The 576,716-nt window shown below is 46.1% G+C and overlaps 2 protein-coding genes across 4 annotated transcripts; both read right to left on the reverse strand.

Annotated features, from left to right (window-relative positions):
* Positions 1 to 2,869: 2,869 nt before the first annotated feature.
* Positions 2,870 to 259,486, reverse strand: LOC147701007 (phospholipase A2 inhibitor and Ly6/PLAUR domain-containing protein-like). 3 transcript variants are annotated; one of them, XM_086929830.1, is made up of 7 exons: positions 259,345 to 259,486; positions 257,767 to 258,018; positions 148,335 to 149,244; positions 107,002 to 107,121; positions 60,103 to 60,249; positions 14,616 to 14,759; positions 2,870 to 3,737 (listed from the first exon to the last, which is right to left on the reverse strand). In XM_086929830.1, exons 3-7 carry the CDS (start codon positions 148,684 to 148,686, stop codon positions 3,544 to 3,546), a joined length of 957 nt encoding a protein of 318 aa, XP_086785956.1. In that variant the 5' UTR covers positions 148,687 to 149,244; positions 257,767 to 258,018; positions 259,345 to 259,486; the 3' UTR covers positions 2,870 to 3,543. The 3 variants fall into 3 exon arrangements, with proteins under 3 accessions (XP_086785956.1, XP_086785958.1, XP_086785957.1); XM_086929832.1 differs by lacking the exons at positions 148,335 to 149,244; positions 257,767 to 258,018 and having other exon boundaries at positions 259,345 to 259,471; XM_086929831.1 differs by lacking the exons at positions 148,335 to 149,244; positions 257,767 to 258,018; positions 259,345 to 259,486 and adding an exon at positions 128,875 to 129,011.
* A 124,450-nt stretch (positions 259,487 to 383,936) lies between these two features.
* Positions 383,937 to 481,686, reverse strand: LOC147701008 (phospholipase A2 inhibitor and Ly6/PLAUR domain-containing protein-like). The gene is made up of 5 exons (XM_086929834.1): positions 481,536 to 481,686; positions 473,789 to 473,908; positions 432,532 to 432,678; positions 394,932 to 395,075; positions 383,937 to 385,271 (listed from the first exon to the last, which is right to left on the reverse strand). Exons 1-5 carry the CDS (start codon positions 481,660 to 481,662, stop codon positions 385,078 to 385,080), a joined length of 732 nt encoding a protein of 243 aa, XP_086785960.1. The 5' UTR covers positions 481,663 to 481,686; the 3' UTR covers positions 383,937 to 385,077.
* Positions 481,687 to 576,716: the final 95,030 nt, after the last annotated feature.

The following is a 576,716-nucleotide window of genomic DNA, read 5'->3' on the forward strand; positions in this document are numbered from 1 at the left end:
TATATCCCCTTTATCGTGGCAAGAATCAACAATTACGGTCTTTGTAAAAAAGGATAAACCTCATCTTCTTCCATCTTCCTTTCGTCCTATTTCTTTAATAAATGCAGACAGCAACATTTTTTCTAAAATATTGGCTTCCCGACTCTCTGCAGTTATAACCCCTTTAGTTTCTAGATTCCAACATGGCTTCATCCCCGCACGTGACACAACTGACCATATTCGGTGAATTATAACTTTTCTAGACTGGGCCTAGGCAACTCAATCGAATATTGGAATAATTTCGTTAGATGCTGAAAAAGCATTCGATAGGGTTGCCTGGGTTTTTTTGTGTGATATTTTGGACAGAAAGGGATTTGGCGAGGGCTTTATAATTGTACTTAAAACTATGTATGTCACCCCCAAAGCACGTATTAGAATAAATTCACAGGTGTCCTCTATTTTTTCAATCACCAGGAGTACCCGACAGGGGTGCCCTTGCTCTACTTTACTTTTTGCACTTTATATCGACCCTTTACCTAATTATCTTAATATGGAATAGAGGATTAAACCAGTTTGTTTGGCCAGCGTAAACTATCGGGCATTAGCTTACGCTGATGATATTGTTGTCATCACAACTGATGTTCAAAATGCGGTCCCAGCTATTAATGATCTGTCGTCAGAGTTCACCATTTTTTCTGGGTACAAATTAAACCTGTCAAAAACTCAGATCTTATGTGCAGGGCATAATATGCAGACTAATTTCCCGACCGTCTCTGAGGTTACATATCTTTGGATCAAAATCTCGCTACCTGTATCCTGCATCCCGGATCTAAATATGAACCCAGTGCTTGCTAAGATTAACTCTACATTGCAACGGCTAGATTATCTACATTTATCATTGCATGGCAGGGCCAACGTTTTAAAAATGTTGATTCTACCCAAGGTCTTATACCTTTTTTGTTCTATACCCCTGGAATTCTCCCCTATTTGTATTAGAAATTTAGAAAGTGCAACATCCAGATTTTTATGGGGGTATAGAAGACATCGAAAGGCCCTCAAAAAAATGATTCTTAGCAAAGAGCACGGAGGATGGAATGTTCCGTATTTTTTGTTTTATTACTTTGCGGCAACTTTACAATTTATTAGTCCGCTGATAATGGGGGAGCGAGTTCGAATACCTGCCTGTAGCTCCCCCTCTATATATGAGCTGACTTTAGGAGAAGGAGCAAAATCCCATTTTCTTAAGATGACAGAGCCCAGTTACTATAAGAAGACGAAATTTAAGGTATTGAAAGCAGCTTTTATGGTGTGGCAAAAAATTCTGAAACATTTGGGGTTAACTAAACTGAATGCATATACACCTTTTGAAGCATCTGGTCTATTACCATCCACCATTTTTTGCGACTTAGTGGCGATTAGATGGAACCTGAAAGGTGTGCGCTATTTGGGTGACCTGTTTTGTGGAGATCAGTTGGCCTCTTTCCAAGAATTACAGAGCAAATATTCATTAAGTAAAAATGACTTTTTTAAGTTTCTTCAAATCCCCAGCTTTTTTCAAAATCCATCACTTTTCTCAGTAACTAAAATGAATAAAATTCCCCTTTTGGATCTTTTGCAAAAAAAAAACACCAATAGGCCTTTTCTACTTCTGTTTATTGCAAGAATTTGGGGACGATTTAATGGAATGTCAGGGGAGGTGGGCTGGCAAATTGGGGATACCCGATATTAGGGTCTATGATTCAGTTAAACTTGCCTCCGAATGCTTAATAACTGGGATGATGAAATCTCAACATTTTATGTGTTTACATGATCATTATTATACCCCTAGCAAAGTTACAAAATTGAATACGACAACTGGGACAAAATGTATTCGCTGTGGGTTGTATGCTGCAGATGCTGAACATATGTTTCTTGGTTGCTCTAAATTGGGAGAGTTCTTTAAACAAATGAGAATTTTCTCAGTGCCGTGGTAAAGCTTAACATTAAAGTAACGGCCGAGACGGTTTTAATTGGTTTAGAGGCTGGAATGTCAAGACCTAAACCTTTAACTTGTTTTCTTTTTATTTGTATGGCAGTAGCCCGAGCATGTATTACCAGGGAATGGATTAATGCAGACCCCCCTTCATTTTTTAGTTGGAGGGAAAGATTATTATATATGTATAATATTGAATCTGCCATATATAAACTCAAAGGGGTTAGAAGAAGAGCTTTTGGTGAAAAAAACTTGGGAGTTTATAACTGATGGATTTAGACATTGTTTGATGCTGTTTATAACAGAAGCGACATGCTGATGTGGTTCTTATTTTACTTTGGCTGTTTTTTGTTTTCTTCTTATCGTTTTATTTTTTGTTCTTCTGTATTGTTATGTGATTGACCATTTCTGTATATCCTTGCATAAAACAATAAATAAAAAAAATAAAAAATAAAAAAAAGACCCAATGGGGCTAATTCTTCAACCATAACACGTAGACCAAGGATGCTAGGGTCATAGGTAACTCAAAACATCCACTTTGGTGAAGACTAGTACCATTGCTTTGAACCTTTATCAGGGTAATCCACAATAAATAAAGGCCTGTGGGATATACCCTAGAGAGGTTTAAAATAGTCTACTAACTACAGCTACAGTATGAAAGAGCTCCTTGGAATAAGGTTGAGCTGACTCAGATATACCACCAATCTGAGTGAGGGTCCCAATGATGAAAAGAATTGATGAATTAACATACACCTCGCACACGCTCCGCCCAGCCATCTTGAAGTGTCAACATGTAAGTGTAGTAAGTCCACTTACTCACATGGTTTACCCGTTCACGGTTCACACCTCGTTCACTTTTCGTTCACCCTGGCTCTTTTTTACCACTCACACACGTTTGCATGGGCTCACTTCATTACATGTTTTCTAGGTTGTTTATTGATGCATTGATATGGTACATTTCAGTCATTGCCTATATCTCATTTTGATTTTGTAGAGCTCCTGGAAAAAGCCCGAAATGCATCGGAGCGTTTAAAAGACTGTGAAGGATCTTACAAAGTAAAAGCATTGCGATATGAATAATGAACCATTGATGATATGATATAAAATATCCAATAAGAATCAATGAAAAATAAAAGAAGTAAAACAAAAGATAACTGTTTGGGAGTCTTGTTCAAAGAACCTAAGGAGTGCCCTAACCGCAGGGATGTATTCATAATTTATGTATGCACGCATTTAGCAGCAATGTATTAACGTGACGGACGGACACGTTACCTGCAGGAGCACCCAACCTCATTAACATCAGATGCAACTGTGATTAGGAAAACCACTGACCAAATCACTGTGCACCTTGCCCACTACCTTGATTTCATTATTACGTTGTACCGCCTTTTGCATAAGCCCATCCTGGCACTGACATTTGGAAGGAAGGGGAGAGATTTGTCAAGAAACTTTGAAAATCATACAAATCGCTACATAAAATTCCTCAAAGAATTGTGAGCACTCACTATAGTGCTGGACCTGTGAGCATATCTGCGGCACGCTTGTCAATGCAACAAGGACGAGAGACTGCTATCTACCAGCTGCAAGAGTAATCAAACAAAGACTTTGATCAGAAAGATCCCCAAGATGGCTGACAGAAGGATGCCCGGCTGAAGGCGGATGCTGCTGTCCGTGCAGGCCAGGTCAGTGGTTATGATTAACCCATTGTTTGACGATGAGGAGCTTCCCAGAGCACAGAGACTTGGAGTCGCACAGCCACGTACAGCAAAAGTGGTGGTCTGAGAGTCTGCAGAAATAGAAAAAAGTCATAAAATTGAGAAGGTGGGATTTGAGCAAGAAAAGACATGCAACCCATACAAAGTGGATAATATGTGAATAGTTTTTCCCTACAAGTTCACCTTTGTGAATCTTCTGCAGAAGCAATAGCATTGCACAAGAGTTCCCAATTATGAGAGTCTGGGTATTTGGACCGGTAATTCCGGTCGCTGGAGTTACTGTTACCACCTGGTACAGGTACTGAGAGGGAGGACACGCAAGTCATTAATTTCTGGACCTTGATTGTTCACACAGACATGGGCATAACTGAAAATGCTGGCTCATCGCATCTCCTTCCCCTGAATATATCTCATTCTGTGCAATGTTTTTCCAGAGATTTCAGCTGTTTCAACTCCAGTTACCACGGGAAGACCCTCCTAGTGAGGGTCGAAACATGAAATTCTACCACCTTTCATGAGTTCAGACATTACTTTTAGGAACCTCAAATATTCCCAGAAAGAGGGCCCTGTCTAACAACAGCTGTAGGCTTCCAAAGGCACCAGAAATAGTTAGTGAATTTCATTTTAACAGAGTAGATGCATATGTAATTTTGCTCACACATTTTCTTTCCAAGTGAGCTCATATGGAGATGCCAATTCTTTTTCCTCATGGAAAATATTTTTCATCATGGAGAAACTCTTTTCTTTTCACTCTGACCAACTGCAAAGCTATTCCTTTGCTTTCCATCCTAGGAAGGTATTTGGGCCTAGATGTATCAAGCCGTTTGCGAATCGCAAACTGTCTTTTTGCATGCTTTTGCATGCATAAAATATTCGCAAATTAAGGAATCGCAAAAATGTGCGACTCCTTATTTTGACATAGCATGTAAGGAATCCAATTTTGCGATTCCCTAAATGCTATGTGTTGGACCTAGATTACCCAAGCCTACATATGGTAGCTTGGCACAGTAGTGGTCTACAGCTAACTCAAGGCGTTGGTTAAGTACTTACAAATCTCACCCACAGTAACACAGTGATGAACCACTAAAATAAAGACACAACACCTCTGTTTGGAAAAATACCGTTACCTTTTATAAAAATAATATAGCTCTTTGGATTTTAAATCATACAGGTTATAACATCAATTTCTTTTAGGAATAAACATTACACTTTTACTAGGGAAATTACTTTTCACTCTTCCAGCTGTGGAAAAAGGGCAGTAAATCACATACTATTGTCAATGGTACAGTAAAGCATAAGGGTGACTCTTTGGTTGGTTAAGAGAATCTCATTAGCTTCACACTCTGTAAGATTACTTCATATTAACGTACAATGACACATTACTCCCCCAATAAATCTACTGAAAAGAAGATGCAGACTGATAGTGCAATACGTTTTTACAGGTTCATTAATAGGTACTTTACCCCACAGCTCTTAAGCACTGCTCAACTCAACAGCAAGACCTGAATATAGATGTTCACTGTATAACCCACCAGTCATGTGCTAAAAGGGAAGACACAATAATATTAGTAAGATTCCCCTCCCTCTGATTGACAGGCACACCTAACTGGTAGAGAATCTACTTCTTCACTTATCACTAACTGTAGGGGTCTTCCCCCAGGAACCCTGTGGTTCCCTGCACCACTTCCACCTTTCTGCTCCAGTTACTATTGGGTTACTTTAGTTAGGTTTGGGCTGGACACTAGCCCGTTCTCTTCATTTATGCTTTCTCGTGTAGTTCAGTCTGTGTCCCAGTTGCAGTCCCACCGTCTTGTCTCTTTCCCCCGGTGCTGCTGCCTCCCGTCCCCACTCTACCCGGCTTACTTGTAAGCTCCTGGATGTGATGCGAGTGCTCTTCCCACTCGCGCTGAAGCCTGGCAGCAGTCGGCGGTCGGGAGAGATCGAGGGAGCTTCTCTGGCCCACCGGCTCCTTACTGTGACGTCTGTAGTGGCGCTTCTGCCTCCTCAGGATGGGGGAACGGCTACCGGTGCTCCGACGCGATCGGCTCTCCTCAGTCGGCACTGCTCAGCTGGGCATGCGCGATCGCGCTCACTCTCCTTCCGCTTCTGCGCGCTGGCTCCCAGGGAGGATGTCGTTCGCCACGCAGACGCTGCTCTGTCTCCTCCGGGCCTGCTCGAACCTAGGCCCCTCCTGCCTCCACAGAAGCGTTTACACGCTGGACATGCGCGGAAGCGCCTACCTCCTCCCTTGACGCGGCCGGTGCCCCCGGGGTCCCGATGCCGATCGGAGCAGCGCCGCTGCTTCCCTCCAGTCACTTCTCACTTTGGCCTCACAGGAAGGATGTCCACACACGGCGCCCTCGCTCCTCAGGTCGCCAGGGTGCCACAGACCCCCGCCTTCACTTCAGCTACTCCACGACCCCGGTAAGCTCAGCGCTGGTTAGGGTTAGCCAGGAATACCTTCAGTTAAGAGTATCCTGAGAGGATTTAATGGGATTCCAAGATGTGAGTGGCTGCTTCCTCAAGTAGCTCGATTTCTTTATCAATAGTTGTTGTCTTGAGAGAGGGATCGGTCAAAGGCTGAAGGGGGAACAATCCTCTGAAGTAACTGTCAGCCTCAGTGACAAACTAGCTGCTCTCAGTGTGTCCACCTCCTCTCACCACTGCCTCACTCCTCTACTCTGGGGTCAGCACCAAATGGCTGCTGGTCACTGGCCTTATATAGGGTGGCCTGAGACCTGCAGAAGTCTCTAGTTAATTCCAGAAAGTTCCCTAATGTTATCCTATGGACCTGTCCTCCAGTAGTGTCCGTTATGGCAGTTGGTGGACACCATTTTAGGTCTCTGGAGATCCCTAGATTTTCAAGGGGGTGACTAGGCCTCACAAGTTATGAGGGAAAAATGGCGTCATCGCCAAGGAACACCTAGCCCCCTGACAGCATTAAAAATTCCTGATGGACACATGTAAAAATAAAAATAGAAACTCTGGGAGGCTAAGGGGGACAAAAATAAATCATGATGGTTAGAGTCTTCCCAGAAGCAGACAGGTCTAACACGCGTCCCCCCCAGCTGAAAGTGGGGAGAACTACCCAACCCCTTGGGAGTCCTCATCACTAAGGCGGAAATACCTGGATAGACCGTCTGCGTTGGCATGGTCTGCCCCAGGTCGGTGTTCCACCCTAAAGTCCATTCCCTGTAGGGAGATGGACCACCTTAGCAACTTGGGATTCTCCCCCTTCATTTGCATCAGCCAACGAAGGGGGCGATGGTCAGTCTGAACTAGGAAGTGCGAACCAAACAGGTATGGTCGCAGCTTCTTCAGAGCCCAGACCACCGCAAAGGCTTCTCTCTCAATTGTACTCCACCTCCTTTCCCTGGGGAGTAGTCTCCTGGACAGGAAGACCACGGGTTGATCCAAGCCCTCATCATTTAGCTGCGATAACACTGCCCCAATGCCATGTTCTGACGCATCTGTTTGGACAATGAATTCTCTAGCAAAATCAGGGGCCTTGAGAATGGGAGCGGAACACAATGCTTGTTTCAAGGTCATGAAGGCTCGCTGGCAAGCCTCCGTCCAGACTACCCGTCGGGGTTGCTTCTTGGAAGTAAGCTCAGTGAGGGGGGCCACGATAGTGCCATACCCCTTCACGAAGCGGCGGTAGTATCCAGTGAGGCCCAGGAAGGCTAGGAAGGCTCGGACCTCTGTTTGAGTCTTGGGGGGCTCCCAGGCGATGATAGCCTCAATCTTTGCCTGGAGGGGCTGCACCGTCCCTCTGCCCACCAAGTGACCTAGGTACACCACCGACCCCTGTCCGATCTGACACTTGCTGGCCTTGATTGTCAATCCAGCCTGTTGCAGGGCATGAAGAACAGCTTGCAGATGCTGCAAATGGTCCTCCCAGCTGCTACTGAAGACAGCAATGTCGTCCAGGTATGCAGCAGAAAAAGCTTCCATTCCAGAAAGGACCCTGTTCACCAGCCGCTGAAAAGTGGCAGGGGCATTCTTGAGCCCAAAGGGCATCACACGAAATTGGTAGTGTCCCTCAGGTGTAGAGAAGGCTGACCTTTCCTTCGCCTCCTCGGTAAGGGAAATCTGCCAGTACCCTGAAGTTAGGTCAAAGGTACTTAAGTATTGAGCAGCTCCCAGCCGGTCAATCAGCTCATCCGCCCGTGGGATAGGATGTGCATCAGTTTTGGTCACTGAGTTCAAGCCTCGGTAGTCCACACAGAATCTCAATTCAGGTGTGGTGCCTGGTGGGGCAGCCTTTGGTACCAAAACCACCGGGCTAGACCAAGGGCTTCCAGAAGGTTCAATCACTCCCAGCTCCAGCATCTTGGCGACTTCACTCTTGATGCTGACCTTCACCTTGTCCGACAGCCGGTAGATTTTAGACTTCACAGGTGGGCTGTCTCCTGTGTCCACGTCATGGGTACACAGGTGGGTCCTACCCGGGACAAGGGAGAACAGAGAAGAAAATTGCTCCAGGATCTGGCGGCAATCACTCTTCTGTTCAGGAGTTAGGGATGGCGAGAGAATTACTCCCTCCACCGACCCATCCTTTTCTTGGGACGAGAGAAGATCAGGGAGAGGTTCGCTTTCTTCTTCCTCTGCTCCATCGGTTACCATCATCAAGACAACCGCGGGCCTCTCATGATGTGGCTTGAGGCGATTGGCATGCAGCACCCTGTGGGGCTGCCTCGGGGCCTTAAGATCCACCAAGTAGGTGGACTTCCCCTTCTTTTCCAACACCTCAAAGGGGCCTGTCCAACGGTCCTGGAGGGCATTTAGCTCTCCAGGTTCCATCACCCACACCTTCTGTCCAGGCTCCAGTTCCACCGGGTGAGCGTTGTGGTCATACCACTCTTTCATCACTGCTTGGCTGGCCTCCAAGTTGTCTGAAGCTTGCTTCCACAACTTAGCCATTTGGCTCCGGAAGGCCAGCATGTAGCTCACCACGTCCTGGGGAAGCTTTCTGGGAGTCCGTTCCTATCCGTCTTTCACCAGGCTGAGAGGTCCCCGTACAGGGTGCCCGTACAAAAGTTCAAAGGGGCTGAAGCCCACTCCCTTTTGTGGCACTTCCCTGTAAGAAAACAAGAGACAGGGTAGGAGGATGTCCCATTTCCTCCGCAGGCTCTCAGGTAGACTCCGTATCATACCTTTCAAGGTTTTGTTAAACCTTTCCACAAGACCATTGGTTTGTGGGTGATAAGGAGTGGTTAACCGATAGGTAACTCCGCACTCCTTCCACATAGCCCGCATGTATGCTGAAAGGAAGTTAGTCCCCCTGTCGGACACAACCTCCTTGGGGAAACCCACTCGGGTAAAGATCCCCATCAGGGCCCTTGCCACCACAGGTGCAGTGATGGTCCTCAGAGGTATTGCCTCTGGGTACCGTGTGGCATGATCCACCAAAACCAGTATGAACCGGTGACCAGCCGAAGTTGGTGGATCCAATGGCCCCACAATGTCGATGCCCACCCTCTCAAAGGGGGTGCTAACGACAGGTAGTGGTTCCAGGGGAGCTTTAAGCTTCACTCCTGTTTTCCCACTAGCTTGGCAGGACACACACGTCCGACAATAGGTATCAGACGCCACTTTCATTCGAGGCCAGTAGAAGTGGGGGACAAGCCGGGCAAAGGTCTTGTCCTGTCCTAGATGCCCTGCCAATGGTATCTCATGAGCCAGTTCCAGTAGAAAGGCTCTAAAGCATTGAGGGACCACCAAGGCTCTGGCTGAACCATGGCCAGGTGCCTTGGGCTCACTGTAGAGGAGTCCATCCTCCCAGTAAATCCGGTAGCTCCCTTCAATGTTTCCCGCTGCCTGGGCGTTGGCCTGTTGCCGCAGCCCCTCGAGAGTAGGACACTCTTTCTGAGCTTTGCAGAACTCTTCCCGGGAAGGACCTCCCTCCACATGCCATTCAGTAGGGGTGGGTAGGTTCTCCAGGGAAGCAACACTCTCCCCTGTGGACTCCAGATCCACCTCCGCAGGTGGTCCAGCTGTCTCACGAGGTGGAGATGTCGAGGCAGGGTCCTCCGGCCTCTTGTCCTTCTCCTCTCTGGCAGCCGGCTGGGCCATTGTTCCAGGCTCCAGCGTAAGCAAACTTCCCCTTCGGGCAGTCGCTGACCTTGTGCTGACACAAGTCCAGTCAGGGGGTCCCAGCATCGCAGAGTGAGTCTGGTACTCCACCCTCCTCCAAGCATTGTGCTCCATATCATTCCCTAACAGGCAGTCAACAGGCACGGCAGGGCTTACGGCAACTCGAAGTGGACCTGCAACCCCTCCCCACTCAAAGGGAACCTCAGCCACAGGGTAGTGGCCCAGTCTGCCGTCAGCCATTACGGCGGGATGGAGTACATCTGGGATGACCTGCTCTGGAGACACCAGCTGACTCCTTACCATAGTCATGCTGGCTCCTGTGTCTCTCAGAGCCTCCCCTCTACGGCCATTGATGGTGACCCACTGCTCATACTTAGTAGTATTAGAGGGCAGCTGGGTCTTGGGAACCATCTCCTTATCTCCCAGGGACACTAAGGTGACACCCGCCCGCTCCCCTCCATTACCCAAAGGCATCTCCTCCCCGAGCACTACACTAGTGATTCCCGGGGCTTTTCCTCCAGTGGGAGGGGGTGGTCTTTTTGGGCATCTCACATCTCCTTTATAGTGTCCCACACCACCACACTCAAAACAATGAACAACCCTTGGCTGCTGGCTCTGGCCAGGGGTAGGGTTGCGAGGGGGGTTACTCTTGGGGATGAATCCTCTGCCCCTTCCTTGCGAAGTATTTTGTGGCCCTTTTGAGAACTCCCTCTTAGTTTCCCCTCCCTCTTTCTTCTGGGGGGCGCCCTGTCCTTGCTTCTGGGAATTCCCTCCAGTCCCCTTAGTCGACACCCGGGTACTAACCCAGATGTCCGCCTCCTCAGCAAGCTTCCTGGGGCTGGTCAGCTTGCTGTCCACCAGATGCTGTCTGAGTTCGGGAAGACACTTCTCGAGTAGGTGTTCCTTAAGTATGAGGTCATATAGTCCCTCATAGTCTCCTACTTCGCTGCCTCTTACCCAACCCTCCAGGGCCTTCCTGGAGTAGTCCAAGAAATCTACCCAGTTTTGTGTGCCCAGCTTGTAGCTGCCCCGGAACTTTTGCCTATATTTCTCAGGGGTCAACCCAAACTTCTTGAGCAGCGCTGATTTCATAGCCGGATAGTAGGTCTGTTCACTCTGGTCAAGGGCCAACAAAGTATCCCTGCCAGTGGGGGGCATGTATTTGTACAACCCACCTCCCCAGTGGACTTCCAGAATCCCATGGGCCCTCAGCGAGACCTCGTAGGCGGCTAGCCATTTAGCAATGTCGTCACTGGGTACATAACAAGCCATAATATCTTTTGGTAGGTACGGTCTAGGTTCCCTGGTGTTGGTCTGGATATCGCTGCCACCATTCTCTGGTTTGGGGGTACGTAAGTTTAGGGCTTGCAAATCCATCTCCTTGATGGTCCGCTCATGCTCCAACCTCTTTTCCTCCCTCACCATGTCCATCCTGGCTAGTTCTATTCTCATCCTCCTCTCCTCCCTCCTGTCTTCTAACTCGGCGTCGGTCAGGCCCCTCTCTGACACACTACTGCCCACTCTAGAAGGTGTTCTAGGACCTGTTACAAGGTTCTCCCCTCCCGCCTGGTACAGTGTTGCGGTCTCCAGGACAGTGTCCTTGTCACTCTCCTCAGGATCTACCTCCTCCCCGGAATGAGCCTCTACCCATGCCCGAATACTGGTCAGCAGCTCAACTTTTCTGGCGCCTTTCTTGAAAAACACCCCCTGCTGCTGACACCATTCCTTCAATTGGGTCACAGTGTAATTGTCTAGCTCTTCCACATTTACCTCCATTCTTATTTGAAGTATAAAATGCTACACAGGAGAAATCCACAGAGTGACCTGAGGTCAACCTCCACCCACCGCCAGAAGTCAATTTAGAAAAACCAAAAATGTAAATTAGGAGGGCCGCAGGGAGAAAACTCCAGGTGGGGTCTCGTGGTTGGCACTGCGTTACTAATAAGTGAGTGTAAGTACAAATCCGCTATCCCACCGCTGAAACACCAATTATGTTGGACCTAGATTACCCAAGCCTACATATGGTAGCTTGGCACAGTAGTGGTCTACAGCTAACTCAAGGCGTTGGTTAAGTACTTACAAATCTCACCCACAGTAACACAGTGATGAACCACTAAAATAAAGACACAACACCTCTGTTTGGAAAAATACCGTTACCTTTTATAAAAATAATATAGCTCTTTGGATTTTAAATCATACAGGTTATAACATCAATTTCTTTTAGGAATAAACATTACACTTTTACTAGGGAAATTACTTTTCACTCTTCCAGCTGTGGAAAAAGGGCAGTAAATCACATACTATTGTCAATGGTACAGTAAAGCATAAGGGTGACTCTTTGGTTGGTTAAGAGAATCTCATTAGCTTCACACTCTGTAAGATTACTTCATATTAACGTACAATGACACATTACTCCCCCAATAAATCTACTGAAAAGAAGATGCAGACTGATAGTGCAATACGTTTTTACAGGTTCATTATTAGGTACTTTACCCCACAGCTCTTAAGCACTGCTCAACTCAACAGCAAGACCTGAATATAGATGTTCACTGTATAACCCACCAGTCATGTGCTAAAAGGGAAGACACAATAATATTAGTAAGATTCCCCTCCCTCTGATTGACAGGCACACCTAACTGGTAGAGAATCTACTTCTTCACTTATCACTAACTGTAGGGGTCTTCCCCCAGGAACCCTGTGGTTCCCTGCACCACTTCCACCTTTCTGCTCCAGTTACTATTGGGTTACTTTAGTTAGGTTTGGGCTGGACACTAGCCCGTTCTCTTCATTTATGCTTTCTCGTGTAGTTCAGTCTGTGTCCCAGTTGCAGTCCCACCGTCTTGTCTCTTTCCCCCGGTGCTGCTGCCTCCCGTCCCCACTCTACCCGTCTTACTTGTAAGCTCCTGGATGTGATGCGAGTGCTCTTCCCACTCGCGCTGAAGCCTGGCAGCAGTCGGCGGTCGGGAGAGATCGAGGGAGCTTCTCTGGCCCACCGGCTCCTTACTGTGACGTCTGTAGTGGCGCTTCTGCCTCCTCAGGATGGGGGAACGGCTACCGGTGCTCCGACGCGATCGGCTCTCCTCAGTCGGCACTGCTCAGCTGGGCATGCGCGATCGCGCTCACTCTCCTTCCGCTTCTGCGCGCTGGCTCCCAGGGAGGACGTCGTTCGCCACGCAGACGCTGCTCTGTCTCCTCCGGGCCTGCTCGAACCTAGGCCCCTCCTGCCTCCACAGAAGCGTTTACACGCTGGACATGCGCGGAAGCGCCTACCTCCTCCCTTGACGCGGCCGGTGCCCCCGGGGTCCCGATGCCGATCGGAGCAGCGCCGCAGCTTCCCTCCAGTCACTTCTCACTTTGGCCTCACAGGAAGGATGTCCACACACGGCGCCCTCGCTCCTCAGGTCGCCAGGGTGCCACAGACCCCCGCCTTCACTTCAGCTACTCCACGACCCCGGTAAGCTCAGCGCTGGTTAGGGGTAGCCAGGAATATCTTCAGTTAAGAGTATCCTGAGAGGATTTAATGGGATTCCAAGATGTGAGTGGCTGCTTCCTCAAGTAGCTCGATTTCTTTATCAATAGTTGTTGTCTTGAGAGAGGGATCGGTCAAAGGCTGAAGGGGGAACAATCCTCTGAAGTAACTGTCAGCCTCAGTGACAAACTAGCTGCTCTCAGTGTGTCCACCTCCTCTCACCACTGCCTCACTCCTCTACTCTGGGGTCAGCACCAAATGGCTGCTGGTCACTGGCCTTATATAGGGTGGCCTGAGACCTGCAGAAGTCTCTAGTTAATTCCAGAAAGTTCCCTAATGTTATCCTATGGACCTGTCCTCCAGTAGTGTCCGTTATGGCAGTTGGTGGACACCATTTTAGGTCTCTGGAGATCCCTAGATTTTCAAGGGGGTGACTAGGCCTCACAAGTTATGAGGGAAAAATGGCGTCATCGCCAAGGAACACCTAGCCCCCTGACAGCATTAAAAATTCCTGATGGACACATGTAAAAATAAAAATAGAAACTCTGGGAGGCTAAGGGGGACAAAAATAAATCATGATGGTTAGAGTCTTCCCAGAAGCAGACAGGTCTAACACTATGTATGTAGCATTTTTCATTTACGAATTTTGGTTAAGAAATCGCAAATTACCACCAACTTGTAGTTGATGGTAATTTGCGAATTCTTTTAAAAATGCACAATTTGGTATTTTGTGACGCACACACATGCCCATAGGGCATGTATGTGCGCCATATGCACACACATGTACATTTCAGGGGTGCAGCAGGTTGTACTTGAGACACCCCTGCACCCTTGAAATAATTCTCAAATTTGCGATTAGCAAATTGCGAATCGCAAATTGAGATTTATTTCACAATCATTCCTATGGGCCTGCTGGCCCATAGGAATGAATGGGAAATTTTTCCTTAATTGGGAATTCGTAAATTGCAAATTCGCAAATAAGGAAGACTAAGAAACCGCAAAAAATAGCGATTTTTTACATACATTCCATTTTGCGATTTCTAAATAGCGATTCCTTAAAAATCGCTATTTAGAAATCGCAAAATGGAATCTTGATACATCTGCCCCTTGCTCCTGCATTTGCCAGGAGTACATTCTTGGCTTTTTATATGGTGTAAAGCGGTAAGGGCCAGATGTGCAAATCACAATTAGTAAATCATATTCCTAAGGTATGAAACACTTTTTGAGTTTCATTAGTGATTCCTAGTGCATCACAAAATTAAAAATCTCATGTGCTAAAAGAAAATGAATTTAACTCCCTTCCACCACCACAAAAGTTGATGTGACTTCCAAAATTAAAATTAATAGTTGAGTAAAAGTCATTTAAATGAACAGAGAGGCTCACCGGAGGTTGTTGTGAGGGAATAACGAGCGCACTTTGTCTCCGCTCCAGTGCACTTCATGGTTTCCGACGTATAGCAGGAAGTGGCATATGCAGCCAGGCAAGATTGGCAGATAACACCGTTCTGTGTACTACTGGGTGATGGCACTAAAACAAAATGAAATACTTTATTTGTACAGTGAATAGACCCTTGCCGCCATTGTACCTGTGAGAGCGCGATGAAGAAACGAACTGGAAGACCGCCTCTTTCAAAGAAGACTGACGCTATGGGGTATGTTGAGTTTTGACAGGCAGAGAAACCGTGGTTTATCAAATGGTATTAAGAGGATGTAATGCAGAGGTTTGGTGGTGAAGTCAGTCTGATGTTATGCCAACATCATGCAGTGCTCAGTAGGTTAGATCCCAACCGAGGGCCAAACTATGAGTGGCTCGTTAATTTCCGCCCTGTGCGTAAACCCCTTTTTCTGCAAGGAACAAAATATGAGTTTGGGTTTATTAAAGCATCCAATAATATCGAACTTGTTAAATATTCAACATTCGTTAATATCGTATTTATAATATCATGCAAAACTTGGGTGCGTTAAACACCAAAATCTGGATGTTATTCCTGATACAATAGATCATATTTATCACACCTGATTAATAAGGTATCACATGGAAGCATGACTGACAAGGGCCATTAAATAACACCTCAACGTAATCAAGCCCATAGGCCCTGATTATGAGCTAATGCTTTATTAAACTCTCCTGAAAAATAACAATACCACGGGGTACGTTATTTATCAGGTGCGATCAATAACACCTATTATGAGTTTATTGGGAATAAAATTCAGATTTTGGTGTTTAACACACCTAAATCATCATGATACAGTAAATACCATGGGGCCCGATGTAGGTAAATCTGATTTACCGACTCCAGAATAGCGAATTTTACCGATTCGGTATTCTAGATTCGGTAAATCAGGTGTAGGTAAAAAAAAATCGGTAATTTTTACCGAATCTGTATGATTCGGTAATTACCGAATCGGTATTTACCGATTCGGTAATTTACATTGATTCCTGAGACCCATAGGAATCAATGTTAATTACCGAATGGGTAAATACAGATTCGGTAAAATTACAGATTTTACAAGGGGGGCAGGGTGTCACTTTGACACCCTGTTGCACCCCTGATTCAGGCTTGTGTGCCATGTGACACACATACATGCCCTTAGGGCATTTCTGTGTGCCATATGGCACAGGTGTACATGCACAGATGTGCATGTACACAGGTATTCGTTATTTACCACCAAATAGTATTTGGTGTTAAATAACGAATCGGTAAGGGCCTGTGGCACTGTTTAAAGTGCCACCTACATCTGTATTTACCAATTCTGTAAATTTACTGATTCGTGTATTTTACAGAATCAGTAAATTTACCTAATCGGTAAATATACCGATTCAGTAACTATAAGGCCCCCTACATGTCAAACAGCAAATACCGGTCGTAACGGCCGAAATCGGCGGTAACTGACCGGTATTTGTCGTCCTACATCTGGCCCCATAGGTTTTCCCCTGGTAAACTTAGGCAGGCTTGACGTACCGAAATTTAACAGCATGCCATAGTTTCACCTTCAGGCTTGTTAGGATGGAGTGTTTATACCATACCGAACCAGTTTTCTAAACCTCCATGGCCAGGAGAAAAGTACCACTCTACCATCTATGACATTGGAAGGCCTTCAGTTAAGCTCCACTGGACCTTGGGTTGCCTTCTGCAGCCTGATGGGTGGGTAGTTACACAAATGTAGGTCTTGTTGTACCATCATCACAAATCAGGAGAGGTCCCACTTATACATGTTGTAATGGGAAGGGCTTTGTCGTAGCCCTGAATGCATACTCTTGTCAAATGTCCACCCTAAGTTCACAATCATAGTCACTGGGGTAGAGGCGTTCTTGGTGAGCTTGGCAACCAATGGTCCATGCTGCCCTCCATGGGGATTGGCTGACCCTTGAGCCTCTCTTTGGAGGGGATGAATTAAAAGAGCTCTCTGCCAGGGGCCTATACTCAGTTCACTGAATACATGGAAAGAAAGGTATATCTTTAGGTGGCTGCCTGGTGGCTGATGTACAACCATAGGCATGATGTGATTTGGCCCAGCATTCATGTAAGCCTGCATGCTGATGACGGTCTACCTCCACAATCAGCCTGTGCTGGAGTGATGCTACTCTGCATCTTTATGGTGCCTCTAAATGACTATCAGGTTATTTTGCCTCTCCGTACTCTTGAGAAAGCACTGATGGAAGTGTAATTGACCCGGTCTATGACACCACCTCACTCACTAAAGAAGGACCAGCCAACAAGTAGGGGCACCACTTCCTCAAGAGTCTGCAGAACTATCAATTGTGAGCTGACTTTTAGTGTGATAACTGTAACTCCCGCCACCCCAGTCACCGAGGGCCGCCGAGCCCCCTGCCTCCCGCCACCCCAGCCACCAAGGGCCGCCGAGCCCCCTGCCTCCCGCCACCCCAGACACCCGAGGACCGCGCCAGATTTTCCCGCCGCCCCAGCCCGAGGCCCCGCCCCCCGATTGGCTCCCGCATACCACCCCTCCCCCCCGCAGACCCTCCCTCCCAGCTCCCTCTTATGATGCCCCCAGAGCGACAGCGCAGCGGACGCGCGCATCAGGAGCACCGATTGAGCGCCGAAGGTGCGCCAAAGGTAAGCCCGTCTGAGCCTGTCCGCGCCTGGACCGCGCCCAGCACCACGACCCCTGACCCCCGCAGACCCCAGCCCACCGGCCGAACGTACGACGCCGCCACCCTCAACGCACTCAACGCCGGCCGAGTCCCGGGCTGCTACCGAGCCACCCCGAGACGCACCCACGGACCCTTCTGCTGCAACTCCTGCAAGTTCACCTGCATCCGGACCTGCTCTACAACGAAACCAACCAAGACGAGCAACAGCAGCAGCCACCTGAAATGCATCCTGCTCAACACCCGCTCCATTCACAGGCACGCCATGGAGGTCTGGAACCTGCTCGACACCACAGCCCCAGACGTCGCCTTCTTCACCGAAACCTGGATGAACGCCTCCTCAGCGCCTGACATCGCCATCGCCATCCCAGACGGCTACAAGATCATCTGAAGGGACCACATCAACCACACCGGAGGAGGCATCGCCATCGTCCACAGGAACACCATCCGCATCACGACCAACACCGATGACACCCTCGCAACCGCCGAGCACCTGCACTTCCAAGTCCACATCAACCCCAAGACCACCCTCAGAGGCACCCTCATCTACAGACCCCCTGGACAACGCACACAATTCAGCGAAGACATCGCCGACTTCATCAGCCCACACGCCCTCTGCTCCGCTGACTACATCCTCCTAGGGGACCTCAACTTCCACCTGGAGAACAACAACGACCGCAACACCACCACCCTGCTGGACAACCTCGCCAACCTGGGACTCAAGCAACTGGTGACCACCCCCATCCACTACGCCGGACACACACTCGACCCCGTCTTCTCATCCAGCAAGGACATCGCCTTCAGCCACGCCACCGGACTCCACTGGACGGACCACAGCTGCGTCCACTTCAGCTTCGCAAGGACCACGATCCACCACCACCAGCAACAGGCTGCACGCAGGAACTGGAACAAGATCACAGCCGACCAGCTCGCGTCCTCCCTGAGCATGAACCCTCCCACCAGCACAACGAACCCTAGCCAGGCGGCCACCAACCTCACGAAGTGGATCAGCGACTGCGCAGACGAGCTCGCCCCCCTGAGGACCCCGCCCAGCAGACCCGGCAGCAAGAAAGCCCCATGGTTCACCGACGAACTCAAGAGCTCCAAGAAGAACTGCCGAGCCCTCGAGAGAACCTGGCGCAGAGACCCAACACCGGACAACATGACTGCCCTCAAGCTCGCCACCCGAAAACACCACCAACTCATCCGCGCCACCAAGAAAACTGCATTTAAGGAACGACTGGACAACAACGCACACAACAGCAAAGAACTCTTCAACATCGTCAAAGACCTCCCAACCCCAACGCCGGAAACAACGACATCACCCCTTCGCAAGACCTCTGCAACTCCCTCGCCTCCTACTTCCACAACAAGATCGCGGACATACACAACAGCTTCAGCACTCAACCGACGAACACCACGACCAAACCACCGCCCCCCACCACCACCTCCGCGCCTGGACTCCGATCAGCGCCGAACTCAGCGCACTACTCAAGAAGCCATCGGCTGACCCCACCGACCTCAAAAACTACCGCCCCATCTCGCTGCTCCCGTTTCCTGCTAAAGTCATCGAGAAGACCGTCAACAAGCAGCTGGCCGCCTTCCTCGAGACGAACAGATCCCTCGACCCCTCGCAGTCTGGCTTCCAGGCCAACCACAGCACCGAGACCGCCCTGATCGCAGTCACCAATGACATCCGAGCGCTGCTCGACAACGGAGAAACTGCGGCCCTCATCCTCCTCGACCTCTCCTCGCGGCCTTCGACACTGTCTGCCATCGTACCCTAGTACAACGCCTCAGCAACGTCGGAGTCCAGGAGAAGGCACTGGAGTGAATCATCTCCTTCCTCGCCGGAAGGACACAGAGGGTCCGCCTCCCTCCGTTCAGATCTGAAGCCACCGAAGTCATCTGCGGCGTCCCTCAAGGCTCCTCGCTCAGTCCAACCCTCTTCAACATCTACATGAGCCCCCTCGCAGACATCGCACGCCAGCACCACCTCAACATCATCTCCTACGCCGACGACACCCAGCTGATCCTCTCCCTTACCAACGACCCCGCCACCGCCAGAGCCAACCTTCACGAAGGGATGAAAGAGGTAGCCGAATGGATGAAGAACAGCCGCCTGAAACTGAACTCAGATAAGACGGAAGTCCTCATCCTGGGATCCTCACCCGCCGCTTGGGACGACTCCTGGTGGCCCCCAGCCCTAGGCAGCGCGCCCAAACCAACAGACCACGCACGCAACCTAGGCTTCATCCTGGACTCCTCTCACTCCATGACCAGACAAGTCAACGCGGTCTCCTCCTCGTGCTTCAACATCCGGCGCATGCTACGTAAGATCTTCCGGTGGATCCCCACCGAGACCAGAAAGACGGTCCCCCAGGCCCTCGTCACCAGCCGTCTGGACTACGGCAACACCCTCTACGCCGGAACCACCGCAAAACTCCAGAAGAGACTCCAGCGGATCCAGAACGCCTCAGCACGACTCATCCTGGACATCCCCCGTCGCAGCCACATCTCCGGACACCTGAGGGATCTGCATTGGCTCCCGGTCAACAAGAGAATCACCTTCCGTCTCCTCACCCACGCACACAAAGCCCTACACAGCCTAGGCCCAGGATCCCTCAACAGCCGCCTCAACTTCTACGCCCCCTAACGCCAGCTTCGACCGACCAGCCACGCCCTCACCGCCGTCCCCCGCATTTGAAGAGCCACCACAGGAGGACGGTCCTTCTCCTACCTGGCCGCCAAGACTTGGAACTCCCTCCCGACCCACCTCCGCCTGACCCAGGACCACCTCGCCTTCAGGAAGCAACTCAAGACCTGGTTGTTCGAGCAGTAGCATATCCCCCCCCCCCCCCCCCCCCAGCGCCTTGAGACCCTCTGGGTAAGTAGTGCGCTATATAAATGCAATTATTGATTGATTGATTGATTGATTCTTTTTCCAGTGCTGCATTTTATGCCTTTAGTATTTCTCTTCGCTACAAGACGCCGACCCAGTTGTCCTACAAAAAGACACTGTATGATTGTCACCACCATCCTCATCTCTATATATTCACCACAAATATCCTTGGGTTGGGCTAAGCCTTCTCCATTTACCAGCATCGATCAAGCAGTCCTTCCACCTTAACTTCTTTCTGTATGCTATCTGGAGCCAAGGCATGCAGACTCTTTAACTACTTCATTGCCTACACAGGACTACGTGACAAACCACCAGGCCAAATATACAGGGAGGAAATCTCCTTCTGGGAGTGAGCTGAACAAAAAGCTTTTTTGTCCAGCGAACTTATATTTTTCTGTATTATTTTCTAGTGCTATTCACCACATACGTGTTTAAACAATTGTTATTTGTCACTTAAGTGGATGTCTCAGTTATTACTGCAGGGAATATTACAATTGTTTGCTCTCTCTAGCATCTTTGAAATCCAAGGGAGTAGCCACAAGGAGAAAGTGGCAGGCGTCCCATCCCCTTGCTTAGTCACAGAAGATAATGATGTTTGGCCGGTTGAAGACCAGAGCTCTGAGGTTGCATGAATGCCATCTGAACAGGTGTAGATGGATTAAAATGGAGCAGGGCTCAGGGTTCATTTTTAGGATGGATCAGCTCTTTCCTCTTTGGTCAGACTAAGGTGATCTTGTAGCTTCTTTTCTCTGTTTCCCTGCTGTTAAACATGCTTGTGGAGTCCCTCAGGTCTCTTCACTGAGCTCTACCCTAATCTGTCCTTATGTAGCACCCCTAGCCGGAGCAATCCCCTAGACTTTCCTCCATATGTTATTTGGATGTCTCAGAGCTCAATATAGGACAAGATGGGAACTCTGGGGTGACACATTCCAACTCCTCCATGTGTTTCTCCACAGGAGTTGCTTTTACCAAGCACAATTATTACTCAAAGTTCTGTGCATTCCCTTAATTCTAATAACTTGAAGAAACTTAATTGGTTTTCAAAGCATAAATGCATAATTTTCAAAAGTCTGCTTTTCTTCTTCAAGACACCTTACCTATCTCTAACAATGTTTTACTCTCCATATGACCCCACCAGCCTTTTCTTTCTGCTCATGGGTCATTACTTTGTGTGCGCAAGATCAATACACCTATGGCCTGCTGCATGCAGTCTATTCCAGCCAAATGAAGTTTGATTCCTACTTCGACCAGAAGATTTAGAGCCAGGACATTTCCAGGCATCAGGGTGTTGGATAAAACTCAAAAGGAAATAAAATATAATGCATGAATGTTCAGATTATATGTCTGAGAAGGGAGGAAGATCACTGACACCCTGCAGGGGGTTTCTGAAGGTCAGTTGAGGTTCAAAACCTTGTGAGGGCTTCCACAGTCTGCTAGAGTTTTGTATCGGTTAACTGAGGATCTCTAAGGCAAGGTGAGTTCATGGATCAGCTAGGGGTGACTGATGGCAGGCTGTATTTCTCTTAAAGTATGCTGTTGTTGAATGAGAGCATATTATATGTTTTTAGAGGCACACCAAGACTCCCAAATGGCAGACCAGGGGTGAATCCTGCTGGCCAAGCCAGGGTGTCTGTGAGGTGCTGTGAATTGAGGGGGGATGGTTAAGGCAAACATGGCAGCAGAGGGTCTATAAGAATCTGCTGCTCCCAGACAGTGTAACCATATGTGTTGGCAGGATGGGCCCTCACTGACTTGTTAAGAGGGTTTGACACTAGTTTATTGTGACAACAGACAAGCTGGGGCCAGAGCAGGGAGGCAAGAAACTCCATGTACCTCTGGTGGTGGGAAACTCCAGAACCTTCCGCTACTTCAAAGCTGGCACCAAGTATAAATACCAGACAATTACACCCAGCTCTTTAGTACACCTCTGGGCCTGTAAAAGGCCCAGAAAGACTGCTATGCTACTCTGAAAGAAGGACTGCCACTCTGCTGCCCAAGTGAAAGACTGGGGCTGCATCCTTGAATCCAAGACCACCAGCGTGACTCCAAGGGCGAGTTGGATAGCCTCTTGATCAGAGGTCTCAGGGACAGAACAGGCTTTAACCATCTTGAACATAGCACCTAGACTCAGTCTGCTGTGAGTCGTGTCCCCCAGGTGGTGCCACCCCAGTCCTGGATCTTTTGAAGTGGACCTGAAGGTGCTCTGCCAGCCCAGCTGTTGTCCTAACAGAACAGACGCAGCATAATGCAGTGCCTCGCAAAAAGTACACATTGGAACCACTGCACGATGCATCACCTCACAAAACTGCATCTGAACCACTGGGTGATGTATACCCGATGCAGGATTTTGCCTCTCAGCCTACAGCTCCCTTAGAACGGCTCCTGAACAACACAGTCTCAATGCAGGCCTTTGGATTGTAAGCCTCTCATCAACGGCATCCTCTGCGACAACACAGGGCTCAACATCGCAAGCCCTGCAGCTTCTTGAGAACCTGCAATTACGTGATGCATATTTGATGCAGGACTTAGCATCGCAAGCCCTTCATCGATGGTATCTTCAACAACACAGGACCTCACATCACTGTTGTCCCCACATCTGCCGCTGCACCTCACATTGCCTTGTTTGTGCTACACATCCTCAACACGGGACTTGCAACATGCCACAACCAGGGTTAAAGGTGCCTGGCCTAACTTTGTCCCTTTATCTGACCTGCACTCCATCATGGTCAGTTTGAACTTGTGACTTTGTACAAATCCAGCCTCACCAGATAACCACAGTTGGCACTTTATGATTTTAGGCACCATTCTCACTTACATCTTTACATCTTCAAAATTACATGTATCCAGTTTTACTGATTGGATTTTTGTCAATGTGGTCTCAAAAAATGTATTAATGTGTTCTCTATGTTTCTAATTTGGTGTGCGATTTATATTATGCTGTGTTTTCACTTTATCACTGTTTGAAGTGTTACATGTATACTTTATACATTGCCTCTGCTTTGTGTCAAGCTATTAGAGGAAGCACTGGCTAATTTTGTTTGTGTTTCACCCTGGCCAAGATTGTGGTTCCTGCTTGAGTAGAGTTTCACCCCCCCCCCAACTAATTACCCAATTTCCAACAAGAACCAACCATGGTGCCCAGTGGAGGGGCTTTATAGGGACAGCAAGTTCATTTTTCATCCTGTTAATGCCTCTTAAGGTCAAAGGGCTGCCTGGCCACATCGAAGAGAGCTGCAATAGGTTTCCACAAACATGAAAACCTCTATTCTGACATACCCAGGTCTGTGCTAACAAGTAACTGTTGCTTAAAATGTCTCTCTGAGCTACTTTTAGTGAGTGGAACTGTGTGGATTCTCTGTGCGGAGCCCTGCTGTTCGGAAGCTCTACAACTATTTTACTGAGGCATGTTTGTGATTTTCTATCAAGTACACTATTCACTGAGTCCCATTTTGGTGTCCAGCATGAATCTTTACTTTTGGTTTTAACAATCCGATTAAATGTATTCAATTTTTTATTTGCTTTTCTCAAGTTCTGTTTGATACACCTCACTATACATGCAAACACTTCCAATATAGGTGAGATACTCCCCATTTGTTGAGCTAAACATGATGTCGTTTTAGCATTCCCTCTGTTTTAATACTTGAATTTTCCATATGGGTGATCCCAAACGAAAGCACATGTACAAGAGCTTTAGAGACCTTTACATAAGTGTTGAGGGTCTGACCTGCTTAGAATCGGATTCAGCTTCTGTTGCTCTGTTTTGGAGATCACATGCACAAATTAACTGTTAACCCCAAAGTTGTTTTTCACTGTAGCAAGGCTGGATCTCTCATAGAAAAGCAGTTGGTTACAATATGTCAAATTATAATAATTTTTTAAGTTTCAAAAACCTTTATTGCATAAAGGATAGTGCAATACAGTCTCAAACAGAGAAATCTGCTAGTCAGTAGCGTTTAATATAAGAGCATCAAATACAATGTCCCATCCCCCTCTCAACTCCATCCCCTCCCTCTACCCCAAAACACCCCCTCACCCCACCCTGCACACTCAAGAGAGCAAAGTCCATCAGTTCGGCTGTGCTTAAATTCAAAGTTCCGAAGTCCACTCGCCAAGCGAGAAAATGTCTCTGGGTCCTCGGCCATTAGTAAGCATGGGTGGAAAATCCGTTCCGCTCGCGGATTTTGCGGATTTTCGGTAAATTCGCAATCTGCGAACACTCGCGAATTTACCGAAAATCCGCAAATTTACACGCAGCTGATTTTTTTTTTCTTGGTGATACAATTTTGGGGCGTGCGTTGTAAGTTCGCAATTGCAAACGTGTAGGTGCGGCGGGCAGCAACAATCTCGCACTCACGAAATTACAAAAATTGCAATTCTGCACAAGAAATCTACTAGCAAGCAGCATAGACCTTCTGAAAATGATGATTTTTATCAGAATAACTCCTCAGGTTGACATTTGCCTGCACTTTTTTGGATTTGAGGCCTTTTGATTTTCTTTGGATAACTTTTGGATTAGAAATCAACTTTTTCATATAAGCTTGTTTGGGGCATTACAGTTGCTGTAATGCTGTTCTGCAGAAAAACGAGTTTTGCAAAAAAGAAAGCAGGTTCAAAAGTTCAAACTCATCATTAGTAACCATTCCCTGTAGTGCTTAGTGACAAGGGCCACTACAGAGTTCAGTTGCTAGTTGCAACAATTGTATGACCCTGCTCTGACCCTCACAGCAGGCTCATAGAATAGCTACAAGTAGGCCACAAAGGTCCTGGAAAAAAAATTTGCACTGCAACAGAAAGCAAATTACAGATAAGGAAGCAGGTGCCAGACTGGAATTTTAAAACAGTGACACACTAATAAGTCATCCCCAAATTAATTCATGTCAGTTGAAGCAGGCAGGTGTGCCTGCTTTTTCCCCCCATAATCTACAGTGATGATGAACCAGAGGGTGGCATAAGGCATTGATGTACCAGAGGGTGGCATGGGTGAAACAGAGGGTGGCAGGGGTGAAACAGAGGGTGCTGGGAACCTGTGATGATGAACCAGACGTAGAAACAACATAATCGTGACCGTTGCGAGCCGACATGTAAGTTCGCAATTGCGAACTGGTACAAAACCCTCGCGAACTGTCAGAAATCCTTGTGAACTGGCAGAAATCCTTGCGAAAATAAAAAAAATCCGCAAATTCGCGAGAATTTGTGGATTTTGCGGATTGCGAGTTCGCAAATTTGCAAAATTCCCACCTTCCCCCGCTGCCTCTCCACACTCCCCCACTCTCCCACAGCCTCCCAATCTCACATCACATCTCAACCACTCCCCCTAATCACTTTCCTTGGTCTCTTCCTCGCTGCTTCCCTGCCTCAGTAAGTAAGTTGTCAGGGGGCCCCGTATGTCCTGTGGCCACGACCTCGTTGGCAGTTGCTCTGCATACACATGTAGGTATTCCTGCCAAGTGGACATGTCGTGCAGCCAACTTAGGGGCTCTCCCCCTACCCCATCTGCAGGCCACCTGTCATCACGCCAGGAGGATACCTAGGACAAGGAACTGTTTGTGTGGTGTTTGTATGTCACCCGTCAATCCCAACAGGGCACTTAGGGAGTCAGTGTCAGGGGTTTGGCCACCATGCTAGTTAACCCCATAAATATCTCCTCCCAGAAAGAAGATACTCAGAGGCATCTCCAGGCTAAATGTACGAAATCAGCCTCCCCTTGACCACAGGGTAGGCATCTTTCATCTTCCCAAAAGTGAATCCTATGTAGTCGCGCCGGGGTATGATAAAGTCGGTGCAGAAACTTATAGTGCACCAATTGAAGTCTGCAGCTACTGGAAATGTCTTCCGTTTGAAGACAGGCTGCTTCCCACTGATCATCCGTCAGGGGGCTTTCTAAATCCGCATCCCATTCCCGGCAGGCCCGAATGGGATGAATAGGGGATGCGCTGCGCACCCGTTTATACAACATGGACGTGACATGTGTGGGGGGCATTAAGTGTAATGACATAAATGTCTCCGGTTCCTGCAGGAACTCCGGGGTTTGATCCCTAACGCTCTGCCACAGGCGCGTGTAGAGGAACACATCCATGAAAGAATGCGTATGATCTCTAAAAAACTGCTCTTTCGTGCGAAATTTCCCTCCAACATATAGGTTTCCCCATGTTCCCAATTTTAGTCTTTCCAGCATACGTTGGCAAAGCCTTTCACTCGTGACAGGCAACAACGGGCAGTGGCTCAAGGGCACTCTAGGGGAGTACATCAGGCGTATACCCTCAGCTTTCGCCAACCAGTTCCATGCTCGAACTGTGGAGTCCACTGTGGAGGGGTCTTTGTATCGCTCCTTATAGGGCGTATACACATACTCAGAGGTTGGAACAGGGGCCATGTAGCCGTCCTCTACTGCAAGGTGAGGCATATACGGGGGCGGGTGAAACCAGTATACCACAAGGTGTGCCTGCGCGCTATAATAGTATTGCTCGAAATTAGGGACGTCAAACCGGCCAGCGCAGTACGGCAGCATAAGTGTAGTTAATTTCTGCCGTGCTTGCTTACCCCACCCACATAAGGCGCACTAGCCGTGCATTAAGTGTCCAAAAAAGAAGGCTCTAGGGTAATAGGGAATGTTTATGAATAAATATAAGAATTTCACAAGTATGTTCATTTTAATCGACGATATCCTCCCAGCCATTGCGAGGGGTAATTTAATCCATTTGGAGACATTGGGAGACATTATCTGTAACTTTGTCCATGGTCTGCCCATAATTGAGCCTCAAAAGAGCGTCCTAATCCCTGGAGACGTGGATGCTCAAATACTTAAAGTCATCTCTCTCCCATGTCAGGGAATAATTCAACGTATGTGGTTGAGTGTGGTAAGTCAAGGGTAAAACCACAGATTTATTCCAGTTTATTTGCACTCCAGCCACTGTGCCAAACTTGGTGATTTCCCTCAATACAGGGTTTAAATTATCCTGTTGCTTGTGAACATACAGCGTTATATCGTCTGCATAGAGCGACACTAGCAGCTGCCTGGATGGGTAGATGAGGCTCCTATGGTTGTGGTGCTGTTGTAACTTCGCAGCAAGGGGCTCTATCGCTAGGGCGAATACAACTGGGGAGATTGGGCAACCTTGCCTCGTGCCCCTGTTGACCGGAAAGCTCGCAGATCTAGAGCCGTTAAGGAGAACTCTGGCGCACGGCTGGGTATATAATAACTGAATCCAATTAACAAAGGAAAAGGGCATCCCCATATGATGAAGTACCCCTATCAGGTAGTCCCATTCGGCAGAGTTGCACGCTTTGGTGGCGTCCAAGAAGACAGCTACGCCGCGCTATTTGGGTCAATGTCTTGTAGGACCGCCAAGAGGGTTCGTAGATTATGAGCTGTAGCCTGGTGGGGCACAAAGCCAGCTTGGTCAGGCAAAACTAGCTTTTCTAAAAGTAAATTAAGCCGAATCGCCAGCACTTTGGCAAGGATTTTTGTATCGCTATTGAGAAGCAATAGAGGCGATATGAGTCACAGAGCAGCAGTGTCTTACCGGGCTTTAACAGAGACATTATTTGGGCCTCCTGCATTGTGGCAAGTAAACGACCTTCCTCCAGGGCTGTGTAAAACACTGCTTTAAGTATGGGTGCCAGGGTAGTCATGAAGGCTTTGTAAAAGTCTATAGGAAGACCATCAGATCCCGGCGCCTTCCCCGACGGCATGGACATAATAGCCTCTGTGATCTCGTCGACCTCCAGGTCACGTGCTAGGAACTTGCGCTGCGTGTCCCCAAGCCACGCCAGTGCTATGTCTTCCAGATAGCTCCTAAGGTCTAGCGGAGTGCCTCTCTGTGACAAATAAAGCTTTGTATAAAACCCCACCATGATTTCCATTTGATCTGGGAGATTCCGACACACACATCCCTGTTCATCTTGCAAGTCCGTGACATTGTTTTTAAACCTAGGGGCTCGTATCGCGCCGGCCAGTGCTTTACCCGGCCTATCCCCCTCACCTTACACACAGGCCACGTGGTGTTTCCCACGGAATTTGCACTCCCTGTCCGCTGTGTCCTCATATTCTGATATTTTCTCTCTCATTTTGGCGCGCGGTTCCCCGGAATCTCTTTCAGCACTTATTTCCCTCTACAGTGTTTTCAGTTCTCCTAGTTTTTGTAGCTCCCGCCTAAGGTCCGGAAGTATACCGCCACCCTTAGCCATGCACAATCCACGTACTGTCAATTTAAATGCCTCCCATACCGTTGTTAGGCTCGCAACCGAGTCAGTGTTCCTAACAAAAAAATCCTGAATGTCTAGTTCCATCTCTGTTTTGAACACTGCGTCCTCCAAGTGTTGTGGATTTAATAGCCAACCCAGAAAGGGGGAAAGATCTACCGGAGGATTAATCGTCACCAATACAGGGGAGTGGTCCGAGTATGTGCGGGCTAGATGCATTGCTTTGCCTATCCAGTTCCCAATTCCTAGTGCTACCAATACATAATCCAGTCTGGCCCACATGTTATGTACTGCTGAGTGGTGCATCCCTTCTCTCTTGGATGAGTGCAGATGTCGCCATGTATCCAATAAGTAATCTGACTTTAAAATGTCCTGTAGTGTACGTTGTGTTGTGGTGTAGTGCGCTGCTACAGCATGGGAGCGGTCATATTTGGGATCCAAAGCTGTGTTAAAATCCCCTCCCCATATGACATAGGTGAATCCAAGCGTGTTAAGCTTGCCTCTGAGCACACGAAGGGGGTGAGCGTCATCTATGTTAGGGCCGTAATCATTTACAATCGCGACTTCATGAGAATTCAGCCTCCCCCACAGTAAGCAATAACTCCTTTCAGGGTCAAGATCCAGTCCTCCCTGCACAAATCTCACCCCCCTCCTAATAAGGATGGTGACCCTTCTGGAGTAGGAGGCAAAGCAGCGATAAGAGGCCCAACCTGAGGTGAACTGAGTCGACCCGCCATGTGGGAGGTGTGTCTCCTGTAACAGGGCGATATGAATTTTATGGCGATCTAAGTATCATTGGCCATGAGTCGTACCAAACGCAATCAGCCTATTGCAAGAATCCTACCTGTCTTGCCCAATCCCATAGTGTGCCTGAGCCCTCCCTTCCATCTCCCTACCCCCACCCACACTGGCAACCCCAACTTGCCAGGAATATCCCTCCCTCCCCCCCAGTCATCCAACACACCAACTGTCATCCGCCCGAGTAGTCTGAACCCAAACTCTTAATCAGGGGAATGCCCTCCAAAGGGGACCGCTAGGGGCCCCCGCACTATCACTCCACCACTCTATTTCACCCATCCGTTCCCCTGATGATCATGGGGTACTCTGTGATGGGACGTTGGCAAGTGCCTAGGCGACAGAATCCATCTCAACATTGAACAAACAGTAATTATACATCACCAACTCGGAACAGCTGTTAGGAGTCTTTACAGTTCAGAGCTACTATTGCCCGCTGCCGCAGGAGTATTCCATCAGCCAGGGTCCGACAAAGGCGAGGGGATCTGGATCGTCTCCGGGTGGCTTCTTCCCTCAGCTCCGCACTGCGATCTCGCTTCAGACACTCTTCAACTTGCTGGGGAGAGTTGAAGAGGTGCTGGTGTCCCCGGTGGTTGATCTTCAATCTCGTGAGGTAGAGCATAGCATACGTGATCTCTTTAGCCTGCAGTTTTTTCTTTACGGCCGTGAACTTTCGGCGGGCTTCCTGTACTGCTTGGGTAAAATCGGGGTAGAAGGCCACGGTGGTATTGTCATAGCGCACTTCCCCTTTCTCTCGGGCCAGGCGTAGAACAGTATCTCGGTCACGATAATTTAGAAATCTTACTATCACCTGCCGAGGTGGGGCTTCTGGTGGAGGTCGCGCCGCCAAAGATCTATGTGCCCTTTCAATAGACATATGGGCGGAGAAAGAGTCTTTACCAAATAGCTCCCCCAGCAGACGTTCCCTAAAGTCCTCCAGTCGGCCAGTGTTTGTCGATTCAGCAAGGCCCAGTATCCTCACATTGTTCCTCCGGGAATGAGCCTCCAACTCCTCATTTTTATCCGCGATGACCCTTAATAGTTTGTCCATCTGCAGCATGTAATGCTTAGTTGTGCCTGCCCCATCCTCCAGCATCGACACACTTTGTTCCGGTTCCTTAAAGAGCTCCTCTTGCTGATCCAATTTATCCATCACCTTGTCCAGCCGGCCATTCATGGCATCCATTTTGGAGTCAATGGAGGTGAGGCTCTGTTGAATTCCTATCAGAAGGGCCTTCCAGTCTTTATCTCGTGATTCTGGGGGATCAGGGTCAGTCCGGTCTTTGGAACTAGAGCCAACTGTCTTCCTGGCATCAAGGGACAGGTTTGCCTGTTTGTGCTCGGTACGCCCCATGGTGTGCTTCAGGCAGGGCTGGCGCACCCCTCGCGCGGGGATAATGTGGTCGGCCCGGTAGAGACAGCCCTCCGGCTCGCTCCCCCACTCCACGAGCAGTATCAGCACTCCGGGTGCACAGTTCACTCCTCCCTCTCCTTGGCACAAGGTCAGCCTCTGATCTGACTCAGCGCGATCCCCCAATCATAGAGGCAAGTTGCATCTTCATCAAGATAGGGAGGTGCTTTTGCAAATGTCCACCATGCGCGGGAGCGTAGCAACATCCCTCACTCAAAATTGCGCCCGTGGCCCACCTGGCTGCGCTTGTTTACCCAATGCCATCGGGGCAGTCAGTGCTCTCTGCCTGCAAATGCTTCCCGCTGCAAGGACTGTCCCTGGGTCCTGTGTCATAAAAAGGACCCTTCCGACACCTCCAGGTGCTTATTTGCCCAGTCCTTAGCCTCTGTAGTTGGGTTGCAGGCCGCCCGCAGCTCCCCTTGCATCCCACCAGGAGCTGGGGCGCCTCATGTAGCTCAGCCCCGAGTTCCCTCGTCAACGCTTTTTCTCGCCAGGACTGATGTGCCACTAAGGTCAGCTCTTCACATGCGGGTCCCCATCTCGTTGCCCGGCGCCCAGCCGCCACACAGCTCCTCTGGTAGCGCCTCGACCGGGCCTGTAAATCCCCAGCCTCTCGTAGTGTTGGACTTCAGGCGGGCTCACCAGCTTCCTCGCCTCCTTGCCCCGCCTCCAAGTTTCCGCAGCTCACCGCTTCGCACACCAGCGTCATAGAGGTCTCAGAGTCGGTGCCCCGGCAGCTGCTTGTGTTCCGCTGTCCGATAGTGGCGAATCCGACCAGTTAAATCGCCAAGGATAGGGTTTATGTGTGAAAAGCTGCCCGCTTCGGCGGGAGCCTTACTGCAGCGCGGCCATAACAGTCAAGCTCCACCTAGCGCCCCGTCAAATTATAATTCTTAATTTTGTTTTGGGGGCAGCTAGAAAATTGATTGTAGGGCCTATTTTAATAGTAAATTAAAATCCAACTTAATGGTAATGCTAAATTTTATACTACTATTTATATTACTATTTTGAAACTTACACTTTTAGAAAGTTGTCATTTTCTTGCCTAAGCCAAATGTGCCTTTCGGCCAATGTCCGATTGTCACTTGACTCATGAATCACTCCCTGGAGATGTGGATTTCTCCCAGACAGCGGACAAAAGGCTTGGGTGTGGAGAGGTGTTTTTGCTATTTGAGCAGAATGACATCGATGGCTGTGCTCAGCCCCGTTCTGAAGTTTAAAGGGTGCCTACCTTGCCACTGGCAGATGTAGCTCACACCTAGCCCTGCCTTCCTTTGTCTTACTAGTCCAACCCCATTGGGCGAGTAGAGCTGCCCCAGATCCTATTTGAAGTTACTAAAACAGAACATTTGCCAACTTCTATAGCCACACCTCTGGGTGGGTACATGGAGCTTTGACCAGCTCTGCCATGTTGGATTTTGGAAGAGGGGAGACACTGGGATAGTCTACAGTAAAACACACAGGAAGCGCTGTATAAGTTGGCAGTATAAGTTGGCAGGGTCACACCTAGGTACCTTTAACCCACAGGCTGGCACTGTGCATAAAGAGGACACTTCCAGTACCCTCCCCTCCTCAGAGCACTACTGGACCTGTAAAGATTAGACAAAGGAGTCCCCTGCCTTCTGAATTGTCAACAGAGACTGGACCTGCTTGTCTTGAACAGAAAAAAACCGAAGTGATACAAACGGTCATTTGCCTGATCTCTCCTTGCAACTGCCCAGCTGCCCATTTCTAACTGGAGTTATTCTTTACCCTGTAGCTGGTCCCTGTTGGAGTGAGTAGTAGCACCAAAGTGTTTTTCCAGGTCCTGGACCCTTAACTAGTGTTGGAGTGTTCTCCACCTGTCCAAACTCCAAAAGCTGGGACTCAGAAAACTTTTTCCAACTTTTCCTCCAAGAACCAGCTGAGGACAGAGACAGCAGTCAATGTCAAAACGCCGGTCCGATTCAATTGAAGGAGATCGGACTTCCAGAAAAAAATTTTTTAAGTCAGAACGTAGAGGGCTTTATTGTGACCGACACCAGACAGCAACCTGTTAAAGTTTCCCTGGGCACAGACTTCATACTTCACCCGCTTGGAGTTTTCCCACCTTCATGCTGGAACGTCTCTCTACAGCAAGCTGCCATCTCCAAGACATGCATCAGATCCAGCTTACCCACCAATGGCTCGTCAACTACCACTTATCCTCTTAAAATTTCCAAGACAGAAGGTAAACTTTCACCAGGATAAACCTGGTCACTGTATCTGGCCCTTGCTCCATTGCGGATGGGATATCGGTCACCGCTATGACGGAGTAACCCATCCAACGAGATATAAATCAGACCCTTAATTTGAGACCTGAAATGCATAAATGGATCTGTCTTTTACATACTCTCCTACCGATCTTGGTTGATGGATGTTCTCTGATTCTTCTTGTGTGTCCCAGCAGATACGTGAGAGGTGCATCTCATAATACTCACTCATGTTCTACTTGCCCTTCCTATGAAAGCCTGCTAATGCCATTCTTATTGATGCAGATGATGCACTATTTCCATGCCCCTGAACAAATGTTGAGCAGATAGGCGTGAAAAGTCATACTTTTTCTCCTTGAGGTGCAGATAGTGGGAGATGGTCTGCAAGCTTGCTGACTTGGGAGCTAGCTTATTCAGATTATGATGTCCACAAAGATAGACTGAGCAAAATAAAAGTTGCAGGGAAGTAGCAAAAAATCCTGAAACAGTTCAAAACTAACGATTAGGACACAGTAGTAAACACCATACTTTAGGAACTGATGGTGCTTTAACCTCTGGCACCTCTACCCATAAATGGGTATAGACTATGAGAAGTTGGCCTGGTATATGATGCTCACTAGTTCTAGTGATCACCTTGTACCATGCCAAGCAACCCTTATGATGATTGGTTGTAAGTCAACCTTATAGACCAGTTATTCTAGTGGTAACGTGGACAAAGCAGTCTTAGGCTAAACTCTGAAAGGCATGTGAAGCAAGCTGTTTTACCATATACAACCCCCTTGAATACCAAATGAAAGGACACCACACAGATATATATTGAAAATATATATATATATTTATTTATTAACTACAAATATCCCCTATACTCTTTATGAGCACAGAAGCACAAGCGTTAAAACAAAACACAGTTGAAATACACAAAAGATGCACAATATGGAAAAGCCCTAGGGGCCACCTAAACCATATACTAAGAAAGTGGTATAAGAGATACCAATCGAAAAGGAAACAGGCCTAGGGCCTTGGGAATCGCTGGAGCTGATCGGGACTAGCAGTGACTAAGTCGGGAAAGGCCCGCGGGACTCGGGTGCAGTGTTTAAAGTGCACGCACTCACCAATGCAATGTCTATGGTGTGTAAAAGTTATAAAGTTAGTTAGGAACCTTCCGAGTGACCTAGAAAGCTGAAACTTAAGACACAGACACTAGAGGTGTGTACCAGTGTGGGAACACTGGCGTTGCTGAGTTACCTCACCCACAGGACGCGGATGCATAGGGTAAAAGTAGTGTCGGGTTTCGTCACGCTGGTCGATGGTGCTTGGAGCTGGAGATGCTGCAGGCGGCTCGATGTGAAGAGTTCCGGTGGATCCAAGGGTGGATCTGAAGTTGTGAAGACCTGAAAGCAGAGGGGACAATGTTCAAAGTCACTAGCCAGTGACTACCGTGGAACCAGATTGGAACCAGGCGATGTCGGGTGCAAACAGGCGATGAGTTGTAGCTTCTCTCTGCAGCCACGTGGACACGAGGGGTTGAGGACATCCAGGAGTCAATCACAAGCTGTCTCACGCAGGCTTCTCGCAGTTGGCCGTGTCGGCAACTTGATTGGAGCAAACAGGCCTTGGCTAATGCAAGCCACACAGGAATCAAAAAAGGCTTATCACTCGAACCAGCAAGGTCAGAGCGGGTGCTCCCTTTTACAGGAGCGAGGGCAAGTCTGGAGCAACCAGACCCGCAGTGTAGTTTGTAGGTTTCATTGCCAAGATGGCCGCTGACCACGTGGCAAGTGGCCAGGATGGCGTATCGAGTGGCACAATGCAAAAGGGCCCTACGCAGATCGTGGAGAAGCTGGGGGGCTGATCTTCGGTGCAAAAGCTGCTCGGTGGTGGGGCTTCTCGGTCCCCAAAGCACATTGTCGAGGGTGCCTCGGATGCTGCGCAGTCAGCTTCTCGTGGGTCTTTCAAGAGGTCCAGTCCCACGTCTCTCGGTGTCTCCACGGGTCCCTTCTTTGCAGGAACTGTGGATCGGGCTGTGAGAAGTCTGGGAGTCTGGGTCTTGTCAGGCTCTGGGCTCGGGCTCCGGCAGAAGGTAGTGGCAAAGCAAACGTCGAGTTGCTGGATGGTGCCTTTGTTCACAGGGTGGCCACTCCTAGGCCACAAGGGAGATCCTCTTCAGTCTTCTGTGCAGCAGAATGTCGAAGTCCAGTCGTCTTCTTAGTTTCAAGTTGATTCAGGATGATCTGAGGTGCTATGGCACTGCTCCCACTCTTATTCCCAATCTGAGGGGTGGATCACCTGCTAGGTCCCTCCTCTGGGTGGGACCAGGAAGGGGGGCGGTTACACCCCCTTTCCTTTGTCCAGATCCTCGCCAGCCTGGGTCTGGAAAGTCCCAGGACCGGTTTGGACTGGCTTATGCGCGGGGACACCTTGTGTGCCCCGGGCATGTCTGATTCTATTCAGCGCTGTCCTACCCAATACACAAAATCCTGTCTGGGGTGGTGCTCGCAGCTCCCAAGGCAGGAAACCCTTTGTCCACGCCTCCCTCGCTGGAAGGACTCCCAGCAGCAGGAGGTCAGACTTGTGTCTGTGGTGGCAGCATCCATTTTGTGATGCTGAGGCTCTGGTTAACTTTAACCGGGGTTAAGGCTATGTACATGTCGTGTCCCTCTAGAAGGGTGTCCCTGTCGATAAAACTGTCGAGGGGATAGTATTCCAAATCGTATGACACCTTACTCGACATGTTTTGATAAAGCCAAACCAAAGTTAGCATATAACCGCGAGGATTATAATGCACTTAAGAGTATATGGTATGGCAATATCCCGGAACAGCTAAGGGAGTTGTTCCCGACAGCTGCAGACAGGCTCAGCTCATGCTAGAGCACCATCTCACATATTTCCAAGCACTCTGCCTCCAGGATTGATGAGGCCTTCCATAGGAGTGGCTGATAGGAACATATGTGTCCAGTTTTGGTTAGGTATAGGGATACTACACCTAAGCAAGAAGTGATTACACCAACTTGCCCCAGCTGAGTGATCATCCAGTTGTGTCAAATATGGAAGCTAGGCCAGGGGTGGCACAATACATGCTGCAGCCCCTGGTAGGCCTTGGAAACACCTATGCCCTGTGTACCTAGGGTACACTGTTACAGGGGCCAATAAGGTGAACCAGTTCCAATTGTGTATGCACCTAAGGTATATGGAGTCCATTTTAAGGTGAGGGCAATTAGCCTGGGCCCTGAATAGCAGGATCCCAGGCCAACTATGTCAAAAACCAGCTAAACACCAGGCAAAAGATTTTGGGGTAACCATAGTCAGATATCCACCTTCCTACATAACCCCCCCCCCCCCAAACGAAAGGAGATAAGGCTATCCTTGACCAGCTAAGCCTATATTGCCTAAGTGGCCATATAAGGAAGTACCAGCTCTGGCTTGGTAACCCCCTGTCTCATGGTCCACCAAGCAATCCATCACCCTAAAGGTATCTGAGGGTCTCCACCATAGGGAATCTCTACCTGTGGTGTGTCTTTGCAAAGTCAAAGGCTGGTGTTGAGATGGAGTACTGAAGTGAGTTTTCTCTGTAGGACTCAGCTTCCTCCAATCACTCTCCACCATGTGTGCCTTTCTTTCTTTGACTGAGTTGCACTGTGTCTCAGGGTCAACCTCTGGCTGCCTACAGCTGGAGGCTGGATCCTTCTGTTTGGCTTACTGGAGGGACAGGTCAGGTTTGGGCCCTTAGGGTCCCAGGTTTGGCTGTGCCCAACAATATCCATCTGGGGGAGGTCCCTGACTACTTTTAAGGGGGATCCCTCAGGAGTTTTTAAAGTTGTCACCTTACTAGGGCTACTAGTTTCGTTACCCCTAATCTGTTGATGGGGGTGCTTTATTTGACAGGGGGCCCTTTGGGGCTCACTGTCCTTCTTCTCCTCTGCAGCCCTGGGCTGACTAAGGCAAGGTAGAGAGGGGCAGGTTACCTGCTCCAGACTGGGTCCCACCTGAGAAGGGTCCACTGCCATCAGAGGCTCAGTCAGGCCTGGCCTAACAACCTCTTGGACAGCTCCTTCATTAGGGGTAAGATCAGTTCCCTGAGGAGGCTGATCCTTTCCTAAAGTCTGGTGGGAGGGAGATTCCTCTTCCTCCTCAATGCTCTCAGTTTGGGTGGAGTGATCCATCATTTCAGGCTTCACTACCCAGGTATCAGTTTGAGTTTGGGCTGTGGCCATCACAGCCCCACCAACCTTTTCAGGAGGAGACTCAGTTTGGGTATGGGCTGTTACCATCACAGCCCTACTAATCTTTTCAGGAGGGAAGTTATCTAATGATGGGGCTGAGGTTTGCTCAGACCTACCAACCTTTTCAGGAAGGACATCTTGGATTGGGGCTGTAGCCATCACAGCCCCACTAACCTTTCCATGGAGATTTACCATTCTAGAATGGGTTTGCTGTTCAACCTCAGCCCAGGCTGAGATTTCCAAATCATTACCAAGTAGGTAATCTACAGGCAAGTTTGCTGACACTGCCACTCTCTTTGGGCCAGTGACACCTCCCCAGCTAAGATTGACTACTGCCATGGGATAATAGGTTTCTATGCCATCAATGTTAGTCACCTGATATGTGGCATCAGGTAAAAGTTACCTTGAGGGGACTAGACATTCAGCCACCATGGTGATGCTAGCCCCTGTGTCTCTGAAGGCCTCAACTTTCAAACCATTGATGAGGGGCTCCTGTCTATACTTGCTCAAAGTGTTAGGGCAAGCAGTGAAATTGGCAAACCCCATGCCAGTCTCATAGACAAGAGAATCTAAGTTAGGGGACCTGGATAGGCCAGAGTCCACCTGTCCTTCAAAGGTAAACCCACCCAAATTCTTGGGGGTGCTCCCACCACCTGGGGGACCACTGCTAACAGTGACAGGAGGTGTTGGAGCCTTACCTGGAGGTATATTCTCTTTATTGCCATTCTTGGGACAACTGCTGTCTGTTTTGTAATGCCCAACCTGTTTACAGGCATGACAATAAGGCTTTTTCTGGGTTGAAGAAGTGTCTTGGGACCCACCCCCATTCTTGGAGTTTTGGGGTCCTGGGGAAGTCTTGTCCCTACTTTTATCCCCACCCTTCTCTTGAGGCTTGGTAGTCTCTTTCTTTTGGTCACCACCCTGGTTCTTAGGCCTGATCCTGGTTCTGACCCATTTGTCTGCCCTCCTACCCAATTCTTGTGGGGAGGTCAGATCAGAGTCAACCAGGTGCTGATGTAGAAGCTGATTTTGACAATTACTTAAGATTTGCTTTCTCATAATTAAATTATACAATCCTGTATAGTCAGTAACCTTACTTCCCAGCAACCAGCCCTCCAGAGCCTTAGTGGCACATTCAACAAATTCAGACCAGTCCTGAGTCTATGTCTTCTGGGTGTCTCTGAACATTAACCTGTACTGTTCAGTGGTTAAGCCTAACCCATCAATCAGAGCACTCTTCAGGACCATGTAGTTTCTAGAATCCCCATCAATAACTCTGAGGAGTCTGTCTCGGCATCTACCTTCAAAGGAGAGTCACAAGATTGCTGCCCACTGCTCCTGAGGGATCTGCTGCACCTTGCAGGCTCTCTCAAGTGCAGTCATCCATTTGTGGCTATCATCCCCAGCTTTGTAGGGGGTGTAGGAAGGTAGATACCTGACTATGGTTACCCCCGACTTTTTGTCTGGTGTTTTGCTGGTTTTCCGACTTAGTTGACCTGGGGCCCTGCCAATCAGGACCCCAGGCCTACTGCTCTCTCTCTAAAATGGATTCCATGTACCTTAGGTACATTTCCAATTGGTACTGGGCCGCCTTGTCAGACCCTGTAACTCAGGGCATCGGTGTACCCAGGGCCTACCAGGGGCTGCAGCATGCATTATGCCACCCCTGGATGGCCATCTAAATCTGACACAACTGGCTGCACGACAGCTGGGGCAAGGTGGCGTGCTCGCCCTTTGCTTTAGATATAGTACACCTATATCTAACCCTAAAATGGACACCCGAATTCTTATCAGTCACTCCTATTGCAGGCCTTGACAATCCTGAAGGCAGAGTGCGTGGAATCGTGTGAATTGGCGCTATGGCATGAGCCGAGCCCGGTTGCAGCTTGCGGAACCAAGACCCAATGGCTGTTCCATGATAACGCATACCATATCGCTAACTTCGGTATCGCGTTATCAAGACATGTCGAGTAAGGTGTCATACGAATCGGGATACGGACCCCTCACCAATGCTGGCGACGGGGTTGGCATTCCACCCTTCTAGAGGGACACGACGTGTACGTAACTGTGAACCCCGGTTAAAGTTAACTGAAGCCTCAGCTCCACAAAATGGATGCTGCCACCACAGACACGAGTCTGACCTCCTGCTGCTGGGAGTTGTGGAAATTGAAGTAATTGATGTACATAAACAGCATTCATTTCCCTTCTTCCCCCACTCCTCTCCCTGTGAGCACCATGAATACCGTAAACTATTGACCGTGTCACTCTGCCAGTAAGAGCCCATACCTATGTGCATATGCACAACCATCCTAGGCACCATGGCCTTTTACCCATTGGAATCCCCGGCTTCTCTCCTGCGCGTATCTTACACCTCCCCCCCCCCCCCTCTCATGCATAGACCATGAAACCCTCTCCCTCTGCGCGACCCTGCTGTGAAAGGCAACTCTCCTGCTTGACCCGCACAAAACCCCCCCATTCCCTCTTGAAGAGGCATCCTTCGCCTTAGCTGACATAGCCCTCCCCAGCTGCACCTGACTGCCCCCTCTCTCTCTCTCTCTTGTACGGGTCATAAGATCTCTCTCTCTCTCTATGTGACTCTGTCCCCGTGTCCACCCTGGCTCCCCCCTCCCTTCTCCCCACATGGGCAAGCCGTAAAACCTTCTTCTTCTGCAAGACCCTGTCCTTGAGAGCCACGGCCGCGCCTGACCAACACCTCCTTTCCTTCCATGAATGCCCCTCTGTTGACAAGCCTTCCCTCCGCGCTCGATTGTCCACGCAGCATGAATACCACTCCTTTGATGACCCCTCCCCCCCGAGTCCGGCTGACCACACATGTCCGAGGCCATCGCCTAAGCCAGGAGATACCATTTACTGCCCTTATTGTATGAAGTCACTCCTCTTCAAAGGACCCACTATTGATCCTAGCCAACCCACCCCCTGGGCTATGATCAGACGCACACATCCTAAACAGTTGACGGAACACTCAGCTGCGTGATTGCCCTCCCCTCTTATCAGCAGGTCAAGGGTCCCTATTGTGAACTTATGTGGGGTAGGATTGACACGAGGATTATAGGGATGTCTTTTCCTTTGCGTCACACTGTCCTGATTGTACTCTCAAGCGTTTTGTAAGGTATAAAAGAAAGAGTCTCAGCTCACTTGTTAGAGCACCTCCCGATGACACCTTGCTTCGTGTCTGAAATGACTGGCTCTCCTCATGAGAATTAAACTCTGTTCTTGATTCCTGCATCCAGCGCCCGTCTCTTTATTTGATAACTATTCAGAATGGGAACTAAGAGGCGTCTTGCGCCAGCAGCCTGGGCATCGATAGCAATGCGGGCTCATTTTCCACAATTGGCGTCCCAACGCGGGGTCCATCAGTGACATAAGGTTCGGTAAGAGAGATCCAGACGAAGAAGCGAACATCTAAAATGATCGGAGTATACCTGCCTTGAGAGGGCCCTAGCCCGGCTGCCGATCAAAAGAACTTCGCCAATTCTGAACGGACCTCTCTTGAGTGACCTATTGTCCTGACTGGAATCCCACAGGAATGCTACACGGAGCAAGAGAACGATCGGGCGCTGGAAGGAGGAAGGCGAAGAACTGCCCACACGGTCCGGTCCGGGTAAGGTCGCGTAAATGCGACAAATTGTGAAATGATTGTTTTGGATAATACTAGTATTACGCTTTGTTGAAACCCTCTGGAGATTCACTGTCTGCAAACGGAGAAAACAACAGGCTCTCTCTCTGCAAGCAGTGAAGGATAGGTAACGCAGACTTTTGTCCCCATTGTAATCCGTCGTGCTTATCTTTCTCCCCCACTGTTTCCCGAACTACCGTTCGTGGATTATTGTCTGGAGATTCTCTGTCTGCAAACGGGGAGGAACAAGGTCTCTCTTTGCAGGTAGAGAAAGAGTAGGTAACAATAACTTTTCGTGCCCACTTATTCTCCCCACTGATTGTTTGATTGGCCGAACATTGATTGTTCGGTATTGGTTCGTTTGATGTATTCACCGCCGCCAAACAACGGAGAATAGAAATATTCTGCCTAGTCTTTGCCCGCCGTGATAAGATAGGTAATGCAGACTTTTGTCCCCGTTGTAATCCGTCATGCCTATCTTCTCCCCATTGGTTGGTAGCCTGTTTAGCCCGGACCGCTTATTAGAGTCGAACCATCCAGCTCCACTGGAAGGCACACCTAATAAGGACCTGTTCATTAAAGTGTGGACTAGTCGCTATAGCTTATAATAGGTTATGGCATAAAAAATACAAGAAAAGGAGTTGAGCGAAATCAGTAGGCCACTGAGGAGTTATCAACTTCGCTAAAAATAAAATAAGAAACGTTAGAAATAACCCGTAATAAGAAACATAAAAATGGCGAGGGAAGACAAGCTTGACACCAAGGCAAGCCACGAGGTAACTAGGTTCCGTTGCCTATTCCTGCCCTAAAACATGTCTGCCTCATTGCCCACCACGCCCAAATAACGGTCACATGAAATAGATACAAATCAATAGGTACCTACCCCCATTCCGGAAACTCCCGAAGTGCCACAGGTCCGCGGTTACGCCCATCCGGTAGGCGAGGCCTCGAGGCATGCGGGGCTCGCCTGGACGCAGTCGGAAGGGGAGGCTGTGGGGCGGACGGCCCAGAAAACGGTGATGGCCTCTCCTTCTCTCCTCTTCTGCTGCCCTGCGGGCCACGGGGGGGGGCTGTCTTGCCTCAGCCACCGACCACCCCCTCCCCCCTCTGTATCTCGCCTGGACCGGCCCGCGAAGAAGGCCGAAGCCACAAACAAGAGCGGCGGCGCTTACATGTAGTCCCGCCACATGTCAACGCCTGGACAAGTGCAAGTAGTCCCGCCACATGCCGACGCCTGGATAGTTACAGGTAGTCCCGCCACATTTCACATTCCTGGAGAGTTGGAGGTAGTCCCGCCACATGTCCACGCCTGGAAGTTACAGGTAGCCCAGCCACACGACAACGCCTGGACAGTTACAGGTAGTCCCGCCACATGTCAAAAAGGGGGGGGGCTGTCTTGCCTCAGCCACCGACCACCCCCCCCCCCATCTTCAATAGCCGGCACGGCCAATATCGAAACGGCGGAGCCGAGGATCGGCGAGGGGTCGCTGGAAGGGGGAGGTGACGCGAACGAGCCTCCCCCACCTCCCTCCAGGTGGAGGCTTCCAGCGACACCCCAACGCTCTTACTTAAAGAGGGTCCACATCGAAAAGCGGTCTTTTGCCCGGGGCGGGCACATGCCCCATACCGTCTCTCCTCGACCTTGAAGATTCTATAAGAGCCGGGGGGCCCCCGACCCCTCTGCATGGGTGCCCCTGTCCCCCCTCATTGGGACCCGCGACGTCGACACACTCCTGCCGGCGCCAGCCTCAGTTCGGAAATGGCTAAAACACAGCCAAAGTACAGACTTGTTCAGTTCCGGTGGAATGCCAGAATGACCCGGTAGGAAACTTGTTGTTGCCCTCCCCACTCTTTGACTGATGGTCCATTTGTTAGACTGTTACCACATTGCGAAAAAACATTTTGAACTGCCAACAGAAGGTTCTGGTCGAACCATGAGTCATCGGAGACATTCTGACTATACCGGAACCTGCCTGACCTCGCCCAAAATGGCGCCGATACATGAAAACGGAACTTTCGAACTCCCTGTTCGCCCGGATTGCTCGAATATTGGTGCTCTGAGATATGTATGCATTTTTGGACAATGAAAGTCGATAAGATGGATAGTGATTATGTACTTAGAGAAGAAAGCAATACAGATATTGATCATGTGTTTTAACAATGAACTGATTTAGGGTGGGTACTTATTATGAATGGGAACAATGAATTGATGTAATTTAGACAGTGAACGAGCACATGGATAATGAATTAATTAAATATGACTGAATCCTTGACATGCATCATGCTTGCTCTGTAGTAAAGTTTTATACGATTTTATTGCACTGCCGCACTTTATGCAATGAATTACCACCAACTTTGTTCTTCTTATGTACAGTTCCAATCTGCTCCGTGGCCAGTCCACTGGGTTGTAGGCCTGTATTTATACATCAACACTTTTTTATTAAAAGTATTTTGAAAACGAAAGCATAGTTGTAGCGGTTGCATTAATGAGTTTTGAATGTATTACTACTGTGAGCAACGAGAAAGTATGATGAAGGCTGAAGGTTAAAAAGGACCCGATATTTAGCAGCCACATTATGTGTCACAGGTAGCCGGAAAAGTGTTTTAGAAGCCTTAAAGCGACACCACAGAAATGCCACCTGACCGCCACCCTTGCACCCGACCAAAAGGGGTTACGACCAAGTAACTCATGTAGATACGCAGATCGTCAATAATTATCTATCTGACCTTACTGGTCCCTCTGGGCTTAAACGCCGAGATGGTAAAGAAATGCACTACGTGGAGATAGGTCGAGTATGTGGTAGGTAAAAACATTTCCGGATTTATGCGCGCTGATGTGTTTTGAATGCTGCACCCCCCCCCCCCTTCTTCTCCTCCCTTCTGCAGGTCACGTCGGAACCTTGGCTGAAGTATGGAAGGACGATGACCGAACCGCCGATGAGAAAGGGAAGAAGGGAATATGAGCATAGTCCTTATGACAAATAAGTTCTTAAAAAGACGTAGACTTGACATGACTGTATCTCCTCAGAACATAGCGACTAGGAGGATGGACTGACATAGAGACTTGACGGGTACTGTATGACGAAAAATTGGCTCGAAATAACACGTTAGAAGAATGTAACTAGACATTTGACTAGGTAGGGAAAGGACGAAAAGAGAAGTGCACGGGTAAGGGTTACCTAGACCGCACCAATCTGGGGAATTAGAAATGTTGCTGATGTTCAAAATGTACTGCTTCCCCCTTCTCGTACTCTTATAGATCTAGCCAAGCTGTCCGACTGTTCTCCCGATCAATACTTGCCGTTGCCTCAGCCCGGAGTACTTCCCACCAAAGGAAGGAACTGAAAAATGGTTTAAGATCCAACCATGGGTAAATAGCGCAACCAGGTTAATTTCTGATCGACTGATCGAGATGTAAGTATTGGCAATTGAGAACGCTCGAAAAGATAACAGGTGAGAGGGAAAAGGGAGGAAAAGGTAGACAGAGCTAAGCACGTAGGTAAATAGGATAGTAAAAGATAAGTAGGATATAAAAACATATAGATCTCGTTGGCCAACTATTGTTTTATGTTTTTGTTGTGAATGTCTTATGTATGTAATACATGTACTGTCTTCCTTCGTCTGAGTGTGTGTGTGTGTGTGTGTACTGTAGGGGTTTGTGTTCTTTCTTTGTTTACGTCTCTCCGTTACCTGACCTCCTACTGTTCTGTGTTGCGAACGCACCAAACGACCTATTTTTGTACACGTCTCTCCCTTCCTCTATCCCTCTCCCCCACTCTCCCCCTCTCTCTCTCTCTCTCTCTCTCTCTCTCTCTCTCTCCCCTTCTCTTTCTCTCTCTCTCTCTCTCTCTCCCTCTCTCTCTCTCTCTCTCTCTCTCTCTCACTACATGTCATGCGTGTACCAAATGGCTCGTTTAGATTGCGGACAACTCTCACTCTATGAGAGTCTCCATATTTCATCTTCCTTCTTATGGTAAAATCGTGCCTCACAGGCACCGGTCTGATTGGGTAATTATTGAACACGAAGGTGTTCAACGAAATTGACCAAAACTAAAAATGATTGTACGTCGCCATATTACTACCTCTCCTTTCTGTAAAATAAATGAACTCGAATTGGCTGAGAAAGAAAGGACAGGTAAGACGACTAAGGTCCCCCAATCCGGCCTTTATAGGGGAACTGTATGTCAATGGCACCTTATTTTTCTGTTCATCAGAGACGAACGCCAACGTCCAGCTTGACCCCCAATGCCCAGATTACCCCACCCCTTTTGCACCCAAGCGCGAATGCCCGAAGCGTCCCCGCCCATTGATAGACCCCAGTTGCTGTCCCAGGTATAAACATGATGACCATGAGTCCCTCAAGAAAGACTTACTTTACCTGACTCTCGATGATAGCGCCCCCGCCCTGTTTGAAAAGGTTAGCCAGTCCTGAAGGGAAATGCTCCGCAACGTTGAATATGATGTAATGCACAGTTGATGGGAATCTTATTTGTCCTCACTTGAGTTATAAATAGGACGATGGATAAACCTGCCATAAACTCAGTAGGAATGCTGACACATGCACTGCTTGGTAATAGACCTCTGACTGTGACCGATGAGCATAACTCTCAAATGCGTAGAATTGAGGGAGGAACTCACATGCGTAGATATCTTCTTCTGCCATTTCTCTAAAACCTTGTCTTGTACCTATTCAAAGATTCACGATCACCGAAGGAGATGGGTCAGATGTGACGTACAGCCTGACTGCAGATCTTGGGACACGTGTGACCTCGACCAAAGGTGGAGCTGCAGAGCAACAAGATACGGGACGAGACCGCAATTTCAACGTGGAAAATGAAGTATGACGGGCCGCCTTGAAGCCCTCCGTCTGCTAACCCACGTGTGCCTGGAGTCTCCGTCCCCCTTCTTTGGGCCCGATTGATGGGCCTGCCTGCTTGTTATCCTTTGCTCCCTTGGTCCCTTTTGTGTGCCCCAGGAACTCTGACCCAACTCCGCTCTCCCTCCTATCGACTATTTGAACCACCCTCACCCTCTTTCCCGCGTGACTTTTTGCCAAAAGGAAGAACTGCATTCATATGGGAATAGGGTGTTGCCACGGAAAATATAGGTGCCGAGCATAAGGCGCCACCAAAAACGGATTGTTTAGGGAACAGGACTGTGGTCTAACAGCAGAGGACTGACCGCACCCTGCCACGGATAAGGATAGAACCGAGCTGGACCTATAGCTCCACCGCCGGTGCTCAACAGCGCCAACGAAAGTACCCGGATTAGAGCCTACCAGTGATGGCTCACTGATAAAAAGACACTGGGACGAAGAGATCTTGTGTATTGAACTGAATTCCGCTCTCAACTACCTGGTCAAAACTGTTCATTGGTCATATTTTTTAAGTTAGGAAGATTTATGCTATGTAGTGCGTTTAATTGTCAGGAACACAACGAAATGCAATTTCCCATGTGCTGCATTCTGCCCATCACCTCCACTGTCTATGATTGTACGCCAAAATGTTAATATCAACGAATGCTAATTCTTCAACGATGCCTGTCTATCTGTAACCCCCTCAATTGCAAAAAATGAACGCTGTAATGTAAAAGGGGCGACTGTGGAAATTGAAGTAATTGATGTACATAAACAGCATTCATTTCCCTTCTTCCCCCACTCCTCTCCCTGTGAGCACCATGAATACCGTAAACTATTGACCGTGTCACTCTGCCAGTAAGAGCCCATACCTATATGCATATGCACAACCATCCTAGGCACCATGGCCTTTTACCCATTGGAATCCCCGGCTTCTCTCCTGCGCGTATCTTACACCTCCCCCCCCCCCTCTCATGCATAGACCATGAAACCCTCTCCCTCTGCGCGACCCTGCTGTGAAAGGCAACTCTCCTGCTTGACCCGCACAAAACCCCCCCATTCCCTCTTGAAGAGGCATCCTTCGCCTTAGCTGACATAGCCCTCCCCAGCTGCACCTGACTGCCCCCTCTCTCTCTCTCTCTCTTGTACGGGTCATAAGATCTCTCTCTCTCTCTATGTGACTCTGTCCCCGTGTCCACCCTGGCTCCCCCCTCCCTTCTCCCCACATGGGCAAGCCGTAAAACCTTCTTCTTCTGCAAGACCCTGTCCTTGAGAGCCACGGCCGCGCCTGACCAACACCTCCTTTCCTTCCATGAATGCCCCTCTGTTGACAAGCCTTCCCTCCGCGCTCGATTGTCCACGCAGCATGAATACCACTCCTTTGATGACCCCTCCCCCCCGAGTCCGGCTGACCACACATGTCCGAGGCCATCGCCTAAGCCAGGAGATACCATTTACTGCCCTTATTGTATGAAGTCACTCCTCTTCAAAGGACCCACTATTGATCCTAGCCACCCCACCCCCTGGGCTATGATCAGACGCACACATCCTAAACAGTTGACGGAACACTCAGCTGCGTGATTGCCCTCCCCTCTTATCAGCAGGTCAAGGGTCCCTATTGTGAACTTATGTGGGGTAGGATTGACACGAGGATTATAGGGATGTCTTTTCCTTTGCGTCACACTGTCCTGATTGTACTCTCAAGCGTTTTGTAAGGTATAAAAGAAAGAGTCTCAGCTCACTTGTTAGAGCACCTCCCGATGACACCTTGCTTCGTGTCTGAAATGACTGGCTCTCCTCATGAGAATTAAACTCTGTTCTTGATTCCTGCATCCAGCGCCCGTCTCTTTATTTGATAACTATTCAGAATGGGAACTAAGAGGCGTCTTGCGCCAGCAGCCTGGGCATCGATAGCAATGCGGGCTCATTTTCCACAGAGTCCTTCCAGCGAGGAGAGCTCGGACAAAGGGTTTCCTGTCCGGGGCGGTGCTCGCACCATCCCAGACAGGGTTTTGTGTATCCTGGGTAGGCAGGGCTTTACAGGAAGGTGACTGCGGAGTGGTACCCTGGTGCACACTACGCATCTGCCGTCTAGAACCAGTTCCAGGGGCACCCCAGCCCCTGACCTGGGGAAAGTCCGGCATGGGAGAGGGGTGTAACCACCCCCCTTCCTGGTCCCACCCCTAGGGCAGGACCTAGTCGCGTACCCACCCCTTTCTTTAGGATAAAGGCAGGAGCGGGAACCCTTCCAAATTAGATCATCTTTGAATCAAGATTACTTTCTACGAAAGGAACTCTCGACTCTTCTCAAGATTTCTCCCTTGTGGCTAAGGAGTAGTCACCCTGCATCCGCAGGCACCATCTAAGAACTCTGCGGTTTGCTGCACGTCCTTCCTCAGGAATCCGACTGCCCAGCTCGACGAGAACCGGCTTCCCTGGCACCTCTGACCTCTACCCACATCGTCAGCTCAGCTGAGATCCGTGGGTGCGACGAGACCTCGAGGGACCAGCCATCTTCAAAACCTGCACGATTTCTTAACCAGCACGACCGCCGAGGGATCCTCTGGTGAGTGCTCTGGGGTCCGAGAAGCCCCGACCCTGAGCAGCTCCAGCACCGAAGTTCAGCCTCCCTGCATCTCACGATCTGCGTGGGGCCCTCCTGCTCTTTGCTGCTCAGCACGTTGTCTGGCTACAAGCCGCTGGCTTGTGGCCTTCTCGATGACGCCCGACAACCAACGCTGCTGGTCTGGTTGCTCTAGACTGGCCTTTGCTCTCCTCTGAAGAGGAGCACCCCGGACCCTCCTGGTCCCCTCAAGACGCCATTTTAGGTCCACCACGTGGCCCTGAATTTGCCAAGGCTTGTTGCCCCAATCCTGGGCCCAGCGACGCAGACAGCATCAACCTTCGTGGGACAGCTCGCACCTCCATCCTGGTTGCCGACAACGCCTCCTGGTCCGTGAGACTGCAGAGCCTAGCGTCGCCCACTCACCTAGTCGAGGTGACGATCATCCGGTGCCCTCCTGGTACCCTCTGACTACTGGCTAGTAGTTACGAACTTGGTCCCCTCTGCTTTCAGGTGTCATCCATCTCTGATCCAGGCTTGGATCTCTACGAACTATCTCCACTGGTCGCCGGCCAGCAACTCCTTCCTTCCGGCTCCTGGTTCGTCAGCGAGGACTCCCGACGTCTGTAAAGACTTGTGCAGCCGCAGCCCCTGGGCGGAGCAAGGAGGAGCCCCAGGTCGATAAACTTACTAGAAATTTTATTCCTGGGGGTATGGGGAAACCAGTGTAGGAGCCCCACCGCCGCATCCAATGATAAGAGTCTCCCTGTCACCTCCTCCAGGGTCGTCGCCACCTCCTGCCAGTAGGATGTCAGTCCTGGACAGGCCCATAACATGTGTAGGAGGTTCGCCTCCTGAGCCGGGCATCTAGGGCATTCCGCCGAGGCCGTGGCAAAATAACGCCTGACTTTCACCGGGGTCAGGTACGCTCTATGGAGAACATAATAGTGGACCAGTTGGAAACGGGCATTGCGTGTGCCCTTCCAGGCCCGTCTCACCAACTGGGACCAGGTCGTTTCCGGGATCTCCCTACCAATGTCCTCCTCCCAGCGGGTCCTCAAAGTGGTGAGAGGAGCCAATCCCTCGGTAATCAACCTGCCGTATAGGCAAGTGACCGCCTTCACCGTGCCCGCCGACATCATTACGTACTGGCACACCTGAGATAAGTGGGGTTCCTCCTGCCCGTTCTTCCAGTGTGCCTGGATCGCTCGTACAATGGCCGAGTGCAGCAGAAAGTCACCTCGGGAGATCCCGAAGCGGTCAATGAGATCCTGAAAGGACAAGAGCGCGCCGTCCTCGTACAGATCACCAACGAGCTGTAAACCGGAATCCTCCCAGGCCGCCAAACGTGACCAATCCCCTCCGTGGGGGAGGGCCGTCAGCATCCCCAACGGTATTTCAGGCGCATATGGTGTTCTCAGTTGGCCTCGGGCGTGGGCCCGATTCCAACACAGGCGGACAGTCCGCTCCTCCATCGACAAGTCCCGCAGGATTAAACGTTGTCGCAGCGCTATAAAGGAGAGAACATGCCTGGCCATACCTGTCCCTCTTCCGTCTTCCGGGCCTCGGAATTCCCTGGCGATCTCCTGGGTGAAGGTCTGGAGCTGTGCCGCCAGATAATACTTTTCGAAGTCCGGCACAGCGAGCCCCCCCTCGTCTTTCGGCCTCATCAAGGTATTGAGGGCCACCCGCCGCCGGCCCGTTCCCCAGAGGAATCCGACCACCATAGAGCGTAATCGACGGAACGTGGCCGGTGGGACCCAGATCGGCAAAGTCCGGAAGTAATATAATAACCGGGGAAGCGCCACCATTTTGAGCAGGGCGATACGTCCCGCCACTGAGAGCGGCAGCGTGGCCCAAAAGTCCATGCAACCTCGGAGTGCTCGAATGCAGCGGGCAATGTTTCCATCTAGGAGGTCGGGTTGTTCGTGGTAAACGAATACCCCAAGGTACTTAAAGCAGTCGGGCTCCCATCTAATCTCCCTACTCAGCGCAGGGGCGGGGGTACCCCTGCGTACCGGAAAAAGGCAGGTCTTAGACCAATTCACTCGGAGGCCCGAGACCTCTCCGAACTCCGTGAGCGCTAATTCCGCTCCCCGTAACGCATCGACCTGGTCCTCTAGGAAGAGCAACAGGTCGTCCGCATAAAGCGAGACATAATGCGGTCCCGCAGACGTCCATAAGCCCGTATAGTGGGCTCCCGAGCGAAGGTGCAGCGCCAGTGGCTCCACCGCCAGCGCAAAAAGAAGCGGGGACAAGGAGCACCCTTGCCGCGTGCCTCGTTCCACCGGATACCGCGATGAAATCAATGGGCCCGCTCGGACCCTGGCCGAAGCAGAAGCATAAAGAACCGTGGTCCATCGGACAAATCCCTCCCCTAGGCCGAATCTCCGTAACACCGTGCAGAGGTAGTCCCACTCTAGGCTATCAAAAGCCTTCTCCAGGTCCACCGATAAGACTACCGGGGACGGGGCATCCACAAATGGTTCCCCTAGCAAACGGAACAACCTACGAATATTCATAGTCGTGTTCCGCCGCGGGATGAAACCGGCCTGGTCCTCATGCACCAGAGAACTCATGTGTCCCAGCAGCCTCGAGGCCAAGATGCTACTCAGTATTTTGTAGTCCACCGTTAACATCGATAGGGGACGGTAGGACCCCGGGTCGGATGAGTCCCGGCCCGGTTTGAGGAGAGGAACCACCAGCGCCTCACACATCGAGCTCGGGAGTCGCCCCAGCCTCTTCGCCTCCCTGTAGACCACCAGTAATCGAGGGGCTAGTAGGTCAGCGTAAGCTGCATAAAACTCCACTGGTAAGCCATCTAGGCCCGGGGTCTTGTTTCTCGCCATCCGTTTAATGGCCCCGCGGATCTCCCCTAATTCAATGTCGGAACCCAGAGTTTTCGCCACTTCCTGCTCCACCATGCGGAGCTCCAGTGGGCGAAGGTAATTATTAAGCCGGTCTGGGTCGCGTGCAGAGCGACTGCGGTATAAACATTCATAATAATGCCGGAAGCAACTAAGAATCTCCGGTTGGGTGCATACCTCGGTTCCGTCCGCCCCACGCATATTTGTCGTCGTTTGGGACTGGCGCGTAGGGTTGGCCAACCACGCCAACAACGCACTCGCCCTGTCCCCCTCCGCGATAGACCGGACCGTATAGGCCTTATAATCAAAACAGCGGAGCCGTTCGACCTCCACTGCCACCCTCTCCCTCGCCTCCGCCGTTTGTGCTTGCAGTTCCGGGTGTCCGGGGCGTCGAATCTCAAACTCGCGGAGTTCCCGGTCCGCTGTGTCTAGATCAGCCAGGATGACGCGCCTCATGCCCACCTTCTTGGAGATACAGTAGCCCCTCACCACTACTTTAAAAGCGTCCCATTCTAACGCCCTAGTACTCGCGGAGCCGCCGTTGGACGCAAAATAATCCGATATTCTCTCCCCCAAGTCCGCCTTGAAGACATTGTCCTCGAGGATCTCGGGTCGCAATTTCCAGGTGGGCACCGCCGGCGTCCCCGGAAACCAGCGAAGGTCCAGTAGGAGGGGGTTATGGTCCGAGATGGTCCTCGATAAGTACTCCGAACGGACCGCTGCCGAAATCAGTTCGGGCGATCCAAGAAAACCATCTAGTCTGACATGCAACTCATGGAGGCTCGAGAAATATGAATAATCCCTAGTTGCGGGGTGATGCGCCCTCCAAATGTCCGCCAAACCCCAGCGGGTCTGCCAATCCTGACGACCCTTAGCCGTGCGACGGACCGGGGAATCGGGAAGCGGGGGATGCGAGCGGTCTATGTCCACATCCACTACAGAGTTAAAGTCTCCCCCCAGCAGGAGGGGCCCGGCGAAAAAGTGGGCCAACGAGCCCGATAACCTGGAAAAGAAGGCAGTCTGGTCTACATTAGGAGCGTACACACAGCAAACGTTCAGGTCTCTCCCCCCTAGAGTGCCCGAGATGGCCACGAAACGCCCCTCTGGATCCAATACTGTCCTCGTGACTTGAAAGGGGACCCCTGCCCTGATCCATATTAGCGCCCCCCTGGCATAAGCAGAGTACGACGTGGAAAAGACCTGCCCCCGCCACCTACGCTGAAGCGCCGCCCCTTCCGCCTTGTTCAGATGAGTTTCCTGTAGCAGCGCCATTTGCACTCCCCTACGCACTAAATAAGCGTGGACCTTGTGGCGCCTGGACATAGTGTGAAGCCCCCTTACGTTCCAAGTAACACATTTCAAGTTAGCAACATCAGCCATTGTCCCAGATTGTTCTTGCACAGTCCCCCCATCCGGGTCCCCTCAAAGAAAAGACATCAATCCTCCCAGCGCTGATGGCGGCCATTTTCCCCAACCCAAACCAAGCAACCCAAAAACCAACCAAACTCCCCCCCACCCACCCCAGAACAGGACCCAAACTGCACCATCTAGATCCCATCCAAACCTCGTCCTCCATCAACCCCGGAACTCCCCCTAATCCTACGGTCGCCACCGTAGGAAGGCCTTATGGGCCAGGTGCGGGCTGGGCGGAGGCAGTGGGCCCTCGTCGCCCAGGCCACCAGGACTATAACAAGCCCCAAACAGTGCCAAGACCTCCCGGGGCAAAAGCAGAGGCCCCCCAACCCTCTCCCCCTCATTGTCATCAGTAAGGAACGGCAACCGCCTCCCCCCTGCCGGGCCCCCACCCAAAACAAAGCAGTATACCCCGTTACCCTTGTCCATCCAAAAGGTCCTCCACCGATTTCGGTGTGATCACCGGTGTATGGGCACTATCTGCTACTGAACCCTCCGATTCTGATGGTGCTCCCTCATCACCCGGGTTATCTTCCTCCTCGATGACTTCCTCCCTTGCTCCCGACAACTCCGACAATACTTCCAGCACTCCCCTCCGTTCCGATGATGTCTCCGCAGTCGAGGGCCCTCCCGTGCGGCCGCGGCGATTCCTGACCCTCTTGGATCGCCGCCTTTGTTCCAGCTCATCTGCTCGTTGGGACGAGGAGCCAAAGCCATCTTTCCCTGTCCTGTATAGGTCGAGCCAGACACAGACATCCTCCGGGGTGTCGAAGAACTGGGTTTTGTCATCGACAATGATGCGGAGCCTCGCAGGATATAGGAGTGAATACTGAATGCCCTCGCTCCTGAGCTCGCGCTTAACCGCCAGGAAGGAGAACCGCTTACGCTGCGTCTCGTAGGTGTAATCTGGGAAAATGTTCACCTGACTGTTCGCTACCTTGAACGGGCCATTGTGCCTGGCGGCATTGAGGATTAAGTCCCTGTCTCGGAAATGCAGCAACCGCGCCACCACCGGCCTCGGGGTGCGTCCCTGCTGCAGGGGCCGTGCTGGGACTCTGTGGGCCCGTTCCAGAGTGTAGAAGGAGGACAGTCCCTCCGGGACCACCGTGTCTCGGAGCCAGGTCTCCAAGTATTGCACCATGTCGCCATCCTCGATCTTCTCCGGCAGGCCCACCACTCGGATGTTGTTCCTCCTGTTGCGGCCTTCCGCGTCCTCCGCCCTCCGTTCCAGGGTCTCAATTCGGGATAGGGCGTCCTTCATCGTCGCAGCCAAGGTTCGCTGCGCCGGCTCCAAGGTTTTCACCGTGCCCTCCACCTCCTCGACCCGGTCTGAAAGTTTGCCATGGTCCGCCCTGAGGAGGCCCAGGCTCGTCGCCACCTGAGCAATGTCCTGTTGGAGGGCTGATCTCGTAGTCTCTATCGCCTCCAGGACACGGTCGAACTGTTGCTGCATCGGCGCGCCACCAGAACTTTTTGGGTCCCCATGCTCCTCTTTGTCCTGGGCTTCAGAGTCCGAGGCGTTCTGGGTGGATCCCTTGGCTCCTCTGGGTTTCCCCATGCCTCCAGGGGCACTCCGTGAGGGTCCCGTAGTAAGCGTCTCCGTGTACGGGTGTCGACCACGACCTTCCCGGGTGCTTGTCCTCAATTCGGGTCCGGGCGACCTCCTTCTCCAGAGCCTGTGGAGACTCCGCCGCTTCGGCTCACGCCATCGCCACGGCGTCCGAGGGCACCGATGAGGGGGCGGAGACAGCCGTCGTCGAGTCGGGCAGACCCGTTCACCCACTATAACCCCGGGGTGAGGGCCACCTACTCCCTCGGGTGATCTGTGGCGCCAGAGTGTCGCGCCTCCCATGTAGGTGGACTGGCCAGGAAGACGTAGCTAGTCGCGGAGTCGCGAGGCGGGCCACCGCTTGGATCACAGGGCGTCCGCTCCCGGTGCCCTCCACTGCGTGGGCACCCGCCCGGCCGTCCAACCGAGTGCAAATCCGTTGTAAGAGGTCCAATCCAGTAATGTCCAATGTCCAGAACAGCCGGGGATGGCGAAGCAGGGCGCCAGTCGCCTCCCACGGCACCTCTTCAACTCAGTAGTTCCGAATAGGGGGACAAAGGGGTCCGGGCGCCATGTTGGGTCGCACTCCGCAACTCCGCAACTCCGCAAACTTCGGTTTTACTTCGGAACAACCCTCGTCTGAGCTTCACCAGGGGTCCCGGCAGGTTTCCGTCGGCACGCTCAGCAGAATGCGGGGTCTAGGGTGCCCCGCAGCCTCCGATTTTCAGGATAATTCCGGGCTTAGTCCCGGAGCCGAGCTCTCAGGCGACCATCGCCATCGGCGCCCAAGCCACGCCCCTTGGGGGGATCCACTTGAAGGTCTTATGGAGGATGCAGAGGAAGTGGAAGCAAGTGGAGGCGACGGCGTTGATCTGGGAGGTCATGGTGATGGAGGAGTCTAGAATGATGCCTGGGGTTTTGAGCATGGTCTGATGTTGTGGGTGGATATCTAAAGGCGGAAGGCCATCAGAAGTAGTCCCAGGCGGTGGAGGAGGGTCCAAGGACGAGGACCTCTGTCTTCTCCGAGGTTGAGCTTAAGGCCGCTGTAGTTCATCCAGGCTGCAATGTATTTCATTCCTTCCTGGAAGCTGAGTCTGGTGTCTTTGTGGTTCTTCGTGAGGGATAGGATGAGGTGGGCGTCGTCGGCGTAGAATACTATGTTGAGCCCATGCTGTCTAATGATGGCGGCGAGGGGGGTCATGTAGATGTGGAAGAGCGTGGGGCTGAGCGAGGATCCTTGGGGTACTCTGAAGTTGAGCACTGTGGGTTCAGAGAGGAAGGGTGGGAGTCTGATCCTTTGGTTTCTGCCGGTGATGAAGGTGCTTATCCAGTCGAGGGCGGTACCCCGTATGCCAGCGTCGTGGCGTCTGGCGGCAAGAGTGCGGTGCGAGACAGTGTCGAAGGCTGCAGAGAGGTCTAGTAGCATGCAGAAGTCATCGGTGGCGGCGAGGAGGTCGGTCTCTGTGCTGTGGATGCTGAGGAATCCGGACTGGGAGGAGCCGAGGATGGCATTCTTTTCGATGAAGGTGGTCAGCTGGGCGTTGACGTACCTCTCGGTGACTTTGGCTGCGAAGAAGTGGAGTGGTGTGGCTCACTGGTTAGAGGCAGCAGACCCGAGAGCAGAGGACGGCCCGGGACCAGGGTTCAATTCCCGGGGCGGCAGGGTCGTGGACCAGGGTCAGCGGACTCGATAATTCTCATCTCGGTGCCCACTCAAACCAGGGATCACACTCGGCAACTATGGGCATTAGCTTGCCTCATCTCCACAACGGCCCCCCACATACGCCGGGGATGCCTGGTTTCACCTTGGAGATACCCAGTAGGGACCATCTCATAGGGAAAGCCAGGACAGGTTCCCCAGCGGTCTACTGCGCAGAGATACTCCTTCAGGAGTCGATTCTAGCGCATTACAAACCCACAATTAAAGGGAAGAGATATGGGTCAGTAGTTTTTCATGTCCGTCAGGTCAGCCAAGGGTTTCTTGAGGAAGGGCCTGACTTCTGACTGCTTCCAGTCATCAGGAAAGATGCCAGATTAGAAGGAGGCGTTAATGGTCCGGCATAGTTCGGGTGCTATGGTGGCCCTAGTGGTGCGGCGCGGCGGGCAGGGTAGTATATATAGAAATCCGGTACGTTGAATCCCCCCCTGTCGTAAGTTAAAGACAAGGTTCATGGGGGCAAGGGTTCATGGGGGCTCCTGAGTGGGTGTTCTTTATGATCATTGCGGTGTCTTCAGTATTAGCTGTTTTCCATATTTTCATGGTGGGCTGGTTGTCGGTGGTAGAGAGGAGTGTTGTGTCTTGAGTTTATTCACTGAAGTTGTCGTATAGGGCTTGGATTTTCCCGGTGAAGTAGGTGCTACGCTTTTTGCAGAGGTCCTGGGATGCTGTGACGTCCATGCCTTCACTGGGAGGTTTGGTGAACTGCTGTATGATGTTGAAAAGGCATTTTGCGTAACTGGCTTTGGTGTGGATTTTGCTCTTGACAAAGGTCCTTTTGGTGTCTCTTATGCTCTGGTGGTATTCAGTCATGGCGATCCTGTAGGTGTTCTGGACTTCAGTGGTTTTCCTGCTCCTCCAGAGTTTCTCGAGGCATCTGCAGGAACACCTGGCTTCTTGGAGGTCAGTAGTGAACCAGGCGGCCTTCAGGGGGCGTTGTCTGATGGAGTGGCAGAGGGGTGCAATCTTATCTAACCAGCTGGTGATCCAGAGGAGTAGTTCTTTGGCTGCAGAGTTGGCTTTGGTCGCGGTGGAGGGGAGAGGAGGGGAGGTCATGGAAGAGGGTGGTGTTAAGGTGCTCCTTTGTGACCTTGCTCCAGTTCCTTTGTGGTGGGCACTGGGTTGGCTTGGATGCCGTGGTGATGTTGAAGGTGAAGTGTACACAGTAGTGATCTGTCAGGGGGGTTGTGTGGTGTGGCTGAAGTGGATATTTGTTCCTCCTGCGAAGGAATGGGTCGAGGATGTGTCCAGCTTTGTGGGTGGGGGTGGTGATGAGCTGCTTTAGTCCGAGGTTGGCGAGGTTGTGCGGGAGGGTGGTTGAGTTGGGGTCCCTGCTGTTGTTGAGATGAAAGTTCAGGTCTCTGATTAGAATGTATTCCATCGAGGCGATGGCGCGGGCAGCGACAAGGTCAGCAATGGTGGTGGTGGAAAAGGCACGAGGCCCATCGGGTCAGTAGGCTAGGGTCCCGTGCAGGGTGGTTCTAGTCTGGATCAGGAAATGGAGGTGCTCTCTGTTGGAGATGGAGAGGCTCATGCTTGAGGTAGAGAGTCGGAGGGAGGTCTTGTGCGCAATGGCAAGAACTCCTCCTGGGCGATGGGGTTTCCTTTCTCTGGATCTTGTATCTGTCAGTGATGGCAGTGGCGATGTCGGGCGGAGGTGGTGTTTGTTGGTCCATGTTTCAGTGAAGAAGGTGACGTCTGGTGAGAGGGTATTGAGCAGGTCCCAGATATCTATGGTGTGTCTGTGTAAGGAGCGCACGTTGACTGAATCAAGGAGAATTACTTGACACTAGAAAAAAGGTCTTCAATGAGTTTTTGAAACACAGTATATTTGTTTGAGACCTCAATGAGAAAGGCATGAAATTCCACAGCTTACAAGCCAAATGCAAGAAACTTCTGCCAAAACAATTTGCCATCTTTACCTTGGGAATAGCCACCAACCGGGCAGTAGATGATCTTAAATCATGCCGAGGGTCATGCCACCTAAGGCCTGGACAGGTAACCAGAGTAGGTCCCTAATGCTCTTTGATATGGAACTGAGATTTTGAATTTTTAAGAATAAGTGGGCTGCCGCATTCTGCAGAGACTGAAATTTTGACTGAAGACGCTTCTTTAATCCCAAATGGAGAGCATTACTATAGTCTATCTTGGACAGAACCAAGGCAACTATTACCATGTGTTTTATATCTAGACTGGGGAAGAGAACTCATTGCTAAAACTTATCTTGAAAGTGAGGTTGCTATTTTGAAAAAGAGACTGCTGCTGAGAGTACATAATGTATGGTCCGCTCTGTACAATTGCTACATATTTAAGACCAGTATCCAACACCAGACTCTGTTCCTAGGATGTATTTGTGCTCCACCTGGGGAGAAAAGCCAGCTCTGCCATGCACTAGATTGGATGCTATTCCCAATGTCCAGATCCAAGGTAAGTGTATGTGGGGAATGGTACCTGATATTGGACCCCACATTGTATGAATATGACCACCATGTGACACCTAGCCCCAGAGATAGACATGTGTAAAGACCTGTTGACTGACCACTCACTACTGGATCCATGGCTACTGGCCTACACCACTGCTTGGGGATACACATCCACTTCTTGTGTGCATGGTACTTGGGATATGATATATTTTTACTTAGTGACAGCTTACCTCTGCAATATGTCAGGGATGTTGAAATCACTCTCACTAAGACTTCAGACCATGATAGTGAAGATATGGTTGGCACTAGACATCTCCTCACCCCCCCCCCCCCCCCTGGGTCAGTGGGAATTTAACTCCTCTAAATTGAAACTCCATGATACTAAACGTAAAGTGCAGGAGTTTTTGAACAGATACTTAGAGGAGAAACAACACTCCGTGACCGTACCCCATAACATTTAGGAAGCATGTAAGGCATGGAAAAGAGGGGAGCTGAGGCAAGATTCTGCCATTATGAAGCAACGAACACTCACTAATCATTTAGCTAAAGAACTGCAGAAAACACTTTTCACAACTCAATACAATAAGAAACAAACGCTACGCATGAGCACTTGCAAAATAAATTATCACTCAACGAATTACACTTTTTAACTAGCAGAAAAGGCCTTTTTCCACTTAAAGCAAAGAGTGTATAGAAGGGGAAAAAGCAATCTGCTTGCTGGACAACTGAGGCACAAAGAAGCCTCTCATTCAATTGCAGCCATAAAAAAAATGAACGGGGGCTGCTCACACATCCGGTAGATATCTTTTCCGTCTTTAGTGTCTCTTATAAAAACGTATACACTCATTCGGTATCTTATCCACTTTTAATGCCTTCTATAAGGGACAGCACATACCATCTTCTTTTGTGTGGAGTAACTTGCAAGTTAGGAGAGGCCTATCTATTTATGTGCGGTATTCTCCACCTTGACTGCGGAGGCTTCACAGTGGTAAAGTTACTAATAAATTGTTTGATTCTGAATGCCAAAAAAGAGTAAACCTACACAAAATAGTAAGTTTACCTTTCTGAATTGGGCACCGAGTATCGCATTTCTGTAGCACACACTACTAGCCATTAAGGTGGCAGTAGACTTCCAAGTTTGGCAATGCCTTGGCCTGTGGCAACACTACGTATATTAGATCCAAAACAAGAGATTTCATTGGATCTCCCACCTTTACAGATCAAAGGATAATATCGTTTAATGTCCATCCATCTGTTTTGAAGTCAAATTCTAGACATATGAAATATGTGTCTTTTTTTAATTCAGACATATGTTCCACACTTTTTCTCCCTTACATGACTCAGCCTCTTGCTGATGGGAATCCTCCAGGAAACGTATAGGGACAGCAGTTAGTAACATTCTGTACATTTGGTCCACTCACTTCATTCATGCCATGGTAGTGAAAATACATGTAACCAATAACATGTTATGTGGATCAACAATACTAATAAACATATACCTATATTTCTTACTAGAGTGAGAAAGTCATACTCGAGTTTATTACTACAGTACAGCAAAATTGACATAAGAAAACACTGCTTACTGCCTCATGTAATAATTACAGATTTCTGTACAGTCAAAAACCATCCTGAGTGAGAATTTACCTTAATGCAGAAATGTAACAACTTGTTTACGAGATTTGTTGAGTATCGTTTGTCAAAACAAATGCATATGAATACATGACATAGAATAAAGCATCTATGCTGATGCTTAGAGTATAATATGTTTTTATCACCATTGTTGAGAGCAGGGATCCACTTCACTCTTCATGTGTCATGGCCTCTGCCTACATTGAACAATATTCATGAACAGCATAATTCTCTCTGTGCATGAAATGAAATGAAATGAAGGAAAATTTATATCGCGCAGACTAAGCCCCAAAGGGCATCAAGGCGCCTGCATATATATTATATATGGGATAGTTATACGTACACTGGGGTGTTGCAGGGGTGCAGTTATCCGTGGTGCAGCACACCGAACTGGTTCTTAATGTCATGGATGGGTTGCTCAAACTAGAGGTCTTATCGCATTCACTAGGTAGCCCACAGGATCGTCTAAACGTGGTGAGTGTTGTACCGGCTTTAATAAGGAGAAATAAAATGTTAATGCGTATTTTTGGCTGCCATAAAACATGCAGTACAAATGCAGTGTAAAGGAAATGTTTATTTTGTAAATCATATTAAAAAACATAGATAAGCACTGGATCCAGGAAGTACTGGAATCTATTTTACCCCTAACTATGAGCTTATTCGCCTCAGTTTCATTCCACCCAAAAGATCTCTTTCCCTTTGCCTCTAACGTAAAGATGTAGAGTTTTAGGTAATGCTTTAACTTAGTTTTTTAATTCATAACCCTGACTGTACATAAACACACATCCAATATATATATATATATATATATATATACATATATATATATATATATATATATATATATATATATATATATATATATATATATATATATATATATATATATATATATATATATATATATATATATATATATATATATATATATATATATATATATATATATATATCCAACAAAACGCTCAGTCAGAGTGCTGGAGGCCCCGGGGGAGGTGGCGTGCGTTCCGGTCGAGCCAGCCGGAAAAGAGTATAAACCTCAAACAGCAAGATGCACGCTCTCAGCAGCTGCCACAAAACACCAGACCAGGTACAATCCAAGGGTGTTTATTCCACAAGCTACATGTTTCGGCTTCTCACAAGCCTTGTTCACGCAAGTGAAAGATCGTGTGCACAAAATATATATATATATATATATATATATAATTTGGTGACAGCTTGGCACCTTGGACGCACCGCCCTAGAGCGCCCAGAAACCTGGAAGTGGGTCGTGCTGTGAAGGAATATATATATATATATTTATATATATATATTTTTTTTTCACACAAGGAATGTGGCACTCCTGGATGGTTTCTCACGCTTCTTCCACTCGCGTTTCAGCCATTCTAGGCTTTTGTCACGGTCGGTAAGTCCTTCATTACTTTCTATATTTATACTCTCCCAAATCTGTCTTTAAGTGGCATTATGGGATTTCAAATAATGCTCTATTCTTTATCTGGAGTTTAGTACTCTGAGAGATCGTGTTGGAAAACTACGCCAGATAGAGTCACGTATAATCATAAGACTCAGGACAAAGAGCCCATGAGGCATAAACAATGACGAGGAACTTTATGTACACCTAGATCAAGAACCGAGTTGGTCCATTTGCTACTTGTGAAACAGTGAAATGAAAAAATTAGAGTACTAAACTCCAGATTAAGAACAGAGCATTAGATGTACAAACAAGAAATGTTGATTAGAGCACTAAACTCGATGAAAGCATTTCTGAAATGTCACCACTGTTAAAAACTAAAATTGGTTAAGGAACTATACCAATGCATAACATCTGAAATTGAACCTTTATTGCAATTACCAAGGCGCATAACAATGCTAGCCAACAATATGAGATACAATGTGATGACATTAAGCGCAATTGTCTTTCTGTTGTTTTGATAAAGTTTGAAATTCTGTGTAAAACCATATATCCCATAATGCCACTTATAGGCAGATATGGGAGAGTATAAATATAGAAAGTAATGAAGGACTTACCGACCGTGACAAACGCATAGAGTGGCTGAAACGTGTTGGTGGGATGAAAACGCTTAATAAAGAAGCTTGAGAAACCATCCAGGAGTGCTGCATTCCTTGTGGGAAAAAATTAATTTGGGCCAGGATCCGGCCCCGTTGCAGAGCACCGGCTGTCGAGCGCTCCTACAGCAAAGGATCACTACGCACCGCCAGTAAGTGCACCGCCATTACCCAGCCTTGGACCACCTTTGTGACTCGTGAATATCGAACCTTGGGTAACGGACGCTGCCAGATACTGGAATTTGGCATGGTTCCGCAGCAGTCTTGAAAGTGGGTCTGCAGTGCAGAGCAACACGGAATTTGAGACTATCTCCACCGAGACATTAAAATTGAAAAAGGCGGGTTCGTAATGTTTGAACTGAATTGTGAAAACCACACATACCATCATGCACTGTAAAATATTATCATGTTGATGCTCACTAGAGGGTCGAGAATGGTTTAAGATCTGCACTTGTGGGGACTCACAATCAGTTTTTTTTGCCAGGGCTCACCTCAGAAGAAGTTCCAAGATGGCATGAAATGCGTCAGGATTGCCCAGAATTGCTCAAATAAATGCTTTGAAAGCACCGTGTTGCGTGTGCGGCTCATCGTTTCCTTGAAGCGGGAGAAAGTGTTGTAATGTGTAGCGGCTTGGTCCTGCTGCAGAGCTACGCACCGCCAGTAAGTGCACCGCCATTACCCAGCCTTGGACCCCCTTTGTGATTCGTGAATATCGAACCTTGGGTAATGGACGCTGCCAGATGCTGGAATTTGGCATGGTTTTGCAGCAGCACCGCCAGTAAGTGCGCCGCCATTACCCAGCCTTGGACCACCTTTGTGACTCATGAATATTGAACCTTGGGTAACGGATGCTGCCAGATACTGGAATTTGGCATGGTTCCGCAGCAGTCTTGAAAGTGAGTCTGCAGTGCGGAACAACACGGAATTGGAGACTATTTCCATTGAGACATTAAAATTGAAAAAGGCAGCCCACTGGAGGGTTCGTAATGTTTGAACTGAATTGCGAAAACCACACATACCATCATGCACTGTAAAATATTATCATGTTGATGCCCACTAGAGGGTCGAGAATGGTTTAAGATCTGCACTTGTGGGGACTCACAATCACTTTCTTTTTTGCCAGGGCTCGCCTCAGAAGAAGTTCCAAGATGGAATGAAATGCGTCAGGATTGCCCAGAATTGCTCGAATAAATGCTTTGAAAGCACCGTGTTGCGTGTGCGGCTCATCGTTTCCTTGAAGGGGAAGAAAGTGTTGTAATGTGTACCGGCTTGGTCCTGCCGCAGAGCTACGGACCGCCAGTAAGTGCGCCGCCATTTCCCAGCCTTGGACCCCCTTTGTGAATTGTGAATATCGAACCTTGGGTAATGGACGCTGCCAGATGCTGGAATTTGGCATGGTTCCGCAGCAGTCTTGAAAGTGGGTCTGCAGTTCGGAGCAAAACGAAATTGCAGACTATCTCCATCGAGACATTAAAATTGAAAAAGGCAGCACACTGGAGGGTTCGTAATGTTTGAACTGAATTGTGAAAACCACACATACCATCATGCACTGTAAAATATTGTCATGTTGATGCCCACTAGAGGGCCGAGAATGGTTAAAGATCTGCACTTGTGGGGACTCACAATCAGTTTCTTTTTTGCCAGGGCTCACCCCTGAAGAAGTTCCAAGATGGAATTAAATGCGTCAGGATTGCGCAGAATTGCTCGAATAAATGCTTTGAAAGCACTGTGTTGCGTGTGCGGCTCATCGTTTCCTTGAAGGGGGAGAAAGTGTTGTAATATATATATATATATATATATATATATATATATATATATATATATATATATATATATATATATATGTGTATATATATGTGTATATATATATATATATATATATTTTTTTTTTATTTTTTTTACTGAAAAAAGCATAGGTGTTACAGATGGTTTAGTTAGGAATTAGCATTTAAAGAACCTTGGAAATTTATAGAAAAAAAACATAGGTTTTAAAGACGTTATAATTAATTGGACATTTCATTCATACTAAACGATAGAAATTTCGCTGTTACAGTTAGTTGAGCTAACTATAACTCGCACCCCCGCAATGCACTGATGATTACATCATTCATGACATGGTCAGTGACATCACTGATGACATCTCAAATGACATCATTGATCACATCATCCAGTGACTATGTGTTTCTAAAAAAGGTAAATATGTTTTATATATATATGCCAAAGTGTATTGAAGAATGAATGGGTGTATAAGAATCAGTATGAATGATTAAGTAGGTGTGTGACTGACTGTATATCTGAGTCATTAATTATGTCTTACTTAATGTATGTGTTAGCGATTGATACAGACGTTCACATAGTTTAGGTTGTCAGTTGGTGTGTAAGCAGTTGCATAGGTTGGTTAGCAACTAAATGAAGATCTTTATGGGCTACTGATTGGTTGTCTGAGTATCTTTATGGGTGCCTGAGTGTCTGTGTGGGTGGGGGGTGACTCTGTGCATAGATGTGTAAGTGGATAATTCACTGGGTATATGTGTTCAAGTCTGTATCTGTGAAGAGCCGTATGGCTGGGAAAGTGTGTGTATAGGTGTGTTGGTGAGTAAATATATACCTCAGTGGTACATGTGTGAGTAACTGCATATGTGAAAGGCAGTATATTTATTTATTTATTTATTTATTCATTTATTTATTTATTTATTCATTTATTTATTTTAATTTCTTGTATAACGTTGGACTCAATCCCATGAGGGTATCTCCGCGCTTTGCCGGCCAAAGAGTTATCGTAATCTTTAAAGTGCATTAGAGGGACTGAAATGCTTCCTGGAAGAGGAGTGTCTTCAGGGCCTTTCTGAAGGATAGGTGGTTGGTGTTCCTCCTCATTTCTATGGGAAGTTTATTCCAAAGAGCAGGACCAACTGATGAAAATGCTCGGTCTCCCTGTCTAGCTCTTTTTGTTGCAGGGAGTTTCAAGAGTGCTTGGTTGCTTGAACGGAGTGACCGGCTGGGTTGGTACGGTTCAAGGGATTGAGAGAGGTATTTAGGACTGTCTCCATATAAGCATTTGTGGACCGTACAGCATATTTTGAAACTGATACGCTGCCGTATAGGGAGCCAGTGAAGCTCTACCAACAGAGGCTTGGAGGGAGTCCTGGCCGGCACACCCATGACTAGCCTAGCTGCCGTATTCTGGACTACCTGCAAACGACCTACTGCATCAGCGTTTGCTAGCGTCAGCAGGCCGTTGCAGTAGTCCAGGCGGCTAGTAACCAGAGCCTGCACGAGTGTCTTCCTGTAGGTATCAGGGAGATATGGAAATACTCGTTTTAGGAGGCCAATGGTGTAAAAGCATAGTCCTGCAATGTAATTGGTGTGCTCCTTAAGGGTCAGTTTTTGATCAATCTTAACCCCTAGATTTTTAACATGAGGCTTAGATGTAGGAACTGGGCCCAAGTCCAGCGGCCACCATTCAGGAGACCAAAGGAGGCTCGCCCTGCCAAAAAGCATAACCTCGGTTTTTGCAACGTTACATTGGAGGCAATTTGTGGCCATCCAATGTGACACTGCCCTCATACCCTCAGCAAAATTTTCCTTGACTTTAGGGCCAAGGGAGCTGAAAGGGTAGAGGAGCTGTGTGTCGTCAGCGTAAGAAACCGGTATGAACCCATACTTCCTCCCAATCTCAGCAAGGGGGGCCACATATACATTGAACAATGTAGGGCTAAGACATGAGCCCTGTGGCACCCCCTTTGTGAGCGCCTTCGGGGTGGACTGTATACATGTCTATATGTGAGAGTGCCTGTTTGTATCAGTGTGTGCTTGTATTAGTTATTGTATTAAAGTGTAACTATGTATTAGTATATGTTCAAATAAGTGAAGTGGTATGGGTATAACAGTACAGGTGAGTAAATGAAAGTGTGATTAATTATTTCCATTACGGACTAGGTGTATTAATAACTCTATGAATGAGAGTCAGTGTTTGAGTGTCTGTATAGATATGTCTCTGGATATGATAATGCCGTATAGATGGCTAACTATATACATAACTGACTGTTTGGGTCAATCAATGGATTTGTGTATAGACCTAGGAATTAGTGAGTGAATATGTAATAACTGGTATTGGTGTGTTCATGGTTTCAAAAAATGTAGTTTGTAATTTATAGTGGCTGTGTCAAATGTTATATTAGGGTCTGATGAGGTGCAGCAGATTTTCACATGGATGGTGTCATCAGTGATGTCATTTGAGATGTCATCAGTAATGTCACTGACCCTGTCATGAATGATGTAACATGTGACGTCATCAGCAGTGCATTGCGGGGGCACGAGTTATAGTTAGCTCAACTAACTATAAGAGTGGAATTTCTATCGTTTTGCATGAGTGAAATGTCCAACTAACTTTAACATCCCTATAAAACCTATGGTTTTTTTCTATGAATTTCTAAGGTTTTTTAAATGCTAATTCCTAACTATAAAGTCTGTAAAACCTATGGTGTTTTTACAGTGAATTTCAAAGGTTTTTAAATGCTAATTTCTAATTATAATCGTCATTAAGCATATCAAGTTCAAGTTCAAGTTCAAAAGACCTTTATTCGAATTTCATAAAATACATAAAAGTACCACAGTTAAAAAACAACAATTCATTTACATTATATATTGTTAAAAAAAAAATTATAATTAGAATTGTCATAGTTTAAGGTATAAAACAGTTCAGCTCTATTAAGACTAATTTAAGACTAATTTCAGGGATTTTCCATCATTTTGCGCACTCGTGCATTAAGCATATTTTTTTTTGTCTTTTTTAATGATCATCCCATTCTCAACCAAATAAAAACTGCAAATCTCACTACTCTTCCATCGCTACCTTCTGCCAACAAAATCGCCACAAACCAGAGCCACAACTAATGCTAATGATATACAAACTAGGCGTTCCCGTGCAAAAAAAACACCACGTCCCCATATTTTCAACAATCAGCCAAATCTGCAACGCTACTTTCATTCAAATTTATTTGTTTGATTAATTAAAATCTTACAAAAATACTTTAAATATCACCAAGCATAAAATAATTTAAAAACTCTATACACACGATTTTTCTAATATTGCATAGTTATTAAAGTTCAAAAATTAATCTTCAAGTTTTTTACCAACAACACATAGAAATTTTACAAATGCAGAGGCATGCCATCAGTGCTGGTCGACATGTCCTTTCTCCACGAACATTGAATAGTCTCTTAAGGGTGATTTTCCTTTCAAATTCTAATTCAGGACAAAGATATAATAAATGTATAATATCCTCTTGCCCACATTTACATAACCTACATATAGTATTCTCCTCATTACTCTTCCACAAAGGTATATGACATAAACCCGGCAGTAATTCAAAACGTGCTCTGATAAAGATTTGTTTACTTTGCTGCGACCATGATGTTTCAAGATATTCTTTCTTTTTTCCTCAATCCATTTTCATTTTTTTTATTTTCAATCTTTATTTCGATCAATTTCAGATCATAAAAGATGCAAAAAGACATTCATTTTAAAATCACAATGATATCCAAGTGACATTAAGCATTTAAAAGTAGTTTAAAAAAGCATTAACAAAATATGTCAATTACATTTAATAAAAACATTTCATTTATACCAGGTCTTGCTCATGTTTTTAAAAAATGGTTACGAATGTGCCACATCGCAGTCAAAAATTTTGCTACCCCAAATACAATAATAGGGGACCGGTCCGTTTTTAGAATCCTGTAAGCTGGAAGGTAACGAGTGAAGCCCAATTTTTTAAGGAGGGGGACAAGCCAATATTTCCTGGGTCTTCGGTAAGCCTTACAGAAGAATATAATGTGAAAATTATCTTCCAGATGATGTGAGCATGACGGGCAATGCTCACTTGATGAAGGCTGGTCCCAGTGTTCAGTGAAAACCCTTAAGGGAAGTGTACCATATCGCCATTGCAAAAAAAAATTCCTTGTAAAGGCCAGGGAAATATCATCTAGCACACGTTCAAATGAATGCACTTCTTTAATCCTTAAAAACAGTTCTGTAAGGGACCCCTCCCGTAATTTCCCCACTGTGGCTGTGAGCTTCATCTCGCGAAAATCTCTCACTAAGATTTTACGTGGAGTCCTAATGCATGTATTGGCTGGGTCTAGCCATAATTCTGGTCTACCTAATTTCTCACATGTTTGTTTAATGTAGCTTAACCATGGAATTTGTCTTGACTTAGGTAGAGAAAGAATCTCCTGGAGCTCATTCCTGTAGCTCATAAGTTCTGGCATACTCTAGATGCGGCGCCAAAAGGTAATTCGTCTTAATCCCAACTCCTCCTCAATGTGTCTCAAACCTAAGTCAAGTCTCAATGGAAGGAGTGGGGTGCTTGCAGGTAATGCCGACATCTGCTTGATAAAATTATTGTCAGTGACCTTTAGGTTTTGGGTAGGACAATAGCCCCATAGTTCACTTCCGTATAAGACTCCCCCTCTGGCCTGCATTTTGTAAATTTCTAGGGTTGCACTAAAAGGTTTGTGGGTTGACTGATTTAACATCCTGGAAATCCCACCCGTTAGTTGGACCAATTTCATGTTGGCCTTTGCCCGGTGTGTGTCCCAGGTCATATCCTGGTTGATTGTTACGCCCAGATATTCAAAGGTAAAAACCCTTTCTAGTTTCGTTGAACCTAGGATAGGGTTTGGGCGTGTTGTAGGGGGGGGTTTGAGAATCTTGAATTTAGTTTTTAACGCATTAATCTCAAGCCCCCGCTCCACGTAGAATGCTGAAAACCCATCCAGGACTCTTTGTATTCCCATTGGACAGCAGCAGGGTGTCATCCGCAAACATGATTGCGGGCACCCTGCTGCCGTTCAACTTGGGAGCATCAATGTCATTGATCCTAGTAAGGTGGGCAATCACCCCGTTGACAAAGAGGCAGAACAGTGTCAGTGCAAGCACACAACTCTGTCTCACCCCCCTGTCAACGGAGAACTTATCGGAGAGTGCCCCGTTTCTCCCACACCTGACACGTGCAAAATTTCCCTGGTGCAGCCTTATCAGGATAGCCAAGATATCCACCAGAATGCCCAACTCGAGCAATACAGACCAAAGTCTGTCTCTAGGTACTAAATCGAAGGTGGCACGCAAGTCCACGAATATCGTGTACAAGCTGCCACCCTCAAGTACCGCAGTCTTCCAATAGAGGAGGTTCAGGCTGAATATCTGGTCCATAATGGAAACCCCTCTTCTGAATCCCGCCTGATAAGTACTCAGAATGGAAAACTCCTATATCCATTTTTTGAGGCGATCTAATATCAGCCTGCCGAATAACTTCTGGGAAACATCTATGAGGCTAATGGGTCTGTAGTTGGCTGGGAGCAGAGGTGATCCATTTTTGAATATTGGAACAATCTCTGCACCCAGCCAAGTACAGGGAACCTCCATACCCCTAATGACGGCGTTAAATATCAAGACCAAATAGGGAGACCAAACATCGGGCTCTTGCTTAAATAGGTCGCCCGGCAAGCCATCCAAACCGGGCTCAATCCATTTATAATTGGCCATGCGTGTCTTCTTTTTACAAATATATCTTTATCTTTTATCAGCGACTGTTGATTAGTCAGTTTGTTAATTGTTCTTCGAAAACTTTCCTGGGAAATTGTATTCCCCCAAATTGGTATTACACCAAATTCTTCCTTTGCTTTATCTAGATAGGCCCAGGCTTGCAGTTTCCGGTTGTCTTTGACTTCTTGCCATAGTATCTGGGACATTTGGTTTTCATGGTCGTTTTTTATTCGATTCCATACTTTAAGGACTTGACCCTGTCTTGCATACAGCTGGTTATCTATCCCAAATACCAACCTCACCCATGCTTGCGATGCATTATTCGGTAGGCAAAATAAGATCTTGTAGATTTTAGCAACTGCGTTAATAATCATCTCTGCATCTTTCCCGTTTAATACCTCACAGCAGTATGTCAGGGTAGCTAGTAATTTTGCTGATATGATCTTTAGTAAAGGGCAATAGGATAATGCAGTTATTGTTTTTTGTATAATCCTAAATGCAGCAACCAAACTATCAGCTTTCCTGGTAATATCTTTTTTCTGCGGAAGAAAGTTTCCACTGTCGTTAAATGTAACTCCGAGATACTATTAGTAATCAACCTGTTCTAATCGAGTTTGTTACAATGTCCATTTACATTTATTTTTAAATCTTGTATTTTTTGTAACTACCATTACTTTGGTCTTCGTTTCATTTATTACCATTTCATTTTTTTTTGCCAACATTGATATACGATCGATTAATCTTTGCAGGCCCACTTTAGTTTGACTTAAAAGTACATCATCTGCATATAACAGATTAGATATTTGCTTTCCAGCTAGCCTCGGCAGATGTGCATTGACTTCATTCAGTGCACTGGTGAGATCTGCTAGAAATCGATTAAAAAGCAGAGGGGCAAGGACGCAACCTTGCTTTAATCCTCCCATTGTGTGCATTTCGCTGGTTAGTGTTTGGCCATCACCAATTCTCACCCTGACCCAATTGTCAGAGTACAATATTTGTATCATTTTTAGTAGTGAGTCTGGAATTCCATGATCCTTAAGTTTCCTCCAGAGTAGGAGCCTGTTCACGCAATCGAATGCTAATTTAAAATCGACAAAACAAAAATAGAGGGGCTGCTTAACTAAAAGCGCCTTATCCATTAAAACCGATAGGATTCATATATTTGTGGAGTTTCCTAGACCTTTGATAAACCCAGTTTGATTTGGGGGTAATATCCGCTTCTCCTTAACCCAAGTTGTTAAACTTGATAGTAATAGCCACGCAAACAATTTTGAGTCAGTATCTTGGAGGGTAATCAGACGATAGTTCTCTGGTAATTGCAAGTTTCCTTTCTTATAGATAGGAGATATTAATGATCCTCTCCACGATTTCGGCATTTGCCCAGATTGTACAAGTTCATTAAAAACCTTTGTCAAATATGCAGCCCATAGGTCTGGATCTTCTTTGTAGAGAGCAAACGGGATGCCATTTGGTCCTGGTGCTCCATCTTTTTGTTTCTTTATTAAGTTGGTCACTTGACTTTCTGTAATAACAATTTCCAGATAACATTCCAGGTCGGTTTTAACCATCATTGTCTGCTTGTCTTTCTGAATATTTAGTTTAGATACAGGGTCTAGGGTTTTTCTAAGGAATACAATCCATTCATCTTCAGTTAAGGTAGATGCTACCACAGATTTATTGGGCCTGCTTAAACCATTGATAATTTTCCAAAACTCCCTTGAGTTTACTTGGTTACAAGCATGAAAGATTTTTGTCCACAACTCTTGCTAGATCTTATTTTTCTCATTCCAAATTCGTTTCCTCATGTATTATTGATACTTTTGAGTTTTATTTGTATTTCTTCATTATTTGGAAGCTTAGTTAGCTGTTTCCTAAGTCTATTAAGGGACTGCCTAACTTTTTTAATAGCATGCGGGAGGTTGATGTTAGTATCCCCTTTTTTCCATTTAGGTCATTTGTTTTTTCCGATCACAAGAAGAGACATCATACGGTTTAACTATTTTCTGCGTGAAATGTTCCCACTGCTTAATTGCAGACAGTGTCTCATTTTCTTTGAAACATTCTTAAAACATATGTACAAATATGTACAAATTTACCGTGTAAAGCTATCGCTTAGTGGACCCCCAGCCCCGTTCCATCGCGGCTTCGTGCCGTTTGTGTGGAGGGCAGGGCTAGCTTCAGAACCACAGAGCCGCCTCCCCGAGCAGAACGGAGTTAGCGTTCCAGCTGGGGGTGTGGCTTCAAGTATAACTATAACGTGATCTAGAGCTCTGTTTGACTTACAAGGTGGTGGCAGCTCCTTGACAGTTTGTGTTACTAGAGCTCGTGCAGATTGCGAGGGGCTCCTCCTCTGCACGCTGGAAAGCATTATTGGGATACTTTTTAAATTGCATTTTACTCTGTTTTAAAACGCACATTCACTTGTACTAGAATTGTTTCGCTAAGACGCTTAAAAACATATGTACAAATTTACTGTGTAAAGCTATCGCTTAGTGGACCCCCAGCCCCGTTCCATCGCGGCTTCGTGCCGTTTGTGTGGAGGGCAGGGCTAGCTTCAGAACCACAGAGCCGCCTCCCCGAGCAGAACGGAGTTAGCGTTCCAGCTGGGGGCGTGGCTTCAAGTATAACTATAACGTGATCGAGAGCTCTGTTTGACTTACAAGGTGGTGGCAGCTCCTTGACAGTTTGTGTTACTAGAGCTCGTGCAGATTGCGAGGGGCTCCTCCTCTGCACGCTGGAAAGCATTATTGGGATACTTTTTAAATTGCATTTTACTCTGTTTTGAAACGCACATTCACTTGTACTAGAATTGTTTCGCTAAGACGCTTAAAAACATATGTACAAATTTACTGTGTAAAGCTATCGCTTAGTGGACCCCCAGCCCCGTTCCATCGCGGCTTCGTGCCGTTTGTGTGGAGGGCAGGGCTAGCTTCAGAACCACAGAGCCGCCTCCCCGAGCAGAACGGAGTTAGCGTTCCAGCTGGGGGCATGGCTTCAAGTATAACTATAACGTGATCGAGAGCTCTGTTTGACTTACAAGGTGGTGGCAGCTCCTTGACAGTTTGTGTTACTAGAGCTCGTGCAGATTGCGAGGGGCTCCTCCTCTGCACGCTGGAAAGCATTATTGGGATACTTTTTAAATTGCATTTTACTCTGTTTTAAAACGCACATTCACTTGTACTAGAATTGTTTCGCTAAGACGCTTAAAAACATATGTACAAATTTACTGTGTAAAGCTATCGCTTAGTGGACCCCCAGCCCCGTTCCATCGCGGCTTCGTGCCGTTTGTGTGGAGGGCAGGGCTACCTTCAGAACCACAGAGCCGCCTCCCCGAGCAGAACGGAGTTAGCGTTCCAGCTGGGGGCGTGGCTTCAAGCATAAAATGGGCACTTTAAAGCGCAGCTGTCGAGCGCAGCGGGAGCGCCGACACCGCGCCGAAGCCGTGCCAAAGGGGTGCCAGTCTGCGCCAGTCCGCGCTGGTTCCACGCTGCGTGCCAGACCCCCTGCCCCATGCAACAACCACAATATTCCTAAGGTAATAACTTACACTCGATCTCAACTTCTGTGTATTGGCAATACTTTAACTGATAAAAGATGTTCCCATTTCTGTGCAGACTCTCTGGCCAATCTGCCTATTAATCCCTGCCCAAACTGCTCTTTTAAATCCACTCCTCCTCACTCTAATTTAGCTGCCCCTAGGTTGCCACTAACCCCAGAAAAATATATACATTGTGCTCTTATAAACGCCCGATCCCTTGTCAAACATAGGGATGAGGTCGCTGAACTTATAGCCACTCAAAATCTTGACATCCTGTTTATAACTGAGACCTGGGCAGACTCTGCTTCTGGCCCGGATTTCAAGATAGCTACTCCTGATGGCTATTATGTCACCCGACTAGATAGATCTTCGGGAAAACGAGGGGGTGGGTTAGCTATCATACATCGTGCTAACCTGGCTCTAAAAACTGAGCAAATGATCCATGATTCCATGGAAGCCTTATGTTTCACCTTTACTCTTTCCCCCACTCAAACTTTTAAAGGCACATTACTTTACCGACCTCCCACCTCACGCACATCATTCTTGGAAGCTCTCAATCCTCTATTAGAACCAATAGCTGCCTACAAAGAATATACAATACGGGGTGATTTTAATTTTCATTTAGAAAATCATGCAGATAAAGATACCATCAAGATTATCTCTGATTTTCAAGCTGTAGGCCTAGAACAACGAGTCTCCTCACCCACCCACCAAGCTGGTCATACCCTGGACGGATTATTCACAAATAATCCATACATGAATCAACCTACGGTGATCCCACTTATATGGACTGATCATTCGGCAGTCGTATTTTCTATAATAATTAGGAAACGGAAATACGACGCGCCCTCTGCACGCTCACAGATTAAATGTCGTGACTGGAAAAATATCGATCACCATGCCTTTAATAATGCACTAAAAACTACTAAATTCAAAGACCCAAATGACCCAGGTGAGGCATCCAACAACTATGTGCGCTGGCTCAATAACGCACTAGATCATGTGGCACCTCTTAAAAAACTGCAGCCTAACCGTACTAAACCTTCTGCTCCATGGTTCTCTGAATCATTAAGGCTTGAAAGACAACATTGTCGCAATCTAGAGAGACGTTGGCGTAGGAATTACGACAACAACGATAAAGATAGATACAAGACAGCCCTGCATAACTACAAGAAACTTATTACGAAGGAAAAATGTAATTTCTACACCACACAAATAGAATCAGCTCAAAATTCAAGCAAACAGTTATTCCAGGTGGTAAAAAAGTTATCCAACCCTACGGTTCCTGATTCTACAGAACCTTCTCAAGCCTTCTGTAATGAAATCGCAGACTTTTTCAAAGGAAAAGTTACAGATATTTTTAATAACTTCACACAAAAAATCTCTGATGCTATAGTTGGCCCAGCAGCTCCTCAGATATCTACCAGACCAACCCTGGAAACATTCTCCTCGCTCCCTCAAGCATCTATAGAGGAAATTATGAATGCGGTCAAATCAGGATCTCCTATGGACCCTTGCCCCCCAAGTATACTTAAATTAGTATCTGATCAGGTAGCCCCGGTGCTTACCCACATTTGTAACACGATGTTCCAGACAGGAGATTACCCTAAAGTCTGAAAGAAAGTTATCGTGAAGCCCCTTTTAAAAAAATCAACACTAAACCCAGCAGAGTTAAAAAGCTATCGACCCATTGCCTCACTTCCTTATCCCTCTAAGGTATTTGAAAAGGCAATTAATCTACAACTCTCTAGCTTTATTGATGATAACAACCTACTAGATGAGACCCAATTTGGGTTTAGAAAAGGTCATGGCACCGAGACCGCCTTGATAAAAGCAACTGAAGAAGTTAGAATAATTCTAGACCAAGGCGGTACAGCAATCCTGATACTCTTAGATCTATCGGCTGCATTCGACACGGTCGATCATAACATCTTGATCGACCGTGTCGATGCCATGGGTATCCAAGGCAAAGCAAAGACTCTTCTGGCATCTTTTCTATCAGACAGAGAACAGTCTGTGAAAATGGGTAGCTATTATTCGCCCAATTTCACCTTACCTTGTGGACTTCCTCAAGGCTCCTCGCTAAGTCCGACGCTTTTTAATATCTATGTATCGGACTTAGCGAGGGTGATCAAGTCATTCGGCATAGGAATACCATCATACGCCGATGACACTCAATTAGTCCTGGCTATTCATAGGAACGGAGCTGCAGTGGCCGCCAACTTCCAGGAAGGAATGAGAGCAATTTGCACTTGGATGGACCAGAACTGCCTTAAATTAAACTCTGACAAGACGGAGGTCATGCTCTTTGGTGATCTGACCCCGTCTTGGTCACCAGTTTGGTGGCCAGCAGAGCTGGGAAATCCTCCTCACCCAGTGCAAAAAGTTAGGAACCTCGGAGTCCTATTCGATAATAAGCTTACTTTCCATAGCCATGCTAATGCAGTGGTTTCGGCATCCTTTTATACTTTGAGAATGGTAAAAAAGCTTCTCCCTTTTCTTCCTCCAAACTCAGGTAAAACCCTAATGTCTACACTAGTCCTCTCAAAGATTGATTATTGTAACGGACTATGGCTGAATGCACAGGAACAAGTTATGAATAAATTACAATTAGTGCAAAATGCTGCAGCAAGAATTTTAACTGGCACACCCAAATTCTCATCCATATCGCCCATCATTCGCCAACTTCATTGGCTGCCTGTGAGAAGCCGTACAAAGTTCAAGGCCTTGTGCATCATTTATAAAACACTGAACAATACCGGACCGGACTTTTTAAAAAAATCCATCACTCCCTATAAACCCAATCGTTCCTTACGCTCTGAGGCATCCCAGCTACTTCACATCCCACGCACTAAGAAAGCGACATGGGGCGATAAACGCTTCACAATTGCTGCTTCTAAATTGTGGAATGAGCTCCCTCTTAATATTAGATCAAGCTCTTCCCTACTTATATTTCGGAAGCACATTAAAACATGGCTTTTCAACCAGTAAGTTATGTAGGAGCTCTCTGCAATCTTAACGAACTCTAGCGCCGAGACACCGGAAGGTATTTGTGCGCTCTAGAAATTTTATAAATAAATAAATAAATAAATAAATAAATTCTTCAATAAAAAAGTGGAGTGGTGTGGCTCACTGGTTAGAGGCGGCAGACCCGTAAGCAGAGAACAGCCCGGAACCAGGGTTCAATCCCCGACGCGGCAGGGTCATGGACCAGGGTCAAACGGACTCGATAATTCTCGCCTCGGTGCCTACTCTAACCAGGGAACACACTCGGCAACTCTGGGCATTAAGCTTACCTCATCTCTACAACGGCCCCCCCACAGAGGCCGGGGATGCCTGGTTTTACCTTGGAGATACCCAGAAATGGACCATCTCACAGTGAAAACCAGGACGGGTTCTCCAGCGGTCTTCAGCGCCAGGATACTCCTAGGAGTCACAGAGCGCTTTACAAGTACAGCCACATTTACATTTACATTTACAATTAATTCTTGTGCCTTTTCTTTCAAATCATCATTATTATTTGTCTTCCATATGAGCTTCCTATAATTGGTGGTACAGGTCTGACCTTGTGTTGTCAAATAATTTTGATGTTTCGAAAATGTCAATTTTCTTTGTAACCTTTGTTGACTATGATCACTATCTAACCCTTTCCTTAGTCGATAGGAAACAATGTTATCAAAAATATTTATAGATACCATTGTGTAGTCTATTCTTGTTTTAGACTTTTGTGTTTGAAATGACCAAGCTGGGGGTATATCTGGTGCAAGCCTGCCATTTAATATTCTTAGTCCCAATGCTTCCACATCCATCAGGAGTTTTCTTCCAATTGGATTATGCTTAGCATTTATTATGAAATCCAGTATTCAGGAATTACCCATTGGTGATTTTGGGACTGTATAAAATCATTCCGTATAAAATGTATTAACAGGTTTATATTAAAATCACCTGTAACAATAAAATCTGCAGTCCGCTCATCTATTATTTGGTCCAATAAAAATCCAGTAAGAGCTGCACTTATATCCTTCCTTGAGGAGTGTTTAGGTGGAATATGTATATTAACTAATAATAATATTTTCGAGTTTTTTTCCTCACTTGTTACATATTTCAACTTTACTGATTGGATGTTAGAGTTATTCATGACAACTGCTCATGTTCAATTCACAATCAGAATGAATATTGCCATGCCTTCGCACGATCGACCAAATTTACAATGTCTAATTGCAGGCACAGAGTATCCTTTATATCCTTGTAGCAAAAGGGGTTCAATTTCCCATGTCTCCTGCAGAAGTATAATTTGAAAGAGGTTTGATAAAGTATCTATTTGGGCATTTTTTATCTTTTTACATAAACCATTTATGTTCCATGAGCATAGTCCTATTGGTACGAGGTCCGCATTCTCTTCTTCTATTTTATATTGTGATCTATTCTGTCATTGTTCGTTATCACCGTGTAATGCTGTCCGAATCCATTTTTCGTTAATTTGTTTTATTTCTCCAACTTTTATTTCATCCATGGATTTTTCATCATCACCATGTATTTTACCCAAGGGATATTTTTGTATTGAATACACTAAGTTGTTTTCTCTCCCTTTAGAGTTTTTCAATGGGGTTTCTTCTTTTATAAGCGGAGTAGGATAAAACTTTGGGGCAGGTTGATTAATCGTTATCTCCTAGCTTCGAAAGACTTCCAGAAAGACTTCCTGTTCATGCAGGATTTGATCCACTACGGAGTCTGTGTTCACGCTTAGGTGTGTTAATGGTTGATTGCCTTCAGGGTTTTTTAAAACCCCCACGGATTAAATATCTTTTGTTGTCACTTTTTCTAATGATGGTACTGATTTCAACAGCCGAAGGATATTACCTCTATTCAAAGTATCATGGTTACCTCGTGAGTCTTATAAAGGTGTAAGAATAATTTGTATAGTCCTTTTCAGAAGCAAAGATTCTTACTTCTTGTGGTCAAAAGTTTGATATTCCTTACATATAATATGTTTATCGTGACCGTTTCTTATAATATCTTCTAGGATTATGCCCCTTATCCTCGATCTCTTCTTTTGATGTCGCTGAGTTAGTCACGGATTCTTCTATCCATTGTTTTAGCACAACTAGATTATCTTTTTGTTGTGTCAAACTCCTGTTTAATCTTGGAGCATTATTTTGAGCTTGGTGAATTGTTCTCTGAACTATTTGACCTGTGTGGCTTTGTTCTCCATTTAAAGAGATTTTGGATTCTCCAGCGGTTAAAGATTTCATTTTATCAATTGGGTTACTTTTAATATCACATATAAGGCCCTTAGTTATTACACATCCATTTTCGTTTGGCCCATGTGTTTCTTCTTTATCTTGGTCTTTCTTTATTTATTTATTTATTTATTTTAATTATTTATATAGTGCAGCTGATACCTTGCAGGCTTCCTGGCGCTGGAGAATACTTTACTGAGGAAGAGACCGAAGTATGTAGAAGCGGGGAGGGCTAAGGGAAAAGCCAGGTCTTGATGCACTTCCTAAATGGAAGAAGTTGAGGGATCTGGCGTATGTCAATGGGCAGGCTGTTCCATAATTTAGCAGCTGCGACCCTAAAGGATCTACCCCCAGTTCTGGCTTTATTGTATCTGGGCACCCTTACCAGATACGCTGAGGATGATCGCAGATCTCTGGCGGGGATATACCACTGAAACAGGGCCTGCAGCCCTCTTACCCTCAATTTTACCTAAGTCAGCCTGTCGATCAGTATTGTCCGTTAACACAATTGTATTGGTTATAAGTGGTTTAAAGTCTACCCGATGTTTCCCTGACTTTGTAAATATATCAAAGTATTTTTCATTTTATTCCAATGCTTTTGTAGACTGAATCCCAAGTACATCACTATTTTGTTTTCCTGGTCTCCCTTGACTTCATCCTTCTTTTATCATATCAGCAGGTATTTCCAGTTTAGAATATGCTTTTACTGTATTTTCCTTCTTTACCTTATTTCTTGCTTTGCGAATTTACTTTCTTTGTCGCTTTGTCATTTTAAGGGCTAATAGATCTTCCTTTTTCCGTTTCTTCATTATTCAACTGTACTAAGAAATCAGGCAGTGTTTCTTTACCATATACCATATTTGTATCTTCTTGTGTCTTCTTCATTGTTTCTGTTTTCAGTTCAATTACGATATTAGGGTCTATTTTATCACCAACTTGATTCCTTTCTTTCCCTTTTACAGGAGCAGAAGGATTTTTATCCGAGTATCCCATCTCCTCTTTTTTTATCTTCATGATTATTACACAGAGAATAACACATCTCCTCTTTTTGGTTATCATAATTTCTGTGCACTAGCTCTTTAACATCTTCCAATATGGTGTTTACTACATCCGGGATAGTTGCAAGTTTATTTTATATAGGTGCACATGTGCAATCAAAATAGTTGGAAGCTGCTTCTTTTTGGGCTTTGTTTATTAGGTTGTTCAACTCAGCAAATTTTTGATCAATTCCGGTGACTGCATTGGCCATGACTCCAAGTATTTCAATTTGAGTATCCATTTTATTTGACTGGTATGTCAGTGCTTCTAAGGTTAATGCTGAGGTGTGATAAGATATATCCCATATAGATCCTAGATCTTGATTGCCTGTATTTTTTGAATTTTGATTGATTGTTTTTTACTATTAGTAACAGGGGAGTAGATATCAGCCTGGCCAGTATATTGGTTTCCTTCTGAAGTTTTAGATTTAGCCGAATTACTATCTCTACCTGTACAATCTGCTTTGAATTCACATTGATCTTTACTTCCCATATGGTTTTCCTTGATATTCATTGTTTTTATCTGATTTGGAGTGTCACAATCCTGATTTTCATAACTCAATTCCATGTCTTTTTCTCCACTTTTTCTTAATGACATACTTGCCACCAATGCAGTGTTCATTGTGTCATTATTTTTCGTTTACTTTCCTTGTAGGTCTTCGTCTATATTATTTAGTAAAAACTACATACTTTGTAGATTGCTATATGATGTATGTGCATTGACTAGTTCAGTTTTTTTCTTTATTTTGACTTTAACTTCTCTTGGTATTGGAACTCCTGCAATTATTGGGCATATAACGTTTTTGACTTGTGATAGATCTTGTATTGATGTTTCCATTCCATTCTTATCCATATTCCTTCCTTCATTTGAGTTAGCAATACTGGGTTTTGTGCTTCTAGATCCCCTATTTGATCCATTATTTTACACGTTAAATCTTTATTTTGCGTATTTTGTGTATTGCTGACATTGTCATACTCCCGCTCTGAGCTGACTATTAGTGTTTTTTTTTTCAAAGATGTTTGTTGGCTTGAGTGGAATCTGTAACTGCTTTTCTTCTACATCTGATTCCATTGACATAAGTGCGCCTGTTGGATCTATCAAAAAATAAAATTTCTGCAGTATTTTTGTTGGTCTTTCGGACATTTGTGCTTATGGTGAGATTAAAGTTTGGTTTGATCCCTTTATCTGTGCTTTTGCCTTTTTTAGCACCTTGGGTGCTTGCGTATTACGTGCCCGTCTTGTCAGGGGGCCCAGTGTTCTTTCCTTCCCTGAGCGCATTCCCAATGTATAGTTTGATTGTTCATATTGAGATCAGTTATAATTTAGTCGTTTATACCACTAATGTGTTGCAGATATGCAGTGTATATCGGAATGGTAAATGTCAGATACATAAACAGCTGGAATAATAATGAACAACAACTTAGGTATTTAGACAGCTCCACTCTGCACCATCAGTTTTCTCCAAACTCGGGTGCGACTACAACTTAAAAAAAAAAAATAATAAGTATATTTCAGATTTCAGAATTCATGCTTACACAAGATTACACAAGTAGAGCGTAATTAAATCTATATCTCCCTATTAGTTTGCATTGTCTAAATCCGACCATTGTCTGGTCTATATTCGACTTTTCGGGGCATAGATATAAAATGGCGTCAGATGCAAATAGCTTTAATTTTACCATACCTGAAATTTGGGCTTGAATATTCATATTATTCCTTATTTTAATTGCTATGGGTTCTATAAAAAAGGTAATCAATAAAGGTGGGTGATAAGGGGCAGCCTGGCCTGGTCCCTCATATATAATGATCATAGATTGTTGCAAAGTCATCCTGTGCTCTGTGCAACCCCTAACTTTTTGCTGACTGGTACTGGTGGTAACCGACTCTGAATGACCCTGGGCTCTGCCTAACCAGGTCCAGGGCCAGTGCTATGCTGAAAGACACACATTTATATTACAGTGAAAACACCTACATGCACTAGGGTACACTATGGTATGGGGTACCTCTGTGATTTGTATGACCTACCCGATAGGGCCCTAGTACATATTAGGATAGGGGGATTGAAACTATCTATCAGTTCCTAGTATAAATAGGGCACTGCAGTTTAGAGGCCAGAAGAACTTCCTGCACTTGCATGTGTGCACTGCTGAAGCCTGAGGTATTTCTAAAAGTGGGTCTGTGTGGCAGGACTGCTTTTAAAATGTAAATTGTGCCCAAACTCGACATTTGTGTTTGAGGCACTTAAAAACAGATAACCCACAATGTATTGACATATTAGGAACCCCCATGGTCTCCTCTAAGTGTCCCAGGGGTTGGGGGTCAGGTATTTATAAGATAGACCCTTATAAAATGAGTTTTATATACCCTGGGTTAAGTGAAATTTCACATTTCACTTCCCACATTAGGATAAAGTGCTGCCCAAATTCGACGTTGATGCTAGGAGCACCGCGGAGGGAGGATCTGCAATATTTCAACAGATTCTGAGACCCTTAAGTATCCCCTAGCTGTCCCATGGGGTGGGGGTCCTGTAGATGTAAGCAAAGTATTTTTTAAATATGTTTTTATAAGCCCTAGTGCTGGACAAAAGGCCCAAGTCATTTTTCCCTTTGTAAATCCCATGGCACATAGGTTAACATGGCAAGAAGATATTAACTAATAACTCCTGATAGGAGAATGATAGAACTTCCATTCAAAGACTTCCCAGAATGGTAGTGATGAATCCACAATATCATGTTGTTGAATTTCTCCTACAATATACAGAAAGGAAGTTATGAGACTTTCTTGTTTGTAAGTCAAGATTCAGCTTTCCAGTGGTCTGTCCTGATTGGTCAGAGTTAAGTGGATTATCCAGGCTGCCTTGAAGAGGTGACCAAGAACCCCTGGGGTTAAACAGCTCTGCTGGGAGGGCAGTGTGCTAGTACACAGGAATGACAGAGCAGGGGTAAGAGTCAGAAACCATGGTCTTCAGATAGAAGAGGACGGCCTCAGTGTCATTTACAACTTCACTCTTTTGACCAAAAGCGAGAGCTGGGCTTATGAAAGGAATGCACAGATGCAGGGTGTTGAGGCAATGGAAAGTAACCATTCTAGGGGTGTGTTTAGCCAGCAATTACCTCCCTGCTAGAAAATCAGCCATTATGAATTTGGAGGAATTGGTGCACTCTGGGACAAAATAATGCCAAACTCTACAGGATGTGGTCATATCCTTGGGGAGTTGCCCTGCTCCCATTGTTCAGGAGTGGCCTCCTGAGTGACCCAGAGAACTTGGAAAAAGTATCTGAGAGGGTCAGAGTCTCTCAGATCTGCTGCTTGAAACTTAAGATAGCAAGATGTTGCTATGCTGAGAAGTTGGAGTCCAAAATTCTAACGCCTTCCCTCTGAAGACTACACCAGCTGAAACTACAGCCCTGTGGATTACCTTGATGTAAAGGGACTAAAGAGTGGACTCCCTGCAAGCTACAGGTTAACAGAGCTCACCTGGAACATCACCACAAAGGATCCTCAAACTGGTAAACGATGAATGGCTTTGTAAGGGTTTTGTCCAAATGGATTGTGGGAACTTAAGTCATCAACTTTCAAGGACCATCTTGGAGCTTTCAGACCCTTGGAGTGAGTTTAAGACACTTTGGGACCCCTTGGGGAACTTGAAGTTCCAGACGTTTGGAGAACTCTGGAGCCACTTTGAAAAAAGCTTCATAGAGGGACAGACTCAACAGGGCTAGCCAAGCCGCCTGCCTTCAACCGCGAGCTGGCCAAGCCATCCAGGTTTGTCCCATTAAAAGCTCTGTTTGACCGGGAGTAGAAGAAATCCAAGGCCAGCCAACCCTCACCGAATCTGGCCTGGTGAAGAGCATCGAGGGACCCCACGGGAAAAAGCTCCAGAAAAGTTTCTAAATCCAAAGGTAAAAACTGTGACCGGGACCTACCGCGTGTGGTGGCCACTCACAGCTCTATTGCAGTCGGCTTGTAACTTTGACTTTTAGGCGGTCTATCATGACCAGATGTCCCAATAGGGTGCTATAAGTTTCTAAGTGCTATAAAGTGATAAATCTTTAAAAATTCCTATTTCCAGTTCCCTAGATTGGATTTTTGTCATTTTGTGGTCATTTTAAGGATACAAATATTTCCTATTTTTATAAATTGGTGTTTGATTTTTATTATGTGTTGTGTCTTAATTATTTACTGAATTGGTGTTTTTAAAGGCTTTACATACCTGTCTTTCAAGTTAAGCCTGTCTGCTCATAGCCACATTACCAAGGGTTGAGCATGGGAATAATTTTCTAAGACCTATTTTGAGCCCTATACAGAGTTAGTGGCCTTATTGCCAGTGGCGGACCTACATTTGCCCCTACCAATAATCCACTTTCCAACACAGATCAATTGAAATGATGTGGTAATGTGGCAGCAAAGTGTCACACTTGACATAACAAATTATCCCTCAAGCACACACAGCAATTGTAAACAGTTCACACACAATTAAAACAAAAACTCAGCAGCCTTCTTGAAAGTAAACGACTGGTCCCAGAATGCATCCATATGTAAATTTAAAATGACAAGTCCATGAGGACATAAATTAATTCCTCCATGCATATGCGAAAGAGTAAATGAAGTATAAGATTAACAAAGATAATAATGGCTGTGAAAAGGACTAACATGGGGATATGGGTTAATATCTAAAGAGAGACGAGTGCTGGTGAAGGTGGGGAAACTCTTGGATGGAACCCTGCAAGTGACAGCTGACTGTGAATCCAGATCCGAGCTGTCACTTGCATCTGCCTCTCCCTAAGGGATTTGTTTAGTGTCTTCTTAACTGCAGGTTCTCCATCTCATCCACAAGCAGGAAACTGCCTCCCACTCCCCATTCCTTTACTTTCTTATTGGGCTTCTGCAAAAGGCAATCCTGGTCCTGAAGGTCTATCTCAGTCAGCAGCAGGTAGGACATCATCAACGCCTTGTGGTCATGGGTCCAGCAACTCCAGAGCACTTTCACTTCTCATGTCCCTTCTCCTACCAACAACACCTGCACACCGTGAGACGACAGACAGTGGGCATGGAAGAGGGACTAAAATGACGTCAACCCTCACTCAAAACAAAGCAGCAATCACGTGGTCCTGTTTGCTTTCAGGAGGTGCAGGAAAAACACGAACAGTTTTAACCCTATCCATGCTGATGACGGAACCGCTTCGTCATCAGCCGCGGTGGCGCTGTGCTGATGACGGAGCGGTTCCGTCATGGCTCGGCCGCCGCGCCTGCGTGGCGCTGATTTCGCGGTGGCGCAGCGTGTTCTATTGAGAGGGCGGGGCCATGACGGAACCGCTCTGTCATGAGCACAGCTCAACCGCGGCTAGTGACGGAGCTGTTCCGTCACCAGCATGCGTCCGCTGCACGGCCGGCCCGGCCCCTTAGCACTGCAGCGGAATAGCCGCCACAGTGAAGGGGTTAAGAAAACATACATTCTCAGACATTGACCACAGACTCTCATTTACATTTCAGTGAAGCTTAGAACGCATTATTATGCACAATTATATGTTTGAACTCATAATTTCCACTGATTTATTTGTTAGGTAAAGTACTTCTGAAAGCTTTCACTTACTGTTATGTCGGGACTCGGCACTGGCAAAGTCCCGGCTGTCGTGCTCTGTAGGTGCACATATGTGCACTCTAACTAGTGCAGGACACGTAGCATAGGCAGCAATAAATAGACAGCACACAGGATGTGAGGTGTGCTCTCTGTCAGCACGGTGCGGCTCTGGCGCCCTCCGCCCATGTGCAGAGCTATTTAATTTTGCACCCGCGTAATGCAGGCCAAACCAACTAACATGCACGTTGCCAGGGGTAAATACACATCATCCCCGGCCCCAGTGCACACAATGAGCCCACCTGGTAGTGCAATGTTGCATCGCAATACAACATTCCTCACCAAAAATAAATATTTAAAGAACATTAATGAAAGACCTTACTTTCAAATGCAGCCCAGCAATCAATACTGTAACCATCATGTCCAACATCATAGTCTATCACTCAGACCTCAGTCTGTTGACGGATGACACTAGCAGTGAAAGTTCCGGAGTAGGCTTGATGGCTCTGGGTTTTTGCAATCAGTACTGGGTGCGAGTTTCCCTGCACTCAGAGTCATCAACAGGGGTCATGAGAGATGAGGGGGCACCTTGAGTCATTCCCTGCTCTCATGGTGTTGGAATCAGACCACCAAGTCCATCATCCATCATCTCCTCTTTGGATTTTTCCTCCCAAACATCGTCACGTGAGGCATCGCCTGACAGATCCACCATGCTATCGGGACATCCTTAGAATTTCTTGAAGGTTGATACGTTCCTAGTAACCCCCTCCAGTCCATTTTTAGCAGCCACTAGGCTGCCTCGCATGTGCGTGATGCACCAGGGATCTTTTTCGAACCTGCGCCTGAACTTGCTGCCTGGTTGCCTGTCTTGAACAAGAGCAGGTCTCCCACTTGGAAGCGAGGTTTTGCCGCTCAACGATGTCTCTTGACTTGATCATTTGCTCTTTGACTTCGGCGGTCCACCGCCTGATCATTCACTTTTTATGGGACCCACTCAGGGTAATATGGAATGTCCCGCACTGCTTGTGCCATTGACAGGTGACCTGGAGCCTTGCCCGTGGTGGCATGGATAGTTTGGTGGAAGTCCCTGAGAAATGTATATATGGATTGTTCTACGGACTCCCCGTCCACCACAGCTATCTGGATCACTTTGTTCAAAGTCCTCATGAAGCGCCCCGCTTCGCCATTGTCCTGTGGCCACTTACGTGTTATTTTTCTGTGGGCAATCCCTTGAGATCTGAGGTATGACTCAAACTCTTGTCCCTGAAATGGAGGACCATTATCTGTCCTTAGTTCTTTGATGAGTCCGGGGGCCGCCAGCACTTTCTCCAGCTTTGGAATTACATCTCCTGCACCCAGCGATGAGAGGACTTCGAGTAATCATCGATCACCACCATGGAGTGTCTCTTATCCAGGAAACTCCCAAATTTCAAACTGTTGCTCAACCATGGACCCTCAGGGCGTCGCTCAGTCACAATTGGTGCCAGAGGACTCGGGTCACCAGTGGCTAGACACCACGGACATGATCGCACCACCTCCTTAACCTTGTTTTCCATAAGGGGAAACCAAACCTTGGTTCTCAGGCGACCCTTGGTTTTTACCATGCCTTGGTGACCAGCATGGACTAGTCCAACCACCCGGTCCACCAAGGTTGATGGTATGGCTAGTCTGTGTCAGTAGTGAGAATCAAATCTTGGCTTCGGAGGAGATGCCATTTATTTGTTTTCACCACTTCTAACGCCTTCTGCAGGCACTTGTCCTGGGCTGTTGCCTGGCACAATTCTCCAAGAGAGATAGGTAAGGGACGCAACCTCTCCGCCACATATCGGACATATTTCTCTGTTTCCTCTGCATCTTCTTCTTCACTGATTGTTGCCTTGCGGGGATGACGAGAGAGATAGTCTGCTGGGTTGCTCATCCCTGGTTGGTACTCTACCCTGCAGTTGTATTCCTGCAACTGCAGCATCCAGTTCTCAATGCGAGGTGGAGGTTTTGATGCTGTTACGGTGAATAGCGGGATGAGGGGCTTGTGGTCAGTGGTGACAAGAAAAGACTTCCCATATACATACAGATAGAAGTATCTGCACCCCCAATGCACAGTGATTGCTTCTTTCTCTATTGGGGAGTATCTTTGTTTCGAGGCGGTCAATGATCTGCTTGCGAATGCCACCGGAACCCACTCATCTTCTTTTTGTTTTTGTAGACGAACCGCTCCCAAATCTTGGGGGCCAGCATCCACAGCAACTTGGGTATGCTGTTGTGGATCAAAGTTTCTCAGTGTGGTTGTGCTAGAAAGTGCATCCTTGGTGGCGTGGAAGGCAGCTTCCTGCTCTGGGCCCCATGACCAAAGAGTCGAAGCTTTGGTAAGTTCCCTCAGCGCGGTGGTTAGCGAAGAGAGGTATTTGATGAACCTGCCCCACTAGTTTACCATCCCCAGGTAACTGCGCATTTCAGTAACGTTGGTGGAAGCTGGAACGTCTTTAATGTCTCTAACCTTTTCGGGATCTAGAGCAACTCCTTCTGCTGAGAAGACATACCCCAAGAATTGTTGCTTCCTCTTGAGGAATTCACATTTCTCTTTGTGTAACGTAAGTCCTGAGTCTTGTATCTTTTGAAGGACTTGTCTCAGCCGGGTGTTGTGCTCCGAGATGAACTTGACATAAATCAGAATGTTGTCGCTAAAATTCAAGACCCCAGGGATGTCAGCTAGAATCTCCTGGTATTCTGGAAATCTTCGGCTTCACTCGATATCCCAAAACTCAACCTCGTGTAGCGTCTCAGTCAGACGAATTTCGAAAATGTCGTGATGTATTGGAACCGTTCATCCAGGACGAGTTGATGGTATCCAGCCCGAAGGTTGAGTTTAGAAAAACAGCTAGCTCAGCTTAGTTCCCCTATCAGATCATCAATGGTGGGCATCAAATGCCCTTCCCTCTTGATTGCGGTGTTTGGAACTTGCATGTCCACACAGATTCTGACTTCTCCCAGCTGTTTGGGCTTTCGTGCAACAATGATTGGAGACACACTTTTTCAATAATGCCTGCCTCTTACAGATTACACAGCTCTTTTTTCCACTAATGGTTGTATATGAAATGTGATTCTCCTGTGTTGAAGATCAACAGGTTGCGCTGACTTGCCGATGAGCAGATGTATTTGTATGTCATGTAGGCACCCTATGCCTCTGAACACTATTGGGAACTCATCTAGTATATGGTTCACTCTCTCTTGATGTATCCCAAAAACAAATGTCACTATGCGTAGGGCTTCAGCTGACTTGCACCCCAGCAACTCGGTCATATACACCAGTGCTTCTATTTCCTGTTGGTCAAAGCCAATTTTGGTCTTGAATCTTCTGGTGGCCAATGGTTTCGTTTGGCCATACGCAAAAACCTTTATCTTGGCTGGTGTTAATGCTGGAGGAGTCATCATTTCTTGGTAGGTGTCACAGGGCATAATAATTATGGTGGCTCCCATATAAATTATTGCTGTTAATCGATGCCCAGCCACCAGGATCTGGCAATATGGCAAACGACTTTGCGTGTGAGATGTCGATCCTACGGTGAAAACGGAGTGTACCGTGTGTTCCTCTCAACTATCATCATCCATGTCGCTGTTCTGTTCCTGAGTTTCTGGGATCATGTACTCTTGGGGCCTCATTGTTTGCCCTCTGCTGGACCGACATACTCTCATGAAGTGATTCATCTTTCCCTAGGCCGTACATTTCTATCCCCTTGCCGGGCATTCTGATCGCCAATGTGACGGTCTCCCACAATAGCCCCTTGGGCCTCGTGTGTGCACCAACGATTCTGTGATGGCTGGAGCTACTGCATTGACCGGCTCCGTCTTTATGGGAGTTTGAAGAGCGGCCTCCATGTGTGCTTCCCGGGCCTTTGAGAGTTCCTTCGTTCTCCCCATGGTAAGTAAGTCCACTAACAACTTTCCCAACTCTTCCGGGATTCTCTATCTCAACTTCCCTGATGCACACTGTTTGAATGATCTGCCTTATGACCCTGTCACCAGCAGGTTGCCCCCCTTGCCACCACACAGCCCTTCCTGTGTGCCCTGAGCCCGCTGCCGCCGCTCGCATTAGTATGTGCCTGTTTCCCTGACTGTTAGATTTTACTCTGTCACTGAGCTGTCCTTATTAATACTGTGTTAGCATTATTGTGTTTTCCTCCCCTCTGTTGACTGTTAGCATTACTGTATTTTCCCCTCTGTGCCCTCCACTTTCCCTTCTGTATCCCCCGCCAGCTCCCCCCTCCGTTTTCTCCTGCCACTGCATCCCCTGCGGCCCGTCCCCCTGATCTCCCATTAGCTGCCTGCTCCCGCCTCCCAGGTGATCCTCACTCCCAGATCCCCCTCATATGGAGACGGCGCAGTGGTGAAGAGAGCGACCCTTGACCCAGTCACCAGGCAGGTTGCTCCCCTCGCCACCACACAGCCCCTCCTGTGTGCCCTGAGCCCATTGCCGCCGCTCGCATTGGTTTGTGCATATTTTCCTGACTGTTGTCTCTGAGCCGTCCTTATTAATACTGTGTTAGCATTATTGTGTTTTCCTCCACTCTGTGAACTGTGTTATAATTATTGTATTTTCCCCTCTCTGCCCTCCACTTTACCTTCTGTATCCACCGCCCACTTCCCCCTTCATTTTCTCCCACCGCTGCGTCCCCTGCGGATGCGTCCCCCTGATCTCTCATTCACCGCACCGCTCCCGCCTCCAAGCTGCTCCTCCCTCCCACATCCCCTCCTATGGAGGCTGCGCAGCGGCCGCGCAGTGGACCAGCGCAGCGGGCGTGCTGCTAGCGCACCAAAGGCAAGCCTAAGGCAAGCCCGTCTGTGCCCGTCCGTGCCTGGATCGCGCCCAGTGCCAGGACCTCTGGCCCCCGTGAACACCACAAAGCCCGCCTCTGCTACGACTCCAATACCCTTCACACACTCAACGCTGGACGATCACGCATATTCTGCCTGGCTGCCCCGAAGCGCACCCAAGGACCCTTTTCCTGATGGAACTGCAGCTTCACCAGCATCTGGCCCGCCAATCCACCTACCGAAGAACCCAACTTCCTCTGATGCATCCTGCTGACCACCCGCTCCGCCCTCAAACACTCCGTCAAACACTGGGACCTACTCGACACCGATGCCCCAGACGTCACTTTCCTGATGGAGACCTGGCTAAACCCCTTCTCGGCACCCGACATTGCCATAGCCATCCCGGAAGGCTACGAGATCACCCGCAAGGACCGCACCAACGGAGTAGGAGGAGGAATTGCCATCATCCACAGGAACACTATCAAAATCTCGATAAACACCGACGACACCCTCTGCTTTGCTGCATACCTGCACTTCCAGATCCACACCGACCCCAACACCACCCTCAGAGGTACCTTCGTCTACAGAACCCCCAGGCCCGACCGCAGTTCAGCGACTCCATCGCCGACTTCATCAGCGCACACGCCCTCGCCTCCATGGACTACATCCTCCTTGGGGACCTGAACTTCCACCCCAAGAACAACAATGACTCCAACTCTTCCACCCTGATCAACAACCTCGGACTCAGACAACTCGTCACAAAACTCACCTACTCCATCGGCCACACACTTGACCCCATCTTCTCAGCAAGCTCCCACGTCCTCTTGAGCCGCACTACCGAACTCCACTGGACCGACCACCGCTGCATCCACTTCACCTTCCGGAAACAAACCACGCACCACCACACCCAGCAGATGCCTCGTCACCGCTGGAGCAAAGTCACGAAGACCAGCTAGCCACCACCCTCGGCCAGAGCCCACCCGTAGAGCCGAACGACCCCGACACCGCAGCCCGTAACCTCAGGCAATGGATCAACGACTGCACCAACACTCTCGCCCCTCTCAAGAAGTCCTGCAACACCCACACCAGCAAGAAAGCCAGCTCCATCACCGAATACCTCCAGGCCTCCAAGTAAACCTGCCGAAAACTCTCAAAAAACTGGATCCGTGAACGAACACCGGAAAGCTACACAGCCCACAAGAACGCCACTCGCAGACACCACCACCTCAACAGATCCGCCAAAAGGACCTCCTTCCAAGACCGCCTTGACAACAATGCACACAACAGCAAAGAGCTCTTCAACATTGTGAAGGAACTCTCCAACCCCGGCTCCAACACCATCGACATCCCACCTTCACAAGACCTGTGCGACTCGCTGGCCACCTTCTTCCGTTGCAAGATCGCAGACATCCACAACAGCTTCGACGCCGTCACCACCCCGGCAACCGCTGAGATCACTGCACCTGAACTAACCACCTGATCTCCGGGACCAATAACAACAACACCATCCCGGCCAACTACCGCCCCATTTCCCTGTTACCCTTTTTGGGTAAGGTGATGGAACGCCACGTCACCGCGGTACTTAGCGCCCATGTTGAGGCAAATGGAGGTCTGGCATCCCGCCAAGCCGGGTTCCGTCCCAGGCATTCGACCGAATCAGTCGTGGTCGCAGTCTTAGACAAACTCAGAAAGGGCATGGATGAGAACAAACACCAGGCACTGGTCCTCCTTGATCTCTTCGCCGCCTTCGACACGGTGGACCATACCATCTTACTCACCCGTGTCAAGGCGGCTGGTATCGGGGGTTCAGCTCTGGTCTGGCTCTCCTCCTTTCTGAGGGACCGCACTCAGGCGGTTCGGCTGGGCGACTTCACGGCCACCCCTCTTCCTGTCACTTGCGGTGTTCCCCAGGGATTCTCTCTCTCCCCTTTGCTTTTCAATCTCTATATCTTTCCTCTCATTTTCGCACTCCAGCAGCTGGAGGTCACCGTTTATAATTACGCGGACGTCCTCCAGCTCATCTTTGATCTGTCTCCCTCTCCTCTCTCTGTTTCTAATTTCCAGTCAACTATGACATTCATCAGGGACTGGATGAACCACAACCACCTTAAACTGAACCCGGATAAAACCGAGCTGGTTCTCACTGGTGGTTCATCCAGCCCCTGGAACTCCTTCTTTTGGCCCCCTTCTCTTGGTCCCGCACCTACCCCTTCCACCACGGTCAAAACACTCGGTGTTAAAATAAACAACCAGCTCACACTCCATTCACAAATTGGTTCTGTGGTATCCTCCTGTTTCCTCACTCTCCGCACTATCCGCACTGTTTCCCGTTTCTTTTCCCCCCAGGCACTTAAGATCATCATGGCCGCACTGGTGATATCGCGACTGGACTACGCAAACGCTCTCTACCATGGTATCCCCGCGTACAGCCTGCGTAGACTCCAGATTATTCAGAACCAGGCAGCCCGGCTGGTGTTCGGCCTTCCTCGCTATCACCATTCCACCCCCCTTCTCAGGGAGCTTCACTGGCTCCCTGTAAAAGAACGTTCTCTTTTCAAGATCGGCTGCATGGCCTTCCAGGCCCGCCAGGGCACTGCCCCCGCTTTCATCTCTTCATTAATCAACCTTTATGTACCTGCAAGAGAACTCCGGTCTTCCTCCAAGTCCCTTCTCCAGATCCCCCGCTTCACACGCAAAAAGTGGGGCGGGGCCAACTTTTCTACCCTGGCTCCAACATTCTGGAACTCTCTCCCCAATCATCTCCGCTTGGCCACCCAGTACCTCCCCTTTCGTAGAGATCTGAAAACGTTCCTCTTCAGCCAGGCCTTCCCCTCTTAAAACTCTCTTAATGTCTCCTCTCATCCTTTCTTCCGGTCTCTCTCCCTCAGTTGCTGATCCCCCTAGCGCCAAGAAACCGCAAGGTGTACGCTGCGCTTTAGAAATATTTTAAATTAAATTAAATTAATAATGAACATCATCCACTCCGTATCCCCGGAAGGCCCCTGCTCACACCACATCTTTAACAAAGCCAGCAGCACCATCGCACCCCATCTCCGGAAAACCATCAACATCTCCTTCGAGACAGTGACCTTCCCGGAGAGCTGGAAGCATGCAGAGATCAACACCTTACTCAAAAAACCCAAGGCGGTACCCAAGGACCTGAAGAACTTCCGACCCATCTCCCTGCTCCCGTTCCCGGCGAAGTTCATCGAAAAGGCCGTCAACAAACAACTGACCAACTACCTTGTGGAGAACAGCATCCTGGACCCGTCCCAGTCCAGGTTCTGCAGCAACCACAGCACCGAAACTGCCCTCATCGCCGCCACCGATGACATCAGGACCCTGCTTAACAACAGAGAAAACGTGGCCCTCATCCTCCTGGACCTGTCAACCGCCTTCGACATGGTCTGCCATCGCACTCTACGAACACGCTTCTATGACACCAGAATCCAAGAGAAGACCCTGGACTGGACCACCTCATTACTCTCCGGCAGAACACAGAGTGTCCGCCTCCCCCCCTTCCGCTCCGAAACCACTGAGGTCATCTGCAGCGTACCCCAAGGCTCATCCCTCAGCCCAACATTGTTGAACGTCTACATGCCACCACTCAACGTCATCTGCAACATCAATGACACCCAGCTGATCCTCTCCCTTACCAAGGACCTCCACACTGCCAAAACCAACCTCCACGAAGGAATGAAGGCCATCGCCGACTGGATGAGAAACAGCCGACTGAAGCTGAACTTGGACAAGATGGAGGTCCTCATCCTCGGATGCACCCTCTTGGCCTGGGATGATTCATGGTGGGTGACTGCACTAGGAGCACCCCCAACACCCACCGACCACGCACGCAACCTAGGGGTCATCCTCGACTCACCCTCTCCATGACGAAGCAGGTCAACGCTATATCCTCCTCCTGCTTCAACACCCTCTGCATGCTTCGCAGGATCTTCAAGTGGATCCCCACAGAAACAAGAAGGACAGTCACCCAGACCCTCGTCAGCAGTAGACTGGACTATGGAAACGCACTCTACGCAGGAGCCCAGGCCAAACTCCTGAAACGGCTCCAACGTGTCCAGAACGCCTACGCACACCTGATCCTCGATATCCCTCGCCGCAGCCACATCACACCCCACCTGAGAGACCTGCACTGGATCCCTATCAACAAGAGGATAACCTTCAAACTCCTCACCCGCGCACACAAGGCACTCCACAACACAGGACCAGTGTACCTCAACAGCTGACTCAGCCTCCGCAGACTTCGCCCTCGTCAGCATCCCCTGCATCCGAAGAGTGACCACCGGCGGCAGATCATTCTCCCACCTCGCCGCCACGACATGGAACACCCTCCCCATCCGCCTGCGGTAGACCGAAGACCGTCTAATCTTCAGAAAACTTCTCAAGACCTGGCTCTTCAAACAGTAGCAGCTTCCCCACCCCTAGGGTCTTGAGACCCTCACGGGTATGTAGTGCATGCTATAAATGCTATGATTGGTTATCTCCTCTGTTGCATCTTGGAAACCACAGGTGCCTGCTACATCCTTTTTACCGTGCCTGAAATACATCTAATGACTCTTCAGGCCTTTGTCTTGCTTGTCTAAATATAAAATGTTCATAATCCTGATTGGCTATTGGCTTGAAGTGTGCATTCAGAGCAGCAGTAAATGTGAGGTGAGTCTTTTGTGTTGCCTCTGCCGCTGTCTTAGCTATTTTATACACGTCTCTCCCTCCCAGATGTAATAGTATGGCACTTTTTTGTGTGTTCTCTACTTTTGTGGCTTTGAAAAAGAAAAGCACGTGTTCCACCCACTCCCTCCATCTTGGGCAGTGCTTTAAATGGAAAAAAATAAGTGCAGGTACTCACCAAAAAGAGCAGTGGGCGGAGTTTAGGGTGGGGCTAAGGGGGAACAAGGGGCAGGCTTAGCTTTTTGACCGTGCCAAGGTTGTATGCAAGAAATCTGCATGCATTTTATCAACCGCCTAAGGATTACATGCTGCTTCAGCCTGCCTTAAATCGAACCGGTGGCCTACAGCCCACTGAGCCATCTGTCCAGTACTGGTACTCTTTTGTAACATGCACACGTCACTTTTCTCTTGTAACATACTGTTTGCTACCTCTTACATTTTGTTTGCTTTAGATACTTGCGCAAGTGCCACCAATGCCTCATGTAACGTTTGTTCTTATGCTGGCGTGTCTGCCACTTATTGCTGTACTATACCTCTACTTGTACTTTGTATGCTTTTGTAACCTGCATACATATCACTTTTTCCTCCTGTAATGTATCGTTTGCTACCTCTTGCATTTTGTTTCCTCTCAATTGTCACTTTTGCCTCATGTAACTTAATGTTTGCTTTTGTAATTTGTTCACTTGTAATTTTTTCCTCATGTATCATTACTGTTCCTAGCGCTCTGACACCTTCGGGTAAAGTCTGCGCTATATAAAAACGCATAAAATAAATAAACAAGTCTCTCCTGGAACATTTGTAAACCGGAGTTAGGGCCAGAGCTGACAACGTCTGTACTGGGGAACCAGGTGCCAATCTCCACATTTTTGATTGGTCTTAAGGTCTGTCCAAGGTCGATGAAATAGGAATCAGCGAGTGTGGAAGTGAAAGTGTGCAAGAAAGCAATTCAGATGCGTGGCTACTGTAAAAGCCTTCCCATATGTTCTTTTGTTATGTCCTGAATAGTGCCTCCCACCGCCACCCATTTGATTTTACAGCCCCCTCTTAGCGCCCACTGTGAAAGATCTTTGGATAAGCAAATGACTCAGCAGACAAACCCCAGCTCTGATTTACAAAGCAGCTCACGCTGTGTCCTGGTGACGAGCTCTATTGATTGATTCTGTGACGTGCTTGAAAGGTGCTGCCGTAGTATAACTTGAGGGATAAAGGGAGCTCGCTCCCTCGGTTAAAGTCAGATCCCCATGTGTACCGGTACTCTCTTTCTTCTAGAAAAAAGTGCCAGTACTCAAGGGAGAAAATGTAAAAGTGCCGGTAAAAGGTTTGCCGAAGCACTCTGGTAAGTAATTCCGATTGTACAATGACAATATAACAACACATTCAAGAACACCAAATTGACAGAAGTAACCAAAGTTCCACAAGATGAGTAAATCTTGGAGTCTTTAATGAAGATTACAGCCAGCCGACACGTGTTTCATCGCCTTCGCGATTCCTCAGGGCTGAAACAAACAAATAAGTAGCATCTAGCATATTCTTTGAACAATTAGATTTTCATGCCAGACCATGCTGTCTGACCAAAATAGATATACAGTAGATGTTTCCTCCAGCAGTGAACATACAGTGAATTGTTCAAGCTCATTTCACTAGTGCCACCACAACACATCCGTGTCGAATAGGGTGTCTATGATCGATATTATATACAGACGTGAGTATACGTGATAGTGATTGTGATGGGTTTTTGTGAGAGGAACAAGTAACTTAATTAATGTGCTCGGCGATCTCCCATGATACATATTGACAAGACCCTGCAGCGCAGCGGAAGTGTCCTGACCGTGTGCGGCTCTTACATACTACATGCCAAACTTGTGATATGGTGCAAACGTGTGTCATAGAAGGGGCATACCTAGATGGCCGTATCAACATCAGAAGGTCTGTAAAATTATAGAGAGGGAGGAAAAATCGGAAAAATCTCATCACTAACCGCACTTAAGTGACATAAGGGCAAGATGTCACCACAATGAGACTGTCTATTAGAAAACTAATTCGTCTGCTCACCGCTTAGCTGGTGATAATTCCGACCCAGCCGGGCCTTCCAGTAGTGGCACTGGTTCGAGTGCGTCCAGCAGCGGTGGAAGTCTTTATGTCTGTGACACAGTAAGGGTAAAATGTGTCACTTCCGATCTGTATTATAAAAATCTTCATATGGGGCAACTAGGTAGGACTATGTCTGTGCGAAAATTATATATCACAAGGGTTAACTTGCTGGAGTCCTATTATTCTAAAGACATGCGATGGAATTCCCTATCTATTATTCTTGCCGTGATATCTTTGTTGGTTTCAAATTCGGTTACTTGCATAGATAGTCATGCATTACCATATAGAAGGTAACTATTTTACTTACAAATATTTATCGGTCATACGAGTGTAAAGTGGGCTCGGAAATCACTCGATATGTAAAACCAGAATTTTCGGTCATGCCGTTATCGAAATCAATACTGTTAAAAGGAAAAAATGCTCTCGTCAATAACTCGATATAGTTAGTTATAAAAAAGTGGGATTACACATATGAAGGTATTGACTATCTTACCGATTGATTTTTAGTTGTGCGGAAACCCAGTGCGGTTCCAAATTAGACTGTAAATCAAGCTAAACAAAGGGGATAAAGGCTGGATTTAGATATTCGCTCGTATCAGCAGTGCACCCTTTTACTGTTCCAAAAACCTTCTCTTTGTCAGTGTAAAAGTGCCGGTACTCAGTACCGGTGAGTACCGGCCCATTTAAAGCACTGATCTTGGGGCCTGCACAGACGGTACTCCCTCCACCACAAAAGGCTCTATCGCAGGAATATGGGCCATGATATCCACACCGGCGTTGCCGGTATGCCAGCCGGGATTGATCTGGGTGTGGCCGCTTCACAATGCTGCAGGTTGAGTGGTGTGGAGCAGTCTAGAGGTGACTTACAGTTCGTTGAGCACAAGGAGTGCATTCGGGGACCTCAGGATGTGCCTGGAAATGTCTCCCAGTGCTCTGCGCCAATGAGTTATCCTCCATGTCAACCGTGCTCGTCCATGTGAGAAGGGCTCGGCCCCCTACGGCGGCACAAGCACCACAGGGCAATGACAATGCGGCCCCCGGGGGAAGTAAAGGTCGCAGACCAGTCTTCCCCCGGGGTATTCGCGCAATGGCGGAAGGACAAGGTGGGGGCGGGATTAGATGGTTAAGGGAAGGGGTGAGAGGGAAGGGCATCTAAGGTGTCAGGAGAGGAAGATCCGGCCTCTTCCTGACACCTGAGCACCACTGGGAGGACGTAGAAAGTTTGTTAGGGGCAGAAAGTTTGTTAGGGACAGTGAATTATTGATAGGGGGCCGATTTGTCAATCAGCGGGGGGCTTGTTCCTTTGTTCCTTTCAGTGACATTTCACTTAGGCAGGGCTAGCCGAGTGTTCACGTTTTCGGGCCCCCTGGTGACTCCCAGCGCGGCAGCTGGCTTCGGCGTGAGGTGCCCCTGTGACCGAGCGGGCCGGGAGGAGCAATCGCAGCCGGGCGTGTGCTACATGCATAGGCCTGGATGACTGGGTGCTGCGCGTGGTGGCCTTGACGGGACACCGCCTGGAAGTCTGCTGTGGCAGGTAGTGGGGGAGGTTTCATGTTTGGGGGTGAGGGGGCGGGCGGGGGACCCCTTCCGGGTGCCCGCCCGTGGTTGCGTTTCAGGCTGTTTGGGAGGTCACCATCGCCCACGCGGACTGTGGGGGGAGGGCAGGCTTCCCGGTCTACTGGGGTTGGGGGAGGGGCAGGCTGCCCTGTGTTGCTGGCATTGCGGGCCCTCCCCTTTGGCCATGGTAGGACACCCCGGGTGTGGCTTGCGGACTTGTTAAGGGGGGGTTTGCCCCCCCAGTACCCTCCTCCCCCTCCACCTTTTGCCTGGAGGAATCACCATTTCAGCCAATAGGGCAGTGAGCTCACTTGCAGATGGGGTACCATGAAGGGGCAGGAGCACTGGCGGTAGGACGCAGAGCTCGCTGCGGACACCCCTCCCTCACTCATGCGTCTCCACCCTTTACAGCAGCTGGGACGGGTCATGGACAGGCGATTGTCTGACCCAGTAGCGTTTCTTCGGTTCCTTGGGCTATTGCGGCACAGCGGGGGTTACAGCCTTTGAGAGTGGGGGGGGGCTGCTGTCATGCCGATGGGGGCATGCGGACGGCGCTTTGTGGGGGTGCCCATGGGCGGAGTCAGGGACTGCAAGCACGGCGAGAGGCCCGGTGGTGCTTGGGCCCACCTGGTTGGACCGGCCATGTGGGGGGGTAACCAGAGCAGGTGTGTGGGCCCGGATGGAAGGCGTGATGCCAGTGGGGAGCACAACGGCCTCCAAACGCTGGCCGGAAGCAGTAGGGGGGTCCACGGCGGCCTGCCCTCCATCGGGGGATTTGCGCAGACTCTGATACAGCGTGCCTAATTTGTCATGTTACGCAGATAATTTGTGAGAGAAAAGTGTTTTAAGGGGGAGATTGCAGGTTTGTTTGCTCTGGATGCGAAAGGCGAGGTGTGTACAGTGGAAGGTGTGCAATGGGGGTTCAGAGTGGATGGTAGTTGAGGGGGACAGGCTGGGGCTGCGTGGTTTGCAATGGGGGTGGGGGGGGGCATGGTGCCCGGACTGTTCATTGGAGTACAGGAGTCCTGTATGGCTACGGAATGACTTGAGGGCACGGCTACCGAGGGAGCAGCAGCTCTGGGCAAACAGGATGTGGCCCTGGAGTAAATGCCAGGAGGCGAGGGCGGCCACAGAATGACCTGCGGTTTATGGCCACAGTGGACACGGCAGTTATGCACAAGCGGAAGATGTACCGGTTTACCCTCAGGTACGCGTTTACAGTTGCGGCTTGGGGTACGCAGTAGGTTATTGCAGGTGGGGGTCCTTTCTTGGCTATCTAGGGGTCCGGGGGGCGTGGCGCCGGGGTTTCCTAGGAGGCGGCCAGATTTTGGTGGTACGGTGTAGGTGGCATGCTTCACATCATGGCTCATAGGTGCGCGGGGTAGGGGCCAGGCAGATGGGGCTATCCACGCCTGAGTGGGAGGCTGGTTGTGCTGGGCTTTACCAGAGGTTGGAAGGCTTGTTGCATGGCGTTTTTTCCTGTGGGCGGGGATTCACATGAGCCGAGTGCAGGTGGGGAGGTGCAGTCTGTAACAACAAACACGGGTATGAGGGGTTGAGCATGGGGTTTTTAGGGTGCTGGTATTCGGTTGTAGAGCGACTGGCGCGTAGGCAAGCCAGGGTATTTTGGCAGTTTGCGGGGGTGGAGGGTTTTGTGGCGGCAGAATGAGGAGTTTCCGGAGGCAAGGCATGTGGGCGGGGGTGCAGGTGGTGGCAGGGTGGCCATTGTTTGGGCGGTTGGGCATGAGTTTATGGTTCAGAGCTGTGGATCCAAAGGGGGCTGTGGGGGGGCAGGTTGGGTTGCGCGGGAGGTTGGTGGTGCCCGCGAAGCAGTGCAGCGAAGGTGCAGTAGGATGTGACATGGGTGTGCCCGGACTTTGGGGCTGTGGGGTGCCGCTCGTAGTGGCACTATTGGTGTCGGTCTGTTCGGGGCAGAGGGGTGTGTCCAGATAACAAAGGGCTAAGAGTGTAGGACATGGGGGGGTATTGGTTTACGTCGGATGGGGGAGGTTGGTTCTCTTGGTCTTTATTGGACTTGTTCGTAGGCGGGCTGTTTTTTGGCAGGGTCGTCGTGATAAGGCACAGGGTTCTAGGAGTCCTGGGGGGGCTGCTGACTTGGGGTGACGGAAGTACTGTCTGGAGTCTGGGGCCACATAGGTACGGGGGCATGGGTTTTTTCCAGAGATGTTTGAGCTGACTACCGCATGAGGGCTGGGGGACCACGATGTAGGTCTTGCAGGATTAACTTTCATTGTCTACCGTGGGATCGGGAAATGGAGCGGGAGCCAGGGCGGTCACCTGGATGGGGGGTTGGCCTTTCTCCTGGCATTTTTGACAGCACAGGAAGTGCACTAGCGGATGTGCAGACGTCCCTGGGTCAGGGACTGCAGTCGTGAGCTGTGAGATGACGGGGAACCAGTTGAATGCAATTTGTGGGGGGGTGGTGGTTCCAGTACAATTGTCGTTGGGTCACAGGAAATGTGAGTTTGCCTTGAACTGAGGATACATGAGGGGAGAAGTTTACTGGGATATGTAGGGTATGGCGTTATCCTGGGATGCTTGGCGTCAGAACACATAGTACTGTGGTAGCTAACGGGGGGGCTTTGCTTGCTTTCAGGGATGTGTTTCCAGTGAACGGAGCATGGGGCATCCTGGTCACGCACATGGATTGTGCTTGGCGGGGGATGGTTTGGGGGTTTAAGGATTGGAAGTCTAGACCAAGGAGCCTGGTGGTGAGACTGTTGGGGTAAGGTTGCAGGTGGGGGCCTATGTTCAAAAGGGGAGGCACCTGTCCTGCTCCGGGAATGGTCAGGGACTGTTCCTCAATTACGTCGGGACGTACGTGCAGCTGGTGGATGGTCATCCACGGGGGGCACCTCTCATGGCTGGTGCCCTGAAACCCACGGTTACGTGCACTCTGTAAATAAATATTGACATAACATAACATAACATGGCAAAGTTTGGCCCGAGAACGCTTATGCGTACGGGTGGCAGGCCCGGGTCGTTCACTTCGTGTAGTGGGATACAAGGGTAAATATACATCGCACAAAGATATAAGGGTCGAAGTGAGGATGTACGTGCAGGAGTCTGATTCTTAACTGAGATTAACGTTTTTTTCAAATTGAAATCATATGATCATAGGAAGATCACGTTACGCTCTAGAAGGCTTCTTTGTCGTCAGGTACTTCTATGGTTAAACATGCCTTACAGATGTGATGCAATTACATATTGAAGGGGACCAACCTTACATGCTACACGGCGGTGGGGGGGCACCCCCCCCCTTTTTTTGTACGAACGAGGAGCAGTTTAAAAAAAAAACGTTATTGGTTATCAGGGGATGCAGGGGATGGAGGTCCATGGGGTGGATGGTCGTTCACCTCGGAATTAGGGGGAGGTACTTTGGGTGACCAGTAGATTGGTCCAGTAAGGTTGCTTGTTTTGCTGAAGGGCAAGTACAAGTGGCAGACGGTCGTTCGCTGTGAGGGAGGGCAATTATCCAAAGCAAAGAGATACAAGGGACGAATTGAGCAAGAACAGGCGGGAGTTTGTGTCATGCCAAAGACCAAGTTTGTTCACATTGAAATCTGATCATCTGAGATCACGTCACGCTCTGGAATGCTTCTTTGTCATCCTGGATTTTTTAGGATTGAGACATTCCTTACAGGTGCAATGCAAGTACATGGTGGGGGAAACAAGCTCACGCTGCACAGAGCTGGGGGGGGGCGCCTTTGTAAGAACAAGGAGCGGTCAAAGACTATTATTGTTCATCAAGGGATGCAATGGATGGTGGTACAAGGGGTGGATGGTCGTTCACCTCGGAAAGGGTGAGGGCAACTTGGGTGGCCAATGGATTGGCCCAGAAAGGTTGCTTTTTTGCTGAGCATAAGGACAAGTGGTGGACGGTCGTTCGCCGCGAAGGGGGGGCAGTTGGCTCTGGGTCGAGGATTGGGCCCAACGAAGGGAGTATGTGCATGGACACGGGTCCAGGTGGGGACTGGTGTTTCACGGTGAGGGCGTTGTCTGTTTGCCGACTGGGATTGCTCCTGCAGGGGCCAGGTGATGGATGTCCGTTCACCGCGGGGGGGCACCAATTGTTGGTCAATGATTGGGCCCGGGCATGGTGTGGTTTTATACGGGCATTGGTCCAGGTGGTGAATTGTCGTTCAATGCATTGGGGGGCACCGTACAACTGGGAGTGGCCCCATGGGGGTGTTTTTGTTTCCACATCATGCAGGTACAGACGGGGTGATGGAATATCGCCACGATGAGAGCAATGTTTCCTGGTAGGGTTTGTTCCGGATCGTTCTGGAAGTGCAAGGGACACATGTTTAGGTGGATGGTCGTCCACTGGGTGCTGCAGAGTCGGGTAGCAGTTTTAGGCGCACAGGACTGAGGGGCACGTGGGCCCGCTATGGAAGGGCACCTTTTCAATTCACGTTTGCGATAAGAATGGTACTTTGCTGCATGACACAGGGGGAGGTGATGGATGGTCGTCCGCTAGGAGGCCGCAGGGTTTGCTGGCAGGAGGCGAAAGGTGCACAGGACAGTGGGGGGGGGGGGGTTTAACCGCCCTCCGGGGGTTCCCTGGTTGGTGGTACTTTGGAGGGGTGGGGAGTCACATACGGGCAGATCCCCCGTCTGGTGGGGGGGACGGTACACAGGTGACTGATAGCGGGGCACGGGAGGCAATGAGCAATGAAGGCAAAGTCAACAGAGGATGCTTGGAGGGCAAGTGAAGGTGAGAATGGGGAAAGGAAGGAGGTTATCGAGTGAATGGGGAAGAGTCAAACAGGTGAGATGGTTATGAGAAGGCAGAATGGAGAATGCGTGGGTATGGGATGGAAATGTATATTTCTTGCATTGATGTACTGTTAATATGTCTAAATGATTTCAACCTTGTCCTAATAAAATGGCCTTTTACACTTCAAGTAACAGCGTGGAGTGGAGTTATTGCGCGATGCGACCCCCGGGGGAGTGAAGGTCGCAGACCAGTCTTCCCCCGGGTTATTCGCGCAATGGCGGAAGGACAAGGTGGGGGGCGGGATTAGAGGGTTAAGGGAAGGGGTGGGATTGGGAGGGCATATAAGGTATCAGGAGAGGAAGATCCGGCCTCTTCCTGACACCTGAGGACCACCGGGAGGACGTAGAAAGTTTGTCCACCCACCCACCATACAGGTTTTGAGCAAAGGATTGGGGTGGTTTTTCAGGTATGGGGGTGCCAGTGGGTGCCAGTTTAGGGCAGGTTGCGGAGCAAGAGGCGTTACGGTACTTTGGAGGGGTGGGGAGTCACATACGGGCGGATCCACCCCTCGGGTGGGGTGTGAACGGTACACAGGTGACTGATAGCGGGGCACGGGAGGCAATGAGCAATGAAGGCAAAGTCAACAGAGGATGCTTGGAGGGCAAGTGAAGGTGAGAATGGGGAAAGGAAGGAGGTTATCGAGTGAATGGGGAAGTGTCAAACAGGTGAGATGGTTTTGAGAAGGCAGAATGGAGAATGCGTGGGTATGGGATGGAAATGTATATTTCTTGCATTGATGTACTGTTAATAAGTCTAAATGATTGCAACCTTGTCCTAATAATATGGCCTTTTACACTTCAAGTAACAGCGTGGAGTGTAGTTATTGCGCGATGTGCACGTCTGCTGCTGAACTGACACATGGGCCTTCACCACCCTCGTCGCCAATGTTGTGTCGAGACTCAACACAGGCAAGGTCCCGGCTGTTGCGCTAAGCAGGTGTGCGTATGTGTGCTCGAACTAGTGCAGGACACGTGGCGTAGGCTGCAATAAACAGACAGGACACAGGATGTGAGGTGTACTCTCTGTCAGTGCGGTGCGGGTCTGGCGCCCTCGGTACATGCGCACAGCTATTTAATTACGCGCTACCCCGTGCAACGCGGGCCAAATCAACTAACATGCACTTTGCTAGGGGGAAACACACATCATCCCCGGTGCACACAATGAACCCACCTGGTAATGTAATGTTGTATCGTTATACATCACTGTTAGAACCGACTGTCTCTAGTTGGCAGAGGTATACACTTCTAACAAAGAGGGACACACCTTTTCTAGTAAGAGCAAGGGGATCACACCCTTTGATAACCCCTGCTCACCCCCTTGGTAGCTTGGCAGAGCAGACAGGCTTATCTCAGAGGCTGTGTGTTAAGCATTTATGACCACATACAGTAATAAAGTGAATACACTACAAATGGACACGACACAGTCGTATTATAAAAATAAGGATTTTTATATAAGGCTTAGCACAAGACCAAATAACGACAAAAATATATCACAATCTTAATAAATACTCTTGGAAAGAAAAATAATAGTTCAAGTGTAGTTTCTTCTTAGCACAAAAGTCTTTAGTATCAAAAGCAACTCTTCTTCTTTAAAACACAGTTCTTGGCAACAATGTAACCCACACGGGAGTCACACGACGTTGAGGCAAAGTTAATCCAAAGTTTCGGCATCGACCGCGAGGAGCGCTACATCGAGCCCGGAGTCGCACAGACCCCCACAACACAGTACCTTGGAAAAGGGAAGCACACGATGATCAGCGGCATCGAGATGTCCGGCGTCACGCCTTCGGCGTCGATCCGGCCTCGGAGTCTGGGCGACCTGCAGCGGCGTCGACAGATGTCAGGCAGGTGCAGCGCTCCCGAGGCGAAGCAGGATACGGCGTCGTCGTCGATGTCGATGATAAAGTTGCAAGAGTGAGCAGCGCTCACGGCGTCGAGGGGGCTCGAAGTCGATAAGATCAGCAGCGGTGCAGACACGAGGTTACTTGGAGCTGGAGCCGAACTCACTACTCACTGGCGTTGCTGTTGGCGTCGATCGGGCCCGGCGGCCGGCGTCGAGGAAGCGGGACACTGGAGCCATTACTCATGATGTCGAGCTGGATTTGGCGACGTCCGTCGGCGTCGAGATTGCTGGTTTCTTTCAGGGGTGCTGGATTCACAGGTTCCAGCAAACAGCACTTTAAGCAGATGAAGTCCTTTAGCCCTGTGACTTCAACAGGAGGCTGGCACTCTTCCAGCCCTTGGAGATTTTCTTAGCAAAGTTTGAGAGTACACACACAGTTCCTCTCTCCTGGTTCCTTGGCAAAAATAAAGAAGCAATGCAGGATTCCCCCCAGCAAACAGCACACTGGCAGAAGGGGTAGGCAAGTCCTTGGATCAGCAGGCTTCTTGTCCTTGGTTTCAGGGTTCCTTGTCAGAAGTGATCTAAATTCTTGGTTCAGGGGTCCTTCTCTTATACCCCTTTTTGGCTTTGATCCCTTTGTCCACGCAGGGGAATTTCCCAACATCCTGGGTATGTTGTGGGTGTAGCCAGGCAGAGGCACCTGGCCTATTCACTGAGCAGGGCTGGGTCCTCAGACGCCCAGCAGGAGGTGGAGCTAGCATTGTCACTGGCAGGAGCAGAGCTATCGGCCTCCTGGTAGGAGGTGGGGCCAGGATCTTCCATGGCAGGCACAGAGCCATCAGTCGCCTGGCAGGAGGTGGAACCAGCATTGTATCAGGCAGGGCAGGCTATCAGAAGCTACTCTCCCCCTACTCTCAATGCAAATGTCCCACTCATCCCACACTGACTCATCAGATCTCTGGAGCCACCCAGCTCCTGTCACACACACACCAAACCAGCAGAAACCAGAAATAGTTAGACAAGAAAATAGCCACTTTCTAAAAGTGCTATTTTCAAACCCAGAGTCTAAAAACCATCCACACCAACGGATGAGTAATTAAACTCCAAGTTCAGGGATACCAAACTCGACATTGCACCATGCTCCCCGAGCCAGCTAGGATTATAGCATTAATAATCCTGGCAGCCCATTCTAACTAATGGAGAGCAGGTTACCTTACAATAGTGAACACAAATATGGCTGTAATTCACTATTAGGACATGCCAACTTGGTCAGGCTTGTCCTACCTTATGCTTACAATGCACCCTGCCCTCAGGCCTACCATAGGGGTGACTAACATGAAGTTAAGGGAAGGTTTGGGGACTGGCAAGTAGGTGTACTTGCACAGTCAGCGTGACAGTACCAGACTGCATGTAGGTCTAGCAATGGCAGACCTGTAGACATACTTTTACTAGGCCGCTCTTGTGGGTGGCACAACATGTGCTGCAAGCCCACGAGCAGCATTTGTATTTACAAGCCCTGGCACTCCTGGTGCACTAGACTAGGGACTGACAGTAAACCAAATAAGCCAAACATGGAATTCAATCAATACAGTAATTTAACATAGGGAGCACTTGCACTGTGGCACTGATCAGCAGTGGCACAGTGCCCAAAGCATATACCAGCAAAAACAACGTCAACAGAGGAGGCAAACAGAAAAAAATGGAGGAGAGACTCAAGCCAATGATGTCAGGTCTAACAATCACTTACTTTGAAAAAAAGATTTTAGCTCTGTTTATTATACATGCACTTTCTCCCTGAACTGGAATGAGTGTAATTCAAAGATGGCCGATATAGTCTGCCTTAAAATACATTGCGAGTCTTTACTTTGGACATGAAATACAAATACTATGACGTCAAACAAACAGAGATTAGAGTGGTCATCATTAAATAGTATAGATTACACTTGTAGTGGGGCTTCATGAGACGTCCACGAAGTGCACAAAGTAAAGAAAACTGCATTGTTTATCAGAGTAAATTTTCTGCGTTGCGGTGTGAAAACAATTCCTCTGCCGACCAAAATTCCACCTACACAAATGTGAGTTTCATGTGTAACAGGTTGCGATGCCCTGACTGGAGACAATGCATGCTCTGTCGAGGCTCAACCTAATAAATTTGATGCCATGCGAAGGATTTTCCCCACAAACATTACATGCAGCCATGTTTTCCTCCCCAGTGTCATGATCCTAACCAGAGCCGGGATTAGAGTTACTTGTTTCCTCTTTCCCCTCGGACTCAGACAAGCATCTTGTCGAACCTTGCTCCGAGGCACTCACGCCACACACTTTCATCCCAATTCACCACTGGACCATCCACCTCCACAGACAGTCTGACTTCAAGCACCAGTTTTCACATGTAGCGCTACCCACTGGTGACACAAGAGACTAGTTACTTTTGTAAATGTAAACTTACCAGCGCTGATCTCGTTGAGCAGAGAAATGCAGGCGTTAGCTGCGGAAGTGCAGGTCTGCGAAGGCCCCGTGCAGGTGGAAGCAGTCGCCATAAAACATTCTTGGCACAATAGGGCATTTCCTGGAGAGAACAAAGAGAGAAAACATTTCAGTGCCTGGATATGATGATGGTCGTCGCGGTGCGTCCATTGGGCGCGTGGGCGCGTGGGCGTAGCTTCCTGCCCGCAGCTTCCTCGGCGTCTTTGAACTTAAGTAAACTCTCAGTTTACTTAAGTTCAACAACGCCGAGGGAGAACTGACAATCATGTCAGTCAGCATGACGTCGGACCGCCGTCAGGTGGGCGGTCTGTTGACTGACATGATTGTCACCAGGGGCAGCAGGCAGCACCACAAGTGCGCATGAGTTGGGACGGAGGGCGAATTTTTAGCCCGTTCCCACTCATGCGCACTTGTATTTTTCCACTGGCTTGCGCATGCCCATTAGGAGCCCCTCGGTCTCCTAATGGGCGTGCGGCAGGCGAGTAGTAGCAATGCCCTACAACCTTTACCCCCCCGCCCTCTCCCGCAAGCTGCGATTGAGTGATGATGATGAAGATGGCATGCGCCGGCCACCCCCAGGAGAGGATATGTATATAGAGGAGGATTGTTTTGTCAGAAGATTATGTTGTGACAAACTAGTTCTTCGTCTATAAATGATAGTACGCTCTGGTGGTGTAAAAAGAAAGCTCATATCCCGGGAGAACTTCCGGTGAAAGTTCCACTGGAGTGGGTGAGCCCCAGGTGAATCCAAATTTCAGTGTAGGATCAGTAGGATGTCTGTTTCGAGTGCTCCCGGGAGCAGATCTACTTGAACTCTTGAAGGAGCATTTCTTCTTTCCCGATTAGTTTTACACGTACTGAGACTATTCCTCTACAGGGTCACGGGCCCTGCCGGGTCGGAACTATCACCGGTGGAGCGACCTTTTGGCCATACTTACTATATCGCAGCCCTGAGGAGTCGTGCATACTCTGTTCCCACGCGATGAAACACGTGTCGGCTGGCTGTGGAACCATTAGACCTCGATCAAAGCCCTTCTGTGTCAAGAATTGTACTCGTTGTATTGTTGACTTTGGCTTTTTTCTTTGTGTGTGCCATAACTGTACACAACTGTGAAAGGCTTATGTCCATGTGTGCATAGGCATTACTGCTGCATGTATCAAACCCTATTTTGTGATTCTGTAAGCGGTTAACAATTGCAAAATGGGTTAGCCATTCAGTATTTGGAAGGGGCACATTTAGGGCATCCATTCCAAATAGCAAATCGCAGCAGTATGCATGAATGTTTTGTGACCGCAAATGTGGTTGCAAAACATTTACAATTTACCACCAACTTCAAGTTGAACGTACCAATTTGCTAATGGGAAGAAGTCACCAAAGGACCCATTCCCCTTTGGGAATAGTGGGAAAAACATGTTTTAAAAAATTTTTAAGGAAACTTTTTTTTTTAACGCATCCCATTTCTCTGTAAGAAAACGGGCAGCATTAAAAAAAAAAAGAGATTGCTTTATTTAAAACCAATCATGGATATGGTGGTCCGCTGACCACAGCACGCCACCAAACCCGTGATTTTAGCGATTCCTAGGAGGTCGTAAATTGTGACCTACCTCATTAATTTTAATGAGGTAGGCAGATTTGTGAGCCCCTATGAATCATTTAATGAAACTCATAGAGTTTAATAAGTTTGGAATAGCAATTACCTAATTGTGATTTGCTGAAAATCACAATTGGGTAATCGCTATTCCAAATGTTAATACATGTGGCCCTTAGTTTTCATCACCAGCACTTATGACATACTTCCACCAGGTGGCACTGTTTTCTAATGCAGAGAAGAGTATGATAACAGTTATTTCTTAATTTACTATATATTATAAATGATTAATACCTGCTGCCCAAGCCATTCTAATAGCTTTAGGGGCCTGGAAAAGTCTAAATTGTCACACTTGCAAGAGGGTGATGGTAAGTCGTTGTGTTGGTACTGTCATTGGCAGCTGTGGCTGGGGCACTGGGTGGTGCAAGCTACAGTGGCGTCCTCACGAGGGCCCTGGTACTTATTTTATTACAAATTAAGCACTGCTCCTGTTGCTTTATCTATCCAACGCCACATTGGAGAGCCATTCAAATGGTCAGACTGAGTCTCAGATGAGTGCTGGGGGTTAAGGCTATACAGACGCCTCAGTTGGTGCCCCTGGTATACATGTCTTATAAATACAAGTACATATCTTACCTGGTTTTGCAACATCTGCCTTGCCCACCACTACTGACATTAAGGCGACTTTGCAGCAGGGATTTACCCAACAATGGACATAGTTGATTAGTATTGGAAATGCTCTGCAGTGTCAAACATGTCTAATAACTGGTTACTAAACATTTTGGTTCGTGTTGGAATTCTTAACCTTCTGGTAACACCACCAGTGATTGCCACCAGCAGTGTGGCCAGATTTTAAGACCCGTCCTAAGCCCAAAGCTGTCCAAGTACCAGCCCAAATTCAGCACAAACAGACCAGGATCAGCGGGCTTCAGCCCCAGAGCCCCCCCCCCCCCCCCCCCCGTCGTGTGTGGCAGCCCGGGAAGAGACAGATCCCGGGCACACACACAGCCACACGTGAAAGTTTCACAGGTCTTTAAAAGACCATTTGAATGTTAATTAGGCCTTGCAGTTGTTTCACCCCTCGTTGGAGGCCCTGCAGCTCCATTCTGCCTACTGATTAAAGGTAGGTTCAGAACCCCCAAAACATTTTCTTAGCTCCCCCCGAAATTTGGCTCTAGTTGCTCCTCTGGTTATTGCCTTCAAGTTGTAGCACAAACTAGAAAAAAAGCTCCAGGTCTTGGCATGAAGCAGATGTTCTAGTTTCGAGTCTAAAACACACCTTTTCCCAGAACGTTCTGCAACACCCTCCCCATGACATCTGAACACTGATGCTCTCTTAGGTCTGTCTGCCCTGTCATCTCTCGTCTTGTCCCATCCCAATCCATTCCCATCATCATACAGGCTCTGCCACTCTCATAACACTGTTGACCTGAGCAATCTCATGAGCCTGTGCAGCTGTTTTATCCCGATCTTGCACAGTGAATTTTCTCTGGGGTCGGTCCTCAAACTGACTTTGATATGGCTCAGTGGCACAGCTACACCTTTTGCCGCCTGTGTCGGTCCCTGTGGCTGCAGGTAAGAGTGGGGGGACCTGGCGGGCGATTGGTGAGTTTGCCACAGGTAAGAGAGGGGGGGTGCTGGTGGTCCCTGCGTTTGCTACCCCGCGCCAGCCGCAGGTAAGAGCTGCCCCCAAAACTCCTGCTGCTCAGGGCGGACTGCCTCACGGACCACCTTGGTACACCACTGAAGTGGCTACCTATATTCATGAAGTTCATTTTAAAGGCAAAAGCACTAATCAATTTCCCAGCAATGACTGTAAAAGCCCCAAGGTCATCCTTGTTAGCAAAGCAGTCCCTGTTTACGTTTCACATGCTTTACTTCATTCCCAACATTATTAGCTTTTTTCCAGTTGTGGGTTTCTGTCATTTTATATTCATGCAACATATGGCTACACTATATGTACCTATTTTCTTATTCTCACTTTCATCTGGGTCAAAAACAAATTTCTCAGTTAAAGGGCCATAAGCCCTCCTTTTGTTGGTGCCCCATCCTGACGTAGTACTTTCTGGAGCCTAACCCCAAGATATCTAAGTAATCTGGTTATCACTTCAACATGTCCTAAACAACACTGTGATTCAGAGGTACTTTTACCTTTTAACCCTTTCGCTGTGGCGGCTATTCCGTCGCAACGCTAACGGGGCGGGGCGGCCGCGCGGCGCCCCCATGCTGGTGACAGAACCGCTCCGTCACCAGCCGCTGTTGAGCTGTGCTGGTGACGGAGCGGTTCCGTCATGACCCGCCCCGCTCAATACAACGGCCGCGCAGGCGCGAAACCTGCGCGGCGGCCGGGCCATGACGGAACTGCTCCGTCATCAGCACAGCCCAACCGTAGCTGATGATGGAGCCGTTCCGTCATCAGCAGGGTAGGGGTTAAAGAGTGTTTTACTTTGTTCATCACCTGTATGTAAGAGCTATCCATACACTGTAAGAATGCAGATATGTGTCTCTATGAGTAATGAGACTAATGATGTTAATACCACTTGCTAATTTACTGTTGTATTCAATTTCTATTATAGTACTATTATTCCTAATGTATGGTGTCAGAGTGCTTTACATCACACAAACATATTATTCAGAAACTATGAATCATTCAAGTGTGTAAAACAATGTACATTGTATTTTTTACAAAAGGCCATCAGTGCTACAAGGTGTAGGAGTCACATATCAACCATACTGGTAGGCATTATATGAAAGAGTACATGATCTGAAGAAACACAAATTCGGGATTTACAACATAATGCAGTTGTTTGTGCTAATAAAGGGCACCTGCATCAAACATTTTTGCCTTTGCAAAGGGGCCGATTCGCAGAATTGGCCCGTTTGCGAATGCCAACTATGTTTTTCAGATGCAGCAAACCCCAATTTGCGATTTGGTAACTTGTTAAGAAATCGCAAAATGGGTCTGCTATTTGGTATTTGGAAGGGGCGTCTTTAGGGCGTATATTCCAAATACCAAATCCTAAAGGTATGCATGAATGTTTTGTGACTGTGAATGCGGTCGCAAAACATTTGCATATTAACACCTTCTTCAAGTAGGTACTAACCCATTCGCAAATGGGAAGGAGCCCCAAGGGACCCTTTCCTCTTTGTGAATGGTTGTGAAAGCATTTTTAAAAGCAGACAGTGGTCCCTCGGACCACTGCCTACTCTTAAAAAATAAAAAAAAGTTTCATTTTTGTTTTTGGAAAACATCCCGTTTTTGTTTAAGAAAAACGTGCATTTTAAAAAAAAAGATTTGCTTTATTTGAAAGCAATCACAGACATGGTGGTCTGCTGACCCCAGCAGGCCACCATCCCTGTGATTCCTTGGGGGTCCCAAATTGCGACCTACCTCATTAATATTTGTGGGGTAGGTAATTTGCGAACCCCTGAAAATTGCAAAAGGTGTTCAACACACTTTCATGCATGCTGTTTTGAGGTTTCCTAATTGCAAATCGCAAAGTTTCACAATTAGTGAATCGCCAAACCGTTCCTTGCATCTGGCCCTAAGACTGTATTATTATCCAAATGAGCCTTTTTAGGAACATTGGAATAACCATTACTCGAAGGGGAAAAAAGGTCTATACCTATGCCTTTCAGTTTTTATACAGCTCCTACAGCTCCTTGAAGTGCGTTCTTTATTCACCCCGTTATGTTAGAAGGATTTTAACTTATTAACTGCTTGTAACTGAAGGATCTTTGTGACAAACGCAGTAAACCAATGAGCAATCTGTATGCATTACAAATCCGGGATCTGCATGTTACAAGTAGGGTTGCCACCTGTTTAGATTTGAACCAGCATTACCAGTATTTAAATGTCCAAGTCATTAGAAAAATAAGCAAAATCACCAAAAGCTAGTATTTTTCCCCTTATCAGTACATACTACAACCTGTAACTAGAACAAGAAAGCACTTTAAATTGTGTTCTAGAGCTGCCTTAAGGATCACTAACTGATAATTAGAATAAACAAAGGCAGACATGTCATGTTGGAAATAAATTCTGGGGATTTTATTTAATGTTATTTTTACGTATTATGCCTAGATCTTTACAGATTTTTCAAACGCGAAAAGATGTCAGATATTATTCCCCAGGAAAAGTGGCAAATGGGGCCCGATGTAGGAGGCAAATTCCGGTTGGAAACGGCCGAAAGCGGCTGTTTCCGACCGGTATTTGGCACTTTGAGATGTAGGGGGCCAGTATTTACCTATTCGGTATATTTACCGAATCGGTAAATTTACAGAATCTGTAAAATACCGAATCGGTATTTTTACCGATTCGGTATCTTCCAGATGTAGGTGGGACTCTTCTGAGTCCCACAGGCCTTTCAGATTCGGTATTTTAACACCCAATCCAATTGGGTGTTAAAATACCGAATCCAGGTGTGCATGCACATGTGTGCATGCACACCTATGAATGTGACAGACAGACATGCCCTTAGGGCATGTCTGTTGCCACATGGCACACAAGCCAGTATTGGGGGTGCTAGAGGGTGTCAAAGTGACACCCCCTGCACCCTTGCTGGAATCGGTATTTACCGATTCGGTAAACTGCACCCTTGCTGGAATCGGTATTTACCGATTCGGTAAATACCGAATCGGTAATGCCCATTGATTCCTATGGGCTTCAATGCCCATAGGAATCAATGGGCATTACCGATTCGGTATTTACTGAATCGGTAAATACCGATTCCTTCCGATTCGGTAATTTTTAAAATAAAATTACCTACATCTGCCCTTCTCTTTTTTACCACTTCTTAAATACCGATTCGGTATGAATCGGTATTTATGAAGTGGTAAAAAAGATTTACCTACATCGGGCCCGTGGTGCTTTATAGCAGACACATTGACCCTCTGTGCTACTTTATAATGAGGCAAAACTGTACCTCGAAAAAACAAAGCTCTCTCCAGCCAAATTCTTGATCCTCCAGAATTATCTTACTTTTTTATATCATGAATAGGCTCTCATACCAGCAGGAATCATCCCTTCCCAGACAACAGAGACCCTGTCTCCTTCACAGACAAAACCCACCCCTTGAGTAACACAGTTCCACCCCTTCAATTTCAGGACCACCTGCCTCTTCATTGATAGTGCTTCTCCCTCCTTCACCTCCAGTGACAGACATTTATAGCTTTGGTAAAAAGAATCCCTTTCATAAGCAAAAGCCAGATTTTCAGTGAGAGGAACCTCTATCGACATCCAGTAAACAGATTTCAGATCCTGTAGTGACAGTTCCCAGCCCAGATTGAGGTACAAGGATCATCCCCATCCACCAGTGAAACATCAAAGCCCCTTCTTTACGTTTCCAATGCAAGCATCATACCTAAAACCGTCCCTACATTACTGAGAGTATTCAGATGAGAGGCCACACCTCTGCTCTCTGATATACTACTGCAGACTCATACAATCTGGAGGTGCCACTCATTGTTATCTGTGGTGCCAGCCATAAAACACATGTCACCTTACTGGTGCAGGTACTGGGTACCACATCCCTCAACCTGTAGATCCGGTACTCCTCGGGCTATGAAACAGGGCCATATCATCTGGACGTCCTCTGTTTTTGAGTGACCCAGGGCCCTTATCCTCCACTAGTTCCAAATGTTCCCTATGTGATTGATCACGAGTACTCTAACATTTGGACAGGCCTTGCTTCTTGTTGTCCCTGGTGAGTACATTGGTTCAGACTGTCTTGGGGGCAGGACAGCATCATTCAGAAGGGCCGTCATGGGTAGTGCTTTTGCGCTTTGAATGATTGACGCCCCTGCTATGCTGAGTCCATAATGGTGTAATTTTGCGATGCTTGAAGTTGAGATACTTGGCGAATACCGTGAAGTCTTGACTGTTGAACGGAGGCCCATTATCGGTTTTGACTACTTTAGGAATGCCCCAAGCAGTGAACACTTCATCCAAGACAGGTATTGTGCTGGACGCTTTCGTTGATGCAATGAGCTGTGTGATAGGAAAACGTGAGTACTCGTCCATGATGACCAGGATGTACTGTCCAGATTTAAATGGCCCAAAGAAATCTACGGCAACATGCCGCCAAACACCCTACTGCAGCTGGGACATTTGCAGTGGTCTAGGAGGATCAGGTTGACTGACCAGTTAGCATTGTGGACAGTTCTTTAGCGTGAGCTCTACCATTTCGTCCAGCAATGGGAACCAGACCCGTTCCCTCATTGCTCTCTTGGTAGCCACAATGCCTGGATGGCCTTCAGATTGATGACACCTCTGCCGTAAATGTTTCGGGATAACTATTCGATTGTCTCGTAAGAGCAGGCTGTTGGTGGCTATTGACAGTTCCTCCTTCATGTGCTTGAAAGCGGCAAGTTCATGTAGGTCAGTCAGGCTATTTGGATTGTTGTCATCTAGGTGTCCCCAGTCATTGTTTTGTATACAACGCTTTACGTCTTGCAGAGTAACATCTTCATGAGTGGCATCCCAGATGGCTTTGAGCGGGACTGCCTGTGATCTGGCCTGATCTACTACAATGCATATGTATTCCTCGGCCACTGACGGTCTGCACTTGGTTGTCTCTTTGGGGTGCCTTGACATGTAGTCAGCAGGGTTTGCTGCTTTTCCTGGCTTGGGCACAATTGTATATGTGTATTCTTGGAGGCGAAGACCCCAGCGTTCTATTCTCAGTGGCCTTTTAGCTCGAGGATTGCCAAAGATGGTGATGTGGGCCTGATGATCGGTGATTAGTGTGAAATATTTTCCGTATATGAAGATGTGGAAATGTTCACAGGTCTTGACGACAGCCAAGCTTTCCTTCTCAGGCTGTGAGTATACTTTCTCAGTATCAGTCAGGCTCCTGCTAGCATATGCAATTATGTATCGTTAGTCACTTTCGGTGTCAAATTGAGCTAGGATGGCTCCCAACCCTACGGGACTGGCGTCAACTGTGATTTCTGTCTTTTTCTTTGGATCAAAATAAGCCATGTTGTCTGCTGATTCCACAGCTGCTTTAATTTCTTTAAATGCTTGTTCGCACTTCGCGGACCACTGGAAAGGGTGACCTTGTTGTGTGAGTTTTCTCAGAGGATAGCTGATGGTTGCATAGTCCTGGATATACCGGGCAAAGTAGCTGGCCGTCCCTAAAAGGACCGAATATCTCCTGTGTCACGAGGGCTGGGAGTGTCATTAAGGGCTGCCAATTTGTCTGGATCTGGTCTCATTCCCGCATGGGAGAAGATGTGGCCAAAGAACTTCAATGTGGACTTATGCAACTCACACTTTGCTTTATTTAACGTGAGATTGGCTTCCATTAGTGCATGGCAGACTCGTTCTAAGGCGGTGTAGTGTTTTTGTGTCGCAGACCCATAAACCACGATGTTGTCACTGTAGTTTAGGGCATTGGGGATGTGATGAATAGTTTTCCTAATGGCTTCTTGAAAGATTTGAGCAGCAGAAGACACTCCAAAACTGAGTCTCTTATACCTAAAGAGACCGAAGTGGGTTCAGAAAGTTGTAATGTAACGTGACTGCTCGTGTAGTTCGAGTTGGTGGTAACCTTTATTAAGATCCAGTTTGGAGAATATCTTTGCTCCGTTCAGTGATGCAATCATGTCGCTGATATGTGGTCCGGGGTGTCATTCTCTTTCAATGGCGGTGTTGGGCGCCCTCTTGTCAACACACAGAAAGACTTTGTCAGGTTCACCTTTCTTCGGCACGACTACGACTGGAGAGACCCAGGGAGTAGGTCCATCTGTCCTTTCTATGATGTCAGCTTTGAGCAGATCATGTAATTCCTGTTCTACTGCTTGTTGGAGGTGAAAGGGGATTTGTCTGTGGTGTTGAGCTACTGGAGTTATTTGCTCGTTGATGTGTAGCCAAATCTGACAATGAGCCATCTTTCCCAGGCCAGCGAATAACTTCGGAATTTTTTTAACCACATCAAGTTCGTCATCAACATTGTACAAGATGTCCACTGGTCTCAGCCGCTCAGCAGTAGGAAGACTCAGAAGACAGTCAGGCTCTGGCCCTTCAATGACATGGATGTAGGCAGGTATCGTGCGATCTTGGTACGTGAGCTGAGTTGAGAATTTTCCCAGACAAGGGAGTTGCCTTTTTGGACATCCAGGTGTAGACTCTCACATGAGCGGGACTTAGTTGAGGTGGTGACTTCATCCTCTGATATTCCGCCACTGGTATGTAGTTGAGAGAGGCTTCACTATCCATCACAAATTTAGTCCAGTGCGCGCCGATTCGGATGCTGAGCCGAGGATATTTCTTCAGTCTGTCGGGGTCAGATATCATACATACGTATTCATCACTGTTCTGCGAGATGGGTGACAGTGACCTTGATTCTTGTGAAGACGAGCGTTGGGATCCGTATCTTCGGCGAGACTGGCAGCTGGAGAAGGACGATCCCATCGATGATTCTCTGTGATCTTGTACAGCTTTGGCGTGATGACGCGTGCTCGACAGCCGAGATTGCCTTTCCTGATCTCTCTGTTTGCCGTTCCTGGAAGTTCAGTAAAATGAACAGCTTCCCTTGGGTGAGTAACTGTGTAGGGATGCCCAAATATTGGTTTTGGACACAAAGCTTCACTAAGCAAAAGCATAAACAATAACAATTTTGTATATAAAATATAGAAATTTTATTCAAACATACAGTAAAAACATAATAAAAATCATTGTTCTTGCATGGAAGAGACCCTTTGTATCAATTAAAAAACAACTCATTCACAATTTATACACATAAACAAATGTTTGTACTAAAATCTGGCAAGTAGATTAAAACCTTCTATATATCAGAGAAAAAATTGTTTTGGGAGAAGAGAGAGACACACTTAGACATCAACAATTTGTCATTCGAAAATGCACATCATAGCCCTCATTTTAACTCAATCCAAGACTTGGCTTTTTCTCTTGTTCTTGGGTTGAGTTTGGTGGTTGGATTGTGCAATAGTAAGCGTCAACGCGTTTCGATGGCTTTTGTTTATTCGTGTACCATCTTTTTCAAGACTTTTAAATTCTTAGTCTCTCCTGTAGTGGCACTGGATGGTTGCCTCTACGGGTGGATCCTGTAGATAAATATATCCGAGTCAATATTTGGCATCAGACCCTGAATAGTCAGTAACATTGTATTTGTTAGCAGTTAACCAGGCATTCAATATGATTTCAGCTAACAGTTTTACACATTGGGACTTGTTTTGAGGTAAATCACATTTTTCCTTAATGACAATTACCATAAAAAACATGCATTGGTTTATAGGTGTACTTTGGCTGCTTCACCATGAGTTCAACTAATTTGTAGGCAGCCATTGGAAAAACCACCTCCCGGGATAACCCCAGTCAAATAACTCCTCTTGTGGTATCTTTTTGTTTAAACCACCACCCCACGGGGTGATCCCAGGGACAATTGACATTTTCTAGTCTAAACTGTGGGTTAGTGTACCCAGGGGTAGAATGAACTGTATTAGATATTGAGTGGTGTTACCTTATTCCATATTCAATTATCTGGACAAAGGTTTAGTTTGTATTTTCTGGTTTCGCATTGTTTCACCATGTCCTTTCATTAAAATCTAGAAAGTAAGGATTTTATTGGCTGAATGTTAGTCAAGAGATCATCCCAGGGTTGCATATCTCTACACATATATCCCTGCTTTTATTTACCTGTTTTCTTATACACTGGTGTTTAATGTTTCACTGTATTCCAATAGGAATTAAGGAAATCTGCCTCCCCATGAGACAATAAAAAATACTCTTTTAAATTATATTCTGGATTGTCTTTAAATCTTGCAACAACTTGATCTTTTAGTCAATTATTTTTTTGGACTACCTTATCGTTGGCTGCAGGATTGCAGTGGATATTAGTCTTCACATCAACATTTAATCATTAAGTTGTTCCAGAGTAACGTTATTCCTCTCTATTTCGATACTGAAAAAAATATAATAAATTGGGTCTTTTAATATTTCAGCATTTACTGTGAGAAGATTTCTATGCACTAAAAACTATAGACAAACCTACCTAAAATTACGGTGAAGTTTGTCTTAGGGCTGGGTGCACAGAAAGGGGTACCGCGTGTCCTAGTGCAAGGTCACAACCGTAATCTGGAATGAAAACCGGGCTTTATTCTTTTACCTGCCTTTTACTGGTTTACTGACAGATAGTGCACGGCGCCTTCGTTTGTCTTACCTTGCACAGTATCCATCAAAGGAGGAGATGCGTCTTGGTATTGTGACTCTGTATAGCCAAAGTTTCCTACGGGATTAGATATTTGCGATGCATTATTAAACTGACTGCTTTAGGGTTTCTATCTTGTTTGCGGCAGGGATTCTTTTTCTTCTTACCTTGCACTCCGTTCTTCCTTGTTCAACACCCGACTCCCGTCCTCTCATTCTCGTCTCTGATTCCGAAACTGCTAGTATTCGGAGTATTTTTCAAATCCTTTTTATTCGCTGTTACTAGTACTCCCATTGGGTAATCCTTGATTGTTGCAGCTGCATTAAATTGCATTCCCCGCGAAAAGAACCGCGTAACTGTCTCTCTCCCTCTTTTTTGCAGTTCCTGGAAGTTCCACATACGTTCTCGAAGTGATTATCCCCCCCATACTTCCTGCATTTTTTACCCAGAGCGGGGCAACCATCCGTGTGGGGAAAATCATAGCCTCAACGATAACATTTAAGATGACATTCACGCCGTCTGTTGTTTCGACTGGAGCTGCGCCGTCGTCGGCTTGCAGGTTGCTGTTGCATTTTGGACCGGGATGACCTCGGCTTTGCCGGACTATATCTACGTGTGTTACGAGATTGAAGCATGAAGGCTTGTTCACGCTTTTCACTTCTCCCTGCTTCCATCTTTTTGGCATGTTCTTCAGCCTGATCATGCACGCGTGTCACTTCTTCGATTTCGTCCAGCGAGTAACTTTTCTTTAACAGCTTCGACCGTAGTTATTCGGACTGACAGCCTTCAATAACTCTCATACGAAGAGCATCGTCTGTCGAGAAAGAGTCAAACTCGCAGTAACGAGCCAACCGTCTAAGGCGTGTGATGAAAACGCACATGGGCTCTTCTTTTTCTTGAGCCGCCAGGTTAAACGTGTATCTCTCATAATCAATGTTCCTTTTGTGCAGAAATTTCCGATTCAGTGCTTTACACACATCACCGTAGGATGACACATCTGCTGCAGGTATTTCCTTTCTGATTTGGCCAACGTCTTTTCCTATCAAATTACGTAACGCTATCAGCTGTTATCCTGCTTCAGTCACGTGCGAACCCTTCATGAAGTCTTCAAAGTCTTCAAGCCACTCCTTCCCATACCTCCTCCTGTTTTGAGGACCAAAGGTTCCGATGGACGCAGGAACGATACTCCAAGCACACCCATGTGACCAGCATTGACTTGCGCCAGGCCCGCTTGGGTTGGTGGTGGTGTATTAGAGATGGTGGTGAAGCAGACTTCCAAGTATGACCACTGACCGAGACGACAGCCCACAACTAGCCGCCACACTGCAACAAGCCGGAGCAACAGGCGCTGGACCGAGCAAAGAATTACTCCCAAATGGCACTCGATGTGCTCACACTTCTCAGTGTCATATGCATGTGTTCGAGACATGAATGAATTAGTTGGCAACCACCCTGGTGTTCTGGACGAAATACACTCCAAATCACCTTTGCACGTATATAAATCCGATTTGCCAAGGTTTGATTGATCCAATGCACAAGGTACACACTCCAAATCGCCTTTGGATACTTTTCCAATTGAATTTGCCACGGTTTGATGGATTTCAGGCACTTCGCCTGAGTCCAAAATGGCCGCTGCTACTTCCTCAAGGAGGGTTGGTGCAGGCGCCTGACTTTAAGATGGCCGCCGCGAACTCTCGCGCCTCGCGAGACTTGGCCCTTCTCACAAGTGCAGAAGCTCTTCAAGCACCGGGACCTCCCCAGCCGCCTGGAATATAGACGGAGCACTCACCCGCAGGTAACGTGGTCTCAGTTATGTTATGTTTTTTTATGTTATGGGAACTTATATCGCGCGCAGCTGCTCCAGCAAAGGGGCGTCCTGGCGCTTGACAAGGTAAACAACACAACACAACTAAGAGAGCAGCAGACTAAAAACAAGCCAACAAGCTAAGGAAATAGAAAGGTCTTAATGGCCCTACAAAGTGAGAGAAGATCATCCAGTGCACGGATCTTTAGAGGAAGGGAGTTCCACAGGACCGCAGCCCGCACTCGAAATGAGCGGCCTCCAACTCGGCTAAGCTTGAACCGGGGAACCACTGCAAGTTCATGGCCCAAAGATCTTAAGGAACGGGCAGGAACGTACGGAGACAGGAGGTTAGTAAGAATCTGGGGAGAGTAGCCCTTGAGGATTTTGTAAGACAGGCAAAGCACTTTAAATTGAATCCTCTGCTTAACCGGCAACCAATGAAGAAACGCAAGGTGTTGGGGACGGAACAGAACCTGGGCAGACCCACCACTGCTCTGGCTGCCGCGTTCTGAACACGCTGCAGACGGATGATTTCAGCCTGGTTAACCCCTACCAGGAGGGAGCTGGCGTAGTCAAGCCGAGAAACCACCGTCGCCTGCACCACTAGCTGCCTGGTCGAGGCGTCAAAAAATTTCAAGACTGGTCTTAGACCTCGCAGAATGCCAAAACAGCATGCAGCAGTTCTCTTGGTGTGACATACGAAGCTAAGGGCAGGAACTAACCACACCCCAAGATTTTTTATCTCCGTTACTGGAGTCGGGGTGGTCCCAAGTTCAGGAGGCCACCACATGTCGCCCCAGAGTTCCGCCTGCTTGCCGATGATCATGATCTCTGGTTTTTTTGCGTTCAGCTGGAGACAGTTAGAATTCATCCAGCTGGCAACCGCCTGAAGTCCATTCTGGAACCTTGGGGCATCCAGGCGAGAATCCCCGCTGAGCGTGACCGCCAACTGAGTGTCGTCAGCGTATGAGACCATAGTCATGCCCCACTGCTTGACGACATCAGCCAACGGCCTCACGTATAGGTTGAACAACGTGGGGCTCAGTGAGGATCCCTGGGGGACCCCAAGGCCCAGAGGGTGGAATTCGGACTGGTAGGGCAGAATAGCCACGCAAAAAGATCGATCGGAAAGAAAAGAGCGGAACCACTGAAGGGCAGGCCCTATGATGCCAACTTCCTCCAGGCGCTGAAGAAGGATCTTGTGCGAAACGGTGTCAAAGGCGGCGCTAAGATCTAATAAAACAAGCACCGCCGGTTGACCCGAATCTAGCACAGTGCGCAGGTGTTCCACCATGGAGAGTAGGGCTGTCTCCGTGCTGTGGCCAGCGCGGAAACCGTTCGGCGTAGGGTCCAAGATATTGGCCCGCGAGAGATGGTCTGAAAGGGCCATATTCACATGGGCCTCCGCTACTTTCGCAGGCCACGGGAGAAGCGATATCGGACGGTAGTTGTCGGGTTTGAGGGGATCTAGAGAAGGCTTCTTCAGGATGGGCGTGACCACCGCCTGCTTCCACTTGGCGGAGTCCGTACCTGAAGCAAGCGAAAGATTGATCAGAGAACACACTGGTAAAAGACCGAAAGATGACGGGTCCCTGAACAAAGCCGGTCTTAGCGGATCAGCCGGGGAACGAGACTTGATTTGCTGAGCCAGTTTATTAAAACTCTGAGGCAACAGACCGGGGAGAGTATGCAAAACATCGTGCTCTTGGGGACTAAGAGAAACTCCAGCATATGGCATAGCAGTAGGAAAGGCTCAATAAATGGCTTGGACCTTCTCAGGAAAGAAGGCCGCCAGGGCCTCACAATGTGTGGTGGAGCAAGTTTCGCTAATAGAGGCCTTTTTTGCCATCAGATGTTTAAGAGCCTTGAAAATGGATTTAGAGGGATTCGAGCTATTACGGAATTCAAGAGAATAGAACGCTGCGCGAGCTCTACAGACAGCGCGGTGATAAGATTTGATAGTGGCAAGATACGAGGCTTTTTTACTGGCATCGTATGTTTTCCGCCATTCTCTTGCTGCGCGTCTGCACGTGCTTTTTAGCGCGCGTAAGGATCCGTCGTACCAAGGGCTAGGGTCCCTTGAGCCACATTTGCTCAGAGTCACCGGAATGAGGGAATCAAGAGCCCGAGTGACCCACTCGCAGAAGAGGTTATAGCCAGTTTCCACATTGTCTAACGGGCCCAGTGGGTCCTCAGACAAAATGCGGTAAAAGTCCTCTAATCTGAGTTTATTCCAGTGTCGTCTAGGGACGACTCTGGCCATAGGTTTAGGGGGTGCTCATACAATGGGCACTGAATCGTCACTAAAAAATGATCAGTCCAGGCCAGGGGGGTGGAAGTTATAACCCTGGCCTCTGCAAGATTCGTGAAAAAAGGGTCCAGAGTATGTCCTCCCACATGAGTGGGATGAGTGACCAATTGAGACAGTTGAAAGGCCTCCAAGTCAGCCAGAGTACTACTGACAGCAGGGGTGGTCAAATTATCAAAGTGGAGATTCAGATCCCCCAGGGTGGAAAAATTAGCGCATCCTACAGCCAGTGAACTAATAGCGTCTGGAAGTGCCTCCCTGAACGCCACGTCACTACCCGGAGGACGATAGATCAGCATGCCAGAGAAAGAGAAGTGGGGGCTGATTGAAATCTTAAAAGAAGCGCTTTCACAGCCAGCAATTGTTAAACCTCTCCAATTGCAGAGGTAGCAGGACCTGACAGCAAGCGCTATTCCCCCAACTCTTGTGGAACGATTAAGCATGTACACCGAGTACTCAGAGGAGAAAGCCAACTTGAGAATAGCCGCGTCAGCCTCCTGCAACCAGGTCTCAGTGATACAAAAAATATCGGGTGACTCATCCTTGATAAGGTCGTGGATTGCTTGGTAATGTTTCACCAGCGACCTAACATTCAGGTTCTAAATGCTAAGCTTACGCAAGGGGAATTTACTCCTAGGTACTAATGCCTTGCCCATAGAACGGGAAAGAGCAGGGGTACAGAGCGACCACCTACCGCAAACACACTGGTAGGGGCCACACAGGGGACTAACCGTTGCCACATCACACCTGAGGACTTGCTGTCTGATGGACAATAGATCGTCTCTCGAGTAGCTGATCATCGCAACCACCAATGTGCCGAAAGATAGAAGTAGAGGTCCTGCCCTGCCCAGCGCGTCCTTAACGCGGACGGGCACAGATGGGCAGGACTCTGGCACGACTCAGGTTACGCGAAGGCACCCCTACTGCGCGGGGGAGCGACTTTAAGTAGGCGTCCCGCGAGGCTGGCCGAGCGCTAGAACGCTCGTAATGGCGCCCGCCAAAACTCCAATGCCTGACCTTAGATGGCGCCCACCAAAATCACACCCCGGGAACCGGCCCCGCCCAAGCAGCGGTGCTTCCAACTATTAGTGTGCAAGTGAGGGGGCAAACAGGTAACACGCGACTGGGGTGGGCTCCTAGATCGCGTCGACGTGCAGTAAGGCGCGGGTCCTCCATGCACTCCAAAGTCGAGGGGGGGGGGCTCTCAGAATCCCCGCACTCTTAAGCAAGGCAGACGCGGCCGGGGTAGGCACCCGGACCGCGAAAGGTAAATGCGCCACCGGCGCTCCACACAATCACACAGCAGGTCCCAGAACCGCCGGACATCAAACGGGGCAGCTCCAGTCAATGCTCACAGTGTGCACATACATCCCACCCTCGTCGCCAGTTGTAGTGTCCTGAGGGCCACAGAGGACACAGACTCAGGAGTGAGTTTCACTTCTCTTTATTATCCGTCTGGTCTCACTCGCCTCCTTGTTACAACTGCCTGTCCCCGGGCGTGGCTCCTCCTCTTCCCTTATCCCGCCCTCGTCCCGTCCCCTCCACCGCGCCGGTCCCAATGCCCAACACTTAGTACTGCATTACAACCAGTAGAGTTATTTCCCCACAAAAATGGGAAAAGTATTGCCCATTTGTGTGGGAAATAGCCCAATCTAGCAACATTGGCTTCCAGCCCAAACAAGCAAAATCCCCCTTAAAAGGAAGCCCAAAACCAAACGAATGTCATACCAAAAGAAGCCTAACTGACTTTCGACATCCAAACTTGCAAAAATAGACTAAACAAATACAAGCAAGGGAACAGGAGGCAGAACACAACTGTGGTATTAAGGGGAGGTTTGAGGGTAGAATGATATATTAAAATGTAAGTACCTATGGTGCGGAAGCTAAACAAATTAAATTTCTGCTAACCATTTAATTTAAAGAGTTTTAATTGTTTGAAGTTGGGGTTTTAAGCTTCTCAGTCATTCTATGAGACAATTGTTCCTTATCACTGCTAAAACCAATGTATACTTCAACCTTATTGTTCACTTATTCCATGATACTGATTCACACAAATAGCAAGCCAAAACCACATCTTTTTATGTGAGCATAGGGAGAGAAGGGCGTTGACCCACCAGAGCATATATATAAAATACATGTTTGGTAGGCTTCATATCGCGGCAGAGCTGGGTTGCAATTGTTTGATTTCTAAATGCCATTGTGAAGGGCTGTGAAGTTAAAGTTCGCATGACAGACTGGCCGGTCTCCGAACATGCGTACTTCAGGCTTCTCACTCAAAACGTACTGCATGTTGAGGCCATGGGCTGGGGCAGCAATAGCAGCTCTCATTGTTTTCAATGGGGAGCTTGATGACTTGCCTATACAATCCTGGCACAGCTCTTATGCTATATAACATAATATACTTCACAGGAGCTGCCTAACGATTGACGCTCAATACAAAGGAGCCTAAGTTCTCACACAGTGGATTCGGATAGAGCGGGGGTGGGTGGATCAGGCAATATGACCAATTACTTGCCACTTTATTTTAAAGTGCACAGTAATTGACTGTGGTTTTTTGTTCTCTTCTGCCTGGGCTTCATTCCTGGTAGCTAGTATGCAGAAAGATATGTACTTGTGAGATCTATGCTGGCAGCATACAACTGCCCTCTCGCATAATTGGACCTTATAATGAGGTACGCAGCCTTTTATGAAGCTTCATGTTCTTCTGTAGACAAGCATCATTGAAGCACAGAGCATATTAAGATGACATGGTGGTTGTATGATAGAAGCAGGAATGCCTTTCGAATGCGTCTTAACCACGCATTCCTTTACCACTCATGCCTTTACCACAAAATGTTATGGTATATGTTTGAGTGGTAAAGGGGTATTTACTCCAATCTCTTACACTGCCCTAAAACCCACATCCACCCATGCACTAAAACCTACCCCAACTACCCATTCCTCTCCACTGCCCTAAGGCCTAAAACCCTACACTACCCCCACCCCCAGCCACCACCAACCCCAACCCCTTGAACTGCCCTAAAGCCTACCAGACCCCTGCCCTAAAAACTAACCCAACTACCCATTCTCCTCCCACTGCCCTAAGGCCTGAAACTCTGCACTCTAATTTACACTACCCCGACCGCCCTGTGCTGCCCCTTAAACTACCCCAACCCCTTCCACTGCCCTAAAACGTACCCCAACCCCCTCCCATCTTTAAAAGCTACCCCAACTATCCATTCCCCTCCTACTGATTTAAGGCCTAAAATCCTACACTACCCGTGCTGTCCTTTAAACGACACCAACCCCTCCCACTGCCCTAAAACCTACCTGACCCGCCCTAAAAACTGACCCAACTAACCATTCCACTCACACTGCACTAAGGCCAAACACCCTGCACTATAACCTACTCTACCCGATCCACTTGCCCACCTGTGCTGTCCCTTAAACTACCCCAACACCTTTCACTGCCCTAAAACCTACCCAGTCCCCTTCCATCCCTAAAAACGACCCCAGCTACCCTTTCCCCTCCCATTGCCCAAAGGCCTGAAACCCTACACTGACCCACCCAATCGCTGTCCTTTAAACTACACCAACCCCTTCTACGGCCCTAAAACCTACCCGAACCTGCCCTAAAAACTGACTCAACTACCCATTCCCCTCCCACTGCACTACGGCCCAAAACCCTGCACTCTAACTTACTCTACCCTGACCCTCTTGACCACCTGTGCTGTCCCTTAAACTACTCCAACCCCTTCCACTGCCCTAAAACGTACCCCGATCCCCTTCCACCCCTAAAAACGACCCAAATACCCATTCCCCTCCCACTACCCAAAGGCCTGAAACCCTACACTTACCCACCCATGCGCTGTCCCTTAAAGTACCCCAACCCTTTCCACTACCCTAAAACCTAACCAGACCCCCTTCCAACCCTTAAAAAAAACAGCACCTCTTACCCTACTGCAGCGTCTTCCTGCTTCCGTCCTCCAGCAGCTAGAGCGCGCACTGCCTTAACCACGCATTAGCATTGTTGAAGCATGTGCGTGGTTCAGGCAAGCGTGGCAGAGCTTGCGTAGTCGGAACACGCGTGGTTCAGACCGCAGTGTTCTGACTTGCTCTCTGATGGGTTGCCATATTCAGAGCTGCTTACTTTGGAGTGTGGGAACTAGGTTTGAGTCTCGGATCTGGCTCATCATTCTGAGATTCTGGGATTCTGGGCAGAAACATTTAATCTACTTGTACCTAAGAAAAATAATAAATGTGACATTGTCTAATGTAACTGATGCTCATGTAAAGGGCTCTAAAACTGAGTCGTGCTTTATAAAAACTGCAAAAAAATTATAACTATAAGAGAGCACTTGTGTCCAAGTTGACAAATATTCATTTTATCCAATACAATTGGTTTCAAAATGAGCCACTATATTTCAGACTTTAAACATTGTTACCTCTCCATAGTCCAGTAAAACTAAATGTTCAAGATAGTTCAAATGGCATTTTCTAATCACTATGCATCGTTGCTGTTTCTTGTTTCCTTATTTGTCATTTATTCATTATCTGGGTTAGTAATGATCACATTTGGAAGTTAACAATTAAATAGGTCATATCATATAGGCATGCCTGAGAAAGTATTCAGTTTTAATATGCTGACATGTGTTGCTGCTAGAAATTTGTATAGCAAGAAAAGCTGTAATAATGGCCCACATGCATCAAGCATTTTTGGAGTCGCAAGCGGTGCGATTCCTTAAAATCGGCCGTTTGCGATTCCAAAAATGCTTTTTGAAATGCATCAAGCATTTTTAGAAATCGCAACATTTTTGCGATTTCCAAAAATGCGATTGCTTTTAAGAAATCGCAAATTTGCGATTTCTTAAAAGCAATGCATGAATACTTTTGAAATTGCGAATTCGCAATTAGAGGGATAAATTTACCGAGTAGTTGAACTACTCGGTAAATTTGCAAAAAGTGAAATTAACACAGAAAATGCATTTTAAAAGCATTCATGTTACGGGCACACATGTCCTTAGGACATGTGTGTGTGCAACATGATGCGAAAAATACATTTCAGGGGTGCAGGGGGGGTTCATTTGAACCCCCCTCACCACCCTTGAAATGCAATCAGGATTTGCGATTTTGAAATTGCGAATTCGCAATTCCTATTCATTCCTATGGGCCTTTTGGCCCATAGGAATGAATGGGAATTGCGAATTCGCAATTTCAAAATCGAATTTTTTATGCGATTCGGTAGAAATAGCGATTTCTACCGAATTGCATAAATATTTAAAAAATAATCATGCATAGGCTTTTGCGATTTCTAAATTGCGAATCGCTTTTTATCGCAATTTAGAAATCGCAAAAGCCGAGATTGATGCATGTGGGCCTAAGTGCTGTGTTATTTCGCAATTAGTGCTACCACAGATGGATGAAGCACAGATAGCCACATGCATCAATCTAGGATTTTGCGTTTCCTAAATAGCGAAAATTAAGGAATCGCTATTTAGGAATTGCAAAATCTTATGCATCAAGAAATCCTAACATTTTTTAGGATCTCTTAAATTTCGGAATTTGCGATTTCTTAATTGCGAATCGCAATTAAGGAATGGCATTACATTGATTCCTATGGGCCATAGGGCCCATAGGAATCAATTCCGTTTTGCATTTCTTTTTTTAGGAAATCGCAATTTGTTGATGCACTGCAAGGGTGCCGAGTGGGGTCCAAAGGACCCCCCCTGCACCCCTGAAATGTATTTTAAAGTGCATGTTTCACACACACATGTCCTAAGGACATGTGTGTCTGTAACATGACACTTTTCAAAATGCATTTTTGTGGTTTTTTAAACAATTTCGCAAATTTACATGAGGGTCCAACTCATGTTAATTTGCACTTCCTATTTCAAAATTCACATTTTTTTTTTAATTGATGCATTGCATTTAAGGAATCGCACAAAAGAGCAGACAGGGTGCACATGATAGGGAGAAGACTCCTCACCTTCAGCCAGCAGTGTAGATAGGATACAGGTGACAGCTAGAGTGACCCTCATCTTACAGGAGAACAAGTGGAGCTGCGTGCGTCTGGGCTTTGATCATCTGACGATTAGAGTATGGCGAGGGTCCATGGGGTGGAAGTATATAGTGTGAGGTGCAAAGGAGGAGGGGCTTGCATCAATATTTAGTATCTAGAACCTTTAATCAAAGCATTCAGTTCTTAGTATTTGGGAGTGGTTCACTCTTAGAAATGGCATGCAGGGTTTTGGGTGTAACTAGATTTGTCAGTTTTGTTTATTTAGAGGAGCAGCAGGTTATAACAGGCTGCCAACCTCTGTTATTGCAGCTGCAATCAGGAAGTATTTAGAAATCACCATCCCCTCAGCTAAGAGGCAGGCAGGCTTCAGGGGTCCTGGAAGGCCAGTGAGGCTGGGCCTGCATTGGTAACGCGCCAGGGGATCAGGGATGGGTAAAACTGTGATATTTCGCTTGTTTATGTTAATGGTGTGGGAGATGTCCGTTCCAAATGCAAATACAATCTGGATGATTGTATATGTCCTAGGGGCATATTTATGAGCCCCTTGCTCCGCCGAATCATCACTTTCTGTGACGCTCCAGCGGCAAAAAGTACAAAACCATATCTATGAGGTCACATAAAGCAATTTTGAGTGGCAATGAATGGCCTCATAGATATGAAGTAAGGCAAGGCAGTGCAAATTACTGTGTTGCCTTACTCTGCACTAGGGAGGAGTTCCATGGCCATTGGGGTTGGTTTTTTGCACAACACCCATGGATTTTTACACTTCCCCAGATTTAGAAAACCATATAAACCTTTGGATGGGCTAAAACCTTATGCCTCTATAGGGGAGGCGCAATGAAGAGAAATAACTTTGTGTCACACAGAGAAAGAGGAAAAAGCCTCCCAGGATTGTTTTTATGTAGAACGGTGCCCCCTCTTGCACAAAAAAAAATCCTGCCCACAGCACTGGCACCCTTGCACCATGGTGCAAAGGTGCCTGTGCTGGCTTTAGGCTGCTGAAACTGCGCCTTTGCCTTCGCAGGGGAAAGGAAGGAATGCACTGTATTGGATAAATGCAGTGCATTCCTGCCCTTTCACAGTGACGTAGGGCAGCGCAGCAAGGTGACTTGTTGCGCTGCTCGATGCCAAATTCCCATAAATGAGGCCCCACGAGTTTAAATAGCCATTTAATTGCATGGTTTTGTAAATTTGATTTAAGGTTTGTGTTGCTCTTGCACCATGTTGCGTGGTGCAAGAGTGATGCAAACCAGCTCATAAGTGGGCCCTTGAATTAGGGTTTCCTGTCTTAAATCGGGTGTCAGGCATAGTCCCTGAACAATGGTTCAGCAGCAGTCCTACAGGGACAGCTGCACTGTTTTAGTCTGCTGTGACACCCTGTACTGGATGCCCCAGTCTTTCCGTCGCTGTAGCATCTTGCAGCCCATCAACAACCTGTTCCTCAGCTTTGCAGTGTGTTAAGGTGGATTCACAAAGAACACAGCCAGGTACCGTGCTCATGTGTTCAATCACAGGCTTACTCACATGTCCTGTTGATGGAGCAAGGATTCGCATACGAAGCGACTTGCTCGTACTCATGAACCTCAAATAACAAATAACGAAATACCCAACCTGTTTGTCTCACTAATATCGTATATCTTACACTTAGATGGGGAATCCGAGAGAAGCTTGCTTATGTGTTTTCTAATCCTAATACGCTTGCATCTAATATGGCTGCTGCTTCACAGGAATTTCTACTGCGCATGCGTCTGTCATACCCACGTGACATGACGTACTCGCAGCTTTGGAGGGAACCCTTTAGCATCTGCGCACTAGTGCTAAAATGGCTGCTATGTGTTCTCACATGTGAGAGGCTTACATTGCTGCTTTTGCTAAGCTGTTCGTTCTGCTTAATCCTAATGCTATAGTACATTATAAAGTAATGGGTATAGTGTAGAAATTCATGGTATACTGTATAATCATTTATTCTGCACTCTAAAACTGTTTTTCTTTCATTTCATGTTACACTGTGAAACTTGGCCTGTGGTATAATGCTGTACTCCATCTTGTTGAAACTGCGACTGTGCGAGAATCACAAGTCTCCGGAACAGTGACCTTAGGACTATTGCCAAGGAGCTGACTGACTAGAAGATGCTCCTGGGAAGCTGCCCTCATGAACCCTGGACAAATACCTTGTATTCGTTAATAGAACATCCACTGTATAAAGGACTGGAGATGTCATGAGAACCTGAAATTTAAGGGGTGTGGACAGAATTTGAATAAAGAGACGGAGAAAGTCTAAAATTTAGGTGGTGCGATGACCTGTCCTCCTCCTTTTTCCAATCAAAATTAGGGATCTTTACACTTGCAACATTGGGGGGTGTTACACTGACCTGAAAAACAGTATAACTAGCGTAGGTTTAGCTAGAGAATTTGTCCGACTTGTCTGAATAGCTGACCTGTCATTGACCCAACGCACTCAATAGGTGACTGAAAGCAGAGAGCTGCAGAGCACTCTGTTGGGAGGTTCGAGAACCCAATCGGGGTTTTTGGGAAGTGAAAGTGCTGTTGAAGCACTTTGCTGATAAAAGTTATAACCCAATCGGGGTTTTGGCAGATTCCTTGCAGAGAGGTAGTAGCGCAGGCGTTACAACCGAAACTGTGGGTGCTGGTCTTAACCTTCAATGGTCCTGTCCTGATCCAAATTCTAGGGTTATCCTGTCCTGATTGTCCATGAGCTGCACATGCTTGCCTACTGGCACCGAAGTCTTTGGGGTTCCTCCTGTCTTTTCCAACTGACCCGTGGCAAGGGTTGGTCTTCACACTATTCTAGGTAAATATAAATCTGTGTGCGTAATTGTCTTTCAAAATCACGTCCTTTTCTTTACCCTCCCTGAAATTTGCAAAGCTTTGATTGCATATGTTCCTATTTTTCCCCGTCCCTTTTAAATTAGACTTTGCATGCATTATTGTTTATTAGTTGTGTTCCACTTTCCAACCCACCTTTAGTCAATGCTAAATGTTTCTATATTAGTATATGTTCCTTTTCTTACCCTTTCCTTTAAGGAGATAAGCTGAATGTATAGTATGCTCCAAATCTTATCTCCCCTATAGTTATTTAGCTAAAATCTGAATAGTCTAATTGCATAAGTTGTGTTCTCTTTTTCAAACTTCCAATGAATTATGAAAGTCTTTGGGTTTAGTGTATTCCCTTTCTTTACCTTTATTTAATCAAGTTGCGAAAGTCTGTTTTCTAAAATTAGTATGTTCCTTGTTTCTCCTTTCCCTTTATTTCAAGTTTGCTAAATGATTGGCATAATCTATCTTATACATAGCTATACGCTGTTTCTGATCTTGGTTATTGATAGTTTCATTGCCTTTAACCTGTGGTCTATGACTTTTGATGATGATGATTAGATAAAGAATTTGAACCTACCCTGAGTCTGTGGTTATTATATAAATACAAATGTTATGGTATTTTTTGAGTGCCTTTCCTTTAATTTAACTCCCATCGTGTTCAGGTATCTAGTAAAAGGATTGGTAAGTTGCTGATATAGGAATTAGAGATAAAATTACAATATACTGGTAGTAGAGCGTGAGTTACCTAAAATAAATGTTAAGGTATACGATTTGGAAATATGGGCCCAGGTGAGTATTGGTACAAATTCTAGTTGGGTGACCTGCGCGCTCTATCACTGTGGTTGAGAAACAAGGAGGTTACTTGATGTGTTGCTATTCTTGTGATGAAACAGGAAGGCAGTACCAGAACTTGAGACATGTACCCACTCTAAATGGAAGATTATAGTGGGTGAAGGCAGGATGGGTCTGCATCCTCCTACGGAACTAGTGCACCACTCACAGGTTAGTGTGTTCAGTGTGCTTCAGCGCAAACATTCACAGGCACCTAGGGGTATATTTACTAGGAAACGGCACAGCGCAGCAAGTCACCTTGCTGTGCTGCACTATGTCAAAGGGAAAGGGCAGGAATGCACTGTATTTAATGGAATAAAACACTTTTCTGTCCTTTCTCATGCACTGACGCACAATGTGCTGCTTAGGGCAGCACAGGCACACTTGCACCATCGTGCAAGGGTGCCTGTGTTTCATACCAGATAGTTTTTCTGCATGAAGGGAGAAATTCCTGCACAAAAACAATCCTGGGAGGCACATTCCTCTTTCTACGTGTGCTGCAGAATTCAGTATGCTTAGAAAGTGGCAGTAATGAGGAGAAATAGAAATATTACTCCTTGTTACACCTCCCCTGGGAAGGCATATTTTTTTGGCGCCTTCCCTGGTTTCAAGTTCTTGAACATTTTGGGAATGCGTCAAAAACGACCACCCATGCAATGCCCAAAGAATGCCATCTTAGGTCAGCGTGAGGCAATGTCACGATTTGCTCTGCGTTGCCTTACTCCAGATTTATGGAACCACACAGGGCCACCAAAGTGGCCTTGTAAGGCTTTATAAATCTGACCTCAAGGTTAGCTTCGTTCTTGCTCCACGTTGTGTGTTTATGTTTGGAGAGATGAGTTGGCAGTGTTATCTGATGGATTTTGGGGGGCCTGGGCAAAATATATTTTCAGTGCCTAAGTGTGGAACAACTTTGAGATTTATGATCTTTGTCCTGATATTTCAATCCCGCTTGATGTCAAACAATACTAAATTATTGTAAACTTTAAAGGGGTCCCACAAAACTGGTTACATATATTTTGCCTGGGACCCCATAAATCCTTAAGATCACACTAGGTAGTGAGACATTGTAAGAGACAGAGGTAGACAGAGGACGAGATCTTTAGAGAGAAATTGTAATTGACCTTGACAATGCATTGAAGTGCTTTATGGAGAGTCGCACGCTACTCCGGAAAACAAAGATAGTGGTCAATGTAATGGTTATTGATTATTGGTGATTATTGGAACTAGTTTCAACTTCCCAATGTAATTGGTAGGCTAAATTAACAAGAGTTATTGGGGGCTATGTTATGGTATGCTAGGTGTATTTGTAGTGTTCACGTGTCACCTGTGAGGGTAGCCTTCCTTCTGGAGAATGGGGTGCTGTACTATGGGGCCTCTTTAAAGAGCCTGTTTTTCTGTGTTTTTGTTTTAATTCAGGCACTGAGCTCTTGACTAGGTGTGAGCGCAAAATCCGTTCCGCTCGCGGATTTCACAGATTTTTTGAAAATCCGCAAATCCGCGAGCGGCAGATCTAGGGGGCAAAAAGTTCAAGCCTTCAAGCTTGAAGTTGTAACTATTTTAGGATGGCGCCTGCTTTATTTTATCTATTAGTGCTTCCTGATGAAGCTAATTTAGTAACTATTTTAGGATGGCGCTGGCAGCTTGCCAGCGCCATCCTAAAATAGTTACAGGATGATGGACAGCTCACTCAAGGGACCCCTGCGCACATCGGTGCGATTGCATAGTAACACACACATGGCCGCTGGAACTAGTTGAAGCTCTATTTCAGTGACTCATTCATCATTGTGAGCGTTGTCGAGGCTGGGCAGGTGTGCCTTCTTCCCAAATCTACCGTCGAAAATCAGCTGTGATGCTGGATAGAGGCCGTTGTATCCTTGACTTTCACGAGCGCAATCCTCGTGCTGTTCCTGTGACCAGGAGCTTCTTTCTCTTCATCTGCTGCTCTGATCGGTCTCTGACCATTTATACACACAAGAGGCACTTGAACTCGCACAGAAGACCCCCCCATTTAAAAAATCCGCAAAATCCGCGAATCTGCGAATTCACGGATTTTGCGGATCGGCGAATACACAAATCCACAAATTCGCGGATTGTGAATCCACGAAAACCGCCCATGCTTACTCTTGACTTTAATGTGCAAGGAGCGGGTGCTGCAGGCTTTAGGAGCCAGGTATGAGAAAGCATGGCTGGCGGCTCTGGCCCTTAAGATTCCGGAAAAATGGGCGAGCAGTAGGCAGGCAGACTAGAGATGTATGGTGATGTGGCTGTTCTTTAAATAGGAAGTTCCCTGGTGGTGCAGTGCTTTGTATGCTTGCATGTTAGTAGTTTTAAAAGGGCTTGTTTGTGAATAGTGAGAAAATGAACATCTTTGAGGTGCAAGGATTTGTGGGTGTGGCTTGGAGGTTGAGCATGTACCTGACCGGTACTTTCTGGATGACCTGGAGTCTCTTGGTGAGTAGTTGTTTGGAGATTCCAATGTACATCTCAGTCCAGCTTGCTGGTGATAAGGGAGGGCTTAGGTGGTTCCTTGAAGGGTGTTGAGTGGAAGCCTCCTGAAAATGTTCCTGAGGGGTTTGAGAGTGTGGAAGCAGGAGGAGGTGATTGAGTTGAACTGGCTGAACTTAGAGCTTTTGTGAGCTCATGCAAATGGATGGTGGGATAAATAGATAAACTGGAGAAGATTTGGTATTGTTAGATTGCAGGGATGTAGTTTCATAAGAGAGACTGCGATCTATGAAATTAGTTGTGGGCAATTATTAGTTATATAATGATAGAATTTAAGAGAAACAGTCATGTGACTAAGGATGGACTATACTCAGAAAGAGATGGTATGCAGAGAACAAAAGGTCAGGAGAGGGTCATTCTCAGGAAAGAAATTAGAGGGAACAACCAAAACTGTACAGTCAAGGTACATTTTTCATGCACGATTTAAGGAATATAGTGGGAAAATTATTTTAGAAATTGCATGGAATATGAGGATGCACATTATTTGCATGTGAAGTAGTGCCATATTAAGTGCACCTCGATATGCGCTGGAATCGTTAAACCATCTGATCGTGCGAGAAGAGGTGTTCGACCACATAAGCCAACAAATACGTAAACATGGTCTACATAGTGACCAGATTTTTTCAAATAATAGTGAGGAAAAGCTAAAAAATAGAACTAGAATTGACCAGTAAAACATGGGTAGAAACAGCTCGCCTGCAACCACCCAAAATGTAGGCCACTATTTGAAGTCTCTTATGAAAAATCCGACATTACAAGACCTTTCAGATATCAGTGCCTGATGACTAAGCAATTTGGTGTGAGCAGGCGGTGCACCTGACCACACAAACACTGAACAAAGAAAGACATGTGGATTATTACTATAGGTGGGCGGTAAACTCTGTTCTGCCAGCCTTTTACCGACTCGGAGCTCTATTTTGAGGATGGAATGCGGAAAAACTCAAGCCAACCACTGCTTGGGGGAGGTTTTTTTCATGTGCAGTTCCCCTACAATAAGTTGTCGAGCGAAACAATTAATGGGAAGGGCGCCTCTCGGCGAGATTTCTCAGCGCGAATGGTCGTGGCAGATCATTACTCTTGCATTGAGAAAACTGCCTCCTGGTTTGAGAAAACTGACGCTGGAGTAGCAAATCCACTCGAGCTGCAGAAAGAAGCAGTATCCTCTGGTGTACAATGTGGGGCAAGCTCCGGGTGCTAAGCTTGAGAAATCTCACTGAGTTTGTAGGAACCTCTGCAGAATTCCATGGAGTGAACCTCCACGTGTTCCGGCCACCACAAATAATTACCTCTCAAGGCTGTCTTGTTTTTCGCATCAACAAGCATTGTGTTTTGCCAATGATGAGCAGGCATGCACATCATGGTAGCTGTGCACAGGTAATCAGAGTTTTCAGCTTCCACTATTCAACTTCCATTTCAACCTCTCAAAGGAAACGTTTTTGACTGGCCTAAACCTTCTTTTAAAAATCAAGAAGCTATCCCTAAAAAGGCCCTTAAGACAGTGTACATGATATTTCGAAGTAGGACATTTGGAAGTTAATGTTGAACACGTCCTTACAGTGAATTATCCCCCAAAACGATTTTTTCTGTAGCAAGGCTGACTGCTTCAATAGGTAATGATTGGGTTACATTACGTTTAGTAAAGGCTAAATTCAGATTGCTGGCAGCTAGATAAACATTTCAAAGACTCATTTAAATAGCTATTCAAAATGCCCTTTGATGGTGTGTGCACATTTTTGTCTAACTATGAAGCAATTGCTAAAATTAAAAAGTTACCATTTGTGTGCCTAAAGCTTGCATCCTTCAATTGTCACCAGGCTGCTGGATGGCTCCCCTGTGGTGAGATGTGTATTGTCCCAGACAATGGATGAAGGGCTTGGGTGTGGGCAGGTGCTGGCCTTCCCATAACAGAATGACCTGGGGAGAACACTAAACTTACCTGCCTCACGCCGGAGCACGCAGCACTTACCTGTCTCACGCCAGGACAGTCAGCCCACGCCGCCACCGCCGAGAGTCACTTTCTTTGCACTCTGGTCGCGCCGCCGCTCCGGGACTACGATTCCCGGCAGCCTACGCGGCGGCGCGCGCTGTGACACCGCGAGGGCGCCAGGGGAGGCGCACAAAAGAGCCGAAGGGCCGGCGGAGCCTTGGGAGAACACTAAACTTACCTGCCTCACGCCGGAGCACGCAGCACTTACCTGCCTCACGCCAGGACAGTCAGCCCACGCCGCCACCGCCGAGAGTCACTTTCTTTGCACTCTGGTCGCGCCGCCGCTCCGGGACTACGATTCCCGGCAGCCTACGCGGCGGCGCGCGCTGTGACACCGCGAGGGCGCCAGGGGAGGCGCACAAAAGCGCCGAAGGGCCAGCTACGCGGGACGCGAGCGGGACGCCCGGGGCGAAGCCCGGGCAAAGGGCGGGCCGTCTGAGGCCGTCCGAGGTCAGACAAGGTTGGGTTGGGCCAGGACCTCTGCCCAAACATCTACAGACCTACAGACGTTCATTGAGCTGCAAACTTATCGTCGGTCAGGTAATTCGCTTCTTTATATTCCAACATTACGTTCTGTTACCTAGCCATCTGCACACATGCCTGGTTTGCCTGGTAAAAAGTCAACGCCTGCAACTAACACTATGGAGAACTATTTAGTCCAGGTAGTGGCGAAAATCAACAGTGATAGAAGGTCCTCTCTGGGTTTGGATTCATCCACACAATCCCCACTAGTAGATATAGAAACAGAGGACCCTTTTAACCTGATAAACACTAGCCTCTCTGGAGTAGCACAAGCTCCCTCACAGGATACTGTCACCATTCAACCTAGTGGCATAGTGGCCAGCACCGAAGATAACAACGACATTGACGTAGTGCCTCTGAGTCCTATGATCTGTGAGCTTATTACCCCCCCATTGTTCCAATTCCAGCACCAAGGATTACAGGGGTTAAAAGAAAAGCTATACAAAAACGACCGGGGTTAAGGTCAGCTAAAAACAAAATTGCAACACCACCAAGGAAAACCTCTTGTGTGGAGGAGGACGATCCCTCGGGGGAAACATATGCAACCTTCTCTAATATTCTACTTCAGAAATTTTGCAGTCTGATGGACATAAAAATCAAAGGTATAGTCAAACCTCTGATAAGCAAAATTGATAAGCTATCCGCTGAAGGGACTAAACTGGAAGGTCTCCTTGGTAAAACGCTGGGTGAAGTAGGGAAACTCCCTGAAGTCATTACGTCCAATGAACAACCTCTGGTTAATGACATTTTAGCAAATAAATTGCCACCCACTGTTATTCCAAACCCCCCAGTGGCTCCTCTGATGAACCTACCGGAAATTAGCTCTGGTGTTGCACCCCCGCCAATTCTATTGCTGAACCTAATACCTCAAAAGGGTCATTTGAGCTGGTGGTGGAAGCCTCGCCATTAGTTCTTGTTTTAGCAAATGTACCCCCTCTGGCTTCCGGTGAAGCTGAATCAACAGCATCGCTTGTAAACAAATCTTTATCTTGGCTAACCAACAACATGGCCATATCTTCGTGGGGGAAACAGCAACTGGCCGAGGAACTGGTAAATGCAAGAAGAGTGGAGTGGATTGGGAACAGAGAAAAAAAGTTCAAGGGCGATTGCGTTGTGCTTAATCTCTCACACCCTGATGCATTACCAAACATATTGCCTAATATTTTTCCGCCACAGAGACGCTCCACTTCTATTGTACCACTGACCCTTGACTTCTTTTATCCTCGAAAAGGCAGAGGCCCCAATCCAAGCACCTTAAGAACAAAATGGAACGTTGTAACCAAAAGGGCTAGCAAGAATTTTGGTTCCGTTGAGTGGGGACTAGGTTTAGAAAACAGATTTTCTGCTCTTTCCAATCTAGATGCTTGTGATTGACAAATAACTAATTGTATGCCTCAGCTGCAAATATCCTCATCCTTGTGTGCAACAGGGGGGCATAATCGAGCCAGTGGCTCTTCAAACGAGTTATGTACTCCAGATGTTTTAGTAGGATTAACAAATCTAATAGTAGAAGGTAATGTTAATGTGGATGTAAATACGAACAGGCCTGTTTTTAGTTCTGATTTATGTGGGGAGCATGCCTCTGGGAACCTACTATCTTGGAATATAGCTGGGCTATGTTCCAAAATGGACTGTGGAGGGTGGTTTGAATTCGTCAGTAAGTATGACGTCTGCATTTTCCAAGAAACTTGGGCCTGTGATCCTGTTTATGCATTGGGGTATCTGAATTATTATGTACCGGCCACCAAAGGTCCCAAGGGGAGACCAATGGGAGGTCTCACTATATGGGTCCGTCAGTCCCTGAAGATCCTAGTAAAAAATATAGAGCTAAATCATAAAGACATCCAGCTCATTAGACTAGAGAGGGACTCCTCTACTCCCATTGACATCTATAACTTATATGTTAGAGGGGGAAATGCTGGCAAATCTACGGTCTTAGCGTCACTGTACAGTTACCTAGACACTCACTCTTCTGGGAATAACATCGTACTGGCAGGAGACCTACACCGTACTTTTGAACCCCTTGATACTGGTGAGGCTTTTTTAGGTGCGGAAGAAGATAATCTGTGGGAAATCCCTGCACTTGATTTAACCCCAATAACTCGCTGGACCGAGGATATTTTAAGCCTGAATGCTATGTGCCTTGAATATGGGCTAAGGGCTCTGAATGGTCGTACCAAGTCAGACAGAGTATCAGCCATGACCTTTGATAATGGAAGATCCAAGAGTCGTATTGATTATGTTATATGTTGTATGGCCTTGTGGTCATCCATTATTGATATGGAGGTTAAGGAAAGGCTTGAGAGTGACCATAATCCTCTTTGCGTCCTCCATAAATGGTGGCTGTCTGATGTGTTTGCCCCCAGTGCTGCTATCGATCCCTTACCCCCGTTGATTGTACCTACAAACGATTTACGTAGGCTGAGATGGACTAGTGTTAAAACTGATGAGCTGGTTATGGAAAAAATAAACATGGCAACTGACAAGGCTATCATGGCCCTTGAGGGTGAAACTGGGCTTCTTTCTAGTATAAATAATGCCACTAAGGTCCTTGAAGCTCTCTTTGATGAAATTAGAGGCCATTTCCTGAAACCGGCAAATAAAAAGATGCATGCCCACAGACCAGCACGTTGGTACAATCACGAATGTAGGCTGGCAAGAATCTCCTTGGGTGATGCTATTAAGAACAAGAATTTAGAGGCAATTAGATCTGCCAGGAAGCATTACAAACAATGTATAATAAGAGCGAAAAAAGATTGGGATGAGGCACACTGGAACAACCTGAAAAATGCTAGCGACCGTAAGGACTCCAGGTTATTTTGGCATATAGTGAAATGGGGACACGATAGGATAGAAGAAGCAAGCACTAATAATGTCCCCCAGGATGCTTGGGTAAAGTTCTTTAGTGAGCAGTATGCTTCTAGAGATCAGGCAGTGGATAGAAGGTACACGCATGGTTTACCTACTGGGGATGACATCTTCACTAAGAATGAAATAATTGCTGCCTTAAAAACTGTTCGTAGTGGGCGGGCTCCTGGTATTGACGGGGTGCCGGCAGATGTTTTCCTGAATGACACTGATAGATGGTGCAGATACATTTTTTTGTTGATAAATTTGATTGCCGGGGGGGCAGATATCCCAATGACTTGGAGGGGCGCTGAAATCATCCCTATATACAAAAAAGGAGATCGGGCACAGCCTGGTAACTATCGCCCCATTAGTTTAATAGACACCATCCAGAAAATAGTGGGCCGAGTAGTTGTCAACAGGTTGCTGGACTGGGTTGATGAACACAACATTTTATCCCCCTTTCAGGCCGGATTTTGCAGGGCAACCAGCACTGTGGATCAAGTCTTCCGTTTCCAACTAATACAGTGGAAGACCGTGGTGCTAGGGGGAGGCAGCCTGTATGCAGCATTTGTTGATTTGCGGGCTGCCTTCGACCTGGTACCGAGGGCGAAACTGTGGGAAGTGCTTGAGACACTAGGGGTCCCTGGGGATCTGTTGATTTTAATTATGCGACTGCATGAGGGCAACTATGCCAAAATAAGATGGGGAGGATACGGGAACAACACTGCCGAATTTCCTGTTGAGCGCGGGGTTCGGCAGGGTTGTTCAATGGCCCCTACTCTGTTTACCCTCTTTATTAATGGTGTTGTTTCCCGCATGCAATCTCAGGCTGTGGACGCCCCTTCTCTCGCTGGGGAGAAGGTCCCCCATTTTAATGTTTGCCGATGACACATTAATTTTATCAAAAACCCCCAGTGGCTTACAAAAAGCATTGGCAATATTTGATGGGTTCTGTACTGACCACGGACTTGAGGTGAATGCGACCAAGACAAAACTCATGGCTTTTAACCCACATAGAAATTTTAAATCGAATATTACCATGAGTGGCCGCATACTCGAAGTTGTAAAATCCTTCACCTATCTGGGGATCTTGATCTCCAATGACAATAAGTGGCAGCAACACCTTAACATCGCTACATTAAGGCACAAGCAGCTATCTGGGGCTATAATTAAGGAGCATAGGAAGTCAATGACTAAACCAATTAAACCACCACTGACAATATACGAGGCAAAAGCAATTGGGTCTGCCTTGTATGGTGCGGAGCTATGGGGGTATGAAAACCTCCATGAACTCCAGCTATCTGAAAATAAATTCTTGAGGTCATTGACGGGTACTCCGCAGAGCAGCCCACTATTGCCCCTGCGTTACGAGTTAGGTGGAAGAGAGCTTACGGAAAAGGCCAAACTGCGCCCGATATTATTCTGGCGCAGACTTTGGACCACACCAGAACTCTCTCATTATCCGGAGGGGTTCTCTGATATCATTAAAGCTGATCGTTACAATAAAATCAGGTGGCTTAAAACATTAAAGACTGTACTGTTCAATCTAGGACTTCATGCCCTATGGGCAGATCCTGCTGGGGCTTTATTTCCCTCTAAGACTGTGTTAAAAGACATATTTTGGGAACATGTAGCTAATAGTAGCTTACTTAACACCAACAGTGGGACTATGACCACTGGCTACTTAGAAACTAAAATGTTCCCCATCTATGAAAAGTACTGGGACTACATAATGAACCCCTTGGATAGGAAATTGTTATTTCAAATGAGGGTAGGTTCGCTCCCACTCTGTAACTTAACAGCTAAATGGAAAACAGGGGGGGGCAGTACTATGTCCAGCCTGTGGGGTAGGAAAAGAAACCCTAGGTCATTTTCTGTTTTGTTGCCCAGTATATGCTGCCCCAAGGCAAGCCTGGTTGGCTCCTATGTGTAGGAACTTAGGTACAAAAAGTAGTATGGTGGCACTGCGTATAGTAAAATCTACCACCGAAGAATGGATCAATATTGCAATCGCAAAGTACCTGGGATGGGCGTGGGTTTTAAGAATGAGACTGCTGGCAAGCTAAATACTGCCACCAAGTCGCTCAGAGACTGCTAGACATTTGTCTATTCTCTGTAACTTTAAGTAAATAGCAAGAGACTGCTAAACTAACGTTTATTCTCTGTAAATTTTTTTAATTGACCAGAGACTGCTAGACACTCGTCTATTCTCTGCTTATGTAATCTGTCATCGGCTTAATATTGATTTTTTTTAATGTAATGAATTCTTTTTTAACGTATGATCTACTGGGGATATTTACGTTGTTATTATGATCATTCCCCTCTGGTCTCTATTTGTCGACGATAATGATTTTTGCACCTGTACATATGATGTGTCATTGTTTTTAAATTGTCAAAATACGTATGTGCTTGTTTCATTGATCATGTAAATTTAATTGCTTTTTTAATTGTATGTATGTTTGTCTTGCTTTTATGAGTAATACTCGAATAAAGCACTTTTTGAATTGAATTGAATGACCTGGTGGCTGTGCTCCTGGGCTAGTTACATTTCAATAAAGATTCCCCTGATACCAGACCTGCCTTCTTCCTTTGCACCTCTAGCCACCTTTGCTCCAAACCCAGTGTTGAGGGCTGGGCAGCTGCCCCAGAACTAGTTTGGAATGACCGCAAGAGAGGGTTTGCCCATTATCATAGCTACACCTCTGGGTCGAAAAAAGAGCTCTGACCAGTGAAGGTAGGGTTCTGTCATATTGCATTGTTCTAAAATGCTGTTCATGAGGGTCGGGACAGGTTGGAGAAATGATATGGTGTCCTAAAATTGAAACACACAAAAGGTGATAGAAGACTGTGTGCAATACATCTAACCACTGGAAACAGCTAGGAGTAGCACTTCAACTCCTCAGTCTGTTGCTCACCCTGCCACCTCAGTTTAGACTTCGCCATATGAAAAGCAGTTATGATCCTATTCCTCATGAGAACAGTCCAGCTGCAACTGCCAAGCTAGGTTCTCTATAGCTGATTTGTGTTAAGGTTCAGGGAGGACCTGGCTTGGCTAGAATGTTCCCATGAGAAACGTGGTCAAGACTGATTTATATATGGCTGGGTCCAAACTAAGGTGGCATGATGTGCAAAAAAACAATGGGTTTGAGTGTTACACAGAGACAGTGGTTAGACCTGTTGCAAACAGGCTTCCCTTCCGTGTTTTTCATGTACTGCCCTAAGTGGCATGAGCAATACCAGAAGTGAGGACCATGCTCCTTTGTCACTGGAACCAAGCTGTACCCAGCTGGTGAGCCCATAACTAGGGTGAAATTGCTCCTGGGTTGCTTGTGGACAGTTCAAGGAGGACCTGGTTTGACAGTTTGGGCTGGACCCATGCATATGCCCTCAGCTCTACTTCATAAGGGGATGTGTGCCGGCTGACATCTATTCTTCATTATGATGATCACACAAGGCTTGGAGTCAGGAGTCTCAGCCAATCCAGATGCGGTTCCCTTTCTGTTACAGAGCATGAAAGTAATGCCAGGATTGGCTTGAGCAAGTAAACTCAACACCCATTAGGAGACTGGGGGTTGCAGCTTTGATTAACCCTGCGCCCCTAAATGCAGGTGGAGAGAGCTCTCTAGTGCGCTTGTCGGGCTGGCTGGAGAAAAGCAGCTGTCCAACCCAACATGCGCACCTTGCAGGTCTAGGACCCATATGCTTGTTGCCACCAGTATACTGGTGTCTATCAAATTGAAGATCCACTCCCTTCAGAGCAACTGACAGAAATGTCCCTTGGCTTAAGGCTGACTGCTGCAGATGGAGGCAGAATAAAAAATTGAACTTCTTTAAAAGTTTCAATTATTAAGTTTATGTATATATTCACATGTAATAGGAGGGGGAAAATATGAGTAGGTCAATGCCCCCAACGCCCTAAGTCAGGAACCACCCCTGGTCAAATGGAAATTATTGTAATTGCAATAAAAAGTAGTCAGAATAGTAGTGGCAAGAGAAGCCTCCATATGTGGGTCTTTGTGACGTGAAGATGAACATTTTTAAATGATGTGTGTTTTAAAAGAATTTTTTGGGGGAAAACAGATTTTATTTGTCAGAATAGCACATACAATGCAGATCTCCGAGTCCCAGAGTCCACTGCCGCATTTAAGATACAAAAATTGACTTTGATGATTTTACAAATTTTTAAACAAAAGAATATGAAAGGCAATACAAATAAAATGTATCCCCGCAAACCAATCAACATCCCCCCTCCCTCCTCACCCCCCAGCGCACCGTCTTCTTATTCCAGAACAAGATATCACTGACCCAAACTGCCATTGATCTACACAAGAGTGAGCAATACACGGAAAGAGCGTAAGGTACAGGAGAGGCCAACAAGTTACTCTGGGTCTCGGCCATAGCCTCTCTGCGGCAGCTCCAGCTCTAGACCCCGACAATCCGCTCAGCGCCTCCAGATCCTATAATGTTTCTGGGGGCACCCTCTAGCTCCAAAGATGGGGACTTCGAGGCCCATACAGAAGTCCAGACCATTTTTCCAAGTCGAAGACGAAGGGGCAACCACCGCCTCCCAGGCTCCAGCTATATCCCTCTTTGCTAACATAAAACCTAGGAGCATGAAATGTCGCTTATAGATATTGCCCCCGATCCCTTCCATCACATGAAGGAGGACAAGCTTCGGCAAACTAGGGATCTCCCACCCCAGTACTTCAGAGAGACAAGCCAGAACCCCCCTCCAGAATCTTGCTAGCTCTGTGCAGTGCCATATGGTGTGTAACAGAGTCCACTCCTTGTTCCCACAATGGAGGCACACCGGGGAAGCCACCAAGCCCGCCCTCCAGAGCCTAACCCTGCTAAAATAGACCTGGTGGATATATTTGAATTGAATCAACCGCAAGCTCATTGCAATAGCTGCCCCTCGCGGGAAAACCAAGGCTTCTGTCCAGCCCTCTTCCTCCATCTGACCAACATCTCCCTCCCAGGCCTCCCTCAAACGCTGCAAGGAGGGGGAACAGTGCATGACCAATGACTGATAGATTTTAGAGATCTTATGGTCTAGGAGGTCCCCATAATACCTTAGCCTCTACTGGGCTGAACTCCAGCAGCGAGTCCAGGCCGTCCAAGCATGCCTAATTTGCAGATATTTAAAGACTTTCGTCTTTAGCATCTGGTAATCCTTCTGGATGTCTTGAAAGGATTTTAGAATTGTGCCCCGCATAACGTCCCCAGAGTAGATATCCCAATGTTGTCCCAATCGCAAAATCCGGAGAGACTGATTGCGGAAAGTGGCCATTGTGCCATAATGGGGTCTCCCGAGTCAATCTGTTCCACCATCCCATCCTCCGCAACGCCTGACTCCAAAGCTGAAAAACAAATTGCGTGGCATGCGGAGGGGACGCCTCAATGGAGCAGAGTAAAGAAGAGTATGTATGGACTGGTCACCCATGGAGCTTCGCTCCACGGCATATGCCAGGTCTGCTCTGTAGACAAGTAGATGTGATGCTACATAATAAGAACAAATATCGGAGGTTGCCAGCCCCCGCATTACGTGGATAGGAAGCACGTCCAGATCACCACCCTCACTGTGTCGCCACTCCAAAGAAACTGTCCCAGGACAGAACTCACCTATTGGAGCCACTGTGGAGGAATCGGGTTGGGATATTTCTGTAATTGATACAAAAGTCGCGGGAGTGCCACCATCCTAAAAAATGGCTGACTGGCCGTAGATGGACACGGGCATGTGAGACCAGGTCTTATAATCCTCACGCACACGCTTCCATAGAAGTGCAAGGTTCTGCTCCCAAGCCGTGTTGGGGGAATCAGACAGATACACCCCCTAATATTTCATGCCCCTAAATAGTTTTAGAAGAAATTTAGCTCAAGAGAGAGCAGTAACCAGTTTCATCCCACACTTGTTTGATGCATTGTTCATGCAGGATCCTCTTATTTGTCAAGCATCCTCCTGACTTTTTAGGTAAGACCTTGTGAGTGAACATGCGCACATTAACAGGCATAAAAAATATATTTTTACTAAGGCAGACTGATTTAAATAGAAACACAGCTTTAGAAAAGCAAAGTTCTGAACAAACGTGGGAGTAGGAATAGATGAAAAAATTAGGCGCAGATGTACTGTGATTATGCGACTTTGTTGAATTTTTTTTGTTTGTCACAGCCATGAAACAAAATCATTTTTGGCATCAACAAAGCCATACAAAGTCACTTTGTGTGGCTTAGTAAATACAAAGGGATGCAATGAAGCACAGAGCCCTGCCTTTCATTACTTTATGTCAGGTGGGCTTTACATGGATGGAGCATGGACATTCCTTTGCAATCTACCCTTGAATTTAGACGAAAACTCAGAATTACAAAAGACTCATTTTTCTCTTTATTCTTTTTGTTACTTCCTCTTTCCATGTCTGTTGCATTCTAAAACCGAGGAATACACTTCTATTGAAAGTTTTTCGTGCAGTAAGGTATATCTTCCTGCACTAAAACAATCCTGCCCAAACACTTGGAAACCTGGCTTTGCTCCAAAATAGTGTACCTACTGGACACAGGTGAAACGAGGAGAAATATCATAATTTCTTCTTGTTACTTCCTCTAAAGTAAGGAGCAGCAGCTACACCCATCCAGAACATGTGTGGGTGTTATTGAGGTGATGTTCCTTGTGACTGTACAATGGTGTTGGCTGCTTCTATTACTCATTTCGTGTTGGCAGCATTCCCACTCACACACCTACTCATGTGAAACACATAAAAAGGCTTGTTAGGGAAGAGGCACTGTTAGAAATGGGGTCTCCAGTTGTCAGTGCTTCAAACCCTGTCCAAATTGGGACCCACACTCTAGTCAGGGTAAGTGTTGTACACACTAAGTTTACCGGTGCTCACCTTCTGGTAGCTAGGCTCAGAGCAGTCAAGCCTAACTAGAGATGCAACATGTAAAGTATTTGTGCACACACAAATGCACACACTAACACAGTGAAAACCCAACAAAGTACTTCACACTAGTTTTGAATAATAGCCAATATTTATTTGAGTGAAACAAGACCAGAAAACAAAAATCCAACATACAAGCTATACTATTTTTAAAGATTAAGGGCCAGATGTAGGTAAATCTAATTTACCGACTCTTAAATACCGAATCATATCGATTCGGTATTTATGAATCGGTAAATTAGAAGGAGGGAGATGTAGGTATTTTTTAATTTTGAATTACCGAATCTGTAACATTCGGTATTTACCGATTCGGTAAATACCAAATCGGTATTCCCCATTGATTCATATGGGCTTTGGAGCCCATAGGAATCATTGGGAAATACCGATTCGGTATTTACCGAATCGGTAAATACCGAATCCAGCAAGGGTTCAGTGGGTGTCACTTTGACACCCTCTAGCACCCCAAGTGCAGGCTTTTGTGCACTAAGGGCATGTCTGTGTGCCACATGGCACAGGTGTGCTTGCAGAGATGTGCATGCACACCTGAATTCGGTATTTTACCACCCAATAGGATTGGGTGGTAAAATACCGACTCTTAAGGGCCTGTGGCACTCTGTGGAGTGCCACCTACATCTGGGTTTTACCGAATCGGTTAAATTACCGATTCGGTATTTTACAGAATCGGTAAATCTACAGAATCGGTAAATTTACTGATTCTATAAAAATATGCCCCCTACATCTCAAATAACCGATTACCGGTCGGTAACAGCCGAAATCGGCCGTTACCGACCGGTAATTGGCGACCTACATCTGGCCCTAAATGCAGTTGTAACGCTTAGGAAACACAATTGCTCCAGTCGGGTCCATCTCAACACACGACCGAGTTGAATCCACAAGTTCAGGCCGACCGCGATGAAATGCAGGCCAGCTTTGGAGTCGGGTATACTGCTGTAAAGTACCTTTGAGTTGTTGCGAATAAAAAAACGATGCAAGGCTCTGGGGAGTTGAGGCGTCGCTGAGGTAGTTGCGGCATTGCTTCCTAACAGCTGTGCAGGTCGTTGGCTCTTCGGCACTCATGGCGATGCATTGCACAACAGAGGTGAGGTGTCCCTGAAGCAAGTGAAGCTTTGGTTCCAGGAGACAGTGCAGAATCGTTGAGCGATTGATGCCCAGGGACACTGCGAGGCACAGGTGAGATGTTGCGGCGAGGCATTGGTTCCATTGCGGTGCAGTGTCTACGAAGAGTTGATGGTTAATGATGTCACACCACTGGCTCACAGGTGCTGCAGCGGATTTGATGTCCAGTGTCATGGACTTTAGTGACGTGGTACTTGGGATTCAAACAGTAGCGGTACTTCAGTGAAGCTGCAGCGGCGGAGGAGCTTGCGTTGTAAGTCACAGTCATTGTGTTGAGCAGGGTGCAGGCAACAGCACTGTAAAAGAGTGGCACTGGTCCTGAGGTCACGCTCAAAGTTGATGTCCTGATTTCTTCTCTCTAGTGCAGCAAAGTCACTTCAAGGGCCCAGGAACTGAATTTGGCACCACTTGGCAGACTATGCCTCTGAGCAGAGGAGCCAAGGTGGTGCAGGTGGAGTCTTGGATGGCCCTGAGACTTCGGACGGGAGGCAAGCTCAACTCCAGCCCTTGGAGAACCTTTAGAAAGCAGGATGCAGAGAGCACAGTCCAGTCCTCTCACTCCCTGAACAGAAGCAGCAGGCAGCAAGCCAACACATTACAGCAAGCAGCAAAGTGGCAGTCCCTCCTGGCACCACAACAGCTCTTCTTCCTGGCAGAATGTCCTCAGTCCAGAAGTGTATATGGTGTCAGAGGTCCAGTACTTATACCAATTTGGCCTTTGAAGTAGGTAGACTTCATTGAAAAGTCTTTGTAGTACACATGACCCTGCCCTTCCTGGCCCTGGCTTCAGACACACCACAGGGGGTGTTCAGCTCTTTGAGGGGGACAGGCACAGTCCTATTAAGGTGCAAGTGTCAGCTCCTCCCACCACTCTAGCTCAGGAGGACTCATCAGCCTGGTGATGGGCCTTCAGGATATGCAGGGCACACCTCAGCTCCCTTTGTGAGTGACTGTCTAGAGTGAATTCACAAAGCCTAACCGTCATCCAATCAGGGCGTGTATTCTAGGGACAGGCAGAGGCACAGAATGGTTAGAGTATGAAAATGCCATCTTTCTAAAAGTAGTACAATTAAGAGCATCACTACCATTTCGAATGCTGCTATCCTCTTAAACAAGACTGCAGACTAAACATTTGATTTCTGTGATCATGGTTATTTATTTAACCATTACTTCATCTGTTTCATTATATCATTTTTTCATTTCATTACGTCTGAAATAAGGGTACACTGCTTTTTACAAACAAATAAAACAGTTGTATACAAATATAAACAGCTGAAACCTGTAGTGCAAACAATTAATTTCACGTTAGAACACAAAAAATAATAATAATAATACACCAGTATTTTGTTTCTAAACCATTAGACATGAAGTACTCTCATTATATAGGGTTTATGGTTCTTTTAGAGAGGGTTCGCCGCTAGAAAAACACTTAAGAGCAGTAGGCGTTACATCAACATTACGTATCCCTCTACGCTGTCTCAGTTCAATATCAATTCATTCCACAACGGAAGAAGAAAAAGTGCTGACGAGTTTCAAGTCCCAGATTGATGCATGGGACTCTCTTCAGGGTTGTGACTACGGTCTTTAAAGCGTCAATTTTTCTTTAACTGTGAACCAGTAGAGGAATTTCAGAGCTAGTGTGATGCTACTGTATCATTTCAGACCAAACAAAGGGCCATATGTATCAAGCCTTTTTCGATTCGCAAAGGCCGAAATTCGGCGAATTCCGGCCTTTGCGAATCGCAAAAGGCTGTTTTGCATTTTTTGATATGTATGAAAAAATCGCATCATAAGGAATTGCATAAATTTGCGATTCCTTATTTTGCTATAGCATTTAAGGAATCGCAAATTTGCGATTCCTTAAATGCTATGTATGAAGCATTTTTCTATAGCTAATTATGCTTAAGAAATCGCAATTTACCACCAACTTTCAATTGGTGGTAAATTGCGATTTCTTGTAAAAAAGCACAAATTGGCATTTTTGAATGTGGCATGTGGAATGTGGAATGTGGCATGTGACGCACATACATGCCCATCGGGCATGTATGTGCACCATATGCACACACATGCTGATTTCAGGGGTGCAGCAGGGTGTCCTTGAGACACCCCTGCACCCTTGAAATCAATCTCATTTTGCGATTAGCAAATTGTGAATCGCAAAATGAAATGCATTGGGTCTCCTGGCCCATAGGAATGAATGGGAAATTATTCCTTATTTGCGAATTTGCAACTTGCGAATTCGCAAATAAGGAAGATTAAGGAATCGCAAAAAAACTCGATTTTTTTCATACATACCGTTTTGCGATTTCTAAATAGAGATTCCTTAAAAATCGCTATTTAGAAATCGCAAAACGAAACTATGATACATATGGCCCAAAATGTGAGCTGCAGGGTTTCACAATTTCTCTAGCTGTGCCAGAGATACACAGTGGAGACCAGGGTATAAATCCACACTTCACATAGTAGACAAGTTACATGAGGTAAGAGTGACAATTGTGAGTAAATGAAATGCAGGAGGTAGCAAACAGTACAACAGTGTGCAGGTTGCAAGGGAACATACAGTATAATTAGAGGTATAGTTCGCAATACATACCAGGCACACAGGCACAAGAACAGACGTTACGTAGGCAATGATGGCACTTGTGCAAGTGCAAAGGTAAACAACACGTGAGAAATAGCAAACAGTGTGTTATAAGAGAGAAGTGGCGTGGCATGCACCAAAGAGTACCAAAACACAGGTACAAGGAGGGCACTGCAATAATGGCAAACATTTTAAACTGAGGACTGGGAATGGAATTGACGGTTACGGGCATCTGCTAGCTGGCTCTAACCAATCTCAAATAATGATCTGGCAGTGATTTGCCAGGACAAGCACTGTCATGATTATTGCAGCACTGTGCCCATGCAGCAAGTAAATGATTTGACTACAGGATAACTGTCATAATCCCACCTCTTTGCGGGACGAATATCACTGGTTTTCCATTCTCAGCAGATACAATATTGCAAATGGCCACTTCCCGATCCCCCGTATAATATGTCCGGACAAAAACAACTAACAGTACCCAAGTAATCTCTGTAAGAGGTGTGGCCTATTTGACTAAGGGCGTGACCTAAGAACCGTATCTAAGCAATCCCCATAAGAGATGCGGCTCATGTTACTAAGGGCGTGTCCTAAGACCCCTTCTAAGAAATATCCATAAGTGGTGTGGCCTATGTAATTGAGAGCATGACCTGAGAACCATAGCAAGAAATCTTCATTGGCAGGTACCAATACGGAGAGAACACGGAAGGGTACTATGATGAAGGTGCACTAAACAGCGACCGAAAGTAGCTAGGTGGTGGGGGCTCTGTCATCGACGGTGGCCTCCTCCAGAGCTGTGGCGGAGTACAGGGCGAGCTGGAAGCAGATGGACAGTAGGGGTACCTCTGCGGCAGAAGGATACAGTCTAAATACCTCTGCCTGGCACAGTAAGGGGGCCTGAGCCAAGAACCTGGAGCTGAGGGGGTTCCAGGAAACAGCGTTGGCGCCCCGTTAGTCCTTTGGGCGGTCGGGGGGCCTGAACCGACCGGGGATGTGCCCCATCGCTCCGCCCTGACAGGGGGGGCGGGAGTATAACGAAATAAAGTGATAATTTACTGCACCGTCAGAGCATCGACTCGCCGTGCAAGATGGCTCCTTAGACATGCGGGTCAGCGAGGGGCTGCCGCATTGGATCACCTGTAAGATGACCCACCTTATCAGCTACTTGTTGTACGAAATAAACCTGCACCACTGCTTTCCCACAAATATGTCTCATGAGTCTCCTTGGTATATAAGTGTTAACGAGCGCAGTACGGAGCGAGCGCTGGCGGTGTGGGCACTATGCCGCTGGCCGCGCGACACGGAGGGGAGCATGGGCGAGACAGCGTCTTAGTCCCACACATCGCGCGAGAGGAGCCTGCAGCTCGCCAACCCCCCATGAGCCGCCCTCCTCGCCAACAGCCAATGGGAGGGCTCTTCTAGGGATGGGGGCGTTCCCGGGGGGTATATAGCAGGCCCAACAATTTTGCTCGGCCTCTCCTTCCCGCGTCAGTTCCTTGGGCTGCTCTGCGCTGTTCCCACCCTAACCCTGACCCAGCTGCAGAGCGGAGGGCGAAAGTTGTGAACTGTTAATGGTCATGTTTTGTGTTGCAGGCGGAGTCACAGGGCAAACTGGAAGCAGATGGACAGTAGGGGTACCTCTGCGGGAGAAGGATACAGTCTAAATACCTCTGCCTGGCACAGTAAGGGTGCCTGAGCCAAGAACCTGGAGCCGAGGTGGTTCCAGGAAACAGCGTTGGCGCCCCGTTAGTCCTTCGGGCGGTCAGGGGGCCTGAACCGACCGGGGGTGTGCCTCATCGCTCCGCCCTGACAGGGGGGCGGTAGTATAACGAAATAAAGTGATAATTTACTGCAACGTCAGAGCATCGACTCGCCGTGTAAGATGGCTCCTTAGGCATGCGGGTCAGCGAGGGGCTGCCGCATTGGATCGCCTGTAAGATGACCCACCTTATCAGCTACTTGTTGTACGAAATAAACCTGCACCACTCCTTTCCCACAAATATGTCTCATGAGTCTCCTTGGTATATAAGTGTTAACGAGCGCAGTACGGAGCGAGCGCTGGCGGTGTGGGCACTATTTCTCTAGCTGTGCCAGAGATACACAGTGGAGACCAGGGTATAAATCCACACTTCACATAGTCACAGAGAGAATTAATGCGATTTTCTGAGAGTAACACAGTAGCAACTGTACATGTTTTAGCAGGCAAAGATGGTGGAATGCTGATTTGAAAAACGACCTGGTCAGGGTGAGATTTTGAGCGCCTGTTTGAGTGCCATCCCGAATTGCAGGCTTCATCCCCAGAGACGGGGACAGGGGGAGCAATGCCTAATTCCTCCGGCCAAAGTAAGCGCTCCGAAGTTTCCCAGGCCATGTACGGGTAACTCACCCAGCCAGGCTTTCCCCCCATTGCACTGTGGAACTTGTAGTTCTGTTTACCATTATAAAATAGAATCTAGAAGTCCCAGTAAGAGAAAAGCAGATACTAGGACAAGTTGAACTATTCACGCTCAGACATGGGAGACTTGAAAGGTCTATCTGAGTAGAGGAACGAGTGGCTGAATGGTCAGAGTCTGGAAGCAGGATTTAAGGAAGATTATTTTTTTTTAAAAGGTACTCGAACCAATAATTTAAATCAAATACGTTTTCCAAGGAGATACACATTTGCATGGATGTAATTTTAAAAAATGTATTTGGTAGTGTTCTTTCCGGGGGAGAAGGGGCTGGTTCTCCTTTCGTAGAGATTGGGAGATGGGGTGTCTGGCTGTGGATGGTCACTGAGTTGAAGCAAGTTGAAACATTGCTCAGGTTTGTGTGGGCTTTCTGTGCCTCACCTGCTCAGAGTAGAGGGTCTCTCTCCGACGGCCTCTTGCTGTGAATGGCATTATGGAAAGTGGCGTTTCAGTGTTGTTTTGAAACATGATTAAGAGTGTTGGTGCATTAAAAAGATAGCTGTAAAAGATCTAAAACATTTTTCCAAAACTACACACAATCAAGGCAAAAGGGACTTTTAAAACTAATGCTCCAAGTTAGACTTTATATTACGTCAGGCCCCTATCTAATTAAAAAATGCAAACATGAAAGCACATAATGCGATTTGTCATAAGTAGCATGGTATTGGATTTAACATTAGGGAATAATGGCATGCCATTCAGTCTTCTGAGGTCTTGAATGAATGGCCAAGTTAGGGTTGTATCATTAAAAAGAGCGCAGAGATCTGGCTACAAACAGGACGCCCACTGACTTTGACAGACGTAAGCAAGCCTAAAGATAATGCGTTCTCAAAGTCTACGTCAATAACACGCACAGGGGCATATTATCAAGGGCCATTATGCTGCTTTATTGGTTTTAAAAGCCAGAAAAGCAGAAAAAATTACATTGCCCTATTTACTAGGTGGCGCTAACATGCATTAGCGCATGTTAGCAGCCGGATTCCTAACGCCTCTCCTCGCATCTCCAATAGATGCAACGTAGGCGTTCTCAGAGGCAAAGTAGGCATTCCCACGAATATACAACTTAGAAGAGGATGCCACCACAACAGCACTGAATTTACAGGGCGGCTCTTGACTGTGGAGAAGTGTGGCTCACTGGTTAGAGGAGGCAGACCTGGAAGCAGAAGTGAGCCCAGGACCAGGGTTCAATTCCCGGTTCGGCGGGGTCTTGAGTCCTAAAATCTCAATTCTTGCTCCGGTGCCTACTCGATTCATGGGTTCACACTCTGCGACTCTGGGCAATAGCTTGCTTAATCTCCACAACGGCCCTTGCGGTGGGATGCCTGGCTTTCACCTTGCGGATACCCTGTTGTGGTTATCTCACAGGGGAATACCAGGACGGGTTCCCTAAGCAAGCGCTTAGAGACCGGTTGGTGATTGGCGCTATATAAATTCCTGTATATTTACATTTCCATTGACTTGAGGAGCGATATAAAAACTCCTGCTAACCGCAGATATCGCCAATAATTTACGTCTACAAAATTCTCGACTTAGCCATGTTCATAATGGGAGGTGGTTTATAAGGTTACATTCACTTTTCCCTATTTACAACATTTTCTTGAGCGCAGTTCTCCCATCGCTGGTCTTCATGCAATGTTGATGGAAATTGCCGTATATCGGCGGATTTCACATCGCCTGTTGGCAAATCTTTGAAAATTCGCCGCTAGCATGGCGATGTGATCCGGCGATATACAGCGATGATGAGAAATGCACTAGACGCGTTAGCGATATTTATCGTTTGTTGTTGATAATATGCCCCACAGTGAGGCTCAAAGAAAACCTTCTGCACCCATACTACCCAAAAAATATATATGTTCATGAATTACTACATTATCCTCGTTAGGTAAGAGCTTGGCAGGTATTTAACGGTGAATGTTTTTCTTTTCACCCTGCCTTGTTAGTATTAAAGGATCCCCGGAGCTGGAAGCATTACCTTCTGCCACTGGGACTCTCCGAAAAAGGCACAACAAGCACAATTCTAACAATTTGCTTAGTAAGTTTGTTTCAGTTCATTAAAACCATTTCGTTTTTCCAAAACAAAATATAGAAATATAGAAAACCATAGCAACTTAGAGAAGTTCCATACGTCATTATTAAAACAGAATTAATAAACAATATAAAATACAGCGTTCTAACAACAGGGGCTAAATAGCGTTGGATTATCATTCAGGTAATCCCCGGAGGAAATCTAAAATTGTACAAGACCTCACTCCAATACGTTAAAATACTTGTAATTTGGCAGCGATTAGGTTAGCATTAGCAGAAGCCATCCTGTATTTAGAGGCTATCTTGTCCGTTTTGTGGAATCCATTTTGTATTTCTGGCAGCCATCTTGTTTGCCATGTGCCACAACATGCATGCCATTTGCTCTATCCTACCTTGCTGTGGTCTGCCCTTGAAATCTGCCTATGGACAGGTTATATTTAGCCTCTTCTGCTTCGCACATGCTCAGTTGAGCTTGCAACTGTCCATGCAGCTACTTAATATTGAAGAACGTGGCTTAGTTTTCCTTGTATAGGCCGTTTGTAACACTTTAAGCCAAGGTTAAGAGATCTGCGCACTTTTTCAGCAACATCCTACACGGGACGTGTGATTGACTGACCATTCGCGCTGAGAACAATTTATGTGTCGAGCCAATGTACGAGATAAGCGTCTCAGCTACTAGCAGCATGGGACGGATGGCACACTGAAGATAGTGATCCAAATGAGAATAAAATGGGTGGGACGAGCCACAGGAGTGGCTACAATGTGTCCCATGAATACATTCTTTCACTTTTTGATGGTGTGTAGCTTTGTGACAGAGCAGTGGCACAGACTGACAACTAACACTGCAGGCGGTAGGTAGGGAGTATTCTTCTTCCGTGGCCAGTGTTGGGAGCGAAAATACAAGTGACAGCCCAATGGCTTCAGAACAGGAGTTAGAAAGGGGACGAGAAAAACTGTATTTGGCTTGTAGTTTAGTTACGTGGTCCAACTGACAGCATTATGATTTTGAGAGATGAGAGCACTCGCATAGCCTTGGTTAACCAACACTCACCTGTGTTCCTACGGTATGTCGGTGCCAGCGGCTGATGGCCCCTCGGGAACCTGTACTGCTGTGGTCTCCATGGGCACCTCCGACTCTCCCAGGGGCTATTGATCGTCCATCCCGAGGTTGCAGAAGAAGGTGAGAGCGGTGATTGGCTCATGCGCGGACAAGCTGTGGTGCAAGATTTTCCTCGTGCTAAGTAGGGGGCAGGGGAAGCAAAAGAAAAGGGCAGCAGATTGATCTCCACGCGGCTGGAGGAGGAAGAGCACGCCCACCTTACTGCAGGCTTTTCTAGCGCATCCCACCAACCAGCGACTGAAGCCGGCTGCTGCAATTGTCGCGAGAGCCTAGGGAGCGTTTTTGCCATAACGCACAAAAAACAAAGAAGCTTCGCCCGCGCGCATTCTCGACTCTGGCTCTTACAATGAGAGCAGTAAACATAAGAAATAGGCAACACGGGGAAGTAATTACAACCAGCATTTTTCTTTGCGAATATAGATCCACTGCATCAAAAAACAATCATTGGCAATGCAATAGGACTCGCATTTACGTAAGACTTATTGCATTGGAAACAGGAATGCTGGGGACGAGGCGGCACGAACGTGAGTGGGGGGGGCGGGGAGGGCTGAGAAGTCATGGACTGTGGGAGGGGGTGGGGGAGACAGGGAAGAAAATAGTGTTAGGAGTAAAGGGGCCAGTAGCCTTGAAAGGATACTAAGGACAACATGGTCGTCATGAGGAGGGACTAACAAGCCTAGAACCCATCGAAGACAGCATTTAGGACCGAAGCCAATGAAAAAGGATGGGTGGAGAGTGGGCGGAGTGTCCACAAATCTTCCATTCTATAGTGTATACTGCATGCCTCGCAAAGTGAGCAGCGCTCGCTTAAACAGAACAAAGGCTGTTTAGTTAAATACTTACATGAAAGTTGTCATGTACAAAGAGTTGGTGAAGTCCTGCATAAACTAGGAAACTCCCAGTTCAGGGACATCACAAAGAGGCACTGGTAGGTGATGACAACTGGGAGTACTCAAGCTAGATCTGCTAGCACCTCAGAACATCCTCTATTTACTGCATACAACTCTCAGTATCAATCAGTGTATTTTGCATAATGAATGAAGAAGACAGCAAAGTGGCAGAAAGCTGAAATTATTCTTAGCCACTAGAAAATACATGGGGCCGCATCCCGTCGATCATTTGTTTGCCCACCATGCCTCGTCAGATTAGAACACCAAGTAAGGCCCTTTCTGAACTGGGAGACAAGTAATCCAAGAGTGGTTTGGGTCTATTTGGGCATTTTCAATTGGGTGCAACTTGGTTCCAGTGGCAAAGTGAGCACGAGACACACGTCTGAGATCAGCCAACATACTTAGGGTGTCACAATAAGGAATATAAAGGGCATGATGGATGAAATGCTGGAGGTATATCAGTCACTGCTATTTACTCTGGCCGGATCCCAGTTCCTCGGTTTTTGCCCAAAGTGCTATCTTAAATTAAACCAGACGATTTCAAATTTGCCTTGGTTCGGCTCCATTCGGAACTTTCCAACCTGAACTGCAAAGTGAAGTCATCTATGTGCATAATAAATGCATCATGGACACCGTTGAGTTACTGAGGTGGTTTGTGCTTGGATGGATCCTTAACTCTAGGCGACCTGGATCAAAAGGCCGCCTTTAGTCTGCACTGTAAATCTTACATTCAGCACATTAAACTTGTTATGATTACGACAAGAGAAGCAGGGCTGATTTGGAAACAACAGAACTAACACATTGTTCGGAAGTCGTAGATTGCTTGGTTCCAACTCGCTCTTTTGAAGAAAGTGCACCTCTCCCATCTTGACAGAGACAACATCCTGCTCAACTGTCTCCTCGATACCATTCTAATATCCTTGAAAGGTATCAAACACACAGCAGCACAGCTCATTAAGGGCTTCAACCATATCACCCTTACGTTATAATAGGACCTACACCGGCTCGCCCTTTGAGCCTGGGCCCTCTTCTAGATCAGGTGCATCACTTATAAAGGCTTCAACACGACAACCTCTGCTTATCTGGTAAAGAAGCCAGCCATTTAGGGGACACAGCCCCAGACCAGGAGCCTGGATGTCACCAAACTAGACATAAAACACTGCAAGAATGAAACTAGAAAAGCAAGCCTTCTCTGATCATGCTCTCAGTAACAGCATCCCTAGCAACATCAGCATCAACTCTCCTGCACTTCAGAAAAAGCTGAAGTCACACCTCTACAAGGAGTACTACCCCTCATTTGACAGTCTTCTCTTAACCATCCCCCAATAATTACATCTTCCATTAAACAGTGCCCCCTATTTAGTGCCACTATGTCTTTGAGCTAGGTTTGCTCTCTACAAATCGTGAAATGCACACACATACAAAAGTACCAGGTTGGCCTGGATGTGGTCAATTTGCCTGATCAATGAAATACTTCTTTATACATCATTGATCAATGAAAAGAGTGACAGCCAGGTTAAGGATGAGGCGGAGGCTTTCACAGCCTGGATTGTGCATCAGACACGTAAGCAGGTTAGTAACTTCAGGCATTGCCAATCATTACTGGGGTTTATCACTTCATTTAGCATGGTTGCAGACACTGCAACAGCGTTTCCCAAAAGAAAGGTGTGTAGCAAGTATAAGCTTTTGCTTCTGCTCAAATTGACTGCCCTTGACACCACATCTCACACAGGCACGGGGTTTCACTGACAGGTCAACAATGTACCCCTGGAATTTGAAAATTACAGGAAACCAGGCAATCCTTGTGATAAGTATTAGGGTTATCCTTGTAACCACATACGCCAAATACTTTTGCAAGCTCACTTAATTGCTAAGTAAACACTCTTTGGGCTTTGAAATTCAGGAGCAGTCAGGTTGAACACTCAATGCATATTACTGAAGGTTGAGAGTGGAGTAGAATCTTTAGTTCAACAAGCACATGCACCTCACACAATATAAACAATGCCCAGGCGGTGCTGTCTTTGACAAAATAATTAAGATGTTATACATATATATACTTAGCAAGTGATACCTCTCATTATGAAAATTCATTGGCTAAGGCCCTACTCACATTTGCAGGGACTTGCTTAACAACATTTATGGGAAGAGGCCGGTTTTGAAAGGCAATGTAACATGCAGTTTTTAGTGCTAACCAATACTGAAGAAGGGGGAGGGTAGCAAAGAAAGCAAAGTTGATCTGCTGACCCAAGAGCTCCAGCATAGATCTTGAGAGTGGAGCCACGATCAGTCGCTTAGCAGTTGTTAGAGGGCGTGCTTGCATCCTCTAATGAACTTCTAACCCTCCGACACTTATCTCTTTGGTCCACAAAGCTACTCTGTGGCTCAACCATTTCCGCTTCCCCATGCACTGGTAGAGTTTTTAAATGGGAAACACGAAAATCACTTCAACGGCGGACATGTTAACTGCGGCAGTGTAAGAAAACAAAAAGGTAATAATGAGCACTGTGAAAAGTGCTCAGCTCTTAAAGTCTGGCAGCGTTGTTATCCTTTCAGGGTCAGGTAGCATATTACCACGCCATGAAACAACTCACATTATCAAGTTATTTAAACATGACTAACGTGGAGATCCAGTGTCACTCTGGGTGTCTTTATTTTCTGACTCAGTAACGGGACTCTTTATGGTTTGAGTGTCCTAAGTTTAAAAGAAGCTCAAAGCTTAAAAAAAATGATATTTTATTCCAAACCTTATCAGGGGTAGTCCAGTCGGATTTGAAATCTGTCCTTCAGAATGCGCAATTGTTTGTCTCTTGAAAAGTTAGAATATCTCAGCCTATCAACCATGGAGGTCTTTGATGACTCAGGTTTGAAACAGTCTGTTTTTCCCCATTGAAGAATCTTTAACGGAAACATTGAGGAGGACGGACGTGCACGGATGTTGTCTACACTGATTAAGATATTGATCACAAACGAGGGTGTAAGATGGGCTCATGTAAAAGATAGTGCGACTTTCTCTAATAATGTTATAGATTATTTAAAAAAGTGATAATGCTACCTTTCTTCGAACAAATATAATCACCTTGGCGGTCTAAGTTCTCTTTTGTGAACATGGCTCTCGGAGTAGCCACGAGGGGAGGTTGAGATTATTGGAAGGCAGAAAACACCCTAATACGAGTAGCTGAATCCAAGACTAAAGTCCCCATGCAACTTTATAAAAGGTTTACTCAAGAGTGGCTACTAAAATAGTTAACAATAATTTATCATCTTTTTTTAACTGTATAGTCTAATTAAATGAAGAACTGCCCCAAGCCAGTCCGTCTTTCCGATTTGAATCCAGTACTCCTTTCGTTCTTTCTCTTCCTTATTTTTTTCTATCAAATACTAGGTATACCTTTTCAAATTGATACCACACACTACAAAAGATGCTGCTGCTTCCTTTACTATTACATTGTTAAAAAGGAAAATATCTTTTGTACATTGTTTTCTAAACAATTAAACTATAGCATACACATAATATTCCAATAAAAACAATCTTCAGCGTGTTCATAATATTTTTTATTTTAATTACTTGCCTATTAGAAAAAAAAAAATAACAATGTTTCCTTTTGGATGTCCTTAAAAGAGGAAGTCGAAACATTTTCCTCTCTTCCAAGTTATTTTTGGGGACTGATTACAATGCACTACTGAATATCAATGTTTGCCGAAACTTTATTGAAGAAGACGGTTAATATGCCGCGAAAAGCTCATAAGGAAACAGTGGTTCCAGTGGAATAATACTTTAGAATGCAGTAGTCTATCAAAAGGCGTAATCGCAATACAAGGGTTACGTGGATGTCAAAGAGAGAGAGCCAGAAACACCAAGGGTTGCTTGACATTAAGGGCTAGATGTGGGTAATTTAAATTTCCTGATTCGAAAATACTGAATTTTACCGATTTGGTATTTTCTAATCAGTAAATGCTATGTGGGTAAAAAATCGGTAAAAAATACCGAATCGTTGAGATTCGGTATTTACCGAATCAGTATTGAATGTCAAATACCGAATCGGTAAATACCGATTCGGTAAAATAGGAAAAGAGTCAAGGGTGGCAGGGTGTCACTTTGACACCCTGTTGCACCCCTGAATAGTGCTGGTGTGTACATGTGGCATGCATACGCGTGTCTGCCACATGCACTGGTGTAAATGCACACATTTGCATTTACAGAGGTATTCCTTATTTACCACCAACTAATAGTTGGTGGTAAATAACGAATCCTTAAGGCACAGAAGCACTCTTTAAAGTGCTTCCTACATGTCATTTACCGGTTCGGTAAATACCGACTTGGTAAATGATGATTCGGTAAATACCGAATCGGTAAATACCGATTCCGTAAATACCAATTCGGTATTTACCGAATCAGTACATTTGCCACCTACATAGGAAAGTCTATTACCGGCCGGTAATGGCCGATTTCGGCGTTCCCGACCGGTAATGGCAATCCTACATCTGGCCCATAGTTCTGTATTATTCAAAATGTTTCAAAATCTATGCAAAATTATACACATAGCGTAGTTTTTGCAGTGCAATGTGTCCCAAGTGTCATATGAACCTAACAGTTGAGTGTCATGTAGTGTCAATATTTACAATGTTTCACAAGTGTTGTCTCGAGGAAAGCGACCGTTAATGAATTTTATCATACAGTAACATCAGCAACTATATTCAATCATAAATGCTGCATGATTGGTTCAATTTCATCAATCGTGTCGACGGCGTTTCGACCTGCCTAGGTTGTGGGGTCTCATCAGGACCTATGATAGTAGGGACATCTGTCTTCGTCAATCGCTAAGCTCATTTGTGCAAAGTGCCAACTGTGGGTGAAAAGGGGAACATTTTACTTACTCACAAGTGAACTCAGCCGGGTTCACTGGTGATGGTGTGAGTCAGTGGTGGATATAATTGGTGGAGTGAATATTAGGTCTTCCTTAAAATCAGGTTTTGTTAGTGCTTGCCAGGGATGTGGCACCGCTACAAGAGTGGCCAAGGAAAATGCCTTGTGCACTTCATTCGGACGATGCGTGGTTGAAGCAGTCCGTGCTGGTCTGGCTGCGTGCAATGGATTACTGTACATTTTTTCTTTGAAGGGTGGGTGACCTCAGAATAAAAGGACTAAAAGACCTTTGCTCTAGTACTTTAGTGTCATCATACTCACTGTTACCACTGATCCTCTGTACATTGGCGTTACAGATCTGGACGATGCTGTTAAAATACGGGGATGGGGAGCGCTGCGGGTCCAAGTGCCTGTACATGGCGGCAGATGTCTGTCTGCTTTTTCTCGCTGCTGTAGAGGCATCCAAGGTGCTACCTCCTGCGATCCAATACAGCTATCTGACTTGCCCTGGTACTGCTACAAAGCCCTCTCCACTGCTCAAGCCTGGACCCTGGCGTTAGGTACGCTATAGTCAGGTCTCTGAACCCACCCCAGCTGTCAGCTGCGTACCCAAAAACCCATACCACGAATGCGCCAGACTCAAAGCAAGGCACACCTTACAGCATACTCAATCCTTGTGTGCTACGTCACAAGGACTTGGTTGGAAATAGAAGACGGAGCATAAGAGATGTTGTAAAAGGCGTCATGTCTTCACTGTAACAAATCCATCACATTTATTTAAAATACTCAGTCGCTATAGTTGTATTTTAAAACAAGCATAAGCAATGCAATAGAACTCCCATTTACGCGAGACTTATTGCATTGAAAACAGGAGTGCGGGCAGGTGTGAGAAGGCATGAGCACGACCAGGAGTGCGTGTGAGGGGGCTTAGGGCCCCGAGAAGTCACAGACTGCAGTAGGGGTTAGGGAGGGACAGGAAGAAAGTAATCTGTACAGTTAAGGGGCCAGTAGCTGACTGACATGTCTGTCATGGGGAGGGACCAACATGCTTAAAACCAATCGGAAGGCAACATTTATAACTTGAGCCAATGAAGAAGCTGGGCCGGAGAGTGGACGGAGCTTCCACAAAGCTTTCACACTCTAGTGTATACTGCATGGCTCGCAAAGCGATAGCAGCGCATTCGCGCTGTAATGCTAGGCAAGACCTAAAAATATTGATTGCTTGACTCAACCCCCTTCTCTGTGTCTTCTATTTGTTTAGAATAAATCTCATGAAGTACCTGAATGGCGTGAGCTCATTTTTCAACCCCGGGTTGACAGTTTTATTGTTCTCCAATTTTAGTCCAAGCACATATTTCCCCGGGAAGGGCGGTCACCTGTAGCAAATAAAGGTACACTTTCTAAAAGTGGCATTTTCAAACCTGCAATTTGAAAACCAACTTCACTAAAAGCGAGAAGAAACATTAAACTCCTATATTTTTTCACCTGCTCCAAATTGGAAGATATACTTCCCAGTGTTAAAAGGCAGCTCCAATGCTAACCTATGGAAGATATAGGCAGTGCTGTACTGAAAAACAAATTCAGCAGTTTTTCACTTCAGAACATGTGAAACTCAAAAGAACATGTCCTACCTTTTAAAAATATTGCACCCTGCCCATGGGCTACCTAGAGCCTAACTTAGGGGTGCCTTAAATGTAATAAAAAGAATGGTTTGCTCCTGGCAAGTAGGTGAACTTGCAAGTTTGACATGGCCGTTTAACCCTTTCGATGCTGATGACAAGCTCAGCTCGTCATGATGCACAGTTGAGCTGTGCTGATGACGAGCTGAGCTCGTCATGAATGCAGGATAAGTGCAGTTTCCAGCACAGGGGGGGAAAACACCTAGCAGCCAAGGTGTTAAAAATGCACACACAGGTTCTGCAGTGGCAGTATAGAGGTATGTATGAAAGTCTGTTCATGTGGGTGGCACAACCACTAATAGTATTTGATTTCCAGGCCCTGGGGACTTGTAGTTAACTGTACTAGGGACATATCAGTAAATTAAATTTGCCAATCATTGAGAAACCAAATGCCATTACATTTTAGACACAGAGCACTTGCGCTTTAGCACAGGTCTGCAGTGGTAAAGTGCTTAGAGTACTAAACCCAGTGAAAACGTAGTTCAGCACACAGTCCAAAACAAGAGGCAGAAACTAAAAGACAGTGGAAACCATACCTAAAGATGCCAGGTCTAGCATGTGCCTGCCCCACCAGTTAAAAGTGGGGAGAACTACCCAACCTCTTCAGAGTTCACTTCACTAAGGCAGAAGAACCTGGAAAGACCGTCAGCATTGGCGTGTTCTGATCCAGGACTTTATTCCACAATAAAGTCCATTCTTTATAGGGAGATGGACCACCTAAACAGTTTAGGATTCTCCTCCATCTTCTACATAAACCATCTGAGGGTCCTGTTATCTGTCTTAACCCGAAAGTGAGAACCAAACAAGTAGGGTCTTAGATTCTTCAGCACCCAGACCACAGCCTAAGCCTCTCTTTCTATTGCACTCCACCTCTGTTCCCTGGGAAGTAATCTCCCACTGATGAAGGCTATAAGTTAATCTAGGCCTTCTTTGATTAGCTGTGAAAGCACAGCCACCATGCCATTTTCTGAGGCATCAGTCTGCATCACAACTGCCTCAAAGAAATCAGGAGACTTGAGCACATGTGCCATGCACAGGACTTCTTTCAGGGTGTCGAAAGCAGTCTGGCACGCCCATGTCCAGATCACCTGGCATGGCTGCTTCTTGAAAGTCAGCTCTGTCAAGGGTGCAGCAAATTTCCTGTAATAACCTGTGAGACCTTAGAAGGCTCTCACCTCTGTCTGGTGTTTGGGGGTACCCAAGCCAGATTGGTATCAATCTTTTGTTGCAGGGGCTACACCTTGACACCCCCTCCTTGGTGTCTAAAATAAACCCCAGAGGCACTTGCTGGTCTTGGTAGTGAGGCCTACACTCTTTAGGGCCCTCAACACTTGACTCAGGTGGTGCAAGTGGTCCTCCCAACTGGAGCTGAAGACTGCATTATCGTCTAGATAGGCAGCACTGATGTTCTCCAATGCAGCCAGGATCTTATTGACCAACCTTTGGAAGGTGGCAGGGGTGTTCTTCAACCGAAAAGGCATGACACAGAACTTGAAGTGCCCTTCTGGCATTGAGAATGATGACCTCTTTTGTGCCACTTCGATCAAAGCAATCTGCCAGTACCCAGATGTTAAATCAAACGTGCGGAGGAACTTGTCAGCTCAAAGCCAATCAATGAGCTTGGGGGATCAAGTGTGCCTATATTTTAGTCACTGCATTGAGCCCACAGTAGTCCACACAGAACCTGAGTTCAGATGTAAAGCCAGATGGAGCAGACTAGGGGACCAGAACCACTGGACTGGAGGGCTCAATAACCCCTAACTCCAGCATCTTATAGACATCCCATTGATGTAGGTCCAAACTCGGTCAGACAGCCAGTAAGACTTGTGCCTAAGAGGAAGGCTATACCCAGTGTCAAAGTCATGGGTGAACAACTGGTAACTCCTGGGATGAGTGAAAACAGTGGAGAAAACTGTGCCAACACAAGGAGACAGTCTCTCTTCTGCTCGACCATCAGTGTAGGGAAGAGGATCACACCTCCACTGATCCATCCTACCCTTCGGAAAACAGGAGGTAGGGGAGAGGTTCACTCTCCTCTTCTATCCCATAATCCATGACCAAGAGCAGGGTAAGCTCTGACCTCTCAAAATGTGGTTTGAGGCAGTTCATGGGTAGCAGCCTTGAAGGGTTCCTAGGAGTCTGAAAGTCCACCAGGTAGCTGATGTCACTCTTGCGCTTCTTCACCTCAAATGTGCCAGTTTAAAGGCCTTGTAGAACACAGGGCTCTAGGTGCATCATCACCCACACCTTTTGACCTGGCTGAAACTCAACCATAGTGGTATTCTGGTCATACCAGCATTTGATGACCTCCTGGCTAGCTTCCATATCCTTCTGGGCATGTTTCCGGAAGCAGGGCTCTCTGCTTTCTGAAAGCCAGCATGTAACTAAGTACATCCTGATAGGCTTCTTGGGAGGTTGCTCCTAGTCCTCCTCCACCAAACTGTGAGGTCCTCTAACAGGTTGCCCATACAGAAGTTCAAAAGGGCTGACACCAACCAGCTTTTGTGGTACCTTCCTGTAAGCAAACAGAAGGAATGGCAAGAGGACGTCCCTGTTACACCTCATGGGTTGCGAGAGACCCATAATCATGCCTCCAGGGTTCAGTTGAACCATTCAACCAACCCACATGCCTTCCACATGGCCTCCATGTACAAAGACATAAAGTTGGTTCCAAAGCCAGATTCCACCTTCTTGGGGTAAAGGATCCCTGGCCATGGTGAGTGCAGTCACTGTCCTCGGAGGTATAGCTTCTGGGTATTGGGTGGCATGGTCCACCATGACCAGGATGAACTTGTTTCCCATGGCTGTCTTGGAATCCAGAGGCCCCACAATGTCAATGCCCACCCACTCAAAAGGGGTGCTCACGACAGGAAAAGGTTTCAGGGGAGCCTTGCATCTCCCCAAGATTTGCCACTTGCCTGGCATGTAAGACAGGACCTTTAGAACACATCTGAGGCCTTCCTCATTTAAGGTCAATACAAGTGGGTTGCAAGCCTGTCAATGTCCTTGTCTTGCACCAAATTACCTGCCAGATGCACATTATGAGCCAGATCCAGTAGGGAGGCTCTGAAGCAGTGGGGTACCGCTAGTACACAAGCTCGCTGTCCAGGAGATAATTCTCCCAGTAAATCAGGTGGGTTCCAGAGGCATCACCAGCTGCATGGGCCTTGGCTGTTTCCGAGGACCAGCAAGAGTAGGGCCCTCTTTCTGCGCTGCACAGAACTCCTCCATGGAGGGTCCTCCGTCATGCTTTCACTAGGACAGCTCAGAGAGGTTCCACAGTTCTGCCACTTCTTCCCCTATAGGTTCCGGGGCATCCCCTCAGGGTCATCCTCCTCCAGGGCTGTGGGAATTTCTGGAGTGGGTTTCCTGCTCCCCTTGCCCTTCCCCTTCCTGGCAGAGATCTGGGCCACTCCTTCAGGCTCCAGGTCCTTCTGACCATCCTCATATGCTGACATGGACGCCCATTCAGGCAATCCCAACTTCTCCAAGTGTAACCTGAGCTCCACCTCCTTCCAGACAGTATGCTACTGGTTGTTTCTCAACAGACAATCCACAGGCCTGAATGGATTCACAGCTACCCTAATGAACTTAAGACCTCACTCCCACTCAAAGGGAACCTGAGCCCCCAAATATTGGAGCTCACTTCTGTCTACAGGAACTACTTGGTAGACCACATTAGGGACTACCTTCTCTGAAGACACAAGATGACACCTGATGGTTGTAATGCTGGCTCATGTGTCTCTCAGAGCATCCATGCTCCTCCCATTTATGGTCACCCACTGCCTATACTTCCTAGTTCTGTCAGGCAAGAGGGTTCTCTGGACCTTCTTGCTGTCACTGAGGGAAAGTAAGGTTATCTCAGCTGGCTCCCCACAACTACATGGAACCAACCCTTACCCAAGCACTACACTAGCCATCCCCAGTCACTGCCCACCGGTGGGGGGCTGTGCCAGCTTGAGACACCTGGGATCCCATTTTAAGTACCCTTTCTGAGAACATGCAAAACACTTTAGGGGTCCCTTCCCTGTAAGCTTTCCTGAAGGAACCAACTTTTCTTCTCAACAGGGGGTTGAGAATCCTTACCCTTGAAACAAGTTTGAGGCCCTTTAGAGAAAAACTTTTATGTTTGTTCCCCCCTCCTTTTTCTGTTGGGGACCCTGTCCACCATTGGCGGAGTCTCCCATGTTCAACTTCGTATGGACCCTGGAGTTGAGCCAGTGGTCCACCTCCCTTGCAGGCTTCCTGGGGTCAAAAAGCCTACTATCAACCAAATGCTGGTGCAGCTCTGGAAAACAAAGACCAAACATGCGCTCTTGTGCAATCAAATTGTAGAGACCCTTATAGTCTGTCACGTCATTGCCCTTCAGCCAACCATCCAGTGCTCTGCAGAAAGAATCAACACACTCTACTCATGTCTGGGAGACAAGTTTCCCACTTGTCCTAAACTTCTGTTGTATTTATCTGGGGCTAGACTATATCTTCTGATCATAGCTTCCTTAATGTCAGGGTACCTTAACTGGGGTGCTGCCCCTAGTGCCAACCAGGTGTCCCTTCCCTCCACAGCAAAATGCTTCCGCAAGCCTGCCCCCAATCTCTGCCAGAGACCCTTTGCATATATAAAGCTGCTGCATAGCCTTTAAACCACTGATCTATGTCATCTTCCAGTTGATAGTCAGCCACCACACTCTAGGGCATCGGAACCTTTCCCTCAGACTGCACTAAAGATATGCTGTCACCATCTATGCTGGACCTGGTTTTCAAATCCAACTCCTTAAAGCTCAGCTCCATAGCTAAACTCAAATTTTTAGAAGAGGTTCTCAGATACCGTCTTGGATTCGAAAATCAAAATATTCAGGATAACAGAACCCGAGTAAAAAAAAACAACAAATATCACCACACAAAACCAAACAAGTGGAGTAACAAGTAACACAAGAGCAGTGAAGCGGGGTGGGAGGGGACTCAACAGATGACAACAAGGGAAAGTTAACTAAAACATTTATTTCCCCTCATCGTCATCTGTCGAGTCATACCGGTCTAATCTGCACGAGCCACTTCTGAACAACACATGCCAGGAAGAAACAGGAAACGGAAACTAGGAAAGAAGCTGGTTAATGATCAATCTCTCAAGAATGGAAAGCACAGTTTATACCCAAGACACTAAGGACATCTTACTCGAAACATCCCCTGGTAGGAAGATTATATTTTCACCACCATTGATGTCATGAGCCTGTTTACATCTATTTGGACTGATGATGCTCTAAAGGCTGTACCTAAAATACTGGCTATGAAACAAGCACATTCTCTAGAATCAAATCAAATGATCTTAGACATGTTACATTTCTGTCTAACAAATAACCTGTTCTCCCTCAATACTGAATACTACATACAAACCCAAGGGAGTGCAATGGGGGTCAAATGTGCTCCCCCATACGCATGCATTTTCATAGGGGAGGTGGAGAAATCATGGTTGTGGGAAAAAAGTACACAACACATGTCATATACTAGGGTTGCTATATAGACAAAATTATTTGCATATGGCAAGGACCACAGGAAACATTAGAGCTATTTTTACAAGAAATCCACACCAACAAATGGAATAGCCAGACAACATCTCACCTTTCTAATTCTGGAATTGATTTCTTGGATCTTAATATCTATTCCCTAAATGGTAATGTACACACTAAACAATTTCATAAACCAACAGTTGCAAATTTGATTTAGAGGACAGACAGTTGTCATGCACCCAAAAATATCCAGAGAGGTGAATTTCAAAGAATGAGGAGAAACTGTGGAGACACTAGAACATACCGAGACACAGCTAAAAACCTGATTGGTAGATTGGTACAACGGGGTTACCCACAAGTACAACTGGAAAACCTAGACCCTGATCTACCATTCCTTACTGAAACATGGTTAGATGACAACAACTCCCCTGATATCACCCTAGCTCTAGCGATAGGCTACAAATTACTAAAACTAGATAGGAAGGGGAAGAAGGGAGGGGACGCAGCTATCTTATTCAAAGAGCACCTTACCTGCACTCCTGAAGCAGTTACCCAGATAGGCACGCCTGATACCCTAGCGTTCTTGGTGTCCAAAGGCGAACACAAAAGTTTCGGAGGGGCTCTTATTTACAACCCTTCTGGTCACCATCCAGACTTCAGCGCATCCAGACTTACTATCACAACTTCTCCCCCTTTGCTTAAAACAAAAATACTCTGTAGTTAGTGGTGACTTCAGCATCCACTATGAAAATTCCACTAACCTTGGGGCCATGCATCAGGAAAAAGATATGGCATCAATGCAGTTAGTTCAGTGGATCAAAGGGCCAACCCACAGGGCTGGACACACACTGGATCTACTGTTCTCTAATATTGAGACGACCAACGTCCACATTACCAGAAATAAAACTAATGAAAAGAAAGTGTAAAACTCGGGAACACAAATGGAGACTGTCAAAAGACAGCATGGACAGACAGAGCTACCTAGTCGAGCTGAAAAGCTATCACAGTGCCCTAAAAAACACAAAGAAAAAATACTACACAAAAAGAATTGAAGACAATGGTAGTTCATCCAAAGAACTATATAAAGTAATTCAAGAACTCTTGAAATCCACTAGCCTGTCCCAAACTATGGCACCTACAATAGAAAACTGAGAATTACTTAACAACTTCTTAACTTACAAAGCACCCAAAATCTACACATCCTTTAACATTCAGCAAGAGGGAGGTAATATAGATTGGGATACAATTACACTGCATCCGCAGGCTCAGGTTCATCTAGCCACTATAGCCTCCCTCTCAGAAGAGCAGGCAGCAAAAGCTATGATTGAGGTTAAGGCAGGTTTGCCACTCAATCCTTGCTTCACTTCAACCTCTACTGATTATTATCATGTCTATGCCCCTGTGTCACCACAATTTGTAATCAATCATTGGAGTTAGCTTCCTTCCCAACTATATGGAAGGAAACCATGGTCTTTCCCCTACTAAAAAAAAACAGGTGTAGATATTTACGACCCACCAAATTACTGACCTATCTCGCACCTACCATATCTGCTGAAGGCCTTGGAGAGATTGGTTAATAAACTCACCACCTTTCTTGAAACCAATAATCTCCTGGACCCCTCACAGACTGGTTTTTGAGCCAACAACAGCACCGAGGCCACATTACTTGTTGTATCTGACAACATCAGATCCTTGGTTGCCTAAGGCAAACCCATAGCACTGATCCTTTTGGATCATACTGCGGCTTTCAATACCGTATCTCACAACAACCTATTGTGAATCCTCCATGTAAAATGACTACATTTAAAAGCCCTATCATAGTTCACACCCTTCCTGAAAAACAGAACCTAAAAAATTCAAATGGGACCACAGAGAGCCTCGCTAATACCCACTCTTTTTAACACGAATGTTTCATTCTGAGCAGCAGTCAGTGGGAAATGGTGCTTTGACATCTGCTCATATGCCAAGGACACCCAAATATTGATCCCTCACGATGACAAGCGCACTGACACAGACATCAAGAGCAATCAAATCAATTGTCTCACCGAAACTGCAACTTGGATGACCGATCACTGCTTAAAGCTAAATGCTGGAAAATCTGAGATTCTACTCTTCAGGGGTGCACACTAAATCTGGGACAGTAGCAGGTGGCCCCAAGCGCTGGGACCTGCCCCTGAACCCAGGCGAGTTGCTAAAAATGGGGGGATCCTATTCGACAATGCCAAAACCATGCAGGACCAAGTACAAACGTTATGCGGAAAAGGTTTTGCCACAATAAAACTATTCAGAAGACTTTTCCCTTGGATCCCGGTGAACTGCAGAAAAACGGTCACCCAGGCACTTTTCTGAGTAGATTGGACCTCGGGAACGCACTTTATGTTGGCATGCCCGAGTACCTATTCTCTCACCTGCTGGTAGACCAGAATGCAGCTGCTGTACTGTCCTGCAACAAGAGAAGGTACAGCTCAGCATCCAACAGCATAAAGGAACTACACTGGCTGCCAGTGCGCTGAAAAGCCAAATTCAAGCTCTTCTGCCATGCTCACACGTCTGTGCATAAGAAAGCCCACACATTTTGTAAGACAAAATGACATTCCACGTCTTACCACTTAACCTGAGATCTCGCCATCAGGCCCTGGCAAGGGTTAAACGCACCTCTAGATTTAGGATGGGAGACCGCTCCTTCTTTAAACTGGCTGCTGTGCAATAGAATGACCTCCCATAGATAGCAATAGAATGATCTACGATTGAGAGATGAATAAATGCCTTTTAGAAAGAAGCTACACACCTTCCTGTTTCCTAGGTACTAAGTGGATTACCCATCACTCAGGAATATCCCACGCCGCAACCAAACACCCTTTCGCATTGTATGTTCTCCTAGCACCGTGATGTCCTTTGGGATGAATATCGTGCTTTATAAATACAAAATACAAAAATACAAAATACAGCATATGATTGTGAGAAAATTCCACGCAATCACCTACTTTAACCTAAAAGACTGTCTACAGATCCTGACAACACACAGACTCAATCAGGTTTCTTGGTGACTATCACAATGGACACTATCTGATTCGGAAAATTCTTAAAATAAAGGAGGCGGGCAACTCCACAAAGGAATTGTTCAAATCTGTAAATATGTTGGCCAAACCTCAACAGGACAACGCTTTTAAGCCTGATCCAATCCTATGCAATAGACTGGCTGGGCATTTTCAAGAAAAGGTGCAAGGAATCTATAATGATCTCCTAAGTGCCCCAGGACCTCAGGATACTACAACACCTGTGGCACGCCCCAATTGTAGGCTAACCTGCTTCCAGCCAATAAACAGTGGGCAAGTACAAAACCTTCTACTCTCTATAAAATCTGGTGCACCTACCGATCCCTGTGCCCCTTCCATTATGCATTAAGCTGCCCATAAGATCTGTAAAAATCTTACCCCAATCCATAACCGGGTTTTAGCTTCTGGTTGTTATCGAAACTTGGAAAATAGCATCAATCACACCCCTCCTAAAGAAACCAAGCCTAGACCCCAATGATCTTAAAAACGACGCCCTATTGCTGGTCTACCAATTGTGGCCAAAGTCCTAGAGAAACAACTGAACACAGTGTTGACTGAAAACCTGGACGTAAACAACTTGCTGGACACCTCTCAACATGGCTTCCACTCACGTCATTCCACCAAATCTGCCTTAATCCTTGTGGCTGAGGAGATCCTCAGGGTGGTGGACGAGGAAGGGAGGGCGGTCCTCGTGCTCCTTGATCTATCAGCCGTGTTCGACACCGTGAACCATACTGTCTTGGTGCAGCGGCTGAGGAACATAGTGGTAGGGGGGCTGCCCTGGCCCTCCTGTTCTCCTTCTTGGAGGCAAGGGAGCAGAGGCTGTTCTGGGATGGCCTGAAGTCAGACAGTTTCCATCTTCCTTGCGGTGTCCCACAGGGGTCCGCCCTTACCCCAACCTTGTTCAATTTTTACGTCACCCCTCTGGCCAATCTCAATAGGAGGCATGGCTTTGCTCTGGTCTCGTACGCTGATGACTCTCAACTGGTCATCTCCATTAACAATCAGCCAGAGACCACAGCAGCCAGGTTCCATGCTTGTCACACCGATATTATGGCCTGGATGAATCAGTTATCTGAAAATAAATACAGAGAAGACAGAGGTTATGGAGTTTGGGCTTGGCCAACCTCTGTGGAACCGGTCCTGGTGGCCAATTAAAGCCGGAGAATCTCCCCACCCAGTAGAGAAGGTCAGGAATTAAGGGATCATCTTCGATGATAAATTGAATTTTGGTCCCCAAGTAAACAGCCTTACGTCATCGTGTTTTTTTCTCTTAAAAATCCTGAGAAATTTTTTTCCATACATCTCTCAAGAGCTGCAAAAGACAGTGATGGTAGCTTTTTTTCCATAAAAACTGGACTATTGTGACGCTCTATTTCTGGGAATCGATAAATTCCAACTGCAAAAATTGCAATCCCTACAAAGCGCTGCAGTGATACTTCTACTGGGCATACGCAGAAGACAGCCAACCTCGTCTGGAATTAGATCACTTCATTGGCTGCCCATTAAACAGCGTATAGAATTTAAATCCCTAAGCCTTTTGCACAAGGCAATTTATGGTGGCGGTGCTTTAAAAAACGAATTTCACTGTATGTTCCTTCATGCATTTTCAGATCGGCTAGTCTAGGTCTCATTACAACTACAAAGAGAAGACGGACGAGATGGGGGCGTAGAGCAATAACACACTGAGCTTTGGAACAAACAGCCACTCCCTACGAAGCTTCAATCCAACCTTCAGCTTTTTAGGAAGAGTCTGAATACCTGGCTGTTCACAGCCGCTTAGGCCTCTCAACTATAGTGCACCTTCGCTGCCGACACGCCCCAGCGCCAAAACGCCTCGGCAATCGAGCGCTATACAAGCATATAAAGATGAACATAAACATTAAAAGGCATTGGTACTTGCTGTCACAAAATACTTCTATAGAGAAAAGAATATCAGACTTTCCCCAAATGGGCTTCAGATGAGCAAAAAATTGAAGACAAAAAAATGGTAACAAAAAAATGGTATGGGCAATGCACTGCGCGTTGAAAAAATTCTTTTTGAATAGATATTTTTGATAGATAGTTTTGTTAGAGGTGCTCCAACTGGTTGGGTAACCGTCCGTTTGCGCCAAAATGTAAACCTTAGATATGTGTGTACACAGACTGTGTGCACATCCCAGTATTTGGGCACTCCCTCTGGTTCATCAAATGTGAATAGACTCCATTGATTTTTCAAAATTCCTTTAATTTGAATGTATTGTCGTTAGCCTTTCATTAGTAGATTAATGTCATCAACTTTATATGGCTTCACACAAAATCATCGTCGCTCCAATGCATTTCGGGCCGATTGCCCTTTCTCAAGGAGCTCTGAAAACAAGAACGATCTGCGTTTGCATCAAGTTGCATAGTAATGTAGTAATATAACAATTTACATGTAAATATTCCACACTAAGTGGGAGATACAAAAAAATCATTCTAGGACATTGGAGAATCTTAGCATCTGAACCAGATTTTAAAGACATGTTCAAGAATCCTCCAATTTTTGCTTATACCAGAGCCAATAACCTAAAGGAGATTCTATCCAGAGAAACACCAAGCCCAATCATATACAAAGGCACAAAACCGTGCCTCAACTGCAATAACTGCAACAATATCATTACTAATTAATGGGTTTGTAAATTTTATGAATTCTTTGGACCTTTCAGCCAACCTGGATGGAATCTTTCATCATGACCACAGGCCGGAATGCAAAAAATAACTTCTCGTACAGTATAGGTAGTCATAAGATGGGAGTAGTTAAGACATTTTCCTACCTTGGCGTCCTCTTCGACGAGAAACTAGAATTTGAAAATCTGGCCGAAAAGCATGCATCCAAATTGGTGGCCTCTACGGGTGCTATAATGGCATATGGAAGGAGGCTTGGTAGGTGGTCACCGGAACAGATACTAAACTTATACAAAGCTGTATCCTGCGCGAAAGTGTTATCTGTTACCGTCTCAGTTCTACAGACCTTTTGATAATACTTTCCTTATTGGTCAGTATATTATTTCTGTGGAATTTCATGTTCTCCAAAGATTACTGGTACAATAACTTGAGATCAGGTATTCTTCTTCTGTCCCCTGATATGTTGATGGCATGAATTATTTAATCCAATGGTAATTCTATTTTGTTTTTTAACTAAAGCTTTCTTGTAGTCTTACACCATTTGTTCACTCTATTGCAATTCCAATTTCATTTTTTATTTATTTTTCTTAGTAATGTTAGTACGTGCATATCCGATTTCTTCTACATTTTGTTTTACTGACTTTACTACTTCTTGGCACTATATTTTCTTAACAACTTCGTCTCAACTACCTCTCTTAATTTGAACCCCTACACTATCCATCACTTACCCTACTGCTACACCTCCCTTGAGTTACAATAGTAATTTTTACCCCTACACTATCCATCACTTACCCTACTGCTACACCTCCCTGGTGTTAGAATAGTAATTTAACCCCTACACTATCCATTACTTACCCTACTGCTACATTTCCCTGGAGTTAGAATAGTAATTTTTACCCCTACTCTATCCATCACTTACCCTACTGCTGCACTTCCATGGAGATACAATAGTAAATTAAACTCCTACACTATCCTACAATTCCCCTACTGCAGCATCAATCTGGAGTTAGAATAGTAATGTGTACCCCTACACTATCCATTACTTACCTTAATAATACACCTTCCAGGAGTTAGAGTAGTAACTTAAACACTTACACTGTCCTACACTTTCTCTAATGCTACACCTCACTGGAGTTGGATTAGTAAATTAAAACTCTACACTATCCTACACTTTTCCTACTGCTACACCTCACTGGAGAATGAATAGTAAATTAAACCCCAAAAACTATCCATCATTTTCCCTACTGCTACACCACCATGGGGTTTGAATAGTAAATAATACCCCTTCACTATCCTACACTTTCCCTACTTCTACACCACACTGGAGTTAGAATACTAATTTAAACACGTACACTATCCCTCATGTACTTTTCTGCTAAACTACAGAGGAATTTTTAGTACATTCAATACAAAACTCATTCTTTTTTCAAATCGCATTAATTAGTGTTGTCATCAATTCACCTTTATTTTTGATTTGTTGACACTTTGCAAAAAATGGGTTTCTTGTTGTTCTTGTTTGCAGTGCTTTTTCTTTCAAATGTTGGTCTGTGTAGAATGTAAAGTAAAACATATTATTAATGTGCTGCTTTTTCTAATATTGTTTTGATGATGACGATTAAAAAATGCTTTTTTTTACTTTACTGTTTTGCTTATTGCATAACTTACTTTTCAGATAAAATACTGTGCAGTTGCATTTTAAATATTTTAAAAAGCATTTATTGTTGTTAAAAATAATTGCAATGCTTTTCTTTGATGTTCCTTTTTCTGGAGATGTCTAAAGATTTTTTTTAAAAGGTAGTTCTTGTTTCTCACCTTTGGTAGTTTAGTTTTGGCTGGCTGATGACTTTTCTTGATTTTCTTGAATCTTTGAAAATGTTGGGTTTTCAGAATCTGTTAAAAAAATATTTAAAACAATTTTAGTATAGTGTGCTTTTTAAATGTGAGGTCACTGTTTGAGGATTTAAAAGAGGCTAATCAATAACGGGTAACTGTTGTTTTTAGAAATGTATTTACCTTATTTGTAATAGTCTTTTTGTTGATTGTTTGTCCAGTATTAATAGGGTCGATTTATGAAGGACATATTTGTCTTTTTTCCAGGTTTGTAAAACTGTCGTTTTTTCTGTTCAGGGTAATAAAGAAAATGTGTGTGTTATTTATTATAATAAAAACCCTATTTTTTTGGTAAAAATATCTTCGTTACTAAAAACATTTGGTAATGGGGTCAATTCCGAATCGGGAAAAAGCGCTCCGATTAGGTGTACGTAGCGTTTTTCCCATACGAATCGTACACCTACAACGTCCTTGTACGTACAAGTAAGTACAATTCCAACCCAAAGCGCTACTCCGTACGAATCGTACCAAACAGTGTACAACTTCAAAGTACATACGGATTGTCTCCGGGTGACGCTGTAGGCTATGTCCGTACGTAAATAGGCAGCCATTTCCGGACCAGGAAGTACGATCCGTGTTGATGACACTCCGTACGGCCCTTTTGCTACGAGAGCTGTAAACAGCCGTAAAACCAGAGTCCGGCCCAAACTGCACCCTGGTACACGACTTACACGACATGAACCCTCTTCAATGTCCATGACTTCAAAGCATGCATTTGTCCTACATCCACACAGGTGATGAATAACAATCATCAACAGTGAGTACATTCATCTGTCACTCTGGGGGGAACACTGTCACACCTCAGTAAATCATGCCACAAAAGCATGCAAGGTGTGGCACAGCAGAAAGTGTGATTCACATTGCATTGAATGTCACAGTTAGCACAATGCAGGTGAGCAGTAAACACTATTTCACCACATCATTCACTGCATGGGAGATACCACAATGTACACACCCGGTACTCACTCCAAACAACATTGCATTTCAGTTCCATTAATACACAATGGCTGTAGTGTCACACACACAACAGGTGCACATGTTGGACTGGTTCCACCACAGGCTCAGGAGCAGGTCTTCCGCAACAGGAAACATTACCACTCCATGAATGCCCTGGTGGTGTGTCTTGCTAACATGATGATTTCCCATGTTTGTGCACGTTTTCCAGGATCGTGCCACGATGCATTCATCATGAGGCGGAGCAGGGTACCACAGATGATGCTGCAGCTGAGCAACCTTCGGGCATGTCTTGTTGGTGGGTAAATACTGTTTTTCATGTATGTCTCAATGTAATTTATCTCTCTCACAGCTTCTGATTACACACTCATTGCCATGATGTATTGTTGTAGGAGACGCCGGATATCCAAACAGGCAGTGGCTCATGACTCCACTACGCAACCCCAGAACTGCTGCAGACCAGCGGTACAATAATGCACACGGGCAGACCAGGAGTGTGATAGAGCGTACGTTTGGACTCCTGAAGAGCCTGTTCAGGTGTCTCGACAAGACAGGCGGATCCCTACCATACGCCCCGCTCAAGGTGTGTAACATCTTCATTGTGTGCTGCATGCTGCACAACATGGCAGTGGTGAATGGACGTGCCACTCATCCTGGATCCTGATGATGAGGAACATCCACAGTTGAGGATGAAGGCCTTGGCCAGGATGCTAGCGATGAGGAGGATGATGATGATATCCGGAGTCAGCTCATACGCAACTTCTTCTCATAAGGGTGAGTACCTGTAAAATAGTGTTCATGCTACTACCATAGAGTGACATATGTAACATATTGTGTGTCCAGCAGACTGTCTACCATGTCACTTTGATGTTTGTGGTGCAGTGTCACACAAGTGCCGATGTCATGCCACACACACGAGCGCAATGAGTGAACTTTGAATGTACAATGGTACTACATAGTTAGTGTTTTGTACATGACCATGTCTGAATTAATATATTCAGTACGTGACCCCTTGTGTGCCTGTCCTTTCCAGGTCGCCCTGCCTGTTGTCTGTTTGTGTCATCTTGGTCCTCCTGAAATTCCTCTTGATGATAGCAACGTCAGATGAATCTGCATTCCTTGCACAGACATGTGGAAATGTCAGTTCGGGCAAGGATTACAAACAGGCAGTTTATTGTTGGTAAAATAAATGTGTGGAAACTGTTCATGCGCATGTTGTAGGCCCATACATACATGTCATGTTACTATGCATCAAATTTCATGTTGCGCCACTCCCATGGCAAGACACTCACCTTTCTTGACAGTCATCTGTAGTTGAGTATTGACTTTAGTGAATGCATCAATGTGTGGTAACATTGACCCTGACACATTGCGGATACCACAGGTTGCCATTGTGTGTGCCATCACAAACACAGGCTCCGTGGAGAATTGCAGCCTCACTGTGTGCAGCAGTATGTGTCTGATTCATCCACTCAACCTTGTGGGCCAGTACAGTTTGATTTCCAGAAAACCATGTTGTGTCGCATTTTGTTCAGTATATGTCCCACATGTTCTGTCAACTGTCCTGTGAGTCTGTTTGCATGGATGCATAGCCCCTTGTGGCAGTATGTCATGTCACTGTCATGTCGTTACCTCATTGCCTGTAGAGAACATTGCTTCGCTAGCCTCCTCGGTGAGTTGATGTTCACTTTCCATTCCCATGATGCCAGGTATGTTGCGCTGATGTCATCACTACGTTGGGCTGTAGCAAATGTTAAATCTCCGTGGCACCAGTAGAGTGAGGTAATTCACAGGATTATCTTGTGCCGTGCAGCATCTCATGGTCATGGTCGGCTTATTTTTGTGGCTTTGTTCCTCATTACTCGCTGTTGAGTTTGGTCCCACCTGCTTGTCATGTTTAGCATAGTTGGGCACTGTTGCAAGAGCCAATGACTGGCTCCTGTGGGGCTTCCTTGTGTTTAGGTCATTCCCTTCCTCATTGGAGGAGCTGCTAACGGCTCTTGCGGGTGATGTCTACTTTCCTGTCATGGCCCTTACAGATTCACAGGGCTAAATATGGATTGTTGGACTTGTGTCAGTAGCACTGCTATACATTACATTTTCTGAGATTAGAACCCTCAATCATACACTGTGAAATATTTGATGGCCGCATGGATCTAATTACATAGTAGCAGCCTTGTGAGCGTTACACTTGCTTTGTTCAGGTGAGAAACTGTACTACCTATTTATCTGTTGGTGTTCAAGCATCTGATCTAGTCTCATTGCTAAATCTGTGATCACACATAGGGTACAGTGCCAGTGGTTACACTTCACAGGTGTGACTGGTACAGTGTAGGTCCAAAGGTATTTTGTGGTTCTGTGACAAAAGTATTGAATCCTTATACATGTTTAACTTTGTTTCAGATCTCCCTCCATGCAGTTCCCATCCTCTCCTTCCCTCGCCTGATCTCCCTTTTGTGTCTGTCATTTGTACTCAGACCAAAAGGCTATTTGGAGATGGAACCCTTTCAAGTCAAGTAAAGTCAAAGATTTATATAGCGCGCTACATACCCGGAGGGTCTCAAGGCGCTTGAAGAAGGGTGGGGAATTACTTGTCGAATATCCAAGTTTTAAGTTGTTTTCTGAATGCTAGGTGGTTCTGAGTGAGACGAAGGTGAGTGGGGAGTGAGTTCCAGGTTTTAGCTGCGAGGTAGGAGAAGGATCTACCTCCCATGGTGGTTTTATTGATGCGAGGTACGGTAGCAAGCGCTTGGTTGGAGGATCGTAGTTGGCGGGAGGGGGTGTAGAAGGAAAGTCGTGTGTTGAGGCATTCGGGTCCAAGTTCGTAAAGTGCTTTGTGTGCGTGGGTTAGGAGGCGGAAAGTAATCCTCTTATTGACGGGGAGCCAGTGTAGGTTTTTCAGGTGATTCGAGATGTGGTCTTTACGTGGGATGTCTAGTATGAGTCTGGCTGATGCGTTCTGGATGCGTTGGAGTTTATTCTGGAGTTTTCCGGTGATACCGGCGTATAGGGTGTTTCCGTAGTCCAGGCGGCTTGTAACCAGTGCATGGGTGACCGTTTTTCTGGTTTCGGTGGGGATCCAACGAAATGTTTTTTTGAGCATGCGAAGGATGTTGAAGCAAGATGATGAAACGGCGTTTACTTGTCTGTTCATAGAGAGTGAGGAGTCCAGGATGACGCCCAGGTTCCGTGCGTGGTCCGTCGGGATGGGTGCTTTTCCAAGGACCTCTGGCCACCAAGAGTCATCCCAGGCGGAGGGGGAGGTACCTAAGATAAGGACTTCTGTTTTGTCTGAGTTCAGTTTCAGACGCCTGTGCTTCATCCACTCGGCTACTTCTTTCATTCCTTCATGTAGGTTAGTTTTGGCGATGTTAGGGTCTTTGGTGAGTGATAGGATCAGTTGAGTGTCATCCGCGTAGGAGATGATGTTGAGATTGTGTTGGCGTGCGATGGCCGCGAGGGGGCTCATGTATACGTTGAAGAGGGTGGGACTGAGTGAGGACCCTTGGGGTACGCCGCAGATGACTTCAGTGGCCTCTGAGTTGAAAGGTGGGAGGCGGACTCTCTGGGTTCTTCCAGTGAGGAACGAGGTGATCCATTCCAGTGCTTTTCCTTGTATTCCGATGTTTCTGAGGCGCTGTAGAAGGGTGCTATGGCAGACTGTGTCGAAGGCTGCGGAGAGGTCGAGGAGGATGAGGGCGACTGTGTCTCCATTGTCCAGAAGAGTTCGAATGTCGTCTGTTGCTGCGATGAGGGCGGTCTCCGTGCTGTGTTTGGCTCGGAAGCCGGACTGTGAGGAGTCGAGGGATTTGTTGGTTTCGAGGAAGGCGGCGAGCTGGTTGTTGACAGCTTTCTCGATGACTTTGGCTGGGAATGGAAGGAGCGAGATGGGGCGGTAGTTTTTGAGTTCGGTGGGGTCCGCTGTGGGTTTTTTCAGAAGGGTGCTAAGTTCTGCGTGTTTCCAGCTTTCCGGGAAGGTGGCGGAGTTGAGGGAACAGTTGATGACGTCTCGAAGGTGTGGTGCTATGATGGAGTCTGCTTTGTTGAAGATGTGGTGAGGGCAGGGGGTCTGTGGGGGATCCTGAGTGGATGGAGTTCATCAGGCGGATGGTGTCCTCAGTGGAGATTGGGTTCCAGTCATTAAGGATGTTCAAGGGGGGTGAAGGTCCTGCAGAAGGTTGGGTGGGTTGGTCTCCGGGTCGGTTGTCGAAGCTGTTGTGGATGTCTGCAATTTTGTTGTGGAAGAACGAAGCTAGGGAGTCGCAGAGGGCTTGAGAGGGGGTGATGTCGTTGGAGTTGGCTGAGGGGTTGGTAAATTCTTTGACGATGTTGAATAATTCCTTGCTGTTGTGGGCGTTGTTGTCTAGTCGGCCTTTGAATGCGGCTTTCTTGGCAGATCGGATTAGTTGGTGGTGTATGCGGGTGGCGTTTTTGAAGGCGTCCTTGGTGCTGGTGTTTGGGTCTTTTTTCCAGGCTTTCTCGAGGGAGCGACAGAGTTTCTTGGATTTCTTAAGATCATCGTTGAACCAGGGGGCGTTTTTGCTGCCTAGTTTGATTTGACGTTTTTTCAGCGGTGCTAGGATGTCGGCGCTGTTGGATAGCCATTGGGTGAGGTTAATGGCTGATTGGCACCACTCTGATGATCAAAGGTACGGCCAGTCCCTGGCAGTCGTGTGGAGAATCTTTCAGCTGCATCACAGGTGACATCATTGCATGACTGTTATTGTCTTCAGAGTAATGCCACTGGGCATGTACATTGGCTAATGCAGCATGGCCTCACAAACAACATTATCCTATTGTGTAGTAAGTGCGTTTAACACAGTACATTGTGTCTCATTGCTGTCAACGCACATCTCTTGGCAATCTGCATGCATTCGATATGGCATTGTTTATGATGGTTGTTCATATGTGATTACGTGTACAGTGACAACATGCATGCTGTTAGAAATTGAAAATGTACCATATAGTGCCTGACGTACATGTTTGTGTATGTGTTGTTTAGCTTGCTACACACGATGTGCAGGCTACACCTGCTGACGCTGTGTATCCTGTGCCCCGCTTGGCCTTAGGCTGCCTAATCCTGTGCCCATGATCTTTGGCGACTGTTCACACATTTAGCTCGCGGTGAGCCATGGGTGACCAGACACTCCAGCCTTCACATACACATGTCACTTTGTGCCCTGCTGGAATCCTTGGATTTGTGTGCTTGTTTAGCATGTTGTCACAACCCTTCTGCCGTCATCTGTTCACTCATTCCTGATGCTGCATCCCCAGCCAAAACGCAGCACCGATTGGCCAATTCCTGTACCAAACACGCCTACAAGATACTCCTCCATCCATCTATTGTTAAAGCATGCCGCAGCTTGTCTGTGCCACTGTTGCACAACCTCCATGACAATTGCAGGTCTGTCAGCACCGGCAACAAGCACACTGCAAGACGCTCAGCTCATTTCATGACTCATGTGACACAACAGACTCTTGCTCCAGCCACCCTCCACACAGTGAACACCAGACAATCATCCACCTGGTATCAGGCTACCACAAAAACACCCATGACAGCTTCTCAGCCTGTGTGTGCAACTCATACTGGCAATATGATGCAGCCCCACATAACAGTGCATCTACGTACAACCAGGTTATGGGCCTCGTACAGCACACATACAACTTCCAGCATCACCATATTGTACTGTGTTACCTCGTCAACACAACAGCACCACACATCGCCTTCATTACTGTAACATAGTAGTACGCAACATCAGAACACCACTTCTACATAGCCATCACAGACGGATAGTCCAAAACCCACATGGACCACGCACCAAAACCAGGATTATGATTGGTCCAACTTAACGAGGTACACCCTCAGAGTCACATACAACACCAAGGACACACTACGCATTGTCAAATATCTGCACATCCGGTATAACACCAACAGCCTGACCACCCTCATTGCAACTATCATCTACAGCTCTCCAATCCTACACACACAATTTGGCTAAGCCACCTATCAAACAATCAATCTATTCAATTTTTAAGCGCCCTACCTACCCCTGAGGGTGTCAATGCGCTTGGGGGCTTCTAAATATCAAAAATCCATGTCTGGTGAAGTCTTCTGAAGGCCAGCAGGTCCTGTGTCAGTTGAGGCAAGGTAGGAGGAGGATCTGTCACTGACAGTGGTTTTCTGGAAGTGAGGGACTGTGGCAAGTGCAAGGTTTGTAGAGCGGAGGCTGCGGGTGGTTGTGTAGAAGCTGAGTCGGTTGTTATGGTGTGATTAGGAGCTTTTGTGCGTGGATGATGAGTCTGATGGTGATCCTGTTGTTGACAGGGAGCCAGTGCAGGCCTCTTAGGTGTGGTGTGATGTGGCCGTGTTGGGGAAATTGACGATCATACGTGACAAGGCGTTCTGGATGCGTTGCAGCCGTCTCATGTGTTTGGTTGTTGTAGCTGCATAGGGGGTTTTCCCGTAATCCAGTGAGCTTGTGGAGAGGGCCTAGATGACTGTTTCTCACGTGTTTGAGGTGATCCATTTTAAGATCCTACTGGGCATACAGAGGGTGTTGAAGCAGAAAGATGAGATGGCTTTGTCCTGCATGTTCATGGTGAGGGAGGATTTGAGGATGACCCACAGGTTGCGTGCGTGGTTGGTGGGTTCTGGGGCAGTTCCTAGCGATGTTGGCCAACACGAGTCGTCACCGGCTGAGGTGGTGGGGCCGTGGATGAGGTCCTCCGTTTAGTCAGAATTGTGCTTCAGCCTGCTGTCTTTCATCCATTTGGCAACGGCCTTCATTCCTCTGTGGAGGTTTCCTTTGGCAGTGTGTGGTTCATTGGTGAGGGATATGATCAGCTGTGTGTAATTGGCATAGGAGATGATGGTGAGGATGTGTTGTAGTGCAACATGGGTGAGTGTTGCCATGTGGATATTGATCAACGTCGGGCTGAGGGATGATCCCTGTGGGACGCTGCGGATGGTCTCAGTGGTCTTGGAATGGAAGTGTGGGGGGCAGACACTCTGGGCCCTGCGGGAGAGGAAGGATGTGGCCCAGGCCAGGGCAATGTCTAGGATTCCGGCGTCATGAATGCATGCTGTTAGGGTGTCTTGGCAGACCGTGTGGAAGGCTGGTGATAGGTCCAGAAGGTTAAGGGTGGCTGTTTCTCCTTTGTCCATGAGGATGCTGATGTGGTTGTTGGCGGTAATGAGGGCGGTGTCCTTGCTGTGGCTGCAGCAGATTCCAGACTGGGATGGTCCCATGATGTTGTTGTCTTTGAGGTAGTGGGTCAGCAGTCTGTTGACGATCTTCTATGTGACCTTTTCTGTGAAGGAGAGATGGCCCACAAGTTCTTGAGGTATTTGTGGTCCGCATTTTGTGTATTCACTAAGACGTTGAGCTCAGCATTCTCCCAGTTCCCACTGAAGGTAGCTGTCTGGAAGGAGATGTGGATTGTTTTTGGGAGAAGAGGTGTGCTTGCTTAGCTGGATTTGTTGAAAATGTTGAGAAGCCATGTGTCAGATGAGGATCAGGAGTGGATGCAGTCCATGGTCCTGATGGTGTCTTCACTGCTGACGTAGTACCGGGCGGTCAGGTTATTTTTGTGGGTGTTGGTCTAAGGGGGGGTGGACTCGTTTGTGTGTGGGGGGTAGCGAAGTGGAAGCTGTTGTGGATGTCGATGATCTTACAGGGTCAGAAGGGGGACAGTGAGTTCCACAGGTCTTGTGATGGTGCTATGTCATTGCTGTTGTAGGTGGGAGTTGTGAGTTTAATCACGATGTTGATGTGCTGTTTGCTATTGTGTGCGTTGCTGTCTAGGCTGTCCTGTTGGCGGTCCTGATGAGTTGGTGGTGTCTGCATGTGGCGCTCTTGTGTGCAGTGTAGCTGTTTGGTGTTTGGTTGCGGAGCCAGCTCCTCTACAGGTTCCAACAAGTGCACTGGGAGGTCCTAATGTCTTTGGTGAACCATGCGGCTACCTTGTTGTTGTGATAGGTGGCGGAGGCCTTGAGTGTGGCGAGGGTGTTGGCGCAGTTGTTGATCCACTGTTTGAGGTTGATGGCAGCAGAGTCGGGGAAGGTGTGGCCGGTGGGTGGTCCCAGGGCAAGGGTGGCGGTCTGTTAGTTCACGGTGGCCTTGCACCTACAGCGGCGTGGCATGTACTGTGTGCGGCGTGGTGTGGTGGGTTTACTGAAGATGAAGTTGAGGCATCTGTGGTCTGTCCAGTGGTGTTCGGTGGTGTGGTTGAAGGAGACGTGTTGAGTTGCCAAGAAGATGGGGTCCTGTGTGTGTCCAGCGGTGTGGGTGGGTGTTGTCATGAGTAGTTTTAATCAGAGGTTGACAAGGTTGTCGATCATGGCAGTGGAGCTTGCGTTATTGTTGTTCTCAAGCTGGACGTTCATGTACCCAAGGATTATGGAATCCGTGTAGCCGAGGCTGTGCGTGCTGATGAGGTCAGGGATGGAGTTGATGGATTGTGGTCGTGGTCCAGGTGGTCTGTCGATGAGTGTTCCTCTGAGGGTGTTGTTGGCATCAGTGTGGATCTGTAAGTGCATGTGTTATGCGGTGTGGAGTGTGTTGTTGGTGTTGGTAGTGACTCTGGGAGTGTTCATGTGGATGATGGCGATTCCTCCTCCCACTCTGTTGGTGCGTTGTCTGCGGGAGATCTTATGGCCTTCTAGGAAGGCTATGGTGATGTCTGTTGATGAGGTGGTGTTCAGCCTGGTCGCCGTCAACGACACCAGCCAGACCAACTACAGCAAGAACCTCTACACAGGTACAAGTACCAGACTCCAGGAGTACTTGTGCAACTCCAGGGTGCATGCACACACCTCATCCTCAACATCTCCTGCTACTGCCACATGACCGTCCACCTGAGATACCTACAATAGTCCCAAAGTCAACTGCAGGTTCACCTTCATAATCCTCAGCCACACTCAGTAGACACTCCACAGGTCCAGGCCAAAAACACTAATATGGATGTCTACCATCCAACACCCTGTTGCTCGCAGTCCGCCCTGCCACCCTTGGCCTGGGTGCCATTCATGACATCCACAGTACAACTGCATGCGGCTGATAGTTCTCATACCTCTGAACACAGATCCTGGTACTCCCTCCGTAGACACCTACATATTACCCATGATCTGTACACCTCCAAGTGACTCTTCTGTACCTGTCTGTAATTGCAGTATTGCAAGCCAACCCCCCCCCCCTTCTGCATTTTGTAACCATCACAGGTGTGTATTGCTTTCCATGTATGTAGTTGTTGGAATATTGTGACCTATGTGTGTCCTCAACCGGACTCAGATCCCAGTGTGTGGATGGCTGCAGTTAGTTCAAAACTCTGGCATTTTTTCCATGTCCCCACACATATGTTTTTGCATCTGGGTACAAAACATCTCCACCACTGTGTACTGTGTTATTTCCATTTATTTTCAGATCTTGTGCGTGAAAAGTGAGTAGGTGCTGTACAAAAAGGGGGGGAAATCCAAAGTTCACAGCTGGAGATTTGACGCCTTACAGGTTGAGTCAACAGAGTCCAGGTCACAGAGCTTGGCATCATTGGGCACACTGCAACCAGCAAGTCCATGTGGGAGAGTCAGAAAGTCAATAAGGTGATGCTGTTGCACACGAAGGCAAGATGCCAGATCAGGTGACCTGGGAGTTGTGCATGGCCCTATGCCTCTCAATGTCTTGTCCGTGGATGACCCACCTTCCTTGGGGGACCCTCACGTGCAGGCCTTGACGATGCGTGGGATGCTCCGTCTGACAATTCCTCCTCCTCCTCCTCCCTCCCTGTGCCTGTTGTTGGTCTTTGCCTAGATGTTTCTGGCCATGTGACACAGGGAGGGTGCTGCATGCTGGCAGCGATCAGACGGAGTGATTGGTTAATTTCCCTATGCACCGTCATGAGCTCATCCAGTCTTGCCTCCATGCGTCCCTGATGTTGTTCTTGACTGGCATGTAGCAGGGCCTGTTGAGCTGTCATTTCGTTAAAGGCCTCCACTACCAGGCTGAACTCCCTGGTGTTCCTCCGGTATACATCCATGATGTCTCTGAGTTCTGACATACTGGGCCCTGCAGCTGGCTGGTCATGTTCTCTCCTCCGCCTTGCGCCAATCCCACCACCCCTGGCCACACGAGCACGGCCTGCGTTTGTGGGCACATCAGGTCGATGGGACCCACGAGTGCTGGCAGTGGTGGTGTCATCTGCAACCTTGTGGGTGCCCGGCGAACCTTGTTCCTCATAGTCAGACTGACTCTGTTGTGGATTATGGTCAGGGCTTCGAGCTGTCTGCTGGGATGTGGCGGGAATGGGTGTGGTGGTTGGCACAGATGTATCTGATCCAGCTGCTGCATGGGTTTGGGATCCAGAGGGGCCAGGTTGGTTGGGGTCAACCATGGTGTGTTGAGAAGCGTCGCTGTCGGTGGGGTCAGGGTCCTGCTGAGCCTGGGACTTGGATCTATCTCCCCCCGGTTGGGGGTAGTTTCCACACCTTTCCCTGTGGGTGTGAGAGACAAACACAGTTAATGCACTATCATGCAACATCCAATTTTGATTTTCATTGCCGTTAGCACTGTTCCACCTGCTTTGGATTGTTGTAATTGTTCACTTGTGTATGGGTATGTTGTGGGATGAGATTGACATGTGCTCAGGGGTGCTTGACATGTTGGGTACTGTTTACGATGACTGGCAGAGCCATTGCTGTGGCTTGTGTCACCAGCACCACACAGATCCAGCTGTGCTCTGTGTGGCCCAATCTGCACAATGCAGCGTCAATCCTAATGCCTGGTTCAAGCATGCACAGGGTTGTAATGCAGCATGTTTACGATGGAGATGGAATTTTGCTGATTTCATTCAGCAACTTTTTAGAGGTTTTGCTGTGCCGTGACGGCCTTCCACTGCCAAGCCCCCAGGATCAGTACACCTACTTCTGGCAGAGGGCTTTAGAACGTGGCACTTCTCCAAGATGCATTACCTTGTCAATACCCAGGGCCATGGTGCTACTTAAGTGCATCCACAGCATCACAGAGCTGTGGCAACAGCATTGTGTGAGTGGCACAATGGACTTGTGATTCTGCACTGTGCTTTTTTTGCTTGAATGCGTCATCAGATCAGTATTTTTTTATGTTGTGTTACATGACGATTGTGACAGTGGTGCACTCCATTGCCTGTCCCCAGGGGCTCAGTTCCTGTAAGGGATGTGTGTCACACCCCATGCTAGTAGTTTGAGTGTGATCTGCAAGTGGGCGTCCCTCTTGGTGGGTCTGTCCCCCATGAAGCATGCTGCCATGATAGTGGTTGCGAGTTCCTGTGCAGGATACCTGACCTTGTCCTGGTGTTAGTGTTTGCACTGGTCACAGAAGGACCTTGTGTTGCCTACACCAGGGCCCAGTGTCAGATATCTTGTCAGTACTTTCAAACTCCCTGTGCATTGAGCATGGTGCATGGGTGTGTACCTGGGCCATATGGGTTGAGTGCAGCCTCCTACCCTACACCTTGCACCCTCTCATTGTCCCCCTTGCAGCCCTCTGGCACTCCCCTTGCACCCACCCCTATACTGTTAGGCACTGCTGGGAGTCATGGCCACACACCCCATACTGTTAGGCACTGCTGGGAGTCATGGCCACACACCCCATACTGTTAGGCACTGCTGGGAGTATTGGCCACACACCCCATACTGTTAGGCACTGCTGGAAGTCATAGCCACACACCCCCACACCACCACCATACTGTTAGGCACTGCTGGGAGTCATGACCACACACCCCCACACCACACCCCTACTGTTAGGCACTGCTGGGAGTCATCGCCACACATCCCATACTGTTAGGCACTGCTGGGAGTCATGGCCACACACCCCATACTGTTAGGCACTGCTGAGAGTCATGGCCACACACCCCATACTGTTAGGCACTGCAGGGAGTCATGGGCACACACCCCCACACCACCCCCATACTGTTAGGCACTGTTAGGGCACTGCTGGGAGTCATGGCCACATACCCCATACTTGCAGGCACTGCTGGGAGTCATGGCCACACCCCCCACACCACCCCCATACTGTTAGGCACTGCTGGGAGTCATGGCCACACACCCCATACTGTTAGGCACTGCTGGGAGTCATGGCCACACAACCCCACACCACCCTATACTGTTAGGCACTGCTGGGAGTTATTGCCACACCCCCCACGCCAACCCCATACTGTTAGGCACTGCTGGGAGTCATGGCCACACACCTCATACTGTTAGGCTCTGCTGGGAGTCATGGCCACACACCCATACTGTTAGGCACTGCAGGGAGTCATGGCCACACACCCCCACACCACCCCATACTGTTAGGCACTGCTGAGAGTCATGGCCACACACCCCATACTGTTAGGCACTGCTGGGAGTCAAGGCCACACACCCCATACTGTTAGGCACTGCTGGGAGTCATGGCCACACACCCCATACTGTTAGGCACTGCTGTGAGTTATGGCCACACACCCCATACTGTTAGGAACTGCTGGGAGTCATGGCCACACACCACATACTGTTAGGCACTGCTGGGAGTCAAGGCCACACACCCCATACTGTTAGGCACTGCTGGGAGTCATGGCCACACACCCCCACACCACCCCCATACTGTTAGGCACTGCTGGGAGTCATGGCCACACACCCCATACTGTTAGGCACTGCTGGGAGTCATGGCCACACACCCCATACTGTTAGGTACTGCTGTGAGTCATGGCCACAGACCCCCACACCAACCCCATACTGTTAGGCACTGCTGGGAGTCATGGCCACATACCCCAGACTGTTAGGCACTGTTGGGAGTCATGGCCACACACCCCATGCTGTTAGGCACTGCTGGGAGTCATGGCCACACACGCCATACTATTAAGCACGGCTGGGAGTCATGGCCACACACCCATACTGTTAGGCACTGCTGGGAGTCATGGCCACACACCCCAGACTGTTAGTCACTGTTGGGAGTCATGGCCACACACCCCATACTGTTAGGCACTGCTGGGAGTCATGGCCACACACGCCATACTATTAAGCACTGCTGGGAGTCATGGCCACACACCCCATACTGTTAGGCACTGCTGGGAGTCATGGCCACACACCACCACACCGCCCCATACTGTTAGGCACTGCTAGGAGTCATGGCCACACACCCCATACTGTTAGGCACTGCTGGGAGTCATGGCCACAACACCCCATACTGTTAGGCAGTGCTGGGTGTCATGGCCACACACCACCACACCACCCCCATACTGTTAGGCACTGCTGGGAGTCATGGCCACACACCCCATACTATTAGGCACTGCTGGGAGTCATGACCACACCCCCAACACCACCTCCATACTGTTAGGCACTGCTGGGAGTCCCCCCCATGTTACATGAGTTGTTTGAATACTCACCAGGCTCCACGGCTCCTTCGATTACGTGAACTCCCACCGGTGGTAGCAGGGCCATGACTTTCTCCTACCAGGGATGATATTGTGCAGGTCTGCGGGGACCACCACCTCCAGTGTGATGAGCGTTGGCGTAGTCCTCATCCATCTTGCGCTTGACCATCCTCCGCAGATCGTACCACCTGGCCTGGCAATCCCTCCTGGTGCGCCTGATGGGTGCAACAGCATTGACCTTATCGACAATCCTTTCCCACAGGCGTGTTTTCTCTGCAATGCTGGTCTGTCTGACCAATGCACCAAACAGCTGTGGCTCAACTCTGATGTCTTCATCTGTAAGGATCTCCATTTCGGGTTAGTGAACTTTGGATTCTTTGGTGTGGTCATGGTGTGGGGTGTATGTGATTGGGGGGTGATGGTGTGTATGGATGAAGGTGTGTGGGTCTGATTTTGAAGAGGGTGGTGTGTGTGTGAATGAGATAGAGTGTATGTGTGAAGGTGTATGGCTGCAGTTGTTGATGTGCTATCAGTGTCTTTGCGCAAATAGGTATGTTGCAAAGGATGATGGGTTGTATGTGTGGTCCCTTTTATTGGTCCTCTTGTGGGTGTGGCTTTTTTAGAAGGTTTGGTGGGTGTGTTATAAGCGTGGGTGTGTCTAGGGGCCTCTGTTTGCATGTGGCCAGGACATTGTTTTCCTATGGTATGTACACAGGAGACATGTTTTGTGGGCTTGTGCGACTCTTTTGCACCCTCCTTGTGCTGGTTTCGGGGTTTGTGTGTGCTTTATTAGTGGGGGGTGTGCAGTTCGTTTTTGTTGTTGTTGCTGGCTCCTAAGGGATGTTCTTGGGGTGTTCGTGTATGCTTTATTGTAGTGGAGAAGTGTGGCTCACTGGTTAGAGTGGCAGACCCTGATGCAGAGATCTGACCCGGGACCAGGGCTCAATTCCTGTCGCGGCAGGGTCTTGGGCTCAATGTCCGTGGACCCGATAATTCCCGCCACGGTGCCTACTCTAATCAAGGGTCCCACTCTGCAACTCTGGGCAATAGCTTGCCTATTCTCCACACCGGCCCTAATCGCTAAGGATACTTGGCTTCACCTTGGGGTGCCCAGGAGTGGGCGCCTCACAGGAACAGTCCAGGATGGGTTCCCCAGCGGTACAGCGCGGGTACACACTGGCTAGTGTAACCAGGTGCTTTATAAGCTCAGTTACTTACTTACTTACAATTGAGTGATGTGCGGTTCGTATTTGTTGGTGCGGGTGGCTGCTACGGCCCGTTTTTGGGGGGGTTCCTGTACTCTTCATTGAGGGGAGTGCGGGTCGTATTTGTTGGTGCGGCTGGTTGTTACTGTCCGTTTTTGGGGTGGGGGTTCTTGTACGCTTGATTGTGGGGTGTTTGGGTCGTATTTGTTGGTGTGGCTGGCTGTTATGGTTCGTTTTAGGGGGGGGTCCATGTACGCTTGATTGTGTGGTGTGCTGGTTGTATTTGCTGGTGCGGCTAGCTGTTACGGTCCGTTTTCGGGGGGTTTGTATACGCTTCATTGAGGAGAGTGCGGGTCGTATTTGTTGGTGCGGCTGGCTGTTACGGTCTGTTTTCGGGGTGGTGGTTCGTGTACGCTTGATTGTGGGGTGTGCGGGTCGTATCTGTTGGTGCGGCTGGCTGTTACGGTCCGTTTTCGGGGTGGGGGTTCGTGTATGCTTAATTGTGGGGTGTGCGGGCCGTATTTGTTGGTGCGGCTGGCTGTTACAGTCCGTTTTCGGGGTGGGGGTTTGTGTACACTTCATTGAGGGGTGTGCGGGTCGTATTTGTTGGTGCGGCTGGCTGTTACGGTCCGTTTTCAGGGGGGGTTCGTGTACGCTTCATTGAGGGGAATGCAGGGCATATTTGTTGGTGGGGCTGACTGTTTCGGTTCATTTCCGGGGTGGGGGTTCGTGTACGCTTGATTGTGAGGTGTGCGGGTCTTATTTGTTGGTGCGGCTGGCTGTTACGGCCCATTTTCGGGGGGGTTTGTGTACTCTTGATTGTGGGGTGTGCGGGTCTTATTTGTTGGTGCGGCTGGCTGTTACGGTCCGTTTTCGGGGGGGTCGTGTACGCTTGATTGAGGGGTATGCAGGTCGTATTTATTGGTGTGGCTGGCTGTTACGGTCCATTTTCGGGGGGGTTCGTGTACGCTTCATTGAGTGTTGTGCGGGTCGTATTTGTTGGTGCTTGCGGGGAATGAGATTTTGGTATCAATTTATGATCGAATTAATAGTTTATCTCATTCAATTTTGGACCGATAATATCTGTCATTGAGTAAAAGACGACTACCACACAGGGTTAGTTAAATCCCATTAAATGACGCCACTCTGAAGAACCACTTACAACTGATAAAGTTTTAAGGCTTTTATATAAAAGTCAAATTTGAATGCAAATTACAATCTTCTCAAGATAAATCTCAAGTATACAAAATACAAAATCGGTTCCTTAATCAGCAATTTAAAGCTTCGATGTAAGGTGGTTCCTTTGCGTCATCTATAGAAAGAGAAAATAATCAAGTTAAATCTGTCCCTACTCTATACTAGGTGACATCCCTATTTCGCAAGTTCCTGGTACCCTAACAAGGTGTCAGCAGTTTGACTTCCAAAGGAGTTCAAACTCTCTTAGCCTCTAAAGGTAACTTGAGTTTAAGAAGCAGTACCCTCTCTGCCTACCCATCCGCTCTTCTAAGGGTCCTCGGCCTACTGCTCCCTTGCGCTCTGATCTCTCTCAGCGCATCTGCTCAAGGCATCTACCCTTCTAACTTGCCTCTCGCTGTTCTTGCTCTGAGCTCTTCGCTATCTTCTCCCCGGGGTGCTGTCCCTAAAATACACAATCACAGTGTGGGTGGAACGCCCCTTGACGCCCACCTCGGACTTTCCCCGATGATGTCATTTTCTGGCTCTTTCCATTACTTCATTTCTTCTCGTCGTCCGTTAGGTTGACCCTTCTTCTTAGATGTCATCTTCATCTTCTCATTGGCGACTTTTAGTTGACACTTTCATCCAAAGTCAAATAACCTTAAACAAGACCTTAACATTTTAACTCTTTCTCTGACCTTAAGAGATCCTGTGAATGGTCATTCGAAAACAAAGCTCAAATTCCAATCGCCTCCTCTCATGTTTAGGCAATAAACTTCGTTCGACATTTGTCACCTTAAATCTAATAAATGCTAGACTCTTCGGCTCGCACCTTCATGTGAAGACTATTCACGACTCCTGTGAGCCCACTAAATTACATACATTGGACTACACTCTTGCGAACCCTTGGTCATTCAGGTTACAATCACAAATGACCTAAAGTCTTGCAACATTCCTATAACTTCTTTTACACAGTATAACCTTTAGCATACATTTTATATATGAACGCTTTTACCAAATACTTCGTTCATGTGTGAATACATCTTAGCTAAAATACAATTTCGTAGAGTATAAACTTAATACATAGAATATAAAGTACCTAGGATATAACCCTATACATGGAACATAATTTTATACTCTCATTGATTACATCGTTATGTGTATGCTCCTTGCACATTTCTCCATGTTACATTTCTCTTGCCGTTTCTGCATTTAAAGTTACACACGTACATGAATTCTACTCTGCACATTCTACTGTTCGTAAGCATTTCTACATTAGCCCACTACGTATACAGCCTTCTAATACATTCTAAAGTGAATATAGTTATACATTTCCTATATCATGTTATCATTTTCGTTGAACTTCATGCTATAGATGTCAAATTTATCCGATGTACATTTCATTCCTACGTTTACACGATATGCCTCTAAATATGGCCTATACATAATTCCTATTCAAATTTGCGCTCTCTCAGTCCCCCCTTTGATGACTTTTAGGAGTCATCACTAAAAGCAATTTGAATAACACTTTTTAAACAGAACTAGTTACATCGTTCCCTCTTTTCTTCATTTCCAGGGCTCTCAAGCTTTTATACTGTTGATCTTGTATAGCAGCTAATCTCCTTTCTTGTTCTCTCATCGTTCTTTGTAACCGGTTCGCCTTATACCATTTATATAATTTCACAAATCCTATCAATGAGATTATACAAATTAATACTATTAATACAGGTTTTACTATGTACCATATAATATTTTTGCCAAGGTTGGCAAACCAACTCCCAACTTTTCCTACTCCATTACCCACTTTTTCCCAAACATTTATTTTTGTCAAATCTTCTATTTCTTGATGAATCTGCGTAATGTTTCTTATAACCTTCTCAAGTGGTTTTGAATTATCAGGAATATAAGTACAACATTCCTGAACCTTCAAAGCCTTACAAACTCCGCCTTCTTTTGCTAATATAACATCAAGAGCAAGTCGATTCTGAAGAACCATTGCTCTGATCGATTGCATCTCACCTTCTATTAACATTAATGACCTTGCAGTACTCGCAGATAATCTATCCACGACTGTAGCTAGTCTCCTGATCTTAACATCGTTAAGTATTAAACCCAACATAGGAAACATCGCTCCAAATACGTCTCCTACTATTTCTGCATCTCCTACTTCCCTTTTCGTTCTTGTCGAAGCCTTTCTTCCTATGACTGCTAAATCCTTTGCATGATATATTTTGGGGAAGACAATTGCCAAGTAACACGAACCATACCAATTGTCAGGCAGTTTTACATAGGCATTTCTCCCACATACAAAATACACATTAGGAATAGCTTGCATCCCTTTCATAAAATCCTTCGTATAATACTCTAGTCTAAAAGCATGTTCGCAATTTACTTCACCTACGAATTCACTCTCATAATATGTCTTGCTTCGAGTTAAACATAACTTTCCTTTCTGCGTTCTATCCAATGCTATTGGACCATTGCTACCTTTCTTTTTATGTGCCTTCTCTTCTTCTGTCCAATCAGTTTTCCACTGTCCTGACATTTTCAGAATCTTTTGCCTTCTGTATCGGTCATCTACTTGTGCTATAAATCTTTTCTCTACTTCTGATATTTTGCATGTCAGATTATTTCTACGTGCGTATGATGTATCTAATGTATCCCAAGGAAGGAAAAACTTTGCTAGTCTATCCTCCTTTTTATAATAGTCCCACCTATTCATTTGCTTATAATTCGGGACTTCAGGCAGTACCGAATCATAATTTGAAAAGTAGTACTCAAATCCTTCTCTACCATAAAATATACTAAGCAGTAAACTACATGTTATCCCATAAGTCAATGGGAGATGATGATATCTAATGCCCTCATCTACAGAAGCCGGTAATTGCATACAAACGTAGCAATCTTTGGCCTCCATGGCATCGATATATTCGTATAATAGTTTTGCATATGCATTTGACCTAAAATTTCCCTGTGACTCGTCTACGTGTAATCTACGAGTTTCATCTGCTAGTAACGCTTTTTCACGAATGACATTGCTCTGCTCCTTCTTTCCCACAAGAGCAGGTTTCAAAGTCGTTACAAATTTTACATTTGCTATTTCTTTATCTGTTTCATGTCCTACTATGTATGATATTGTTACCACTGTAATTATGAGAGATATCACTACTGCTATAAGTGTACCTATTATACATCTGGCTTTTCTGTTTGGGTTGCCGTTCTCCATGTTGTCAAAACAGCGTGACTCTTCCCTTTGCGAAAAAGTTTATCAATTCAGTCCTTTGCTTGCCTTGTTTTCTTTTCAGTTTGTAAGGTGCTCTTTTATCACAAAGTCTCTTTTTCGCAACAGTGTCTCTTTATTTTTAACAACAGACAACCCTAACCCTTCTCCGTCCTCTAAATGTAATCCCTAATTTTATTCTTCTTTCCACTCGGCGCTAGGTTATCTTCTTCTTTATAACATAGGTACAAAAGTCTCTTATGCATCAACAATTATTTTCGGACCTGCAGCTTTCACAACAATAATTAATAGTTCAAAACGAATAACTTTTTCTTCTTCTTCTGTCATTTGCTGACCAGCTGTTGGAAACTGTAATCTTTTTAGCACTAGATCTTGAATTTTACTCAAACGTGGGGGTATGGGAAGTGTGAAAGTCAGTAACCCCTCAGTCTCGAGTCCAGGTGCCAACATCCATATCTCCACTGTCACAACTGGATCGAGAGTGGTTACTTTCACACTCTTCACTCTCCCAGATTTCTGTCCCCAATACATCTGCTAGATAAGTCCACTCTGGGGTGGCGTACCTTCTGCAGGGCACACGTACCCTCCTTGACCTTCGTGGACTCTCAGTTCCTGAGTCTGTCGTTTCTTCCTCCTGATCCGATTCTTCAGCGATCGGGACAAGAGTTCTTTCTTGCTTTTCTTCCGAGCTTGGCCTTCTCTTTCTCTCCGGCCAACTGGCTTCGTCACTCCTTGTCTTTCTGCTCCTTGTTCTTGGACCAGTCTCTTGGTCACTCTCAGCTTGTTCAGTTTCCGATTCAGTTTCCCAGTTACTGTCTTCTCCTGAGACGACTTCGGTCTCGCTCGTCTCTTGACCTGCGTTGACCTGTTCTGTCACAGTCTCAGCCTCTTCGATCACCTCTACAGCTTGGCTTTCCCCCTCTATGGCTTCTCCATTTTCCGCTGGATTCTCATCCGAGAGAGTAGCTGTTTCTTCTAGAGGTGTTGGCACTCTTCGGGTGTGTGAAGCATGTATCCAGTTTGGCAGGCCTCCACACTTCACCGCTGTATTTGTGACAAGTATGACTTGAAACGGTCCTCTCCAGCGCACGTCTAAGCAGTTCTTCCTTACATGCTTCTTCACCAAGACCCAGTCTCCAGGACTCAGGTCATGGCACAAGTCTTGTACTGATGGAACCTCTGCAGCCTGGACCTGGAGGGACACAGAATTAATGGCGTCAGATAGTCCCTTGCAGTAGTCCAAGATCAAGTCGTCTGTGATGTTCACTAGCGCTGCAGTCGGAACCGATGGCAATCTCATAGCTCTCCCCATTAGCACTTCATGTGGAGAGAGGCCTGTTTTCCTATCAGGTGTGCTACGTATGCTCATAAGAACCGCTGGAAGTGCGTCTGGCCAACTCAGGGAAGTCGATGAACAAACTTTAGCCAATCTGGACTTGATTGTACTGTTGATCTGCTCTACAATCCCTGAGGCTTCTGGTCGATAGCTGCAGTGTAACTTCTGATCGATTTCCAAAGCTGAGCACAACATTTTCACTATTTCGCTATTGAAATGAGTTCCTCTGTCTGATTCCAAAGAGGATGGCACCCCAAATCTCGGTATCAACTCTCTAAGTAACAGTTTTGCTACTGTAAGTGTATCGCATCTACGTGTAGGGTAAGCCTCAACCCATCTAGAAAATATGCAGACAATCACTAAAACGTATCTGAGTCTGTTGCATGGAGGCATTTCTATGAAATCAATCTGCATTCTATTGAAAGGCCCCCCAGACCTTCCTATATGACTCAATGTAACTGGTGTTCTCTTTCCCACGTTTAGTTGCTGACAGATCGCACATCGCTGACATACTGCTTCTGCCGCTACTCTAAACTTAGGATTGAACCACGTTTGTCTGAATACTCTCACCATAGCATCTCTACCTATGTGTGCTGATCCATGCAATTTCCTTGCCATTGGACTAACAAGTTCATTTGGTAAAACTGCTCTCCCATCGGCAGATACCCAAAAATTCATTTCGCTTTTCTCACATCCCGCTGTTTCCCAGCCCTTTTTCTCATTATCTGGTGCATTCTCTTGGACACTCCTTAACTCATCCCATGTATCTACCGTGTCTAATAACATCGTCAATTCAGTTCTTTCTTGAATTCCCCCCACTTTCACATCAGTGTGAGAATAACCCTGTTCAGCACAATAACGTGCTACTTCATCTGCATAACGGTTGCCCTGCGACACAAAGTCCACGTTCTTCGTGTGCGCGGCACATTTGACAACGGCTATGGCTGACGGACCTTGCAATGCATCTAACAGTAGTCTCACGAATTCTCCATTCCTAATGGGAGAACCCGAGGAGGTCATGTAACCTCTTTGAGACCATAACTGCCCATAATCGTGAACTACCCCGAAACCATACTGGCTATCGGTGTATATGGTGACTCGAAGTTTGTCGCCTGCTAAGCAAGCACGAGTCAAAGCAACAATTTCAGCTACCTGAGCGGAGTGTACTCCTTCCAGGCAAGCGGCTTCTACAACTCTGGTAATCGTGCAAACTGCATAAGCTGCTCTCAGCTGACCAATATCGTCTCTTACGCATGAACCATCAACAAAGAAAATTTCATCAGGGTCAGTCAATGGCTCATCTACGATATCGGGTCTCGGTTTGGTGCATAGTTCAGTCACATCGAGGCAGTCATGATCTGTACAAATTTCATTTTCCACTTCATTCGGAAGTGGCATCAAAGTAGCAGGATTCAAGACAGAGCATCTTTTTAGGGTCACATTCTCGGCAGCCAGTATGACTTGCTCGTAGCGTGTGAGCCTGCTATTCGTCAGATGCTGAGTCTTAGTCCTGGTCATTAACAATTCCACCGAATGCGGTACATACACCACTAACTGATGTCCCATCACTACGCTTTCAGAACGCTCAATGCTGACACCCGTTGCAGCTACGGATTTGAGACATCCGGGCAACGCTGCGGCTACTGGATCTAATGTAGCCGAAAAATACGCCACTGGCCTACGCGCATCTCCGTGGATCTGAGCTAAAACTGCTAAAGCGCATCCCTCTCTTTCGCAGCAGTAAAGCAAAAATGGTTTGGTGTAATCAGGCATTCCCAAAGCCGGGGCGCGACATAAGTCCTCCCTCAGCTGCAAAAATGCCATCAAACAATCTTTGTCCCATGGTACCGGATCACTCACTCCTTTGTGCGTCAGTTGTAATAAAGGTTTTGCCTTCAGTGAAAAGTTAGCTATCCACTGTCGACAATAACCAACCATGCCTAGAAACATTCTGACCTCTCTTTGTGTTGTAGGCGCGTTCATTTTCATAATCGCCTCTATTCTGTCTGGAGACACCTTCCGTTTTCCCTTTTCGATCCTGTGGCCCAAGTATTGCACTTCAGACTGACAATATTGCAATTTACTTGGAGACACCTTATGCCCATTCTCGGCCAAGTGATTTAACAAGGTTATGGTGTCTACTCTGCAAGCTTCTTCTGTTTCTGACGCAACTAGGAGGTCGTCTATGTACTGGACTAGAACTGAGTTCTTGGGCAGTACTAGACTTTCAAGGTTTCTCTTTAAAAGCTGGTTAAAGATCGATGGGCTTTCTGTATACCCCTGAGGGATACGACACCATGTTAAAACGCGATCTTCCAGCTTAAAAGCGAAAAGATACTGGCTCTCTTCATCTAAAGGAATCGAAAAGAAAGCCTGGCACAAATCTATCACGGTGAACCATTCAGCTTGGAACGGTATCTGAAATAATATCACTGATGGATTCGGTACCACTGGACAACATGAGACAACAATATTATTAATCTTTCGAAGATCCTGCACTATTCTGTACTTCCCACTAGGTTTCTGCAAACCCATAATCGGTGAGTTACATGGACTACCCACGATCTCCTTCAATATTCCCTGTTTAATCATGGATTCGATCACAGGCTTTATTCCTGCAATCGTCTCCGGTGTCAACTTATATTGTGGTGTTCTTGGGTACTCAGCATTGAGTCTTACCAAGATTTTTACTGGTTCTACTCCTTTGATCAAGCCTATTTCTTCTCCAGTAAAATCCCACACCTCAGCTGACACTTTCTCCCTCAAGTCCTGTGGAAGCTCCTCCACTGTTAGGGTAGGATATAGTTCCACGCATTCCTGCGAGTTGACAACTTTGAAATCGGCATCTTCATCATTTGTCTGTACTTCTACTCCTTCAGGTGTGCAATGTATTGTGCAATTCAGTTTACACAATAGATCTCTTCCTAGCAAACACACAGGGCTAGAATCACAGATCACAAACTGATGTTCGTCACTGTAATTCCCTATCTTCACTGACACTGGTTCTGTCAAAGGATTCGTCATCCTCTTGTTTGCGACTCCTACCACCTGAATCATCTCTCCTGATATCGGCAGACCTGGGACTACCGCTGATCTCAACGTGGATCTAGTGGCTCCCGTATCCACCAAAAAGGTCGTAGGACATCCGGCTACTTCAGCTTCTACGTATGGTCCTCTCTGGTCTACTTCCAGGGCTGCTCCTAAAGTACAATCTTCTTCCCTATTCACTCGTTGCCCTGTAAGAGGATCAACGTAGTAGCATTCTTCTCCTCCTACGAACAATGGCATTTGTCTGTAGGTTTTCCCTCCATTCGCAATTCGAGGCGGTTGAGGAAACGGGGCTCGAGGAGTCTGAGTCCCCCCTTTGATAAACTTTCCCTTCGGGACTGTTGCTCCCTTAACCACGTTGTTCTGTACCTCTTCCTCCTCCTGTTCTAATTCCCCTGTCTCGATATTGTACGGACACTCGCGTCTCCAATGTCCCACTTCGTTACACTGATGACACCTTGTTGTCCTTTTCAGTGTCGCGATATCCATTCTCGGTCTCGGTCTTTCTTCCTCATCTCTGCTCTGATTATTCTGTTTCTTTACCTGCGTTACTGTTCCCTGCTGTCGCTGTCCACCCTTTCCAGCTGCTTGCATCTGTACTAACATTAGCTTTTCCTTGAGCTTCTTTGCCTTCGAGTCTATCTCATCGCTACAATACCTTGCATACCTCAGAATTTCGTCTAAAGGTTTGTTCTGCCAACAGATCAAGTGCTGTTGAATCATTAGGCTTATGTCTGGTCTCAATCCGAGAACAAACTTCGACACAAACTGTCCTATGTCCTTAGGATCCATTACGTCCAACCCACTGTACTGTTTGAATGCTTTCAGTAACCTCTCATAGAATTCGTGAACTGTCTCTTTAGGCTCCTGAGTTGTTCGATCTATCTTAACCCAGTCTATGTCTTGCACTGGCACCTTCTCTTTCAGCCATGTTATTACTCTCTCGTATTTTTCCATGACTCTGTCTGATGGACCACCTGTCTGTGCATCTCTCTGAGGCTCACAAGTGGGCCATTCAATACTAAGTTTGCATGCCGTCCACAAATCTCCGGGTACTACGATATCGAACAATGTGTTCAAATCGATCCAGAGAACCTTAGAGATCTTCACGAATCTCTCTACCTGCTTGTACCACTCAACGGGATTTTCTCTAAGTTTCGGGAAGGAATTAGTGAATGCCGCTAAATCCCCCCTACTCCATGGTACATGCACGTAGTTTCCGTTCGCGATTTCTCGCAAAGGGAAAGCTTCCATTCGCATTAGGTCTGTATCCTGAGATTTCACAAGTGTACTCCGTCTGACAGACCCCTTCTTGGACCATCTTTCCTCCCATCTATCCAGATCTCTCCAAATTCTAATACACATGACCAATTCCCTTATGTGTACTCTCAGTCCAATCGTTCTGCGCTCATCTAAATCTAAATCCGTGCAGTTCAGCCTATGGTTGGCCTGCAAAGCTTTAGTTCGTGATATGTCTATCATGTACTTATCAGCTAATTCAGATAACTTTTCATGAGCTGCCCTTGCTTTTCGAGTAACATCCTTGGATAAGAACAATATCTCATCTGGTGCGTACAGATCTAGCCTCTCGATTGCCACTGTGCCATCAATTATTTCATCTAAGTCTGATTTTAAACTCATTACATCTATGCGTCTAGCTTTTATTTCAGCTCTCAGTACGTCAGTCCTAGGTTGTTCTCTTATATCCCTCTCTCCTCCACTATGCGCCCTACGCCTGAGCACAGGTGAGTTATGAGGAATCTTTCTTCCATCTCTTTGTTCCCACCTCTCTAGATCCCAAGCCTTTCCATCTTCCCTTGGGGTGTGGTGGAACAATGCTCCTTCCTTCAACCCTACATTCTGTCTTTTGGACTCGGTTTCTCCAGATACAAGATAAGATCCTCCGTGATGTTCTAAACCACTGTAACTCGCTTGCTGTCTGGTATCACTTAACAAACGATAAGGACCTTCATGGCTCTCCATGCTCCCGCGATCTCTTTCGTGATCACCGGATGTATGGCGAGACGTTTCGCGACTCCCTAAATTCTCATGACTTCGTCCACTATCACCGGATGCATGTCGAGACGCTTCGCGACTCTCCATGTTTCCGTGATTCCAATGTTGTACATTTTCATCTGGGGCATGGTGTGTGCACCTAAAGGTATTCCGGTATTCTTGCGTCCTTCGTTCTCCTTCACTGAAAGTGGCACGAGGTACTTCGCCACACCCTGCACTCCTGTCATCGCACCTTTGCCTATTGCCACTATTGGTAGGGCAATTATCTCTTCTGCTTCCTTGACTCCCTCTCTCCCATTCCGGGCTGCTTTCGCCAGCTCCACAATGAGAGAGGACCTTGTTATCCTGGTCTCTCCACTCAGCTCCCGTTTCTAAGATTTTATTCCTAGCTTCCTCAGCAGTATCCCATTCTTTCAGATATTCCCTTAATTCCTTATAGGATTTCGGTTTTGGTTCCCTCAAATCCATCGATCCTCTTTGACCCCCTTGTTCTATCCAGGGACCCGTCGCGGAATCTAATGGGGTACTCCGATTCACTGGTGCTACTCTCTGTCCTTGAGGATTCATCTTGTTATTCCTATTCTCCATCTCCGCCCTTTCCCTGTCCCATTGTGCCTGTTCCTCCTGCTGGACCCCCTCTGGGTTGTAGATTGACACTATAGGGCCTATGGTGACAGGTACTTGTAAAGCGTCCGGCATTTGGTACGACCTTGCACATTGCGTCTCTGGTACCTTCTGGACCACAAATCTTCCCACTACTCTCTGTTCAGAACTAGCTTGGGGTATCTCCTCGCTCTTGTTGGAGTCCCATTCTGTTACTGGGATCGATTTATATTCTCCCCATCTAGCTCCGTCCCCTTGCTGTAATATGGGACTTGCGGACTCACCGCTATATGGAGGTGGTCTCTCTGTTAACAACCTCTCTAACAGATCTTCTTCCGTTTCGCTATCCTCATCTTCCTCTAGAGGTTTCTTTTCTCCTGTAGCTTCTATCATGGTGAACAGTTTGTCTGCTTCTATCTTTTGCACTCTCCACTTCTTAGCTTCTTCATCCCATTTAGCATCCTGTAATGCTTTTACTGATCGTCTCACTCTTTCTTGACGTCTCTTTACACCTCTTGCGTGTGCTGCTTTAAACCATGCACTAAGAGCTTCGAATTGTGTTGGCCTCGGTAGAGGTCTTGTTGCAAGCATTACCGCTTTCAGTTGGTTCAACACGTCTAGTTTAAATGTTCCGAATCTCGGAAACGTCAATTCTTTTTCCCCTTCTGTTAGCCTATTCCACTCGGAAATCCATAATATCGAGTGTAAGCCTACATTTACTGCCATATGATATGCTGGTGTGCCTTCTGGTGGAGCTTCTTCTCCGGCATATAAGTTTCTTCTATTCTTCCTAAAGATCTTTCTTAAACCCTTAAAGCACTTCATTTTAGATGATCTACGATTTCCCTTTATTAATTTTCTTCCTTGTTTACGTCCCGATGACAACCACCAATCTCTGTGCGACTCTCGCTAGTCAGCCTATCCCAACGATGTTCCGTGCCAACCGACCAATCTCAGCGCGACTCTACGCTGACGTCACTCGTTCTCTCTACAGCAGTTTCCTTCGCTTCTCAACTTATCTCACGTTATCACATGCGTTTTCATCCATACGCCGAAAAATGACTACTTCCGTCCAAGCGATCACTTTTCTCTGACTGTACGGCCACAGTCTAACTGTAATTGTCACCTCAACTGGCACAGCGTCTTTCCTCTTACAGTCGGACACTTGCCTTAACTGATAGGTTACTTACACACAGTAAACGTACGACCAGCATGCGTTTACTCATACACTCACTCAAACGCTCCCCCTATCATCGGTCTGTGGGGAAATCAATGGTACCTCATGACCCCCAATAAATGGTAGACAAATTACTCTGGGTGTTCGATACACCCGAACCACTTAAGTCCTCTGGACATAAGATTTTATCCGGTTGCGCGCGCTCACAACCTTCCCTCAATCACACTACAGGCATTCAACTCCGCTTGACATTATAACACAGAAACAACATAAACACCGCAATCTTACAACGCATGACCCTTATACTCACTCTCGACCGATTCTGCTGCTTTTCTCTCGACGCACCGTCAGCACCGTCTTCGGCTGCAATTCTTCTTCTGGTCGACGATGACTAGGGACCTTGGGGTAAACTAACCTGGCCTAGGTCGTCTTCCTCAAGAAGATAACCATCCTCTGCTACCAACTGCGGGGAATGAGATTTTGGTATCAATTTATGATCGAATTAATAGTTTATCTCATTCAATTTTGGACCGATAATATCTGTCATTGAGTAAAAGACGACTACCACACAGGGTTAGTTAAATCCCATTAAATGACGCCACTCTGAAGAACCACTTACAACTGATAAAGTTTTAAGGCTTTTATATAAAAGTCAAATTTGAATGCAAATTACAATCTTCTCAAGATAAATCTCAAGTATACAAAATACAAAATCGGTTCCTTAATCAGCAATTTAAAGCTTCGATGTAAGGTGGTTCCTTTGCGTCATCTATAGAAAGAGAAAATAATCAAGTTAAATCTGTCCCTACTCTATACTAGGTGACATCCCTATTTCGCAAGTTCCTGGTACCCTAACAAGGTGTCAGCAGTTTGACTTCCAAAGGAGTTCAAACTCTCTTAGCCTCTAAAGGTAACTTGAGTTTAAGAAGCAGTACCCTCTCTGCCTACCCATCCGCTCTTCTAAGGGTCCTCGGCCTACTGCTCCCTTGCGCTCTGATCTCTCTCAGCGCATCTGCTCAAGGCATCTACCCTTCTAACTTGCCTCTCGCTGTTCTTGCTCTGAGCTCTTCGCTATCTTCTCCCCGGGGTGCTGTCCCTAAAATACACAATCACAGTGTGGGTGGAACGCCCCTTGACGCCCACCTCGGACTTTCCCCGATGATGTCATTTTCTGGCTCTTTCCATTACTTCATTTCTTCTCGTCGTCCGTTAGGTTGACCCTTCTTCTTAGATGTCATCTTCATCTTCTCATTGGCGACTTTTAGTTGACACTTTCATCCAAAGTCAAATAACCTTAAACAAGACCTTAACATTTTAACTCTTTCTCTGACCTTAAGAGATCCTGTGAATGGTCATTCGAAAACAAAGCTCAAATTCCAATCGCCTCCTCTCATGTTTAGGCAATAAACTTCGTTCGACATTTGTCACCTTAAATCTAATAAATGCTAGACTCTTCGGCTCGCACCTTCATGTGAAGACTATTCACGACTCCTGTGAGCCCACTAAATTACATACATTGGACTACACTCTTGCGAACCCTTGGTCATTCAGGTTATAATCACAAATGACCTAAAGTCTTGCAACATTCCTATAACTTCTTTTACACAGTATAACCTTTAGCATACATTTTATATATGAACGCTTTTACCAAATACTTCGTTCATGTGTGAATACATCTTAGCTAAAATACAATTTCGTAGAGTATAAACTTAATACATAGAATATAAAGTACCTAGGATATAACCCTATACATGGAACATAATTTTATACTCTCATTGATTACATCGTTATGTGTATGCTCCTTGCACATTTCTCCATGTTACATTTCTCTTGCCGTTTCTGCATTTAAAGTTACACACGTACATGAATTCTACTCTGCACATTCTACTGTTCGTAAGCATTTCTACATTAGCCCACTACGTATACAGCCTTCTAATACATTCTAAAGTGAATATAGTTATACATTTCCTATATCATGTTATCATTTTCGTTGAACTTCATGCTATAGATGTCAAATTTATCCGATGTACATTTCATTCCTACGTTTACACGATATGCCTCTAAATATGGCCTATACATAATTCCTATTCAAATTTGCGCTCTCTCATGCTGCTGGCTGTTACGGTCCGTTTTCCAGCTGGGGGTTCGTGTACGCTTCATTGAGGGGTGTGCGGGTCGTATTTTTTGGTGCGGCTGGCTGTTACGGTCCGTTTTCAGGGTGGGGGTGCGTGTACGCTCGATTGAGGGGTGTGCCGGACTTATTTGTTGGTGCGGATGGCTGCTACGGTCCGTTTTCGGGGTGGGGGTGCGTGTACGCTTGATTGAGGGGCGTGCATGTCGTATTTGTTGGTGTGGCTGGCTGTTACAGTCCGTTTTCGGGGGAGGTTAATGTACGCTTGATTGAGGGGTGTGCGGTTCGTATATGTTGGTGCAGCTCGCTTATACGCGATGTTTTCCATACAAATCATGTTTCATACGCGACTACGTTTGCCCGTACAAATCCCGTACATGGTCCCTGGTCTGGATCGTACTTGTTAGTTCGTACGACATGCTTACTAATCGTATGGTTTGGGTTCCGATGACATTTCGTACAGGTCTTTGATTGTGGTTCGTACGGTTCGCTGATATTTGGACGTATTTTCCGGCTTTGGATCGTACTAAGCAATTCGGACGGTCTTTTTCCATTCGTACGGAGACGGTTACGAATACGAATCGCACAACGGTTTTTTATCCCGAATCGGAATCAGCCCCTATATGTTTGAACAGTGTTTTATAATATGGAAAACAATTCAAATTATTCCATTTCATTTATAACTTGGGTTTACAAAAAAAATAATTTTTAATACATTTAATTTTTAAAAACGTACTTACATATTTTGCCAGTTATTTCAAATGTCGAGAATAATTTTGAAAGAGATGGCAAAGTATGCAGAAATCTGAAACATAGTAATTTTTTAAATTTTAAATTGAGTTATGATTTATTTTTATAAAAGCTATGTTTTCATGTGTTATAATTCATACTTACTTGTTTATATGAAAGAGTTGTATTTTTTGGGTAGAGTTGTTTCTTCTGGAAAAAGGTCAGAGTGTCAGGATTTACCGTCTGCTCTCTCTGGTAGTTCAGTAACTACTTATTTATAGATTTTTGTGAGTGTCATCTTAATTTTTGAGAAATGCATCGTTAAAATGTGTATTTTTTTCTTATTTGTTTGATGTGAAAACCTATAATTTAAAATATCTATTTATAAGTGAGTGTTTTATGCTTCGAATTGTGTTTTGTCCTCCATTTTGTTTTGAGTGGCTTGGTGTTTGTTTCATTGAAAGAGTTGTAGGACTGATTTTTGGCTTTGTTTCTAAAATGGCGGCTATGTGTTTGTTTTGCTGTTTTTTTAGGAATACTTTTGTTTATGCGTTTCACTTATATTGTTTTAATATTGTTATGTTTTTAAAATCGTTTTAAGTACATTTATAAAACTGTTTATAATATTTGTAATATACATTTAATACTCAAGTATTTATTTTAATACTGCAAAATTTATTTTAATACTCGAGTATTTTTTTAAAATATCTTGATATTTTTAATATTTAACGTTCAGTTTTTTACTACTTTTTGATACACTTCCCCACCCAAAACCCCTATTTTCCCTGCATCCTGTCCCAGGAGTTATTTTACAAAAAAAATATTTGATAACAATTTTATATGCGTTGTAATGGTATGCGTTATAATTGTTTTCGTTGTATTGGTACTTTTCAACTATATATATATTACTTCGCGTTGTAATGGTATGCGTTGTAAAATAGTTTGTTGTAATGGCACTTGCGTTGTAAAAAATGTGTTGTAATGGTATGCGTTGTAAAAGCATGCGTTGTAGTGTCATACATCCGGGATGGAGTCCCCTAGCTTCAGGGCAGTCTCTGGGGGGAGGAACCCCCTTTCCAAAAAGGCAAATGTCCCACAAGACAGGACTGCTGAAGCATTTTGCAGCGTGATTAGACCACGCCCCTTCCTCACAGGTGTTAGAATACGCACCTCCTGGCAAAAATGGAAATGGGGATGAGGTCCCCTAGCTTCAGGGCAGTCTCTGGGGGTCAGCAACCCCCTATTTAATAAGACAACTGTCCCACAAGGCAGGTCTGCCGCAGCTTTTTGTAGCGTGATTAGACAATGCCCCTTCCTCAAAGGTGTTAGCAAACACACCTCCTGGAGCAAATGTAAAGAGGGAATAGAGTCCCCTAGCTTCAGGGCCGTCTCCGGGGGCCAGGAACCCCCTTTCCAAAAAGGCAAATGTCCCACAAGGTAGGACCGCAGATGCAGTTTGTAGCGTGATTAGACCATGCCCCTTCCTCACACGTGTTAGCAAACGTACCTCCTGGCGCAAATGGAAATGGGGCATGGAGTCGTCCAGCTTCAGGGCAGTGTCTGGAGGCCAGGAACCCCTTTCCAAAAAAAGGTAAATGTCCCACAAGAAGGGACTGCAGCTGCATGTTGTAGCGTGATTGGACCACGCCCGTTCTTCACAGGTGTTAGCAAATGCACCTCCTGGCACAGAGGGAAAAGGAGGATGGAGTCCCCCAGCTTCAGGGCAGTTATTGGGGGCCTGGAACCCCTTTTCCAAAAAGGCAAATGTCGACAAGACAGGGCTGTCAAAGCATTTTGTAGCATGATTAGACCACGCCCCTTCCCTACAGATGTTAGCAAATGCACCTGCTGGCGCAAATGGAAATAGGGGATGACGTCCCCTAGCTTCAGTGCGGTCTCTGGGCGCCAGAAACCCCCTTTCCAAAAAGGCAAATGTCCCACAAGACAAAACTGCAGCTGAACTTTGTAGCCTGATTAGACCACGCCCCTTCCTCACAGGTGCTTGCAAACGCACCTCCTGGCGCAAAGGCAAATGGGGGATGGGCTCCCCTAGCTTCAGGGTAATCTCTGTGGGCTAGGAACCACCTTTCTAAAAAGGCAAATGTCCCACAAGACAGGACTGGAGCTGCAGTTCGTAGCGTGATTAGACCTCACCCATTCCTTACAGGTTTTAGCAAATGCACCTCCTGGTACAAAGGGAAATGGGAGATGGACTCCCCTAGCTTCAGGGCAGTCTCTGGGGGTCAGGAATCCCTGTTCCAAGAAGGCAAATATCCCACAATGCAGGACTGCTGCAGCATTTTGTAGCGTCATTAGACCACACCCATTCCTAACAGGTGTTAGCAAACACACCTCCTGGCGCAAAGGGAAATGGTAGATGGAGTATCCTAGCTTCAGGGCAGTCTCCGGGGGGCAAGAACCCTCTTTCCAAAAAGGCAAATATCCCACAATGCAGGACTGCCGCAGCATTTTGTAGCGTGATTAGACCATGACCTTTCCTTACAGGTGTTAGGAAACGCACCTCCTGGTGCAAAGAGAAATAGGGGATGGAGTACCCTAGCTTCAGTGCAGTCTCCGGGGGCCAGGGAACCCCTTTCCAAAAAGGCAAATGCCCCACAAGACAGGACTGTAGCTCCAGTTTGTAGAGTGATTAGACCACATCCCTTCCTCACAGGTGTTAGCAAACGCACCTCCTGGCGCAAAGGGAAAAGGGGAATGGAGTTCCGTAGCTTCAGGGCAGTCCCTGGGGGCCAGCAACCCCCTTTTCAAAAAGGCAACTGTCCCACAAGACAGGACTGCCGTAGCATTTTGTAGCATGATTAGACCATGCCGCTTCCTCATAGGTGTTAGAAAATACACCTCCTGGAGCAAATGGGCAGTCTCTGGAGGCCAGGAACCCCCTTTCAAAAAATGCAAATGTCCCACAAGACAGGGCTGCAGCTGCAGTTTGTAGCGTGATTAGACCATGCCCCTTCCTAACAGGTGTTAGCAATCGCACATCCTGGTGCAAAAAGAAAAGGAGGATGAGGTCCCCTAGCTTCACGTCAGTCTCTGGGTGCCAGATACCCCCTTTCCAAAAAAGCAAATGTCCCACAAGGCAGGACTGCTTCAGCATTTTGCAGTGTGATTAGACCACGCCACTTCCTGACAGGTGTTAGCAAATCTACCTCCTGGCGCAAATGGAAATGGGGATGAGATCCCCTAGCTTCAGGGCAGTCTCTGGGGGCCAGTAACCCCCTTTCCAAAAAGGCAAATGTCCCACAAGACAGGACTGCATATGCAGTTTGTAGCTTGATTAGACCATGCCCCTTCCTAAGAGGTGTTAGTAAACGTACCTCCTGGAGCAAATGGAATGGGGGGATGGAGTCCCCAAGCTTCAGGGCGGTCTCTGGGGGCCAGGAACCCCCTTTCAAAAAGGCGAATGTCCCACAAGCATGGACTGCAGCTGCATTTTGTAGCGCGATTGGACCGCGCCCCTTCTGCACAGGTGTTAGCAAATGCACCTCCTTGCACAAATGGAAATGGGGGATGAGGTCCGCTAGCTTCAGGGCAGTCTCTGGGGGCCAGCAACCCCTTTTCAAAAAGACAACTGTCCCACAAGGCAGGACTGCTGCAGCATTTTGTAGCGTGATTAGACCATGCCCCTTCCTCAAAGGTGTTAGCAAACACACCTCCTGGGCAAATGGAAAGAGGGAATGGAGTCCCCTAGCTTCAGCGCAGTCTCTGGGGGCCAGGAACCCCCTTTCCAAAAAGCCAAATGTCCCACAAGACAGGACCGCAGATGCAGTTTGTAGCATGATTAGACCACGCCCCTTCCTCACAGGTGTTAGCAAACGCACCTCCTGGAGCAAATGGAAAGGGGGGATGGAGTCCCCTAGCTTCAGGGCAGTCTACGGGGGCCAGCAACCTCCTTTTCAGAAAGGCAACTGTCCCACAAGGCAGGACTGCCGCAGCATTTTGTACCATGATTAGACCATGCTCCTACCTCATAGGTGTTAGCAAATGTACCTCCTGGCTCAAATGGGCAGTCTCTGGGGTACCAGGAACCCCATTTCCAAAAATGAAAATGGCCCTCAAGACAGGACTGCAGCTGCAGTTTGTAGTAAGATTAGACGATGCCCCTTCCTAACAGGTGTTAGCAAGCGCACCTCTGGTGCAAATGGAAATGGGGGATGGAGTCCCCTAGCTTTGGGCAGTCTCTGGGGGCCAGGATCCCCTTTTCCAAGAAGGCACATGTCCCACAAGGCAGGACTGCATCTGCAGTTGTAGCCTGATTAGACCATGCCCCTTCCTCACAGGTGTTAGAAAACGCACCTCCTGGCGCAAATGGAAAAGGAGGATGAGGTCCCCTAGCTTCACGTCAATCTCTTGGGGCCACATACCCCCTTTCCAAAAAGGCAAATATCCCACAATGCAGGACGGCTTCAGCATTTTGCAGTGTGATTAGACCACGCCACTTACTGACAGGTGTTAGCAAACGCACCTCCTGTCGCAAATGGAAATGGGGATGAGATCCCCCAGCTTCAGGGCAGTATCTGGAGGCCAGGAACCCCCTTTAAAAAAGGCAAATGCCCCACAAGACCGAACTGCAGATGCAGTTTGTAGCATGATTAGACCACACCCCTTCCTCACAGGTGTTAGCAAACGCACCTCCTGGAGCAAATGGAAATGGTTTCCCCTAGCTTCAGGACAGTCTCTGGTGGCCAGGAACCCACTTTCCACGAAGGCAAATGTCCCACAAGCATGGACTGCAGCTGCATTTTGTAGCGTGATTAGACCATGCCCCTTCCTCAAAGGTGTTAGCAAACACACCTCCTGGGGCAAATAGAAATGGGGGATGGAGTCCCCTAGCATCAGGGCAGTCTCTGGTGGCCAGGAGCCCCCTTTTCAAAAAGGCAAATGTCCCACAAGACAGGACTGCTGAAGCATTTTGCAGCATGATTAGACCACGCCCCTTCCAGACAGGTGTTAGCAAACGCACCTCCTGGCGCAAATGGAAATGTGGGAATGAGGTCCCACAACTTCCGGGCAGTCTCTTTGGGCCAGAAACCCCTTTTTCAAGAAGGCAAATGTCCTTCAAGACAGGACTGCAACTGCAGTTTGTAGTGGGATTAGACCACTCCCCTTTCTCACAGGTGTTAGCAAACGCACCTCCTGGTTCAAATGGAAATGGAGGATGAGGTCCCCTAGCTTCAGGGCAGGTTCTGGTGGCCAAGAACCCCCTTTCAAAAAAGCTGATGTCCCACAAGCCAGTAATGCCGCAGCGGTTTGTAGCTTGATTAGACAACGCCCCTTCCTCACATATGTTAACAAAGGCACCTCTTGGCGCAAATGGAAATGGGGCATGGAGTCCCCTAGCTTCCGGGCATTGTCTGGAGGCCAGGAACCCCCTTTCCATAAAGGCAAATGTCCCACAAGACAGGACTGCAGCTCCACTTTGTAGCCTGATTATGCCAGGCCCCTTCCTCACAGGTGCTAGCAAACACACCTCTTGGCGCAAAGGGAAATGGGGGTTGACTCCCCTAGCTTCAGGGTAATCTCTGGGGGCTAGGAACCCCCTTTTCAAAAAGGCAAATGTCCCACAAGACAGGACTGCTGCAGCATTTTGTCGCGTGATTAGACCACGCTTCATGCTTACTGGTGTTAGCAAACGCACCGCCTGGTGCAAAGGGAAATGGGGGATTGACTAACATAGCTTCAGGGCAGTCTCTAGGGGCCAGGAACACCTGTTCCAAAAAGGCATATGTCCCACAAGGCAGGACTGCCGCAGCATTTTGTAGTGTGATTAGACCACGCCCCTTCCTCACAGGTGTTAGCAAACACACCTCCTGGCGCAAAGGGAAATGGGTGATGGAGTCTTCTATCTTCAGGGCTGTCTCTGGGGGCCAGGAACCCCCTTTCCAAAAAGGCAAATGTCCCACAAGGCAGGACTGGTGCAGCATTTTGTAGCGTGATTAGACCACCCCCCTTCCTCACAGTTGTTAGCTAAAGCACCTCCTGGCGAAAATGGAAATGGGGGATGAAGTCCACTAGCTTCAGGGCAGTCTTTGGGGGACAGGAACCCCCTTTCCAAAAAGGGAATTGTCCCACAAGACAGGACTGCAGCTGCAGTTTGTAGCGTCATTATACAAAGCCCATTCCTCATAGGTGTTAGCAAATGCACCTCCTGGCACAAAGAGAAATGGGGGATGGAGTCTCCTAGCTTCAGGGCAGTCTCTGGGGGCCGGGAACAACCTTTTCCAAAAGGCAAATGTCCCACAAGAAAGGACTGGAGCTGCAGTTTAGCGTGATTAGAACATGCCCCTTGGTCACCAGTGTTAGCAAACGCACCTCCTGCCGCAGAGGGAAATGGGGGATGGACTCCCCTAACTTTAGGGCTGTCTCTGGGGGCCTGGAACCCCTTTTCCAAGAAGGCAAATGTCCCACAAAGCCGGATTGCAGCAGCATTTTGTAACGTGATTAGACCATGCCCTTTCCTTACAGTTGTTAGGAAACGCACGTCCTGGCGCAAAGGGAAATGGGACATCGAGTCCCCTAGTTCAGGGCAGTGTCTGTGGGCCAGGGACCCCCTTTCCAAAAAGGCAAATGTACCACAAGACAGAACTGCAGCTGCAGTTTGTAGAGTGATTAGACCACACCCCTTCCTCACAGGTGTTAGCAAACGCACCTCCTGGCGCAAAGGGAAATGTGGAAAGGAGTCCCCTAGTTTCAGGGCAGTCTCTGTGGGCCAGGAACCCCCTTTCCAAAAAGGTAAATGTCCCACAAGGCAGGACCGCATTATCATTTTGTAGCAGTATTAGACCACGGCCCTTCCGCACAGGTAATAGCAAACGCACCTCCTGGCACAAATGGAAATGGGGGATGAGGTCCCCTAGCTTCAGGGCAGTCCCTGTGGGCCAGCAACCCCCTTTACAAAAAGGCAAATGTCTCACAAAGCAGGACCGCTTCAGCATTTTGCAGTGTGATTAGACCACGCCACTTCCTGACAGGTGTTAGCAAACGCACCTCCTTGCAAAAAGAGAAATGGGGGATGGAGTATCCTAGCTTCAGGGCTGTCTCTGGTGGCCAGAAACCCCCTTTCCAAAAATGCAAATGTCCCACAAGACAGGAATGCTGAAGCATTTTGCAGCATGATTAGACCATGCCCCTTCCTCATAGGTGTTAGCAAACTCACCTCCTGACGCAAATGGAAATGGGAGAATGAGGTCTCCTAGCTTCAGGGCGGACTCTTTGGGCCAGAAACCCATTTTCCAAGAAGGCAAAGTCCTTCAAGACAGGACTGCAGCTGCAGTTTGTAGTGTGATTAGACCACGCCCCTTCCTCAAAGGTGTTAGCAAACGCACATCCTGGTGCAAATAGAAGTGGAGGATGAGGTCCCCTAGCTTCAGGGCAGAGTCTGGGGACTAAGAACCCCCTTTCCAAAAAACCAATGTCCCACAAGGCAGGAATGCTGCAGCAGTTTGTAGCATGATTAGACCACGCCCCTTCCTCACATGTGTTAGCAAAAAAACCTCCTGGCGCAAATTGAAATGGGGCATGGAGTCTCCTACCTTCAGGGCTGTGTCTGAAGGCCAGGAACCCCTTTTCAAAAAGCCAAATCTCCCACAAGACAGGACTGCAGCTGCATTTTGTAGCGTGATTAGATCATGCCCCTTCCTCACAGGTGTTAGCAAATGCACCTTCTGGCACAGAGGAAAATGGGGGATGGAGTCCCCTAGCTTCAGGGCAGTCCCTGGGGCGCCAGGAACCCCCTCTCAAAAACGTCAAATGTCCACAAGACAGGACTGCCGAAGCATTTGGCAGCGTGATTAGACCACCCCCCTTCCTCACAGGTGTTAGCAAACGCACCTCCTGGCGCAAATGGAAATGGGAATGAGGTCGCCTAGCTTCAGGGCGGTCTCTGGGGGCCAGGAACCCCCTTCCCAAAAAGGTAAATGTCCCACAAGACAGGACTGCAGCTGCAGTTTGTAGCGTGATTAAACCAGGCCCCTTCCTCACAGGTGTTAGCAAACGCACCTCCTGGCACAAAGGGAAATTGGGGATGGGCTCCTCTAGCTTTAGGGTAATCTCTGGGGGCTAGGAACCCCCTTTCCAAAAAGGCAAATGTCCCACAAGAAAGGACTGGAGCTGCAGTTCATAGCGTCTTTAGACCACGCCTCTTCCTTACAGGTGTTAGCAAATGCACGTTTTGGCGTAAAGGGAAAAGGGGGATAGACTCCCCTAGCTTCAGGGCAGTCTCTGGGGGCCAGGAACCCCTTTTCCAAGAAGGCAAATGTCCAAAGCAGGATTGCCTCAGCATTTTGTAGTGTGACCAGACCATACCCTTTCCTTAAACGTGTTAGGAAATGCACCTCCTGGCGCAAAGGGAAATGGGGAATAGAGTACCCTAGCTTAAGGGCAGTCTCTGGGTGCCAGGGACCCCCTTTCCAAAAAGGCAAATGTCCCACAAGACAGGACTGCAGCTGCAGTTTGCAGAGTGATTAGACCACGCCCCTTCCTCACAGGTGTTAGCAGACGCACCTCATGGCGCAAAGGGAAATGGGGAATGGAGTCCCCTAGCTTCAGGGTAGTCTCTGGGGGCCAAGAACCCCCTTTCAAAAAGGCAAATGTCCCACAAGCATGGACTGTAGCTGCATTTTGTAGCGCGATTAGACCGCGCCCCTTCTACACAGGTGTTAGCAATCGCACCTCCTGGCACAAATGGAAATGGGGATGAGATCCCCTAGCTTCAGGGTAGTCTCTGGGGGCCAGGAACCTCTTTCCAAAAAGGCACTTGTCCCACAAGAAAGGACTGCATATGCAGTTTGTAGCTTGATTAGACCATGCCCCTTCCTAACAGTTAGCAAACGCACCTCCTGGAGCAAATGGAAAGGGGGGATGGAGTCCCCAGGCTACAGGGCAGTCTCTGGGGGCCAAGAACCCCCTTTCAAAAAGGCAAATGTCCCACAGGCATGGACTGTAGCTGCGTTTTGTTGCGCGATAAGACCGCGCCCCTTCCGCACAGGTTTTAGCAAACGCACCTCCTGGCACAAATGGAAATGGGGGATGAGGTCCGCTAGCTTCAGGGCAGTCTCTGGGGGCCAGCAACCCCTTTTCAAAAAGACAACTGTCCCACAAGGCAGGACTGCCGCAGCATTTTGTAGCGTGATTAGAGCATGCCCCTTCCTCAAAGGTGTTAGCAAACACACCTCCTGGGGAAAATGGAAAGAGGGAATGGAGTCCCCTAGCTTCAGGGCAGTCTCTGGGGGCCAGGAACCCCCTTTCCAAAATGGCAAATGTCCCACAAGACAGGACCGCAGATGCAGTTTGTAGCATGATTAGACCACGCCCCTTCCTCACAGGTGTTAGCAAACGCACCTCCTGGAGCAAATGGAAAGGGGGGATGGAGTCCCCTAGCTTCAGGGCAGTATGCGGGGGCCAGCAACCCCTTTTTCAAAAAGGCAACTGTCCCACAAGGCAGGACTGCCGCAGCATTTTGTAGCGTGATTAGACTATGCCCCTGCCTCATAGGTGTTAGCTAATGTACCTCCTGGCTCAAATGGGCAGTCTCCGGGGTACCAGGAACCCCATTTCCAAGAAGGCACATGTCCCAGAAGACAGGACTGCATCTGCAGTTGTAGCATGATTAGATCATGCCCCTTCCTCACAGGTGTTAGCAAACGCACCTCCTGGCGCAAATGGAAAAGGAGGATGAGGTCCTGTAGCTTCACGTCAATCTCTTGGGTCCAGATACCCCCTTTCCAAAAAGGCAAATATCCCACAATGCAGGACGGCTTCAGCATTTTGCAGTGTGATTAGACCACGCCACTTCCTGACAGGTGTTAGCAAACGCAACTCCTGTCGCAAATGGAAATGGGGATGAAATCCCCTAGCTTCAGGGCAGTCTCTGGGGGCCAGGAACCCCCTTTAAAAAAGGCAAATGTCCCACAAGACAGAACTGCAGTTGCAGTTTGTAGCGTAATTAGACCACGCCCCTTCCTCACAGGTGTTAGCAAACGCACCTCCTGGAGCAAATGTAAAAGGGGTCCCCTAGCTTCAGGACAGTCTCTGGTGGCCAGGAACCCACTTTCCACAAAGGCAAATGTCCCACTAGGCAGGACTGCCGCTGCATTTTGTAGCGTGATCAGACCATGCCTCTTCCTCACAGGTGTTAGCAAACACACCTCCTGGAGCAAATAGAAATGGGGGATGGAGTCCCCTAGCTTCAGGGCAGTCTCTGGTGGCCAGGAACCCCCTTTCCAAAAAGGCAAATGTCCCACAAGACAGGACTGCTGAAACATTTTGCAGCATGATTAGACCATGCCCCTTCCTCACAGGTGTTAGCAAACGCACCTCCTGGCGCAAACGGAAATGGGGGAATGAGGTCCCCCAACTTCAGGGCAGTCTCTTTGCGCCAGAAACCCCTTTTCCAAAAAGGCAAATGTCCCACAAGACAGGGCTGGAGCTGCAGTTTGCAGAGTGATTAGACCATGCCCCTTCCTCACAGGTGTTAGCAGACGCACCTCCTAGCTCAAAGGGAAATGGGGAATTGAGTCCCCTAGCTTCAGGGCAGTCTCTGGGGGCCAGGAACCCCCTTTCAAAAAGGCAAATGTCCCACAAGCATGGACTGCAGCTGCATTTTGTAGCGCCATTAGACCGCGCCCCTTCCGCACAGGTGTTAGCAAACGCACCTCCTGGCGCAAATGGTATTGGGGATGAGATCCCCTAGCTTCAGGGCAGTCTCTAGGGGCCAGGAACCCCCTTTCCAAAAAGGTAAATGTCCCACAAGACAGGACTGCATATGCTGTTTGTAGCTTGATTAGACCATGACCCTTCCTAACAGGTGTTAGCAAACGCACCCCCTGGGGCAAATGGAAAGAGGGAATGGAGTCCCCTAGCTTCAGGGCAGTCCCTGGGGTTCAGGAACCCCCTTTTCAAAAAGGCAAATGTCCCACAAGACAGGACCGCAGATGAAGTTTGTAGCATGATCAGACCACGCCCCTTCCTCACAGGTGTTAGGAAATGCACCTACTGGAGAAAATGGAAAGGGGGGGTGGAGTCCCCTAGCTGCAGGGCAGTCTACGGGGGCCAGCAACCCCCTTTTCAAAAAGGCAACTGTCCCACAAGGCAGGACTGCCGCAGCATTTTGTAGCGTTATTAGACCATGCCCGTGCCTCATAGGTGTTAGCAAATGTACCTCCTGGCTCAAATGGGCAGTCTCTGGGGTACCAGGAACCCCATTTCCAAAAATGCAAATGGCCCTCAAGACAGGAGTGCAGCTCCAGTTTGTAGCAAGATTAGACCATTCCCCTTCCTAGCAGGTGTTAGCAAGCGCACCTCTGGCGCAAATGGAAATGGGGGATGGAGTCCCCTAGCTTTGGGCAGTCTCTGGAGGCCAGGATCCCCTTTTACAAAAGGGCACATGTCCCACAAGACAGGACTGCATCTGCAGTTGTAGCATGATTAGACCATGCCCCTTCCTCACAGGTGTTAGCAAACGCACCTCCTGGCGCTAATGGAAAAGGAGGATGAGGTCCCCTAGCTTCACGTCAATCTCTTGGGGCCAGATACCCCTTTCCAAAAAGGCAAATGTCCCACAATCCAGGATGGCTTCAACATTTTGCAGTGTGATTAGACCAAGCCACTTCCTGACAGGTGTTAGCAAACGCACCTCCTGTCGCAAATGAAAATGGGGATAAGATGCCCTAGCTTCAGGGCAGTCTCTGGGGGCCAAGAACCCCCTTTAAAAAAGGCAAATGTCCCACAAGACAGAACTGCAGATGCAGTTTGTAGCGTGATTAGACCACACCCCTTCCTCACAGGTGTTAGCAAACGCACCTCCTGGAGCAAATGGAAATGGGGTCCCCTAGCTTCAGGACAGTCTCTGGTGGCCAGGAACCCCTTTTCCACAAAGGCAAATGTCCCACTAGGCAGGACTGGAGCTGCAGTTTGCAGAGTGATTAGACCATGCCCCTTCCTCACAGGTGTTAGCAGACGCACCTCCTGGCTCAAAGGGAAATGGGGAATGGAGTCCCCTAGCTTCAGGGCAGTCTCTGGGGGCCAGGAACCCCCTTTCAAAAAGGCAAATGTCCCACAAGCATGGACTGCAGCTGCATTTTGTAGCGGCATTAGACCGCGCCCCTTCCGCACAGGTGTTAGCAAACGCACCTCCTGGCGCAAATGGAATTGGGGATGAGATCCCCTAGCTTCAGGGCAGTCTCTAGGGGCCAGGAACCCCCTTTCCAAAAAGGTAAATGTCCCACAAGACAGGACTGCATATGCTGTTTGTAGCTTGATTAGACCATGCCCCTTCCTAACAGGTGTTAGCAAACGCACCTCCTGGAACAAATGGAAAGGGGGCATGGAGTCCCCAGGCTTCAGGGCAGTCTCTGGGGGCCAGGAACCCCCTTTCAAAAAGGCAAATGTCCCACAAGCATGGACTGCAGCTGCATTTTGTAGCGGCATTAGACCGCGCCCCTTCCGCACAGGTGTGAACAAACGCACCTCCTGGCACAAATGGAAATGTGGGATGAGGTCCGCTAGCTTCAGGGCAGTCTCTGGGGGCCAGCAACCCCTTTTCAAAAAGATAACTGTCCCACAAGGCAGGACTGCCGCAGCATTTTGTAGCGTGATTAGACCATGCCCCTTCCTCAAAGGTGTTAGCAAACACACCTCCTGGGGCAAATGGAAAGAGGGAATGGAGTCCCCTAGATTCAGGGCAGTCTCTGGGGGCCAGGAACCCCCTTTCCAAAAAGGCAAATGTCCCACAAGACAGGACCGCAGATGCAGTTTGTAGCATGATCAGAACATGCCCCTTCCTCACAGGTGTTAGGAAACGCACCTCCTGGAGCAAATGGAAAGGGGTGATGGAGTCCCCTAGCTTCAGGGCAGTCTACGGGGACCAGCAACCCCCTTTTCAAAAAGGCAACTGTCCCACAAGGCAGGACTGCCGCAGCATTTTGTAGCGTGATTAGACCATGCCCCTGCCTCATAGGTGTTAGCAAATGTACCTCCTGGCTCAAATGGGCAGTCTCTGGGGTACCAGGAACCCCATTTCAAAAAATGCAAATGACCCTCAAGACAGGACTGCAGCTGCAGTTTGTAGCAAGATTAGACCATTCCCCTTCCTAGCAGGTGTTAGCAAGAGCACTTCCTGGCGCTAATGGAAAAGGAGGATGAGGTCCCCTAGCTTCACGTCAATCTCTTGGGGCCAGATACCCCTTTCCAAAAAGGCAAATGTCCCACAATCCAGGACGGCTTCAACATTTTGCAGTGTGATTAGACCATGGGTACTCACAAACTTTCTCTCGGGGGCCAAATTTACAGTTTGGTTTGTGTCCGAGGGCCGCATCGGTGGGGGGGCAGGGTCAGTGGGGGAGGGGGAGGGGCTAGAGCAACAACATAAAACTGACCATGAGGTTGATCATAGGTTCCTGCAGCGGACGCCTTCGTCCACTGAGCCGTCCCGGCATACACACATCTCTCTCGGTCTCCCTCCCTCTCTCTAGCTCTCTCTCCCTCTCACCCTCCCTCTCTCCTGTCTTCCTCTGTCTCACTACGACTGTCTCACTCCCTCTCTCTCACTCCCTCTCTCTTACTCCCTCTCCGTCCCCCTCCCTTTCCCTCCCTCTCACTCACTCTCTGTCTCACCCCCTCCCTCTCCGTCTCCTTCCCTTTCCATCCCTCTCACTCCCTCCGTTTCCCTCCCTCTCTGTCTCCATCTCACTCCCTCTCCCTCCCTGTCCGTCTCACTCCCTCTCCGTCTCACTCACTTCCTCTCCCTCCCTCTCCCACTCATTCACTCTCACTCTCTCCCTCTCTCTCGCTCACTCGCTCACTCGCTCACTCCCTCCCACTCTCACTCACTCTCACTCACTCTCACTCACTCTCACTCGCTCACTCTCACTCTCACTCGCTCACTCCCTCCCACTCTCACTCACTCGCTCTCACACTCTCACTCCCTCGCTCACTCACTCTCACTCACTCTCACTCACTCTCACTCACTCTCACTCACTCTCACTCACTCCCACTCACTCACTCACTCACTCCCACTCACTCACTCACTCCCACTACCTCCCTCCCACTTACTCCATCCCTCTCACTCACTCCCTCCCTCTCACTCACTCCATCGCTCTCACTCACTCCATCCCTCACTCACTCCATCCCTCACTCACTCCATCCCTCTCACTCACTCCATCCCTCTCACTCCCTCCCTCTCACTCACTCCCTCCCTCCCTCTCACTCCCACTCATTTACTCATTCTCTCTCACTCACTCCCTCTCACTCACTCCCTCTCACTCTCACTCACTCCCTCTCACTCACTCACTCCCTCTCACCCATTCTCACTCCCTCTCACTCTCTCAGTCACTCTCTCACTCCCTCCCTCTCCCTCCCTCCCTCTCTCTCTCTCCCTCCCTCCCACTCCCTCTCTCCCACTCCCTCCCTCTCACTCACTCACTCCCTCCCTCTCACTCACTCCCTCTCACTCACTCCCTCCCACACTCCCTCCCACTCACTCTCTCCCACTCACTCCCTCTCACTCACTCCCTCCCACTCACTCCCTCCCTCCCATTCCCTCCCTCCCACTCACTCCATTCCTCTCGCTCACTTCATCCCTCTCACTCACTTCATCCCTCTCACTCACTCCCGCTCACTCACTCCCTCTCACTCACTCAACTCATTTACTCACTCACTCCCACTAACTCCCTCTCCCTCACTCACTCCCTCTCCCTCACTCCCTCCCTCTCCCTCACTCAATCCCTCTCAACCCCTCTCTCTCTCCCTCTCACACTCTCCCTCTCACTCCCACTCACTCACTCCCACTCACTCACTCCCACTCATTTACTCATTCTCTCTCACTCCCTCTGTCTCTCACTCCCTCTCAGTCACTCACTCCCTCTCCCTCACTCCCTCTCCCTCTACCTCACTCCCTCTCCCTCACTCCCTCTCACTCTCACTCCCTCTCACTCACTCCCTCCCTCTCACTCCTTCCCTCCCTCCCTCTCACTCACTCACTCCTTCTCACTCTCTCTCTCCCTCTCCGTCCCCTTCCCCCTCCCTTTCCCTCCCACTCCCTCTGTCACCTCACCCTGCCTGTGCGCCAGCCGGGGCACACACACAGCCGCACCCGAGCACTTCACAGGTCATTAAAAGACCATTTGCATGTTAATGATGCCTTTGTATTTCACCTCTCCTTAGGCCCCTGCAGCTTTACTCTGGCCATTCCTAGGATCGCCCGGCCGGCAGCCCCCACAAAGCAGCAAGAGTCTCTCTCGCTGCTGCAGACACTTAAAAAAAAAACTCGGGAAACACAGTTATGATGTCTCGGGGGACCGCGGTACTATGAGTACCCCTGGTTTAGACCATGCCACTTCCTGACAGGTGTTAGCAAACGCACCTCCTGTCGCAAATGAAAATGAGGATGAGATGCCCTAGCTTCAGGACAGTCTCTGGGGGCCAGGAACCCCCTTTAAAAAAGGCAAATGTCCCACAAGACAGAACTGCAGATGCAGTTTGTAGCGTGATTAGACCACGCCCCTTCCTCACAGGTGTTAGCAAACGCACCTCCTGGAGCAAATGGAAATAGGGGTCCCCTAGCTTCAGGACAGTCTCTGGTGGCCAGGAACCCACTTTCCACAAAGGCAAATGTCCCACTAGGCAGGACTGCCACTGCATTTTGTAGCGTGATTAGACCACGCCCCTTCCTCACAGGTGCTAGAAAACGCACCTCCTGGCGCAAAGGGAAATGGGGGATAGACTCCCCTAGCTTCAGGGTAATCTCTGGGGGCTAGGAACGCCCTTTTCAAAAAGGCAAATGTCCCACAAGACTGGACTGGAGCTGCAGTTCGTAGCGTGATCAGACCACGCCCATTCCTTACAGGTGTGAGCAAATGCACCTCCTGGAACAAAGGGAAATGAGGGATGGACTCCCCTAGCTTCATGGCAGTCTCTTGGGGCCAGGAACCTCTTTTCCAAGAAGGCAAATATACCACAATGCAGGACTGCTGCAGCATTTTTTAGCGTGATTAGACCACGCCCTATGCTTACTGGTGTTAGCAAACGCACCGCCTGGTGCAAAGGGAAATGGGGGATAGACTACTATAGCTTCAGGGCAGTCTCTAGGGGCCAGGAACCCCTGTTCCAAAAAGGCAGATGTCCCACAAGGCAGGACTGCTGCAGCATTTTGTAGTGTGATTAGACCACGAGCCTTCCTCACAGGTGTTAGCTAAAGCACCTCCTGGCGCAAATGGAAATGGGGGATGAAGTCCACTAGCTTCAGGGCAGTCTCTGGGGGACAGGAACCCCCTTTATAAAAACGGAATTGTCCCACAAGACAGGACTGCAGCTGCAGTTTGTAGCGTCATTAGACAACGCCCCTTCCTCACAAGTGTTAGCAAATGCACCTTCTGGCACAAAAAGAAATGGGGGATGGAGTCTCCTAGCTTCAGGGCAGTATCTGGGGGCCAGGAACCCCCTTTTCCAAAAAGCAAATGTCCCACAAGACAGGACTGGAGCTGCAGTTTAGCGTGATTAGGCCATGCCCCTTCGTCACCAGTGATAGCAAACGCACCTCCTGCTGCAGAGGGAAATGGGGGATGAACTCCCATAGCTTTAGGGCTGTCTCTGGGGGCCAGGAACCCCTTTTCCAAGAAGGCAAATGCAGGATTGCAGCAGCATTTTGTAACGTGATTAGACCATGCCCTTTCCTTACAGTTGTTAGGAAACGCACCTCCTGGCGCAAAGGGAAATGGGGCATCGAGTCCCCTAGCTTCAGGGCAGTGTCTGGGGGCCAGGGACCCCTTTCTAAAAGGCAAATGTCCCACAAGAGAGGACTGCAGCTGCAGTTTGTAGAGTGATTAGACCACGCCCCTTCCTCACAGGTGTTAGCAAATGCACCTCCTGGCGCAAAGGGACATGTGGAATGGAGTCCCCTAGCATCAGGGCAGTCTCTGGGGGCCAGGAACCCCCTTTCCAAAAAGGCAAATGTCCCACAAGACAGGACTGCTGAAACATTTTGCAGCATGATTAGACCATGCCCCTTCCTCACAGGTGTTAGCAAACGCACCTCCTGGCGCAAACGGAAATGGGGGAATGAGGTCCCCCAACTTCAGGGCAGTCTCTTTGCGCCAGAAACCCCTTTTCCAAAAAGGCAAATGTCCCACAAGACAGGGCTGGAGCTGCAGTTTGCAGAGTGATTAGACCATGCCCCTTCCTCACAGGTGTTAGCAGACGCACCTCCTAGCTCAAAGGGAAATGGGGAATTGAGTCCCCTAGCTTCAGGGCAGTCTCTGGGGGCCAGGAACCCCCTTTCAAAAAGGCAAATGTCCCACAAGCATGGACTGCAGCTGCATTTTGTAGCGCCATTAGACCGCGCCCCTTCCGCACAGGTGTTAGCAAACGCACCTCCTGGCGCAAATGGTATTGGGGATGAGATCCCCTAGCTTCAGGGCAGTCTCTAGGGGCCAGGAACCCCCTTTCCAAAAAGGTAAATGTCCCACAAGACAGGACTGCATATGCTGTTTGTAGCTTGATTAGACCATGACCCTTCCTAACAGGTGTTAGCAAACGCACCCCCTGGGGCAAATGGAAAGAGGGAATGGAGTCCCCTAGCTTCAGGGCAGTCCCTGGGGTTCAGGAACCCCCTTTTCAAAAAGGCAAATGTCCCACAAGACAGGACCGCAGATGAAGTTTGTAGCATGATCAGACCACGCCCCTTCCTCACAGGTGTTAGGAAATGCACCTACTGGAGAAAATGGAAAGGGGGGGTGGAGTCCCCTAGCTGCAGGGCAGTCTACGGGGGCCAGCAACCCCCTTTTCAAAAAGGCAACTGTCCCACAAGGCAGGACTGCCGCAGCATTTTGTAGCGTTATTAGACCATGCCCGTGCCTCATAGGTGTTAGCAAATGTACCTCCTGGCTCAAATGGGCAGTCTCTGGGGTACCAGGAACCCCATTTCCAAAAATGCAAATGGCCCTCAAGACAGGAGTGCAGCTCCAGTTTGTAGCAAGATTAGACCATTCCCCTTCCTAGCAGGTGTTAGCAAGCGCACCTCTGGCGCAAATGGAAATGGGGGATGGAGTCCCCTAGCTTTGGGCAGTCTCTGGAGGCCAGGATCCCCTTTTACAAAAGGGCACATGTCCCACAAGACAGGACTGCATCTGCAGTTGTAGCATGATTAGACCATGCCCCTTCCTCACAGGTGTTAGCAAACGCACCTCCTGGCGCTAATGGAAAAGGAGGATGAGGTCCCCTAGCTTCACGTCAATCTCTTGGGGCCAGATACCCCTTTCCAAAAAGGCAAATGTCCCACAATCCAGGATGGCTTCAACATTTTGCAGTGTGATTAGACCAAGCCACTTCCTGACAGGTGTTAGCAAACGCACCTCCTGTCGCAAATGAAAATGGGGATAAGATGCCCTAGCTTCAGGGCAGTCTCTGGGGGCCAAGAACCCCCTTTAAAAAAGGCAAATGTCCCACAAGACAGAACTGCAGATGCAGTTTGTAGCGTGATTAGACCACACCCCTTCCTCACAGGTGTTAGCAAACGCACCTCCTGGAGCAAATGGAAATGGGGTCCCCTAGCTTCAGGACAGTCTCTGGTGGCCAGGAACCCCTTTTCCACAAAGGCAAATGTCCCACTAGGCAGGACTGGAGCTGCAGTTTGCAGAGTGATTAGACCATGCCCCTTCCTCACAGGTGTTAGCAGACGCACCTCCTGGCTCAAAGGGAAATGGGGAATGGAGTCCCCTAGCTTCAGGGCAGTCTCTGGGGGCCAGGAACCCCCTTTCAAAAAGGCAAATGTCCCACAAGCATGGACTGCAGCTGCATTTTGTAGCGGCATTAGACCGCGCCCCTTCCGCACAGGTGTTAGCAAACGCACCTCCTGGCGCAAATGGAATTGGGGATGAGATCCCCTAGCTTCAGGGCAGTCTCTAGGGGCCAGGAACCCCCTTTCCAAAAAGGTAAATGTCCCACAAGACAGGACTGCATATGCTGTTTGTAGCTTGATTAGACCATGCCCCTTCCTAACAGGTGTTAGCAAACGCACCTCCTGGAACAAATGGAAAGGGGGCATGGAGTCCCCAGGCTTCAGGGCAGTCTCTGGGGGCCAGGAACCCCCTTTCAAAAAGGCAAATGTCCCACAAGCATGGACTGCAGCTGCATTTTGTAGCGGCATTAGACCGCGCCCCTTCCGCACAGGTGTGAACAAACGCACCTCCTGGCACAAATGGAAATGTGGGATGAGGTCCGCTAGCTTCAGGGCAGTCTCTGGGGGCCAGCAACCCCTTTTCAAAAAGATAACTGTCCCACAAGGCAGGACTGCCGCAGCATTTTGTAGCGTGATTAGACCATGCCCCTTCCTCAAAGGTGTTAGCAAACACACCTCCTGGGGCAAATGGAAAGAGGGAATGGAGTCCCCTAGATTCAGGGCAGTCTCTGGGGGCCAGGAACCCCCTTTCCAAAAAGGCAAATGTCCCACAAGACAGGACCGCAGATGCAGTTTGTAGCATGATCAGAACATGCCCCTTCCTCACAGGTGTTAGGAAACGCACCTCCTGGAGCAAATGGAAAGGGGTGATGGAGTCCCCTAGCTTCAGGGCAGTCTACGGGGACCAGCAACCCCCTTTTCAAAAAGGCAACTGTCCCACAAGGCAGGACTGCCGCAGCATTTTGTAGCGTGATTAGACCATGCCCCTGCCTCATAGGTGTTAGCAAATGTACCTCCTGGCTCAAATGGGCAGTCTCTGGGGTACCAGGAACCCCATTTCAAAAAATGCAAATGACCCTCAAGACAGGACTGCAGCTGCAGTTTGTAGCAAGATTAGACCATTCCCCTTCCTAGCAGGTGTTAGCAAGAGCACTTCCTGGCGCTAATGGAAAAGGAGGATGAGGTCCCCTAGCTTCACGTCAATCTCTTGGGGCCAGATACCCCTTTCCAAAAAGGCAAATGTCCCACAATCCAGGACGGCTTCAACATTTTGCAGTGTGATTAGACCATGGGTACTCACAAACTTTCTCTCGGGGGCCAAATTTACAGTTTGGTTTGTGTCCGAGGGCCGCATCGGTGGGGGGGCAGGGTCAGTGGGGGAGGGGGAGGGGCTAGAGCAACAACATAAAACTGACCATGAGGTTGATCATAGGTTCCTGCAGCGGACGCCTTCGTCCACTGAGCCGTCCCGGCATACACACATCTCTCTCGGTCTCCCTCCCTCTCTCTAGCTCTCTCTCCCTCTCACCCTCCCTCTCTCCTGTCTTCCTCTGTCTCACTACGACTGTCTCACTCCCTCTCTCTCACTCCCTCTCTCTTACTCCCTCTCCGTCCCCCTCCCTTTCCCTCCCTCTCACTCACTCTCTGTCTCACCCCCTCCCTCTCCGTCTCCTTCCCTTTCCATCCCTCTCACTCCCTCCGTTTCCCTCCCTCTCTGTCTCCATCTCACTCCCTCTCCCTCCCTGTCCGTCTCACTCCCTCTCCGTCTCACTCACTTCCTCTCCCTCCCTCTCCCACTCATTCACTCTCACTCTCTCCCTCTCTCTCGCTCACTCGCTCACTCGCTCACTCCCTCCCACTCTCACTCACTCTCACTCACTCTCACTCACTCTCACTCGCTCACTCTCACTCTCACTCGCTCACTCCCTCCCACTCTCACTCACTCGCTCTCACACTCTCACTCCCTCGCTCACTCACTCTCACTCACTCTCACTCACTCTCACTCACTCTCACTCACTCTCACTCACTCCCACTCACTCACTCACTCCCACTACCTCCCTCCCACTTACTCCATCCCTCTCACTCACTCCCTCCCTCTCACTCACTCCATCGCTCTCACTCACTCCATCCCTCACTCACTCCATCCCTCACTCACTCCATCCCTCTCACTCACTCCATCCCTCTCACTCCCTCCCTCTCACTCACTCCCTCCCTCCCTCTCACTCCCACTCATTTACTCATTCTCTCTCACTCACTCCCTCTCACTCACTCCCTCTCACTCTCACTCACTCCCTCTCACTCACTCACTCCCTCTCACTCATTCTCACTCCCTCTCACTCTCTCAGTCACTCTCTCACTCCCTCCCTCTCCCTCCCTCCCTCTCTCTCTCTCCCTCCCTCCCACTCCCTCTCTCCCACTCCCTCCCTCTCACTCACTCACTCCCTCCCTCTCACTCACTCCCTCTCACTCACTCCCTCCCACACTCCCTCCCACTCACTCTCTCCCACTCACTCCCTCTCACTCACTCCCTCCCACTCACTCCCTCCCTCCCATTCCCTCCCTCCCACTCACTCCATTCCTCTCGCTCACTTCATCCCTCTCACTCACTTCATCCCTCTCACTCACTCCCGCTCACTCACTCCCTCTCACTCACTCAACTCATTTACTCACTCACTCCCACTAACTCCCTCTCCCTCACTCACTCCCTCTCCCTCACTCCCTCCCTCTCCCTCACTCAATCCCTCTCAACCCCTCTCTCTCTCCCTCTCACACTCTCCCTCTCACTCCCACTCACTCACTCCCACTCACTCACTCCCACTCATTTACTCATTCTCTCTCACTCCCTCTGTCTCTCACTCCCTCTCAGTCACTCACTCCCTCTCCCTCACTCCCTCTCCCTCTACCTCACTCCCTCTCCCTCACTCCCTCTCACTCTCACTCCCTCTCACTCACTCCCTCCCTCTCACTCCTTCCCTCCCTCCCTCTCACTCACTCACTCCTTCTCACTCTCTCTCTCCCTCTCCGTCCCCTTCCCCCTCCCTTTCCCTCCCACTCCCTCTGTCACCTCACCCTGCCTGTGCGCCAGCCGGGGCACACACACAGCCGCACCCGAGCACTTCACAGGTCATTAAAAGACCATTTGCATGTTAATGATGCCTTTGTATTTCACCTCTCCTTAGGCCCCTGCAGCTTTACTCTGGCCATTCCTAGGATCGCCCGGCCGGCAGCCCCCACAAAGCAGCAAGAGTCTCTCTCGCTGCTGCAGACACTTAAAAAAAAAACTCGGGAAACACAGTTATGATGTCTCGGGGGTCCGCGGTACTATGAGTACCCCTGGTTTAGACCATGCCACTTCCTGACAGGTGTTAGCAAACGCACCTCCTGTCGCAAATGAAAATGAGGATGAGATGCCCTAGCTTCAGGACAGTCTCTGGGGGCCAGGAACCCCCTTTAAAAAAGGCAAATGTCCCACAAGACAGAACTGCAGATGCAGTTTGTAGCGTGATTAGACCACGCCCCTTCCTCACAGGTGTTAGCAAACGCACCTCCTGGAGCAAATGGAAATAGGGGTCCCCTAGCTTCAGGACAGTCTCTGGTGGCCAGGAACCCACTTTCCACAAAGGCAAATGTCCCACTAGGCAGGACTGCCACTGCATTTTGTAGCGTGATTAGACCACGCCCCTTCCTCACAGGTGCTAGAAAACGCACCTCCTGGCGCAAAGGGAAATGGGGGATAGACTCCCCTAGCTTCAGGGTAATCTCTGGGGGCTAGGAACGCCCTTTTCAAAAAGGCAAATGTCCCACAAGACTGGACTGGAGCTGCAGTTCGTAGCGTGATCAGACCACGCCCATTCCTTACAGGTGTGAGCAAATGCACCTCCTGGAACAAAGGGAAATGAGGGATGGACTCCCCTAGCTTCATGGCAGTCTCTTGGGGCCAGGAACCTCTTTTCCAAGAAGGCAAATATACCACAATGCAGGACTGCTGCAGCATTTTTTAGCGTGATTAGACCACGCCCTATGCTTACTGGTGTTAGCAAACGCACCGCCTGGTGCAAAGGGAAATGGGGGATAGACTACTATAGCTTCAGGGCAGTCTCTAGGGGCCAGGAACCCCTGTTCCAAAAAGGCAGATGTCCCACAAGGCAGGACTGCTGCAGCATTTTGTAGTGTGATTAGACCACGAGCCTTCCTCACAGGTGTTAGCTAAAGCACCTCCTGGCGCAAATGGAAATGGGGGATGAAGTCCACTAGCTTCAGGGCAGTCTCTGGGGGACAGGAACCCCCTTTATAAAAACGGAATTGTCCCACAAGACAGGACTGCAGCTGCAGTTTGTAGCGTCATTAGACAACGCCCCTTCCTCACAAGTGTTAGCAAATGCACCTTCTGGCACAAAAAGAAATGGGGGATGGAGTCTCCTAGCTTCAGGGCAGTATCTGGGGGCCAGGAACCCCCTTTTCCAAAAAGCAAATGTCCCACAAGACAGGACTGGAGCTGCAGTTTAGCGTGATTAGGCCATGCCCCTTCGTCACCAGTGATAGCAAACGCACCTCCTGCTGCAGAGGGAAATGGGGGATGAACTCCCATAGCTTTAGGGCTGTCTCTGGGGGCCAGGAACCCCTTTTCCAAGAAGGCAAATGCAGGATTGCAGCAGCATTTTGTAACGTGATTAGACCATGCCCTTTCCTTACAGTTGTTAGGAAACGCACCTCCTGGCGCAAAGGGAAATGGGGCATCGAGTCCCCTAGCTTCAGGGCAGTGTCTGGGGGCCAGGGACCCCTTTCTAAAAGGCAAATGTCCCACAAGAGAGGACTGCAGCTGCAGTTTGTAGAGTGATTAGACCACGCCCCTTCCTCACAGGTGTTAGCAAATGCACCTCCTGGCGCAAAGGGACATGTGGAATGGAGTCCCCTAGCATCAGGGCAGTCTCTGGGGGCCAGGAACACCCTTTCCAAAAAGGTAAATGTCCCACAAAGCAGGACTGCATTAGCATTTTGTAGCAGTATTAGACCACGTCCCTTCCTCATAGGTAATAGCAAACGCACCTCCTGGCACAAATGGAAATGGGGGATGAGGTCCCCTAGCTTCAGGGCAGTCCCTGTGTGCCAGCAACCCCTTTTTCAAAAAGGCAAATGTCCCACAAGGCAGGACTGCTTCAGCATTTTACAGTGTGATTAGACCACGCCACTTCCTGGCAGGTGTTAGCAAACGCACCTCCTGGCGCAAATGGAAATGGGGATGAGATCCCATAGCTTCAGGGGAGACTCTGGAGGCCAGGAACCCCCTTTCCAAAAAAGGTAAATCTCCCACAAGGCAGACTGCCACTGCATTTTGTACCGTGATTAGACCATGCCCCTTCCTCACAGGTGTTAGCAAACACACCTCCTGGAGAAAATGGAAATGGGGGATGGAGTCCCCTAGCTTCAGGGCAGTCTCTGGGGCCAAGGAACCCCATTTCAAAAAATGCAAATGTCCAACAAGACAGGACTGTAGCTGCAGTTTGTAGCGTGATTAGACTACGCCCCTTCCTCACAGGTGTTAGCAAACGCACCTCCTGCCGCAGAGCGAAATGGGGGATGGACTCCCCTAGCTTTAGGGCTGTATCTGGGGGCCAGGAACCCCTTTTCCAAGAAGGCAAATGTCCCACAAAGCAGGATTGCAGCATCATTTTGTAACGTGATTAGACCATGCCCTTTCTTTACAGTTGTTAGGAAACGCACCTCCTGGCGCAAAGGCAAATAGGGCATCGAGTCCCCTAGCTTCAGGGCAGTGTCTGGGGGCCAGGGACCCCCTTTCCAAAATGGCAAATGTCCCACAAGACAGGACTGCAGCTGCAGTTTGTAGAGTGATTAGACCACGCCCCTTCCTCACAGGTGTTAGCAAACGCACCTCCTGGCGCAAAGGGAAATGTGGAATGGAGTCCCCTAGCTTCAGGGCAGTCTCTGGGGGCCAGGAACCCCCTTCCAAAAAGGTACATGTCCCACAAGACAGACTGCCACTGCATTTTGTACCGTGATTAGACCACGCCCCTTCCTCACAGGTGTTAGGGAATGCAGCTCCTAGAGCAAATGGAAATGGGGGATGGAGTCTCCTAGCTTCAAGGCAGTCTCTGGTGGCCAGGAACCCCCTTTCCAAAAATGGAATGGTCCCACAAGACAGGACTGCAGCTGCAGTTTGTAGTGTGATTAGACCACGCCCCATTCCTCCTGGGGCAAATGTTAATTGGGATGAGATCCCCTAGCTTCAGGGCAGTCTATGGGGGCCAGGAACCCCCTTTCCAAAAAGGCAAATGTCCCACAAGACAGGACTGCATATGCAGTATGTAGCTTGATTAGACCGTGCCCCTTCCTAACAGGTGTTAGCAAACACACCTCCCGGAGCAAATGGAAAGAGGGGATGGAGTCCCCAGGCTTCAGGGCAGTCTCTGGGGGCCAGGAACCCCCTTTCAAAAAGGCAAATGTCCCACAAGCATGGACTGCAGCTGCATTTTGTAGCGCAATTAGACCGCGCCCCTTCCGCACAGGTGTTAGCAAACGCACCTCCTGGCACAAATGGAAATGGGGGATGAGGTCCGCTAACTTCAGGGCAGTCTCTGGGGGCCAGAAACCCCTTTTCAAAAAGACAACTGTCCCACAAGGCAGGACTGCCGCAGCATTTTGTAGCATGATTAGACCATGCCCCTTCCTCAAAGGTGTTAGCAAACACACCTCCTGGGGCAAATGGAAAGAGGGAATGGAGTCCTCTAGCTTCAGGGCAGTCTCTGGGGGCCAAATACCCCCTTTCCAAAAAGGCAAATGTCCCACAAGACAGGACAGCAGATGCTGTTTGTAGCATGATTAGACCACGCCCCTTCCTCACAGGTGTTAGCAAACGCACCTTCTGGAGCAAATAGAAAGGGGGGATGGAGTCCACTAGCTTCAGGGCAGTCTACGGGGCCAGGATCCCCTTTTCCAAGAAGGCATATGTCCAACAAGGCAGGACTGCAGCTGCATTTTGTAGCGTGATTAGACCATGCCCCTGCCTCATAGGTGTTAGCAAATGTACCTCCAGGCTCAAAGGGGCAGTCTCTGGGGTACCAGGAACTCCATTTCCAAAAATGCAAATGGCCCTCAAGACAGGACTGCAGCTGCAGTTTGTAGCAAGATTAGACCATGCCCCTTCCTAACAGGTGTTAGCAAGCGCACCTCTGGCGCAAATGGAAATGGGGGATGGAGTCCCCTAGCTTTGGGCAGTCTCTGGGGGCCAGGATCCCCTTTTCCAAGAAGGCATATGTCCCACAAGACAGGACTGCATCTGCAGTTGTAGCATGATTAGGCCACGCCCCTTCCTGACAGGTGTTAGCAAACGCACCTCCTGGTGCTAATGGAAAAGAAGGATGAGGTCCCCTAGCTTAACGTCAATCTCTTGGGGCCAGATACCCCCTTTCCAAAAAGGCAAATGTCCCACAATGCAGGACGGCTTCAGCATTTTGCAGTGTGGTTAGACCACGCCACTTCCTGACAGGTGTTAGCAAACGCACCTCCTGTCGCAAATGGAAGTGGGGATGAGATCCCCTAGCTTCAGGGCAGTCTCTGGGAACCAGGAACCCCCTTTAAAAAAGGCAAATGTCCCACAAGACAGAACTGCAGATGCAGTTTTTAGCGTGATTAGACCACTCCCCTTCCTCACAGGTGTTAGCAAACGCACCTCCTAGAGCAAATGGAAGTGGGGTCCCCTAGCTTCAGGACAGTCTCTGGTGGCCAGGAACCCACTTTCCACAAAGGCAAATGTCCCACTAGGCAGAACTGCCACTGCATTTTGTAGCGTGTATAGACCAGGCCCCTTCCTCACAGGTGTTAGCAAACACACCTCCTGGAGCAAATAGAAATGGGGGATGGAGTCCCCTACCTTCAGGGCAGTCTCTGGTGGCCAGGAACACCCTTTCCAAAAAAGCAAATGTCCCACAAGACAGGACTGCTGAAGCATTTTGCAGCATGATTAGACCACGCCCCTTCCTCACAGGTGTTAGCAAACGCACCTCCTGGCGCAAATGGAAATGGGGGAATGAGGTCCCCCAACTTCAGGGCAGTCTCTTTGGGCCAGAAACCCCTTTCCCAAGAAGGCAAATGTCCTTCAAGACAGGACTGCAGCTGCAGTTTGTAATATGATTCGACCACTCCCCTTCCTCACAGGTGTTAGCAAACACACCTCCTGGTTCAAATGGAAATGGAGGATGAGGTCCCCTAGCTTCAGGGTAGTCTCTGGGGGCCAAGAAACCCTTTCAAAAAAGCTGATGTCCCACAAGGCAGTAATGCCGCAGTGGTTTGTAGCTTGATTAGACAACGCCCCTTCCTCACATGTGCTAACAAAGGCACCTCTTGGCGCAAATGGAAATGGGGTAAGGAGTCCCCTAGCTTCCGGGCAGTGTCTGGAGGCCAGGAACCCCCTTTCCAAAAAGGCAAATGTCCCACAAGACAGGACTGCAGCTCCACTTTGTAGCCTGATTATACCACGCCCCTTCCTCACAGGTGCTAGCAAACGCACCTCCTGGCGCAAAGGGAAATGGGGGATAGACTCCCCTAGCTTCAGGGTAATCTCTGGGGGCTAGGAACCCCCTTTTCAAAAAGGCAAATGTCCCACAAGACAGGACTGGAGCTGCAGTTCGTAGCGTGATTAGACCACACCCTTCCTTACAGGTGTTAGCACACGCACCTCATGGCGCAAAAGGAAATGGGGGATAGACTCCCTTAGCTTCAAGGTAATCTCTGGGGGCTAGGAACCCCCTTTTCAAAAAGGCAAATGTCCCACAAGACAGGACTGGAGCTGCAGTTCGTAGCGTGATTAGACCACATCCTTTCCATACAGGTGTTAGCACACGCACCTCCTGGCGCAAATGGAAATTGGTGGTGAGGTCCCCTAGCTTCAGGGCAGTCTCTGGGGGCCAGGTCCCCTTTTTCCAAGAAGGCAAATGTCCAAAGCAGGATTGCCGCAGCATGTTGTAGCGTGATCAGACCATACCCTTTCCCTAAACGTGTTAGGAAATGGACATCATGGCACAAAGGGAAATGGGGGATGGAGTACCCCAGCTTAAGGGCAGTCTCTGGGGGCCAGGGACCCCATTTCCAAAAAGGCAAATGTCCCACAAGACAGGACTGCAGCTGCAGTTTGCAGAGTGATAAGACCACGCCCCTTCCTCACAGGTGTTAGCAGACGCACCTCCTGGTGCAAAGGGAAATGAGGAATGGAGTCCCCTAGCTTCAGGGCAGTCCCCGGGGACCAGGAACCCCCTTTCAAAAAGGCAAATGTCCCAAAAGCATAGACTGCAGCTGCATTTTGTAGCGCGGTTAGACCGCGCCCCTTCTGCACAGGTGTTAGCAATCGCACCTCCTTGCGCAAATGGAAATGGGGATGAGATCCCCTAGCTTCAGGGCAGTCTCTAGGGGCCAGGAACCCCCTTTCCAAAAAGGCAAATGTCCCACAAGACAGGACTGCATATGCAGTTTGTAGCTTGATTAGACCAAGCCCCTTCCTAACAGGTGTTAGCAAACACACCTCTTGGAGCAAATGGAAAGAGGGAATGAAGTCCCCAGGCTTCAGGGCAGTCTCTGGGGGCCAGGAACCCCCTTTCAAAAAGGCAAATGTCCCACAAGCATGGACTGCAGCTGCATTTTGTAGCGCTATTAGACCGCGCCCCTTCCGCACAGGTGTTAGCAAACGCACCTCCTGGCACAAATGGAAATGGGGGATGAGGTCCGCTACCTTCAGGGCAGTCTCTGGGGGCCAGCAACCCCTTTTCAAAAAGACAACTGTCCCACAAGGCAGGACTGCCGCAGCGTTTTGTAGCGTGATTAGACCATGCCCCTTCCTCAAAGGTGTTAGCAAACACACCTCCTGGGGCAAATGGAAATAGGGAATGGAGTCCTCTGGCTTCAGGGCAGTCTCTGGGGGCCAGGAACCCCCTTTCCAAAAAGGCAAATGTCCCACCAGACAGGACAGCAGATTCATTTTATTTATTTATTTATTTCAATTTATATAGCTCATTATCACCGGGGGGTCTCTAAGCGCTTGATGCAGTTTGTAGCATGATTAGACCACGCCCCTTCCTCACAGGTGTTAGCAAACGCACCTTTTGGAGCAAATGGAAAGAGGGGATGGAGTCCCCTAGCTTCAGGGCAGTCTACGGGGGCCAGCAACCCCCTTTTCAAAACAGCAACTGTCCCACAAGGCAGGACTACCTCCGCATTTTGTAGCATGATTAGACCATGCCCCTGCCTCATAGGTGTTAGCAAATGTACCTCCTGGCTCAAATGGGCACTCTCTGGGGTACCAGGAACCCCATTTCCAAAAATGCAAATGGCCCTCAAGACAGGACTGCAGCTGCAGTTTGTAGCAAGATTAGACCATGCCCCTTCCTAATAGGTGTTAGCAAGCGCACCTCTGGCGCAAACGGAAATGGAGGATGAGGTCTACTAGCTTCACGTCAATCTCTTGGGGCCAGATACCCCCTTTCTTAAAAGGCAAATGTCCCACAATGCAGGACGGCTTCAGCACTTTGCAGTGTGATTAGACCACGCCACTTCCTGACAGGTGTTAGCAAATGCACCTCCTGTCGAAATGGAAATGGGGATGAGATCCCCTAGCTTCAGGGCAGTCTCTGGGGGCCAGGAACCCACTTTAAAAAAGGCAAATGTCCCGCAAGACAGAACTGCAGATGCAGTATTTAGCGTGATTAGACCACGCCCCTTCCTAACAGGTGTTAGCAAGTGCACCTCTGGCGCAAACGGAAATGGAGGATGAGGTCCCCTAGCTTCACGTCAATCTCTTGGGGCCAGATACCCCCTTTCCTAAAAGGCAAATGTCCCACAATGCAGGAAGGCTTCAGCATTTTGCAGTGTGATTAGACCACGCCATTTCCTGACAGGTGTTAGCAAACGCACCTCCTGGAGCAAATGGAAATGGGGTCCCCTAGCTTCAGGACAGTCTCTGGTGGCCAGGAACCCACTTTCCACAAAGGCAAATGTCCCACTAGGCGGGACTGCCGCTGCATTTTGTAGCGTGATTAGACCACGCCCCTTCCTCACAGGTGTTACCAAACACACCTCCTGGAGCAAATAGAAATGGGGGATGGAGTCCCCTAGCTTCAGGGCAGTCTCAGGTGGCCAGGAACCCCCTTTCCAAAAAGGCAAATGTCCCACAAGACAGGACTGCTGAAGCATTTTGAAGCATGATTAGACCACGCCCCTTCCTCACAGGTGTTAGCAAATGCACCTCCTGGCACAAATGGAAATGGGGGATGAGGTCCGCTAGCTTCAGGGCAGTCTCTGGGGGCCAGCAACCCCTTTTCAAAAAGAGAACTGTCCCACAAGGCAGGACTGCCGCAGCATTTTGTAGCGTGATTAGGCCATGCCCCTTCCTCAAAGGTGTTAGCAAACACACCTCCTGGGGCGAATGGAAAGAGGGAATGGAGTCCCCTAGCTTCAGGGTAGTCTCTGGGGGCCAGGAACCCACTTTCCAAAAAGGCAAATGTCCTACAAGACAGGACCGCAGATGCAGTTTGTAGCATGATTAGACCACGCCCCTTCCTCACAGGTGTTAGCAAACGCACCTCCTGGAGCAAATGGAAATGGGGGATGGAGTCCCCTAGCTTCAGGGCAGTCTCTGGGGGCCAGGAACCCCTTTTCCAAGAAGGCAAATATACCAAAATGCAGGACTGCTGCAGCATTTTTTAGCATGATTAGACCACGCCCTATGCTTACTGGTGTTAGCAAACGCACCGCTTGGTGCAAAGGGAAATGGGGGATGGACTACCATTGCTTCAGGGCAGTCTCTAGGGGCCAGGAACCCCTGTTCCAAAAAGGCAGATGTCCCACAAGGCAGGACTGCCGCAGCATTTTGTAGTGTGATTAGACCACACCCCTTCCTCACAGGTGTTAGCAAACACACCTTCTGGCGCAAAGGGAAATGGGTGATGGAGTCTTCTATATTCAGGGCTGTCTCTGGGGGGCAGGAATCCCCTTTCCAAAAAGCCAAATCTCCCACAAGACAGGACTGCAGCTGCATTTTGTAGCGTGATTAGATCATGCCCCTTCCTCACAGGTGTTATCAAATGCACTTCCTAGCACAGAGGAAAATGGGGGATGGAGTCCCCTAGCTTCAGGGCAGTCCCTGGGGGCCAGGAACCCCCTCTCCAAAACGGCAAATGTCCACAAGACTGGACTGCCGAAGCATTTTGCAGCGTGATTAGACCACGCCCCTTCCTCAAAGGTGTTAGCAAACGCACCTCCTGGCACAAATGGAAATGGGGGATGAGGTCTACTAGCTTCACGTCAATCTCTTTGGGCCAGATACCCCCTTTCTTAAAAGGCAAATGTCCCACAATGCAGGACGGCTTCAGCATTTTGCAGTGTGATTAGACCACGCCACTTCCTGACAGGTGTTAGCAAATGCACCTCCTGTCGAAATGGAAATGGGGATGAGATCCCCTAGCTTCAGGGCAGTCTCTGGGGGCCAGGAACCCACTTTAAAAAAGGCAAATGTCCCGCAAGACAGAACTGCAGATGCAGTATTTAGCGTGATTAGACCACGCCCCTTCCTAACAGGTGTTAGCAAGTGCACCTCTGGCGCAAACGGAAATGGAGGATGAGGTCCCCTAGCTTCACGTCAATCTCTTGGGGCCAGATACCCCCTTTCCTAAAAGGCAAATGTCCCACAATGCAGGAAGGCTTCAACATTTTGCAGTGTGATTAGACCACGCCATTTCCTGACAGGTGTTAGCAAACGCACCTCCTGGAGCAAATGGAAATGGGGTCCCCTAGCTTCAGGACAGTCTCTGGTGGCCAGGAACCCACTTTCCACAAAGGCAAATGTCCCACTAGGCGGGACTGCCGCTGCATTTTGTAGCGTGATTAGACCACGCCCCTTCCTCACAGGTGTTACCAAACACACCTCCTGGAGCAAATAGAAATGGGGGATGGAGTCCCCTAGCTTCAGGGCAGTCTCAGGTGGCCAGGAACCCCCTTTCCAAAAAGGCAAATGTCCCACAAGACAGGACTGCTGAAGCATTTTGAAGCATGATTAGACCACGCCCCTTCCTCACAGGTGTTAGCAAATGCACCTCCTGGCACAAATGGAAATGGGGGATGAGGTCCGCTAGCTTCAGGGCAGTCTCTGGGGGCCAGCAACCCCTTTTCAAAAAGAGAACTGTCCCACAAGGCAGGACTGCCGCAGCATTTTGTAGCGTGATTAGGCCATGCCCCTTCCTCAAAGGTGTTAGCAAACACACCTCCTGGGGCGAATGGAAAGAGGGAATGGAGTCCCCTAGCTTCAGGGTAGTCTCTGGGGGCCAGGAACCCACTTTCCAAAAAGGCAAATGTCCTACAAGACAGGACCGCAGATGCAGTTTGTAGCATGATTAGACCATGCCCCTTCCTCACAGGTGTTAGCAAACGCACCTCCTGGAGCAAATGGAAATGGGGGATGGAGTCCCCTAGCTTCAGGGCAGTCTCTGGGGGCCAGGAACCCCTTTTCCAAGAAGGCAAATATACCAAAATGCAGGACTGCTGCAGCATTTTTTAGCATGATTAGACCACGCCCTATGCTTACTGGTGTTAGCAAACGCACCGCTTGGTGCAAAGGGAAATGGGGGATGGACTACCATTGCTTCAGGGCAGTCTCTGGGGCCAGGAACCCCTGTTCCAAAAAGGCAGATGTCCCACAAGGCAGGACTGCCGCAGCATTTTGTAGTGTGATTAGACCACACCCCTTCCTCACAGGTGTTAGCAAACACACCTTCTGGCGCAAAGGGAAATGGGTGATGGAGTCTTCTATATTCAGGGCTGTCTCTGGGGGGCAGGAATCCCCTTTCCAAAAAGCCAAATCTCCCACAAGACAGGACTGCAGCTGCATTTTGTAGCGTGATTAGATCATGCCCCTTCCTCACAGGTGTTATCAAATGCACTTCCTAGCACAGAGGAAAATGGGGGATGGAGTCCCCTAGCTTCAGGGCAGTCCCTGGGGGCCAGGAACCCCCTCTCCAAAACGGCAAATGTCCACAAGACTGGACTGCCGAAGCATTTTGCAGCGTGATTAGACCACGCCCCTTCCTCAAAGGTGTTAGCAAACGCACCTCCTGGCACAAATGGAAATGGGGGATGAGGTCCCTTAGCTTCAGGGCGGTCTCTGAGGGCCAGGAACCCCCTTCCCAAAAAGGCAAAAGTCCCACAAGACAGGACTGCAGCTGCAGTTTGTAGCATGATTAGACCAGGCCCCTTCCTCACAGGTGTTAGCAAACACACCTCCTGGCGCAAAGGGAAATTGGGGATGGACTCATCTAGCTTCAAGGTAATCTCTGGGGGCTAGGAACCCCCTTTCCAAAAAGGCAAATTTCCAACAAGACAGGACTTGAGCTGCAATTCATAGCGTCTTTAGACCACGCCTCTTCCTTACAGGTGTTAGCAAATGGCCCTTTTGGCACAAAGGGAAATGGGGGATAGACTCCCCTAGCTTCAGGGCAGTCTCTGGGGGCCAGGAACACCTTTTCCAAGAAGGCAAATGTCCCAAAATGAAAGACTGCTGCAGCATTTTGTAGCGTGATTAGGCTACACCCTTTCCTTACAGGTGTTAGCACACGCACCTCCTGGCGCACATGGGAATGGGGAATGAGGTCCCCTAGCTTCAGGGCAGTCTCTAGGGGCCAAGAACCCCTTTTCCAAGAAGGCAAATGTTCAAAGCAGGATTGCTGCAGCATTTTGTAGCGTGATCAGACCATACCCTTTCCTTAAACGTGTTAGGAAATGCACCTCCTAGTGCAAAGGGAAATGGGGGATGGGGTGCTCTAGCTTAAGGGCAGTCTCTCGGGGCCAGGGACCCCCTTTCCAAAAAGGCAAATGTCCCACAAGACAGGACTGCAGCTGCAGTTTGCAGAGTGATTAGACCAAGCCCCTTCCTCACAGGTGTTAGCAGACGCACCTCCTGGCGCAAAGGGAAATGGGGAATGGAGTCCCCTAGCTTCAGGGCAGTCTCTGAGGGCCAGGAACCCCTTTTCCAAGAAGGTACATGTCCCACAAGACAGGACTGCATCAGCAGTTGTAGCATGATTATACCATGCCCATTCCTCAAGGTGTTAGCAAACGCACCTCCTGGCGCACATGGAAAAGGAGGATGAGGTCCCCTAGCTTCACGTCAGTCTCTGGGGGCCAGATACCCCCTTTCCAAAAAGGCAAATGTCCCACAATGAAGGACTAGTTCAGCATTTTGCAGTGTGATTAGACCACGCCATTTCCTGACAGGTGTTAGCAAACGCACCTCCTGGAGCAAATGGAAATGAGGGATGGAGTCCCCTAGCTTTAGGGCAGTCTCTGGGAGCCAGGAACCCCCTTTCCAAAAAGGCAAATGTCCTACAAGGCAGGACTGCAGCTGCATTTTTTAGCATGATTAGAGCACACCCCTTCCTCACAGGTGTTGGCAAACACACCTCCTGGAGCAAACAGAAATAGGGGATGGAGTTCCCTAGCTTCAGGGCAGTCTCTGGGGGCCAGGAACCCCTTACCCAAAAAGGGAATTGTCCCACAAGACAGGACTGCAGCTGCAGTTTGTAGCGTTGTTAGACCACGCCCCTTCCTCACAGGTGTTAGCAAATGCACTTCCTGGCGCAAAGAGAAATGGGGATGGAGGGCCCGATTCACAGAATGAACTTACTACTTTTGGCATTCACAGAATGCACTTACTACTTTTGGTATTCACAGAATGAACTTACTCATTTCGGTATTCACAGAAGTTAGGTCTACTCTACTAACTTTAGGACGCCTAAATGCCTTCTGTGAATACCGAAAGTCTTAAAATTACGATTTTTCTCAATTTAGTAGTAGTAAAGTTAGGACTCCTAACTTTAGGACTCCTAAATGCCTTCTGTCAATACCGAAAGTCTTAAAATTAGGATTTTTCTCAATTTAGTCGTAGTAAAGTTAGGACTCCTAACTTTACTACTAGTAAATTGAGAAAAATCCTAATTTTAAGACTTTCGGTATTCACAGAAGGCATTTAGGCGCCCTAAAGTTAGTAGTCCTAACTTTACTACTACTAAGTTGAGAAAAATCGTAATTTTAAGACTTTCGGTATTCACAGAAGGCATTAGGCGTCCTAAAGTTAGTAGTCCTAACTTTACTACTACTAAATTGAGAAAAATCCTAATTTTAAGACTTTCGGTATTCACAGAAGGCATTTAGGAGTCCTAAAGTTAGTAGTCCTAACTTCTGTGAATACCGAAATGAGTAAGTTCATTCTGTGAATACCAAAAGTAGTAAGTGCATTCTGTGAATGCCAAAAGTAGTAAGTTCATTCTGTGAATCGGGCCCTATGTCCTCTAGCTTCAGGGCAGTCTCTTGTGACCAGGAACCCCTTTCCAAAAAGGCAAATATCCCACAAGATAGGACTGCTGAAGCATTTTGCTGTATGATTAGACCACGCCCCTTCCTCACAGGTGTTAGCAAACGCACCTCCAAGCGCAAATGGAAATGGGAGATGACGTCCCCTACCTTCAGGGCGGTCTCTGGTCGCCAGGAACCCACTTTCCAAGAAGGCAAATGTCCCACAAGACAGGACTGCAGCTGCACTTTGTAGCGTGATTATACCACGCCATTTCCTTACTGGTGTTAGCAAACGCACCTCCTGGTGCAAAGGGAAATGGGGGACGGAAGCCCCTAGCTTCAGGGCAGTCTCTAGGGGCCAAGAACCACCTTTCCAAAAAGGCATATGTGCCATAAGGCAGGACTGCCGCAGCATTTTGTAGCGTGATTAGACCACCCCCCTTCCTCACAGGTGTTAGCAAACACACCTCCTGGCGCAAATGGAAATGGGGCATGGAGTCCACTAGCTTCAGGGCAGTCTCTGGTGGCCAGGAATCCCCTTTCCAATAAGGCAAATGTCCCAAAAGGCAGGACAGTTGAAGCATTTTGCAGCGTGATAAGACCACGCCCCTTCCTCACAGGTGTTAGCAAACGCACCTCCTGGCACAAATGGAAATGGGGGAATGAGGTCCCCTAGCTTCAGGGCAGTCTCTTTGGGCCAGAAACCCCTTTTCCAAGAAGGCAAATATCCCACAAGGCAGGACTGGTGCAGCATTTTGCAGCGTTATTAGACCACGCCCCTTCCTCACAGTTGTTAGCAAGTGCACCTCCTGGCACAAATGGAAATGGGGGATGAGGTCCCCTAACTTCAGGGTGGTCTCTGGGGACCGGGAACCCCCTTCCCAAAAAGTCAAATGTACCACAAGACAGGACTGCAGCTGCAGTTTGTAGCTTCATTAGACAACGCCCCTTTCTTACAGCTGTTAGCAAATGCACCTCCTGGTGCAAAGGGAAATGGGGGATGGACTCCCCTAGCATCAGGGCTGTCTCTGGGGGATAGGAACCCCTTTTCAAAAAAGACAATTGTCCCACAAGAGAGGACTGGAGCTGCAGTTCGTAGCGTGATTAGACCACGCCCCTTCCTTGCAGGTGTTAGCAAATACACCTCCTGGTGCAAAGTGAAATGGGGGATGGACTACCCTAGCTTCTGGGCAGTCTCGGGGGGCAAGGAACACCTTTTCCAAGAATGCACATGTCCCACAAGACAGGACTGCAGCTGCAGTTGTAGCGTGATTAGACCATGCCCCTTCCTCACAGGTGTTAGCAAACGCACCTCCTGGCGCGAATGGAAATGGGGGATGGAGTCCCCAAGCTTCAGGGGAGTGTCAGGGGGCCAGGAACCCCTTTTCCAAAAAGGCAAATGTCCTGGCACATAGGGAAATGGGAGATGTACTCTCCTAGCTTCCGGGCAGTCTCTAGAGGGCAGGAACCCCCTTTTCAAAAAGGCAAATGTCCCACAAGACTTGACTGGAGCTGCAGTTTGTAGAGTGATTAGACCATGCCCCTTCCTCACAGGTTTTAGTAAACGCACTGTCATATGGTTACTACGTTTATATATATTGTGTTAAGTTAGCATGAGCTTATTGAATGTTTAAATGCAATATTTTCTTTCAGCTTGAGTTTGCACACGACACCTAATTGTTATTGTAGCTTTCAACCTGGACGAAAGATGTGATTTATTTGAGAATAATATGTTATTGCTCTAGTATCAGTCGTGCTTGGTACACTTGGTACAACTGTCTGCACACCGAGAACTGCACACTCTAAGAATAACCTAACACAAGGTTGCTGAAGGCCTGATCCTCGCTTCACGTTAGACATAACACAAATAATGTTGCTGCCAACATTGGGCTCTACGCGGGTTTAAGATAGAGTTACAGGGAATGAATCAACACACTTGATGCTTCGCATGCAGAGAGCTGGTAGCTGTTGATGTGATCTACTCCTACTGAGAATTAGAGGTATGGGCCCGCCATGCTAAAACCCAATCGAGACCTTCTTAGATATAATATAATATACTGAATAGGGTGCGCGAAATATAGGTGATACAGAATTCTATAGATTTTTGCATCATATCATGCTTATTATGGATTAGTGACTATGCTGCTAACTCTGATTTTTATAATATGTATGTTGGTATTATACAAGATACTGCGTTTGAGAACTTTGCATTGAAAAATAAACATTTCAAACTTGCACGTGTGTTCTTTGCCTCCCAGTTTCGGTTTGTAATGTTTATATAACGAAAGAGTGTTCATGTGTTCCACGATACCTGAGGTACCCTAAGTTCATGTTCTGGATTGTCTAAGTCATTGGGAAGTTATTACTACCGATGAGACACTGTAGCTAGCTTGGTAAGGGGATTTCTGAAACAAAGGTGAGTTTTGGGTCACCCTAACTCACCCAGGTTCTAGATCTCTGTGCACAGTTCTGTGGGAGAACGGAAACCCTGCTACATGGCGCCCAACGTTGTTGGCCTTATATCATGACACTCGAGTAGTATATCATTCAAACCTTAACCCCTTCATTCCCGTTTCTGGAAAACGGCACTGTCGGAAAAACCTACCTATTTTTGAAATAGGTCTTTTTTCAAGCTTGAATCTATCTAAAAACGGTTTTATTGAATTAGTACCCAGTTGTGCTACAAAGTAATCTTTGTTTATTCACTTTCCTGTGCTGACATGGCACAAGCCGTGGACATACCGCAGCATAGTCGCATTGCGGTGCGTGACCATTTGCGGGCTTATAATGTCCCTTTGGAAGGCTTGGCTGTTGTTCTAGTGGTGAGTGCGGAACATGCTTACCCGTACGAACTATTTTATTCGTGGGTGACATTTCCGGCGGTGAACGCCAATTCTGGTGTTTTCCACACCTACACTGCTACGGCTGTACCGGCTGCGTATGCTCCGTACAGAGCGCTGGAGGTTCCTATTGACGCTTGGCAGCATGGAGTTTGGTTTGGTGGCGCCCTACCACACGCTTTAACCGCTCCGAGGTTGGGTCCTTTGTCCATTCCGGGCACTCCTTGGCCTGCTTTGGCTGGATTCACTCCTCACCCTAATCGCGCCACTTGCAACGTGGCTGATCTGCAACAACTTCATGAAGTCGCAGTGGAAGTGATTAGAGCGCTTGTTCATTACACTAGCCGTAATGTTCAAGACGTAGCCCCTAGGGGTGCGCAGCTTCGTGCAGAACAGGCTGGTTTGAAAATCAATCCTGTCATGGTGAATTCCATGATGGGCAAAAAGCCGCAGGACAAGGATGATTTTCCGTTCTGGCCAGCTGGAAGCTGTGTTTCCTAATACGAATCCCGGTGATAAACACCGGATTCTTACACTTAGTTTACCGAAAGATTTGGCACCTGAGCTTGTTGACTGTGAGACCTGGGGTAAGACTTTTGCAGCGGTCTATTCGAGGTGCTACGGCACCCCCGTCTGTGACCAATCTGGGTGCGGTCCTTAAACGTGTTCAGGATGAACACGGACCGGAGTCGGCGGTCGAATTGGGTATGCGCCTGTGTGGCTCCTTTGATGTAGTTTGCGATCTAATCCTTGCAAATGTCAAAGGGGATGCAGTGAACTTTCAGGTTGCTAACGCTTTAGCGTTAATTCCCGAGGCCGAAAGACCCCGTCAGTTGGCAAGGATCATTGTGGCTGCTTATAAAACGGTTGGCCGCAATGCGAAGGGGCTTAAGGCTTTTCCTGATAAAGAGAAAAAGCAGCCCCAGGGTCAAACATCGGAAACTAGTGGTCAACAAAAGTCCAAGAAACAAAATTGGCCTAAAAAGCAGAATCAGGGTAAGCAACAACAACAACAAACACAGGTTTCTGCTCCTGCGTCTCCGTTGCCTGCGCAGTCGGATCGTGTTTATGATTTGCGCGACCGCGCGATGATTAAATCGCCTGAGAGGTTTCAGACTTCTGACCAACGCTCTCCTCGTTCCTTTCAGGACTCATCGGCTCCGTCAACCGGTGGTGGAGGGGGCGGCAGAAGCCCGGGGTGGCCAGCAAGGACGTGGTCAGCCCCGCCCGCGTAACGGTGGAGATCAGCAGGAAGGCTCTACGCCCAAGAGACCACAGTTTGCCACGAAGAAAGTCGCCGCCCTGACAGCGCATCGTTATGCCCCAGATAGTGAGAACGCGGTTTCGAATCTGACGTGGGCTCTGACCTTGCTGGACAGCGCGGCGGAGATTACCATAGTGAGAGAGGCCCTCCGTCCACTGTTGAAGGTGACAGCGACTGACACTTATGTTGTGATTGAAACTGCTGATACGCATGTTGCTCCCCCTGAACGTCTTTTTGAAATTGTCCTGTTAATTGAAGGTGACATGCAGCGAACTGTAAAAGGGGTATTTTGGGAAAATCTCTCGTCTACGTATGACCTTTTGTTCTCGCAGCTCCGCGAGGGGAGGAGGTAATCCTGCCCAGTTTAGCGCACACTGTACCGAGAGTAGAAGCGCTGCATTTTGCAGAAGAGTGGGCTCTGGCGCTTGCGCCGGCTGTGTACCGCAATCAGTGTGGCTGGGATAAATTGTCACCAAGCCACGAGATTCCTTTACGGTCTCAACCGCAGCCTCAACCTCAATATCCCATACGGCGTGAAGCAAAAGCTTCAGTCGCGGCTATCCTTGAACAATTGGAATATCAAGGTGTAATTGAAACGTGTGTGTCACCGATGAATAACCCCCTTTTTAATGTAAACAAGCCGGACCGCTCATATCGTTTGGTTTTGGATTATAGGCATTTAAACTCGCATTGCCGTAACTGCGCAGTACAGAATACTCATGGCTCTGCTTTAGTGAATAGTCTTGAGCGTAAACGGTTCAAAACCACGCTCGACATTTCCAATGGTTTTTATGCACATAGATTAGACGGTCTAAGTTCCCAATGGACCAGTTTTACATGCGGCGGTGTGCAAAATTTTTTTCGGCATCTCCCAATGGGCTATAAGAACAGTCCAGGAGTATTCTCTGCCCGCATTGTCTCTCTTCTGGAGGGCATCGACCAGGTTGCTTGTTCGTATGTGGATGACATTTATCTCACAGACGAAGATCTTTGGGAGCATCTGTGTCGAGTAAATAGCATAATTTGTAACTTTGCTGACATTGGTTACAAGTTTAACTTTGCAAAGTCGCACATTGCAGAGTACACAGTGTTGTTTCTCGGTTACGAGCTTAACAACGAGGGAAAAGGGTTAGCCCCTCACTTCCTGGAGAAATGCGCACAATTGCGCTCTCCGACAACACTGAAAAAATTACAGTCTTTGCTGGGATTTTTGAATTTCGGGAGAACTTACATTCCGGAATATGCCCAGCGTATCAAGCCTTTGTATGCTTTGATACAACCATCTTTCTCCAAATCATGCTGGCTGCCTGAGCATTCAGCCATTCTGCAGTCTTTGCAGGCTGATTTGCTCGCTTCTGAATACTTACAGACTCGTGATAACCAGACCAACCTGGTGATAAGAATTATCCCTGGGGTGGTGGGTTTCACGTACCTGACCTTTAATGAAGGAGACACAGTACCTATTGCTTACAAGTCACACTTGTACACTTCGGCTGAATTACGTTTTTCCACTGTGGAGAAAGTTTTAACGGCTGTACAGATGGCAATTCTTAAGGAACGTGCCCTGTCACAAGGAAAACGCATGCTGGTTGTTACCCCGTGTCCTGCATTGGAGGCGGTTACGAAGGCCAGTGTACCTAATTCCAAAGCTTTGCACCCTCGGTGGATTCAATGGGCTGCATCCTTGACGTCACAAGATGTCACGTTTATTTTTGACGCCACTTTACAGTCGCAGGAGTATTTACAGTATGAATTTGTTCATCCTGCTCCTTTAGCAATGCGGCCGTTGGAGGATTTCCATTGCATCATTTACACTGATGGTTCGGTGCAGGTTGCGCATAGCTCTAAACATGCCTACGTTTCCACTTGCGCCATTGTGGTCGGTGCCATGGTGAACGATGAGTTCAAGTCCAGTGTCGTGCACACGCAGACGCTTGGGGACTGCACCGCACAATTAGCAGAGCTTCGTGCTCTGATGCTTGCATTGGAGTACGCTGATCCTAGTGTGACGACTTTGATCGTAAGTGACTCTTACTACTGTGTCCAGTCTTACAATGAAAACTTGTTCTTTTGGATTCAGAATGAATTTCGTGATTCCAAAGGTAGCACAATAAAACATAAAATGATCTGGGTCCGAGTGGCGGAACTTAAAGAGAAGTTGCCACTCGTGTTTGTGATTCATACTCTCGGTCATCAGCGCGTGGGGGTCCACGCTGTTGGCAATTCGCTTGCTGATGAAGCAGCGAAGTCAGCGGTATCAAAATACTTAGTTGCAGCGGTCACGAGGTCCAAAAGCAAGATAGATGATGACATCTTGGCAGCAGTTGCTGCAACAGAGAAGGGAAGTAAATATCCTGCGGGGTTCCCTTCTAAATACACATACCACTTAAGTCCCGATAAGGTTCCTTATGTGAAAATCCCTGATGTTGGCGAAAGTCTAGTTCCCAACTCGGATCGCAGGGCAACTTTGATTACAGCGGCTCATGAAGGTGTGGCGTCTGCGCATGCGGGCGTCTCAGCCACTGTAACTCAGCTACAACAAAGGTTCTGGTGGCGGGGACTGTACAAACAGACGCGCGATTATGTCCTTCTATGTGACATTTGCCAGCAGATTAAGCCTTCAACTGCTGCGCGTCCGCCTCAGACACAGTTGTACATCTCGAATAAACCGCTTGGATGCGTTTATTTAGATCACTGCGGTCCCTTTTCTTCTGATACTGCGTACAAGTACATCTTAGTAGCAGTTGATTCATGCACACGCTTTGTGTGGGTATGGCCACATCGGAGCGCTGATTCACGTACTGTCATTAAGGATTTGCAAGTCTTTGTGGGAATTTTTGCCTGTGGTACCATCCATTCGGATCAGGGTCCGGCTTTCGCCTCTAAGGCGTATAAGGATGCTATGGTTTCGTTGGGGGTCCAAGTCAAGTTTTCGAGTCCCTACAGGCCCGAGGGCAATAGTGTAGTTGAACGAATGAACCGCGACTTAAAGCAATCTTTGACAGCTCGAGTTATAGGCACTGGCAGAAACTGGTTAGCCCACCTCATAGGCGTGCAGCGTGCGCTTAATAATCTCCCTAGAAGGTCTCTGGGTGGGCGACCCCGTACGAAATGCTCTTTGGTATCAAGATGTATGTCCCTGACCTCGATGGGCTAGACTGCAAGGCCCAGGCCACGGCCTTTGACGTAGATGAACATTGCAATGTTTTACAGAATCTACAAAAGACCAGAGACAGTCTTGCAAAGGAACATTTGCCCTCCACATCGGATGATGCGCTGCAGATCCCGGTAGTTGGCTGGCTACCCCAAGTTGGAGAACTGGTTCGAGAGAAGATCGATAACAAGAAAGAGTTCGGTCCCTCATATCGAGCACCAGTTCGAGTTCTTGGAGTGAAGGGCACAAGAACAGTCATTTTACCACCACTTCCAGGTCGTAAGGAAAACAGATTTATTTCTATTGACAATGTCAAGACACACAGGGTGGCCGATTCTTCATAGAATGACACCGGCTGTTTCCTGTCCTTCCATGGTGAGGCACTCTGTGCTAGCAATAAGATCTGGTGCAGAACAGGAGGTGTCCTTCGATATGCCTGCCATATCCAGTCCTTTATTAAATACTGTTCCTGTTACTAACATTGATGAGCTGACCTACACCTATCCTGCTGATTTATCAATGCCTGATTTACAGACTCGTTTGGCCGACTAGTCCAGATTCTCTTTTGACTCTGTTTCGGAACCTTCAAAAAAACCCTCAACTATTGCAAGATATGCCACGTTGTTTAAAAAACATTTTTTAATTCCCCCTTGGACATACATTTGGTTGATCCTATTTTCATTTTATCTTTTTATGTCAATTGGTTTTGTGTTTTATTTTTTCCGCCTGATCGATGGTCACTACGTTAAAGAAAGAACAGGAATTCGGTACCTTAATGGAACATTGGCCCCTCTTTCCTCTTCACATTCAGCGCACAGACTGAAACGAAACTTAAATACAGTTAACATTACTGCTTGGCCTGTCCTTGATGGGATTGTGTGGGATGCGGTTAGGTTTCAGATACATGGGCCCACTGAAGTGATTAATGTTCCAAATGTGCTTAGAGTAAACATGGGAGATGTGATTAAACAAAATATACGTTCTGATGATTGGGATATTCAGGCCATAGAATCATTATTCTCTGATTTGAAATATTATGCTGCCTTCGATGCTGAGGATCTGTATTTAGATTCTATTAATTATGGTGATTTGTTTTGTTTTCAACACTATGGTAATCATTTTTTGCATAAGACAAATTCAATGAGGGTTGCTGTAAATTATACACAATGGGAACATTGCCCTGCTCCATTAGGAGGCAGCTCCAATACATTTCTGAAAAAATACACTTATTTCACAGACTTTAATCAATCGAATTCTGAGTCGTTTTATTTTAAAATGACACAAAAGTCCATGTCCAAAGTTAGACTTACCGATACAAAATTACTGTATTCGAAGTCCTTTCTAGACAGGTTGGCTGTAGATGGCTACTAGTTTTGGAAAGGAACAATTGACCTTAAATCGGTTTGGGGTACCAAGGATTGGCAGGTACAAGGCACTGAGGCATGTCTCATCCCGAATCACATGTTGTTTTTAAATTCATCCATTTTCCAAACAACATGCTGTGGATTGGCTACTTCTAAAAAATTCAATACACCGACCATCCCAGATTTAGAGGAATATTCAGGTTGGGGTAACTTTACTGAATTGTCCATTCATGAGTTGCAAGCTCTATTGCACAATTCATCCTTTAACGTTTCCAGTTTGGATTCCAAGGGTTGGCTGATGTGGCATAGGAGTGCTGATTCTTGCCAACGTCGTTTTCTGGGTTTGGCTGAAGGGTTCACAGAAGTCAGACCTGATCCCCGTTTTGAAGAAGATTATACTGTCAAAACTTATTCTGTGGGGAAGCTGTGTCAGAATTGGTTGCAACATTCCACATTAGCTGCAGTTAAACTACATCTGTCTCAATTAAATGATAATGTGGATTTGGACGATTTTATAAAAGGCCCAGCTAAAGGTAGATCTAAACGGTGGCTTTATGCGATTTACAATGAAATTTGGAAAGTTTCCCAAATTGAGGCTGCTAAGTGCCTGAGAGCTATTGAGCAATCAAATTTAGAAAAAGTGCTTGCAGTTGTCGATAACAGTATTAACACGCTTTCTTCCCGAATTTACACGTTGAACAATATTGTGTCTTCTGTTGTTGACATTGTACATGATGAAGTGTCCGTGTTATATCATGGTCAAAATCAATTGCGTTCTGTGATGCAGTTTACTTGGACACTACAGACTCTGAAGTCTGGTCGAGTGCCTTGGAATTATATGAACGTCTCATCACTATTTGCCCCATTTAATTTGACTGAAAAACAGCGCATGCTTTCAATGAGAGATGCATCATTTTCTATGTTACACATTGAAAAATTAGAATCCTTGCCCTTTTCTGTGGTTGAGGTGACTGCTGCTACATGGCTTATCCATGGTGTTATTACCTTACCTTTTGCTCTGTATAAATTTACAAATTGTATGAAATATATGACTATAGGGCGATATGAACCATTAGGCAGTGCTTTCCTCCATGAGACATGATCTTTACCATACACTTACAGATGCCTAAAGGAGGGGAATGAAGTGAATCTGAATGGTGAAGAATGTACACAGTCGCCTGACCGCTCACTAATATGCAGACACATCCAGTTGCATGGTTCTTGTAATCAGGACAAGCCTAATTTGGCCTGTGTTCAGAAGGGGACACCGGTTCCTGCAATAGTTCCCACGTTCACTTTATTGTCCAACGGTAGTTATTTACTTTTGAATAACGAACTGTGTTGTGGGTTACAGGTCGGTATCGCTTATGTGGTAACCGTTTCAGAGAGGGTGGTTTGTTGCAAGAATGTGTTATATCCACCCACACATGGGAATTCAGATGTTTCAATTTGGCCACGAATACCAACCTTGAAAGCCGAGTTCAATGGTTTAAGCCGTATAAGAGCACTATTGTCTCAGAAGCAAGTGGCCCTGAGCTCTGCCCGCGAAACTTATGTCCTTCACATAGCTAACACACGCACAGAGGTGCAGGCACTTTTAAATACTGATTTGCCGTTTCATTTCTCCGAGCTGGTTCATCAAATCTTCAATGCCTACTCCACAACAGGCCTAGCACATTTTTTTAAATTGGTTAGCAGTGGTCTCGTGACTACATTTGAAAAAGTATTTGGTATTATCCCTGCGTTCTTTCATTCTATATTCGCAAGCCTGTTTGGCGGATTTCTTGTTTTGCTGGCTTTGGCTGCAGGCGTTCTGGTGATATTTTGCTTTCTAAAACATGGATGCCCATCCTGCGCAAGGAAACGCTCAGCCCCTACTGATGCAGTTTCGCAACCGGATGCTTGATTACTATGGCTCCTTGCCGCTTGCGACTTTAAGTACGGCTTTTGGATTATCGTTCAGATTTTCCTATTTCACATGTGTCCAGCCCGTGTTTCATTGCCTGAGCTGTGATTTCGACTGGGCCATTGATTTGTGTCTCTGCTTACCGACTTCTCCTGACGTCAATTTTGATCAGCTGATGAGCCCCGTAGTTGCTCACGAGTTGGTTTGTTCTGGCGAAAGGGCTATGGTTGTGGCAGCGATGCATGGACTAATGGGTCAGAGGGACATATTCGCAGCGGCGCATGACTTTCTGGCACATAGCGTTCTCGAGAACCCACTGAGTTGTCCTCTGATGTTGCTAGAGGAATCGGTGTTGGAGGAGCACGTATGTTCTTTCCCATTGCTTAATTGGATGGCTGAACTGTTTTCGGATGATGACAGTGATTTCATGTTGGAAGCTGTAGCTACCTATTTTGCATATTCATTCAACCCATGAGTGACTTTGAAGACTTTCATTATTATGGCACGTGACTTTTTAGTAATTCTGAATGGTGCCTTTTTTAATATGAACATTCGACTTTCATATGTTCTGGGCCTATGAACTGGGAGTAGGCCTTAAGTTCGACTTTTATATTTTGTGTGGCCACTATAGGCATTCATACATATTTTTGTTATTAAAATCTTATATACATTTACATACATTTAGCTTGGCTCAATATCATTGAACTCTGCTTTCATGTTTTACCTCTCATATGGTATTAGCTTATGTTTTCTCTTTTTTAACCGTCCTCGGATCATTGGGGGGGTGTCATATGGTTACTACGTTTCTATATATTGTGTTAAGTTAGCATGAGCTTATTAAATGTTTAATCGCAATATTTTCTTTCAGCTTGAGTTTGCACACGACACCTAATTGTTATTGTAGCTTTCAACCTAGACGAAAGATGTGATTTATTTGTGAATGATATGTTATTGCTCTAGTATCAGTCGTGCTTGGTACACTTGGTACAACTGTCTGCACACCGAGAACTGCACACTCTAAGAATAACCTAACACAAGGTTGCTGAAGGCCTGATCCTCGCACCACGTTAGACATAACACAAATAATGTTGCTGCCAACATTGGGCTCTACGCGGGTTTAAGATAGATTTACAGGGAATGAATCAACACACTTGATGCTTCGCATGCAGAGAGCTGGTAGCTGTTGATGTGATCTACTCCTACTGAGAATTAGAGGTATGGGCCCGCCCTGCTAAAACCCAATCGAGACCTTCTTAGATATAATATAATATACTGAATAGGGTGCGCGAAATATAGGTGATACAGAATTCTATAGATTTTTGCATCATATCATGCTATCACCTTTTGCTTATTATGGATTAGTGACTATGCTGCTAACTCTGATTTTTATAATATGTATGTTGGTATTATACAAGATACTGCGTTTGAGAACTTTGCATTGAAAAATAAACATTTCAAACTTGCACGTGTGTTCTTTGCCTCCCAGTTTCGGTTTGTAATGATTATATAACGAAAGAGTGTTCATGTGTTCCACGATACCTGAGTTACCCTAAGTTCATGTTCTGGATTGTCTAAGTCATTGGGAAGTTATTACTACCGATGAGACACTGTAGCTAGCTTGGTAAGGGGATTTCTGAAACAAAGGTGAGTTTTGGGTCACCCTAACTCACCCAGGTTCTAGATCTCTGTGCACAGTTCTGTGGGAGAACGGAAACCCTGCTACAGCACCTCCTGGCGAAAAAGGAAATAGGGGATGGACTCCCCTAGCTTCAGGGCTGTCTCTGGTAGCCTGGAACCCCTTTTCCAAGAAGGCAAATGTCCCACAAAGCATGAGTGCTGCAGCATTTTGTAACGTTATTAGACCACGCCCCTTTCGGTGTTAGCAAACGCATCTCCTGGTGCATATTGATATGAGGGATCAGGTCCCCTAGCTTCAGGGCAGTCTCTGGGGACCAGCAATCCCCTTTTCAAAAAGGCAACTGTCCCACAAGGCAGGACTGCTGCTGCAGTTTGTAGCGTGATTAGACCACGCCCCATTCTCACAGGTGTTAGCAAATGCACCTCCTGGAGCAAATGGAAATGGGGGATGGAGTCCCCTACCTTCAGGGCAGTCTCTGGAGCCAAGGTACCCCCTTTCAAAAAATGCAAATGTCCAACAAGACAGGACTGCAGCTGCAGTTTGTAGCGTGATTAGACTACGCCCCTTCCTCACAGGTGTTAGCAAATGCACCTCCTGGCACAAAGGGAAATGGGGGATTAGTTCCCCTAGCTTTAGGGCATTCTATTGGGGCCAGGAACCCCCTTTCCAAAAAGGCAAATGTCCAACAAGACAGGACCGCAGCTGCAGTTTGTAGAGTGATTAGAAACTAGCATTTAAAAAACCTTTGACATTCACTGAAAAAAAACATAGGTTTCAGGCATGTTATAGTTAGAAATTAGCATTTAAAAAACCTAAGAAATTCACTGAAAAAACCATAGGTTTCAGGGGCGTTATAGTTAGCTGGACATTTCACTCGTACAAAACCAGTGAAATTCCCCCGTTAAAGTTAGTTCAGCTAACTATAACTCGCGCTCCCGCAATGCACTACTGATGACGTCACATATTACATCACTCATGACATGGTCAGTGACATCACTGATAACATCTCAAATGACATCCCTCATGACATCACCTCAGAGACCATCGCATGGGCTGTATCTATAACAACGATCAGCTTTTTGAAATGCATTGAATGTATAGAAGTGGTGGAGTACACTTTACAGATTCAGGCAACAGGGTGTTTCTAAGTAACCTGAAACTCTGCATCCAGTGTTATGTGTATAAGCCAAATACACACAACCAACACAATGGCTCTAGTCAGAACCACCCTAGTGCTCAAATATTGTGACGTTTTTTTCTAAAGATTTTTTTTCCTTTAGTTTTTGGGAATCTTCATGACTATGTCGCGTTCCCCGTGGACATGTTGAAGAAACTGAAAAAAACAGACATTAAATGGCAACCAAAACATCCAAAAATAATATGTAAAAAAAATAATAATTCTGAACATTGCCCTACGCACTATAAACACATGTTTATAGTGTGTAGAGCAATGTTCAGAATTATTTTTTCATGCTTTAACTTCTTTCAAAGCATGTTTAAACTCATATTTTTGTACTAAGTTTCTGTAGGAACCATTTTTCAGACCTATTTTCCATTTTTGCAATCATTCAGGACATCACAATAACATTGTTAACTGCGACAATTGAGCCTTTTCCATAAAGTGAAAACACATACATGCAGACAAATTACAGTACTTTACACATTAGAGGTTTATTACTGTAGACTTTAAACTTATCTTTTCTGGTTTATTTCTAGAACAACCATCTCTAAAACCTATTTTTCACTTTTGCAGTGAGACCAGAGATTGCGATGACGCTTGTCATAGTGATCCCTGCAGTTACGTTATGAAAGCAGAAAGAAACAGCAGGAATTAAATAGCCACCACACATTAAAACGTTATAACTGTATAAATAATTCAAACCACCACAGTAGATAGCTCACTACATAAATAACTCTATAAAAACATTTTTCAATATCTCTATACCAATGCTTACCAATGATTAATTGATATATTTTTTATATTTTCACCAATATTCGCGACAACGTTGATAGCCGCAATGTCTCCATGATGGTACACAGGCAGTCATGGTGTCGTAGCGAATATCGAGCACTAATTAAAAAAAGCAATTTTGGATATATAACTTCTATCATTATAACCACAGTTTCTCCACAATGGTTTCAGAGTATCTCCACAGTGAACCTTTACATGAGCTTTCACAAAGATTTCCAGCCCCGGGAACCGTTCCTGATAGATAAAATGGTGGCCGCAACTTTCTATTCAGGTTGCATCCAGCCAATCAGAGCATACCCGTTGAATGTGTTCATTTGCGATTCATCGAGAAACCACAGCAAAATATCAGCAGCCAGAGATATCACTGTAATTTTAAACTTACATTTCTCAAAAACTACTGAACGGATTCACACCAAATAAGCAAAAGGGACTTCCTTGACCCAAATAAACTCTCTAGCACACGTGAAATGTCAAGTCTTTTTTAGTTTTTCAGAATTATGAATTCATCATTCTTGCATTCAGAAATGGCTTTTGTTCATATGATCCGGTTGTTTCTTGTGAAGTTAATTCTTGGACTCTCACAGGCAACACGTGTTTCGTCGTATTGGGAATGTAACCCACGTCTTTCTCAAGGCTGCATTGGTAAAAGAAAAGAACATACAATATTGCTTTAGGACCTGATACATAGTCCCATTGTTACAGTGTTAATTAATCACACTGTTAACCATTAGTTATTTTCCAAGTTGATTCAATGATGAGCGTTAGTACCGTGCATTAAAGCATCCTAAGTGGTGGTTATTCAGTTAACTTAGTTCCTTGAAAACTTATAAGGCTATACATAATTATATTTACTTAGTTATATAACACATAATGTACCTCTGTTTTCAGTAGGTCTATGAACTCATAGTAAGACGGAGAGACCACGTGCAGTATAGACATATCAGTGTTTGGTGCTTGTACTAGAGAAGCTATCGTGTTTCGGATGTGATAAAGTAAACTAGGGAACTGATATCCATGGGTAAGTGTAAAACGGGAATATTTGTTGAAGTGACGTTGCATTCACAGTAGCTGGTGAAAGTGAGTAAAATTCCCTGAAATACCTCTTTCTGTGGTAATGCAGTTGTATCTGTAGATATGATGAGATCATACAAGAGATCATCAGTATATATATAACTACGCTTTGTGTATACTTATCGCATTGCCATTGTAACTCGTCTCATTACTTACTTATTTTGCGGTGATAATTCCAACCCGCAGTGGGTTTCTGTTGGGGACGATCTTGACGTCACAATTAGATATAGTAAGGAAGTCAGGGAGTGTTGCTTCCTTGTTCTGTCAGTTCATACGGAGGGCTGTAGGATTAAGGTAGGATTCCTACTTATTATAAGGCATTATCTTGGTTTGGAGAAGCTCTTTCTCAAAATTTCTGTGCCTATATTAAAGCAACTAAAACTCCGCTTGACATAAATTGGTATCCCTCTAGTTGTAGTGTCCGTAAGACCCACTTCGAAGTGCTGCACATGCATATAAGGTAAACCCATATTTCATCTTTTGAACTTGATAAGGTGACTAATATCTACCATGCCCTTTGTTGGCTTGAGTGTGGCTCTATTATAAGGATATCGGCACATATTCTCCATAAGATAGATTAAGTCATTTGGCACCTGATAGATCTGCAGCCAGAAATTGAGCTATGGTAGATCAACAACCAAGTTATATTCTAGTCCTTGCATTAGGTGATATCTACTTCCAAATACGGCGTAAAAATATCAATATGTGCTTGTAAATTGAAACGAGCTAGATAAGGACAGTATTATCGTATGGTAAGTCACCGTGACACACTGCCTTATTATGCGTGTACATGCCGAAAACATGCCGTATTGAGAAAGTGCTGTTCTACGAATATGGGTGAACTCTGTCAAGTCTAGTATACGCGCATAAATGCCGTGATGGCGCCTACCTTTCGCCATTCGTCTGGCATTCTCCCACGTCCCCGATCCTTCATTATGGCTCCGGTTCTCCAATGTAATTGCAAAGCACTATTTCACATTTACCAGCATCCGTGTAAGTTCCCGTTCGCGTTTGAGGCTCATCGCGTAGTCTCACGAGAGCCACGTGAAAAGTGCGAGCATCACCCAGCACAGTGAATCGTAGTAGCGGCCATCTTAGAAAGTCTATTCAGATATTTTCACGTATTGTGCTATACTATATCCTGTGATGCAGATTGTTTAAGAAGTGTATTCTCTGCCAAAAATCAATTTAAAATGAACATCTATTATTACGTTGAAATTAGAACGTGGCCTCTTACTATTTTTAAAATTTGTAAACCTTTAATCATGTATGGGGTTAGTTGCGAAAAATCGCGAGAGGCAATATATTCGCTTTTTCTTAGAATAGAGTATGCAATCCCGTGGCCATATTGGAATATCTAATGGGCATTCTGTCGTTAAAGTATTTCTACATCGTGTAAAATCGACCGATTTGGATAGTTATGTTAGTTACATCATCTACAGTAGTTATACACATATGTTATTAATATTTTAGTCATCTCATAAAGATTACGTGACTACATAAAGCATCAAGAATATCACTGCCGTTGCTATATTGGAATGCCATTAGAACGTTCTGTCGTTTTGATATTTTACTACTTCGTGTAAAGTGGACCTAATGGGAAAGTTATACTTTTCACATTAGCTAGAGTAGTCACACATATATATTATTTATATTATAGCTTTGTCATCGTTTGTTTAAGTGCAATATGATTCAGTGACAGGTAGTCCGCGTCAGGAAAACCTTGTATTAACAAATAATATATCTATAATTAAGTCCCAGTGCTACGTGATTTAGGTGATTGGTGGTCTATTGTTAATTGTGTTCCAAGGATGGTGCTCCTATTTAGTCTCTCCCTCCTATGTGGTTCAATACAAGGGATATGAGTAACATAGTCGTATTCCATACATAGTTAAGTAAGTGACATAGAACTTGATATGTACATATTGTTACATTTATAATATCAGAAACATCTTCAATACCTATTTCTTCTACTTCTTATTTAGAGTGGTTTAATCACTGTTTAATCTTGTGTTGGCCATGTCTGGGGTCATGTCTGTAGTCGTTAGAATGTTGTCTAGGTGCCTAAGAAGTAATGTAGCTCATGATCTATGTTTAGGCCCTGGTCAACACTCCGTAATTTTAGTATCCAGTATGCTTCTCTCCTCCTCAATGATAGTTCTCTGTTACTACCTCTTGGATTTTTTGGCATATATTCTATACCGAAAAATCTGAAGGAGCGGTTTTGTGATTGATCTGGACAGATTGACATGTGAGCAGCAACCTGGTATCTCATGTCCCCCTGTTTAACTGCCCTTATGTGTTCGTTTATTCTGTCCCTTAGCTGCCTGATTGTTATGCCCACATATCTCTTGCCCGGACTTCCTTGAACCAACTTCTACCACCCTGCCAAATTTGGTGTAAGTCAGTTCAGCAGTTTGGGCTGTAGAGGTGGCTAAAGGTTCCTATGGGAATTTACATTACAAAAGCAACCTTATTTAATGCCCCAAATTTTCAGTCCCCACTGCATGAATCACCCAAACTTCCCCAATCATTAGTATCTATTGTGACATGTTTTCCACAAAATTTCATGCAAGTTGGTCATACAACGCCGATGTTATGGCCAAGTCAAAAAATGCTTTTTTATTGCAACTAGGTCCTAACTATAACGACCTACTGGCAACCTCCAGTAGGCAATATATGTATATATTTGGGAGGTAATCAACCTCAAAAACTGACGAGCCAGCCTCAGTGTCAATATAAAGAAAAAACATGTCATGCCCCAGAACTAACTGACAATTTGCCTATAGTTAACGAGGATAGGAGAATTAAAGGACTTTCAGTTCTGTTAAAAGAGAATGACGTTAAAACTGTTAAAAAGTGAAACAGAAATAAAACGAGATGACAAAATGGAGGGAGCAAAAGTCCCTACAAAAATATCAAGAAGCGGGTTGTATACCTCATAGTCTGAGCATTATGATAGCCCCCATCTTTGAGAACTCGAACCCTAATATGCTAAGAGAGTGGGCTGAAAGTAATCTTGAAGCATCCATGCGCCTGGTACCGATTATAATCAAATATGCACAAACTGATTGTGAAGCTATCTTAAAGGAAATTGACAGAATCAATATGAAACTGGATAAATCGGATTTAAAGGATCCAATTACTAAAAGCTGAAGTGAAATCAAGGACAGATTAAAAAAGCAGGAAGACACCATAAAAATAAGGAAAGCATTAAAATTTGCTTGAAACAGGGCAGATTATGAAGCGGGTCAAATTTGTACTTTTTCCAGGAAATATGATTTCATTAGATGTTCGCATTTCAACAATTCTGACCTAGCGAAGCAAAACACAAGAATTGACAATCAAACAAGTGAGCCTCCATCCGCATCGGCCTCTAAACTCAGTTCAGTCCTGAGTGGGACAGAATCTGAGGATAATAATATGACATGTAACAGCATGAGAGGAGATCTTGGTAAACTAACCTTAGCAGAAGAACTTGTTCTTTTACTGCGGGACAGCAGTCAAACGCTGATACAGCGGAACCCCAAACACTAACAAGACAATGGAGAAACCAGAGAAGACACCCAAGGAGGAAATGTTGCAAACGCAAGAAGCAAAAAACAGTTAAACAGATGGAGGAGGAAGTACAAACAATGGATAATACTGTCATCTACCTGTCTAATTTGTGGAATTGAACCAAGCTAAACTGCAACTTTTATCTTTAGGCTTAACAATCTGCCCGGAAAGCAACTTCAACTATACTCAAACAAGAGCTGATGTTTTTAACTTGATTGTAAAACTCAAATTAACAAAATATTTTGCCATTAAAAAACCTAGGGATGGGGGGGAGCCACGCACGAGACCAAGATAGCTTGGTCTGGGGTGAGGGCTCCACCTACCCCTTCTTCCAACAGCACTATCCTGTAAGATATCCTGATCCCGGACCCCACGAACTGACGGCCAGATCCAAGCGATGCAGTTCGCGGCACTCCCGTGTCCCCTGCGAGGTCTGGAGCCGGAGCTAAGCTGGCAGGCAGTCTGCGGCCTGCTCACCCCCGAGTTGGGGACTTGAGTGTTAACTACGGCCAACCCCTAATCAATAAACACCGGGGCCAAAAACCGGAAGTCGCTGGTCCGGGTCCGGAACTGCGGTGCCGGGGATGAGCGGTCGATGCCGAAGACGCAGAGACACAGAGGGGGTCTGCTTACACCAGTGAGGTCCCCAGCCCGTGTGGAGGGCCCGAACTTGCTGGGAGTTGGGAGGCGCAGAGGAAGAGGTCTGCTCTGCGCGGTGTTATGAAGGTGCACTAGTGGGCCCTGCCATCAGAGAAGAGCCGCGCTCCGGTTTCCTGCCTGCGGGGGGGGCCCGCCGTGTACACAATGGGCTGCAAAGGGCATTGTGGCCTAATGACTGCGAGCTACGTGGCCCCACATCTGCAATGGGGCCCAAGCTCATAAAATTGCGGCCTGCAGGAAATAGAGAGTCAGAGACCCTGAGGGCTCAACTGGATTTGCGTGGAGGGTCGGCTGGTGGCGGCTGGGGAGCCTGATCGTGGAGCGAGGCTGGTGATGCACTTGGGTGCGTGGGCCCAAAGAAGAAACCGGCCCAGACGTGAGAGGAGACCGGTGTATTATTGGGCCCCAGTCAGAGGAGGCAGCAGCGGAGGGGCACACTATCTGTGGCTTAATGGTGATTGCAGAACTGTCCACTGGATCACCGATCTGGCAGGGACAGGGGGGCGACCGTGCAACCTTCGAACGCTGCTGACTGAAGGAGAAGCAATGGAGGAGTACTCCTGTGGTTGGGGTCTGGAGCCTTTGTGGAAAGAAGAAGCGCCGGCCACCCCGTGGAATGTACATTGTCGCCACTGGAGTCGGAGTGAATGGTGGTGTTTCTGCATGCTCCCGGAGAAGTGACGGCCTCCACTGCCATCAGGTAGCTGTTTTAGGCGGAATTCTTGGTGGTCACGGAAAAGCTTTGAGACACAGGTGGGCCCTGGGATTCTGGACCTTGGCGGAGTTCTCATAAAGTGAGAGCCGGGACGGGGGTAACTTGTGCCCTGCTGGCGACTCAGCCCGATGCCGACAAGGCCTTGCCCCGATCCTCTAGGGGGCCGAAAAGTGTTCAGTCTAACAAACTGGACCATTACACAATGCCTAAAGGCTCCCCTAGAGACTTGAGTCGGACCCAATAGGCGGGAGGATCTTCCTTGGGCTCTCCTGCGGAGCCCACACTCACTGACATCATGGAGACAATAAACAGTGTCCATTCATCCTTGGGTTAAAAAATGGAAGCGTTGGACAATAAACTTGACGCCGTCAGGATTGAGGTCAACTTGAAACGAGCAGATCTTACAAAAGCAAGTGAAAAAGTTAAATCACTCGATATCAAGACTGCCAGCTTAATCGACGACGTGTCTTTGTTGCAGCAGGAGGTGCGTGATCTTAAAGCATCCAGAGACCGAACAGACCAGGAGCTCGACGAATACGAAGGAAGGGCCAAGCGCAACAATATGCACATTCTTGGGGTGCCAGAGAAAGCAGAGGTCCCGGCGCCAGACCTATTCATTGAAGGTATTATCCTCAACTATCTCAAGCCTAAGGGGCTGAGCAACCTTTTCACGATTGAGTGGGCCCATAGGGTGCCGGGGTGAAGGCCCAGGCCTGGGGCTCCCCCTCGCCTGATGATTGCGAGAGCACAGAATTTTTGCGACAGGGATGTGATTCTGCAGGCAGTGCCTGGAGGGGGCCCTGCGTATGAAAACACCACGCTTTCCTTCTTCCCAGACTTCACCCAGATGGTACAGAAACAATGGCAAAGTTTTCTTCAGGTGAAGAAGAAATTTAGAGACAAGGGACTTAAATACGCCATGATGTACCCGGCTCGTCTACGTGTGGAAACTGATGGGAAGGCCTGGTTTTTTGATAGTCCAACTATCAATAGGAGCACAGAGGGAATCACACAGGGTCGCCCTCCACTCAGAACTAGATACACAACAGAGGACCCTGTGGAAAGGACGTCCTCAAATGTCAGTTACTAGGGACTAGACCAGTCTGTCTGTACTGATAGCTATTCTCATCCCTTAAAGAATTTTAAAGGGAATACTTCACTGCTAAACGTCCAAATTTAGAAAAAAAACACACAACACCATTTCCTTGACAGCGACACAGAACAGCCAATTGCAAATTGTCTGACCCTCCACGGTCAATACCAAATATCCACTACAGCAACGTTGGATAGAAAAGATAGAAAAAATATGTGGGGAAACAAGTGACACCTCACGGAAACACCACCAACGGGGAACCTGGTATGTTATTTCCAGACAAGCCCCTGTCTCATCATCGGTATTGATGCATTTTAAATAGGTAATGGTATGCAGAACTAGCTACCAGCCTTTTTTATTGGTTCAGCACACCGGTTTCCCTACGAATAAAATTGGCTTGGGTTCTGGGTGCTGCTTTGTGTGCACTACTTTATCTTTTGTGTTTGTCATTAGCAGATGTCTCTGCTTCCCACTGTTTGTCACACCTATTTGGTTGTTTGTTTTGGACACTCCTTTTGCCTCTTACTTTGAGAAACAAGTGACTACCGATGATGAGACAGGGGCTTGTCTGGAAATAACATACCAGGTTCCCCGTTGGTGGTGTTTCCGTGAGGTGTCACTTGTTTCCCCACATATTTTTTCTATCTTTTCTATCCAACGTTGCTGTAGTGGATATTTGGTATTGACCGTGGAGGGTCAGACAATTTGCAATTGGCTGTTCTGTGTCGCTGTCAAGGAAACGGTGTTGTGTGTTTTTTTTCTAAATTTGGACGTTTAGCAGTGAAGTATTCCCTTTAAAATTCTTTAAGGGATGGGAATAGTTATCAGTACAGACAGACTGGTCTAGTCCCTAGTAACTGACATTTGAGGACGTCCTTTCCACAGGGTCTTCTGTTGTGTATCTGGTTTTTTGATAACAATAATAATATCTCCCCACCCTCTCCCTCCAATTCTTTCCCTCTCCCTTCCGAAAATGTCCAGAACTTTTACACCTTCCCTCCTATTTCTATCACTGAATTTCACAGTCTTCTCCATAAAGTTAGCTCTGGCTCCCCCAGGGACTGCTGCCCTCCCCACATCTTTAAAGAAATCTTTAGGCTCTGCCCCGATCCTGCCCTGGCCCTTCTCAACTCCTCGTTGACATCAGGGGTGGTTCCCGAGGCTTTCAAGGAGGCCATTGTGTTACCCATCTTGAAGAAGCCTAGCGCAGACCCTCTTGTGATGAGTAATTATAGACCTATCTCTCTCCTCCCCTTTTTGGGAAAGATCTTGGAGACATATGTAACCAAGTGCCTCAGCTCCTTTATGGAAACTTCCTCTTTCCTTGACCCTCATCAGGCTGGCTTTCGCCCACTACATTCCACAGAGATGGTGATTGCGGCAGTAATGGACACTCTCAGGACCGGTGCCGACAATAACATCCCCCAGGCTCTTGTCCTGTTAGATCTGTCGGCGGCTTTTGACACGGTCGATCACACTATCTTGATCGACCGTGTCAGCAACGCTGGGATCCGTGGGGTCGCCCTTGATTGGGTTCGATCCTTCTTGCAAGGCCGCTCTCAGGCTGTCCACCTCTCCACTTTCTCCGCCCCTTTCACCCCCCTCACCTGTGGTGTTCCCCAAGGTTCTGCCCTTTCCCCGCTTCTCTTCAACTTATATATGCAACCACTTCTGGCATCCCTTCGTCACTCCCCAGCCACCATATATAACTACGCAGATGATCTGCAACTGATTTTCCCCCTGGACACTTCCCCCACCTCCCGTCTTAACATCCAAACTACAATGCTACTAATTTCTGACTGGATGGCTCATAGCCAACTTAAGTTGAATCCGTCCAAAACGGAACTCGTCCTGGTGGGCGGCCCCACCAACCCTTGGGATGACAATTTTTGGCCCCCTTCCCTTGGCGTCCCCCTCGCCCGGTCAGTACCGTGAAAAGTCTAGGAGTGATCATCTCGGAGGATCTATCTATGAAACCTCAGATCTCTGCAATTACATCATCCTGCTTTTTCCAGCTGCGCAGGATCCGCAAGATCGGTAGATTCTTAACCAGAGAGGCACTCATTCTAACCATCTTGGCCTTGGTCATCTCCAGGGTCGATTTCTCTAACATCCTGTATGCGGGGATCCCCGCCTACCAGCTCCAAAAACTTCAGTTAATTCAGAACCAGGCTGCTCGCCTGGTGTTTCGTCAACCCAAACACCAGCATGTTTCCCCCCTTCTGAAGAGCCTTCATTGGCTCCCGGTGGCCAAACGGTGCTCCTTTAAACTCGGTTGCACCTTATTTAAATCCCTCCACAACCACGCCCCTGAGTTCATCTCTTCTAAACTCAAGCGATACCTCCCATCCCGCAACCTTCGATCTTCTGCCGATAATCTTCTCTGCATTCCACTGATCCGCCGAAAAAAACACTTTTTGGAATTCCCTCCCTTCTTCCTTTCGCCACTGCCTCACCTACGAATTGTTCCGTAAAACCCTGAAAACTCACCTTTTTAAGTTAGCCTTTGAGTAATGCTCCCTGCCTCAGTTTGTTATGTCTGTTATGAGCGCCAAGAAACCGTCTCGGTGTACGTGCGCGGTATAAATTTTTTTTAACATAACCATGAGGTGGCATTGGACAGGGTTGACAGCAGACACTCGAGTGATCGGGAGGGGCAGGAACGAGCCGGAGGAGAGGAGCAGCAGGAGCAGGAGTGATGGAGGCCGTTGGAACATTTTTGCTGTTTCGGATTGTCGGGTGGTAAGGTGGATCTGCAGCTGTTAATTAGCTTTACTTTGTTGACTGTCAGATGGCTGTGAATTGCCCCGGGTTCGGGGATTGTGGTTTTTGGGTTGGAGGGGGAGGGACTTGGTTCTCCTCCCTTTACTACCTTTAGTTAGTTAGTAGGTTACTTATTGGGTGACAGGCACACTGCTAGTTGGGGCTAGGCATCAGCCGTATGCAGGGGTGCAGGGTGGGGGTGTGGGAGTCGGAACGAATGAGATTTCTTAGTTTTGAGGTTTTATTGTATGCAGAATAGTTGGTGCAATGTGTTTTTTTCTTCTTGTTGTTTTTCACATCAGGTGAGAATGTTATGACAATATGGATTCCATACCAGTACAATGTCAAATGTTAGACGAGGATCGGGGATAACTGTGCTTATCTGGAATGTGAACGGCCTCGTGATAAAATTAAGAGAGGAATGGCTAGCCAATTGATTAGACGCAATTCTCCAGAAGTAGTGCTGCTACAAGAGACTTATCTTGTTGGCAATCGTTGCATGGCCCTACATAAACGGGGTTATAAGTTGGCTGCACACGCTGGGTTTACTACGAGGTCTAAGGGGGTTGGTGTACTGGTGAGGAACTTTTTTCCCCTCCATATTCAAGCTACTTGGGCTGACCAGTGGGGTCGAGGCAGTTGGAAAGGAAGACAGTTACTTTTGTCTCTATATATGTCCCGCCCGGCCTTCAATCTGACACCTTCAGGGATCTGGGTGCAATCTTACTGACGTTGCCGCTGGGCCTCCTTGTTCTAGGGGAGACTTTAATTGATGATTGATGGAGAGGTGGACAGGCACCTGGCTTGAGCCCTGCGGCCGCCGCAGAGGTGGCTTCCCGAATTTTTAGAAACAACAGGGTTGGTAGATGGGTGGAGGGTGTGCAATCAGTATGGGGTGCACTACACGCATGTGTTTGCGGTGCACCATAGCCTTTCTAGAATAGATTATGTGCTGGTACCAGCGGCAAAGGCCGCTACGGTTCGAGAAGTGCGACACCTGGTAAGAGGAATCTCTGACCACTCTCCAATTTGGCTTCAGCTGGAAGTGGGGCAGACAGACGTAGGCAGAGTAGCCCCCATCAGCGCATGGCACATGAAAGACCCCGCCACCAAGAAGGAGAATGTTAAAATCACGGAGAGATACTTCCAAGAAAATATAGCCACTGTGAACTCGGCACAGGCTCTTTGGGAGGCACATAAATCAGTTATTCGGGGGAGTTTTATCTCTCGTAGCGGGGAAAAAGAGGCAAAGATAGGCAGACATAGAGAAGGCAGAGGTGGCGAGGTTGAAGGAGGAGGTGTCTAGGGCAACAACTCCTGAGGGTGTACATCGGTTAAAATTGAGGCAGGATAAATATAGAAGCCTAGCTAGGGACAAGGCTAGGGCGCAGACTGAAGAGACTCAAAGCAGGGTATACGAGCATGGGGATAAAGCCGGTAAACTGATAGCGTGGCTCGGAAAGGATGAATAGGCCTCGAGGCTGGTGCCAGAATTGCAGGGAGAAAACTCCAGTACTGAAAAGTAGCGGACAAATTCATGTGATACTATGATGGGGTGTATACCTCGGCTGGGGTATACTCTGAGGCGGAAAACAGTGACATGATTAAAGATATCCAGATGCCCCAACTGTCGGATGACAACCGGGAATACTTGGACTCTCCGTTCACAAATGACGAGGTGGCGATGGCTATCCGAGGTGTGCATTCCGGGAAGGCCACGGGCCCGAACGGAATTCCCATCGAGCTATACAAACTGGGTGTCAATAAACTAGCTCCATTTGTCTGATCCATGTTTGAGGAGAGTAGGGAGAATGGTCAGCTCCCCTACGATCAGCGTGTGGCCAACATAGTGGCCATCCATAAAGCAGGGAAGCCCAGGATGCTCTGTTCCTCCTACAGGCCCATTTTGTTACTGAATGCTGAGCCTAAGGTGTTGGCGAAGTTGCTAGCGACGAGGTAAGTCAAAGTCATTACCACGTTGATACACGCGGACCAGTCCGGCTTCATGCCGCATCGGAATATGGCCCTTAATTTGAGCAGGTTGCACAGGATATTGGGTAAGACATCGAAGATACAGGAGCCGGCAGTACTGGTGCCATTGGACGCCACCATGGCTTTCGATAGTGTCAAGTGGCCCTACCTGTTCGCAGTTCTGGGGAAGATGGGTTTTGGACCAGGGTTTATTGCATTAGTATACCTTCTATACGAAAATACCATGGCTAGAGTGCTTGTAAATAATCAAAAATTGGCTGATTATCTCCTGAGCAGGGACACAAGACAGGGATGTCCCTTGTCCCCGCTCCTATTAGCCCTGGCCCTGGAGCCCTTGGCGGCATGGGTTAGGTGGGATAGATCTATTCGCGGCATGCAATGGACGTTGGAATGGGAGGATAAAATGTCACTGTACACCAATGACATCCTGCTTTACCTCACCAATCCACGGTGATCCCTGATATGTTTTCTTGATGTGCTTGCCATATTTGGGAGGCACTCCGGTTTTGCCATAAACTGGGCGAAATCAGTGTTATTCATTCTCAGAGGTGACCCACCGGTCATTCCGGAGATTTGCCCGATACATATCGAGCTGACAGGAATTAGGTATCTCAGTATTTATGTCACCCTTGACCCAAAGTTAAGGTATGCTAATAACTTAGGCCCTCCCCTGGCTCGGTTTAGAGGAGATGTGGTGCGTTGAAAGCCGCTTCCTCTTTCGCTCCTGGGTAGGGCGGTATTGTTCAAGATGATGGCCCTTCCCCGATTTTTCTACGCCCTCCAAAACACTAAGGACCAGGTGCCGGAATCCTACTTCAAGGAACACAGTTTTTACATTGCTAACACAATAACTAAGGCATCTAATCGTCCTCTGGCTCTATTTTTGGTAGTGAAGAAGTTAGCTGGCTCTGATACCATCCCTCCTCCTCCTGTCCTTGATGAAAATCAATGTAACAACATTGTTGACTTCTTTATTCAGAAGGTTTATCTTATTTACAAGTCACTCTCTGCTCCTTCCCCTTCATTGTGTAGTATGGCTTCTGCATTTGACCCTACATATCTCAGTAATTGTGGCCAGATAGCCAAGATTTCTTCCTGGCACCCATTTGAAGAGGCGTCTTTCCAAAATTGTTTAAACAGTATTAAATCCGGGTCTCCTCTTGATCCTTTGCCTATTAACATCCTTTGTCAGCTCTCTGCCACATCCAAAGATGTCCTTATCGATCTTCTTAACGCCTCTATGCGGGAGGCCTTGGTACCCCCCGAGTGGAAGCGAGCCATGGTCATCGCTTTGTTGAAAAAGGCCGGAGCAGATCCTTCTGTACTATCTGACTTTAGACTTATATCTCTGCTTCTGGCTTTCTCCAAAATTTTGGAGAAACATATCAATACTCAACTGACACAACACATAGACAAAGTTGGCTTTCTTCATTATTCTCAATCGGGGTTCTGAGCCAACTTCTCAACTGAAACCGCTCTGCTTGGGGTTACTGAGAAGCTGCGCAAGCATTTAGATCAAGGGGAAACTGCAGTACTAATTCTATTAGATTTGAGTGCTGCATTCGACATCTTGCTTAACGCCCTTAGGTCTCTTGAGCTGGACTGCACTGCCCTATCCTGGTTTGCTTCATTCCTTGATGGTCGCACTTTTCAAGTCTTTTCTGCTAAGGAATCATCCAAGATCTGCGTATCAGCACATGGAGTCCCACAGGGATCCATTTTAACCCCCTGCTCTTCAACATCTATGTCAGACCTCTGGCAGAGATTGTGGAAGAGGCGGGTCTTTCCCTATATTCGTATGTGGATGATACGCAGATTGTCTTTTCGCTTTCCACCACTAAAGACGCTATGACGTCTGCCCTTCAGTGCGGCCTATGGCAAGTGACTGAGTGGATGTGCCTTAACTTTTTGAAGTTAAATGGTGATAAGACTGAGGTCCTTATCCTGGGCAAGCACAAGGACCTATAGGGCCCTCACCATTGGCCTCAGGAAATGGGTTCCTTTCCCCTACCTGTCACCCACGTCCGTAATCTGGGCATCATTATTGATGGTAGTCTCTCTATGAGACAACAGGTGGCGAGTGTTGCTGCCATCTGTTTCACGATCTTGAGGTAGCTTCATAAGATCATTTGGATGCTTCCTTCCTCAACCCAACGCACGGTAGTCCAGGCACTCATCACCTCTCGCCTCGATTACGGCAATGTTCTCTATCTCAGTAGCTGCCAAACGGTACTGAGAAAGCTACAGGTAGTTCAGAACTCTGCAGTATGTCTTGTTTGTTAAGTTCCTAGACAGGCTTCCATCTTGCCATATTTGCGTGACCTTCACTGGCTTCGAATTTATCAAAGAATTCAATTTAAAACCCTGTGTTACATCTTTAAAATCAAACAAGGTGTGGCACCAGTGTATCTGCAAGAGCTCATCCATCCTTACATTCGTTCTCGTCCCCTGCGCTCTACATCCCACAGAGACTTTGTGATTGCAAGTATGGGAGGCCGCTCCTGTTTTTGTGTAGGCCCCAAAATCTGGAATTCTCTTTCGGTGTCCTTGAAGAATGACCCGTCCTATTTCAGCTTTCGAAGAAATCTTAAAACTTGGCTCTTTTAGTAGCAAATGGTTCTTCACTGCTCCTTTTCTAGCAATTTGTGTGCTAGGCGCCGGGAACCATTTTTTGGGTAGCGGCACGGGTTACAAAACTAATTTAATAATAATAAATAGAAGCTCTCCAGAGACAGCTTGTCTGGGACTGTGCACCCCGTATAGCATTCTCGAAACTCACTCTCCCCTGGTATGATGGGGGGATTGGATTGCCGGAACCTGAGGAAATACTGCTGGGCTTCTCAATTAGCAGCAGTGAACATGCTATATAAGGGCCCCCTGGGGATCCCGGGTATGCCATGGATCGTTGGCAGGTGCCGGGGGTGATTTTACCAGGGCACCTTAAGCCAGACCCCGCCGGTTCCCCCTTGGGGGAACTATGACGCATTCTGTCCAAGTGTGGCATGCGGGAAATAGGCATCTCAAGTGGGAGGGGAAGCTTACCCTAGCAATCCCATTGTGGAACTCGGAGAAGCTGGGGAGCTCTTAAGGAACAATATCGTCTTCATGACAATGAGCAATATCGTTACCTTCAGGTTAGACATGCACTGCTCACGCATATTCCTAGAGACACAACGCCTCTGAGGCCTCCCCACTGAAAGATCGAGTGCTGGACGGCCACCTCCCAGAGAAGACTGTCTCATTAATATATAAAAAGCTTATAAATTGCATGGAGGACCCACTAGTACTCGTCAGGACTCACTAGACTGCAGACGGGGTCGAGAAGGATGTAGAAAATTGGCGTAAGGCAGTCGCCTCGCCGCGAGTGGTGGCAGTCCAGATGAGGCTTAGATTAGTGCAATTAAAGATTCTTCACAGGACATATGTCATGGGCCTCGCCTGGTTCATGTGGGTCAAGCGGAGAGCGATGACTGTCAGAGAGGGTGCAGGGACATCGGAACTTTCATGCATATACTCTGGCATTGCACGGTGGTGCAGGAGTACTGGGTGAGAATCCATGACACACTGCGAGAAGTCCTGGGGGTGGAGTTGCGACCGGAAGCCCGCAGATGTCTTTTTAATGTTTGGGAGCCCACAGATTTGAACACGCATAGGAGACAATGGGTTCTGTTGGCATGTATGTTAGTGAAGCATAATATTGCTCAACTGTGGCGAGCTAGCCAGCCGCCCCCGGTCGGAAAAGGGTGGAAGATTTAGACTGGTGTATGTTTAGGGAGAGGTCGGTGTGTGCGTGGCACGGGGTTGTCCCGAGAAGTGGGGAAAGGTCTGGGGGGACTGGAATCAATACGTGGAGATATCTGTGCACCCCCAATGCGTGTGGATGGAGTGGAGGTGCATGAGTCCGCTTGATCCATTATCTATATATTATGCTTACTATCTTGAATGATATGAAATTGTAATTATGGCAATTATGAAAGTGATTAATGTCACCTGATGTTTTTCATGTTTGGTTGTTAATAAAAAGATTCATAAAAAAAAAAACTAGGGATGACCAAGCATAAACTCCAATATTCCAATGCTGTAAACGTTGGAGGAGTTGTCCATTGAAGGTGGCAATGATAATATGAAGATTTCAACTCAAATACCATTGAAAAAAAATTGATATTAACTTACCTCCTATGGTCATGAGTCCTTTTAAAACCAACCTCCAGGTTCGTCCCTATGATGCCTTGAGATGCAATTGACATATTCCGTGACCGGACGGTGGAAGAAATTAAGACGTTGCATCATAAAACTCTACACATGTGCAAAAAAGAAAATATCAGGAAAAGAAATACATGAATCTAATGAACAAGTTACAATCCAACAAGGAGATAGTGATCAATAAATCCCACAAAGGAGGCAATGTAGTTTTGTGGCCCAGAAGCGAATATATTTAAGAAGCATATAACCATCTAAATGATTAATCTTGCTACAAAAAGTCCAACATGCAACATTTCAAGCTAATCCAAGATGCACTTAAAAAATACCTAACAGAATGGAAAAATGACAGACTCATTGCCAAAGATGAATATCTGTTCTTATTTACCAGTGCTGCATGTTATTTATTTGATTCCTTAAATTTATAAACAGGTATCCCCAGTTATGCATGCTTGCACGTGGGCTGGTGGGAGGAGCAGGTACTCAAAGTAACCCGTAAAGAATCATGTGAATGTAGTCTAGTGGATGCAGTACATCGATGATGAATTTGTAGTTTGGAATGGGTCAGCAGTGCAATAGCATTTGTAAAGATTATTAATTCTAATGATTTGAACTTTGAATTCAATGCCCTTATGCACCATCAATGCATTGATTTCCTAGATGTACATGTACATGCAGCAGAGAACAAATTGGAATCTACCTTACACCAAAATGGCACAGCAGGAAATTCGAAATTTCATGCCTCCAGTTTCCATCCCCTATGGAGAATTTCTTAGGCTGCGTAGGATCTATAGTTCAGATTCTGATCTAATACATTGCCAACAGGAAACCAAAGAAAGATTCTATGCCAGAGGATACAATAGGAAAACTGTTAAAAATGCTCTGGCTAAATCCAATGAAATTACTAGAGATAGCATGCTTTCAGAAATTTTGAATAAAAATTAGCATACACATGATCTCACCAGTCCAGGGCCAGATGTCAAGGTGGAAGAGACACTTATTACTACATATAGCCGCCAAGAAAGGAAAATAAGTTCCATTATTAACATCAATAGCCCATAATAATAACTAAGCATGGGCTGAAAATCCGTTCCGCTCGTGGAATTTGTGAATTTTTGGCAATTTTGCAGTCTGTGAATCGCACTAAATTGTCAAAGAATTCACAATTCGCGAGTTGGCTGATTATGTTTGCTTGGTCGCGTTTCAAAAATACAATCTCGCACGCGAGGCGTTGACTTACCATGATTCTGAGTTCACCGAGTTGTTTTCCTCCCGGTTTGCGTGCGCCATTTTCTATCTTGCTGCGTGATCGCGCAAGACTATTGGACCTCAAGTATGTCATGGAGTCCCGCCATCTTGCAATGCGAGATTTTCAGAAGGGGAATACGTCATTAGGGCCCGAGATCACGCATCGCAAGAGTAAACAATTGCGAACACCTAGATGCGCCGTGCAGCTGACATCTGGCGGGAGATTTGAACATCTAGCTTTCCCGAAATCGCAAAAATTGCAATTCTGCACAAGAAATCTATCGCTGGCAGCATAAACCTTCTGAAATTGATGATTTGGATCAGAATAACTCCTCAGATTGACATTTGGCTGCACTTTTTTGTGCCAGGAGTTCATTTTTGCGGGGTTGGGAGGAAAGAAGTGCCCCAGAGTCTCCAACATCCTGTTTGTGTCCAGCAGGCTCCTCCCAGTGCTTTGTCCATGTCCTGGTCATTTTTCATTTGGATCTGGAGCTGGAAGGATTACACTTTGTGGCTGCTGCTGAATATTTGTATTTGAGGACTTTTTATTTGGATCACTTTTAGAGTTGAGATTTTACAAGTAAGTTGTTTTTGTTTTTTTGGGGCATTGCCATTGGAGGGCATGGAATTGAATAGCTCACTGTTCTATGTGGAAGTTTTTTGTAATTTTGGGGTGCGTGTTAAAGCCACACTAGCCAGTTGGCCCCCTTGTAGTCAGTGGTGTATTGACCAAGTCTTTCTGTGGGGTCTCTTGAATTTAAACATCATTTAGGGCATGGATGGCATTGGATTGGGGTGATTTTTGTGTGCATTTCAATTTTTTAGGTGTTGCTGGGGCCTTATCCAGGGCCTGGCCATGTGGGTGGGGGGCATTTTAATGCCTAGTCCAGGGCCTGGCCATGTGGGTGGGGATTTAGGGGCCATTTGAAGCCAGGCAGCGTGCTTTGTGCCATAGGCCTACACCCAGTCTGCCTTGCTTTTATCCATTATGCCCAGGGGTACTCAGTGGTACATGGGCCATGTCTTTCTGTGGGGTCTCTTGAATTTAAACATAATTTAGGGTGTGGATGGCATTAGATTGAGGTGATTTTTGGGTGTATTTCAATTTTTTGGGGTGTTGTTGGGGCCTAGTCCAGGTCCTGGCCATGTGGGTGGGTGCCATTTTGAGGCCTTGTCCACGGCCTGGCCATGTGGATGGGGGTCTAGGAGCCATTTTGAAGCCAGGCAGTGTGCTTTGTGCCAAAGGCCTGCAACCAGTCTGCCCTGCTTTCATCCATTATACCCAGGGGTACTCAGTGGTGCATGAAAACAGCTCTCTGTGTGGCCTCTCTTCTATTAATTTAAACATCCAATTTGGATTAGAATTGCAATTTTTATTTTGGGCCTTTCCGTTTTTGGGTGTGTTGTGTTAAGAATAATAAATGCCTAGTTGCAAATATTAATTGAAGCACGACATGTGCAACATTTATTTAACTGATGTTCCTCTGGCTTCCATTGCTTTTAGGTGCACAAAGACTGAGAAGAACCAGGAATCATCCTCATCATCATCACTTGTTGTGGTACCAGGAAGAAGTCCTGCTACAGTGTGTGCACACCGTCACGCAAAGTCACGTGTGGCCGCAGACAACTCTGCAACTAGAACAACTATGTCCTGCTGTTCTGACATCTGAAGAAGATGGGCCCAAAGAAAGGTGGCCGTAGCTCCTCTACCAAGAAAGTTGCAAGTGCCACTGCCAGTAAGAAGGAGCAGAAGAAGCAAGTGGCACCACTTACCCAGGCCGCCACTTTTTTGGGAGAAAAAAAACTACGCCTACAGTAGCGGTGTCTGCCGGGGACCAATCTGGGAGCAGCACCTCCGCTTCATTGGTCTCAGTGCCACCACGCCAAGTTAGGCCCAAGCCCATGAGTGCCGCAGAGGCAGCCACTTTAATTGCTCTTTCACCATCGACCAGTGAGGTTGGTGTTGACTCATCGCAAAGTAGCATCCAATCAACGCAGGGTGTAACTCATCTGACGAGTGTTCAACCACAGCCGCAATGACAACCACAGGTGCAACAAGGAGAGGCGCAAGGAGAGGCGCAAGGAAAGGCACATGGAGAGGCACAAGAAGAGGCGCATGGAGAGGCGCATGGAGAGGAGCAAGTAGAGACCCAAGTAAAGGCGCATGGAGAGGCACAACTGCCCACAATGCTTGTTTCTCCAGAAGTAGGGGCAAATCAGGAAATTGATATTCATGCAGAGGTATCAGCCGAGCAAGCCACTCCTCCTGATGATCCATTGTCTTCCAGATCCCCAGCAAGGAAAAGGTCAAGGAGGGCTACTACAAGTTCCTCTTCAAGCCCCCTTCCTTCTGATGATCTAGATCTTGATTGGCACCCACCAATGCAGTTTGAGAGGGAGGCACGCCAGCCAACAAAGCTAGGTAAAAGGAAGGTTCCCGCAAGGCTTTCAGTTATGGGTGATGACGAAGAAGAAGTAGAAGTGGTGTATTCTGCTGCTGATGAACAGTCTGACGATGACGACCCAGTCATCACAGTCGTCACTCCAGTGCAGCGGGCATGCAGCAGAGAGATATTTTTACCTTATCCAAAAATACTGCTGTGCAGGATGTGTGTGGCGTTGCACCACTGGTACCACCACCAACACAGGTAACTACTACACCAACACGACCTACAGCTTCCATATTTTCTCATCAGAAGGGCCGGCAGGGACCTCCATCCAGCTCAACCTCCATTACCTCAAGTAGTGGTGCTGTAAGTGCACAACAGAGTCAAATTCTGCCACGCCCATCCTCCACTTCATCTGGCATTGAAAGTAGCACCTCCACCACCACCAGAAATATCCAGTTCCCAGTTTGGGAGTTCTTTAGTATTAGCAAAAAGGCAGAAAACCTAGTCATTTGTTCGATTTGTAAACAAGTAGTTAGTCGGGGTAAGCTTGTTATGTTATGTTATGGTATTTTGAGTCTTATATAGCGCTCAGCTACTCCGAAGAGTGTCCCGGCACTAAAAACCCGAAGCGGTACAGAACAGGCAAGTGAGGACAGACTTGCTGAACAAAAAGCCATGATTTGAGGTCTGAAAAGGGGGTGGTGATGAACAGAGTGTCTAAATTAAGCAGACCACTCTTACCCAGTCCAAAGATCAGGGCTTGATCCATCACCGTTATTTATCTCACTGCACCATCCCAGCTCAGAACCTGGCTATATGCAAATCAGTCTGTCCCTGGCCCAGTGCATCATGGGAACAGGGCAGACTAAACTACCAAGCCAATTCTTCACCAGAAAGGTGACAAGCTACCGGGGACCGGTTTCTGGCATTACAGCCGTCTTCGGCCCGGCTTGCTTGAATCCTGATTGTGCAGTGAGAAAGGGACTCATGTCTGAGTATACCCTGCCACACCTATAGTGGCCAAAAACGATTCAGAAAAGGGGGTGGTGATGAACAGAGTGTCTGAATTAAGCAGACCCCTCTTACCCAGTCCAAAGATCAGGGCTTGATCCATCACCGTTATTTATCTCAAATGTGAATGTAAATGTATAGGCATTTATATAGCGCACTACTTACCCGTAGGGTCCCAAGGCGCTTCGACCGCTGCGAAACCCTTCCTGGCTTCCCTGGGAGATGGTCCCTTAATGGGTATCTCCAGGGTGAGACCAGGCATCCCCGGCGGTCTGGTGGGGCCGTTAGTGAAGATGAGGCAAGCTAATGCCCAGAGTTGCCGAGTGTGATCGCTGATCAGAGTGGGCACCGAGGCGAGAGAATTATCGAGTCCGCTGACCCTGGTCCGGAAACCTGCCGCGCCGGGAATCGAACCCTGGTCCCGGGCCGTCCTCTGCTCTCGGGTCTGCCGCCTCTAACCAGTGAGCCACACTACTTCACTATCTCACTGCACCATACCAGCTCAGAACCTGGCTATATGCAAATCAGTCTGTCCCTGGCCCAGTGCATCATGGGAACAGGGCAGAATAAACTACCAAACCAATTCTTCACCAGATAGGAGACAAGCTACCGGGGACCGGTTTCTGGCATTTTAGCCATCTTCGATGATTTGAGGTCTTTCCTGAAGGCTAAAAGATTAACACTCTTCCTCGGAGACAGAGGCAAGGCGTTCCACAATTGTGACGCCAGGTGTTTGAAAGAGCGGCCTCCAATACGGGCTCGCCTGATTGCTGGAATAAAGGTGAAGGCCAGGGAGGAAGACCTGAGCGACCTAGATGGCTGATAGAATTCCAGCCGTTTCCTGATGTATTTGGCACCGGAGCCGTGAAGTGCCTTGAAGGCCAGAGTGAGCGCTTTAAAAACAATGCGTTTCCGAATTGGAAGCCAATGAAGTGTTTTAAAAGGTCTCTAGATCTCCGATGAAGACCAAAAATGGCACACGCAGCAGAGTTTTGAACTATTTGCAGACGTGATAAAAGAAATTCCGTGAGGCCTAGATTGAGCACATTGGCGTAATCCAGGCGAGAACCTACCAGCGCCTTTCCCTTGTGATTCTTCTAATCGCCTGAGATAATAATGGAAGGAATTTCCTAAGCATTTTTAGGAGACCGAAACATTTGCCCACTAGGCCAAGGATCTGTGGTTTCAAGAAAAGACCATTGTCTACCTTCACCCCAAGATTCTTGGCTGCCGACGAGGCGGCAGAGGGTGGAAACATGGACGCTGGCCACCAAGACTTCCATCTCTGGTCAGAAGGGAACCCAAAGAAAAGCACCTCAGATTTATCAGAATTGCACTTGAGGCAGTTGAGCTGAAACCAGTTTAAAACCGCCCCAAGACAGTTTCTGATGCTCTCTCCATTGAAGTCTGAGTTCTTATCACAGGAGAAAAGGAGCTGGATGTCGTCCACATACGAAACGATCTGGGCACTGTGGGACTCCGCCAGTGCCGTCAAAGGGGCCAAGTAGATGTTAAAAAGAGTAAGGCTCAAAATTGAGCCCTGGGGAACTCCAACCTCTATTGACGGCACTACAGCAGAGAAAGGGGGGGCCCAGACCATTTGTCGGCGGTCAGCAGGAAAGGACTCAAACCTGCTGTACACTGTCCCCCGCAGACCAATCTCTCGAAGTCTCAGAAGGAGACAGCTGTGAGGGACGGTGTCAAAAGCCACTGAGAGATCAAGCATCACCAGCATCACCTTTCCCCCAGAGTCCAGGACCTCCTTAATTGCCTCCGTTACTTCCAACAGTGCGGTTTCCGTGCTCGTATTAGCCCGGAAACCCGACTGGGTGTGGTGCAAGATGTTGTTTGTCTCCAGAAAATTAGCAAGGGATGAATGGGCGTGCTTCTCTGCAACCTTGGCAAAAGCTGGGAGAATAGAGATGGGTCTATAGTTGGGGTGGATCATGGGGTCGAGAGTTGGCTTTTTCAGAAGTGGGAGAATAAGGGCCGGTTTCCAGGCCTAAGAGATAAATTGAGCACAGGATTAATTAGACGGTTGATCACTTGCATGTTTTTTGCAAAAAATTTGGCCGGACAGGGAACCTGACTTTAGTTTAATGAGGAGGTCCAAGGACGCTGGCAAAGAAAGGGAAGGGAAGTTCGAGAAAGTGGGGCCCTCGGCTGCGGGGGGTAATGAGAGGAGAGCAGTACAGGGAGCTACAGCAGTTCCAGAGGGCAAAAAAGAGGACTGGATATTTTTAATTTTGCTGGCAAAGAAATCAGCTAATTGAGTGACCCAAAGTTCAGAATGCGAGCATTTGGGTATACTCGAAGAGGGAGATGAAAATTCCTTCACTATAGAGAAAATTTCTTTGCTGGTGTTAGAGGCTGCCTCAATTCTTCTTGCAAAGTAGGATTTTTTTTCCAAGATGATGTCTCTGTGACACATCTTGATGGATTCCCTGTAAGCCTCCTTGGATATTAAATCATAGTGACGGCTCCAAGAGAGAAATGAGCTCATCCATAGTGTATTTTAGCATCTTGCACACCCAATTGATCGCCACATCCCAGGTCCGCCCGCACCCGTCCGCCTCCGGGACGCTGACGGGCGCAGACGGGCTTTCCTTAGGCGCTCTTTTTGCTCGTGGGAGGCGCGCCCGCTGCTCACGTCCGCTGCGCGGAGTCAAGGGCAACTAGATTTAAGGCGGAGAGGCAGCAACACTAGTCAGCCGACCAGCGAGCCAGCCTCCGCCCCAAGATGGCCACTAAAAAGTGCAAGGCCTACAGGTCCCATAATACCCTTCAGCTCCAAATCGGCTGAATGGGTAGAGGACGCTGAGAACAGTGCAGTGCGGCGCAGTAGACAGAAGTCAAAGGGGTGAGTAAAGATTTACTAATAGTAGAGGCGGTTAGAAGGCCTAGATGTCACCCGGCTTTCCACCTCAGGCGACTAGATAGAGCGAGTAGGGCGCAGCATGAAAGAGTGAAACATAAAAATGTTAAAAACACGCTAGTAATCAGCAGATGTTATACACAAGTAAAATCAGCTAGTAGTCAGCAAAATACACCTTCTCGCCCGCACCCGGCTTCCGCCTCAGGTTAAGTGGGAGGGATGAAGGTCTAGGTACCAACTATGGTACTGGAGGCCAGAGAGGTCATCTCCAAAAACACCACATTATCCAGTGGGAGGCGTACCTAAGTGATATCCGGAAAGCCAAAAGTACAAATCCAAATGTATCCATTGATATTGCATCTGATGACAAGGAGCTGATCGTGCAGGGGGGAGGTGAAGAACCAAGAGACATTTTTTCTGGTACACACAGTACCCCTGGCAGCAGCACTGCAGTGGTAGCGCCACACCCTCCTCTACCCCAGCAACATCTAGGAGGCACAGTAGTCTGGTATAGACACCAATGAGAAAAAGTGCATCAATGAGCCTAACTGGGTTGAAGAAGTCTGGATCCTCATCACATATAAAAAACGGTCCGGACCACCATTAAAAGCATGTTTTGGTAGGAGGCGCCATTTGAACGCAACCATGCAACGGCACGTCTGTATAATGCAATGCTGGCTAAAATGTTAGCCCTGGACCTTCTCCCTTTTTTTTAGTGGAAGGGGTGGGTTTTCTAGAATTTGTGGCAACAGTCTGCCCTAAATAGAAGGTTCCTAACCGGTCCTATTTTGCTAGAGTTGCGGTTCTAGCACTACATCACGATGTGCTGGAGGTGATTGGGGCAGCTTTGCGGAAGAGTGCTGTTCACACTATCTACCTGACAACAGACATGTGGACCAGTTGCCAATCGGTTGATTACATGTGCATCACTGCACACTGGGTCTCTTTTGCAGGGGTTAGAGACAAGATAGCTGCAGGTGTTGACAGTGTCACAATTTTTCAAGCTACTCGGAAACATGCAACAGTAGCCATGTTTGCCATGGAGAAGTTAAACAGTAAGGTCTTTGAATGGCTGCAGCCAAGAAAGCGCATGATTGGTTATGTTTCCACGGATAATGGCAGTAATATAGTTACGGCCATGTCAGATGGTGGCTATTTCAGGATGCTGTGTTTGGCGCACAGTATTAACATTGTTGTTCAAGATTTCTTGAAAAAAGAAAACACAGTCAGCAAGTTACTGACCACCTGCCGAAGAATCTGCACACATTTCAGCCATTCTTTTAAGGTCCAGAAGCAGCTGAGGATCATTCAACGTAATCGTAGAGTGCCAGTCAGAGGACTCATCCAGGAGGTGGCAACACGTTGGAACTCAACCTTCTACATGCTTGAGTGTCTATTTGAGCAGTACTTGGTAATCAATGAGTATGTCTTTAGTGCACGGGTGCTTCTATGAAAGACATGAGGCTAGAGGTGGATGAATGGGACCTAGTTAAAAGCCTGACAGACATGCTTCATCCTTTTGAGGTGTTCACGCGTATACTCAGCAGGGAGGACTGTACTTTGGGTAAAGCTATCCCATTGTTGCACATGCTAGAGCACCAATTGAAGGCGGTGTCTTCAACGTTCCGAGTTGATGCTGAAAAACAAAACGCATATCAGTTGGCAGAGAGGTTATTAAGCCGCCTAGTTGACAATGAAATGCTTAAAGCAATAGATTCAGAACAACATTACATTTGTGCCTCTATTCTGGATCCACGGTACAAAAAGCCACTGGCCAGCAATACATTCATTCCTTTTTATGAAGCAGATGTTTCCAAGTACAAACATTGTAAATGCAAAGTATATACTGAGCTAAATAAACAATAAAGTATGTGCAAACATATGACAAGTTGTGTATTTCTTCTTTTTTTCCTTTATTCAACAGAGAATCTTCTTAACACAGTCTAGCCACCAACACATGTTTAGTCTATAGTGGTATCAGCCACAGACTTCTTCAGGACTATAGCAAGGCTACCAATTCTTAGTCGTTTGACAGAAATGTCAATAAATAGATGGTACGTCTCATATGATTTTAGAATCCGAGTTTTCAAGTTCAGTATATTGAAATTCCAATGTAAACTCCAACAGTAGGGAGGAACCAAATAAGCCACCGGGGACAGAGTAACGTCCTGTTCGATGCAGAGAAAATGGCGTCAAGTAAACAAACATTGGCTAGCTCTGTCAGCCACTCGGTTCAAAAAAGAGCAGCAGGAAATTGAAGGAACTACCACAAGTACCACTGAAGCAGCAGGCCATCCGGCGTCAAGATCCACTTCTGTGGCTGAAGGCAGTCACTTTCCCTCACAGCTGTTACCGACAGCAGCAACCGTATCATCATTATCACCTGCACCAGGCCCAGCCATAATATTGTTGGAAGCGGAATGGATAACTCATCATGGGTTTGCTCGTTCTAGTGTTGATGCAAAGGCAAGAGATGGTACACAAAGTGGAGCACCCATGGAGGACCTTGAGTGGATGGTGCAGGCCTATCTGGATGACCCAACATAGGTCTTCTTTGATCAGAACCCATTGGTGTATTGGTATGGGAAAAGGCCTCAATGGCCACTGATCACCAAGCTGGCTCTAAATTATTTGGCTTGCCCACTCGCAAGTGTGTCTTCTGAACGTGTTTTCAGTGCTGCTGGTACCATTGTAACTTCAAAAAGGACCCGCCTCTCGCCCAAAAATGTGGAGAGGTTAACACTGATCAAGATGAATCAGCACTTCATACCACCAGACTACAAAATACGTGAATCCACGCAGGAAGAAGAGGACACCAACTTAGGTGACAGAAGTACTTCTCTGTTAGCTGACCTACTCCAGGTTCAATTCACAGAGATTGAGGACGAGCTCTACTTCCGTGACACCTAGGCTTGAAATACTTACTTTTTTTTTCATCTTTATTCACTTTTATTTCTGTGTGTCTTTCTTTGTTTTGCAACTTTGAGCACAACAAAACTCTAATCACAACAAATCCATCAGCAGCACTGTCTTCGTCTTATTTCCATATTGAAGGTGACGTTGTCTGCATTCCTGAAGTTCACAAGTTCACAACTCAGTCATGCTCCTCTATCCTCCTCCTCCAGACTCCCCCTATCCATTTGTTTCCCTCACGGCAGATGGCCGGATTACGCAGAATCAAGAAACTGTCGCTATGCTGACTGTTACTTCTGAAATTGACACACGAGGCTGCCCTGTGGCCCTTCATTTAAGAATAAGATGCTGACAAAAAGTGGAACAGGTAATGAATGATGAAATGGCATGCAGAGTGGACAAAACTGGCTGTCTGGCTCTGATGAAAGCAATTGCTGTTTGTTTGTTGTGCATTAAATGAATCCTATGTTTTCTGTTATTATTTAATCTTTTACATACTAAATGTAACTCAAGTCTACTCTGTTTTTACCTTGTTTAATACAAATTGTACTCCTACTGCAGGGGTCACTACGTTGCATTTTTTAATATGGAAAATGTCCTTAGTCCCACTGTGTGTAGACTGTGACTGCATGAACAACATTGAGTTTGCCAATACCATGATGATGATGATGATGAGTCTTGATGATCAAACAAACATAATATCTTTACAGTCACTCACTGGGATGGATCATCATCATCGGTTTACGGAAAAACTATGGCCATTTTGTGAGTGGCAAACAGGTAAACAAGTCAACAACAACCACAGCAGAACTACATGTCTGTCTAGTGGTGGTATGGAGTGGTCGAGCCAGTGTAGTGTTGTTATGTCAGAGTCCAGACAACAGTTCATGTCAAATTGTGGCTTTGTGGCTTGCTGTATAAAATTAGATCTGCTTTGTCTGTCTGTGTCAAAGAGGTATGCTACATGGAGGTTGGTTCACTCAGTGGTGCCTGCCTTGACCATCTGCATGGCCCTGGCCTGCTGTGTGCTAATTATTGTCCTTGAAAGGAGACTCAGAGTACGCACTTTAGAAATTATGCTTTTATGTAATACTGAAAGGGTAGAGAGGCCTTCAAGGGATTTGCTTCAAAAAAGAGATCAGTTGTTCAATTTACTTTTAGGATAAAGTTAAATAACCTGATGTATAAATCATGTAGTTAAATACACACAATCAATTTATAAAACACATAAAAACATATAGACATATAAACAACAAAACACAAAGGTGTATCAGAAAAGAGTTTTATCAAAAAGTTCATTGAGTCAGCAATAAATCAAAGAAGCAGGTAAGGAGATGCTGATATGAATAGCCTAGTAGCAAATAATCAATAATACAGCAAAACCTAGAAAAAGCATCTATCTCAGAAAACAAAGTGAATCAAACACTGTAGAGATAAGATGAAGGTCGACGTTTCGGTCTCTCTACAACACAATTATCGAGACCATCTTCAGGACTGTTGTCATTAAAACACTGCTGTAAGCTGTGCTGTAATCCAAATTGAATGAGATACCACAATGTTGGTCTCAAGGCAAAGTTTAGCGTTGGAAACCTGGACGAGATTCCTATGAAAAGAACACAGACGTCCCGTAGGTGAAAGCGCCACGGATACACTGGTAGATAGATATTGGATGGTGAATGGCTCAAACAATGAAGGATGCTTAAACAATCTCTATGGTATGGAACTTGGGGACCAAGGAACCTCTTTAGCATAGAATATCTGTGTCCACAGATATGGGATCTTGTAAACCGGTGTAGTTATCCAAATGGTGGTTACTGGGCGCTTGACAGCTTCGATTCTATATTTACTGGGATTTAGAAGTCAGGTCAAAATCAATTTGACTGGAAACACGGGGACAATCGGTTGTCCCCGTGTTTCCAGTCAAATTGATTTTGACCTGACTTCTAAATCTTCACCATCCAATATCTATCTACCAGTGTATCCGTGGCGCTTTCACCTACGGGACGTCTGTGTTCTTTTCATAGGAATCTCGTCCAGGTTTCCAACGCTAAACTTTGCCTTGAGACCAACATTGTGGTATCTCATTCAATTTGGATTACAGCACAGCTTACAGCAGTGTTTTAATGACAACAGTCCTGAAGATGGTCTCGATAATTGTGTTGTAGAGAGACCGAAACGTCGACCTTCATCTTATCTCTACAGTGTTTGATTCACTTTGTTTTCTGAGATAGATGCTTTTTCTAGGTTTTGCTGTATTATTGATTATTTGCTACTAGGCTATTCATATCAGCATCTCCTTACCTGCTTCTTTGATTTATTGCTGACTCAATGAACTTTTTGATAAAACTCTTTTCTGATACACCTTTGTGTTTTGTTGTTTATATGTCTATATGTTTTTATGTGTTTTATAAATTGATTGTGTGTATTTAACTACATGATTTATACATCAGGTTATTTAACTTTATCCTAAAAGTAAATTGAACAACTGATCTCTTTTTTGAAGCAAATCCCTGGAAGGCCTCTCTACCCTTTCACTTAACTACCCAAGCCCTCAAGGGTGTAACTGGGTTTCTCACCTTCTGTGAACCTTTATGTAATACTGTCACCTCTGAAAGTGAAAGTATTATTTTTACACTACACACCGTACCTTATATTTTTCCCCTGGGGTGTTTTAATATCCCTTCCTGTTTTTCCATGGACAATTACAGGCTGGCTTTTACCCTGTGCGATGGGAAAAAACATTAACTCAGGCTTACCATATCAATCCGTAATTCCGCATCCGCCAGGAAGGCAGTGGAGAGGGTGGTCACCAAGATTGATCGACGGAGCGTCAGATGGAATGAAGGAGCACCGCGTATAAGAGGAATGGCTGGATGCATGCATCATTCCAAATTGAACAGGACAACTACAACATACAGTTACAGTATCCTCCTCACTTCACCTTATCTTTTAAATAATGTTACTGTAGTGAACTTCTTTGAGAGCGACTCTGTGCGTTTGCTTCAAATTCATCCCTACAGCTATGTGATAAGTTTCTTTGCTATTTTTTAAAACTAATTTAATGTACTAATAAGTGTTTATTCTCTCTGAGGGCAGATAGGCAAGTGAAATTTCTGCAGCCCTGTGCTGTCAAATTGTTTATTCATAGTTAGTAAGTTGTAGTAAGTACTACTTTTCAGTAACCTAACCATCCATTTAGCAAACAACTTCATGCATGCACTTCCTTTATGTCACTTAAAAGATTTATGGACATCTTCGTATCCAAAGATTTTTATTTCTTCATTTGTTGTTTGTCCATGCTGCGTTTTTTTCTCTCTCCACAAAACTTTCCCAAAAACACCCATTCCCTTCCAATTTTTAAACCGTAATCCTCTTTCCCCGGGTTGTGTGGTTTTCATTGAAGTGTGACTAAATGACAATAATAATGCCACACCCTTGCTGTGGAGGATAAGGTTAAAAGCAACAGAAAATCAATTTCAAGGCAGGTCAAGGAATACGAGGATATATTCTTATTCTGCTTGACACACACCCATGAGTATTTGCAAATCAAATCAGAATTTCATGTGCGCTATTGAGTGAATTCATCATCAGCAACATCCTCCTCCTACACGTAACGAATGCTTACGCTGCTGTATCCTTCAGTACTATTTCTTGTAGTAGCCATACTCCAAGCAACCAATAGTTAACTTTTGATGGAATACTTTAGCATTGCTTAGGCTACAATTTATGGCACTGTTCTTGTGTACTGTACTATCTATCATACTGTTCTAATGCTCCTCTAAGGCCACTCAATTTTTAATTTCCATTTTTTTCATATGCTGCTAATGCCAGTGTGTACCACTACTACTATCCGTCCAGGATTCCATAGCCAACCTTAATCGCCATTTGCCATGCAGCCAGCCCTGTGCCTAGCCCTATTTTCTCAAACACAAATCACAGGTAAGATAAGCATTTTGGGGGAGGAAGAATACTGGAGTAGGAGGAGAGAAGAGACTGACGGTTGTTCTAGTAAAGTAGTAGGACAATTGAATTCACTAACTCTGTCAGTGGCACTTTAGTACAAATTTGGGCGATTTCTTAGACAATTTGAATCAATCAGCCAGTTAAGTTTCAGAAAAACAAACGTACAGTTAACCCCCCTGTCTCCTCCACAAAACAGTAAAAACGCGTATGCTATGTTTAAGTAGAAAATAAATAATTATTTTGATCCTTGACAAAAATAAACTATCCCGCAAGACCCGACTCACCCCCCTCCCTAACCCCAACCAATGTCCATGAAATCAAATGTCCCCAAAAGTCAAAAAAACCCCACGCCCAATTCCCACCCATCCAAAAGTCTTTAAAAAAGGGGCAGGGGACAGTCTCTCTACTTTCACTAGTGGTGTCCTACTGTGGCCAGGTGATCACGCAGCTCTCTCTGGAGGTCCTTGACCAGGGCTTTCTGCCTCGCCACCTCCTGCTCAAGGTAGGCCACTTGCAGGGTCAATCGGGTCCATACGTGCCTTGCAGGTACTGTGGGGGCAGCTGATGTTTTCACTGCTCGGCGGTGGCGGGTGGCTCCCGGACACGGCGCCATACCGCTGGAGTATTGTGCTGACTGTATGACCCAGGGGCAGCGCATGAGGATGCTGCTGTCGTGGATGTTGACTGCAACTGCGAGTCATCCTCCTCCTCCTGAGCCACCAGCCGCCGATATTCGGTTACAATTGCCTCCAGCTTCCGTTGCCGGGCCCGGATAGCCAACTCCTTCCTTGTTAGTTTAGAAGGTGTATCTATATGAAGAAAGAAAAAGATACTGTAACCAATACTCTTTAAGATTAACACAAGATAATTCAACAGCAAGTTGTGTCACAGTAGCACTAGCAACTTGCAAACACAGTACATAACATTTGTGGCATCTATCTATCTAACGTCCCACTTCGTCGGCCTCTGTTCTAACATTGGTGGGAGTTTCAGGAATTCTACTAGCACTAAATGGACTCACTAAATTAGACTCAGACAGTACAGCTGTCATCTTCTTCTCTCTTGTTTACACCCATCTAGTCAGGGACTGGCGTTTGACATTGGATAAAGGAAAAGCATAGTTTCCAGGTCTAGGCCATTGCCTGGAGGCACAGAGCGTGGTATAGTGGTTTGATTCTAAATTAAGTTAAGGTAGGTGGGTAAATCTGTTACACAATTACACAAGGACATAACAGTCACAAATGCAGATAATGCAGTGTCACTCAGATCATAGAGTGGGACCCAGGGTACCCTAAATTATTTCTCACTTTCAGCCAATACACTAGAGGGGTCCATTTTCAGTGCTTGCTTTAGGGCCCAAAGCAACCTTGCTATGCCCCTGTTATTCAGATTAATGACTCCTGTACCAGTTTTCACACTAAAATGTTTATTTGATAGCATTCTTTCAGTGCTTCCATGGACATCATTTAGGGGCAACCAGTGGGCCCAGCTGTTACTCATAGCTTCCACTTCCCATCCCTGCCACTGATTTTGCAACCTTTGTCTCAGGGGTGACAAAATCAGTGCCAAGAATAAGGGAATGGCTTGTCTTGGTGGGATGCAGGACTCCAACTTCTTTGTTGTCTGCATGTTTTATTACATCAATAGTGAATAATAGACTTGTATACAATATTGTTGTAATAAAAGTGGGTAACCTAGAGCTGGATCTGTACCTTCACTGAAAGATTAGGTAAGTAAACCAAAATGTTTTTCAATGTAAATGTACATGCAGATTAGAGTGTGTATATGTAAAAGTAAATGTAAAAGTGGAACCATGTGTCAGTGTAAGTGTGTGTTTACTTGAATGGGTGAGCATGTATGTGTGAGACAAAGTGAGTGAAGTAGCAAATGAGAATGTGTGGGATTGTGTCAGTAACTCAGTATGAGTGAGTGATAATGAATGAGTGACAGTGACTACAAGTTAATATGAGTGACTAAGAACGTGAGAAAGTGATAGAATGTGAGGGAGATTGAGTGAAGATGAGAGAGAGTGAGTTACAGTGAGTGAGTCTCACTGTGAGAATGAAAGAGCCTGAATGCGTGAAATAAGAGAGAATGAGTGAGTGAAAGGAGTGAGTCCAACTTATTCTAAATGTAGAAGTATGACTGAGCATAAGATTGAGTGAGTGGTAATACATACGTGAAAATAAGTGAGTCAAAGTGAGATTAAGCGACATTGAGTAAGTGAGTGTAAGTGTGAGTCTAAGTGACTGTGAGTGATTTAGAAAGTGTTCCAAGAATCCTTCTCCTACACAGAACTGTGCACAGAGACCCAGGACATCAGTGAATTGTGGTGTACCAGAAACTCACCTCAGTACCTAGAAAACGCCAACCAGCTAGCATCAGTGTCATATAAGCTCTTCGTCCTACAGCAAAGGAACCAATGATTAGACAACCTACAACTTGTGACTAAGGATAAACCCGGGGATGGTGGGAAGTGAGAACACTCTTTCGTTATACTCTCTTTCCAGTCCACAACAGGAGTAAATAAGAGACACAGGTACGTTTAAAATATTCATTTTAACGATGTGCTCTCAGTTGCAGTATCTTTGCCAACATAAGCAGACATATGATTAGAAATAATATGGTCAGCATTGTTACAATTCCATAAAACACAAAGGGAGAAATCATGTTACAATGATGTTGAAAACAGGTCAGATAACACCTAGGTATAACACCCTCCCTATGTAGGAACTTTGGGCCAGATGTAGGTAATGAAAATTTATTGATTCTAAAATACCAAATTTTACCGATTCGGTATTTTAGAATCGGTAAATGGGATGTAGGTATTTATTCGGTAAGTATTACAGAATCCGTAAGATTTGGTAATTACCGAATCGGTATTTACCGATTCGGTAACACATTGAAGGGTGGCAGGGTGTCACTTTGACACCCTGATGCACCCCATAATCGTGCTTGTGTGCACATGTGGCACACATACATGCCCCAAGGGCATGTATGTCTGCTACATGGCGCAGTTGAAAATGCACAGATTTGCATTTTCAAAGGCATTCAGTATTTACCACAAACTTATAGTTGGTGGTAAATAACAAATCCTTAAAGCACATAAGCACTCTTAAATGTGCTTCCTATATGCCATTTACCGATTCGGTAAATACTGAATCGGTAAATAATGATTTGGTAAATACAGAATCGGTAAATACTGATTCGGTATTTACCAAATCATCACCTTACTGGTCGGTAAGCCTGAAATTTACCGAATTTCGTGTTTACCGACCGGTAATGAGCCACCTGCATCGAGCCCTATGTTTTATAACCTAAAGAAGGTCTCTTAGGCTTGTTTGGGGAACCCCATTACCTCTCAGCTCAGCATGAGTAAATCACATCAGGATCAGCAAAAGCTCTCTGCAACCCTGAAAACAGAAAATCTTCCAACTGTCTGAAATCATGGCTCCAGTGTAATAATAAAGGCGCCCGGATTTCAGTTGGCTCGCAGCTCCCATTTGTTGTGTCTAAAAACGTTAGCCGATCAGTCCGAACAACAGCAATCATGTCATGATAACCTTGACGGCTTCAGAACTCACTGTGCAGACTAGGGTCACGATGTAAGTCTAGGGATGCTGAAAACAAGCCTTTCACATGTGAAGACATTCGCGCAGCCTAATTTACAAAAACAGCTACATGCAGTGTCATGTGCAACAGCAGCAAAAGGTAAAATGGCGTTTAAACTTCTAATAAGCCATGCTAACATACCAGTGTGTGCAAACCAGGCCTAGCCCACACTGCAAAAGTATGAGAGAGTCAGAGGAAGTTTGAGAGTGAGTGAGTAAGAATCAGTGAGTGTGAGCATGAAGCTTGTAATGCTTGATAGTTTGCCATTTGCCCTGGAATGCTTAAGGTAATTCTTGGCTTAAAGAGGCATCTTTGTCAAAATCCTGATGCGGGCATGTCCATGCAATTTTTAGAATGACTGGCATCTTTGACAAAAAGGCGGCACTGGCATACTAGAAGGAGTGACTGGATAAGGAGACTACCATTGCAAATGGCTAGCGCTGGGATACTCTTGGCAGAGGGCAGCTATAGAAAAATATTGGTGCTGGCATACGGGCCAACATGCTTAGCATGGGGATTACCTGTATCAAAATGTTGGCGCTGGCACACTGGAGGGAAATCTTGGCGTCAGAACCCCATTCTGAGGGCCTTGGTGTGAGAAGTTGGCCCGATATCCAGCGTTCGCTATTCTAGTGACCGCTATGTATCGTTCCAAACGACCCTTATGGTGATTGGTTGTAAGTCAACCTTAGACCAGCTATCCTAGTAGCGTGGATACGAGCAGTCTTCGGGCTAAACTCTAGAGGGCGTGTTAAGCCAGCTGTTATACCATCACATACCCCTTGAACCCCAAGTGAAAGGACACCACACAAGTGTTATGAAAATAAACAGAATATTTATTAAGAATCACAACAGCCCTGGACTCTTTATGAGGACAGGGTACTAAGCACAAACCAAAACTCTTAGGAAAATACTTTAAGTGCACAATTTAAACAAGTGTCCGAGGACACGGGAAGTTTAGTGGTCTCGGGCGGACCCGATAAGGCAAGTCGGAAGCGCAGGCACCGAAATGCCGAAGTTACCTAGCCACGAGGGCTGCGGCTGCACAAGTCTTACAGGCGTCGGGGTCTTCGCTGACGAGCCAGGAGCCGGAAGAAAAGGAGTTGCTGGCCGGCGACCAGTGCTGAATAGTTCGTAGAGATCCAAGACTGGATCAGAGATCGTTGATACCTGAAAGCAGAGGGGACCAAGTTCGTACTACTAGCCAGTAGTCAGAGGGTGCCAGGAAGGCACCGGTTGGCCGTCACCTCGACTAGGTGAGTGGGCGACGCTAGGCTCTGCAGTCTCACGGACCAGGAGGCGTTGTCGGCGACCAGGATGGAGGTGCGAGCTGTCCCACGAAGGTTGATGCTGTCGGCGTCTCTGGGCCCAGGATTGGGGCAACAAGCCTTGGCAGATTTCAGGGCCACGGGGTGGGCCTAAAATGGCGTCGTGAGTGGACCAGGAGGGTCCGGGGTGCTTCTCTCAAAGATGGAAGCAAGGGCCAGTCTGGAGCAACCAGACCAGCAGCGTTGGTTGTCGGATGTCGTCAAGGAAGGGCACAAGCCAGCGGCTAGTGACCAGACAACGTGCTGAGCAGCGAGCAGAAGGGCCCCACGCAGATCGTGGAGATGCGGGGAGACTGCACTTCGGTGCTGGAGCAGCTCAGGGTCGGGGCTTCTCGGACCCCAGAGCACTCACCAGAGAATTACTTCGATGGTCGTGCTGATTAAGAAAGCGTGCAGGTTTTGATGATGGCCGGTCCCTCGAGGTCTCGTCGGACCCACAGATCACAGCTGAGCTGATGACGTGGGTAGAGGTCAGAGGTGCCAGGGAAGCCGTTTCTCGTCGAGCTGGGCTGTCGGATTCCTTGAGGAAGGACTTGCAGCAAACCGCAGAGTTCTTAGATGGTGCCCGCTGGTGCAGGGTGACTACTCCTTAGCCACAAGGGAGAAATCTTGAGAAGAGTCTTGAAGTCCTTTCGTAGAAAGTATTCTTGATTCAAAGATGATCTAATTTGGAAGGGTCCCCGCTCCGGCCTTTATCCTAAAGAAAGGGGTGGGTACATGACTAGGTCCTGCCCTAAGGGTGGGACCAGGAAGGGGGGTAGTTACACCCCTCTCCCCTGCCGGACTGTCCCCAGGTCAGGGGCTGGCGCCCCTGGAACTGGTTCTGACCGGCAGATGCGTAGTGAGCACCGGGGTGCCACTCCGCAGTCACCTTCTCGCAAAGCCCTACCTACCCAGAATACACAAACCCTGTCTGGGACGGTGCGAACACCGCCCTTGACAGGAAACCCTTTGTCCAAGCTCTCCTCGCTTGGAAGGACTCCCAGCAGCAGGAGGTCAGACTCGTGTCTGTGGTGGCAGCATCCATTTTGTGGAGCTGAGGCTTTAGTTAACTTTAACCGGGTTTCACAGTTACATACATGTCGTGTCCCTCTAGAAGGGCGGAATGCTAACCTCGTCGCCAGAATTGGTGAGGGGGTAGCATCCCGATTCGTATGACACCTTACTCGACATGTCTTGATAACGCAATACCGAAGTTACCGATATGGCACGCGTTATCATGGAACAGCCATTGGGTCTTGGTTCCGCCAGCTGCAACCGGGCTCGGCTCGGGCCAGAACCCAATTCACACGATTCCAAGCACTCTGCCCTCAGGATTGTCAAGGCCTGCCATAGGAGTGTCTGATAGGAACTCGGGTGTCCATTGTGTGGGTAGATATAGGGCTACTATACCTAAAGCAACGAGCGGGTACGCTACGTTGCCCCAGCTGTCGTGCAGCCAGTTGTGTCAGATTTAGATGGCCATCCAGGGGTGGCATAATACATGCTTCAGCCCCTGGTAGGCCCTGGGTACACCGATGCCCTGAGTTACAGGGTCTGACAGGGTGGCCCAGTTCCAATTGGGTAATGCACCTAAGGTACACGCATCAATTTAGAGAGAGAACAGCTAGGCTGTGGGTCTGATTAGCAGGCCCGCAGCCCGAGAAAGTCGTAAACCAGTGAAACAAAAGCAAAAAGTCCGGGTGATCATAGGATTGCAGACCCTACTCTCCTACATGACCCCCCCTCCCCAAACGTTGGGACAATAAGCTAACCTTGACCAGGTGAGTCTTCTTGTTCTAAGTGGAAATACCTGGAGAGCCCATCTGCATTGCCATGATCAGTGCCAGGTCTATGCTCCACTGTGAAGTCCATCCCCTGTAGGGAAATGGACCACCTAAGCAGTTTGGGGTTTTCACCCTTCATCTGATTTAGCCATAAGAGGGGCTTATGGTCGGTCTGAATTTTGAAATGAGTGCCAAACAAGTATGGCCTCAGTTTCTTCAGGGCCCACACCACAGCGAAGGCCTCCCTCTCTATAGCTGACCAATTTTTCTCTCTGGGGGTCAGCCGTCTGCTTATAAAAGCAATGGGCTGGTCATTACCATCAAAATTCAGTTGAGATAGAACAGCTCCCACACCCAACTCAGAAGCATCTGTTTGGACAATGAATGGTTTGGAGTAGTCTGGACTCTTGAGGATAGGTGCCGTGCACATGGCCTGTTTTAGGTCATCGAATGCTTTTTGACAGCTCGCTGTCCACTGAACCTTTTTTGGCCTTTTCTTACTCGTCAGTTCATTGAGCGGAGTCACAATCGATCCGTAATTTCTGACGAACTTCCGGTAGTAACCCGTCAGGCCCAAGAAAGCTCGAACCTGAGTCTGGGTGGTTGGAGGAGCCCAGTCCCTGATTGACTGTATCTTGCTCTCCAGTGGCTGAACTTGGCCTCCCCCGACGAGGTGGCCCAAGTATACAACCTGTGTCTGCCCTATCTGGCACTTGGTAGCCTTGATAGTGAGACCTGCTGCTTGCAGAGCCTCTAACACTTTCCGCAGGTGGACCAGGTGATCCTCCCAGGTGGAGCTAAAGACAGCAATATCGTCAAGATACGCCGCACAGAAGTCGTCCAGCCCAGTGAGAACGTTATTCACCAACCGTTGGAAGGTGGCAGGTGCATTTTTCAAACCAAAGGGCATCACCACGAACTGGTAATGCCCACCAGGGGTAGAAAATGCGGTCTTGGGCTTGGCGTCCTCAGCTAACCTGATTTGCCAATACCCAGCTGTCAGGTCAAACGTACTTAAGTAGTTGGCCGAAGCCAATCTATCGATAAGCTCGTCTGCCCTTGGTATTGGGTGGGCATCAGTCTTAGTGACTGCATTGAGACCCCGGTAGTCTACGCAGAACCTCATCTCTTTCTTACCGCCCGGGGTGTGAGGTTTCGGCACTAGAACTACGGGTCTAGCCCAGGGGCTGTCCGAGGGTTCAATGACTCCCAGCTCCAACATTTTCTGCACTTCGTTCTTGATGCAGTCTCTAACGTGATCTGGCTGCCGGTAGATTTTACTCTTCACGGGCAAGCTGTCACCAGTGTCGACCTCATGGGTGAACCAATTGGTCTGACTGGGTGTTAGAGAGAACATATGCCGGAAGGATTGAAGAACCTGTTTACAATCCTCCTGTTGATGTTCGGAGAGGCTGCCACAAAGGACAACACCATCTACCGATCCATCGTCAGGATTCTGAGTGAGCAGGTCGGGGAGAGGGTCACTCTCCTCCTCCTGTCCCTCATCCATGGCCATGAGCAAACTCATGTCCTTCCTGTCGACATATGCCTTGAGCCTGTTGACATGGAGCACCCTGTGGGGGCTCCGGGGAGTTCCCAGGTCTACCAGGTAGGTGACCTCTCCCTTTTTCTCCAGGATGGTGTAGGGCCCGGACCATTTGTCCTTGAGTGCTGCCGGGGCCACTGGCTCCAGCACCCACACCTTCTGTCCGGGCTGATAAACAGTCAAGACAGCCTTTTGGTCATGCCAAGTTTTTTGGAGTTCTTGGCTGGCCTTAAGGTTTTCGGATGCCTTCTCCATGTACTCAGCCATCCGCGAGCGGAGGCCCAGCACATAGTCCACTATGCTGGTTGCAGGCTTTTTGAGAGGTCTTTCCCATCCTTCCTTCACCAAACACAGGGGTCCTCTCACAGGATGCCCGTACAAAAGTTCAAAAGGGCTGTAGCCAACCCCCTTCTGTGGGCCTTCTCTGTAAGCGAATAAAAGGCAGGGGATCAGGACGTCCCATCGACGCCGAAGCTTTTCAGGTAGTCCGTGAATCATCCCTTTCAGGGTCCTGTTGAATCTCTCAACAAGCCCATTGCATTGTGGATGATAGGGTGTAGTGAATTTGTAGTTGACACCACACTCCTTCCACATAGCAGTTAAGTAGCTCGACATGAAGTTTGCACCCCTGTCGGAGACGACCTCCTTAGGGAAGCCCACTCTGGAGAATACTCCAACTAGGGCTCTTGCCACAACAGGCGCTGTAGTGGTCCTAAGGGGAATAGCTTCAGGATACCTGGTGGCATGATCCACTACCACCAGTATAAACTTGTGCCCTGATGCTGTTGGTGGTTCCATGGGACCGACGATGTCAATCCCCACCCGTTCAAAGGGCACCCCCACCACAGGCATTGGTATAAGGGGGGCCTTTGTCGTGCCACCTGACTTACCACTGGCTTGGCAAGTGACACAGGAGCGGCAAAACTCCTTGGTATCTTCGTTCATGTGGGGCCAGTGAAAGTGTGAGGCAAGCCTGTCCCACGTCTTCGTCTGGCCTAAGTGTCCTGCTAAGGGAATCTCGTGGGCCAAGGTAAGGAGGAAACCACGCTGAGACAAGGGGACGACCAGCCTCCTGGTCATGCCAGGCTTGGGGTCTCTTGCCTCAGTGTACAGGAGTCCATCTTCCCAGTATACCTTGTGGGTACCTGTGGCGTTCCCAGCAGCCTCAGCAGCAGCCTGCTGTCTGAGGGGTTCAAGAGAAGGGCAGCCTAACTGGTCCTTCCCCAGGTCCTCTCGTGTGGGTCCCCCTGAGCCCAGAAACTCAACTTGATCAAGTTCGAGTTCTTTAGGTTCAGTTTCCCGCAATTCTTGGAGGTCAGCCTCCTCTGAGTCCTGATCCTCGACCTGGGGCAAGGGGGAAGGCGAAGCCTTAACCCGACTGCTCCTCTTCTTGGGAGGTATCTGGTCCGTTGTTCCAGGATCCAGCACCGGTTCAGTGGGGCATCGTCTGAACTGTGACCTGGTCACAGCAAACACGTGTGCTGGCAAGCCTAACATCTCCATGTGAGTCCGTTGCTCCACTTCTGACCATTGTGATGACTCCAAATCATTGCCCAACAAACAATCCACTGGGAGGTCTGAACTAACAACAACCTTTTTCTGGCCATTTACCCCTCCCCAGGAGAAAGCAACAATCGCCATACTATGACTGGTAGTGGCGTTGCTGGCATTGGTCACCAGGAATTCTGTACCTGGCATGATCTGTCCAGGGTCCACAAAGTTAGGCGTCACCATGGTGACGCTGGCACAAGTGTCCCTATAGGCCTGAGCCATTCTTCCATTTATTAAAGGCGTCTGTCGGTATTTGCCCAAAGTATTGGGACTGATATCAGGGGATATATCCACATCCCCGGTACAGACAAGGACAGCCTGAGTGAGTGTACCAGCTAAGCCGTCACACCCCTCAGAACCCAAGGTTAACCCAACTAGTCCCTTGGGAGGCGCACTACTACTGCTGGCTGTACTAGGGGGCACAGGTGCCGTAGGGGCTGCAGTAGCAGGAGTCTGCCCTCCTTTCTTGGTGCACTCACTAAACCAGTGAGTTTTACTTTTACAGTATTGGCACCACCTTTTCGATTGACCTTCTTGATTCTTCTTTTTCTGGGAAGCCTGACCCCCCCCTCTTTGGGTTGTTGGGGACCTGTCGAAGACTTCTGGTCAGTTTGTTCCCCTTTCGAATCTTTACCCTTCTGGTCTGCTTTCTTCTGACCACCCTGGTTCTGGCCCTGGTTTTGCTTAACCCTTGTTCTGACCCATCTGTCTGCCTTCTTTCCCAATTCTTGGGGAGAGGTCAGATCCGAGTCGACAAGGTGCTGATGCAACAACTGGTTCTGACAATTGTTTAAAATCTGTTCTCGCATGATCAAATTATACAATCCTTGGTAATCAGTAACCTTACTGCCCAGCAACCAGCCCTCAAAAGCCTTAGTGGCACAATCAACGAAATCAGACCAGTCCTGAGACTGAGTTTTCTGGGTATCCCTGAACAGCAACCTGTACTGCTCAGTGGTTAGGCCGAACCCATCAATCAGTGTGTTCTTCAGGATCTGGTAATTGTTAGCGTCCTCGACCCTTGTGGTGAGGAGCTTATCTCTACCTTTACCTTCAAAGGAGAGCCACAAGATAGCTGCCCACTGACTCTGGGGGACGCACTGTACAGTGCAGGCCCGCTCCAAAGCAGTAATCCACTTGTGGATGTCGTCCCCTTGCTTAAAGGGGGGCACTATCTTATTCAGGTGCTTAGTGTCTAAACTCCTGGGTTACCGTGGGGGAATGCTGCCACCAGTGGGAATCGTCCCACTCAACTCTTGCTCTCGAGCAAAGGCGAGTCTCTCTTTGGCTAGGGCAAGTTCTTCCCTTTCGATCCGCAGATTGACTTCCCGCTCCTTTGCTTCGTACATTCTCCTCTGAGGTGATGTCATCCCTCTTCGAGCAGAACCTCGAGAGCCATTGGTTCGAGCGGATCTGTTAGAGCCTCTCGACAGAGACCTAACTCGTCCGTTCCCAATGTTAAGCTGGCCCGAGAGAGGCCCCAGGGGTCTCCTGGTACCAATCTCGTGCCGGCTTAAGTTGTCCTGAGTTAGCTGACTAACTATGACTGGACCTTTGTCTGCCTCGTCCCCAGATGTCTCTGGTTCCTCGTCCTCCTCTTCGCCCTCGGCAGAGAGATGGATAAGGTCAGGGTCACCTCGGGTTCCCTCGAGGGGAGGCATTTCCATTTCGGGATGAGAATGGTCGGTGTTACCCGCCTTCCTGGCATCATAAGTCTCTAAGAGACCAATCAGAAACGGAATGGTGGGGTTTGCACCCTGCTTTATCTTTCGAGACGTACAGATCTGTCGCATCTCATGAACGCTAAGCGCAGCATATCTGGAGGTGACCTGTGGAAGGTCGACTGACACGAGGGGAGACTCAGAGTTTCCGCCTTTGTCCGACATGCTGTTTCTAGTGTGGTGTAAGTGATGAACCTACCTACACTATGGGTTTACCTACTGAGCCCTTGCTAAGAGTTGCAGCCAAGGTGTGCTAAGCCTTGAAGAGCTACAACAGCTGGTTCAGTAGAACTCAGAGTATTCTAAGCTAGGTTATATGTACCTGGAGTACTTATGCGATCTTTCACAAGATGTTCTTAGGATACGCGTGGTAAAACAACAGCAAGCTCAAATCCCAACCGCTGCTCACCAATGTGAGAAGTTGGCCCGATATGCAGCGTTCGCTATTCTAGCGACCGCTATGTATCGTTCCAAACGACCCTTATGGTGATTGGTTGTAAGTCAACCTTAGACCAGCTATCCTAGTAGCGTAGATACGAGCAGTCTTCGGGCTAAACTCTAGAGGGCGTGTTAAGCCAGCTGTTATACCATCACATACCCCTTGAACCCCAAGTGAAAGGACACCACACAAGTGTTATGAAAATAAACAGAATATTTATTAAGAATCACAACAGCCCTGGACTCTTTATGAGGACAGGGTACTAAGCACAAACCAAAACTCTTAGGAAAATACTTCAAGTGCACAATTTAAACAAGTGTCCGAGGACACGGGAAGTTTAGTGGTCTCGGGCGGACCCGATAAGGCAAGTCGGAAGCGAGGGACTCGGGACCCTAGAGTAAGGAGGCTATGCAGGCACCGAAATGCCGAAGTTACCTAGCCACGAGGGCTGCGGCTGCACAAGTCTTACAGGCGTCGGGGTCTTCGCTGACGAGCCAGGAGCCGGAAGAAAAGGAGTTGCTGGCCGGCGACCAGTGCTGAATAGTTCGTAGAGATCCAAGCCTGCATCAGAGATCGTTGATACCTGAAAGCAGAGGGGACCAAGTTCGTACTACTAGCCAGTAGTCAGAGGGTACCAGGAAGGCACCGGTTGGCCGTCACCTCGACTAGGTGAGTGGGCGATGCTAGGCTCTGCAGTCTCACGGACCAGGAGGCGTTGTCGGCGACCAGGATGGAGGTGCGAGCTGTCCCACGAAGGTTGATGCTGTCGGCGTCGCTGGGCCCAGGATTGGGGCAACAAGCCTTGGCAGATTTCAGGGCCACGGGGTGGGCCTAAAATGGCGTCGTGAGTGGACCAGGAGGGTCCGAGGTGCTTCTCTTAAAGATGGAAGCAAGGGCCAGTCTGGAGCAACCAGACCAGCAGCGTTGGTTGTCGGATGTCGTCAAGGAAGGGCACAAGCCAGCGGCTAGTGACCAGACAACGTGCTGAGCAGCGAGCAGAAGGGCCCCACGCAGATCGTGGAGATGCTGGGAGACTGCACTTCGGTGCTGGAGCAGCTCAGGGTCGGGGCTTCTCGGACCCCAGAGCACTCACCAGAGAATTACTTCGATGGTTGTGCTGATTAAGAAAGCGTGCAGGTTTTGATGATGGCCGGTCCCTCGAGGTCTCGTCGCACCCACAGATCACAGCTGAGCTGATGACGTGGGTAGAGGTCAGAGGTGCCAGGGAAGCCGGTTCTCGTCGAGCTGGGATGTCGGATTCCTTGAGGAAGGACTTGCAGCAAACCGCAGAGTTCTTAGATGGTGCTCGCTGGTGCAGGGTGACTACTCCTTAGCCACAAGGGAGAAATCTTGAGAAGAGTCTCGAAGTCCTTTCGTAGAAAGTATTCTTGATTCAAAGATGATCTAATTTGGAAGGGTCCCCGCTCCGGCCTTTATCCTAAAGAAAGGGGTGGGTACATGACTAGGTCCTGCCCTAAGGGTGGGACCAGGAAGGGGGGTAGTTACACCCCTCTCCCCTGCCGGACTGTCCCCAGGTCAGGGCCTGGCGCCCCTGGAACTGGTTCTGACCGGCAGATGCGTAGTGAGCACCGGGGTGCCACTCCGCAGTCACCTTCTCGCAAAGCCCTACCTACCCAGAATACACAAACCCTGTCTGGGACGGTGCGAACACCGCCCTTGACAGGAAACCCTTTGTCCAAGCTCTCCTCGCTTGGAAGGACTCCCAGCAGCAGGAGGTCAGACTCGTGTCTGTGGTGGCAGCATCCATTTTGTGGAGCTGAGGCTTTAGTTAACTTTAACCGGGGTTCACAGTTACATACATGTCGTGTCCCTCTAGAAGGGCGGAATGCTAACCTCGTCGCCAGAATTGGTGAGGGGGTAGCATCCCGATTCGTATGACACCTTACTCGACATGTCTTGATAACGCAATACCGAAGTTACCGATATGGCACGCGTTATCATGGAACAGCCATTGGGTCTTGGTTCCGCCAGCTGCAACCGGGCTCGGCTCGGGCCAGAACCCAATTCACACGATTCCAAGCACTCTGCCCTCAGGATTGTCAAGGCCTGCCATAGGAGTGTCTGATAGGAACTCGGGTGTCCATTGTGTGGGTAGATATAGGGCTACTATACCTAAAGCAACAAGCGGGTACGCTACGTTGCCCCAGCTGTCGTGCAGCCAGTTGTGCCAGATTTAGATGGCCATCCAGGGGTGGCATAATACATGCTTCAGCCCCTGGTAGGCCCTGGGTACACCGATGCCCTGAGTTACAGGGTCTGACAGGGTGGCCCAGTTCCAATTGGGTAATGCACCTAAGGTACACGCATCAATTTAGAGAGAGAACAGCTAGGCTGTGGGTCTGATTAGCAGGCCCGCAGCCCGAGAAAGTCGTAAACCAGTGAAACAAAAGCAAAAAGTCCGGGTGATCATAGGATTGCAGACCCTACTCTCCTACACTTGGGCCAAGTAGGAGCTACTGGGCCTAGCCATAGTGGTTGAGGCCTTTTACTCCAGATGTCGCAGAACCCGCCCTACTATGGATTCTGTTCAACTGGGCCAAGCACCCCTTCCAAACTCGAAACTCAGTTAGTTAGCGTAGGGCAAGCAGTCCCTTTGGGGAGAAGAACAGATATAGATTAATGAACACAATTCCTGACTCAACTTTGAAGCATCCTGGACAATAAATCAATGACCAGTCAAATACTTGTTTTTATATAAAAAAAGTATTTTAAATTTAGTTCTACACTTACAAAGGTAAACAGCATTCATGAGCAATAACACAATTCTTCTTGAGGCCAGGGCTCTAGTAGTTGTCAGACCACACCCTATCCCCCTAACATTAGTGCAACGAGTTTGATGTTATTCCCCATTCACTGATGACCACATCCAGGGAACGTAAACTATTAAGCTGCACTCAAGAATTCTCTCCTTTGGCTCATAAGGGGCCTGAAGGCAGGAACCACCCCTGGTCAAGCAGAAGTTATTGTAATTGCAATGAAAAGTAGTTGCAATAGTAATAGCAAAAGGAGCCTTGATATGTGCGACTTTATGACATGAAGATGAACATTTTGAAATGATGTGAGTTTTTGAAGAAATTTGTCTCTAGAGAGAGAAGTAACCAGTTTTATCCCATATTTTTTTGATGCGTTGTTTATGCAGGATCCTCCTATCTGTCAAGAATCATCCTGTCTTTTTAGCTAAGGCCTTTGCGAGTGAACATGTGCACAGTAACAGGCATGCAAAATAGATTTTTACTAAGGCAGACCTATTTTTTTCGTTTGAAAATGGAAACAGCTTCAAAAAAGCAAATTTCTGAAAAAAGTGGTTGTAAGAAAAGATTCTAAAATTAGAAGCAGGTTTACTATCATTATGCGTCTCGTTGAATTACTTTTGTGGCACAGCCCTGACAAAAAATCATTTTTGGGATTAACAAAGCCAAGCACAGCCACTTTGGGTGGCTTTGAGTGGCTTAGTAAGTACAAAGTAATGCAATAAGTGCATTGCCCTGCCTTGCATTACTTTATGTCCGGTGAGCTTTACATGGATGGAGCATGGCCATTCCCTTGAATCCACCCTTACATTTTGATGCAAAGTCAGACTTACAAAAAAGTATTTTTCTCTTTATTGTCTTCTTTACTTCCTCTTTCCATGTCTGCTGCATTCTAAGAAAGAGCATTACTCTTCTAATGATTGTTTTTCGTGCAGGAAGGTATATAATTAGTGTACCTATCTGAGACAGGTGCAACGAGGATAAATATCTTAATTTCTTCTTGTTACTTCCTCCAAAGTAAGGCCCAGCAGGTCAACACATGTAGAACTTGAGCGGCTGTTATTGAGATGATGTTCTTTGTGACTGTACATTGTGGTGGCTGCTTCTGTTACTCATTTCGTGTTGGCAGCATTCCTACTCACACACCTACTCATGTGAAAAACAAAAAATGCCTAGTTAGGGGAGAGGCACTGTTAGAGATGGGGTCTCCAGTTAACAGTGGTTCACACCCTGTCCAAGTTGCGAACCACACTCTAGTCAGGGTAAGGGTAGTACACACTAAGTTTACCTCTGCTCACCTTTGGGTAGCTTGTCTCAGAGTAGTCAAACAAAACTTGAGATTCAATGTGTAAAGTATTTGTGTGCACATAAATACGCACATTAACACAGTTAAAATACAACAAAGTACTTCACACTAGTTTAGAATAATAGCCAATATGTATCTGAGTGAAACAAGACCAAAGCAACAAAAATCCAAGCCACAAATATTAATTTGTCAAGATTAAATGCAGTTATACTGCTTAGAGACACAATAGCTCAAGTTGGAGCAATCTCGACGTGCTTGACAGAGTTGAATCGACAAGTTCAGGCTGACTGCGTTGGAGTGCAGGCTGACTATGGAGTTCAGCAGACTCCAGTACAGTACAATGGAGATGTTGCAAATCAAAGATGATGAAAGGAGTAAAGGTGTCGCTGAGGCAATTGCGCCGTCGCTTCTTTTTTGCTATGCAGGTCATTTGCATGTCGGCACTCGGGGATGATGCATTGTATGAATGAATGAAAGCAATTTTATATCGCTCAAACTTAGCCCGTGGGCATCAAGGCGCCTAACAGAAACAATTCCCAAAATATGTGTACCAGGAGCCAGCTTATGGATATGCCTCTGAGAAAAGCCATGTTTTTAATGCCCTCCTAAAGGGACCGATGGCAGTTTGAATTTTTAATTCCGGGGGAAGGGTGTTACACAACCTAGGGGCCACAACCGAGAAGGCCCTTCCTCCCCACCTGACTTTCCGAACCCGAGGAACAATCAAGAGGTTCTTACTGGCGGAGCGTAGGTTTCTACAGGGAGTGTAGGAGCCTAAGAGAGATCGAATATCTTCAGAGCCTTCTCCAAATAGAGCCCCGTGGACCAAGCATTGGATCTTAAAGGAGATCCTGGCCTGAGTCGGAAGCCAGTGCAGACTCTTCCTGGCTAGAGTAGCAGATGAACTGCTGGGGACTTCAAGAATAAATCTAGCTGCCGCGTTTTGAACAGTCTGCAGATGTTGTATCAGGCCTAGGTTAATACCCGAGTAGAGTGCATTACAGTAGTCTAGGCGGGAGGTAACCAAGGCCACTACAGTCTGTTTACAAACTTTCAGGGAGAGGTAATGAGTGATTTTCTTCAGGGCCCTAATGACACCCCAGCAGTTAGAGATCGTTCTGTTTACCTGCTGGTCCATGGCAAGAGAGGAATCAATCATTACACCCAGATTCCAGGTGGATTTGGTGGGCCGTGGGCACTCTCCGAGGGATGGGGGCCACCAGTCATTTGACCAGGCATCCTGGTCTCCCCCGAAAATCAAAACCTCGGTTTTCTCCCTGTTCAGCTTCAGTGAGTTACAGATCATCCACCGTCAACTGCCTCCATGCAGTTCCTGAAGCTAAGAACGGAGGTACTCACCGAGTGGGAGAGAGAGACCTTGATTTGGGTGTCATCGGCGTATGACACCACCTCCATCCCAAAAGATCGTACCAACCTGGCGAGTGGGGTCACATATATGTTGAAAAGGGTAGGGCTTAAAGCCGACCCCTGAGGTACCCCACAACACACAGGTTTAGAAGGGGACACAAACTCTCCTAGCTTGACCCTCTGCTCTTGCTGATTGAGAAAGGAAGACACCAGACTGAGTGCAGAGCCCTCTACCCCTATCTCCCTAAGACGCGATGTTAGAATTGAGGGAGATAGGGTGTCGAAAGCTGCTGTCAGATCTAGCAGGACCAATAGAGTTGTCTGCCCTTGATCAACCTTTGTGCGAATATTGTTTACGACCACAGTGAGGGCCGACTGAGTACTGTGGTGCTTCCGAAACCCATGCTGCGATGGGTCCAGGAGGGTGGAAGAATCAAGAAAGGCAGTTAGGTGTAAGTTGAGGTGAGTTTCGAACATTTTTGCTGGAACCGGCAGCAGTGAAATTGGACGGATATTCTTTAAAATCTCCGGGTCAATGATGGCTTTTTCAGCAGAGGCTTGACCACTGCCTTTTTCCAGGACACTGGAAAGATGCCCTCCTTTATGGCAAGGTACATCACTACAAGATGGAGAGGCAAAAGAACATCCCTACAATCCTTCAGAATCCTGAGGGGGCACGGGTCCAGTGGAGAGCCAGATTTGGTCCTGTTAAGGAGCAAGTCTAAATGCTGGAGAGTAAGGGGAGGGAAATTGGGCATAGTATTAGAAGAGTCCATTGTCCGACAGTCCGTAGGAGATGGATTCGGTAAGGGAAAGGGATCCAGTAGGTCCCTTTGGGATTCCAGAGAGGCGTAAATATCCACTATTTTAGTGTGAAAAAACAGCGAGATCTTGTCGCACAGTTCTTGAGACCCAATAACAGGGTCAGGAGTATGAAGGGTACACAGGGAATCCACGATGTTAAACAATTCCCTTGATGAAGTGAGGGAGGCCGTAAGGCTGGAAAAGTAGGCCTGCTTTTCCTCAATTATCATCCTCTTATACTTTCTCAGCAAGATTTTGTGCTTTTCCCTTTCTCTGGAATCCCAACCAGTTGGCCAGAGCCTCTCCTGCTTCCTACAGTCCTGTCTGAGAAACCTAAGGGTCTCAGAGAACCAATTAATCAATCAATCAATCAATACCATTTCTATAGCGCACTACTCACCCGGAGGGTCTCAAGGCGCTGGGGAGGGGGGGTCCGCTACTGCTCGAACAGCCAGGTCTTGAGCTGCTTCCTGAAGGCGAGGTGGTCTTGGGTCAGGCGGAGGTAAGTCGGGAGGGAGTTCCAAGTCTTGGCGGCCAGGTAGGAGAAGGGCCTTCCTCCTGTTGTGGCTCTTCGGGTGCGGGGGACGGCGGCGAGGGCGTGGCTGGTCGATCGAAGCTGGCGGGTGGGAGTGTAGAAGTTGAGGCGCCTGTTGAGGTATCTTGGGCCTTGGTTGTGTAGGGCTTTCTGAGCATGGGTGAGGAGACAGAAGGTGATTCTCTTGTTGATCGGGAGCCAGTGCAGGTCTCTCAGGTGTCCGGAGATGTGGCTGTGTCGGGGGATGTCGAGGATGAGTCTTGCTGAGGCGTTCTGGATCCGCTGGAGTCTCTTCTGGAGCTTGGCGGTGGTTCCCGCGTAGAGGGCGTTGCCGTAGTCCAGTCGGCTGGTGACGAGGGCCTGGGTGACCGTCTTCCTGGTCTCGGTGGGGATCCACCGGAAGATCTTACGTAGCATGCGCAGGATATTGAAGCAAAACGAGGAGACGGCGTTGACTTGTCTGGTCATGGAGAAGGAGGAGTCCAGGATGAAGCCCAGGTTGCGTGCGTGGTCTGTCGGTTTGGGTGCGCTGCCCAGGGCGGGGGCCACCAGGAGTCATCCCAGGATGAGAACTTCCATCTTGTCTGAGTTCAGTTTCAGGCGGCTGGTCATCATCCACTCGGCTACGTCTGTCATCCCTTCGTGTAGGTTGGCTCTGGCGGTGGCAGGGTCGTTGGTGAGGGAGAGGATCAGCTGAGTGTCGCCGGCGTAGGAGATGATGTTGAGGTTGTGTTGGCGTGCGATGGCCGCAAGGGGGCTCATGTAGACATTGAAGAGGGTGGGGCTGAGCGAGGAGCCCTGAGGGACGCCGCAGATGACTTCGGTGGCTTCTGATCTGAACGGGGGAAGGCGGACTCTCTGTGTCCTTCCGGCGAGGAAGGAGATGATCCACTCCAGTGCCTTCTCATGGATTTCGACATTGCTGAGGCGCTGCACTAGGGTGCGGTGGCAGACTGTGTCGAATGCCGCGGAGAGGTCCAGGAGGATGAGGGCCACTGTTTCTCCGTTGTCGAGCAGGGCTTGGATGTCATCGGTGGCTGCGATGAGGGCGGTCTCGTGAGGTTCCGTGACAATCGTAAGTGGTGTTTTCGACTCGCTCGAATATGGTCGAGTCTGGTGTCTATGAACCGCAAATGACGAGTTTAGTGGGTGTATGCGTTTTATCTATGCTAAACTAAACCGTTTTTCCATTTCGTGGGTTTCTCCATCTGAACCCACGGGTTCCTTCTTAGATACGGCATCCATTTTGTTTCTTGCCCTCAAGTAGCCAGCGAACGGACGCTGTCCGCTTCGCGACCCTGGGATTCCCAAGCTCTTACGGAAGACACGTGTTCCTTTGAGGGTGTCTTTATGACGAGGGGGATGACACTGTAAGGCAGATGGCCCCGCTGGAGGCTCATCTTGCCGTGCCGGTCTATTGTCTCAGTTGTGCATTTCATTAGGCACGTCTTTTGATTCCTGCAACTCGTGTTTCCTGATACCTCCCCTTTTACACTCTCTTCGATGTGTTCGCTATCCTCGTCTTCCTCTGCACCTGTTTTTGTCTCTTCCTTGATTTGTTTATAGTCGAACGGAATGCACTAATGGTGGGAAGATGTACCTTTACAGTTGGGAACCGCCAAATGTTACTGTGATCACGTTCCGGGCCCTGAATACATGAAAGCGACCCCCTATGATATTTACTGTGGGAAGTGGGTTGTAACCTTTTGTCTGTAATGCTATCCTATGACCAAAAACTGTATAAGAAGAGCAATCCACAGATACAATTTGAATCAGACTCCGTGAACTTACATGCTATGTACTTCTCGTGACTTCTGTGTTCCCTGCAGTAAATAAACCTCGAATCTTTGACGCTGAAGGAAGTGTCCCGTGTCTCTGTCATTTGTATGCCGGAACAGGTAACCCACGAAGGTTTCAGGTGTTATCCCTGGCACCGCTGGGTCTTAGAATAACCCAGGCCTTGTATTTGTATTTTGTTTTTGTATCGCGCATAGTTCACCCATTAGGTCTCGTAGCGCTGACAGATGGATAAAGACAGAACAGAACCAGTATGTATGGTGACTAAGGTTTAAAGAGCAAAGTTTTTAAGTTCTTGCGGAAAATAAGCAGATTGGGTTCTGGATTGGGGCCTTCAGTTGGTGCCCAACGTAGGGCTGCATCAGTGGTACCGGTCCAAAGCCCGACGATCGTGAGGAACTTCGTGTGAAATCTCCGAGGGAAGGTGCACCCCGCTTCATCGATCCTGTTGTCGAAACAAGTGGCCCGACGACTTTTCCGCGAAGATCCCCGCCTCCTGACGGCAGCGACGGACTGCTGCCCTGACTGTAGACCTGTTTTGGCGCCTGGCGTAGACCTTGGTACAGCGAGACGATAGACGGGCCTTCCTGGTGACGCCATTGATGTTTGAGTTAAGAATTTGTGGGTCGCTCCCAGAGTTCTTTGTTGTTGTGGGTGCTTAGTTGTTGCATGGTTCCATTGCATTTGTGGTTCTTTGTATTTGGTCCTTAGTTGTTCTATTTGACGTCTGCAGTCGCCAAAAACCGAGGGTTTTTGCTCTTTTTGCTGGGACATAGTGTAATCCCGTAACCCTTGACGTTTGTGAAACTCGGTTAGTGTGCACGATGCCTGGCTGTAGTACTTTGTTCAGTTGTTTTAGAGGTTGTGGTGCGGATTCCCGGCTGGAGGACTCGTGTCCGATACCTCCGGTTGGAACTCCAACTTACGAATTGTACAGTCGACATGGTTTGGGTCCAATCACGTTCAATGAGTGTTGGGTTTGTTACACCAGAAAAGACGGTGTCCTTAGTTGGCCACCTCATGGTAGTTTTGAGACCCCGATTTTAGACAATTTTGAAGCTAAATTGTTCGAAAGAAAAGCGAGGCCGGCCATGTTTGATTCCTTTCGGTTATGGCGTAAAGAAGCCAAGCAAAAAGAAATCAAACAGCTTAAACGTAATAAGAGAGAAGGTATCGTTACAACGATGAGAAATGCTGATCTGTATCAGCGAGATAAGGAGGAGAAAGAAAAAGAAGTCTTTGATAGGTTACAGCGTATGGCGGTAGACAAGTGTTATCCCGTTTTACCAACGGGTACTGATAAGAAAGGTGAGGAAGGCGTAGAGGATCCCTTATTATCGTATCTATTAAAGTCGCCACCTCCGTATGCACAGGGTACTACTGCCCCTGTGGTTCCTCCTGCTCCTCAACCTGTTGTTCCGGCAGCTGCTGGTCAGCCTGTCGTTGCTCCTGTTCTTGCGAATCCTCTTGCTCCTATTCTCCCACCTATTTCTGTTCCTACAGCGCCACTACCTTTGTCTTCTCCAGCTGTCCCTCCTGTTACTTCTGCTCTCGCGACTACTTCTGCTACTTCTGCTGCTCCTGTATTTAGTTCTCATATCGTTGCTCCTGTTCTCTTTTCCCCTTCTCCGCCTCTTCGACGGCGTGTACCTAATGCGGTTGCTAATCTTTATTCTCCTTTCGGACCGACTCTTGGGTCCAATGTACCTGACGTCCCTCAACGACGTAGTCAGCTTCCTGGTGGTAGAGAGAGTGACACATTAGTTAATATGGCGCGCAACTGGATCAGGTACCCCCTTAAAAATCCTCCACGCATAATCTTTGAGACTTTTTCTCAATTTAATGAACCAACACAGCGATTTGTCTTTGACGAGATGTGTAACTTTTTGCATGAAGCAATTTCGAATGATGAGGTAAATGAAGTACCGCCCGACGTAACTGAACTTCAGCTTCAGTTCTCGAGGGGTGTGCTTGTGGGTAGCAATGTACAACATGCCGTGGAACATCTTTTATCTTTTCGTCCCACTGTTATTCCTCGAGCATTGTTTAAAGACGATACCGAGGAATGGATGGCAACACCTGGCCAGTTTCCCATGCGTGAAGTTCCCCCAGTATGGATGCCAGGTGATGCTAATGCCGTTCCTATTATTCTGCCACACTTCCAGAGAGTGTGGATACACCTCCCTTGGAAGCGATCAGAAGTTTTACAGGTTAAGCAGACTTTGCCAGACCCTAGCAAAAATCCTGCAGGGTACTATAAAGAATTGTCCCAATTAGTTGATGCTACCATCATGAATCTTGCCGACATCGATATGTTGTTCGGTAATGTCGTACCACAACCGGTTTGGGCAAAAATTCGTCAAGAAAATCATGCAGCAGAGTTAGGTGGTGATTGGGCTGCTCTTATAGCAGCGGATACACGACAAGTTGGTGGGGCTAAGCCTGAACAGCTCATTACTGATCTTCCCCAGAGAATAATTACCCTTATGAAAACACTTATGCCTGCGATGAAGGTTAATTGGGACAAATTGTCTGCTTGTAAGCAAAAGAAAGATGAGAGCGTTTCAGACTTCTTTACGAGATTTGAAGAGGCATTCATCGATCACAGTGGTCAAGATATGAGCACTGAGGGAGGTCAGCGATTGTTTGTTGATAAATTTGTATCGAATTTGTTGCCTGACCTTAGCAACAAGTTGAAAAAATTCAGAAAGTGCGTGGGCTGTTTCTACCTCTGCTTAGATATTGGCTATGGCTCAATATTATGAAAATAGAGAAAAAGAAGAAATAGATCGTGCAGACAAAAAGACGAAAGAGCTCAAAATGAAGGTGTTGTTGCAACAAGCATATCCTCCGCGCTCGAATCAGAATGATTCTCAGAAGCGGAATCGATCGCAGTCACAGTCGAATAGGTCACAATCGCGGAATGATTTTTCTTTGCAGAGATCTATGCTTGGGTACAATCAGTGTGCCTATTGTAAGGGTGAAGGTCATTTGAAATTCGATTGTCCAGTTTTGCGTGATCGAAATAGTGGAAATTCGTCTAGAGGAGGTCGTAATGGTCCTCAACAGGCTCCACGAGGCAGAGGTCGCGGTGTCACGCAAAGTCAAAATGATCGTTCTACTAATTCCTCTGACTCCAATAATTGCTTTGATCAGCGTGATTCATCGACAGGTAGATCTGCGCAATATCATGTGGAAGATTGTTATATCGACCACGATATTAATGATGGTAATTACTAGGACAGCCATAGACAAAGAGAGGGAGTAGTATCAGTTCCGGTTGTTCAGAGAGGGCCTTACGTTGCAGTTGCTACATCGGGCGTAGTTGAGCCTTTTCTGTTGGACACTGGTGCGACAAAAAGTTCCATCATGCATTCGAAACTCCCTGGCACACCTTTGTCTGGCTTAACCAATGTTTCCGTTGGATTCTCCGGCGCCCCTGTTAGCAATCCGGTTTCCAGACCTTTGCCCCTTAAAATTGGGCCTTGAGAGCTGAAGGCTCCCTTGATTTTGACTACTGGTTGTGGTGAAAATCTTTTGGGCCTGGACTTGCTGAAATGACTGTATGCGACTTTGTATTGTGAAGTAGTGTAGCTCACTGGTTAGAGGCAGCAGACCCGAGAGCAGAGGACGGCCCGGGACCAGGGTTCGATTCCCGGCGCGGCAGGTTTCTGGACCAGGGTCAGCGGACTCGATAATTCTCTCGCCTCGGTGCCCACTCTGATCAGCGATCACACTCGGCAACTCTGGGCATTAGCTTGCCTCATCTTCACTAACGGCTGCCTGGTCTCACCCTGGAGATACCCATTAAGGGACCATCTCTCAGGGAAGCCAGGAAGGGTTTCGCAGCGGTCGAAGCGCCTTGGGACCCTACGGGTAAGTAGTGCGCTATATAAATGCCAATACATTTACATACATTTACATTCCCCTGCGGGAGTGGAGCTTACATTGGGCCAGAGAGTGATCTCTCCTATGTACTTATCAACTGATAAGCTCCCACCGGAATTGAGTTCTCTCCCTGCATCTTTGTGGGCAACGGGTCCTAATGACGTGGGCCTGCTTGACATCTCCCCTTATGTTGTTCACTTGAAATCTAATGTGCGTCTACCACGTATTCCCCAGTATCGAATCTCCCTTGATGGTGAGCGAGCGTTGTTAGCAATTATCTACGATTTGATCGAAAAAGATGTTATTGAGGAGACTAGGGGAAACGTGTGTAATAGCCCTATGCTGCCCATCTTGAAACGCACTGATCCATCTAAGCCTCCTGTTTATCGTTTTGTTATCGATTTACGGGAAGTGAATAAAATTGTGATTCTTCAGTTCCCTGTGGTGCCTGACATTACGGCTCTACTGACTCTGATTCCAGCATCTGCGTCCTGGTTCTCAGTGATCGATCTGAAGAATGCTTTCTTTAGCATTCCGATTGCTGAGGAAAGCAGGGACTTATTCGGTTTCTCGTTAGGAGGTTGCAGCTTTAGGTTTAAACGCGCTCCTCAGGGCTACTGTGAGAGTCCATCGATATATAGTCAAGCCTTGAAGAGCCAACTCGACGCGTTTGTGTTACCGGTTGGCGCGGCCTTGATCCAATATGTCGATGACTTATTGGTGGCTGCGGATACTCAGGACATTTGCAAAATCGCTACGGTGTCGTTGTTGCAACATCTCTGTGACTTACATCACAAGGTGTCACCTTCTAAACTGCAATATTGTTGCCAAGAAGTAACCTATCTTGGTCACTTGTTGTCAAAGGAGGGAAGAAGGTTGACCCCAGAGAGAATTGCAGCGATTGCTCGAATGACTGTGCCAATGACTCAGAGAGATGTGCGTGCCTTTCTAGGTATCACGTCATACTGCAGGCAATGGATTCCAAATTTTTCATTGCTAGCGAAACCATTGGTAGCCCTTACGTGCAAAGATGTTCCGACTCCTTTGCCATGGACGGAAGAATGTCAGAAAAGTTTTTCTGAATGACGTGATGCGTTGTGTTCGGCCCCTGTGTTAGGTACTCCTGACTACAGTAAGCCGTTTACACTATACATTCACGAGAGGGAAGGTTGTGCGTTGAGTGTTTTGATGCAACAATTCGGTGGTAAGCAGCGTCCATGTGCATATTTTTCCTCGACCTTGGACCCAGTAGCTAGAGCATTGCCGAGTTGTTTGAGAGCAACAGCGGCAGCTGCGGTGTCCATCCGACAATCTGCCGGATTGGTAATGGATAATATGCTTACGGTGATGGTTCCGCACGCAGTTGACACTCTCTTGAATCGTACGAAAACTCAACATCTGACGAGTGCAAGGTTGTCTGGTTATGAGTTGACGCTTCTGGCAAGTCACATTCAAATAAAACGCTGCAATGTCCTAAACCCAGCGACTTTGTTGCCAATCAATATGGAATCAGATGAGGTAGCACCCCATGACTGCTACTTACGAACTGAGGAGGAAACAAAAGGTCGTGTTGACCTAAAAAACAGTCCTTTGGAAAACCCCGATGGTACTTTGTATGTGGATGGTTCGTGTTTTAAGTTACCGAATGGTGATGTGACGACTGCGTATGCTGTGGTGACGTTGAGTACGGTTGTGGAGACTGCGAGATTGAATCAGAACTCCGCACAGGCGGCAGAGCTGATTGCCTTGACTAGAGCATGTGTTTTGTCGAAAGGGAAGCGGGTGAATGTGTTTACGGACAGCCAGTATGCTTTTGGTGTTGCGCATAGTTTTGGACGTTTGTGGAGAGAGAGAGGTTTTATGACATCGCATGGTACGAAGATCCAGCTTGGACAGCTTGTGAATGATCTTTTGGATGCACTTACATTGCCCAAGCAGGTGGCGTTTATTAAATGTAGTCCGCACCGTAAGGTGACGGATGACGTTGGTCGTGGTAACGCATTTGCTGATGAGATTGCTAAGGAAACGGCGCGAAACCTTTCAACTAGGATGTATGTGATCAGTTCGGTAAGGTGGCCTGCAGAAACTGGTATATGTGAAGATACTATCGAGAGTGTGAAAGCGATTCAGAATGAGGCCACTGAGACTGAAAAGACCAAGTGGAAAGAGAGTACAGGGAAGTTAGATGCGAATGGATGTTGGATTGATTTGTCAGAAAGTAAAAGATGGATGTTGCTGGATGCATATGTGCTGGCTGTTGTGACTATGGCACACGGCTTGTCACATATTAGCGCGAAAGGCATCTGTAAATTGTTGTCCCCTGTATGGAAGAATGATGGTATCGCTAAATGTGCTGAGAGATTGGTCAAAAATTGTATGATATGCATGATGTACAATCCTGGTAAGGGAACTCCTACACCCCCTGGCCACTTTGCTCCCCCTTCATGTCCCTTTGAGGTGATTCAGTTAGACTTCATCCATATGGAGCGATGCAATAACCTGAAGTACGTTTTAGTTGTGGTTTGCGCATTCTCCCGATGGATTGAAGCCTACCCTCTTAAAGATAATACATGCCCTGTCTACCGCAAAAGTCCTACTGAAGGAATACTTTCCTCGGTATGGAATGCCACGGATTGTATGGTCTGATAACGGAAGTGAGTTTGTGGGGAGTGTGATGAAGAATGTGTATAAGGGCCTTGGAATTACACAAAAATTCCATAGCGCCAATCATCCCCAGTCAGCAGGTTTAGTTGAGGGGTACAATGGTACTCTTAAACTAAAACTCGCAAAGATTCAGGCTACGACCGGTCTCTCGTGGCCTGATGCTTTGCCCTTAGCTCTTCTGTCAACTAGGGCGACAGTACACTCTCGAGTAGGGCTCAGTCCATACGAGATTGTGTTCGGCCGTCCTGCCAATGTTTTGGGGGTCCCTAGACCCAGTGTGTTAGCTGATCTTGAGTACCCAATGTTGATCGATTATCTTCATGATCTGACTGCTAAACTGAGGTTAATTCACCAACAGGTCTTTGAAGCACTGCCGACGCAGACGGAGGGTCCAGGCCACCAGCTCCAGCCAGGAGACTGGGTGGTTACGAGGAATTTTGGCCGCAAAAGAAATTTGGAGCCAAGGTTCACCGGACCCTACCAGGTGCTCCTTGCCATGAGGACTGCTGTTCGTTTGGAGGGTCGCAAGCACTGGGTGCATGCCACCCACACCAAGAAGGTACCCATCCCTTTGCCAGCGGACTCGTGGGTGAGGAAGGGCATCGCCTCGTCTGAGGGTGAGGTTTTGCCGAACTTTGTTCCATTCAGCGACGCTCAGCCCGTTGGAGATACCTCAGTGCAGCCGGACGATACTGTTGGACATTTGTCATCAAAGAACTCAAGATCTGAACAATTGTCTGGCCGACAGGATTCGGTTTCATCATCAGACCAACTGTTTGAAGATCAGACACGTCCTGGGAATACTCGATACTTCCTTCGTTCCCAAACCAAGGACAAATAAAAAAAATTCCCTTTTACAATTCACATTACCCCATTATCATCCTGAACATTTTTGAATAATTGTGATTTCTGTAAATTCTGAGTCCTTTTCGGCATATGTCTTTGTTTCCACAGCTAGGAGATTTTGTATATACTGTTTAATTAAAGTACCTTACATCCGGGTGGACCGTAGGGCCGTGCGGGTACTTCCTTCTGGTTAGTAGGTCCTGACACTAGGTTGGGGACCGTCGGTTCCAAGGAACTCCTAGGGATTGACTATTGCTACACAGAACGAAGTGCGTCAAGAACGTTGCGGACGGTTTTAGAGGATGGCTTTCTCGAAGCTGTCGGAATTGGAAAAGACTCAATCTCAAAGATTCGAATTGCATAGAATTTCACGAACAAAATACTTCATGTTTCAGGTGTTCTTTCTGTTCCTAACTGTTTCTTTGTTATTGGTGGGTGGGGTGTATTATATGATACAGTCGTTGCTGCCTTATGCCTCACCTACCCCTTCTTCTGAACCTAAACCTACCTCCACTGTTTCTCCTCATTCCTTTCACATTTTACCTCAACACGAGCAGGTTAGACGTGCGGAATTCATGAACAATTCCTTCGTTCAGCTCCTTCATCAGCATCAGTTGGTAATGAACACTACCAACTGTTGGGTGTGTGGGTTAATGCCACATACCACCGATAAGGGAATTCCGTACCTGGTCCTTCCTTACAGTTCCCAGGGTTCAGCTCGAGCATTCCAAACAATGTTTCGTAGTGCACTAGATTCTTACCCCAATCGAGAGCCACGTTCTCCACACTTTGGTCCCGGCCCGTACCATAAGTCTTTGGCAATAGCGATTGCTGATTTAGATAGGGATATCTATGATTCATCGCTTATCCCAGATGAAGAGGTGCGAGCCTACAGGGATCTGAGTGAGGCTGAGTATAGCGTGCTAGTGGGTGATAGACAGCTCAAAAGTTCATCTCCTATATGGATCGTACCCCACCTTGGGAATTTCTGTTTGAAAGGTCGTGGCCGAAGCCTGAGAGCTCACCTTGGGGAGAGTGCTTGCACTGAAACGTATGTTTTACCAATGCTCTCTTCCCCTGTTCTCCTGACTGCTAAGGGTACGTACTTTGTTTGTTACGATCGTGCATATACATGGTTGCCCCTTGACTTCTCGGGCACCTGTTATATCGCAAATTTGTTGCCACCAACCTTTACGGTTGCCTCAGATTATCACAAGACCAGAGTTGTGAGAGGCGTGATTAGCAAAGAGGACACTGCCGGTCAAGAAGCAGGAGACTTCTTCAAGGGTTTCTTGCCATTTTGGGGACCTATGAATAATAGTAGGAACCTGAGACAGTTGACCCGAGTGGTGGAATCGACCGCTCATATCACTGCGAGTGCCCTTGGCAATATCACAGCAGAGCTTCTGGCTGATAGGCTTATGACGTTACAAAATCGTATGGTTTTAGACGTCGTCTTAGCAGATAGAGGTGGAGTATGTAAGGTGATCCATTTGAGCTGTTGTATTTTTATTCCTGACAATGCTCCGACTGTCTATCAAGCTATCTCGAAGTTGCATAAGATCTCTGAGTCCATACACGTGGACGTAGGGGATTGGACGCTACTAGGATGGTTTTGGGGCCTATTGTCGACTTGGGGTTGGAAAATTCTGATGATCACTGGGGTTGTTGTAGCATTCCTGTTCACGTGTTGTCTTTGTGTGCAGTGTGGTCCTGCCTTATGTGGCCTCTGTGCTACGACGTGTATAAGGCGGCCGCCTGTTACCAAAGGAACGCTGATGGATAGAATTATGTTACAGCAGCATCTGGATGGTCTGATGAATATCGAAATCGATTCTGATTCCGACTAGTGCTTGCCTACATGAGGGCAAAAGGAGCGTCTGAGGTTCCGTGACAATCGTAAGTGGTGTTTTCGACTCGCTCGAATATGGTCGAGTCTGGTGTCTATGAACCGCAAATGACGAGTTTAGTGGGTGTACGCGTTTTATCTATGCTAAACTAAACCGTTTGTCCATTTCGTGGGTTTCTCCATCTGAACCCACGGGTTCCATCTCAGATACGGCATCCATTTTGTTTCTTGCCCTCAAGTAGCCAGCGAACGGACGCTGTCCGCTTCGCGACCCTGGGATTCCCAAGCTCTTACGGAAGACACATGTTCCTTTGAGGGTGTCTTTATGACGAGGGGGATGACACTGTAAGGCAGATGGCCCCGCTGGAGGCTCATCTTGCCGTGCCGGTCTATTGTCTCAGTTGTGCATTTCATTAGGCACGTCTTTTGATTCCTGCAACTTGTGTTTCCTGATACCTCCCCTTTTACACTCTCTTCGATGTGTTCGCTATCCTCGTCTTCCTCTGCACCTGTTTTTGTCTCTTCCTTGATTTGTTTATAGTCGAACGGAATGCACTAATGGTGGGAAGATGTACCTTTACAGTTGGGAACCGCCAAATGTTACTGTGATCACGTTCCGGGCCCTGAATACATGAAAGCGACCCCCTATGATATTTACTGTGGGAAGTGGGTTGTAACCTTTTGTCTGTAATGCTATCCTATGACCAAAAACTGTATAAGAAGAGCAATCCACAGATACAATTTGAATCAGACTCCGTGAACTTACATGCTATGTACTTCTCATGACTTCTGTGTTACCTGCAGTAAATAAACCTCAAATCTTTGACGCCGAAGGAAGTGTCCCGTGTCTCTGTCATTTGTACGCCGGAACAGGTAACCCACGAAGGTTTCAGGTGTTATCCCTGGCACCGCTGGGTCTTAGAATAACCCAGTCCTTCACTCGGTGCTGTGGTTGGCCCGGAAGCCAGACTGCGAGAGGTCGAGGGATCCATTCGTCTCGAGGAATGCGGCCAGCTGCTTGTTGACGGTCTTCTCGATGACTTTGGCCGGAAACGGGAGGAGCGAGATGAGGCGGTAGTTTTTGAGTTCGGTGGGGTCCGCTGATGGTTTCTTCAGTAGAGCGCTGAGTTCGGCGTGCTTCCAGCACTCCGGGAAGGTAGCGGTGTCGAAGGAGGTGTTGATGATGTCCTGCAGATGGGGTGCGATGACAGCGTTGGCCTTGTTGAAGACGTGGTGAGGGCAGGGGTCGGTTGGAGATCCGGAGTGGATGGTGTTCATCGTGCGGATGGTGTCTTCGGTGCTGATCGGGGTCCAGGCTTGGAGGGTGGTGGTGGGGGGCGTAGGTGCGGTCATGGGGAGCGTTGGTTGTGTGCTGAAGCTGTTGTGGATGTCAGCGATCTTGTTGTGGAAGTAGGAGGCGAGGGAGTTGCAGAGGTCTTGAGATGGGGTGATGTCGTTGTTTCCGGCGTTGGGGTTGGAGAGCTCTTTAACAATGTTGAAGAGTTCCTTGCTGTTGTGTGCATTGTTGTCCAGTTGTTCCTTGAATGCAGTTTTCTTGGTGGCGTGGATCAGTTGATGGTGTTTTCGGGTGGCGAGATTGAGGGTGGTCATGTTGTCTGGTGTTGGGTCTCTGCGCCAGGCTCTCTCGAGGGCTCGGCAGTTCTTCTTGGAGCTCTTGAGTTCGTTGGTGAACCAAGGTGCTTTCTTACTGCCGGGTCTGCTAGGGGGGGTCCTCAGTGGGGCGAGGTCGTCTGCGCAGTTGCTGATCCACTTCGTGAGGTTGTCGGCGGCCTGGCTGGGGTTCTCTGAGCTGGTGGGGGGGTGCTGGCTCAGGGATGCGGCGAGCTGGTCGGCTGTGATCTTGTTCCAGCTTCTACGTGCGACTTGTTGCCAAGGGGCTGAGGGTCGCTTCCTAGCAGAATAGCCATAGGAAACAGGGGCGAGGAGGTCTACGGCTCTAGTGATGGCATTAGAAAGGTCTAATGCAGCATCATGGGCCTCCGCTAAAGGAGTTACCCTTATGTTAGACATAAGGGTGGTCAAGGTGTCTTTAGAGATGTTCCTGTAGTTCCGCTTGGGTTCCCTTCTCCTGGGGGGACATGTCCTCGTGGAAACAGAGCAAGATTTTAATTCAAAGGGGACAGCCTGATGATCTGACCATGCAAGAGGGATGGGGGGACCTGTTTTTAGTCGAGGATCATTAGAAAAGACCCCATCCAGTGTGTGCCCTGCTTGATGAGTGGGGTTGTCCACTAATTGCAAAAAACCATATGCTGCTAAAGAGTCCACCAGGCATCCGGTGTCACCAGGCCCTGCATCCTCCAATTGAAAATTAAAATCACCTAAGATCGTCAGGTTTGACCTACCAAAATAAGGCTCTAAAATACTAAGTAACTTGAGACAAAAATCCGATCTAGGGCCCGGGGGCCTATAAATCAGGAGGCCTGAAAAGGAGGCCCATGGAGAGGAATTTAAGGAATAGAACAAAGCCTGGAAAGGATCCGAGGGGGAGGAAAGGCTTTCAATACGGCAGGAGACTGAGATTTTATACAAGATACCCAAGCCTCCACCTCTGTGACCAACTCCATCCATTCTGGCTAGAGCATAGCCTTCTGGAACAGTGTTAGCCAATTCAGGACCGGAAGAGGCCCATGTTTCTGTGATAAAAACCCATGAGGGCTTCCTGGCTGCAATAAAATCATTGCACAACGGGGGTGAGGAGTCCCTGAAGCAAGTGAAGCATCAGTTTCAGGAGCGGTGCAGAATTGTTGAGCAACCGATGCCTAGGGACACTGTGAAGCACAGGGGAGATGTTGTGGGGAGGCATTGGTTCCAATGGCAGGCAGTGTCTAATGAAGCGTCGATGGTCATTGATGTCCCACCAAGGGGTGACAGGTGCTACAGCGGATTTGGAGTCCGACGTCATGGACTTCAGTGATGTGGTACTTGGGATTCAAATGGTGGTGGTTCTTCAGTGGCACTGCTGCAGCATCAGAGCTTGCTTTGTAAGTCACGATCTTTGGGTTGAGCTTGAAACGTGGTTAGGGTGCAGGCAGCGGCGTGGTGTTGAAGAGTGGCACTGGTCCAGAAGTCAAGCTTCAAGTCGATGTGCTGATTTCTTCTCTCTAGTACAGCAAACTCACACCCAAGGGTCCAGGAACTGAATTTGCCACAACTCAGCGGCGGTGCCCAGGTGCTGCAGGTGAAGTCTTTGATGGTCCTGAGACTTCCAACAGGAGGTAAGCCCAACTCAAGCCCTTGGAGAACCTTTAGAAAACAGGATGCAGAGAGCAAAGTCCAGTCCTCTCAGTCACTGAACAGAAGCAGCAGGCAGCAGGCCAACACATTACAGCAAGCAGCAAAGTGGCAGTCCTTACTGGCAGCACAACAGCTCTTCTTCCTGGCAGAATGTCCTCAGTCCAGAAGTGCTTTGAGTATATGGTTTCAGAGGTCCAGTACTTATACCCATTTTAGCCTTTGAAGTAGGGAGACTTCAAAGAAAAGTCTTAGTAGTATGACCGTGTCCCTTTCTGGCCCTGGCTCCAGACACACCACAGGGGTGTTCAGCTCTTTAAGGGTAACAGGCACAGCCCTATTAAAGTGCAAGTGTCAGCTCCTCCCACCACTATAGTTCAAGAAGACTCATCAGCCTGGTGATTGGCCATCAGAATATGCAGGGCATACTTCAGCTCAATTTTGAGCGACAGTCTAGAGCGAATTCACAAGGCCCAACTATCATCCAACCAAGGCGTGTATTCTAGGGACATGCAGAGGCACAGATTGGTTAAAGTATGAAAATATCAATTAAAGCACAAGGGCTAATGAAATCAGAACATTGATACCTTTCTTTTTTAGCAAATATGAAATATGGCAAGTAGATACTTTGTCAGTTGATAAACTTTCTAAAAGTGGAATTATCAGACCTGCAATTTAAAAAACCAACTTCACTAAAATCTGTGTTTTTAACTTGTGAGTCCAGAGACACCAAACTCCTATTTTATATCTGCTCTCAATTATAAGATACACTTATCAGTGTTACAAGGCAGCTCCACTGCTAACCCAAGGAAGAGATAGGCCATGCTGTAGTGAAAAACTAATTTAGCAATTATTCTATTCAGAGCATATAAAACTCAAAAGTACATGTACTACCTTTTAAATATATTGCACCCTAATCATCGGGCTACCTATTAGAGCCTAACTTAGGTGTGCCTTACATGTAAAACAAGGAAAGGTTTGCTCCTGACAAGCATTTGTTTTTGCCAGGTTGACATGGCAGTTTAAAAATGCACACATGGGCTCTGCAGTGGCAGGGCTTATACATGTTTGAAGGGCTGTTCATGTGGGTGGCACAATCAATGCATTCAGGCCCACTGGTAGAATTTTATTTCCAGGCCCTGGTCACATGTAGTGCACTGTACTAGAGACATATCAGTAAATCAAATTTGCCAATCGTTGAGAAACCAAATGCAATTATATTTTAGACACAGAGCCCATGCAGTTTAGCACTGGTCAGCAGTGGTAAAGTGCCTTGAGTACTAAACCCAGCAAAAACAAAGTTCAGCACTCAGTCAAAAACAAGAGGTAAGAAGCAAAAAGAAAGGGGAATCTACACCAAAAGATGCCAGGCCTAACACATGCTCCCCCACCGGCTGAACATGGGGAGAACTACTCAAACTGTTCGGAGTTCTTTTCCCTATGGCGGAATAACCTGAAAAGACCATCAGAAGTGGCGTGTTCTGTTCCAGGATGGCATTCCACCATAAAGTCCATTCCCCATTGGGAGATGGACCCCCGCAACAGTTTAGGATTCTCACCCCTCTTCTGCATTAAACATCTGAGGACCCTGTGGTGTCTCTCAACCCGAAACTGAGTCCCAAACAAGTAGGGTCTTAGCTTCTTCAGCACCCAGACCACAGCTTGCACCTCCCTTCCTATTGCACCGCACCTCTGTTCCTTATGAAGTAATCTCCTACTGATGAAGGCTACAGGTTAATCTATGCCTTATTTGTTTAGTTGTAAAAGCATGGTCCCCACGCCATGCTCTGAGGCATCAATCTGCACCACAAATGCCTCAAAGAAATCGGTAGCCTTGAGCACATGTGCTATGCACATTACTTCCTTTAGGGTGTCAAAAGCAGTCTGGCATGCCCCTGTCCAGATCACCTGACCTGGCTGCTCTGTCAAGGGTGCACCAAAGGTGCTGTATCCCTTGACAAATCTCCTGTAATAACCTGGGAGACATAAGAAGGCTCTCACCTCTGACTGGGTATTGGGGAGTACCAAGCCAGGTTTGTATCAATCTTTGGTTGCAGGAGCTGCACCTTGCCGTTCCCTACTTGGTTTCCCAAATAAACCACAGACCCCTATCCTATCTGGCACTTGCTGGCTTTGGTAGTGAGGCCTACACTCTGTAGGGCCCTCAACACTTGCCTCAGGTAGTTCAAGTGGTCCTCCAAACTGGAGCTGAAGACTACAATGTTGTCTAGATAGGCAGCATGTATGTTCTCCAACCCAGCCAGGCCCTAATTGACCAACCTTTGGAAGGTGGTAGGAGTCTTCTTCAGCCCAAAAGGCATGACAATGAACTTTAAGTGCCCTTCTGCATTTGAGAATGCTGACCTCTCTTGCACCCCTTCGACCACGGCAATCTGCCAGTACCCAGACTTTAAATCAAACGTGCTGAGGAACTTGGCAGCTCCAAGTCAATCAATGAGCTTGGGGGATGAGGTATGCATCAGTTTTAGTGACGGCATTGAGACCACAGTAGCCTACACAGAACCGGAGTTCAGGTGTGACACCGGATGGAGCAGAATAGGGACCAGAACCATTGGACTGGAGGGTTTCAATAACCCCTGACTCCAGCATCTTACAGACTTCCTTTTGATGTAGGTCCTCACTCTGTCAGACAATCAGTAAAACGTCTGCCTAACAGTAAGGCTGTCCCCAGTGTCAATGTCTTAGGTGCACCAATGAGTAACTCCTTGGATGAGTGAAAACAGCGGAGAAAACTGTGCTAACACAAGGAGACAGTCTCTCTGCTGCTCTGGGATCAGTGTAGGGGAGAAGATCACCCCCTTCACTGACACATTTTGCCCTTTGGAAAACAGGAGGTCAGGGAGAAGTTCACTCTACTCTTCCGTTCCATCATCCTTCACCAAGAGCATGGTCAACTCTGACTTCTCAAAATGTGGTTTGAGGCAGTTCATGTGTAGGACCCTTACAGGGTTCCTAAGAGTCTGCATGTCCACCACGTAGCTGATGTCACTCTTGCTCTTCTTCACCTCAAATGGGCCAAACCAACGGTCTTGTAGACAGCAGGGCTCTACGGGCACCACCACCCACACCTTTTCACCAGGCTGAAACTCAACCAGAGTGGAATTCTGGTCATACCAGCATTTTATGACCACCTGGCTATCTTCCATATACTCTTGGACGAATTTCCTGAAGCAGGGATGTCTGGTTTCTGAAAGCCGGCATGTAACTGAATATTTCATGGGGTGGCTTTATGGGAGTTTGCTCCTAGCCTTCATCACCAAACTGAGAGGTCCTCTCACAGGGTGCACATACAGAAGTTCAAAATGGCTGAAGCCAACCCCCTTCCCTGGTACCTCCCTGTAAGCAAACAGAAGGAATGGCAAGAGGACATCCCACTTATGCCGCATGGGTTGTCAGGGACCCATAACCATGCCTTTCAGGGTTCTGTTAAACCTTTCAACTAATCCACATGCCTTCCACATGGTCGCCATGTATAAAGACATGAAGTTGGTTTACCTCCTTGGGGTAAAGATCCCCATCAGTGCCCTGGCCACAGTGAGCGCAGTCACTGTCCTCAGAGGGATAGCTTCTGGGTACTGGGTGGCATGGTCCACCAAGACCAGGTTGAACCTGTTGCCCATGTTGATCTTGGGATCCAGAGCCCAAATAATGTCAATACCCATGCACTCAAACTTACTTTCTATGTGGATGGCACTATGCTAATCCTATGCTTAAAAACTTTGCTAGAAAAACTGGCATTTGATGTGAGAAGATTCAGAGTGTCAATGGTGTTGTAGGGTAAATCATATGGGAGCTGCTCTCCAGCTAAACTGGGAACTACGCAGAGTTCTCTTCTTCTTTGCATAATTAATGTGGCACTTCGGTTTGTGTGTGTGTGGGTGTTTGTGTATTCAATGAAAAAAACAAAGGTTGAAGTGACGTTATAGTTAAGTGAATATCTCAGTGTAAATGTGACATTTTGAACTAAACAAAGCACACAAATTCATCTGCGCTAAATAGCAAAGATAACTAGAACTAGCACCATCACAATCCTTTGCTTATGACCTCACATATTACATCACTCTTGCCATGTACTATGACATCATTAATGACATAAATGATGAATTCTCAAATGCTCTAGTCATGCACTACTAATTACCCTACATATCACATCACTTATAACATCTTATGTGACATAATTGATAATATCACTGCAACATTTGCAATTAAATTATTGATGAAAATACTGTGCATGGAGGGGGTACAAAATCTAGTTTCTTTTATGGCATAAGTTATAATTACTAGAGAGTACTATAACTGGTGAATTTCAGTGTTTATATTTTAGTTTAAAACATTATGTTATATATGTTTTTGTCAGGGTCTGCCATGGTCCACCAGGACGAACATTGACATTTTCTCTTGGGGGTAAGAAGGCCTGAAGTGTGCTCCATATTAGGTGGCGGTACAAAAGGGGGTGGTGATGGACGGAGCATCTGAATCAATCAAACACTCACACCCAGTCAAAACATCTGGGTTTAATCCATCACCGTTCTTTAGCCCACTCTGCCACTCCAGTTCAGACATGGCTATATGCAAATCAGTCTGACCCTGTGCCTCATGAAAACAGTCTAGCCCGAACTGCCAAGCCATGTCTTCCCTGGACCGGAAACATGCTTCCGAGGACCGGCTTCTGGCATTCCAGCCGTCTTCAGCCCGGCTTGCTTGAATCCAGTGGCAAAGTGAGCAAGGGACTCACGTCTGAGCATACCCTGCCACACTTATGGCAGCCAAAATCGGTACAAAAGGGGGTGGTGATGGACGGAGCATCTGAATCAATCAAACACTCACACCCAGTCAAAGGATCTGGGTTTAATCCATCACCGTTCTTTAGCCCACCCTGCCACCCCAGTTCAGACATGGCTATATGCAAATCAGTCTGACCCTGTGCCTCAAGGGAACAGTCAAGCCCGAACTGCCAAGCCATGTCTTCCCTGGACAGGAAACAAGCTTCCGAGGACCTGTTTCTGGCATTCCAGCCGTCTTTAGCCCGGCTTGCTTGAATCCAGTGGCAAAGTGAGCAAGGGACTCACGTCTGAGCATACCCTGCCACACTTATGGCGGCCAAACGCGGTACAAAAGGGGGTGGTGATGGACGGAGCATCTGAATCAATCAAACACTTACACCCAGTCAAAAGATCTGGGTTTAATCCATCACCGTTCTTTAGCCCACTCTGCCACCCCAGTTCAGACATGGCTCTATGCAAATCAGTCTGACCCTGTGCCTCATGGGAACAGTCCAGCCCGAACTGCCAAGCCATGTCTTCCCTGGACCAGAAACAAGCTTCCGAGGACCAGTTTCTGGCATTCCAGCCGTCTTCAGCCTGGCTTGCTTGAATCCAGTGGCAAAGTGAGCAAGGGACTCACGTCTGAGCATACCCTGCCACACTTATGGCGGCCAAAAGCAGTACAAAAGGGGGTGGTGATGGACGGAGCATCTGAATCAATCAAACACTCACACCCAGTCAAAAGATCTGGGTTTATTCCATCACCGTTCTTTAGCCCACTCTGCCACCCCAGTTCAGACATGGCTATATGCAAATCAGTCTGACCCTGTGCCTCATGGGAACAGTCCAGCCCGAACTGCCAAGCCATGTCTTCCCTGGACCGGAAGCAAGCTTCCGAGGACCGGTTTCTGGCATTCCACCCGTCTTCAGCCCGGCTTGCTTGAATCCAGTGGCAAAGTGAGCAAGGGACTCACGTCTGAGCATACCCTGCCACACTTATGGCGGCCAAACGCGGTACAAAAGGGGGTGGTGATGGACGGAGCATCTGAATCAATCAAACACTCACACCCAGTCAAAAGATCTGGGTTTAATCCATCACCGTTCTTTAGCCCACTCTGCCACCCCAGTTCAGACATGGCTATATGCAAATCAGTCTGACCCTGTGCCTCATGGGAACAGTCCAACCCGAACTGCCAAGCCATGTCTTCCCTGGACCGGAAACAAGCTTCCGAGGACCGGTTTCTGGCATTCCAGCCGTCTTCAGCCTGGCTTGCTTGAATCCAGTGGCAAAGTGAGCAAGGGACTCACGTCTGAGCATACCCTGCCACACTTATGGTGGCCAAAAGCTGTACTAAAGGGGGTGGTGATGGACGGAGCATCTGAATCAATCAAACACTCACACCCAGTCAAAAGATCTGGGTTTAATCCATCACCGTTCTTTAGCCCACTCTGCCACCCCAGTGCAGATATGGCTATATGCAAATCAGTCTGACCCTGTGCCTCATGGGAACAGTCCAGCCCGAACTGCCAAGCCATGTCTTCCCTGGACCGGAAACAAGCTTCCGAGGACCGGTTTCTGGCATTCCAGCCGTCTTCAGCCCGGCTTGCTTGAATCCAGTGGCAAAGTGAGCAAGGGACTCCCGTCTGAGCATATCCTGCCACACTTATGGCGGCCAAAAGCGGTACAAAAGGGGGTGGTGATGGTTGGAGCATCTGAATCAATCAAACACTCACACCCGGGCTGGACTGTTCCCATGAGGCACAGTCTTGGCTGACTTACATAGTAATACTAAAGCTACATAGTAATACTAGAGCTAATGTTCGTCAAGGTTGTATCTTGGCCCCCTTTCTTTTTAATTTTTTGATTTTTATATTAATGACCTTGATAGTGTGTTGCAGAATGTACGGTCCGACTTCCCTAGAGTTGGTAGGCGGAGGATTCCTGTACTTTTATATGCAGATGATGCGGTTTTAATTTCTAGAACTGAAAGGGGCCTTCCAGCTTTACTAATTGCTTTTAAACTGTTCATGACGGATAGAGACCTTATGGTCAATAATTCAAAATCATTTGTCATGCATGTTGGCCATCAACCAAGAAGGAACTTTTCATTTAAACTTGATGATGTAGTGATTCCTATAACAAAAACATTTCATATCTTGGGGTCCTTTTTGACTCCAAGCTTAACTGGGGTCCTCATCTGGCAAAAAAGAAAGGGGAACTGGTCAGGGTTAATGCCTCCATCTTTAATTTCGCATCGAAATTGGGTAAAAAAACGATTAGTGCCATGCTTAAGCTTTATAACGCAAAATCGGGGGCAACTGCTATTTATGGCAGTGAAATTTGTGGGTATACTGATGGTGAGCAGCTGCAGATTGCTGAAAACTATTTTTTGAAGCGCATTTTGTGTGTTCCTGCAGGCACACCTAACCTTTCGGTACATGAAGAGTGAGGGATGGAATATCTAGGTGACATTTTTTCCTTACGCCCATTAACCTGTTGGCTTAAACTGTGGTTAAATCAGGATATACCATGGACTCACCTGATTATGAGCGACTACATGACCCAGGACAAGGCAATGGCTTCCCCTTGGATAAAATATGTGAAATATTGTTTTGTCAGGCTAGGTCGCTTGGAACTGTTTGAACACCCTAGTAAGATTGTAAAGGGTGACCTGGAGGTAATTAAACAGGACTTCCTTTTGGATAGGAAGACCCAGCGGGAAGATGTTGAACTCCAGAAACAAAGTGTGAGAAAATGTGTCATGTTGAAAACATGTGATACAGCAGAGCCATACCTGTTGGGCTCACTGACCTCCCACGAAAAGTTCCTGTTAACAAGGTTCAGGTTAAATCTTTTTCATCACCTGCTGATTGGACCTAAAACTGATGTTTTTAACAAACTGGCAGCACCCTGTAGCTGCGACGGAGAGTCTCCACAGGATATGTTGCATTTTATATTTTTATGTAGATTTTATGAATACCCACGCAGGCGCTATCTGGTCACTCTTTTAAAAAAACTTAATTTTACTCAGATCAGACCGGCCTTAATGTACTTACAACTTTTGCATAACGACAGTATTCTCCATATTACTGAATTTTTAAAATTGACTGTTAGGCTAAGAAACTGTCTGGACATGTAATGGCTCTTTGAGTTGAATGCACTAGTCACTTTTCTCCCGTTGTAAAGCTGTTATTGCACTTTTTCACTCTGGCACTTTATCTGATATATGTTTACAATGAATGTGTTTCTAATTGTTTTTAAATGTATATGTATATGTACTTTTATGGTTTGTTTAAAACCAAATAAAGTTTCTGAATTGAATTGACTCCTGTACCAGTTTTCACACTAAAATGATTATGTTATAGCATCCTTACAATGCTTCTATGGACGTCATTTAGGGGAAACCAGTGGGCCCAGCTGCTACTCCTAGCTTCCACTTCCCATCCCTGCCACTGATTTTGCAACCTCTGTCTCAGGGGTGACAAAGTTAGTGCCAAGAATAAGGGAATGGCTTGTCCTAGTGGGATTCAGAACTCCACCCTTTTTGTTGCCTGCACGTTTTTATTACATCAATAGTGAATAAATAGTCTCATATTCATTGTTGGTGTAATAAAAGTGGATCACCAAGAGCTGGATCTGGACCTTCACTGAAAGGTTAGGTAAGTAAAAGAAAATGTTTTTCAACGTTGATGTACACGCAGATGAGAGTGTATAAATGTGGGAGAGAAACCATGTGTAAGTGTGTGTTTAATTGAATGGGTGAGCATGTATGTGTGAGTTAAAGTTAGTGAAGTAGCAAATGAGAATGTGTGAGATTGGGTCAGTGACTCAATATGAGTGAGTGATAATGAATGAGTGAATGTGACTACAAGTGAGTATGGCTTAGTAGATACAAAGTGATGCAATGAAGCACATAGCCATGCCTTGCATTACTTTATGTCCGGTGGGCTTTACATGGATGGAGCATGGACGTTCCCTTGCATTCACCCTTATATTTTGAAGCAAAGTCAGACTCACAAAGAAGTATGTTTCTCTTTATTGTCTTCGTTACTTCCTCTTTCCATATCTGCTTCATTCTAAGAAAGAGCAAATTACCTCTAATTATTGTTTTTCGTGCAGTAAGGTATATAATTAGTGTACCTATCCGAGACAGGTGCAACAAGGAGAAATATCTCCATTTCTTTTTGTTACTTCCTCTAAAGTAAGGCGCAGCAGGCCAACACAGGCAGAACTTGAGCAGATGTTATTGAGACGATGTTCCTTGTGACTGTACATGGTGTTGGCTGCTTCAGTTACTCATTTGGTGTTGGCAGCATTCCCACTCACACACCTACTCATGTGAAAAACACAAAAAGGCTAGTCAGGGGAGAGGCACTGTTAGAAATGTGGTCTCCAGTTGTCAGTGGTTCACACCCTGTCCAAGTAGGGACCCACACTCTAGTCAGGGTAAGGGTAGTACACACTAAGTTTACCTGGTAGCTTGTCTCAGAGCAGTCAACCAAACTAGAGATGTAATGTGTAAAATATTTGTGCGCACACAAATAAATACAGTAACACGGTTAAAATACAAAGAATTACTTCACACCAGTTTAGAATAATAGCCAATATGTATCTGAGGGTAAACTAGTCCAAGCAATAAAAATCCAACATGCACACGTCAAAATATTAATTTGGCAAGATTAAATGCAGTTGTAGCACAATAGCTTCAGTCGGGCTATCTCGACGTGCTTGATGGAGTTGAATTGACAAGTTTAAGCCAGCTGCGGTGGAGTGCAGGCCGGCTATGGAACTGAGCAGAACCCAGTACAGTACCTTGGAGACATTGCAAATCAAAGATGATGCAAGGCTCCGGGAAGTAGCTGCGTCGCTGAGGAAGTTGCGCCATTGCTTCTAAAATGCTATGCAGGACATTTGCATGTTGTCACTGGGGGATGATGCATTGCACAATGTGGGTGAGGTGTTCCTGAAGCAAGTTAAGCATCGGCTCCAGGAGTCGGTACAGACTTGTTGAGCCACTGGAGCCCAAGGACACTGTGAGGAGTCCCTGAAGCAAATGAAGCATCGGTTCCAGGAGTCGGTGCAGACTTGTTGAGCCACCGGAGCCCAAGGACACTGTGAAGCACATGTAGAAAGCTACTTTGTACAAAACCCGCATCCAGGTTGCACCTGGGGTGGCTCATCGTGCCGCTCTTCTTGGTAATCATGGGACTAGACAGAGATGTCCCTAGTGGCACCTGCTCTATGTGATGGCAATGGCAATGGAGACCATTACTATTTGTCTTCTCAGGGAGGGGCAAGATTGAGGAATCCGTTTGGATGATGGAATGCCTGCAGCATCCCTATATACAGATTATCTGCTGGTCTATCTTCGCGATGTATGCTCCAATCTTATGATTATTGACACCACATTGCAAGCATTTGCATTTGCCTGTGCTTCAGGCCGCCACATCAACTGGACCAAACTAGTGTTTGTCCGTGGTACTCCAAAGCTTACCGGCAGGAGGTGCGGCTTTGGAGTTCCACGCTCAGCTGGTGAGGCACTAGGGTCCGATATCTCGGGTGCACCTTTATCACTTTATAGCTTGTCTATTAGATGGTAGCCTGAGAAATGCTGTGTACTCACTAAGTTGCAGTGAAAACCGCCCTGTAAAAACTGGTCGACCTTCCCCAACTCCTGTATTAATTTGTGCATCATCTCCATGTTATTCCACATAGCATTGGCAAAGCTCCAGTTGCAAGCATGGGCATGTTGCAAGCATGGGCGGACTGAACACCCCCTTTCGCTAGGCCTACTACAATCCCCTGGGCACTGCCCATGCAGTCCAGCCGTTACCCTGTCACTGCCTACGCACTCCTCCAATCACCCTTTCACCACCATGTACTTTTCCAATCACTCTGCCAAAATCCAACCACTTATAAATTCACCATGCCTTGTGTCTATGAAGCGTCAATGGTCATTGATTTTCCACCAGGGGTTGACAGGTGCTGCAGCAGATTTGGAGTCTGGCATCCAGGACTTCAGTGACGTAGTATTTGGTATTCAAATGGTGGTGGTTCTTCAGTGGTGCTGCGGTGGCATTGGAGCTTGCATTGTAAGTCACGGTCATTGTGATGAGCTGGGACCATGGCTATGGTGCAGGCGGTGTTGTGGTGTTGAAAAGTGGCACTGGTCCAGAAGTCAAGCTTCAAGTTGATGTGGTGATTCTTCTCTCTAGTACAGCAGACTCACTTCCAAGGGCCCATAAATTGAATTTGGCACCACTCAGCGGAGGAGACCAGGTAATGTAGGTGAAGTCCTTGATGGCCCTGAGACTTCCAACAGGAGGCAAGCTCAACTCAAGCCCTTGGAGAACCTTTAGAAAGAAGGATGCAGAGTTCAAAGTCCAGTCCTCTCACTCACCAAACACAAGCAGCAGTCAGCAGGCAAAAACATTACAGCAAGCAGCAAAGTGGCAGTCCTTACTGGCAGCACAACAGCTATTCTTTCTGGCAGAATGTTCAAGTTCAAGTTCAGGAATTTATATAGCTCACTACTCACCCAGAGGGTCTCAAGGCGCTTGGGGGGTGGGGTTGTTATTTATCGAATAGCCAGGTTTTAAGTTCTTTTCTGAAGGAGATGTGGTTCTGTGTAAGGCGGAGGTGAGTGGGGAGTGAGTTCCAGGTCTTGGCCGCCAAGTAGGAGAAGGATCTACCTCCCATCGTGGATCTTTGGATACGCGGGACTGCGGCGAGGCCTAGATTGGAGGATCTTAGTTGGCGGGTGGGTGTGTAGAAGGATAGTCGAGTGTTGAGGCATTCGGGCCTAGTTTGTAGAGGGCCTTGTGTGCGTGGGTGAGGAGGCGAAATGTTATTCTCTTGTTGACAGGAAGCCAGTGGAGGTCTTTCAGGTGGCCGGTAATGTGATCTTGGCGAGGGATGTCCAAAATGAGTCTCGCTGATGCGTTTTGGATGCGTTGGAGTTTTTTCTGTAATTTGGCTGTAATTCCGGCGTAGAGGGTGTTTCCCTAGTCTAGTCGACTCGTAACCAGTGCGTGGGTGACAGTCTTTCTTGTTTCGGCGGGGATCCAATGGAAGATTTTTTTGAGCATACGAAGTACGTTGAAGCAGGAGGATGAGACGGCGTTGACTTGTTTGGTCATCGAGAGTGAGGAGTCTAGGATGAAGCCAAGGTTACGTGCGTGGTCTGTGGGTATGGGTGCTGAGCCCAGATCCGAAGGCCACCATGAGTTGTCCCAGGCAGGAGAGGATGAACCTAGGATGAGCACTTCCGTTTTGTCTGAGTTAAGTTTTAGGCAGCTGTATTTCATCCATGCGGCTACTTCTTTCATGCCTTCGTGAAGATTTCTTTTGGCGGTGTTGGGGTCTTTGGTGAGGGAAAGGATCAGCTGGGTGTCGTCAGCGTAGGAGATGATGTTAAGGTTGTGTTGGTGTGCGATTGAAGCGAGTGGACTCATGTAAACGTTGAAGAGGGTGGGGCTGAGTGATGATCTTTGTGGTACACCGGAGATGACTTCGGTGGCTTCTGATTTGAACGGGGGAAGTCGGACTCTCTGAGTTCTCCCAGCTAGGAACGAGATGATCCAGTCCAAGGCTTTTTCTTTCATGCCGATGTTGCTGAGGCGTTGTATGAGGATGCTGTGACAGACAGTGTCGAAGGCGGCAGCGAGGTCGAGTAGAATGAGGGCCACTGTTTCTCCGTTGTCCAGTAGTGTTCGGATGTCATCTGTTGCTGTGATGAGGGCGGTTTCGGTGCTGTGTTTGGCTCGAAAGCCGGACATTGAGGGATCAAGGGAGTTGTTGGATTCAAGGAAGGCGTCGAGCTGGCTATTGACGGCTTTCTCAATGACTTTGGCCGGGAATGGGAGGAGGGATATGGGGCGGTAGTTTTTAAGTTCAGAGGGGTCTGCAGTGGGTTTCTTCAGGAGGGCGCTGATTTCGGCATGTTTCCAGCTTTCTGGGAAGGTAGCAGAGTTGAAGGAGCAGTTGATGACATCACGGAAGTGGGGTGCGATGATGGAGTCAGCTTTGTTGAAGATGTGGTATGGGCATGGGTCTGTTGGCGAGCCAGAATGGATGGAGTTCATAAGGTGGATGGTGTCTTCAGTGGTGATTGGGTTCCAGGCGCTGAGGTTGTTAGAGGGTGGTTTGGGTTCTGAGGGGGGTGGAGAGGATTGTTCTTTGGAGCTGTTTTCGAAACTGTTATGTATGTCTGCGATTTTGTTGTAGAAGAAGGAGGATCGCGAATCGCAGAGGTCTTGGGAGGGAGTGATGTCGTTTGAGGCTGCAGTGGGGTTGGTGAATTCTTTGACGATGTTGAATAGTTCCTTGCTGTTGTGGGCATTGTTGTCGAGTCGGTTCTTGAATGCTGATTTTTTGGGTGGAACGAATCAGCTGGTGGTGTTTGCGGGTGGCTGCCTTGAAGGTGGTCATGTTGTCGTTGGTTGGGTTTTTTCTCCATGTTTTCTCGCAGAGTACGGCATAGCTTCTTGGATTTCTTAAGGTCATCGTTGAACCAGGGGGCCTTTTTGCTGTCTTGTTTGGTGCGATGGTTTTTCAAGGGTGCTAATTCGTCAGCGCTATGGGTGATCCGTTGTTTGAATTTGATGGCCGTTAGGTTTGGGTCCGAAGAGAGGGCGGGTGGGTTTAGGTTGAGCGATGTGAGGAGTTGGTCGGTGGTGACTTTGTTCCATTTTCTTCGGGGAATAGGTTGTGGGGGGTTGTGGGTCGAGGTGGTTTTGTAGTTGAAGTGAACACAACTGTGGTCCGTCCAGTGGAGAGCTGTGGTGTGATCAAAGGAGATGTGTTTGCTGGAGGTGAAGATTGGGTCGAGCGTATGACCGGCTACATGGGTGGGGATGTCAACAAGTTGTTTGAGGCCAAGATTGGCCAGGTTGTCCAGAAGGGTGGTGGTGTTACTTTCGTTTTTCTTTTCCAGATGGAAGTTGAGGTCTCCCAGTAGAATGTAGTTCTCGGAGGCGAGGGCATGTGGAGTGATGAAGTGGGTGATGGATTCTCTGAATTGTTTACGGGTTCCTGGGGGCCTGTAGATGAGGGTGCCTCTGAGTGTGGTCTTAGGGTCGGTGTGGATTTGGAAGTGGAGGGTTCGGCGGTTGTAAGGATATCGTCGGAGCTGGTTGTGATTTTGATGGTGTTCTTATGGACGATGGCAATGCCTCCTCCTGTTTGGACGGTGCGGTCTTTTCGGATGATCTTGTAGTTGTCCGGGATGGCTATGGCGATGTCGGGTGTTGAAGATGCGTTCATCCATGTTTCAGTAAGGAAGGCGACGTCCGGTGATGTAGTGTCCAGTAGATCCCAGAGTTCAGAGGTGTGTCTGTGGACCGAGCGGGTGTTTAGCAGGAAGCACTTCAGGTGGTTCGAGTCGGAGCTGTTTTTGGGGTTAGTGGATGTGGTATGGGTCCTGATGCTGGAAAATGTGCAGGACTGGCACGTGAAGGGACCGTGGGTACGTCCCGGGGCAGCTTCGTAGCAATGCGGCGTGCGTCCGGGGTTAAGGGCTAGAAGGGTGCCGGCGTCATACGTTATGTGGGTGGAGTGGGGTTTGCGTGGACCAGGGGGTGTGGCGCTGGGCGCAGTCCTGGCGCGGACGGGCATAGACGGGCTTACCTTTGGCGCACCTTCAGCGCGCATAGGGCGCGATCGCTGCGCGTGAACGCTGCGTGCAAAGTCATCTGTCATATATGGATAGTGGAGGGGGAGGGGCGAGGTGGGGTCAGCTGGGAGGCGGGAGCGGGGTGGAGAGAGGGGCTGGGAGGCAGAACAACAAAATGGTGGCAGCAGAAAGCGACGACGAAAACAACACAAGCAGGGCTTAGATAATGTACAGCGACCACAACAGTTTAGGATTCTCACCCCTCTTCTGCATTAAACATCTGAGGACCCTGTGGTGTCTCTCAACCCAAAACTGAGTCCCAAACAAGCCAAGTCTTAGCTTCTTCAGGACCCAGACCACAGCTTAAGCCTCCCTTTCTATTGTACTGCACCTCTGTTCCTATGGAAGAAATCTCCTACTTAGGAAGGCTACAGGTAAATCTAGGCCTTATTTGTATAGCTGTAAAAGCACGGGCCCCACGCCATGCTCTGAGGCATCAGTCTGCACCACAAATGTCTAGAAGAAATCGGGAGCCTTGAGCACATGTGCTATGCGCATGACTTCCTTCAGGGTGTCAAAAGCAGTCTGGCACGTCCCTGTTCAGATCACCTGACCTGTCTGCTTCTTGCAACAAAGGTGCTGTATACCTTGAAAAATCTCCTGTAATTACCTGGGAGACATTAGAAGGCTCTCATCTCTATCTGGGTATTGGGGAGTACCTAAGCCAGGCTGGTATCAATCTTTGGTTGCAGGGGCTGCACCTTGCCACCCCCTACTTGGTTTCCCAGATAAACCACAGACCCCTGAACTATCTGGCACTTTCAGGCCTTGGTAATGAGGCCTACACTCTGTAGGGCCCTCAACACTTGCCCCAGGTGGTGCAAGTGGTCGTCCATACTGGTGCTGAAGGCTGTAATGTTGTCTAGATAGAGAGCACTGATGTTCTCCAACCCAGCCAGGACCTAATTGACCAACCTAAGGAAGGTGGCAGGAATGTTCTTCAGCCCAAAAGGCATGCTTGCTTGTGAACCCTTCTACTTACATCGTTCGGTTATAGTATCACCTTGCCCCAAAGCACTACCCAGAGAACCACTCCGACAATTTGACACTCCTACTGCGATGGACTTCACAGCCCACCCTCACTATGACCTCGCCTCGCAGCTCGGTGCATTTGAACCATGCAAGTAACATCAGCTTGGTCAAAAAAAAAACCCCAATGGAGCACCCCGTACCGACCACACCACATGGTCACAGAACGGGTCCAACTCACCGGTTAATGCATGGATCATAGAGACATCGCCGCAAGTTCACCCTCATCTGTTCTAATCACTGGCTAAGACCACGATCATGGTCTAAACAACTACAAATGTCACTGACATGTTGCCTCAATTACAACGGGGTATCTTATTATGTTTTCAATTTCTTTTTTTCCACTGTTTTATTCCCACAGGCTAAATAACAAATCAGGCAATTGTAACCTTTAGTCCTGAATATGATCCCACTGTAACAGGAGCTAGGGATCGAAATGTCAACTTTCTAATCAGTACCACAATCTAGCCATTGTGTAAATTGTCTTGTGATACTGCTTGGTAGAGCTTACTGAAGCTTGCATTGTATTGTAAGCCACCACTTGCTCCAACGTTTTGCCTGATACCTTATTTTCTTTCTATTTTTCTACTTTCACGCTTGGTACAGGATTGTGCCCTTTCTTTATCAGTTTGGTGCTCTCACTCTTGTTTATTCATAAACAATTCATTTCTAATATCTCCCATTATTCTCCCTAATCATTCTCTTCAATCCAGTCAAGTAGGGGACCCCAGATCTTCATTCCTCTTCTACGAGTATTATGTAAATGTAAATGTAAATGTATTGGCATTTATATAGCGCACTACTTACCCATAGGGTCCCAAGGCGCTTCGACCGCTGCGAAACCCTTCCTGGCTTCCCTGAGAGATGGTCCCTTAATGGGTATCTCCAGGGTGAGACCAGGCATCCCCGGCGGTCTGGTGGGGCCGTTAGTGAAGATGAGGCAAGCTAATGCCCAGAGTTGCCGAGTGTGATCGCTGATCAGAGTGGGCACCGAGGCGAGAGAATTATCGAGTCCGCTGACCCTGGTCCAGAAACCTGCCGCGCCGGGAATCGAACCCTGGTCCCGGGCCGTCCTCTGCTCTCGGGTCTGCCGCCTCTAACCAGTGAGCCACACTACTTCACTATTATACCCTTTGTTTCTATAGATGGCAACTTCAAGACTACATGTCGCCAGCAGTCTGGCCCTCCACTGTATATATGACGGTGGTATTGGATCAAGCCAGGCTGATGCTACACACAGATGAAGCACCCCCATTGCGACAAAAATTAACCCCTGTATCTGTTTTGGCCTTTCATTGTTTGACACCCCCAGCATGATTTCTGATGTTGTGATATTTACCTCATAATACGCTATCTCTGTGAGAACGATTGATATTTCAGCGATTAGATTAATTAGCGAGTCACAGGAGGCAAACATGTGAATGATATCTGCTGCTGGCAGTGAGCAGCGTGGACAAGTTGTGCCTTTCCCAGTTCCCCACTTAGCTATTTTAGATGGGGTGTAATACAATGAAAAATAGGTCTTATAATATTGTGCTTGAAGCCTTATGGACATAAGGCAAGAAAGTGACATTTCATATGAATATGCCAAACTTTGGTTAGATAATCCAAGTTTGGTCTGCCATGCCATTATATGTTTGTTCATGTCATCTGGTAACAATGCATTCATAGCCCTATAAATCTCACCAATTTTTAAGGGCATTTCCCTATGTAAGTTTCCTATGAAAGAACACGGTTGAAATTTGATCCGGCCACCCCCTTTCTTTAATAGAAAATCTCTCACTTAGAGAAATGTAAGAAAATCCCTGTTAGGAATATTGAATTCTAACTTTAATTCGGCAAATGATTTAAATCTATTAGTCGAAAAAAAACAGCCAAGTTGGGTAATCCCCAGATCATTCCAGATCTTTACATAATTGTCGTGGAAAATCACGGGAAGATCTGAGTTCTGATTCACGTGAGTGTAATAGGAATAGCGACCTAGTCCTAATAGCTTTTTAACATTCCCGCTGACTTTGCTAACATTATTGATAGTCTTGAATGTGACTTTTTTGAAATACCCGTCATTAACATATCGCCATAGACATCCAGCGGCCCCTTCTCCCAGAATAAGTTATTGTGGTGTTGATATATTGCCGCTTCCTCAGTTCCCAGTTATAAGTCTCAAGCTATACCTTAATACTGTGGTCCAGTAGTATAACTTGAAGTTGAGGAGAGCCCAACCTCCACGTTCTCTTGAGTTAGTGAGCCACCGCAATGCCCTGCGCGGTCGATTATATCCCCAGACAAATCTAGAAAACAATGTATCTATATTTTTAAACACCTGTGGGGAAAATTCTAAACAAATAGCCTGAAAAAAATACAGAAACTTAGGTAAAAACAGCATCTTAACTACGTTAGTTCGACCACCAATAGTTAGATGGAGATTATTCAGTCTGGTCAGCTCTTTCTTGGTGCGTTGTATAAGTGATCTATATTGATGCTGACAATGAACTCTATAGCAGCACAAATGCTGACCCCCAGATATGTTGCCTTTTCAGTTACTCTGGAGTCATTCATCATAATCTTACTATTCAACACAATCTGTGTCTTACTAGCATTCAGTTTATACCCAGAGGCTTCACCAAAGAGTAGTGCTTCTGTTTCTATCACACCTATAGCATTTATAGGGTCCCTTGTAACAATGGCGATGTCATCAGCATATCCTAAGCATTTTGTATCCATATCACGTACTAGGATAGGAGGAATTAGTGCATTATTTTCCAACCTCCGGATAAATGTATAAATAGCGAATAGGAGGGGTGAGCAAGGGCACCCCTGTCTAGTCCCCCTAGTAATAATGAAATTTTGTGACAGAATCCCGTTGATCAAGACACTGGCTCTGGGGTTTATATACAACTGTTTAATCGCAGTTATACATTTTTCACCAATACCACAGTTTGCCATTGCCGCCCACAGGAACTTCCAGGAGACCCTATCAAACGCCTTCTCCGCATCTATCAAGATGAGCACCATAGGGTCTCCTGTAGTGCCCGTGTAGTCAAAGAGAGAAATAACTCTTTGTACATGGTCAATAGTAGACCTTCCTGGCACAAACCCGTGTTGCCTCTCAGAGACTATTTTATGAATCAAGGGTGCAAGCCGTGATGCTAATATTTTAGAATAAATTTTGGAATCCCCGTTTATCAGGGTAATTGGTCGATAAGATCCTATTTCCTGTTGGTTTTTATTTTTTTTCAGAAAAACTACTATTTTGGCTAATGACCATGACCTCAGTGGGTTCCCCCCTTGCCCGATGGATTAAAAAAGTTCTGAAACAATCTCCCTGATTTGTGGCGCAAATTTTACATAAAACTCTGTGGGTATTCCATCCAAGCCCGTTGCCTTACCATTGGGCATAGAATTCACTGATAATAGAATTTCTTCCCACTGTATGGGACCATCTAGTATATCTCGATCATCTGTATCCAACTGATCTTTGGTAATTAGACCCAAATATAAATCGGGTTTGCGACCCACGTTATCAGTTTCATGATATAAGGTCTGATAGAACTTCTGGAAAGCTGTTCTAATATCAGAAGGTTCTACTCTCAGGCCAGCTACTGGATCGATGATTTCTTTTATTAAAGTGCTTGACGATTCTTCCCGGGTTCGGACAGCTAATTGGTGACCTACCCTTTCGCTTAGCTCATACATTTTCTCTTTCTGAGAGTTTGCCCTCGCAATCGCCTTTTCGATTAAAATTTCAGAGATGTAGTTCTTTGCGATTGCTACTCTGCTTACAGCGGAATCTACTTCCCTGCCTTCATGTAATGCTTTAATCAGATCCTCCTCAGCATTACATAGATTCTGTTCAAGAGCTGTCATTTTTAACCTCCTTTCTTTATTAAGCTGAAGAGAAAAGCGCATGGTTTCGCCCCTAATACAAGCCTTCAGCGTATCCCACACTACATCCACTGTTGCAGACCCTATATTTTCAGACAGGAAAATCGGGATCCATGTTCTCATATGTTGACAATATCCTTCATTATATAAAAGTGCCTTTTCAAACGTCCACGTTTTAGTGAAGGTTTATCTATCCCACACGTAAGACTGAGTACTAGTGGATTATGATCCGAGAGGATTCTTGGCAGTTTTTCTATTTGGCACCCTGATTTCAATGCGTTAGACATAAACATATAATCTAACCTTGCGTGTCTTGAATGCGGGTGAGAAAAATAGGTATACCCAGGATCCCCTGGATGTTTTGCTATCCCTCCGTCTACTAAACCATGTAACCCACACATATCTTTTAATGCTTGAAAAACTTTATGCTTCCTCCCACGAAATTTAAACTCTGGACCCATAGACCAATCGCTAGGTAAGTGAATATTTAAATCCCCGCACACTATCAACGGGAAGGGCCAATGCACAATTTCATCCGAAACATTGATCAGCACGTCCGGATCGTCACTATTGTTTCCATAGATGGTGCAGAGTGTTAATTTATTCTTCCCGTTATTATATCCACACTCTGCTATATCATATCTTCCCGATTTATCCGCAACTGATCTTGAAAATTGCAGCCCTGCCCCTTTTGCTAAGATCGCCACCCCCTTGGTACGTGATCCTTGTGTAGTGGCAGAGATGAGTCGGTATCCACGTGTTTGAAGTAGATGCTTTTGTGCCCCTTCCATATGTGTTTCCTGCAAACAAATAATATTGGCAGATGAAAGCTTGAGTCCCTCTGCCACTTTCTGTCTTTTCTTTACATCGTTGAGGCCACATATATTCATTGAAAGTATTTTTAATTTAGCCATACCAGTTGTTTATTATTACACAATGATTGTTTTCTAAGTTGCATTCTACAAAGGAGCTTCCCCCCGATAATTTCTTTCCTTATGTTTCTCTGCGTGTATCTCATACCTCCGGTAAACCCCTTTAGACCTGGTCCTCCCCCCCAAACCCCCCTTTACCTCCCCTTGAGGCATCCTGGGTCCACTAGGATCCAGGTGTGGGTGTCCGTTTGGTCAGGGCGCCTTCGTGCACTCCCACCCCCTGTCCCGCATGGGAGTTATAGTTACTTAGAGAAAAAAGTCTATGAAAGCGAGAGCTTTACTCCATTTGTTAATAGTCATATATTGTATCCTATTTAGTTAGTGATTAATATTGTTCTCCTCATATTGATCACAACAACATACTTTATATAGTACTTATGGTCCGTTCTGCATCATAACGTAAAATAAAACATTTCTTGAACATTATTGATATTACTTTTTTGCGATCTTTGAGTTTTCTTTAAGGTAATTTTCAGCCTGTATTTCGCTGGTGAAGCTGCGGGTTGATCCCCTGAAATTATTTTCAGTCGGGCAGGGTTCTGTAAAAATACTTTTGCACCTATCTGCTCAAAGGGAGTAAATACCTGCCTCAACCTCCATCTCCTCTCAACAGTTCCATGGGCAAAGTCAGGTCTTACAAAAAATACAGTACCATTAAATTCTCTCTTGCTTGTAGGACGAGCTATGTCATAGATAGTGTCTCGAAGTAAAACATTTCCAAAAAACAACAACATTGCTCTTGGATATTTAGATTGCTTCTGCGATTGCTTAGGTTGGGTAAGGGGGAAGCGATGGGCTCGTTGAACCTCTCTCTCCAGTTCCCAGTTTTGCAGTTCAGGGAGGGCTGATTTGAAAAGTTTAATTACATACCCCCTGGGGTCATTGCCTTCGACGCCTTCCAGGAGCCCCAGGAAGCGCAGGTTGTTTCTCCTCGATCTATTCTCCTGGTCCTCGATCTTTGTCAACAGGTCCTGTATAATTCCTTCTTGTGTTTTTTCCTGTTTTTAAAGATAAGTAACATCCTTCTCAAGATGGTCAGTTCGTGTTTCAACTGACACCATCCTTTCTGATATCGCTAGACAGGTGCTTCCCACCTTGTTAACTGCACCTTGCAGCTTTTGAATGGCTATTTGAGGCTTTTGAGTGTCTGTTTTAACATCTTTATGAAGTTTCTTTATGGAGCTTAGTATATCTTTCAGAGATGGCTCGGTTGCTTCACCTATTCCCTCGTGTTGAGAGATATTCCCAGTTGAATCCTCTCCACTTTCTTGAGCCAGTGTTATTTCCTTTGATTTTTTAGGTTTAAGGTTTTTTCGTGTATTGATTGGCTCTGGGTTGCTTCCCTGATCAGTGGTATCTATTTTTTTTTTGTTTTGTGTGAAATCTATTTTGTTCTTGCTGCCTTCATTTGTGTTGCCATCTCGCGACAAAACCTGTCCCTGTACACCCAGGGCTCCCCTCTCCCTGCGGTTGAGCCACTTTCTGGAACAGAACAAAGATCGGCTAACAATGCTATCCAGAAAACTTGTTTTCAGCATGTATGCGCCCTGCTCGGCAACGCCTCTCACACCATCTGTTGCAACTTCACCCTGTCCGAACAAGGAAGTTGCAAATCCATGTCGACCTGTCCGAACAAGGAAGTTGCGCAACTATGACCAAACTAAGAGGCGCCAAGCCTTACCCAAGCAGGGGCTTGTGACTTCCAGGACTCATGCAGAGGGTGGGGGCCAATGTATATAAGGCTTGTATGCTGCAGAGTGAAGCAGCAGCCTCCTCTGTCTTATCTATGACGAGCTTGGGACACTGTTTCATTGCCCGGGCTATACTAATAAATATTGTTCTTTCTACAGACGAAGGCTCCGGTGTCTCTCTTTATGATATAAGGAGGGTATGGTAGATTCAGGTGGTCTCCCCGCCATTGAGACCCAGTAGCTGGGTATTTTCGGTTCTACAAATGGTGCCTGAATTTGAACTCCACGGGAATGCAGGTCAGGCCCAGTGGTCGTGAGGAGACACACGGAGGAAGCCCGACGGAGGTACCCTACCTGAGGGATTCTTGTAAATCCGGTAGACCGAAGGTCTTGCCTGCAGGTCTTCCCTACCCGGTCTGGGCCACTTGACCGCATCCCAGCTGGGGTCCCGCGGAAGGTGATTTCTGCTTGGAATTTGACCCGGTACTGCATCTGTAGAACAGAACAACATCTGTCAGGTAAGGGTGGGCTGATCACCTACCATCTTTGTTTGTTTGTATTGTTATTGACTTTTGCAAAAGCCAAGCCAGCGAGGTGAGTTGTTGCTGTAGTCTGATTGTCTACAAATGCCGGCTGTCAGTAAGTTCAGGAAATTATGTTGTTGTATGTGTACACAAGACTCCCAACTGGAGGCAGCTTGCCCGCTCCCTCCAGAGGGGACTCCCTGTCATGACATGTATGTTAAGTACGGGCCATCTGCAATTATGTCCTCTCCTCTGTAGGCTAAATATACCAGGAAGGGCGAATCAGAACTGCAGTGGCCACAATATCGTTCTTTTAATATTCAAATCCTCGCCAATTTGGAGGAGCAATTGCTCAGGAAGGGTTCCCGATCAACAATGTTTGAATCAATTGGAATGTGGAGAAAAGAAATAGTACAACAAATAAAGAAAGAGAAGGCTCAGGAAAGAAAGAGGAGGCGAATGTCAATGGCTGATCATGCTAAAGAACATTTACAAGCCTAAGTTGAAAAATCCGTAGAATTAGTAGACAGGGAACACCAAGCTAGGTCTCAGGGATGTTATCCTGCCCGGGATGGGAAGTTGAAGGGTCCCAGTAAAGGGGATGAGGAAGATTCTCTGTTGGATGCCCTATTGGGAAGCCCGCCTCCTGTCTATGCCCCAATGTTTCCTGCCCTACAAAACATCCCTCTACCCCTACCAGTTCACGCTCCTGTTGCCCCGATTGTCCTTAATACGGTAGTTCCAGGTGCACCGTATCTCCCCACCACTTCACTTCGTCCAGCCCCGGCCCCTGTGGCTTTGTTAGAAGATCCTGCCCTGGCCCATACACCCGAAAAGAATGTACCCCTGCATCCCACTAATCCCTGCTCCTCCCCTATGACTGTCTTTACTCCGGCCCGACTCCAACAGTTGTGGTCATCCCTGACTCGGGATTTGCAGAAATGGTCTGCCACCCCAAGGAGGGACTCCCTACGGTCATTTAACTTCTCTGGTCTCAGTGAGGAAGATGCCCAGAAGAAGCAGTGCCAATATTGGATAGACAATGGGTCAATATATAGTATTAATGATATAGGGCCTTCTTTTTCTCAGTGGATGACGATGCAACAAATAAATATGGCAGTTCATATATGCACTCTGACCATGAAGCGATATGAAGCTTTGAGTTTTGAGATATTCAAAGGCCTGATTGACTTACGGGGGCAGATTGCACAGGGCAACGTACAGCGTGAACAAATGTATAATGTCCTTGTCACCCTACTTACCTACAGGAATGCTACATCCACGCCTGACCCTCCTGGGGGAAGAGCTATGCCAATGAGGGAAGCCACTCCAGTTTTTGTCCCTGAAGTTTTTTCAGGTGATAATGTTCCTACAGCGGTCCCGGCACATTGGCACAGAATAGGGGTCCATATTTCAAGACAAAAGGTCGGAAGTGCTCCAATTAAAATTACAGTTTCCAGACCCTCGTAAGAATCCAGCCCTTTATTATCAGGAATTGAGTCAGATATTGAAATCAGGTGTCCTGACCCTCGACGATATTGACTTAGTCTTTGGTTCTGTGGTACCAACGGAGATATGGGATAAGATACGCCACACGGATCATGATGCTGAGTTGGGGGACACTTGGGCAAATTTGGAAGGGCTGGAAAATAAGAGGAAAGGGGGAATGAAACCTGATCCCGCCATATTGGCCCTCCCAGGCCGACTATTGACTCTTATGAAGGCCTTGTTATTGGAGAGTGGTGTTAATTGGAATAAGATTAATGCCTGTAAACAGCGTAGAGACTAGAGTGTTGCTGATTTCTTTACCCGTTTTGAGGTGGAGTATAAGGCGCACAGTGGATTAGATCCACGGGCCCAAGGATCTGGCCAGGAGTTCATTGATAAATTTGTTAGTAATTTGCTTCCAGAACTCTCTGCTAGACTTAAGAAAGTTGAGAGTACTTGGTCAGCTCAGGCTATAGCAGGAATATTGGCCATGGCTCAGTATCAAGAGAACAGAGAAAATGAGGAAAAGGAGAAAGAATTAAGGAAAAGTAAGGACCTTAAGACTAAAGCCCTCCTGCAGCAGGCCTATCCCCCCAAAGGCCCCAATGCACGGGGACATCAGCCACCCCCTGACCAGTACCAACGGCTTTCCCAGCACCCCCTTAGGTCCACCCAGTCCAAGCCCTCTGGACCTCCTGGCCCCCTTCAGAGTGATCAATGCGCCTCTTGTAAGGGCTATGCCCATTGGATAGATGAATGCCCTGTCCGGCCCCATACATTCAGTCGGGTAAGACCAGGCCCTGGCCCGAGGGAAGGCGGAGGGTTGAGGCCCCTGGGGACATCCCCGTTATGAGTAGAACAACAGGGATAACCCGGGATGCCAGTATGGGCCCCCAGCTCGCCCGGGTCCCTCGAATATGTTTGACAATGGCTATGAGACTATTCACATGCATTGTAATGATGACTATGAGGAAATGGATGAGACAGGGTTCTATCAAGCATAGGACAGCCAGGGAAGGGGTAGTAAGAGGGTGCAGATAACTGTATATCAGAAGGGTCCATATGTCAAGATGTCGGTTTCGGGGGAGAGCAGGAAATTTCTTTTGGATACAGGAGCCACTAGATCCTGTTTCACATGCATTCCTACCGGAGGCACCCCTTTATGGCAATATGAATGTCTCCGTAGGATTTTCTGGGATCCCCGTTACCAGCCCCATCTCACAACCACTCCCCTTGGATGTTGGCCCTGCTCATATTCATGCTCCCCTTGTTCTGACTTCTGATTGTAGTGAAAATGTGTTGGGATTGGATTCATTAAAAGCTTTGTATGCCACTATTGCTTGTAGTCCATCGGGGGTATCCCTCACCATCTCCCGAACTTCAAATTCTTGTATGTATTTGTCGGGCCACTCCCTCCCATTTTACAGGATCTACCACCATCCCTTTGAGCCTCTTCTGATACTGATGTGGGACTTCTTGACATACCCCCTCACGCTGTACTCATTCAACCAGGTGCTCCACTCCCACAACTCCGACAATATCGGATGCCCCCTGAGGGCGAGAATGCCCTTTCAAGCTTTATCTCTGACCTTATGGATAAGGGAGTTATAGAAGAGACAAGTGGCAATGATTGCACCAGCCCCATCATTCGGGTACTTAAGAAAGATGTGAACTCCCCACAGGATTCCCTCAATTCCCCCAAAGTATATAGGTTTGTTATTCATCTGTGGACAATTAATAAAATAACTATATCCCAATATCCGGTTGTCCCTGATATTACAGCTCTATTGATAATGATCCCTTGTACTGCCACCTAATTCTCTGTTATCGACTTAAAGAATGCCTTTTTCAGTTTTCCTATACATCCTGACAGTAGATATCTTTTTGGCTTCTCCCTCGGTGGGCGGAGCTTTAGGTTCTGCAGTGATCCTCAAGGCTTCACTGAAAGTCAGAGCATGTACAGCCAATCTCTTAAAAATCAGCTTGACTCATTGGTATTGCTTGATGGGGCCACCCTTTTGCAATATTTTGATGATCTCCTTATCGCGGCCATTTCTCAACAGGTATGTAGGGACGCGACGGTTAAATTATTAAGACATCTTGCATTACATCATCATAAGGTTTCTCTTAAAAAGTTACAATTTTGTCAAGATAAGGTGACCTATTTAGGTCCCTTGCTCACTTTGCCACTGGAGTCAAGCAAGCCCGGCTGAAGACGGCTGTAATGCCAGAAACCGGTCCTGGGAAGCTTGATTCCAGTCCAGGGAAGACATGGCTTGGCAATTCGGGCTGGACTGTTCCCATGAGGCACAGGGTCAGACTGACTTGCATATGGCCATGTCCGAACTGGGGTGGTGGAGTGAGCTAAAGAACGGTGATGGATTAAACCCAGATCAGTTGACTGGGGGTGAGTGTTTGTATTGTCAACGCTCCGTCCATCACCACCTTTGGTTTTTCTTTGACCTCTTTAGGTCATCTCCTCCCGAAGGAGGGAAGGCAGCTCACAGTAGATCGAGTGGCTGTTATTATGTCCATGACACCCCCAAAAACTCAAAACCAAGTAAGGGCCTTTATAGGCCTTACTTCGTACTGTAGGCAGTGGATACCTAATTTCTCAGCCATAGTTAAACCCCTCCTTGCTCTCACCACAAAGGATGTCACGGATAATGACTTGCCGTGGGCAACCGATCACATGACCGCCTTTCAGTCCCTCAAGGAAGCTTTGTGCACTGCCCCTGTTTTAGGAACCAATTATGCTAAGCAATTTTTCTTTTTTGTACACAAAAGTAATGGCTGCGCCTGGCAGTCCTTACCCAGATGTTTGGAGGACAGCACAGGCCTTGTGCCTACTTTTATGCCACACTTGATCCAGTGGCCAGGGCTCCTTCAGGATGCCTGCGTGCGACAGCAGCTGCCGCGCTCCTGATCCTTCAAAGTGCAGGCATTGTTATGAGCTCACCTCTGACTCTGATGGTCCCTCATTCAGTGGACGCACTTCCCAATAACACCAAGACGCAACACCTTACCAGTGCACGACTCACGGGTTATGAACTCACACTCTTTGCCAGTCACATAAACATTAAGAGATGTACGGTACTGAATCCAGGCACTCTGCTCCCAATGGACGTGTTAGAGGGCAACCTAGACCCCCATGACTGTATTCTGAGGGAATGTCTGACATAATATCGACAGACAGAATATCTACATACAAAAATATCGACACAAAAATATCGAAATCAAAAATATCGGAGTCATATCTTCATGAAGGTAAGTACAAAAATATCGAAAAATTAATATCGTAGTACAAAAATATCGAAATTAAAAATATTGTTTTTTTAAATGTATTAATAATAATGTAAACATACTTTTAAAATACATATAATTTTACAAATATTAAATAAAAATATTAAAACATAATTTAAAAATTAAAACTAATACATATACATTTAAAATAAATTAAAAACGTAATAATTTAATGTAATTTTATTTTTTTAAATTTCATTTAATTGATTTAATTTAAATTTATTTTATTTTTACCCTGCACGCCTGTACCCCAAAAACCCAAAACTGACCCTGAACCCTAAAAATATCCCTGTCCCCCAAAAACCCAAAACTGACCCTGAACCCTAAAAATACCCCTTTACCCAAAAACCCAAAACTGACCCTGAACCCTAAAAATACCCCTTTACCCAAAAACTGAAAACTGACCCTGAACCCAAAAAATACCCCTTTACCCAAGAACTGAAAACTGACCCTGAACCCAAAAAATACCCCTTTACCCAAAAACTGAAAACTGACCCTGAACCCTCTCGAAGGGTTTTGCTTTTTTGTTTGACTTTGAAATTGACTACTTGATTGTTTATGATATCACTACACTGTACTTTTATCACTATAGATGTATCTGTGTATATTTGCTCTTCTCCTATGTAAAGCGCTCTGATATCTGCGAAGATCTTGTTCGCGCTATATAAAACTTTCAAAATAAATAAATAAATAATAAACCCTAAAAATACCCCTTTACCCAAAAACTCAAAACTGACCCTGAACCCTAAAAATACCCCTTTACCCAAGAACTGAAAACTGACCCTGAACCCTAAAAATACCCCTTTACCCAAAAACTGAAAACTGACCCTGAACCCTAAAAATACCCCTTTACCCAAAAACTGAAAACTGACCCTGAACCCTAAAAATACCCCTTTACCCAAGAACTGAAAACTGACCCTGAACCCTAAAAATACCCCTTTACCCAAAAACTCATAACTGACCCTGAACCCTAAAAATACCCCTTTACCCAAAAACCCCAAACTGACCCTGAACCCTTAAAATACTCCTTTACCCAAAATTAATTAATATTATTTAATTACCAATTAATTATTAATTAACAATAACAATAAAGTAAATATATTAGCACATTAGCTGTAATTAATTTAATTGAATAATTATTATTATTTTTTCCCAATTAATTAATTAACAATAACAACAAATTATATATATAAAAAAGTTACTCTAATTAATGTAATTAACGAATTAATATTAATTAATTACCAATTAATTAATAATTAAAAATATGTACAACATTATATTAATTAATTAACTAATTAATATTAATTAATTACCAATTAATTATTAATTAAAATGATTTACAAATATATATTAATTAATTAATTATTATTAAATCACTTCCCACCCTATTCCCCTATAAACCCACAACCCGCTCTGATACTAAAACGCAAAATGTAAACAAATTTACAAATTTTCAAACATACATTACAAAACATGTTTAACAAACATATAACAACATAATAAAATACATAACACTAAACAAAATTTCGATATTAGTAAAATTCGATATTAGTAACATACATACCTTAAAAAAACGATATTCTGTCTGTCGATATTTTGGACATCGATATTCTATACTGTCGAAATTAAAACATCGATATTATTGTATATCGATATTTTAATTTCGATATTTTGTCTGTATACCATTCTGAGGACAGAAGAGGAAACTAAAGGCAGAGTGGACTTACTGGACACTCCTATGGTAGATGCGAAGGTACCATGTACATTGACGGTTATTGTCCGAAAAGGCCAGATGGCACTACTTCAGCTGCCTATGCTCTCACGGCCTTGAGGACGGTGGTAGAGACAGCTCAGATACCGCACCCTTCAGCTCAAGTGGCAGAATTGAAGGCCCTGGCAAGGGCCTGTGAGCTCAGTAAAGATATGGCTGTTAATATATATACAGACAGTCAGTACACCTTTGGGGTGGCTCAAATTTTTTCAGATTATGGAAGGAGAGAAATTTCCTTACCTCACTTGGGACAAAGATACAGCATGGTCCACTTAACCACCGATTGTTAGACTCTTTGACCATGCCCAGAAAGGTTGCAGTAATCCTGGTGGAAAAATATAACGGTATTCTCAAATTGAAAATTGCCACAATAGTGGCGGAGACTGGTGTCACCTGGATGGATGCTTTGCCACGGGACCTTTTATCATCTAGAATGACAGCCCATTGCCTGATAGGATTGTCCCCTTATGAATTGGTGTTTGGGAGACCTGCCAATGTTTGGGGTGTCTCGAGACCCAAAAAAGGTATTAGATATTGAATACCCCATATTTTACTGATTACCTGTACCAATTAACTGACTCTTTTCGTATTCTTTAACGCCAGCTGCATGAAGCCATTCCTGACAAAAGTGAAGGCCCAGGGCACTCTATCCAGCCAGGTGACTGGGTTGTGATCTGAAACTTCCAGCATACCAAGAGTCTCGAGCCACGGTGGACCCAACCTCGACAATCGCTTTTGGCTACCCGTACTACCATGAAGGTTAAAAGAATTGGATACACGCAACACACTGTAAAAGAGTACCCCTGCCCCTTCTGTATGACCAGTGGGTGAAAGAAGGGCTACCGGATACCGAAACGGAGATAGTTCCAATTTTTGTTCCATTCAGTGACGGCAGGCTACATTACACCTCTACTGAAAAGAAAGTGACCGGATCCTCAAAGGAACAGTCATTCCTGTACCAGACATGGATGGAAGATGAGAGGCATTGTTCCCAGACCATTCTGTCCCTTCTTCAACTCGTTATAATTTGCGATTCAGACAAAAAGCTGGCCCTTGAATTCGTCCGGTGCCTGTAGGCTGTAGGGCTGTGATATCTCCGGCTGAGACCGGTGCTGGTGTGTTGGAATAGGGTAAGCCCATTGGGATCTTGGTATCCGCATCCAGTAAAGCAACCACCAATCACAGACAGCCGCTATTGGTACTTGGCCTGGCACAATGGCAGCCGTTCAGTATTCTCTCGTCCAGAAAAGATATGTCAGCCTTGTGCATAGCAAGTATTTTACGACTACAGTAGCTGCCCTTTTTTCCTTCCTCATATTATCAGTCATCAGAAAGATTCTGTTGATTGCTCATCTTTCTGCCCCACTAACTCCTACCCCAACTCCTGCGGAGCATCAGTATTTCACGTTACCGGCCCACAAATTACCCCGTCATGCAGAATTCTTCAATAACACCTTCTTCCAAATGTTGCATCATCATCAGCCGATCATAAACATTTCCAACTGTTGGGTATGTGGGCTGATGCTGCATTCTATGATACACACTGTCCCATTCTTTTTCCATCTCTGGGTCCTGTCTTGCATGGATGATGTGGATGACGGAGGCCTATACTGTCAATGGTACTACTGGTTCTGCACTTGGAAAATTTTGAGATGACTTCTGGCGGAACAGATCTGGCAGTACCAATGCTCCTTTTTGCCTGACCAATACATTAGCTCTGCTACTATCAATAGATGAACTTGGTGAGATGGTAGTATTCAACTCAACTTCTTGACCGACCTTCTCCAAATTCCGAGCAAGAAGGACACTGCCTGATGTACGAAGCACTCTGAATGTCATAAACGTGCGGGTTGTGTCTAGATCCATGGCCTGAGGACTTAGAAAGTTGGTACTAGTACTTGTGATATTATTAAAACTTTAAACTCTACGACTCCTCCGAAGTTGGTGGCGTCCCCCAACACCTATTTTGTCTGTGGCACAGCGGCCTACACTTGGCTCCCCGGTAACTGTTCTGGTACATGCTATCTGGTCTTCCTCCTTCCGCCAACATACACTACTCATGAAGGTGACCACCTGCTGAGTAATGGTGCTTTGCGCCACTCGCACAGCGGTGTCATATCGGCTGAGGATACAGCAGGCCAAGAGGCCGGGGACTTCTTTAAGGGTTTCCCTCCATTCTGGGGCCCAATGGTCAATAGCTGATCTATACGAGCTCTGACTCGGGTCCTCGAAAAAACAATATCTGAGACTTCTGGTGCAATCTCCAACATCACCGCGGAACGCCAAGCGGACCGCCTCATCATGCTCCAAAATCATATGGTGCTTGACATCATCCTTGCTGACCATAGTGATGTCTGTAAGTTGATCGGCTCGAGCTGCTGCGTCTATATTCCTGATAATGCACCGACTGTGTATCAAGCTATTCAATGCTTACACGGGTTGTCCTCCAAGATTCATCAGGACAAAGGAGACTGGTCCCTCACTGGTTGGATATGGGGCCTTCTTTCCCAAAGGGGGTGGAGGATCCTTGTTCTCCTGGCCTTGGGCGTGGCCATCCTCATCTCCTGCTGCCTATGCGTTAAGTGCATGCCTACGCTTTGTGCGATGTGTGCACAAACCCTCAAACCTCCACCAATAAATACCCATGATGTGAACATAAAAATGATGCTCCAGCAAGAGACTGATGATCTGGTGCGAAGAGACATTTCATAGGTATATTATTTTGCCACTCAATGGCAAAAGGAGGGTCTGAAGAATTGTGTTTCACGTGAGATCTATTTTGTTCTTGCTGCCTTCATTTTGTGTTGCCATCTCGTGACAAAACCTGTCCCTGAACTCTGTTTCCGCTGATGCTCAGCTTGCCATGTACACCCAGCCCTCCCCTCTCCCTGCGGTTGAGCCACTTCCTGGAAGAGAACAAAGATCGTCTCACGATGCTATCCAGAAAACTTGTTTTCAGCATGTATGTGCCCTGCGCTGCAACGCCTTTCACTGATCAGTCACGCCATCTGTTGCAACTTCGCCCTGTCCGAGCAAGGAAGTTGCGAAACCATGTCACCCTGTCCGAACAAGGAAGTTGCGAAACCATGACCAAACTAAGAGGCGCCAAGCCTTACCCAAGCAAGGGCTTGTGGCTTCCAGGACGTATGCAGAGGGTGGGGGCCAATGTATATAAGGCTTGTGCGCTGCAGAGTGAAGCAGCAGCTTCCTCTGTCTTGTCTCTGATGAGCTTGGAACACTGTTCCATAGCCCAGGCTATACTAATAAATATTGTTCTTTCTGCAGGCGAAGGCTCCGGTGTCTCTCTTTATAATATAAGGAGGGTATGGTAGATTCAGGTGGCCCCCCGCCACCGAGACCCAGTAGCTGGGTATTTTTGGTTCTACAGTGGCGTCCTAAAAGTGGCGTCTATGAGGCTTTCCCATGTGGGAAGGACTACCCTGCATACATTATATCTGACACAGGTATAATGTGCCGGAGGCCTTTACAAGGTGATGCATCTCCCTAGATGTGTCACATTGCAAATTGGCAGCAACCTGGTGCATTGTTTTAGCTGCCAATGCAACAAAAAAAATGATGCAAAGGCGGCGCTAAAATGTCGCAAGTGGCTTGTACATCTGCCCCTAAGTCCCTATATTCAATCCATCCCAAAGATCATTGTCGGAGTCTGAAGTGTCTGTTTTAGGGAAAGGATTATCTTTTGCTTCATCCTGTCCACTCAATAAGTGTGATATCTTTAACCTCTTTAGGAAAATCAGAGTAAAGAAATAATTTCTACACAGCCCCCTAATGTTGAGAACGAAATAGGTCAGGAGTAACATCTTAGTTTCAGTTCACTCCTAATTTGGAAACGGTCGGCTCAGAAACACAGAATTATGAGAAGGTGGTTACATAAGGTCTTGACAAAACTGTGACATATTTACCTTAAACAAATTTCAACCTGTTGTATGAAGAATACAGGGCCTTGGATGAATTAGGTACATATGAGAAAATAACCATGTGATAAAAGGGGTGAGATTGTTACCCTTGACAGATTTAGCTAGATTGAAAGATGGAAGATATGCTTAGCGTTTCTGACTGTTATACTAAAGTTCCTTCGAACTCTCTAAAAGAATTGTAATCTGCCATATATAAATTATTACTGGAAGCTAACAAGAATGAGAGGTGCTATATGTATTTTCAAGCAAGAGCTAGACTTTCTTCTAAATCCTGAACCGAGAGTGACTATGCTATATGGTCTTCCAAAGATTCACAGAAAGGCAGTCGATCCTCCACTCAGACCAATTGTGTTGAGTAATGGTTCAATAACTGAACCATTCTCAAAGTATTTGGACACCTTTTTGGGAAGATTGTTCTTTCTTTGAAGTTTTACATACATGACATTACTGACAAGCTCAAGACGGTAGAGTATTTGACCTTTGAACCTAATGGTAACTGGAAATATGCTATAGAGAGAGTCTCTCTAGCATTGACTACCTATGACAATTCACTACTGATTGAATATATTGTAAAGCACGTTGAATAATTTTTGTTGGATAAGTATTTCCTGTTTGGATGTACCTATTAGCAAATAAAAGGGACTAGACTGGAAGCCACTTTCATGATACATAAGTACAAGTTATATAAAAAAAGAGAAAGTTCTTACGTATGCTATATTAGGGCAAACCCTGGGTGAGCTTTATGCATGCTGCTTATATTGTATCCATAAGTTAGAATTTACCATCAAAACTGAATCAGATGGGGATAAGGTGGTCATCAAGGCTTCAGAGCCCACTGGACTCCAAACCTTAGCATGGAGTAAAAGCAAAATCTAAATAAAATTAATAATAATCATGACAAGAGTATTTAGTGCCTAATTTGTAAAAGAATAATTGCCAGAGTCCAAAGTTTGGCTCAGAAGCCTGCGGCCGGTGCTATTTAATATCAGTACACCTAGTATAGTGAATCTGTACATGGGATAATTTGAAGAACAGCACCTATAACACAGGGACTCCCATGAGAATGTGCTTCACTGGTCAAGATATATAGATGACATTTGTTTAATGTGGAGAGGTGAAGAAGAGATCTTAGAAGAATTTCTACAATTCAATCTGGGCATCAATAATTTTAAATTGACAGCACATAAAATCAGGTTTAGCAAAGAGTTTATAGATCAAAATTCAAACAGAGGTTTGAAGCAAGGTTATGTCTTAGCCCCCCTACTTTTTTTATTTATTCCTGTCAGATATTAGAACTCGATTGAGCCAACGAGACTCATATCTCCTAAAACTGGCTGAGCAACCAATCTCATCCTTACACTATGGATTTGATGAGGCCTTACTGAGTCAAACTGGAGTTGGCCTCCAGAGACTGCTCAACACGCTGGAAACATACTGCAAAGAAAATGAAATGATGGTGAATCTGGAAAAATCGAGCATTCTTATTTTTGGAAAACACCTCATCAAAATGGGCGTATGGCACTTGGGTGGTGCCATGGCAAAGAGAACGAGCTTGTATAAACATCTGGGAGTTTGGCTGCAGGACCTTGCTTCCCATCTTCCACACCTGAACACCCTGAAACCCAAGCATACCTTGTTCATCTTTGCCTTCTGGGAACTTCTGGCCAACATAGCAATTCCACCACCCAGGACCTGATTATGATCTTGGTAGACAGGGTTACTCCATCACAAATATGACGGATATCTATTCCACCAAATTACAATTCCATTATATCTTGTGGAACTTGTAATACGGCGGACGGAATATCCACCACGTTCGTGATGGAATATTCCATCCACCGAGATCGTAATCAGGCCCTTAATCTGCTGCTTCATGCGGTGAAGGCAAAACTAATTCCACCTCTAGCCTATGGTGCTGAACCATTCCCCAACAAACTGACATCATTTATAAATGCTGCACAATGCAAAGTTTTCTGTGTTCCTTTTTGAATTTCTAGGAGATGCCTCATAGTCCCAAAGCAGGCTTAAGTTTGGGCTAATTGAATAAGACCTGGCCCACAACTCAGGGCTCTTGAAATACTTCTTTGCATAGCGTAGACACAGAGACCCTCAAGGCGCTAATCGGAGAGGAAATCAATACAGTTCCACTTAAGAATGCCCTGGCAATTGCACTGGAAGATGCACTTTAAATATTTAAAGCAGAATCACTACGGGGCCAGCTTATAAGAAAAAAGCAGTTTACACTTCTTCTCAATTAAAAAGTCTGACTCATCTCATTCACCATTGATATGGAGTCAGTCCCAAGTAGAAATCCTGCTTGGTTGTCCATCAACATGTACAAGCACTTGTCATCTCAGGCATATCAGACAGAGAATTACAGATCATACTATAAAACCCGGCAACTACAGGCTTTGGCGAAACACTGACATTGGAACATTGGCCAAAGTGACTACTGAAACCTTTGACAAGGTTGTGACCCTTTCCAACAACCAAGAGGAATCGCTAGCACACATTCTATGAAACTTGCACTTTCTTGTATATCAACTGTCACTGTTGGCTCCGCAAAACTTCAATCAATTTTGAGTCAGAACATGTCAACATGCAACAACTTTTCACCTGCATGGAAATCCGTCAGCCACCACTGTGATGTTCATACATTTTTTTTTATTTTTTTGTCCTCATCTCACCAAAAAGCATCTGCAGATCTTACATGACACATCATACCAAACTGTGCACCCTACAGCTACTGCATTCGCTTAGGTCAAACCAGACCAGCCCCTTTGATGGTGGCTTGGTGTAATCATTGGACTGGAACGTACCAGGGGGGATTATATCAATCCAGATCCAGGCCCCAGATCACTGGAGCCTGCCAAATGTTCACTTCACTTTCCCTAGTTTCTCCCTGATACAAATGAGCCATAGTGAACGCAGCTTTAAGCCAATCCTCATGCCTCAGGGTTGTGGCTTTTTCCACTTCATGCAGATCTCTCTCCGGGTCAACAGTACCAGGTATAACAACAACCCTCTATGTGGCTGCGATAAATTTCTCCCAGACACACCATCATCTCCAAATATTACCAGAGAGATATTCACCACTACATTGACTTTAAAGATGCCCCATACTACATCCCCCACTTCCTTCCAATAAACACCAAGATCAATACATTCATAAAAAATGTGTATGTTGTTGGCATTGTAAAGATTGCATCTTGGACATTTGGAGGAAGAAAGAGGGGCAAACTTTTTTCAGGTGTGTAGTAAAGTCTGTTGATCACAAAGAAGTGGTTATTTCGATATTAGACTCAAATTTTGTATCCAAACTATGATAAATTGATATCAGGGAGCATCCACAAAGATCTTGTTAAATGGCTTAGTAACCTCCAGTTTCAACATCCAAAGAGGAACAAGACAGGGTTGTCCCATCTCTCCCCTGTTGTTTGACATCTATATCGAGCCATTGGCACAAGCAATAAGACTAGACAATTTAATTTTCCATTTAAATTACATCAATATAGTAGCAAGTTGGCTCTTAACACAGATGACTTGCTGTTATATTCTAGTAACCCCGGGGTGGTTATGACAAGGGTTGAAGCATTGTTGGAGGAATTTGGCTCCCTCTCTGGGTATCTGGCCAACACTTCTAAAACTGAGGTAATGTGCTGGAATATCGATGATTGGGAGGGCCTCACAAGCAAAGAGCTTATATATTTGGGTATTATTATCGTTAAGGATTTGGATAAACTCCCCCAGATTAATTTAAATAGGACCAGTAAAGAGATAGATTGTCTATTTGCCAGATGGAAGAACCTCCCATTGACAATATTTGGTAGGGTTAACTTGGTGAAGATGGTCATCTTGCCCAAGTTGACATGCCTATTTAATATGGTTCCTTTAGCTTTCAGTGAAATCCAAAATAAAATTAGAAGCTTTATCTGGGCTGATAAGGGAGCTAGACTGTCCTGGAAAAAGTTGAGATGCAGGCTCACAAGGGGAGAAATCGCTCTCCCAGATATTCATTGGTTTTCTATCGACTTTCAGTTTAAAAACATCCTGATGTTACTTGTAAAACTGGAAGAGTCATCATGGGGGAGGTTATTGGGTGAGGTGGTCATGATGGAGGGTGGACATGGAGAATAAGGCTTTCTATATAAGTGTGGGGCACCAAGGTTCTTTAAAAGGGTGCGTCTTTAGGTTCTTACGTCTGCCCTGGATATCTGGTTCAAGATTAGATGTAGATTGGGGATTGGGTACTATTTAGATTTTGTTCCCATCTGGGAATCCCTCGGGACCCTGCTCTTTTTGAGGACAGTCTCGCAATTCCAATAAAAAGGGCGGGGATCACCATCTGGTCAGAGCTTGTCTCTGAGGAGGGGCTTCATTCTTGGGAGGTATTAAGGGCTAAGGTGGGGATAGTTTTTCTAGGTTTAAATGCCTGCAACTTGCCTCTTTGTTTACAGCGGAAAGGAAGATATAAGAGGAGATTGGGACGTGGAATAGTTTTTGCAAACGGCACACTATAAAAAGTATGAAGTTTCTATTTGGAATAGGAAGCTCATGGAAGCTGATGACATGGAAATCCCCTCGCAACATGAGGTCTAGACCCAGTCCCCTCTTGAGTCTAATATTGCAGACTTTGATGTTCATAAAGTTTATGGACATAGCAGACAAATCTATGGCGTTGCGATCTGATGGGATCAGTATCTTATTTAAATGAACCTGATGTGATAGCTAGAGCATAAATCCCCCTGCCACATACCTTCTAATCAAAACCTGCAAATCCTTGCAGGAAACTCACATCAGCAATTGTTTTCTTAAAAATGTTTTCCACTGGATACGTTATTGCCCAACCTTGCACATGCACTCTTTTTCATTTCATGAGGTTAGTTGAATTGTGATGTTTTTATTAGCTACTAGCTTACATGTTGCTGCGATCTCAGAAGAAAGAAAATTTAAGGAAACTTGTTATGATAACATTCAATTTACATTGTGTCATTTTAATTGAAACATATTCATTTTAATATGGAAGACATTTTAAAGCGTTGTTTTAATTCTGTTTATTTATTCGAGTGCTTGTGGATACACGGTATCTTTTGTTTTTCCGTGTGGTGCGTACACGAATAAATCAGAAGGTTTTCCGATGCGTGATCTGGTCACATGCAGTTGTCCAAGTGAGAAGCGCGGATTTTCCAAATGTAGTCCACACACTTGCAGCGATTGTGCTTGTGCTTTGTGATGGTCATTGCAAAAGCGAGTCACACAGGAAACTGTAAAAGTTCAGTATTGGAAAGATTAGCCGATATTTACCAATTTTTTTTTTTTTGCCAGAAACCTTCACGGGAGCGTACTCAACAACTTTTAACACCTTTATTTTTCTTTTTTTTGCCAGAAACCTTCGCTGGAGTTTACTCAACAACTTCCCAAAGTTTCATGCCAGTGGGATGAATGGTGTAGTAATGTATAAAGAACAAACAGACAGAAATACTTTCGTTTTTATATATATAGATTTTATGTATGGTTTTTATTAATCAAAATATAGATACTACTTCTCTCACTACTATTTGTGTGTTTTCGCTCTCTTGCTCTAGATTTAATTCTGATGAAGAATAAGGGCTGCTCCTCAAAAATGTGTTGATGGATAAAATGCAGAACAATGTCATACATTCACCCCAGTACAGAGATCTGGGCCTAACCCATCGTTTTTTTGCACTGCACACCACCCCAGTTCAGACATGGCCATATGCAAATCAGCCTTGACCCTGTGCCTCATGGGAACAGTCCAGCCCGAACTGCCAAGCCATGTCTTTCCTGGACCGGAATTCAGCATCCTAGTACCGGTTTCTGGCTATCAGCCGTCATCAGCAAGGATAGCTTGACTCTAGTGGTGTGGAAAGCATGGGACTCGAGTCTGAACATACCCGTCCCACTCCGGGTGACAAATCCAAAAACAACAGTTGATGGACAGAATGCAGAACAATGTCATACATTCAACCCAGTACAGAGATCTGGGCCTAATCCATCGATTTTTTGCACACCACACCACCCCAGTTCAGACATGGCCATATGCAAATCAGCCTTGACCCTCTGCCTCATGGGAACAGTCCAGCCCGAATTGCCAAGCCATGTCTTTCCTGGACCGGAATCAGGCATCCTAGGATCGGTTTCTGGCTATCAGCCATCATCAGCCAGGATTGCTTGACTCCAGTGGTGTGGAGAGCATGGGACTCACGGCTGAGCATACCCGTCCCACTCGGGGTGAGAAATGCAAAAACAACAGTTGATGGACAGAACGCAGAACAATGTCATACATTCACCCCATTACAGAGATCTGATCCAAATCCATAGTTTTTTTGCACTCCACACCACCTCAGTACAGACATGGCCATATGCAAATCAGCCTTGACCCTGTGGCTCATGGGAACAGTCCAGCCCGAACTTCCAAGCCACGTCTTTCCTGGACCGGAATCAAGCATCCTAGGACCGGTTTCTGGCTATCAGCCGTCATCAGCCAGGATAGCTTGACTCCAGTGGTGTGGAGAGCACAGGACTCATGTCTGAGCATACCTGTCCCATTCAGGGTCACAAATGCAAAAACAACAGTTGATGGACAGAATGCAGAACAATGTCATACATTCACCCCAGTACAGAGATCTGGGCCTAATCCATCGTTTTTCTGCACTCCACACCACCCCATTTCAGACATGGCCATATGCAAATCAGCCTTGACCCTGTGCCTCATGGGAACAGTCCAGCCCGAACTGCCAAGCCATGTCTTTCCTGGACCAGAATCAGGCATCCTAGGACCGGTTACTGGCTATCAGCCGTCATCAGCCAGGATAGCTTGACTCCAGTGGTGTGGAGAGCACAATACTCACGTCTGAGCATACCCGTCCCACTCGGGGTGACAAATGCAAAAACAACAGTTGATGGACAGAATGCAGAACAATATCATACATTCATCCCAGTACAGAGATCTAGGCCTAATCCATTGTTTTTTTGAACTCCACACCACCCCAGTTCAGACATGGCCATATGCAAATCAGCCTTGACCCTGTGCCTCATGGGAACAGTCCAGCCCAAACTGCCAAGTCATGTCTTTCCTGGACCAGAATCAGGCATCCTAGGATCGGTTTCTGACTATCAGCCGTCAACAGCCAGGATTGCTTGACTCCAGTGGTGTGGAGAGCACGGGACTCACGTCTGAGCATACCCGTCCCACTCGGGGTGACAAATGCAAAAACAACAGTTGATGGACAGAATGCAGAACAATGTCATACATTCACCCCAGTATAGAGATCTGATCCTAATCCATCGTTTTTTGCACTCCACACCACCTCAGGAACAGACATGGCCATATGCAAATCAGCCTTGACCCTGTGCCTCATGGGAACAGTCCAGCCCGAACTGCCAAGCCACGTCTTTCCTTGACCTGAATCAAGCATCCTAAGACCAGTTTCTAGCTATCAGCCGTCATCAGCCAGGATAGCTTGATTCAAGGGGTGTGGAGAGCACGGGACTCACATCTGAGAATACCCGTCCCACTCGGGGTGACAAATGCAAAAACAACAGTTGATGGACAGAATGCAGAACAATGTCATACATTCACCCCAGTATAGAGATCTGGGCCTAATCCATCATTTATTTGCACTCCACACCTCCCCAGTTCAGACATGGCCATATGCAAATCAGCCTTGACCCTGTTCCTCATGGGAACAGTCGAGCCCGAACTGCCAAGCCACGTCTTTCCCGGACCGAAATCAAGCATCCTAGGACTGGTTTATGGCTATCAGGCGTCATTAGTCAGGATAGCTTGACTCCAGTGGTGTAGAGAGCACGGGACTCACGTCTGAGCATACCCATCCCACTCGGGATAACAAATGCAAAAACAACAGTTGATGGACAGAATGCAGAACAATATCATACATTCATCCCAGTACAGAGATCTGGGACTAATCCATTGTTTTTTTGAACTCCACACCACCCAAGTTCAGACATGGCAATATGCAAATCAGCCTTGACCCTGTGCCTAATGGGAACAGTCCAGCCCGAACTGCCAAGCCATGTCTTTCCTGGACCGGAATCAAGCATCCTAGGACGGGTTTCATGGCTATCAGCCGTCATCAGCCAGGATTGCTTGACTCCAGTGGTGTGGAGAGCACAGGACTCATGTCTGAGCATACCCGTCCCACTCGGGGTGACAAATGCAAAAACAACAGGTGATGGACAGAATGCAGAACAATGTCATACATTCACCCCAGTACAGAGATCTGGGCCTAATCCATCGTTTTTCTGCACTCCACACCACCCCAGTTCAGACATTGCCATATGCAAATCAGCCTTGTCCCTGTGCCTCATGGGAACAGTCCAGCCCGAACTGCCAAGCCATGTCTTTCCTAGACCGGAATCAGGCATCCTAGGACCGGTTTCTGGCTATCAGCCGTCATCAGCCAGGATAGCTTGACTCCAGTGGTGTGGAGAGCACAAGACTCACGTCTGAGCATACCCGTCCCACTCGATGTGACAAATGCAAAAACAACAGTTGATGGACAGAATGCAGAACAAGGTCATACATTCATCCCGGTACAGAGATCTGGGACAAATCCATTGTTTATTTGCACTCCACACCTCCTCAGTTCAGACATGGCCATATGCAAATCAGCCTTGACCCTGTGCCTCATGGGAACAGTCCAGCCCGTGCTGCCAGCCCATGTCTTTCCTGGAGCGAAATCAAGCATCCTAGGACCAGTTTATGGCTATCAGGCATCATTAGTCAGGATAGCTTGACTCCAGTGGTGTGGAGAGCACGGGACTCACGGATGAGCATACCCGTCCCACTTGGGGTGACAAATGCAAAAACAACCGTTTCTGGACAGAATGCAGAACAATGTCATACATTCACCCCAGTAAAGAGATCTGGGCCTAATCCATCATTTTTTTGCACTCCAAACCATCGCATTTTAGACTTGGCCATATGCAAATCAGCCTTGACCCTGTGCCTCATGGGAACAGTCCAGCCCGAACTGCCAAGCCATGTCTTTCCTGGACTGGAACCAAGCATCCTAGGACCGGTTTCTGGCTATCAGGCGTCATCAGCCCAGATAGCTTGACTCCAGTGGTGTGGAGAGTACGGGACTCACGTCCGAGCATACCTATCCCACTCGGGGTGACAAATGCAAAAATAACAGTTGATGGACAGAATGCAGAACAAAGTCATACATTAACTCCAGTACAGAGATCTGGGCCCAATCCATTGTTTTTTTGCACTCCACACCACCCCAGTTCAGACATGGCCATATGCAAATCAGCCTTGACCCTGTGCCTCATGGGAACAGTCCAGCCTGAACTGCCAAGCCATGTCTTTCCTGGACCGGAATCAAGCATCCTAGGACCTGTTTCTGGCTATCAGCCGTCATCAGCCAGGATAGCTTGACTCCAGTGGTGTGGAGAGCACGGGACTCACGTCTGAGCATACCCGTCCCACTCGGGGTGACAAATGAAAAAACATGTGGGCCCCATCTGAAACCACTGGCTCAAAATAGCCACTGGGAGTATGTGCAAAAAATAACTATCAAGGCTTTACGCCTGCTTAGGAGACAATCTGGTCCATTTGGTCTTCTACTAGGAACAGTATTTTGTTCCACAAATTCAATCTGGAACCCCTGGGCCTCCTGGCATGTGACATTGAAAACTTCAACAAGTGGATTACAAACTGCGCCAACACTATGGCCCAATTAAAATTAGCAACAAAGAAAAACTAGAACACAATCCAGCTGCTACACCGAAGACTCAAATTGTCCAAGCAAAAATCCAAACACTTGGAAAGGAAATTGGAAACCAGCAAAGGGGAAGTGGAAAAAGACACTGTCATAGCAATGGTAGCACGAGCTAATCCAAGCAAGCAAGAGTAAGGTCTTATGCGAATGAATAAATGGCAGCTTCAACAGCAGCAAAGAAATCTTTGCTATTGCCCAGTATTTCATCTCACACACTGCTGCCACCGGTAACATCAGCCCATCACAAGATCTGTGTAGTGACCTCTCATACTTGCATCTAGATCACAACCATTACAGCAACTTAAGTCTGCACAGGAACCCCTGCCTCTCTGGAAGTCTCCCAGTGATGTACAAAGACAACACACTTACCGAATGGGGCACTATCAGCACAGAAGATACCACAGCAATCATAAAGTCCGTACACTACGGTGCCTTAGTAGGTTCCGCCACTGACAAAGGAGCATTCTCTATCAGTGAGGCCATCACCCCCATCCTCAACACTTCCATCAGTATAGCCATCTTTCAAGAACCATTGAAACATGTATCCATCAACACCCTTCTAAAGAAACCCTTTAACCAACCCAGCCAAACTCACCAACAGAAATCCTCCCTATCCTACCTAACCAAGGTCTTGGAAAAAGCTGTCAACTAGCGCCTCTATGATCACCTCATCCATTACCAACCAGCTCATCTCTCGACTGTCCGCCTTCAGCATCACAGGCTTGGACTAGGATTGGGATCAAATCTTTCTTGGATAACGGCACCCAACAGGTGTGGATGCCGCCTTTTTCATTTACAATCAGCAAACTGTCCACTGGGGTCCCTCAGGGGGCCACTCTGAGCCCTCTACTTTTCAATATTTATGTGACATCCTTGATTTATTTGGCAAAGGAGCTGGGTGCCAAAATAATGGCTTTCGCCGATGACACTCAGCTCCTATTCACTTGGAAGGGCTCTGATCTCCAAACAGACACTGCCATCAGTGCCTGCCCTCGGTATTTTCCTGGCTGGCTCATGCCAGTTTTAAATGTAACAAAGACAAGTCTGAGGTGCTCCTCTGTGGCCAGTTTCCCCCCCATTTTTAGAAAATCTCTCTGGCCGCCTGATTATCCGTGCCCTAAGTCTGAAGGTGGCGTTGCCAAGAACCTAGGAATATGGTTTGGGGAATACCTGGGTTTCCACGAGCAAATCAAAAAACTCTCAGGAGTCTGCTTTGGCTCGCTCAAAGCCTTGAGGAGATTTTTTCCTCTGTTGCCCCGCACAGCTAGGGAGACGATTGCTCGGGCACTGATTCTTTCCTGCCTCGACTATGCTAATGCTCCATACATTGGCATTCTGTGGTATCTCCTAGGAAAACTACTGATTATACAAAACGCAGTCGCCAGGCTCCAGTTTAACATCCCGAGGAGAGTGAGTGTACGTCAGCAACTAAGCGACCTCCATTGGCTTCCCGTCACTCAGCGAGTTCATTTTAAAGTTTTGACCATGACTCATAAGGCACTCCATGGTTCTGGCCCTGCCTACATTAGGACGCCGTTCCCATTCTATCTACTAAGGCAACCTCTTTGTTCCGCCCTCCAATGTCGGCTGGTGGTCCCTAGGTTCCGTTGTTCACGGATTGAGGGTAAGTCCTTTGTGGTAAAAGCTGCCACACTATGGAATGCTCTTCCAGCTGACCTCCAACATACTAAGGAGCTGCCTATTTTTAAAAAACTCCTCAAAACTTTCCTGTTCAAACAGCTGATCTAGTTCGTATGCCCACACCTGCTACTGTTCACCTACGCGCCAGAACACTCCAGAGTATCAGTGCGCAGCATACATCTTTTTATAACATAATATAACCAACTTCTAGACAACATGCAATTAGGATTTAGACCCAACCACAGCATGGAAACCATCCTCATGGCAGTAACAGATGATATCTGAATGATCCTCAATGGGGAAAACTGCAGTCCTCATGTTCTATAAGCAGCCCTTAACACTGCCTCTCATCCCATTCTAATATGAAGACTTCATGAAGCAGTCATCCGGGGACATGCCCTTAAATGTACGTGCTCCTTCCTTTTCGAAAAACCCAAACCATCAATATGCCCCTACTCCTCTTAACCTTTTCCATGCTCATGACAAGCTGAGCTCGTCATGAGCCACGGTGCTCCGGTGCTCATGACGAGCTCAGCTCGTCATGGCCCGGGGAGCGCTCAGGTGCGGGGAGAATTCCCCCGCTGTGCTGAACGTTCCACGGAGCCAATGCACCTGTGACGAGCTGAGCTCGTCATGAGCACAGGAGCACTGTAGCTCATGACGAGCTCAGCTCGTCATGAGCATGCTGCCGCTGTGTGTGCCCCCTCCCCCCCCAGCACAGCGGGGGAATAACCCCCGCAGCGAAGGGGTTAAGCATGATAACTCATCTGTGGAGGCCTATGGGCTCACAGCATAAACATCATCACATATGCCTATAACATGCAGCTGAAACTGTCCTTCTCGGTCAAAGCACCCAATACCAGGAGTAAGTTTAGCACACCTATGACTGACATGGCCGCCCGGGTAAAATCCAACTGCCTCAAACTGAATCCGGACAACACCTAAGAAGTGATCTTTTGGAAAGGTGTCTTATCATGAAATACCACCTGCTGGCCCAGAGACCTCAGACCCACCCCATGCATTGATCACCAGCAAGAAACCTCAGAATCATTATAGACAACAAACTGAACCTTGACATTTAAGTCATCTCAGTGGCTTTGTCCTGCTTCAACACCCTAAGGATGCGAATTAAAATCTTCAGTGACTACCACACAACACCAGGAAAACGATCACCCAAGCCCCCTTCACTAACCGACTAGACTATGGGAACACAATGCATGAAAGGATAACCAACCAGCACACAATCAGACTGCTGTCCATCCAAAGTACAGCAGCCAGACTAGTCCTCAACATCCCACGATAAGACTACATCACAACACACTTAGGGAACTCCACTGGCTCCAGATACACAAATGCACACACTACAAACTACTCACCCACACCTACAAGCACTCTACAACACAGACAATGCATACCTGCATTCATTTCCACCAACTTTTCAGATACCTCCTCTGAGTGTCTGCCCCTAGCACACACCCCCATGCATACACAAAAGCAGAGCAGGAGGTTACTACTTCATATACCTGGCTGTAAAAGCCTGGATCAACCTCCCACAATATAGCAGCGCTTCCTCTCTTCTTGACTTTTCCAAGAATCTGAAGACCTGCGTCTTTGAGCAAGCTCTGGAGGGCTGGCCTCACACACTGGCTACAGAGTGCCTGGAAACTCTCATCAGTCATTAGCACATTATAAAAAACACCAGTAACACAGCATTACTTTTGGAGGCCTGGGTAAAAGTATGAACGTGACAGCTCTAAATATTTACTTCTTCCTCCTGTGTAACTCAATGAACACATGCACTAATACCATACCCTTTCGTATATTCATATTTGACACATTTTCAAGAGGACTCATGATAAAAGTTAACATTCTTTTAATGAAACCCCAGTTCCCCTCTGTAAATTTCAACATCATTAGCACACACCAGTTGGGTTACATAGGTCACTCATGAAATAAGCAATGTAAAAACACAATCTTCAGCAGGAACAGGAGCTAGGGACAGTCATATTTTCCTTTGGATTTGACTTTTAATGACAAGCCCTCATAACAGGCTTGTGACTACTGCATATTATAGATATTGTTCTGTGCATTTGTGTCTAGTTGTACTAAAACCGGCAAAACTGATCTTCAGAATGACCCTCACAAACAGCATATAATGCCACCACCACCTTTTTAACGCCCTAGTTGCTGAGACTTATCCCACCCAGGGCTTAGCCCTTTTTTTTAGTTTGGGGCACTTCGCTGTTAAGCCTTCCTATCTTTTTTCCACAAAAGGTATCCATGCCAAATTTGTGCCAGTTTTTCACACATCTTGGGGTGTTGGTGTAATACCACAAATATGAGACTGCAACTTGGGACTCTTGAAGAGTGTCTAACTACAAAGCTGCTCCCACAATGCACCCTATAGGACGTATGACTTTTCTTAGGGTGACAGATAAGTATTCCAATAAATGTATGTAAGTGTGCATGAGTCTGTGAATGTTGTGTTGTTAAACATTACTTCACTAATTATAAATCACTAATGGATTCTGACAAAATATAGATTAGAGATGGTTGTGATCCTGATGAAGGCTCATTAACCTTTTGGGGCTAATTCTTCAGCCTTAACATGTAGACCAAGGATGCCAGGGTCATAGATAGTTCAAAGCATCCACTTTGGTTTAGAGTAGTGCTTTTAATCTGTATCAGAGTAACCAAAATAAATAAAGGCCTGCGGGTTAGACTCTAGATAGGTTTAAAATAGTCCACTAACTGCAGTATGAAAGAGCTCCTTGAAATAAGGTTGAGCCGACTTAGATGTGCCACCACTCTGAATGGGGGTCCCAGTAATGAAAAAAATTATGAATTAACACACACCTCGCACACACTCCGCTCAGTCATCCTGAAGTCTTTCTGCTGTTTCTAATAATTTTAGATTTGCCAGGCCATTTTTATTGGCCCGTTCGGCCATCCTAAATACCTTCAGCTGCCTTGGCCATCAATTAACCACTGTTGTATGAGGATACTGTCTGGTATTATAAACAGATGACTAAACATAGCTAATTACATTACAGCATGTTAGTGGTTAACAATCACTGTTCCGAGCACGAAGTCTGTCACTAAGGTTTTTTTTGGGATGACAACTGTTTTACATTTGATTGTGTAGGGTAATAATTCCCTTATGTAGTTTGCACTGCACCAATTGGGCTGCACAACAGTCCTCTAGGACTACAGGTGAGACATTGTCAGCCTTTGAATTTGGTCGACAGCGGATCCCTCTCCTCATTTATTATAGGTGGAATCAGTCTCTCTGCATCGCAGCTGGTACAGTATATATCGTTTATGTGGGTACCCGACATTGGCTTGTGGGCCCCCACGTTCTTATTACATTGGGTAGGTACCATTCTGGTCCTGATGGAATACCCATTGACTGCCCTGGCATTCTAAGCATGAAACATGTTGACCTTACTCTACTCACACCATAGCTATTAAGGTACATTACCACCTCAGATAGCTGTCCTGCTTTTAACAGGTCAAGGGACCATCACCTCACTAAAGTTCTCCTGGTTTCCTTAGTCTCTTTTATATAACCTTATCACCACCCTGTATCACTCCCTTACATGCATCCATCATATCCATCATATGGCTTTTAGATCAAAAGATCTCCGCCAAAGAGCCCCTATTTTGGGGCCCGTCAGGCATTTCAGTGCCGGCTTGATGAGGAGCGCCCAATGGAGTTCTGGACTTTTTTGGTTCCGTCCAGAGGTGTCAGGGATAACACCCGAAGACCCCGGAGTTCTACCTGTCTCGGTGCACAAATAAACAGAAACACGGGCTTCTCGATGGTGGCGTCAAAGACCAAAGGTTTATTACTGCAGGGACACAGAAGTCACAGAAACTGCACACGGGCAGAATCTAGGAGCCTGTTCGATTTGTACAAAGAGGGTTGCTCCTTATATACGGAATATTGGGCTTCGGGCAAATTCTTTACATGTTAGTACATTCCCAAACCTTTGTGTCCTAAACAATAAATATTAGGCGTAGCACAGGAATCGTCGACAATATCTGATGTCAAAACATTACGAACGAGGGGTTCCCACTGTTCCATCATAATCCCATGTCAACTTCTCATTCAGGAGCCGGACCGCCTCATCGTAAATTTCGTTACCTCCCCCTAATAAAGGCCCAGAAGGAAAAGAGCAGAGCCAGGTGCAGAAGATAGAAAAGCAGGATAAGAGATGTTTGTGGGTCGTAAATGGGCAAGACTACCAACTTCAGCCGCCTAATCATGATCAGGCCAACGAACACGAGAACCAGTATAGCAGGACTGGCCTCGGGCAGAGGAGGCAGTTTCTGTCGAATCATGCAGCCATGGCGTGTTCTGTTCCAAGGTGCACGTGTCACTAGAGAGGTGAATCGCCGGCCAAGCCTACGTGTCTTTAATCGAAATAAAGTAATCAGAGGTCACTGCGTGTCCATTGTCTATGTGAGGGCAAGAAACACAAAATGGCCGCCATAATCTAAGATGGATGCCATGGGTAGATCAGAAATGTGTTTGTAATAGGAGTACTCTTGCTCGTAGCATAGCGAAAACACCAGGATATGCTAAATGGACCATTTGCGGTTCACTGATACCAGAATTATGTATTTACGACAATGTTGAAAACACGGGTTCAAATCGTCACGGAACCTCAGACCCTCCTTTTGCCCTTACATAGGCAATGACTCAGTCTATGTCAGAGTCTAACTCTATGCTCATCAGGTCAGTGACATGTTGTTGTACCATCATCCTCTCTTGCGCCTTTTCTCCAAACGCAGGTGGTTTTCTGAAACAGGTTGCAGCACAGAGACTACACAAAGCTGGACCACACTGGATAGTCAGGCAGCATGAGAATAGGAATACTAAGATGACACCAATGACCATCAGAACCTTCCATCCCCACGCTGATATTAGAGTCCAAAACCACTCCATGAAGGACCAGTTTCCCTTGTCTACATGTATAGAGTCGGAAACCTTGTGCAGCTTAGAGATCGCCTCATAGACAGTTGGAGCATTGTTGGGAATAAAAACACAGCAGCTCGATTGGATCATTCTACATACCCCACCTCGATCTGCAAGTATTACGTCTAGAACCATACGGTTCTGCAACGTCATGAGACGATCCGCCTGAAGCTCAGCTGTCAAGTTGCTAAGGGCACCAGCAGTTTCGGTAATAGTAGATTCAACTACCCGTGTTAGCTGACGTATATTTCTACTATTGGCCATAGGCCCCCAGAATGGAAGGAAACCTTTGAAGAAGTCTCCAGCTTCCTGACCAGCGGTATCTTCCTTGCTGAAGACACCTCTTGCTACTCTGGTCTTGTGGTAGTCTGGAGAAGCAGTGTACGTTGGAGGCAACAATCGAGCAACATAACATGAACCTGAAAAGTCAGCAGGCAACCATGTATACGCTCTGTCCTGACAGATGAAGTAGGTACCCCTAGTAGTAAGGAAGGCAGGGGAAGAGTTGGACGGAAACACGTAGGTCTCAACGCACTCGCTCTTCCCTAGCTGAGCTCTCGGATTTCTCCCATTTCCTTGCAAACAGACCTGACCTCGGTGAGGTACGACCCAGACTGGAGTTGGGCTTTTACGCTTACTGTCTCCCAAACTAAGGCGATACTCTGTAGAATTCCAACTCAAATACACCCGTAATTCATCTCTAGGGTAAGATGGAGTATTATTGACGTCTCTAATCATGTCAATAATTCCCTGGACTAAAGCTTTGTTGACAGAGTTGTATTTAGTGGAACGTGGTGGACGTGGAGGATAGGTCTCAAGGGCATAGGCAAAAATGGTCTGGAAGGCCTGAAATGATCCATTATAGCTAAAAGGCAAAACTAGATAGGGAATGCCTTTATCCATGGTGTGGGGTATCAAGCCACACACCCAGCAGTCTGTTGTGTTAACTACCAGTTGGTGTTGATGCAAGAGCTGTAGAAATGTGTTATTAATGAATTCTGAGCGTCGAGCTTGCTCGTGTTCAGGAAACGAGTGAAAAGAATGCATAGATGAAACAGTAGAAGTAGCAGGATCAAGGGGAGGTACTGTAGTTACTGGCATAAAAATTAAATTCACACCGAAGACGATTCCACCCACCAACGTTATCAAAACGATCAAAAATGTAATGGCACATTGCATCAGAAAGCATTTGCTGTGAAGAATTCTGTACAGTCTATTTCTGCGAACATAATACAGGACTGTTACAGACATTCCCTCTTGTTTCCTCAACCACGCCTTTCTTAATCAAATCTTGCACAATCAATAAAAGTGCACGTTCACCTTCACTAGAAATCTTGTATTGAGGAATTCGTGGAAATTTGACATTTGCTTTCAAAGTGACTACATATGGTGGAATTTCTAAGAGACCTACATCATTAGGACCAGTCGCCCAAAGAGTATCAGGGAGTGAACGCAGCTCTGGCGGAAGTGCATCCATTGACAAGTACATCGGAGAAGTGATTCTTATACCCAATGTAAGCTGTACTCCTGACGGAGAACAGTACAATGTCGCATACAGGCTTTTAACAAGTCTAAACCAAGCAGATTTTCATTACAACCGGTTGTCAAAATCAAGGGTGCTTTCAATTGACGGGGTCCAACAGAAATAGGCAAAGGCCCAGATACCGGGTTGTAAACAGGGGCGCCTGAAAAACCTACAGAATCATTTGTTAAGCCGGACAAAGGTGCGCCAGGGAGTTTCGCATGAATAATAGAACTTTTTGCGGCACCAGTATCCAACAGAAATGGCTCGACTACACCTGATGTTGCTACTGCGACATAAGGCCCACTCTGTTCCACTGGAACTGATACTACTCCCTCTCTCTGTCCATGGCTGTCCTAGTACTCAGTTTGCTGAAATCCCTCATCAACCTCACAATAGTCTTCAACATGATACTGTTGAGATCTATTTTGTTGGGCAGACTGTCCATTCCACTGATCAAAATGATTAGAAGGGCGATCATTTGTTTGTGGAGGCATAGCACCTCGTCCTCGACCTCTAGAATTCTGCATGGAACCACCACGACCTCTTTGAGCTGCTGCAGCATTATTTTGCGCTAAGACTGGACAGTCATTCTTATAATGACCCTCTTTCTTACAGTACGCACACTGGTTCCACTGATGTTGCGGCCTCGGTGAACTATAATCTGTCCGTTGGTATGACCCTTGCTGTGTATTAGTCTGATTCATGCGAGGCGGATATGCCTGCTGTAAAAGAACTTTAGTTTTTAAATCTTTCGTCTTTTTATCTGATTTCTCTTTCTCCTCTTTATCTCTATTTTCATAATACTGTGCAGTTGCAAGTATTTGCGCAGTTGTAGAGACAGCCCACGCACTTTCGGAATCTTTCAATTTATTACTGAGCTCTGGCAGCAGGTTGTGTACAAACTTATCGACAAATAGTCTCTGTCCTCCTTCTGTGCTCATATCCTGACCACTGTGATCTACAAAAGTCTCTTCGAACCTTGTGAAAAAGTCGGAGACACTTTCGTCTTTCTTCTGCCTGCATGCGGACAACTTGTCCCAGTTAACGCGCAATGCTGGCATCAGAGTCTTCATTAATTCAATTATCCTACCTGGAAGATTAGCAATTAGAGGTTCGGGTTTGGAACCACCTATTTGTTGACCATCCGCTGCAATGATAGCTGCCCAATCACCACCTAGGGCAACGGGATGATTCTCTTTACGAATTTTAGCCCATATTGGTTGCGGAACTACATTCCCAAATAACATGTCAATGTCCGCTAAATTCATCACACATGCCTCAACTGTTTGTGCTAACTCCTTATAGTATCCGGCGGGATTCTTACGTGGATCTGGTAAGGCCTGTTTCACTGCTAACACTTCGGCTCGCTTCCACGGAATGTGTATCCACACTCTCTGGAATTGGGCCGGAGCAGCAGCAATACCACGGTTTACATCCGCTGGAACGGCTTCGCGCCAAATTGGAGGGACCTCCCTCATTGGATATTGGCGATTTTGCTTTGTACTGTGTTTCTCTAACTCTCTCGGGGAGCGAAGGGATGGATCATTCCTATAGCTTAAAATTAGTTCCATCGCTTCCTTTATATCCTCACCAACTATCATACCCGCAGCAAATTCTTTCTGAACATTAATTAATTCTTCTAGATTTGATTCAGAATCATCTTCTTCTAATTCATCACGCAAAAGGGAGCACATCTCGTCGAACACATATCGTTGTGTCGGTTCTTTCCATTGCATAAATGTATCTAATACATCTCTAGTACTATATCTTCTACTTTTTGAAATCCATCTAAGAGCTGTGGAATCTAATATTCCCCGTTCTTCAGTACTTGGAAGCTGACTACGTCTCTGTACAGAATCAGAGGCAGGAGTCTTAATTAAAGTTTTATAGAAGGGAGACAGAATGTTAGAGATAGAATCAGTGATTCTCCGACGAACAGAAAGCGGAGTCATAATACTAGCAGAAGTAGAAAACACAGTAGCAGTTGGAACAGATAGAACAGGAACAGTAGGAGTGCCAGGCAAAGTAGCTTGTGAAACAATAGGTGTAAGCGATACAGGTATAGGCAAAGAAGCCGGCAACCCTGGAAGAGGGGGTGCCGAAGGAACATTAACTTTGACCACAGGAGGTACAGGAGCTTGATTCAAGGGAGCAGGAGCAGGAATACCAGGTTGTCCAGCAACCGGTAATTGAACATTCGGTAGGGGTGGAGCCGTAGCACCCTGTGCATACGGTGGGGGTGACCTTAACAAATAAGACAACAGAGGATCATTCTCGGAGTCCTCTATCGCCTTAGTTGTACTCGATGGCAAGGCAGGGTAGCACTTGTCCATCGCTAAATTACGCTCTCTAGTAGCCATTTCTATTGCTTTTTCAGACTCGTTGAGTTGCAGCTGCTTAGCAGCCTGTTCTAAAGTCAACTCTTGTTCTTTCTGTTCTTTCTTCAACTTTTTAATTTCTCTTTGTTTAGATTCTTTTCGCCAATAGCGGAAAGAATCAAACATTGCCGGCCGGGCTTTCTTCTTAAACAATTTCATTTCCAAATTATCAAGGACCTCGGGTTCAAAACTACCATGCAGTGGCCAACTAAGGACACCGTCTTTTTCGGTATAACGGATCCATACCTCATTATAAGATATAGGACCCACGCCAAACTTACAATATAAATCATAAAGAGGAGTTCCGATCGGAGGAACCAGACATGAGTCCTCCAACCGGGAATCACTGTTGCAACCAAAACACGACAACATACAATTTTTCCGACTTACCATTTTATAATCCGGAACACAGAACAGACAAAAACACAAACAGAAATGTGCACTCGAACCAAGAGCTTAGGCCTACCAAAACGAACCAATGTATCGATACCCAAACTAAACCAATAGATTATCGTAACTAGAACAACCAGTGATAATCTTATGAAACCAAACCAAACCAAGAACTAAAAGGATTATCCAAACAGGAGCAACCCTTACGAAATAACCAACTATCAGCCTCTTAATACTTAACTGAGGCACTGAAGACGTCACCAAGGAGAAACCCGTCTTGTCTCGCCGTACTAAGGACTGCACCTCGGGTCCAAGACAGGGCGACGGTCAAGGCAACGGACCACTGCAGCCGTCCGAACGGGAACCCTCGTGGAAGAGAACGTCGGGCCACTTTTGCGATATGCCGGGATCGATGAAGCGGGGCGCCTCCCTCTGGAATCTTCACACGAAGCTTCTCGAACTCTTCAGGCTTTTGGACCGGTACCGAATGACGTCGCCCCACGTTGGGCGCCAATTGGAGTTCTGGACTTTTTTGGTTCCGTCCAGAGGTGTCAGGGATAACACCCGAAGACCCTGGAGTTCTACCTGTCTCGGTGCACAAATAAACAGAAACACGGACTTCTCGATGGTGGTGTCAAAGACCAAAGGTTTATTACTGCAGGGACACAGAAGTCACAGAAACTACACACGGGCAGAATCTAGGAGCCTGTTCGATTTGTACAAAGAGGGTTGCTCCTTATATACGGAATATTGGGCTTCGGGCAAATTCTTTACATGTTAGTACATTCCCAAACCTTTGTGTCCTAAACAATAAATATTAGGCGTAGCACAGGAATCGTCGACAATATCTGATGTCAAAACATTACGAACGAGGGGTTCCCACTGTTCCATCATAATCCCATGTCAACTTCTCATTCAGGAGCCGGACCGCCTCATCGTAAATTTCGTTACCTCCCCCTAATAAAGGCCCAGAAGGAAAAGAGCAGAGCCAGGTGCAGAAGATAGAAAAGCAGGATAAGAGATGTTTGTGGGTCGTAAATGGGCAAGACTACCAACTTCGGCCGCCTAATCATGATCAGGCCAACGAACACGAGAACCAGTATAGCAGGACTGGCCTCGGGCAGAGGAGGCAGTTTCTGTCGAATCATGCAGCCATGGCGTGTTCTGTTCCAAGGTGCACGTGTCACTAGAGAGGTGAATCGCCGGCCAAGCCTACGTGTCTTTAATCGAAATAAAGTAATCAGAGGTCACTGCGTGTCCATTGTCTATGTGAGGGCAAGAAACACAAAATGGCCGCCATAATCTAAGATGGATGCCATGGGTAGATCAGAAATGTGTTTGTAATAGGAGTACTCTTGCTCGTAGCATAGCGAAAACACCAGGATATGCTAAATGGACCATTTGCGGTTCACTGATACCAGAATTATGTATTTACGACAATGTTGAAAACACGGGTTCAAATCGTCACGGAACCTCACCAATGATGAAGCCTGACCCTACCAAGTGTGTGGGGTCACTTAGTTCTAATCACTTGGATCCCCTGTGCGATCCAGCTGGTCAGACCCCTTATTCCACATAATCGGGCTTGTTCTGTCCTTTGCATGAGGAACTGCTCCCAAAGTGTTCATCATATGGTTCCAATAATGAAGCATGCCACTAACAAATCATAGGTGAGGGACCCTTAACAAATCTAAAGTGGTTCTTCCTTCTTCAAGCTGTCTTTTTTTTTTTAAATGGGATGAGATAATTTCCTGATATTTCTAAAAGACAAGAGGAGCACTTGTTCAATGTATTGACTGGCGGCTGCTCCTCCCACAAAAATAAATCCCAGGTGTCTAGTGAGGTGGTATTGTTCCCTTTCCAGTGATGTCTCTCCTGCAGAAGGTTGTTGGGCAAATTAGCAACCCATTCTCTTTTGGAGTAGAATGGGGGGGCAACTCTTCCCAGTCAATCTTAGCAGACATGTCCACCTTTGGCCTACTTCCCCATGTTCATTCCCCTACGCACGAAGGAGGCCACACGTTAGACGGCATTTTTTGTAACGCCACGGGCCTCCAACTCACTAAAATACTCCCCTTGATTTGGTCAGATCACCATCTCATCTTGGCATCGTTACAAGTGGACGACCTCCTGGTCAACAAACCCAACCCCAATCCCCGTCGTCCCTACCTGGCATGGGATGACATAGATGTAGGCAGGTTGGAAACCTTGCTTAATGACACCCACCCCACGCTATCTCCCGATCCTAACAACGCCACTGCCCAATTTTACAACTGGGTAAGCTCGGCAGCAAAAGAATTGGTCCCAGTTAAACAACGGTCACGCAACCGATCTACCCCTTCGGCCCCATGGTACACGGAGGAACTGCGTACACAAAAGCAACAGTGTCGAAATAGAGAGAGACACTGGCGGAAGGACTACTCTCCCGAGGCCAAATTCCTATACAAGGAGTCTGTAGCAAAATACAAACAACTTATTATTGATGCAAAAAAAAAGTACTACTGCAACAAAATAGAAAGCGCACAAAACTCGAATAAATCCCTATATGAGACCACAAAACAACTAGCAGGTCTCTCAGTTGACCTCACACCTCCCCCGTCCCAATCTCTCGGTGACGCTTTGTCAAAGTTTTTCTTCAGTAAAGTTGACGATATTTACCGGGTCTTCGCCAATAACGTAACCCTCTCCCACAGGCCATCAACTCAACTTGAAGGACCTATCCTCCCTCAGTTCAGAGAGGTGACGTGTCCGCAGGTGCTAAACATTGTATCCTCCATTAAATCCGGCTCGGCCCTTGACCCTTGTCCCCTGAAGGTCCTGCGACCAATCATGGATGCAGTCCTACCGACTATAACCAATATTTGCAATTCCATGTTTAGCACTGGTATCTATCCCGAGATACTGAAGAAAACTCTAATAAAGGCGCTTCTCAAAAAACCCACCCTTGACAAAGAAGAACCCAACAGCTACCGTCCTATCGCCAGTCTCCCACTATTAGCGAAGATAGTGGAAAAAATCTTGAATGCCCAACTCTCTTCCTTTATCGAGGAAAACAAATGCCTTGATGAATCGCAGTTTGGCTTCCGTCGTTTCCACGGAACTGAGACAGCCTTGGTCAAAGCGGCGGACGACATCAGATCCATCCGGGATGCGGGAGGCACCGCTGTCCTGATATTACTGGATCTATCGGCGGCCTTCGACACGGTCGACCATACCACCTTGGTCGACCGTGTCGAGAGCATAGTCATTCAAGGCAATGCTAAAAATCTTCTTGCCTCCTTCCTGGCTAACAGAACCCAGGTCGTCACTGTAGGACCTTTTGAATCCTCCGCCCTGTCACTACCATGTGGAGTTCCCCAAGGCTCATCCCTTAGTCCGACACTATTTAACATTTATGTGTCGGACCTTGCCAATGTCATCAGGGCACACGGGATGAGCCTCACGTCATACGCTGATGACACCCAATTGGTTCTTGCCGTCAAAAATGATGGGCCTCAGAAAGCCATCTTGTTCAACCAGGGCATGTCGGCAATAGGGAACTGGATGTCACACAATTGTTTGAAGTTAAACTCCGACAAATCGGAGGTTGTAATTTTTGGCAATCTCTCCCCGGAGTGGTCCCCCCTTTGGTGGCCTTCACCCATGGGCCAGCCCCCAGACCCAGTTGAAAAGGTGAGGAACCTGGGAGTCATGTTCGACAACCGACTGAACTTCCTACCACATGCCAACCAAATATCCTCATCAGCCTTTCATAAACTAAGGCTTATCAAAAAAATCCTGCCCTTTCTACCGGAAAACACCGCTAAAATGTTGGTAAACTCCCTGGTGCTCTCTACCCTAGATTATTATAACACGCTGTTTCTAGGTGCCCAGGAGAGAGTATTATCGAAAATGCAGGCTATCCAGAACGCGGCCGCCAGGCTCCTAGGGCGAATCCCCAAATTCCAACCGGTTTCACCCACTATAAGACAGCTTCACTGGCTCCCGGTGAAAAAGAGGATTACGTTCAAGTCCCTGTGCTTGGTATACAAAGCTTTACACAACGCCGGACCAGTGTTCTTCACTCAGAACCTAACCCCCTACTGCCCGTCCAGAACACTGTGCTCCTCCAGTTCATTGGAACTAGTGATCCCTCGAACTAAATCTGTCAATTGGGGCGACAGAAGATTCCTTGTGGCCGCTCCAAAATTATGGAACACACTACCTCACTCAATCAAGACCAGCACCTCCCTCTGGTCTTTCCGCAAAAGCCTGAAAACCTGGCTGTTTAATCAGTGATCTCTCAGTCCCCTTGTTGGTTAAGCATTGCAGCTACTTAGCGCCGAGATGCCCACGGGCTTTCGTTTCGCGCTTTACAAATGTTTTTATAAATAAATAAGTATTAAGGATTTTTTTATACAGAAAGGTGCCGTCCAGAATGAATGCAATGGAGATGTCAAAACACCCCTCGTATCAGAAATTTTGAATAAAGACCTATCTGTATTTGAGGACCCTACTCTTCCCGAGGAGTTGAGAGATAGTGGAAATCAGATATTTGGCCCTACACAACCAATACAACCAGTGCAATCAAACCAGGATGTATTTTCTGCGAAAAAATCCCTGTATAAAATGGTAGTCAATGTCCAAGTTCACGTTGTTCCAACTAATGAGCACATAAACATGGGGACTATCCAAATGAAGATGCAGCTTGGTGTAAAGGTTGAAGATCAGACAGTGGCTACTTCTTTGGACTTCTGAAGCTGCACTATGCTTTGGAATGTCAGTGATGCCTCTATTATCTGTATGGGTGATGTACAGATTAACAAAGCTTTACACAACGCCGGACCAGTGTTCTTCACTCAGAACCTAACCCCCTACTGCCCGTCCAGAACACTGTGCTCCTCCAGTTCATTGGAACTAGTGATCCCTCGAACTAAATCTGTCAATTGGGGCGACAGAAGATTCCTTGTGGCCGCTCCAAAATTATGGAACACACTACCTCACTCAATCAAGACCAGCACCTCCCTCTGGTCTTTCCGCAAAAGCCTGAAAACCTGGCTGTTTAATCAGTGATCTCTCAGTCCCCTTGTTGGTTAAGCATTGCAGCTACTTAGCGCCGAGATGCCCACGAGCTTTCGTTTCGCGCTTTACAAATGTTTTTATAAATAAATAAGTATTAAGGATTTTTTTATACAGAAAGGTGCCGTCCAGAATGAATGCAATGGAGATGTCAAAACACCCCTCGTATCAGAAATTTTGAATAAAGACCTATCTGTATTTGAGGACCCTACTCTTCCCGAGGAGTTGAGAGATAGTGGAAATCAGATATTCGGCCCTACACAACCAATACAACCAGTGCAATCAAACCAGGATGTATTTTCTGCGAAAAAATCCCTGTATAAAATGGTAGTCAATGTCCAAGTTCACGTTGTTCCAACTAATGAGCACATAAACATGGGGACTATCCAAATGAAGATGCAGCTTGGTGTAAAGGTTGAAGATCAGACAGTGGCTACTTCTTTGGACTTCTGAAGCTGCACTATGCTTTGGAATGTCAGTGATGCCTCTATTATCTGTATGGGTGATGTACAGATTAACAAAGTGTCCCAAGGTCTTTTGATTCCTGGGATGCCTGTGTTTGGAACCAACAAGAAAAGTGGGCCCCTAGGAATGTCTATTTTTGAGATAACAAATGACTAGAATATTTGAATTATATTTGGTCCTGGGATATGTGGTGAAGATCAGGTACTGGATGATCATGCAATTTTAATTCCGGTAAAAAATGAAAATACAAATAATCATCATGGTACTCAGATCTTAGGTCAAGTTGATATATCACTGTATTCTGCTGATCCTACTTTAGGTCAGCCTGATAATTCACTGAGCCCTGCTGATCTTTCATTATTCGACAAATATGACATTTTACCTAATGTTGATACACACACTACAAAAAATAAAAGTACTGATGATATTGGTGTATGGAAAGGTTTGCTAAACACAATGAATGTCATAACAGGTACACTTGACTTCCATTCAACTAAACGTGAAGTTCAGGTGGATCTGTTAAATACTTTAGCAGTCTATGTGGCCGGTTTGGTGGTTAAGGCCGAGGCCGAGGTTAATGACCAATTGGTAAGATGGCACAAAAGGGGGGTGGTGATGGACGGAGCATCTGAATCAATCAAACACTCACACCCAGTCAAAAGATCTGGGTTTAATCCATCACCGTTCTTTAGCCCACTCTGCCACCCCAGTTCAGACATGGCCATATGCAAATCAGTCTGACCCTGTGCCTCATGGGAACAGTCCAGCCCGAACTGCCAAGCCATGTCTTCCCTGGACCGGAAACAAGCTTCCGAGGACCGGATTAAACCCAGATCTTTAGACTGGATGTGAGTGATTGATTGATTCAGATGCTCCGTCCATCACCACCCCCTTTTGTGCCGCTTTTGGCCTCCTTTTTTGTACCGCAATTGGTAAGATGTACATGTTCTCTCATGTTGGATAAAATGCCTGAGCTCCTAGAAATTGTAGGTTCTCTTGTGAAAGAAGTTAAAGAAAACAGCAGGGAAACCTGTTATGGATAGATACTTGGTTTGTATAAAGGAAGGGGGGATAGTGTATATTCTGAAAACAAGAGGCAGCAAGAAATTGCGGCAAAGGTGGGTTGTGACAATTCTAGTTTGTTAAAGGAGGTAGATGGGGAAGCCGAGGTCAGTCTCTGTTTCAATGTACATGTAGAGGATGGCCATGTTGCCCATGGAATCATGAAAGGAAAGTCACTAATTATTGCTAAACCCCTGTGCTCAAGCTCAGGAGATAGTCTAAGTGATTGTCCCCTATTGTCCAATAATTCAAAGATAAGGTTGTGGGAGGTTCAGAATAAGGACAGGACAGCTGCCTTAGCAGCTACAGCAGTAAAGCCTAAGGATTATTATCCTATATTTAAACCAGTTGTTAAAAATGCTTACCTCAGGTTGATGTTGTAGCAGGCAGGTACACCTCTACATATTGCAGTTACCATTGAGGGATAATGATCAGGGGTCCACAAATGGTAGTAATATTGATGTTCTTAAACCCAATGGCATAATAAAATCGGATTGGGTAGACATCCGTATGGAATGTGTGATTAGGTTGGATAATAAACCCCAGGGTCCAGGATTTTTGCCCAAAGAACAAGTTGTTGCTACACTGAGGCGGTTATGTACTGTAGAAATGGTAGAATCTACTAATGCCCGAAATCAACCAATCAATCAGGAAATTGTAATCGCGCTACTCACCCGTGAGGGCCTCAAGATGCTGAGAGGGGGGATCACAGCTCTGTTTAGCCGAAGAGCCAGGTCGTGAGGGTCTTACTGAAGGTGTTCAGGGAGCGGGCACGTCTGATGTCTGCCGGTAGCTCATTCCAGTTCTTGGCTGCAATGTGAGAGAAAGATCTTCTGCATGCTCTGGCTCTGTTGATGCGCGGGGTTTCAGCCAGTGCAAGGTTGAAAGATCTGAGGTTTCTTTTGGGTACATGGATGTTGATTCTTTCATTGAGGTATTTGGGTCAGTTGTTGTGTGGGCATTTGTAGGCATGAGTGAGGATTTTGAAAGTGACTCTTTTTTCCACAGGGAGCCATTGGATACTTTGTAGGTGTTGACTGATGTGTTTGTCTAGGGGGATGCCAAGGACGAGTCTGGTGGCGGTGTTTTATATTGCCTTAGGTTTGTGGAGTAGGGACTTGTTGATGCCTGTGGCTCCGTCCGGTGTGGAATAGTTGGATCCAGCCCAGGGCTGTTCCTTGTATGTCTGCGTCGTGTAGTCTGGCGACTAGTGTGCGGTGGGAGACGGTGTCGAAGGCTGCTGATAGGTCAAGTAGGATGAGGGTTGCGGAGTGGCCTTGGTCTAGGAGGATGCGTATGTCGTCTGTGGCGGCAAGTAGGATTGTCTCTGTTCTGTGGTTGCTTCGGAATCCGGATTGAGACGGGTCGAGGATAGCGTTCTCTTCAATGAATCGTGTCAATTTCCTGTTGACTGTTTTCTCTGCAACTTTGGCTGCTTCACCAAAAGAAAGTAACTCAGGAATATTAAACTCCATGTGTGGCAGACAGGATTATAGTTGTACAAATGGGACACCAAACTAGTAATGCACCCCTTGTATGAATCTCAGGGATCCTATGATACCCTCCACCGGGGTTTAATATTGAAAATCATCTCAACTATCCCTTACTTAGCGTTCATTAAATCCACTGATTTGGTGTCAGTTCAATATAAACAGATACAGCCAACGCTCTTTGAGAGTCCACTATTACAATTTGGTCCTCAAATGATATTGTTACTATAATTTTAAGATAAAGTTTGCACTTTATGGAATGTGGAATTAAGTTTGAGATCTGGGCCCAAGTACAATATCCTCCGATCCTGAGGGTATTGGCCCTGAAGGTGGATAAAGGTTGCAAAACAGTTGAAAGTAACAAACCAAATCCTGTACTTAGAGGAGCAGCGGGTCCATCAAATAATCAATCTTGCAGTTCTGGTCTGTTGATCACCAATCCTCAATCAGGGGATCGGCTATGCGAGTGGCCACCCAAAAACAATGTGCAAATGGAGGATTGGTCTTGGCAACTTTTGCCAATGATCTTGGCAGATCATTGGCAAAGGTGCCCCGTGGAGATAGTAATTGAATAACCAGAGCTATGGATGTTAATGTAACTGAAATACGTTTATGCTCCTGGAATGTCCACGGATTGTATCATTTATTGTCCGACCCAGTTACGATATTATTTTAAAATTCATTTGCATTAATATTATTCCAAGAAACATTGTGCGAACAAATGACTCCTTTTTTCTGGATTTAGTGAATATTGTATTCTGGAACTGAAAACTAATAAATTTAATTTGACCGTGCTAAATGTGAATTGGCGTGTTATATTGAGGCCGACCTAAACCTAGTTGTGGATGTGGTAGACTTTAATCTGGGTTGGCTCCAATGTCTTGTGGTAAATACCACTGATTTAAGTTTAGTTATTCTTAATGTGTACCTGAGTGCCAATAAAAACAAGTCTGCACAGTTGTATATTCTGCGGGATGTACTGAGCACATTAATAATCCAATGCCCAGATGCTGGCTTAATAGTATTAGGTGATTTTAATTTGCAATCAATTTGGTTCTTAGAATTTAACTGTAAGTCTGAAGGTCTGGCAAAAGAATGCTGTAACATTATGTCTGAGGCTGGAGTCAGCCAGTTAAAAGAAAAACCTGGATTTACTCCCACGTTTAAGAACTCTAAGCAAGGTTCAATATTTGATTATACATTCATTTCAGACAATTTGAGACCAAGTATGTCTGAATATAAGGTAATCAGCTGGCCAGAAAGTGATCACAAAAACCAGGTTGTAAAATTTTATTTCTCTATGAAGTGTCATTCTGAATCTAATGATCTTCCCAACATGGCATATTCTGCCTATAACCTGAAAAGGCTGGTATTGCATTTTTTAACCAAAGAAGAGGAAATTATGCAAACAGCTGCGGTATCAATTAAGGAATGTGATTAGGGTGTTCAGGGTGATACAAAAATGATTAATAAATGGAATTTTGTTACAACGTCCCTTGTGGGGAAATTTGCAACTTGAAAGACTAGGAAAATCAATACCCATCTGAACATTCCAAAATTATGGCTCCCTCCAAACTAGTAAAGTTAAAGAAATTACTTAACAGAGCTGTACATGAGGCATATGCCTGTAGATTTTGCCAGACCTATTCAGTGTATAAAGAAAATCTCAAGGAACTTATGAAGACCTACAAACAAGAAGTATGGAAAGCCAAACTTAAACATCAAACTGGGCTATGGAATAGTGTATTCTCCGCCTCAAACCAAAAAAATACAAAGACATTTTCAGTAGTTGTTAACAAGGTCGAAAGAAGAGGCTGTAGGGCTTTTTCTGTAAATATATCAGAATCCAGTTGGGTAACATTATAGCCAATCTGTATGGCTTACTGGTTCAGATGGGAAATCAACCAGATAAGTTGGTTGTATGTGAGGTAAATAATATATCAACAACCATGTGGGGAATGGTGAGTATCTGGATTTGAATTCCACAGATCATCTTAATGACTTTAGTCTAGATCCAAATTTTGACTTAGAAATTCCAAGTTGTAGAAGTTCCAAGTATTGACCCTGTTACGTGGGCTTCAGGCAAATGGAGCCCCCTGGACCTAATGGGCTACTGGTGACATGTGGGTCGGCATTTAAGGAAGTGTTGTCACTGATGATTGTCCCAGAAGGCCTGGTAATTTTTAGAGTTGCTCTGAGTCTATGCTGCATTTTGCATAAGTCCAGCCCCACGCTGACGTGTGGAAGGGAGAGGAGAGACCCGCGAAAAAACTTTAAAAATAATATAAAATTGCTACATAATATTCCTCAAAAAATTGTGAGCACTCACTATAGTGCAGGGCCTGTGAGCATATCTGTGTCACACTTGCTGTTGCAACAAGGGCCAGAGATTGCTATCTGCCAGCTGCAGGAGTGATCAAACAAAGACTTTGATTAGAAAGATCCCAATGATAGTTGACAGAAGGATTCCTGGCTGAAGGCGAATGCTGTTGTCCGTGCAGACCAGCTCAGTGGTTACTGTTGACCCTTGGTATGATGCTGAGGTGCTTCCCATATCACAGAAACTTTGAGTTGCACAGCCACGTAGAGCAACATTGGTGGTCTGAGAACCTGCAGAGAGAGAGAAAGAAAGTCAGAACATTGAGAAGGTGGGATTTGAAGGAGCACAAGAAGGAAGAGCAAGAAAACACAAGGAACCCAGACAAGGTGGATAATGTATAAAGAGTTTTTCTCTGCAAGTTTACCTTTGTGAATCTTCTGCATAAACATTAGCATTGCACAAGAGAACAACATTATGAGAGTCCGGGTATTTGGACTGGTAATTTTGGCCTCTGGAGTTACTGTTACCACCTGGTACAGGATCCTAAGAGAGAGAACAAATAAGGCATTCTTTTCTGGACCCTGATGGTCCATAAAGACGGGCATAACTGAGGATGTTGCTTCACTGCATCTCCTTCCCCTGAATATATCTCCTTCTGTGGCATTGTTCAAATTCAAATCAAGCTTTATTCGATTTTAGTAGTACAAAAAAAGCATAACAGCATACATAGTGTTGCAGGTGTAAATAGAACATTTTGACACAGTGTTAAAATTAGTTCAATGGACAATCATGACTGCATAAAAACAAATAGTGCTACGTCATATTTTGCATTATCTCGCTAAAATTGTTTTCCTGCACTTGATTGTACTTTAAAAAAATGAAGCTATGTCTCTTAAAAAACATTCATTGTCTAAAATCTACAGTGCAATAAAATCTGGGCAGCATTGCTTCAGGCCCCATAGTTTTAAAATGGCTATGATCCATCTTTTTCTAGTTGCAATGTAAAGTTAGCAAAATAATATGACATGCATTGTAGTTTGCTAGGAGACCTCATTGCACGGCAAGAGCACAATGTTTTAGACCAATTGTTTGTTGATGGAAAACTTACCAAACGATGGAAAGTGCCCAGTCTGAAGCGGGTCAAACCTAATCTATTGTACATTTGATGTATTAGTTCGATAAGACTGAATGCCATGGGTACTTAGCAGCATTTGGTTTTAAAAGTACCGTTGGGCGTGAGGCTTCCCCAGCAAATCTGATTGTCTCCATATGGGCCAAACAAGGCTTTTTAAAAGCTTTTTTATAGATGGGACCCATAGAGGGTGGGTCATCAAAATAGCCCAGTTGCCATATCATTTGTGAAGTCTTTAATATATTTCAGCCAACATATTTCAAGTGCGTAATATTATTTAAGGCTGTCTCTTAAGATTTTACGATTAAATACCATGTTAGTTGCGGCCCAAAAGCGATGCCAAAGGATGACCAGTTGTTCTTTAATTATATCTGTTATATACGAAACTGCCATTTCTGATTGACAGATATAGGTTGAAGTGCTGCATGAAACTGCTAACAGTAATCTTAGAAAGGCATTTTCTGTCTTTTGAAAGTAATCCCATAGTCCAGCGCCATATATGGCAGTGCTAATGCATTTCGCGCTATCAATGTGGAGCAATTCGGTCGGGGATTTTTTCCCTAATTTCTTGGAGAAGTTTACCAAGGCTGATGTTGCTCGCATACGATGCAGGTTTCTAATCTTAATGGCTTGGCTCCACGATCCATTTGAATCAAAGAGAATTCCTAAATAGGGACATGTATTGGTCTTAGCTCCCTTTACGTTGACTTTCCCACAGCTCATTACAAAAGTTTTGGTAGTATTCACTCTCAGGCCCAGATTTTTCATATAATCAATTTGGGAGTCAAGGTCCCATTGAAGGCCCAGTGCGGGCCATTATCACAGCATCGTCAGCGTAGAGAAGGGCAGGCAGGGGGCGACTGGCTATCTGTGGTAAATCACGACACTTCCTAAGCATTGTCTGCTCTAATCTATCAGTATATAATGTAAATAGAAAAGGAGCCAAAATGCAGCCCTGCCTAAACCCCTCCCCACACTGAAGGGCACCGTACACTCACCGTTAGACCTGTACCAGACTCTAGTAGTCTCATTGCTGTACAACTGCCTCAGAAATTGAATAAGTGGTGCCTCCACCCCCATGCTAGCTAGTGTGTTCCATACTTCCTTGTGGATGACACATTTGAAGGCGGCCGTGAGGTCTACAAAAACCAGGTATAATTGGCCCTTTCTTGATCTCGTATATTTGCCCATCAAAATACTGAGAGTTAGGACTTGCTCTAATGTGCCCAATCCTTTCCTAAATCCAAATTGCAGATCGGATAGAATGTCATTGTCCTCCACTCACTCTTGCAATCGATTAAGTACTATGCGCCCTGCCACCTTAGCAAGAGAGTCAAGCAACAAAATAGGCCGATAGCAAGCTGAATTTTTTAAAAATAGGTACCACTATACATTCAGACCATGTTTTAATGAAGCCAGTTGCACAACAAACTGCTAGCACTTGCGTTAAAAGTGGCCCCCATAGGTCGGTGTTAAACTTAAAAAGATCTTAGGGTACCCAATCCGAGCCTGGAGTCTTGCCTAATTTACTAGCATTGATTGGGTTAGTACCTCCTCCAGAGTGAAAGTTAAAACTATAGGGTAGTTTAATGTTGGCATAAGAAACTTGTGTATCAGCACTGGAATCTTTTCTGTCCATGTCCTCTGTCTGTCTATACATATCTGAAAAATGTTCCATCCTTCCTCAATAGCGATTTCTATGCTTGGAATGGCATTACTTTCAAAGAATGGAGCTTTCACCACCCGCCAGAAGGCTGTGCTTTCCTTATTTTTACTAGCCTCTTGTAGGTCAGCCCAGTCTTTGTCTTTTATTTCAGTTTTACGTAGTTCCAGAGCATAATTATAGTCCCTCCTGCACGTTCTAATTTCATTAGTGTCCCTATTGCTTTTATGTAGGGCGTTTTTTTAGGTTTGAATATGCTTTTATGCATTTGTGGTCCAGCCACCCTAGATTCCTGCCTTGGCTTTTGACCTCAGCCCTTAGAGTAATTCTTTATTATCTCTGTTATCTGGACATAGGACTCCATGATTCCATCGTGTGTTGTAGATTCGTCTAAGCAAGTTTCAAAAAATTAATAACTGCTCTTTACAATTTTCTTAGTGAAATCGATCAGCTCTATGTTCTTCCATCTCAAGGAGTAGCCATTGAGTTTGGCCAAAACTATATCCTGGACTGCATGTATCCTTTTTCTCTGAGAAAATCACAACTTGGTAATTATAGATATGGTCACACACAGGGGAAAGTGGTCACTTGTGGCATTCTTGTGCGTTTTGTAGACCTAAATTCGGTTTGAATACCTGTTGGGAGCAATTATCAGATCTATGGTAGAACTCAGACCTCTCCCATTGAAGGTCTGAGTAATAGGGATTGGTGGGAAACATAGTAGGTTGGCAAAAATCCAAATCCAATGCAAATATCATTCTGTTTAAAAAGTCCCCGTATAGAGAATGGGGAAAGTGAGATAGGCTACGATGATCATTTTCTATTAAAGTAATGCCACTATCTGCTGGACATAAAGGCACATTAAAGTCTCCTCCCCAGACAATAAAAACATCATCAGCCCATTCATTGTGTATCTTATATACATTGTTCATGAGTTGTTTCAAGATGTCCGCCACTTTTTCTTTTGGAGCGTTATTATGAAAATTGATCAACACAAAACTGTTCCGATTATCCAGCTTTAAGATCTCAATTTGATAATACATTTCTGATTTAGTGAATAGTATCTCTCGCAAGTTCAACATGTTTGAGATATAGATGCTAAGACCCCCTTTGGGCCTTCCATGACTTGACAGGATTGCAGGTGTGTGGAAGGTTTTATGTGTGTTGGATCCACAGACCAAGTTTCCTGGAGGCAAAGTATGTTAAAACTCTCATCAAAATTGAGCCATAGAGGATTTGCCAGTCTGTATTGTAGACCGGCAACATCCCAAAATCGGAAAGAGACACAATCCTTGTTATTATTAGAGCTGTTTACCCTGACTTGCAATATACTTCTGGGGACAGTAGGCTTGTTTCTCTGGTCATTATCTGGTTTAATCCTACATCCCTCCCAGAAATGGAGGGATCCATGCTGCTGTAGGTATTACTTACATTGGACTCCTAAAGTTCCTTGCCTAAATCCTGTGATTCTGGGAGGGACTCCATAAAACTATGGCTGTGTTTATCCGGGGCTACTATGAAATGGGTGGGCAATCTGTTCGAATCAGTTGTAGTGATTCTGTACAGTCAATCTATTTCCTCCAGGGAAGAAAGCAGTTCAAAGCGATTTCCCAGGATCTATCATGGATGTCTCTTGTTTTATTTCCCCACCCCTGTTTACGTGGGGGTAGGTAAAAGAAGCCATGAGGGAGTATATTAATACCAGTTGTTGTTATTGTATTATTGCCTGCCCTCTATAAGATATTCTCCACTAATTGGGGAGTCTTATAGTTTTACCACGCAGACCCCGGGAGGGTTATGCAGTCTCTGCCGAGCCAATGTACTCTACGGGCCATCTTAAATTCCATAAAGACTTGTTCTGTGAGCCCTATCTTTGTGCTCAGCCAGTGCAGGAATTAATTTCTTAATGTATCCCACACTACTGTTTTATGTGCCCTCAAACTAGGTACGTTTGCTAGGATAACTGTGTACGGTGTGACCGCTGGAGGTAGATCCAGACTGATTTGGTCAGCTTTCTCTGGGTTAGTAAATAGATGCATGGGATTATAATTGTGCAATGTCTGCCTGGGTTTACTAGCTCATAGGTCGGGGGCCGTGTTATCCCTATTTGACTTGGCTTTCCGATTAGCAATGCAAAGCTCTGTAGCTTGCTCAATCTGTGCTACAGTACGGCGTTAATGAATTTATTTAAATCTCTGATTATGACATGGTTCCTCCAGACATTCGGGGCTGCAGTGATGAGCAGTACTGCTGGCTGCCCCCTGCTTAACTGTAAGGTTAGCCAAACTTGCTTCTATCTGGGCGACTCTTTCCTCCAATGATGATTATGAGGTTCTTATGAGGGAATCTAATTCTTCCACTAGTGAAGTTAGATTACCCACTTCATTAACCTGAGATTTAGACTTAGTCCTGTTCCCTGCTCTCGACAGGAAACATTTTTTATTGGCCTTAGATGTTTTTTTTACGTGAAGTAAGGGGTGTAGCTCTACATACCATGCTATTTTTCCAAATTTCTCTACAGTCTTACTATTCTTGCTTGCGGCTACCAGTGTTTTATGACACTTATATGGAGGCTGTGAGGGAGGATTCTTGGTTGCTCAGTGTGATATGATCTGACATATTTGCAATGAAACCGTTCTGAGGGGCGATGACTTGTGGGAGCGCAGTAGAGGAACCGGCCATTGTAGGTTTCTCATCATTCATCATATCGTTTGCACCTAGTGTACCTGAATTCAGTGACTCTTCGACCGTAGATATCTGTTTCTCAATAGCCCCCCTGACCCCTGTGAGATAGCTTATCAGTGTGTGATGCATTTTTGTGACTGCATTTTTTGCATGTTGGGATGAAACAATAGTAGCCTTTCTCATCCCCATTTTTTTCCACCAAGAGCTTTCGCCAGAATAATGCAATATAAGTAAGTGCATGAAAGACCTTGCTGCCTGGATGTCTGCCAACTGTTTAAAGTTGAACGGGAGCAAGACCGAGGTGCTCGTGGTGGGGGGTGCACCGTCGGCGTGGTCGTCGGCGTGGTGGCCACCCTGTCTGGGGGAAGTCCCTGCTCCCTGCCGTGAGGCCAGGAACCTGGGCGTGTGGCTTGATAAGGACCTCACCTTTGGCCCACATGTCGGTCGGGTGGCGGGGGTGTGCTTCAGTGTTCTGAGAGCCCTTAGGAAAGTATTAGATCTGCTTCCCATCTCTGCTCGTCAGACGCTGGTGCATGCCTTGGTCACCTCCCGACTCGATTATGGGAACCTGCTCTATCTGGGGGCCACAGGCAGGGTCATCGGCCGCCTGCAGGTTCTTCAAAACGCGGCAGCGCGGCTGGTCCTCAGACTCCCTAGGAGGTCATCCGCCAAGCCAGCCTTGCGGGCGCTCCATTGGCTCCCCATCGAGAGGAGAGTGAAGTTTAAGGCCCTTGCCACCTGCCATCGTATTCTGAACGGCAAAGCACCTCTTCCGCTCCAGAGCCTAGTAGCCTATTACGAGCCTACACGCAGTCTCCGGTCCTCGCAGACCGGGCTGTTAAAAGTTCCAAGAATATCTAAAGCTCGTATGGGAGGCAGATCCTTCAGATACCTTGCTCCCAAGTGCTGGAATAATCTTCCACTGGAACTTCGGCTTGAACCTTCCGAAATCCAGTTTAGAAAAAAACTTAAAACGCATCTGTTTCAGTAGATAGCTTGGTTGGGAGGAGGGGGGACAGTCACTCCACTTGTCATAGCGCGGGGACACGCCAGTGGCGTAACCAGGCGCTTAATAAATGTCCAATAATAATAATAATAATAATAATAATAATAAAGTGACGAGGACAGCCACTTAATAGCTCTTGTCCACGCGCATAGATAGGCACATTAAACTGGCAGATTGATTGTTTACTACCCAAAATATGATTTTTTTTTCTTTTGTAACAGTTCGTTGGACCTCAAAACATCTATGTGTGTATATGGATCAGGTGTGTGCTGTGGGCTATAGTCACATACAATCCGGTATTAGATAGACACTTTTACAAATTGTCCGATAGAGGGCTGGCCGGAATAAAAGTTGCAGAAGTCCAGGACCTCCCTTACCTCGTACTCGATATTGGGGAGGTCTCCCAAAACAAGATGTTCACAGACCAAAAGGATAAACCTGGCCTCATTCGATTGTGGGCAGGCGCAGACATGCCCGCCCTTGGCCCGGGCTACGGCCCGGGCACTCCTGCGAATGTCCTGCGCTGCGGGAGCCCGGGCCATTGTTTAAGCACCTCCTGTCGCGTGGGATGACGTTGACAGCGCCAATGCCACTTGGCAGTCTGGACAATGGACTCTTACTCCCGTAGGAATGGGACGGGTAGCAAGTCCGTTAGCAGGTCCAATTACGGGAAAATTGCTGAAATGCCTGGAATGAGCTCTCCTGTGCCACTGTTTTTCCAGAGATTTCAGCTGCTTTAACTCCAGTTACCACAGGAAGACCCTCGTAGTGAGGGTCTAAACATGAAATTCTACCACCTTTTATGAGTTCAGGCTTATGACTTTTAGGAATCCACAATAGTTCCTAGAAAGGGGGCCACATCACACAATAGCTGAAGGTTTCCAGAGGAGGAAACATTGCTTACAATGCATGCGATACAGCTCATGCGATTACAATGCAAATCATTACATCAACACATTGTTACATAGCACGCCATTACAACGCAAGCCGTTACAACGACTTGCTGTAGGGGCCGTAAGGTGTTGGATTTGTTGGATTTTTAATCCAACACCTTCCCTACTGTTGCACACACTGGAGTTGGGATAGTAAATTATTCTATTCTAAACTCCAGTGCCCTCCCTACAGCCAGTTGTTGTAACGACTTGCGTTGTAATGGCATGTGATGTAACAATGTGTTGTTGTAATGACTTGCATTGTAATGGCATGCGTAGAAAACGCATGCATTGTAATGAGTGCTAATCTCAACCATGAATATACTCTTTCCCTTTCATTTTCACTCTGACCAACTGTAGGGCTGTTCTCCAGCTTCCCAATCTGGAAAGAGATTTACTCCTGCATATGTTTGCATTTTTGGGCCAGATGAAGAATAGGAATAGTGATTTACTAATTGTGATTTCCTGCGAATCGCAATTAGGAAATCGCCATTCCTGATGTATGAGTTTCATTAGAGGTTTCTAATGGGTTGCAAATAGACCTACCTCATGCATAATAATGACGTAGGTCGCAATTTGCAACCCACTATGATCCACTCCCATTACAGGGATGGTGGCTTGCTGGGGTCAGTAGACCACCATATCTGTGATTGCTTTTAAAAAAAACAATCTTTTCATTTAGGAACCCTCCATCGCTAAATTGTGTCCCACTAGAGAGGGTCAATACCTTCGACTACTTAGGCATTCGTAGTTCCGTTTCCATGAACTGGGCACAACACCCGCAGAAAATGCTTTTGAACCACAAAAGGGTGGTGGGGTCAATATTAAAAGAACATCGCTCTTCATCGAGCACACCAATTACCCCCGCCCTCACAATCTACAAGGCCAAAGCAGTAAGTTTGGCACTTTACAGTGCCGAACTGTGGGGTTTTTCCAATATAGACCAAATTTCTAGATTGGAAAACAAATTCCTAAAAGATTTAATGATGCTCCCTCAGAGGACACCCACCAAGCCCCTATTATACGATCTAGGCTGCCACTCGTTCAGAGACACAGCAAGTCTTTGCCCACTTTTGCTGTGGGCACACCTGTGGTGGACACTAGAGTTATCAAAATATGCAGCAGGGCTAAGGGAGGTAATGGACATGGATGGGTGGCATAAGGTCCATTGGCTTAAATGCATAAAAAAACTTTTATATGATTTCGATCTTAAAGAAGCGTGGCAAAACAGAACCTCTCCACCCAAGGCAGAAGTTAAGAGGGTGTACAGGCAGTGGATTACCAAAAACGATGGGCCTGATTCACAGAACTAATTTAAGACAAATCCTAAACTTACTACTTTTGGTATTCACAGAAGTTAGGAGTTTGTCTTAAGTCTGTCTTAAGACAAACTTAAGAAAACATCCTAACATCTGTGAATACCAAAAGTAGTAAGTTTAGGTTTTTGTCTTAAGTTAGTTCTGTGAATCCGGCCCAATCTGCTTAATCCTAAAGCAGGTAGGCTCACAGAAGAGTTTATGCAGCATAGCATTCCATCCTTCTTGAGTCCTACCTTGCGATCATACAAAAATCACACGACAGAGCCCTGTATTTTGAGTTTAGGATAGGCACACTCCTCATTAGAGAGCAGACTGCTCAGTGGAAGCCTCCTCATCTAACTCCAGCTTCTTGTCCATGTTGTGAGGCTACCATTGAGTCGATCACACACTTTATGTTCGCCTGTCCTGCTTACAAAGTGCCAAGGGGGTGCTGGTTGAAACCAATTTGTAAAGAGTTGGGCACCCGTAGCCACCAAGCCGCATTGCGTATCTTAAGATCTGACACCTGGGATCTTTATACCTGTGGACTAGCAAAGTTTCTTAAATGGGCATGGAGCATTAGAGCGAGAAATCTGAATGTTAATTCTTGAAGTTTAAAACCTTAAGTGACCCTTGTTCCCCACAATTTGCACTTTCTCCTGCATTTTTACATAATTGCACAGGCAACTCTTTTTAATTATTTAATGTTGACCATTTTTATCGAATCATGCTATTTGAATGATTTTTTGTATATTGTATATTTTTTAAAATGAGTGTACTATGGTCCATTCGTATATCTTTTATTCTGGATTGCATAGCTTTCAAGATATTTTTTATCGAAATAAAGCTTATGAAATGAAATAAAGCAATTTTTTTCTTATTTTTACTTTTAAATGCAGCTCGTTTTCTATAAAGGGTAATTGAATGCGTTTAATAAGTTTAAAATGAATCTTTGACTGTTTTCTTTAGAGGTAGGCAGTGGTTCTTGGAACTACTTACTTGTCTTAAAAAAATTTTTTTCAACCTTCTCAAAGAGGAAGGGGCCCCAACGTTGAACTCAACAATGCCACCTCACTTGTTAGTATAAACACATTGCTTTTCATACTGAAACACCATTACCGACTACTTCAAAGTTAACTTCTCCCCCCCCCCCCCAAAAAAAAAATGTAAAATGAGCTTCAACATTAAATTTAGCACTTGAGTAAAAGTAATGTGAAAGAACTGAGAGGCTCACCAGAGGTTGTTTTGACGGAATAACGAATGCACTTTGTCTCCGCTCCAGCGCACGTCATGGTTTCCGACGTATAGCAGGAAGCGGAAGATGCAGTCAGGCAAGATCGGCAGATGACACCGTTCTGTGTAGCGCCGGGTGATGATACTGAAACAAAATGACACACTTGATTCGTAAAGGGCATGGACTCTGGATATTGTACCACTGAGAAGGCGATGATGGAACGTTCTGGAGGATCGCCTCATTCAAAGATGGCTGACGCTAACAACTTGGAGAAGTCTTCATGTTCCAAGGGGGACATTGAGTTTTGGTGACCTGTTTAAGAGCTGGCAAATCAAGGTTTAAGAATGGTGTTAAGAGTATGCAATGCAGATTTGGTGGTGAAGTTAGTCTGATGTTAGGCCGACATTGTGCGGTGCTCAGTAGGATAGATTCCGACCAAAGGCCTAATTATGAGTGGTTCATTAAATGTGCCCTTTGTCTGAAAACCCCTGTTCATTAAATGTGCCCTTTGTCTGAAAACCCCTGTTTATGTAAGGAACACAATTATATGTTTGGCTTAATTTAATGCATCTGATAATAACCAACATTTGTTACATTTCCGCAGGCTTCAACTGCCGAAATGGAATTGCAGAAACCAAACGGTATTCACAATATCATGCACACTTGGGTGCGTTAAACACCAAAATCCGCAAGTTATTCCAGCTCAACTCATAATTGATGTTATGAATCGCACCCGATTAATAAGGCATCACATGGAATCATGACTAACCAGGGGCGTTAAATTACACCTCAACTCGTAATGAGGCCCAATCGCCCTGACTATGAGCTAAGGCGTTATTTATCGCCCTGAAAAATAACAATAGCACGGGGTACATTATTTTTCAGGTGCAATAATAATTCCTATTTTGAGTTTATCTGGAATAACATGTACTTGAATGTTTAATGCACCAAAATCCACATGATATGGTAATTATCCTATGTTTTCCACTGGTAAACTTCGGCAAGCTTGAGCTGCTGAAATTTAACGAGGGTCGATTATTATCAGATGTGTTAAATACGGTTGTATGACATTACAACGCATGCTTTTACTACACATGCCTTTACATCGCAAGTTTTACAACGCATGCTTTGACAACGCATAGTGTTGAGGGGTGCTGGATAGTGAATAGTTTAATTTACTATTCCAACTCCAGTCCCCGTGAGTAGTAGGAAAGGTGTTGCATAGTAAATTAAATCTATTCCCTATCCTAGAGCGCCCACCAGCGCAATGCGTTGTAACAGCATGCGTTGTAAAACTTGCGATATAAAGGCATGCGTCATAAAAGTTGCGTTGAAAAGGATGTTCCCCGTTAAATACCTTCACACTCGCAAATGCAACCCATGTTTAAACAGAGGTTAACGTGTGAGAGTAATTAGGCCCAGAGATGTAGAAAGAAAAGCTTTCTGTAGTGAAGTAATGTGAAAGGAGACAAGATATCTGGGGCCAGATTTATTAAGTCTTTGTGTTACCCTTGCATTACTCAAGGTGGCGCAAGGCAACGCAAGGGCTTAAGTGAGATTTACTAAGCCAGGAAAAGCCACTTTGCACAGCTCTGTGTTGTTTAGTAAATCCAGAGTAACACAAGGTAGCTCCCCACATTTATGGAAACAAAGCTGAATCTTCAGGCTGCTGCCAAATGGCTGATGTACAAGCATGGGCATGATGTGATGTGGCACCGCATTCACGTAAGCCTGCAAGCTAATGACAGGCTATCTCCACAATCATCCTGTGCTGGAGTGATGCTACTATGTATCTTTATGCTGCCTCTGAATGACTTTCTGGTTGTTCTGTCTCAGTGTCCCCTTGGGAGAACACAGATGTAAGTGTCATCACCGCGTAAAGGAGGACCAGCCAACAAGTAAGGGCACGAGTTCCTCATGAGTGTGCAGAACTATCAAGTGTGAGCTGACTTTTGAAGTTATACCTTTACCTAATTTACCACTGCTGCATTTATTGCCTTTATTTGTTCTCTTCTCCACAAGATCCCAAACCAGTGTCCTATAAAAACACGCTCTACGATTGTCACCACCTTTCTTCTCTCCACATATTCACCACATATATAGTTGGGTTGGAGCCATCCTTCTCCATCCACCAGCATCCATCAAGCAGCCCTTCCACCTTGACTTTTGTTTGTATGCTCTCTGTAGTCAAGTCCTGTAGACTCTTGTGCTGCTTCATTGCCTACCTACCTACCTAGGACTATGTGGCAAGCCGGCCGGCCAAATATACCGGGAGGAAATACCCTTTTGGGAGTTAGCTGAACGAAAAACCCTTTTGTCCAGCGAATATCGTTGTAGGTTTTCTTAACTTGTACTTTTCTCTAGTATTTTCTAGTCTTGCTAGCCGCATATGTGTTTGTACAATTGGTAATGGGCACATGGGTGGTCTTCTCAGTTACTACCTCAGGGCATTCTGCAATTGTATGCTTTCTCTAGAACCCTTGAAACCCAGGAGAGAGGTGGGCATCATATCCCCTCCACCAATCACTGAAAATAAGTACATGTTTGGCCTAGTGAAGACCTGATCTCTGAGGGTGCACGAATGCCATCTGAACTGATCCAGAATTCATTAAAATGGAGCAGGGTTCAGGGGTTGAGTTTTAGGATTGATCAACTCTTTTCATTTTGGTCAGATTAAGGTCATCTTTCTTCTGTTTCCCTGCAGTTAAACATGCTTGTGGAGTCTGTAAGGGTTTCTGTACTTATGTGGCTCCTCTAGCATGGGGCATTTTCCCATCTAGACTTTCCTCCATGTGTTATGTGGATGATACTTAGCTCATTATAGGACTCAATGGCAACTTTGCGATGAGACATTGCAATGGCTTCACTTGTTTCTCCACAGGAGCATCTTTGATGAACCACACTTATTACTCAAAGTTCCATGCACTCTCCCAATTCTAATAACTTAAAGAAACTTTCTTGTCTTTTAAACCATAAATGCATCATGTTCAAAGGTCTGTATATTTGTTTCAAGATGCCCTTCCTTTCTTTGACGTTTTACTCTCTATATGCCCCCACCAGTCTTTGCTTTCTGCTCATGTGTCATTTTTTTATGTGCACAAGATCAAGAAATGTCACCAAGGTGACCATGCTTTTTCCTTCTAGACAGTGTCTCTAGGGAACCGTCCGGTGAGCTGTGATCCAGGACCTGCTACATGCAGTCTATTCCAGCTAAAATGAAGTTTGAGTCCTACTTCTGCCAGACATTTCCAGGCATCAGGGTTTTGGATAAAAGTCAACATTAAATAAAATATAATACATTAATGTTCAGATTATCTGTCTGAGCAAGGAGGAACATCATGAACCGCCTGCAGGGGGCGGGGGGGTCTGAAGGTCAGCTTAGGTTCAAGACTTTCTGAGGGCTTCCAGAGTCTGCTAGAGTTGTCTTTGGGCCAACTGAGGATCTCTAAGGCCAGTTGGTTCAGTTCACGGACCAGCTAGAGGTGACTGAGGGCTGGCTGGATTTCTCGTAAAGCATTCTGTTTTTGCATTGGGGCATATTAAACGTTTTGTAGGCACACCAAGACTCTCTGATGGCAGGCTAGGGGTGAATTATGCTGGTCAGGTCAGAATGTTTGTGAGGTGCTGAGAGTTGAGGGGGGATGGTCAAGGCAAACATGTCAGCAGAAGAATTCCTCCTAATCCCCCCTCCAACCAATTGACCATCATCCTCAACTGGCTGAATCACCTAATAGAACTCAAAGGTCAACCTCTCAGTGTCGACTCAGCAAAATTGCTGGGAGTGACTCTGGCCAGAAACCTCAACATGCAGAAACATATCAGAGCCTCAACAAAAGGAGCAAAGTTCCACAGGAACACTCTGAGAAGAAGGAAACCATTCCTGCCAGCAAACGACTTCAAACAAGCAGTTTAAGCCCTAGTAATCCCAAGAGTGGAATATGGGAGTGTCGCTCTAAGCGGCCTTCCCAGATTGACGACGGCTCCTGTAAGAGCCACAATCAACTCAGCTGCTAGACTCATTAAAGGCTCCAAAAGAACCTGTCACATCTCCCCAGATCTTAGAGCCCTCAACTGGCTACCATTCGAGGCTAGGATTCATCTGAAAATCGCATTTATGATGTACAAGGCCTGACATCACAATACCCCTAGTCGCCTAGCTCAGAAACTGGTATTCTGTTGTGGTAATAGATCTTCCAGGAACTCCAGGAATCGTCTTCTGGAACCACAATCATTTGCCAAGAAGAAAACTTACAACCGGACCTTCTCGGGAATGGCTCCCAGGATCTGGAATGCTTTGCCCACAGAAACAAGGTTGAACCCTTCTACTGTCTCCTTCAAAAAAGAAGTGAAATCGATTTTCATGGCTACATTTACTTGAATTACTTACTTTTCACTATCATATAATTACTAGTGTGTATTAGTTATCACTGTGTATTTGAATCACCTATAAATATATATGTTTTCTTTCTCTCCTATGCTTGTATCTCTTTCCAGCATCTGCCTTGTAAAGTGCTCTGATACCCACAAGGGTCTTACTCAAGCTATATAAAACATTCAAAATAGATAAATAAATGAAAATAGAGGACTCTGAGAATCTGCTAGGAGGGTCTAAAGGATGTCCGAGAGTTTCTGAAGTCTAGAAACCAGTTGTGTGCCTCGCAGAAACGCCACATTGGAACCGCTGTCTGATGCATCACCTCACGAACTCTGCATCATAACCGCGGATGACACATTCCTGATGCCGGATTTTGCATCGCAGCCAGCAGCCTCCTCAGAACGGCTGCTGCACAACACATTCTCCACATCATAAGCCTCTCATCGACGGCATCCTCTAGAACAACATAGGACTCCTCATCGCATGCCCCTCAGCTTCTTGGTAACCTGCTGTTGCGTGATGCATATTCGATGCAGGGCTTAGCATCACAAGCCCCTCATTGACAGGATCTTCAACAACACAGGGCCTCACACCACTACTGTGCCCTGCTACTTCTGCCTAACCACACATAGTCTCACCTGCGTGACACATCTGCAATTCAGAACCTTGCAACGTGCTGCAACCAGGATTAAAGTTACTCTTCTGCAGCTGGCCTAACTTTGTCCCAGTAGCCAGCCCACACGGTTTGAAACTTGTGACTTTGTCCCAGTATAGTGTCAACAGAAAACCACAGTGGGGCCTTTGTGTTTGTGGCACTATTCTAACTTTCATCTTTGAATCTTCAAAAATACACATATCGCTTTTACTGACTGAACGTTTGTCATTTTGGTCTCAAATTATTTATTGAATTGTACCCTGTTTGTAAATTCACATGAGATTTTTCTTGTGTTGTGTTTTCACTGTATTACTGTTTGAAGTGCTACATAAACACTTTATATATTGCCTCTAAGATAAGCTTGACTGTTTTGTGTTTCACCCCCCAACCAATAACCGAGTTTCCAACATGAACCAACCATGGCGCCTAAAGCAGGTTTGTTATAGCGACAGCAGAATATGTTTTGCTCCTGTTAATACCTCTGCAGGCCCCAGGTCTTCCTGGCCACATCCAGGAGAGCAGCATTAGGTTCACACAAACATTAAAATCTCCCTTCCACCATGCCTGGGTCTGTGCTAACAAGAAATGCTCCCTAAAAAAGAAACTGTTGCTTAAAATATCTCTCTGAGCTACTTTTACTGAGTGGAACTGTGTGTATGCTCAGAGTGAAGTCCTGATGAGTCCCAATTTGGTGTCCAGCACAACTCTTAACTTTTGATTTTAATAATAATAATGTGAGTAGGTTTCTTCGCTTTTTTAATGAGTTTGTTAGAGTTCTGTTTGATTCGCCTCAGCATACAAGTGAACACTACCAGTTTAGGTGAGAGACCATTTGTTAAGCTAAACATAATGTTGTTTTAGCATTCCCTCTATTTTAATCTCTGAATTTTCCATATAGGTGTTCCAAACGACAGCACATGTACAAGAGCTTTAGAGACCTTTACTTTATGGTGAGGTTCTGTCCTGCTTTGAACTGGATTCAGCTTCTGTTGCTCTGTCTCCGAGGGGAAAGACACAAAATAAATGCTAACTCCAAAGTTGTTCTTCACTGTAGCAATGCTGAAGCTCTCATAGGAAAGCACTTTAGTTACAATTTGTCAAATTATAATTCTTAATGTTGGTTTGGGGGCATCTTGAACATTGATTATAAAACCCATGTTATTGGTAATCCAGCTTAATGGTAAAGTCAAATTTTATATTACTATTTTGTAAGTGACACTTTTAGAAAGTTGTCATTTTTCTATCTAACCCTAATGTGCCTTTCGGCCAATGTCCAGTGTCACCTGACACATGAATGACTCCAGTGGTGAGATGTGGATTGCTCCCAGACAGTGGACAAAAGGCTTAGGTGTGCAGAGGTGTTTTTGTTACTTGATCAGGATGCCCTGGAGGTCTATGCCCAGCCCCTTCCCGAGCTTCATGGTAGCTAACCTGGCATTGGCAGATGAAGCTCAAGATTAGGCCTGCCTTCCTTTGTCTTTCAATCCCAACCCCAGTGGGAGAGGGGAGCTGCCCCACAGTTGGTTTTGAGCGACCAAAACAGAACATGTTTCAATTTCCATAGCCACACATCTGGGTGGGAATATGGAGCTATGATTAGGGAGAAAAGGTTATGCCTTGTTGGGTTTAAGTAGAGAGGGTCACAGTGGGATAGTCTACAGTTAAATACACAGGACATGCTGCAAAGGTTGGCAGGGTACCCCCTGGGAAAATTAATCCATTGATTAGTGAGGGGGGGTGAGTTCCCCCACCCACAAGCTTACCCTAAGCAAAACAATACCCCCATCACTGTTTCATCCTCAGAGCTCTCCTGAACCTGTGAAGATCAGAAGAAGTACAACCCTGCAGTCTGAATCCTGAACGATATCTGGACCTGATTGCACAAAACCCAGGGCCCCAGAAGTGACACATAGGGTCAGTTGGCTGACCCCTCTTTGACCTCTCCTTGCAACTTCCCAGCATGCAAGTTTTAACTGGAGATGCTATGGACCTCGCAGCAAGTCTCTGCTTAAGTGAGTACTAGCCTCCAAGTGAGGTATCCCAGGTCCTGGACCTTTGACTGGTGTTGGAAGGTCCCCCACCTGCCAAACTTCAATTGCTGTGACTTAAAATCTTTTTTCCAACTTTTCCTCTAAAGAACCAGTGGGGGACCGGGACAGCCGTCGATTTTGAATCGCTGGTCTGATTCAACTGAAGGAGATCTGACTTCCAGAAACGTTTCTTAGTCCAAACGCAGAGGGCGTCATTGAGACCGACGCTAGACAGCTAACTGTTAAATCTTCCTTGAGCACAGACTTCAGACTCTGCCCGCTCAGAGCTTTCCTGACTTCATATCGGAATGTCGCTCTTTAGCAACCTCTCTCTGATACCAGCATTAGATCCAGCTTGCCCGCCGATGGCTCTTAAAATTTCTACAACAGAAGGTAAACTTTTCACCAGGAGAAACATGGTCTCTGAATTTGTCACATGCTCCATTGCAGTCAGCCTTTTACCCTTGTTTATTATGACCATGCACCCGCAGCTGGCGTTTTTTACTTTTTGGGGTTATTTGTAATGTAAACTTAAAAAATTCATGTATCCTGTTCTACTTGTTGGAATATGTGTAGTTTTGTTGGTGTTTAATTTACTATAATGTACTCTATTTTTCTAAATTTGTTTGACATTTTTATTGAGTTGTGTTTTCAATTGCATAAATATTTACACATTGCTTCTAAGTTGGACTTGACTGCTTTTGTGCCAAACTACCAGAGGATTAAGCACAGTTTTAGTTAGTGACTTTAGTGGTTTACTCTGATAAAGATTGTGATTATTATTTGAGATGTTTTCTCTCACCCCTCAACTAATTATCCAATTTCTTGCAAACATGGACAACAAAGCTGTGACTGAGGGCCTGTTTTCTCTTTGGGAGGACAGTACTCTGTTACTCATAGTGGCGGAAGACATTAGCTCCACCATCCTCATGGGCTACTGTCCATTTGATTTAGAGTTGACCACCAACCCAGGGGTCATCACTGTACATTGAAAGAAATTAACAATGTTGCAGTTCCTTTCAGTGTATAAAATGTTTGGTGGATGTTCACCATACTTTTCAAAAGTTTCTGGGGCATATTACCAACAACTAGCGATAATTATCGCTATGTTGGCTTAGCGGCAATTTTTTTATCACCGAGCTGCGACGATTTTTATCGCTTAGGAACCTTGCTATTATCAAGGTTTATCTCCTAAGCGATAAAAATCGGCCAAAATGCATGAATATCGCTGAAAAGTCAGCGATATTCATACATTACCGAGCTAATGCTCTTAGTCATGTTATCCACCTACCATTGGATAACATGTCTAAGAGCTGCTCAGGGGCAGGTGTTAGCTTTTGGAGATATTCGCGCTTAGCGCGAATATCTCCAAAAGTTGGTAATAGGAGATAGCAATGTTGCGACTGTTTCCAGTCGCTAACATCTTGGCACGCCCACTTTGCATGTCATTAGCGATAAATTTCACTGACATGCAAAACGGGGCCCAAGATGGTCGCTATTTCCTACTAGCTGTTGCTAACTAGTGTTAGCAACAGCTAGGTAATAGGGAGATAATTTTATCTCTGCTTTCTTGGCTTTTAAATCCAAAAAAGCAGAGATAAACCCCCTTGATAATATGCCCCTTTGTGTGTTTCTGAAACACATTCTGACAACAGTAAAACCTATGGTCCACCCATTCCTAAATGAGGCGGGCAGACTTGGGTTTGGGGGACTGGGTATGTTATGTTTACGATGGAGTATCCTGTCTACCAAACTCTACATTGGTCCCCAGGTGAAGTGCAAAATTGACTTCCTTCTTTCATGGAGAAGTATTCATTTATGTTGGCATTTTTTATGTTCATGCTTTGCATGTCATTTGGATAGTATCTGTCACTTTCCAAATACACAATGGGCAGCATATACCTACTTGTGTAGTGGGGATGGCTGTGTTTCAGACATGTGCATTGGGTAAAACATCCATTACAACGCAGTCATTAAAACAACCTACCTGTACAACTTGAACTGTTACAACACAACTGCCTTTACATCACAGACCATTACAATGCATACTATTACAACACATGTCACTACGACGCATGACATTACAATGCATACCATTACAACGCATGGTATTACAACACATTGTAAGGTAAGTAATGGAGATTCGTTTAGTATTAGGGTGGGTATGGGTTTTGGGGTACATGGGACTAGTAATTCTTACCCCTACACTATCAGACTATGGACCAGAACATCTCGCAGTCACTAGTACTCCTGGATCTGTCGGCGGCTTTCGACACCATCGACCATAACTTATTGGTTGAGCGGGTCAGGAGTGCTGGCATTTGGGGCCTCCCACTAAAATGGATCACCTCCTTCCTTAACAACCGCTATCAAGCTGCCCGCCTCTCCAATTTCTCCTTGGAGAAAAAGAGACTAACTTGTGGGGTTCCCCAGGATTCTTCCCTCTCTCCACTTCTTTTTAATCTTTACATTTTGCCATTGATTTTAGATCTACGGAAGAGAAATGTAGCCATTTTTAACTACGCTGATGACCTCCAGCTTATTTTTACTATTGATTTGTCACTTTCCGCAATGGAGACCTTTCGGTCAACCATGACTTTCATTAGAAACTGGATGAACCTAAACCAGTTAAAACTCCATGGCTTTTAATTAATAATTTTTCGCTGCACATGTCCACGCATTTCCTACTAAGCGCCAAGAAACCGTTAGTGAACGTGCGCTCAATAAATAACTTTATCATATCATTATCATCATATCAACACTTACCCTAATATTGCCCTAAAATTTTCATGCGTTGTAAAATCATGCAATGTAATGGTAGTTGCACTTTAAAGACTTAGGGCCAGATGTAGGAGGCAATTTACCGACCGGTAACAGCCGATTTCGGCCGTTACCGACCGGTAAATGGGTATTTGTGATGTAGGGGCCCTATTTTACCGATTCGGTAAATTTACCGAATCGGTAAAATACCGAATCGGTAAAATACCGAATCGGTATTTTTACCGATTCGGTAACTTCCTGATGTAGGCGGGACTCTTCTGAGTCCCAAAGGCCTTACAGATTCGGTATTTTACCACCCAATACAATTGGGTGGTAAAATACTGAATCCAGGTGTGCATGCACATGTGTGCATGCACACCTATGCCATGTGACAGACAGACATGCCCTTAGGGCATGTCTGTGTGCCACATGGCACACATGCCTGTATTTGGGGTGCTAGAGGGTGTCAAAGTGACACCCCCTGCACCCTTGCAGGATTCGGTATTTACCAAATCGATAAATACCGATTGAGTAATGCCCATTGATTCCTAAGGCTTCAAGGCCCATAGGAATCAATGGCCATTACCGAATCGGTATTTACAGATTCGGTAAATACCGATTTTTACAGATTCGGTGATTCAATTACCGAATTTACCTAAATCTCCCTCCTTCAATTTTACCGATTCATAAATACCGAATAGGTAAAATTCGGTATTTATGAGTCCGTAAAATATACTTACCTACATCTGGCCCTTAGGGCCAGATGTAGGAGGCCATTTACCAACCGGTAAATGGGTATTTGTGATGTAGGGGCCCCATTTTACCGATTCGGTAAATTTACCGAATCGGTAAAATACTGAATCGGTATTTTTATCCATTCGGTAACTTCCTGATGTAGGTGGGACTCTTCTGAGTCCCAAAGGCCTTACAGATTCGGTATTTTAGCACCCAATCCGATTTGGTGGTAAAATACCGAATCCAGGTGTGCATGCACATGTGTACATGCACACCTATGCCATGTGACAGACAGACATGCCCTTAGGGCATGTCTGTGTGCCACATGGCACACATGCCTGTATTTGGGGTGCTAGATGGTGTCAAAGTGACACCCCCTGCACCCTTGCAGGATTCGGTAGCTTGTCTCCTTTCTGGTGAAGAATTGGCTTGATAGTTTAGTCTGCCCTGTTCCCATGATGCACTGGGCCAGGGACAGGCTGATTTCCATATAGCCAGGTTCTGAGCTGGGATGGTGCAGTGAGATAAATAACGGTGATGGATCAAGCCCTGATCTTTGGACTGGGTAAGAGTGGTCTGCTTAATTCAGACACTCTGTTCATCCGCACCCCTCTTTCCTGAATCGTTTTTGGCCACTATAGGTGTGGCAGGGTATACTCAGACATGAGTCCCTTTCTCACTGCACCATCAGGATTCAAGCAAGCTGGGCCGAAGACGGCTGAAATGCCAGAAACCGGTCCCCGGTAGCTTGTCTCCTTTCTGGTGAAGAATTTGCTTGGTAGTTTAGTCTGCCCTGTTCCCATGATGCACTGGGCCAGGGACAGGCTGATTTGCATATAGCCAGGTTCTGAGCGGGGTTGGTGCAGTGAGATAAATAACTGTGATGGATCAAGCCCTGATCTTTGGACTGGGGAAGAGTGGTCTGCTTAATTCAGACACTCTGTTCATCACCACCACCCACCTTTACTGAATTGATTTTGGCCACTATAGGTGTGGCAGGGTATACTCAGACATGAGTCCCTTTCTCACTGCACCATCAGGATTCAAGCAAGCCGGGCCGAAGACGGCTGAAATGCCAGAAACCGGTCCCCGGTAGCTTGTCTCCTTTCTGGTGAAGAATTGGCTTGGTAGTTTAGTCTGCCCTGTTCCCATGATGCACTGGGCCAGGGCCAGACTGATTTGCATATAGCCAGGTTCTGAGCTGGGATGATGCAGTGAGATAAATAACGGTGATGGATCAAGCCCTGATCTTTGGACTGGGTAAGAGTGGTCTGCCTAATTCAGACACTCTGTTCATCACCACCCCCCTTTTCTGCATTGTTTTTGGCCACTATAGGTGTGGCAGGGTATATTCAGACATGAGTCCCTTTCTCACTGCACCATCAGGATTCAAGCAAGCTGGGCCGAAGACGGCTGAAATGCCAGAAACCGGTCCCTGGTAGCTTGTCTCCTTTCTGGTGAAGAATTGGCTTGGTAGTTTAGTCTGCCCTGTTCCCATGATGCACTAGGCCAGGGACAGGCTGATTTGCATATAGCCAGGTTCTGAGCTGGGATGGTGCAGTGAGATAAATAACGGTGATGGATCCAGCCCTGATCTTTGGACTGGGTAAGAGTGGTCTGCTTAATTCAGACACTCTGTTCATCACCACCCCCCTTGTCTGAATCGTTTTTGGCCACTATAGGTGTGGCAGGGTATACTCAGACATGAGTCCCTTTCTCACTGCACCATCAGGATTCAAGCAAGCTGGGCCGAAGACGGCTGAAATGCCAGAAACCGGTCCCCGGTAGCTTGTCTCCTTTCTGGTGAAGAATTGGCTTGGTAGTTTAGTCTGCCTTGTTCCCATGATGCACTGGGCCAGGGACAGGCTGATTTGCATATATCGCCAGGTTCTGAGCTTTGATGGTGCAGTAAGATAAATAACGGTGATGGATCAAGCCCTGATCTTTGGACTGGGTAAGAGTGGTCTGCTTAATTCAGACACTCTGTTCATCACCACCCCCCTTTTCTGAATCATTTTTGGCCACTATAGGTGTGGCAGGGCATACTCAGACATGAGTCCCTTTCTCACTGCACCATCAGGATTCAAGCAAGCTGGGCCGAAGACGGCTGAAATGCCAGAAACCGGTCCCCGGTAGCTTGTCTCCTTTCTGGTGAAGAATTGGCTTGGTAGTTTAGTCTGCCCTGTTCCCATGATGCACTGGTCCAGGGACAGGCTGATTTGCATATAGCCAGGTTCTGAGCTGGGATGGTGCAGTGAGATAAATAACGGTGATGGATCAAGCCCTGATCTTTGGACTGGGTAAGAGTGATCTGCTTAATTCAGACACTCTGTTCATCACCACCCCCCTTTTCTGAATCGTTTTTGGCCACTATAGGTGTGGCAGGGTATACTCAGAAATGAGTCCCTTTCTCACTGCACTTTCAGGATTCAAGCAAGCTGGGCCGAAGACGGCTGAAATGCCAGAAACCGGTCCCCGGTAGCTTGTCTCCTTTCTGGTGAAGAATTGGCTTGGTAGTTTAGTCTGCCCTGTTCCCATGATGCACTGGGCCAGGGACAGGCTGATTTGCATATAGCCAGGTTCTGAGCTGGGATGGTGCAGTGAGATAAATAACGGTGATGGATCAAGCCCTGATCTTTGGACTGGGTAAGAGTGGTCTGCTTAATTCAGACACTCTGTTCATCACCACCCCCCTTTTCTGAATCATTTTTGGCCACTATAGGTGTGGCAGGGCATACTCAGACATGAGTCCCTTTCTCACTGCACCATCAGGATTCAAGCAAGCTGGGCCGAAGACGGCTGAAATGCCAGAAACCGGTCCCCGGTAGCTTGTCTCCTTTCTGGTGAAGAATTGGCTTGGTAGTTTAGTCTGCCCTGTTCCCATGATGCACTGGTCCAGGGACAGGCTGATTTGCATATAGCCAGGTTCTGAGCTGGGATGGTGCAGTGAGATAAATAACGGTGATGGATCAAGCCCTGATCTTTGGACTGGGTAAGAGTGATCTGCTTAATTCAGACACTCTGTTCATCACCACCCCCCTTTTCTGAATCGTTTTTGGCCACTATAGGTGTGGCAGGGTATACTCAGACATGAGTCCCTTTCTCACTGCACTTTCAGGATTCAAGCAAGCTGGGCCGAAGACGGCTGAAATGCCAGAAACCGGTCCCCGGTAGCTTGTCTCCTTTCTGGTGAAGAATTGGCTTGGTAGTTTAGTCTGCCCTGTTCCCATGATGCACTGGGCCAGGGACAGGCTGATTTGCATATAGCCAGGTTCTGAGCTGGGATGGTGCAGTGAGATAAATAACGGTGATGGATCAAGCCCTGATCTTTGGACTGGGTAAGAGTGGTCTGCTTAATTCAGACACTCTGTTCATCACCACCCCCCTTTTCTGAATCGTTTTTGGCAACTATAGGTGTGGCAGGGTATACTCAGACATGAGTCCCTTTCTCACTGCACCTTCAGGATTCAAGCAAGCTGGGCCGAAGACGGCTGAAATGCCAGAAACCGGTCCCCGGTAGCTTGTCTCGTTTCTGGTGAAGAATTGGCTTGGCAGTTTAGTCTGCCCTGTTCCCATGATGCACTGGGCCAGGCTGATTTGCATATAGCCAGGTTCTGAGCTGGGATGGTGCAGTGAGATAAATAACGGTGATGGATCAAGCCCTGATCTTTGGACTGGGTAAGAGTGGTCTGCTTAATTCAGACACTCTGTTCATCACCACCCCCCTTTTCTGAATCGTTTTTGGCCACTATAGGTGTGGCAGGGTATACTCAGACATGAGTCCCTTTCTCACTGCACTTTCAGGATTCAAGCAAGCTGGGCCGAAGACGGCTGAAATGCCAGAAACCGGTCCCCGGTAGCTTGTCTCCTTTCTGGTGAAGAATTGGCTTGGTAGTTTAGTCTGCCCTGTTCCCATGATGCACTGGGCCAGGGACAGGCTGATTTGCATATAGCCAGGTTCTGAGCTGGGATGGTGCAGTGAGATAAATAACGGTGATGGATCAAGCCCTGATCTTTGGACTGGGTAAGAGTGGTCTGCTTAATTCAGACACTCTGTTCATCACCACCCCCCTTTTCTGGATCGTTTTTGGCCACTATAGGTGTGGCAGGGTATACTCAGACATGAGTCCCTTTCTCACTGCACCATCAGGATTCAAGCAAGCTGGGCCGAAGACGGCTGAAATGCCAGAAACCGGTCCCCGGTAGCTTGTCTCCTTTCTGGTGAAGAATTTGCTTGGTAGTTTAGTCTGCCCTGTTCCCATGATGCACTGGGCCAGGGACAGGCTGATTTGCATATAGCCAGGTTCTGAGCTGGGATGGTGCAGTGAGATAAATAACTGTGATGGATCAAGCCCTGATCTTTGGACTGGGTAAGAGTGGTCTGCTTAATTCAGACACTCTGTTCATCACCACCACCCACCTTTACTGAATCGTTTTTGGCCACTATAGGTGTGGCAGGGTATACTCAGACATGAGTCCCTTTCTCACTGCACCATCAGGATTCAAGCAAGCCGGGCCGAAGACGGCTGAAATGCCAGAAACCGGTCCCCGGTAGCTTGTCTCCTTTCTGGTGAAGAATTGGCTTGGTAGTTTAGTCTGCCCTGTTCCCATGATGCACTGGGCCAGGGCCAGACTGATTTGCATATAGCCAGGTTCTGAGCTGGGATGGTGCAGTGAGATAAATAACGGTGATGGATCAAGCCCTGATCTTTGGACTGGGTAAGAGTGGTCTGCCTAATTCAGACACTCTGTTCATCACCACCCCCCTTTTCTGCATTGTTTTTGGCCACTATAGGTGTGGCAGGGTATACTCAGACATGAGTCCCTTTCTCACTGCACCATCAGGATTCAAGCAAGCTGGGCCGAAGACGGCTGAAATGCCAGAAACCGGTCCCTGGTAGCTTGTCTCCTTTCTGGTGAAGAATTGGCTTGGTAGTTTAGTCTGCCCTGTTCCCATGATGCACTGGGCCAGGGACAGGCTGATTTGCATACATCGCCAGGTTCTGAGCTTTGATGGTGCAGTGAGATAAATAACGGTGATGGATCAAGCCCTGATCTTTGGACTGGGTAAGAGTGGTCTGCTTAATTCAGACACTCTGTTCATCACCACCCCCTTGTCTGAATCGTTTATGGCCACTATAGGTGTGGCAGGGTATACTCAGTCATGAGTCCCTTTCTCACTGCACCATCAGGATTCAAGCAAGCTGGGCCGAAGACGGCTGAAATGCCAGAAACCGGTCCCCGGTAGCTTGTCTCGTTTCTGGTGAAGAATTGGCTTGGTAGTTTAGTCTGCCCTGTTCCCATGATGCACTGGGCCAGGGACAGGCTGATTTGCATATAGCCAGGTTCTGAGCTGGGATGGTGCAGTGAGGTAAATAACGGTGATGGATCAAGCCCTGATCTTTGGACTGGGTAAGAGTGGTCTGCTTAATTCAGACACTCTGTTCATCACCACCCCCCTTTTCTGAATCATTTTTGGTCACTATAGGTGTGGCAGCGTATACTCAGACATGAGTCCCTTTCTCACTGCACCATCAGGATTCAAGCAAGCTGGGCCGAAGACGGCTGAAATGCCAGAAACCGGTCCCCGGTAGCTTGTCTCCTTTCTGGTGAAGAATTGGCTTGGTAGTTTAGTCTGCCCTGTTCCCATGATGCACTGGGCCAGGGACAGGCTGATTTGCATATAGCCAGGTTCTGAGCTGGGATGGTGCAGTGAGATAAATAACGGTGATGGATCAAGCCCTGATCTTTGGACTGGGTAAGAGTGGTCTGCTTAATTCAGACACTCTGTTCATCACCACCCCCCTTTTCTGAATCGTTTTTGGCCAATATAGGTGTGGCAAGGGTATACTCAGACATGAGTCCCTTTCTCACTGCACCTTCAGGATTCAAGCAAGCTGGGCCGAAGACGGCTGAAATGCCAGAAACCGGTCCCCAGTAGCTTGTCTCCTTTCTGGTGAAGAATTGGCTTGGTAGTTTAGTCTGCCCTGTTCCCATGATGCACTGGGCCAGGGACAGGCTGATTTGCATATAGCCAGGTTCTGAGCTGGGATGGTGCAGTGAGATAAATAACGGTGATGGATCAAGCCCTGATCTTTGGACTGGGTAAGAGTGGTCTGCTTAATTGAAACATTCTGTTCATCACCACCCCCCTTTTCTGAATCGTTTTTGGCCACTATAGGTGTGGCAGGGTATACTCAGACATGAGTCCCTTTCTCACTGCACCATCAGGATTCAAGCAAGCTGGGCCGAAGACGGCTGAAATGCCAGAAACCGGTCCCCGGTAGCTTGTCTCCTTTCTGGTGAAGAATTGGCTTGGTAGTTTAGTCTGCCCTGTTCCCATGATGCACTGGGCCAGGGACAGGCTGATTTGCATATAGCCAGGTTCTGAGCTGGGATGGTGCAGTGAGATAAATAACGGTGATGGATCAAGCCCTGATCTTTGGACTGGGTAAGAGTGGTCTGCTTAATTCAGACACTCTGTTCATCACCACCCCCCTTTTCTGAATCATTGATTCTTATGGGCTTCAAGGCCCATGGGAATCAATGGGCATTACCGAATCGGTATTTACCAAATCGGTAAATACCGATTTTTACAGATTCGGTAATTCAATTATCGAATTTACCTAAATCTCCCTCCTTCAATTTTACCAATTCATAAATACTGAATCGGTAAAATTCGGTATTTATGAGTCGGTAAAATATACTTACCTACATCTGGCCCTTAATTGTAAAAGCATGAATTGTATTTGCATGCGTTGTAATGTCATATATTCTGTGCATTGTATTCTCCATGCTTCCACTTGGGTTTTTTTCTGCCGATTTTAATTTGAGCACTGACTTATTATTTATTGTGACTGGACAAAGGGTTAATGTTACACCATGTCTCACTTGCACGCACCACATTTCATTCTGGAGCCTCGTTTTGTTCCCACTGCCATTGTGTTACCCGAATGGGAAAAAAGTTCTGCCACACAGCAATTGGTGGTATTTGATGGGAACTCCACATTACTTCCACCTGGGCCTAATGTATATGCATTTAATAAAGTGGATTCGAGGTCTTTAACAAGAAGTTGCAAGTACATCCACATGCTTGACATCTGGAATGCACAGAATCAAACATATAGAGATTCTTCAAATACTCTCAACCGTTCCACACACTGCATGACTACAAATCTTTGTGGTGATGCAAGTGAATGTCTTTGAATGCATCGTTTCTAGTTAATGTAACTCCATTTGCAAATTATGTGTGGAAGTGCACCGAAAATACCCAATTGGTAACTCCCTTTCACTTAACTCAAAGTTCTCCAGCAAGGCCACTAGCAATTACTTCAAGGGAAAAAAAGAGACAGATTTGAAGACGGTGCTATAAGATGGTGGTTGGGTTAAGTTTGTGCTGAAGAGAGGGTGCAATGGTACACAATGTGGAGGAAATCCAGGTCTTGAAGGGCTATTTACCAGGGTGCATGGTCTAGGGGTTGCAGTAGCAAACACATAAGAGTTAGAAAGGCTCATTAACTTTGACTGTCCAGTACAAACCATAAGGCAACAAGGAGAAAGAGACAAGGGCAGGTGTTCACCTGGTTGAGCAGTAATGAAAAGGTGAAGAAGGAAACCACTGGTTTGGTCCTCAATGAAAGATCATTTATTAGAATGCATCCAGAAATAAACAACGCTTTTACAGACTACTACTGGAACCTGTACTGGAATTTAAACTAGGCACAACGATTGCTCAATTAATCAATAAATCAGTCAGGGAATTGTGAAGTGCGGCTACTCACCCGCGAGGATCTCAAGGTGCTGGGTGTGAGGGGGCAGCTCCGTTGAGTGGTGGGGTCATCCGAAGAGCCCGGATTTAAGGTCCTTCCAGAACTGGGGCAGTGTAGGTACTTGCCGGAGTTGTAGGGGGAGATCATTCCAGGCCTTGGCTGCACTGTTGGAGAAGGATTTTACTCCTGTGTTTGGTCCGGTGTTGCGGACGGCCTTGTATGCATGAGTGAGGAGGGCCAGGTAGACGTTGAAGAAGGTGGGGATGGGGAGGATCCCGGGGGCATTCCACATCTGGTCTCTTTAGGTTCTGAGAGGTAGGGAGGGAGTCTGCCTGTAAGAAATAAGCATACCCCGCCCAGGGCTTTTCTGCGGATACCGGCGTCGTGTCGGCTAGTGTGCGGTGGGAGACAGCGTCGAAGGCAGAGGTCCAGGAGGATGAGGGCTGCCATTTGGCCCTGTTTGATGAGGGAGCGGATGGCATCGATGGCGGCAAGTAGGGCGGTCTCAGTGCTGTGGTTGCTGCGGAATGCGGATTGGGAGTTGTCCAGGACATTGTTAGCTTCCGTGAAGTTTGCTAGCTGGGTGTTGATGGCATTTCTGAGGGCCTTGGCAGCGAATGGAAGCAGGGAGATGGGCCTGAAGTGCTTGGGGCCTGGTGGGTCTGTGGTGGGCTTCTTCAGGAGGGGGTTGACAATGTCATGTTTCCATTCATCTGGAAATGTGGCGGTTTCGAGGGAGCAGTGCATTGTATGGCGTAGTTTGGGTGAGATGGCCATGGCAGCTCTGGGAAAGATGTGGAGTGGGCAGGGGTCTGAGGGTGCGCTGGGATGGCTGCTCTTCATGGTCTTTAGAGTGTCTTCTCTAGTGAGCGGAGTCCAGGTGAGCAGGGTCTGTTGGGTGGAGTCGCTGGGGGTGGGATCGGAAGCGGTAAAGAGGTCTTAGTTGTCATAATTGTCGTGGATCATCTTAATCTAGAGGTGAAAAAAGGTGCAGTTTTTTGCAGAGCTCTAGGGAGTGTGGGACACTTTGGTGCGCCTTTGGCACGGCTGCATAACGACTGCCATTAACTAGAGGTCAGGGAGGGTGGTGGGCTGGCACGCGGGAATAACATGCTGGAGGGGCTGCAGGGGCAGCAGCAGTGGGGAGCATGAGAGAGTAAAGAGAGAAGCGAGAGAAAAAAGAAAAGAGAAAAGAGGGAAAAGAAAGCAAGAGGGAGCATAGTCGAGGGAGAGCAAAAAGAGAGGGCACAGAAAAAATTCACGAGAGGTGTACAGCAGACGAGCAGAGTGCTCTCCCACTGGACCAGCAGGGCTGAGGCACAGGCAGAAGCCTGCAGGTGGAGGAGAGTCTCGGACACTCAGTAAAATGGAGAGCTCAGGGGCTCATTGGGCAGCACTTATTGGTGGAGCTGTCGGGGAGGAGAGCAGTCACAGTGACCAGGTCAGTGGTGTATCTCTACTTGCCGGGCAGCAGCCGACATAAAGTAGGGGTCAGGTGGAGGGCATTCAGCTGGGAGGTGGAAGTGGGAATGATACACTGGAGGGGGAGGGGCAGAGGGGGAAGCAGCAGCAATGAGCGCAAGAGTGTAAAGAGAGAGAAGAGAGCAAAAGGAAGAGGTTAAAGAGAGGGAGCAAAAAGAGATCAGAGTGAGCAAAAAAGGAAAAGAGGGCACAGAAAAAAAGCCAAGAGAGGCAGAACAGCAGAAAAGCAGAGTGCTCTCCCACTGGACCACCAGGGATGAGGCTCAGTCAGGAGCCTGCCAGTAGAGGAGAGCCTTGAATACTCAGTAAAACAGAGAGCTCAGGGGCTCAGAGGGCAGTATTTACTGGTGGTGCTGCGGGGGGAGAGCAGTCACACTGACGAGTTCAGATAGATTACTGATGCAGAAGGAGCTACTTCAAGACTGCATCGGTCACAAAGAACAGCATAAAACCCCCAGCTGACTATACAAAAAGATAGGATTAATCATAAATCACGTGGCATGGAGCTAAACTGCAGAGACCAAAGCCTAAAGACTTGAAAGGATTCTCAGCCCAAACACACTCCTTCATTGACATGCTGGGTCAGAACTGTTCTCAGCATGTTTGTGGGAGGCCATCACTGTAATGATGCCTAAGGCAAGGAAACATGTGCATGAATTTGTATTACACTACCCTCCCTAAATGCTCAGTTTGCATCATAAAATCCAAAGTAAGCTTATGGCTGGCAAGAAGGATGTGACAAATAGCCAGCATGTTAGAGCACCAAGACAACTTGCATTTGCATGAAAACAGCTCCTCTATCAGGCATAAAAAGTTGTTCGATATTTTGTTATATATGAAGACAAGGGGCCTCATTGCATCAATATCTTGTGCCTGCCTCACAGCAGGCGTAAGACTGACGCAGGCCCTTTCACGTGGGGCTTGCCCTATGTGAAAGGACACATTGCTGGAGTTGCGTCACTTTGTGACACACTCCAGCAATGCGTCACTTTTGCGTTTACAGATACGTCAGAAATACTGATGTATCTGTAACTCCTTGCGACATGATGCGTCATACTGTAAATATGACGCATCCAGTTTGTCGCAAGAAGTGCGCACTGAGAAGTGAGGCATCGCTGCTTTCACGCAGCAATGCGTCATTTCTCCTAAATGAGGCCCAAAGATTGGGGCACAATCTGCCTCTCATGCTCATGCCCAGAGAATAAATCTGTCTACCTTTTCGGACTCTCTCACGTCTCACCGGCCGACCCTGCCATTAAATCTGGATTCTGCGGTGGAATCATTCAACGCTTGGGTTGAACAAAGTGCCGCTCTACATACTAACAAGAGTGGTAGCAGGTGGACGAGGTCGTCTCCCTCCAAACCCTGGTTCTCCCATACGCTTAGAGAACTTAAATTAGGGTGCAAAAAGCTGGAGCGAGCCTGGCGCCTTGAGTTCTGTCCTGAACTTAAGAGCAAGCTGCGGAAGGCGCAGAAAGTTTATTATGCTGAAATCAAGGCCGCTAAAAGTAGCTACTTTTCAGGAAGGATTGAGAAGGCGGATAACAATGGCAGAGAAGTCTTTGCCATTGTTCAGAGCTTCCTCTCTCCATGCGCTGCCTCCCCAGCTCTCCCGGCCTCCGATTTGTGGTGTGAGGAACTATCATGTTTCTTTGATAATAAGATCAAAAAAATTCAAGAGGAGCTCTTAAACTCTGATAGTCCTCCTCTACTTTCACCACCTAACATTGCTATGGATGCGAAGCAACATGTTAGCCAATTTTCCACCTTTGAGCCTGCTCAGCAAGCTGACGTGCTGGCCATTTTGGAGTCGCTAAAGTCTGGCTCACCCTCTGACCCGTGCCCTGCTAGGGTTTTGGGGGGAGCGGCTAGTCTGGTGTATCAGGAGGTTACCCAGGTTGTTAACATGTCTCTGGCTTCTGCCTCAGTGCCTCTCTGTTGGAAACAGGCGAAGCTTCTTCCCCTGTTGAAGAAACCCAGCCTGGACCCCCTGTCTACCTCCAGCTATCGTCCGATATCACTGCTCCCGGCACTAGCGAAAGTGACCGAAAAAGTAGTTTTTAGGTAATTGAATACTTTCATCGAGTCCTCTCATGCCCTGCACCCGGCTCAATCAGGGTTCAGGGCTGCTTTCAGTACTGAAACTGCTCTGGTGGAAGTCTCAGAGGCCATTAGGGAGTGTCTAGACGGAGGCGGCAGAGTGGTCCTGGTTTTGCTAGACTTATCTGCCGCCTTCAACACGGTGCCCCATGCCCAGTTGCTGACTAGGCTGGCAGAGGTGGGGCTGTCGGGTGCGGTTCTGGCCTGGCTGTCCTCGTTTTTGTCTGAGCGGTCGCAGCAGGTATGGTTGCCTCCTTTTTCCTCATCACCCAAGAAGCTCACCACCGGGGTACCACAGGGCTCGACGTTAAGCCCACTGCTGTTCAACGTTTACATGACTCCGTTGATCTATCTGGCTGAGCAGTGGGGAGCCAAAATAATGTCATACGCTGACGACACGCAGCTGTTGTTCACCTGGCCTAAGAACTGCTTAGACGCTCAGACGGTCTGTTCTTGTTTGACCCATGTCTTCCGTTGGCTTGTCTCAGCCCAGCTTAAATGCAACGAGGACAAGTCTGAGCTACTATTCTATGGCAATTTTCCGGCCAATTTTAGAGAGCTTATTTGGCCGACAGATTTTGCATGCCCTAGCTACCATGGAGGCCCGGCCAAAAACCTGGGGGTCTGGTTTGGACAGGATCTTAAGTTTGAAGTCCATCTAAAAAAACTTACTGCAACCTGCTTTGCGACCCTAAAGTCACTCAAGCGATTCCTTCCACTTCTCCATAGGGAGGCGAAGGAGACTGTTTTGCGTGCTTTGATTCTGTCATGGCTTGATTATGCCAATGCTCTCTATAGTGGTCTCCCTAAATACCTTATAAAGCGAATGCAGATCATTCAGAACGCGGCCGTGCGACTTCTGTTCCATCTTCCTCGAAGAACTAGTGCGCGTGCCCATCTTCGTGAGCTCCACTGGCTCCCTGTGGCGCATCGCATTATGTTTAAATCATTGGTTTTGGCCTTTCGGGCCCTGCACCAGCAAGGCCCTCAATACTTGCACAAGAGGTTTTCCTTTTACACGCCTCATCGTGCTCTTCGATCGGCCAATCTTCGTCTGATGTCTATGCCTAAAATCAGATATGCGAGACTGGGCGGTCAGTCAATTTCAGTCCAAACAGCACGGGCCTGGAATGCCTTGCCGCTCTCTCTGCGATCAGCAACTACATTGGCAGGATTTAAGAAAGGGCTAAAAACCCATCTTTTTAATCTTAGTATTTAGCTCTCTGCTTCTTTCTTTTTGGACTGGGTCAGTTTAGTGCCTACATATCGCGCCAGGATACTCTGTAGTAGCAGAGCGCGTAATAAAATATTTTATAACATAACATAACATAACACAAAATCCTCCATGGTGTTTATAGGATGCATAGAAAGCTTTCAATATGTTTGGGTGGAGTTGATCTTCACAGTACTTGAGAGACTTAGGGCCTGATTTAGCGGAGGGTTACTCCGTCACAACGGTGACTAATACCCTGTCCGTCGACATATAAATCCTCTAGGATGTATGGTGTACCCTGTGGTTCCTCTTGCGTACTCTCTTCCCTCCTTGGGAATGCAGGGGTGTATGTTGGCAGCTACAATCTGCCATGGGTCGACATCGCAATTATCATGCTCTAAACTCAGGGGGTGACAGGAGTAGTAGTCGCCCCCTGCGTCTCCTCTCGCGTTCTATCCCCCTCCTGGGAATGCAGGGATGTGCATTGCCAGCTATGTTATACATCATACATCATAGTCTGAATAAGCTAGCTCCCAAGTCAGTGAGCTTGCAGGCCGTCTGCCTTTATCTGCACCCAGGAACCTCTAGGAGAAAAAGCATGACTTTTCATGCCTAACACAGACATGAGTCCTATCTGCTCAACATTTTTTCAGGGGCATGGAAATAGTGCATCAACTACATCAAGATGTACTGCATTAGGAGGCATTCATGGAAATGGCAAGTAGTACAGAGTAAAAATTATGAGGAAGAATGCAGGCACACAAAAAGAATCAGAGAACATCCATCAACCAAGCTTGGTAGGACAGTATGCAAAAGACAGATCCATTTATGCATTTAAGGTCTCAAATTAAGGACCTGATTTAGATCTTAATGGATGGGTTAATCCATCTCAATGGCGACATTTACCAAAATATAAATCCCATCCAATCCCCAATACTATCTCCGACTTCTCTGAAAGTTTTGTCATGGAATGTAGTGGGCTATATTCTCAAAAGGAACAATTCCCATTGGCTAGACATTGTGGACATTTTTGATATCCTATGCTTTTAGGAAATGTAGGAAACAAAATATATTATAATGGATGGGTTCCGTACTTTTCAGACATATGCGACCGCCTCTAGAGCTGGACGCTTAAGAGGAGGAATCATTACTTTAATAGCCAATAAAGCAAAGATAAAGATACTCAACTTTAGAAATACTTCTCCAAACTATCATATTTTGCTATGCAAGGGTTCTAATTGGATTACAAATAATTTTTGCAATAAAATTTTTTAAGGTAATATGGAATCTGTGCTAGATCTAATTAATAAGGACATTGATGACCGGAATAAAACCCATAACAAATTTGTTCATTTGATATGGTTGGGTGATTTTAATTCCCATAACTGCAGCCAGGCTGACTCTTTATTATGTGGCCTGAATGATAACTTTAGGCATAATGATTGTGGCAATGCATTAAATAAACAACATTCAATTAATAATTTAGAGATTATAAATTCTGTGTAAAATAAATAGGGCAAATTAGATATCACATTTTTATCCTGGATATATACTTCAAGGATAGATTATGTTCTGCTTACGAAAGCTATAAGAGCTACATTTCACCAGGTTGATGCTTAGTTTTGGCCATTCAGTGATCTTACATCGATTTAGTTTTAAATGGAATGATTTCATGGGCGATATTGTAATAGAAGCGTAATGCCCAAACCAGTAATTACAAGGAAAAATGGTGAACTGAAAGGGGGAAGATTGATCCTTCCTCATTCACCCAAGCAGTAGTCTCCAAAATGAATCAAGAAATCGCGGTCAGTCTAGATTCTACCCATCTTACCTGCAACTACCACCACAATTCCTCTATCATTTAGCCTGGCTGAAATGAGATTTGCCCTGAACCAGTGTAGTACAGTTAAGACTTCTAGTCCTGGTGGGGACCCCATTGATTTCTTCTTACAGAATCAGGATATTTGGGCACCTTTTCTCACTAATGTTTTTAATGTATTAACTCAATCAGGAGCACCACCCTCTTGTGAGAAGACAGTAATTAACCCAATATTAACAAGCCTTTTGCAATGCACTAGGTCTCACATTTTAGAAACTTTGACCTATTAGTATTGTAAATGACAAGTCCTTTTATTTGTGCAGGTTTTTTAAAATAAATAAATAAATGGCATTAACAATGTCAGTAGCTGAAAATCTCGCAATTGTGAGACCTATTGCATGGCAAATGTTTGTTGTGATAATGCCCAGCCTGAGTAGATTACAGCTGTGAGGTGGTCTCTTAACGCAACCACCACAAGCTTGCCCACCCTGTCTTAAAATTAGTCATGAGAAACTCCTATATCTCTTTTCTCCAGAAATCTAGAAGGGTGTTCCAGTGTCCCCAATTGTACTTGTTCCCCACATACACTGGAACAGAACGATATCCTCCATATAGTACTCATAACATCATGACGTTAAGTGTTGCAGTCCTTTCTTTGCCTGCTGAGTTATTTTATAGGCAACAATCAATCAGGGCCCTTATTTATGAGGCCTTGCGTCAGTTTTGCGCCACCGGTGTGTCACTTTTTGTGACGCATCAGCGGCGTACAAAATGCGCCTTGTTGCGCCATATTTAAAAAGTGACGCATCTAGGTAGATGCGTCACTTTTTAAACCCTGCGCCACATTATACCTGCGTCAGGTATAATGTATGCAGAGGGGGCGTTCCCCCGCAAAAAGCCTCGTAATAGTGACGCATTGAAATCTATGAGATTTCACTGCGTCACATTTAGGATGCTGTTGCGTCAAAATCTTGCGCCTGCCTCACAGCAGGCGTAAGACTGACGCAAGCCCTTTCACGTGGGGCTTTCCCCATGTGAAAGGACGCATTGCTGGAGTTGCGTCACTTTTGTGACACACTCCAGCAATGCGTCACTTTTGTGCTTACAGATGCGTCAGAAATACTGACGTATCTGTAAGTCCTTGTGACATGATGCGTCATACATTAAATATGACGCATCATTGGTGTCGCAAGGAGTGCGCAGTGAAAAGTGACGCATCGCTGTTTTTACGCAGCGATGCGTCACTTTTCATAAATGAGGCCCCAGGGGTTTATATAGCTCGCTACTCACCCGTGAGGGTCTCGAGGCGCTGGGTTGGGGAGCTCTGGATCAGTCGAAGAGCCAGGTCTTGAGGCCCTTCCTGAGGGTGTGCAGGGTTTACAAGCGTCTGATGTTCACAGTGGAGCTCGTACAAGGTCTCTCCCTCCTGTTCCGCTTCTGTGGATGCAGGGGACCTTTGCAAGGCGAGTTCGGTGGTGGGAAGGTTTCTCTTGGGTACGTGGAAGGATAGTCTCTCGTTGAGGTATTTGGGTCCGATGTTGTTGTGGGCTTTGTAGGCATGGGTGAGGATTTTGAAGGTGACTATCTTCTCAACAGGGAGCCAAAGGAGGTTGCGAAGGTGTTGGGTCATGTGTTAGTGGCGTGGGATCCCAAGGATGCATCTGGCCGTGGCGTTTTGAATGGTCTGGAGTCTGTGAAGGAGAGATCCGTTTATTCTGGCGTATTGGGCATTGCTGTAGTCCAGTCTGCTGGTTTTTAGCGCATGGGTGATGGTCTTTCTGCAATTAAGGGGGGTTCCATTTGAAGGTACTGCGGAGCATGTGCATGCAGTTGAAGCTGGTGGCAGCGAGAGTGTTGACCTGGTGGTTCATGGCGAGGGAAAAGTCGAGGATGATGCCACGGTTGCGTGCGTGGTCTGTAGGGGTGGGAGGGTTCCCTAAGGCGGAAGTCCACCAGGAGTTCAGTTTTTTCTGAGTTGAGATTGAGGCAGCTGTCATTCATCCTGGTTGCCATTTCTTTGTGCCCTCCTGGAAGCAGAGTCTGGTGTCTACGGGGTTCTTCATGAGTGAGAGGATGAGTTGGGTGTTGTCTGCGTAGGATATGATGCTGAGCACATGCTGTCTGTCGATGGCAGCGAGGGGAGCCAAGTAGATGTTGAAGAGCGTTGGGCTAAGTGAAGAGCCCTGGGGCACTCCGCAGTTGATGTCGGTGGGATCGGAGACAAAGGGCGGGAGCCTGATCATCTGGGTTCTGCCCGAGATAAAAGATCAGATCCAGTCAAGGACGGCTCCTTCTTTCCTGGCGTTGTGAAGTCTGGCTGCAAGGGTGCGATGAGAGATGGTGTCGGAAGCTGCGGAGAGGTCTAGAAAGATGAGTCCCACGGTGTGCCACGGTGTGCCCCTGGTGAGGAGATTGGTCTCGGTGCTGTGGTTGCTACAGAATCCAGACTGATAGGCGTCTAGGATGGAATTCTGTTTGATGAAGGCGGTCACCTGAGTGTTCACGAGTCTCTCAGTGACTTTGGCTCCTTTTGGCCCTTCAGGTCGTATCACAGAGTAGTATTCTGCTGGTCATAATTTTCCTAATAATAAACTTTGGCAGGCTATTTATTGGCATTCATAATTTGGAATCCACATGCCCTTTAATATTTAAAAAGAAACTTTTGTTTCTTTTGTTGTTCCCCGCACATTTGTGGGACGTGCGGACAACGAACTGACAGCTGATTAAGCTTGCTGTGATCAATCGCATACGCATGCACGTAGCCGGCGACACAGCTGCATTTTGTCCAATTAAGGTTACAGGGAAAGTATAAAACAGAACCCATGCCAAACAGAGCTAACATCTGGGATGAGAGAGACTATTAGCACTTTCTGGCAGAGACTTCTCCTATTCAGGTTAAATTGCCGATTGGAAGAAATAAAATTAAAGAATACTGACAAGGCCGGACTGGCCATGGCGGGCACCGGGCATTTCCCCAGTGGGTCGCTAGGGTGGAGACAGGTTTTTTGTTACCGGGGGCTGGCAATATCGGCCCCCGTAACAAAATCGTCCGAAAGCGGCCCTAGAAAACAGCCACACTCCCCTCTCCCGGGGGTTGACCAAGCAGTTTGCTAGGGCTGGTTTTGGTTTCCAGTCCAGCCCGGAATACCTATCGGTGAAGCCAAAAGTATCCATCCACATGTAGTGCACTGCCCTCCTACTTTGTAGTTACCGGAGCACAAGAAGACCTATATGGGGTCCATTTGTCCGAGGCCACAGTAAATAAAGAGGTGGGCGTGCGAGCTGTGCTGAACAAAAGGCAGCCTCCATTGTTACAGATAAAGCGCCAGCACGTAACGCTAAAAAGAAATACAACAAGGTACGTTCAGATAAATAGGCTATTTGTTTTTACGAAGAAGCAGCAGCGGACCTTAAGATGCTGCACCTAAACTCCAGTTCCAATAAATCAGCCTGGAACCAGCCATGCCGAGACGCTGAAACTGAACACCGATCAATACAGTATCACAATTACCGTATACGAATACGGCCAGGGACCGGTTAAAACAGTGGATTACCGCAACCGATTTGTGGACTAAAGTACTCAAGCCCACGAAAACGTGATAAGAGCAGGAAAGATAGATACTGCATAATCTTAAGAAATATGCCAGAGTGAACAAATGAGTGGCACCAAAAAACGAGCGTGATTATAGAAAGAACCCCGGAACACAACATGCCATAAAAGATTTGCAGCGCCCTGAAGAAACTCCTTGGTAGGGAGTGAAACGCGTTGGCTGAACTCGTGACATATTTTATTGATGACGTGTATTTTAAATGGATAAAGACAAATAAAGAACATTTTTCTACTTACTTCTTCTTGGACTTTTACTTTTGGTGCGCCCCCATGAACAGTAAAAAATAGGCTATTTGTCTTCGCTAGTAAGCATAACAGACCCCAAGCACATGGAGCAGTGAACACGCCAGGCAATCAGAAGTAACCGCGTTTTACACGCATGGAGCGAGGGGGGCTGAGAGGGTTGAAAGGGTACCCCATAGACGATGCTTGTGGTGTGCCACCACATGCGAAGGAGCCCCCCTGGTACCCTGAAGCCTTTTCATGCGCACTCATGTGTGTGCACTCCTCGATTTGGAAATTTGTTGCAGCTTTTTCTGTACAACTATGAAGTTGTTCCTAGCTCGGGATATTTGGATACATTCTCACCAATAATTTCCTAAAAGGTGCACAGTGGGTCATGTGTTAGTGGCGTTATGATGAAAAGTGTGAGATGCGCTAATGCGCTATGGCAAAGTTTGCCCTGAGCATTTGGCAAAGGAATGGTGCACCAGGAGGTGCCAGAATGAAGGCACCATGCTGGCTTGTGTGACCCGTGTCTGCTTTGGATATCTGTGTACTTTGCCCACCGACAGAAGAGAGGAGAAACAAGAGCTTGCCTCCTGGGAAATGGTGCCCTTCACTGCACACCCTGTGGACTGCCTGGGCTATCCAGATCCATGTATGTTGGGGTGCAGTCCCAGCTGAAGCACCACTTAGGTTCAACTGCCTGGAAAAATAACAACACGCCACACGAAGGTCATAGATGGGGAGGGAGAGGGCATAAAGGAGGAAGCCTGCTTCCAAGCAGAGTTCTTTAATTAGTGTCCACTTTGCGGGTATCCGAGCAGCGGGGGAGAGAGGGCGTGTAATGGAGTGTATTTAAAAGTTAGAGCGCAATGACAAACAAGTATCATGTAAACAGAAAACGGATCAACAGCATGAGATGATTCAGCGTGTACGTACACGTAATGTGGACAGCATACCATTAAGCGGGCACCATGGGAAATCACAAGCAGGAAATAAACCAAGTAGTCCCCGAGGGAAGAACTAGCCAGCTAAAGCGTAAGTAATCTGTAGTTGTTTGGTGCTGCTTGGCAAAACCGGAAATGATGTATCCGGACAAGTAACCAATAAGGAGCCAGGAAAGAAGAGTAGCAGAGAAGTGAACCAATCCCACGCAGCAGGCGTGAATACACTCAGTACATGGTTTACACCAGGTCTTGCGACAGCAAATGCGCTGTCTAGGTTCAACCTAAAAAGGGGAATGTGACTAATCCTAAGAACTGTAGACCAATATCCCTTCTGGATAATACAGCTAAACTAATGGATCATCTACTCCTGAACAAGTTAGAAATTTGGGTTCAGGAAAGAAGCAACTTATCTCCTGTCAATATGGTTTCAGAAAGGGAAAGGGCACAGTTGATCAATGTCTAAATATGAATTTGTTAATTGCCAAATACACCGCGGCTAGGAAAGGTTGATAGACTTGTCGGTAGCCTTTGATTGTGTGATTCATCCAAAACTGTGTCTAATAATGGAATCCCTGGGCGTTGACAAGTCCATAATTAATTAAAAAAGTACTCTGAGACCTTAGCCTGTGTCCACTATGGAAGACAGGGCAAATGTACAAGTCACTTTAGGATTACCCGCGGCGTGAGGCAGGGTTGTATCCTCACACCATTTTTATTTTCGTTATATACTAAGCTATATAGAAGCTGTTTTCCCTGGGTCCATATGAGTTGTCCCCTCAGTCTGCTCAACTTCTGTCCCAATACTCTTGTACGGGGACAATGCAGTCTTATTGGCCCGGACTGGAAAAAAGCTTTAAAAATACTAATTACCTCTTATTTGAACTATATGCATAATCTGGGCATTTGGGTTAACAAATCTGAGTTGTATGTATTTGTGAAATGGGCCAGAAAGAAAAACACCTAGACTAACCATTGAAGGGAGAAGACTGGAGGTGGTAGATACCTTCTCCTATTTAGAAATATTTTTTGATTCTAAAAATACCTGGCAAAAAACAGTGGTGAACAGAGCCCTTCATATGGAAAGAAGCATAGGAGCATTGTTTGGTTTTAGAAAGAAACTTGGTTCTAAACCCATTGTACCAGTTAAAAAAAGATGTATGAGGCCAAAGTGATCTCTGTTGCCATTTATGGAGCTGCTATATGGGGTATAACCAATACCTTTATCCTACAAGGATTTGAGGATAATTCTTTAAGAGGTTAGAGGTTAGTAGGACTCCTTCAATCTTGCTCCACCTATATTTGTCATTCAGAATTGAATATACCATTCATCTTGGATAAAATCAGTATTGCCCCAATACTTTTATGGCACTCTATTTGGAAAAGAGATACACTCAAGATAACACAGGAAATTCTTCAGGACTGCCTAAACCTACACAGACTAAGCAGGATTAGATAACATTTTAAAGGAAAATGTATATTTAATTGGGAGCAGGGTGAATTATTTGACAGTCCAGCACTATGTTCTACTGTGTATAAGGTTGAACTAAAAGAGTACTTGATAAGCAGATGCATGAGAGATAGGTGGGCTGTTAATTATACCAAGTCTAGGGTAATGCAACATATTTTATTGCCCTCATTAGAAAATACTGATAGCAACTCCTTAACTTTTGTTACGTCGTCCCTACATAGATACCATTTGTTGAGGTTCCGGCTAAAACTTACTCCCTTCATGTTGAGCTTTCCTCCTAATGTTTACACATGTGACGAGCTCTTATTGTGACGGACACTCTGTTCAAGGAAATCTCAAACTATTTTTTTTTGCATGTTTTATAGAGAGGAGAGGAAAAAGTTCATTTTACCACTAATGTGCCCTCTTAAATGCAGGCAATGTCGCCCTGCTCTTTACTATCTCCAATCACTAATAGATCCATTAACCTACTATTGTATGGCTTCGTTTTTATGTTGTGCTTTTAAAACGAGAATACGACTGTTTCAAAAATATGACATAGGAGTAACTCATTATGAAATTATATATTTCTTTATCTTGCTGCAATTAATTATACTGTTATGAGGACTGTTTACTCAAATTTGTATATATTTTGCAAATTGAATTGCACACTGTAATCTTTTTATGCCATTTATCTCCATAGACTAAGCAAAAAAAGTTGCAGGGAAGTCACAACAAATCATGATTCAGTTGGAAAAGATAGATCTGGAGACAGTAGTAAACACCAGACTTTAAGAACTGATGGTGCTTCTAACCTCTGACACCTCTAAACATCGATGGGCAAAGGCTCTATAAGGTTGGACCTCATGACCTTCAACTGATGCTTAATTATGTGCGAGAACGGACTGAGAAGCATTGAGCAAATGTTAACTATCACAACAGACAGGGAACAGGACCATTGGCACATGCAAGCCAAACTTACAGTGTTGGAGGATAGAAATAAGGCCAACCTACACGTTTCCACCATTCCAGAGAGGATAGAAATGGACAATATCATGGCTGTCATGCTCCACTTTATTCAAGAACTGGGACATTAGATCTAAGCATGAACATACCTTGCTGCACTTGAGGATTGGCCACTTTCCCAGTGGACCACCATGCCACCATGCCACCCAGGACAGAAGGTAAGGCTACATCCAATGAACTGCACATCTTGCAAAAAGGCAAGGGCCTCATTTATGAAAAGTGACGCATCGCTGCGTGAAAACAGCGATGCGTCACTTTTCACTGAGCACTCCTTGCGACACCAATGATGCGTCACATTTAATGTATGACGCATCATGTCGCAAGGACTTACAGATATGTCAGTATTTCTGACGTATCTGTAAGCGCAAAAGTGACGCATTGCTGGAGTGTGTCACAAAAGTGACGCAACTCCAGAAATGCGTCCTTTCACATGGGGAAAGCTCCATGTGAAAGGGCTTGCGTCAGTCTTACGCCTGCTGTGAGGCAGGCGCAAGATTTTGACGCAACAGCATCCTAAAAGTGACGCAGTGAAATCTCATAGATTTCACTGCGTCACTATTACGAGGCTTTTTGCAGGGGAACGCCCCCTCTGCATACATTATACCTGACGCAGGTATAATGTGGCGCAGGGGTTTAAAAAGTGACGCATCTACCTAGATGCGTCACTTTTTAAATATGGCGCAACAAGGCGCATATTTTACGCCGCTGGTGCGTCACAAAAAGTGACGCACCGGCGGCGCAAAACTGACGCAAGGCCTCATAAATAAGGGCCCAAGTCTTTGGAAAAGGGAAGGGATAGCCTAATGCACAGTTAAATACATAGATTGATTTTAGAGGATCTTCCCTATTTGGCCAGGGTTTTCTTTTCCCCGATTTCCCTTCTGATTTTTTTTTAATTTAGTTTGTATTTCTTGGTGCCAAGCATCTTTCACCGAATACACCAGCCAATCTAGTTCATTATACTTTTTCTATTTACTCATGTCAGTGCACTTTGCATACAAATCGTATTACACTGATTCCACCACAAAGGGTTGTTATGTAGACCCCAAAAGAACTGGTAGTGCCCTCCCTCAGTGTGAATGTCCTCAGCCACTACATTTAACTAAAACAAATAACATTTTTTTCACAGATCTTGTCCGATGAGCATTCATTGAGAACATCTTTCTCAGGCTGAAAGTAGGAAATTGGGTTGGCACAGAATATCTTGTCTTTTCTATCTAGACGGGGGATGAGAACCTGTTGCTCAAACTTATGTTAAATGAGAGGTTGCTATTTTGATCAAAAAGGGACTGATGCTGAGAGTTCTTACAGCCTGATTCATGAAAGACCCGTTTTGCGAGTCTCTAATAGCGATTCATAAGGAATCGCTATTACAGGCTCGCAAAACGGGATTCATGTAGGAATATCCCAAAAAAATGTGATTCCTAATTTTTCCTTATTTGCGATTAGCAAATTGCTAATCGCAAATAAGGAATAACTCCCCATTCATTCCTGTGGGCTAAAAGGCCCATAGGAATGAATGGGGAGTATTCCTTATTTGCGATTAGCAATTAGCTAATCACAAATAAGATAGCGATTTAAAGGGTGCCAGGGGTGTCCAGAGGACACCCTGTAGCACCCCTTAAATGCTAATTTAAACAGGTGTTGCGCACACACATGTCCAAAGGACATGTGTGTGTGCAACATGCAACTCAGAAAAATGCTTTTAAAAGCATTTTTTTGAGTTTTCGCTATTTACCACGAGGTTTGACCTCGCGGTAAATAGCGGCCCGAAATTGCGATTTCGCAATCTGAAAATGGATGATGAATTGCATTTAAGGAATCTCAAATAGAGATTCCTTAAATGTAATTACTCGCAAATTTGCGAATTCGCTATTACCGATTTTTGCATTTGGGATGATGAATCCCAAATGCTAAAATCGCACTCGCAAAGGGCCAGATTCTCAGAATCTGGCCCTTTGCGAGCGCTATTACCTTTGATGAATCAGGCTGTTAGTACATTGTCCACTCTGTACAAGCAATACATATTTAAGACCATTACCCAACACCATGCCCTGTTCCTAGGCTCTCTTTGTGCTCCATCTGGGGATAAAAGTCAGCTCTGCCATGCACTAGATCGAATACTCTTCCCAATGTCCAGATCCAAGATACTTGCACATGGGGACGGGTACCTGGGGCCTCATTTATGAAAAGTGACGCATTGCTGCGTGAAAACAGCGATGCGTCACTTTTCACTGCACACTCCTTGCGACACCAATGATGCGTCATATTTAATGTATGACGCATCATGTCGCAAGGACTTACAGATACGTCAGTATTTCTGACGCATCTGTAAGCGCAAAAGTGATTCATTGCTGGAGTGTGTCACAAAAGTGATGCAACTCCACCAATGCATCCTTTCACAGTCTTATACCTGCTGTGAGGCAGGCGCAAGATTTTGACGCAACAGCATCCTAAAAGTGACGCAGTGAAATCTCATAGATTTCACTGCGTCACTATTACGAGGATTTTTGCAGGGGAACGCCCCCTCTGCATACATTATACCTGACGCAGGTATAATGTGGCGCAGGGGTTTAAAAAATGACGCATCTACCTAGATGCGTCACTTTTTAAATATGGCGCAGCAAGGCGCCTTTTGTACGCCGCTGGGCTCTTATTTATGAGGCCTTGCGTCAGTTTTGCGCCGCCGGTGCGTCACTTTTTGTGACGCACCAGCGGCGTACAAAATGCGCCTTGTTGCGCCATATTTAAAAAGTGACGCATCTAGGTAGATGCGTCACTTTTTAAACCCCTGCGCCACATTATACCTGCATCAGGTATAATGTATGCAGAGGGGGCGTTCCCCTGCAAAAATCCTCGTAATAGTGACGCAGTGAAATCTATGAGATTTCACTGCGTCACTTTTAGGATGCTGTTGCGTCAAAATCTTGCGCCTGCCTCACAGCAGGTATAAGACTAACGCAAGCCCTTTCACATGGGGCTTTCCCCATGTGAAAGGACGCATTGCTGGAGTTGCGTCACTTTTGTGACACACTCCAGCAATGCGTCACTTTTGCGCTTACAGATGTGTCAGAAATACTGACGTATCTGTAAGTCCTTGCGACATGATGCGTCATACATTAAATATGACGCATCATTGGTGTCGCAAGGAGTGCGCAGTGAAAAGTGACACATCGCTGTTTTCACGCAGCGATGCGTCACTTTTCATAAATGAGGTCCCTGGTGCGTCACAGAAAGTGACGCACCGGCGGCGCAAAACTGACGCAAGGCCTCATAAATAAGGGCCCTGGTATTAAGCCCCTTAATGTGTACATCTGACCACCATGTGGTACCTAGCAACAGAGATAGACTTGTTTAAAGACCTGACGACTGGCCATTCACTGCTGGATCCGTGGCTACTGGCCCACGCCACTGTTTGGGGATACACATTCACTTCTTGTGTGCATGCTCCATGGAATATGATATATTTTTACTTAGGGACAGCTTGCCTCTGCAATGTGTCAGAGATGAGAAGCAACACTCAGTGACCTCATCTCAAATAATTTGGGGAGCTGCATAAGAGGGGAGATGGTGCAAGATTCTGTAATAAACAACAAGCACTCACTAACTAGGAACTGCAGAAGACACGTATCACAACAACTCGATTCAATAAGAAATTCATGAGCTCTTGCAAAATAAATGATCGCTCAATTAACTATGCACTTCACTAGCAGATAACTGAAAAGGCCTTATTCCGCTTTAAGCAAAAAGCATATAGAAAAGGTAAAATAACAGGCTGGCCAACGGAGATACGAAGAAGCCTCTCATACAATAGTAGACAATAAAAAAAAACGGGGGGCTTCTTATCCATCCGTTAGATATCTTATCCGTCTTTAGTGTCCCTTATAAAAACATATACACTCATCCAGTAGATATCTTATCCACTTTTAATGCCTTCTATAAGGGACAGCACATACCATCTTCTTTTGTGTGGAGTAACTTGCAAGATAGGACAGGCCAATCCCTTTATTCTCTGCCTCGACTGCGAAGTCTTCGCAATTGTAACATTGCAATTAGGTTGTTTGTTTGTGAATACGGAAAAGTGTAAACCTACACAAAATTGCAAGTTTACCTTTGTGAATTGGGCACTGAGTATCGACATATCTGTCGCACACACTCCCACCATTAAGGTGGCAATAGACTTCCAAGTTTGGGCAATGCCATGGCGTGTTATTACTGTAACAACACTAGGTATTGTGGCAGCGTTCTAGTGTTCCGCTTGACGGAACAGGAAGGGGAATAGCGTAAGCGGAAGGTGGCCATTTTGTGAGATTGGCGCCGACCGTTAAACTGAAAGGTTGTGTTTCCTGGCGCTCCGTGGAAATAAAGGTTTAAGTAAAACTCGCACTGTGTTTGCTTCCATATATTACCATCATTACAGGTATATTAGATGGAAAAAACAGGAGATTGTATTGCACGTCCCACCTTTGCAGAACAAAGGATAATATTGTGTGATGTCAATCCAACTGTTTTAAAGCCATATTCTAGACAAATTTATCTCCAGTACATGACTAAGCCTCTTGCTGATGGGAATCCTCTAAGGAACCAATAGTGTGACAGCCGGTAGTAACATTCTGTACATTTGTTCCACTTGCTTCATTAACGCCATGGGAGTGAAAATAAATGTAACATAAAACAAATACATGATGATACCACACATACCATCACAACACTGTATTTTACATTGCGGTTTTGACAACGCAAGAGGGCGCTAGATTTAGGAATAGTGTGAATTACTATTCCAACTCCAGTCTACGTACAGTAGGGAAGGTGTTGGAATAGTAATTCACACTATTCCTTTGTCTAGAGCGCCCTCCAGTGAACGTCGACGTAATGAATTGCTTGTTTTTTTAAAACCACGATGTAACCATTACGCGTTGTAATGGTTGCGTGGTAAATGATGTTTCCCACCTAAAACAAATTATTTGGATCAACTATACTAATAAACACTAATTCATATTTATTATTAGAGTGAGAAGATCAAACTCAAGTTTATTACTACAAAACTGACATGAGAAAACACTGCTTACTGCCTCAAAGATTGAATGTAACAAATTACTTTCCAGAGGGAAACAAAATGTATGTATAGTGAAAAACCCTCTTGAGTGTGGTTTTGCCTTACTGCAGAAATGCAACAACTTGTATCCTGGATGTGTTTTAGTGTCTTTTGTCAAAACAAATACATATGAAAAAAGACAATAACATAAATAATCTATGCAGAAGCGCAGAGTATACTATGTTTTTTATCACCATTGTTGAAAGAGGGGAGACATAAGCCGTGGTCTCTCCCTTTACTGAACAATTGTCATGAACAACATATTACACTGTGCATCTGCATATATATTATATATGGTATATTTATACATACTTTGGGGTGTTGCAGGGGTGCAGTTATCCGTGGAGCAGCACGTCGAGCTGGTTCTTACTGCCATGTATGTATTGCTCAAACTAGAGGTCTTATTGCATTCACTGGATAGCCCACAGGATTGTGCAAATACAATGGATTTTGTACTACCTATAATAAAGAGAAATAAATATCAACACATGTTTTTTGCTGCCTTAACAAAATAAGTACAAAAGGAATATGAAGTAATCTTTTATATTGTAAATCATACACAAACACATAGATGAACACTGGATCCAGGTAGCATTGGAAAGTAGGTTGTCATCTATTGAATTCACATCTAGAAACATATTTGCCTAAGTCTTATTTCAACCAAGAGAGCTCTTTCCCTTTGCCTCCACACTGAAGAGGTAAAGATTTAGATAGTGTTTTAACCCCTTCACTGCGGCGGCTATTCTGCCGCAGTGCTAAGGGGGGAGGGCGGCCGAGCGGCGGGCGCATGCTGGTGCCGGAACCACTCCATCACCAGGGTCGGTTGCGCTGTGCTCATGACGGAGCGGTTTCGTCATGGCCCCTCCCACTCAATAGAACGCGCCGCGCAGGCACGAAATCAGCACCGCGCAGGCGCGGCGGCCGGGCCATGACGGAACCGCTCCGTCATCAGCACAGCGCGACCCCGGCTGATGACGGAGCGATTTCGTCATCAGCAGGGGAGGGGTTAACTTAGGTTTTAATTCATAACCCTAACTGTACACAAACACACATATAAATATATATATATATATATATATATATATATATATATATATATATATATATATATATATATATATATATATATATATATAACTTACTTAATTCGGAGGCAATACGTCCATAAAAGATACAGTGATGCATTTATACAGTATAAAAGGATAAACAACAGAATAAAAGCTCATTGCACACAATAAAAAACCATCACCGACTTATAAAATAGTGCAGGAATAATAAAACTCTAGTGATCGAAGACGGAACAATCCCCCACGCTAAAAATAGCCTCTGCGTGCCGGACTTTCAGGAGTCAATCAATTCTAGAAAGCCTTGATCTGTGGGCTGCTCGTAAGAAGCTTATCACTGCACAGAGGGTATGAGGGATTGGTACCACCGTAAGTGCAAGAGTGCCACTTTGGCCTAAGTGAAATTCAAAATCTTTAACAGACGCCAAAGGAATTATTTTCTAAGCACTGAGAACAATTTACACAATAAAACAAAGTGGAGCATGTCCTGTGGAGATCTAAGATCACAGCCACAAGGACTTCTTTGTTTCACAGGGCGAAAACTAACTGGGATGCTAAAAGATAGTGAAGTTGATTCAATCTAAAACTTGTAATTAAAAATCTGGCATGAGCGCTAGATAAGGCAGAAAGGTATTGTTCCATGCCCGACACGTATTTTTACAAAATATACTGCCTCACTGTGGGTTTACTAAGCTCAGTATATTCAAGCTGCATGGTAAAGAATGTATAATGTAAATCTTTTGTGATGTTAACATCCCCGGGGCTTAAAGTGTTGTGTGCAAAGAAAATGCCTGTCCTTCTTATTGCCTGGAAAGACTTCTGAATATAACGTATGATTGGGATTTTGTTTGCATGTTCCAAGGCCAAACAATCTGACAGGATCAAGCAGTTTAAATTCTTGTTCTCAGATGTCCATATCTTAATCCAGCATAGTAAAGGTTTAATTGCCACTTGATCCTCCAATTAATCAACCACTAACTCTTCATGCACGGGCCAGGCTGGCGTACCTTGAGGGACTCACAAGATCCAGTACAAAAACCTATTTTCCAACACCTGTCACCTTTGGGGAGAGGCGTACCCCCAAACATCTCTTCCGTATAAAAGTTTCACAATGGTTTTGGACTTATATAGTTTTAAGATGACCTCTGGAGACCATGTACCCAGTCTGCTTGCAAGGCTGGTAATAACCCCCACAGCTCTGTTCAACTCGCTCAACTTCCCTTCTAGGAGGGCTCTCCATTGTAATTGGTCGTCAAATAACTCTCTTAGATAAGGGGACACCGGAAACTTTGCAAGAGTATGGTGACCAGCTTTAAACCTTTTTGTCCAAAACTCCCAGGGGCCTAAAACTAAAACATAGGACTTGGAAAAATTAACAGACATGTCCAACCTGTCCATAAAAGCAATAAGGCTATCTATAAAAACCTGTATGCCCCGATCGATGTGGGCCATGAACGCATCATCGGTATAGAGTAAAACTGGCAGAGCTCTCCTTCCCACCCTGGGGTTGTCTGACTGGAGTGCCAATAAGGCTGCCTCAAGACCATTAATGTATACTGAATATAGGAATGGAGCTAAGATACATCTTTGGTGCCCCTACCATGTGCAGTTAAAATGATCTGTAAGGGCCCTCTCATGTGAGAACCTCACTGCCGCTGCTGTCTGGGCTTGAAGTAATATTAGTAAATGCACAATACCTGGGTCCACTCCCAATAGAGTTAGCATCTCCCACAACTTAGCCCGATTAACTTAATCAAAGGCAGACTTAAGGCCCATAAAGCCTAAGTACAAGACACCCAGTTGTGTGAGTGTATATTTAGATGTTAAAAAATAGAAATTGAGGCATCTGTGGTTGACATGCCTGCACGCAAATTGGATGTCCAATAAAATCTGGTTAACTGTAGCCCACAGGGATATCATAGATAAGAGAACCCGTTCCAGGACGTTTACTTCTGCATCATTCAGAGAGATCAGGCGATAAGATTGCCGGTTATCTTTGATCTCTTTTTTAAAAATTGGTACTCTTGTAGCGGTAGATCAAGAAGGGAACGCCCCCTTTAAAGCCGCCGCATTTAAGATTTGATTCAATATAGGAGCCCAAACTTCAATATTATAGAGTAATATGCACCAAAAAGCTTGGATGATGTCATGAGTAATATAATAAATGATGTCGTTTGAGATGTCATAAGTGATGTAAGAAATTATGTCATGGAACATGTCATGTGTACTGTAACATGTGAGGTCATAAGCAGTGCACGGCAGAAGCACACAGTATAGTTACCTCCCCTAACTATGACTTGTGTATTTCTGTGACATATTCACATTATTATAACGTTACTTTAAACTTGTGTTTTTTCAGTGATTAATATACATTACTATTAATAACAGGCACACAGATAGTGATTATCATAAATAAAGAGAACCAAAAACCCTGGAAGGCAATTGCACGGAAAACAAACCGGAACGGAGTATACAAGAGAAATTTCACAAGTTTAAGGTATTCCGTTTACTTACTTACCCTCATTAGGGCCAAGAGGGAGCGATCATAAACAAATGGGAAATAGGAGAGACATATACACATGCTAGATTCTGTATCAGTTGTGTGAGATTCTTCATTAATGAAGAATGTTATTAATAAATTACTCATGACGATCCTTTGGGTAGGATGCAATGATATTTGCAAATATGTGGTTTTTCATTTAGATGTACTTAGAATATGAAAAAGAGGCAATTAAATGATCCAGATTCTGTCTAGTACTATCATTTCTAATAATTAGCCCTAAAGAAGTGCAAGGTGTGTGAAGCATGTGTTGGCTGTTTAAGAATTAACTACGTGTATGAATAAAGAACTCATCTTATGAAATTCTGCTGTCAGACACTATTCTTTTCTGAGTGTTGTTTTTTTATGTAGGATACTTACCACCACTGGTAGGGTACCAGTGTGCTGAGAGTGTGGCACCAGGCATTATTGCCATTCCGATTACCCACAATTTGTGTTATATATGCACACAGACTGTCACTGGGTAGTTATAGTTAGGATCAGGTTTCCATAGGAAATGTATGTTTTTGTTCTGCTACTAAATTTGATACCATTAGACAAATCGTCATAAAACGTTACCAATAAAAGATGTATCCACTTCTGCTCTTTCCTTGGAAGTTTTTGGATGATTTGCCAGTAGGGACAGAGAAAAAGGGGGGGGAGGGGGTACCAAAATAGTTTTTTTCCATCGGATAATTTGACAAAGTTACAATCAAAACGGCAAAACAGAAACACACCAGTTTCATCTGAAATTAAGGTCCCAGAAAGTGTGCTTTTTGTGATTTTGTGTAAATCCTTTCAGTAGTTTCTGAGAAATGACGTTTCAGGATTTATGTGTATATCCCAGCGTGGAGGATTCATGGACCCGTCATATCTAAAGATAAGATCTGACTGCTGACACCACATCAACAAAGATGTGGGGGTAGACATTTTAGGACTTAGTCCCCTATCCTGTAAATAAAAAAAAAAAAAGACATTTATTAGAAAACATTCCCTGCCCAGTCAGGCCGGGTGGGAGGTTCCAGAGCACTGAGCCCAAAACGATAATTTTTTAGCAGAACTGTGGATCTGCAGATCTATGGAGAAGCGCGGCTCTGCCCGTCAATATTTCATGTCTGCCGGGTGGAGGGGCTGTGGTGTCAGCGCAACATTTTTCTTGAGGAAGGTAGGGTGTGTACCTCTGTTCCCAAGCCTTTTTTAGGCCCTTGGGACTCTTTCCCTAGGGTCAAAGATTTTTTCTTAAATGTGTGGGGGTGGAGCTACCACCCGAGCCATTTTATGGGTCCAGGGACCCCATTCCCTGGGACACTGCTGTTCTCTGCATTAAAAATAAAATACACTAAGGGGCTTATTGATGAGAGCGCTGTGTCACTTTTGTACCCAAAAACATGTACATACGAGACGCCGGCCTCTCGTAAAGATCTATGAAGCCACACAAAGCCACCTTGCATAGCTTTGACTAGCCCCATAAATCAAGAGTAAGGTGACACAGCACAAATCGCTACTTTGCCTTACTCTGCACCTGGGAGGCGTTCCATGGGCATTGCAGTAGGTTTACCCATGCGGCACCCATGGAATTTGACGCTGTCCCAGATTTGCAAAGTGATGTAGGGCCTACTACTAGAAATTGATGTACTTAACCCCTTCGATGCTCATGACGAGCTCGGCTCGTCATGAGGTACACCTCTCGTGTGCTCATGTCGAGCTGAGCTCGTCATGTAAAAGGGGATTCTGTAAAATGTCAGCACAGAAGGGGGATCTGCTTAGCAGTCAAGGTGTTAAAGAGTGACATATTCTTTAATATCATTGTTAAAAAAAACTGCTGTTACTGGGCTTGTTCACAGGGTGCATCTTAAGAGACGATGATCAGCGCTCCTCAAATCCCATGACCAGTTCCTCAGCTTTCTGTGCACATCTCATGGTCCAGTGTGCTGCTACTCTGAGGAATGTTTTCATTTTGTCTGCAGGTCCTTCCCAAGCCATCAAAAACCATATTAATGTTTTCAAGGCTGGAGTGGCTGGGGCAAAGGAAGTCTTGATCAGATCCCCACCCAACTCCCAGTACAGGTCAAATATTGTTGTCTCTGCTTGCTTTGATTGCTTTCTGACTTCAGTCAATATGACTGTTCATCAATCACCCCACTCTGTTATCCATAGTTGTAGTTCTAAGATGATGGTGCTTTCTACTAAATGAAGGGCCTAAGACATTTCTTCTGTCCATGTCACATACGCTTGAGTTCCTCTTTGCTTTGAGTGGGTAATGTGATGTATGTAAGGTGGGTGTGTAGAGCACTGCTTGTCACCCATGAGAGCCACAGTTGCTAGCTGTGTTTATATGAAATAGTAAGTGCAGAGAAGACTTGCAGCTAAAACATCCAAAGCAGAACTCATGGGCAGAAAACAGCAGTCATAAGCACAGACAAAAGCACTTATCTGCTGCCTGCTGCAGGGCCACTCAGTATCATTCCCCCTTATTTTAATAGGCCCTGCACAGAGTCTCGGATCTCTTTTATGTAGAGACAGGTTACTGTTTATGGCTGGCATAAGCTCGAGTTATGACTACTGATCTAGATCATTGCCTTGCTGATAACGGTGTATAATTTATAAAAATAAAAAAATAACAAGAATAACTCCAATGCCAAAGGTATTTCTCAGGGGTCCCCTGGCGCTGGCACCATCCAGAGGTCCTGCCAGTGCTGCTGAATGCCTTACCAGCCATCAGAGTCATACAAGCTTGACATTTTGGACAATTTCAGGTCACCTCAAACCAAAGGGATGGGCTAGAAGTACTAATGCTTTGCTGACAGCCATGCTAAGTTTCGTAAAAAAAATGAACATTGCTAATACCCAAGGTGTTTGGACTATTTCATGTCACCTCAAACCACAGGGATATCCTAGAAGTACAAGTTGGATAATTTTAAGTATGTGCTCTATTGAAGAGTGTACAGATAATACAATATTAATTACCAGTGTTTAGAAATAAGGACCTCTTTTACAAGAGGCTTGCGCCGCCAGAGCATCACTTTTTTATGATTCTACGGTGGCACGAGCCCTTGCGCACTCAGAACATCAATTTTTGTGACATTTTGGTGGTGCACATGGCTTAGCCATGTATACAAGGTCAGGTTAAGCCACCCTGGCTTATCATGGCATTGTCAATATGGAGTAGGGCAAAGCAGCTAAGGGTGGGCATAAAATCCGTTTCTCGGGCGAATTTGCGGATTTTCCGCGATTTCGCGATCCGCGAATCTCGCGAAATCGCGGTAAAATCCGCGAATCAGCGGGGACGAATTTCAGCCAAGCAAGGGTTACAGCAGCAGGTGCAAAAGTTGAACCTAATTTCTTTGTAACCTTTTACAAAAGGGTTACAAACAAATTAACTTCAACTTGGACACCTGCAGCTAATTGCTTCCTGGCGCCTCGTTGCCTACTTGCAACTATTCTCTGACCCTGCTCTGACCCTTGAAGCAGGGTCAGAGAATAGTTACAAGTAGGCAACAAGGCACCTGTCCAAGGAGCTAAACCTCATCAGGAAGCACTTACAGATATAAACAAGCATTTGCAATGCAATAGGTCTCGCATTAGGAAAGTTTGAGCTGTTGGTATTGTAAATGACAAATTTTATATCTATCTGTTGGTTTTGAAAATACCAAAATTAATAGCTTTGTCATTTACAATGCCAATAGTTTTAACTTTCGCAAATGTGACACCTATAGCATTTGTAATGCAATATGTGTTGTATTTACGTGACTTAGATGTTGAGTGCAGTGTAATTATGTGGCGTGTAATTATGTGGCACTGAGTGGTATTTGAAGTGCATGTTGCATTGAGTGCAGTGTAATTATGTGGCGTGTAATTATGTGGCACTGAATTGTATTTGGAGTGTATGTTGCATTGAGTGCAGTGTAATTATGTGGTGTGTAAATATGTGGCACTGAGTTGTATTTGGAGTGTATGTTGCATTGAGTGCAGTGTAATTATGTGGTGTGTAATTATGTGGCACTGAACTGTATTTGGAGTGTATGTTGCATTGAGCGCAGTCTAATCAGTAGAGTGTAATTATGTGGCGTGTAATTATGTGGCACTGAGTGGTATTTGGAGTGTATGTTGCATTGAGCGCAGTCTAATCAGTAGAGTGTAATTATGTGGCGTGTAATTATGTGGCACTGAGTGGTATTTGGAGTGTATTGTATGTTGCATTGAGCGCAGTGTAATCAGTAGAGTGTAATTATGTGGCGTGTAATTATGTGGCACTGAGTGGTATTTGGAGTGTATGTTGCATTGAGCGCAGTCTAATCAGTAGAGTGTAATTATGTGGCGTGTAATTATGTGGCACTGAGTGGTATTTGGAGTGTATTTTGCATTGAGTGCAATGTAACTATGTGGCATGTAATTATGTGGCACTGAGTGGTATTTGGAGTGTATGTTGCATTGAGTGCACTGTAATTATGTGGCACTGAGTGGTATTTGGAGTGTATGTTGTGTTGAGTGCAATGTAGTTATGAAGCATAATTATGTGGCACTGAGTGGTATTGTGTGGAGTGTGTTGCATTCAGTAGAGTATAATTATGTGGCGTGTAATTATGTGACACAGTGGTATTTGGAGTGTATGTTGCGTTGAGTGCAGTGTAATTATGTGGCGTGTAATTATGTGGAGTGTATGATGTATTCAGTAGAGTGTAATTGTGTGGCGTGCAATTATGTGGCACTGAGTGGTATTGTTTGGAGTGTATGTTGCATTGAGTGCAGTGTAATTATGTAGCATATAATTGTGGCACTGAGTGGTATTGTGTGGAGTGTGTGTTGCATAGGGTCCAAACCATGAGGCGAGCCCTCACCCCCCCCCTAGACACTTGCTTGTTGTTTATCAACTTCATGTTACGCAATCACAATCCGGCCCTTGAGCCCAGGCTCCTTCCTGCCAGTGAGATAGATCAAAAGAGACTTCTTGACCATGCACAGACAAGCAAAGGGAAAAGAACACAACCCTTCTGAGATGCAGGTAGGTTACGTTTTAAATAAATACTATTATTGTGGCGACTCGTTACACATTTTTGCCAATACTAATATGGCATTGCGAATTTGAGGGTGCCTACCGCTGTTGCCCCCAAAAGAAATCACCGCCGCAGCCCTGCTCCGTGAAAACTGGAAGTCAGGCACTTTTGGCCGAGACGGGGGCGGGGCCTGCAATCCAGCAGGAAGTTCTGCCCGCCGCAGCCGAGGAAGCAGTGAAGCCGGCCGACTCCGACCAGCGCTGCAGAAGAGACACGGAACACGCCGAAAGAGCCCGGTAAGTGGGAGGGGAGGGGAGTGTACGCGTGTGTGTCTGTTCGAATGTGTCTGTGTGTGTGCGCGTGGGTCTGCGTGTGTGCGCGTGGGTCTGCGTGTGTGTATGCAGTGTGTGTGGCTGGGTATGTGCGCATGCGTGACTGTGGAGTGTGTTTGCGCAAGGGAATGAGACACGAGAGGGGCAAGGCGACGTGCGCGCCCACGAGGTGAAATCCGCGTCTGCACTCGTGCCCCTCTCGTGTCCACTTTCCCAAATACGGGCAACATTAGGTGTCTTCGCTGACAGCTTGCAATGCTTCGCATTGCAAGCTACGTCAGCTCGCCCTAAAAACAGGAAGAAGGGAGAGGATGGCAAATACACCCATTTTGAGTTGTCAGGAGGGGTTAAACTAAAAGAGACCTTTACAGCACAATTTTCATATGCATTTTGCTAAAAATAAAAAGCTGTATGTTCTGTAGGGGCAACTCAGGAATCTGGCCCTTCAGAGATCTGGCCTCTCTTTCTTTCTCTCGTTCTCTCTCTCCCTCTCTCTTTCCCTCTCTTTCTCTCTCTTTCTATCTATCTATCTATCTATCTATCTATCTATCTATCTATCTATCTATCTATCTATCTATCTATCTATCTATCTCTCCATAAACGACTGCATGGGTAACTTCGCTATGCAAGCGGCTCGCGAAGACGCAAAAATCCCCCCAAACACTCAAAAAACCCCGCAAACACGCAAAAAACTCTGCGAACACGCAAAAAAAACAAAAATCCGCAAATTCGCACAAATTCGCGAATTTCGCGGATCGCGAATTCGCCAATCCGCAAATTCACGGATCGCGAATTCGCAAAATTCGCCCATGCTTAAAAGCAGCACAAGTCACTGCCTTGCCTTACTCTGGAACAAAGAGGCGTTCCAGGGGTGTTGCTGTTGGTGTTTCCTCACAACACACATGGAGTTTGACACAGCCCTAGATTTACAGCATCTCATAAGCCTGAGGCAGCGCCAAAACCTTACACCTCCCTAGAGCAGGTGTAACAAGGAGAAATGTCTACATTTCTCCTCATTTTTTGTGCAGGAAACTGTTCATTCCAGCACAAAAACAATCCTGCCAACAACACATACACCCTTGCATCATGGTGAAAGGGTGCCTGCCTTGGTGCTCAGTTGCAAATTGTGTGCTGGGGCAGACAGAAACATGATGGGAATGCACCTTATCTTGTAAATGCAGTGCATTCCAGCCCTTTCGAAGTGGCGATAAGCAGTGCAGCAAAATGACTTGTGGCTGCCTTACCTTACTCTTTGTAAATATGCCCCTTTATTTCATCTCGTGTTTTTCCTCTTTCTTTGTGTGCTGCAAAACACACATAGATACATTTTGACTGAAAACAGCACCAACTCAAGTTGCACTTGCATCCACAGTGACCATATTGGAATCATCATGTGAAAATGCAAACAATGGTTTTGAATTGATAATTGCTTCTTTTAAACTACTGAACGCAGTGGAGAGAGAAGTTGGCCTAACGGGCATGGTGGTAAACCTCAATTTGGGGAACCAGGTTTGACTCTCGGCAAGGACGCTTAACATCCTGTGATTCTGGGAAAATCTCTTAATCTTCCTGTGCCTAACAAAAATGAATGTGTCCTCATGTAACACAACTGGTGCTAGTGTAAAGCGCTCTTATACCTTCGGGTCAAGTTTACGCTATATAAAACTCTGTTAAAAAAAACATGGACATACAGCAACTCAAATGTGATGCCCTTTTTAAGTAATGACCTCAAGGGAAAAAAAATTAGCGAAAGTTTGAACAAACCTTGTGTGATACTCACATAACCCCAAAAAAGATGAGGGTGGATCTTTACATTTGATAGTCTGCATATCACAGATGACATTTAGCAAATCTTCTTTAGGAGAAATTCCAGAGCAGGAAATTCTGTGTCCTAGATACTCCAAATTATGTGTGACAAATTTGCACTAATAAAGACATACCTTTCTCCTCCAAAATGGTCAGCACTCTATTAAGTAAAGTAGCATGCTGATCGTCAGTTTCGTAATACACAAGAATATCATCCTGGAATCCAACCACCCCTTTGATATCTCCAAAAAGACAGAACATCAATTTTTGAACTACTGATGCGGCAGACGCTAAGCCAAATGCACCCTGACATATCTGAATGCCCCGTCAGGTGTAATAAAAAAAACAAAATGTCTTGATTGAGGAGACAACGCAACCGGATCAATGACATAATATTGAGTTCACAAATATAGAATTACTAAAATATCGAAGAAAAAATATAGAAGGCAAAAATATTGAATCTCTATCTACAAACAGGTAAGTACAAAAATATTGAATCAAAAATATAGTTTTTAAAAATATAGTTAGTCAAAATATCACATTTTTTTAAATGTCTTAAAAGTAATTTAAAATTAATGAAATAATAAATATAACATGTACTATTACCACTCCAGTGAGTGCAACAGTAGGGAAAGTGTTGGATAGTGTAGCGGTAAAAATTACTATTCCCACTCCAGAGAGTGCAACAGTAGAGAAAGTGTTGGATAGCGTAGGGATAAAAATAACTATTCCCACTCCAGAGAGTGCAGCAGTAGGGAAAGCGTTGGATAGCGCAGGGATAAAAATTACTATTTGATATTAAATTACTTACCTTCAATTCGATAATTTTCACCACAATATTCTGTCCATTCAATATTTTGTCCATTCTATATTTTGACTTCGATATTTTGGTAATTCTATATTTTGAATTCGATATTTTTTCTTGTTACCAATGCAACCTGATGATAAGCTGGTTTGAGGTCGAAAACACATTTGACACATCCAATTTTATTAAAAATTTGTGAATTCTAGGCAAAGGATAGCTATCCACTAGAATTTGCTTGTTAATAGACCTCAAATCCGAACAGAGGTTCAATAATTCCTTCTTTGCACTTATTCTTTAGCATTTTGACGATTTCGCATAAACGGACAAAGGAACATGTCCCAATTTATGTTTTAAAGGAACAGCACCTTTTTTAACTTGGATATGGTGTGAAAAACCTTTCACTTGACCCAGATACTTGCGAAACAGATTCTTATGTTTATCTAAAATTCACTCTAATTTGTTAGCTTTATCCATGACACTTTGTATGCATCCAGAGTCCTCAGCAAAACAAACTTCTACCTCAGCATTAGGATGAAGAGTAATATTAAACTTTCCTTGATGTCTCCAACTTAATACCTACAACCCATCTAGCGTGACATACACTTTTCCAAAAATAGATTTATGTCTGAATTTGATCTCAGAAATAAAATTGCCCTTTATGTAGATTTCTCTTCCTCCAAACCCATGCACCTTGATATCAGAAGGCTTCAGAACCTTATCATGCCAATTGTCTCTAAAAAGAAAATCTGAAATATTAGTATATAGAGAACGGGAATCTGCCATGACTTGTAATGATCTGGCGTCAATTGTAACGTCACACATAGGTGGAACGGAAGGCTCTGCATCTACACCACAAGAGGAAACCCCTGAAATCAAATGACATTCATAAGATTCACCAACACTGATATACCTACTTGAGAGGTAGTTAAACAACCACCAGAAATCAATTTGCATTACAGATACAGTTTGTTTTTAGGTTATTTTAGTGTAGCCACGTGAGTAGTTAGAATAGTTTTTTTAGTTGAGTTAATTTGGCTATTTGGGTTAGGGTCAGAGTTTCGGTTAAGATTAGTTGTTAGTGCTAAGACTGCTATGGATAGGCTTAGCGTTACTGTTAGAACCGGCTGTCTCTAGTTGGCAGAGGTATACACTTCTGACAAATAGGGATCACACCCTTCGATAACCCCTGCTCACCCCCTTGGTAGCTTGGCAGACCAGAACAGGCTTATCTCAGAGGCTGTGCGTTAAGCAATTATGACCACATACAGCAATACAGTGAATACACTACAAATGGACACGACACCGTAGTATTATAAAAATAAGTATTTTTATATAAGGCTTAGCACAAGACCAGATAACGACAAAACTCTACACAATCGAATAAATACGTTGGGAAGGGAAAAAGGATAGTTCAAAGGTAGTTTCTTCTTTAGCACAAAGTTTTTAGTATCAAAGCAAATCTTCCTCTTGGCAACGCAGTTCTTAGCAACAGGGTAACCCACACGGGGGCTACACGACGTCAAGGCAAAGTTAATCCACAGGTTCGGCGTCGACCGCGAGGAGCGCTACGTCGAGCCTGGAGTCACACGGACTCTCAACACACAGTACCTTTAGGAAAATGAAGCACACGAGGATCAGCGGCGTCGAGCAATCCGGCGTCGCGTCTTCGGTGTCGATCCGGCCTCAGCAGGCGTCGTCGTTGATGATGCGGTTGCACAGAGTGAGCAGCGCTCACGGCGTCGAAGGGCACACAGGTGATGCAATCAGCAGCGGTGCAGACACGAGGTCCTCTGGAGCTAGAGCCGTACTCCCACTCACTGGCGTTGCTGCTGGCGTCGGTTGGGCTCAGCGTTCGGTCGTCGTGATTGCTGATTCTTTCAGAGGTGCTGGATTCACGGTTCCAGCAAATAGCACTTTAAGCAGATGAAGTCCTTTAGCCCTGTGACTTCAGCAGGAGACTGGCACTCTTCCAGTCCTTGGAGATTTTCTTAGCAAGCGTGAGAGTACACACCAAGTTCCTCTCTCCTGGTTCCTTGGCAAAAATAAAGAAGCACTGTATGATTCCCCCAACAACAGCACACTTGGCAGAAGGGGTAGGCAGTCCTTAGATCAGCAGGCCTCTTGTCCTTGGTTACAGGGTTCCTTGTCAGAAGTGATCTGATTTCTTAGTTCAGGGGTCCTACTCTTATACCCCTTTTCGTCTTTGATCCCTTTGTCCATGCCGGGGGTTTCCCAACATCCTGGGTCCGTTGTGGGTGGAGCCAGGCAGAAGCAGGAGGTGGAGCCAGCATTGACACTGGCAGGAGCAGAGCTATCGGTCTCCTGGCAGGAGGTGGGGCTAGGATCGTCCATGGCAGGCACAGAGCCATCAGCCGCTGGGCAGGAGGTGGAGCCGGCATTGTATCAGGCAAGGCAGGCTATCAACAACTACTCTCCCCCTACTCTCAACGTAAATGTCCCACTCATCCCACACTGACTCATCCAGACCTGTGGAGCCACCCAGCTCCTGTCATACACACGCAAAACCAGCAGAAACCAGATATGGTTAGACAAGAAAATAGACACCTTCTAAAAGTGCTATTTTCGAACCCAGAGTCCAAAAACCATCCACACCAACGGATGCGTAATTAAACCCCGAGTTCAGGGATACCAAACTCGACATTGCACCAGGCTCTCCGAGCCAGCGAGGATCATAATACTAATAATCCCGGCGGCCCATTCTAATCAATGGAGAGCAGGCTACCTCGCAATAGTGAAGGACCAAGATGGCGGTAATTCACTATCAGGACATGCCAACTTGGTCAGGCGTGTCCTACCTCAGACTTACAATGCACCCTGCCCGAAGGCCTACCATAGGGGCGACTAACATGAAGCCAAGGGAAGGTTTGGAGGGCTGGCAAGTAGGTATACTTGCGCGGCCGGCGTGACAGCACGAGGCTGCACGTGGGTCTCGCAATGACCGACCCGTAGACATTCTTTTACGAGGCCGCTCCTGTGGGTGGCACAACACGTGCTGCAAGCCCACGAGCGGCATTGGCATTTACAAGCCCCGGCACTCTGGGTGCACTAGACGAGGGACTGATAGTAAACCAAATAAGCCAAACATGGATACAATAGATACATCAATTTAACATAGGGAGCACTTGCGCTATGGCACTGATCAGCAGTGACACGGCGCCCAAAGCATATACCAGCAAAAACATCATAAAACAGTAGAGGCAAAACAGAACGAATGGAGGAGAGACTCAAGCCAATGATGTCAGGTCTAACAGTTACTATCTAGCTTAACAGTAGTGTCTGGGCGTAGTGGTAGTGAATTGGTGTCATTATGTCCCTGCAGGGCTTTGATCACATGCTAATCAAATGTTGTGATCTGAAATGCCCACTATCAAACATTGCACATCTACCAACAGTAATCCTCTTCCCATGCTCATATTTCTAATCTCACTTGTATAATAATAACTAGTGAATTAAAGACAGTTTACCAGCCGCTCTGCTTGTTTAAACATGGCTTTCCTTTCAGCAGTTCACTCTGCCCTGCACAGACCCAGGAGGTGCCCTTCAAGCCCCTGTATGCCCTTAATTCACTCACTGCCCTCTATTAACAACAGTGGTCACCAGCAGTGCAAGAGGGCATCCAAGCGGGGAGACTGGGCCACGTGTCTCTGAGGTACTAATCTGCCCTGTGCGGATGAATAACTCCAAAATACAGGAGACTCAGGGGGGCCACGTCATACTGTCATATCCTGAACAGGGCCCTCTCATTAAGTCGAGCTACGGGTCCTGACACGGACGTGCTCGCCTGACTGGGATCCACAGATTTGTGGTTATGGTGCACATACCACATGGATAATACGCCTGGACAGATGTAGTGAATTGATCAACCCAATGTGGTTCTATGCAGTCCATACTGAACAGTCAGGTTACTGGTTCAGTATCAAACTTTTTGATTTATTTACGTGTTTTTCATGTTTTTTACGTATTTACACCGCAGGTCACCTTGGCCGAAATATGTTGGTCTAGCTACACATTTGTCTCTAATGATTGGCACTTGTGTCATCAGCTCCTCACTGTTTTTAATCCTGACACCGGGTAGCTAAATAAAGTTACACTATAGCTAACCCTGTAGCCAGTTTTAACCTCTCACATTTCAGCACTGCACCCTTTTTCTCTCACACACACACACACACCAGCTCACATAGAGATCCCTGAGCTCCTCCCTTGTAGAGAAGGGGTTGTAGCCCATATTAAGACTAGGTCTTTCGTGTGAGGAGGCACTCCTATGATGAAGCATGACGCCTCTGGTGTGTGAGGGGAACCATTCTAAAAAGGGAATTCCCCTATTCTGCATGACATTCCTGCCTTTTTTACTGCTGCCTCCCCCATCTTGGCTCCTGCATGGTTGTTTGTTTTAATAATTGTGGACATTCAGCACTGCACCTGTTTCACAAGCACTGCGCTGGTTTCCGTTTCATTCCTGTGTATTTTTTGTGCTCTCCCTCCCCCCTCCCAACCAGTCAGCAGGCTCCAGCCTGGCCTGCCTCACAGCTGTGGTGATAGTTTACAATGCCCTACTGGTGTCGGTGCTGTAATTAACTCTAATTTGATCATCTGTGCTGAGAAGAATACTTCATAATTGCCTGAAAACAGCAACCATAAACACAGAGAAAAATCTCGGAGGGAGATTTAATTACACGCTTCATTGGATATTTTGTTTATTTTAACATGTCTAATTTCTGTGACTGATATACCCATTGAATTGGGAGTGAACCCAATCAATTAATTTGTTCTGGAGTGCGCAGCTATTTTGGTTTCTTTTCAACATCTGTTGGTGGTCGTGGCCATTCATTGGCTCTGTGATGACATCGGACACAGGATCAAACAGGAAAGATTTATTTCCATAAAATCAAGACGACCCTCAAAGCAGACGGCAAGCGTGCCACCTCACGCCAGCCTAACACCAACTGTCACTGATGGGGTCCTCGGGGGGAGCAGAGTGATAAGCGTTTCTCCCCCTGAGGATTTTCGCCCGAGTGGAACAGGCCGGAGGCGCAGATTGGCGGGTTAGGTAGCGGCGCGAAGGGGTGGTGACGTCATTGAAGAAACACAGGAGCAAGATGGTAGAGTGACCGTGAGGAGAGCGGAGAAGCTTTTTGTGAGGTGCCTGAATTCTTTGGTGACGGCAACTTTTTGGAGACATGATTTCGCAGGAAGCACTGCGTGAAGCCCTGCGGGTAATTGCAGTAGCAGGAAGGAGTGACCTGCTAGCTGATGGTGCGGGGGAAACATATGTTAATTCCTGTCTGGTCGCCCATCAGAAGTGCGTCAAGAGGAGTGCGGCGCGCTGTCGAAGCCTGCAGGTCGGCGCCAGCTTTGCGGAGGTGGGTGCGGAGGGCGCGCTCAGCTGGAACTCGTTGAGTGTCATCTGCGAGAGGCGGGCAATTGATTAAAAAACAGAAGAAAACGCTTTAATAATAATAATAATAATAATACTGATTTTTGTATAGCGCGAACAGCTACCTCGCGTGGAGGTGTCCCGGCGCTGAAAAGAAACCGCAGCAACAGAGAGGAATGCAGGGAGAGGTACTAGGCTTTCTGCGCAAAGAGCCAGGTCTTTAGGAGTTTCCTAAAGATGGCTTCTGACGAGGCAGATTGGATGGCAGAGGGGAGGGAGTTCCAGAGCTTCGCAGTGCCTACCGAGAAAGATCTACCTCCGAGTCTCGCCCTTCTCGCTCGTGGTACAGACAGTAGGATCTGCGAGTTCGAGCGCAGGTGTCTCTCTTGATGGTAGCGGGGAGTCGGAGTTTAAGATAATTGGGACAGTTCCCTTTTTGTGCTCTGTACGCTAGGGTGAGCGCTTTGAATTTAACTCTGCTCGCCACTGGGAGCCAGTGCAGCTCGTGAAGATGCGGAGAGATATGATGTTTAAAAGGCACGTGTTTTATCAATCTCGCAACCGCATTCTGCACGCTCTGCAGGCGTTGTGTCAGATATTTCGGGAGGCCAAGATAGAGGCCGTTTGAATAATCCAGTCTGGATGTGACTGTCGCATGGACCACCGATTTACGACAGTCAGTTGGTAGAAGAGAGAGGAATTTTCGGAGGTTGCGGAGTTTATAGTGGCAGCTAGAAGTGATATGTTGTATGTGAGAGGAGAAGGAAAGCGTCTCGTCCCACCATACACCCAAATTTTTTGCCTTGGTGCCAGGGGTGGGAGCAGGACCCATTTCGGTGGGCCACCAGTGGTCAGGGGAGGGTGGAGTACTTTTCCCAAAGAATAGTACCTGGGTTTTGCTAGCATTCAATTTTAGCTTGTTAGTGTTCATCCGTCTGGCTACGTCACTAAGACAGCCTTTTATTTTGCTGAACGCTGCTTCTGACACCTCAATGTATGGGAAGACTAGTTGCGTATCATCGGCATACGAAATCGCCTTGACCCCCCCATTTGGCGATTAAGGTAAAAAGTGGGGCCAGATAAACATTGAAAAGTAGCGGGCTGAGGGCGGACCCTCGCGGGACGCCACACCACAGTTGTTTGGGTTCAGAGGAAAAAGCGCCCAGAGCTACTTTCTGAGAGTGGTTCGTCAGATAGGAGTGCAACCAGCTCAGTGCCGTGTCCTCTAAGCCAATATCCTTCAATCTGAGCAGCATTCTACCGTGATCCACAGTATCGAAGGCGGCAGATAGATCCAGGAGCACCAGCATGGCCGATGCTCCTGAATCCAGCGACCACCTAATTGACTCAGCCACCTCAATGAGGGCAGTTTCAGTGCTGAAGCCGGCCCTGAAACCAGACTGTGTTTCGTGTAGTATGCCTCTTTTTTCGATGAAACTATTGAGTTGGCGTTGGATAAGTTTTTCGAGCATTTTTCCCGGGGCTGCTAGTAGGGAGATGGGGCGGAGATTGCTCAGATCATCGGGGGCGCCATTGGGTTTTTTTTCAATGGGAGAAGAGTGGCATGTTTCCAGCAGTCGGGGAACATGCCAGTCTCGATGGACATGTTCCAGATGTGTAGGAGTGGCCCCACCGTAGCATCCGACATCATTTTCCACAGTTTGGGGGGGCAGGGATCATCAGGAGCACCTGATTTACATTTGAGTATTTCTTTCAATGCATCCTCGTGGGTGGTTGGGAGGAACCGAGTTAAAGGAGGGATAGACATCTCAATGATATCATGGTCTGCCATAGTTGTTGGCTCGGAGGGGGTGAAGGAGTCATAGACCTTCAGGATTTTTTTGTCGAAGAAATCCGAGATATCCTCACAAAGTTTGCTAGAGGGAATAATTTCAGTTTCGATGGCCTTGGGTTTGAAGAAGGACTGAACTATTTTAAAAATCTCTTTGCTGGGTTGTTCCGCTTGTTGAATAGAGGATAGAGGATATAAAGAATAGTTTTTTTGCTTTTTTTTACGGAGTGATGAAGGCTGTGCAGGGCTTTTTTATAGCAGTTTCTTGCAGGTTCGGATTAGCTTGCCCACCACTGACGTTCTAGTCTTTTGCATTTGCTTTTTTCAGCTATCAGTTCTGCAGAGAACCAGGGAGCAGACGGGGATTCTCTTCGTGAAATGGCTATTTTGGGTGGAGCAATAGAGTCTACTGTGCTGCTAATCCAGTGATTCAGTAGTATTGCATCAGAGTTCACATCTGCTGATAGTAAAGGGGGGGCAGACGCGAGCGCGGGACATAAGGTCTCGGTGGATAAGTTATCCCAGTTCCTTCGCACATACGTGCATTTTCCTGTTGTTCGAGAGCAAGCAGGGAAAGAGATTAGGAAGGGGACGAGGAAATGATCTGTCCATAGAAGTGGCAGCGGGGGTTTAGTTGTGGTATCCGGAATGTTAGAGAAAATGAGGTCCAACATATGACCTGCCTGGTGCGTGGTACCGGAGGTGATTAGGGCTAGATTTGCTGATTGAAGTGTGTTAATAAGTTGGGAAGCCAGAAGACAGTCAGATCTGTCTGCATAAACGTTAAAGTCACCGACTACTATATAGTGTTGGTGAGAGAGAGTGTTTTGGACTATGAAGTCCATAAGTTCATGGGTATGGGATGGAGAACAGTCCGGGGGTCTATATATTATCAGGCCAGTTAGGGACGTTTGAGGGTTAATTTGGAGGCAGAAGTGTAGCCCCTCTATGCCGGCGAGGGTGGTAGGAGTGGAAGAGGACAAGGTGTATTTATCTTTGAAGATAATAGCCACTCCGCCACCTCTTCTGTTCTTCTCTCTATTAGAGAAGCTTAAAGTGAAACCGAGCGGGACAGCTAGAGCAATGGAGGCAAGGTTTTCTTCGTTGAGCCACGTTTCGGTAAGAAATAGGGCGTCCCACTCGGAGTCAGCTAGCAGCAGATAGATATCATCTGCATGTTTAGGAAGGGATCTGCAGTTCAGTAGCCCCGCTATGAAGGGGGAGGTGGGAATGTTGGCAGAGCGATTGTGCGATGTTTTTGGGTAGGAGTTTGCTGAGACTGAAACGTCACAGAGGCTTGTTGCACCGTGAGCAGGAGGGGGGGAGGTCCGGGGTGGAAAGGTCGAGCCTGGGAGCCTGACAATGATTGGCAGGGTTAAGTGATAGAAGTTCGCTACTAGACCAGACTATCCTTCTTGTGTGGGACTGGTCACTGGCAGCGTGGCCGGCGCCCGCTGCGCTCGTCCGCTGCGCTTCCGGGGTAGACACATTTTTGTAGAAGGAAGGGGGGTGTGGCCAGATGGGGTGGGCATGAGCGCAATGGATTCCCCTCAGCTGGCGTCAATGAGGGTGTGTTCCCCTCGTCAGCGCTGAAATCCGCTGAGCAGGAGAAAGGCAGATAGTTTTAAAAGTACACGGTATTAGTCACACGTAAAGTTTAAAACATTTAAAAGTCAAGACAAAGTTTCTCCCGGCTTCCGCCTCAGGAGCATGCAATTTCTTAAAGACGCGCTAGTGTCTCAGCGCGGGGTTTAAATACTCTTGCCAGGGGGCGTGGCCAGATGGGGTGGGCGTGAGCGCAATGGATTCCCCTCAGCTGGCGTCAATGAAGGTGTGTTCCCCTCATCAGCACTGAAATCCGCTGAGCAGGAGAAAGGCAGATAGTTTTAAAAGTACACAGTATTAGTCACACGTAAAGTTTAAAACATTTAAAAGTCAAGACAAAGTTTCTCCCGGCTTCCGCCTCAGGAGCATGCAATTTCTTAAAGACGCGCTAGTGTCTCAGCGCGGGGTTTAAATACTCTTGCAAGGGGGCGTGGCCAGATGGGGTGGGCGTGAGCGCAATGGATTCCCCTCAGCTGGCGTCAATGAGGGTGTGTTCCCCTCGTCAGCGCTGAAATCCGCTGAGCAGGAGAAGGGCAGATAGTTTTAAAAGTACACAGTATTAGTCACACGTAAAGTTTAAAACATTTAAAGTACACGGTAGAGGGTCCGGAAGACATACAGGACAGATGGGGGAGTCAGCTGAGCACATGGTTCAGGAGGCAGTCCAGGCGAAGGGTGGGGTAATTAATGACTCGGGAATGGTGAGAGGTAGGGGTGGGCGAGGAGCTGGAACAATATCGCTGAAGGTAGCCAGGCCTAAACCAGTTGCGGTATTTAGTGTTCCAAAGAACGTAGGGTGTGGGCATGAGCATGGCAGAGACAGAAAAGAAGGGACAGTTCTGTCAGAGGAAATTGCTGCTCCTGCCACGGGGCTTATAAATTACTCAAGTGCCAGCGACCAAGAGCCTTTTGAGGAGGAGACACATTTTGATGTAGTTCAGGGGAGCCAGTGTGCTTTACCGCCCTTTTTCCATAGAAAGGACCCAAATAAGTCGAGGGCATGGCTACAGATGGCCAATTTGACATTGTGCAGAATACTGCATGCACTTCACAAGACAGACAAGTGGCTGCACAAGAGTCAGCAGGCGACTGGGAGGTGGACATTAGCCAGCAAGAGGATGACAGCGTGCAGCAAGAAGGAGACCAGGAGGGTTTGTTGGAATTTATGTATGACAATGGGTTTGAAAATACACGATTCAACAGGATGCATGTATTTCCAGTAGCCCGACAGACGCCTGTGGGTTTTGGAGAAGAGGAAGAAAACCTGGGAGAACTGTTGGATGGGCAATGGGTTTGGGTGGGACATGACAGGGTGGTGGAAAATCAGCGGAGTACAGCCAGTATGCCCTGCAATAAAGACAATGCGTTAGTTAAAGGGAGACGGGAAGAAGTTCTTCAGAGCAAGGTTTATATCTCTGGTAAAGATAAGAAGAAGTCCGGCAGGGAAGGAGCATCTCATGGAACAGAGGAGCTAAGTCTGGCGGCCGCTGATCGCAGTGGTTTTAAGGTTGGATTTTCAGCAAATTCAGTAAGGGCGGGCAGACTTTTTGAGCGAGGGTCTGCTTTGGATTGGAATACTTATGATGGTGGGGTCGGGGATGGGGAGCGTCCAGGAGGGAGTAAGCACGTTTTTTATCCTCAGAAGGATCAGTTAGGAGAATTAGCTCGGTTAAGGGATATGGAGAAGAATGATGGGGAGTATGTTTGCGATGAGTCAGAGCACTTGTTCCTCAAAAAACGGAATAAAGGGAGGGGGAGTGGGGCGACAAAATCTGCTAAATCGTTTCAGGTTTCAAGAGAAGATGCTGCACCCTTGGTACAGGAGAATCACGAGCGGATTTCTCAGACTGAATTCCGAGCGGATTTCTCAGACTGAATTCCAGAGGAGAGAAGAACAGTTAACAAAGGGTAAGCAGTGCTGGTGGGGGGCATGGGATGTAGTCCCGCCCAAAAGGACAGACGCCTTAGCAGGGGACATTTTACAAATGTCTGTAGTGCAAAACAAGGTGTTAGGTTCCACAACAGGTGAGCTTGGTGGTGATCAAAATACAACACGAGAAGTCGGTAAAGAAGGGTTAAGTGGGCCAAAGAGACTGCCTTATATAGGGTTGGCGATGCCGTTGGGCTCTCATTTAAGTATCAAAACCAAGCAAAAAATTTGGCAGCATGAGTATGTAGATGTTTTTCGTTTGTTACACCGCGACCTTCAGGCCAAAGAGAGTTCTAAAGAGGAGGAACTAGAACTAGCTAGGCGGCCTAGAGTCCAGCGTAGTATAGACAACTGGACATCGGCCTTTCTGATATTTGCTAATATATATACTGCCAGAGGTAACCAGACAGAGCGGTATCCATATTTAAGTATATGGATGTCGTGAGAAAGGCACATATGCATTTTGGAGGATTTTCCTGGTGTAAATTATGATGAGGAATTCAGGGCCAGGATGAGTATTGCTGTAGATAGGACATGGGGAGATATTGATACGGAGCTTTGGCTTCAGTGGATGTCCTCCTCACACCCTCCAGCCACTACACACATAGCTAGTGGTCTACCAGTGGTTTATCGGCTCTTTCTTGAGCGCACCGCCCAGGGAGGTGCGGGGACAGTAGCAAGAGGACAGACAAGCGGAAATGGGGCATGTTGGAATTATAACCGGGGCTACTGTAACAGACCATACTGCCGTTTTAAACATGAATGCTCTCAAAGTGGGGGTAGGCATGCGCTCCACCAATGTTTTCCAGCTGCCCCAGGGGGAATGGGACACAGATTTCCAGAGCAAGGTCAAACAGCGAGGGGAAGAGGGGCTCCACTCCCTCCTTTACCAAAAAGATTATACCCCAATTAAATGGGAGTTGTTGGTTCCATGGCTGAATACTTATCCAGACAGAGATGCAGCAGCAAAATTATATTGGGGGTTTAGAGAAGGCTTCAGAATTAGTTACTAGGGCCCGAGAGCCAAACGTTGGGCAGATAATCTGAGGTCTGCGAAAGAGTTTCCTGAAGTGGTGCGGCAAAAGTTATGGGAGGAGGTAGGGCTAGGCAGGGTGGCAGGCCCCTTTTGCCAAATTCCTTTTCAAAACTTGATCATTTCACCATTAGGAGTCATTCCCAAGCAAAAACCTGGGGAATATAGGATGATACAACATCTTTCATGGCCAGAAGGCATGTCCATTAACGATTTCATTGCTGAAGAGGACACATCGGTGTCATATACCACAGTAGATGAAGCTTTGAAAATGGTCAAAGTGTTGGGAAGCCTAGCAGAACTTGCAAAATGCGACATCAAATCTGCATTCAGATTGATCCCAATCCACCCGGCTGACTTTGAGTTGATGGGGATACAATTTGATGGTTATTTCTTTTTGATAAAGTGCTCCCAGTGGGCTGTGCAGTTTCATGTGCCCTTTTTGAATTATTCAGTTCGTTTTTGCAATGGGTGTTTCAGCAGATTTGTACATCAGGACAGGTTTGTCATTACTTGGACGATTTCTTGTTCATGGGCCAGGCACAGTCTGGAGACTGTAAAGCAGCATTGACGTCATTTCAGAGTATGGCGGCGGAATTTGGAGTACCTTTAGCGACTGATAAAACAGAGGGCCCAGATACTACGATCACTTTTTTAGGCATTGAAATTGATACGACAGTGATGTTGGCCAGACTTCCACAGGTCAAACTAGAAGAAATTAAGAGGTGCATATTGGAGGCTCTAAAAGTAGACAAATTACAGTTGAGGCAGGTTCAGCGCTTGCTAGGGTATTTAAACTTTGCGTACAGAGTAGTACGAGCAGGTAGAACTTTCTGTAGACAGCTAGGTATGGCAATGTCAGGAGCTACTATGCCGCACCACAGGGTTAGGTTGACAAAGAGCGTCAAGGAAGATTTGAGGATTTGGCTGCTTTTTCTTGAGGTCTTTAATGGCGTGTCTTTATATTTCATTGAAGAAGGCATGCAGTGGCAGGTACAGCTTTACTCAGATGCTTCCGGTGCAAATGGTTTTGGAATATTTTGGGGTGGGCGCTGGTGTGCAGATGAATGGCCAGAGTCTTTGAAGGCACAAGGACGCAGCATTGCTTTCCTTGTATTGTTCCCCTTATTAGTGGCACTGATGGTGTGGGGTCCTGAGCTGAGCAATAGAACGATTTTGTTTCACGTGGATAACATGTCAGTGGTCAACCTGTTCAATAGGCAAAAAGCAAAAGATCTGAGGGTATTGAGCTTATTGAGGGCGTTTATGTTGTTGATTCTCTGACTGAACATTGTTTTCAAGGCAAAACATATTCCAGGGGTTAATAACATGATTGCCGATGTGCTTTCTCGTTCCCAGTGGCAAAGATGTCAGTCACTGGCCCCTGGAGCGGCAAGCTCGAAAACTCTAAATCCTCACAGCATCTGGGCGCTAGGGGACTTAGAATAGTGCGTCTGATGAAACAGTCTATTGCGCTGGCTACTCAACAGACTTACAGGTTGGCGTGGCAAGACTTTCTAAGTTATGGGAAAAGTGTTACTAATGTACCGAGTGATGAGGTCTCAGTTCCTTTTGTGCTAGATTTTGTACTAATGTTAATTTCAAAGGGTCTTTGTCATTCCACCATTGCGGGCAAATTGGCTGGGGTCTCTTTTTATGTGCATTTGTACTGGGGTTTTGATCCCATTGACAATATCTTAGTTAAGAAAATGTTGAAAGGATTGCAAAAAGAACAGTTTATGATAACGAAAGGGAGAGCCCCCATTTCATTTGAGTTATTAAAGCGTTTATTGTTGAAGCTGCCAGAGGTCTGTTATGATACACATGAAGTTAAAATGTTTCGTTTATGTATGATTTGGTTATTTTTCGGGGCGTTTTGAATCTTAGAATTGTTGGGTTTATGGGATGAAATGGGTTTAGACAGCAAGGAGGTCTTTTTGGAAGGGTACAGGTTACGCTTTTAGTTAAAAAAGTCTAAAACTGATCAGATGGGGCGTGGAGTGTGGATTCACCTAAGTACCAGTCATATACAGGGATGTTGTCCAGTGGGTGAATGGAAGGTTTTCAGGTTTTCCACAGATTTTTCAGAAGGCCCTATTTTTTTTCATAGCCCAAAGGTTAAGATAACTAGTCATCAACTTTTGGTGGTCATGAGAAAAGTTTTAGTATTGCTGGGAGAGGACCCTTCAACTTTTGCAACACATTCTTTTAGAAAAGGAGCAGCGTCAGAAGCAGCTAGATTAAGTCTAGGTTGGGGGACGATCAGGAGAATAGGTAGATGGCGATCTGCTTGTCGTGAGAGATATGTAAAAAAAAAGCAAGCAATACAAACATGTCAGAAGTTATTTCATGATTCTTTTTTTGTTTTTGCTGATATACGTTTTTCTTTTACCTAGGTGATATTCTTGTTTACGTTCTGATAAAAAGCAAATATGGATCGTAGGTCATTCATTCGTCAAGTGGGCTGCGATCTTTGCAGACAACCAGATTTATAGAAGGAATTTAGGCATACCCAACGATCGTTATGAACTTTACTGGTGCGGTAAAGGAAGGTTGAGATGGGATAATCTGTTTCCATTGCTCACGCGGATTCGTTATGACAGAGGTGGATCGGAAATGTTGATTCTGCACCTAGGAGAAAACGACTTCGTTTCCTTATCTGGTCTAAGTTTAATTAAAAAAAATGCAATTAGATTTAGCAGTAATTAAAGGTAATTGGCTAGGCACCAGATTGGTTTGGACTGAATTTATTTTCAGGACGCAATGAAGGAATGCACGGAACCACAGTGCCATGGAAAAAGCGCGGAAAAAACTAAATAGGGCAATGAAAATATGTTGTGTAAGTATGGGAATGTTGACAATTGCGCATGATAACATCACTGGCAAAGAGGGTCATCTATTCAGAGAGGATGGAGTTCACCTAAGTCAATTAGGAATGGCTTACTACATACTTGAGATAAGGGATATATTGTCTATAATAATAATAATAATAATAATAATACTGTGTTTTATAGAGCGCGAACAGCTACCTCACGAGGAGGTGTCCCGGCGCTAGAAGAAACCACAGAGGTCCAGGGGCAGAAAGTGGGAGACCTAGCGGGGCTGGGAAAAGAGCCAGGTCTTTAGCAACTTCTTAAAGCAAGGTTCAGACGGAGCCTGCTGGATTGCTTGAGGTAGGGAGTTCCACAAAGCAGAGACGTTTGCAGAAAAGGTACGACCGCCAAGGCGTGCCTTTTTAGCTCGTGGGACAACCAGTTGGATACGGTCGTTTGACCGTAGTGCACGGCTTTGGGAGTACCTTGGAAGGCGTTTTTTTAGGTAGAGTGGGCAGGAGCCATGCAAAGATCTAAACGCAAGCGTCAGGGCTTTGAATTTTATCCGGTTGGCCACAGGGAGCCAGTGCAGGGTTCGAAGATGCGGAGAGACTGACTGCTTGAAAGGAATTCGCAGTAGCAGCCTCGCAGCCACATTTTGAACTACCTGTAGTTTATGGGTTAAGAATTTTGGGAGTCCCAGGTATAGACCATTGGCGTAGTCCAGCCGAGAAGTGACAGTTGCATGGACTACCAATTTCCTGCAGCTCTCGGGTAGAAGTTTAAGAAATTTTCGGAGATTTCTTAATTTACTTAGACAGCAGCCGGCCACTTGTTGGATATGGGAAGTAAAAGACATTTTATCATCCCATCTCACTCCAAGGTTTTTTGCCGAATGGCTGGGCAGGGGTGGGGGGCCCATCTCCACCGGCCACCAAAGCTCTGGGGCGGGGACAGGACCTTTACCGAAGAAGATGACTTCGGTTTTATTGGCATTTAGTTTTAGTTTGTTGGTATTCATCCAGTGAGCGATGTCCTGGAGACAGCCTTTAAAGTTTGCGAAGGATTCCTGTGTCATCTCAGAGTAAGGGAATACCAACTGGGTGTCATCGGCATAAGAAATTGCCTTAACACCCCAGTTGGCAATTATCGTAAAGAGGGGGGCCAGGTAGATATTGAATAAGAGAGGGCTGAGGGCCGACCCCTGCGGGACTCCACAGTTGAGGGTTTTGGGTGTGGAGGAGATCGTCCCGAGTGCCACCTTCTGCGTTCTCTGAGATAGATAGGAGTTAATCCACTTCAGCGCGTTGTCTTGAATGCCTATCTCTGCCAGCCGGCTGAGTAATCTGGCGTGGTCCACCGTATCAAAGGCGGCCGACAGATCCAGGAGTACCAGCATAGCTGAACTTCCTGCATCCATCGACCACCTCACTGACTCGGCTACCTCTAGGAGCGCTGTTTCTGTACTGAAACCGGGCCGAAAGCCAGATTGAGTTTCATGGAGGGTGTTGCTTGTTTCCACAAATTTACTCAATTGGCGTTGTATCGCTTTTTCCAGCATTTTTCCCGGTGCGGCTAGAAGGGATATTGGGCGAAGGTTCGTAAGGTCATCTGGGTCCCCATTTGGTTTTTTCTTTAGGGGGAGGAGCGTGGCATGCTTCCAGACGTCAGGGAAAATTCCTGACGTAATGGAAGAATTCCAGATACTTTGGAGTGTGGGCGCTATAGAGTCCGCTATGGTGCTCCATATTTTAGCCGGACAGGGGTCATCAGGGGAGCCAGATTTACAGCGACTGAGCTCTTGCATCACCTCGTTCAGAGGGATATATGCGAACTGGGTGAGGGTATCTTCTGTCTCGCCTTTGGTCGTTGTGTCCTGTTTTACAATGTTTATTACTGGACCAAAGGAGTCATATACATTCTTGATTTTTTGATCGAAGTATTCTGAAATTTGCTCGCAAAGTAATGGTGTGGGGGTGACCTCTCTTTCAATGCATTGAGGTTTGAGGAAGGCCTGTACTACTTTGAAGACTTGTTTGCTGGATTGTTCTGCCTGCCTAATCGAGTCTGCATAGAAGCGTTTTTTATTATTCCTAATGGCTTTCCGGAATTGTTTCAATGCTTCTTTGTATCTAGTTTTTTCTTCTAGATCGTAATTTTCTCTCCAGAGTCTCTCCAGTTTTTTACAAGCCGCTTTCTCCTCTCTAAGTTCCTGCGTGAACCAGAAAGCTGATGGGGATTCTCTTTTTGATAGAGCCCGAGAGGCAGGGGCAATAGAAGAAACCATCCCTCCTATCCATTCATTGAGTAGAACAGCATCCCTATTGGGATTATTTGTCAAGGGGGGGGTGGTTCGCGCCAGAGCCGGGGACATAGCCTCGGGGGTCAGTTTTTTCCATTGTCTTTTCATAAAGTAGCATTTACTTAACGCCTTAGTATCGCTTCGAATGTTCAGAGTGAATGGGATAAGGGAATGATCTGACCATATCAGAGGGAGAGGTTCTTCCGACCGCACATCCTTGATATTGGCAAAGATAAGATCAATCGTATGTCCCCCAGTATGTGTGGGGCCCTCATTGATCAGTCTGAGGCCGGCCGCGTCTAACGTTGTTCGGAGTGTCTCTGCCATGGCACAGTCTGTTTTATCCATGTGGATATTAAAATCACCTACCACTAAAAAAAGGGGGTGAAGGAGTGAGCTCTGTACTATCGTGTCTAATAGGGTAGTGAGGGTGGAGTCCGCGCTGGCCGGGGGGCGATATATCACTAGACCTGCTAGTGAGAGCTGAGGGCTTACTTAGAAGCAGAAGTGAAGACCTTCAATTCCTTGTATAGTTGTGGCAGCCGAGGATGTTAGTGCTAGATGCTCTTTGAAGATAATCGCTACGCCACCGCCTCTTTTTGTCCCAGGCCGGTTGGCGAGGCATATTTTAAATCCCAGAGGGATAGCCAGAGCGATAGAGGTCAGGTTGTCCTCTTTGATCCATGTTTCAGTTAGGAACAGGATATCCCAATCCTGCTCTTCTAATAAGAGCCAGATCTCATCGGTGTGTTTGACGAGGGATCTGCAATTGAGTAGGCCCGCTTGGATGTTAGTTTGAGGAGGGGATTTAGGGTTGGGATGTATTGCGGGGGCAGCGCTGTCGAATGTTATTTGTGGGTTTCACCGGGAATTGGTCATGATTAAAAAGAAGGTACTTTTGAAATATCCTATGATAAGGCATTTGGGTGGGGACAGGAAAAATCTGGCGTTTTTCCTGAGTGGCCAAAAAGGGGGAGGTCAATGTCTAGAGCGGACATTGATCATCCTTCGTGAGAGAGTGTGGGGAAGATCAGAATTGGGGAAAAAGAAAGGAAAAGAAAGAAAGTGAAATGTTTTGAAATTTTGGGTGAATTAATAAAATGAAATATATGAAGGGTTTTGGATATAAACAGTTATAAAGAAATATGTTCAAAATGAAATTGTTGGTTTCGGCATGAGTTTCAAAATTCTATGGTTTCAGAAAAAGTTATACATGTGATATTTGAGTTATGGAAAGTGAAATATAATTGCCTAATCTTATTTAATAAAGGTGGCCTTTTTTGCTACAGTGGTGTTGTTGTTTCTCTTGGCCTGGGTTATCTTGGGCGATAGAACCCGGCAACGTGAACATTCTAATTGATGTAATGCATGAACCGGACGCAGCAGAGTCCAAAAAGGATAAGTCACATCACAACACTCTGTTGCTCCTTTCATTATTCACCACGGGGGTTCTAGCGCTTGGCTGGGAGGCAGGAACCAGTTCACTGTTTTCATCCATAGTCAGTGGCACACCGCAGAACACAAGTCCATTGTGGAGGCCCCCCCCTATTGTGTTAAACTGCACTAAGCAGCCCCTATTACGCTTGGATTTGACATATTTACAGTCGTCTGATGTTAGACATTGCATTATGAAACATTGGTTACTGCGAATTTGCGGAGACCTTAACACCTTAAGAGCGTCGAACGTTCAGCGCCCAGTGCTGAACGTTCGACGAACAAATGCTGGCCCGTCGGCCAACGGTCATGCGCCGCACTGGGGAGGTAGTGCTCGCGATGACCGTTGGCCGACTGCAGCACTTAAGGTGTTAAATTCTGGCTCACTTTGATACAGAAACCGGGATTCTACTTTACGCAGCAGTGCTTCTGCACGCCGGAGATGGTTTTCCATTGTATGTATACACCTACAAGTCACTCCTAAGTGCAATGGAATTAAACACAGTAGAGACTGGATGTGACCCCTGTAAAAGGGCGCCAAATGGAAACAATGCTATTCGTTCATCTTCAATTCAGAGGCCTACTTCTACAGTATGGTGTGTCAACATTCCAGACCAAAGTACAAGGACATCAGATGTACATCACTATTATTCCCTCATGCAAGCAGCAAACAATAAATAAACTAACTTGGGGTTTCTATATCCTTCATGGGAAACAAAGAAGCCGACTGCACGTCATATGAGGTTTTCGACATGTGGAGTAATGGCCTCAAGGAAGAAAACACTAACAACCGAGTGAGTGGAAGTGCTTTCTTTTTATAAGCCGTACTAGTATGACAGAACATCTCAAGAATTTGCACTGGCTGAGAGTGGCAAGTAGAGTAAAGTTCAAGGCACTCTGCTACATGTTCAAAATTAACTCAGGAACAGCCCCGGAGTATTTATGTAAGATTGCCCAGAAATACTTGCCCTTACGTAACCTACGCTCAATGCACCAGGCTAAATTCATTGTTCCCAAGGTTAATAGAGCACGACTAGGTGGTCGTTTTTTTGCCTACATGGCACCAGTATTGTGGAATTCACTTCCATCGCAACTGCGATTAGAATCCTGTTACCTCCGCTTCCATAAGGGAGTAAAATCATGGTTGTTCGATCAATAATTGTCCCCCTGTTCTCTCTAGTAACATAGATCCAAGGCGCCGGGAAACCCTCAGGGTAGCTGTTGCGCCATATAAATGTAATATATAAATATAATTAGCACTCTCTCCGGCAGCTCTGCAAGTTGAAAGGTGAGTTGTACTTCTTAATTAAGCTCATTAAACACTTCTAATGAACAACTGGAACTGATGCGCTTAATTTTGATGACCTTTTACCTCCTCATCAGCATTCGATTAGGACACGGGCAGTTGGCTCCTGAGAGCAGCAGCACATGCAGTGGGTCACTGTGAGTGCTTCCTTCCTGGTCTTTGGCACAGGGGTGTCCAACCGTGCAATGAGGGTTGCAATAATTGATGTTTCCCTTTCATTGTCAGCAATGTAGCGTGTTGCATATGGATGCAGCATTCCCACAACTGTTAGTAAACTTGAAGCCGTAATCAGCGTGTGCAGGCTCATACATAATGTCTAATGTGTTTGTCACGCTCACTTTTTCCAATGTTAATAACATAAGAGGAGCTACTCCTTTTTTTCTTTCTGTCAAAGTGAAGAAAGGAGCTTTGTATAGAACTGTGCTTCCCATTTTCCCGACTTTAGTGGCTGTCCCGCAGAACTCCGCTGCATTTTGCGGCGCTTTTCAGTCACTCTGCAGAATTCTGCGGGGTGAAATTCAGTGAACTCGGCCCACCCTTAGCCTTGATAGGTATTACTCATTGTACTTTGCCAAGATTGATGAGAGCCAACAGCTTAATGGTAACAGCAGAATGCAGTGCGTGCTTTACAGGTCAGCCATTACAGAGCATGGACAGCAATTCACATAAGTAGTGTATCTATAAATACAGGGCAACAATCCCTCTGTACACTCTGTAATGGATTATATTACTATAATGCAGTACATTATATGGTAAACATTCCAAGGTGTTAAATGATCACCATTTTCAGATTTCGGGTAGTAATGATTCTGTGCTGTTAGAGCAATCTAACCAACAATTTAGGGCCTGATTCTGATGCGGTTAGGAAAGCATTGCCACCTAGGGCCTGATTCTGATGCAATTAGGAAGGCCTCCTAATGGCATTTGCTCATTCCAATCGGATTGGGAATGTGTCTTCCCGACTCAGGGCCCAATTATGATGCAGTTAGGAACATATGCTCCCATTGAAATCAATGGGAGTCCAACGAAATAGTATCTTGAGGTATCCGGATGCATCGTACTCCGTCGGTCGGTCTCTCCTAATCCGAGTGGGTCGGAAAACATTTCCAAACCGATTCAGTCGGGAAGCTTTTGAACCCACATCAGAATCAGGCCCCTAGTGGCACACTTTAGACATTTTCATAATGCTTAAGCATCTCATACCGTACTATTAATACGTACCCTCAAAAATGTATGTAACTAACTCAGCTTGTGATGTCTCAGTAACTGTAATAGGCACTTTGTATATGTGAAACTACAGACTAGATAGGTTGATTCGCAACATTTTTCATGAGTACCAGAGTAGTACTACAGGAGTACCACAGGAGTACCTTTTACGCACTCCTGTACACCTTGGTGAATCAGCCCAAAATGTCTAATTCTCTGTTAGAAAAAGTGGAGAAGGGCCCGGTCCTTTCTAATAGTACACATTGTGTATGAATATTGTTAGACCTGACATCCTCAGTGTGGTATTACCCCAAATCTTTGCCTTCACTCTCATAATTTGCTGAACTCATTTTTGTTGGCATTAGGACTCTGTGCACTTTTCCCCTACTAATCAGTGCTAAAGTGCTGGTGCTCTCTTCCTAACACAGTAAAATTCGCCTAGACCAAAATTGGTATATTTAATTTACTTATAGGTCCCTAGTTAATGGTACTATATGTACCCAGGACCTGCAAATTAAATGCTACTAGCGGGCAGTAGCACTCATTGGGCCAGCCACTAAAGTAGCTGTTTCAAACATGCCTCAGGCCTGCCACTGCAGGCTGTAGTACAGGTTTGAATAAATATTGCATTTATAAGGCACAACTGTCGCCTCGCGTGGAGCATCCTGTCTCTACACAGTAAAAACAGGGTTCATCATAAATTGACTAACCAGAATATCAAATCACTGAATAAATGTGTGACACAATGAGTCAGGGGCCAAAAGGATCCAGGGCTTTAGATGTTTTCTGAAAATGGATTCAGGTTCAATAAATCCCAAATAACTGAGGAGTTGGTTCCAAGTCTTGGTCCCCAAAAGAGCAAAGCATTGACTTCCTTTGGTTTTGAGTCTAAAGGGTTTGAGAAGATTTGCAGATGAGGATCTCAAGGTCCCAGGAGTGGAATTGGCTAAATCTTTTATTTTGGACCTACTGCTCTGTATGCTCTGAAAGTGAGCAGGACAATTTTAACAAGCATTTGCAATACAATATGTCTCGCATTTATGACAGTTTGAGCTATTGGCATTGTAAATGACAATAGCTTTTATTTATGTGTCTTGAAAACCTGCAAGCGGTGCGTAAATATGCACTTTGTACTTATAGCCGTTGATTTCGAGAAAGACTCGAGGAAACCATGACACATCCTGAGCAGGACCCTGTCATTATGTGTTAACATTAGGCTGCATGGAAGTTTATTCTATGCTGTTGGTGACTTGAGCCTGGAGCCAGCTCTTCGGAGAAGTCACCCGGGAAGGAGATGTCTCACATGGCTTCCTTCTAGCAGCAGAAGTGCCTGGCTTTCAAACACTTAGAACAACCACCTCCATGGTTTCAGGTCAGTCACTTCTTGTATAAAAAAAACATGAGAATGTCTTTACAATCGTTTTTTTTACTTTGGAAATAATGGTTAGAGATTACATTTTTTGTTTTATTTCTGTCCCTTGGCCTTCTAACTTCATGCTGATAGGGGGACTGCGACCCAGTACTAGCTCCCCCTTTCCAGGCTGATTTCCTACCTCTCTGGCCATTCCTGTTCCACGCAGCGCTTTGTAGCAGCATAGGTATATGGGCAAACACTATATAAACACTAGCACAGCACAGCGTTCTGTTCCTTCACTTCTTTAAGCCTACCCACCCCGTCTCTTCCCTCTACAGTCCCCTAATTACTTCTCAGTAACCCCTTTCGTCTGCGGTTAAACGCAGTGCTTTCATCGCTGTACAAACTCCCTACCATGGCATTACGGTATAACATTTTCCTACAATCAAACAAAAACAGATTCGAGTTCTCAGGGGGCAACCGGAATGGACAGGCGCCTGAACCGACTCTAAACACATCGCGGAGCAGTTCCCGCTATCTACGAGCGGTGAGTGTTTTCAATCGCAATATCACCCAGTGGTGAAGTAGTAGCAGCAGCCATAGAAAGCGAGCATAAGAATTACGTTTGCTCGCTCAAAACTCCTTATTTCACAACAGAACCGATACCAACATGGACAAAGAGGAAATAGATAAACAGCGGGAAGAAGCCGCTCTGACATTGTTTGATGCGACAGACAATTCTACAAATCATAACAAAGAACTGGTGCAGAGTGATCATAACAATTTGCAAACAAAGGATTTAAAACATTTGTTTAAAGAGCTATTGAAATTGCGCAAAGCTGAATGTACAAAATGGTGGGAACACAAATCCCTAAGCAAATATGAGGAAGTTGGTCGGGTCCCTCGGGGATTAAGAATTTTATTGGCTCCAAGCTTCGATAAACCAGACCCGGCAATGTTGCAAGAATGAGGGGAAAGCAACCTGGCCGCGTCCATGAACTTAGTTTGTATACTGATCAAATACGCTGTCAGTGATCGAGCAAAATTATTGGAACAAATTAAGGCTATAGAAATGGAAATAAATGCTTGCCCGGATGCTTCAGAAATTAAGAAACTGACAGATAATATGAACGAACAATTACATAAACACGAGGAAAAAATCAAAGTCCATAAGGCGTCCAAATTCATTCGTGACGCTGATGATTACCGATATGGCAGGATATTTACATTTTCTCGAAAATACAACATAGCCAAAAGACAGGCATATACGAAAAAGAAAAATGCCACTGGATCCAATTTCAATAACACAACCGCAGCTACCAGTACCAGTATGACAGCATCTGGTGCTGTCAACGTGGATGGGGCCGACCAAACTACAGACTCATCAGTAACAAGCGCATCTAGTGTGGAATCATTGTCATCTGGCTCCACCAGCTCAGATTTAAACTTAATGGGACTGGAAACATTGAATCTCCAGCAGGAAATGGACTTTGTAGTAGAGGAGAGGCTCCAAACTTTGAGGTCTTGGCAACCCAATTCACAAGCAGGCAAAGGAGGAATAAATGCCGGAAAGCACGACGGCGCAGAGGGAAACAACGCCGGTCCTCAGCAACAGCAAAAGAAAAAGAAAAAAACATGGGGGAAACGCCGTTAATTGACAACACTATTATTAATCTCTCTAATGTCACCCTCAACAAAGCAGAGGAACAATTGCTTTCATTAGAATTGAATTATTCTCCAATACAAAGTTTCAACTATACCATGACTAGAGTTGACCTCTTTTGCTTTATAAGAAAATTGAAATCAAAAAAACATTTTGCTTTGCAATCTGCCAAAGATCTCGATATTCCAAATAACGGAAATGGGGAGATTGAACCTGATGGGCCACTAGCATTACGAGCATCAGACACTCATACTTTTTTAGAGGCCAATGATTTACTTAGCTCATCAGACACTACAGAAACAAATCTTGAAGACGCAACACAGAGTCGCTTAAGACAAGTATCTATCCCCCAAAGAGGAGCTGGTTTAAGTCCTTTTCGTAGCAAATCCAAATTCGTACCTTTGATGCCCAAAGATGCGATTGACTTTTTTCACGACTGCGTCACCAATGATATTAAAAGACTCTATACTCAAACAAACAACAAACACCGCAAGAAAGAGATACACATAAAACTTGCTTATGACAAACTGATGAAAAAATTAGGCAACAATCCTGATATAGTGATTAAGAAATCAGATAAGGGGGGTAATTTGGTGATCTGGCCTAAGCAAGACTACATCATTGAAGCCAAACGCCAACTTGAAGACCCCTCATGCTATGCTAAGACCTCACAGAAAGAGTACGAGAAAGCGACATCCAAATTGCACAAGTCATTTGGCCAATGGAAGAGAGAAGGCCTAATATCATCTGAAGAGTACAAATTTATGTATGTGAATTTTCCCATCTTGCCTTCCCTTTACCTTATTCCTAAGGTACATAAGGCCGTGCAACCAACACCGGGCAGGCCTATTGTATCAGCGATAGGCAGTGTGGGTGAGAAAGTTGGAGAATATATTGACTTTTTTCTTCAGGACTTGGTAAAACAACTCCCCAGTTTTACCCGTGACACCAGTGATTTTATAACTAAAATTTCTGCAATTGAATGGGAGAGTGATATGTGGCTTATCTCGTTAGATGTTGAGTCGCTGTATACCAGCATAGATCACACACAAGGACTGTCTGCTGTACAACACTACCTATCTAATAGACCTATCTTGTACTATGAACACAACAAGGTCATTTTAGGTCTTATGGAATGGTGCCTCTACAACAATATTTTCTCTTTTGGCAAAGAAATTTACAGGCAACTTAGAGGAGTGGCGATGGGGGCCTGCTTCTCCCCCAGCTATGGTGCTTGCACGTTGGCTGGTGGGAGGAGCAGGTCCTCAATGTGCGCCACAAGGCGTGCATGGAGGGCCACGTTAGTTGCTTTCTGAGGTACATTGATGACATTTTCATCATTTTGGAGAGGTAGTAAAGAGGAAACCTTGTCTTTTATTCATGACATTAATGACAATTCCCTTAACCTTAATTTCACAGCTCATATTGACAAGAATCGCATTCAATTTTTGGATGTTGAGGTGTATGTCACCAACTGTACATTGAACACCACTTTGCACAGGAAACAGACTGCAGGCAATGCTACATTGCACGCAACCAGTATGCACCCAAAACACACTATATCTGGAATCCCGTATGGTGAAATTCTCAGGTTGAAGAGGATTTGTAGTTCCCCTTCTGACTTTAACACCTGTCTAGGGGAACTTCTAACTAGGTTAAAAGCTAGGGGTTATTCTGAGCGCATTTTAAATGCAGCACTAACTAAATCCCTTTCTAGATCCAGAGAAAGTCTTTTCTCCATATCTCCTCCTGAGACTGAACTCCCTACTGATACAGAACCCCAGTTAGATTGCCCGCGTCTTATTACCACCTACAGTAGGGAGGATAGAAAAATTAGGTCCATTATCAACAAAAATTGGCCTATAATATTGAGCGACCATATACTCAATACTAGATTACCATCTTCCCCTACTGTAACCTTTAGACACGCTAAAACCATGGGCAACTATCTGGATAAGGCAGCCCCTGAATTAAAAACAAAAACACAGTGGATACGCCCCACCAGAGGATTCTACAAGTGCTCCAGTTGCCGAGCCTGTAAATTCGGAGTCACCACCACACATTATCATACCCCTTTCAGCACAGTTGCCAAGACCATCAATGGCAACTATTCTTGCAAGACAGATCATGCTGTTTACGTTCTGGCGTGCACCTGTGGGCTTAGATTTGTTGGCAGCACTAAGCTCCAGGTGCACGTCCGAATTTTACAGCATTTGTGGGCCATTCTACACAGTGACCCGACTTACCCGGTCGCACGGCACTTCAAACGGGTTACCCACAATAAAGATCTGAATTGCCTTAGTTATTTCGTGATTGGGGCTGTACCTTATCTAAGAAGAGGAGGTGACCGTGAAGCACAGCTTAGAAAATTGGAATCTAGATTTATCCTAGAACTCGATAGCCGTTGGCCAAACGGGCTAAACAACATTGAAGAAATGCACCATTTTTTGTAAGCTTTCTGGTGTAGTTATCTATCTGAGTCTTCTATACTAATCCAGTTTTCCTATACATGTAGCCTGCGCACTCCTAGTCAGGTTCCCTATTAGGAGACTTATTGCGAGATATATACCCTACAGTACTGTTTCGATAAATAAGTGATGTTCCGATAGACACATATTTATGTTTCTGTACACTATGCACTTTATAAGGTTGTCTTTGGATATGCACCTTTTTCTACATTCAAACTGTATTATTCTAGGATTCAATGAAATAATTTTATTGTAGAAATGGAGGGTGTATATAGCTGTAGATACAACCAAGTGTGTATATAGAGATGAACTGATAGATGTGTATATATATGTGTATATATATAAGAATAATGTAAATAGTTTGTGAGAGTTGTTGTTTTCAGAATAGGTTTTTTGTAATATATTTTGGTTTTTTGATATGATGATGTGTTTGTGCGTACATATATGAAATATGGTACTATTTATACATATTTTCATTTTTAACTTTCTTGATATAGCTTTTTACCATCTGAAACTTTTTTAGAGAGCTTTGAATTGAATAATACTATTTATCTAACATCCAATACAATATGTAGGCATATTTAGTTATTGAGTATCTCTGTTCTTATGCAACTTTGCATTTTTCTGTAACTCTTTCACTCATGCACTTTTTTAGACAATTATTGCACTTTAACTTTCGCTGCTACGAGAGATATATGCATATTTGCACAGACTAGGATCTTATATGCCAGTCGAAATTTTATTTTGCAATATAAGAAAATGTTTACATGGTTTGATATTAGATCTGGCATTCATCAATCTTACTTGTGTTACTTTCTGGATTTAACCAGTAACTGCAGTTTGTATTTTGCATTATCAGCCAACGAGAAATGTTACCAGCGATAGTATTTCTTCACTATTTATTGTTAATCACGTGGTTTTGGTGGACACCACTAGGGCGTGGTGTCAGTATCACTGCAAGTATAAAAAAAGCATAATTATTTCAAACATGTTGCAGTGTGAACAAGGGCTTTCTGCTCGAAACGTGCCGCTGGTTCTGTTGAAGGATAATAAAACATTTTTTGCTGACTCTGATGGTCCAGTCCTCATTTCTGCTGGCGTGGAGGTGGTGTCTGCGAGCGCAGAGCAAGCTGGGGAGGAACCTTTTTCATATATATATATATATATATATATATATATATATATATATATATATATATATATATATATATTCCAGCAACCTCCCCGGAGAGAGAGAATGAGTCGCACACACATCGTGGTAAGTTTCAGCTTTTAATTTAAAAAAAAGTTCAGTTTTCCTGATGCATTTCGACCATACAAATTTGGTCTTCTTCAGAGGAGGAGCCGGGCATGCATCGTGGGGCCGCGATCCAACTAGCAGGGCCAAGTCATTGCTCATTTAAATGTCAATCCTTCCAGTGGGCGTTACTACAATGTCGAGCATCCTGGTACCTTTAGTTATCCCACAGCCTGTCTGTAATATCCCTTCAGTGGGTAATGCTTAATTGTTTCTGCCAAATTCTTCCGCTGCACGAGTCCCTCACAAGCCTTTTACGAGTTTGTTTGGAGCCAGAACCAGGGTTCAGTCCATGGCGGCTGCCGCTGCCCTGATGCCTTGCGATGAAATTGCTTACAGGGTCTGTTTCGGGCAGTTAAGGTGCTCTTTGTCTGGCGGTGCGTTGTTCCACGACTACACCAAGCCGTCATTTATTCCAGCAACCTCTCCGGGGAGAGAATGAGTCGCAAACACGTTGCAGTAAATTTCAGCTTTCAATTTAAAAAAAAGTTCATTTTTAAAACTTTTACAACGCATATGACTTTATCACGCATGCCATTAAAATGCAAATGCATGTGTGGTAAAGTCATATACATTGTAAAAGTACATTATTAAAACATCAAATATATGTTTGTATATGTGTATTTATATATATATATATATGTATACATATATATATATATATATATATATATATATATATATATACATTTTTTAATTTAGTTTAAATTGCATTATTTATATTTTTTGTATTTATTATTCTATTTTATTACCCTTTACACCCTAAAAACTAATCCCACCCTGCTCCTTTTACATACCCCTGCACCCTGTAATCATAACCCACCCTTACTCCCTAAAATACCCCAACGCCCTTAAACACTAACCCATCTTAACCCTATATATATACCCTGTACCCCAAACCCAAACATATCCCTAAACCCTAAAAATACCCCTGTACCCCAAAACCCAAACCTAGCCCTGAACCCTATAAATACCCCTGTACCTCAAAACCCAAAACTGTTCCTGAACCCTAAAAATACCCCTGTACCCCAAAACCCAAACCTACCCCTGAACCCTAAAATACCCCTGTACCCCAAAACCCAAACCTAGCCCTGAAACCTAAAAATACCCCTGTACCCCAAAAGCCAAACCTAGCCCTGAAGCCTTAAAATACCTCTGTCCCCCAAAACCCAAACCCAACCCCTGAACCCTAAAAATACCCATATACCCCAAAACCCAAACCTAGCCCTGAACCCTAAAAATACCCCTGTACCCCAAAACCCATACCTATCCCTAAACCCTAAATCTACCCCTGTACCCCATAACCCAAAACTATATCTGAACCCTTAAAATACCCAAACACCCCAAAACATCTACCTCAGTATCCCAAAACTCAGGGAAATCTGGTAGATTTCACTGCGTCACTTTTTCGAGGCTTTTTCCGACAGAACCCCCACCCTGCATACATTAAACCTGACGCGGGTCTAATGTGGCACAGGGCTTCACTTCATGACGCATCTCCCTAGAGCGCATGGTTTACACTGTCACTGCGTCACAGAAGTGACGCAAAGACGGCATAAATGTGTCTCGCAAGGGGCTTGTAAATCTGCCCCACTGTATTTACAGATCCTTGCCTGCATATGAAGGGAGCGCTGCCAGAACAGTTCCCTTCACAGCGTGAACTTTTTGTTAAGTGGGCGAACTGTTTAAAGCACCTGTTCTGTAAACATTTTTGGTCAGAGAAAACAAATTCCGGAAGTGAGCCACTTGGTTAGGGGTTACCGCCACTGGAGAAAGCAAATACTTTCCCAGTGTAACACCGCGGATACCCTACTCTAAACAGCGTGGGCAATGACAGCTTGGCAGAGTGGAATTGCTGTCTCTTTATGCCAAACCCTAAATAAGACCCTTGTGACCTGATTTAAGGTTTGGTGGTCAGAGTAAAGGCAAACAAGGTTACAGATAACTTAATGTTCACCACCCTGACTTTATCCTGCCCTCCACAATTGAGAGATGTCTGTAGTCCCTGCAGACATCTCTTTACATTTGCAGAAGCCACCGCCAAGGCGGTTACTGTCTACTTCTTTTATTTCCTGCTTGCCTGTTCCTAGTACCAATCGCTGTTTATTTAATCACCAGAGCGCTCACTACACAGGCCGCCGCACGCAAAACTTTTAACAACACGGGTGCTGCAGTTCATGTTACACCACAACACCCGCTTTCATGTTTCTGCCTCAGCGTATAATGGTGCATTTTATTTAAGCATCACGGCGCCGCTACACCGGCCACCACGGGCATAACACATGGGTAAAATACATTGTTATTTACAACACCAATAGCTCTAACTCTCACAAATGCAAGACCTATTGCATTGCAAATGCTTGTTCTCCCTTTTATCATGCTTGATCCTAACCAGAGCCAGGACTACTTCGTTTTGTAAATGTAAACTTACCAGCGCTGCTCTCGGTGAGCAATGCAATGCAAGTATTAGCTGGGGAAGTGCAATTCTGTGGAGTCCCCGTGCAAGTCGAAGCAGTTGTGTTAGAACATGTTGGGCATGAGAGGGCATTCACTGGAAAAATAAAAGAGAAGAGAAAACATTTCTGAACATGGATAAGATGATGTTGGTCATTCTTTGTTTTTTTCAGATATTTGAAAGGGCCGACGTGTTGCAAAGATTGCTGAAATGTCAGCAACTCTAATCTCATAGATCAGTCTTTTAATACATATATATATATTTTTTTTTTAGAAATAGTAGAACAGCACAACTAGGCGCCTGGGTAAAAGCATTTGAAAACCACAGTGGTTCCAGGGACCAATTAGTTGGTGCTTTTGTTTGTAACCTGGCCCAGTGATAATTTGCATTACGCAGCACTAAGGGGGCGTTCCATGGGTGGTGCTTGGAGGTTCCCATAAACCCACCCATGGTGTTTGAAACAAAACCCTATCTACTAAAATAAGTAAAAAGAGCTTTGCATCAGAAGCTAACACCCTTATAAAATAGGCTCTTTGAAGGAGAAATGTTTTTATTTCTTTACAACTTTCCATGTGTAAAGCGCACTTACAAAACAGGAAGCGTTTTAAATTTAGTCCAAGCATAGAATTTTGTACAGGAATGGCACCGTTCCAGTACAAAAGTTACTCTAGAATCACGCAGAAAGCTCTTCTCAAAAGTGTGCGCGTGGTGATCGCCAGCCTGAATAGGCACCAGCGTTTGGGAGTGAGGAGGAAAGGGCCAGATCTCTGTAGGTAAGGCACTGTCCTGCCCTCTCCTTCTCACGCAACACAGTGCAGCAATTCTGTCTGCTGCTTTGCCTTGAATGATAATTCAGTAAATAGACCTCTGTGTGCTGACCAAGGACCACCAATGGGACACTTGTGCCATGGTTCAAGGGTGTCTAGGATTGTTTTTGTGCAGGAAGGAACACCTTAGGATGAGGGCAAATACTTTGAGTAAATAGAACAGGGATCTGAATAAAGAAAGGCAATTTTTTCTCAGCCTAGAGGACACGGCGGATAAAGAGTGTAGAGAGGCAGTTGCACTCACCCGCAGACTAAAAACCAGAGATAATACATACTGAAGAGAGGAAGAGGGCATGTCAGCTTCATCCAAGAGAGCAGAGATACACGCCCGTAAGAGGGCTCGTCACCTTCCACCAGGAGAGTTAGGATGATACAGGCTAGAGAGAGGGAGAGGGCACCTCACCTTCCACCAGGAGAGAAGGGAGGATACAGGCTTAAGAGAGAGAGAGAGAAAGAGAGAGAGCACCTCACCTTCTACCAGGAGAGTAAGGAGGACACAGGCTAGAGAGAGAGAGTACCTCGCCTTCCACCAGGAGAGTAGACAGGATACAGGCTAGAGAGCGAGAGAGGGAGAAGGCAGCTCACCTTTCACCAGGAGAGAAGGGAGGGTACAGGCTAGAGAGAGAGGGAGAAGGCAGCTCACCTTCCACCAGGAAGTCAAGTCAAGTCAGAGAATTTATATAGCGCACTACATACCCAGAGGGTCTCAAGGCGCTTAAGGAGGGGTGGGGAATTACTTGTCAAATATCCACGTTTTAAGTTGCTTTCTGAATGCTAGGTGGTTCTGGGTAAGGCGAAGGTAAGTGGGAAGTAAGTTCCAGGTTTTAGCTGCCAGGTCGGAGAAGGATCTACCTCCCATGGTGGTCTTGTTGATGCGAGGTACAGTGGCGAGGGCTTGGTTGGAAGATCGAAGCTGGCGGGAGGGGGCGTAGAAGGACAGTCGTGTGTTGAGGCATTCTGGTCCGATTTCGTAGAGTGCTTTGTGTGCGTGGGTTAGGAGCCGGAAAGTGATCCTCTTATTGACGGGAAGCCAGTGGAGGTTTTTCAGGTGACCAGAGATATGTTCTTTACGCGGGATGTCTAATATGAGCCTGGCTGAGGCGTTTTGGATTCGTTGGAGTTTTTTCTGGAGTTTAGCGGTAGTCCCGGCGTAGAGGGTGTTTCCATAGTCCAGTTGGCTCGTGACCAGAGCGTGGGTGACCGTTTTCCTAGTTTCGGTGGGGATCCAACGAAATGTTTTTTTGAGCATGCGAAGAATGTTGAAGCAGGATGAGGAGACGGCGTTGACTTGTCTGTTCATTGAAAGTGAGGAATCCAGGATGACGCCCAGGTTCCGTGCGTGGTCTGTCGGGATGGGTGCTTTTCCAAGGGCTTCTGGCCACCAAGAGTCGTCCCATGCGGAGGAGGAGGTACCTATGATGAGGACTTCTGTTTTATCTGAGTTCAGTTTCAGACGGCTGTGTTTCATCCATTCGGCTACTTCTTTCATTCCTTCGTGTAGGTTTGTTTTGGCGGTGCTAGGGTCATTGGTGAGTGATAGGATCAGTTGAGTGTCATCCGCGTAGGAGATGATGTTGAGGTTGTGTTGGCGGGCGATGGCCGCGAGGGGGCTCATGTATACGTTGAAAAGGGTGGGGCTGAGTGAAGATCCTTGTGGTACGCCGCAGATGACTTCAGTGGCCACTGACTTGAATGGTGGAAGGCGGACTCTCTGGGTTCTTCCGGTGAAGAACGAGGTGATCCATTCCAGTGCTTTTCCTTGGATTCCGATGTTTCTGAGGCGCTGTAGAAGGGTGCTATGGCAGACTGTGTCGAAGGCTGCGGAGAGGTCGAGGAGGATGAGGGCGACTGTGTCTCCATTGTCCAGTAGAGTTCGAATGTCGTCTGTTGCTGCGATGAGGGCGGTCTCAGTGCTGTGTTTTGCTCGGAAGCCGGACTGTGAGGAGTCGAGGGATTTGTTGGCTTCGAGGAAGGCGGCGAGCTGGTTGTTGACAGCTTTCTCGATGACTTTGGCCGGGAATGGAAGGAGCGAGATGGGGCGGTAATTTTTGAGTTCGGTGGGGTCCGCTGTGGGTTTTTTCAGAAGGGCGCTGAGTTCAGCGTGTTTCCAGCTTTCCGGGAAGGTGGCGGATTTGAAGGAGCAGTTGATGACGTCTCGGAGGTGCGGTGCTATGATGGAGTCTGCTTTGTTGAAGATGTGGTGAGGGCATGGGTCTGTGGGGGATCCTGAGTGGATGGAGTTCATCAGGCGGATGGTGTCCTCAGTGGAGATTGGGTTCCAGTCATTAAGGATGTTCGAGGGTGGTGAAGGTTCAGCAGATGGTTGGGTGGGTTGGTCTCCGGGTTGGTTGTCGAAGCTGTTGTGGATGTCTGCAATTTTGTTGTGGAAGAATGAGGATAGGGAGTCGCAGAGTGCTTGAGAGGGGGTGATGTCGTTAGAGTTGGCCGAGGGATTGGTAAATTCCTTGACGATGTTGAAAAGTTCCTTGCTGTTGTGGGCGTTGTTATCTAGTCGTTCCTTGAAGGCGGTTTTCTTGGCTTTTCGGATCAGTTGGTGGTGTATGCGGGTGGCGTTGTTGAAGGCGTCCTTGGTGCTGGTGGTTGGGTCTTTTTTCCAGGCCTTCTCAAGGGAGCGGCAGAGTTTCTTGGATTTCTTAAGATCATCGTTGAACCAGGAGGCCTTCTTGCTGCCAAGTTTGCTTTGTCGTTTTTTCAGTGGTGCTAGGATGTCGGCGCTGTTGGATAGCCATAGGGTGAGGTTGGTGGCGGCTTGGTCGGGGTTTGAGGAGTGGGCTGGGGGGTTTAGAAGGAGTGATGAGGAGATCTGGTCGATGGTGATTTTGTTCCAGTTTCTTTGCAGAGTTGGTTGGGGGTGGTTGTTGGGTTTGGGCTTGTTGTAGGTAAAGTGAACGCAGCTGTGGTCAGTCCAGAGGAGAGCCGTAGTGTGGCTGAAGGAGACATGATTGCTGGAGGTGAAGATAGGGTCGAGAGTGTGACCTGCGATGTGGGTGGGGGAAGTGACCAGTTGTTTAAGTCCGAGGTTGGCGAGGTTGTCCAGAAGGGTGGTGGAGTTGCGGTCGTTGTTCTTTTCAAGGTGAAAGTTGAGGTCTCCCAGAAGGATGTAATCTTTGGAGGGGAGGGCGTGTGGAGTGATGAAGTCCGTGATGTCCTCACTAAATTGTGCGCGGGGTCCTGGTGGCCTGTAAAGGAGGGTGCCTCTGAGTGTGGTCTTGGGGTCGATGTGGATCTGGAAGTGAAGGTGTTCAGAGTTGGCGAGATTGACGTCAGAGCTGGTTGAGATGTGGATGGATTTCTTATGGACGATAGTGATTCCTCCTCCTGTGTGGCCGGTACGGTCCTTGCGTATGATCTTATAATCTTCTGGGATGGCAATGGTGATGTCTGGGGCGGAGGAGGCGTTCATCCATGTTTCTGTAAGGAAGGCGACGTCCGGAGAGATGGTGTCTAGTAGATTCCATAGGTCAATGGCGTGCCTGTGGACCGATCGGGTGTTAAGCAAGATGCATTGTAGGTGGTTGGGGTCGGGAATCTGAGGTGTGATCGTAGCGGAGTTGTTGACGGTGCCGATGAATTTGCAGGAGTAGCATGAGAAAGGTCCATGGGTGTGTCCAGGAGCGGCTTGGACGCAGTTGGGGGGACGGCCGGGGTTAAGGGCTAGGAGGGTGGTGGCATCGTAGGTAATGCGGGAGGGCCGGGTAATGCGAGTGCCAGGGGGTCTGGCGCTGGGCGCGGTCCAGGCGCAGACGGGCGTAGACGGGCTTACCTTTGGCGCACCTTCGGCGCGACTGGGGCGCGAACGCTGCGCGCGGGAACTACTGTCATATATGGATAGTGGAGGGGGAGGGGCGAGGGCGGCTCAGCTGGGAGGCGGGGCGGGCTACAGACGTCGACAACAACAAACAAAATGGAGGCGGAGGGGGGAGCACAGCGGAGCGCTTGTGGCAAACGCGCAAACAGAGTGAAAGCAACAATATTAAATAAGAAAAGTGCAAATAAAGCTAAGCGGCGACCAGGCAGACAGCAGGCAAAAATAATAAGGCTGTTTTAGAATGCAATGCAGCACAACGATACCGGATGTCTCAGAGGGACACTGGGGAGCGACCACTCAGCCCGAGGGAGAGGAGCGAGTCACGGCGCCTTCAGGTAAGGGAGCGCTGTTTCTAGTCAGTGGGAGGGCGGTTCACCTGGGAGGCGGGGCGGGCCACAGACGACGACAACAACAAACAAAATGGAGGCGGAGGGGGGAGCACAGCGGAGCGCTTGTGGCAAACGCGCAAACAGAGTGAAAGCAACAATATTAAATAAGAAAAGTGCAAATAAAGCTAAGCGGCGACCAGGCAGACAGCAGGCAAAAATAATAAGGCAGTTTTAGAATGCAATGCAGCACAACGATACCGGATGTCTCAGAGGGACACTGGGGAGCGACCACTCAGCCCGAGGGAGAGGAGCGAGTCACGGCGCCTTCAGGTAAGGGAGCGCTGTTTCTAGTCAGTGGGAGGGCGGCTCAGCTGGGAGGCGGGGCGGGCTACAGACGACGACAACAACATACAAAATGGAGGCGGAGGGGGGAGCACAGCGGAGCGCTTGTGGCAAACGCGCAAACAGAGTGAAAGCAACAATATTAAATAAGGAAAGTGCAAATAAAGCTAAGCGGCGACCAGGCAGACAGCAGGCAAAAATAATAAGGCAGTTTTAGAATGCAATGCAGCACAACGATACCGGATGTCTCAGAGGGACACTGGGGAGCGACCACTCAGCCCGAGGGAGAGGAGCGAGGGAGGACAAAGGCTAGAGAGAGAGAGAGAGAGAGAGAGAGGGCACCTCATATTTCACCAGGAAAGTAGGGAAGATACAGGCTAGAGAGAGAGAGCGAGCGAGAGGGCGCCTAACCTTCCACCAGGAGGGTAGGGATTATACAGGCTCTAGAGAGAGATAGAGAGGCCACACCACCTTCCACCAGGAGAGTAAGGAGAATACAGGCTAGAGAGAGGGAGAGGGTTCCCCACCTTCTACCAAGAGAGTAAGGAGGACATAGGCTAGAGAGAGAGAAAGAGAGCACCTTGCCTTCCACCAGGAGAGGAGGGAGGATACAGACTAGAGAGAGGGAGAGGGCACTTCGCCTTCCACCAGGAGAGTAGGGAGCATACAGGCTAGAGAGAGGGAGAGGGCACCACACCTTCCACCAAGAGAGTAGGGAGGAAACAACCTAGATAGAGGGAGAGGGCGCCTTACCTTCCACCAGGAGAGCAAGGAGGCTAGAGAGAGGGAGAGGGCACCTCACCTTCCACCAGGAGAGTAGGGACGATACAGGCTAGAGAGGAGAGGGCACCTCACCTTCCACCAGTAGAGGAGGGAGGATACAGGCCAGAGAGAAGAGAGAGAGGACACCTCACCGTCCACCACAAGAGTAGGGACGATAAAGCTAGAGTATGGGAGAGGGCACCTCACCTTCCACCAGAAGAGTAGGGTGGATACAGGCTAGAGAGAGAGAGAGCACCTCGACTTCCACCAGGAGAGTGGGGGGGATACAGGCTAGAGAGAGAGAGAGAGAAAGAGGGCACCTCACCTTCCACCAGGAGAGTAAGGAGGATACAGGCTAGAGAGAGGGAGAGGTCACCTCACCTTCCCCCAGGAGAGTAGGGAGGATACAGGCAACAGAGAGGGAGAGAGGGCACCTCACAATCAACCAGGAGAGTGGGGAGGACACAGGCTAGCGAGAGGGAGAGGGCACCTCACCTTCCACCAGGAGAGTAGGGTGGACACAGGCTAAGGAGAGGGCACCTCACCTTCCACCAGGAGAGTAGGGAGGATACAGGCTAGAGAAAGGGAGAGGGCACCTCACCTTCCAGCAAGAGAGTACGGAGGATAAAGGCTGGAGAGAAGAGAGAGAGGGCACCTCACGTTCTACCAGGAGAGTAGGGCGAACACAGGCTAGAGAGAGAGGGCACCTCATCTTCCACCAGTAGAGTAGGGAGGATACAGGCTAAAGAGAGGTAGAGGGCACCTCACCTTCCACCAGGAGAGTAGGGAGGATACAGGCTAGAGAGAGAGAGAGAAAGACAGAGAGAGAGAGGGCACCTCATCTTCCACCAGGAGAGGAGGGGGGATACAGGCTAGAGAGAGGGACAGGGCACCTCACCTTCCACCAGGAAAGGAGGGAGGACACAGGCTAGAGAGAGAGAGAGGGCACCTCACAATCCACCAGGAGGGTAGGGAGGATACAGGTTAGAGAGAGGGAGAGGGCACCTCACGTTCTGCCAGGAGAGTAGAGAGAATACAGACTAGGGGTGGGAGAGGGCACTCAGGGCTGGCTTTAGGGCAGTGCGACATGTGTGGCCGCACTGGGCGCTGACCTGTGGAGGGGGTGCCGACCTCAGGGGGCGAGCGCTATGTTTAGCAATAGCATATAATTGCAGGGATGAAGGACACTTTTGCCTGGTGGTAGTGAGAGAAACCGAGGAGGGGTCATGGTGTGTGCCGAAATTGATTGTCGCACCAGGCGCCACCAGCGCTAAAGCCGGCCCTGAGTGCACTTCACTTCCAGACTGTAGATCTGAGAAGATACAGGTTATTTATTTATATAGAAAGAGACTCGTCTTCAGCCTGTATGGCAGAGAGGACACAGGTGAGAGTGAGAGAGAGAGAGAGAGAGAGAGAGAGAGAGAGAGAGAGAGAGAGAAAGAGCCTGTAGAGCAACGAGGATACAGGTTAAAGAGAGAGTTTAGCCTGTAGAGCAGAGCCGTTAGAGGCAGAGATAGAGAAAGGGAGCTTGAGCCACAAGGGCAGAGAGAACACAGGCAGCAGAGAGGGAGGGGGCCCTTCAATTACAGGGAGGAGAGCACAGAGGTGTAAGTGAAGGAGAGAAGACGCCTCACCTTCAGCCAGCAGCGCGGACAGGATACAGGTGACAGCCAGAATGACCCTCATGTTACAGGAGAACAGGTGGAGCTGAGTGCGTCTGGGCTCTGGTCCTCTGGCGCTAAGAGTGTGGGGAGGGCCCATGGGGTGGGAGTATATAGCGTGAGATGTACCAGGGTGGGGCTTGCGTCCAGTGTTCTATTTCTAGCTGCTTTAACCACAGTGATCAGTTCTGTGTTTTTAGCAGCGGTTCATTCTTAGAAATCTCATGCATGGTTAGGGGTGGAACAAGAATTGTCAGTTTAGTTGGGTGCTGGTGACAGACTCCCTCCCTCCGTTGTTGGTACACCTGCAATCAGCAGGTCGCCGGCCATTGGTGCACGGCTTGGGGCTCTGGAGAGGCCTGGGGGAGGAAGGGTGGCGTCGCCCATCTGACCCTCTGCATGCTTTTTCAGCATCACAATTCGGCCTCTGTTTGATGGTCATTTGGGAATAATGTTTCTAGCTTGCAAAAGATGTTAGAGGTATTTATATTTCAAAAAGATGTTCCAATGTATTTTTGACTAGACCCTTGCGTAAGATCACTGCGAGCCCCTCAGCTAAGATCCAGGCAGGCCACGTGGGCCCTGATGGGTCAAATGCTGGTATTTGCCTGGTTGGGGTTCGTGGCGGGGGGTTTGTCTGTTTCAAAGCCAAATACAGCCCGGATGGCAGTCACGAGTGTTAGGATTGCCGTTGAATTCCTTCGACCTTTTACCACGTGTAGCCGACTGGGTCCAGGTCCCTGTAGTGTCAGACCGGGCTGGACTGAAGGGGGAAGCTCCCACCTGGTCACCACACTAGGCTTTGTGGACATTCATCACAGGCCCTGGACTCTGCCACCAGCAGGTTTATTTTACAGTTTAAATGCAGGAAACACACGTTTGCCTCAGAACGCTTCACGTTATTACTGCAGTTCCTACAGGTAGATCCTCATAGGGGAGACAGCGCAACAGTCCATTACATAGGTGAACCGGTCAACACCTAAAAACAAGTTGTGGCTTATTGCCTTAACACGCCCCCTGTGCCTCATTGATACAAATACCACCACAATTCCTCCCTAAAAAGTTATCCACCTCCCCTTTCCCCAGTATGCATAAAACGTGCCAAAAAAGCTTGCTGCCCCTTAGTTCTACCTATGCTTAATTACCTCTGTCGTTAAGCCTACGTCTTCCTCATATATTACCATTGAGATGCCAATGGATTTTACTCAACTAGAAATAAATGGGGGTCTCCTGTCTTAAATCGGGAGTCTAGACAATGGTTCAGCAGCAATACTGCACGGGCAGCTGTATTGTCATAACTCGCTTTGCCACCCTGTTCTGGGTGCCCCATCAATCAATCCATCAAGGTTTTTTAAGCATGCTACTCCCCTGTGAGGGTCTCCAGGTGATGGGGGGTCGGGGGGGGGCAGCTCCGGTTCAGTCGAAGAGCCATGTCTTGAGGTTCTTCCGGAAGGAGTGGAGGGAGGGGGGGGGCCTCTGATGCTCACTGGGAGTTTGTTCCATGCCTTAGGAGAAAGCTCTACCTCCTGCTCCGGCTTTGTGGATGCAAGGGATCTCTGCGAGGGCGAGGTCTGCGGAGCGAAGGTTCCTCTTGGGTACGTGGAAGGAGCCTCTCTCGTTGAGGTATTTAGGTCCGATGTTGTGGAGGGATTTGTAGGTGTGGGTGAGCAGTTTGAAGGTGACTCTTTTTTCAACAGGGAGCCAGTGGAGGGTAGGCAGATGTTGGGTCATGTGTTGGTGCCGTGGGGTTCAGAGGACGAGCCTGGCTGTGGCATTCAGGATGGTCTGTAGCCTGTGAAGGAGATTTCCGTTGATTCCGGCGTAGAGCGCTTTGCCATAGTCCAGTCTGTTGGTAATGAGTGCGTGGGTGACGGTTTTCCTGCATTCTGGGGGTATCCATTTGAAGGTCTTGTGGAGAATCCGAATACAGTTGAAGCTGGTGGAGGCGATGGAGTTGATCTGGCGGGTCATGGCGAGTGTGGAGTCATGGATGATTCTGAGTTTCCATGCATGGTCTGTCGGGGTGAGTGTACACCCGAGGGTGGCGGGCAACCAGGTCTTGTCCCAGGCTGAGGTGGAGGGTCTGACAATGAGGACCTCGGTCTTCTCCGAGTTGAGCTTCAGGCAGCTGCTTTTCATCCAGGCTGCCACATCTCTCATTCCTTCCTGGAAACAGAGTCTGGTGTCTTCGGTGTTCTTCATGAGGGAGAGGATTAGCTGAGTGTTGTTGGCATAAGGCACTATGCTGAGCCCGTATTGCCTGACGATGATGGCGAGGGGGAGCCATGTAGATGTTGAAGAGCATGGGGCTGAGTGATGATCCTTGGTGAACTCCGTAGTTGAGCTGTGTGGGTTCAGAGAGGAAAGGAGGAAGTCTGATCCTCTAGGTTCTGCCAGAGAGGAAGGATCGGATCCAGGTGAGGGCGGACCCTCGTATCCCTGGGTTGTGGAGTCTGGCTTTGAGGATGCGATGAAAGACGGTGTCAAACAATGCAGAGAGGTCTACTAAGATGAGGGCTGCGGTGTTCCACTGGTCCAGAAGCCTGCGGATGTCATTGGTGGCAGTGAGGAGAGCCATCTCAGTGCTGTGGTTGCTGCGGACTCCGGATTGGGAGGCATCTAGGATGGAGTTTTCTTCAATAAAGGCGGTCAGCTGGTTGTTTACGAGTCTCTCAGTGACTTTGGCAGTGAACGGGAGGAAAGATATGGGCCGGTAGTTTTTTCAGGTCTGTTGGGTCTGCCGTGGGCTACTTGAGGAGAGGTCTGACCTCCGCCTGCTTCAAGTCGTCGGGGAAGATGCCTGATTAGAAGGAGGCATTGATGGTGCGTCCAAGTTCGGGTGGAATGGTGGCGGCTGCCTTGTGGTAGATGTGCAGTGGGCAGGGGTCCGTGGGGGCTCCTGTGTGGGTGTTCTTCATGGTCACGGTGGTGTCTTTAACAGTGGCGGGAATCCAGGTGGTGATGCCTGACTCTTTACCGGTGGTGGTGGAGCGGTGTCAGGTGCCTGTCCGCTGAAGTTGTCATAAAGGGCCTTGATTTTCAGATGGAAGTAGGAGCTGAGCTTGTTGCAGAGTTCTTGGGATGATGTGATGTCCATGGCTTCTCTAGTGGGTTTGGTGAATTGTTGTATGATGTTGAAGAGTTCTTTAGCGTTGGTTGCGTTGGTGTAGATTTTGTTCCTGATGAAAGTCCGCTTGGTGTCTCTTAACTGCCGGTGGTAATCCTTCAGGGTGTTCCGGTAGCTGTTCAAGTCTTCTGTGGTTTTCCGGCTTCACCAGTGTTTCTTGAGGCATCCAGAGGAGAGCCAGGCTGCTTGGAGATTGGTGGTGAACCAGGATGCTTTCACGGGGTGTTGTTTGCCGCCGTGGTGGAGGGGAGCAAGCTTGTCGGCGCAGCTGGCAATCCAGTGGTACAGTTCTTGGGCTGCGGTGTTGGTGTTGGTCGTGGTGCAGGGGGGGTCATGGAGGATCAGGACCTCTGATATCAGGGACCCGCTCCCCCCACGCACCTCTGGTCTGCTGGGCTGTGCCTCTGCCCAGGCTGATAGGGATTCAAGCCTAGGTGTGCCTCCTGTTGCTCGCTTCTTCTTTGCTTGCCTTACTTTGGGCGCCTAGTGTTGTGCTCTGTGCTCGTCCTCTGCTGTTGTGCCTGTGCCCGTTTTCTGCTGTTGTGCCTTGTGCTCGTTTTTCTGCTGGAGTGCCTTGTGCTTGTTTTTCTGTTTCAGTGCATTGCGCTTGTTTCTCTGCTATTGTACCCTTTGCTTCCGTTCCCGCCCGTTTTTTGTCATCGGTCTCCCTCACGCACTGCTACCCCCGCGGCCCCTCCCCCTGCCCCATCTGTCGGCCTCTGCAGCATCTGGCATCCCATCCTTAGCCCGCTCCTCAGCACTGCAGTCTGTTAAGGTGGATTCACCAAGAACAGTCCAGCCAGGTACTGTGCCCATGTGTTCAATCTCAGGTTTCCTCACCTGTCCTGTGGTGAAGAAACAAGGAAGTCACTTGAACTGAAGTAAATCCTGTGTTAAAACTGGAAGGCAGACCCAGAACTTGAGACTGTTATCCATTGTGATGGCAGATTGAAGTGGATGATGGCAAGAAAGGTCTGCATGGTCAAAGGCAACTCTCACAGTTTAGTGTGTGCCATCATTGACATGCATCAGCACAAACATTCTCAGGCACCATGTCTCAATAGTAAACCGCTGCCTTGTAGGCAAACCACCAAGCCCCTGACACCAGTTTGCTGCCTTGCTTATTGGCAGAGACAAATTCTGGTGGGAACCAGGGGCCACATCTTCTGCCCCTGATGTACATGTCCCTCAGATGCCTCCCATACAAACACCACAAACTGCAGAGGAGGCAGAAGACTCATCAGAGGAGGAAGATGTGGAATTCCCCAGTTTCAGCCAACGAACTGCACGATAACATTTATCTGTGCCTCCTGGCCAATTTCCTAGCCATCTTGTGGACTTTGGAAGCAGCTTACCTGCCCTACTTCTCCCCTCTACACGTCTCCCAAATGGACTCTGTCTGGTCATCATTAGCTCCCAATTACTGTAGCTGTTGTTGCCCCAAACACTACAAATAGACTCATTGTGAGCGACATCAATAATTCAATTATATCACTCATATAAAATATTTTTCACAAAGGCAAAAAGAGTATTGCATGTTTGCTACTGAAAAGACTACATATACCATGGTGTATTTGTAAAATCCTATAACCACTTGTTTGCATCTCAGGAAGAGTGAGAGAACGTCAATTACACATACTGTCTTTGAATATGTTCCTATACTGTGTACATCCATTGCAATAATATTATGAGCAATGAGTTGTCTCCCTGAAGAACTTCTGAATGTAACAACAAGCTGCAGTTGCTTGCTTAACCCACTGCAAGAATCGATTTCTAATCATGCAAGCACTTACCACCTGAGCATGGGATGTGATAGGTATATGAAGCCATAACACTATTAAACAGTATAACGCATCTGTGTGCTTTTCCCTGCACTGGCGCACCATTGGCTGCAATGTGCCACCGCAGCCACCATTGCATCATTTTGCAAAGGTGCCTGCATTGCCGGGGGACTGTTTCTGTGCAGTAAAGTACACCTTCCTGCACACAAATAATCATTGATTGCATTTCCCTCTTTCTATGCATGCTGCATTCTGCGGCATGCATAGCAAGATGAAAAACAAGGAGAAACAAGAGTATTTCTCTTCGTTGTGACTCTCTGACACCTTCCCTAGGGAGGCGTAGGATTCTGGCACATTCCCAGGTTTAAAAAGCATTGTAAATTGGGGAATGTGTCAGGTTCCATGGATATTGCATGAGAGCACCATAGCAACACCCATGAAACGCCATTTTCACGCAGAGTAATGCGTGAAAGGGGCCCATATTTACAAGGCCATGACAAGTCAAGCAGGGTGACTTTACTTGGCCTTGTAAATATGTGCAAGCCCATTGCATGTGCATCAAAAGAAGTGACGCATCACCAGTGCAATGGGCTCGTAAATAAGCCCCACAAAAGTGCAACAGTCAGGCAGTCTGGTAATGATTTGTACAACACCATGGATCAATGGAGTAGCAGGCCTACATCCCTACAGCCTCCAGGGCATCAGTGTAAAAGTAACTGTGCCACTCCATTTCACATAGTTATGACATGGACTACTCTGAGGGAGGCTGAGGCACCCCTGAAACTGGATTACAACAGCCTTGCCTCAGGTCAATGTAGGTAATATCTCATTTATCCATACAAATGAAAATGCACAAACACCCTTACTGGAACACTTGTTTGAGATGCTTTTGTACTCTTTCATGGCTCAAACTCATGATTTGGATACACTTTGGGATATCACTACGATATTCCCAGCATCTATCATTGGGAAAATCCATCCATCAATCAATCATTCAGCATTTGTATAGCACAACACTGTCACCCTTAAGGGTTTCCGGGTGCTGTGGGCCCAATGTCTTAGTTGCAGATCCAAGTCTTGAGTTTCATCCTGACATCTGCCAGGGAGGGTGCTGTTCGAAGATAGAGGGGTAGGTCATTCCAAGTCTTGGTGGCGATAAAGGAGCAGCTGCAATGGATGTGGGCTAAAATGGTTAGATTGTGATGGCTACCCTGCTGGCCCTGTCCCCCATTTTTAAACAATGTTGCTTTTGAGTTGATACAATGGGATAAGGACAAGTGTGGATCAACATACAATTTAAGTGTTGATCAGCAGGAGGTTTTAGCCACCCTATAGTCAGTCACACTGGAATTATGTAGCAGGAGATGTTACATGCATGTAGCATGTATGAGCATGGTATGCTGCAGGAGGAAGCTTTATGTGTGGCATATTGACACACATTTTGTAATGATTTAATTTAATTTTACCTTCATGTTAATACTTGGTTGCACCACATCAGCACCTTTCTCATACACAAATATGGACATAGGAAACAGAAACTTTCCCGGACAAGCTTAACAATGGTCATTCTACTTTGCTGCTATATCTGTTGAAAAATGGTTTATTACATTTGTGACATTTGTGGTATGACCAAATTTGATTGTGCTGAACATCTTCAGATTATGTACCAGATCATGGTTCATGTGGCAAATGCATCAAACCTATAGATATGCTAACTTCACCAAAGATGTAAAAATGCATGTATGCTGCAGGCCTGCTTACATTGGGCCAACATTCACAATAGCATGCCTCCTTATCAATACTATGTGAATCTGTGGCCAATTTCTGTTGTGATGGCATACTGAATGTAATTTGGTTGCAGGTGATTGATACCTTCCCATGGATACTCACATGGATCACACACAGATGTCGCAGAGCTACATCCAGGTACTCATTATACTTAGTGGTTGCATTGAGTTCCCTGAAGGTGTCAACCTCACCCCGGTTGAATGGGACATGTCCACCTACAAGATAAAAATTTGAACATTGCATTGTATATAGTGCAGCTACACATTGTCCACATTACATTATAAATACTATCTCATCCCAATGTTTATAAAAAAAATTAAACACACACATGTATACATTGCATGAATATGGGATGCAGCTTGTCACCTTGCATGGCTGAGCTGCCTGATGTTGAAGCTCAGGGTTATCTATTATCGTATGCCTGAAGCAGGCATGTGATATTTTCATTACTGCTGGTCAGCATCATCTCAGGCCCACTTGCACCATGATTCAAGGGTGAAACTATTGGCCCTAGGCAGACCAAAGGGCTACGATGAAAAAGGACAGATATACACTGTAAGTGACATTGTAAGGGCCTTATCAGACATTTCATGGTGCTGGTGCAGAGTGCTGACAAGCGGTAATGCATGGTACCTTGCAACATGGTGCAAGGGTGCATGCCTTTTAAGCAAGTTTGTATTGTTTTGTCCTGTAGGGACCACCTTCCTGCACACTAACGTTTGCCTGAGGCACAATAGTCTGTCTATGTGTGCTACGTGATGTAGCACACATAAAACATTTAACATAAATGGAATTTGAATGTATATTTCCTCCTTACCCATCACCTGTGGAGGACTGACAATTTTTGGAGCATTCCCAGGTCAATAATGTATGTTAAATCAGGGAATGCTTCTAATTCCAAGGGTGTTCAATGTGAACAACCACCGATAACCCATTTAACAGCTCGCTGGGGCCCAGCATACCAACACAGCTATTGGCTCTGCACTGCTTCACACTGGCTTTATATATCCACTCTGAGGCACACTAATGGCCTTATGCTGCTTGAATAATTTCACTTTAATTATTGCAATGCACATGAAGTTGTATAATTCAATTTCAATGTACCACATTTAAAAATATGCCCTTTGATGTTTAGGGTTTGAATGAATGCTATAGCAACCTTAATACATGCAGGTTGTACAAACAAAGCAAACACAAAGAGATGATGGACGGAGCATTGAAACATTTCAGACACTCATCCCCAGTCACAGATCTGGGTTGAATCCAACATCGCTCTTTAGCTCACTTAGTTCAGCGCCACCTAGATCTGAGCCTTGTTCAGACCCAACTATATGCAATCAGTCTTGACCCTGTGCCCCATGGGAACAGTCGAACGGAACTTCCAAGCCAGTTCTGCCCTGGACCAGAAACAAGCATCCTAGGACTGGTTTCGGGGTAAAAACCCTCATCAGTCAGGCTAGCTTGAATACAGGGGCAAAGTGAGCAAGGGACCCATGTTTGGGCATACCCTGCCAACTTAGGGCAAGCAAAGCAAAAAAAAAGAGATGATGAACAGCGCGCTGAAACTTTTCAGACACTCACTCCCAGTCACAGATCTGGGTTGAATCCATCATTGTTCTTAAGCTAACACATACATATATACCTACAGCTTCCAACTCTCCAACTTCCAATCCCATCAGGTCCAACAGATCAGCCTCACATACCACTATATCAGCTCAGTGATGTTTAAGTTGTGATAGGATGCATTCCCCTCCAAATACTCTGAACATGTGCCAAAACACATGCTCCCACATATCCTTCCGGTCTTTGGGTGGGTAGCCCTGGCTGACCCTACCCCTGGAGGCCACCATGTGGGGTCGGTAGTGCATGATAAACCAAAGGAGGCCTCTAAACTCTCCCTCATGAAAGGTCTTCCCCCTACCCTTTCTAAAATGACCCTATCCCTCCCTAGCCTTCTACACCCCAAACAAACACCCCTTAAACTAATTCCTACCCCTAATATATGAAACCCTTAAATAGATGAACACTCAGCAATACAATCACAAATACTAATAAAATATAATACAAAAAGAAACAAAGGAACACAATTGACACCAACTCGGCGAAAACTCTCAAAGATCCTCCAGACGCTCCGAAAACACTTTCAACATCCAGCATAAACTAAAAAACAGTAAGAGAAAGTGGAAATAACTTTCACACTTCCTAGTATGCAGCCAGCCACACCCAGTGCATAATTTCCTGGGTGTTTCCCACATTTGCAACAATTTCTATGGCGCGTTGCTACGCAAATGGACATTGTGTGATGGTTGCACTGCAAAGTAGCACTTCTGAAGTACAGTCATTTCCATGCAATGGCGTCGATGCTCAGATTCCAACCAGCGCAACTGCAGCCGGGCGCCGTGCAAAAGGGGCAACGGGTGGGTCCTGGCCCACGCAACAAGGCTGATTAGCAGTATCTAGTGTAGAAGCCTGGGTTCTGCTGGATCAAACCCTTAGGCCCTCTTCCGTTGGTCCAGGAGTGGGTGGATCGACATGGCAGGTCAGAGTGACAGAGAGCAGTGTAGAGGTGCAGAAGTAGGGTGTTTGGAGGTCTTTCATATCCCAGAGACTGCATGACAGGAGGCCTGGCAGATTGCTCTTAGACTTGGCCTGGGTTCAAGTAATGCATGTGCAGTCCTTATCACCCAGCCAGAGGAACAGCAGGCAGCATGGCAGCACAGCAAGTCAGGAATCAAGAGATGAATCATCTCTTTGGGAAAGCACTGGATTTCAAACAACTGGTAAACAAAGCAGTAAGGATCATCTCGCAAGTAGAGGATAAAGCAACGATAATCAACAGGGCCTATGGCTGGACTGTCATTCAAAGCTACACCAGTTACTCTCACCAAACCAATCTAGGTGAAGGCTTCACTCGGATTATGAAGGAGAAGTTACTATGACTATGGCTGGGCATCCTTCCATCATTGTATCCTCTGCCCCCCGTGGAAACGCCCTCAAACAATAACTAACTGTTGCCTAGGTGGGAATTCAAAAGAGGAAATTCTTAATCTAATATGCATCTGCATGTCACTGGACAAGGAGCGCAGGTCCCTGTTAAAACCTGCCATAAAGGAAATGGGAATAAGAACATGCAGGCAGGCAGTTAAAGCATGCTTTCAATCAATCAATCAATCATAGGATTTGTAAAGGGCACAACATACCCGTGAGGGTCTCAAGGTGCTGGGGGGTGGGAAGGACGCTACTGCTCGAAGAGCCAGGTCTTGAGGAGTCTTCTGAAGGTCAGCAGGTCTTGGGTCTGCCTTAGGTGGTTGGGGAGGGTGTTCCAGGTCTTGGTGGCGAGGTGGGAGAAGGATCTGCCACTGCAGGTCGCTCTTCGGATTGGGGGGACTGTGGCGAGGGCGAGGTTGGCAAAGCAGCACTGGCCGGTGGGGGTGTAGATGCTGAGTCGTCTGTTGAGGTATGCAGGTTCGGTGTTGTGGAGTGCCTTGTGTGCATGGGTGAGGAGCTTGAAGGTTATCCTCTTGTTGATGGGGAGCCAGTGCAGTTCTCTCAGGTAGGTTGTGATGTGGTTGCGGCAAGGGCTGTCGAGGATCAATTGTGCAGAGGTGTTCTGGATGTGTTGAAGCTGTTTCAGGAGTTTGCCCGAGAATCCAGCGTGGAGGGCGTTTCCGTAGTCCAGCCTGCTGGTGACGAGGGCCTGGGTGACAGTTCTTCTTGTTCTAGAGGTCCTTGGGGTCCACCTTTGATTTCTTGAGTAAGGCGTTGATCTTGGTGTGCTTCCAGCTTTCTGGGAAGGTTGCTGTCTCGAAGGAAATGTTGATGGCTTTCCGGAGGTAGGGTGCGATGGCGGTGCTGGCTTTGTTGAAGATGTGGTGTGGGCATGGTTCTGACGGAGATCCGGAGTGGATGGTGTTCATGATCTTGATGGTATCGTCGTTGTTGTTTATGTTGGTCCAGGAGAGCAAGCCGTTGATGCGGATGGTGGTCATGGGGACAGAGGACTCAGTGGTTGTCAGGGCGGTCGTGGCATTGAAGCTGTCGTGGATGTCTGTGATCTTGCGATGGAAGAAGTTGGCAAGCAAGTTGAACAGGTCTTGCGAAGGTGGGATGTTGTTGGTGTTGGAGCCGGGGTTGGAGAGTTACTTCACGATGTTGAAGAGCTCTTTGCTGTTGTGTGCGTTATTGTCTAAGCGGTTTTTCAAGGAGGCCCTTTTGGCGGATCTGATGAGGTGATGGTGTCTGCGTGTGGTATTCTTTTGGGCTGCGTAGCTGTCTGGTGTTCATTCATGGTGCACCTTCTTCTTTAGCTTTCAGCAGGTTTGCTTAGATGCCTGGAGTTCTTCAGTGAACCAGCTGACTTTCTTGCTGGTGTGGCTGTTGGAGGGTTTCTTGAGTTGGGTGAGGGTGTTGGCGCAGTCGTCAACACACTCTCTGAGGTTGCGGGCATCAACGTCGGTGGGGTCGGCGGGTAGGCTCTGGGCAAGGGTGTTGGTTAGCTGGTCCTCAGTGACTTTGCTCCAGCAGCAGCGCGGCATCTATTGGGTACGGTGGTGTGTGGTGGCTTTCCAGAAGGAGAAGTGGATGCACGTCGGTCCAGTTGAGTGGTGCTTTGACGGCAAAAATATCCAAATAGCGTGTCGCCTTGTCAAATTTCTAGATAAAGCAGAAAAAAGCTGAACTTTAGTAGGGAGCAATCAGAGAATTACATTTTATGCCATACCAAAGACTCCCTGCCTTTGGTAAGAAACAATGGAAAACTGCATTAACTGAAATCATATAAAGAAAAACTTTGAATTCTTCTATCTTTTATTTTGTTTTAGCAGACCGCTCTTTAAACCTGGAGATTCATGAAATGATACAAGCTACTCCACAAACTAAGGCCTGATCTTTGATCACCTGGCTGTGCCCATTTTACCACAACACCCCACATCCTTTTTAAATATGTTTGTTCATTTGAAACTATTTTTTTCTTTTGCTACATTGATTTTGTGGTTGCATTGGTTTGAATTAATCACACAATAAAAGCTATTATTATAAATTAAAGAGATGAATCATCATACATCAGTTTTTACATGTGTTACGAAAGGTACACACCTAGATGTCCCAAACGGTCATATGTGCATGTGAAGATTGATTCCGTAGCCTATGCCCCACTCTATTCGTTGTTACAGATGAACTGTACACTTCAGGAAGCAAAGAGACAGGCTACCCACAGGATAATATTTTACCAGATGTGTGTGCTTGAAACTTACAAAGCTATCACCTCTACAGTACTTGTTTAAGTGTCAGTGAATACCAGTTCTCTGAGTTATGCTATGTGTATATTTGCTATTATATCCTACCGCAGGTGTTGAAGTCAGCACTGAATGTAATAATTAACCTGGAAAGGAGACTGCTCTGACAAGGTGGGGGCTAAGGGTGTTGTAAAGGAAATTGAAGGAGAAGCACAAAGAAAAAGAAACATTTGGAAAAATGAGACAGGGCAAAGAAAAATAAAGAATTGAAAAAATAGAGATGTGAGATAGAATGTAATTGGTCAAAGAAAAAGGGGAAAACACAGAGGATACATCTAGTTGCTGCCTCGCCTCATGGAAACCATGGGAAGGGCGCTGACTCTAGTCACACTCTGTGGATACAAACCAAGAAGCATTGCGGATATTATGTGTTAAGAGTAATGCATAAGTCAAGTGGACCCCACCCGTTTCCATGAGGTGAGGCAGCAACTAGTCCTCAGTAAGCCTTAACCTTGATTCCTCCTTTCCTATGTGTCATAATAGTCCTGAAGCATTTTTTGCATGAGTGGTGCATTTAAGTTTTGAATGGCACCGACTTTTAAATAGACGCTCACTTCTTGTTGAAAATTGAGACACCCACTGAAGAATGTGTTTGTGGGTATGTTGGCATACGGTATAGCATCACGAGTATGTGGACTCGTAAATGCACTAACATGTTCGTGATGCAAAGCGTGTGTTCAATACTGCACATTCCACCGTGAATGAGTTCACAAATTAGATACAAAAGAGTTGGCTGGATCTCCATATAGTAATAACATGAGCTATGTGTAACTGTTCATTTATTTTTAAGATTGTTCCCTTTCACAGAAGGCTGGGAGGTAACCATACTTAAATACACGGTATGGTTCACAAGTGACTCAGAGACGTGGTGCACCTTAGTGTGTACATACCGCTCGGGTCATTAACTTGGTCCTGAAGAAAACCTTGTATTACCACCCACTGGTTGAAACATGTAGACCACCAGGATCACTTTTGTATGTAGATACCGTAGGACATTTAAGTCTCCTTAGGTATCACACACTGATTTCAATCTTGTCTTATTGCTACCACATTAAATCTTAGGGAGAACAATAAAGATATTTTTAAACTCACTTTTTTCACTCACTTGCACAATTGTTGAGAACAACCAGCTCCACTGTAAATCAGGTGTTGAAGCACACCCGGGTAACATTTGATTACTCGGGTGGGACCCCTATGTTGAAGCATGTCATCAATTAGGTTGGTGAGTGAGGGGTCTTTTTAAAAAAAGGAAGAGTTTTTCCTTTTTCTCGCTCTTGTCGTATCTTGCAGATTTCATTGCTGATTTCTTCAGGGTAATACTCCTTCTATTGTTTATGTAGTCTTTCTCAAGGGGAACAGGAGTATCCCCTGTTGTTATAACCCTTTTTCTCTTTTTGTTGGATATATAGATTTAACACTCATAAACTTTTAAAAAACACTCACAGCCCCAGGAAGATGTAATTACTGATGTCATCAGTGATGTCATTTGAGATGTGATTCGAGATCGTATCAGTGATGTCACTGACCTTGTCTTGAGTGTTGTAATATGTGAGGGAATAAGCAGTGCATTGAGGGGGTGCGAGTTATAGTCAGATCAGCGAACTATAACGGCTGAATTTATCTGGTTTTGTACAAGTGAAATATCCCCCTGTACGCCCCTGTAACCTTTGCTTTTTTCTGTGAACATATATATATATATATAAATATATATATATATATATACATATATACATACATACTAGATGACACCAAGTTTTACGTCAAATGTACCAACGATGTATACTTGGAAAGTATCCGGAGCTATGATAGACTAATAGGGAAATGGCATAATTCCAATATGCTCAGCAAGGACGAATTTCTCTATCTCCGGACTACCCAACCACTTACACCAACCTTCTACCATCTGCCAAAGCTACATAAGGACAGCCTACTTCCTCCGGGCCGTCCAATTGTCTCTTCAATTGGCAGTCTCACTGAAAATATGTCCCGATTTATAGACAAATTCTTATTTCCCTTGGTATTGACCCTACCCTCATATGTACGGGACACCAAGGACTTTCTGAACCAAATAAGGAATGTGAATTGGGATAAAGACTGCCTATTGATTGTACTCGACATCACAAGCTTGTACACTGTTATTGACCATCAACAGGGTTTACAAGCTATCCAGCATGTTTTGAACTTGAGACAATTGAGATTTACCACTCATAATGTTATGATTCTTGAGTTCATTGAATTCTGTTTGAACAACAACATATTCCTATTCGAGGATCAATTGTTTAGACAGGTGTCTGGAACGGCGATGGGTACCTGCTTCGCTCCCAGCTATGCGAACCTTTTCGTTGGCTGGTGGGCGGAGCAGGTACCCAGGAGCTGCATGGTGGATGGAGTGGAAGGGAGGACTGAGGGCTGGTTCAGGTACATTGACGGCCTGTTTATTGTTTGGCGGGGCCCGTTAGTAACAGCACATGCCTTCATTGATAAACTGAATGAGAATGCCTACAATTTACACTTTTCAGGGACAGTAAGTGCGACATCAGCTGAATATCTTGACCTGAAAATGTTCTCACAAGACCAGCAGATCCATACAGCTCTACACAGAAAAACAACCGCTGGCAATTCCACCCTTTTTGCCAGCAGTAGCCACCCTCCTCAACTAATCAAGAGCATTCCGTACGGAGAGCTTCTCCGGCTCCGTAGGAATTGTTCAAGATTAGAAGACTTTGATGAAGCAGCCAATGAGTGTGTGACTAGATTTAAGGCCAGGGGGTATGGAGAGTCTCTTCTGAAAAACACCTTGAAGAAAGTAAGGGCTATCCCTAGAGACTCCTTAATCATCACTAAACCTGCCATCTGACAATGGCACAGGAAAGTTTAGGTTAATAACCCCTTTTTCTGCTGGAGCTAATGATCTTAGATCTATGCTACGAAAAAATTGGCATATTCTCAAAACGGATAGCATTATCAAAGACGACCTACCTGTTCACCCACTGATAACTTTTAATAAAACTAGATCTTTAAGAGATTATCTGGTGACCAGCCACTTAGAGAAACCACTGCCTAAAAGTAATACTTTAAAATCTATGAGTGGTTTCTTCCCTTGTGGGAAATGCAAAGCGTGTGCCGGGAGTAAAAGAGTACTTTCAGTGGACAATCAAGACACCGGCAAAAAACTGTACATAAAACAGTTTATCACCTGCAGCACTCCCCTAGCTGTCTATTGTTTGGTGTGCCCCTGCGGCCTCCGCTACATAGGGAGCACCATGAACATGCTGAAGTTGCAGATTTTAGAACACCTAAGAGCCATTGATAAAGCCGATCAGGCATACCCAGTTGCCCGGCATTTTGCCGAAAAACACAACAGGGATCGCAACCAGCTCCAGTACTTTGGTCTTGATACCATCAAAAGCCATGCTAGAGGGGGTGACCGCCTGCGGCGACTACGCAGACTTGAGTCACGCTACATTATAGACCTTTCCACGAAGTGGCCCAAGGGGATGAACAGTGGGGAAGAAATGGTCGTTCATTTAGGCAATTAACATCATGGCTGTTCCTATAATCAACTCTATTCTATTTTTGCTGAACTGTGGATCACAGTGTATATATTATTATTGTGTGTATAAATATCATATGTTTCTGTATAAGCATGTGGGGGAGGTTATTAAGATGAATTGATAAACTGCCTCTCCAGTTCACATGTAATCTACATATGCAGAGAATTAGACTTATCTATCTTTTTTATATATACAATGTTTGTGATAAGTGGCACTTTAATAGGATCCAAAGGGCTCTTTGTTTCCTACGTTACTTGGTAAGTTAACAGTAACTAGATTATAATACACCACTGGCATATCTTCATGTTTTCTTTGGTACCCCTCACCCTTTGCACTTTGTATGATATGTTCACGGTTTATTCATTGGTGTATATAACTTTGTACAACAGGTTGCACATAGAGTAACTTCTCTTTGTTTTAGAGGACCATTGCCGATCCACGGCTATATCAAACAGTGTACAAAAATCCACTAGTATGGTTAATAACACCTCCCATCTACGCATACTTACCTATCTGTAGGTATGATTACGTCTAGCACATTCATTACGAGTATTAATGTATGTATACTTTGCCGTTACAAGATGGCGCCCGCGATAGCTGGGAGAGTTGTGGTCCTCTGTCGATGTCGACTGAGAGGTGTAACCTGTGTACTTTGCAATTTATATTAATGTACCGGTTGTTCATGTGTAAACACACACACTGACGAAGGCCAAGAGCCGAAACGCGTCTGTGGCGAGCTTGTAGTTAATAAACTACTGTGTGATTGAAGGTACCCCCCGAGTGCTGTCATTTCCACCTTGGGATTACAGGGTTGTAACGAGCGCAATATATATATAGTTAGGGGTTAGCATTTACAAAACCTTAATTTACTCGCACAAAACCATAGAAATTCGCATATATAGTTAGATGCAATAACTATATATTGCGCACCCGCAATCCACTGCTGATGATGTCACATATTACATCATTAATGACATGGTCAGTGACATCACTGATGACATCACTGATGACATCTCAAATGACATCACTGATGACATCTCAAATGACAACATCCAGTGACTGTATGTTTCTGAAAAGTCAAAATATGTCTTACATATTGAAGAATGAGTGGATGTATAAGTGTCTGGATGAAGGATTTAGTAGGTGCATGACTGACTGTATGAGAGAGTGATTAAATGTGTCTCACTGAGTGCATGGGCTAGTGACTAAACTGTCTTAATTTGTGCATCATTATATCTGTTGTTCTATGAAGTGCTGCATGTGTTAATCAGTAGCTATATGAGTAACTATATGGGTTATTGATTGGTTGCCTAAGTAGGGGGGTGGCTGGGAGGTGTGTGACTCTGTGTATACATGTGTGAACAGTTGATTCACTAGATCTATGGGTTCAAAACTGTATGTTGAAACAGCTGTATGGGTGGTTGACTGTGTACGAGTGTATTGGTGAGTGAATGGATATCTCAGTGCTACATGATGTAAAACACAGTACATGTGAGAGTTCACATATATAAATTACTGTGTATAAGAGCCAGTGAATGTGTGAGTGGCTGAATGGATCATTGAAAACTTGTATCAGGTATTGTATAAGAGAGTAAATATGTGTTAGTATATGTTTGAATAAGTAAGGTGTGTATAACTGTATAGTTGATGAAATGGAGGTGTGATTGATCGAGTGCATGACTGACTAGGTGTGTGAGTAACTCCATGGATGAGTGACAGTCTGTGAGTGTCTGTTTACTCTGAGTGTATCTAAGGTTATATTAGAGTCTGAAGAGGTTGATCATATTATCACATGATTGATGTCATCAGTGATGTTGTCAGTGATGTCATTTGAGTTGTCATCAGTGATGTCATCAGTGATGAAATCAGTGATGTCATTTGAGATGTCATTTGAGATGTCATCAGTGATGTCATCAGTGATGTCATTTGAGATGTCATCAGTGATGTCACTGACCATGTCATTAATGATGTAATATGTGACATCATCAGCAGTGGATTGCGGGTGAGCGATATATAGTTATTGCATCTAACTATATATGCGAATTTCTATGGCTTTGTGCGAGTAAATTAAGGTTTTGTAAATGCTAACCCCTAACTATATATGGCCTAAAACCTATGGTTTTTTCAGTGAATTTCATTGGTTTTTTAATAGCAAATATCTGTAGCTGTAACATATATTTGTATTCTAATTCACAAATATTTTTTATATATATTTGTATTATATTTTTTAATTCAATTTATATTATAGTTTAAATTATTTTTTCTTGTTTCGTTGCCGGTCCGCGAATCGGTAAACGTTCCGTTAGTGCAAATACCGACTTTGAAATGCACATCGTGACGCGTCCCGTAAAGGTAACATATCGCGTTACTATGTAATGCCCCTTATGACGTGCTGCATTAGCGCACCCGGAAGCGTTCTGGAACGCGAACAAAGGCGCGAAACGTAAAGCCCCGGAATCGATCCAAGGCGCGGTGCGGAACGCGGAACGTAAGCATAACAGGTCATGTGACTAGTTAATAAAACTTTTCATTGGTTGATTTTACTTTTAGTTTCCTAATGATGGAACGCTTGATCATATGACGTTTAACAAACACTTTTCATTGGTTTAGAACATTTTGTTTTCTCAAATGATGAAAGTCCCACCTTTTTTCCTCACTCCGACTTTCATTTTTATGAGAGAAAGACCTGTTTTTGTTTGCTAAGACATGGCATTTCTATTAGCAGCTGGTGGATCTCCACCACCTCCACCACCACCAAAGAAGAGAGGACCGACTAGCCAGGTCATCTTTGACCAGGAAGAAGAAGAATGGAAAGGGGCGACCAATCGGTCCCCCCGAACGTATGGTCGAGTACCACGATCCCCCCGGGAAGCCATCCTGGGCGGGAGGCGAGTCTCGGCTGGTATGCCCGAAGTGGCGTAGCCGGGGCGCGCCTTTTTCCCGCCCTAGAGTGGGCTGGCCTAGACACCAACACGGCCGGCCACGCCCTTGGAGGCAGGCGGGGGCGGGTTCACGCCCACCCTGAAGACGGATAAAAAGAGCGGAAGCTAACAAAGCATCCTCTTGTTCCTGTGCTCTGAAGCTGCACCTCCCCGCTGCACGTGAGCTCGAGACGGAACGAAGAGCAATTTTGAGCGTTGTAATCCCTCTTTTTGTCTTACAGATATCCCGTCTAAGAATGCCCAAGAAGGTCGGAAAGCGGGTCGGTACCGATGAGATGCTCCGTATGCTCATGAAGGAGATAGCCGATCTGAAGAGAAAGGTTGAGGCTAAGGACGGGGAGGGAGGACCGAAACGGCCTTTACAGGGAACAATTCCCGGTGGAAAGAGCAAGAGGCCCAGAAGGGGAGCACTTGGGGGGGAGACCCCGGTTCCCGAAGCGCCACGAGAGGAGCCAACCCCGGCGCCAAAGGAGGGGAACCCAATCCCTGTGGTGGTCACCCCTGCGAACAGGGAAGATATGCCCCCCGAGTTAGCGGCGCAATTGGCAGCGTGGTTGGGAAACGATAGCGAGGGCGCCACGGCTGACGACGCCCGGGCAGTGATGAGACAACTGCGGGAATCTAGGGAGGCTGCGAAAACTCCATCTCCTGTTCCCCCGCAGGTCCCAGCGGTTGGAAGTACAGCAGGCCCAAGTTCGGCGACAAGCGTGGGGTCTACTTCAGGTAAGCGGCCATTGCCGATTGCGGGGGGGGACTCTGCACCTTCTCGAAAGGAGAAGATTGCCCAGCACGTCCCACTAGAAGTCAAGGAATTGATTTGGGCGGACAAATATGTAAACATGTTTTCATTGCTTACCGACCATTACGAGATCGAGCATGTAAAGAGTCAAAAGGAGCTCATGCATCCGAGTGTTTGGCGCGCTAAAATGGCCGCCTTTAAGGTTGATGAGACCATTGGTACTTGGGGCAGAGCGTGGGGAATTTTTACTTCCATCATGGGGGAACGCAGACCTGAGTTGTTGACCGAGTTACCCATCTATCAGTCACGTATTATGGAGTATTCTGTGGCATAGGGGGGCAATCAGTGGCTCTGCTATGATAATCTGTTTAGAAAAGCTAAGGAACACAACCCGTTGTTGTCCTGGGACTGTTACGACTCTGTGTCTTGGCAAAAAATGGAGAGTACAGGGATGTTGAAGGTGCCATTAGTAGGGAGTAACGGGGGGGAATCCTCCCGCCAAAACTCTGGGACGCCCTTTCGGACAGGTACAGGTAACGAGTCCCACACGAAGCCGAGTGGCAACACAGGTAAAAGGGGGATCTGTTGGAATTTTAACAGGGGCAAATGTACCAGGCCCCAGGGGTCATGCAAATTCAGACATGAGTGTGGGGGATGCGGGCAGCCATCCCATCCTGAGTCCATGTGCAGAGCCAAAACGGGTGATAACGGTGGTAAGGGAGGCGCCAAACAGGTCTAATATAGTCCGAGGGGCGCCTTTACCGACCCCGATTGATACCATGGCAATGATTCCTTGGCTCAGCGAATACCCAGATTACGCTTCCGCTGGGGTGTTGCGGAACGGGTTTTCATATGGTTTCCGCATCCCAGTGGGGGATTTTCAGGGGGTACCGGACTGTAAGAATCAAATGTCGGTCTTACAGCACACGGCGGTGGTGCAGGTAAAGATTAGGAAAGAGGTGACTCGAGGTCGTGTCGCCGGTCCATTCGATTTGCCGCCAGTTGCTAATTTTGTGTGTTCTCCTCTAGGGGTGGTTCCCAAGAAGGACCCGGGTGAGTTTCGGCTGATACACAATTTGTCAGCCCCACATGGTCTTTCCGTAAATGATGCGATAGATCCGGAAGTATGTTCGGTGCGGTACGCATCTTTCGATGAGGCCGTTGCCATGTTGAATCGCCTGGGGCCCGGGACGCTGATGGCCAAATCGGACATCGAGTCAGCGTTCCGGTTGCTCCCGGTACACCCAGAAGATCAGCGTCTCCTTGGTTTCCAGTTTCAGGGTCGCTATTACATGGATAAATGTATGCCAATGGGATGCTCGATTTCATGTGCCTATTTCGAGAAATTCAGTTGTTTTCTGCAGTGGGTATTCACGAGGAAGACAGGTTTTCAACATGTTATGCACTATCTCGATGACTTTCTGTTTCTGGGGGCAGCCGGGGATTCTGAGTGTGGACAGGCCTTACATGAATTTTGTGTCCTAATGAATCAATTTGGTGTGCCATTGGCGCCAGGTAAGACGGTGGGTCCCTCGACCTTAATCGAGTTTCTGGGGATCGAGCTCGACTCAGTGGAAGGTTGTTTTCGTTTACCTAAAGAAAAGGTGTTAAAATTCAGGTTATCCCTTGAGACATGTATTCGTGCAACGAAAGTGAACTTGCATCAATTGCAACAGGTGGTGGGTCAGTTGAATTTTGCCCTAAGAGTAATGCCGATGGCGCGCCCCTTTTCCCGCTCGATTGCACAGTCCATGGTCGGCTTGAAGGAAGGACATCATCGTACGAGACTCTCAGCAGAGGTTCGCCAGGACATGCGCATTTGGATTGCATTTCTGGCGGATTTCAATGGTCAAATTGTCTGGAATAAACCAGCAGTGTCTTCCGAGGAGTTGGGACTATGGACAGACTCGGCGGGGAGTGTGGGTTTTGGCGCCATATTGGGTACACAATGGTCGGCTCAAAAATGGCCGTCATGGTGGCATGAGTGCGGGTTGACGAGTAACATTGCTTTTCTCGAACTATTCCCTATTCTGGTGGCCTTGAGAACATGGCCAGAAGGGTTTAGGGGTCACTCAGTGGTTTTCTGGTCTGATAACATGACCGTGGTTGAGTGTATCAATAGTCAGGCAGCACGTTGCAAATTGATTCTCCGACTACTCAAGGAAATTGTGTTGTTGTGCATGCAACTAAATGTACTGTTTAGGGCGCGGCACGTGCCGGGGGTGATGAACCAAGCGGCTGATGCGCTCTCTCGTTTCCGTATGCAGGCCTTCTGGGGTTTTCTGCCCACAGCGGACCCGGTGGCGGCACCCTTTCCCGAAGCTCTCTGGTCTCTCGGTGCCCCGAACTACAAGACCTCGTGGGAGAGAGTTTAGCACCCAGGACGAGGAAGGCGTATGAAGGGGTGTTCCGTTCCTATTGGGCCTTTTTGGGTACTTCCAGGAGGGAGCTTTGGGGTCTGGAAGAGTCTGTAGTAAGATTCCTGCTCTCTTTACGTCACGCAGGCAAGTCAGTAGCTACGGCCCAGAGGCATCGGGCCGCCATTTCCTTCATGGCAAGGGCTCATGGGATCCAGGACCCGACAGCGTCTTTCGTTGTGCAGAAAGCGCTACGGGGGTGGCAACGCCTTGAGGGTCGCAGAGTAGACGATAGGCACCCGATAGGTTTGGATAGGTTGGCCCTGTTATTATCCGTGCTACCGGTAACATGTTCATCCCAGTACGAAGCAGTGTTGTTCCGAGCCGCATTTGCATTAGCATTCCATGGGGCTATGCGGGTAAGCGAATTAGTGGCAAAGAACAAGCAGGATACGATGGGGGGACTGTGCCGGGAACACATTCAGGTCAGAGAGGAGACGATGACGGTCTCGTTTGTAAAGTCCAAATCCGATCAGGATGCAATCGGGGACTGTGTAATCATCCAGAGGATCCCCGGGTCCGCCATGTGCCCTGTTTGGTGCGTAGAAGCATATTTAGCGCAGAGGGTGGCAGCATGGGGGGGGACCTTGTTAAGACACGCTGACGCCACCCCACTGACGAGGTTTCAGTTTCAGCGGGTGCTTCCGATGTCGATTTCTGCCGCGGGCTTGAACCCCGGCGACTTTGGGACGCATTCCTTTCGGATAGGGGCAGCTACGGAAGCTACAGCCAGGGGTCTGAATGTTGATCAAATAAAACGTGTGGGGCGTTGGTCCTCGAATTGTTATAAGAGGTATGTACGGTTGCACATGTTGTGAAGCTGTAACGATGTACTCACGCTTCTTGTTTTTTGTTTGGTTTTCAGTTGCGCAAGCCTACGAGGCGGGGCGGACTGTCCAGTCGACCCAACACCGGGGGGCCAGCGGTCAGACATTACCGGCTGTGAAAAAGGAGGTGTGGGTCGTGGGCCACTCATACGTGAGGCGTGCCGCGGACGTATTCAAAGCAGGTGACATGACTCACGTGGCTGGGGAATACGGGTACAGTGTGTCCTTCTACGGAAAGGGCGGGCTCTGTATTGACCAGTTTCAAGCATTTTTCGAGGTTTTGTTAGGGCGGACAAGGTCACCGCCGTCTGTAGTCATAGTACATCTTGGGGGCAATGATTTGGTGACCACTGGTAGACGACTTCTTCTTGAGGCGATGCTTTCCACGGTAAGTTGGTTAGCGAGAAGAGTTCCAGGGTGCACAATTGCATGGTCCCATATGATCCCACGGAAAGTGTGGCGGGGGGCTATTTCTGTTTCTGCACTGAATCATTCAGTAAGGAAAATTAATAATAAAATGAGTAGATTGTTTCGTTCAAGTACACTGCATTCTGTTTCGCATGGTTGTATTAAAGGGGACAGTATGTATTTGGGGGACGGTGTTCATTTGTCCCGGGTGGGGAACGAATTACTCATAGGAGACTTCATAGCATGGTTAAGGAGTTTACAGCATGACCTTTAGGTAGGAGTGTTTTGTGGGGGGTCCGGATAGCCGGTCAACTATCCGGCCTGTGGCGGTAAGGTCATGATCGGTGAGCAGTAATTGGAAGATCCCTATGAGGGGGCGTCACCCATTACGGATGGGAGCGCGCGGGGGAGGTGGCCAATTGGCCCCTCAATGGGGAGGCGGTCCTGTCTAAGGAGAGGCCGCCGGAAGGAAAGGAAAGGTGGTCAAGGCCCCTTCCTGGATAGGAGGGGCTACGGCCCCTCCTGGGGAATTTCCCGGGGCCAGGACATCTGCGACGGCAGATGGGTAAGTTGTGTGGGGTGCGGGAGGGGGTTTACGCTACCTTTTAGACACCTCACACGAGTCCTCGAACGACCGTTAAATGGCGTCGAGTTTATTTGGGCCCCCGTCAAGTACAAAGGGAAATTGGTAAATGCACTTGAGGTACGCCTCTGTGCGGTCGCCCCTCTCACAAGTGAGGGGGGTATTTCTGGTTTAGGGATCTGACACCGGTTACGACCTTGCCGTTGGCCCTTAACGTTAGGATGTACAATTTCAAGTCAAATGTTTTGTAGGATGTTAGTTCGGCTAGGAGAACCTTTGTATTAGAGATCTGTTAAGGTTAGCCAACATCGTAATGTGGAAATGAAATTGTACATTATATGAAACTGTTATTTTAATGTTTTCTTTTGTTTCATATTTTAATAAATACGGCCGGGAAGGGTGACTCCCTTCCCACCTTCCAAAAGTTCAAGAACTGTTTCCGGTTTCCCAATTCTTGGGGATTGTGTTGAGAGGGGGTGGCGGGTATCTCGGCCATATGGAAAGGGGCGACCAATCGGTCCCCCCGAACGTATGGTCGAGTACCACGATCCCCCCGGGAAGCCATCTTGGGCGGGAGGCGAGTCTCGGCTGGTATGCCCGAAGTGGCGTAGCCGGGGCGCGCCTTTTTCCCGCCCTAGAGTGGGCTGGCCTAGACACCAACACGGCCGGCCACGCCCTTGGAGGCAGGCGGGGGCGGGTTCACGCCCACCCTGAAGACGGATAAAAAGAGCGGAAGCTAACAAAGCATCCTCTTGTTCCTGTGCTCTGAAGCTGCACCTCCCCGCTGCACGTGAGCTCGAGACGGAACGAAGAGCAATTTTGACCCACCCACCAGCCCCTGAGGACAGCGATTCGTTGTAAATACAGTTGATAGTATCTTTGATTTTCTCTGCTTTCTTACAGGTTGTGATGATTGTCGTGATAGTTCTTAACGATGCAATAAAGATTGATGATTTTCAGTATATTTTGCTAATAAAGTAATTTTGAACAAGGATTGATCAGTATTTACGCTTGATAATAAATGCTGTTTGCTTTAGAGATCTTAGTAATTTAGGTAAAACTGTCGTATTTATTTTGGTCGGGCGGTAAGGTCATGATCGGTGAGCAGTAATTGGAAGATCCCTATGAGGGGGCGTCACCCATTACGGATGGGAGCGCGCGGGGGAGGTGGCCAATTGGCCCCTCAATGGGGAGGCGGTCCTGTCTAAGGAGAGGCCGCCGGAAGGAAAGGAAAGGTGGTCAAGGCCCCTTCCTGGATAGGAGGGGCTACGGCCCCTCCTGGGGAATTTCCCGGGGCCAGGACATCTGCGACGGCAGATGGGTAAGTTGTGTGGGGTGCGGGAGGGGGTTTACGCTACCTTTTAGACACCTCACACGAGTCCTCGAACGACCGTTAAATGGCGTCGAGTTTATTTGGGCCCCCGTCAAGTACAAAGGGAAATTGGTAAATGCACTTGAGGTACGCCTCTGTGCGGTCGCCCCTCTCACAAGTGAGGGGGGTATTTCTGGTTTAGGGATCTGACACCGGTTACGACCTTGCCGTTGGCCCTTAACGTTAGGATGTACAATTTCAAGTCAAATGTTTTGTAGGATGTTAGTTCGGCTAGGAGAACCTTTGTATTAGAGATCTGTTAAGGTTAGCCAACATCGTAATGTGGAAATGAAATTGTACATTATATGAAACTGTTATTTTAATGTTTTCTTTTGTTTCATATTTTAATAAATACGGCCGGGAAGGGTGACTCCCTTCCCACCTTCCAAAAGTTCAAGAACTGTTTCCGGTTTCCCAATTCTTGGGGATTGTGTTGAGAGGGGGTGGCGGGTATCTCGGCCATAGAGGAAGACGAGGAACAGGAGCAAGGGACAAGTGGCTTTCTGAAAGAAATGCCAAGAACGTCCCGTGTGAAAGTGAATTTTATCTGGCAATCATTTTTTTTTCCTTCTCATGAAAAGAAAGTTAATGCTAGGTACGTTACCTGCCTCATCTGCAAAAAAACACTCTCGAGAGGGACCGAAAAAAAATATAGCTATGGTAATCATACCATGCATCGGCACATGGAGACTTGGCACCCTCTTAATTATTCCAAAGCGCAATTTCGAGATTTGGTGGAAAACCCCCGACCGGCAAAAACATCCACCAATGACTTTACAATAAGTGAGTCAGAGGCAAGGGAAACGGTTCCAAATCTGCAAAAGAACTTTGTGCACATGAGATTGACTTGTTTACAGTGTGGAAAATTAATTTCATGCGGAGAAATGAGTATTACTTTAATAAATAGATCATTTGAAAATCATCAATGTCCAAAACGTCCTAGAAAGTAATTTCTTTTTTCTTGTTGCTCCTGTTGAGCCCTTTGAAGTAAATCATTTTTGTTTCTCCTTCCTCAAAAAAATTCAAAAAAAATATAAAACATCAAAAATAATAAAAAAAAGTTCTTTTCAGAACTACCTTCCCTTTTCAAAAAAAATTGCTAGAATGTTTAGCACTCTAGCATCCTCTATTTCTATAGATATGCTTCCCGGTTAGCGTTCGAGTACGCGAACCGGGAGCGAAGTAAAAAAAATATTTTTAAAAAAAAGACGAATTAATAAACAGAGAGTAATGTGAAAAGAAAGAAAAATAGAGTGAGTAACACACAGTTACTGTAGAAAGAGGGACTGATAAAAGAAGTGAAAAGAGTAGTATAAATAAGTAATAGAAAAAGAAATGAAAGAAGTAGCAAAGACAGGAAACTAAGGGTTAAAAAAAAGAAGCAGAGTAACTAATAAAAGTTAAATCTGATAGACATGTAACGTAAAAAGTACTAAACGCTTACCTTATAATTGTCATTACCGTACTGTATTGTCATTTTCATACTTTTTATCTGTGTAAAAAAGAACAAAAAAATTTAAATTAATACAAGATGGTAAAAAAAGAGTGAGCATAAGACAAAATGAATGTTAAATGTTAAATGTGGTATACTAGTAAAGCGTACAGCTGACCCAGCAAAGAAGCGTCCCCGCGCTGTATTTTGCTGGGGAACCCATCCTGGCTTTCCCTGTGAGATAAACCCTCCTGAGCATCCCCAAGGTGATGCCAGGCATCCCCGGCGCAGATGGGGCTGTTAGTTGAGATTAAGCAAGCTATTACCCAAAGTTGCTGAGTGGGACCCATGGTTGGAGTAGGCACCGAAGCAAAAATTATCGAGTCCGCTGACCAAGGCCCAAGATCCTGCCACGTCAGGAATTGAACCCTGGTCCCAGGCCGACCTCTGCTTCTAGGTCTACCGCCTCTCATCAGTAAGCCACACCAATCCATATACATATTACAAAATCACAATTCAAAGTAGAAAATTAATTAAACATATTTAATGGTTTATTTTTGCTGTTATCAGAAAAAATCAAATTTCTCTGAAAACAGTGAGTTGAAGGTATTCATCATATAACAGCGGGGAAAAAAAACACAATCAAAATGATTGTGTTTAAAAAACCCAAATAATATAAATAAGCAGAAATAGGAACTTCTCCAAAGTAACTTACTTTCTATGACGTCAAAGGATATCCTATGAACAGCTTATACTGAGTTGTGCTGTTACTATTTTCTGCCCGCCACTTTCTGAAAGATAAACTCAATTGTTTTAAGAAAACTGAGACATACAAAGCAATTTTAAACAGCACACTAAGTTACAGCAACACCTAGAATCATTGTAGTCCAATTACCTACCCTAAATTCTGACTTCAAAAATCAAGTTAAAAGGCAACATTGCTTCATACTCAATTAGTAATGTTTGATGAAAGAATAGCCATTTTTAAAATTTTAAATAAGCTGTGTAATATCCAGATATTGTCAAAGGGCCAGCATATTATGTAATAACTGCAATGGAAATGTTCTTCCTGAAATCGATGACTGTGTAGAAAAAACATTTTTAATTAGACTGGACAACTTATTTTCTTCTAGTTTATGTAGTTGAAATTGTAAAATGACATTTCATCCATAAGTTTTCAAAAATAATGTGGACAGCATTGCAGACTTACATTTCCTCTACTCCTTTTTTTGATCTGCTGCTTGACTTTGCTTATAAAAACAAATAGTTTTCGCTCTGTACTACAATTATCCACAAGGCCATATATAGAAGGAGCCATTAGAAACCTCTGTAAATTCCTCTAAACAAATCCCAAGCTTCCTTTCCTAAAATGTTGGTTGTAAGAACACCAGGTAAGAATTTTGAAGGTGGAAAGGCAATCTTTTTTTAAAAGTTAAAACAGAATCATTGCAGAATGACCATCCGTTTCCAGATTTTAAATAAGCTGTGTAATGTCCTGAATTAGTTGATGGACCGTTATGATATATAATTGCAGTAGTTTTAAAAGTCCTTCCTGATATTGACAACTGCGAAGCCACAAAATTATTAATTAAAGTTGTCAATTTAGTTCCATCAGGCCTACATCGTTGGAACATTAAAATGACATACTGGCCATAACTTCGTAAAATTATCGTGGACAGCATTGCAGACTTACATTGGCTGCACTCCATGTTTTGATCGGCTGCATTTACTAGCTTATTGAAGGATACTGATTTACTGTCAGGCAAAGTTAAATATATAAATCTTTCTGAGTCTACACTAGTAGTACTTGATAGCCTACAGTTCTCGCAGTCATGCTGCCATTGATAAGAAAGGCCAAATAGATAATCTACATCTACACCCTCATCTTGCAATAAATCAAGCATATACATTAAAAACTCCTGACAATCCTGCTGAATATTTTCAGAGAATTCTGTTTGACCTGAACATTCGTCTAACAGAAAACGAATTTCAGACACACTTTCTACTCTCGTTTTATCAGCACTACATTTTTCTAACACAGAATTCAACAAACAGCATAAACTTTGTTCCGAATTGATCACAATCTGTTCTTTGAAAGTCTCTAGTGAAAAGAGAACATTAACAACTACATTAGCATAGCAGTTGACACCAGAACTATTTTCAAATTTAAAACCAACAACATTTTCAACAGAATTCATTTTATTCCTGCTTCCACTTTTGGGTTCATCGACTTTTGCTCTTTCTGCTACAACCTCCCTACTATTACTTATATTTATTCGTTTCCGGCCTACCACAGGTTTCTCATTCAAAGGATATTGAGGCAAATGTGGCGCATACTCTCTTCTTAACCTATTGTATTCCTTAACACAATCTAGATCTGCACAAATGTTTGTGACATCACAGTCAATCAAATACAAACCCGATAAAGTTTTGACTCGTGACAATGCTACATAAGCCATACCCTCTTTGAATACAGAACTGCCAATATTCACTAAAGCAGTGTCTACACTTAAACCTTGCGATTTATGAATTGTCACCGCATATGCCAAGCAAACAGGAAACTGCTTACGGCGAACATATAAGTCTTTAACAAGCAAAAACCTAGCAGAGCAACGACCAATTAGCTGTACTTCCTCAATGCCATCAAATTTAATTTTTAAAAATTCAATTCCATCTCTATTTCTGTATTTCTCAAAATCAACAACATTACCCATTGATCCATTTACCAGACCTCTTTCAACATGTAAATTCCTTCTCAAAATGATTCGGCAATTTAAGCACACATTCAAAGTCTTTTCAAAGCCCGCAGTTTTAGATATAGTCTTCTCTAATGAATCCAATTTAGATTTCAAATTCTCTGACAAAATAATTGTTGCTCCTATATGCTCTATTTTGTCAATAGCTTCAAGTTTTACAATCTCTTGTTTTTCTAAATTCAACATTTTGTTGTTGAAGATGGAACATTCTGCAAGAGTTGGCATCAAACATATTCCAGATTTCTTCACAGTAATTTTCTGAAAAATATCCTCTGGCAAAATGTCTTCTTCTGGATATAAATTTGACAGTAAGCGTGCATGTAAAGCTTGTTTACCATGCTCAGTCACTCTCCCGATTCTAATATCTTGTAGAATATTCTTGTAATCTTCGTCCTTCGCCTGACGCATATTTTCACGCAGCTCAGCATAACTGAAGTTTAACCATATGTTAACGTTGCCAATGCTCCCTAGGCACTTCTTGGTATCTTCATGTGTAAGCAGTTTAAACACTGGTTGTCCTTTCACTGGTGTCAGCTGCAGAAGATCACCAAAAACAATGATGTGTTTGCCACCGAATAACACATCATACTCTGTTTTAAGAACTTCCTGCATTCTTAAATGCACAAAAGCAAGCATGAGATTGGAAACCATGCTTACTTCGTCAATAATAAGAAGTTTCATCTTCTTCAAAACTCGAGATACTTCACAACAAGCATCTCCAGATAACTTGTGGTATTGTAATTTGTTATCATGCTCCACTGGCAGCATCAGTAACCGATGCAAAGTAATCCCTTTAATGTTATGAGCTGCCAGTCCAGTTGGAGCGGTCACAACACATGACAGTGATGAATCAGTCCTTTTCTGCATATAACATGAAATTGCTTTAATAAGGAAACTTTTTCCAGTTCCGGCTTCTCCACTCACGTACAGTCGGACAGGCTTCAATGACGTACATGAGCACTCTTTCTTCTCATGACTTAATCCATGCTCAATTTGGTTGGTAACTTCGACATATATTTTCCTCTGCTCAACGTTAAGTTGTCTTTCCAATTCTTCTAAGTTAACCGCATTCTTCTGAGCATGTGCCATGGCTCTTTCCACTTCAATCATGGCAGTGGCAGCTTCATTTTCAATAACTGGTTCTCCTAGTGGATCCTGACTCAATGAAACAGAACTTTGACTGTCCTGAGAACTGTCTCTAGCAATCTCGGCTGCAATTGTTGCTTCCTGCTCAATTTCTGCATTCAACATTTGTAGATATTTTGGAAAAACAGGATATTCTATAGACTCCTTGGCTGCATTGAAAGAGTCTTCGTAACAGAGGAAATCCCCAAGCAGTTCCTCTTCTGCACGCCAAGGCTTGAAAAGTTGCAAAAGAGCTAAATAGAAAAACTCTTTTCTTTCGGGAGATTCGCAATCCAATTTTCGATGATTTATCAATTGACATTTTTTTTGCTTGACCAGACATCCCTCACTTCCAATTACAGCATACACACCTTTATCAATATCTTCTTTGATGTTCCTCTTGAAAACGTAATTTTTAAGAACTTCATACAGACAAGCATTCTCCAGGTGACTGCTTCTATTTGGATAATATGTATCCAACATGTTGCTCTTCAAAATATCTGTACTGTTTGGCTCCTTCTCCGCCAAATACTCAATTTCCCGTACAGGTTTCAAAACTCGATTACGCATTGCAGCAAGACCAAGACTCGCCCAAATGATACTCCTAGATTTGGCATAGAGACTTGCTGATGATAACCGGTCAGAACATTCGTAAGCTCCAATTTCTCAATGCGACAACATCTTCAGACTGAAACTGTACAACTTCTTACTGAGGCTCTTTTCATGGGAAATATTCTCCCACATATCCTTCAGTTCTGTCTTTTCTTTTTTAGTGATGTAAGACGTCACATACCGAGCCACAGCCATACAGTTGTCAGCCACAAACTGTATATCCATGTTAGCATTCCACATGGACAAAATCACTGGGTTGTAGTCGTTGATGTACTTGGACTCTTCGTTTCTTTTCAAATTGTATGTGTTTTTGGGTGATTTCCTCGTCACATTATGTCGCAGCGATGACATCAAATTGTTAACTCTTCCTTTTGATAACACCGACCGTGGAAATGCAAAACGACATTTGGTGTAGTATTTGTCCTTGTTTCTGAATTTACGACGACAGTACTTTCCACAACGATGACTTTGAAACCGTAAAACTTGTTCTCCTAGACTTTTGTCTTCATTTGTCTTTGGAACAGCACATGTAGCATACTGTTCTATGAAACTCATCACTAAGTCATCCGGATCTGTTCCAAATTTGGGTGCATCTTTGATCCATAGTAGCATATGTATATGAGGAGCACCTCTTGCTTGATACTCCTTTCTCCAAAAGAAATCCAACACCTCTCCAAAAGGTGGATTTTTCTTGTTCGTGATGAAAGACATCATAGCTTCAAATCTATGATTGAAGTACCTGCAAACATTCACAGGATCCAAAGAGCACAGTTCTCCGGGTGTCTTAAATTCAATATTTTCAATGTTTCCATTTACCTCTCGTAGAAATTCAAGTAAGTCTTCCCAGCCATACTCAGCACAGCTGAGAGTGAGGAACCATGTGGGAGTTCCTAAGTTCCTCAGCATACATTTTAAGTCACCATGACGGCGGTACCAATACTCATTAGTACCACGCTGACAAGCCATGAGATTAATCAGGTGAGAATCCAAAATACTGTCTTGCACATTGACTTTATCCATAAAGTCCCTTGCCGAGATATTTCGCAGTTGTATACCACTTTTCAAGATGTGGTTCACTGCATAAGACAATCCAGAGAGATCACTTTCAAACAATAGATGAAATGAATAGGGAATGCATTGTCGAAATATAGGATCTTCTGTATACAATCGTAAAGTCCGGTATTCTGAAGCAGGAATTTGAACAGGTCGCTCATCATAACGTCCTCCTCGACCTGTGGGAAATAACTGAGGGAAACACCGAGCTTCCAAACTTTCCTCCCAAACACTAATAAGACTCCCTTTGGCTTGTTTCATTTGAAACAACTCAATAGCATTCCCCATGACTTCCTTGGAATGCACAGGATGAACACTATAATGTTCATATATTTCTTCCTTTTTAGAGGCTTCTATTTTCTCAATTTGACCAGGACACAAATCGCTGTCCTCTTCTTCACTTACTTCCTCTTCTGCAACACATACATTCTTGTAGTACTTATTATTTTTTATCAAATACAATGTTGCCTTTTTAACTTTCCTAACATCCACTAAATCTTGCCAGATTTTCTTACTCTTTGTCAGAACACCATTAACTATGATAACCAGAGGTTCCTCTTCCACTTTCTCTACTCCAATTGTATTAATGTTTTTCTTCAAATCCAAAGGCAAATAAACAACCCTTCCCTTTAATCCTCTCTGTAAATCTGATGGAGGCAACTTCCCTGTGTTTGGCTCCATTCGTACAATAGCCTGGAAGGGATGGACACTTTGAATCAAAATAGATTCATAAGTATTTAAATACTTCAATTCATAAGGAATGTCATCTAATTCCAGATTATTATAAACCGCTCTAGCAGGCATCTGGTTTTGGTTTAATTTGTTATAGCAATAAGTACACATATGTTGGTCTGCTCCCAAATCAAAACAATTTTCTACCATCAAGTATGTGGCAAAATCGTTCCATTCACTATTGTTTTCCATATCACTCTTTGCATATATATCCACTAACTTAGTCTGATTCTTATAATAAGTCAGTCGACAACACACACAAGTGAAATTAGGCCTCTCACTTGATTTTACCATAAACGTGGAAATTTCCTTGTGAAACTTATCTGTACTGAAAATCTGTTCACTGTCTTCCACATTACCATCTTCTAGTGGTTCAATATCAACATTGTTCTCTTTACCAGCAAAATAACAGAACTCAATTTCTTGACAAATATTCTTCACATCTACTTCAGAACCATGCAAAGGAGCTTTGCTTAATTTTTTAAGCATAATTGCTGGACTCTTAGCATAATACAACATTCTAACTAATTTCCTCACTTTATTATGATGCACTGCAAGCATCCTGAAATGATGAAATACACTCTGGCATACTCTCCTAGAAAGACAAGCCAGTGAATGACCACGCAAACCTGTCACTTGTCTCACTCTGCAAGGATCTAATTCTTGAAACAACTTTATTTTTTGCTTTACACTTTTCTTATGAAATGTCCGTATAAAATCACAAAGCAAATTGATAGAATCCTGTCGCACACTGCAAATAGAACTACACTTCCAGGTGTACACTGGTCCCTTAGGACGTCTCCCTAAAACCTCATCACTTAGCGCCTCTTCTGCATCTGCAGACACAAGTATTTCTTTTTCAACCGGATGACCATCTTTTACCTCATATGCTCGACCACTGCTGTCTACTGCATGCACCAAAACATTGTCCTGAAAATAACTCTCCTCATTAAAAAATGCCTCACTATTTGAACTATGCATCCATTCTCCTAAGAAAACTTCACAAAAATTACTCCGATTAACGTCTCTCTTCCATCTACTATTAGATTTGAAAACATAGATTACCTTGTTTAGTTTCCTAATTCTATTAATTACCAAAATAAATAACTTTCGCTTGATTTCGAAAGCCTGATCAATAATTTTCTCTAAATTTTTCTTTTTCTTATAAAATGACACTTTCTGTTGACCTTTTTTAAATTGTTTTACCAAATTGACAATTACCCTGTTACGGAACATTCGCTTACGAATGTCCCTGAAAATATTTGCCCTTCTACTGCCATGCACAGAGTTATCTCCTGCTCTAGCACAAACTTTTTTCACGGGCCTTTCCTTTCCATTTAAATTGGCTCTCTTTTTCTGGACTAAAACTTGTTCTGTAGTTATACTTTTGTTTCTACAAATGTTTTTAAGGAATGATTTTGTTCTCTTACCCGGTGTTCTCTTCGTCCGTTGAGTTAATATTAATGTAGAGGACTGCTGCAAAATTTTAGGTAACTGCTGTCCTTGACGTTTTGTAGCCTTTCGAATTCTATCCTTAGACGGCATTGTCTAATTCCCAAATAATCTGCAGTTGAATCTGTGGTGAAATATAATAAAAAATGTTATTAACCACTATTACCAAACAGTAAATCAATAACAGTATGAACTAGATTTGACAATGCTATAAAAAAAAAAAAGTATTCACAAGGGTGCAGGGGGTATCACTTTGACACCCTCTGGTACCCTCAAAACAGGCACAGGTGCCATTTGGCAGGCATACCAGCCCTTAAGGGCAGGTCTGCCTTTCACATGACATAAGTGTGCATGCACTAATGTGCATGCACACCGGAATTGGTATTTTACCATGAAGTTTGATTTCATGCTAAAATACCGATTCGTTGAGGCCTTTGAAACTCAGAAGAGTCTCCCCTACATAGCAAATTTACAGAATCGGTAAAATTACCGATTCAGTATTTTACCGAACCAATAATTTTTCCGATTCTGTAAATGTAGATTTACCTACATGTGGCCTTGGATTTAGGCCCCTACATACCGATTGGCCATTTACCGGTCGGAAACGGCCGTAACCGGTCGGTAAATGGCCTAAAACGACCACCTACATCGGGCCCTAAGTGTGCATGCATTTGATTTCAAACAAAGTTTTTAAACCTTTTATGTAAAACAATAATACACCTACATTCATGGGGAACAGACTTAAAATTCCCTAATACACATGAAAACGTTTTTTTAAGGAACTTGCACCTTTTTTTCAATAACTTTTAACATGGCTATGTAACTTAAACAATCAAAATGAAAATTTGCCAAGCACACATGGGGGCGTATTTACAAGGGCCTTGCACTACGAGGAAAGTGACTTCAAATGACCAGACACACATGGGGACGTATTTACAAGGCCCTTGAACCCGGGGGAAGTGACTTGAAATTGCAAAGCACACATAGGAGAGTATCTACAATGCCCGTGCAACACTTATGCATCATTTTTTACATGTACACCGTAACATTAACAACACAATTACATCATATATCTGTTCCGCAAAAGCGACGCATTGCAGGAGTCACATCATTTTACCATCAAAAACAATTTCTCCGATTCTGTAAATGTAAATTTACCTACATGTGACCCTGGATTTATGTGCCTACATACCTTTTCGACATTTACAGGTCGGAAACGACCGAAATCGGCTGTAACCGGTCGGTAAATGGCCTAAACGACCACCTACATCGGGCCCTAAGTGTGCATGCATTTGATTTCAAACCTTTTATATAAAACAATAATACACCTATAAATGAAAAATGCAAAATCGCCTTTGAAAGCAGAATGCAAACACTTGACGCAAAACATCATTTTAAATACACAGCTGACTTTCTTATTTACGCAAAAAAGCATACTACTCTTTAACTAAAATATATAAACGATAACTCACCTTTACAAATTCTTTTTGAAATTGAAAATAGTCTCAGAAACACACCAATTATTCTGTACCAGAATTAAAGGTATGCACTCCAGAGGCTGGAACCAACAAAGGCACTGAAACGCTGATATTCAACACACATATCTCTCATGTCAGCCAATAAAAACTCTTCCCTCACTTTTTTCAAATCAATACCCTTCCCCCCTCTGCCCTTTCTACCTCTTTTCCATAGCAACTACGGCCTGCCTGACCTATCATGGCCACAAGTTCACACAACAATGTTTCAAATGAACTCTGAACTCTCAGTACACCTGCTAATCCACTGCAATCTTTCATAACAACATTTTTAAATAACCATTCAAAATACATCTTTCGAAGAACGCATCCATACACCCTAACTTTCTGTTTTCAGCAATGAAAATACACCAATCACTGCTAATGAATCATTTGCACTTAAACTCCACAGTTTTTTACATTACAAACATCACTATTTCAACTGCCATTTCATTCCCACACTTCATCTGACTGCAGCAAAAACTCCTCTAGCCATGTTTTCAGTCTGGATTCTAGGACATAGCTACATCCACTGGGCTCACAGATATGCTGATAACAAAAATTTACACAACCTCAATTTACAAAATGTGGAAATCAAATGGATTGGTCGAAGAGGATTGAAATGTCACCAATTGATACCATTGGTGAAAACCTTTTTACTTTTGCCAACCCCTGACCTCATAATAGTGCACTGTGGAGGAAACGATTTGGGCACTTTGACTGGGGTAGGTCTGGAAATGCTTTTAAAGGACACCTTTGAGCAATTGATGACACTTTTTCCTCAAACTGCCTTGGTATATTCTAATATATGCCAAAGACAAAAATGGAGGTGGTCCAATCAATTTTGTCCACAAATTAAGAAAACCAGGAAGCATGTAAATAAGTCTGTTTCAGCTTACATGAGGGACCATGGAATGGGCTGCATCTACAACAATAACTTGCGTTACTACATGCAAGATATCTACAGAGGAGATGGCGTGCATTTCTCAGATGAGGGAAACAGAGTTTTCATACTAAATTTAAGAATGTGTATTGGTTCCTACTTATAACTTTCTAGAACATACACAAAACCCAAACGCTTTTTCCAGAGCTACCTTAACTTAGTGTACTCTTTTAAAATTTCGAATGAACCTTTTTTTCACTTAATTTCACCTATATTCGCTTCCCGGTACGCTACCCAGTACGGGTACCTGCAGCTAACCACGCGAAAAAAAACTTTTTTTTTTATCGACATATATGAGCCTCCTCAGCCACCCTCAGAAAACATAGGGAAACAGCATACGTCTAAAGTACCCCAATCTACCCATTCTGAACATTATTTACCCTCCATCTTGTACCTCAATTCTACCGAAACACAAAATGGAGGACTCCCGTAACACTGCAAGTTCGCATACCGGGAAACGCACTGACAAGCACTCGCTCAAAAAAGGTGGGAAAGTAATTTACAGAAAAACCACTGGAGACACTTTCACCAATTAAACAGTAGCTCATACTACATACCAATTCCTACCATTTTCACAAATTTAGTTGGAATACCATTTAGCCATTTAGCATGTAGAACACTCTAAAATCCGTGAGGTAAATTACTTCACAAAACATATCGGAAGTGTTGGAAATGACAACCAATTAAAATATTACTTTCAATTTCTACTATTATATCATGACATTTGATTGGTTATGTACCTGAACATATATAAACAAAGAGAGAGAAACACAGACATTCTGACTACTACTTCGTGAAGTGCAGAAAAACAAAAAATCAACTGATAACTTCAAATTATATTTAAAAGGTAAGATATTATTTTTAAAACTGAAGTATGTTCTGTACTGAAAGCTAATTAGAAAAACATTTTCAAACAGTTTTATTCTTTCACTCTGTAATACTTATAGAATAAAATAGACTTCTCTGTTTTAGTTATGGCAGGGCCAGTCCAAGGATTTGCGAGGCCCTGAGCTAAAAGGGAACGTGCGCAAGGCCCCCTCCAAATTACATAACTGGCCACTTACAAGGAGAACATGCACAGACACTGTGGGGGCCCCATTGTCCATCATTTTGATGCCCCCACAGTTTTAACTTATAATCCACACTCATTTCTCACACCTTCATAGGTGTGAGAATTGATTGTGGTCTAAAAGTTAAAACTGAGGGAGCGCCAAAATGCTGGACAATGGGCCCCCCACAGTGTCTGTGAATGGTCTCCTTGCAATTGAGGGAGCGTCTCCTTCTCCCTCCCCTATACCTCCTGACACCATCCATGAGAGGCCCAAGGAGGGGCCCCCGCCAATGTACCTTAATTGCAGGCGACACCTTTCTTTGTGATAGATCTCCAGGAAAACAAAAGGACACATCACCAGTGCGTGGCCCCATGCTGGTGGGCTGAGTGCGAGGCCCTGAGATAAGGATAGAGTTAGACTTCTATAGTAAAATTTAGAATTGACTAAGAGTTTATTTGATAATTTTCTAATATTTCTACTTCCAATTTGATACCATACACTGCCCAAAGAAAAAAACACTGTTTAAATAACCAAACTGCCTGTCTGTACTGAAACCCAACAATGCCCTTTCTGTACCGATATATTTTTTAAAAATTCATTTTTCAGAATTCAAAATGGAAGAACAACAAAACAACTTGAAAACTGAAACAGAAAAAAAAATTGAGACAGAAGTTGACATGGATTTCTACCACGACACAATAAACAATGAACTTGTGCAATGTGTAGATGCAGTAGATTTTCTACTGAAAAATGAAGAAAAAAATTATCACGATTTTTTAGATTTTCTTTTAAATTTTGAAAACAAATCTGAAAAATAAATTTTAATTTCTTAATTCAAAAATTGTTTCACACATTATTTATTTTTATATGTATATTGAAAACTAGTAGCAAATTGATAAAAACGTGAAATCAGACTTTAAATATACTGTGCAACTTTTTAGTATTACATACTAACTTTATTCATAGTTACTTCCTTTCTCCCACTATATTATCTCCAATGTATATTTAACATTTCTTTATCATCTCCTGCCTCCATGTTGTTTCGGCTTTCCAGACAGACTATGGTATGAATTCCATATACCACAATAACTTCTTTAACAACAGGCAAGATATCTACAAAGGAGACGGCGTTTATTAAATTATAGACTCTACATTGATACCTACATGTAGCTACATAAATAAAAATAAAGAAAAAAAACAACAAAACGAACAATCAATAAACATACAATAAGTTAAAAGTCAATCATTCTTGTTTCCTTATAGTACGCTCCCCAGACCGCTTTCCAGTACGCGAACAGGGCGCACCCCACGAAAAAAACAATTATTATTTTTTTTTTTTGGCCCCGCGGGGCACTTTAATATCCCCCTCATCAATTCTAGGGGGTCAGAAGGGGTCTACCTTGCCCCATTTCCTTCATTTCCCCCTTCGTTTTGGCCTCCTCTTGTCTCTCGATCATACCGAGAGACAAGATGGCGGCCGCTACGGACTGTTTAGAATGTTGACAGACACCGGAGAACCAATCAGCTTCGCTTCGCAAAGCTCCGTTACGCGAAAAGTACGCGATCTGGAGCGCTATCTAGGACGCTGTCACAGATATATCTGTTTTTTTAAATGTTAATTTCTCAAAATCCACTGGAGCACATATATTGAGACCCAGCAAAGGCACATCGGGCAAACAGTCCATACAATTTTGCCAAGTTTCGTGTAAATCCATTCAGCCATTCGAGCTAAAAGTGAGGCCAAAGGCCCTATGGAAAAATGAATGGGAAAAACGCGTTTTGGGCCCCCTTTTTTCTCGGCCCCCCCTTGACGAAACCCCCCGAATTTTCAGGGGCTGATCAGAAACGAAATGTGCCATTTTCCGTCCACAAACGCCAAAGTTATTAGACATAGAATTTTCAAAAGTTCCATAGAGAAAAAATCCAAACTATATATACCTACTGGCGACCGCCAGTAGGTAATATATATATATATATATATATATATATATATATATATATATATATATATATATATATTTCAAACACTTGTTTGGCGTTTGCTCCAGCCTCCCTCAGCAGCGGGCTTCCCGGCGGGATCGCCACTCCCCAAACATCCGCACACTCGTGGTAGTTAGAGCTCATAAATCAGCAACACACCAGAGCCGGGGCCCAAATGTTCATTCAAAGTGCTATATTTATTGGCACACGGACAAACCCTACGCGTTTCGAAGCTTGCGCCTCTTGCTCACGGGTACATTGTTTTGGTGGCCATTCTTTTTTAAAGTGATACAGACATGATTATTTTCGTGCACGTGATTTAAAGAACATGGAAGAGTTACTTTGTTGCATTCATAGTCTTCCGACAATTCATAAACAAAAAACCTGCATTATATATCCCAATGGGCCATTTCAAAGCCCTCATTTAAAGAAATATATATATATATATATATATATATATATATATATTCACTGAAAAAAACATAGGTTTCACACCAGTTATAGTTAGGTGGAAATTTTACTCGCATAAAACCATTGAAATTCCCATGTTATAATTAGTTGGACTCACTATAACTTGCGCGTGCAATGCACTGCTGATGACGTCACATTACATCACTCATGACATGGTCAGTGACATCACTCATGACATCACTCATGACATCTCAAATGACATCACTGATGACAACATCCTTGTGACAAAGTGGCAGACCTCCTATCAGCATAAAATAACCTTTGACACACACATTCAAAAATAGAGACTAACATTTTCTTAAAAAAGGAGAAACCAATACCAATTACAACAACTTATTAGGTAATTCCAACATCTACATACACATCCACTCATTCACCAACAGTTCTATATAGTCACTCATGCATGTACTTACTCATCATATGTACTCATACACCTTTACATCCTGTTACACACTGATAGTCATCCATATAGTTACTCACACACAAATTCACACATGCAAATAAACTATCAAAAAACCATTTACTTGATTATACTGCTTTATACACACCACTACACACACTTCTACAGAAACGGAAACATATTTACTCTCTTAAACAATCAATTATAAAAACACATACTCACTAACCCACCCATACACACAATCATCCACCCATACAGTCTTGCACACATGCTGTCTTTAAAATACATACAAATAGTGAGTCACTCATTCATGCATCTGTGCTCTAAGTAATATCCCCCACAGAACCATACAGACACTGATACTGATACTCAAAAAAACAACTAATAACCCATATACACACTCATGTAGCTACTCACCAACCCATGCAGCCACTTATACACAAAGTGAGACACAAATACAGATATTTAAATATTTAAACATTACTCGCTAATATATGTATTCACTAAGATACATTTAATAAGTCAGTTAACCAATCAATTTTACACAAAAAAACATCCATTTAGACACTTATTTACCCATTTATTCTTCCATCAACCTTTAGATATACATATATAAAAAATATTTATTTTTCAGAAATATACACATTCACTGGATGATGTCATCAGTGATGTCATTTGAGATGTCATCAGTGATGTCATGAGTGATGTCACTGACCATGTCATGAGTGATGTAATATGTGACGTCATCAGCAGTGCATTGCACGCGCAAGTTATAGTGAGTCCAACTAACTATAACGTGGGAATTTCAATGGTTTTATGCGAGTAAAATTTCCACCTAACTATAACTGGTGTGAAACCTATGGTTTTTTGAGTGAATTTAATAGGTTTTTTAAATGCTAATTCCTAACTATAACTGGTGTAAAACCTATGGTTTTTTGAGTGAATATATATATATATATATATATATATATATATATATATATATATATATATATATATATATATATATATACATAAAATTTCTATGGCAACATGAAACCCCTCATTTTGTTCCTTTTCAAATTAAATGTATTAAGTGCTACCACTTTATTCCAATCAAGATGACTTCAGGTGTGCCATACTTTTGTCATAAGTAAGACTGTTAGCGTTCTAGTTGTTCTTTAGAACACTCTGGGACATTCTGTCATTGGGCTATCGTTGGGCTACATCTGGCTGATATTTGGGCTACATTTGGGCTCTTTTGTCTCTGGTGGCCATCTTGGGAGACTGCAAATCAGAATTTTTTTAATGAAATATAAGAGGATTTAAGAAGTCACTCAAAATGTGCCCTAATTTTTCTTTCTTCAGCACTAATCATAATTTCTATGGCAAAATGAACCCCCTCATTTTGTTCCTTTGCAAATTAAATGTTTTAAGTGTTAACACTTTATTCCAATCAAGATGACTTCAGGTGTGCCATACTTTTGTCATAAGTAAGACTGTTAGCGCTCTAGTTGTTCTTTAGAACACTCTGGGACATTCTGTCATTGGGCTATAGTTGGGCTACATCTGGCTGATATTTGGGCTACATTTGTTTTTTATTGTCTCTGGTGGCCATCTTTGGGCTACATTGGGCTACATTGGGCTACATTTGGGCTCTAACATATATATAGCCCAATGTAGCCCAATATATATTTTTTCAAAGTTAATTTTCGTAAAAACCACTGGAGCACATATCTTGAGACATAGCAAAGGCACATCGGGCTACCAGTTCCTACAATTTTGCCAAGTTTGGTGGAAATCCATTCAGCCGTTCGGGCTAAAAGTGAGGTTGACCGCCCTATGGAAAATAACATGGGGAAAACATGTTTTGGGACCCCCCTTTTATCTCCGCCTCCGCTTGACGAATCCCCAAAACTTTAAGGGAAGGACCGGAGCTCCGCGAGGCGAATTTGAGGAAATTTTCAGGCAGATTCATCAACCGGCGCCAAAGTTATTCACAATAGAATTTTGAGATTTTGCATTGAAAAAAATCCTAACTATAACTACCTACTGGCGACCGCCAGTAGGTAATATATATATATATATATATATATATATATATATATATATATATATATATATATATATATATATATATATATATATATATATATATATCCCCCCCCTCTCACTTCCTTCTGTCACAAAGAATATGGGCGCACTCCTTTTCGTTTTCCACAATCTTTGTTTATTTCAGAATATTAAGGCACAAGAAAGCACTCGATCTACGCGTTTCGATGCTCCTGGCATCTTGCTCACGATCGGCTTCCTGCCGTTTTTTTACAATATTTAAAGCATTCATTTAGACATTGCATCATTTCGGCCTCACTAGGCATTGTGGTTAATGCAGTTTTTTGTAAAATTGACTTAAATCATACATTTCATTAAATTAAACATTGGGGAATAATGTCACTTTATTCCTAATGGTTTTATAAATACTCAGTCTCATGAGAGAATCAAACATTTCATTATTTTTTAACTTTTTTTCTTTTTTTCCAAACGGGTTAAACTACATTTTGCACCGTTAAGAATTTGTCTCTGGGTTAACTCCCGAGGGGGCAATGGGGTGCACGTTCTTTTCCAATCCCTCCAGTGGGAATCGTTCTCTCTACATTGTCTTGGGCTTGCTCTAATTTCACCTGGATTAGCGGATTTGCTAATCCATGTCCATTTTGCCAATGTTATTTTAATGTTCTTACATCATGTATTAAAATTAAGTTCATCTTTATTTTGTTCAGAGGTGAATATATAACTCGTCTGATTGATTCAGGCCGTGCGGATGTAGGGTTCTGAAATTGATTATGTGTCGTGATCCTTTTTGTCTGAGAGTCTTTTCTCTGTCCCCACCACGTATATGCTTGGGTATTGTTTCAATTCCAAAGAATTTCAGTTTCAACCAGTCTCCTTCGTGTTTCTTTTCCATGTGTTTTGCCACCGCGTTTGCTCGATCTTTATGGGTGGTCGCTCTCGCATGTTCCTTGCATGTTCCATGATATGCTTTTTTAGCTCTCCCTTGGTGCTTCCGATGTATAGTAATGGGTATGGGCATTCTATTCCGTAGATAGTAAATTCCGTTTTGCAGCTAATTAGTTGGCGTATCTGCCAGGTTTTGTTATTTGGCATCTTGATTTCTTTAGCTGGCTTTGCGATTTGACACATTTTGCAATCATGGCATTTGATAAAACCTGTGGTTTTCAACCAGTCTTTTTTGTTGTCCTTCTTTGTTTTGCAATGGCTATGGATGAGGTGATCTTTTAAAATTGGGAACTCTTCTGTCGGTAACTGTCGGGTGTTTTCCCACTATTTTGCCTACTGTTTCATCCAAATGTAATATTCGCCAGTTTTTCTTCAGGATGTTTACAAAGGTTTTGCTTCCTTCAGAGAAATCCGTAATCAACCTGATTGGTTCTTGTTCATCCTTGCTTTTGATTTGTTTATTTAGACATTCCGTTCTGGGTTTTTCATTTGCCCTCTTCCAGCATTGTTCAATGTTTCCTTGATTATATTTCCGATTTTTGAATCTCCTCTTTGTTTCCTCACTGTGCTTTTGCCATTCAGTTTCCTCACTGCAAATACGTCTAATTCGGAAGAATTCCCCATAGGGGATGCTTGAGATCAGTGAACTTTGGTGGAAGCTTGTTGCTTCTAATGTGGCATTTGTTGCCGTTGATTTCCTGTGTAGGGTCGATTGGATGTAGTTGTCCTTAATGTATATGCACGTGTCCAGAAAAGTTATTTTTTGACTGCTGATCTCATATGTTAGATTTATCCCCTGCGTTCCTCTGTTGATGATGGTGTGATATTCTTTGAAGTCTTCTTGAGATCCATCCCAGATGATTAGCAGGTCATCGATAAATCTTATCCAGCACATGATTTTGCTGGTCATGTTGTCGTTTTCTGGTGCCCATGCAATTTCTTTTTCCCAATAGCCCATGGTTAGGCAGGCATAGTTTGGGCTAAAGGAAAAGCCCATTGCGGTCCCGTTGTTCTGTCTATATAGTTCTTCCCCGAATAGGAAGATATTTTTTGACAAGCAAAGCTGAATCAGTTCAAGTAGCATTTGGTTGTGGTTTCTGTATTTGATGTCTCTGTCCTGTAGGAAGTAATTACACGCTTTTATCCCTGTGTCGTTGTTGATGTTTGTGTATAGGGATATTACATCCATTGTTATAAGTTGATACCCATCCTGCCAGGGAATGTTCTCCAGTTTCCTTAGCATATCATTGGTATCTTGAATGTAAGAACTCAGTTGAGTAACATAAAGTTTTAAGAAATAGTCAATATAGTTGGAGATTGGTTCGAGTAATGATCCTTTGGCCGATAATATTGGCCTGCCCGGTGGGTTTCTTTGGTCCTTGTGTACTTTCGGGAGAAAGTAAATTGTGGCCGTTATGGGATGAGTGACCGTTAAGTACTTCAGTTCGTCGTCATCGATCAAGTTTTTTAACTTCCATTGTTTTAGGTCATTGTCAAGTTTGGTCTTGATTTCAGATGTTGGATTGTTTTTTAATTTCTCATAGTATTTAGTGTCTCTTAATTGGCGATGGGCTTCAGTGATGTATGCGCTCTTTTCCCACACCACTATGTTTCCTCCCTTGTCTGCCATTTTTATCTCAATTTGATCATCATTCATTAAGTTTTTCAAAGCATCTCGCTCCTCTGAAGTTATATTGTCCTTATAGTTGAGTCCTTTGACTTTCTGAAGATCTTGTATAACCGCCTCTTGGAAAATATCCACTTTGTTTCCAGGGGCTAGTTGGGGATAGAATTTGGAAGCAGGTTTCTTTTGGCTTAGTCCCGCACCAGTTTGATTGATTGCTTGACTTAGTGTTGTTTCTTCGGTATCAACATCCAGTTTGATCAATGTTGTATATGCTGTGGCATCCCTGGCCATCAGGTCCGTCGGTGTGTCATCATTCAATGAGGGTTTCTTTTTGTTCTTCTTTTTGTTTTCCTCGAAGAATTTTGCCAATTTGATTTTCCTAATATAAAGGTAAAAATCTATTCGAACTTGGGCCATGTTCATTTTCTTTTTTGGGCAGAAATGTATTCCCCGTTTGAGCAGTGTGGTTTCTGTTTCTGTAATTATTCTTTTTGAAAGATTTATAATTTGCAGTTCATCACTCACGTTCCCCTCTTCTGACGCATGCTCCGGGTTTCGGTTCCCACTTTTGGGGGTGCTTCGCTTGTTCCTTTTGCCCCTTCTTGTCTTTTTGGGAATGTCCATTGACGTCCTCGCCCTCTTCCTCTTTGTCGATTTTGCGCGCCCCGGAGCTGTTCCCACTGTCGCTGTTGCAACACGAGGCGCATATCCTCTAAAAAAGGCTTGTTTTCAGCATTCGTTGACCTGCTTGGCTCTCCATTGCCAAGTTCCAATGATGCAACTGATGAGGATAATGAGGAGGCACTCGTTGACATGTATCCAGTTTGGTTTTTGGAGGATAGCTGCTTATAATAATCATACTTCTTTGAGAAGGTGAATATTCGACCTTCCTCATAATCCACAGTGTCCCTTATGAACTTGTTATGTTTTCGCTCCCTTACAGTTTCTTCGTGTTTCTCAATTTGGCTTTCTAATTCCTATTTGAATTTTGTCATTTCATTGTTTAGTTTTAATTGGCCGACTTCTTTTTCCATTTCATTCAGTTCCGCTTGTATTTTATTTAGATCAATCTCAATGTGTTTAACGAGAATCTCTACTAATCCCAGGGAGGACTTCAAAATGAAATCACCCCAATCTTCCAGTAGTTCATTCGATGTTTCCTGGTGGCTGGGCATCAGTAATATTCTCAAGCCTCTGGGGACTCTACGAACTTCCAAATATTTTTTTAGAGTAATGAGTTCCCAGGATTTATTGATTTCCCTTCGGCTTAGTTTCTCCCATACTCTCAATTTGTTTTTGACATCCGACTTGTTTGTATCTGTTTTTGTATTTTTTTCAGTCTTATCTTGTTCCGCACTTCCTTTCACAAACATTGTAGTTAATAATTCACTACGTTTCGCTGCCCTTTGTTCCATATTTGCTTTCCGTTTGCTGCCTTTTAATTATATCGCGTTTATTGGGAAACTGTGAAAAGCCGTACTTCGCAGTCATTAATTGGTTTGGTAATTTTATCGTGTTCCTTTTTCAATTAAAGGATAATCGCTCAATCTCCACCACAATGTACTGTTATTTCCGGCACTAAGCTGACTTTTCTCATTTGGCTTCAGACCGTCAGCGGTCACTCCAATCGGGTCATGAAAATCTCCACACGCTGGTTCCCCTTTTCCCGGTTTGGGAGCGCTCTTCGTGGGTGCGTTTCACCTACGGCGGAACCACGCCGTTCAAACTCCTCTCACTTCCTTCTGTCACAAAGGATATGGGCGCACTCCTTTTCGTTTTCCACAATCTTTGTTTATTTCAGAATATTAAGGCACAAGAAAGCACTCGATCTACGCGTTTCGATGCTCCTGGCATCTTGCTCACGATTGGCTTCCTGCCGTTTTTTTACAATATTTAAAGCATTCATTTAGACATTGCATCATTTCTGCCTCGCTAGGCATTGTGGTTAATGCAGTTTTTTGTAAAATTGACTTAAGTCATACATTTCATTAAATTAAACATTGGGGAATAATGTCACCTTATTCCTAATGGTTTTATAAATACTCAGTCTCATGAGAGAATCAAACATTTCATTATTTTTTAACTTTTTTTCTTTTTTTCCCAAACGGGTTAAACTACATTTTGCACCGTTAAGAATTTGTCTCTAGGTTAACCCCCGAGGCAGGAAGCCGATCGTGAGCAAGATGCCAGGAGCATCGAAACGCGTAGATCGAGTGCTTTCTTGTGCCTTAATATTCTGAAATAAACAAAGATTGTGGAAAACGAAAAGGAGTGCGCCCATATCCTTTGTGACAGAAGGAAGTGAGAGGAGTTTGAACGGCGTGGTTCCGCCGTAGGTGAAACGCACCCACGAAGAGCGCTCCCAAACCGGGAAAAGGGGAACCAGCGTGTGGAGATATATATATATATATATATATAGTTGAACATGACTACATTTGTCCTTCACTGGGAACCAAACACCCATTTTGTAGTGCCTGACTCTCAGAGGGTAGCGTTGCAGAGCAGTCTGAGGCTTACTCAAGGGAGGTGGTGTGGGCTAGTAATCGCCATTACAGGTGCGCAGCAATAATACTCAATAATTGATAGTCCAGTCTGTACCTTGTTTTATAAAACTAAGAGTATATTTATTAAACACCCACACTACTCAATACTATGCACCAATTTTCAAATATACATAAGCTGTTGGAATTACTTTGTGTCAGCTCGTGACATCTCCACCCCTCCCACAGGGGGGTGGGGTCTGGTACCACTACTCCCATGTATGCACATCATATTGCCCCCAAATGCTGTTAGTTGAACCGAACCTGGAGCGAGGGCCCTGCACACTGGTATCACCCCAGCGGCGACCCACCCCTTTACCTCAACAAGCATTTAAAATATTTACACCTGCCCTGTTGACACATAACCCTGACTGAGCATTTCCTACTGACCATGAAGAATACACATCTACATCTTAAGGGCTAGCAGTCTGGGTTCATCACCTAAGAGCAGCAGCTAGAATACATGTTTAAGCATCACTTTAGAGTGACAGTACTCATCACCTTTGTGGATCATCAGAATGCGTTGCAATTACAGCCCCTAAAGGCATCACAGATGAATCACAGGATTACGCATATACAGCCAGACATCCTAGCAGGCATATCTGGCAACATAACCCCACTTTGCTTATGACATCACCTTTCACAGGTATTTCACATAACACATGTGCCCTTCTGTCCCTCTGAAAGAAATAACATTAGTAAATGCACCACTGGCACAATTACACCTCTTCACCTCCAGGGGATGCCCTTCTCCAGACATCCCCCCACTAAGCATTCCACTCTTTGAGGCAGTCCCTAAATCACCCCCAGCTGAAGAACAAAAGTTCCAGCCACGGGGATGCAAATGGCTCCTTACTGAGCCCATGAGGGGTTATTCTTCTTAGTCCCCATGAAACTTAGGGAGGCACTCCTCTTTGTGCTGGGGGCAGACTGCGCTTCTCAAGCAGATCATCTGCACCTTAGCCCACATGTGGTGGTGACCCTCTTCTCCTGAGTCAGAGAAAAGCTGACTTTTCCTTGCAAGCCGGTCCTGGCCTGCAAGGCATTATGGGGCTCTTCCTCTATTCTCTGTGCATATTATAGCAGCGTCTCTCCCGCTGCGTCGGGGAGAGCCGTGATGTGGGCCTCCGGGCCCCTGGTACCTTCTCTTTCATCTCGGGTCCTGGTCCCACCTGAGACCCCCGCATGCCTTTCCGTTGTAGGGCAGCCCTGGAGCCCACCCCCAGCTACCCCCGCTGGCCTCCTCCCACATTTCTGGTCTGCCTGCTCCAGCGGGCTGACCCGAAGACTCGCACTGGCCTGGTCAGACCGCGGGGGAGTGCGGCTGCACTCTCACGGCCTCCTCCTGCTCTGTGGGTCTTGGGCCCCTGGGTACCTTTTTACCGAGAGCGCAACAGCGCTCCCTGACTTTCATCTTCACGGGGGAGCGACGGTGCTCCCCCGCCTCCTCCTCCACACACGGGGCTCAGGGTTGGGATCCCGGGCCCATCCCCCTGGCACATCTTCTCAGGTACCGTGATGGCACTCCCCCTCATGTTCCGCAGGGCCCTGGGTGGGCTCCTGGCACCCAGCGGGCCACCATCATGGGGTGCGCAATGGCACACCCCAACTTCACTTCTTTTGGGGGCAGCCCCCGGGACCTGGCCCTCGCTGGGGGCATCTTCTGGACTGGCGGCAGAGCCAACAAGCTTCGTCGTCGGTCATGGCAGAGGTCAAAGGTCGCCTACCATCTGGGGGGCATATCTCAAACGCCAGGGGCACAATCCTGGTGGTCTTGGCCACTTCTTGCTCCTGGTGGCTCATCCCAGCCACTGGGAGCACTTTCCTTTGCCCTTCTGATCACACAGAGGGGGAATTCAGCAGGGAGCTGTCTTCACTGGCTCCCTGCGCCGGCCTTTTGCCTTGCTCTCTTCCTGGGCTTCTCTTCACACTGCACGGAGACCCCTGTGTCTGTGCACTGGTCCTAGTCTCTTCTCATTGCACTGTTCAGGATCCTGGGACAGTCAGGGGTTCTTTCGTTCTAACTGCCCATTGTGCCAGGCTTCAGCACCCTCTGCCTCAACAGACCACACCCTAGAGAGAGCTCCTCTTCCTGTGCAGGTTCTTTTAAGAAGTTGGGGAGGGGGCTGGCAGGAAGTCTCTGTTTGCCCTATCACAGAGCCACACATCACTGCTCTGCCCCTGCTCCCTTCTTCCTGCCCAGGCCTCTGGGTTTGTTCAAAATGGTGTTATCAAGGGTCTCCTGCCACATAGTCTCTGAGAGCCTCTTCCCCCCGCTGCCTTCCTTCCAGTGTGGCCTGTGCCTGGCAATAGGTGTCAGCTACTGATGGATGAACCTATACCTCCACCCATCATCTCTGCTTGGAGTGGAGGCCCTCACCCTTGGAATGCTGTTGTGCTGGGCTAGGCCTCTGAGGCCATGGCTTGGAGAGGAAGGTCATTAAATCAGCCTGGCAGGGTTAGCCCCCATCTAGGCTCTGGTTATGAGCTGACTCAGAGAAATATGATATTTCTGGATGACCCAAAACCAGTACAAATATGACTTTGGACCCTGCAGAATACTTCTTCTCACACAAGTTACAGTGAACTTTAGTGCATGTCTGGAATTTGTAGGCCTTAGGAAAGTGACACTAGCCCACTTCCTCATAGGGGAATAATGAAGTGAGAACACAGTAAAACACACTGACTTTCCCTGGCATGTTCCTTCCTAGTGTATAAAGCCTATAACATGTCACCACCCAATTCTGCATAAGTCCTGCCACTTCATTCACCTTGTATCTGCTCCTGGGCTGTGCCAGGAATCTCCCCTGCGCAGCCCGTACACCTGTGCACATGCATGTACACATGTGGTTGTATGTAACCAGTCCACATGCAGTCTCTTTCATCATGAGTTCACTGTGTTCGAGTCCCAACTTATGAGGCTCTCCCACAGTAAAAGCTAAAAAAATAGGTACTCAAAAAGCAAACAATCTGGGCGGCCCAGAGTGTCAAAACCACCTTCTAAACCACACTATACCTACCTACTGGCAGTTGCCAGTAGGTAGGTATAGTTAGAACCTAATTTCCATAGGAAAAGCAGGTTTTGATTTGCTAATAACTTTGGCATTGTTTGACGAATCTTTCTGAAATTCTCCCAAAAAAAGTCTATCCAGGTCAGCTTCTATCCTGAAAGTTTGGGGGTGATTCATCAAGCAGAGTTGAGAAAAAAGGGGGGTCCCAAAACATATTTTCTCCATGTTAATTTCCATAGGAAATTTTGCACCAAGCTACAGCCCAAACTGCTGAATGGAATTACCCCAAATTTGGCAGAAAGGTAGAGATTGGTTCAGAAAGCGACCTTTTTTTAAATGGTGTAAATCCGTTTTGATGTTTTTGAGAAATTCCAAAAATTACAGTAAAAAAATAATTTTCCCATAGGACATTTTGTGCCTGGCTACAGCCGAAACTACTGAACGGAATTACTCCAAATTTGGCAGAAAGGTAGTGCTTGGATCAGAAAGTGACCTTATTAAAAATGTTGTAAATCCTGTCCGTAGTTCCTGAAAAATTAAAGTTTTGATATCTGAGCAGCGCCTAAGTCCTTGTGCCAGCTTCACTGTGACTGGCTGCCAGCACTCAAACCAGGAAGTTTTGGCAGCCATATTGTGTCTCGGTAGAAGCGAGTCACCTGATAACAGAGAAACACAGGTAGAAAGTGAGGGAAGGGTGCAAGGTAGAAACAACCTGACCCCCTAGGCCTTCTGAGGGGGTCCCAGAAGGACCCCGAGGGCCTAAAAAATCATTAAAAAATAAAATAAAAAATCGGCAAAAATTAGTGCTGGGGTCGCGGGTTCTCGTGCTTTATTTTTAATGAGGCCCTTTGGTGGGCTATGTTCCAGGGTATTTCTAAAAAAATAATAGCAGGGGCTCGTAGGGGTTGCGGGGTTCGCTGGGGTCCCCGCAGCCCAGCGGCTTCACTCATGTTGGAAGGGGGGTTGCTCGGCCCCCCTCCTGGAGTCTTTTATGTGCTTGTAACTTTGGCGTCGTTAAAAAAATCTTTATGAAATTATCCAAAACTTTTCTCTTTTTTTGATTAGCTCCTATATTGAAAGTTTGGGGGTGAATGGTGTATGAGGAGATGAGGAAAGAAAACGGTCCTAAAATGTGTTTTCTCCCTGCAATTTCCATACAAAACGTTACAGACAACTACAGGTAAAACTGCTGAACAGAATTACGCCAAATTTGGCAAGGAGAAAGGTGATGGTCCAGAAAGCACACTTTTGTTTAAATGTTGTAAATCCTTTCAGTAGTTTTTGAGAAATATCACATTTTACAGATATCAATATTTAAGAATTCTGACATGTGATTGACTGAGGGGTTTCAAGCCCAAGCTTTCAGCTTATTGGCTGTGAACGGTTAAAACCAGGAAATGTGGCAGCCATTTTGTGATTTATTCAGTCAGCTCGCTTCTCTCCATGTAGAAGCCATCAGGTCTGCAGTTTTACCTGTGCGAGGCAACACTGGCATCTGTGTGTGTGTAAGACATGCCTTTTACGCTGCCACTCCTCATATCACCAGGTCGCAGGTATGCCTTTAGAAGCCCGTCCGTCGGCTCGGAGCTCTGTTAGTCAGTCTGTCACTAAGATCCCCTACACTACCCAAATACTACTGAAACACCACTCCATTGTTGTAAACTCTGAAACACTACCCTCAGCAGGAGACCCTACACTACACAAACAACACTGCACTACCGTAAACCGTAAAATACTACCACCAGCATAACCTCCTACACTACCCAAACACCACTGCATTGTCATAACCTGTAAAACACTACCCTTAGCCGGACCCCCTACACTACCCAAACACTACTGCAGTAACCTAAATCCTAAAACACTAATCTCAGCACGACCCCAACACTACAGTCAGTCAGTCTTTCAGTCAATCACTTTTATTCAATTTTTTAAAATCATAAAAAGACACAGGATACAGATCATGAAATAGACAATATAATACAACAGTAAAGATATCTACATAATATATCATACATCAGACTAACAGATTTCATTAGTTCTTAAAAAATGTATATACACAAGTTATACATCGTGCTAAATTGGCCTGAATAAAAGGTCAATTCATGCAGAAAATGTAAAACATCACAATATGTTAAAATATATTAAAATATTTCGTTTAGGGTTTGTCCTTGTCTTCCTTTGTTACGCCTTTTGTTTATACGAACTCCTGCTACTAGAAAGTTTGCAACATGAAAAGTTATTCGTGCATTGTGCAAAAGTTGCAAAAATAAGAGTGCTGGCCTAACCTGTAAGAAGCCAGCCTCTGGAAGAATTGGTAAAAGATATTTTCTCCTGATTTGTGCGTAATGATCGCAGAACATAATGAAATGTAAAGTGTCCTGAGAAGAAAAATGATCGCAGTCACAAGGATTTACATTTTCAGGTGTATCCCATCTAGTATAGGTGCCTAACAAAAAGTGTATCAAATTAAAACGGAATCTAGTTAAAAGAAAACGGTGGAATGGTTTATTAACAAAGACCAGGTAGAGTTCTGGGCCTGGGACAGTAATGAGGGCATAATTTCTTCTAACAGTAGATTTTTTAAGATCTGTTTCCTCCCGCTCTGCTGTAAAGGATTTTATCAATGATGTTTTTATCATCTTAATGCTTCCTTTTGAATGCTATCGGGGGAGTCGAAAAGATCAATGCGTCCCACCTGAGATAACATAGTTTTTACATAGGTCAGCCATGGAATCTTTAGGGCTCCATCCATGGCCAAGCAGTCTTTGAGGATTTGATGATTTAAGGAGATTTCCTCATTTAGCCAAGTTTTTAGCCAGGAGATGACAGGGGCAGATTTTATGTCGTCTGAAACAAACCCAGTGCCTAACTCTGAGTGGATGGTAAAAGTGGGAGTGGACTGGGGGACGGAGAGTAGTGATCTAAAAAATCTGTTTTCCGCCCTCTGGATATTAACTGGGTTTGTATATCCCCATATTGAGGCTCCATAGGTGGCGATTGCTAGGCATTTAGCATTATATACCTTAAGAATAGCTTCCATTGGACGTGACCCCATTCTTTTAGCAAAATTCAAAAGGGCTGCAGCGGATCTGGTAATTGCATTTGATGTGGACTTGTGTTGGGTGCCCCAGTTTCCTTTATCATCAAAGATCACGCCCAGGTAGGTGAAGGAAGAAACCCTTTGTACTTCCTTTCCTGTGCAACTAAAAGTTATGGGTTTCTTTTTCCTGCCCTTGAGTCCTGTGATCATGACGTGGGATTTTTGTGTGTTTATTTTCAAATCTAACGAGGTCATAAAATCCCCAAAGGAAGCCAATCACTTATTAAGGGCCACGCCCGTTCGGGCCAATAGGACTGCGTCGTCCGCGTACAGGAGGACCGAGATGTTAATCCCTTCTGCACGCGGGACGTCGGTCCCCAAGGTGGAGAGCACTGGCTCAAGTGCATTTATGTATAAGGTGAAAAGGAGAGGGGCAAGGATGCATCCCTGCCTCACCCCTCTCTATGATTTGAAAAGTCCAGTACATCTTCCATCTTGAGTTACTCTAACAGAGGCCTCTAGTCCCTGGTGAAGGTCTGCTAAAAATTCCACCAGTGGTCTCTCCATACCCATTTCCAAAAGGACTCCCCACAGCCTTGACCTGTTAACCAGGTCAAAGGCTGAGGAGAGATCCATAAATGCCATGTACAGAGCCCCTTCTTTCACTGTTGTATATTTACTAATGATCAGATGCAGATTTAGGCACTGATCCAGTGTACTTCTTTTGGGCCTAAATCCGTATTGGGCATTTGATAGAATTCCCTGCCTTCTAGCCAACATGTTATCCTACCCAAAATGACTCTGCCCAGGATCTTGACGGCAGAGTCAATTAGGGAAATAGGTCTATAGCAGGCAGGATCGCCCTTTAGGCCCTTTTTGAAGATCGGTATAATTATTGATCTTGACCAAGATTGAGGAAACTTATTTTCTCTTGCACAATTAAACACATTTGTCAAAATCTTGGCCCAAAATTCTGGTGCCGCTTTATATAAGTCCGCGGGGACCCCATCAGGGCCCGGTGCCTTGTTCTTAAGTGTATCATTTATGGCTTTTTCTACATCCTCAGGGTCGAACGCTTTAATTAGCTCCGTATGAGAATGGAAAGGGCAATCCTGCGTGTGGCCAGATGTAGGCTGACTATAAATATTGCCAACATGGGATAGCCACTGCTCATCGGGTATAACACATTCCGCAGCGTGGTTCTCCACCCCTGAAAAATAGGGGTTATTAATCACCTCCCAGAATTTGGAGCTATCCCGGAGGACCTCTGCTGATTGGAGATCATTCCATGCTTGTTCTTTAATGTGCTTTTTCCGGGCATAAATGGCCTGTTTGTATGTCTTTCTTGGTATCTCTTTTAGTCCCTTTAGGAGGGCGGAGTGAGCCCTAGAGCAGTTGGTGTCAAACCACCGTTTACCTCTCTGCCCCCCGGGTTTACCTTTAAGCGTTAGGTCGTTATTTACTTGCTGGCATATTAAGTTGAAAGCCTGTACTATACTATTATTAGAGGCAAGGGGATCTAAACAAATGCCAACCTCGTCTTCGACCTTTGCTAATACCTCTTTTAGGAAGGTGATCGGGGTCACATTAGACCATTTCAACCTTCTGCCCTGGTCCTTAGTTATCAAATCAGTCACACAACACATGAAAGATTCTTTAGGATCTTTAAAGTCTAATAACCGCCCCTGTGTGATCTCTAATACCACAGGATTGTGGTCACTAAAAATAGAGTTTACTACCCTATAACTTAAGATAGAGGCCAAAATAAAAGATGATATAAAAATATAGTCTATGACTGAGCCTGTGTCTTTCCCTTTAAACGTTAATGATCTAGGACCTATTGGAGAACAACTTAATTCGTAAAGATTAAAGGAGGCCAAAAAATTCTCCAAAGCTTCCCCATGTTTAGTGTGCTCAAAATGCATGAGGAGCGAAAAAGGTGGGCCCCCTTTATCTTCTGTAATGCAGTTCATGCAGCAAGGATGAATGTTGAAGTCGCCCATGAGGATAACCTCAAAACTACTTTTAATTAATTTATAACTTTCCAAAAATTCCTCAAGTGATGCTATAAATTGGTTTGTACTGACAAATTCAGGGGAATTATAAAAATTGATAAGTAGAATGGTGAGTGAGTTTGTCACTGACAGTTCTACTGCTAAAAAATGCGGGGAACAAGTCTCTAACTGTTTGGCGTTCCCTTTCAGGTTAAGTGAGAGTAATATAGATAGGCCACCCTTTGCTCTGCCCGAGACACTTGGTATAGCAGAAATACTAAAATGAACAAACCCATCTAAATCAAATCTGTTGGCTATATCCCACGTTTCCTGGAAAGATATAATGTCGAAGGATGAGATAAAACTCAGCCAATTCTCATCTTCGATCTTAGATCTTAAGCCTGCGATGTTCCAACTGAGAATCCTACACATCTTCTTGCGTGTCAAAGGGGAGATCTGATTGGTATCTTTTGTCTTGTGTAGTTAATCCGAGTTATCTGAGAATGACAATGGTGCAAAACGGTTAGATAGGGGGACACCCTCAGACTGTTTACTATTCAAGGTCGATGTCGGTATCGTGATTGATGATAAGTGCTGAGGAGCAGAAACTGAAGCCCCGCTCTTGTGTAGCATGGCAAAGTGGCATGGCCCTAGAGTAGATGTAATTCTGTTCCCAGCTACCTTCTGCGAATATGAATGAGCCTTCATGCTCCCCCGCGGGGGATAAAAATACCCCAAAGGGAGCGGTCTAATTCCATTATTTGTAATACACTACAGAAACACCACTGCATTGCCGTAAACCCTAAAACATGACTCCCAGCATGACCCCCTAAACTGATGCGTACGCTACCCAAACACCACACAATACCTTAAACTATAAAGTGCAACATCGAGCACGAACCCCCTACAGTACACAAACACTACTGTACTACCCGAAAGCATACAACAGTACCTGTCTGTCAGCGTGCAGCTGTGCATCTAAGAGCCATGGTGTAGCTAGCTGTACATGTGCGAGTCAATTCGTTAGGTGATAGGTGTGTCTCTGCTAGCAGGGCCATTAGCCCATTGGTGTCCCTTTGCGAGTTAGACCTGAGTTCTCCATGTGTGAGCCAGCACGCTGGTGTGCGTTTGGGAGCCGATGGCACATAGCTCACACTGTGCGAGCCGAGCCAACAGGCCCCAGCTCTCCCTCTGCGAGCCTGCTCGACGGCCTGCAGGTCTCCCTAGGCTAGATGGATCACTGCTGTCATTCTGAGAACGGCTATTGGGAATGTAAGGTGGCTCTGAAAAGAAACCTTGTGTTTATTGGTTGGAGCTACATGTAAGTGCGGGTGAACAGCTTCAGGTTCTTCAGAAAAACTTGATTTCCCAGATCTGTGAAGTGTACTAATCACTTCTGTAGATATCAGCCTTATCAAAATGTATGTTGTTGTTGTAGATCAACCCCAGTCACAAAATTGGTTTGACCATTTTCACTTCTGTCTTTGGCATATATTGGAATATACAAAGACAGTTTGAGGCAAAAGCAACATCAATTGTGTAAATGACTGTCCTTCATTAGCATTTCCAAACCTACCCCAGTCAATGTGCCTAGGTTGTTTCCACCACAGTGCACAATCATGAGGTCAGGGTGCTCGAGATGCAAACAGGTTTTAACCAAAGTGGTGCCACTTCAATCCTCACTATCCAAACCATTTAATGTCCACATTTTGTACACCTAGGTCTGAGTCAATATGTCTCTGTTCTGCATACCTATTTCAACAGAAAACATAGCTGTGTCCTACGATCCACACTAGCATTTTGAAGGTATGGCTGTAAGGTATGGATAGATGTCTGTAGCTCATGCAATCCGTTTGTTGAATAAGAAATATGTTTAAAGATGGGGAACTTCTTTTTTTTCCCATACAAAACGATAACTGAATGGGAGATGAAAAGCATTGTTTTTTAAAAGTAAGGTGCACATTTGTTTTGTGGAAAACCATCTTTGTGATTTGTTACGAAAAAGCAGTTTAAACGTGGAGTGCATATCATAGGATAAAATTTGCTCAACTCAACCATATTGCTACTTGTATTTGGAAGGCACTGTTCGAACTTAAAACAATCTTGAACTTTTAACCTGCCTGTGCCATTAAATGTTCGAGAAAATGTTGCAAAAACATATTGTTAAGTTTAAAAAAATTGATGAAGTTTTCAACTGCATGTGTGGTAGAATGGTCTAGAAAGTGTGTTGATAGAATACGTTGCACTTCTGACTTCTATATGTCCTTGAATATTAAGAAAACTGTTTATATTGAAAATAAAAAAAGCAAAAGAGAGAAGGTTTGCAATCTAAAAGAATCACGGAACTATTCTAATTTGTTCTTCACATGTATTTATGTGTGGAGAAAGACAATTACAGACGCAACAGCACCAGGAAGAGGAACAAGCAGTGAGTGGGGCGAAGGGGGGAGATGGGCACAGTGGCACACATGCTCAATGAAGTACAGCACAACTACAGACAAACCATGGCTAAGATGAAACACTCCAACAAGGAACACAAGTCACACAACCTGCCAACATTAAACCACTGAACAAGCATAGAAGTGTAAACCACACTGCCTTAAAGGTAGAAGAGTGAACAAAACCTCACTTGAAGGGACATCTCACACACAATGCAGCACACACACATAGGAAGCAGAGTACACCAACATTCAACACAATGTTGTCCAAACACAAACAATCGCACAATTGCATACAGGACACAAATGCTTGCAAGATAGCTCAGATGAGATACCTAGCATGTGGGACATGGGCGGGTTCACTGTGTGTTACGTTGCCAAACAGCTGCTTCTCCCTCCAACGAGCCACCACATTTTTGTGCGGTGCGCTGTTGTATCCTGTGCACTCCTACAGCATACCATTGTAATGCCTATTTATTCGGGCATTTCCTGTGGCATTCCAACTACACCATGACACTGCCGTTTGGAAGTGGTGCATGCCACTTTACAACATCGACTGCTACGGCCCTTGTGGCGGCCACACCAGAACACAAAGACACACTTACTGCACTTCTTGCACACCGCCATGTCCTAGACACCCAGTTACCCTTGCCAGATATGCACACCCCTACGCTGACCTATGTACGCTGGACCAGCACACGCCGCTTGTGCATGCAGGAGGATGCATGCGTAGCTACATGTCCAGGCTCACTGCCAACGCTGAGGTGACATGTGATGTCGCAGGACCCGTGCTCATCGTGCTAACACAATGACCACCTGGACACACTTGCTCAGATGCGGGTTTGGGGGGCAGTGCAGTCCTGTGGTTGTTGCGATTAGTGTTGTGGCTCTGATGGGTATCCGTGTATCATGCTCATTGACTTTATGCACCCGTGGATGTTCCGGTGTGGCTCTTGGCTGTGTTCCCTTTCATGTTGGAGGTAGTCGTCCTGCTTAACACCAGCAGAAAGCAGGTGTAAAATCCCTTGTGCTAACGTGGCTTAACACCGGAATTTATTTTGCATCGCGGTGTGGCTCTTGGCTGTGTTCCCTTTCATGTTGGAGGTAGTCGTCCTACTTAACACCAGCAGAAAGCAGGTGTAAAATCCCTTGTGCTAAAGTGGCTTAACACCGGAATTTGTTTTGCATCGCAATTTTTGCCTTTTGTTGTGAAAGTTGTGATGTGGTTTTTGCGTCTACAGAAAAATAAACGAACTGGGCAGTGTATGCCGTCAAGATCCAGCACCTGACTCACTGTTCCCAATCAATATAAATACAATGAGATTTCATCATTGATTTTATGTGTGCATTGTAAATGCACCCACTACCACAGTGCAATTCAATACAGGATTTTAGTATTTAGAATAAATCGTAAAGGTAAACCTTGTATCTTTTTGCACGGGAAGGTCTACTTTGCAACTCATTATCAGCACTTTGATGCAACTAAAGTTTAGATAAATCTAACAAACTATTCAGAAGCTGGTGCAAACTGCAGACATCACCAGTATTCCCGCAATACCTACCCCAAAATGTAACACCATGGTGGACACCACGAAATAACAGTAATAAGAACGAGTGAGTCACACAGCACTTAAGTAACAACCAAAAACGTTATTGAATTTTTTTTTCAACCTTTATTCTTCCGTTAACGTACATATAGAGAATAAACTTAATTTAACAAACTCAACACAAAACAACAAGGCTGAAGACTCCGGTGGGGACCATGAATGTCGACGAGACAGCCTGGAAAGTAAAGCACAAAATAAGGATGTGTGTAATGCCTATATCAAAGGAGTGAGACAAAGAAAGAAAGAAGGAAAGGAAGTAACCTGTGCAACTCAACTCTGCACCACATGCTGGTAGGCCTCTGAGGGCCACATCATCTTCGGGTAGCACTAATCTGTTGTATCGGGAAAATAATCAAAGGGGCTATACCCGCCAATAGCCCCAACTATCGTCATACCAAATAAACAATCAGTTGGCAGTGAAGGAAAGTCAATCATTTATTAAGCAAAATACTCTATAGAGAAGCCTCTCCGATGTCACCCAGCCAGTGCGTGGAGCAGACTGACGATTCACACTCAATTCATGGCATATATTCTTTCATTGTGTTACATGAGATCACTGTACATGGAAAAATAATAGTAGGCACATTAGCTTAAAGGAAAGACCATATATGGCACACAAAGCTCGTTTAGAAGTCTGCTTCTGCTAATATTGGGGAGGATCAGGAGGGGTGACTCCCTTTCGTCTCGGTGTCTGGGAGCACAGGCACGGTGCCTCCAGGAATGCACTTATCACCTCTGAAGCCAGATGTGACCTTGGGCCTTAGAACAATAAAGAATAGTATGAATTCAGCTGTCTGCTGTAACTCAACTTAACTGGGGCCTTCTCGGCTGCTGGAGGGTGGCATATGACCACCGTCCTAGTCTAATACATGTACAGACAAAATGGAGTCTGTTTGGTTCTTAGTCTGCGTGCAAAGAAATATAATGCAAGAGCGGCAAGGAGTTCCTGTATTGACATAACTAATTAGTCTACACTATGATATACAGTTATATATATATAGATACATCATGCTAACACAATAGATAAATGTTGGGATAAATGTAGAGAATCGAATACATCCCTCATATCCTGTGCAACTCGAGTCCGCGGCACGTGGTGATAGGCTCCTAACGGCCACATTAGCTTTGGGGGGCACTAACCCTGTGCAACTCAAGTCTGCGCCACATGGTGGTAGGCACCTGATTGCCACATCAGCTTCAGGTGGCACCAACCCTGTGCAATTCATGTCCACGCCATGTGGTAGTAGGCCCATGACGGCCATACAGCTCAGGGTGCAACTAACCTCTGCGCAACTTTTCATGGACTCTTTATGATTCAGACCCGTGGAGCGTCCACCACCCAGTCACCACCGGCAATAAAGGATGTGACGTCGTTGCATAGTCACATGGCCTGTGACACATTTGCCGGATGGGTGTGGTCTGTGTGCAAACCTGCTCTCAGGGAGTGACCGTGACATGTTGATATCTAGACCACTGACCTGCACGCCAATAGCGAGTACGCCTGCAACAGGTAGCTATCTGGGGCCAACGTCGGAATGTAATTGGAGTGGCGTATGACAGATTAGGGTGGAGATAGCCACAATGACGCAGACTGCCCGTGATACTGTATCTGTGAGTCGAGTGGACGGGCAGCAGTTGTCTCTCTGCGAGTCTGGGTGCACCCAGTTCATAAGTCACACTACATAAGCTTTGAAAAGCAATTTTGGGATTTAGTGCATCAGTTGGCATCCCTCCGAGGCATTTCTGAAAACATACCGGAGTTCTTTCTGTGAGAGATACCCCTTACACGCTGCATCTCCGCACATCAGCAGGTAACGCACCCTCTTCCCGCATTACCAACATACCCCTAACAATCTTTTTGGGCCTGGAAGTGTCCAGGAGCGATTGGACAAATAAGTATCTTATTAATGTATAGATTTACATATAAAACATTTTATTTAAAGAAAAGAACAATAAATAAAACTGAAGGGAGTGTGGTGTTGTGGTCGCTACCAAGAAGTTGGGGTCACAGCCATTCAGGACTCAGGACTAGGGGTGGGCTGAATTTGCGGTATCGCGTTACTTAAATCTCTGCGAAATGGTAAAAAATCTCAGCGAACACGCAGAAATTCTACGAACACCCGGAATGGCTTGTTCACGATGCTTTTTTACTGTTCGCTATTGCTGCTTGCGTGCTCACAGGAAATATCTCGCAAACACGCATTTGAAAACGCGAACAAGCAAAACATTTCGCGAAGTCGCGGAACGCAGAATTGTGGCAATTTCGCATTTTCAGCGGAACGCGAAATTACACAAATTCCACAAATTCCGCAAACGGAACGGAATTTACCACCCAGGCCTACTCAGGACACAGTTCCTCATGTGGGATCAGCTTGTGTTGTACAGGGTTAGTGGCACCACGTGCCACCAGCCTTGCATATGGAAATATGCCTCACTGATCGAAGGGAGTCTGGTGCTGTGGTCACTGCCACATACTTGGGGTCACTGCCATTCAGGACTCAGGACATGGTTCCACATGTGGGATCAGCTTGTGTTGAACAGGGTTAGTGGCACCATGTGTCCCTGGCTTGCGTTGAATAGGGTTAGTGGCACCATGTGTCCAGAATTCGAATTGCCAGCTCTGCTGCCCTCTGTGTAGACTTGTATTGAGTGTTTGTTTGTACTTGAAGATGAATTTGGTAATTGTACTAAAGCTATAAATGAAATCAAAAAAGGTCTTGAAGCAAGGATACTAAAAGGATAATATATATGTTTTAGGCCTGTGATAGTTACTTGCCTACTGGACACTGTAATTAAACAATCAAGACTCTTGCCACATCACTCTCCCCCCTCCCCCTCTCTTCTCCCCGCAATACCTACTTTGTCCTTTGAACCCTCCTTGACATACTGTTAAATTTACTATTTTCAGTAATCATCCTGGTTCTGGCAACTTGCTTCTCTTTTTCTATCTATATGTACCTCTAATCACTATGTTTCATAAATTCCCCCTGTATTTTTTATTGGTTTGAGCACCTGTATAACCCGTTTTGGTTAAACTGCCATGATTGTTTTTACTTTGTACTTTCATTGCTGATGTAAATTGCTCTGATACCCTCGGGTGGAGCTACCGCTATATAAAACCTTCAACATAAAATAAAATAAATAAAAGTCACTTTTGAAATTTCTAACACTCTGATAGAGGATTTATATGTACCTTTTGTGGACAGCAGCAATGAAGAACAACCTATTGGTGCAGGAGATATAACCAGTGATTTTTTGGATGAAAGTTTGGACAATGGCTTCATTGAAGCATTAGATGATATTGAGTTTAATGTCATAAGTTTTGAAGTTGATGAAGAAGCTAATGAAATTCCTGATGAAATCATGCTAGATGTTCTATTACAATATGAAATGTTACAAGAATAAATGTATTATTAAAAATTAAAAATTATTTGAGAGTCTTCTTGTACAGTTGTAATCTTTGAGCTAGAAGCCAAGTTATTGTGGTATAAACTGAGTCTTACAGCATAGAGTGCAACATACTTGTGTTTTATAGTTTTTATTTCCAGGTGTATATCCTTTTACTTTTAGCAAAGTCTCAGTGATTGTTGATTTCGTATTGTACAGAACTATTCAACAGAATGCCTTTTTGTATGCATTGTGGTAAAAAATGAAGCTATTTAAAATTCAGTAGGCACTCTCCTTGCAGTACTTTAATCAATCAGTTAGTACCCAAGCACTCATGCAGTGACCCAGGCCTTAACACATAGACAGCTACAACCCCCTCTCTAATTCACATGCAGTCCTTTAAACACCTACACACTTGTGTTTCACATTTTTAATTCCCCAGTCAGTATCTAAACACTCCAGCAAACATCGTGTCACTCCTCTTGCATTCCTTTACTTCATTTTACTAAATTGCAAGGGATACTGTCATTTGTCTAAGATCACACTGTGAGTCAGTATTCATTTCAGAAAATTGTGGCAGAATAATTTGCTTAGTTGATGTGTTTTAAAATATGGGAATACATGTACTCATATAGTGAGTCAGGCTTTAGGACATGTAGTGCTAGAAAGTATTACGTAGGATGTGTGTCAGGCCTCTTAATTCCCAAATACTCTCCATGCTGTTTAATAGGGATCATGGGTGTGCTGCACAAATGCCATAGAAAATCTTTCAGTAGCACGTAATTATCATTACAGTGAATTGCAAGGGATATTTTGATTTGTCTAGAAACAGAATGTGAGTCAGTGTGTTTTGGGGAATATTGTGACAGAATCACTTGCTCGGTGCATGTGTTTGCAGACATGGAAATACATGTATTCATGGAGTGAGGCAGGCTTTAGGACATGTAGTTCTTTATAGTCCTAGCAATTGCATGATACAATACACTGCACAAACACAACTACATTGCTCTACACTCAGAAATAACAGTCCCACCTTGACCCCCTACACTGTCTGAACACCACTGCACTGTCCTAAACCCTGAAACACTATCCTAGCAAAACCTGCTAAACTCTTTCAACACTACTGCACTGCTCTAAACCCAGAATCACCATCCTCAGCGAATGCTCCTATAATGTTGAAACACCACTGCTCTGCCCTAAACCCTGAAACAGCACTCCCTGCATGATCTCCTACACTGCCCGTACACTGCTGCTGTGCCTTAAACTTACTTATGGAGTGAACCACACTTTACAACATATAGTGCTTCTAATTGCTATGTAGTATGCTAGTAGTGGTCTATAATTGTAAAAAAAAAATTAAAAAATTAACATGTTTTTTTATTTACAACAGATTTTAATTTTCTACAGAAAGAAAAACTTGTATACCTTCGAAGAGTGAGAAAAGAAAAAGATATAAATAGGCTTCCTTTTTCAAGAGAAAACAAGTACAAGATTTATCTAAACAACGATGTGTGGAAAAAAAGAAGAAGACTCCTGGTAAGACAACAAAGGTTTTTTTAAGAAAAATAACACAAACTAAAAAAAAGTGTGGAGAATTAGGAAAAAAATATATATATATCTGTAACTACAAAGAAAAACCAGACAAAAAAGAAAAATGATGGAAAACTATGTGGTAAAGATATTGTGTATCGTAACAGACGAAAAAATCAGTTTGTTGAAATTCGGAAGCAAATGTTTTATAACAGAGTTGTTTTAAATTTATTAAAAAATATAAAGAATTGTAAACGAAAAACAGCTTTTTATAAGAAAAAGAAACGTTTTGAAACAACTGTTGAGAAGGCTTTTGAATAAAAAAAAAGTTGTTCATTTTTAGTAATCAATAGGATTCGAACACTAGATAAGCCAATCAATGCTCTAAAGTCCAAAAGTAAGTGGAAAAGACTCATAAATAGAACTAATTTGTGTGATGTTTTTTCTGGAGAATGGAAACATAGTTCAAGTTGTGAGCCATTTTTTAATGAAGAGAGTAATGATTTGTTGCATGCGGTTGACACCAGTGGTCGAGCTTATGAGGTTAAGAATGTTTGTCCGATTGAAAAAGAGAAAATTGTCCCTAGAGATGTAGAAGAGGTATTAGCTGATGAAGTTTTAGGGAGGCGTCCTAAGGCTCCAGTGTACTATGCAGTAGTATTTGTAGTGTAAGACAGGATTCCATTGTTTTTTTCGCAATTTCTTGCGTAAGTATACTAAGAAAAGTGTTAAACAAAAGATTCAGATGTTGCAAGAATTAGACCCTTCCAGAGTGAGAGAAAAAACGGGTTTGCAAGGTCATTCTTTGGCTTGTCTTTCTAAAAAAGTATGTCAGAGTGTTTTTCCCCATTTCAGGATGTTAGCAGTGCATCATCCTGAAGTGAGGAAATTAGTGAGAAGGTTGTATTATGCAAAAAGTCCAGCACTTAAGCTAAAACAGTTAAACAGTGCTCTTTTGCATGGATCTGTCTTAGATGTAATTAACATTTGTGGAGAAATTGAAGTTAGTTACTTTGGTCCTGAAGAAGACATTGCAGAAACAGATATATTAATAGATGGAAATGTGGAAGAAAATGCACAGAAATTTAGTACAGAACATTTTGAGCAAGAAATAACAAGGTTTAAGGTTATTTCGGGTGAAAGGTCAAACTTTTCTTGTATTTGTTGTAGACGAATTCATTATAAAAATCAGACCAGGTTAGTTGATCGATATTTAAAAAGTGAGAAGGAGAATAATAATCAGAGGAAGAAATTTGCAACTTATTTGTTGGTAGAGAATTGTTTTGATTTGGGTTCTGATCAACGTATTTGTAAATATTGTTATAATAAATTAAATGAAAACAAAATGCCTGCTAGAGCTGTACATAATAATCTTGAGTTGGTAAATATTCCTTCTGAACTGATGGATTTAAATGCTTATGAGTCTATTCTTATTCAATGTGTGCATTCATTTCAGGCTATTGTTCGTATGGAGCCTAAGACAGGGAAATTGCCTCTTTTAGATTTACAGAGAGGATTAAAAGGAAGAGTTGTATATTTGCCTCTAGATTTAAAGAAAAATATTGAAACATTTGGTGTAGAAATTGTGGAAGAGGAACCTTAGTTATTCTAGTTAATGGCATTCCTACGAAGAGTAAGAAAATCTGGCAAGAATTAGTGGATGTTAGGAAAGTGAAAAAGGCAACGTTGTATTTGGTAAAAAATAATCAATACTATAAAAATGTATATGTACGAGAAGAGGAAACAACTGTAGAAGAGGACAGTGATTTGTCAACAAATTGAACTGAAGACATTTATGAACATTATAGTGTGCATCTACTTCACTCTAAAGAAGTGATGGGGAATACTATTTATTATTCCAAATGAAAGAAGCAAAAGGAAGTCTCATTAGTGTATTGGAAGAAAGCTTGGCAGCTCGTTGTTTCCCTCAGTTATTTCCAACAGGCAAAGGTAGACGATATGATGAACGACCTGTGCAGATTCCTACATCTGAATATCGGACCTCAAGATTATATGCAGAAGATCCAAGGTTTCGCCAATGAATTCCATATTTGTTTTTATCTTCTGTTTGAGAGTGACCTGTCTGGACTTTCCTATGCAGTGAACCATATACTAAAAAGTGGAGTACATCAGCTAAATGTTTCGGCAAAGGACTTTATGGATAAAGTCCAACATAAAGATACTGTTTTGGAATCTCAGCTAATTAATCTTATGGCATGTCAGTGTGGTACTACTGAGTATTGGTACCGTTGTCATGGGGAATTGAAATGTATGCTAAGAAACTTAGGAACTCCTACATGGTTCCTTACTCTAAGCTGTGCAGAGTATGGTTGGGAAGATTTACTTCAATTTCTTCTAGAGGCTAATGCAAACATAGAAAATATAGAATACAAGACACCTAGAGAACTGTGCTCTTTAGATACAGTTAATGTATGTAGGTATTTCAATCATAGATTTGAAGCTATGATGTCTTTTATCACAAACAAAAAAAATCCTCTTCTTGGAGAGGTTCTGGATTTCTTTTGGAGAAAGGAGTATCAAGCAAGAGGTGCTCCTCACATACATATGCTGCTATGGATCAAAGATGCCCCCAAATTTGGAACAGATTCAGATGACACAGTGATGAGTTTTATTGAACAATATTCTACATGTGCTGTACCAAAAAGTACAGAACAAAAGAATTTAAGACATCAAGTCGTACGGTTTCAAACCCATCGTTGTGGAAAATGCTGTTGTCGAAAGTACAAATCTAAGGATAAGTTCTACAAAAATGTCGATTTTGATTTCCATGTCTTGTAATATCAAAAGGAAGAGTGAACAATTTTATGTCATCTTTGTGACATGCTGTCACAAGAAAATCACCGAAAAATACCTACAACTTTAGAAGAAATGAAGAGTAAAAATACATAAATGACTATAACCCAGTCATTTTGTCCATGTGGAATGCTAACATGGATATTCAATATGTTGCAGAGAACTCCATTGCTGTGGCTCGATATGTAACGTCTTACATTACTAAATCTGAAAAGACGGAACTTAAGGAAATGTGGGAAGAAATTTCTCATGAAAAGAGCCTAAGTAAGAAATTGTACAGCTACAGTTTGAAGATGTTGTCTTATCGAGAAATCAGAGCATATGAATGTTCAGATCGCTTATCATCTGCAAGTCTATACTCCAAATCTAGAACAATCATTTGTGTGAGTTTAGGTCTTGCAAGGACATGAGTTTTGAAATCTGTACAAGAAATTGAGTATTTAGCAGAGAAAGAGCCAGACTGTACAGATATTTTGAAGACAAATATGTTGGATACATACTATCCAAATAGAAGTAATCATATTGAGAACGTTTGTCTCTATGAAGTACTGCAAAGCTATACTTTTAAGAGGAATATTACAGAAGATATCAATAAAGGAGTATATGCTGTGATTGGATCTGAAGGAGGTTTAGTGAAACAAAGAAAAGGACATTTGATTAATCACCAAAAACTGAGTTGCGAAACTCCTGATAAAATGGAATTTTACTATTCAGCTCTTTTGCAACTCTTTAAGCCATGGCGTACAGAACTGGAACTACTTGGAGACTTTGACAGTTATGAAGATTCATTCAACGCAACTAAAAATACTATAGAATGTTCTTTTTTTAATAATTATCTGAAAATGTTGAACGACGAAATACAGCAAGAAGCTACAATTGCAGCAGAGATTGCTAGAGACAGTTCTCAAGACAGTCAAAGTTCTGCTTCGTTGAGTCAGGATCCACTAGGAGAACCTACTATCCAAAATGAAGCAGCAACTGCCATGGATGAGGTGGAAAGAGCAATGCAACACGCTCAAGAGGATGTAATAAACTTAGAAGAATCGGAAAAACAACTAAATTTTGAGCAAAAACAAATATATGAACAAGTGACAGAACAGATTGGAAAGGGGCGACCACTCGGTCCCCCCGAACGTATGGTCAGGTGCCCCGATCCCCCCGGGAAACCATTTTGGGCGGGAGGCGTGTCACGGCTGGTATGCCCGAAGCGGTGTAGCCGGGGCGCGCCTTTTTCCCGCCCAAGAGGGGTTGTCCTAGACACTCACACCGTTGGCCACGCCCTGAAGGTGGGCGGAGGAGGGTCCACGCCCTCCCGGAGAAGAATAAAAGGAGCAACAATCCAAGGAAGCATCCTCTTGTTCCGGTGCTTGGAAGCTGCACCCCGTCGTTGCACGTGAGCCCTTGACGGAACAAGAGCCATTTTTGAACCTTGTAATTTTGTGTTTCTTCTTTCAGCATTTTCGGAGCTTGTTGGCCCAGGACCTCGTGGAATATCCCGGAACGATGCCTGGCAAGAAGGTCGGAAAGAAGGTTGGAACCGAACAGATGCTTCGTATGCTGGTGAAGGACATGGCGAACATGAAAAAGCAAATGGCGGCAATGAATGGTGCGGGTGGACCGAAGAGGGTCATCGGACCTGCATTGCCAGGAGTAATCCCTAACGGGAGGGGTAGAAGGGCCAGGAAGGGGGCATCAGGTGGGGAGATCTCGGTTCCCGAATCACCTCCAGCGAGCCCGGTCACTCCGATTGAGGCCCCAGTTCCGGTCCCGCAGACGGGACAACCGATCCCTGTAGTAGTCACTCCGGTGAACGAGGGGGATATGCCTCCTGAGCTGGCTGCCCAGTTGGCGGCATGGTTGGGCAGAGAGAACGAGGGGGCCACGGCTGAAGAGGCCAGGTCGATAGTGAAGCAGTTGCGGCAATCGAAAGATGCTGCGAAGGCACCTTGTCCTCTTGTTTCCCCGCAGGTTCCTGTGGAACAACCAGTATCAAGTGTTGGATCGGCAGCGACAACAGTCTCAGCTACTTGTTCGGGTAAGCAGCCATTACCGATGGCGGGGGAGGGATCGTTACCCTCAAGGAGGGAAAAATGGTTCAACATATCCCGATGGATGTGAAAGAAAGGATTTGGGCGGATAAATATGTGAACATGTTTTCCTTGTTGACCGATCATTATGAGATTGAGCATGTGAGGAATCAGAAGGAATTGTTGCATCCTAGTGTATGGCGTGCAAAGATGGCGGGTTTCAAAGTGGAGGAAACGATCGCCAATTGGGCCAGGGCGTTTGGAATGTTCACTGCAATTATGGGGGAACGTAAGCCCGAATTATTGGTGGAACTGGCTGTTTATCAGACACGTATCATGGAATTCTATGAATCATACGGGGGCAATAAATGGTGTGGTTACGATAGCACATTTCATAAGTCCAAGGAGTACGACTCATCCCTGACGTGGGATTGTTTCGACTCCATTTCCTGGCAGAAACTTGCAGGGTCAGACACAGGGAAGTCGCCTTCTTTGGGCGGGAACGGGCTTGAGCCTTCCCGCCATTCTGGGGGGGCGCCCTTTCGAGCGGGCACAAGCAGTGATCAGAACCCAAAGAATATTGGGAACTCAGGTAGGAAAGGGGTCTGTTGGAGCTTTAACAGAGGAAAGTGTACTAGGCCACAGGGGACATGCAAGTTTAGGCATGAGTGTGCAGGGTGCGGACAGTGCTCACATCCTGAGAGTTCGTGCAGAGCCAAGAATGGTGATACGGGAGGTAGAGGAGGCACCAAACAGGTCTAAGATCGACCGAGGGGCACCATTACCTACTCCTGTTGATATCATGGCACTGATCCCGTGGCTGAACGAATACCCTGATTATGTCTCCGCCGGGGTGTTGCGAGACGGTTTCTCATATGGTTTCCGCATCCCGGTGGGGGATTTTCGGGGGGAGGCACAATGTAAGAACCAACTATCGGTTCAACAGAATACGGGGGTGGTACAGGCAAAGATTGGGAAGGAAGTGGCCCGAGGTCGGGTTGCTGGACCATACGGCATGCCACCAGTTGACGATTTTGTTTGTTCACCGTTGGGAGTGGTCCCCAAGAAGGACCCAGGTGAGTTCAGGTTAATACACAATTTGTCCGCTCCAAGGGGTCTTTCGGTGAACGATGCGATTGACCCGGGAGTCTGTTCAGTGTGGTACGCATCCTTTGATGAGGCCGTCGCCATTTTGAATCGCCTGGGGCCCGGAGCGCTGATGGCAAAATCAGACATCGAGTCAGCATTCCGGTTGCTCCCGGTACACCCAGATGATCAGCGTCTCCTAGGTTTTATGTTTCAGGGGCGCTACTACATGGATAAATGTATGCCAATGGGTTGCTCCATATCTTGTGCGTATTTTGAGAAGTTTAGTAGTTTTTTGCAATGGGCGTTCACAAAAGCCACGGGCTTTACGCAAGTTATGCATTACCTTGATGATTTTCTGTTTCTGGGGGCAGCCGGGGACACGGAATGTGCACAGGCTTTGAGGGAATTCTGTATTCTGATGAAGGAATTTAGGGTGCCGCTGGCACCAGGTAAGACGGTAGGGCCATCCACTACACTCGAGTTTCTGGGAATTGAGCTCCATTCGGTGGAGGGGTGCTTCCGCTTGCCCAAAGAAAAGGTAATGAAATTCAGGGCCTCGCTCGGAATGTGCCTGGGCAGAGAAAAAGTAACTCTTCATCAGTTACAACAGGCTGTGGGTCAACTTAACTTTGCCCTTAGAGTGATACCGATGGCTCGCCCCTTTTCCCGCTCTATCGCACAAGCCATGGTTGGCCTCAAAGAAGGGCACCACCGCACAAGACTGTCAGCAGAGGTTCGCCAGGATATGTGCATATGGCTGGCATTTCTGGCGGATTTCAACGGTCGGGTCGTGTGGACCAAACCACCAGTCTCCTCGGAAGAGCTGGGGTTGTGGACCGACTCGGCAGGGAGTGTGGGTTTTGGCGCAATATTTGGCAAGCATTGGTCGGCACAAACCTGGCCAGGGTGGTGGCACGATAATGGGCTCACAGGTAACATAGGGTTTCTGGAGCTGTTCCCCATTTTGGTGGCCTTGAAAACATGGCCGGAGGGGTTTCGTGATCGCTCTGTGGTGTTCTGGTCTGATAATATGACCGTGGTCGAATGTATCAATAATCAGGCAGCGCGCTGCAAATGGATTTTGAGATTACTGAAAGAAATTGTCCTACTATGTCTGAGACTTAACGTCCATTTTAGGGCACAACACGTGCCAGGGGTACTGAACCAGGCAGCTGATGCACTTTCTCGTTCCCATATGCAGGCCTTCCGGGGTTTTCTGCCCTCAGCGGACTCGGTGGCGGCACCATTTCCCGAAGCTCTCTGGTCTCTCGGTGCCCCGGATTACAAAACCTCGTGGGAGAGAGTCTAGCACCCAGGACAAGGAAGGCATATGAAGGGGCGTTCCGTTCCTATTGGTCCTTTTTGGGTTCAGCTAGGGGGGAGCATTGGGGGCAGGAAGAGTATGTCCTGAAGTTTCTGGTAGCGTTACATCAGGCAGGCAGATCAGTGGCTACGGCCAATACGCACCGGGCCGCCATTTCTTTCATGGCACGGGCTCATGGCATGCAGGACCCCACATCGTCCTTTCTGGTACAGAAGGCGATGCGGGGGTGGCAACGCCTTGAGGGTCGTAGAGTGGATGAGAGACATCCGATAGGTTTGGAAAGGTTGTCCCTGTTAATGTCCGTGCTTCCTGCGACATGTTCATCTCAATCAGAGACAGTGCTGTTCCGGGCCGCTTTTGCATTAGCATTCCATGGGGCAATGCGGGTAAGCAAACTGGTAGCGAGGAACAAACAGGACACGGGGGGAGGACTGTGTCGAGAGCACATTCAAATTAAGGGCGAGACAATGGTGATCTCGATAGCCAGGTCCAAGACCGATCAGGGAGCGATCGGGGACAGTGTGGTAGTCCAGCGGATTCCGGGATCTCCCATGTGCCCGGTTGCATGCGTTGAAGATTACTTAGCGCTGAGGGCGGCAGCATGGGGGGGAACCTTGCTGAGGCACACCGACGCCACCCCACTGACTAGGTTTCAGTTTCAGCGGGTGTTAACAATGGCGATCGCGAAGGCGGGCTTGATCCCGAGCGATTTTGGCACCCATTCCTTCCCGATAGGGGCTGCTACAGAGGCTACAGCCAGGGGTCTGAGTGTTGAAAAAGTGAAGCGGTTGGGGCGTTGGTCCTCGAACCATTATTAAAGGTATGTGCGTTTGCACATGTTGTGAAGCTAATGTCATGCACTCACGCTTCTTGTTTTCTGTTTGGTTTTCAGTTTCGCGAGCAGGCTATGCGGGGCGGACTGTGCAGTTGACCCAACACCTGGGGACCAGCGGTCAAAGATCACCGGCTGAGAAAAGAGTGGTGTGGGTCGTTGGCCACTCATACGTGAGGCGCGCCGCAGACGTATTCAAAGCAGGTGACATGATTCACGTGGCTGGGGAATACGGGTACAGGGTGACCTTCTACGGAAGGGGCGGGCTCTGTATTGACCAGTTTCAAAGTTTCATTGAGGGACTGTTAGGGCGGACGAGGTCACCGCCATCTGTAATCATAGTGCATCTTGGGGGCAATGATCTGGTGACCATTGGTCGACGAGTACTTCTCGAGTTAATTTTGTCCACAGTAAGTTGGTTGGCGAGAAGAATTCCGGGGTGCACAATCGCATGGTCACACATGATTCCTCGGAAAGTGTGGCGGGGGGGCCCTCTCTGTGCCAGCTTTGAACCAGTCAGTGAAGAAGGTTAATAGCAAATTGCGCAGGTTGTTTCGTACAGGTAAATTGCAGTGTATCCCACACGGGTGTATCAGGGGGGGCCATATGTATTTGGCGGATGGGGTCCATTTGTCCCGGGAGGGGAATGTCTTACTCATAGGTGACTTCTTGGCTTGGTTAAAGGGTTTATGTAACTATTACCTTTAGTAGGAGCTTTGTGGGGGGTCCGGATAGCCGGTCAACTATCCGGTCTGTGGCGGTAAGGTCATGGTCGGTGAGCAGTAATTGGAAGATCCCTAGAGGTGGGGCGCCACCCATTATGGATGGGAGCGCCCGGGGGGAGGCGGCCATTGGCCCCTCACACGGGGAGGCGGTACCCTTCTAAGGATGGGACCGCCGAAAGGGAAGGCGGTCAAGGCCCCTCCCTGGGGAGGAGGGGCTACGGGTCCCCTCCTTGGAATTTCCCGGGGCCAGGACATCCGCGACGGCGGATGTGGTAAGCAGTGTGGGGTGGGAGGGGGGTCTACGCTACCTTCTAGACACCTCACACGAGTCCTCGGACGACCACCAAGATGGCGTCGAGTAAATATGGGCCCCCGTTAAGACAAGGGAAATTGGAAGTTGGCACAGAGGTACAGTCCTCTGTGCGCCCGCCCCTTACAAGTAAGGGGGGAAGTCTGGTTTAGGGATCTGACACCGGTTACGACCTTGCCGTTGGCCCGTAATGTTAGGATGTACAATTTGAAGTTGAGAAATGCATTTACAGGATGTTTTAGAATCGGCTAGGAGAACCTTTGTATTAGAGATATGTTAAGGTTAGCCAATAAACATCGTAATGTAAAAATGAAATTGTACATGATATGAAACTGTTAATTTAATGTTTTAATTTTGTTTCATATTTTAATAAATACGGCCGGGAGGGTAACTCCCTCCCGCCTTCCAAAAGCTCAAGAACTGCATCCGTCTTCCCATTCTTGGGGATTGTGTTGGGAGGGGGTGACGGGTATCCGGGCCATATGGAAAGGGGCGACCACTCGGTCCCCCCGAAAGTATGGTCAGGTGCCCCGATCCCCCCGGGAAACCATTTTGGGCGGGAGGCGTGTCACGGCTGGTATGCCCGAAGCGGCGTAGCCGGGGCGCGCCTTTTCCCGCCCAAGAGGGGTTGTCCTAGACACTCACACCGTTGGCCACGCCCTGAAGGCGGGCGGAGGAGGGTCCACGCCCTCCCGGAAAAGAATAAAAGGAGCAACAATCCAAGGAAGCATTCTCTTGTTCCGGTGCTTGGAAGCTGCACCCCGTCGTTGCACGTGAGCCCTTGACGGAACAAGAGCCAATTTTGACCCACCCACAAGCCCCTGAGGACAGCGATTTGTATTGCAATAAAGTGGATTGATAATGATATTACCTCTTTTGCAGGTTGTTTCTAATAAAAGTTTGGTGTTTTGATATGCAATAAACGGTTGCCCCTTTTTAGGCATGAAGTAAGGCGAGTATCGGAGTAGTGTTGGAAAAGTGTATGGTAGTGATAAAAGACTATACTTGAAATGCTAGTATATTGGTTTAGTTCCTTCTCATTAAACAATGTCGTATTTATTTTGGTCGGGAGGTAAGGTCATGATCGGTGAGCAGTAATTGGAAGATCCCTAGAGGTGGGGCGCCACCCATTATGGATGGGAGCGCCCGGGGGGAGGCGGCCATTGGCCCCTCACACGGGGAGGCGGTACCCTTCTAAGGATGGGACCGCCGAAAGGGAAGGCGGTCAAGGCCCCTCCCTGGGGAGGAGGGGCTACGGGTCCCCTCCTTGGAATTTCCCGGGGCCAGGACATCCGCGACGGCGGATGTGGTAAGCAGTGTGGGGTGGGAGGGGGGTCTACGCTACCTTCTAGACACCTCACACGAGTCCTCGGACGACCACCAAGATGGCGTCGAGTAAATATGGGCCCCCGTTAAGACAAGGGAAATTGGAAGTTGGCACAGAGGTACAGTCCTCTGTGCGCCCGCCCCTTACAAGTAAGGGGGGAAGCCTGGTTTAGGGATCTGACACCGGTTACGACCTTGCCGTTGGCCCGTAATGTTAGGATGTACAATTTGAAGTTGAGAAATGCATTTACAGGATGTTTTAGAATCGGCTAGGAGAACCTTTGTATTAGAGATATGTTAAGGTTAGCCAATAAACATCGTAATGTAAAAATTAAATTGTACATGATATGAAACTGTTATTTAATGTTTTAATTTTGTTTCATATTTTAATAAATACGGCCGGGGGGGTAACTCCCTCCCGCCTTCCAAAAGCTCAAGAACTGCATCCGTCTTCCCATTCTTGGGGATTGTGTTGGGAGGGGGTGACGGGTATCCGGGCCATATGAGCATGGTTTATATCATGAGAAAAAAGAGTGCTCATGTACGTCATTTAAACCTGCCCGAATGTACGTGAGTGGAGAAGCAGGAACTGGAAAAAGTTTTCTAATTAAAGGAATTGCAACTTATCTACAGAAAAGAACAGAGTCGTCACTCTCTTGTGTTGTTAATGCTGCAACTGGGTTTTGCATCGTTTATTGATGCTGCCAGTAGAGCATGAAAATAAATAAGAATACCACAAGCTATTTGGAGAAGCTTGTTGTGAAGTTTCTAGAGTCTTGAAAAAAATGAAACTTCTCATTATTGATGAGGTAAGCATGGTATCAAATTTAATGCTTGCCTTTGTATATTTAAGAATGCAACAACTCCTTAAAACAGAGTATGATGTGTTATTTGGAGGCAAACACGTCATAGTTTTTGGAGATCTACTACAACTAACTCCTGTGAAAGGACAGCCAGTATTTAAAACAGTTACACATGAAGAAACCAGAAAGTGCCTGGAAAGCATTGGAAATGTTAATATTTGGTCATATTTCGAATATACAGAACTCATTACAAATATGCGACAGGCAAAGGATGCTCATTATAAAAGTATTCTTGAAGATATAAGAATTGGAAAAGTGAGTGAACATGGCAAAGAAGCTTTACAGGCACGATTACTTTCAAATTCGTTTCCAAACGAAAATATTGTTCCAGAGAATATATATAGAAAAATTGCAGAAAAGAAATCAGTGTTATGCTTGATGCCAACTCTGCAAGAATGTTCAATATTTAATGAAAAAATGTTAAAGTTAGAAAATCAAGATATTATAAAACTGGAAGCTATTGATAAAATAGAGCATGTAGGAGGTACTATTATTTTGTCAGAAAAGTTTAAGTCAAAATTGGATTCTTTAGAGAAATCAATATCTAAAACTGCTGGTTTAGAAAAGAATCTATATGCATGTATACATTGGTGGATAATTTTACGACGTAATTTACATGTGGAAAGAGGTTTAGTAAATGGAGCAATGGTTAATATTGATGATTTTGTTAATTACCCAAATAGAGATGACATTGAATTTTTGAATATCAAATTTGATGAAATTGAAGAAGTACAACAATTGAGTCGTTGTTCAGCTCGATTTTTGCTTGTAAAAGATTTATATGTCCGCCGAAAACAGTTTCCTGTTTCTTTGGCATATGCGGTAAATCTCAAGGTTTAAGTGTAGATTGTGCTTTGGTGAATATTGGAAGTACTGTCTTTAAAGAGGGTATGGCATATGTTGCTTTATCTCGAGTCAGAACTTTATCTGGATTATATCTGATTGATTTTGATGACACAAAGGTTAGTGCAGATGTAAATTGTGTAAAAAGAGTATAATAGGTTAAGAAGAGAACATGCTCCCAATTTACCTCAATATCCTTTATTTGAAAAGCGTGTGGTAGGTCGAAAAAGAGGATATGAGAAAAATTGTAGCGAGGTTGTAGAGAAAAGAAAAAAAATAGATGAACCTGTGATAGTAAGCAAAAAGAAAAAGGATAATATGGAAGAGATTGTTGGTTTTCAGTTTGAAAACAGTTCTGGTGTCAACTGCTATGCTAATGTAGTGGTTAATGTATTTTTTTTCTTGCAACTACAACAACAAATTGTTAAAAATCAGGACAAAAGATTTTGTTGTTTGTTGAATTCTGTGTTTGAGAAATGTAGTAGTGATAAAACTAAAATAGAAAGTGTTTCATATATTCGAAATGTTTTAGACATATGTTGTGGTTTAAATCAATTTTCACAGAATATTCAGCAAGATTATCAGCAATTTCTAATGTATATGCTTGCTGTATTGCAAGATGAAGGTATAGATATTGAAAATCTTTTTGGCCTTTCTTATGAATGGCAACATGATTGTGACAATTGTTCGTTTTCAAGAAGTACTAAAATACACACTGAAAGATTTTTATATTTGACTTTACCAGACTGCAAATCAGTGTCTTTTAATAATCTAGTTAGAGAAGCAAATCAAAACATGGTCTGTACCCAATGTAACTCACAAATGTTATCAACATTATTTATACAAAGATATGGACCGTATGTAATTTTAATGCCGCAACGATGCAGATCTGATGAAAGAAAACTGACAACTTTAATAAAAAAAATTGTGGCTTCTCAACTATCAATATCAGGAAGAACTTTTGTAACTGTAGCAATTATTTTCCATGATGGTCCTTCTACAACATCAGGATATTACACAGCTTATTTAAAATGTACAAAAGGCTGGACTCATTGTAATGATACTCAATTGATTTTTAAACAATGTTTGCCTTATGACTTACCAAATTCTTACCTAGTGTATTTACAACCAAAATTTTAGGAACAAATAATTGGCCTGGGAAAATTACTGCTGTTAAGAAAAGGTAAATCGATTTACAAAAGGGGGTGGTGATGAACAGAGTGTCTGAATTGAGCAGACCACTCTTACCCAGTCCAAAGATCAGGGCTTGATCCATCACCGTTATTTATCTCACTGCCCCATCCCAGCTCAGAACCTGGCTATATGCAAATCAGTCTGTCCCTGGCCCAGTGCATCATGGGAACAGGGCAGACTAAACTACCAAGCCAATTCTTTACCAGAAAGGAGACAAGCTACCGGGGACCGGTTTCTGGCATTTCAGCCTCTTCGGCCCGGCTTGCTTGAATCCTGATGGAGCAGTGAGAAAGGGACTCATGTCTGAGTATACCCTGCCACACCTATAGTGGCCAAAATCGATTTACAAAAGGGGGTGGTGATGAACAGAGTGTCTGAATTGAGCAGACCACTCTTACCCAGTCCAAAGATCAGGGCTTGATCCATCACCGTTATTTATCTCACTGCCCCATCCCAGCTCAGAACCTGGCTATATGCAAATCAGTCTGTCCCTGGCCCAGTGCATCATGGGAACAGGGCAGACTAAACTACCAAGCCAATTCTTTACCAGAAAGGAGACAAGCTACCGGGGACTTGTTGTAAATGTTAAGAAAAGGTAGTCTGGTGTTGAAAAGTACTTTGTGAGTGGGGGTGATCAGGTTAAAAAAATTCTTGTAATTGACGTAGAGGTAGTGTAAGTGTATCAGATAGTGGGTGAAGTGGCTATCACAGGAGATGTTGATCATCAGTGATGCAGAGGTATTTTAGATTTGTTGTAGTTGTTGTAGATATTGGTGACATTTTTTATTCCCTTGTATAGGTTTCTTTTAATGGTATACAGCTCCTTGCTAAGATAAATGATGAGCAGAGTGTCATCGGCATACCAGATGATGTTGAGATTCTGATAGCATGCTAGTTGTTTAAGGTTCTATGTACTGTACATGGTAAATAGCATCGGGTGGAAGTATAACCATTGTTAGATGTTACAAAAGATGTTGGTGCTTTTGATTTAGAAGGTTGGGAAAAAGAAGCTTAAGAGTACTATTAAGTAACTTCCAAACAGAGGATTTTACACATACTATTTGGCCATGCGGAAAAGTATCAGAAACAAAAAATGACTATTTCGGGTAAATGTTGTTTGCATATGTTTGTACATAACTTTGTTTAGAGTGTATAAAAAAGTCATAATGTTTTGTTACTTTGTGATTGTTGGAGATGTCCCATATTTACATAATAAAATAGCTGTTCAAAAAAACATTTAAGATATGTTTTTTACTCATTTCTAAATTATTAATGAAAATGTTGAATGGGTTTTTTAAAGTCAATCTTATTGATTGTCTGTTTTTTGGCCCGCTGGTATATAATGAGTACTATTGAACTCACTGTTTTCAGTGAAATTCAATATATTCTGAGAACAGCAAAATAAGATACATAACATATTGTACAAACTATTTTGTATTGTGAAATATATATTATAACTCAAATTTTTCTTCTCTTCCACAGATACTATATTTATAAAAATTTATTATTAACTTGTCATTACTTCTAAGGTAAGTATGTCAATCAAAAAATACTTTTTCATTACTCTCTTACTTCTCTTTCCCTCTTTCCCTTTCTCTTCACTCACTCTCTTACTCCCCTTCCTAAACTCATCTTACTCCCCATCTCTCACTCTCCTTACTCCCCTTCATTCACCTTTATACTCCTTCTCTCACCATCAGTACCGTTCCCTCACCTTCTCCTGTTCCCTCTTTCCCTACTGTGTCCCTCACTTCTCTTTCCTTTCTTCCTCCATAACTACCATTTTCTTGCTCTATCCTTCACTCTCTTCTCACTCCCCCCTCACTCTCTTCCCTTCACACCATCCCTCACTCACTTTCACTCACTCCCCTTCTCTCACTCCCTCACTCCATTTTGCTCACTCCCCTTCCTTTATTCCTTCCCTCACTTTCCTTTCCTTCATCCATCTTTAAGTCTTTTCCTCTGTCTCCTAGTCACTACAACTGCCTCACTCCTCACAGTCCCTCACTCTCTCTCTCTTTCTGTCTCTCACTGTTTCCCTCTCTTTCCACCGCTCTTCCTTTTCTTTTCTCTCTCTTTCCATAAATCCTTCTCTCTCACTCACTACGTTTTTCATCTCTCTTAATATGCTTCTTTTTCCCTCACTCCCCTTCTTTTACCCTCATATCCCTTCCCTCACTGTCACTGCCCTTCACTCAATCTCACTCTGCTTCCCCTACTGTGCATCACTCCCATTCCCTCTCTTCTTTTCCCATTCCCTCACTCCCCTCACTCTCTTTCCCTCACTCCATCCATCAGTCCCTTTCCCTCACTCCCCTTTCCACAATCTATTTTGCTAACTCCCATTCCTTTAGTACCTCACTCCCCTTCACTCCATTTCTCTCTCCCTCTCTTCCTCTGTCTCATTCAGTCTAACTGCCTCACTCCCTCTCAGTCACTCGCTCTCCCTCTCTTTTTCTCTCACTCTCTCCCTCTCTGTCTCTCCCACACCCTTCCTCTCTTTCCCTTTCAGTTTCCTTCACTCCTACTTTCTCCCTCAGTCCCCTTTCCTCTGTCCTAATCTCCTTCCTTCTCTCTCATTCCCCTTTTGTCACCCTCTTACCCCTTCTCTCACTGTTACTGCCTTTTACTCACCCTCACTACTTTTCTGTCACTCCCCTTCCCTTACTCCCCTTCCTTCACTCCTCTTTCCTCACTCCCTCACTGCATCTCACTTACTCCCCTTCGTTCACTCCCTCCCTCACTTTTTTTTATCCATGTTTCTCTACCTGACTCCCTCTGTCTCACTCACTCTAACTGCCATACTCCTTCTCAGTTCCTTGCTCTCCCTCTCTCCCTCTCACTCCCTTAGCCTTGATCTCCTTTCCTCTCTCTTTCACTCACTCCTCTTCTCTTCCTCACTCACTTTCCCTCTCTCTTAATTGTCTTCCTTCTCTCTCATTCACCTCTCCTCCTATCTGTAGCACTCACCCCTTCCCTTTCCCGCTCCCTTTTCCTCACTCCCCCTCACTCTCCTTCTCTCACTCTATTCCTTACTCTCCTTCCCTTACTCCCCTTCCCTAACTCCCTCCATCCCCTCACTCCCCTTCTATCTCCTTCACTCCCATTCTCTCACTTTTCCTTACCCTCCCTTTTCTCATCCTCATACCCCTTCCTTTACCATCACTCCACTTCCCTTTCCTTCACTCCCCTTACCCTGCTCTACTTCCCCCTCTCCATCCCTTACTCCCCTTCCCTGTGTCCATCCCCCGCTTCCTTTCTCTCACACCCTCTCCTTCACTCTCGTTACTGCCCTTCCCTTATTCTTTCACTCCCTTTACCTTACTCCCCTACCTTTAGTCCCCTCTTTTCAGTCACTCTTTCACTCCCCTTTCCTCACTGACCATACTCCCATTTCCTCACTCATTCCCTCAATCTCTTCCTCCCCTTCACTCAGTCAATTCAGTCATTCATTTATGTCTTTTTTTTTTTTTTAAATTGTGATTTTTTGAACAATTTTATATTTTGGGGGGATTTTCTTTAACAAAAAAGAAAACAGGTAACCAAAAACTGCTCAACAGGAACAGGAACAAAAATAATAAAAGAAAAAAAATTAACTTTGGGAGTATTTGTGCTGCCTGATCTTTGCCATGATTAAATCAATGCTTTATTCACCATAGCACAATATTTTGTTGCAATAGTTGCAACGTGTGTCTACATCTGTAAAATCCGGCCGGATATCTAGAGCAGTTGCAGATGGAGATGCTCCCGAAGAAGAGGTGCTGGGGACAGAAGGTGGAGGATTGTCCCTAAGGTCTTGAGTTGAATCCCGAGCATAGTTTATGGGATGAAGATTTTTTACATGCCGAATCATAGTAGCAATGCTAAAAGAATAATGTTTGGTGGCATCACCTCTTGAAAGAATGCTGCCACAGATTTTTCAAATAACTTTGGAGGCATTAACCTTCTTCTGCCCCTCTGGATAGGTGAAAAACTTCCAAATAAAAGATTCTGTGGTTTTCTTTTGAGGTGGCTGTTCAGGAACAAACTCCACATCTGAATCAGAGGAAGATTGCTGTGGCTGCTGCTGTTCTGCCATTTTCAGAAGGTGAAAAGCACAAACAATTCCTTGTAGATGTTTCTCCCTGGAAAGTGAAACAGCTTGTGAGGGAAGTGGGTGGGGTTTTTGAAGATTTGGAAAAGAAACTACTATAAACCAATCAAAAGTGTTGTTTTCAAGTCACATGACTTTACGTGTGCGCAAGGTGTACGCACCCAATGCTCGCACGGTTTTCGCACAAGACTGAATGACGTTTTACCCGATTTTCATAAATGATTTTAAAGCTAATATCAGTTATAAAAAGTCAAAAATACTATTTTTACAGTTATGTCACAAAATGTATTGGGTTATTATGTACATTACATTTACAGAAATGACTTATTGGAATGAATTTTTTTTTGCGGGGTACGAACTCCCTGCGCGCATGCATGCAAACATTGTGCGCGCATGCGTGCATACACCGTGCGCGCACCTTAAAAAACACCCACAAAAAAAAAATACGGCCAGAATTATTAAAAAAATCAAAAATTAGTACATAATAATACATCAATCAAAATTAAAATGTTAATATTGTTAAAAATATAGAACATTAGTATAATAAGACAAAAAAGACATTAATTGATACATTTTAAAATTAGCATTTAAAGAACCTTTGAAATTCACTGAAAAAAACATAGGTTTCACACCAGTTATAGTTAGCTGGGCATTTTACTCATACAAAACCAGTGAAATTGCCCGGTTATAGTTAGTTGTACTCACTATAACTCGCGCGCCCGCAATCCACTGCTGATGATGTAACATATTACATCCTTCATGGCATCCTTCATGACATGGTCAGTGACATCACTGATGACATCACTGATGACATCTCAAATGACATGTCATCAACTTGTATATGTTTATTATGCCAAATGGGTTGTAGATGAGTAGAGATAGCAGATGGATACGAGGAGGATAAATAGGGAATAAGAAGTTTACGAGAGTGAGAGATAATGGGAATACTTAATGAGGTTACGTTTTACGTAAAGACCAGGATTTTGTGGAAATGAAAGGGAGTAAAGAAGGAAGATTCCATTTGAAGCCACAATGGAGGATAGAAGGGAAGGTCAGAAGAAAGCCACCTAGTAGCTTGTTTCAAAGAGAAAGCTTTGTGATAAGATTAAAAATCAGGAAATTTAAGTCCTCCAATAGATTTCTCCTTCTTCAAGGTAACAATAGCAATATGAGAGTGCTTACGCTTCCACAAAAATTTCCGAAGAATGGAGTCTATTGTTTTAAAATAATGAGAGTGAATATGAACAGGGATCATAGATATGGTATATATTATAATTGGCGCTAACATCATTTTAATGGAGTCGAGCCAACCCCACCATTAAAGAAAAAGAGGGTTTCAACATGTAATGGCAGCGTTTTTTAGAAATGAATTCAACGTTAATTTTATGAGTATCAGATAAAAGAGGAGCAAACCAAATCCCTAAATATTTAATTTTCGACGGCTGCCACGAAAAACCCGTGTGTTCAAAAAAGATGTTTTTCACAGAGAGAATTCAAAGGTAGAATCTCACATTTATCTACATTAAGACAATATCCATAAACTTTGGAGAAAGAGGAGACCTGCCGTAAAAAGAAAGGGAGTGAAGATTGGGGGTCAGAACAATACAGAAGAATGTCATCGGTGTAGACCAAGAGTTTAACTTGTTGAGAGCCAAATTGAAAGCCAGTGATATGGACATCATTCCTGATTTTAGTGAGAAACGGTTCTAATGCTAATACGAACAATAAAGGGGATAAAGGACAACCTTGTCTCACTCCTCTTTGCAATAGGAAGTAATCTAAAACCATACCATTTGCAAATATTGAAGCTTGAGGACTGGAATAGAGTAGGGAAATAAGGGAAATAAATTTGGAGGGAAAACCTGCCCACATAAAGTCCCAGCCTATCCTATCAAAAGCCTTCTCCGCATCTAGAGAAATGGCAGCTAAAGGGTGAGAAAGTGAGGGAGCTGTACTTAAGATATTAAAAAATACACGCGAATTATCAGAGGAGAGACGACCATTAACAAAGCCGACTGTTCTGGGCCAATTAAGTCAAGGAGAAGAGGATCCATTCTAAGGGCCAAGATTTTAGCGAAGATTTAATAATCAGTGTTTACTAATGAAATAGGATGGTAGTTCTTGCATAAGGTGTGATCTTTATCTTCCTTAGGGATCAAACAAATCATTGCCTCCTGAAATGACCCACGAGAGGAACCTGAAACATAAAAAGACTGGAATAGCGTGAGTAATTTTAGGAGAAGAAGAGAGGCAAAGGAATTATAAAATTCAATGGTAAAACCATCAGGGCCTGGGGCCTTGCCATGTCTCAAGGATGAGACTGCACGGGAGAGTTCCTCACAGGAAATATCAGAGTCTAAAGAGTATAGTCTAAAGGTATATAATGTTTTATAGAAAGAAACAAACTTGCCTAGAATATCTTTACCCTTAAACAGAGACAAACCATTGGTACTCTAAATAAACTCAATCTTCTGCTTTTCCTTCCGTATTTTGAGGTAATTAGCCAACAACTTCCTCATTTTATTTTGAAAGCCATAATAACGAGAATTACACTTCAATAAAGAATTCGAAGCGGCGTTAGTAGTAAATTTATTGAAAGCAAATTTAGCATCAATGATTTCCTTAAGGGACGATTCGGTGGTGGATTGATAATAGGTATATTCAAGTTTTTTGATGTTATCCAAAAGCTGAGTAGATTTAGCTTGAGCTTGTTTCTTCTTCTGGCACACAAAATTAATAATAAAACCGCTAGCAGCCACTTTAAAAGAGTCCCAAATCATCACAAAAGGAGAATCAGGGAGTTGATTGAGTTCAAATAATTCAGTTTCAAAAGTAGTGAATTTAGTACAAAAGGAAGGATCAAGGAGAAGAGAATTATTAAATCTCCAACGTCCAGGATGAGTGTAAAAAGGAATGAGATCAATATCAACAAAAACAGGGCCGTGATCTGAAATTAAAATGGATCCAATATTTCAGTGAAGAGTGAGTTAGGCTAGGGACTTACTCAAAAATAAATAATCAATGCGGGATTGGGAGTGGGAGAATAAAAACTATATTCTCTGAGGTCAGGATTACACAGTCGCCAAATTTCAGCAAGAGCATTGTTGTGTATGGAGGCAGAGAATTGGGAATGCATTTTAGAGGCGGAAAACTTGACTTTGAAATTTCTATCTAAAATAGGATCTAAGATTTGATTACAATCACCACCAAAAATAACATACTTTTCAGTAATCATAGCTAATTTCTCTGATACAGCAGGCCAAAACAATTTATCAACACCAGTAGGAGCATAAACATTATATATAACCACAGGAATGTTATCTATAGTTAATGTAACTAGTACCCATCGACATTCAACATCACATTCCTGAGAAATAGGAAAAACATTTAACTTTTTGTGAGATAATAACACAACTCCATTTTTCTTACCCAAAGCAGGTGAAGGAAAAACATGAGCCACCCAGCAACGTTTAAGTTTTAAGGCTTCAGAGTCAGAAAGGTGGGACTCTTGAAGCAGAGTTATATCTGCTTTGAGTCTAGCTAAATGGGATAAAACCTGTTGTCTTTTAATGGGGTTATTCAACCCTTTAACGCTCCATGTAAAATCCCGGAACTTGAATCAGCAAAAGAATGCAAGGAAAAACCATTCGATGAGAGAAAAGCAAAGGAATGAGAAAGTTTAGAAGCGAAGAATGGAAGGACATAAGTAGGGAAAAAAGAGAAAGTATGTAATTAGCGTCGAGACGCCTGCAAGTATTAGTTCGCGCTTAATAAATGGCAAAAATAAATAAATAAATAAATAGTTTTGTATAAGCAAAGGAAGAGTAAGAGAGAGTAAAAGAGAAAGAGAAAAGAAGAGAGGAAGAGAAAGAGAAACAGTAGACAGTGAATAACAAAGAGAAACAATGAAGAACATACTTACAGATACAGACTGAAGAGCGGGGGTGATGACGCCGGGGGACGACGAGAGCAAAACACCATCAGACACCCGAAAAAGGACAACATGGTACATGACTAAAGGGTAACATCAGGATGGAGAGAGATAAGGGTAGACCTGCAAAATAGGGAAAGCAGAGACTTATTCATCAAAAGAGACAAAATATATCTGTTGCATAACATACATAGATGAAAAAAGACACAACATATAGGCAAAAAGTGACAAAAAAGGTGAAAAAACACAGTGAAAACGCAATGCGACAAGAAAGAAGCAAATTAGTTAAACTATAAGATTAATAATTCACACAATTCTTGAGGTGTCCATAACTTCAGCCCCTTGTCGACGGAGAAATTCCAGCAAAGCGATGGGATCATTAAAAGTCGTAGTCTTATCTTTGTAGGTAACCTTGAAAAGGCAGGGATGAAGTAGACCAAACCTGGCTTTAAGAGCACGCAGTTTGCGTTGGTCTTAGCCACATCTTGAGAAAGATAGAGGCGGCGACCTTCCCAAACAATCTTTCTTTTAGATTTGGCAGCAGAAAAACTTGGAGAAGATCAGTATATTGTAAGAATAGCATGATAACTCCTCGAGGTTTCGTAGAAATCTTTGGTCCCAGTTTATGCGCTCGTTGAATATTGAAATTGGTGGAAGCAGGAAGATCCAGAAGTTTTGGAAAAATTGATTGAAAAAAGTCAGTCGGGTTGGAACCTTCTGTGAGTTCAGGCAAACCATAAAGACGGAGGTTATTCCTGCGATTTCGATTTTCCAACTCTTCCGCCTGTCTGTTGAGGAGTGAAAGGTCCTTTTCCAGAGAGGCAATCTAAGAACAGGAATTCTGAAGAGATTTTGTTGACTGCTCCACAAGAAGGACTCGAGACTCCGAATAAGACCATTTGTCATGTAAAAATTGCAAAGTTTTGGTAGTTTCAGCCATAAAAGGCTTCAACGCATGAATTGCCTCCAGTATAAGATCCATGGCGGCAGAATTTGACGAAGAACCTGGAGAAGGAGGATCTTTTTTTAAGTTGTTTAGTTGAAGCAGATTGTGGGAGCTTACTTGCCGATTGAGTTTTAGGAATAGCCCCAGAAGTCAAAGCTGATTGTTGTGACGCACTTTCCTCCATGTCGGGAGGAGCAGAATCAGAATCTGAGCAAGTGCGAGCTTGAGAATAGGTAGAGAGTTTTAGGTTGCGGAGTTTCCCCGTATAGAGAAATAGAAAATAATTTGAATGCAACAGGCTTTTCAAACAAAACACTGCACTTCAGGAGAGGACGACGACAAGAAGGCGTAAAAAGAGGAATAATGGAAAGGGGCGACCAATCGGTCCCCCCGAACGTATGGCAGAGTACCACGATCCCCCCGGGAAGCCATTTTGGGCGGGAGGCGAGTCTCGGCTGGTATGCCCGAAGCGGCGTAGCCGGGGCGCGCCTTTTCCCGCCCTTGAGTAGGTTGGCCTAGACACTAACGTGGCTGGCCACGCCCTTGGGGCAGGCAGGGGCGGGTTTACGCCCGCCCTGAAGACGGATAAAAGGAGAAACAAGACCGGAAGGCATCCTCTTGTTCCTGTGCTCTGAAGCTGCACCTCCTCGCTGCACGTGAGCTCGAGACGGAACGAAGAGCCAATTTTGAGCGTTGTAATCGTTCTTGTTTGTTTTTCAGATACTTTGTTGGAGAATGCCGAGGAAGGCGGGAAAGCGAATGACTACCGACCAGATGCTGCGTGTTCTCATGAAAGAGGTGTCCGACCTAAAGAGGCGAATGGATAAAGACGAGGGAGGGGGCCCGAAACGTCCTTTGGCGGGAACAGCCCCGGAAGGAAAAGGCAAGAGGCCCAGGAGGGGAGCAGCTGGGGGAGACATCCCGAGTCCCAGTGTCCCGCTCGAAGCACCCACTCCCGTGCCGGAGGAAGGGAATCCGATTCCCGTTGTGGTCACCCCCGTGCCCGGGGAAGATATGCCGCCCGAGCTGGCGGCACAATTAGCAGCGTGGTTGGGAAAAGGTAGCGAGGGCGCCACGGCTGTCGACGCGCAGGTGTTGATGAAGCAACTGCGTGAAACTCGGGAAGCAGCGACGGTATCCACGCCGGCTGCGGCCGCAGAGAAGCCACGAGGGACGGTTTTAGTCGCAGAGACAGCGTCCGGTGCAGGTAAGCGACCATTGCCGATTGCGAGGGAGGAGTCGGCACCCTCTCGAAGGGAGAAGTTGGGCCAGCACGTCCCGTTAGCTATTAAGGAAAAGATATGGGCAGGGGAGTATGTAAACATCTTCTCGTTGCTTACTGATCATTATGAGATGGAGCATGTTAAGGGTCAGAAGGACCTCATGCATCCGAGTGTTTGGCGCGCAAAGATGGCCGCCTTTAAGGTAAATGAGAACATTGGCAATTGGGGCAAGGCGTGGGGGGTTTTCACATCGATCTTGGGAGAACGAAGGCCCGAATTGCTACCCGAATTGCCGATTTATCAGTCACGAATCATGGGGTACTCTGTATCACACGAGGGTAATCATTGGTTCTGCTATGATAATATTTTCAGAAAAGCAAAAGAACATGATAAAAACTTAACTTGGGATTGTTATGATTCTGTGTCCTGGTCCAAAATGAAGGATACTGGTATGTTGAAATTGCCATTGGTGGGGAGTAACGTGGGCGAATCCTCCCGTCAGTATGCGGGGACGCCCTTTCGCTCAGGTACGGGTACCGACAATCACTCGAGGCCTACCGTCAATGCAGGTAAAAAGGGGGTTTGTTGGAACTTTAACAGGGGCAAATGTACTAGGCCCCAGGGGTCGTGCAAATTTAGACACAAATGTAGTGGGTGTGGGCAATCATCCCATCCTGAGTCCACGTGCAGAGCCAAAACGGGTGATAACGGGGGTAGAGGAGGTGCCAAACAGGTCTAACATAGTCCGAGGGGCGCCTTTACCTACCCCGATTGATACCTTGGCAATGATTCCCTGGCTCAGCGAATACCCGGATCGTGCTTCCGCTGGGGTGGTGCGGAACGGGTTTTCATATGGTTTCCGCATCCCGGTGGGGGACTTTCAGGGTGTGGAAAAATGCAAAAATCAGATATCGGTCTTGCAGCATACGCCTGTGGTACAGGAAAAGATCCGGAAGGAGGTTGCTCGAGGTCGAGTCGCCGGTCCGTTTAGTGTACCCCCGGTTGCTAACTTTGTTTGTTCTCCTTTAGGGGTGGTTCCCAAGAAGGACCCGGGTGAGTTTCGGCTGATACATAATTTATCAGCCCCACGTGGTCTTTCCGTGAACGAGGCGATAGACCCGGAAATGTGTTCGGTGCGGTACGCATCCTTCGATGAGGCCGTAGCCATTTTGAATCGCCTGGGGCCCGGTGCGCTGATGGCAAAATCTGATATCGAGTCAGCGTTCCGGTTGCTCCCGGTACATCCAGACGATCAGCGTCTCCTGGGATTCATGTTTCAGGGTCAATATTACATGGATAAGTGTATGCCGATGGGATGCTCGATATCTTGTGCCTATTTCGAGAAATTCAGTAGTTTCCTACAATGGGTCTTCACAAAGAAGACGGGTTTCCAACATGTAATGCATTATCTAGATGATTTTTTGTTCCTGGGGGCATCCGGGGATCCGGAATGTGGGCAGGCTTTAGCCGCATTCTGTGTTTTGATGAATCAGTTTGGCGTGCCACTGGCACCAGGTAAGACTGTGGGTCCTTCGACTTGCCTCGAGTTTCTGGGGATCGAGTTAGACTCCAGAGAAGGTTGTTTCCGTTTACCAGGTGATAAAGTGTTAAAGTTCAGGGCATCCCTGCAAATGTGTATGAGCGAATCTAAGGTTAAGCTGCATCAATTACAGCAGTTAGTGGGACAATTGAATTTCGCCCTAAGAGTCATACCAATGGCCCGCCCTTTTTCCTGTTCGATCGCTCAAGCCATGGTCGGACTGAAGGAGGGCCATCATCGCACAAGGCTCTCGGCAGAGGTCCACCAGGACATGCGCATTTGGTTGGCATTTTTGGCGGATTTCAATGGTCGAGTCGTCTGGAACAAACCGGCCGTGTCCTCTGAGGAGCTGGGGCTGTGGACAGACTCGGCAGGGAGCATAGGTTTTGGTGCCATTTTCGGCACCCGATGGTCTGCACAAAAATGGCCGGCATGGTGGCATGACAGTGGACTGACAAGTAACATTGCTTTCCTGGAACTTTTCCCCATTTTGGTGGCCCTAAGAACGTGGCCCGAAGGATTCAAAGATCACTCTGTGGTATTTTGGTCTGACAATATGACCGTGGTTGAGTGTATCAATAGCCAGGCAGCACGATGCAAATGGATTTTGAGGCTGCTCAAAGAAATCGTATTACTGTGTATGCAATTGAATGTGCTATTCAAAGCAAGACATGTCCCGGGGGTAATGAACCAGGCGGCTGATGCCCTTTCTCGTTTTCGTATGCAGGCCTTCTGGGGTTTTCTTCCCACAGCGGACCCGGAGCCGGCACCCTTTCCCGAAGCTCTCTGGTCTCTCGGTGCCCCGAACTTCGTAACCTCGTGGGAGAGAGTTTAGCACCCAGGACGAGGAAGGCATATGAAGGGGCGTTCCGGTCCTATTTAGCCTTTTTGGGGACTGCTAGTGAGGAGCTTTGGGGCCAGGAGGAATGGGTAGTGAACTTTCTGATGTCTTTACATCTGGCAGGGAAATCCGTGGCCACGGCCCAGAGGCATCGGGCTGCCATTTCCTTTGTTGCTAGGGCTCATGGGATCCAGGACCCGACAGCGTCTTTCGTTGTGCAAAAAGCGCTACGTGGGTGGCAACGCCTTGAGGGTCGCAGAGTAGACGAGAGGCGCCCGATAGGTTTGGATAGGTTGGCCCAGTTATTATCCAGACTCCCTACAACATGTTCGTCTCACTTTGAGACAGTGTTATTCCGAGCCGCTTTTACGCTGGCATTTCATGGAGCTATGCGGGTAAGCGAATTAGTGGCGAGGAACAAGCAGGATGTTACGGGAGGGCTGTGCGCAGAGCACGTTCAAATCAGAGGGGAGACAATGACTGTCTCGTTTGTAAGGTCCAAGACCGATCAGAGCGGGATGGGCGACTGCATAATTATACGCAGGATTCCCGGGTCGTCCATGTGCCCAGTAAAGTGTTTAGAGGATTATTTAACACGAAGGGTGGCATCATGGGGGGGGACCTTGTTGAGACACGCGGACGCCACCCCACTGACAAGGTTTCAGTTTCAGCGGGTGCTTGCGATGTCAATTACAGCTGCGGGCTTGAACCCGGGCGAGTGCGGGACCCATTCCTTTCGGATAGGGGCTGCTACAGAGGCTACAGCCAGGGGTCTGAATGTAGAACAAGTGAAACGTGTGGGGCGTTGGTCCTCCAATTGTTATAAAAGGTATGTGCGTTTGCACATGTTGTGAAGCTGTAATGATGTACTCACGCTTCTTGTTTTGTTTGGTTTTCAGTTACGCAAGCCTACGAGGCGGGGCGGACTATGCAGTCGACCCAACACCGGGACAGCGGTCAGACATCACCGGCTGTGAAAAAGGAGGTGTGGGTCGTGGGCCACTCATACGTGAGGCGTGCCGCGGACGTATTCAAGGCAGGTGACATGGTACACGTGGCTGGGGAATACGGGTACAGTGTGTCCTTCTACGGAAAGGGCGGTCTCTGTATTGACCAGTTTCAATCATTTTTCGAGGGTTTGCCAGGGCGGACGAGGTCACCGCCGTCTGTAGTCATAGTACATCTTGGGGGCAATGATTTGGTCACCACTGGTAGACGACTTCTTCTGGAGGCGATGCTTTCCACTGTAAGTTGGTTAGCGAGGAGAGTTCCAGGGTGCACAATTGCGTGGTCCCATATGATCCCACAAAAAGTGTGGCGGGGGGCTATTTCTGTTTCTGCTTTAAATCACTCGGTGAGAAAAATTAATAACAAAGTGAGTAGGTTGTTCCGGTCCAATACACTGCATTCTATTTCGCATGGGTGTATTAATAATGACAGTATGTATTTGGGGGACGGTGTTCATTTGTCTCGGGTGGGGAATGAGTTACTCATAGGAGACTTCATAGCTTGGCTAAAGATGTTAAAACATGACCTTTAGATAGGAGTTTGGTGGGGGGTCCGGATAGCCGGTCAACTATCCGGACCTGTGGCGGTAAGGTCATGATCGGTGAGCACTAATTGGAAGATCCCTATGAGTGGGCGTTACCCATTACGGATGGGGGCGCTCGGGGGAGGTGGCCATTGGCCCCTCAACGGGGAGGCGGTCCCTTCTAAGGATGGGTCGCCGAAAGGAAAGGGAAGGCGGTCAAGGCCCCTTCATGGGTAGGAGGGGTTACAGCCCCCTCCTGGTGAATTTCCCGGGGCCAGGACGTCTGCGACGGCAGATGTGGTAAGTTGTGTGGGGTGTGGGGGGGGGTCTACGCTACCTTCTAGATACCTCACACGAGCCTCGTACGACCTTTAAGTGGCGTCGAGTTTTACTGGGGCCCCCGTCAAGTCAAGGGAAATTGGTAGTTGCACTTGAGGTATGCCTCCGTGCCGCCCCTCACAAGGGAGGGGGATATGTCTGGGTTAGGGATCTTGACACCGGTTACGACCTTGCCGTTGGCCCTTAAACGTTAGGATGTACAATTTCAAAATTTCAAGTAAATGTTTTGTAGGATGTTAGTTCGGCTAGGAGAACCTTTGTATTAGAGGATATGTTAAGGTTAGCCAAACATCGCAATGTGTTGATGAAATTGTACATAATATGAAACTGTTAATTTTAATGTTTTTATTTTGTTTCATATTTTAATAAATACGGCCGGGAAGGGTAACTCCCTTCCCGACTTCCAAAAAGTTCAAGAACGGTTTCCCGTTTCCCATCCTTGGGGAGTGTGTTGAGGGGGGGTGGTGGGTATCTCAGCCATATGGAAAGGGGTGACCAATCGGTCCCCCCGAACGTATGGCAGAGTACCACGATCCCCCCGGGAAGCCATTTTGGGCGGGAGGCGAGTCTCGGCTGGTATGCCCGAAGCGGCGTAGCCGGGGCGCGCCTTTTCCCGCCCTTGAGTGGGTTGGCCTAGACACTAACGCGGCTGGCCACGCCCTTGGGGCAGGCAGGGGCGGGTTTACGCCCGCCCTGAAGACGGATAAAAGGAGAAACAAGACCGGAAGGCATCCTCTTGTTCCTGTGCTCTGAAGCTGCACCTCCTCGCTGCACGTGAGCTCGAGACGGAACGAAGAGCCAATTTTGACCCACCCACCAGCCCCTGAAGACAGCGAGTGGTTTTAATAAAGATTGATGGATAACTATGATTTTTCGTTTACAGGTTGTGGTATTATCGTGAAGATTTTGAGTATGCAATAAAGAATGGTCGATTTGCGTTATGTTTTGCAAATAAAGTAATTCTGCTTTTGTGTTCATCAGTACGCATGCGTTTGAATAAAGTTGTTGTTGCTACTGTTGGTTAAATGTAGTCATTTAGTATTTAGTTAGCATTGTCGTATTTATTTTGGTCGGGCGGTAAGGTCATGATCGGTGAGCACTAATTGGAAGATCCCTATGAGTGGGCGTTACCCATTACGGATGGGGGCGCTCGGGGGAGGTGGCCATTGGCCCCTCAACGGGGAGGCGGTCCCTTCTAAGGATGGGTCGCCGAAAGGAAAGGGAAGGCGGTCAAGGCCCCTTCATGGGTAGGAGGGGTTACAGCCCCCTCCTGGTGAATTTCCCGGGGCCAGGACGTCTGCGACGGCAGATGTGGTAAGTTGTGTGGGGTGTGGGGGGGGTCTACGCTACCTTCTAGATACCTCACACGAGCCTCGTACGACCTTTAAGTGGCGTCGAGTTTTACTGGGGCCCCCGTCAAGTCAAGGGAAATTGGTAGTTGCACTTGAGGTATGCCTCCGTGCCGCCCCTCACAAGGGAGGGGGATATGTCTGGGTTAGGGATCTTGACACCGGTTACGACCTTGCCGTTGGCCCTTAAACGTTAGGATGTACAATTTCAAAATTTCAAGTAAATGTTTTGTAAGATGTTAGTTCGGCTAGGAGAACCTTTGTATTAGAGGATATGTTAAGGTTAGCCAAACATCGCAATGTGTTGATGAAATTGTACATAATATGAAACTGTTAATTTTAATGTTTTTATTTTGTTTCATATTTTAATAAATACGGCCGGGAAGGGTAACTCCCTTCCCGACTTCCAAAAAGTTCAAGAACGGTTTCCGGTTTCCCATCCTTGGGGAGTGTGTTGAGAGGGGGTGGCGGGTATCTCAGCCATATAGCCACAGAGCACAGTAAAAGAGCGTCAAAAAATCTTACTGAACCATTTGTGTGGGAGGAATGCTCTAACTGCCTCTCATGACAAAATTGGCGGCACCTCAGACACAGCATCTAAATTACAGGCTCTCAGAAGGAAGGAGAGTGTATTGGCATTAATTCGGCCAAAAATTCAATAGAAAAGTCATTTTGCAGGGAAAAAATGAGCAGCAGAGCCAGGGGCGAAAAACAAAATGGCGGCTGCGGTAAAAACGGGCCGATTTTCGGACGTTTCCAGAGAAAGCAGGCAAGCAGGTGTCATGAAAACACTATGCCCAGCTCACCTCATCTTCATGGGCAGAATGAAGTGCCTCAGGGGTCTCTCCGACGCCGAAAACCGGACAAAAACGCAGTTTCGGGCACCCGACGGCGGAGCTCTGTGGTCAAGCTGCCATCACGCGCGGCGTTCAAGCCACGCCCCTTCAAGTGCTTTAAAGGCCTATCAAAGGCGGTGTGGAATATTATTAAATACATATATTTCGTTCTAGAAGTGTTTGTTTTTTTAAGAAACAAAGTGTGTTGCCTGGTTGTTTGAACAATGAAGCCGCCTTTTCTATTGAGATTACCTTTAGGCGTTCAAAATATTCAGTTATTTTTATTGCAGTGCTCTTCTGCCTCAGTGTGCAATAGAAGCCAACCCACGGCCATAATTATGGATGCACATTAGAAAAGTGGTGCTATCAACAAGGCAGAGTGCCTTTTCAGTTCATTTATTAGTTTAGGCCAGAAAGGTTTTACTGGGAATAGATGGTGCCTCATCATGAGACCACATGCTGCCACACTAGCACCTGGAGGCATCTCAAGTAGCACTGAGCGCTATGCGTACTTTTTTAGCAGCGCTTCAGGAAGCCACTGGTACACTGGTGGGACTGGATGGCAGACGTTCAGTTTTTAAGCATATGTACACCTAAGTCTTGTCTTTTTTGGTGCATAGGCCTGGAATACATGTATTAGTTTCAGATGTGAA

The sequence above is a fragment of the Lissotriton vulgaris genome, chromosome 7 (genome assembly GCF_964263255.1).
Source record: "Lissotriton vulgaris chromosome 7, aLisVul1.2, whole genome shotgun sequence".
NCBI lineage: Eukaryota > Metazoa > Chordata > Amphibia > Caudata > Salamandridae > Lissotriton > Lissotriton vulgaris.

What these genes read in the sequence shown, in the direction of transcription:
- LOC147701007 (XM_086929830.1), bottom strand. Translation starts at nt 148,686, where the DNA reads ATGACACTGGACATCAAATCCGCTGCAGCACCTGTGAGCCAGTGGTGT. An exon ending in TTATTCGCAACAACTCAAAG is followed by an intron (nt 107,122 to 148,334) that starts GTACTTTACAGC and finishes TGTTCTCTCCAG; the next exon opens with GAAATGCCCTATTGTGCCAA. An exon ending in TTCCCTCACAACAACCTCCG is followed by an intron (nt 3,738 to 14,615) that starts GTGAGCCTCTCT and finishes CTATTTCTGCAG; the next exon opens with ACTCTCAGACCACCACTTTT.
- LOC147701008 (XM_086929834.1), bottom strand. Translation starts at nt 481,662, where the DNA reads ATGGGCCCTCCCCACACTCTTAGCGCCAGAGGACCAGAGCCCAGACGC. An exon ending in CACCCCTGCAACACCCCAAA is followed by an intron (nt 395,076 to 432,531) that starts GTATGTATAAAT and finishes ATTTTGTTTCAG; the next exon opens with TATCATCACCCGGCGCTACA. An exon ending in TTCCGTCAAAACAACCTCTG is followed by an intron (nt 385,272 to 394,931) that starts GTGAGCCTCTCA and finishes CTCTCTCTGCAG; the next exon opens with GTTCTCAGACCACCAATGTT.